We start from the raw sequence: 576,716 nt of genomic DNA, 5'->3' as shown, positions 1-576,716 counted from the left end.
AGCTCTCATACCTTGGTGGTGTCTAAATTTTCATCACTGTATCTCCCAAGGTCTCAAAGACTGCCAAAATCTCTGCTCAAATCTTTAATATCCAACCTGTTCCTTTGCAGTTAGTTTCCCTGCATTTTACCCTGCACAGTTTAGAAGTCAGCACATGCCTTGAGGGGAAATTGGACAGAAGTTTGGGCTCTCTCCTCTCAACTCCTGGATATTAGTCTCTCAAGTCCTAATCACCTTGGTAGCCTCAAACACCAATATCTGTCTTTTTAATGCAGCGGGACTGCCATAATCCCTGGCTGACACTAGGTTCTTGGCCTTTAATACCTAAGACATGAATCTACAAATACACATGTAAAAAGCTGAGGTGAATGTAGGGTTCATTTTATTACAGCTTTCTCATCTCTAAGATCTTGGTCCCTCCAGTACTTGCTTCCTTAGTTCCCCTGTAATGACTTCAGTTTATTATATTATTTTAAAACAGCTGTTTTCAACAGGGGAATTAAAATAATACAAACTATTTTATCATAGCTAGAGTGGAGTTGAACCACTTACTTTCTATTTACAATTTTCCTTAATCTCTACTTTCAGTATAGTCTTCTCATTCATGGTTCCTTAAAACTGCAGAGTTAAAATTGAGTCAGAAAAATTATGTACCTGGGTGGACTTAAAATAAGAAAAATGAGTCAGGAAAGCATTTACTCAAATATTAAATAAAATTTGTATGATTGTTATTTTCCTATGATTAGCATAAATAACAAAGGAAAAATAGATTTCTGAGTTATGCAGGTGTTTGTTTAACACTGCAGAGTCACCATTCTGTGTATCCCAGGTCTAATGTCAGTAATGAAAAACAAAATCAAAATATCGTTTGGTTTTACAAGTATAAAAGTTAGTGTCTTTTTATAACATATTTTATGTTACTTTTTGGATTTATAATATGTATTTCCTTTTTACAAAAAGGCAAGTTTAACAGTTTGGTGTGTATTTTCCTTCTTTCTTTTTTTTTAAGTGAAAGAAGTAGGTCTTTTTAGTATGTTGTGTAGGTCTTCTGGATGGGACATGCTCCATTTAGAGCTGTGTTTCCTGCTTGGAGGGACAATTAATATGCTTACTACTTGAGAAACAGCATGGCTCATTGGACTAAGCTTTGAGTCAGTACTTTGGAGTTATAATACTACTCTGCTACTGATTCGATTTGTGCCCCTGGGCCAGCCATTTAACTTTATATTTGTTCACCTGAAAAAAATGGGATAAAGTTATCACTTATTTGCAAGAGTAGCTAGTAATAACTGATTTTGAATATAAAGAAATGCATATAATATATTTTGACCAGTTAATATCACTACAAACATTCCTACAATTCAGTTTTCTCTAAAACCTTAGTACTGCTTTGATTAAAATTATTCTGATCTAAGTTAAAATGAAGCACAATAAAGTGCAGTTAAGTGTTTTGTTTAATTTGCATGCTTAAACAGGTGGGAAAATCCAGTGTAGTTAAGCCTGAGAAAACAAAAAATGTTTAAAAATAGAGAGAAAAATAATCTTTCTTTCCCCCACAGGTTTTTTTTAATTGTAAAAAGTATTATATATTATACACATGTATTATTCTTTATTGTCAAAGCACAAAAAATTCACATTTATACACAATAATAACAATAAAGTCAGATTTATTCTTTTTCTATTTATAATTCTTTAGAAATGGAATTTAAATAATAATAATTTTTAAATTTTATAATAATTTTATCTCAGCACAGATTCTTTTTTTAAATGCTTTCACAAAATCATAAAAAGGAGCAAATAGATCATTCCTTTGTCTGGTACTTTATCTTCTTTTGCACAATACATGATACTGAAAAAATATGAAGATTGAATTAACTTGAATATAGAGAAATTCAAAATATAGTACTTGGATTTAGAAAGGTGCCTTTTATTTATTTTATTTTTTTAAATATATATTTATTGATTTCAGAGAGAGGGAGGGAGAAGAAGAGAGAGATAAAAACATCATGATGAGAGAGAGCCATTGATTGGCTGCCTCCTGCATGATTGCTGGGGATTGAGCCTGTAACCCAGGCATGTACCCTGACCGGGAATCGAACCATGATCTCCTGGATCATAGGTTGATGCTCAACCACTGAGCATGCTGGCTGGGCAGGAAAGGTGCCTTTTTAAAGGAAGCCTTAAAAAGAATGCTTTTAAATATTTTATAAACAATATCCAATTTATTTCATAAATTTTAGTTTAATTTGAAATAGAGGACACTAAATGGACTCTTTACCATGTCTCCTATAACTGCTTCTAGTGCATTTGTAATTTGCAAATCTCTGAGACTCAAGGACTTTTTTTCTTAACTATGAAATGGTTAAAATAATATCAAGGCTATAAATCAAAGTTGTAGGAGCTTGATTGCCCATCAGTAGATGAGTGGATAAAAAAAGCCATGATACATTTACACAATGGGATACTACTCAGCCATAAAAAAGAAGGAAATCGTACCTTTTGTGACAGCACAGCATGGATGGACCTGGAGAGTATTCTGCTAAGTGAAATAATCAGTCAGAGAAAGGCAAGCACCATATAATTTTACTTATATGTGGAATCCAATGAGCAAAATAAACAAACAAACAAAATAGAAACAGATTCATAGATACAAAGAACAGATTGATAGTTGTCAGGAGGGAGGGCAGCTGGGTGGCTGAGTAAAAAAGGTGAGGGATTAAGCAAAGAAAGAACATTCATAGACACAAACAACAGTGTGGGGATTGCCAGAGGGAAAGGTGAGTAGGGTGAGGTAGACTAGGGTAAAGGGGGGATAAATGATGATGAAAGGAGATTTGAGTTGGGGTGGTGAACACACTTGAAATCTATATAATTTTATTAACCAATGTCATCCCAATACATTCAATTAAAAATTTAAAGAAATATATATATATTTTTTAATTAAGTAAGAATGTATATGAACCATTTATCTTGTTAGAGATAACTCTGAGGAATGCTGTCATCTAACAGCCTCTAAGTCATATCTCTGCATTATTGAAGTCTTGATGTTTTCATTCACCAGCCTAATCTTTTTCACCATTTAGGTGGCTTCAACATTCTTGCAAATAACTCATCCAGCTCCCTGGATGTTTTGACATCCAGTTTTTGGACCTCCTCATTGTTAGTGACCATTTTTCTACCACTCCAATGGTAACTCCCTAGCCACTGTCATCACCAGACACAATTCTCCTCCAAAACCTTGAATTGTTATGCATAGATCATAGTTCCTATTCTTCTAGCTCACGTGTGTAAATAAATATCTTGTGTAAATATCTTCCAGGAAGCAAGAGTCCTCCTAATGGTGTCAACCTTCTAATTCATTGCTCCTACCACTTCCTCCTACCCACGACAGCTTCCTCTAGGCTAGACTTTCTTTTTATCCTACCGAAATTCTGTTATTTACTGTCCCAAGGACATCCATACAGTTCCCATAATGTCCTTGTTCTTCTCTTCCTCGAAATCTCTTACTTAACAAATCCAGCCACGGAAGAGCTCAGTCATCTGCCTTCTCTGTGCCTGCCACCAGCCTTGTGTTGCAGGAAACAACCACACACATAACTGGGCTGACTGAAGCTGTGATAACATGATCTCCAACCTCTCAAATGGTTGCTCAGCCCTGACAATTCTAACACAACACCTTTCCCTCTAATCTCAGGACTATTTCACACCTTTTCATCATGTCTCTTTCACTTTATGCAGAAACCTTGCTTTATATTCCAGGTAAATTAGAGCCCTCAGCTGGGAATACCATCACCCCCCAGTGTCCCACACTACAAACTCACCTTCTTTTACTTGCCCTTTCTTCTTCTTGCCTGCCTCAAAAAAATAAACAACAACAACAACAAAACAAAAAAAAGGAAGGAAGAGATAATGATAGAAATAGAGACATAGAATAAAGATAGAGGTAGGTAGATAGGTAGATTAGATAGATAGATGATAGATGATAGATAGATGACAGATAGATGATAGATGATGATAGATAGATGACAGATAGATGATAGATGATAGATAGATAGATATAGATAGATAGATGATTGATAGATAGATAGATGATAGATAGATAGATATAGATAGATGATAGATGATAGACAGATAGATATAGATAGATAGATATAGATAGATGATAGATGATAGACAGATAGGTGATAGATGATGATAGATGATAGATGATGATAGATATAGATGATAGATAGATAGATAGATAGATAGATAGATATAGATGATAGATAGATGATAGATAGATAGATAGATAGATAGATAGATAGATAGATAGATAGATAGATAGATAGATGATAGATAGATTAAGAGAGGAGAGGAGGGGAAGGGAGGAGAGGGGAGGGGAGGGGAGGGGAGGGGAGGGGAGGGGAGGGGAGGGGAGGGGAGGGGAGGGGAGGGGAGGGGAGAAAAAGAAAAGAGAAAAAAAAGGAATGGCCATACTTCTCTCAAAGGCCAACCCATCTATCTCATGCTCTGAATGAAGTGTCTTCCTTCTCACCTTGACAAGTATTTTGTCCATTTAGTTTTCCTCACTTTCTTCCTCATTTTCAATCTTCCCTCCTTATTACATCATACCTCTCAGTTTACAAATGTAATTTATGATCTCTCATCTGAAAGTAGAAACCAAATAAAATCCTCTCGTGATTCTGCATCTGCTGCTAGCACTGCCTTATTTGAGTTTTCATAGCCAAGCATCTTAAGAGTTGTTATTTATGCTGCCTCTCAGTTCTTATTCCCCATTGACCCTTCAAACATTTCAGTCTGGCTTCTGCTGAAATTACTGTCAAGGACATCAGTCCATGACGGCCACATCTACTGGCCCTTTATTTTTTTGTTCTTCAATTTACTGATGAATCTGTAAGAGTCAGTACTGTTCCTATCTCCCTTTGTAAAACACCTATGTACGAACTCTCTTTCTCTTGGTTTTTATCTCATCTCTCTGGTTGCTACTTTTTCGCTCCCTTTCCTCACTTTTGGTGCTCCACATGCTAAATTTCTTCTCTATTTAGATGTTCTCATCAATCTCCATGGCCTTAAGTACCATTTATGTGCTGGCAATTCCCAAATTTATAACGGTAGCATTGCATGTTCCTCCAAACTTCAGTCACCTACATCCAATGGACTACATTTCTATTTGGACGTCTCACAGGCAAGTCAAATTTAACTTTTTCAAAATTGAAAATTTTCACTATTTATTCCTCCACTTTCTTCTCTGTAATACATCTGTTTCTTCCTTCCCCTAAACCTTTCCCATCCCGACAAAGGACACCATGTCTGCTCATTTGCTCAAAGAAAAAAATAGTAGGAGTCATCCAATTCACTGGAAAATCCTGTAAATTGTACTTAAAAAATGTATCTCGAATCTGTCCACTTCTTTCTACATTAGTTCACATTACCAATTTCTCTTGCCTGACTTATTGCAGCACCCTTCTATCTAGTTTCTCTGCTTTCTTTGGCAATATCTTGCAACCTGTTCTCCATATAAGAGCAAGAGTAAAAGAGTTATAAAACCATCCAATGGCTCGATGTTTGATGTTTCACTTTGAATAAAATCCAAGAGCCTTACTTTGGACTATGAGATCTTGCCTAGTCTGAGCCTATACTCATTTCTCTCCTTGTTCACACCACTCTCCTCATTGCTGTGAGAGCCTCCTTTCAATTTCTTGAACATATCATAGGCTTTGTATGTACTATTCCTTCTTAACTAGCTCCTTTCATGACTATCTTCCTTTCATCTTGTAAAGTTCCATTTAAATGCCACTTCCTTTGTAAGTCTTTCCTGAATCATTCTCTAGAAATAGATCCCCTCTTTCCATCTAATCCCACCACTCTTCTTCTTTTTTTCAGTATCCTGTCTGCTATTACAAGTAAGCCTTCCCACTGCAGCTTCTGTCTTCCTCATGATACTTAAGCTCAATGAGGGCAGAGGCTATATGTGTTTCACTTATCACTGTACAATAAATGCCTAGCACAAATCCTATGGCTAACAATTACTTGTTGAATAAATGAATGCCACAGATAAAGATAGATGATGTAATAAAAAATGACTGGTTCTTATGCAATTTTGCATTATAGGACTTTTTAGGACTATAGCATCAAAGCTTTATTCAAGATTTTAAGCATTTGTTAAAATGGATGGAAGGCAATATTTTTGAGAGTCTTCGGTATATTGTCTATTTTATGCTCCAGTGCCTCTCAAATGATCTGTGGTGAATTTCCAATCTATGAGACTTTCGTAAAATACAATAAAGTTGAATTACTAAAATAATGAAATAAAAACAAAAATATAAGCCTTATTATTATTATTATTAGTTTCAGCAGATGCAAACTCTTGTTAAGTTTCTACAAAACTCTTAAAAATGGTTGTTGTCAATGTCTACATTAATCTCATTGAAGACAGTCTGAGACCAACACTGATTTGAGAACCACACTCTGACTAGCGTTGGTGTACTCCATCATTCTTTCACTTGAGAGGTAGTGCATTGCAAAGCCTGTTGTAGAAAGAATAGTTGAAAACTATTAGAAATAAAAGTTATAATATTTAGAAATAAAAGTTATAAAACAATTAGAAATTAGTTAGAATTAGCTAGAAAACTAAGCCCCTGTGCTCATGAATGTATTTATTGGAGGGTGGGAGAAAACCTTCCTCAAATAAGCCTGTTCTTTTCATTTCCCACACATTTACTGGATTTCAAAGGAGGTGATATGGAAGAAAAAGTTAAATGTTATCTTTGGGAGGTTACAGAGAACCCAGTTTTTTGTTGAAATTTATATTACCAGCTGGACTAGTGTAGCCTTTTTTTAAATTGACTTTAGAGAGAGGGGGGAAAGGAAGAGAGATAGAAACATCAATTGGCTGCCTCCTGCACACGCCCTCCTGGGGATTGAGCCCTCAACCCAGGCACGTGCCCTGACCGGGAAAGGAACCAGCGACCTCTGGGTGCATGGGACGACACCCAGCCAACTGAATCACACTGGCTGGGCTAAAATTTTATTTTTTGTAGCCCTTTTATCAAATTGTTGGCTCCATTATTTCCACCATAGCTGGTTTCTCTTAACTCTTCTAGCTCACTTTTCTGTTCTAGACTATTCAGCTTTAATGTTTTGCCCCTCCTCTGCTCCCAAATTCTTCCTCTCAGCATTTCTTTTTTATCCCACTGGCACAGTGCAATACTATGGCTAGACCTAATTAGAAAGAGAGAAATAATAGTAGCAAAAGCTAGGATATATAGGGTAGAGTGAGTTTTCTTACCCCTTGCACATTTAGGCAGAGGATTAATGAAAGACATGCTGATTATTTTCCGCTTTCCTTTGACCTACAAGGTACCCGGTTTGTTCCCCACGTGGTATGCTCTTAGAGCATTGGTATATAAGAAATTCATTAGTTGTGCCACTTCTGGAATGCCCATTTTATCTTAGCCCGGGAGATTTTTACAGTATCTAGAAAGTGGCATTAATATTTTTAAATTCTTCATGGAGGGGGAATTCAACCTCTCATACATTCGGTCATCTTCCTAAAGATGAAGAAAGACTGAAGCATGTGCTGCTTATATGTGACTCTTGGTATCTCCGAAGGCACGTGAATACCTTAAGGTAAATTTCCTCACAATATGCCATACTACCCAATCTCAGAGACTAGTTCAATTCCAGCCCCACCTCAAAGTTGCAGTCCATACCTCTTTGAGCCATGTGAGTTTCTAGTATAAAAAGAAATCATCTTTTATTCTGGAAACAACCCGTGACCCTCATTTACCTGTGTCCTCAGCTAGCCAACACACCCTTGAATCTCTAGGTGGAACTGGCGTCTCAAGATTCTTCCAGCTGGTAATAATTTGCAGTTTAATTGAACTTCTTGCTGGGACTCTGGACTTGAAATTCTAGCATTGGAGTGGCTACAAGGCTAGGTTTGGGGACTGAGTGACGTTAGCTAACGTTGTTTAGCGCATAGTATCTAATGCTCTGGCAGACCAGAATTCCTTTCATGCTTCATTTCCCTTTCCTCACTGTTCTTCCGAAATCAGGTTCGTACAGCTTGCACTGTGTTAGGGATGCACTGGATTTGTAGCTAAGAAAAAGTGATTCTACAAAGTAGGAAGAGGCGCAGTAGGGTCAGCTACAGTTACCTCTGTCTTCTAAGTTATGGAATTTCCATGGGAATTAGTCACATACTCTCATGTCTTAATAGATTTTTGAATTTTTAAAAATGCAGAAGGCAGGGTGGACAGATTTAGGAACAAAATAGATAACTATTGTTAATGGATGCTAACAATATTTCCCGTGGGGTTATTTTAACTCTTTATTAGAGAAGAATATTATAGTGAAGACTTTGATTTGTTGCTCCTCTCTCATACTATGGAAAAGTAATTTTCATCTTCTCTTACATTCTTATACTGGGGAATTTGGGTGGCAAGATAAGGAGTATGTTTTCAAGTTTTAGTCATATTGCTGGTTATTCCAGTTGTTCCACTTCCTCTGGTTTCACAATTCAGAAATATTGAAGTGATGCAGAGATAAGACAACAGTGGGGCCTGATCCAGGGTATAACCGACATCAAATTCCTGAATGAACTGAAGGTCGTTCTAAATAAAATACACTCTTCCATTCCAGAAGTGTTAATGCAACTCAACTCAGTCAGTGAATGGAAGATGGCTTATATTTATTCCTTTAAACAGCTCATAAAGTCCACAGGACTACATGAGGCCTTTTAGATACCTTGAAGATCAACTTTAGACTTTTCTTAACTGTTGCACAATATCAAATTCTGAGTACTATGACTTGAGAACTAGAAGTCTTGGAGAGTTTAAAGTGCCACAATGATTGCTAATAACCCTGGCAAGCAAGCTGTAGAAATGGGCACATAATTACAGGATGGATTTAATAAAGAGTAATTTAGAAGAGAAAAGTAAAACACTATAAATACAAGGAAAAAGGTTTGACTTTGTGGGAAAAATGTGGGAATCAGTAAGCCACAAGTAAAACATCAATCAGCCATATAATAGTTACTTTATTATTTTGATTAATAAAAGAACAAATATTTGTGGAATACAAGTGAGAATACTGGATTTTTTTTTTTAAAAGGCAGTTATCCCCTAGCTATTTATGGAGTTACTTATTAAGCACCCATCACATATGCTAAACAGATAAGATCCGTACCTTCACAGAGCTTGCTGAAGTGTGGGAAATGACAGCGCCAGTATCTAATACTGTCTTTAGTTTGTATTCGTTAGTCACTTCGAGTCTAGCAAACACTGTGAGCTCCTTAAGGCAGGAATACTATTTTTACATTTTGGATCCAACACCATGTCTAGAACAGCACCTTGTAAGCAATCAACTTAGATTAAGGGATAAAAACAGGCCCTAAAATTTGAAAAAGTAAACAACTGTCTGACCATCAAATATGTCGATCAAAATCTGCAGGTATTTGCAAATCTATTACGTGCAGAACAGTCCTCCACACAATGATTCGTGTACTAAAAAGAATGGTGGGAACGGATTCAAATTGCACATCGTGAAAGTTGCCGGGGATATCCTAACCGGGTGGACAGCCATTCTCTTCAAGCTTTTTTCCCCCCTTCGTTTTAGCCGAAAGACAAAACGCTTAAGCAGAAGCCACGGGGGGGCGGGGGGGATGCATCGTTAGGGCTGGTGGCACAGACGCGCCAGCTCGCACGCAGAGCTCGCGCGGGCAGCTCGGCAGGCGCAGCGGACCAGCTCCCACCCGCGGCTGCCCGGCGCCCGGCGCCTCGGAGCGCACTCGGCGTCCCCCAAGAGGAAAGACAGGGCGCCGCAGACGCCCCCTCCCCGGAGGAGACACCGGCCACCCACCCCGCCTCGAAGTCCTCTCCTTCTTGGGCTCCCTGACCACTCGGGCGTGCGCTCCAGAGGCCGGTGTGGCGCGATTCAGAAACCAGGTGCCCCGGGTCGCCCCCCGCATCGACCCGCCCACCCACTGGAGCCCCAAAGCCCAGCAGGCCGCGCAGGCCGGACGCCGAGGCCTCGCGGTAACCAGCCTGTCTGCCCCGCCTCCTCGTCCTCCCCCCGGCCCCGCCCTCGCTCGCTACTTCTCCCCAGCTCCCGCCTCGCTGGTTCGACAATCTCCTCGCGCTCCCGGCCCCGGCACGCGCGCTGCGCCCCGCAGCCACCGCCGCCGCCGCCGCCGCCGCGGAGCGTTCCTCCACGGTGCCTGCCATCCAGCTCCGGACCGGAACCGGAAGTTTAGGGGGCGGGGCCGGCGGAGGCCAGGGGACCGAAAACGCGGCCGAGCTCGGAGCCCGGAGCCGGAGCCAGAGCCTGGACCAGAACTTGGCCGCCGCCTGAACCGCCGCCGTCGCCGCCCGTCGCTCCTTCCCCGCGCCGCTGCCGCCTCGGTCGCCACTGCCGCGAGCTCGGCCACCAGTGGTCCGCGGACTTTGGGTGTCCGGGTTGAAGGTCGGTCCGGACGTCGGACCCAGCTCGGTTCCCGGACTGTCCGGGCGGCAGCGAACGCCGCCGCCGCCGCCGCCTCCTCGTCGCCTCAGCCTGGCGTTTTGTTCCGAGAGACCCGAGAGGCGAGCGGAGCTGACAGTGATTTTGACAGTGATTTAAACCTGCTTTTGTTGTTGTTGGCTTTTCGTTGTGCGGTTTAGTGTGTTGTGGGTGTGTGTGGCGGTTTTTCCCCCGTGGTGTATTTTTTTTTTTTTTTTTTTATTGTTGTCCTTTTTTTTTTTTCCCCCCCCCGTTTTTCTTTTCTTTTCTTTTTCAACCCCGTGAACGTTTTTTTGGTCGGGGCTTCCGAATATGTTTTATGACGGTTGATTTTACACCAGGAGGTTTGTCTCCGAGGAAGACCCAGGGAACTGGATATCTAGCGAGAACTTCCTACGGCTTCCCCGGCGCCTCGGGAAAATGGGAGCTGCTGCAAAGTTGGCGTTCGCCGTCTTTCTTATCTCTTGTTCTTCAGGTAGGTGCTTGGAGCGCGGCGCGGCGGGGCTGCAGCCGCTGCTCCCGCCGCTGGCCGCCGCGGCCGTCGTGGGGTCGGCGAGCCCCGGGGCAGCCCGGGCAATGTTACCCCCCGCCCCGAGCCCCTCGGCTGCCATCCCCGAGGGCTGATTGTGATCTGGAAACCTCCATGAATTTCCCTCGTTTTGAGTTAGGTTGGTAGCTGATAAGAGTGACTGCCCTGTTGTTGTGGAAGTGAGAAAGTCTTGGTTTTGTGGCCGTAACGCTGGATGACAGCGCCGGTTGGGTTTCAATTAAGCCGCAAATACCACAAGTAACAATTTACGCAAAGGTTGGAGACCTGAAAGGCGTTATTTCTAACATGTCATTTAGTGTGGCATCCTCCAAAAGAAGGCTTTTTTTTTTTTTTTTTTAAGTCGCCTTTTAATTAGTGCTTCACCAGCGACTATCACAGCAGAGATCAAGTCAGTTGCTACTTAATTTTGACCGTGAGAAACAATAGATCATATCAGCAATTTCATCTGGTCTCCCCTCACGTTTTCTTCAACTTCGGTGTCCAGCAGTGTTAAAAATAGTTGTAGTTGTTGTTGGAGTATTAACTATAACCCAGTGCAGAAGAGGTATGCCGCTGTGTGTTGGTACTGCGCTGGCTTTCAACCACCATTTATGTGCTCTTTTCTGGCATAGATTTTGCTTACCTACGGAATACTTATTTTAAACGCGTTTTATTGAAGCATTGTTTTTGGGTTAGAATAGCCCATTTGAAATTATTCATACTGTTAAATACACTATATTCATAGAATAGGTTTTGGCTCAAGGTTGGAAGAATAATCTTGCCCTTTTGTATTTGAAAATGTGATTTTGTGAGAACGTTCTGTGGTTGCAACCAGTGGTTGGAAAACTAGCTAGCCTTTTGTATTTGAAATCCTGTAAATGCATACAGCGTCTGATTCAAAGGTGTGCAAATGTACGTAGCAGAGTTAGTTCCATAGATGAACAATTTTAAAGTCGCAGTGGATCTATTTATCATAAAATTAAATATTCAATTACTAAGGTTGTGAGATAGAATTATTGGGGGGGGGGTTCGGAATTGACAGGTTTCATGGCCATGTCTTTATCTCATTTGCTACAGGGAAATTAGAGGGTGGTAGTCTTTTCTTTGTGTACCTCTGTGGTGTGTGTGTGTGTGTGTGTGTGTGTGTGTCCGTGTCCATGTCCGTCAGTCCTCCCCACCCCCCTTTTTAATAGAATCTTTTGTAATGTATAGAATTTTGCTGAATGGTACATTTCCTTGTGGTTAATAAATGGATAAAGTCTAGTCTTATGTCTGTAGTGGTATTGATCAGTTCCGGGTGGGCTGAATGTGTTGTGAAATGGCGATCATTGCCAGAGATTAACCAAAAGAATCATGTCTGTTTAAATGGAAGAAGGTGCATGCTTAAGGCAGGCTGACAGTTCTTTTTGTGTGCGGTTTGGGGAGGAAGATAAACAATGGTATCTCTAAAATGAATGGATACCTTGATAACATTAAACCTCTTGCTTTTGTTACATGACTTAACCATGAGGTTTTTATTTTTCCAGTAGTACTCTTTCTCCTCTGCTCCTATATGTTCTGGTTGGTGAACTCCTCTTATTCAAATCCCTCTTTCTGATCTCCTGCCCTTGAGGAGGAGGGGCATCATGGCCACTGACCAAAGAATTGTGGACATTATTCCCTCCCAAGCTCACCTGAGGCACACTCACTGGTGAAGGAGGTTATTCTTGAGCAGTCTCAAGGTATTACTTCTGGAAAAGCAGGCTGCCACTACAGATCTTACAGCTTCCTCTGCTTGGTTTGGGAGAAAAAAGAATTGAGCATTAGTTTCTTGTAGGATTATTTCAGGATGGGCCTGAGTGTGTGCATTTCAATACCAGTTCCAGCTGCTTGGTTTGGGAGAAAAAAAGAATTGAGCATTAGTTTCTTGCAGGATTATTTTCACTGGGCCAGGAGGTTAATAGCTAAAATTTTGAAATTAAGTAATTTGTTGCTATACAGCATATAGATATTCGACTTACATTAAATTACTAAATATTGTTGCATAGTTTTTTAAATAAAGGTTCCTAGTTGAACTAAAATATAATCCTATTGAAGATAATTGAAATAATCTTAAAGACTTTAATCTGTATTTATACATGAAGATTTTTTAGAACTTAAAATGTCTGCTTTTTAAAAGGGCTTTTGATGTGAATCAAATGCACTCTAAGAAGGATTGTTGTGATTCTTTTCCTAATTGATTTTTTTATGTAATTTGTAATCTCGTATGAGGATGACTATTTTTATGAAAATCAAAAAATTTTTTCAAGTTTTCAGTTTTTTGTCTCTGGATATTTGAACATTTTAAATCAAATGGAGAATAGTAGTAAAGAACAATTTTATTTCAGGTGTTTAGGATGGATGTTTACTGTTCTCTTTAGTATTTTTTGCATTTTTATTTTTTAGTTTCCATTCCATGGCATGCACACTGGAGACTGATTATACAGACTGTTCCTGTAGGGTATGGCCAAGTGTATAATTTCTTTCTCTAGTTCCAGGGGAAACATTTTAGAGTTTTGCCCTCATCTAGAAATGTCTACAGTTCCCCTTGATTTTGATTTTTTTCATTCCTCTTATTCTTCCTCAAGTTTTATTTTAAACAGAAACCTACGTAGTTTTTTTGTTTTTGTTTTCAAAACATTGTGGTAAATTTGTGCCTTTCTCCACAATTTGTTAAAATGTGAGGATGAGTTTAGTACTTGCCCTAGTTCTTAGTTTTATCCTACCTAAAGTGATGAAACTATTGCGGTACTATTTGAGTTGCACCGAATAAGCTGAGAATTCCTTTGGATTCTGTGGGAGCTGGAACAGCCTGGTCCATATATTTGATGAAATAAGAAGTGGAAATAAAGTAATATGTGCATATTCTTCAGTTCAGTCAGGCAATACTGTGCGTATTTCTATAAGTAAGTGTATGTGTGATTGGAGGGGGAATTGGCAGTGCAGTAAATCTTCTGGGACTCTTCTGAACTTTGGCTAACAAGTGATAGATATTAAATGCTTTGTTTTCTAAAAGGCAGAATCTCTTAAATGTAGGCTGTGATCACATTCAAATATAATATATTGGAACATCAAGAGCAGAAGAGAAACAAAATATCCACCCTACCTTCCACCCTCCCATTCATTTTGAATTTTTATTTATTTATGAGAAGCCAGTGGTTCTCAAGCTTGAGTACCTTTTGCTCCCCACCCCTGCACCCCTCCCCCAGGGGACATTTGGAAACATTTTTGGTTATCCCAACTATAGGGGAGGAGGGGAGGGTATGCTACTGGCATCTAGTGGGTAGAGGGCAAGGATGCTGCTAATCATCCTATAATGCACTGCACAGCCTTCCATAACAAAGAATTATGTGGCTCAAAATGTCAGTAGTGTTGAGGTGGAGAAGCCCTACTTTAAACTTTTAATTTTTAAAAGCATTAGTATATTAGTAAAGGGGCTCTACTCCTCCTCCTACAGTTACCTAAATTTTATAAGTACATGGTATTGGAGATCTCCAGGTCACCTTGTATTAAGAGTTTTCATCTTTTCACTGTCTTTTCAAATTAGAATGATTAAATTAGAGAAACAGACTATAGGTATATACATTATTTCATTCTATTATATTTTACTAAAAATAGTTTGCTGTTATGAATAAACTCTCTAATCATTTGTTATGATGGAGTGCTCGTGAAGATTGCATATTCATGGATATGATGAATGGATTGGTTAAGGTATCGCGTTTAATTATATTTGCTTTTGATCCAGTAGTTTATTTGCCATAATAATTGTCTTTAAGGATATTTCCTTTTACTTACTGAAATCACCGCGTGGGCTGTATGGTGGCATTACGGTGTGTGTGTGTATGTGTGTGTTTAACTTGGTGCCTGAAAGTTTCATATGGAAGAAATATGTCCAATGTTACATGATTCCTAAATGGTTCAAGGTGTAAAATTGTTGTTGTTTTTTAAGGGCTTTGTTATTGTTTTTTTGCCTAGCTAACTTTAATTTCAAGAAACTTTTAAAGTGATTTCTTAATTACATAATTTTCTTGAGATTCATTAGCAGGATTCTGGTTACCATTAGGCTCATTTAGGCCATACTAAGTAATATTCTATGATCAATTGTAGACTCTTGTCCTTTTTAAGGTTAAAATTTGACCATAATTAATAAGTGCTTACTATGTTTTGAAGTCTGGTTTTAAGGAAGTTAACTCAGCCAGCCAGGATAAGAATTACAGTGAAACTTAAAATAAGTAGCATTACACTGGTGAGAGGAAAAATTCTGAAGTCACTCACACAAAAAGTATGCAGATAAGTCTCATATTGGCTTTGTAACACCTCCCATATGTATCTCTGATACTACTGATATTTCAGATACCTTTTGGGTCTATCAGAATCACTGTTTATTTTATTTATTTATTTATTTATTTATTTACTTATTTATTTATTTATTTATATCTTTATTGATTTCATAGAGAGGAAAGGAGAGGGAGGGAGGGAGAGAGATAGAAACATCAATGATGAGAGAGTCATTGATCGGCTGCCTCCTGCATGCCCCCGACTGGGAATGGAACCCACAGCCCAGGCATGTGCCCTGACCGGGAATCGAACCCTGATTGCCTGGATCCTGGGTTGACGCTCAACCACTGAACCACTCCCGGCCCTGCCAAAATCACTGTTTAAAGAGAAGTAAAGCATAACTAAACCAAATGAAAATTTAATAATCTATAAATTGCCCCTTTAGATTCTAAACTGTTGTGTTGCTTTTTTACTTTTGTAAGTACTCTTATATTTTGTCTTTGGTGTCTCATAAATCTGTGATTTAAATTTTTCTTTTTATGCTCTCTTATGTTGCCATTTGTCAGGGTGCCCCTCAGATAGTACGTTAGGTAAGGTTGGCAATGCTTGGTATTGGGATCACTAGAATTCCTCCACTTTTTGTTCTCTATTCTATACCTCATCATTTCTTCCATTCTCTTTATAGTTCTCTTTCCACTTTCCTCCCTTCTTTCCTCTCTACCCTCTCCATTCCTCTGTACTTCCCTATAGTGTCCCACTCATTGCTGAGCATCAAGGGTGGCTCAGGAGGTGTCACCCATGGTTTAAATGAAAATGGATTGAATTTAGAATGCTTGAGAATTGACCAGATAATCTTTTCCACTATTCTTTCATTTGTTGGTTTCTAGAATACCACAGGCACACTTGAGAGTAGTGTTATTGTCTTGGAATCAAATGGCTTTATCAAGCTTTAGAGTGCTCTTATTCCCTTTTTAATATTCTGGTTTTCTTTAACTCTTTGTTGCTTTCAGAAAGCCTACCTCTTATTAATATTCATTTGTTGTCTCTGTTTAAACCAAAATTTGACTAGACCAGAGAGTATATTTATTGCCACAGCTGGAACCACATTAGACTTCCTCTGTGGTAAATTTAATTCTGTTTGGTTGTAATAGTCATGTCTAGACAGAACATTGATTTTAAATTGACTATTGAACATGTAAGTTCCAGGAATAGTGTATAGAGGAAGGAGAAGGAGCAGTCAAGAGGGTAAGCCCGACTCGTGTGGTTCAGTTGGTTGAGCGTCTGTCATCCCAGGCATCAGGAGGTTTCATGGTTCGATTCAGGTCAGGGCACATATCCGGCTTTCGGGTTCAATCCCCAGTAGGGGGCATGCAGGAGGCAGCCATTCGATGTTTCTCTCTCATCGATGTTTCTATCTCCCTCTCTCCCTCCCTTTCTCTGAAATAATAAAAACATTTAAAAAAAAATAAGGTAAAACTACCATAGAGAACAATTGACTTCCCTTCATTCTCCAACTAGATTTCTCTTAGTCACTTTCATATACCTAATGCATCTAGTGGTCAGGTTTTGTTTAATAAAGGGGGAACTAAAGGGGATATGTTGTTGTCTCTGAGGTTGGATCTCTCTCTCTCTTTTTTTAAATCCTCACCCAAAGATATGTTTATTGACTTGAGAGAGAGAAACATCGATCTGTGGCCTCCTGTAGATGCCCGACCAGAGATTGAACCCGCAACCTGGGTCTGTGCCCTGATGGGGAATCGAACACACAACCTTTTGATGTATGGGACTAAACTCCAGCCGAGTCACGTGGTAGGGCGAGGTTGGATTTCTTATCTGTTAGAATGGTGGGCTCAAGGGAAAAAATTGGGAAGTTCTTATGGATACTGGACAGGAATGTGGTTGTGGTCATTAGACTTGGGTTCTGGTGCCAGCACTGCCAATGTCTAGCTCAGCATCATTTTTCTTACCTGAATTATTGTAGAACTTTTCTAGCTAAGACTAGCTAGTTCCTTGTTACTATTTTCCCTTCTGCTCCATCCACATAGCTGCTAGATAGACCTCATTAACAAATAAATCTGAATTGTCACTCTTGCTTAAAACCTTTCTCTGACTGTTCAGTCACCTTTAGCATAAAATCTGAAGTCTTAGAATGGCATTCAAAGTCCTTTATCATTTGGTTCCTGCCTGTTTTCTCTAACCTCTTGGGATAGTGGCTAAGAGTATCTGCTCTGGGGTTAGACTTCGGCAGTTTTCATGTTTTACATCCTGGCTTCTTAACCTAACCTTGGGCAAATCACCTCACCTTTTGTGCTTGTTTTGTCATCTACAAAATGGGGATATTAATAGTGCCTATCTCAGAGAGTGGTTTGAAGATTAAATGTCACCTAAGGGTGAGGTATTCTGCTGTGGCTCCTCCTCAGCATGAGTCCTATATCCCAGCTATACAAACTCGACTTGCTGTTTCCTGAATGTGTCATTCTTTATTGTATATCAGTATGGTACCTTTCTGTACATGTTATTTCTTCCTCTTTTACCTAGCTAACTCCTAGTTTTTAAGATTGAGAAGTATCACCTCTTTAGAAACATTTTCTCTGCCATTCAACCCAGATTGTTAGTTGCTTCTGTTTTCTTATACTTCATAAATTACCTTGATTCCAGTGATTATTGCAAATGTTTACTCACCTATATACACTTTAGACTGAATTCTTCGAAGACATCTCTTTTTTTCTACAGACCCAATCCTAGAACCTGGCACACGACAAATGTTTATTGTTTGAATGAAGTGAAATTTTTTCAATTCTGGGTCTGAGTTTTTAATGTATTAAAGTGGTAAACTTGGATTAGATGATTTCTGAACTTTGTTCTACTCTAAAAGCTTTATGATTTTTTAATTTTAAGGTTAGAGTTTAATAGTGACATTAAAAATGATTTTGTTGTTTTTAGGGGGTATCTTTTAATATAATTTGATGTAATATAATATAAATCTTTTAATATAATTTGAATCATGTAGATTTAGAAGGCATCTTGGAGATCTTCAAGTTCAGTGACTTTCAACTTTTTTTTTTTTTTACCATAACCCATAATAAATGCACATTGCATCATGACTCAGTTCCCATATACATAAATATGTGTTGTATCAGAAATAGAAATTTCATAAACTAACTCATACAGTGTGCAGGACACTTTTATTTATTTTTATATTCTGTTTTGTTTAAAGATTTTTGATTATGACGCATTAAGTCCATGATCAATGGGTACTAAACTCCTAAAAAATAATGACCTAGTTCAGCAATCTCTTACTCTCTATACTCAGTACTCTTGGGTAGAGAAGGAAGCTGAATAAGTAAATATTTGCAATGAAAAATAGTGTGCACTGAAAAATATGCTCATTATTTAGTCTACAATAGAGACCATGTAATTAGGCATGGAATTGAGGGAAAGCTGGTCCCGAGGGAGAACATGGACCTGTCCTGGCTGAGTTCTTCTCTTCTGGACTAGCTGGATGAATTAAGCACACACAAAAGTGCTAAAACAAAATTAGTTGTAATTTTGAAGAGTTCAGATTTTTTCATTTAGGAAAGGCTTGCTGGAAAATATAGATCCTAATAATAGGAAAAAAAATGCCTTGGCGGGAAGTTGAGAAGGTTATTCATTTTAATATGAAGGAAAAGGTACAAAATAGGATCAGAAACAGAGGGCATTTGTGAGTAAACTTAAAATATATCTTTTTATTGATTTCAGAGAGAGGAAGGGAGAGGGAGAGAGAGAGATAGAAACATCAATGATGAGAGAGTCATTGATCAGCTGCAGCCCGCAACCCGGGCATGTGCCCTGACCTGGAATTGAACCCTGATCGCCTGGATCCTAGGTCGATGCTCAACTGTTGAGCCACGCCGGGCCAGGTGTTTGTGAGTAAACTTAATCATGGATGAAAGGCAAGTTAAAATAAAAGAATTTTGGCTAAATCTGAAGAAGAGATTTATATGATGTAAAGCTGTTTAGAATTGCTTGAAGAAATAGAACAATTTCAGTTTGAGGGGGTTAAGTACACATGAAAAGTAATTAAAACCTAGAGGAGATAGGAATGGACGATATGATCGTGATTGATGCCCCCAAAGCGTATATGTGGCATATAGGACAGAGAAGCAGCCCAAAGATTGAGGTAGTATGGTAGCACTACTAAATAAAATTGGTAAAGAAATAAGCCAGAAGAGGAGTCTCTTTCATAACAAAAGAAATTCTACACACAGATACTGGTTTAGATAATAAGCATGAATAAAAATATGGACAAAGATTTGGAAAAATAAGAGCACATAAAACACATGAGAGCATGTAATATTTTTTATAGGGCAGAGACACTGTATGATGGATATGTAGCCATTGTGCTGTGAAGTGAAAGAATTTTGAGCACTAGTGGCTCAGTTTGTTGTTTGTGTTTTAGTATTCTTTGAAATCTACATGAGACATTTTCTTCACAGTAAATTACACTGTTCTATAGAAGATTTAAAAACTTTTCTGATGTGATATATGCTATTCATGCCTGAATCCAAAACCTTTTCAATACCATTCTTTTGGACTAGATAAAAGCTCTTTTTTCTTTGATTGACTATTTTTCTCAGTAGCTATAGTCACATTGGGAATCATTGTATTCTCTAATGTCGCTGAAGGAAATAAATGTAAAGCAATAAGATAATTATTAGGAGGACCCATAGGGAGTGGTTGCCTTTTAAAGGATTTAAAAAATGAATTGTCTTTGTGTATTGTAATAAAAATAAGCTTATCGGTATATAAAGCTTTGAGATAGGATTTTTTTCTGGTTATAATTACTATATAATTTATATTTTATAGAAATGAGACCTTAATTATTAGGAAAGATCTGTTGGTCTTCACATCTTTATGACTATACATGATAAATCAAGCTTGTTTTAAGGCATTATTTCAAGAGGAAGGGGCATGGACAAGTTACGAGATCTTGGCAAGTTCCTAAAACACTTGAGAATTTTAAAAAATTTGTAAACCAATATATGTTAAGTGAAATAATATGCCACATAATACGTAGCTAGTTCATAGATCTTACAGCTGTGAGTATACAAAACAGAGTTTATTCTTGTATTATTATTTATTATTGTATTATTTATTTGTATTTCAACTGTAAACCCACTTTTGCCCACCCCTGTATGTTAGTTTATAGCTTATCTTTAAGTCTTATTTTAAAAAATGTCGTGTGTAAAACATTTCAACTGTAAAGCTACTTTTTTCCACCCCTGTAAATGTTAGTTTTGAACCTACCTTTAAATTTATTTTTAAAAATGTAGTTTGTATGTGTAAAACATTGAAAAATATAGGTTCACTTCTTGGGGGATATTTTTAAATTTGCTGGTAAATTAATTATCAGTTAATGTGAGATATTCTGACTAAGTGATTCAGCCAGAGAAAATATCAATAAAGAGTGACAAATATCCTAAGTGTGTTTTTGCTGAGGTCAGCAAATTCTTGCTTTCTTTTCTACCAAAAAAAAAAAAAAAGTGACAAATAGGTGCCAGGGAATATCTAGAACATTCAGATGTCATGGTTCTTTTATAGGTTTCTTTAAGGTTTTGTTGTTCCTAGCATGCATTAAAAGGAAACATTGGAGTAAATCTTCATCACTATTTATTTGTTGGAGTTTAAAATTTTTTATGTAAAAGTAAAGTCTTGAAAGATTCTCAAGTCTATTTTGAGGCAAGAGCTACAAGCTTTGAAAACATGAGCCTTCAGTTTTGAGATCAGTATTTTGAATGTGGTGTAATATTTTGGACTAAAATTGTGGAGTCTCTCATTCAGATTTCTTCTTTCCTACTTACTCTTTTTTGACCTTGGCAACAACTGAGACCCCCACATTACTTATATCTGAATTAAAGAGGATGACATAATTTAGTAAATATTGAACAACAAGCTAGACACCGTACTAAGTGCTTGGGGTGCAGCAGTGATAAGAGACATGATTGTGTCCTTATGGAGCTTACAGTCATAAATCAAGTAAGCAAATGAGTAAAATCATTACAAATTGTCATATGTGCAGTGACAGAAACAAACAGGGTCCCTAGAGAGTGACTGTCTCACATCACGTCACAGTCTCTAATTACTTAGTTTATTTATCTACCTATTTATTATCTGCCCTTTCCACTACTGGAGTGTACGCTCTGAGAGAGGGTGAGCCACCTCTCACCTTCATTGCAATACCCCCCCAAGGGATGGCACAGTTTCTGGCAGAGTAGAAGCTCAATAAATATTTGACTGACTGCCTTAAGAAATGAATGCAGGGATGGGATTGGAGAGATAGTCGGAGACAAGATCATGCAGGGGTTTTGATCTGATGTGGGAAGGAGTTGGAATGAAATCTAAAGGGCAGGGGAAGCAAAGAGTTTTAAGGAGAAGCTAGATCTGGGTTATGTGTTAAGATCTCTTTGGCAGCAATCTGGAAAATATAGTGAAAGTATGTAGGAGTGAAGAGGTGAGACCAGTTAGGAGACTATTACATCAACCTAAGCTAGAGAGACTCTACAAGATCCCTTCTAGCTTTGAACATTCTCTGTATTTTAAAGCTTGGCTACACTTACCAGTCTTCCTCTTAGTCACTCTACTTTTTCCTATTTATTATTACTTAAAAAGAAATGGATGGGTTTATTGTGCACATGAGAAATGTGAATACACTGTCTTTTTTTTTTTTTAACCCTCAAAAAAGAGATAATAAACTAGAGGCTATTGAATTTTTGTGGCAAATTCCTAGCATCAAATTTTGAGCATCTGCTAATTTATATTCTTATTTACTAAGTATTTCTATTTCTATCTGTAACTTTGGCTTTACTTATTTTCAAATGCCTATTTTTTTCATGAGATCACCTCTTATTTTAAACATGTACAATACTGTATTGTTGGTATGGTTGAAGATTCAGAAATAGAAACTTGGCATGTTTTGAATTTTAATTAGGAATTTGATGTCTTTATAGGTTATTAAGGTCTTACAATAAAGGCTGAAAGGATAAATAGTTAATACTTTGGGCTATCGCTTTTACTCAGGGCTATGGCCTCTAACTCTAGTCAGCTTGAATATTTTTGTCTGTGAAGGATTCCAAGCCTCTGCTATTGGTAGGGGGGGGAGTTGGTACTTGGGGAAGGGAAATCAGCTTTATATTGGCAGAAGCTCAATAGCGTTATTTTTGACTAGGAAAAACTACATGATTACACAGATAAAACTGGAAGAAACGTTAAACTTTACTAAATTTAAAAATATAATGGTTCTATTTGTGGGTGGTTTTTTCCCCCCCATTTTGGAAGCAGGTAAAGCTAACTATCCTTGGTAGGCTACTTTCTATAAAGAAGTGTAGTTTCACTCTGTAAATATTATAAGCCATTTTATTTAATACCTTAAAGTAGTTCTAGAAAAAGAACTGGTTGCTAGGCTTTGCATTACCTGGTAATGAGTTTTTATGCTGCAGGATTAGTGAATAGAATTTGCTGATTATTTTTATTTAAGCTGACTTGAAATTACTTTAAGTATACTTTAAAATTATATGGGTAGAAATGAAAAGTCAAAGTTAAAAGAGAATGATAAATTATGAGTAAGGGCAGTTGTGAGATACTGACTTATACAAGGTGGGCATGGTTATAGTAAAACAATTTGATTAGTAGGCATTTCAGAAGTAGAATAAACCACCTTTCTAAATGACCAGGAAAAATGATAGGATAGCTAACTGACCATCCTTCTATTGTATATAAATGTTATATAACAAACCTTAGCTGGTGACCTTTTCTTATTCTCTTCCTTAGTTCTTTAGAGATACATAAACCTGGTTTGGGTATTGAATTAGAAAATTAATTGCTAATTATATTGTTTGTTAAAATGTAAATAGAGATTGCCTCTTAGCTGAGAGGGCTAGAAATAATAGAAGCAGTTAAATTAGGAGGCTTTAACTGTTGAGAAGACCTACAAACTGTCAGGTACTATTTTCTCTAGTAACCACCTCTATCAGAATGATTTTTATGAAGAATAAACTACTCAGGTTGATTCTTACTTCTGAAGGATGGAGTCAAATTAAAAAATTAGGGTCAGAGAAGAAGTGTGCTTTTTTTCCTTTTGAATTAGTGAAGCGTAGTTTTGATCTTATCTTTCACTACAGAAGCCTGAGAATAGCCCCTACTAAGAATTGAAATTCCTGTTAGTCTAGCAACATATATTTAGCAGCCCCAGTTAAACAATATTTTTATAATTAATAACTAGTCTTGTTTCTATGATGTGGAAAATAAGTCATTAGAAGAATAGATCAACCTAGTCTGTTACAGATTATATAGAATTTTCTACCGTTGGAACATGTGGTTGGCCAGTAGGGGGTAGTTAACAGAAATAAAAGCTAATCTTGTTGGTACAAATGTAGCTGTTGATTAGAAAGAATTATTTTCTTAAAAACAAACTAGCAAACAGCAGTAAGAATGTTCTTCATCTCAAATTCAGTGAAAGTAATTAATTATGCAGGTTTTGGGCTGGTATAAAGAGCAAACACCCTGTAGGGAGAAAACTTGGGTGTTGGGCATTTCTTTACTATGGTATGATGATAAACAATGTGAAGTTTGGGAAATTCCATAACGTTAGTTTCTTCGTCTGTAAAATGGAGCGTTTGTAATACTAATACCTACCTCACAAGATTACAGTGAGGATCAAAGGCTATGTACACAAACACAATCACACTTGCATATACATATATACATGAAACTTTAAAATATTATTGTAAATATTAGTAATATTGCAATGATTTATTAAAGGAGTAGAGAGCAATTTATTCCATAAACAGCTGAATATAAAATACTAGAGAATGTCTATTCCTTACAGTCACCTTAAAGGCACTGCTTGAGAAGGCCCTCTCCAACCTCTTCTTTTGCCCTATTGGTCCTCTGATGGTTTCTACTACAAACCAAGTGCTTTTTATTTCTCTGAGCTTTTTTTTTCACTTGCCTTCCATTAATACTTATGAAGAGAACCATATCTGACTTATTAACTGTAGTTTCCCCAGTGCCTGACACACTATAGGTGTTTAACACATACTCGTCATGGACAATATGTAAATGATTCAGTGTGACTGTGTTCCAATAAAACTTTATAGGTAATGGAATTTGATTTTCATGTGTGACAAAATATTATTATTATTTGATTTTTTATCAACCTTTAAAATGTAAAAACCATTGTGTAGGGGTTGTACAAAAACAGGCTGCAGACTGGATTTGACCTGCAGGAGGTAGTTTACCAGCCCCTGACATAGGACATTGTATAAGTAGCACCCCTTCCCGGACTTGGAAATATATATTATGCTCCAAAAACTTCGGAACCTAGGGAGCATTTTCTTATAAGGATCATTGTTATATGTGTTGGTTAAGTTCCTAGACCAATCTACAAGCCTGTTTTACCTCTGTTGTTCTGTATTACAGCAATACAACTAACTTTGCCTTCAGGAATAACACTGTGTCTTAGGAAAATGGATTTCTCCCCAGCATTATTAGAATTTCCTTATTCCCCGATCTCTCTTTTACCTGCTGCAGTTTGCATCCTGGAAGTATCCTGCTCCTTGGGGTTCCAGTAAGGTGGTATGGTGACCAAACTAAAACGAAATTCATGTATGTGATTAGGAAGAAGGGCAGGAGAGGAGAAGGATTGTAGGGGAGAGGAGAAAGAAAGAAAATATCAGAAAGAATTACACATAGCAAAAGTTAGTATCATTTTGTAAAATATCAGTTATGTGTGTGATTATATATGTACCAAGGCACAGTGAAAAATGCGTTTCTTACTGTTGTATGTAATCAAAGTTTGAAAGCCTGTTTTCTAAGGATTTGAGATACTTATTCTGAGAAATACTGATCCTGAGATCCTTTGTCAGAGCCAAATGAAAAATATAAAGGAAGTCTGTTGACTGCTTGCTACAGTGTGTTTCTGGTACTGAGCTACCTTAGTTACCAGTTTTACAGGTGAGAAAACAGGGTCATACAGCCAATAAGCTTCACAACTGAGATTCAGACAGACACTTAGCTTATTATAGAATATGAGCTTCATCCATTATAGGATGTTGTTTTCCCTGCAGGGAAAGAAGCCATATGACTTCCATTGTGTTTCAGAGGACCAAAGGACCCCCAGTCGGTGGCAACTCACCAGGTTGCTTGAGACAGAGGCAGTTGGCTTAAGTATTAGGACAGGGCCACTGGAAGAAAACGGTTAGGAACTACATAGGGAGAATGGCATGAAGTGCGAGAAAGGAGGGGACTCTCGTCATTTTGCCCTTATTTTTTCTTCCTCCTCTGCACTAATATCCCTGCTCATTCATACCTCACCACCAGTAGGGGCTTTTAACACATACTAGAAACAGCAAGGGCTTGAGGATGAGGCGTAGTGAGGAAGGAAGAGTAATATAATCTTGTCTTTAGCTGAAAGGAGAATGAGAAGGGAAGCTCAAGTAGCAGGGCCACCTGGTCACCCAGATGGGTTGGCTGTTCCCAGGTGGCAGTTTATCAGTGGGTGTAGGTCAAACAGCCTGCTATTAATTGTGTTACAAGCAGAAGTCTTGACTTTGGAGACTTATAGCTTTGATATATTAATTGTTCTTTTTTAGTTACTGAGGGAATGTCTCTCTTAAGCAACACTTAATCCAGATTCAGTTAACCATTTTAAGTACTTAAAAATTACAGTATAGATCCAAGACATCTCTGTTTCTCTTATGTATTGAGTTAACAAATATGGTGAAAACTCATTCTGATTCTGATCTCTAACTTGATCTGGAATTGTCTTGGGAAGTAAAAGATTGATAGGAAAGTTACTGTTATTAACTAGAAAAGTAACAAAACTGTAGCAGACAGATACCTGATTAATTGAATGGAAAAATGACAGACCCTTATAAAATGTGTTTGTCTTTCTCAGGCTGAGTTGGGATTCTTTGTTTTGCTGTGGGAATTAGTAATTCAAGTAGAATTAGTTTCAACTATTAATATCTGAAGATTTGGACTTAATATCGCTTACCCCTATGGTACTGCTTACCATATTTAGTTTTATAATTGCTTGTTAGTGTCCATCTACCAGACGACCCTGTGCTCTTTCAGACTCATTCATTGTAGTGCTATGTTAGCGTTCGATGTAGGTTAAGAGCATTGGAGCCAGAGTGTCTGGTCTTGTATCTTGGTACCATGATTTTCTACCTTTGTGACCTAGGGCAAGTTATTTAACTGCTCTGTGCCACAGTTTTCTCATCTGGAAAATGGATATAATAGTGGTACTTACTGTATATGGTTGTTATAAAGTATAGGTAAGTTAATATACATAAAGTCCTTTGAATGATGTCTGGCACGTAGTAAGCATTCTTTTGGTAAGCATTCTAAATAACTCAGTAAAAAATATTAGTTGAAAGATAAGCCACAGACTGGGAGAAATATTTGCAGTATTTGATAATATCTGATAGAAGACTGTTATCTAAATAATGAAAGAACAAAGAAGAAAAAAAATTACCCAGTTAAAAAATAAGCCAAAAGACACCTCACGAAAGAAGATATACAGATGGCAAATAAGTGTATGAAAAGATGCTGCATATCATGTGTCATCACGGAGATGCAAATTGAAACGAGATACTACTACATGCTTATTACACTAGCCAAAATCTGGAACACTGACACCACCAAATGCTGACAAGGAGGGTAAAACAGAAGGGAACTGTCATTTGTTAATGGTGGGAACGGAGAATGGTTTAGCTACTTTCAGGAACCTTTTGGTGTTTTCTTCTAAAACTAACATCCTCTTATCATAAGATCCAGTCGTCATGCTCCTTGGTATTTACCCAAAGGAACTGAAAACTTATTTCCACATAAAAACCTCTACACGGATGTTTATAACAGCTTTATTCATAAATCCAGGCAATGGAATATTATTCAGCACTAAAAAGAAATGAGCTATCAAGTTATGAAAAGACATGGAGGGAGCTTAAATTCATATTACTGAGTGAAAGAAGCCATTCTGAAAAGGCACTATCCAGTATAATTCCAACCGCATAACATCTGGAAAATGCGAAATTATGGTGACAGTAAAAAGATCATTGTTTGCCAGGAGTGCAGTTGGCGGGTGGTGGGGGGTGGAGGGGATGAATAGGTAGAGCACAAAGGATTTTTAGGGCATTATATATTTGTCCAAACACATAGAATATACACCACCAAGAGTGAACCCTAAGGTAAACTCTGGATTTGGGGTGATTATGATGTGTCAGTGTAGGTTTATTCTTGCTGACAACTATACTACTATGATGAATGATGTTGATTATGGGGGAGGCTATGCATTTGTGCTGTCAGGGAGTATATGGAAAATTTCTGTACCTTCCCCTCAGTTTTATTGTGAACCTAAAACTGCTCTAAAATTTGCTGATGCTGCTTGTTGTTTTAGCCTAGCCGAGTCTAGCTTTGAACTGTTTTTGAGTAGGAATGAGTACAATGTATTAAATCTAAAACTGAGGGCATTTCATTTAAGTCTTTAATTCATTTTGAGTTTATTCTAGTATGGTGTAGGGAGGTGGTCTAGTTTTATTTTTTTGCAAGTACCTGTCCAGTTTTTCTAATACCATTTATTGAATAGACTATGTCTTTATCCTATTATATATTCTTGCCTCCTTTGTCAAATAATAAATAGGCATGGGTTTATTTCTGGGTTCTCTGTTCTTTTCCATTGATCTATATGTCTGTTTTTTATGCCAGTAACAGCCTATTTTGACTACTATGGCCTTGTAGTATAGTTTGATATCAGGTAGTGTGATACCCCTAACTTTCTTCTTCTTTCTCAATATTGTTGAGGCTATTTGTGTTTGTTTATGTGATTCCATATAAATTTTTGGAATATTTGTTCTAGTTTCTGAAATATGCCATTGGTATCTTGATAGGAATTTAGTTGTATCTGTAGATTGCTTTGGGTAGTATGGATATTTTAATGATGTTCATTCTTCTTGCCCTTGAACACTGTATATGCTTCCATTTATTCATATCGTCTTCGATTTCTTTCTTCAGTGTCTTATAATTTTCCAAGTACAGGTCTTTTACTTCCTTGGTTAAATTTATTCCTAGATATTTTATTTTTTTGGTGCAGGTGTAAATGGGATTGTTTTCTTAAGTTTCCCTTTCTGATAAAAATCCTAGAAGAGAACATAGGCAGTAAAATCTCAGACATTTTTCTTAGCAATATTTTTCCTGATATTTCTCCTTGGGCAAGGGAAACAAAAGAAAAATAAACAAATGGGATTATATCAAATTAAAAAGTTTTTCACAGCAAAGGAAACCATCAGAAAAATGAGATAACCTACTAAATGGAAGAACATATTCGCCAATGATACATCTGATAAGGGGTTAATATCCAAAATTTATAAAAAACTCATACTACTCAACACCAAAAAACCCCACAAAAAGCAATCCAATTTAAAAAATGGGAAGAACACTTGAATGGACACTTCTCCAAGGAGGACTTACAGAAGGCCAAAAGACATATGAAAAGATGCTCAATGTCACTAGTTGTCAGAGAAATGAAAATTAAAACCACAATGAGATATCACCTCACACCTGTCAGAATGGCTATCATCAATAAATCCACAAATGACAAGTTTTGGCAGGGATGTGGAGAAAAGGGAACCCTTGTGCACTGTTGGTGGGTATGAAGATTGGTGCAGCCACTGTGGAGAAGAGTATGGCATTTCCTCAAAAAATTAAAAATGGATGTGCTTTATGACCTAGCAGTTCCACTTCTGGAATTTATTCAAAGAAACTCAAACATTAATTTGAAAGAATAGGTCCTCCTGTATGTTCATTGCAGTGTTATTTACAATAGCTAAGGTATGGAAACATCTAGGCGGTATGATGCTCAGGGAAATCAGCCAGTCAGAGAAAGAAAAATACCCAATGATTTCACTTATATGTGGAATCTAAAGAACAAAATATACAACATTGAAACAGACTCATAGATACAGACAGCAAACTACCTGAGGGGAGGGAGAGTTTTGGGGGACTGGGTGAAAGAGGTGAAGGGACTAGGAAGCTCAAATTGGCAGTTACAAAATAGTCACTGGAAAATAAAGCATAGGAAATATTGTTAATAATATTGCGATAACTATGTATAGTTCCAGTTGGGGTACTGGAAATATCAAGGGGAATACTATGTAAAGTATATGATTGTCTAACTACTAAGGTATACACCTGAAACTAATACAAAATAAAATTGAAAGAAAACAAAAACAGGACATTCCAGTATACAGGGTGGGACAAAAGTAGGTTTATAGTTGTGAGTACACAAAACAGTTTATTCTTGTATTATTATTAATTATTGTATTATTTTCCATATGAACAACTGTAAATCTACTCTGCCTCACCCTGTGTTTAGTGAAAAACTACTTTTGCAGATGGCTCTGCTGTTTTGTTTAGGATACAGTAGTGTTTATTTTGTTTATAATATTTATGTTTATATATTTATTGGACTTTGGTTTAATTCTGGGACATAAGTTGGTTTTCAGGGAAGAATACTAACATTTTCAATTATGTAATTATGTAGTATTGTTTTATATAGAGATTTTGGGGTGAATCTTTTCAGAAAACTGTAATATAGAATGGAGTAGTGCGTCATTAGTAGTATATTCCCAAATGAGGGCACCTCAAAAACCTTTCCAAAATGAGATAAAGACGAAAGGGAGTGGGTGTTAGGGGAATAACTGAAATTTCCAAAAGTGTATCTTGTTTTATTTTCTCAGTATTTTAATATCAACATATCTGGGAAAATAATTTCCATTTATTAATGCTTTATAGTTTTCTAAGTAATTTCATGTAGGTGCCTGTTTTACCTATTTGAATTGTTTCATGATTTTTTTTTTTGCTTTAATTCAAACTGAGATAATAGAATTTGCCTGAAGTTACTAAGTGGCTGAGCTAGAACTTAAACCCTGATTTTTAAGTTGGGTGTTCTTTTGTAAAAGTAAAGAATGTTTACCCATCCTCCTCTGCCATCTCCCTCTGTTAGTGGGAAAATGTTTGCAATTATTTATAAAGGTAGTTGCTTTGCAAATAATCCTTGTACCATGCTTTGTGAAAGCCATGCTTGGCAGGGGAAGGGAAGAGCCAGAAGTAGCAATACAGCAGTAGGAAGTACCAAAGTGAGCTCTTAATTCCACGGCAGAGGTGGTTGTGCTCTTGATTGGATAGCTCTATGGCAACCCAAGATCTACATAGTCTACATGTGTTAATTGTTGCTGAAAGAAATTTGTAGGTAAATCCTGCCTCTGATTGCTGTAGAAGTGCTTTTCTCAATCACTTTTGCTTTTTTTAAAAATTTATTTTTCAGTTACAGTTAACACACAATATTATATTAGTTCAAGTGTACAACATAGTGATGAGACATTTTTATAACTTACAAAATAATTACCCCATAAGTCTAGTACCCATCTGACACTATACATGGTTATTACAGTATTATTGACTGTATTCCTTATGCTGTACTTTACATCCCCAAATCACTTTTGCTTTTGATGAAGAATGGTTAAAATTGTTTTCCTAATGGGCCATTATTACATTATTAGATGAGTCCTGTTACACATGTGCCAGAATTTTACATTACTACATTGCTCTGGTCAAAATTGGAGGTGGCAGGTTATGTCACAGCCAAATCATTATGTAAAACAATAATGTTATTAATGATTATTTGTTAAAACTACCCTTGTTAACAGCCACCACTGTGTTGCATGCCCTGGGCTAAGTGCTTTCAGATGTTAGTGATAATGTCTTTGACTCATCCTACAAGATAAATATTGTCCCCCATTTCATAGCTGAGGAAACTGAGACTCAGTTACTTACCGAAGGTTATATAACTAAATAAGTAGCAGAACCAGGGTTTTAACCAAGGTCTACAGGACTTAACTTTATTGTTTCTGTTGAATCAAGTATCTTGACATGTATATTAAAATAGGTGTTACTAATTCCAGGGCAGTGTGACTTTCTTTGAACCTGTTCTGCCAAGGTCTCCACCCCCTCACCCCCCATCCCCAACCCTGCTATCAGCTGCTGTTGCAGGTATCCCTTAAAACTTATGATGTAGTAAAAAATGCTAAGTTAACAAATGGAGTTGTTGATGGTCTACCATGGTTCCTGTAGTTGATATACCAGACTTTCCCCACCTCTTATTTAAAAGTAATTGTTTGTTCATAGCTATTTAAAGACTCAGAAACAGTGGTTGTTCCTTTTGGTTATACAATGATCCAGAATCAGAACTAGGTCAAAATTCATTTGCTTTGATCACCACTTGAGTAATTAGTGAATCAAATGATCAAAGTAAGTGCATCTTTTAAAAATGATTATACCTTGATTCAGAGAGGTTGAATTAATTGAAATTTGCTCAAGTAGAAGGAAGTAAATCTAGGTTCCTTTGACTTATAGTTGGAAAATAATTTAATGTTAGTGGTCATTATTGCTTACTTTTTGCCTGTTACCTACGCTGGGTGCTTAAGGAAGAACATGCTGGATAAATATGAATGCTTCTAGCATTTGGATTTCTGGTTCCCTAGCCCCCATTCATATTACAACAGATTCATAAAAAGATGTAACGATGTAACAGACACTTTGTTTTTCCACATCCAAGGACTTCAGTTTTCTGTTACTATAACTTAAATTTTAGATTACCTTGCAGAAAACTGAAAGATGCTGAAGAGAATAGGAAGAAAAGGAAATCCCTTATTTCTATGTTTTTGAGACTAGGAAGAATGAATGAAATGTGGCAAATGAGTGGTAGAAAGTAATAAATCCATAGGGATTTGGTTTGAATTTAAGTGACTGAATTTATAGAAAACTAATATTGTCATATCGTTAGTCCATTTAGCTGTAATTGAAATCAGTCAACATTTAAGGGGTACCTCCTGTGGGCTTCTCTGTATGTATAGTACTGTGGAAGTCACAGAAGGAATATGAACTCTTCATTGTCTAAGAAACTTGTCACTTTGGAATGATAAACCTTACACTCTAAACATAATACACATTCTGAGAATGAAAATGTAATAAAAAACATTTGACACATTAATTACTAAAATTAGTGTCAGGCACTAAGAGACATCTCTCTCTTTTTTAAGGAGTTGGTTATCTTTTAGAACTTTACTAGGTGAGGAATGTTTTTCAGATTCTCCTTGATCTGGTCTTCTGGAGTCCTTCTTGGCTTTATTTCTTCCTGAGTTTGTTGCTGCTAAAATAAAAGCAACATGATGGTAGGGATTATGGCCCTCATGTTTATCACTACATTCCTAGTGTCCAGTGATCAATAAATAGTTTTTGAGTAAATGAATGTGAAAGTCTCTCTTTTTCCTCTCACTATCCAGTTTCTTGAAAGGTTTCTATCCTACACATTTGTACCTTTTGTTTCTTCTTCAACCATTGCTACCCCAAAGTAAATGAAATAATTTCCTTAAGCTTAATGATTTTCTAATTGCCTAATCTAAAGATTATTGTTATCTATATTTGGTTATTGCTTGACTTTCTGTAACTTTGATACTATTGTCTCTCTCTTCCTTCTTGAAATTCTTTTGTGCCTTTACTCTCAGATTTTCTGACTACTGCCCCTCACCACCTCAATATATTCAGTCTGCCCTTCCTTTTAGTTTTGTGTTTGTCAAGGGTTCAGTCATTTTGGAATTCTTAATCTACATGCTGTTCCCTGCTGAAGTAATCCCACCTCTCATCTTTAGTTTTTAACTGAATGTGGATATCCAGAGTTAAATATCTGGCTTTGATCTCCCTCTTGAGCTCCAGACTTATTACTTAGCCAGTAAACATTAAGTATATGTCAGAACTGGGAATATGGAGATGAATAAGACACACTATTTACCCTGGAGGACTCACCCCTTAGTTGGAGGAGAATGACTGGTAAACTAGCAGTTATGCAGCACATTATATCTGTATTAGAGTGCCTTGGGACTACAGAAAAAGGTGGCCTCATTCAGTTTGGAGGGAGTCAGGTAATGTTTCTTCTCTCAGTGATGCTTGAGGTGATTATGAAGGATGATTAGGAGTTGACCACGTGAATAAAGTGGGAGGAGTGTTTTATGTTGTCTCTGTCCAACCTGGGGTGTGTGCTCCCTCTTGAGACAGCCCATTATGGAATTCTCCAAGGTCTGAGGACATACAGCCTCAGGGCAGAGAGTAGTGAGAGTCTTCTAGTGGAGCCAGTGTCATAGTTGGCAAAATGGTATCAAGCATTAAATCCAGAGGGAGAGAGATGACTAAGAACAGGGGAGTTAATATAAAAATCCATTACTACTCTGTCAAAAGCAGTGAGTATTAGGCAATGATTTAGACTAAGGCTGTGAAAGTTGTGTGTGCTATATTTGCCTTTTTCTGTGATACCTGTTGTATATTGTAATAGTGGTTATGATAAATTAAAGCAGTGCTTCTCAGGCTTTAATATGCATCACTTGGAGATAATGTTAAAGAGCAGATTTTTATTTGGTATGTCTGGACTGGGGCCTGAGGTTCCATATTACTTACAAGCTCCCAGTGATGCCATTGCTGTTAGTCCCTGTACTTTGAGTAGAAAGGGATTACAGGAGCCAAGAATGGCCAGACAAATGCAGAGGAAACAATTTATATGGGAACATGAATATTTATTACATGTTGAGGAACTAGAATTAGTTCATGAGACCTAGGTCATAAGGCATATTACGGAGCATGGAGCAGTGATGGGAGATAAGCTTGCAGAGGTGCACAGGGGGTCAGATTGGCACAGGAGTGTTAACTTCATGTTGAAGACTGTGGAAGGGCCACTTTGAGCTGAAGTGTCCTTCAGATTAGAGCTTTAGCATAAAAAGATGGCATAAGTTTTCAACGAATTGAAAGGTCAAAGTAGTGGCTCATCCAAATAAGTAGTTGGTTATATAGATCTGAGCTGGAGAGAGATTTGAGTTTCAGCCAGTTGAGGAATAGGCATGAAATCAACTAGGCAGAAGGAAGAATAAAAAGAGAACCAGCCCTGGCCGGGTGGCTCAGTTGATTAGAGCGTCGTCCCGATGCACTAAGGTTTCAGGTTCGATCTCTGGTCAGGGTATGTACAAGAAACAACCAATGAATGCATAAGTAAGTGGAACAACAAAATCAATGCCTCTCTCTCTCCCTCACCCTCTCCCTTCTCTCTCTCTCAAATCAATAAATAAAAGTTAAAAAGAGAACTAAAGGTCAGGTTCTAGGAAACACTAACATTTTCATGGTAGGGAAGGAGGATGAGGGGAGCTTGTAGAGGAGACCAAGATACTGCCAGACAGTTAGAAGGGAACAAGGATAGTGTCCTTGTCTTAAATTTAGAGAGAGATGATTCAGCAGTGCCAGAGAGATCAAATAAAACAGAGCCTGAAAAGTCACAACTAGGTTTGTAAATTCGGAGATTATTTGTAATTTTAGCAAGAGACATTCAGTGGAATGGTGGAGACAAAAACTGTGTTGTAGAAGATGAGTGAAATTTAGATGAGGAAGTTGGTTCAGCTGTGGTCTTACTTTTTAAGAAATGTTGGCTGAGAAGGGATGTGGAGATATGGGAAGAAAGGTAAAGTTGAGATGTTTATGTGCTTGAGGAGTTGGTTCAGGAGAGAGCTTTTAGAAAGGGAAAGATGAAAATTTAAACTTTTGGGAGCCAGAAACTTGGGTGCCATCTTTAACGCTTACTTCTTAGTGTTGTACCAAGTCCAAGAAATTACTAAATCCTGTAAATTTTACCTTCCAAACATTTCTTGAATTTCTTCTTGCTTGCCCATAGCCATCACCAGTATACACCAGTATTACTTCTCTCCTTACCATTCCTTGCCTGGGATCTTAAATGGACCTTTCCCTCTCCCATTCACAAATAAAACAAAGCAAACAAAAAAGCACCTGGGAAAAAGAAAACCTGTCTACTACAGTCTTTGCTAGAGACCATAGAGATTATAGAAACTAAGAGATCTATTATAAATGTACAGATTTGACCATGACACTCAGCTGCTTAAAACCCCCACACTGACTTCTCATCACCTACATTGGATGAAGGTCAAGCTTCGTAACATGACGTACAGTACCCTCTGGGACTGTTCCTTTCTAACTTCACTTTCTGCCATTCACTGCCTCCCACTTTGATCCTATAACTCTAACAAACATCTCTCTCTCCTCCACTACATGCTTGTATTTTGCCTCCAAACTCCACTGATTTGGTACATCCTGCAATTCCTGGGGGACTGCTATTCCCTGGTAAGTTGTTAGGTGCTCCTTTCTATGTTGCCTCAGCACCTCACTTATCTACTTAATACACTGTTCTACTTCCTACATTATTAACATTTTCTCTAGTTTTCTCTCTTCACATTAGATCTGTAAGGGGTTTGTCTAATCATCTCTGAATTCTTTGTGCCTGGCTCAAAGAATTGAGTTGTTGGAGTTGTTGCTCAGCTCATGTTCATTGATTTGATATAAAAAGGAATATTTGTGGTGGTGGTAACATTTGACTGGACCTAGGAAGAATGGTAGGATTTCACCAAGTGACCTTTGATGGACAAGAAGATTCTGTGCAAAGTAGCCAGCATATGCAAGAGCATTGAGGCAGTAAATATGTTAATATTTATAGATACACTGACTATTCCTTCTAGACAGGATAGAAGCAGTAGAAAATGTAATGGGAGATAGAGATAGAAAAATAAGTTGAATAAAGATGAAATGGAGCCTTGGATGCTATGCTTTAAGATTTTATTTTTCTTTTTTTCCTGTAACAGCCCTTGTGGGATGTTAACACCAACTCTGAGTTTTTAGGAAAGGATCTGTATCTTCTTGAAGTATCAGATGTGGAAAGTAACACCAACTCTGAGTTTTTAGGAAAAGATCTGTATCTTCTTGAAGTATCAGATGTGGATAACCTATTTTGTGCAAGGTTTTAGTAATTTCTGTTTTTGCTTTTGTTTTTTAGTTTCTTTCCTAAGGATTATAAAATGTTGCCCTTTCTGGATATATCAGTACTTTCTGTCATTGTCTTTTAATATCTTTGATGACTTCTAGATGTTTTTCCTCATAAGTAATCCTTTAATAAGGGTAGTTTTTATTATTCCTTTAATATTAAAAAGTATGCTAATACTATAATTTTATACCTTTAAGATAACTTTCTAAAGTTTCTCCCTTCTGGTTTGGTAACTTGCTTCCTAGAATTGCTTTCTGAAATCTGTAAGTCTGGAGGTTTTGCTGTACACATGCTTTTCCAGATTATTTATAAAAATATTAAAATTGATTTTGCATCATTCATAAGAGAGATTGATGATTCATCCTTGCCTTTTGCATATTTCCTTAGCCACTTCCCAACTTATGACTGCAAAATCCTCTCAGTTGTGTGTTTAAATATGATACTGTGAAATTGTGGAAGGAAATCCAGGGATGTGTTGGGGAACTATTAGACAAGTTAGGTGAGAGAGGAATACAGTATAAGGCAACAGGTATTCAAAAGGGATATGCCCCTTTACTGTGTTCTTGTAGAGAAAACAAAAAGCTGTGGTCTATGCTTATACCTAATTGAGGAGAGAATTCTATAGAAATCTGCAGTAAATGTTACAGTATAGTTTGTATTTAAGTACTGTTGCATAAGAAACCAGCTAAACACCAGCTGAGTATGAAATCCAGGACCAAAAAAAATTTCACCAAGAGGCACAGTGGTCTGGAGAGCTTCATAAAGAAAATAGGACTTCAGTGAACCTTGAAAGATGAATTAAAATTTAGATAGGTGGGAAAGTGGTAGTGTGCCATGGGTTGAGAGGTGGGGGAGGAAAGGTGAGGGTTGGCACGAGAATGGTGTATTTGCGTTGAACAGGGTTATAAATGTGCCTAGGAGTGTAGGAGAGGGTGGATATGGAGGATGAGAGAGCTGTGTGAGGTGTGAAGATTGTGGGGATGTGTGAGAGGAGGGGATGTGAGGGTGTGTGGGAGTTGTGAAGGTGTGTGGAGGTGTGTAAGAGGAAGGTATATGCAGGGGTGTGAGAGTATTGTGGGATGTGGGAGAGGAGGGGGGGTGTGAGATTGTGTGTTGGGGATGTGTGAGAGGGTGTGTGTAGGGATGTGAAAGGAAGGTGTGTGGGGATGTGAGGGTGTGTGTGAGGGTGAGAAAAGGGTGTGTGTTGAGGGTGCGAGTGTGAGTGTATTCTCTTCAAAACAAACCAAAACAGTGGCGTGAAAAATGTCTGAAGTATAAGGAAACCTTCACTACGCGGGCATGCTTGTTAGTCACTGTTGTACTCTCATGTAGCGTAGCAGCAAATTAAGTATTGGCTTATTTCTTCCTTTCTCTAATATTCTACTTGTTTATCTCTGGTACTTCTTTAATCAAAATCTACTTTTAATTTCAAATAACTATCTATCTGAGCCTTTTTTTTTGAGTAAAGTACACCTTGCCAGAATGCTGAATTTAACAAGCTACTTCTCATTTTTCTTGTTTGAACATTTGCAACTTGAGAGCAGGTGTCACACTTTGTATCTGCCTATCTAGCACCCTGTGGGCTGCCTGGGACAGAGTTTCACCTTTTACACCTTCAGGCCTTCTAACCTGTAAAGTCACTATCCAGTGACTCTGAATATGATAGGTAATTATCATAAATCTTTTAGTTGCAAGAACTGTTTTTCCTCACTTGATTTTTTCTCATTTCTTTCTCCTCTTTAGTTAATCCGCTGTCTGTATTGTGAAGAACCACTTCTTGCTTCTTCCCTTTTAATGAAATTCCTTTTTCATTACTTTTTATTGCTGACTGCTTTCTGCATATGTATCATTCTTTTCCTTGAATACACTCCCCTTTAGACAATCAGTTATCTTTACTTTGAATATATAGCTAGAATCTTTTTCATAAACTACTATGAAACCTTTTTATTTAAGTCGTCATATTCCTCATGTTCATGGCTTGCACATAAGCATACAAATTATTTCAAAGAATTCCTAAAATTTTTATATGCTCACTATTCAGAATGGATTGCAGATTCCCCAGGGACAGAAAAAGACTATTCTATTTATTTTGGTGTATTTCCATACATTTTACATACTCTGAGCACTTAGATATGGTTATTGTGTGATGGCTGGTGCTCCTGTACCCAGAGTTCATATATGGAAAGGTGTTTCTCCTGTTGTGTTACAAGTTCTAGTTCATATACTTGTGGACTTTTATGATATTAAAAATTTGTTAAGAAGACAAGTTTTCTTTTCTTTTGGTCATTGTTAAGTAAATTCCAGTGAGTTAATACATTATTACTAATTAAATTGTTAAATAGCTTTCTCCTACACTTACCTTCTGCTCACCACATTCTTTGAAGTTAATACCTAAATTCTAAGGACCTGAAGGGATATCAAGAAATAATTTAATTTGGTCTGCTTTTTAAATTAGGGTTTTAAGTTAAAAAATGTGTATCTTATCCCTCATAGGAAAGTTTGCAGAACATCTAGCTTAGGTGCTTGTGCATTTATGTATATGTATTTAATTATAGAGAAAATTTTACAGCTGGTATATCAATATTTTGTGAAGGAAAAAAAAAAGTAAAAAGCCAGGCTATCTGCTGCAGGTAGTACTAGCAAGCAAAAGCATGGGACAGCTGCTCTTAAGCCTTGTAGTGTCCTTTAGTGTCAGTGCAGTTGAGCAGATATATATTGAAAAACTCATTTTCTAAATATTCTGAAGACTAAGTCCCCCTACTTAACCATCTGTTAAGATTTCATTTTGAAGACAAACTTGCCTCATGCTTTTTGGGATCATTTTAAATTGCTGCGCACAGTGCCTTCTTTCTCTTCTTCAAGGTGACATCTTTGATCTTTTCTGCTCATTCTCCTTTTCTGTTACTTTTTCCATTTACATTCCTTGTGACTTGATTTTGTTTGTTGGTCTTTGACATGAGTAGGAGGAAAACAATTTGTCAAGTGCCTATTGTATTAGGGACTCTCATTGGTGAAGATTGCTTGCTTTTCGATGCATGTTTTTTTTTACCCACTTAATGGCAGATCTGATCATGCATTTTCCATTTACTTCTCTGAATTAGCATTGAAAGCATGAGCCCATGGTTCAGTATGTACGTATGTATTCTCCCACAGTAAAGTTTTAACGATTGATAGTGAACTTCTTATATGTGTCCCACTTACCAGTTTTACATCTATCAAAAAGGAGTCTTATTTTTTCCACATTGAATGTATTCCGTAAAACCCAATTAAACGTAAAATATACCTTGATGTAAAAAGCTTCTTATGTCTTAATGGGTGATTGGATTTCATGGATATTCAGTATGTTTAGTAGTTGACCTCAAGCATTGTTAGCTTATAATTTGTTGTACTTTATATTTTCAGAGTATTTCTCAACAGAAACCTCTGTCTTTTGCTTCTTTTCCAGTCTGACATCAACAGACTGCCAGGATTTTTCATCTGATGTTTTGATTTATCATTGCCACTCTGCACATTCAGGAAAGTTGTCATTGATGCATCTCTTGGCTAAGACAATTAAAGAAGTATTGGTGTGACTTCTTCCTTTGACAGAAATGCTACTAGATGACCATGGTAGGAAGTTTGAGTCACTGACCATTGTCTCCAGGTCATCTAATTGAGCAGGATTTGTGGCAGATGCTGTTAAATACATCCTTTCTGAAAGTTATAATGATTTCCTTTCTTAGTAATGTATGCTCTAACTTCCAGAATTATATATACATGTGGTTTTACATATAGATACTTTAGCAATAGAAGTTTTACTTGTCTTTCTATGGTTTCTAGAATTTTCATTTTCCTTTGTTAGAGTTAGCCATTGCCTTACCTTCTTAGGGTCACCTTTTAAGTACACAGGAGAGAACAATAAGAAAAATTCCAGAGAATTTCCAAGTATAGGAAAGGACTGTTTTTAGAACAGGCAAGGTGGTTATGTGCCTTTGATTAGCTCATTTACTAGACACCTAACTTGTAATTTTCACTTTGTAGACATTCATGGTAACTTCATTTCAGATGGTGTTCCTTGAAATGCACACATATATTATTTCTGATGAAATACTGTTTTAGATTTTTTTTTTTTTTTATGGGATGATATAACTTTGAAGCGATGGTTGAAAAATACAGTGAATGTGTTCTAAGAAGGCCTTATATGACATATGTTATAATGAGAGCATTAGGCCAGTTTAGTGCAGGATGGGCCAGTGTCTAAAGTAGTGCTGCAAAAGAACTATAATGTAAGCCACAAAATGTGAGTTTAGATATTCTAGTAGCCACATTTAAAAAAGTAAAAAGAAGGCCCGGCCGGGCGTGGCTCAGCAGTTGAGCGTCGACCTAGGATCCAGGCGATCAGGGTTCTATTCCAGGTCAGGACACATGCCCAGGTTGCGGGCTCAGTCCCCAATGACTCTCTCATCATTGGTGTTTCTGTCTCTCTCTCCCTCTGCTGACCTCTCTCTGAAATCAATAAAGATATATAAAAAAAATTAAAAAGCAAAAAGAAAAGGTGAAATTTTAATACTATATTTTATTTAACTTAGTATATTATAAAGACTTCAACATGTAATCCATATGAAAACTATTGAGGTGTTTTTTTTTGTACTTAGTCTTTGAAATCTGGTATATATTTTACACTTACTGCACAACTCAATTTAGATTAGTCACATTTCTAGTGCTCAGTAACCACACATGGTGAGTGGCTACTATATTGGACAGCTTAGGTCTAGAGTGTTCAGTGGAATTATGGTGATGCCAGGAAATTGGAGAAGGCATCGAGGAGCACACATGAACCTCTAAGATAGACCTAGCACAGGGAATTCTGTATGAAACGGTGTGAAATTTCAGGAGCAGGTCATTTTGAGAAACTGGTGTGAAACAGAGCTTTGGTAGATGGTGGGGAAACCATCTGGAAGATGAGAACAGAGATTCAAAAGAAGATGAAAATAGGAAATGGCAGAAATTGACAATGGCCAATATTCTATAAGAGGAACAAGATAATTGATTATCATTTTAAGGAAAGCATCTTTTCCAATCAGGAGCTTTTTAGCCTAGGCTATGTCATTACAGTTTGGAGGAGAGCAGTAGTTACTTATAATGACACCCAGGAGAAACTGTTGAGATCAGCAGATAAAATTGATTGCAGAGAAATAATATGGGTAGCAGGGAGGCAGTAGAGGATGATTTACACTAATATAGTAGAGAGGAAGGGTTTGAGGTAAATGATTGATTTTTATGAAATAGGAACCGGATAGAGTTCTTAGTGACTTAAGAGCAAATGAAAGATGCAGAATATTACATCAAAATTTATTGTTTAGGCAGTGAATAAGACCTAGTGATAGGGACATTGGTCACAGTATATGAGTGAGGTTACGAGCTCATGCTTTTAACTTTGGTCCAGTCCTAGCCTGACCACTTAACTTTATATTCCTTGGCAAATTACAGCCACCCAAGCCTCAGTTTCTTTGCAAAATGGACAGAACTAGTATCTGCTTCATAGAATTGTATACATCAAATGAGATTATGCATGTAGCGACCTTAACCAGTATGACACATCTTTCTGTTATTCCTCTTAGTTTGGAATGTCCGGAGGAAGGAAAAAGTTACAATAGTGTTTTCTTGGAATACATGCTCACACCATATCTACTATTACCCTTGACAACAGTTTCAGAGTTCAGCTTGGTGAAACCTCTTGATAATTGATGAAAATTTTTTTACTCATAATTAAAATTAAGTGAAGAAAGATTTTCTAAATCATGTTTTGTGAATGGTATGGATAGTGAAAATGAGAATAGAAGTCTGGATTGAGTCCCAGCTACACCACATAATGACCTAGTAGTCAGTTCATCTCTCTGGGACTCAGTTGGGATTGAATTAATTAGTGATTCTCAAACTGTGGTTCGAGGACCGCCCTGCATTAGAATCACCTTGAGTACTGGATAAAAATTCTCGAGCCCCACTTTAGACCCACTGAAATAATCTCTGAGGGCAAGTTTTATTTCGCACTCAAGTGTAGCTGATTCACACTGCATCTAACCACCAGAAAGGTGATTCCAAGATCTGTTTTGGTTCAAGTATGAATCTACTCGTCTTATAAGTCGAGAGTAGGAGTTGGGTAAGAATAATGATATCTATTCCTATTTATCATGTAAGATTGTGAGGATCAAGTAAGATACTTTTAAGTTTGTAAAAATAAGTTTAAGTAAATAAAACAAATTTTAGAAGCCTATATAGATTGTAATAAACAGGGTGTTCCAAAAAAATGTATATCCACTTTAATAGCTGATAGCTCAGTTTTGAAAATGAAATGTATTTTAGTAAACACTGCCTTTATAATTATTCAAAGTGTGTGTATACATTTCTTGGGACATTTTGTATATAATACATATCACATAAACATGCATTACAATTTGTAATACATATGTATATAGGCAGTGACTCAGCTATAAATCTATAATGATTTATGTATTAGGTGAGTCTTGGTGGATCACAGATCTTATTAAGTGTTTGATACCAGATTTCCTATGTACCAAATGAGTTTATTTTTATCTCCCACATCTCATTTAATTTTTTGCTTTTATTAGTCACATAGAGGCTAAGCAGGATTATAAGACGTTCAGATGAGATGAATATATAATTTGAAATAAAGACTGTTCTAATTTTTAAATTTAGAGGTTTAACATTTAATATTAGGAATATCACTATTAGAAATAATTCCTAATAATATTAGGAATAAATTTTTTTATAATTTTTGTGACTCTTAATTGTTTAAAGTAGAAATCCTATTTAGGGACTATTTGTAGTCTGCCTTAATACTCTTTTTCCATCAATTTTCCTTTGTTCTCAACAGACAAAACAACCAACCCAGAACAAAAACCACCCCTTCTACTAGGGTACTTTCTCTGGGGATAAAATGTAATCCCCCATTTTCTCCATTTCCAGAGAGGACAGACTATTGTTGAATATCTCCTTTGTGTTAGTTACAGTGTTTCATGCTTAAAACATTCTTGTTTTCATACCTAATGCCTGCACATCACTTAGTACAGAGAAACACTTATTAAAAATGTACCATCCCAGACAAACAACACACTTTTACAGAATTTGATTTAGTGGTTCTGGATTGGGTCCCAGAAATCAGCATTTTGGTGATTTTGTTGGAGGTTGTGCAGGTTCCACAGTGGAAATATTGCTCTGAGTTTCTTTTTACCTCTATAAGCATAAATCGTAGATACTGACTGCATAGCATAAATTAAGAGTAGTATGCTTCCAGCTTGAAAATGGTCGTAAAAATGTTGCTCATCAGAACTTCACGTGTGTTTGTGTGTGTTTTCCTCTGGAACTCAAGATGATAGTAACACAGATGTCAAATGAAAGGGACAAACCTACCACCTGCAGGTTAAAGCTGTTTAGTATCTCAGAAGACATTTTTATGAAAAAGAAAATGATAGGACATGGCTAGCTCTTAGCAGGCAGTGTCTGTTACTTCTTTTAAGAAAAACTGTTGAGCTTTATTGTATGCCTGATACTAAGCTCCTGCAAGCATCTTCTTCAACACTAGCATTCACCTCTTCAAAGGATTAAATGCCTTCATTCCCATGAACAGTTCTCAGGTTTTGGTCTTTTTTTCCTGTTTCTCATTTAAACAGTCTGCTCATTCATTGTTATTTCTGTTTTTCTTGAAATATGTCTCACTTTTTGTCTCTCTCCCTGACTTCTCCCTTTTTACTGTATGGTATAATTATAAAATGAATGAAATAGCTTATAAAATTTTAAAAAATCCGAAGTATTAAGAAAAAAACTAAAATTTGGTTTGGTAAAACCAGTTTTCTTACATCAGTGCTGCTGCCTTTTCTCTTAGCCTGTCCTCAGGTGTTAGATATATGACATAAGTATTTATTTATATTTGAAAATGCTAATATTAGAGATGGATCTTGGATTGTGTGGCACCTAGCACATAATTTTCATCAGATTATCACTGTCATTTTCTTCATCAGATTTATGAGGCTTTTAATACCTATAGATATGTAAGTTCTCGTTGGGCTCAAGTTACTTTTTCAGTTACTTTTGCATTCTATATTATTTTGTATTACTTTCATGTGTATAGCGTAGTGGTTAGACAATCATATGCTTTACAAAGTGACACCCCCCCCCCCCAGTATTTCCAGTACCCACCTGGTCCCATATATAGTTATTACAATATTATTGGGGCTCAAACTTTTATTGCAGTTGTTCCCTGTTCTTAATTTGTTTTTAAAGAGCAAAATTGTGCTTCACTGAAAATTGAGTCAGGTGGGCATAAGTGCTAAATGGAGAGAGAGTATGTGAATTCCACTAGGAATTGGCCTTCAGACTTAGTGGAAGGCCAGGGATTAGAATTGTTGACCCCTGAGTCACCAGCCAGCCAGCTGCTTAACTGAGAACAGTTCAGATGGATGCCGTTGTTAGCCATGTCCTTTCAGCTGCTCTTTGTCTCCATCCTTTCCTTCTGTCCTGTTGTTCCTCTCCCTTCTCTGTCTTCTCAGTGTACAGCTACATCAGTGAGTATGACAAGGGGTAACAATAGTAGCATTATAATTAAAGTCTCTGTGTCTCTGAATTCCTTTGCTTTCTGCTTACACATGTTCTGATCCCAGACTTTCATTCCCAGGGTAGACCTGAACCTAAACATTGGCCAGCTGTGCCCCTGGTTAATTTCTGGCACTGGAAAGGGGGTGGCGTTTAACTTGGAGGAAAGTGCCCTATGAACTTCTTTGAATCTTACTTTGATATCTTTCAGTGGCTCATTAGTAAAAATTTTTTGTCTCATGTTTAAATGTTTCACAAATAAAGGACTAGGAACAACCCAATAATTAATTGTTAGGGTTCTGTGGATCTTTGTTCTTTAAGAGAATGATAGATATAAACATTTCTGAGTACGTGGATATTGAAGAAATGGTGGAATTGCATTTAAGGTGGGCTAACAGAATTCTTTTAAAAATATTTAACTTATTAGAATGTAAGCAAGGATGTATCAGTGTATTGACTCTCTTCCACTGTTAGATTTAAAAGTAAATAGGGAGATGGATGTGGATTTATAGAATGCTGGTGGATATTTATATTGTGCTGGTGGATACCCAAACCTACACATCCTAAAAACCTTGCTTAGAATTAAATACACACACACAAATAAGTACAAGTAAACTGGGGAAATCTGAATCAGATTCATGGGATGTATCAATGTCAATACCTTAGTAATTTTATAGTTTTATAAGATGTTAACATTTGGGGAAACTAGTTAAGAGTACATGGAATCTCTATATTATTACCCCCAACTGCATATAAATCTATCATCTTAAAATAAAATGTTTAATTAAAAAAAAGTAAATAGTTTAACCTTATTTAATATTCTTCAGTTCTGCTTTTCTGGGGGGGGGGGCGGTCTGTCATATTTCTGAACACAAAAAGTTTTTTTTACTAGTAGCTTAAATAAACAGTTTTTCTAGTTCTAGTAATCAGATATAGGTGGTGGCATATTAGAAAACAGTTTAATCTTTCACATACTAAAACATATTGGTTATTGATTATTGTTGAAGTAAGCATGGATTGTTTTTAGTGTAAACATGACATTTTAAGTGAAAGTTTTAATGAAGGTGATAAAAGTCTTGGTCTAAATGTAGTGTGCTTTACAGGTATCATATGAAAGCTTTCTGAAGGAGGCTAGTCTCTATTATTTTCTGTAACTTTGATCTTGATTAAAACTTAGTGTTACATTTATCGTACTGCTTTTTTTACTCTTCAAAAACTATTAACTACTGACTGATTATACAAAGAAATATGAATGCTTACCATAAATATTATTTCCAGTTGTATGTTTTGTTTCATTACATTGTGGAGGGAAAAATCTATTGAGATATTATTAAAATATCTCAATATCTAATTATGGTAATAATTATTACCATAATTATTTTATAGTAATATAGAACAAAATTGTTAGATTTTTGAGCAGTATTAATATATCAAGACTATTAAAGTATTGAAAAAATTTTCTTCAAGTTTAGATGAAAGCTAGATTTGGAGAAAATTTTTAAAATGATAAATATGAAAGATTTAGATTAAATATACTTTGTAATATTCAGTAAACGTGTGGGTTAATCTGATTTTATTATTTCTGCTACTCCTCTTTTATAGGATCCAGACAAGCCAATATCTAAAACAACTTTGATAACTGTTGAAACATGTTGGGTTGATGTATTTATCTTTAAAGAAGGCAAACATGACCTTTATAAATATAGCTTCCACATTTTTACTAATAAGCAAGAGACCAGTAACTATAAGCTAGATTCAGATATTCATTTGATTTAGAGTGTTCATCTGAAATTTTTGCTTAACTTTCTTTGGGTTTTGTAGGAAAGGTGCATATTTTTGTGTTACTGTGATTTAGGTATTTTCAGAGAAAAGTTGTTAGACTTAAGGGCTCTTACTTGTCTCTTATGAATTAAATAGCAAATGAGGCTTTCATTTTTGGAGGAAGGGGTAATGATTATAGAACTGTGATAGAAAATTAAATGATAATTTTAATTTTTTAAAAGTTTACAGATTAGTAGTTTCTTGGGAGTGAAGAAGATGGTAAAATATATATATATATATAATCTGTATAAAATCTTATTAAATGTATCCAAACAGTTCTCAGTGGTTTGGGAACTATTTCCAAACTAGAGTTATTTTACCTTTGTTCATTTCAGGACCTGGTAATTTCAGCTTTTTCAAGCATTTTCTCGATGTTTTTAACTCCATTCTGCTATCTCATCCATTAAAAGGGGTGAAAGATAAGGAGGGTAGTTGTAGAAAGACTGTATCAAGGCCTGAAAGAGCCTGATGTTCACTCCTCTGGTGTGATTTGAAGCTGAAGAGGAGACAAACTGTGGAAGGACTTATATGTGTTCAAGTTTTATTTTAAGGCGAAGGGCAGTGGGAAGCCATTGAATGGCTTTAAATTGGGGGAGTGACTTGATTTTGTTTGCTTTAGTAAAGGATCTCACTTTTGGATAAAGAAATGATAGGATGGGATAAAAAAGGAAGCTGAGAAATCAGTTGGGGGACTTACTCTTCTTCAGGGAGAGATATTAGTGACTTGCAATAATAACCTTCTTATTCCACTGACACCTCGTTCAAAAACTAGTTTAGATCTTCTCTAATTCTATTACGATTTAAATCTTTAAACTGATTTTGGTATTTTTTTATTTGTTTCAGTTATATAAAAAATTTTATTTGATAAGATAGGTAACATTTTATTGTTTTATGCACTAAAGGTGCTAGTATGAATTTCTTTATAACTAGTATGACTTTATGGAGGATTAATTTACTTTCTAAAGTATCCTTACTCCCTACAAATGAGTTGATGTGGTTGCTCTTAATATCAAACAGTGATGACTAATAAGCACTTTATATGCTGTCAGTATACTCAGTCAATTTTTGTATTTCTTTATTCACCTTTTTATCTTATAATTTCAGTATAAGACAAAAGTCTACTTTGTTAGAGGCATTAATACAATTTTTTCTTTATAATAAAATATATTGATAAAGATCAAAATTTCCTAGTCTTTGTGATTTTCTGATTATTTATATCATTCCTTCCTTCCCACTTACCTTACAGGAGAAATTAGAATAAACCTTAATTGAAGTTCAGAAGTATCTAATGATTTATGAGTTTCTCTCTTTCTACTTTCAGTGTTTTGTTTTGAAAATTAAACCTCTCATTTTTCTTTTCAGATTGAGGTTAAAGATTTCTCAGATTTTGACAGTATTTTCTTTTTCATTATTTCTACTTAGTACCTAAATGTCTACGTGCTTGACACAGTATGTGCCAACACTATATATTTGTTGAATGTAGACGATGTACTATTTGTGGGAAAGACATAATATCCTATAAGATTTCATGTAACATGTCACCAAAATAGACATTAAAGTGTCATGTCAGGGTGGAAGGGGTGTAAGAGCAGAATTTTCTCATTTGTGAAGGGGAAAACATTGGGCTTCTATTTTTCCTGCTCTTTGTTTAATTGGAAATCCCTTCCCATAATGTTATAAGAAGCCTGCTTATATTGATTAAAATGAGAAGAATCCAGGCCTTTCCTAACAACCATTACCTTTCCCCTCTTTTTAATAATTAAAAAGGCACAGGGTGGTTGAGGTCTGGAAATATGCCAGGCTTTCTTGGACCATCCTAGAAAAATAATCTAGGTGCTGATTAATTGAATCAGAAATTTTGAGTTTCGTGATTTACTCTTTTTGTTGGCTCCTGTATATATAAATATACTTACTGTATGTATTTAGAAAAGTGAAGTTCTTTGGTAGCTGATGATAAAAGTCAATTTCTTTTTTCTGGACTCTAAGTCAGATACGCTAACTTGAAGTATATTTCTGCTCAAACATATGTCAGGTCGTTCCTTAAGAGGATGAGGAGCGTTACCTTTAACGATGAAAGCTCTTTGATTCTGATACCTTCATATCGTATTTTCTCTGCCTGTATGTCAGTCTGTCTATATCTGTGACTTTTAAAGAAATTTTTCTTTCTTTTGGGTCTTTTGGAAGAAAATATTACAATGGGTGTCCTTTTTTATTTAGTAGTTTAGTAATTGAGTGCAGGTTAGTTAGCATCTTTCATTGAACAAGCTCTTTGTATAGAGTACCTTCTGTATTTAGTGAAGAGTTTAAGAAAGAAGGTCCTCTAAAAGTTTTGCTAATACAGAAATGTGCCTTTTTGTATTAAACTGGATCTACAATTAAGTGGATTAATAAATAGGCAAATTGTAAGGAATTTATTTAATGGGGGCTGCTTGCCTCTTTTATAAGAGAAAATTCTACCATTATAAATTTGGTGCTCCCTTTGGGACTCTAAAACTTTATGTTGAGGCTTTTTAAGAAAGAGGTTTGAAAAAATGAGCAGTTTATGTTTTGTTTTTTTTCCAAACCTTGGTCTGTATAAAAGTAGATAATACTTATTTTGGAACTATCTATATGGGGAAAATTAGTCAGTTATGACTTAACCGTGTTGAAATACATTTAAGGTGCTTATCTTAGTAATTTGTCAGGAATGAGCATTAGGAATCCTTAAATAACCAGTGGTAAAATGTTGACTTCTAAGTACTCTTCTCATTACATAGGCACATGCATACATTGTGTCTAGTGTTGCAACATACGTTTATCTTTTTAGTTTATACTGTATTAGTTGTGCTTTTAGTTTACATTACTTGAGCTAGGTGGAAAGAATCTTGCAATATTTTGTCAGACTGATAGTACTAAGTACAGAATGTAACAGGCAAGGCAAAAAAAATATTCCTGGGAAAAATGCCAGAAAATTTTTGTGTTTTCCTTCAGAAGTGATTGTTTGGTGGTAGAAAAGGTGCTTAATTTTAAAAACAAACTCTTTAGATTGACAGGGCCTAACATTTTGCATTGCCATGTAGAAATTTCATTTGAAAATTTATTTTCCTTCCTCAAATTTTTAACCTGTTTATCAGAAGTCTTTTGGGACACTGTGAATTTTACTTTTCTTGCTAATGGTTAAAAACAGCCCAGGACAGCCAAATAGAGAAGGTGACTTGTGTTCTCTGATGTGTGTTAATATAGAAAAGAAATGATTCCCCAAGTCCTACAAATGTGTTTATAATTGCAATAGAAACAAATTATTTATTAAAATGAATATTTTAGTGGGAAAGAAATTACATAACACAAACGTAGTAAACAAGAATTTTAGGTTTTTCTTTTCTAATACTAGGAATCTCCTAGAATTATACATATGAACGAGGCTATTGGTAATTTTTAAAATAAAGCTAGTTAAGTGATTGTATTCTATATCTATTATTATTAAGTGTCACTGGGAGTTTGCAGTTTGTATTCTTTTTCTTTAATAAAAATATAGTGGTATTCTAATAAATGTTGTTAATTTTCTTCAGTTGCTAGTTTTAAACTGCCAGATAATACTTTGATGAAAATTTTTGTGATGAGTGATTTTTTTTAAGGTTCTCACACTTGAAAGTTACTAAGGTTCCTCAAGGATAGTATTTCACATTATAGCAGTTGAAGAGATCTATTTTTACTCTTTACATCCAAATTTGATGATTTCCTAAAAAGAAGGCCTGCATATTCCCAAGTAAATAAAACATTAAAAAAACCTTAATGTACATAGTCTTTTCAGTGTAATTAAGACTTGTAGATTGTTTTTAGTAGGAGTGTGTGTGTGTGTATGTGTGTATGTGTGTGTGTTTGTTTTTCCTTAATATATTTTAGGAGGTCTGTTCAGATTTTGAGAATTTACCTTTTATCTCTTAACTCTTCTAAATGTATGTCCAATTTTGGCTTTCGTACAATTTATAAAATGTCCCATTAATTCTGATGGGGGTATTGGCCTCTAGCTGCAGTCACCATGATCTCCCTGACCCCAAAAGACGAACATCTAATTTCAGAAATCTGTTTAACACAGACTAAGTAATACGTATATTTACTTGTACCTGTTTTGATGAAATTCATGTTCTGAATGAGTGCCAGAGAACTATATAGAACTATTTTAATCTTGAGACCTGGATATTTATAGATAAGCCCACACATTTTGAGGCTATAGGCAAAACATTTTTCTATTTTCCCTTATATTTGAAGATATTTATCCTGGACAGTACATATTTTTCATGACAATAAGACTAAATATCAGGAACAGAATTAGGAACAAAGAGAAACAAAGGGTAATAAATATGTATGGAAGCAAGCTTTGTTTTGTCAGATGATATAAACATTTAGAAATAGTCTACCACCTAACCTAAATCACTTTTATAAACCAAATTTCTTAAAATATTTTTTTTAAGTTTTAAAAGTTATAATTGACATACAATATTAGTTTCAGGTGAACGACATAGTGAATAGACAGTTATGTAACTTGTGAAATGATCGAGTACCCATTTGACACCGCCCATAGTTATTAACAATACTGTTGACTGTATTCCCTATGCTGTACTTTATATACCTGTGACTATTTTTATAGTAACTGGCAATTTGTACTTCTTATCTGTGGAAAGCAAAAACTTGATCTCTGTATTATAATTTGCCACTCCTTTTGATACCTCTGGCCATCTGGTCAGCGTGGATATTATATACCCTTGGTTTTTATTGGGTAGTTAGTACGGCTTACTGAGTTTCTTTCCATTCCAACAGTCTACTCATTGTTTTCAAATTAATTAAAACAAATTTTTTTATTAAATATATCTTTATTGATTTTAGAGAGAGGAAGGGTGTGGGGAGAGAGAGTTGAAACATCAGTGATGAGACTCATCATTGATCGGCTGCCTCCTGCATACCCGCAACTGGGAATTGAGCCCGAAACCTGGGCTTGTGCCCTGACTGGGAATAGAACTGTGATCTCCTGGAACCTAGGTTGATGCTCAGCTGCTGAGCCACACCTGGCCAGGCTTCAAATTAATCTTAAAAATTTCTATTCTTTCTTTTAAGTTTTGATGTCTTGCAGACCTGTCTAGATTATACCCAATACTAAAGAATATAGACCACTTATATCTAGTGAGAACAGTCTTCTCACTCACAGTATTCACAACCCTGTTTGCTTGGTTATGGTCTCCCCTGCCTTTGTTTACCCTATTCTGTCTCTCCTTAATAGCCCTGCCTTAGTCCCATTTCCTCTATAAAGTTTTCCCTTTCTTCTTTGTCCCTGTGAATTGATTTAGTGCACATTTATTGAGTACCTGTACTGTTCTGTTCCAAGCACTGGTGATACGATGATACCAGGGTTTGTTCTAGAAGCTCTTAGTCTAATGGTGGTCCTAGGTTTTAATCTTCAAATTCTTACAGCATTTATTTATCGCCTTTACCTTGGTGTTTTAATCTATAGTACAAGTATATAATCAATTTTTTATGTGTATATTCTATATAAAGCAAAGTTTTCTTTAAAAGATTATTCCTCAGAAAAAGAGTCATTTTATATTTGAGTCCTTACAAAGTTTTTCATATTTGAGACTCCCTCAATAATTGTATTTTGAATAAAAATACAGTGTTTCAAGAAGACAGGCAACCTTGAAATGATGCTATTCAGTGCTAGTTTTGAGTGTTTATGGAGGTGTCTGGAGGGAGTAGGTAGAAGGGGATAAGAGTTTAACAGATAAGCAATTATTCATGGGGAGGGGTGACTGACTGTCATAGTTTGTTGTAAACTGTTTACAAAGGTTGTAAAAAAAAATTTAAAAGCTCAATTTAAAAATCAATATTGTAAGTAGTTACTTTTATATACCTATAGAACAATGGAAAAACCACTCTCTCAGTACTATGTTTTGGATATTTGTGGCTTGGAAAAACATTTCCAGTGACTGTAGTTTATATAACTTCAAAAGGTATTGCTTCTTAAAAAAACTTAAACAGAAGTAAAGATTATTCACATTTTGATACTTTTAGATGACTCAAAAAAAAGTAATGAGATTATACTTGTTGAAAGATGTATGTGAAGTTTGAACAAAATTGTTTTGTAAATTTTTGTGCTTTATGATTTTAAAACATTTATAAAACTAAGTTAATGAGTTAAAATAAGTATACACTGGAATGTTTCATATAAATATACAGAGGTTCGTATATTTCAAGTTGGTCAAAAATTTTAAAAAAATCTTCTCATTGGGGGAAAATTGGGGAAGCTTTCATGTTGAACTAATAAAATGCTGTCTACATTCACTTATTTTAGGGTTTCTTGGTGCCATGAAGAGATTTTACTATTCCAGAATTTCCCAGTTACTTAATTTACCTAAAGTCATTCTCTTGTATACTATTTTTGATAGTTTTATTTTTTATTTATAGTATAAAATGTTTGGGATTAAAAGCATCATTCAATTTGATCTTCCTTCCATAGCTGATTTTCTTTGGACGTGTGTTCTACCCCTAAGTGGCAGGAAGCAGTGACATGTGAAAAGGGAGCAATACTTTTTTTCAAGTTAAATTTATTATTTTTGAAACTTCGTCAACCTTTTCTAGAGGACTAAGTTACCCGTTGGAAGTAACAAGTTTAGGGAAGGCATTCAGTTGCATGCCTGTTTACACTATATCCTCAATGCTTTGTTGATAGTTTCGTATAGCATTACAATACTTTTTCAGAGCTGGGACTCAGATTTGTAAGTTGTCAAAACAATTCTTTTCTTTCTGTTTAATGTTGGCTGTATACATAGGAAAATTGTGAGAGGGTAAGGCTGGTCACAGGGCTGTGAAAAACATTGTCTTAATTAGAAAAGAAATTAATGCAGTTCATAATTGTACAATATACTTTAATTCCATCTGCCTTTTTCAGAAGAGTGGGTAGTAGTAGTAGTTGGTGGGTTTTTTATTCAGTTGTTACGTTGCATTTTTATATTTTATTCATTAACTACTGTCTGTGTTTGAAGGGCAAGTAAATAGTCTTACACCCAATGGCATTCTGACATGTAAAAGAACATATATAGACAAGTGATTAAAAACAGTGAATAAAAATAAAATAAAAAGTTTTATATTGGATTGCAAGTAGTGTGCATTTTGGGGGAAGGAGAAGCCCTGATTAAAGGACTTTAAAGGATGTCTAGGATTTTGTTATATCTACCAAAAAAACAAGAAAATTATCACATATGTGAGATTAACCTGGGAGGCTTCTTGTGAGAGCTAGACTTTTAGGAACTTCTAGAATGATGATGGACAGTAAAGGAGAGGGCATTCATGAAATATTTCTTGAACCACGTTCCATTGCTTCAGCATCATTTCTTGAAAAGGCTCGCTCTCCTCCCTTGAATTGCTTTTGATCATTTTTCAAAAATTAATTTGGCATATTTGTATGGATCTGTTTCTGGGTTCTCTATCTGTTTCATTGATCTTGTGTCCGTCCTTCTGCCAGTACCACACTGTCATGCTTATTGCAGCTATAGGGTAAGACTTAACATCAGGAAGAGTGATTTCTCCCACTTTATTCTTCCCCAAAAATGATAGAATAAACTTATTTATGTCAAAAAGGTAGTTGCTGAGATTTTGATATGAGTTGGATTAAACCTATACATTAATTTAGAGAGAATTGACATCTTTATTATGTTGAGTCTTCAATCCATGAACACAGTATGTCTCTCCAAGTATTTGTCTTTGATTTCTTCCATCAACATTTTAAAATCTTCATTATATAGATCCTATACATGTTCTGTTAAGTTATATTTAAGTATTTTATTTTCTTAGGAGCAACTGTAACTATATTGCATTTAAAATTTCAGTCCCATTTGTTCATTCTTTCAGTAGCTAGAAATGCAATTGAGTTTTGTGTGTTGCTCTTGTATCCTGTGGCCTCACTGAACTCACTAGTTTTAACATTATTGTGTTTTAAGATTCCTTGGGACTTAAATTCCTTCAGTCAGTCATGCCATCTGAAAATAGAAACATTTTATATCTTTTTCCAGTCAGTATCCCCTTAATTTTTTTCTTGCCTTATTGCAATAGCTAGAACTTTCAGTACTGTGTTACATAAGAACACATTATTGCTTATTTCTGATCTTAGAGGGAAGGTGTTCAGTCATGTTACTACTGTATGTAGGTTTTTTGTAGGTGCTTTTTGTGAGTTTGAGGCATTTCTCTTCTATTTCTGGTGTACTAATTGACTATATGGTTTTTCTCTTAATTTTGCATGTTGATTTAGCAAATTGCACTTACTGATTTTTGAATATTGTACCAATCTTGCATACGTGGTAGAAATTCCAATTGATTGTAGTGTATTTTAAAAAAATACATTGTTGGATTCTGTTACTGATACTGGATTCTTTGACTGGACTTACTGATTTACTGTAACTAGGCTGAGTGTGAATTATGAAACTAGGAAATTATTCATGTTAATTATGGAATTATTATAGAAATTGAATCAGATGTGGAAACAAGGTAGTGAAAGGTTTGATAACTTGTTCAAGGTCATAGTTTATGAACTAAGGTCCAAGTTTTTGTCACAGTCTACTAAGCCAGTGGTACTTAATTAACTAAGAAGGAACTAAGATTACCAGTGGGTCTTTGCTAAAAAAAACCAACAAACCACCACCAACAAGAAAGCACACACATCAAGACACACTCACACACACACACACACACACACACACACACACACACACACATTCACACACAATGTACTTTTCAGGTACTCATTCCCTGGGCCTACAAAATGGCATTCAGACATATAGGAGATTCTAATGAACAGCAGATTTTTTTCATGAACATTGTGCTTTCATTTCTTAGGTAAATACCTAGGCATGCGATTGCTAGGTAGATGTTTAACTATAAGAAACTGTCAGACTTTTCCCAAAGGACTGGACTGTTTTGCATTTCCATCACCAATGTGTGAATTACCCAGTTGCTCTACATATTTATCAACATTTGAGATTTGCTGTGTTTGTTTTAGTTATTGTAATTAATATTAGATTTTGTTTTAGTTTGCATTTTCCTAATTATTAATATGAATTGAGTATCTTTTCATGTGGTATTTTCCATTCATACCTCTTTGACAAAGCATCTATATGAATCTTTTACCATTTTTTAGAAATTGGGTAGTGTAAGTTTTTTTTAGTGTGAGATGCTTTTCTATATTCTGAATATCAGTTCTTTTTTAGATAATAGTTTGCATATATTTTCTGCCAGTCTATGACTTTTATCCTTAACTTTCAAATAGAAGTTTTAATTTTAATGGAATTCAGTTTGTCACTTTTTTTTTTATAGCTCATTTGTTTTGTGTTCTAAGGAATCTTTTATAATTTAGGGTCACAAAGATTTTCCATCTGTTTTTTTCCTAGAAATTTCAGCTTTAGGTTTTATTTAGGTCTATGATTTGTTTAGAATTAATTTTTGCATATGGCGTGAGATAATGAGTTGAGTTGAGATCTTTTTTTTTTTTTTTTTTTACATATAGATGTCGAATTGTTCTAGAATCAGTTGTTGAAAAGACTATGTTTTCTCTAGTGACATTTATCGGTACCTTTGCCGTATATCAATTGACCATACATGTGTGGGTCTATTTCTGGATTCTCTATTCTGTCCAATTGGTGCATTTGTCTGCCTTCTCGCTAAGACCACACTGTCATAATTGCTGAAGTTTTATAGAAAGTCTTGTTTTTCTCTCTCCCCTCAACCCCCCATCCCTGCCTTCCCTCTGAGATTCATCAGTTCCATTCTTCTATATCTCTGGATCTATTTTATTCATTAGCTTATCTTGTTCATTAGATTCCACATATGAGTAAGATCATGTGATACTTGTCTTACTCTGACTGGCTTATTTCACTTAGCATAATACTCTCCAGGCCACACCATGCTGTCTCAAAGGGTAAGGGATCCTTCTTTTTTACCGCTGCATGGTATCCCATGGTGTAAATGTCCAAGAAGATGCTTGATATGATTTCAGTCTTCTTGAACGTATAGAGACTTGTTTTGTGTCCTTACATGTGGGTGTCTTTGAGAATGTCCCATGTGCACTTGAGGAGAATGTATATACTGCAGCTTTGGGGTAACGTGTTCTGTAAATGTTAATTAAATCCATCTGATCTAGTGTGATATTTAGAGTCACCCTTGTTGAATTTTTGGTCTGGAAGATCTATCCAGTCAAGTCAGTGGGTCTTAAAGTCCCCTACTATGACTGTATCGCTGTCGATTTCTCCTTTAAAGCCCTCCAGAAGTTTTTTTCCCCCCAGCTTGTGTGTCTTTTGTTCTGAGGTTATATTCTTGTAGACAGCATATATTTGGGTCATGTTTTCTTATCCATTCAGCTACCTTATGTCTTTTGATTGGAGCATTTTTAATCAATTTATATTAAAGTTATTATTGATAGGTACTTATCTATTGCCATTTTGTTTCTTTATGCCTATGTTTCTTGTTCTATTTCAACTTCTTATTACATCAGTCCCTTTAACATTTCTTGCAATGCTGGTTTGGTGGTGATAAGCTCCTTTTAGCCTTTTTTGTTTGGGAAGCTCTTTATTTCACCATCTGATTAGAATGATAGCCTTGCTGGATAGAGTAGTCTTGGTTTCAGATCCTTTCTTTTCATTACCTTGAATACTTCATGCCATTCCCTTCTGGCCTGTAGTGTTTCTGATGAGAAGTCAGCTGACAGCCTTATGGGAGCTCCTTTGTAAGTAACAGGTTGCTTTTCTCTTTCTGCCTTTAAAATTCTCTCTTTGTCTTGAAATTTTGGCCTTTTAATTATGATGTGTCTGGACCTGGGCTTCTTTGGATTCTTCTTGCTTGGGAGTCTTTGTGCCTCCTGAACTTGTGTGACGTTTTTCCTCACCAGGTTAGGGAAGTTTTCTGCCACTGTTTCTTGAAACAGGTTCTCTAACTCTTGCTTGCTTTCTACATCTTCTGGCAGTCCTGTGATACAAATATTGTTATGTTTCATGTTGTCCCACAGCTCCCCTAAACTGTCCTCCTGTTTTTTAATTGTTTTTTCTTTTTGGTTCTCTGATTGAGTTTTTCTACCCTGTCTTCTAATTTGTTGATCTGATCCTCAGCTTCCCCTAATCAGCTGTTTATTCCTTCCAATGTACCTTTTATTTCTACTATGTCATTCTTAATTTCCTTCATAGTTTCCATATCTTTTCTCATGCTGTTGCTCCCTTATGATCAGTATTCTTGAACCTTATATCTGATAGATTGCTTATCTCCATTTCACTTAGCCCTTCTTCTGGAGAATTCATTTGTTCTTTCACTTGGGGCATGTTTTTTGTCTCCCCATTTTGGCTGCTTGTTTGTATTTGTTTCTATGTATTAGGTAGATCTGCTAGGACTCCCAGTCTTTTGGATCATCTCTGGTGCAGGCACTGTTTGTAACTGGCCTTGAGTACCCTGTTTGAAGCTTTCTGCACTTCACAGCCTGTGGCTCCCTCCACGGGGGCTGAGTGAGTTTGGACAGGACCTATAGTAAGTCTTAAAAACAGGACGTATGAATTCTCTTCTGTACCTCTTTTTTCAGAATTATTTTGGATATTTCTGTTCCCTTGCTTTTCCATACAAGACAAAAGATAATTTGTTTGAAGTTAGATAAGTGAAGAATCCAACCATTAATGAACTCTTTGTCCTCTGTAACTTTAAAATGTATTGGGCTATCTTGAACATTCAACAGATTTTTCCCCTTGTGTATGCTTTTGTAACATCACACATAATTCATTTGAAAAGTATTGGCTTTCTGAATTATGTAGACCTAAATATTGGCACATTTCATTATTCAATATTTAAATGTAACATTTGTTAATTATCACTGATACCATCAAAAAGTTCCTTAAGTGTTGGGAAGGTGTAATGCTAATGGTGGCAGATACAAATTTTTCAAAATTCTTTGTTTGAAAATTTAAATTTTATCATTGGTGATGCATACTGTCAGTTGCTTTTCTTGACGTATCTGGTTTACTTGGTTCATTTTTGAGACCCTGTCTGTCAAATAACCAAGTCTGAATAACCATGGTTGGTTTATTTCACAACTCAGTCATGCAAGAGATTTTTCTTGAGGCATCCATTTTCAGTAAGCAGCAGAAGTGCTTTAATTCCTATTTTGTCACACAGAATATTGAAGTCTACTCAAAGGTTAAGATTCAATAAAATGAACAATTTTACTGCTTTTCATCAAGGACAGTCTTTAGTAAAGTGAAACTGGTCTTTTCCAGAGAAATCTTGTGATATATGTACTCACTTTCCATTATGTTTATTATACTTAAAATGCAGTGATTGACCTGGAAAGCTTAACTTAATGTTGTAACACTAGGAAGACAGTAGATTATTGATATTTTCTGAGGATCTAAAGTTAGTATATTGGGAGACAATCTCTTATTTTAATAGCCAATGCAGTTAAACATTAAGTTGTTGTTTTATTATCTTATAGGTGCTATACTTGGTAGATCAGAAACTCAGGAGTGTATTTTCTATAATGCTAATTGGGAAAGAGATAAAACCAATCGAACTGGCGTTGAACCCTGTTATGGTGACAAAGATAAACGGAGACATTGTTTTGCTACCTGGAAGAATATTTCTGGTTCCATTGAAATAGTGAAGCAAGGTTGTTGGCTGGATGATATCAACTGCTATGACAGGTAAGGAAACATTTCATTTTTTATGATAGCGTTGAATAATTTTTACCACCACCACCCTTTTTAAAGGGGAAAGATTGATGCATGTATTTTTACTTTCCTTTTTTTTTTTAAAGATGGGATTATAAAGACCATTATAACATTCTTTAATGATAAGATATGTGTTTTAAAATAATAAAAGACATGTTTATGTTTTATCTTTGATATACTTTGGATAATTTACTAAGTAGTGAGAAATATAGATAAGAAATATTTTTCTTTATATTGTTAGGTTATAAATGTTTTATAAAATGCCAATTTCAAGGAAAAAGGATTTTTTTAATTGCTTTAACAGAGAATATATCTGTTGAAAATCTGTTCTCAAGGAGACTAAAGCTTAATCATAGTATTTAATTTCCTTTTAGTTTTCTTCTTTATGTATCTGGAAGAAATTGATCTTATTACATTTTTTCCTTTTTTCCCTTGCAAAGTAGGCCTTTGTTCTTTACCCCAAGAGACGTTTTAACTTGACGTTCAGAATTACATCAGAACTAACACAGTCCTCATAGAAAACTACATTTTATTTAAAAGATTGTGTTTAAATTGTTTTATTCTGTACTTGCGATGAAATTCAGTGGGCATGCAGTTGACTGCTCGTGATCTTTCTCTAAGGAGTCCCATAGATGTTGAGTTGATCACTTAAACTCCCTGGGCCACAGGATTTTCACTGTGAATGGATGCTGGTGACTGGCAGGGGTTGCCAAGTCCTAGATAACCAGACTTCTTGGGGCCAAAAAAAAGATATATGCTCATGGAACACTAGATACTTTCTGATCTGCTTTTACGTACTTCAATTGATTACCATGAATCTGTTGTTGATTGGCTACATGTGATTAATAGCAAAATGCATTGAATAAGACCATAAAAATTTATTTAACTCCACTTTTTACAAGAAATTAAAATAATTATTTAGGCGTATATTTAGTATTTAGGGTATACTTCCAAACCTGAATTTTCCAGGTATTATTCCTCTATAATTATATATTTAAGCTGCATTTCAGTTATTAGCCTTTCTATTAACAGAAGTGATCATTAAGTGACATTTGCTATTATGAAAGGTAAGTAGGGCCACTAAGAAAATGGTATAGAGGTTCCTTAAAAAATTAAAAATAGAACTACCTTATGTTCCAACAACTTCACTTCTGGATATTTATCCAAAAATGAAAACACCAACTGAAAAAGATACATGCATCTTCATATATATTGCAACATTATTTATAATAGCCAAGATGTGAAAGTAATCTAACTGCCCATTGATGGGTAAAGAAAATGTGATATATATATGTAATACTTAAAATTAAGATTACACACTATATATTAATATATAATATATAAAATACATAATATTCTATTGTATGTATAGAAATCAGCCATAAAAGAAGGAAATCTTGCTATTTGAAACCACTTGGATAGACCTTGATGGCATTATGCTAAGTGAAATAAGTCAGAGAAAAACAAATAACCATATGATGCCATTTATATGTGAATCAAAAAAACAATGAAACAAAACAACACCAAAACTCATAGATACAGAGTGGTCGTCAGAGGCTGAGGGTGAGGGGTGGTTGAAATAGCTGAAAGGGGGAAAAAAGGTGCAGACTTCCAGTTATAAAACAAATTAGTCCTGGACATGTAATGTACAGCTTGGTTACTATAGTTCCATAGTAACTATATTTAGTGTTGTATAGTACAGTATATAGTATCATATATGTGAAAGTTGTTAAAAGAGTAGATCTTAAAAGTTCTTATCACATGGAAAAAAATTATAACTCTGTGGTGTTGGATGTTAACTAGACTTATTGTGGTGATCATTTCACAGTTTATACAGATATCATATTACTATGTTGTAGACCTGAAAAATATACAATGTTATATGTTAATTATATCTCAATTTTTTAAAAAAGGTCGAAGGGGGGGGATAAGATTTGGGAATCATCTTTATCCAAAACTATCTATCATTAATTAGTTGAAGTCAAGGATTCTTGTTTTTCTGGTTCTTGTGTGTGTTTTTTGTTGTTTTGTTTTTGCAGTAAAATGATACTGTGCTTCTCACCTAAAATGAGTATTGCTGGAGGTTAAACTTTGATCAGTAATGGGGTGTGGGTTTTTCAGTGCAAATGCTTGCTCTTACAGTGATAATTACTACACCAGCTCTGTTTCTAGGGATTAAATGCTAATTTAAAAGTATGTGAATTTTCGTTTTTATGCTCCGAATTTGATTAAAATAACAGATATTAAGGATAGTAAGTAGGAGAAAGGAGAAGATTAAAGAAATGTGAAAGTGTGGAGGAAAAGAATAATAAAAAGAAGAGTGAAATTGGATGGCAAAAAATAATTAGGCTAGGTTAATTTACCGCCTATAATTTGAGGCATGATTCTAAATATTTATTAAATTTATATATACATTTCTTTTGATAAGTTGTTGAAAAAGGTTAGCTTTCATTTGTCTTTTACTTTCTACTAAATAGATGTTGGTATCAATTTCATTTTAAAGTTTGGTTTTTTTTAAAGCTGAATTCTCCTTGAAATATCCTGAGCTTTTCATTTTAAAGTTAAATTCAACCTTATTATTCTAACAACCATCCTTAAAGGTCACAGTTTATTTGTAACATATGTCTTTAAATCTACCTGATGTTTATTAGCAATATTTAAATGTTTGATTTTTTAAAGAAAAAATAAGTACAGCCCGGCCCGGTGTGGCTCAGCGGTTGAACATCGACCTAGGATCCTAGGTGATCAGGGTTCGATTCCTGGTCAGGGCACATGCCCAGGTTGTGGGCTCGATCAATGACTCTCTCATCTTTGATGTTTCTATCTCTCTCTCTCCCTCTCCTTTCCTCTCTCTGAAATCAATAAAGATATATTTTTTTTAAAAAGAAAAAAGTACAGTGGTCCCTCTTTAGCTGCAGTTTTGGTTTCTGTGGTTTAAGTTACCTGTGGGAATTAAGGGTGTCATTTTTTGGTCCAAAAATATTGCATGGGAAATTCCAGAAGTAAGCAATTCATAAGTTTGATATTGCATATTGTTCTGAGTGCTGTGATGAAATCTTTTGCTGTCCTACCCGGGACTGGAATTATCCCTTTGTCCAGCATATGCATGTTGTATATGCCACCTGCCCATTAGTCACTTATTAGTAGCTGTTTTTGTTTTTTGTTTTCAAATATGTCTTTATTGATTTCAGAGAGAGAGAGAGAGAGACAGAGAGAGAGAAACATCAATGATGAGAGAGTCATTGATCGACTGCCTCCTGCCCGCCCCCTACTGGGGAATTGAGCCTGCAACCCTGGCATGTGCCCTGACCGGGAATTGAACCTTGATCTCCTGGATCATAGGTTGGTGCTCAACCACTGAGCCATGCCAGCTGGGCATTAGTAGCTGTTTTGATTATCAGATAGAGAGAGAGAGAGGGAGGGAGACCACATTTATATAACTTTTATTACAGTATAGTGCTTAATATATAAATTAAACTTTGCCATAGGTATTAATATATAGGTAAAAACATAAAGTATGTATGGGGTTTGGTACAATCCTTGATTTCAGGTATCCACTGGCGTCTTGGGACTTACCCCAGTTTGGGATAAGTTACTAGGTTCTAACATATGTTTGTTGTTACATATTGTTCTTGTTGCTTATCTTAACCCTGTTCATTGTGTTCAGGGTATTTAAATCTACTGCTACAAAAAATGACTCTTAATTCCCAAGCCCAGTTTGGGTCTCTGATGTGTTCTTCTATGAGGTGTGAACTTGCATCATTTTGTATTTGTGTATTTTTGTGTTTACATATGTGTGTCTATGTGTTTATATGTACACAGTTACAGTTTTATATATAGTGTTCAGTTTTTGTATTCCTGAAATGGCAAAGCTATATTTCTTGTGAGAAAAAGCACTCCTACACCAATTTTCTTCATTGGCTTAGGTTCCTCTCTCAGTTTTTCAATAATTAAACAAAAAACAAAATAGATGGTTGTGTTAGATTGATCATTAAAAACCAAGTTAAAGCAACAGTCTCAAGGAGCCAATGTGATTGTTATAAAATTAGCTGTTTTATTCTGATGAGATTTAGTAACAGAATTCTAGGAACAGTTTTGGATTTTAAGAAATCTTGAAGTTAACTATAAATGACTTATTATTTTATCTCTGAGAATAACGAGAAAAACACCTATTGTAGATTCAGTATAATAATGTTGATTTTAATTATTCCCCTTTGTTTGTTTACAGGACTGATTGTATAGAGAAAAAAGACAGCCCTGAAGTATATTTTTGTTGCTGTGAGGGCAATATGTGTAATGAAAGGTTTTCTTATTTTCCGGAGATGGAAGTCACACAGCGTAAGTTCCCAGGGAAAATACATAGGTCTGTTTGGTAGATTGAAAACAGTATATTCATGTTGATTGAATAATTTACTCCTACCTCCCCTTTTATTTTTCTCTTAAAATTGGATCCTACAATGAATACTTACTGTAGAATTTTATAGATTAAATCTGAGTTGTTTTTTCCTCCCCTTTCCACAGCTACTTCAAATCCAGTTACACCTAAGCCACCCTATTACAACATCTTGCTCTATTCCTTGGTGCCACTTATGTTAATTGCGGGGATCATCATCTTTGCATTTTGGGTGTATAGGCATCATAAGATGGCCTACCCTCCTGTACTTGTTCCGACTCAAGTAAGTTTATTTGTCTCATACTTTGTGCTATTTTAAGTTGCATATTTTTAAAGACTATAACTGTGGTAAAACCCACCAGGTTGTTACAATTCATTTTCCTTTGTAGTTAATTTTTGAATGTTTATTGTCATGGACACTATAGCTAATTTTGCAAACTTATTAATTTGTTATGTCCTGAACTTAAGTGTTGAGGCAGACTAGATTGAAGGGTATTTCCATTCCTGTTCTCCTTGGGAGAATTTTACTGTTGTAATATTTCACAGTGTGAGATCCACCCTGCTTTGTTTCTTAAGAAGTACTGGTTGATGGAGAAGGGAAAACATAACCTTTCCCCCCCTTCCATTCTCTCCTCTATTCCTAAATTGTTGTGCCTTTTTCAAGGCTACTTGCCAAAATATCCTTTTAACCATGGGTAGGACCGAGTAGGGTAACCAAGAAAGTGTGGAAAAGAGGTTTCACAAAGGCTTCAGGAAGATATATCCATGTAAGTGTTTTGGGGAAAAGGAACAGAAGAGCAGTGTTTCTCATTATGTGTTGTTGGTAGATCCAAGTATATTTTCGTTTGCAGCATATGAAGTGTGTACTAAAGATGAAAAACTTCTTTTAATGCCCTTGATTCTCACTTCTCTGAGCTGGAATATATCTGAAAATATAGGTGTGGTGGGTAGCCAGATTAAATGCATGAAATTTTTCTCATCTCTGCCATTTAGACAGTTGGTTCTGGTCCAGTGCTTTACAAGGACTTTTAATATAAGTAGTTGATATTCTACTGGCTGAGCAAAGGTGATAACTTCTGGTTATACTTGCTTGAGACATTTTTAAACTCTAGTTTTTACTGTGTTTCTTTTAACTCTTAAGATCAGATTACCTCCTCCTCTGGATCTCTTTGTTTAACTTTGTTTCTCTAATACAGTAGGATTAATGGTTAAAACTTGATAGAAGAAAATGGTAAAGTCCTATAACTTAATGACCAAAACAACTTCTTCCCTTTAAGCTTTATTTACATAACATATTTCTTTCTCAGTACTTGCAGCAATCTGTTAGCATTAGGTGGTTGATCCCCATAATCTTTGTAGGATGTGTATATGGAAAAATAAATTCAAAGGTAAAAATACCTTATTTAATTAGGTTAAACACACTATTTTGTACAACTGAGATATTTTAACATTTAAACATTAGTAATTAAGTTGTGGGTTAATATAAAATAATCTCTAAAACATATTATAAAAAATTTTAGTGTCCAATAAATATATGTAGTTTACTCTATAAGGCCATAGGATGATGCACTTTACCTTCTGTTGGTGGTAACTATTTTAATAATAAATACCTACATTTAGGAGTTCAAATGTACCTTACATTTGTGGTGTAATGGAAACAAACTGGAAACTGCATTTAAAAACAATTTTGTTGTTTCTTAGTAGAACTCTAAGGACAATAATGTAATCTTACAAGTAATACTGATTTGTATACAATGTTGATATGAAAGTATCATTGGACTTTTTTTTTAAAGGACTGGATATTATATATAAGTCTACTTTATTTAGAAATGCTAATTCTAGAGTTTATACTTTTAAAAAGAAAAGATGCAGTTATTCATAAATTACTAAGAACCAGGGATCTTTAATAGTATCCATCTCTGTGGGTTTTAGATATTTGCTGCCATGGTTAATGTTACTGTGCTCAATTTATTTAATACTTGCATTGTTCTATGGTGAATTTGGATAAGTTGTATGAATTACTAAAAAATAAGGAGTGAGTTTGAAGGTTTTTTGATGGAATGACCTGGAATGGTCAACCTTTGTTATTAAGAATATAAGACATGCCTGACATTTTGCTTTCCTTCTGACATAAACTATGCTGTGGAAAAGGAGCATTCTCATCCGTGTGGAATTTTTTTTGTGTCTCGTCAACTTCACAGTGTCTCGTCAAGTATAATGCCACCCTTTCAGTCTCACTTTTGGTGAGAAGTTATGTCAACTAGTTCTGCAAGACTACTTAAGGGTCATCTTGTTATAAAATACTCAGTATTATCTATTTCAAAATAATTACTGAAAATTACGTCAGGCATTTATTGAACATTTATTAGTGTACCAGGGTACTGGTAAGTTATGTATATGTAGAAATATATAAATTAGATAAGAATATATAAAAGTATATAAAACATATAATTTTCCCCCATGATTTCCAAATTGTGACTGGGATATGAGGATCATCTTTAGAATTTGTTAAAGAATACAAATTGGTGGACCACACCCCTAAAAGTATAAAGTGGGGCCTAGGATATTATGTTTCTAATAAGTTTCCCTGGTGATTTTGGTGACTAGCCAGGCATGGAAAGCACTGATTAGATTTTACCTCACAGGGTTGTTTATATAGTATAATCCCCATTTATAGATAAAGAAATTGAGACATAGCAAAGCTCACAAGTATCAGAGCTGGAATCTAAACCAAAGACTCTGACAACTAAAGCTTTGCTCTTATGGCTTATGCTGTTCTGTTTCTTTTTTTCCACAGAGCAGTTGCTTCAGGGGTTTCAGATGATTCTAAACATCCCTGCCATCTCAAAATCATTCTATAGGCTAATTTATTTCCCTACATTTGGATGGTGACTAGTTTGACTATTAAAATGAGCAATAATGTGATCACATCATCTCCAATAGGCAAAAGGAAAAATAAGCCATAGATACATAGGTCATATTCATGTGTTTTCCATCAAAAAATTTTTTAGCACATTTTAGAATAGGGTTTATGAACTTTGACTGGGTTGTAGGTAGATTCCTATGTGTCTGAGTTGATAGTGCCAGTGCCTAGTTGGCATTCAAGACTTTTTTGAGGGGTAGGAGAAGTAGGTAGGGGAGATATACTACACATCTGAAATCTTAAGGTGACTTCTGTATTTCATCCCATATTCATGTCCCCATATTTCAAGTTTAATTCCAAGAGCAATTAGGAAAATATCTTACATTATTGTGGATTTCTGGAACATTCTTTCCCTAAATTCTTTAGACACTTTTAGACAATAATGTAAAATATTCATTTTCTTAGGGAAGCTTTTTCTTAGAGCTTTGGCTAAAGGCTGGTTTGTGGATTAACTGGTTTGTTGTAAGATGTTAGTGGTGATATCTTCTCATGATACTACTTTATTGATGAGTCTTTCCTATAGTAAGAACTGTACTTGAAGATTTACAGTGATTCTCAGCAGAGCAGGAATCTGCTGACAGAGTTATATATACTGTACTCATTCATTGGTCTGATCTCAGTCTTTTATTCCCCTTGGAGAAAAAATGATCCATCCTATGGGACATACTGGAGCAATAAGATGTCCACATGCATCTGTCTTTAAGCTGGGTCTGGTAGTTAAACGATAGGATTCTTTATTTCTATGATATAAAGTTGTTTAGAATTTCTTCTGTTTTTTTTTAATATTTTATTATGAAGAAGTGATACAGGAATATGCATGCTTTTTAAAATCTGGTCTTTAATTATGATTCTTAGTAACCAATAAAAAATACTTGTTCTAAAATAAATTTAGCATAGTGAAAAGCCTAAGAAAAAGTAATTTTACTTTTTCTTTTTTAATTGAAGCCATTCTTTTTTCTTTATAACCTGTAACTACTATGTTTATAACATTATTCCATGGTAGCACTATCTTCCCAGTCATCCTGAGTGAAAGCCTTGCAGACAAGTATTTCTCCTGCTCTTGGCCCTGTCATTTACAAATTCCTGTCCATTCACCTGTTCATCCTTTCTGATCCTACTGGGCATTATGGCATCGGTTCTGAGATTATTTCTATAATATCACACCTGGTCTTCTTGCTTCCAGTTTTCTCTCTTCATCTGTACTAATGCTGTAGAATAGGATTTTACTTGTCTCATTATGTTACTTCTTTGCTTAAAAATATTTGAGCGTTCTCAAGCGATCGACAGCAAAGCATATAAAGTTTGGAGCATGACGTGACCTTCCACTTTGTCTGCCTTTTGATTCTTTTCTCCTATTACGACCTGAGCCAGCTACCATCTACGTCTAGAATGGTGTTAGTTACGTACCATCCTTGAAAGAACTGAAAAAATACTGCTCAGGTCAGTTTCAGTTTTCTGTGATTCAGGTGAGTGACCCCAGTTGAGAAAGGCTCTAGTCGTTTGTGTACGTTTCGTTTTAGCACTGGATTGTAAGCTCCTTGAAGAGAAGGTGTGTTTGTACCACTACTGTATCTCACACAGTGTTTGTATGTAATACCTATTCTGTAAGTGATGAATTTCTGAGTTGACTTTGTTGCATTTAAAGTTACACTAAGATGATAATGCAGTATGCCCAGGGATTCGTTTAGTAAACATTTAGGTGCTTTAGGGCTTTGCTTTAAGATGAATCTTGAGACCATATTTCTTGGGGGTAAAATAAGTTGAAGTGTCCCAGGCTTTTATAAGAGAATGCCGTTATTCAATTCTTTATTTAATCACAATCTTAAAGCATCCTTTTAATTTGTATCACCTAGCTCACTTTTCTTTTGCCTGTGTTGAAACAGTCTTTTCAATCTATAGAGAGTAAACTGAACATGAACTGGTTTTTCTAGTGCCAGTGAGTCATGAGTATGAGGGAATTGGTGCATTGACACTGTTATTAAGAAGCCTTATTGTGGTTCAGGTTAATGTGGCTTCAGAAAAACTGTTTGCTTCACTTTCATAACCATATGTGAGCTTAAGTTTCCTTCTTATAAGATATATATTTGTGCTGATAAAAAATACCACTTGATAAGAGAATGCATTTTAGGGGCCAGAAATTACCTGCCTTTAGCAAGAAATGAAGTTAGCTTCGTGTTAAATTTTTTAGAGGCTATATAAATGCCACTAGAGTATTGCAACATTAGTACTTTTTAAATGACATTGGTCTCCTCAGTTCTTATGTCATGACATTTTTGTCTAGGTGTTGGTCTGGTAAGGACTAAAGGCTTTCACATGTTTGAGATACCTCGTTGGGCATACAGAACACTCCTGTTGACCTTAATAGTCAAATAATCATAGGTTGTCATTTCATGCTATGTCAAGTTACTATCCACTGAGAAACCAAGCCGTCTTTGAAACGCTTTGTAGGATTTTCCTGTTGAACATGAATCTATATGTATGTACACATTTAAAATTAATAAGCTGTTGAAAGGACAGCATATCATCATTCAAATAAGTCAGCTTAGGGAGGCATGTTCCTTCTTATTTGGGGAGGGTATAGAGGAAATTTAGTAAATTTTATTAAGTATTTAATATGCTAATATTAAGTTAAACTTGCAACATAAATATTACATCTATAGAAGCACATCTCAAAGTAGGTTGACTGCTTATTAAATGCTTGGAGTTTATGAACACATCTGCTTTTTCTATATCTTTTGCTTTCTCGTTTTAAAAGTTTCTTTTATTTAAAATAAATGCTTGCTTGTTGTAATAAGACAAATTATTCAGATAGAAGTATGTCCTCCCAAAAGGGGAGAGAATCATTTGCTCTTTCTCTTGTTTTAATTACGTTTCTGAAATGACCAACTCTAACAGGTTGGTGTGTATCCTTTGACACCTTTTTCTAATTTCATTTGAGTATATGCTTTTTTTCCTTTTTAAAACTATAATATGTTATTCCATAACGTATTCCAAGGACAGCTTTTCAGCTCAGTACTTCTAATTGATCTCATTCTGATTAAATGATGTTTTCAGGTGAAATTTAGTGGGATTTTAATGTGTGCTATTAAAATACCAAAGTTCGTTGTTTTATTAGCTTAGAGTTTGTGTTAGGTTTCTGATAAGAGCTGGAACCTACATTGCACAAGTGTTTTCACTTTATTATTTTAGCGTGCTTAAAATATGGTGATATAATGCTATTGTTATCTTATGCTAGAACATCTTTTTCTTCTTTTGCTATATGCTTAAATAGTACATGGCTATCACAAATGTTTCGTCTGTGTTCCACTTTTGTGTGTGATTGTTTTTATATTGGTAACCTAAATTACAACTTACTTTTATCTATGCTTCTAGACTAATTGTGGGAAAAGTGTCCTAAATTACCCATAGACATGAAGCTTGACAAAAAATTACTCTCATTAGGCATATGTAAGCTGTTTCACTTACAAATGCACAGATAGGCCCACTTGGAGATTGGCTGAAATCCTGTGTTCAAAAGCTTTATCAAAAGGGTAAAAAAGCTTTATCAAAAGCTTAAAGGAAGTTAAAGCTGCACATTAAAATTAATCAAAACACCTAATTTCTAAAACTGACTTTCATTGAAATTAAAAAATTTTGAGTCCAGTTTTCCTTTAGCCTGTGGAGAACCCAGTCTGCCAGTGTACAAGTGGGACTGATGCACATAGACCAGAGCACATATTCCTCCTTGTCTGGCAGGGAGATGGTAGATAGGAAGAAGTAGGTTTGCTTTTCTCTCTACTCTGTATTTTCTGGACTTCATCCTGGGCCTGTTCCTTCATTCCTAGCTACTGCTTCACTCGCTGTCAAACCTTTTTCTATTAATTTGAGATTATAAAAAATGTTAGTGAAATCTGCTTGTATCAGATAGACTGGGAGGTATTCAAGTTTGTTTTGTTTTTGTTTAACCACTCATTTAATGCTTGAGTGCCCGTCATGCACCTGGCGCCATGCTGGATGTGCTGTGGTGAGTAGCACCAGGACAGTCCTTGCTAGACCTTTTGGAGCCCACAGTTAATATGTAGGTGAGCAAAACGTTGGTTGGTTGGTTGGTTGGTTGGTTGGTTGGTTGGTTGGTTGGTTGGTAGGTTGGTTGGTTGGTTGACTTTATAGCTTGGAAATGAAGGGTATAGAGAGTAAGAAGGGGGTTACTTCAATATTTTGGGGCCAAAGTGGAGGAAAGGAAGAGAAATATCTGATTCTAGCACTGCAGTGATTAGCGGAAGAGCCACATCTGTGGTGCTTAATGTTAAGTGCTCAATAAGTATTAGGTGTTATTGCTAACAGAGTAACAACTTCAAAATGAATCATTGTTATTGAAACCATTGTAGATACATATGTCAGTGCTTTGAAATTAATTTAGTGTAATAAAAGATTTCATTTTTAGTCTTATCAAGTACTATACAGAGCACTTTATACATATTAACTCATTTAATCTTTCACAACACCCCATGATATAGGTCCTGTTTTAAGTCCATTTTATAGAATAAGAAAATAGAGGCACAGATAGGGAAAGTGACTTGGCTTAGAGCCAGTCTGCTGATTGGCAAAGCCTGGGCATTTCTATCCAAGGATTATTATTCTTTGAGGTAATTTTAATTTATTGGCTTATTTCTGTAAATAATTATGTGGGGTCTATAAAAAACTAAAATAGGATAAGGGTAAGGATCAGAGTATATAGATTACATTTAAAAATAGTTTTTATAGTGAGCATATTTAGATTTATAGATAAACATAACTACCACTTTCACAATATATTAATGGATGGCTGAAATAAATAAAAAAATATATATTTTTGTACCAATAAAATCCTGATGCTATTTAGCAGCAACCAAAACGAGAACAGACATCCCTACATCCCTGTCAGACTGTTAACCTCAGGGCTGGCCACTCCAAGGAACTAACAACTGCTTAGGAGACGTGTTGTGAATTCTAATTTCATCCACCTTGGTCTGTCTTTGCTTTGCTTTCAGGAGGAATTAGATGAGAGAAACTGTAGGAAGCAGGAGTTGATATATAACAGGAATTTTGAAGCTCTAGTTGGATTGGAATCATGGCTGTGCATTTGACAGTATCCTTGTTATTGAATCTGTTAATGTATGATGTCTTGCTTTCCCTAGCTCAGAAACATTTGTCCTGATACACGCACTATGTTATTTCTTTATGGATTCTATTTCTATCTGCTTGGCAATAGTCTTTTTATAATTAGTGATTGTAAAATTTCTTAGAATGTAAGAAATTAGATGACTAAGGAGACAAATTTAGAATTTGTCAGTTTTCAAATACTTTGGGTAGGGGTTTCTTAATTCTTCTTGATAATTCTAAGAAATTATTGAGTGGTATCAGAATAGTTTAAGTAGGGGGAAAATGTATATTATGTATATTTATTTATAGTATGTAAATGAACCAAAACCCATATTTCTAGAAAGATTTCTTTGTATTCTAGTTTTGTACATCTAACGGGCTACTAAGTATCTCCACCTTGATGTCTTCAAGCACTTAATATTCAAGGGTAGTGATCTTCTCTCTTAAACCTGGTTCTTAGTAAATGGAACCAGTAACCATTTAGTTGCACAAGTCAGAAACCTAGGATGGGTCTCAGTACTGTTTTTGTACCTTATCTTTCTCCCTCTAATACTTATCCCATTTCTCAAGGATCCTCTCCTCAGGAAGATCTTCTCTTACTTAACTTGCCAGTTTAACTCAGGTTTCTCCTTACAGGTGCTCAAGGTACTGAATTCTTTTTTCTTGCTCTTATTTCATAATTATGCATTCATTAGTGTAACCTCTGATTAGTCTTTCTTTCCTGTACTACAGTAAGCACCATGAGAGCTTGGGTAGTCAGTGCCTGGCACAAACTAGGCTCTCAGTAAAGATTTGTTGAGGCATTGGAGAAGTACTATTCAGTTCTTTTTGATGTTTGGTAGTTCATTTATTTTCCCCTTGAGGAAAGTCTTTTTTAAAATTTTTTATTCAGCAAATCTAATTACTTGATATTAGTGTGCTAATTTGATTTTCACTGTTATCTTCAGTTACAGTTAGTGACATTCAAGTTCCATTTTCCATGTCGTGAACCCAGACTGTCTTGTTTGGTTACTTTTCATCTATTTATGTATTTTGGTGAATTTATTTTTTTGGATTCTGTTTGACCCTTTTATAACATTGTTTGTACATTGAGGCCTGTTCTTGGTGTCTTTTGTTTAGTTTGGATCATTCTGTAGTTTATTCTGATGTGTATATTGAATAAAGATATACTTTTTGCTAAGGTGCATGAGTAGCACCTACTTGCAGTGATATTACAGTGGCATCTTTATCCCTGAAAGCACCTGTGTGAAGACAAAACCTGAGAGATGCTTAAACTTTGGGAAGCTATAGTCTAGTTATTCATGTGGCATGTATTTCTTTCAAGGGATGAATTTTACTCTGGAGTACTGATAAGATGTTTTGATAGTAGGAATAGCTAAGCCCTTTAGATGAATTATAAATAATCCTGAATTATCACAGGAAAAAAATTAAGAAGGAAGAAAAACTAGTTAAGCAACTGGTACAGATCAGTGAGTTGTCAAATCTTTTTTGTTGTTGCTCTTTTTCTCTGTACAAATATTGGAAACTGGAGAATAGAATCAGTGATTGAAGGGACTCAAAGCCTTCCTATACACTGGTGACAGTATTTCTCTTGATTTTAAATTTGAGCCCTTACCTATTTTGCAATGACTGGGACATTGAAAATCTTGTTCTCTGTGAGTGTCCTCAGACTGAAACATTTGTATGGATACTTGTTCCATGGGGCCACCACTGCTGCATTCTGACTGTTGTGGCTAGGGAGGTAGACAGCAGTAGGCCTGCTCTGTCACTCTTTCTATTTAGTTCTGACCCTCTTAGTCTTCCCCTTTAGTCTTCTTTTTTTTAACCCTAGTGTATTGTTACCCTAGTGTATTATCACACACATTCACATAGGCACCAGAAACACTTTTCTGTCTCGCTATTATGAGTCTACTGTCTTCATGAAAGGGGAGTGAAGCAGTTCAGGAAGTAGGAGATCCTAGAGATTCTGAAACTACTATCAGAAAGTGTGGGCTTAGAAACTAAGTGCTGCTCCAACAATTTTTGCTAAAGGCAATACTGCCCTCTGGTGTCTAGAAGTCAGTTCCAGCTCATATCTTCTCAATTAAATTACTTTTTTTACTCTTATAGTTAAGACGATATAACTTCTTAGAAAAATAAGTAATAGTTATTTAAGATTTGGTTTAGTTTATTTGCTGGCTTGAAATCCATTGGATCTGGTAACTTGGGGTCATACGAGAGTCGTCTATATAATATCCCATATCTGATAGGTAATGTCCAAGTTTGTTTGTTTTTTTAATATTACTTTCCTTTGTTTATAAGGAAAGTGTTCCCAATGCTCATTTTAGAAATATGATACATTGGATCATTGCCAACTTTTAAAAAGCTAAATCACTATCCTCCTTCCTTCACTTTTGTAACTGATGTGTCATTTTTCATTTCATTCTGGATATAAATCGTAATTTCTTTTGCCTGTGTTTTTTCTTCACAAGCACGCCTTTCATATAATGATAGAGGTAAGATGCATTGATGTTTGTTTTATGGTTGTGGAACTTTCTGTGGATGCATACTAAACATTTTGTTCTTAGATTATTTGTTGTTGTTTTATTGCACACCCTTTATAGTTTATACATTTATGTTATGAAGTTTTTTTTTCCTACTTTTAGTATTGAAAACATGATTGATTTGCCATAGTTATAGTTTTTGGTTTTAAAGGATTGTTAACAATATTTATACTTATCTGAGGTGGAATGTAGACACAACTATTTTAGTCGATTAGAACTTTACCACCTAATGGCAAGATTTTTAGCCTTAAAATCCTTGTATTTGTTAATTTTTATATTACATCATTAGCTTAAATGTCAACATGTGCTCACTTTTGACAGGGTCTGACTTTCTGGTCAAATCCATTATCTTTTAAAGTGAAATCTATATTTCCAGGTAGTTTCTTTCATCTTTGACAGATTTAGCAAATGGATAAGCTAGGGAAGTATAACTTGATCTTTTGCTGTGTGGAAGTTTAAGACTTTATTTAGATTAGAGTTCAGCCTTCATTTGAAGAATTCAGAATAAGTAAAATGATCACAGACTTCTTTGCAGCTCTTACTTTTAACAATTTATTCAGGTATTGGTTATGGTAATGTTATTGGGTAGTGGTGTTGGGGTCGGAGACACTTTTTCCTGCTGTAGTCATTTGCTGCTTCATAACATGATGCTCTCAGGATGCCATAATTTTCACATACAAATGGGTAAATAAGGGATGTAATCAGAGCCATGTTCTAATGTGTATCTTCTTAGCTGTGCAAAAATAGTATGGATACTGCAAAAGAACCAGAGACTTAGGGAAAATTTTCAGGAATTCTGTAGTCCTTATAATTGCCCAAAAGTGGCAAATCCCTGTTTTATGGATAACATTAGAATGTTGCTGTCATTATGAAGTTTAAGTCTGAATTTGTCTTCCCAGTGTTCATATACTTTAAAGGTATAAATCTTTATTTCTAGAATCAAGTATTGAGTTTTTTGTGGGTAAATTAGGATAATGATGTTAAACTGAAAATAATTTCTAATCTTAAAATATAAAACATAAAAATAATTATATAGAATATAGAATATAGATATTAGAGATGAAGTTAAAGCTTAATAAAGAACTGAAAAATATGAAATAGAACATTCTAGTACTTTTTCATTGAAAAAGCAAGAGATATTTTGATTGATGTTATAGATTTTAGACAGTTGTAACCTATTATACAGTTACTCATTTTTGAACCCAACCTTTTAAGTATTATAGGATATTATTTAAAAATACATATTTCTAAAAGTTTTGATGCTCTATGGAAATGAACCTTTGTAGACCTTTTTATCACCCTTTGAAAATTGGCCAGTGTTCTTAATTTAAGGTTTTTACTTATAAGTAATTTTGACAGTGGTATATTTCCAGGCTGTGATATATAGAGGTAGTACTGTTAGGAGAGTTATCTAAGATTTCTCACTGAAATAATGGTAGCTTAGAAACTTCCTGAGCAGAGCCTTGGAAACTTATGGGAACTTTGAAGTTTATCTCTGCATTTTGAAAACACTCAGTGATTTTTTTTCTAAGCATAGACATTGACAATTACTGTATGTTTCCTAAAATTAAGGTTAATGTTACGTTAAATCATGTTTTGAACTGCCAACATATTCTTAATTTGACATATGAATTAAGTCATCTAAATCCTGTTTTATGGACATGATATCCAGGTGAACGGTAATGTGCAATGTGTATGTTATCCAGGGAGACATTATCAATCAGCTTATATAGAAGCTATTAAAAATTGTAGTGTTAAATTTAGAGCCATGTTACTCTTTACCTGATTATTTTTCCTTCAGTCCTTGTCTATATACTTTAGTTTTTGGCATCCCTGCTTTGAAAACTCAACTTTCCTAATTTACCTCTAAAGGAGGGAAAATCATTGACATTAATTTTATAGTAATTTTAAGTTTTTCAAATTGAACTTTTTTGGTTAGTTAGCATGATTTTTCTTTTATGGAGTTATCCAATAATTCTTGGACTTTCAGCACTGAGTGGTTTCATTTGCCTCTAGAAGAGTAGTATTCAACTTTTTTCCTCCTGACTCCACAATCACATAAGTAACAAACTTCTATCAGTAGAATCTCCTATTACAAGTATAAATGATCAGTCAAGGAATGAGGTAGGGAGGTTTTAATAAAACCTTTCTAGATATCCTTGTGTCCCCTCCCACTGAGGACCATAACTTTAGGGGCCACACTTCTGTGAGATCTATATCTGACTTCCTAGATTTGTCACTCTTACACAAAAACACTCTTTAGCTCCATTCACCTTTCATATTTTGAATATGTGATAGAAAAACAACTTTTGTAGACATTTAAAAAAATAAATATCTGAGGTTGAAATGAGCCACAGGAAGTCTTGTAGTTTATCTTACTGTTTTTAAAAAAAATAGGAATTGTGAAACTATTTTGTAAAGATTGTCTACTGTAGTTGAAATTACATATTTTTTCTTTTTAATACCTTGCAATGTTTGTATTCTTGAGGGTCCTTCTAATGTAGATGTTAACTTTTAAAAAGTAGTACTGGTGGGCTGAATAATGCCTAAAGGGAGCACTAACAGTTTTGAGGCATTAGAAGCAGAGATTTTTTTTTTTTCTTCTAAGGGTGGAGAGGAAAGGCAGAGAGAGGTGCATCAATAAAGGGGTGACATACTATTTCTACATGTCTTATGTGCCACCAGTGTCATAATGTCTGTGACAGTAGCCACAGAAATTTTAGTTGTTCCCTGCAATGCTCAATATGCAGCCCTTCAACCATTTTTATTACTTTTTTCCTCTGGAAACTTTCCGAAAGGCTTCCTACATCATTTTTTCCTTGCAGATACTGAACTGATAACAATACTTTCAGTGAAGGGTTGCCAGTCTGCTTTATATAGGGAGGATCCCCTTCTCCTTCGCAAAGGCTATACTCCCATTTATATTTGCTCCACTTTTAAAAGTTAACTATAGCAGTAGACTTCTCTTTCGTTTATTGTGCCGTATCTTCCACTATGATGACCACTACTCTCTGGATTATTATTTGTGCTTTCTTTGCCAGTCAGACCCAGAACACTAATAATTTTTGTCTCAGATCAATTTTGGGAAATAATTATAAGCAAAGGGGGGGTGAATTGTTAATAGGTTGAAACATTAGAATGAACGGAACAGTTTGACTATAGCAGCGTTAACTGACATTTCTTTTATGTGCTTTGTATTTGATATACCTATCTGCAGTTTGTTTGAGAATGGCTGTGGGTATTTCTGAGATTAATGAAGAAAAGATTTAAACAGAAGTTGGGGAAAGTAGTGGATTTTGAGGACAGATTTTCTTTGAGACAGCCATAATTTGTTGTTTCTGGCACTTTGCGAATCCTCATTCTGTAAGGAATTATCAACTGGATGAAACCATTGAAATACTGTTAGTAGTAACCTAGAGGTCACAGAAAATCTTAGTTGGGAAAATGAGTGATTCTGGATCGAAGGGATTTTAGATCTTTTCTCCTGCAATAAATATACAGCAATACTGCCAAATGTTCCTATGAAAACTCTTAATCCAGTTGCCTGCTTTGTGGCCACTATAGATAATTAGTACTGCTTGAGAACTCAGTTTGGGCAAAATTGAAGATAATGTCATTTGTATATGTTTACCATTTCTGTCCATTGATTCCTCAGTATACTCACCTTTTCTCTCGCATTTAGAATGATAGGTATCAAGTGCTGCTTTTTAATATTATTATTATTGTTTATCTGTAGGACCCAGGACCACCCCCACCTTCTCCATTACTAGGTTTGAAGCCACTGCAGTTATTAGAAGTGAAAGCAAGGGGAAGATTTGGTTGTGTCTGGAAAGCCCAATTGCTTAATGAATATGTAGCTGTGAAAATATTTCCAATACAGGTATGTTTATTACAGTTTTCTAACCTGCATATATATTTTTTAAAAGATTGCAACTGGCTTGGTCTGTGTAACTCAGAAGCAGTCTGAAACACAAGCCGTAAATTTCAAGGTGGTTCTTGTGATGCTAGGGAAAGTGGTTGGCCTGTTATGTCTTCCTTCTCATCCGAGAAATGGAATTAATGGTACACTAGTCATTATGTTTTCTTGGAGTGGTGGACTTACAATATATGAACATATAGGAGATCTTTGTCAGTAAAAATTCTAAAGAAATGCAAAGTAAAGATGAGAGTTCCAATAAAAATTTAATTCGTGTCTGAGTGGTTAATTTTTAATATTCCATTGGCATAATCAGAAAAAAGCAAACAGAATAAAAGAACAATGTGCTTTGTTTCAAAATTGCCCTTTGGAAATATGTTACCAAACCGATTCATTTTTGTTCTATTTGAGTGTTAGTGTAATCATTTCAGATTTTGCTTGTTGGATTTTTAGAGGCAGTGAATCAAGACTGCAAATAATTGGTTTACTGCTGAATTTTTTTTTTAAAGGGCTTACCTCATAAAATCCTGGCCTAATGCAGCTGTCTTATGTTGCATTTTGTTCCGTTGGTGGTGTACATCTATGATGATTCCTCTCTCCCTTGCTGTACACCCTGTGGCTAATGCCATGCTTGGCACTGCAGTCCTGGCTGGGTCGGGTGATGCTGGCTTCATCACTGCTCCTAGACTGTGGATCTTCTTTATCCCAAAGTTATATAATCAGTTTCTTTGACTTAATAACCTAGATTTTAGCCTTCTTGACTCTTCTAAAGCCTGTTTCTTAGAGTCTGTGGAAAAGCTCATTATTACTTTTTTTTTTATTTTGATAGAAGTGCAGATACTGTATAGTTTAGTTCTCATAGGAGTCTTTTATTTTGTGCCAAGATTCACAAATATTTTGGTGATATTAATGTAAGATTAATAACAATAATAGCTAACATTTTATTCAGTGCTTCTATTGTGTCAGGGAGAGGTGCTTTGCATGCATGGAGTACTCACCAATATGTGTCCATATATTACTCATACATATAATACAGCACACAGTATACACATAATACAATAGCTCTGCGAGACAAGCACTGCAGTCCCCATTTTGTTAATGAGGAAACTGAATGATTATGTAACTTGTCAAAGGTTCTTAGGTAGTTTGGATCCAGAGGGTCCCTAACCATTATGCAGCCATGCCTTCCGCTTTTATTATCCTTCATTGTGGAAAGAAACTAAATCTTTTATAAGTTGATCTGTAGTGGTCATGGATCAATTGCAGGCACAAATGAGTATTTGGCATTCTAAATTACTGTATTGCATATTTATACTCCATTGTGCTCGTTGACTTTATGGGGTATTCTAAGCATTTTGTTAAGAATGTTTACTATGCTGTTATTCTTAAAAAAAATTGTTTTCTAATTAGATGAAGTCTTTCTCCTTGAATTTCATCTCTCAGGGATATTATTCTGAATAGTAACACAAGTAACTTCACACCATGATGAAATTACACTGTAGAGCTAACTCGTAAGCAGCATGTGTCCATTGTTAGGTACCAAGTGCAACATCTCTGAGCAACTCCTATGTTTACAAACTGGAAACACAGAAAAGTATGTTTTGAGGGAATTGGGCAGGGCAAACATTTGGTATGGAGCTGTTACCTATTGTCAGTTTTCTTTTATTAGAAAGCAAAACTAAAGAACCTTTTAATACTTAGCTTTTTTTTTTCTTCCTTAGAACTTGAGTAATTTTTTAGTTGTGGTTTATTGCACTCTTATTGTTATTCTTCATTTTTGACTGTAGGACAAACAGTCCTGGCAAAATGAATATGAAGTCTACAGTTTGCCTGGAATGAAGCATGAGAACATATTACAGTTCATTGGTGCAGAAAAACGAGGCACCAGTGTTGATGTGGATCTTTGGCTAATCACAGCATTTCATGAAAAGGTGAAACTGCTTTCTGTTTTAACTCAGTGAAGTTAGGGTTGGTTTACCTACCTAATGTTGGTTACAAATTCCTCAGACTTTTTTTCTGGGAACAGTATGTTATTCTACTAGGTTTATATTTATAAATAAATACCTATTTTAAAAAATAATTTATTTTAATAAAAGAGCAAAGATGGCAACTTTTTCACCTAACCCTCTATTTATGTAACACCCGTCTTGTGTCCTTGATTTCTTGTGCTGGTATTACCTCTCTTACAAATAATTATTTTAGTATAACCAATGCTTAGTAAATTTACCATCCATTTTGATTACATGAACCTTTTTTTCCCCTCCAACTTGAATTTTGTTTCTTAAAACTCTTTAATCAGTATAGCTTAGTGATAAAGCTAGAATCAGAAAGTTTACCTGATCTTTGATCTGTCACTCATTTGTAGGGTAATTATTACCAAAGCACACTTGCTATTTTTCCTCATTTTTTTCTACTTCCAGAGTTAGCATGAAAATATACATTAATGAAGTGGGAAATTGTGTTCTCCTTGGCAGTCAGGTTCATTATTGTCAGATATAAGTGACTCTTTTACTTCTTAATTCTTGGCCAAAAGGATGGCAGTAATCCCTAGAGGATTCTTTATGTTAGTTGCTGTTCATATGTCTTAATTTTGCGCTCTCCTAGTCCTCTGATATAATGTCTCTAGTCATTAAATATTTTCTGAAACTTTAGATTTTCAGCTAGTCTTTTTTTTTTTTTTTTTTTAATTGACTGTGCTGTAGCAAACCTTTAAAGATTAGTGGTGTTTCTTTCTAGTCAAATGTTTATTATTGTGAAACTTGAACCATTCCAGAAAGGTTGTTTTTTGGATATTATTCACCAAAAGGAAAAGTATGTTGCCTTTCATAACCTCTTAAAAATAAAAAGGAAAGTCTCCATATACATTCGGCTTTTGTCAAGAGCATAAGTTGTGTTTTTTTCCCCTTTCTTTAGGGTTCACTGTCAGACTTTCTTAAGGCTAATGTGGTCTCTTGGAATGAGTTGTGTCATATTGCAGAAACCATGGCTAGAGGATTGGCATATTTACATGAGGATATACCTGGCCTAAAAGATGGCCACAAACCCGCCATATCTCACAGGTAGAGCTAAATTTATATTATTTTCCCAAATAATTCAGTATTTGTGTATTACTTAAACTTTTAGTCCCCTGAGCAAAATTTATTTTTCCCCTAGTTACTTAGTCATGCTATAGGAGGCAGAATGATTTTCATTTGTTTTTCAAAATAATTTTGAGATTGGCCAGGATTTGGATAATGTATTTATTAACATCATTAGCTTAATTGTTAGTCATCATTAGTTTAATTATTGATTTGTTTTAATTAGTCTCATTTTTGAAATCCTGGTTAAGAATAAAAGTGTATTTTCTCTAAATCAAAGGGTACATTTGTTTAACCTCAAAACATGAGTGACTTTAAAGATGATTATAAATAGGTAAAAGGGGATAACTCTATAACTAAGGAGTGTCTTTTTTGCTTGTGTTTTGAATGACCATATGATCATTACTTGAGATGAGGTGGAAGGAGGCATCATTTGAACAGTTGGGTTTACTCAGTTGCCTTTTTAAGGGATTCAGTTTGTCATTGTATATTTAACTTCCTTGATCATGAGACCAATTTGTCATCTTGTAGTATTCAATTTAAACATGGTTACTTTAAAAGTAGGTAGGAACTGATTCTTTTAACAAATATTTAGTTGAGTGCCACCACAGCTGTTTTAGGTTGTTGGGAGGCATTACTTTAAACCCAACTCTAATATAGATTCTGAGTTTGCAAACTTCCACCTCAGAAATAGCTCCTCTTTCTTCTCCACCTTCCTAATAGTCAGTCTAACAGCCTCTTTTTGGATTTGTACTCACCTCACCCCTCTTACAGGGAACTGAATCGCCAAAAGTTATTAGTAGTAGCATCCCTAAAAATTTTTTGAGTCTAAAACGGTTTGGTTTGGAGCATTTGTGGTTGTCTCCCTGTGTCTCCCTTATCCCGCTCTTGGTCTTTGCACACATCAATTTAACCATTGCTCATGGCACAGCTGTATTTAGCTCAGGTATAGTAATCCTAGGATGAGCCAGTTGAGGCTAGTGTGTAGAGGACATCTGATTGTCTTAAAACAGTTACTCTTCTCAGATCACCAGGATCTGACTGGAGCAGTGTATGCTCATGGTGGAAAATTTCTATCTGTTATACATTCGTGGAGATGCTTTTCTGCAACCAGGTTGATGAATGTAAGAACCACTAAAATAAGGGACCATTCTAAAATGTAGGCCTGTACCAATAGGCAGAGGGCTTTAATTCAGCTGTTTTTTGAAAATTGTTAAATTTTTGTTTTTTAAAGTTCTGTTTCAGTGGGAGTTTCTAACAGTAAACTCTGGTGTATTTTTATTATCTTAGAAAACAGCAGTTTTATGATTGGTAGGTAGGTATGGCATAGGTAACATGTAGGTGGGACAGTATTTTCAGAATAGTACTTCTTTAGAAAACTGTGTTATAGGAAGAGTTCCTTCTTATTGTCCATGTTATAAGTAGGAGTTGGTCACTGTACTTTGTCTCCTGCTTCAGCTATATGGAGACTTTGCTTAAGCTTTTCCTCCCTCTCCCTTTTTCTGCATTTCATACTTTGCAGTAACTATTCTTTTATAGCGTACAGAGTCTCCCTCTTTTCCACTTTCAGTGAAAAATGTAAAAGATGTACTTTGTTTAAACTTAATTTGAATACTTTGTCTATCTTTCTATTTGCAAGGGACATCAAAAGTAAAAATGTGCTGTTGAAAAACAATCTGACAGCTTGTATTGCTGACTTTGGGTTGGCGTTAAAGTTTGAGGCTGGCAAGTCTGCAGGTGATACTCATGGACAGGTAAGCATGATCACTATGAACTGTAATAAAAAATCTTGTCTCATATTTTCTTAGTATAGCATATCTGGATTGCATTGTTCTAAAATTATTGTGGTGGTTATTAAGTCAGCATCTAATATAAAGGCTCTCTTAAGAGTAACATGTTAGCCCAGCCAGGCGTGGCTTAGCGGTTGAGTGTCGACTTAGGATCCAGGCGACTGGGGTTCGATTCCCGGTCAGGGCACATGCCCGGGTTGCGGGCTCGATCCCCAGTCGGGGGTGTGCAGGAGGCAGCTGATCAATGACTCTCATCATTGATGTTTCTATCTCTCTCTCTCCCTCTCCTTTCCTCTCTCTGAAATCAATGTATGTATATATATATATATTTTAAAAAAGAGTAACATGTTAAATTTGCTGAGGAAGACATTTTCATACAATGGTGAAGGACTGTTAGGACCTCAAGTGGTTTAGATGAAGCAGTTCATGAGTAGGTCTAGACAGATGTCACAGATTCTGTTTAAAAACTAATCAAAGAAGAATCCAACACATTTTAATAGACTCATTCTTAGGGAGTTCTTAGTATTAACTCAGTTTTAACTTGTTAATCCTTTCACTGTCTTAAGAGGAATGGAACAATAATCGGTCCCTCACTATTCATGCTACAGTGTATTAAGATCTGCCCATTTTTCTAGACAGTTATAATTTCTTACTTCTTGGTCTTAATGCTTCATTAACTCTTTAATAAGCTTTATAGCATTTCTCTGAATTCTCTCCAGAGTTCAGGACACTTGTAAAGCCTTCAGCAAGGACCTAACTCTATTCAAGGTCTGCACAGAGATCTCAGTAATGGGAACCTTTAAGTCCAAAGTGGAAAGGAACATTATCCACGCACTTTATTCTCAGAACCTGTGAAGCTAGAAAAGGTGGTGTCACTCCTACAGGATGACTTTTAATCAGGAAAACCAGTTTGACCTGAAAGGTGACAATTATTTTTACAAAGCCAAATGATTTAGGCTGTGGTATGACCATTTCTTCATCTTTCAAATCATGCAAATTATTTGGTCATCTAATTCTCAGCTTTCTTTTTTCCCCAGCATATCCTACTAACTTCCAAGAACAGACCTATCAAAGAATCATGACAACAGATTTTGGCAATATTGACAAATGATTTAAGAATTTAGTTTAGAGCCATGGTCAGCAGTCTTATTTCTAGAAAGGCTGACACAAAATGTATTGGGAACAAAGGCAGTTTTGTGGAGAATATTACTTACTGAGAGAGAGAGATTGTGCAGATAGCCTGGGGACAAACTTCTGAGCTTATTGTATGATTGATTATCATAACAATAAATTTGGTGAATGAATCCTTTGGTACTTTGTAACCCCTCCTCCTGCCCCTGTTTTTTTGAGGAAAAATGTGGGACTCATTCATATCTTTTAACATTCTCACAATTGGGTTACATGATGAGGTTAAAATAACTAATTGCTTATATTAGTTGTTCCTCGACTTTAGATTTCATGGACCAGAAAATATAAAAATGCATATTATTACATATTTTATATATTGCACAATTGTACAATTGAAATAGTTATTTAAAGTAGCAAAAAAATATTAAGCTTTCTTTTTCTTTAAAGTGTTCTCATTAGATAAATTAAGAACTTGAATTTTAGGGTCCTAGTAATCTGTCCCTATTATCTATATATTCACAGATAATTGTGCAATTCTAGTCCAGAAATCACAGATGGAGCTTTTTCGAAATGCTGGTATCTGGGCCGCTCCCTAGATCTGCTACTCAAGTGGATTGTGATCTACCCAGCTACCTCTCCCAGTTTTTTAAGCACCCATCCGTGAACGTTGTCAGACACCAGCCAGAGCTAGCTGTACTAGCTTAGTGACTATTGGATTGTTACATTACTAAGAAATACCAAATTGTTAGGGACAAAGACAGAATTCATCCATAAGTACATAGATTTTGTACAAATAGACTTTAAAACGTTTACTCATCCTTTTTTTGGCTACTTTTCTTTACAGTTTGTATTATTTATTAGTTGGTTTTTTTTTTAATACAGAAAAAGTGAAACCCTTAAAGTACTTAAAAAAAAAATACATTTCAAACAGTATGCGAAGGAGCAGCTTTAAGCTCTGCAGCTTTTTCTCTGCTTCATCTGTTTCCCCACAGTCACTGTTCATTTCTCATGATTACATCAAGAAGAGGGGAAATTCTAAGCCTGAACTAGCAGAATGCTGGTGCATTTACTAAGTGTACCCAGAAAGGCTCTTAGTGTGTACACTGCTTGGTTCCTTGATGTTTTCATCCTACAGTATTTGGGGGAATCTTTCTATATTAGCCCTTATAGATTCCCCTCATGTTTTAAGAGCTGCTTATGCTCTGCTTGTTTAATCAGTGCCTACTGGTGGGTGCTTCTGCTCTTCCCAGTGAGTGCCTTGGCTGTCGTATTACTTGAAGTGGAATAAAATTCTGCTTGACCTTGTGGTCTGATGGTCATACCTTAGTTATCTTATCTGGTATTAGACCACGAATGGTTTTGATTCTTTTTACAGAATTATGATATGTTAGTTCATAAAGTTAATGAATGAGTACTGTTTGCTTTCATCATCTTTTTCAGGTTGGTACCCGGAGGTATATGGCTCCAGAGGTGTTGGAGGGTGCTATAAACTTCCAAAGGGATGCATTTTTGAGGATAGATATGTATGCCATGGGATTAGTCCTGTGGGAACTGGCTTCTCGCTGTACTGCTGCAGATGGTAAGAGAAAAAACATTTTTTAAAAAGATATATATGCCTCCTACACATGTATGAAAAGGGATGATTACATTCAAAGGTAATATTTTAAAGTACACATTTTTATTATTTTTTAAATAGACTGCAAGAGGTGGTAGCTTAAAGAGAATTCAGAAGGCAGGGGATAGAGGGTGGGCAGGATGCATTGATCCTTCACCGTTTCCAGATGTTATGCTGGGCACTTCACATAGTTTTAGGGTATTTCATAAAACACCTTTGGATGTAGTAGTTATCTCAGTTTTACAGATGAGAAATTAAGGCTTAAATTTTAAGTAGAAATTAAGTAGTTTGCCTGTTTTAGCTTCAAGGTAGTAAATGGTAAAACCTAGATTTGAAACTCTGACCCCGATGTAGGGAGAGGACTGCTACTTTGGTTAGGTCATGTGGGTCCTGCCCCCAGGTTCTAAAGTCAGCTCTGTGGCCAGAGGAAATGCATATAGAGCTGAGGGACTTTGGCTCCCAGGACACTTAGGCTGAGTCTGACTAACTGAGCACGCATTTGGATATACCACAGGTTAAATTCTGTCTCCGTAAAGCTTTGAAAGTCTGAGCTGATGTAGACATTATTGTGAATGTTCACTAGCGCAGCACTGGGTTCTAAGGATTCATGCTCTTCGTTCTTGTTACTGAGGTCCTTGTTCATGTCCTGTAAATATTTGCATTGATTGATTGATAATAAACGTGCATACTATATTCTTGGTGTGACAGAGTTAGAAGTAGTGTTCTAGGTACTCTGCTTCAGTGCTCTTCATAAGCTCTCTCTGCTCCTTTCAGTTATGTTATAGCTTTTGCATGTGAGAATGTAAGGCAAACTTTCTGTTAAACTCCCAAACAAATGTAAATTGACTTGATCTTGTGTTTTATATTTTAATTTATAATTGCCTACAAACTTCCTACTAATAGTGAAAGACCATAGAACTTGTGTGGAATATTTTAAAAGGTATAACTAACTTGGCCTTTAGTTACAAGGATACTTGCTGAGTATGGTAATAGTCTCTAAGTGTGGGACAGACTGCCTCTGTTATGTGAAATGTGACTTGGAGTACAGTGCTTTTAAAGGAACTTATTAGAATGTGCTCAGGAATGGGCAGCCCATTCATTCTTCTAAGATAGGAGGTTTGGCATGGGAGTGGATCCACAACCTAAGAACGTTAGAAGCAGTTTGGATATAAATTAAGCTTGTAGGTCTGTAGGAGGAAGAGTAAGCTGTTCAGTGTATATTGGCTGTAAGTGGAAGAGGAAGGGCATTTATTATGGGCACTTATGGAAGCAGAAGTAGATGAAATGGCAGATATCATAGGAAAATACATTTCATAGGAACTTTATTAATATGAACTCTCCAAAGCAAACCATTAGATATGGTGTTACGGAGGATACAAGGGTGCTGCCGATAAGTAATGGACAGTTTCATTAAGGTGATCAATTTTTTCCAGGACTATTAACTCTAGAGTAAGGTAAGAGCCCAGTGCTTGGTACATAGGTATTCAGGAAATATTTCTGGATAAATGTAATACTTGAGAAATAAGTGTAAGGAAGTGTTATGGGAGTTTAGAGGGGTGAGAAATTGCTGTTACTGGGAAGGAGGTTCACCAGCGGGGTTTTTATGGAAAAGGAAGGATGCTGACATTTCTTAAATGCCTGGCTGTGCTGTGGGTACTGCATGCAGACTCGGGCATCTCTAACTCCCAGTCAGAAACTGAGGCAGAGGACAGTGTGGATACTGCTAAAGTGACTGTTTTAAAATTTCTTGATAGCTAATTTTTGATTCAGTTCAGTGATTCTCAAACTTGAATGTGCAAACCCCTGGGAGTCTTATTGATCGAGACTGACTAGCAGGTCTGGGTTGGGGCCTGATATCTACATCTGTTACATGCTCTCCCGGTCAGGCCAGTGCTGCTGACTTGTGGACCACACTGTAGAAGCAGGGGTGTAGCAGGTGCCTTAGAACGTCAGTACTGTCCCTGCAGGTACTCTTGTGGGTGCTCACATTTAGAGAGGGTGGAATTAGATGCCGCCTTCATGATTTATTGTTTATAACTTCCATTCTATCAGTATTTAGTGCATTTAAAGAGCTTATACAAGGTTTATGTCTACATACAGACACATCTGGACACTGAAGTTGCTGACTGGTGACAGGCTTCTGTCAAGGGGAGACAGTAATGATTGAAAGCACAGACTTTAGTCATTCAGATGGATTCAGATGCCAACTCTGCCACTTGGCAGCTGTATGCCCTTGTGCAAATTATGGAACTTTTCTGAGCTTCCTTCTTATTTGTAAAATAGATGTAATGCATCTTCAATCTGTGAAGGTAAAATGGGAGTAAATAATATATGTAAAGTTTCTTGTCAGGAGAAATGCTCATCATTTATTAGTTATTAACTTCTGACTGCATTTTCCTGTTTGAGTAGGCCTAAGAAACAAGGAATCACTTATGTTATTGAATAAATCTTGCTTGTCTGTGAAGGCACATTCTGACCTGTTGGCAACCCTGTTTGGAGTGTATGTTTGTCATTTAAAAAAACAGTGGATTTTTATCAGCTCTTGTGAGGGCAAAGAGGTGTGACTCTGAGGTACACAATTCCTCAAGTGGAGCATTTCATAGAATAAAGATGGTTGTAACAGATCGAACCCAGTCTTCAGAGGTGGCAGCACCACTGTTTACAGTCTGATCTGAATTGCAAGAGGAGTGGGTACCTTAAAGGGATACAGTATTTGCAATATCAGTGGTTCTGTGTCCTATATACAAGTGGAGATAGCCACTCCTCATACAGTAGATAAGAAAGCTCCTTATAGTACTTAGCAGAGCTATATGCCAAGTCAGACCTGATTTCCCCTAAGCTCAAGTGTGGGTCCTACTGTGGTATAAGTCCGGTTTAGAGTGCTTCTCTCCTGTCATTGTAGCAGGTAACAGCTGGGGAAAGGTGATAGGCAGTGTTTTAGAAAGTTTGTTCAGTGTGGAAGTCAGGAAGATTTGAATTACAGTGATTTTTTCGTTTTTCTTTTTTTTTTCTTTTTTTTTTACATTTTAGGACCTGTAGATGAGTACATGCTGCCATTTGAGGAGGAAATTGGCCAGCATCCATCTCTTGAAGACATGCAGGAAGTTGTTGTGCATAAAAAAAAGAGGCCTGTTTTAAGAGATTATTGGCAGAAACATGCTGTAAGTTAATGCAGTTAGCTTTTCACTTGAAATTCCAATAAAATCTCTTATGGGATGATTTCTGGGGAGGTGATCTTCACACAGGATATTTTGTTCTAGGAATAGGATTGTTTGTGTACTCACGAGGGAGGTGATGCAGTCATAGAGCCTTACAGGGCTCTCATCTCCTCTCTGGCCCTGTGCAGAAGAGCACGTCTCCTGTTTGGAAAGCTTCCCAGGAAAAGGGAGTTCCTGGCTCCGAGCCAGCCCATGGGTAGTTGGGTAACCTTGCTGATTACCACCTTCCTATATAATGCTGTTTTAAAAAGCAAAACACCCAGTTTTTTCCTCTCCGTGGGAATTTGTTTTAGCCTTTTGATTTGTGGTTGGAAGATTTTCAACTTCTTAAGGATGCTCTGAAACTAGAGACTAGGTAGGCAAAGGATGGGACAGTATTGTTGTGGTTATTTTTGTCTAGATATAACCAGGATCATGGATAAAACCAGGAAGAGACTCCTCAGGATAGCGTTCTAACCTTTCTATTTAATTGCAAGATAGAAATATTGTTAACTAAGAAAAAACAATAAACATTGGTAGACCTCCAGCCTTGGTTTTGAGTCCATTTTAAGGGTTAGCACTGAAATGACTTGGTTTATGAACAATGAATAGGGATTTTTGGAATTAAAAAAATTAATTACCTACTATGATAGTCTCCGGTGCTAAAAAAGAATTCTCTTAGTGCTTTTCTTAATGTTCCTGTATACAATAGATACTCAAATGTGAACATTGACAAATAATCAAACTGGGCTAATCTTGACACTTTCTTTGATCCACAAAAATAGCAATTTATTTATGGAAGTTTTATTCTATTTCCTGATAGAAAACAAAAATTGATGTGGTGTCTGATTATGTTTCTAGGGAATGGCAATGCTCTGTGAAACAATAGAAGAATGTTGGGATCATGATGCAGAAGCCAGGTTATCAGCTGGATGTGTAGGTGAAAGAATTACTCAGATGCAGAGACTAACAAATATCATTACCACAGAGGACATTGTAACAGTGGTCACAATGGTGACAAATGTTGACTTTCCTCCCAAAGAATCAAGTCTATGATGGTTGCACCATGTGTACACACTGAGAAACAGGACTGTGAACTGGAGCTGCTAAGCTAACGAAACTGCTTACAGTTTATTTTGTGTGAAATGAGTAGGATGTCTCCCGGACATGTCGAAAAGAAGACCCTCGTTTAAAACTGTGGCTCTGGGAGACTTACGACACTGCCTGTAGCAGAGACGTGAAGGACGAGACGAAGAGAAACTGCAAACTCTATAAACTTTTTGAGAAAGTGTACATGAAGAATGTGGCCCTCTCCAAATCAAGGCTCTTTGGACCTGGCTAATCAAGTGTTTGAAACTGACTTCAGATTTCTAATGTCTGTCAGAAGACACTAATTCCTTAAATGAACTACTGCTATTTTTTTTTAAATCAGAAACTTTTCATTTCAGATTTTAAAAAGGGTAACTTGTTTTTATTGCATTTGCTGTTGTGTTTCTATAAATGACTATTGTAATGCCAATATGACACAGCTTGTGAATGTTTAGTGTGCTGCTGTTCTGTGTACATAAACGGTCATCAAAGTGGGGCACAGTAAAGAGGCTTCCAAGCATTACTTAACCTCCCTCAACAAGGTATACCTCAGTTCCACGGTTGCTAAAGTATATAATTGAGAACACTAACAAAATTTGAATAATAAATTGATCCGTGTTTTGTAACAAGGTATTACAAATTCACTGTGTTATTTAAGAGAAAAGGTAAGCTATGCTTCGTGCCAACCGTACGTGGCCATTCGTAAAGCAGTGTTTTAGCTTTTCTTGTGCTAGCTTGTAATTTAAGGAAAAAAAGTGCTGTCCTTTTGAAATGAAAAATGGTGTCATTTCCCCCTTCTTCCCATGTTTTAAAACTTCATCTTATATCTAGTTCCCAAAATATTGCATACTTACGTATTTTTTTTAGGTGTGCTGTGTTTGGGGAATATTTGAAAATTTAAAGCATGATTTAAGATTTCTTAAGTGAGCTGTGACACTGGAAAGCTCTTCATTTTTATTTTTTTCCTATTTATATATGTAAAATTTTAGTGTATTTCTTTACACCAAACAGTGTGTGGGACATTCTTTATTACTGTTTTAGGATCACCTCAGGAAGTGTCATTACCCAGAATTCCTCACTCTCTGCTTTGAGACTTGTAACTTTATCACCATATTTCTGCTTGGTGCCATCTTGTTAGAGTAATATTTGATGTCTGTGATATGTAAAGAATTATCCTAGGATAGAGACTGTAAATTTTAAGCACAGATTTCAGATGTTACTGCTTTAAAACAAATCAGGGATAACAAGTTAAACTTATAACTTAAAATATGCAATGACATTTAGAGGTAACCAAGGTTGATAATAGGTAACATAGCCTAGTCTCCTGCAAATTGCTTTCACAACTAAGTCATAGTAATTTAAGATAGTTCATGCCTTATCCTTGATAAGAAAATGGAATTGATGGTAGGCGCCAAAATGCTTTTCAAATCAATGTACCATTAGGATATAATTGGATTCTTTCTCAAATTTATACAGGCCAAAGTAAAACATTAATTTCCTGAATTTCTAGATTACTGACCAACAGATAGCCAGTATTATGCGACGTACTTTTTGTCAGGTCATTTAAAATCCATACATTAATTTTTTTTTAAATATATTTTTATTGATTTCAGAGAGAGGGAAGGAGAGGGAGAGAGAGAGATAGAAACATCAATGATGAGAGAGTCATTGATCGAGGTCTTCAGCCGGCAACCTGGGCACGTGCCCTGACTGACCAGGAATTGAACCCTGATCGCCTGGATCCTAGATCGATGCTCAACCACTGAGCCACGCCTGGCTGGGCCATACATTAATTTTTTAAAGAAGTTTTTACATGTCACTATCAGGAGCTCACTATGAATGTGTTATTTTCAAGTGGCTATTTAACCACACGGTACACTACATTTTACATACAATATGCACTTAATCTCTGGGAATAGTAAGTTATATTATTTAAAAATAATACATAGGTCAACAGACTCCAAGCAGGGAGGGGAAGAAGAGGAACAGCTTTGTTGCCTGAGTGCCACACACCACACAGAATGCTCCCTTGGTCACATCATGTGCCCAAGTTGTCATGTTATTTTTAAGAACTCCCATTTCAATGTTGAATTCACCTCTTTATATCAAAAAGTACTTTGCCTCTCAATTTCTTGATTTGGTTTTGTTTCCACTTTGAAACTAATCAAGAAAGGAAAATCATCATGTTCACACATGAAAATTATTAATCTCCTGAAGACTAATTTTTTATACCTGTTCTAAACATTTAATCCTAATTTTCAAAGTTAAGAAAATCCAAAATGAGGAATATTAGGAGTATTTGGCTTATGTGAGCACTAGAGATAAATTTTCTAAGACCAGTTATTCACAAAATAAATTTTTCTCTTCATGTTAGAAAAATTTTTTAGAAATCTGGGTATTGTACTTAACTGATTTTAAAACTTGTATCCTTTTGAAAACTGTATTAATGGAAAAACACTTTTTATAAGCAGTTACGTAAGAATGTTCCAGTGACTACCTGTCCTGATACCCAGTCTCGTTAGAACTTTCTTTTGCAGGGCATTTTCATGTTTGGTTTACAGTCGGTGCAGAGTGGGCAAGTCAACAAAAAGTTTGAGCTAGGGATACGAAAAAAAGAAAGATCAAAGAATGAGAAACATGACTTTGTTTTGGGGTAAACGGACCCCAATCATTTTTTCCTCATGTGTATGGTGCTCCTTATGATTTGTCTTGTATTTTGCCTTTCTGATACCCATCGGACCGCTGCTCTGACCCTTTCCCTTGCCCAGATCTCCATCTAGGGAACGCTTTATGATCAACTGCCATAGGACTGATGATGGATTAACCAGTGTTTGGCTTTATTCGAAGTCTATGCCCTGCACAGCTCTTGTATGTACTTTAGATGCTAGGAAGTTCTCAGCATGTGATGTGTGATTCTTGTTTGAATGTCTATTACAGGTACCTTGTGAATTCTAGAACAGAGACTGTGCCTCACAATTGTTGGTCCCATGAACTATCTTTCATGGTGATGTTTTTGAAAAATACAATCAGGAAACAACCCCAACAAGTTTGGAATTTAAAATAGAATCATATATCAAGTTAAAAAAAAAATCTCTTCTCCCTCCTTTCCTCACCCCCACATAACAGCTGCATTTAAGTAAAATGCAAGGTGCTAGGGGAAAAGCCCTGGCCAGATGAGAGTTTGGTGGAATAAAATTACTGTTTTAAAAAAACTGCTTCACCACAGATATTTTCGAGTTTCTCTTTTTTACCTTTCTAAAAAATTACTTTTTAGGAACATTTGGTATAATGTGCATAAATTTACCGATTTATGGGCAAAATGATACAAATAGCATCTTGACTGAACATCATTTACCTCAGATATTCAACCAGCAGTACATTTTTTATGCAGTCTCAACCCATATCCTATTTGTTACCTCTCAAAATATTGGAAAGCAATTATTTTAGCTTTACTCTGTATTTCTTGTCAGTGTTTTGGGCACAGGTTGTTGTACTACTGTCAAATTGTACTTGCTGTTTTTTCTGCAAGTATTTAACAAAAAGCTAAAAAAGAAAAAAAAGCCCCATAAAACCCCACCTTGGATAAGTGATTGTTAAATATTGTACAAATAAAGTGTATGCTATCCCCATTACATCCCCAAGTTAAATAAAAAAGTGAATATAGTATGATTTGCATATGCAGTTTTTCTTTAGCTATGTTCTTCTTAAAGAGGGGAATAGTAGCTTTGTAACTTACAGTGAGGCTTCCACCTGGAGATTTGCAAGAATGGGGATAATGCAGCGGTTGAGCATCGATCTAGGACCCAGGAGATCGAGGTTCGATTCCCGGTCAGGGCACAAGCCTAGGTTTAGGGCTCAATCCCCAGTAGGGGGCGTGCAGGAGGCAGCCCATCAATGACTCTCATCACTGATGTTTCAAGTCTCCCCTCTCTCCCTTTGTCTGAAATCAATGTATTTAAAGAAAGAATGGGGATAACGGTGAAAGGGAGGCTCCTCAGCTGTGGCATTGCCCTCCGTCGCTGTCTAAGCAGACGGTGTTCCCGCTGAGCACTGAAGTTGTTTTAGGAAGGAAGCCAGAGGCCAGCAGCATTACCTGTCCCGACTTTTCACATGGAAATAGAAAGACGTGGCTTAGGAAATGTCATCAAAGATAGAAGCTATATTCCCAAGTTGTAACCTGTTTACCTTTTGAATGTTGCAAAGGTTTTCTTTATACTGTGGCTTTTGAAGGGAAGGAGTGGAAAGGCCCCATCTTGCCACATGGAGTGTCACAGTTCATGCTAATGGATTCTCAGTTTTTTAGGGTAAAGGTGAAAGAAGGGGCAGCGCGTAGGTTAGGTGGTTTGAGAGAACTGGCATTGTCTTGTAAACCCCACGAAAACTGTAGAAAGACTGGAATTGTTTTACACAATGTGTTCTGTAAAACAGATTTGTAAGTAAGCTGAGGCAGTACATACTTGATACAATAGCATGATGATACAGTAATTTTGGACAACAGGTTTTCATTCCTCAGCCATTCGCATGCATGTGCACATTAATTGGAAAGTTTCTTTTTAATTTAAAATTTTTATATAAGATCCTGCTTTTGGTAGGGCATCTGGGGTGAGCTCACGAGTAAAAACTGCACTGAAAATTCTCTGACGCTTCTTCCACACCTGCCTATCAATCTGATGACCTAAGGAGTTGATGCTTTTGTTTTTGTGTTAATTTTTATAAGAGTTTATTTGAACCAAACTGATGACGCGCTTCGGAAGGAACATCTCACACACTCCCACGGGGATCTTGTGCTGTCAAAGGCTCCATCCCCTCTGGGAAATGAAGAAAGTATCCTTAAGCCATGTTTGCTACATGGGGCTTCTCATATTTGGTTTTTTATTTTGTTGATGATGGTTTAAGCAGTTTAATGGATGAAGTTAGTCTAAAAATTTTTAAGTACACTGTAGTTTGTGTTAGGGAATATGGGAAGAGGAAAATCAACATCACTCCGCCCCTCAAAAGATGCCTTTGCAATGTAGATACACTTTATTTGTATGACTTTTGCTAACCTGTTTTTTCTAATTTGCTTTCTGTTTCAGTGAATAGGAAAACCAACCTTGCTACTTAGTTTTTTAATCTCTATACCTGGATGTTGATGGATCTTATGTATATAGCTCAGACATACCATTTAGGCAGATAAGGGAGGGCTCTCAGCCTCTTAGTGGCATCTTAACCTAATAAAAATTTGTAATTCTCAAGTCAGTTCTTTAAGTATTTTCTTTTACAGTCAGTACTTTAAAGTAGTTTAGAAATTTTTTTCAAGGGACAATTTAGCGCAAGTGTAAAATCTTCGCTTCTAGTAATAGTGATGCTAACCATGTTAACTATTTTGGCAAAATATCCCCTAAAAATCTGTAGAGTACTGCACAGAACCAGTACGAAAGCTTTGGATTCAGTGAGACTGCTGAAAAGTAAATGACAGTCATCTGAAGACTTGGAGGGGGCAGGGAAGGAACAGCTAAGTGCGAAACAATAGGTTGTAACTACTGAAGAGCTACTTTTATTATGTACAGATACTTCTTAAAAACCAGATAAATCATTTATTGGAGTATTCTTTAAAAGTACCTGGTAAGGAACCATTACTGAACTTCAGGTCTTAATAGCAGGGAATTTGGTGTCAATAAACCTGATTTGAACCAGGATCTGTCGACCTCTACCTGTGTGATTCTGGACACTGCCACTACTGTGCCAGTTTCCTCATCAGTAAATAACAGAATGGAAACATCTATGGCCTCTGACAGTTACAAGTATTACAAACTGCACAAGATTAGAGACACTGCTTTCTGTAAACCTTCCATGAAAACAATAGGCAATCAAATACTGCTGAATAAATGAAGTCACTAACATTTAACAAATGCTTATTAAAGTTCACTTTAAACATAAGGCTATATTTATGGATTCCTGAATTTATAAGGTGATTCTCTGACTGACAGTTCCACATTCCTCTTAGGGATTTACTTTTAGATATAAGTAGATTGAGTAACACTGCTAAACGTTTCCCATTATTTGTGAAAGTGGTTTTCTGGGACTTTCCTAAAGTACTTGTTAAAAAATTGACAAATTCTGATCATTTTGGACTAGAATATGCCCAAGAATCTGCAATAAAAAAAATCCTTCAAGGGATTCTTCTGTAGATGGTATAAAGTTCCACATTTTGAGAAGTCTGGAAGAAAATGTCCAAACTTTTGGCCTTTTTCTTCCATGTGAATAGTCTTCTAGCCAACTAGCCAGGCTCCTGAACTAGAAGATGTGGGTCTGGAATAGAATCCCCTCAAAAAACCCCAGCACCTCCCAATTAAACAGAAGATTACTCATTACATCTCAGCTCTTACTGTTGTTTCTTTAGTGCTTTGTTCAAGGTTTATAAAAACATCAGCTGCTGGACTGAAGTGAACACGTCAGATGTCACACACACACTAAGTATATGGTTCAATCCCTATAAAATAGTCACATTTATTTTTTTAAACTAGTTACAACACAGTCTAAATTACTAGAATTATAAATCATGTAACTGCTCATGATTTAAAGGCAGAGCACAGCCAAGGATACTACATGTGTAACATCCCCCATAAATACAAAAGTACATGTCTACAAATATAAGAAAATGTAACAACGTGTCTTGTTAAAGGACAACAGCTTGTAGTTCTTTAGAGAAGTCAGCCTGCAACTCTGAAACTGAAGCCGCGGGTTATGCTCATAACCAGCTTAGTGAGGATGTTGCCCACTGCCTAACATCTGTAGGGCAGTTGGGGTATTTCTGCAAAGCATTCATAATTTGAGTATTATCCAAAAGTAGTTTCATCAGCTGGTACTCTCTCTGTGCATTTACTGAAGTTCTTTCCATGGGCCTTATTAATTCTAATTGTTGTAAGTGTTCAAAAGCCTGAAACATGAAAGAAACAGTTTAGGTTCGATAGGGGAACAATGCAAAGAATAGTTAACGGTTTTGGCCAATTATGGGGCAGAATTCCAGAAAACAAAACTTAATAGGAATCAGTAAGGTTCAAAAGCAACTCTCCATCACCTTCGTAAAAACTTACATATCAGGTGAAGCAGTGTCAATATACAAGTATCTGTCCCTGCACTGTTGAATGTAAACAGGAAAAATTTCAATCCAGTCTGCAAAGGGTGATTTTTTTCCCTTAATCTCAGTTTTTGTTCCTGATCTCATTGTGTATATTTCCTCCTACGGCTGAAGTTAACAAAGGGTTTCCAGCTCTCTATAAAAAATCTAAGATCTATAAGACCAGTACTTTTTGACTTATTTGCACTTTTGTTTGTACTTTGTAAGACTTTGCTGTATAAATTTAATACAGATGCAAAACATGAGGCAGACAGGAAAGACCCCTAGGAGTACACCAAGCCTGCCAGCTGATCCTATCAATAGGTCACTCAGCAGAGTAGCACCAGAATGGAGAGGGGACAGACTCCTGCTGCCCTATAAAGGGTGATGGAACCGCCACAACCTGTGCAAAAGTTTTTCTTCCATCTTCCCTGCCTCAATAGGGTTCTTTTCTGTCTGTATTAAGTCTTTTCTAACCTTGATGATTGTTTTAGATATTAGGGTATGAAAAAAATGTTGTCATGACATAACAACCATTCAATCAATTTCTGAGCCTTCTGTTTCTACAGCTTCATTGTGAAAAATATCACTAGAATATATTCTTTATGTATCATAAAAATTCTGATGAAGAGAGAAATAACTCAGGTACCACTTCTGAAAATGAGAAAATACAAGAGGCAGCAATATTTCCAGGTAGCAAAAATACCTTTTTATTTAAAATATAGAAACTCATAAGAAGGTAAATACTCAGGTGCCCCTTTCCACTCATATACCTCCCACAAACCATGACTATTAGAAAGTCACGGACATTAGGAAGGGGGAGAAAACCCACCTGCAGTATGCTAGATACTTTTCTTGTTGTGAAGAAATGGCAATGCCCCAACAGTTTTTGGTTGCTACAAAAAATAAACTTCTGACTACTAGGGTCTACAAGGGATGCTAACATGCATGGGTCCACTGCTTAAAAGAAAAAAGTTTCTTCTTATAAAGTCCTCTAGAGCTGTGCTGTCCAAGGTAACCACTAGCTAGCAGAGCTATTGAGCATTTGAAAAGTGGGACTTGATTTTTAATATTATTTACATTTCATTAAGTTGAATTTAAAAACTGATACTAGAATCAATTAGAAAATTTCAAGTATGTTTACAACAATTTCAGAATGTAAGTCTACTTCTTTAGCTAAAAATTTTATGGAATCTAAAGAGCAAGTATTTCCAATGAATATTTAGGAAATTAAATAGGTAGAAAACACATTGAATTTCAAAGACTTAACACACAAAAAAATAAAGCATTAATTTTCTATACTGATTATAGATTAAAATGTTTTTGGTATATTAGGTTAAATAAAATTTATTATTAAAGTTAATTTCACCTTATTTTCTTTTTTGTTACCACTAGAAAGCGAAAATCACACTACGTGGCTCACATATTTCTAGTGGACAATAGTACACTTGAATAAAGTTCCTCAAGTTTTCAAACCCCTGCTTCACCCAACCCCTAATAAAAACCTTCTCTGTATCCCCTCACCAGCCAATGAGACTTTGTCTGTTGGATTCTTAATGGCTCACATCAGCATTTTTGTCTCTTCTTATTGCTAAAATTATAGAGGTAAACCTTGTAAAGGGATAGGGCTACATCAAGATTGTAATTAATGGTTCCTTTTCAGGATGCAAGTGCTAGGAACAGACAGTAGAGGGCAGTATACTCCCACAAACTAAAACACCTGGCTGCTTTCTTCAAAACTATTCAACATTTTTCAAAATTAATAAAAGTTCAACTATGATATATACAGTTAGCCCTCGAACAGTGCTGGGGTTAGGGGTGCCAACAACTCTCCACATCCGGTCAAAAATCCTCGTATAACTTCTGACTCCACAAAACCTTTACTAGGGCTTACTGCTGACTAGAAACCTTATCAATAACATAAACAGCTGATTGACATATATTTTGTATGTCATATGTATTATATACTATATTCTTACAATAAAGTAAGCTATACTAAAGAAAACTTTATTAATAATAAGGAAGAAAAAATACATTTACAGTACTTACTGAAAAAAATATCCATGTATAAGTGGGCCCTCACAGTTCAAACACCTGTGTTGTTCAAGGGTCAACTGGACAGTCAAATTGGATATAAAAGTATACCTGCCTACAGAAAAATAACTGAATCTTACCTTCATGACAACAGGTTTCTCAAAATTATAAACAGAATGGGCCTTCCTTTGAACAAACTTCTGAAACTCTGCACAGAAAGCAATGACAAAGTTAGTATCTTTAAATAAGCAATGGGGTAGAGTCAGAAAGAAACTACCAAAGTCTCATCTCACCATTATAGACCATTTGAAAATTAAAGGGCTCCTCTTCATAGATGTCATTTAAATGTTTCATTGCTATTATAAGACAGATTTCCAAGACTGACAAACCTATAGTAAAAGGGAAACAGAGTTGTAGTTTACTTACTGATACACAGATTGAAATAACTGTCCTCCAAATAGAATGATAAAATGAAAGATCATGGATTTGAGGTCGAGACCACCCAGGTGTAAATGTGTTTCAGTTGCTACTGTCTATATAATCTTAAGCAAGTTACTCAACTTCCCTGAGCTTAGTTTTCATATCAGCAAAATATGGACCTTTCTAAACTCAGATGTTAGAAGAGTTAGAGGCAATATTATCAAGCACTTACCATATGGCCCACAGTAAACAAACTGAAGTGTAACCATTATGTAACTTATTAAATCACACAGGGCTCTTTCAGAGAATCCTTAAATCCCTGGAAATTATATCTAAAATTTTTTTCCTGGAGAGGAAGTTCATTAGATTCTCAAAAGGGACAGTCAACCCCCAAATGGCTAAAAGCTGATGCTCTTCAACAGCACTTGCAGTAAGAACACCTGCAACAGAGCCTTAGCTGGTTTCCAACGTGGCAAGGAAAGCAGGCCAGTTTTCTTGGACTTTAAATGGGAATGACAACAACTTATAAAGGGCTGAGTTAAAGGCAGTGTGGATATAAAAGAATTCTGTATATAAAGCACTATGACCAAGGTTAATTACAATTCTGAAAAGCACCCCATTATACAAACTCAAACCTATAAAAACTATTAATCAAGTAGGTTTCTCACCATGTACAATATTGGCTTTCGAGTCCATGCTACACAGCTGGTTTGCCTCCATCAGATCTGCTGCAGTCATAAATGGGTGTGTTGTTGTTACTCGACTTAAAGCAAACATCTAGGGAAATGAGGATCAGAAAAACAATTACACCTTTACTTGGGTGATTTGGAGATATTATTGAACAAAACTTTTTAATTAGGAGAGTCTATTCTTATGCAAGAATAAATATTAATACTTGGGAAAACTATTCTCTCATATTTAGCTTTATATAAATTTAGTATTTCAATTCATATGCCATATAACGATAAATGTAAAGCATAAAAAAGTTTTGCCGCTCTCTGTACCCCTTCCCACTTGTATATATTGTTTACAACTCCTCAAAAGAAAAACATTTAAAAAAGAGTAGGGCAAGCAGAAGAGACCCAAAATAAGAATACTACTTAAAGCCTCAGGCTAAACCAAACCGAATAGGCAGATCTGACTTGTATAAACTTTCTTATCACCCACCAGCTGGCAGGAAAACAAGGCTTAATTGTAATGTTTAATTATGTAAAGTTTAAACTGTGCTATTTCCCTGGTTACTGGAGAGGTTAACATCTTTGCATAGATGTCATATGGGCTCTACATTGCTAGACGGTTCGCTCATATTCTCAGCTCCGTCCTTTACTGGTTACTGGAGCAGCTCTTTATTATGGAGAGAACCTCCGATCAGACGCCTGCAGGCACCCTCTTCCAATCAGGCTGCTTTTACCTCCATCCTGGCCACCAGTCTTCATTTATTCTGTGATATCTTTTGTCCAGACATTTAAAAATTCAGTGTAGCTCACTTTCTTCATCTTTTCTTTTATGGTTTGGGATTTGTGTATTTTCTCTAAGAAATCATTCCCATGCTCTTACATTTTTTTCTAAAAAATTTTTCAGTTTTCGTGTATACATTTAGGTTTATCAACAGGGAATTTACTTTTGGATATGCAATGAGGGGTTTTTTTTTCTATGTGTATTAACTCCTGAGATTTTTTTGCTGCTGAAAAATTATCCAAACTATAGCTAAAGTCAGTCAAGTCTGTCCCTCTTCTTTATAATTTCCACCAATTCCAAAACTTTTCTTAAACAAGAAAAACCAAAATAAACTCAAGCCATTACCTCAAATTAGAAATGTAATAGAAAAATCGCAAAGCAATTGTTCACACTGACAATTTTAAGGCAGAAATATTTTCTTAGAATGAGAAGTGTGTGCTTATGAATATATACATGTGAATATATGTGTGGTGTGTGTATCCTCTGTATAAAATAAGTTAAAGTCTATTTTCATATATAAATAACTAAAAATACTATTATAAAAATTCTTAATCCCAAAGTTCTTTTTATAAGACAGCTGTTAGTGAAAGTGGCAGTATCATTTTGGTGGACTGGAGGGGAACTTCTAAAGAGAAAGTATGTAGAAAAGAAAGACCTCTTAAATTTCCTCAGCAAAAACAGAAATGGGGAAGGAGAATCTGTAAATAAACAAACAGAACCATAGAGTAAAGCAGGATACAAGCTTAAAGCTAGATCTTGGCTTTGAGCTGGGTTCATTATCTACTAGCTATGTGACCTGGGACAAGATATTTAACAATAGGAAGCCTGAGTTTCTTCAAAAATAAGGACAAAAATACCCAAGGATAAAAAATAGACATGATGTTGGTAAAGTAACTATAGTACCTGGCTCAAGTGCTATTTAATAACTGATACCTATTATTATAAATGAAAGTGACCAAGAAGGAATTCATGAAACAAAAAGTAGTTTGCCCTTGAAAGATATTTGCCATAAGTAATTTTCTAGAATCATTAGGCTAATGTAAAATACTCTTAGTGAAAGAAGAGCTTTAATTTTCAGAATAAAGTACCCCTTCATTGATACTGTTTATGCTTAAGATATTTTCACTTTGTCTAAGACCATAACAAGGTGGGATTTATTCCAGGAATGAAAAGCTAGTTCAACATTCAAAAATCAAGCACTGCAATCCAACATATCTAGGCTAAAGAAGAAAAATCACAGATCATACCCACTGACACAGAGTAAGCATTTGACAAATCCAACATCTCTTCATAATAAACTATCAAGTTAGAAATAGAAGGGAATTATCATAACTTGATAACAAACTATGAAAAACCTATAGCTTATATCATACTTAATGGCAAAAGACTGAATGCTTTCCCCCTAAGATTGGAAACAAAGCAAGGATGTGCACCCTCACCACACTTACTTAACATAGTGTGAGAAATTCTAGACATTGCAATAAGGCAAGAAAAAGAAAATATATTCAGATTGGAAAGGGGAAAAAAAATACCTCTCTATCTGCATATGATATGACTATCTCAAGAAATCTACAAAAACTCCTAGAAATGAGTTCAGCAAGATTACAAAGTACATCAACATACAAAAATCAATCACATGTCCATATACTAACAATGAGCATGCCAAAACCAAAATTAAAAACAAAATATCACAAGGGCTCTAAAAAAATTAAATACTTAGGTGTATACTTGAGACATGTACAAACAGGATCAGTATGGTAAAAATTATAAAATAATGATGAAAAAAATCAAAATAATGATGAAAGAACTAAATGAAAGAAGAGATGTACAGTTGTCAGAGAATGGAAGGCTCCGTGAGTAAACATGATAATTCTCCCAAAATCTACCTACAGGTTTAATCAATTCCCATCAGACCATAATTATCTGGTGGAATAAAATAAATGATAAAAAGAAAACTAATACAAACCAATAGCATGTGTAATGACCGCAGGTTTTTGCTGACATTGAAATGCTTCTGTAATACTTCTCGCACACTTGTATCTTCTGAGAGACACTAGAGAGAGAAAACAAAAAAAGAATTAAGGAATAATGCAATTTAAAACCTAAATATAATCTTGTGCCTCACTAGTTGGTGCATGTTGTTAATTCTATTCATGATTCAATAGGTGCTGCTCTTATTTATGACACAAAAGTCAAAATCAAATTTCCAGTCTATTGATTTTCTTCTCACTCCTTTACATTATTTCAGTTGACACAAAGATAAAGCATAATCCTTGCTACCTGCAAATTTCTAGTCTGCAAAGAGAATCTATAAAGTGATTCTAGTGGGATACAGCAAAGAACACAATAGAGAATAAGAGTTACTATACTGGGGAAAACAAAGTATTCTACAGAATGCTTAAACCGTGTGAGTCAATAGGTTAAAAAGAAGAAAACGTTCCAATGATAAGAACAGCATGAGTGAAGCAGGAAGATTGTGGCACGCTGACAGCAGATAAGTAGTCATGTAATCCTCAGCTTCAGTTATTGGCAAAGGAATTTATATAGAAAGACAAAGGCAGGAAAACCTAACTGAAGGTGATTGTAACTGTTCATACAAGAGACAGTCTGAATTAACAAAGTGGTGTGAAGACAAGAGAGAATTAAGACGTTTATAAAAGGTATCTCTGATGGAGAGTCAACTGGTGAGATGTGGAGGAGAAAAGGTTTGCGAGGGGAAAGAAAAAAATCAGAGATGGTACCATAGCAAAAAGAATGTCCCAGGAGGAGTGACGAGTGAGATGCAGTCAAGAAGTGAAACGATTATCAATGTTTAAGAAGCAGAAAAAGAGAAGCAAAGTAAAAGACTCAGATACTGATGACTGGAAGAGAGTATAAGCAAGAGCAATGAAACCAAGGGAAGAAAACATCAAGAGACAAGTGGTGATCAACAATGTAAAGTACTTCGTATAATTAAATTAAGATATATTTTGAGAAGAAGCTAATGGCTTTGGAAATTCAGAGATCTTTTGAAAAAGCATTATCTAAAATAGCCAACTAACTGCACTAAATTAGGATTAATGAAAAGTAAGGTATACTTGGCACTGAAGAAAGATCAGATAAAAGGAGAGTAAATTCAAAGTTGGCAGAGCCAAGAAAGTCTTGAGGAAGACTGATGTTAAGTTTTAATAAATCATCTGCAAAGAATAAAGATTATTTTTCCTTAAAAAAGAAAAAAAAAAAAGCCAGAAAACTAAGTATTAAGTAGTTCTATATTTTTTAGAGCTAAAACTGCATGTTTCTACTTCTTCCATTGTAAGATCCAGATTCAGAAATAAGTTCTAGTCTAATGAAATAAAGTTCTGCGTTCTCAGTAAATATATTATCCTACTTATAGTCCCCATTTCCTTACTATTGTTTTAGGCCTGTTGCTATACACAACTTTTAATCATAAACAGGGTCAAATACCCTTTGAAGACACAAGATGAACTTAAAATAAAGCAAAGTAATTCAAATAAAAAACTTTTGGAAATTAACTGTAATCCTGGCTTCTGCAATTGTTGACTCTTATCATGTCACTTATAAAGTTGATGTATTACAATCAGAGCACTTAGGAAAACTAAAAAAATTCCTCTAGGACAAAAATATTGATGGGAAATTTTTTTCTGCAATAATTCAATTGTGTGTTTTTTAAAAAAGTATTTGCTTTAAAAAAAATAACTGTGTCACCCTGGCCAGGTGGCTCAGTTGGCTGGAGCATCATCCCATGCACCGAAAGGTTGTGGGTTTGATTCCCAGTGAGGGGCATATGGGAGGCAACCTATTTGTTTCTTTCTCACATCTTTTTTTTTCTTTCTCTCTCTCTCTCCCTTCCTCTCTCTATAAAATCAATAAAAGCATATCCTCAGGTGAGGATTAAAAAATAAATAAAAAAACCCACATGTGTCAAAGGGTTAGTCTTCTATACTCTGCCTTTCTGCTTATCTCTTTATTTTTAGAGGTCTGACTCCAACTCCCCTTCTTTCTGAAGGCTATCAACTCCTTGCTTCCATAATTAATCTGCTTAAAAAAGTTTACAAGATCTATATGTGAGCCATTAAAAAATAAAACCTTATATTTTTTTATTTCACCTTAATTCAAACACTGTAAACTGCTTGAGGATAAGGTTATCAATAGCATTTATTGGATGCCTATTGTACTTAATTATGATAATTATTGAAGATATTAGATCTTAGGTGTTGAAACATGACTGAATTTATTACACTTGGCTCAGGAAATAATGTAAAGGGAATAGGACAGAGAGACCGACTGATAATACCACTTATAGGAACATGGGAGAAATTCCCAGAAATAAAACAGACCCCACCCCCCCTCCTCCCAACTGTTCAGGGAAGCTGATACATTTCCTTTTCACCAATGAACACATGAACAGTTGCCACAGGAGCAGGTTCTCATTGTGCTGATCACACAGTGTGCTTGGCCAGTGACCCCTTCAGGTAAGATTCTAAGCAGAAAGTTACAGAATTACACCTGCACCTCAGGACCCATGCTGCTCCAGTGATAACTTAGCGGCAAGCAGTATATGTACTAAATCTCCTAGTCAGTTCCTGCTAAAACTTCTCACCTTTTGTTAACTAAACAGGAAAGGTTTAAGACAATAGGTAAGTCTTCCTTGAACTTAGCTATAGTACTTTGAGGAAATTTCCTTAGAGGAGAATTAGCTATGGTTCTTTTAAAATGTTCTTTTATCTCTTATACTTCCATGCTAAGACAGTGTTTACTCTGCTTACTTATTTGACTCTTTTGGGTTATATGTAATATTCAGAGGTCTAGGTTCAACACTATCCCATGCCAGAGGGGATTAATGAGGGGGAAAAGGGGACATCTGTAATACTTTCAACAATAAAGATAAATTTATTTAAAAAAGGTACTTCTTGGATGAGATTCCATAGGTGACCTATTATCTATACCATTGCTTTTGGTTTAACCTTGGAACTAGGAAAACTTGCTGGACAGTCAGCACTGAGAGAAGGGATAGCTCCCTCAATGCAGTCCCCACCCCACTCCCACTCACAGGACAGGACCTCTGGCCATGGTGCTGATATATTTTTCAAGTGAAGTTCATTTATTAGCATACCAAAAGGAGGTAGCAAAAGATTAGGACAGGGGGAAAAGGTATCAGAACTAAGAGACAAACTCCACTGGTACTAATTTTACCTTATAAAAGAACTACAAGATTGCCCAAAAGGTGACAGGATTGCTCACATTCATTCCTACCATCTGCCTCTAAATTCAGTGAAATAGGACCAGCGAAAAGGGGAAAAAAAACTAAGGGCTAGCCTCTCTACCACCACATGGTGACCCATTTTCTGAGTCACTCGGAGTTATGCTTCACTAGTAGCCCCATCATCTACTTCCTTTATATACCTACTCTGAAATGATCAGAATGTAACATCTGGGAAGGACAGAAAGATGGACAATGACACAGTACAACTTGGGCTATTCAGTTATCTTAGGAAAGAAAGTGAGCGAGGACAGAAGTAATAAAAGCCCTGAGATAGCACAAACATTTAAATACTATGGAAGACTGCATCTGAATCTCTAAAGCAGTCAGAAAACACACTGTTGTAACAAGACAGTTAAAGAGCTGTAGAAGGTGAAAGTCTGCGACTCACTAAAAAGGGGATTTAGAGACCAGAGATCCAGAGCTCCTATACACTCCAGGCCTTGGAAAGGAAGGGACAATGTGGGAGCACCAATTATAAAGTGTTCCTAAAAATGGAATCTTATAGTTAGATATAGTATCAAAGAAAATTTACCTGAGCTAACAAATATCTGAGTCCCAGGCAAGACTAATTTGGGGAAGAGGATGGAAGAGAGGAGCCACGCCTAGGAGCCATGATAATTATTATCATGGCACAGTATCTGAATTTTAAGGATAAAGTTAACCATTTTTACATACAATCCCATACAGTTATATTAGGACAAATAATATGGAATTATCAATCAGAACAAAGTGTAAAAGGTAAAACAAAATATAATATGTAAAGTTTAAATCCTTAAAAACAAGTTTAGTGTGTGTGTATACACACACACACACATAAAGTCTGAAATGTTATAAATGAAATAACTACTCTTATAAAGTTGGATATAACAAAAACTTCTGACTTCTACTATATTCTTATGCACTGATTACATTTTGTTCAATGAACTTTTAATTTAATAAGTGAAATGTGTCAGAAGTACTAATGCTTACATGAGCAGATTATATTTTATTATTAAAACAAGAATCAAGTTTCAGTTATGCAAAATGAGTAAGTTCCAGAGATGTAATGCAAAGCAGTGTGACTATGGTTAACAATACAGCATTATACACTTGAAATCTGCATAGAGGATAGATCTTAAGTGTTCTCACATTAAAAAAAAAAAAAAAAAAAAAAAGGAAGAAATTATATTAATGTGAGGTGATGGATATATTTAATAACTTGATTGTGGTATTTCACAATGTATATCAAAACATCAAGTTGTACACCATAAACCTACTATTTTCAATTTGTCAATTATACTTCAACAAAGATGGGAAAAACAAGAATCATTTAAGAGAAAAATAAATACAAAGTTCTCAGTTTTAGTTTGGTATTGTTATTTAAGAATAAAATCAGTATTGCTTTACTATAAAACAATCTATTTTTAGAGCCAGTGAACACAGACTGTGTAACTCTTAATTACCCATATATCTAATCATCCTCACATTAGTATTTAATATTGCATACCAGTTTTATCCAATTCTTTCAAAACCAAGGACTTTTTATATTATTTTCCACTTTCACAAGAACCATGTATTTTGAATGATTCTGTGTAGGTTTTATATAGCAACACTGTTCTTCAATTATGTTATTAAACTTCCTCTCTCTCCCTGCCAACTGAAATTTCTTGTCAGCATAAGAAAAACTGATGCTAATATGTTGAGCTTACATAACAATGGTCTGTAGAAGGCTGTTCAATTTAAGGGCAGGCAATTTAGAGAGTCCACAGGTTTAGTAAATCTTTAAAACCACACGTGAAGGTGCCTCTGTAGCCAAGAACCTCAGGGCTCCAGGGACTTCAACATGGAGTTCGCAATATATATAATACAACCACAAGTGCCGTACTCTGAATTGCCTTTTAACAGACACAATGAGATAAAAGCTAAAGTTCTTTATGAGAAATGGAGGGAAAAAAGCCACGTAGGTATGAATCACTAACCTAATTAATATAATGCTAAACTTACAAAATAAAAATAATTTTTATGTTGGAAACACTTCCAATAAAATAACCTAAAATACAAATCAGATATAAATAAAACAAAAATTTCAATCAATTTTCTCTATTGAGAGAAAAAATTCAGGAGCTATGACATTTGAACAGTTTTTTATTTTATTTTATTTTATTTTATTTTATTTTATTTTATTTTATTTTATTTTATTTTATTTTATTTTATTTTATTTTATTTTATTTTATTTTATTTATTTTTTAAAATATATCTTTATTGACTTCAGAGAGAGAAAAGGAGAGAGAGAGAGAGAGAGATAGAAACATCAATGATGAGAGAGTCATTGATCAAGCCTACAACCCGGGCATGTGCCCTAACAGGGAATCGAACCCCGATAGCCTGGATCCTAGGTTGACGCTCAACCACTGAGCCACGCCCGGCCATGCTGAACCATCTTTTAAAAGAAGAAAATATGCACACACAAAAAGTGTAGCATTTGTATTCAAGCAGTTTTACGCCATAGTACATTAGAAGCTTTGTGCTAATGCAGAAATTTTAAATATCTGTAAGTTTTAATTGCTTTCAAATGGTATAGCAAGTCACAAAAATTACTTTAAATATTGATGCTTTTGTTCCAAGTTACCTGAACATTCTCATTCCACTTCTCAGCAAAAAGCTTGTCTGGAAATTCTGCAGGTAGAGATAATTGTTCTTTAAATATTTTAAGATACTGTGGAAAACCAAATGAATTCATTAAGTGTATCTGCCGGTGAGAAAATCGTGACTTCACTCTTTTTTCTAAGAGTTCCAAAATATCCTTAAAAACAAACAGAAACTCCTGTAAGATGCACGTTAAAAAAAAATCAGCGTTAGAGATATATTTAAATTATTAGTCATAATTAGCAATGTCTATCCTATAACACACAATTAAGCATAACAAAAAATTTATGAAAGCCTCTAAAAATTCAAATTATTCCCTTGATCTCCTTACAGTTACAAGGCAGTAGAAGAGAGTGTGGCTTGGAAATAAACCAAGCCTCTAAGACTCTGTTCTATGCACTACTTTAATCCCCTTCGAGCATCTGTAGACCTGGTGATGTCATGCCTTTTATCTACCATGTTATTCTCAGCTAATCTTTAACATTCTAAGACTTACAATAATTGCTACAAAAAAAATCTAACTATTATTTAATAGTTATTTATCATAGCAACATTAAGAGTTTCAATAAGGAATTCCATACATCAGATTAAAAAATTAAGATAATAATATGCATTAAGACTTATTACATTAATGAAAATTAAACATCTCCATTGTTTTATGTAACAAAGACTCAAGTAGCAGCATGTATAATGGAGAAAAGTTCAGTTCACTGAAATATCCAGAATTTAAGCTGAGCCAAGCTGAAACTGAAGGAACAAACTGCAGAAGAGGAAACTGGCAGGAACACAGCCCGACAGTGGTAGGTTATTGTCTTGTGGCTTTTTTATAGTGATATTTTAGAAACTGATTATATTTATGCTACTTTCCTCAAGAAGTTAGAAATCAAGTTTACTGCCAACCTTCTATAATTAAGTTTTTTAAAGTTGTGATGAGCCCCAGAAATATGGATTTTTAAATCTACCCAGATGATTTTCATACAACAGCCAGGTTAAGAAATCAACTGTACAGAGGAAAGAATTCAAGTGATCAAAATGGGATCATGGTTAGTTTGGGAAGGAAGACAGGAAAGATTAACAGATTGGGGTTTAAGGAGAAAGGGTGAATGAAATGTTTTTATAGCTTAAAGAAAAATATAGTTATACATTACCCATATAGGTAAGTGGCTGAAAGATGAATGTAAAAGATATTTTAGTGGTGAATAATAATGACAGAAATTGACAATGTGGGGATACAGAGGTCAGTGAAAAAGGAGGATTATTTCCACAGGGAAGAGGCTGTTTGCTGGCAAAGTCACTACACTCCATCTGTCCCTTTGCTCTTTCCCTATAAATACAGATCCATATAGACTTGTTGGAGAATTATACATCCAGAATAAAAATGAGCCTCTAGTAATACTGCTAAGGAGCTACTGACCCTTTATTTTGTCCTTCACTGGGTCAGTAACATTTGCCACTGCCACTGCCACTCAAAGATTATTTTTAACAAGAGGAAAGGTGCCTCAACCCCTGTGCAGACTGCTGCTTCTGGCAAGGAGGGGTATCACTATGAGGAGAACCAGCCAGATGTTCTACGAGGGAGGCTAATTATGAAGCTCTGGAGCACTGGGGAGGGAACGAGAAAGCTGCTCCACCGAAGAAACGGCACTAGGAGGACTATTGAAAGATGACTGTAAAAAGTTTCACTTTCCTAAAAAAGGAAGAGCTAGAGAAAAACAGAACAAGTACATGAACTTTATTTCCAGCTGCATATACTTACAAAGTTAAAATAGTAACATTCTGAACTGATTCCAAGCATTTTCAAAATATGCAAAAAATCATAAATGTAAACATAGAAACTACTGGCAATTTTTATCAAATAGTGGTAAGATTACTTAACTTTCTCTTTACTTGCTAATGCAGAAATTGTATTTATTAGCGTAATTTGACTTTATTTTTTTATTTAGTGATTCCATTGGAGGGACAGAGGTACTTATGAGCATGTATGACAACTGTTTTCTTATTTTCCTCAATCTGAGTTCAAAAGTGGGATAAATGCATCAGGAATCAGGGAAACATATTTGAAAAATGCCTAATATGATGACTTACATAAGTGACTATGTTGATAATTAAGATTTCATTTTCTAAATATTATAATTAATTTTTTAATAGAAAGACAGACTTACCAATCTACATGTAAGACCAATAACTGCTATTGGAGTCTGTGCAGACTGAGAAATGTCAAAAAGATTATAGAGGAGTGTTTGGTTTCTATGATGAGCAAAAAGATCAAATTCATCTAATACGAAGATCACTGGACAACTACTAGCCCGGTTACCTAAGATAAAAAAGAGTTTTATATTAACAAGCAATTATATTAACCTTTGTTAAATTTCCAAACTATTTACTACATTTCAGTTTTAAAAACTTAATTCAACAGCCCAGCTGGTGTGGCTCAGTGGTTGAGCATCCACCTATGATCCAGGAGATTGTGGTTAGATTCCTGGTCAGAGTATGTGCCCGGGTGGTGGGCTTGATCCCCAACAGGGTGTGCAAGAGGCAGCTGATCAATGACTCTCTTATCATTGATATTTCTATCTTTCTCTCCCTCTCCCTTCTTCTCTGTGAAATCAGTGAAAATATATTTTAAAAAACAAAACACTTAACGAACAAATACTGATAACCTGCTTTGGGAGGGCACTTACCAATGCATGTACATTTATTCAACGAAAACAAATTATTCACAGGGCAAGATAGTTTTAAGTATCTCAGTCTAATTACTAGTAGTTTACTGATGAAAAATTAAGAATATCATTTAAATAACTAGAGACTATTGTTTTTAAAATTATGTACAGAGTCCTTCTATCATCAGAAAATTTACAAAGATCTTTTAATACCTATACAGACCAAATCACTTTGAGATTAAATATAAAGAGTCACTAAGTTTAAAACTATTACTACAGAAAAGACTAGTTTACTTAGTAGAAATGCAAAATATATCTTCCCATAGAAATAATTTTTACAAACAGTTGTTAGACTAGAAAGTTCAATTAAAACCACTATAATTCCTTCTAACCACAATTTTAACATTGCAACAGGTAAAGTTCAACATGACTCTGAATTCATTTTTTCGCATCACAACAGAATCTTCCTTAGCAGAAGAATCACTCTTACCTTAAGGTTTGGGGCTTTATATTTGCATAAACAAGTGAAAAGAAAATATGATAAAGGGACATTCACTCCACTTCAACATATAATGAAACATTTAACACTAACCTAAATGGCATAAAAACTACAAGGACTGCTCAAAAGTCTAGAAATAGGCTTGGCCTACATAATTAGTGCTGGTAAAATATAGCATTACGTATCAATGGGGGAAAAGTGGTTTATTCAAGGTAAGAACTCCACTTTATACCTTATCAAAATACATTTTAGCCAGATTATTAGTTACAAGTATATGTTTTAGATTAAAACATAATTGAATACCTTTAAAATCTGAACAGAAACAATTGTGACTATAGAGAAGAGAAACATGAAGTGCAAGAATTCCATAAATAAATACAAGCTAAACATCAAAATAAGGCAAAGAACCAACAGGGAATATATGAAACAGGAAATATCATTAGTCAATAAAAATAGAAAATGATCATCATTACCAAAATTAAGTAAATTAAACTAAATAAATAATTTTACTATTACATAGACAAAAATAAAAATTAATAATTGTTTTGGAAATTGTGAAGAAAAAGGTACTCTGAAATATGTTTAGGAAATGGATCTTCTAGCATAGTTTCATAATATTCCTTTTAAAATGTACCTTTTAATTGAGAATTCTACTCACTAAAATTTACCCCAGGAAATATCTGGACGGCTATCTAAGAATTTCTTCCTAATTTAATTATACAAAATTAGAAATAAAAGCCCATAACTGGTGGTTAATAAGATATAACTTATATTTTTAACTATAGTTAATTTCTATTTATAAAATGAAATATATGAGAACCATAAAAATGAAGAAGCAGCTCAGTCTTTACTGACATGGAAAGATGCTTACAACATACTGTTTGTAAATGAAAAGATGAAGACCACACAATACGGAAAATGAGTTTATTCTCATAAAAATGATCAACTTCAATGATATACTGCAGGTGAGTAAAGATATGAAACTAAAGTTAGTTGGGATAATCACTATTATAGTGTGGGGATACACTGACTATTATTTTATTCTTTATCATATTTCTTTATTAAATTTTTTGTAAAAGCATGTTATTACCTTTATAATCAGGGAAAAATAAAGCTAAACAAATATCTTTGATACTGTTAAATATGTTAATATTTACCTTTTTTCAAAGCTTCCAGAATAAATGAAAGATTTTCAGCAAAGCTTCCCTGAATAACAAAAAAACATACTGTGACTAGGAGTTTAGTGAAATAAGAAACAGAAGGGCTATCTGGCCCTTGGATGTTATATAGACACACTCTGTATCTGACTCTTAGACATTATATAGACTATCTATTTTTATAGTAAATTAGTCATTGGCCAGATCTCTATGCTTATAATTTAAAACTTGAATATAAAAGCAAAGATGGTATAGCACTGAAAATGACATGTGTCATGTTCAAAACAAACTGTTAATGTCATTTAAAGGTAGGTGTGTTTTTTAATCCTTACCCAAGGATATGTTCATTGATTTTAGTGAGAGAAGGCGAAGGGAAGAGAGAGGGAGAGAGAGAAAGAGAGAGGAAGAGAGAGGAAGGGAGAGAGGGAGAGAGGGAGAGAGGAAGGGGGGAGGGGGGGAGAGGGAGAGGCCGAGGGGGAGGCCGAGGGGGAGGCCGAGGGGGAGGCCGAGGGGGAGGCGGAGGCGGAGGCGGAGGCGGAGAGGGGAGAGGGGAGAGGGGAGCACTGAAAATGACATGTGTCATGTTCAAAACAAACTGTTAATGTCATTTAAAGGTAGGTGTGTTTTTTAATCCTTACCCAAGGATATGTTCATTGATTTTAGTGAGAGAAGGCGAAGGGAAGAGAGAGGGAGAGAGAGAAAGAGAGAGGAAGGGAGAGAGGGAGAGAGGAAGGGGGGAGGGGGGGAGAGGGAGAGGCCGAGGGGGAGGCGGAGGCGGAGAGGAGGGGAGAGGGGAGAGGGGAGAGGGGAGAGGGGAGAGGGGAGAGGGGAGAGGGGAGAGGGGAGAGGGGAGAGGGGAGAGGGAGGAGAGAAACATCAGTGGGTTGCCTCCTGTACACACCCTGACCAGGAATTGGACCTGCAACCTTTTTGGCGTATGGAATAATGCTCCAACCAACTGAGCCACCCTACTGGGGCTAAAGGTAGTTTTTGAGAGCTGCTATATTATAAATATGGTCAGAGAACTAGAAGTCCACTGCACTTTGTATCTTCAAACACATCAGGCTCTTGCAAGTCTCAAATTAATTTCTACCACTAAAAAAAGGACCATGAATTTAAATGAGATCCAAAAGGAAAAGGGAGAAGAAATTTGCTTCAAATATTAGATACTATACTAGTGCATCTTTATTCAAGAGCATATTACAGAATTTGTATGTATCATATCAAATTTGGCTGTGCTTACTTGGAGCACAGCCAAAACATTTTTGGATACAACTTAAATATTCTAGATGAAAATTAATAGAGTGGCAGATGCATTATCCAGATGTTACAGCTTGTGGATAAAAGCTCTGTTAAAATATTTTTTCATTAAAGTCATTAATTTATACTTCAGATTTTTTAATTTAAAGAAACAGCTGACTTTAAATTTGAGGATATATAAAGGAGAAAAGAACCCACTTATTTGTTTCCTAATGAAGAGAATATAAAATAGCTAAGTTTTGCCCTGGCCGGTTTTGCTCAGTGGTTAGAGCATAGGCCCGTGGACTGAAGGGTCCTGGGTTCGATTCAGGCCAAGGGCACATAATTCAGTTGCACGCTCAATCCTGGGGCTTGGTCGGGGTGCATGCAGGAGGCAGCCAATCAATGTGTCTCTCTCACATCAATGTTTCTCTCTCCCCTCCACTCTCTCTGAAAAGCGATGGATTATGTCCTCTGTGAGGATTAAAATAAATAAATAAATACAATAGCTAAGTTTTCAAGAGCTTCCATATATTTTGTGATGACTGCATACTGTCAAGTCAATACTATTTCCAAGGTAGGCAGGGCTAGAGGTATTTACCATAAAATAAACAAAGGCTCATAGACAATTTTTTGGGAAATAAGTGGTCAAATTTACTCAAAGGTTGCTTATCTTTTGGGTATTTTTTAAAAGACTACTGCGCCTGATATTAAATCTATACCTATATAAATACATATGTTCATATTATAAGTACATATTTATATAAATATATGTAAGTATGTATATATGTATAAGAATATACAAATATGCTATAAGCGTATCAAAACAGAGAGGCTCTGGATTGAGGTGATTCAGGTTCTTAATGTTCAGCCTTTGTTATTTTATGACTTTAGATAAGCTATTTATGCTCTCTGAGCTTCAGATGCCTATTTTATATAATGTAGAAGTCAAATTAATAATATTTCTATGTCATAATTATGGTAACAATAGTGATGACTAGGATGATAAACAACTGTGCCTTTTTATTATTTCATGTGAATCCAGTATGAATAGGTCCATTTACGAAAGTTAGAAACAACAATCTACATCAATTAGAAACCACAAGCCAAACTGAGCCTCTATAATAGTAACTCTCCTTCACCAAGCAGGCAACTATTTTCAACGTTAAATTCTAACAGAAGGTAGAACATTAATAGAAGGAACATTCTGAACTTGCACTTCAGAGACCTGCAGACAGTGAAAGAGTAACACATGATTGGCTCAACTTTTTAGAGATGATTACAAAAGAATGAGGTACTAAATGCTAGGAGGCTTTCACAACAATGGCTGTGTCACTGCAGTGGAGAGCACGAAGTTTAGAGATCAGAGCGACAGTACTGCATGATTACCAGGGGCCAGAAAATGAACTTGGAATGGACATAACCCACTTCAAATGCGTAAGTCGTATAAAGATAAGTTATTTCATCACGAAACTTAGGGCAGTTGAAAATTAACTTAATCATTCTTCCCTTGAGCCCTATAAATCAAGTGATAGGTAAAAAGATTTAAAAGTTTCAAAACATTTCTAATCGGTTTATTTTAAGTTACTGCTATTGACTGTCCTAGATTCCAAGCTATTACAATAGTGAGGTATGGGTAAGTTTCTGAAAACATTTTAACACATTGTATGCGGGAAACGTATTTATACGTTTTACGTTGACTGGTAGTAGAGCGCCCAATAAAAACTACCCGCAAACAATTTAATAGTATGAGATAACTGACATCTGTATAGTATATTACCACTGAGTATATTTTAAAACATAAATGTTTAATGCTTATTTTGTCTGCAGAATAAGTCAGTGAAGTAAGTTTAAGATGATGCCTATTTAACAGACGAGAAATCTGAATCACAGGGGTATTCATTAATCATTAGTCATGGGCACCAGGTTGAAAGGCAACACTAAAATCCACATTTTTTGTAGTTTCAAATTCAGCAAATTTTCCCAGTACTCCCATGCTACCCAAGTCTCAGGAGACTAGAAATAGACTGCTAGAGTATAGTATTTTTTAAAACACTAATCTATTGTCAAAGACAGAGAATCAGAATATTTATCTTACAAATAAACAAACTATCTATATAAACCTGGTTTTGATAAATAGATGCATCCTAGTACATTACACATTTTTATGACAAGAATCATACATATTTCAATTTAGAATCTCTAAATCCTTTATAGCTTTCCAAAAATATAAAGCTATAATATAGACCTTCCTTTATGCCCAGTTAATAAAAGAACAGAAATGATACGTACAAAAACTTTATCTCCAACTACATTTTCCAGATTTAACTGCCTTGTGATTTCCTTTAGAGCTATTTTATCATTGATCTGCAGCAGTCCTGAAATAAAGCGCATTTAAAAGTATTTAGTTAAAATGAAATATGTATTTGACACAGTACAGATTATTTCCCGGTCAAGGAAATTTGCTAATGCTTTTTAAATTCAACTGGAAAAAAAAGTAAAAAAATGTGAGTTTATATTTCATTTTACAACTGAGCAATGAAGACATCTGGTAGATTCAAAGAATAATCTTCTTTGGGGTTAGGGTTATTTCAAAAAAAAAAGGAAGAAAAGCAAAAACCAAAAGTTTTTATGTGTTCCCTTTATTTATTTACTGTTTCAGTTTATAAAAATATTGTCTATGGTATGCTAAATTAAGAGTTGCTAAATATAAATCTAGTTTTAAAAATATTATTAAGAATCCAAATTTAAAACATACAAGTGAATTTAGTTTCATAATATAAAAAGCTCACATGATTTATATCATTCCCAATGGCAAAGTAATGACAGACTTACCATTTAGGTGAACTTGTAATACATTTTCCCTCACGTCTTCTACTTCCATCAGTTCTTTCAAAGCATGGTTTATTAACTAAATAATATTAAAAAGTTTATAAAATATTTAATAATAGGTAAAAATGATAAGCCCATATTTTTAAACTGTGAATAATGGAAACAGAATATGAACAGGTTGCCATTTTAAATTAACAAATACAACTGCAAGTTCTTTGGTTCCCCGTTAGTTGCTAGATATACTGAGAAAAAGACCTTATTACAGAAACTTAGTGCTTGCAATGAAAAATTACTACTAATGCCCAGCTGGGCATGGATCAGCGGTTGAGCGTCGACCTAGGAGTCAGGAGATCAGGGTTTGATTCCCGGTCAGGGCACATGCCCGGGTTGCGAGCTGCAGCCGATCAATGACTCTCTCATCATTGACGTTTCTATCTCTCTCTCTCCCTTCCTCTCTCTGAAATTAATAAAGATTTTTTTTTTTAAAAAGAAAAAAGAAAAATTACTAATAATATACGCAGAAAGTGTTATATACCTTAAACTGTTCAATTATAAAGTTTCACATTTTTATAATTACAGGCTTATATGCCATATTCACATTCTTTATTATATTTTTTGAATTGTGACATCTTACCACTCATTAAAATATCATATACATCTCTTCATAGTAATACTGCACATTTTTTTAAAATTTGAAAATGAAATTAAGGGAAAAAAAGCTTTTTAAAAGGAAGATAATGAGGGACTATTCCTTCTAATATTAAAATAGAAGAGTACTATCATAAAATAAATGGTACAGGAAAAGCTGTGGGACATATACACCATGGAATACTACGCAGCTGTAAAGAAGAAGGATCTCGTACCCTTTGGGACCGCATGGATGGACCTGGAGAAAATTATGCTAGGTGAAATAAGCCAGTCAGAGAAAGACAAACATCACATGATCTTGTTTATATGTGGAATCTAAAGGACTTAATAAACTGATGAACAGAACAGATTCAATGACATGGAAGCATAGATCAGACTGACAAATGTCAGAAGGATGGAGGGGGGTGGGTGGGTGGAGGGGGAGAGAGTGACCAAAGAATTTATATGCGTATATGCATAACCCAAGGATACGGACAATGGTGGGGAGAGGGACTGGGGAGAGGGATGGGAGAGAAAAAAAAAAAGAATGGAGTGTCAAGCAAAAAATAAAAATAAAAAAATGGTACAGGAAAACAGAGCAAATATACCAAAAAAAAAATTAGTTAGGATGGTATTCAACAAAGTCACTGGGACAACTGGTAAACTATTTTGAAAAACAAAATACTATTTGTTTTTGCAGTAGTCTATCCTCTGTCACTATAACATGTTTGTGCAATAGGGAGAAGCAAATATCCTCATTTAAAATTATTAGGTTTCACAATAGGATATCAAACATAATAGCTATTCCTTGTTTATCTGCAGTTTTTAAAGCATATGGAATTCTACCTCAGAACATAGGTAGCCAGGTCATATACATATAAAAGTCTGGCTAAGATGTGAAATTCTTTCTAAAGAACTGTCAGAAGATGAGTTGGTGCTTCTCTACCTTTGGGTCAAGTCAGACCTTTATTATAAGAGTTTCTCCCCAGGTGATACAAACTTTGGCTCTCAAGATATGGCCTTTGCCATATTTTCTTAGTAATCTGCTATGTTCTTGCCCCCAACTCTTGATATTTTATTTATATAATATTTATATATCCCTTGCTCTGATATTATGATTTAAATTATTTTATGTTTGATGAATTGCTCAAAACCATTTCAAATTCTTTACAGAATGAAACAAGGTTTAAAATTGTTCCTTCATTTTACATATGCATAAAGAGAGTCATAAAAGGTTTACAGAGCACTCTTTCCACTGAATTTACGTTAAGAATCAAGTTGTTCTGATTTGCCTAGATCAATTCACAGCTTTTTTATTGGGGATAGAGGAGGTGGTCTGAAACAATAATTTAAATGTATTAGCAAGTAAGTTTTCAAATAATTTTTGTTCTAATCTGAATATTGCTAAAATTTACTGTATAATTAACTAGGTAACCAATTGTATAATTTCAGTCAATTTTTTTCATGGACACAATGTCATCCTTTCAAATATTTTTCAACTACATAATATACTAAAAAAATTTGGCTGGTTATTAATATTACAGCAACCAGCATAACCAATTCAGCTACCCCATTTCCACATTTTTTGTAGCCAAAAATTAATTTTACAAATGTACTAGCAGAGCTTGCTTAGATTTGCAGCATCTAGGGATTTTTATTCTTCCCTACTATTACTGTTCCCAAGTACTTTAATAAACACAACATCCGGCAATATGCAAATAGAATATCAATTAGAAGAAACATCCTGTTTCACCACCTAGCAAATTTCTTTGTCTACAATAATTTCTATATAGAAGAGAGTATTTTCCAGGGTCCAATCTGTCATTTGGAACTATACATATATATGTATTTTTAAAAATGTTTGAAATACAACAAACCACACTATCTCTAATCTTTATCAATCAACTGTAGAATTTTTCCCCCCACTACCCAAAGTCAAATCATCTTCCATCACCATATATTAGGTCCCCTTCACCCCTCAGCCCCTTAATCAACTGTAGATTTTGAATTTTTGTATTTCAGGCCAAAATAATGCCTTAAATATACTATAATCTTATTTTTAAATTTGAATTTACATAATTACATTAATGAGTTCTTGTCTAAGAATAGCCTATTTTATATCTTAGGATAGTCCCACATAAAGCAAATTATAAAAGTAACACAGTTAAACAATGCTCCTCAGCTATCAATATTAGAGTGCAGCAAAAATAAATTAAATTATACCACAAAAGCTTAATAACTGGACACTCTAATCCTAAGAAAGGACAAAAAGAAACGAAAGGGAAGAAATACTCAAAAATAAAATTATTCTTTAGTGAGGACCTAAATTGATAAAGTTTGTGTAATATCAGTTAATTTTATGATCAATACTTAAAGACATAGCCTGTGAATAACTAACGTAATGAGACAAGAAAAGTAAATAAAAGGTATATATGGAGATAGAGAAGGGATAAACAAAACTTTGTTTGCAGTTAACATGACTGTGTATGTAGAAAACCACAAAAAATAGGCAAGTTCCTGGAACTGATAATCAATTAAGGCAAGGTCGGAGGATATAAGGTAATACACAGAAGTGATTTGCTTCCCTATATATCAGCAATTAACACCTGGAATATGAAATTAAAAACTTAATACTATTAACATTAACACTAAGAAGTTTAAAGACTTAGGTATAAATCTTGTTAACAAAAGATCTATATGAAGAAAACCACAAACTCTGATGAAAAGCCTAAATAAATGGATAAATGGAGAAATATACCATGTTTACGAATGTGAACATTCAATATAGTTAAACCAATTCATCTCAACATGATCTACAGATTCAACACAAAATCCCACAGTTGAACACAAAAATTCCCAGTATTTTGTAGTTATTAATGAATTGATTCTATTCATAACTCATTGTCACAGACAACAGTGTGGTGAAGGCCTGGAGGGCAAGAGGGGTGGATGCAGGGTGGAGGGGATCAATGGGGGGAAAGGGGGGGGCTATGTAATACTTTCAACAATATAGGTAAATTTTAAAAATATTAAATAAATTGATTCTGAAGTTAACACAGAAATGCAAAGTACCCAGGACAGCCAAAAACAACACTGAAGAAGCAAAAAGTTGAAAGATTGACACTATGGAACTTCAAGACTTACTATAAAGCTATAGTAATCAAGACAGTATAGTGTGATGCCCGTGCAGGAAACAGGCAAACAGATAATGAAAACAGAACAGAGAGCCCAGAAAGAGACGCATACAAATACAGTCAACTGATCATTAATAAAAAAGCAAAAGTAATTCAATAAAGATAGTCTTTTCAATAAATGGTGCCGGAATTGGATATTCATAAGCAAAAAATAAATCTAGACACTGACTTTACATTTTCCACAAACATTAATTTGAAATGAACCCTAGATGTAAATGTAAATGCAAATGCAAAGAACTATAAAACTTCTAGAAAATAACATAGGAGAAAACCTACACAGCCTGAGTTTTGGTGATGAAGTTTTAGATGCAACACCAAAATCACAATCCATAAAAGAAATAGTTGATAAGTTGGACTTCTTTTAATTAAAAACTTTTCTTCCAAGAACATTGCTAATAAGATTAAAGACAAACAAAAGACTGGGAGAAAACATTTGCAACACGTATCTGATATATCCAAAATATACAAATAACTTTTAAAATATATCAGTAAGAAAAGAAACAACCCAATTTAAAATTATCATAAAGATATACAGATGAAAAATAAGCGTACAAAAAGATGCTCAATATCATACACCATTAGAGACCTGCAAGTAAGAAAAGCAATGAGATACCACTACATATCTACTAGAATGGCTAAAGTTTTAAAAACTGACAATATCAAATCCTGGTGAAGACACATAGCAAAAGAAACTCTCATTCAATGATGGTAGGAAGCAAAATGGTATAACCACTTTGGAAGACAGTTTAGCAACTTCTTACAAAGCTAAACATAGGATTATCATATGATGCCACAACTGGTGCTTCTAAGTATTTACTCAAATAAGTAGAAGACTTACTTCAGCATAAAATCTTGCACACAAGTGTTTAGAGTAGCTTTATTCAAATTGCCAAAAATCAGAACCAACCAAGATGTCCTTCAATAGGTGAATGGACAAACAGTGGTACATTCATAGAACAGAATGCTATTCAGCAATGAAAAGCTATGAGCCGTGAAGGCATGAAATAACCTGGAGGAAGCTTACACGCTTGTTGCTAAGTGGCAGAAGCCAGTATGGAAAGGTTCTACACTGTATGATTCCAACTACACGACATTCTGAAATAGGCAAAAGTACGGAGGCAGTAAAAAATCAGTGGATGGTAGGAGCTGGGGTAGGAGGGTAAACGGATAGCGCACAGGGGATCTTTGAGAACTATGAAGTTATCTTGTATGACACTGAGTGGATATATGACATTACGTATTTGTTAAAACCTGTAAAGTTTGCAACACAAAGAGGGAACCTTAATATAAACTATGGACTTTAGTTAATGATAACAAATCACTATGAATTGACTGTAACCAACGTACCACGCTAAGTCACTATGTTAATAACGGGAAATTATGTGGGGGGGTAGGTGGAGAGGTAGGGGAGGGTAATTTGGGAACTCTGCAGTATCTGCTTAATTTTCTGGTAAAAAATTATCTATTTTAGCCCATTTTCTAATGAAATGGAGTACAGTTTTAATTTGTATTTAGTTATACATTTTTATAAGTGTTTACTAGTTCTATTTCTTTTTTTCTGAATTTTCTCCATGCCTTTAGTGACAAACTTCCAAGGAGAAGTTCAGAATAAATTCAGTCAGCTGCTCAAGTTGTACTTTTAGGCTTGACATTTTGACTTACAAATCACTGAGATTCAACTTTCCTGTTATAATGCCATTTTGTTTCAAGATACAGTTTGCCATGGAATAGACCTAATGTGCTAATTTCCTATATCTCATTTTCTTCTGTACTGACACAAGAGTATCACCACAAAGCTTCTTGAATAATTAAAGTATTATCTAAAAATGTTCTTCAAACATTAGTATGATGACGTGTTTTCCAGATATAATAAAATAATGAAAACTGGGCAGGGTGGAGGGGGTCAGGAATTATCTTTTACAGAAGAAAAGATATAAATTCACATTAAGAGGATTTGCAGAGTATCAGTTTTTATGACCAACATTTAGATATAATCTGTGAAATTTTCACATTGCTGAGATAAACTCCGCAGCATCCAGATAGGGAAAAATCATACACAAACTCAAAACAAGTTAGCTGTGGTGGTTGGTCATCAGTGACAGTCACCAAGTATTCTAATTGACCTCCCGTCTAGGCACCTAAGAAGAATGCACTTCCTTGCACAGATCTATATTCCCAATTTATATATTTCAAACAATACTGGAAATGGGTGATAACAGTAAACTCCTAAAAGTTTTCATTTCCTCATCTTACATAATGTAGAGTCAATACATATTATTAAAAAAAATAAAAGCAGCCCTGGCTGGTTTGGCTCAGTGGTTGGAGCACTGGCCCACTGGCTGAAGGGTCGCAGGTTCAATTCCAGCCAAGGGAATGTACCTCAGTTGCAAGCTCGATTCCAGCCTATCAATATGTCTCTCCTACATCGCTGTTTCTCTCTCCCTCTCCCCACCGCCCCCCCACTCTCCCTGAAAAGCAATGGAAAAAATATTCTCAGGTGAAGATAAATAAATAATAATAAAAGCATAACTTTACTCCTGTTTTACATAATTTATTGAATACATAATTATAAGACATAATTTTACTTCTATAGAATAAAAATGTATGTTAGTGTGAAATCTAAATTTATTGCATGGAATGTAGCAGAAAACAGATTTTACACAGCCCAATTTAACTTTACTAAAATTAAATAGTACAGTAATTAACTTTCAATGTGACGGACATAATTTGTCTCATATGCTGAATAAAGAATGTGAAAAGAGAAAATGAGGGGAGAGAAGCAAGAGTATCTTTTTGAGGTAACTAAGCAAATATGATGACAAGGGAAAGTAGAAGACAAATCAAGAAGATGTGAAAGGACATATGAAAAATTTGTTTGAGTTAGGGTTAAACAATAAACAATAAAATAGTAAGAGAAAAAAAGAATGCATGGGGTGATAGTTACCTTTCTATAAACAGGGACAAAACCTACCTTACTTGGTTAGTGTAAAGAATCAATGACAGAACATAGATAAAAGGCACAAGGTACATGTCCAATAAATGCTAGTTTGCTTTTTCCACTAGCAATCACTAATTCAAGGACAAAAGACTATGATTAAAAAAACATCAATTAAAATTTGTCACTGTGGGGAAAAATAAGGTAAAAAAGATATGTTTAACACAAATATATCACCCCAACTTTATAAAGCTCTGCATGTCTTCAATGATTTAAGGGAAAAAGCAAAATGCTAATAATGAAACACATTTCAATGTTGTCTATAGGAATCATCACAAGCCTACCAAATCAAACACCATAAATAAACAGATTTACCATGGTCTTTCCTGATCCTCGGGGTCCAATAATGAGAACAGAATTACTTTCTCCATGGATAGCAGTTCTTTTTAGCAGCTCAATTAAGTGTCTGAAATGACATAAATAGGTTCAAATTTAATAAGATGAAATAATTTCTAGGTATTATTTTTTAAAAGCTAAATATAAATATGTATAGAAACAAACACTCCTTTATTCTTTCCCTCTAGCCACTTGGCTTATGCTCTAAATAGTTCTACACAGAACTAGAATGTTGGCTAATACTGATTCTCTGGAAACCTCAAGAGGAAATCAAGTAAGTTTGAAATACCTTGGTCTTTATTATAGTATGGGATAAGAGACAACTGTGGCAGCTTTTAGGACCTTTTACTACACAGCTGGCTGCCAAGTATTGAAAGCTAAATTTAATACAAGAAGCACAGAATTATCTCCATAATACCAGATAACAGAAAAAACACAAGGCTAAAAGTTAAAAGGCTTTCTCATTATAGAAATATTTATATCTCTCTTGCTTCATGATATTCAATGTTTCCATACTCAAAGCAAAATATTTTGCTCATTAGCATTAAGATAAAATTTGTGTATGGTAATTTCTGAAAACCCTAAAGTGCATCTGTAAGTCTACTTATAACAAACAAGGGAATAGCTAAACTTACTTATATTGTACTTGTACTCCAAATAGGTTACTATGTGAACTCTGATGACAAAATCTTTCACGTAAAATTCTTTGTACCTGATGAAAATAAAGTGAATAAGCATAAATAAAAACATTATACATTCAATCAAAAATGAATGAGAATATACATTTATAGCAGTCAGAATTAGGTATTAATGAGTCAATTCAACCCTCCCTAAATAAGTTTTCTTCAAGAACTCTGACACCATTTTCATGAGTTATAAAATCATCAGTTCTTTTCATCTTAAGTCCCAGAGAAAAGATGAGAAGTTAGTTGTGAAGGTTTTAACAAGAGAATTACTTATTTTAGCTGCATCAGCAATTGAAGGGTTATTTTAATGCATGTGAATGAATGAATACTTTACTTTGTATAACATGTCAGCCAAGGAACGAAGACAGGAGAAAATCTACTAATGTAATCTAATCTCGTAATGCTCATGGCACCACACGTCAATCTCTAGAAGCCAACACATCTAAACTGGTTTAGCTCAAGCTCTACCAATCTGCACCTTCCATAAAGGTCAGGATTCTAAAGAAATAAGAGAAGTTTAAAAGTCCATATAGTTATTGAGGACCTATTAGATACAGAGCACAAGATTACTACAAGAACATGATCCATGCCTTAAAAAACACTACAAATATACTGGAGAGAAGTAACACATTCAAGAAACAACTTGCATAAAAGTAGTAACTGCATATAAGGAAATGCTCAATTACATGGAAGAAACCACATTCATCTAGGCTATAAAATAAAAAAATCATTGGATTAAATGGAGAAAAAGATCTTGTAAAGAGCTAAATTTTGAGATCATCCTAGAATGAAGGACAAAGACTTAGTTGTAAAAAATTGTGTCAGAAAATTTAGCACATTCTTTAAAAAGGTGGACCATTAAAGACATTTCTTTTCAGCATCTACTGCTAATGCCTGGGACACAAACCCTAGGAGGCTATATCAGATTTGTCCCCATCAACATAAACAAGAAGCCTCCAAGATTATTTACTTTTCCCAAACTGAGAGTATGGGGCTGATCCTCATGTACCAAAGAGATAAATGAGTTCTCTTTATATGCACTAGAGCACAAGCAAAGCAAATTATTCACTGGGGATAAAATAACCCACACTTATCATTATAGAGGAAGTGGAAAGAATAAGAGGATTGGTGCCAGAAGAACATTTTTAAGTTGACCTTTTCTAAACCTTAATTTTTAAAAAAAATCTATAAAATAAGACACCAACACTTTTCTGACAAGCCTGTTTTTCAGATTAAATAAGGGCAGATGTCTCTAACACAATATAGGTATTGGATGGGTAATAGCTGATACCTGTAAAGCACTTAAATGAGCATATATGGAGACTCAACAAGTCATAATGTTCAGTCATCTACCTAGATAAGACCACTAGAAATCAAAAGACAAACCTCAGTCCTTTTCTTTCTGCACTGAAGTCTATTAGAGAGGGAATAATTATGTATACAATATAAGACAGGGATAAAGTGAAGTGAAGCTTCAGTAAATAGTCAGAGGCTCAAAAATCCCAAAGTGATCTGAGGTAGAGGTTAAGGGTGTATATATGTATAGAAATCAATGAAACTGGCCCTGGCTAGTGTGGCTCAGTTGGTTGGAGCACTGTCCCATACACTGAAAGGTGGTAGGCTCAATTTCCAGTAAGGACACATACCCAGGTTGCAGGTTTGATCCCTGGTCAGGGCATGTTTGGGAGGCACCTGATCAATGTTTCTTTCATACCAATGTTTCTCTCTCTCTCTCTTTCCTTTTCCTCTCTCTAAAATCAATAAAAAACATATCCTCAGGTGAGGATTAAAAAAAATAAGAAAAAAGAAATTAATGAAGCTGTACATAAATTTGTGCACTTTATGAAGATATGTAAACTGTACATGTTAAAAATTTTTTGGCACAGAGTTAAAAGATTTTCCTTCAAAAATAATAAAAGGTGTTATAAAGGGGTGCCAATACCATTTGGTTTAATTTAAAAATAATGTAGTTCTGATGACCGAGCCTGATAAATAGAAATGCCAGGGTAGATATACCATGCCCATTCTCTACTAGACTCCTTAACAGAGATATGTATTGATACATACTTAGCACTTGAAATACAGTATGCACCTATATTAAATGTTCATGATAAAAACACCATTCTAGGAATATAAGTGAACTTCTTTGATGTGATAAAGGGCATCTATGAAAACCTACAACTAATATAATGTTCCATGGTTAAAGGCTGAATGCATTTCCCCAATACCAAAAACAAAACATGAATGTGTGCTCTTGCCACCTTTATTCAATATTGCACTGAAGGTTCTAGCCAGAGCAATTAGATAAGAAAAAGGAAGGAAAGGCATCCAGACTGAAAAGGAAGGAGTAAAGCTATTTCTATTTGTAGATGACATGATCTTATATATAGAAAATCCTAGGGAATAAACTAATAAACTATTCATACTAATAAATGAGTTCAGCAAGGTTGCAGGTTATAAGATTAATATATAAAAATCAATTGCATTTAGATACATTAACAATGAACAAGTAAAAATAAAATAATTTCATTTATAACAGGTTCAAAAGAAATAAAAAACACAAGAATACATTTAACCAAAGAAGTACAAAACTCAGAAGATAATGTTAAACTAAATAGAAATCCGAACCACATTTAAGAAGGCATGTCAAGTGAGGATCCCAACCATCCAAAGACTTAAAAAGGATGAAACTAAGAAGCATAAGACATCCTGCCCCTCGGAATGGAAAAACTGATCCCTCCTAAGTGCCAAGGGGAGAATTCAAGTTAAGAAGATGACTAGTTCTCTGAGGACCTTTGCATGGTAACAGAGTGTGAGATTAATGAAAATATATACTAACCTGTGAAAGGTACTCAGTATGTATTAAATTGTTACCCTTTGATTTACGACTGTTCATTTCAACAAACTGAAATCCTAAAATAAAAATAAAAATTTTAAGCATAAATATAATAAAGACTACTGGCTTAAAGAAAAGTATTTAAGAATTTACCTTCATAGAATCAAATTGAACACACATTTAAAACATGAAAAATGTTCACATTTCTCAAACTTTAAATTCTCAGCTGAACCTATTGTGGTAATCATTTCACAATTTATGTAAATCAAACCATCATGCTATATGCCTTAAATTTACACAGTGGACGTATGTCAATTATCTCAATAAAATTGGGGGGGAAATTTCAGTGGCTCTTTGTCTAAGTGTAGGCTTATTTGACACTCCCATACCACACTTTATTTAAAAAAATTTTTCTGGTGATGGAAGGAGACTTGACTTGGGGTGGTAAACACACTATACAATAGTATACATGTGATATATTGTAGAATTGTATACCTGAAACCTATGTAATTTTATTAACCAATGTCACCCAATAAATTCAATGAAAAACACACACTTTAAATGTGGCTCTTACAGACCACTACTCCTACCTACATTTCCCTTCAATCTGCTACTCACCTTCCTTTCTTTATCTTTTAAAAACAAATAAAAATAAAAACTAAGTGTTTCCTTAATATAGAATGTTTCTCCCCACATCCACACTACAGAATCATCCCTTCCTAAAGCCTTTGCTGTCTTGATCAATCATAGTAATTAGAGTAGGTAAATAAAATGCCTCTTCTGTAAATATCCATAAGTGACACTCTCTCTCTTTATCCATAATCAAACTATATTAAACAAAATTGTCTATTTAATTGCCAGAGTCCCCAAATTGAAAATATTTAAAAATTCAAGCATTTTAACATAATGCCCCAAATAAAGTTGGCAATGATAACTGAAATGAAAAATATACATACTAATGAAAAATAACTTAAAATTCTCCTTGAGGGAAACATACTCATTGATAAACACCTTCAGCTGAAAGATCTATCTTTCTTAGCACTGATTTTCTATAGGAGTACTTTACTAGTCAAGTAATAATAGCTTAAGCAGTGTTTACTTATGTAACAAGAATTGTTGTTACAAGTGCTTTGCATTTTATTAACTGATTTAATCCTCAAAATAACCATATGGAATAACTACTATTACAATACCCCTTTAAGATTAGAAGACATAAAAAGTTAAGTAACTTGATCCAAATCAAACAGCAGTTAAGTCATATAGCCAGGATTTGAACCCAAAGCTATACTTAGTTATATGTAATAAAATAATAATTATCATATATAATTATATACTGGGCTATAGATGTTACTTACTTAGCCAATTGTTTTAAAAGGTACAAATTTCAATAATTTGAAGGAAGATAAGCCATTGTGACAACATATTTTCTATTCATATTTATTAATTTCACTACAGACTACTAGACGCCAAGCCTTGGAACGCTGTTAAGTGCTAACAAGACAGCAGCTGAGCAAGGACTTGACAGATAGAGAGCAAGCATATCTGTCTCCCCCTTAAGTATGAGCCATGTAGCCAAGGACTAAAAGCCCAGAGGGCTTCCGGCTCCAGGTTTCCAAATAGAAACTCAAGAAAGGAATACTTTACTGATGTCTTGTCCCTTAAGAATCTACTTTCTAGGAGAAAAATGGTTTCCTCAGTTGCCCTAAGACACCTTCCAGCAGTCTTTTTATGTCTACACAAGGCACTCTGCTTGAGAATCTTTACATTAATTATTTTTTTATTCTACTTACTTTATTTTTTCCTTAAATGAGTGTTGTGTGTGGGGAGAAACCCTTTTAGCAACATGAAATAATATCCTCACTCTGGTTTAAGATACTCTTGACTTTGAAAAGGGTCTACAAGTTGACATCTGAAATTACAGAAGACTGGGTTCAAATCCTGGAACAACTGTCCCCTAAACAATAAGAACTATTTAAAAAGTGGGAGAAAACTTTTGCAATATACCTTATTTTTTAAGAGCTATATTAGCTATTTCACAGAATTATTGGAATTAAAAAACATTTCCCCTCATTTTATGGATTAAGAATACATTGCTCAGAAAAGCTAAGTAAAATGCCTGTGGTTGCAGGATAGATGTTTAATCTGCCTCCTTGCAACAAATATGTCAGGTAAGACATTATTAAAAGTGTACATTTTTCTTCATTTGGGGATCATCCATGAAAGAAACATATGCACTCTTTTAGTGTCTAACCTACATAAATTTTGACTGTAAATTAAGTCTTAGTCAAAAGATTTTAATATATCTTGCCTCTGCAAGTAATAGTCAAATCTCCACTCTATAACAAAGAATAATTTAAAAGCCAATTCTAACTTTACAAATGAAAAGACAAGCTTCAGATTGAGAGAAAAATATTTCCAAGTCACATATTTAACAAAGCACTTACATACAAAAGATCTTCAAAACTAAATAAACAATTTAATTAGAAAAATGAACAAGACATAAATAAATATTTCACCAAAGAGGGTAAATGGATGGCAAATAAACATATGAAAAGATGTTCAACATCATTAGCCAGTAAGAAAATGCAAATTAAAACCAAATGAGATATTAATACATACCTATTAGAACAGCCAAAATTAAAATAAAATATGAGAGAGAGAGAGACGACTAAATGTTGGTGAGAATAAAGAGAAACTGGATTTCTCAAATAACTACTGGTGAGACAGTAAAATGGTACAGCTACCCTGCAAAGTTTCTTTCTGGCAGTTTCTTAAAAAGCTAAACATACACTCACCATGCAACACAGCAACTGTACTCTAAGGTATTTATCCTACAAAAGAAAACTTATCTTCAAACAAGTCTGTAATACTAATGTTTATAACAAGTTATCTTGTAATAGCCAAAAAAGCTGTAAGCAATACAGATATCCTTCAACAAGCCAGTGCGGTTAAAGAAACTATGAAACATCCATACGTACAGGGTAATATGAGCAAAAAAAATGCAGTAACTATTGATAAATGCAATAATTTGGATGGATCTCAAGGGAAAAAAAGGCCAATCTCAAAAACTTACATTTTCTGTGATTCCTTTTAAATCACATTCTTAATACAATAAAACATTCAGAAATGAAGAACAGAATCATGGTAGCTAGGAGACAGGGACAGGGTGGATGGGTGGGTATGACCCTAAAGGGGCTGTATAATAGATTTTCTTTGTAATGATGGGATAATTCTGTATCTTTATTGTGGTAGTAGTCATACACATCTATTCATAGGATCATATCTCAGAGACACCGACACAAAAATGAGTGTAAGTAAAAAATGCTAAAAGTTGAATAAGGTCTTTAGTTAACGGGTATACTGATGTAAACCTCCTGCTTTAAATATTGCACTACAGTTATATGTCACCCTTAAGGGAAGCTGGATGAAGGGTTTACTAGACTCCATTTACTTCTGTGAGTCTACAATGATTTCAAAATAAAAAGTTTAAGAAGAAGACCATTCTAATTTTATGGTTTTTTAAAATGGCTTAATGACCAAAACAATGATTAGTGAACCAAATCTTTATTATCTGCAAATAGATTATTGGAGCAAGTTTGGTTGAATTCTTCCTCAAATTATATCAGTGGATCCTGGGACTCCTTTTACTTCCTATTGTGCTTTCTATACTATGATTTTACTTACTATTCTAAAACAGTAGGACTAGATATAAAGTGTAAGAGGAGCTGAATGTCTATGTATGACTTAGTGATTTCTCATGTTGGTATCAAATACAAACCTAAGTGACTACAATTATATAGTTGTAAAAAATTTGGTAGAATTTACTATTACTTATTTATACTATTGCAAGAACAGTGAAATGGGTAATACCAAGGAATGATTCACCCTGATATTGCTGCTCTAGCTTCTATACTTGCTGTATTATCAGTTTCCAGTAGATTCTTCTCTCTAAATTGTTTTGCTAGGTTGATTAAACCTAATAATCTCAGCATTTCAAGTAACAATCAGTCTATCCTATTGCCTCAAAAATTTCAACTCAATCTACTTCTTTCACTAGCTGCCTCTATCCCATTTTTTAGATCACCATTATTTCTTGACCAGAAATTTACAGCTTCTTTATTGGTCTCCAAGTCTTACACCATTTGTGATACCACTTTCACGTAAAAACCTTTTCCTGACCCCTCAAATTCTAAATTCCAAATTCCCTAACATCATTTAAAAGGAATGATTAGTTTCCCAGATTAATGCACTAGCTCCTTCTCTTAATACCGTGCCTTAATCTCTCTACCCTTCTTCACTCCAACCTCAGATGTTAAACTGAGACTTTATTTCCTTGGGAATACTTTCTGTGACATCCCTGTACACTCGTATTCTGAAAAAAGTCTGAGTGTTAAGGGTCCCTAAAGTGATTTCATAATATATACGATCTTCCTCTTTCTTTCACACAACTTAATTAGTACAGGGTAATGCAACTAACTCTGTGTTTACCTATCTGTTTGCTCCACTAGACCAAGGCTCCTTGAAACAAGGGCTCAGAAATTATGCTATCATTGTATCCGAATCAATTAGTAAATGTTGGCAGACAGTTGGTTTTCAAAAGAATATTTGATAAATGAATAAATGCTAGGCAGTGGAGGGTGTCCAGAGGTAAACTAGCTGCCAAAAAAGAGGCAGGTTAGGTTAAATCAACTGCTTAGTAAATTTTAAATTTTCAAAGTTACATGCCATCACCCTCAAAAAAACACTACCAAGTATAAAAGAACGATAAGTTACAGAAATATAAAGAGTAATTTATTTTGTAATTCAAGTAAAATATATGCAGTATATTATCTTGGTAGTGTCTCAGCAACAGAATTTCAAAATGGTTAAAATACAGTTAATTTGTTTAAGAAATTTATTTGAGAAGTCACAAGATTAACAAAAGATAAAGTACACAAAATTTTTTTATGAATTTTAAATCAAGTTGCAAACCTTATATAGCTACATGTCTGGTGATTCAAGATTATTTCTTTCTTTTTATAATCCCAGATTGATAGCTCACTAGTAACATTTAAAAAGGATTAATGACGATTCTCAGAGGAAAGGAGGGGGGAGGAGGGGTGTTGAGGGGGAAAGATTAACCAAAGAATTTATATGCATATATGCGTAACCCAAGGACACAGACAACAGTGTGGTGAGGGACTGGGGAGGGGAGTGGGGCAGGGTGGAAGGGGTCAATGGTGAGAAAAAGGGCCATCTGTAATATTTTGAACAATAAAAAAATAAATAAATAAATAAATAAAATAAAAAGGATTAATGAATATACTCTCTTTTCTTGAATTAAGCTAGCATATTTTATATTTTATTTATACTACCTTTAATTAAAACTTAGAGTAAAGAAAATATTTCTAATGAAGATTAAAATTACTAGAGAAATCTATACTTTTACTAATTTATACACAAATACTTCAATAATTCTCCATTTCTTGGCTTATAATTTTGCAGTGATTTGGATTACTCTCCCTACTCGTTTCAAAGCTGCAATTACAGATGCCAGTTTTAGAGTGTCTGAAAAATCTGGCAACACAGATTTTAACCAAATGTATGAAAAAACAGGGTTTACAGGTTTTGTACATTTTAAAAATTGAACCAGAAAAAGAAAAGGCAAAGGAATTAAAGATGAAGACACCAGAATTTTTCTAGAAATCTTAATTTTTTCTCAGAAAGTCACAAGTGATGAAAAACAAATATTTGAGAATATTATTCAAATCAGAACTGTAAGCAAGGAGATAGCCAGAAAAAGTCCACTTGTATATCAAATTTAAAATAAATACAAATCAGACAAGCCAAGAAGCAGAACTATAAAAGTTAAGACTGATGGTAATATCAAGTGTCCTAAAGACTATCCTCAGCTGGGCCTAGGTTTGAGTTCTTGGTTCTATGGTATGACCTTTGAAAAATTAACTTTCCTAAACCCCCGTTTGTTCCTCTGTAAAATCTGAGACAAAAGTATTATGCAATTCACAGAGTTATTGTGGGGATTAAATGGTTTTCCTGATATACCATGCTGTCAAATGCCAAGCACAGTGATACAGACTACTGTTTATAAATTATCATATTACATTGTAGAGAAAAACCGAGAGGAGGGGGTTAGCAGGAGCAGGGAAGCACAAAATCAGACTCTTGTTCAAAACAATTTCTTTGGCGGTAAGTACTTCTTTGTGCAATACAGTATCAAGTGCAACTTGAACTAAGGTACGCCTCTTCCCCGCAAAGCTATGAGGGTGGATTTCAATGGTATACATTTGCTGAGTTTTCCTCAATATAAAAGAATACAGATTTTAAATTCTAGTAAAACAGTTTTTAAATACTAGCAATAAAAAGATATTATGGTTAGATCAAATCTGTACAGAATTACATGGGCCTCAAAGACCCCAAACCACTAATGCCAAGAAGCCATTCAACACTTGGAAGTGATTATAATTGCTGGACCTATCCCGAGAGTTTCTGATTTAACAGGTCTGGAGTAGAGCTTAAGAATTTACAATTCTGATAAGTTCCCAGGTGATGCTCCTGCTGCCAATCAAAGGACCATATTTTTTGAGCCACTGAGAAAACTGACTTAATTTTTGTGCATTCCACACCAAAGCTGATAAAACTGGTAAGAGGACACAGAAGATAAAAAATCCATGAGTATAGACCACATCTCTTCAAACCAAGCTAAGCTTCACCAAGTTAAAAAGTATCTAAGGATCACATTGGGAAAACATGAGAATATGGCATAAGAAAAACATAGGGACAAGGGACTTTTGTTGTGGTAAATGAGCAAAGAAGCTTTGAAGCCCTAGAAGGATTCCAATTAGACAGAAAAAGAGATCACAGATCATAAGCCACAAGAAACAAAATGTCAGAAAAGCTTCTCTTTCTCCATTACTGAAAAGTAACAAAAGTTTTTGTCCTATCATCCTAATTCAGGGAGCCTTCTGAGGATATTCCAAAAAAGTATATAGCTCTTGAATCTACTTGGGAAATTTTTTTTTTTTTGAGAGCTTGGTATTCATCAAACTCTTTAAACAAAAGAGGGCAAAGACAAAAATGAATACCTGAGTGAATGTTTTATATTTATATGCCATCCTTTAATTAAAAAAATAAAAATAAAAACAAACCTTTCTTTCCTGCAATGAATTTTTAAATTGGTTTGATATGTATGTTTTAACAACACAGAAAACAATGTTTTTATAATAGTTTTTGATTCATCAATATTTCCTGGGAAGAATTAAAGTGCTTAGAGTAAAAAATTAAACAAAAGTAAAAATTAGTGCGTTAAAAAAAACACAACTTAAAGGTTACCAACCTAGTACCAATATAAGACTTGTATCAAACAACATGAAAGGGTCCTAATATAAAAAGACCAAAAAGATGTGCTTGATTCAGAAGATGAGGTCAGACACTTGCTCTGATGAAGCCAACTAATTAATGAAGCTAACTGAAGATCAGTTTCACAGTCTCAATTACAAGACCAATGAGGAATTGGTTAAGCACTAATCACTGTTGGACAGGCTATGTCAGTTACTGTGATGTCAACTAGGCGGGCAATACTACAAATAGTATTTAGGAAGACATGAGCAAAATGTATAAATGTTCAAAAAAAAAAAAAATTTCCCAGGGCAACATACCTGAATCTTTTAAGGATAGAAACCCCTCTATTTTTTTTTTTTAAAGCACTACAAGTTGTTATTCTGATAAACTTGGAGTTGGAATAAAACTGGATTACACAGAGCATGCCTGTAGAGTGTTTGATAAATGCCAATGGGATTTTTTTTATAAAACCTGAAGTTTGTCCACTTCCTCTGGACATTGCTCTCTTGAACAGTGTCACGTATGAGACCATTAAAACTGTAGTGAAAACAAGAATGGAGATAATTACTGCTAAGATCCACATAAGGAAGATATTTTCTTTGCCAAAGGCTAGGTGCTTCAAACACTACTCAGAATGAGATGACTACACTGAAAATTCAGGCAAACGACCACAGGTATTCTGTTAAGAGCAGTAAAGAAGGAAAAAAATAAAACAAAAAACATACCATTTATTGTTTCTACGTGCTGGTCTTGGTTAATACATATTTAACCAACTAAATTACCTGCCTTTATTTATTTTTTGTGCTTGTGTGAGAGTTAAAGTAGACTGAATTAAATGACCTTTATATATTACTACCAGACCACATTTCAGAATACAAATATGGTAGTGACTAGTTTATTTAATTTTTTAAACTTTAAATCTGAAGACATTAAAAACTCTTAACCAGAGAACTAAAAATAAACAATGGAATTTTACCTGTGTATAAATAAATATGCACACATACAACTATCCAAGCTAGTATATTCATTCATACAACAGCCAAGTAAAGTACACCATTCACTGAATATTCACACACACATATACAAACAATAGGTTTGTTTTTCATTAATGGTCTTCCTTCTAGATTTTCTTAAATGTCCAGAGCCAAAGCACTAAACTTAAAGGCTTCCTAGCTATGCTACCCAAATATTTTATTTTCATCTAGAAGCTGTCAATAGAGAAAAAGCCAAAGCTATAGGCAACTTTAAATTTCTTTGAATTCTAATAATTCTTCCCATCTCTAATTACACTGGAACACTCTTAAGGCCCATGTAGTATATAGTCAAATTGTAGGGCAGTTAATTTATAGTCAATTCATCTATGATGGGATTCCACTATTTTTAATTCCCTATATCTCAGTGCACCTAGAAAGTTACCTTTAATGAGGTATATCCAATGAAAGCATTCTTCTTCATAAAACAAGAGTACAAACTCACAAATTATTACACTTTGCATTTTTAAATGGCAAAGGGAAATGTGCTATTGTTTTCTTTTGACATTCTGGACAAAGGGTAACATTAAAATGTAATTAGAAACATACACAAAGAATCAATTAAATATTTGCTTTACGCTACATTAGTTTACCAAATTATCATCATGATGACCAGAGAAAACCTCTTTCAAAACATGATTTCCGGATTCGTCATAGATCTGGGAATCTAAATGTTCCCTTATTGACTCTCCAATACCACCAGATCTAGGAACCTAGATCTACATCATTGGCTCAAATAAGTGGGTGGCAATGTAGCTCTGACTTTTCTACTGTCTTACACCATTCTACTCAGTTCTGACACATACATAAAGGTGGGTACATATATAAGGTGGAGAAGATTCTCATTACACCAATTCCAGGACACTTCTATATTATAAATCAGAAAGATATGAACATATAAAATTTATCCCTGCATTGACAAGGGACAAAATGAAAGGAATTATAAAAACATGTCATCTGCTCAGAAGAGACTACCTTCATTTCCCAGAACACTAAGATCCCTAGAATTTACACCTTCATAATCGAAAGAATGTTAAAGTGAAATACTGAAATAAATTCATTGACTACTACGTATCATAACTATATGTGGAATTTTAGTTTTAAAAACACATTAACCAAAGTAGGATGCCTGAGAGTAAATTCAAGACTCAATAGTAAGTCTATTTGCAGTTTCCACATATCAACTGAGGTGGCTTATTTATCATAATAACCCATCCCTATGCTTTCCAAAACTACATGTTGATAAATTCCTGAGAATTACGAAGCACGTCCTTTACTGCTCTTGAGATTTCATAAGGAGTTATATCTCTTCTTTTTCATGTTGCCTTCTTCAGCTCCAAACCCTCGCTAATAGCCTTTATCTTACCTCACAGTCTCAAAACAGTATATTTTAGATTAACTCTGTTTGGCCAACAGTAAAAATGATTATTTAGGGAAAATTCCTAACTTTTAAAAACATAAATAGAAAAGAGTGACACTAATAACTTATTCCTACAGAAAAGCTCAATATCCAGCCACATGTCAAGTGTTTTCCCAACCTACGAATGATAAAACAAAAATATACTCAGTATGCAGAGCCAGCTTAATGTCTTCATCTTAGGCTGGCTGTAATACTGTCATTCAGAGTAACAGAACACTAAACTATGGAAGGAAAACAAGTGTGTGCAGACTCCTGGGAGAGTCCCTCAAATCAGACTATTTTTTTGAAATCTGATCTACTGACCAAATTTAGCTCTCAGCTTACTGACTAGCAACAGCATACATCTATATTATGACAAAAATAAACCTAATTTTGAATATTGCTGTCATATAAATTCTTTATTAAGAATTAAGTTATATTAATTTTATTAGTATTAACTTTATTAAGTTATATGGTGATAGATTTCAAAATTAACATTTTAGTTTGGTGCAAGAAATTAATATGATGGCATACAAAATATATGACATTTTTTCCTTTCTTTTTTTGTTATCTTTATTGTTGAAATATCACAGATGTCCCCTTTTTTACCCCATTGATCCCCTCCACTCCGCATCCACCCCACTTGCAGGCCTTCACCATACCAATGTCTGTGTCCATGGGTTATGCTTATAAACATATAAATTCTTTGATTAATCTCTCCACACCCACTGCCCCCCCCCCCCACACCTTCCCTCTGAGATCCCTCAGTCTGTTCCATGCTTCTATGTCTCTGGATCCATTTTGTTCATCAGTTTGTTTATTGTATTCCACATATGAATGATACCATGTGGTACTTGTCTCTCTCTGACTGGCTTATTTCGCTTAATATTGTACTCTCCAGTTTCCTCCATGCTGTCCCAAAGAATGAGACCCCCTTTTTATAGCTGCATAATATTCCACGTTATAAATATACCACAGCTTTTTTACATACTCTACTTATGGGCACTTGGGCTGTTTCCAGATCTTAGCTATTGTAAATTGCCCTGTTATGAACATGGGAGTGCCTAAGTTCTTTCTGATTGGTGTTTTGGGTTTCTTAGTATATATTCCACTTGTTTATATCTTCCTCTATATAAGATATAGAGGAAGATATCTTGCAATGTACTATAGTTTTCCAAGTACAGGTCTTTTACCTTCTTGTTAAGTTTTTTCCTAAGTATCTAAATTTTCTGTTGCATTGTTAAATGGGATTGTTTTTTTAGTTTCTCTTTCTTACAGCACGTTATTGGTGTATAAATATGCCATCAATTTCTGGGTGCTAACTTTGTATCCTGCTACCTTGCCAAATTCATTTATTAAGTCTAGTAGTTTTCTGGTAGAGTCTTTAGGATTTTCTATGTATAATATCATGTCACCTGCAAATAAATGACAGTTTTACTTCCTCCTTTCCAATTTGGATGCCTTTTATGTTTTCTTGTCTGATCGCTATAGCTAGGACTTCCAGTAATATGTTGAATAAGAGTGGTGAAAGTGGAAACCCCTGTCTTGTTCCATTTCTTAGGGGAAATGGTTTTGGTTTTTGCCCACTGAGTATGATGTTGGCTGTAGATTTGTCATATATGGCCTTTATTATGTTGAGGTATGAAACCCCTATTGCCACTTTGCTGAGAGTTTTTATCAAAAATGGGTGTTAGATTTTATCAAATGCTTTTTCTGCATTTACTGATATGATCAAGTGATTTTTGTCTTTCAGTATGTTTTTGTGATGTATCACGTTTATTGATTCCAAATATGGAACCAGCCTTGCATCCCTGGAATAAATCCTACTTCGTCATGGTGTATGATCTTTTAAATATAGTATATTGCTGGATCCAGTTGGCTAATATTTTCTTGAGGATTTTAGCATCTATGTTCATCAGGGATATTGGCCTGTAATTCTGTTTCTTTGTACTGTCTTTATTTGGTTTTCGACTTAGGCTAATGCTGGCCTCGTAAAAAGAGATTGCAAGTGTTCTTTCCTCTTGGATGTTTTGGAACAATTTGAGGCGTACAGGTGTTAGTTCTTCTTTGAATGTTTGTTAAAAGCCCCATGAAGCCATCCAGGCCAGGGCTTTTGTGTGCTGGGAGATTTCTGACAACTGCTTCAGCTTCATCAGCAGTTATTGGCCTAGTTATGTTTTCTGACTCTTCTTGAGTTTTGGAAGGTTGTATTTTTCTAGGAATTTGTTCATTTCAACCAGGTTGTTCATTTGTTCATTTCAACCTTGTTGGTGTATAGTTGTTCACAGTATTTTCTTATAATCCTTTGTATTTCTGTTCAGTAAGTTGTTACTTCACCTTTTTTGTTTCTGATTTTGTTTATTTGGGTCCTCTCTCTGTTTCTTGACGAGTCTGGCTGAAGGTTCATCAACCTAGTTTATCTTTTCAAAGAACCAGCTCTTGGTTTCATTGATCTTTTGTTAAATGGGATTGTTTTTTTAGTTTCTCTTTCTTACAGCACATTATTGGTGTATAAAAATAGCATCAAAAAGAATAAACTACTAAGGAATTAACTTAGCCAAGGAGGTGAAAGACTTATACAATGAAAACTATGAAGCAATGCTAAAAGAAACTAAAGACGTAAAAGGAAACATATTCCATTTTCATAGACTGGAAGACTTAAAATACTGTTAAGAAGTCAATAATATTACCCAGCATGATCTACAGATTTAATGAAATCACTATCAAAATACCAATGATGTTTTTGCAGAAAGAGAAAAATCCATCCTAAGATTCATATGGAATCTCAAGAGACTCTGAACAGCAAAAACAACCTTAAAAAAAAAAAGCTGGAGGGCTAACACTTTCTGGTTTCCAAGCTTAATACAAAGTTACAGTAATCAAAACTATTTGGTACTGGCATAAAGACAGACATGTAAACTAATAGAATAGAAGAGAGAGCTCAGAAACACATACATAAACACACACAGAGCTACATACAGGGTGGGGCAAAAAACAGTTGTGAGTACACAAAGCACAGAGTTTATTTTTATATTATTTATTAATTATTGTATTATTTTCCATACAACAACTGTAAACCTACTTTGCCCCACCTTGTATATGGTCAAATTATTTTGACAAGGGTGCCAAGACCACTCAATAGAGCACAGTCTTTTCAACAAATGATGTTAGGCGATCTGCATATCCATATGCAAAAAAATGAGACTAGACCCTTATCTGACACCATATATTTAAAAAATATCAACTCAAAATACATGAAAGACGTAAATAAATAACCTGAAACTATATATTTCTTAGATGAAAACACAGGGCAAAAGCTTCACAACATTTGATTTTGATTATGCAATAATTTCCTGGATATGATACCAAAGGCACAGGCCAAAATGAAAAGGATAAATTAAACTTCACAAAACTTTAAAATTTATGCATTAAAAAACACTATTAATAAAGTAAAAAGGCAACCCAAAGAAGAGAAGAAAATATTTGCAAATCACTAATCTGATGAGGGATTGAAATCCATAGTATATATAGAACTTCTAAAACTTCAGAACACAAAAACAAACAACCCAATTCAAAAATGGGCAAAGCATTTAAAGACATTTCTCCAAAGAAGATATAAACACATGAAAGCATGTTCAATGTTACCAATTAATCATTAGAGAAACTCAAATCATGACTATAATGATACCACTCCATATTCAGGATGGCTACTATTAAAAAAAAAAAAAATGTTAGGGATAATAAGGAAATATAAAATGGGAATATAAAATGGTAAAGCAACTATGGAAAACAGTATGGCAGTTCCTCAAAAAATTACAAATGGAATTACCATACAATTTAGTAAATCCACTTCTGGGTGTATACTGCAACAAAATAAAATCAGGGTCTCAAAGAGATATCGGTACATTCATTTTCACAGCAGCAATATTCACAATCGATAAAACATGAAAGCAGCCCACGTATCCTGCAACATATGAATGGACAATCAAAATATAGTACATACATACAATGAAATATTCAACCTAAAAAAGGGAGGCAATTCTGACATATGCCACAACAGAGCTGAAGTCAAAGAACATCATGCTAAGTGAATTAAACCAGTCATTAAAAGGAAAATACTGTAAAATTCTACTCACGTGAAATACTCAGAATAGTAAAAAATCAGAGACAAAAAGTAGAATCGTGGGAGCCAGGGGCTGAGAGGCCGGGTAGCATGAAGAATCATTTTTTAATGGGTATAGAGTTTCAGTTTTATAAGATGTACAGTGTTCTAGAGATGGATGGTGATGATGATAGCACAATAGTATGGAACATATTTAATATCCCTGAACTGTACATTTAGCATTGTACATTTTACATTACGTGTATGGTAAATTTCATGTTATGTGTACGGTAAATTTTGTTGTGTATTTTGCCACAATAAAAAATATCTGGGGAAAAATGTCATAGTAATAACTAAAGAAAATGGCAGAAGTTAACACTATAAAAAAAAAAGGCTAGAAAAATTCTAAAAGATATCTACACAGCTCCCAATTTTAATCTCACTCTCAAAAGCCCAGAAATTCTCACAGAACATCAAATAAGGAGAGAAGTGAATTCAAACAATAATTCAGTTGTTTAATGTTAAACCTAAGGAAAGAATTCATCAGGCCTCCAGGCAGAGTAACACCTACAAGATAAAAAAACTAAATGTTGAAAGACAATGGAATAAGTTCTGAAAGTTTAAGGACTCATACTTAGTAAAGATTTCATTCACTTATAAAGATACTGGCCTCTTCAAACTAGAATAGATTCAGTAAATAGAGAATATGGTTCCCCATGAAATCCAGCCTATTAGATGTTACACACACACACACACACACACACACACACACACACAGTGTAGTGGTGAGCTCTGAATCCACTAAATAATTAAAACTAAACAACTATAAAATTTACAGAACAGGTGGTAAACATAAATCTTGACAGTAAAAATAATTATACAAAATAACTGTAGTGAATGTGTAAGAGTACTAATTTCTTCATTGTTAATAGCTGGAAGACAATACTGTTTAAAATTAAAATATGCAGTATAAAAAAGGAACTTCTTTGTTTAAACCTTAGAATATTTTATAAAATCATCTTAATATTCAAAGTTCAGCAATTCTCACATATATTAGTACACATACACCCACACACAATATATTAATACATATATCTTATTACTTTTCATATTACTACTTTAAGGCAAAAAAACCAAAAATGGAATTAGTGCGTTAAATTGTTTGAGAAAAAGAATCAAATACTTCAGCTAAATAATAAAGAATACTTTTAGATTAGGTAGAATAAAATTTTTTAAAGTCTTATTAAAATCTTTTGAAGTACCATGAAATGACCTGCCTTTTAAATGAAGTTTTGCATCTTTGGCTAGTTCTATTAATTTGTTTTTGGTTAATGCAAACTAAGTTTAGTGAAACACCTCAGGCAAGCCCTATAGGAGTATACTTCTATTACAAGTAAATGGGGTCAGTGGAGTGACAATGTAAGGAGAATGGAAAATTAGATGAAGCCTCAGTAATAATGTGAGCAGGAGCTTTAAAACTATACACCAAAGAAAGTATTTACCAGAGAAAACAGGTGAGAATATGTCCTATTTACTTAGTTTCAAAGTTGTTCAAGTAGGTCAAAAATACAATAGTTCTTCCTACCCTGCATATCAATAGGCTCCAAGATAGTTGGTACAAAATAACTCTCTCAGGTAAAGAAAGTATTTAAAAACTTTTCTTTATAAATTCAGTTGATTTGCTAAACTTAAAGGTATTGTCACAATGTTTTAAATGAAAGCAAAATAATTCAGGTGTTCAATAAATTGCAGATCTTTCCTGAATGAACAATGGTTGCCTGTCAAAAGCATACTGCTAAGCAAATAAAAAGGAAAACCAAAAATACCTTATGTAGAACTTTAAGATAAAAGTAGGAAAGAAACTGCTCTTTGAAAGAAGCTTGTACTATGAACAGAGCATTTTGTAAAGTTTTCATCTCTGATTTTTGTGGTTGAAAATAAGATATTACCTATAAAAATTCTCATATTTACACTTTTCACTTATAAAGATGACTTTCCAACCTATTAACAGACATTCCTTTCTAGTTTATTAATGGACATTTCTATAAAGAGTATGAGTGACTTTTATGTCCATTTGTTAAAAATATAAAAATACACCACTTTCCAAACAGTTTGCCAAGAACAATTTACAGGAGGAGATGAAATTTACTAACAGAATATCTATAAGACTCTTATAAATTGGTGAATGGGAATGAAAATAAAAAACATACAAATGAACATTATTTTTGCCTGGCCAGGTGTGGCTCGGTGGTTGAGCGTTGACCTGGGATCCAGGCGATCAGGGTCCGATTCCTGGTCAGGGCACATGCCCGGGCTGTGGGCTTGATCAATGACTTTCTCATCATTGATGTTTCTCTCTTTCTCTCCCCCTCTCCTTTCCTCTCTCTGAAATCAATAAAGATACATTAAAAAAAAAAATTAAAAAAACACACAAATGAACATTATTTTCTTCAATAGCTTGGGGGGAGTGTGTGTGTGGGGAAAAACATTAAATTCCAGCAGAAGGGAGTATTACTTTTGTGATAAGAACTCTTGGTCAATTAAAAAAAAAGATGTTAACACTACCCTCTGACAGTGACTAAAGAAATATTGAAAATAATACCACTATTAGCCTCCATTCAATTTACATAAAAACAAATTCTACTACTACTTACCTAATGTCTCACTTGTATGGTTGACATTTTTCAAAGAGTAAGAATGGACAAAAGGCTAGAATTTTACCTCTCTTCAGTTAGAAAAATTTCTTGATGAGATACACAAATAATGTAAAACAAAAGGTATTTTAGGAGAAATCTGTGGCTGGTTTCTATGTTTTGTTTTTTGAGATAACACTTAGGTAAGAAAATATTTAACTTGATTTTCAGCCAGCTAAAATTAAGGAGTATTTGTAGTAAGGTAAAGATTAGAGTTAAAAGAAAGGGTAAAGGTATAGGAAATAAGGAACTAAATAGCTGTAAATTCCAAGTTAACATACAAGCAAACATATTGTTAGTACTTACGAAAGGGATTAAGTTAAAAATGTTATTTACAAATTTATGTGGATTTAGGATGTCAAGTTGGGGCACAGTCTCTGGTGAGATGCTTCCTTGAGCTCTCCAGAACTGAAGAGTAATTCCAAATAAAATTATTGCTTTTTGTGATTTCTAGAGAAACTTGTCCTCAATGAAATAACTGGTAATTGCCAACAATTTTATAAAATCTTTTAATGTCTAATACTCAAAACTGACCAAATAATTAATACTAAAGATTTACTATTCTCCAGAAAAGCCATGCTCTCTCTCACTTCTGAGATTTCAATATTGCACAGTAGTGTGCCTGGAGTTCACTACATATACGCATACATCTTTTAGTAATATGTCACTTAATGACAGTGACATGTTCTGAGAAATGCATTAGGCCATTTTGTTGCTGCACGAACATCATAGAGCGTATACTTACAAAATCTAAATAGTATAACCTATTAAACATGGTATGTTATAGTTTACTGCTCCTAGACTACAGACCTGTACAGCACATTACTGTACTGAATACTGTAGGCAATTGTAACATAATGGTAAATATTTGTGTTTCTAAACATTTCTAACACAGGCAAATACTTATAAAAGAGAAAAATGTTATACCTATATAGGGCACTTACCACGAATGGAGCTTGTGGGATTGGAAGTTCCTCCGGCTGAATGAGTGAGTGAGTGAGTGGTAAGGGCATGTGAAGGACTAGGATATTACTGTATACTACTATAGACTTTGCTATACACTTAGGTTATGCTAAATGTATAAAAAATATATTTTTCTTTCTTCAATAAATTAACCTCTGCTTACTGTAACTCTTTATAAACTTTTATTTGTTTTACTTTTCGACTACTGTAATAACATTAAACTTAAAAGTACAAACATTCTGCAGCTGTACACAAATATTTTCTTTCTTTATATCTTTATTGTATAAGCTTCTTTCTACTTTTAAATAACTTTTTTTCTTTTCTTTTAAACTTTTTAAAGGGTTTTTTGTTGTTTTTTTCCGGTAAAAACTAAGACACACACACCTTCACTTAGGCCTACACAGGGTCAGGATCATCAATATCACTTCCACCTCCAATCTTGTCCCACTGGAAGGCCTTCAGGGGCAGTAACACACATGGAGCTGTCATGTCCTATGATAACAATGCTTTCTTTCGGAATACCTCCTGAAGGACTGTGTGAGACTCTTCTTGAGGTGGTGTCACTCTTTTCAGAAAATATGTCCACAGTGGTTTGCTTGGTGTTTTTTTTCATCATAGGTCTGTTTATAAGCAGATAATGCACCATGAACATTCCCCTCTTTAAAGTAAACATTTCAGTGTTGGGGTCCATGTTTTCAAACTTTTAAAAAACTTGAGGTCTGCAAAAGCTTATGCTAAACCCTTCACAGAATTTTCTCAAAGATTCTTCTTGTTCTCCTTCAGTTTCCTTTTATTTTGCCTTTCTTCAGCTCCCTGTTCCTGTCACAGTTCCAACAACTCATTAGTTAATTCCTCAGGAACCTCATCTAGGAGCTCCGGAATGGCACCCTCATTCACACCTAGGTTCAAGTTCTTTACCATCTCAACCATAGCTTTGGTGATTTCTGCAATCTCCTCATCCCTGGAAAATCCTCTTAAGTCACAGATGAACCTCCTGAGTATCTCCTTCCAGATACCATTCACTCCTTGGTGACATCACTCCAAGCCCAAGCAAGGTTCTTGATGCAGTCATAGATGTAATCCTTTCTGCACTGCATCAGTGTCTTCCTTAGCTGCAGCAACAGTCGGAGCAAAGGTCCTCCTCAGGTAGGACTTAAAAGCTACTATAACTTTTTGATCAATTAGTGAGATCAAAAAAGTGGTGTTTTGAGTAAGAAACACCACTATGATACTGAGATAAAGATCAATAATAAGGAGGATGTCTGGGAACACTATCAACAGTAAACAAAATCCTGAAAGGTATTTCACTGGCACAGCAATTCAGGAGGGCATCTTGCAAGAGAGGCAGTGTCATTCATGACTTATTGCTCCTGTAGTACACTGGCTTTGTATGCTTACTGATATGCTTAATAGCCCAGTTTTCACTGTGCCAGATCACAAAGGGTTTCAATCTGTAGCCAGCAACACTGACCCCAAGCAACACTGTTATCCTGTCCTTAAATGACTTGAACCTGGCATTGACTTGGTCTCTTTAGGAAAAAAAGTCCTTTTAGGCATCTGTTTCCAGAATAGGGAAGTTTCATCTATACTGAATATTTGCTCTGGCAGGTAATTTTCTTCCACAATTAGTTTATTCAGTTTCCAAAAATTCTTCAGCCGCTTTCACATCAGTACTCGCAGACTTTCTACTCACTTTCACACTACATAATGAGTAACAATTCTTGAGTCATTTAAACCACCCAGAAGTTGCCTCCTCAGTGCAGTAGGCAGCACGTCAGTCTCATAAACCACCCAGAGCTAGCAGGAAATTCAACATTCAGTTGGTCCAGCCTTTTCTTTCAACATTGCAAACAAACTTTGCTTTGGCTTTGACAGTCATGGAGCTAAAAGGGATACTTTTCAGTTTCTGGTCTTCAATCCAGGTCATTAGAAGTTTCTCTGTGTCTGACACAGGCCCTTCATGAATTTTTGTTAGTCTCACAGTCTTCTGACGCAGATAATTTAATAGCTTCCATCACTTTGTTCTTCTTCTTCAAGGTGGTAGCCATGGTGGAACAGGATACACCTGACTGGTGAGCAGTAACCATCACTGATTTTTCTACTTTATCATCTTTAACCTATTTTATCATCTTTAATTTTGTTTCCAGGTAAATCACTCTAAGTGGCCTCCTAGTGGCATTTGCAGTGGATTTTACATGCTTAGGGAACACAAGGAATTAAACTCACGCATCAAAGCTAATGTGTTTAGTTGGATGGATGAACAATATAAAGGTAACAAAGACTTGAATCAACATAAACACCTTTTTTTTTGGAGGAGAATATTACATGGGACCCAAGATTTAAGACCTAGGAACTACTCAGTGATTGAGAAGAGAGTACACATTGGCAAATTTTCTTTGAAAAGCCCTGAACTCAAAAAGTACTGTACTGTACTTTCTTGAAAGAACAATTACTCCAGGGGATATGTTCATTTGAGAATAATGAATAGAATCCTTACCACTATTTAAATATTTTTTTCTTTTGACATGCTTACACAGTTGAATTTATGTAAATGTAAATATGATATGCTACAACCCCAGTGAATTAATTAGCAAATGTTAATTAAACTATTTTTGGAAGGAAAAATTGAACATTTCCTTAGAGAGAAACCATTTGAGAATCTCTAGAAATTATCCATGTGAACCCAAAATCTTAGAATTCCCCTAAAAACTTTTAATGGTATATTGTTTCTAATGAGGCTCTTCAGCTTGTGCAGGAAATATGAGGAGGCCAAATTCCTACAATTTAAATACTAGGGCCAAAGAAATCATGTTCTCCCATTGTGTTTACTATGAATATACACCCCCGTCACCATCAGCATGCTTAGGTAACTGGCATGACAGGCATCTAAGTTTAAACATTTATACTGTAGTAAGATCTTAAAACAGTTGGGTATATTTTAGGGGAGAGAGTGCTAAATTTTTCTTCTTCTTCTTTTGCTTTAAAAAGATAGTGTCGAATTTTTTCTTATATAACACCATACAATACAGAGGAGAACTTTATCCTTTTCAGACTCCACACTAGGAGAATGCTCAAAACACTTAAGTTATTCCTGTATTTCAAAATAACTGTTCATCATGATGACTTTAAGGTAATAAAATATCCAAAGTGTCTTCATAAAAGTTACAGATTCACTTATTTTTATCACGATCACCAAACATAACTCCCTCATTTTCACATATGAAAATAAATGAGATAAAAATTTACTCACACATCTATTGCAGGTTAAAAACTAGGGTGCAATATACCCATCCTTTTCTCCCACAAGGCTGAAGAGCTGTCATGAGGCAACTAAATGATGACCAGTTATGGATAGGTTCAAGTACACTGTTTTCTATACCGATGTCATTCTTTATACACCCTTTCTCATGTAAACACTATTCTCTGTCCTGAGAAAATGCTACTCCTTAATCACTGAGGGAAGAAAAATTACAATAAAATCCACCTTCATTGAAACAAAACTCCTCTACAACAATGAACAAAAGCATCAGCATCGTTAAATGATAACAGAGAGAACTTAGTCTTCTAGGTGAAAAAAAATTAAAATACAGCTTGGTAAGTCAATTGCCAAATTCTTAAAAAAGAGAGAGCTAGCTCACCCTGGTCAGTGTAGCACAGTTTTAGAGTTACACCATAAATCAGTTTGATTTCTGGTCAACGGCTGGTACCTGTGTTGCAGGTTTGTTCCCACCCCTGGTCAGAGTGCGTGCAGGAAGCAATCAATTCATGTGTTCCTCTCTAAAAAAATAAAATAAAAAATAATAAAATAATAAAATAAAATAAAATGAAAAAATATCCACAGGTGAGGATTAAAAAGAGAGAAAGAGTGACGGTCCATAATATCCAGATTATTCCCCTGAAAAGAAAGGCAGCAGGTAAACAAACATGGGATCTCCAACACAGAATCTGTGGTGCAACTTACTTGTTGATAAAACATGGTCATTTCTAAGTAAACATACAAGCACCTGGGGGAATAGTCTTTTCTCCTTTTAGGGGCAGACCAGGCTGAACAAAAGCAAGTCAAACTTGACAGAGGGTGGGCTCAGAAGCAGAAGCTTCCTTTTAAGAAGGCTGAGCGCACTGGTTTACCTTCTTGCCTTTGGATTATCACTGATAACAGAAGAACCAACAATAAGGATAAATCTCTGCCATCAGTAAAGCTAAAAATCTGAGAACAGAATGCTGAAGAATTTCTTGAAGATATAAAGCACATGAACTAAAAGTCAACTAGAATAGAGGGTTACAACCCAAAATTTTGAGACTTCTTTAAAAAATAAGTTTTCTCAGCAGAATTCAGAATAACTGTAAGATCTAAAGTAGCAGGAAGGTTGCTCTGGCTGGTGTGCCTCAGTTGGTTGGAACGTGGTCCAGCTGAAGAGTCCTAGGTTTGATTCCTGGTCAAGGCACATATCTGGGTTAAGAGTTAGGTCCTCGATCGGGGAATGTACAGGGGCAAACAATAAATATTCTCACATCAATATTTCTCTTTCTCTCTCTCATCAATGAAAAAACACACACACATATCCTCTGGTGAGGATTAAAAATAAAAGATGAGAAAAAGGAATGGTAAACAAGTTTACCAATCTTTAATTTTAAATACCCAGCAGCTTCCTTTATCTCAACTGAAGGTCACAACTATAGTTCTCTACATAAAGTGAGCACGGTTTCAAAAGATACCTAGAGCCCAGCCAGGCGTGGTTCAGCGGCTGAGCATCAACCTAGGATCCAGGAGATCATGATTCGTTTCCCAGTCAGGGCACATACCTGGATTGAGGGCTCGATCCCCAGCAGGGGGTGTGCAGGAGGCAGCCGATCAATGACTCTCTCATCATTGATGTTTCTCTCTCTCTCCCTTCCTCTCTTTGAAAATCAATAAAGATATATTAAAAAAAAAAAAAAAGAAGATACCTAGAGTAGGAGGAGGTGGTGCTTCAGGCAACTTTCTGGCTATCATAAGAGAGGAGGTCTCATACTCAATTGCAAGATTTTTCTTACATCCTAAAAGAAAACTTGGTATTTCCACTTTATTTTAATTAGCCTTCAAAATGGCCCTAGATGGTTCTCATCTTCTAGTATCCGTGTGTTTGAGTAATCCCCTATCACAATATAGAGGAAACCAGTGTAACCAACACGATATTGTGAAAATAATGGAGTGTAACTTCTAAGAATAGACCTTAACTTCTTCTGAACCATCTGAAGGAAGGTTCTGAAGGAAGCCACCTGCCATGTAGTGAGGATAGTCAGGAAATCCTATAGAATGACAATGATGTTTCTTGCCGAGAGTCAGTAGTAACTTGCCAACCACATAAGTAAACCAATTTAGATGCAGATTCTCCAGATCACTGCAACCTTAGTTAACATCTTGACTATCACTTCATGAAAGACCAAGAGCCACAACCATCCAAGCTACTCCTGAATTCTTTACCCACAGAAACTGTGAGAATATAAATGTTTTTTGTTTTAAGCCACTACTGGTTGCCCCTTTTTGGATAATTTGGTACACAACAATGGATCAGTAATACATCCTTCTTTAGAATTTATAAAAAACACTAAAAATTGATAATCTAATTATTGATATTAAGTATCAATAGTGAATACTATAAATTTCCTCTGTTCCCACCCCCAATATCACAAAATCTAGATGTGACCAAGGTAAAATTTAGAGAAAAACTTATAGTACAGTCATACACCATTTAGGTCAACAACAGACAGCATCTGTAAGTGGTGTCATAAAATTATGAGAGATGAAAAATTCTTACTGACAAGTGCCATTACAGCTGTGGTAATGTCTTCGTGCAAAACATTACTCTCATGTTTGTGGTGACACTGGTGTAAACAAACCTACTGTGCTACCAGCAGTACCAAAGTATAGCATATATAATTATGTACAGTACATAATACTTGATGATGCCCTGGCTGGTGTGGTTCAGTTGGCTGGATGTCATCCTGTTTGACAAAAGGTTGCTGGTTCAATTTCTCGTCAGGGCACATGTCTGGGTTTCAGACTCCATCCCCAGCAGGGGGCATGCAGTAGGCAGCTAATACATGTTAAGTTCTCACACCGATGTTCCCTCTCCCTCTCCCTTCTTCTCTCTCTAAAATAAAAAAACTATTGTTTTTCAAATATGTCTTTATTGATTTCAGAGAGAGAGAAGGAGAGGGGCAGAGAAAGAAACATCAATGTTGAGAGTCACTGATTGGCTGCCTCCTGCAAGCTCCCTCACTGGAGATGGAGCCCACAACCCAAGCATGTGCCCTGACCAGGAATCAAACCGAGATCTCCTGGATCATAGTCAATGCTCAACTTCTGAACCACACCGGCCAGGCAATAAACTATTCTATAAAAAAAAAAAAATACTTGATGATAAATAAACTATGTTACTGGTTTGTGTATTTACTATGCTATACTTTTAATAGTTATTTTATCGTTAGAGTATAATCTTTCTACTTATAAAAGTTTGCTATAAAACGATATGCAATGTTACACCAGCAGTAGGCTCAAGCATTTGATGTTTACATTTTTTCTTTTCTTTCTTAAATATATTTTTATTGATTTGAGAGGAAGGGAGAGGGAGAGAGAAAGAGAGAAACATCAGTGATGAGAGTCATTGATTGGCAGCCTCCTGCACGCCCCCTGCTGGGGACCGAGCCCACAACCCAGGCATGTGCCCTGACTAGAAATCGAACTGGGATCTTCTGGATCCTAGGTCAATGCTCAACCGCTTAGCCATGCTAGCTGTGCTGTTTACATCTTTTGATTGCATCATTTCCTCTTGTGCTTTGAGTTAATGTTGTGTTTTATAAATTTAGTATAGTCTAACTGCACAGTGTTTATAAAGTCTACAGTAGTGTACAGTAATGTCTTAGGCCTTCATGTTCATGCATCACTCACTCAACTTCCAGTTCTACAAGCTCCTTTCATGGTAAGTACCTTAAACAGATATACCATTTTTCATCTTTTATATCATATTTTTTTCTGTACCCTTTCTATATTTAGATACACAAATACCACCATTGTGTTACAGTTGCCTACAGTATTCAGTAGAGTAACATGCTGTGTAGGTTTGTAGCCTAGGAACAACAGGCTATACCATATAGCCTCGGTGTGTATAGCATCTAGGTTTGTGGACTCTATGATGTTAGTACAATGATAAAATCACCCAATGATGCATTTCTCAGAATGTATTCCCACTGTTAAGCATGCATGACTGTATTTGTTGAAAGAATAGAAAATATACATTGTTTTCTTGGTTCCTAACACAGAGCTCCTGAAACCCTTATAATTTCCTGGGTGATCAGTATGCCTTCTGTTGTAATGAAATGACTCTCAGTGGGCTTGTGGATAGGTTTGGATGAGGAATAGTCACAAGAAAAAAAGTCACAATTAGAAACTTGGAATTTTCAGCCCCGTCCCCATTCTCTTAAGGGAAAATGGCTAAAAGTGAAATTAATTACTAATCATGCCTGTGTGTAGTCTCCACAAAAGTCCTACAGGGTTTGAAGAACTTTTGGGTTGGTAAACAGGTGAAGATATCCAGGAGTGGCATGCTCTGAGAGGGTATGGAAACTCCATGTACCTTCTCCATGCCCTGCCCTATGCATCTCTTCCACCTGGCTGTTCCTGCATTATATCCTTTTATAATAAATTGGTACTCTAGTAAGTGGAATGTTTCTCTGAATTTTATGAGCCAGTCTAGCAAATTATTCGAACACAAGGAGTGGGTAGGTTAAAACTCTTGGTCAGAATGACAAATGACAATCCTGACTTGCAACTGGTGTCTGAATGGGGTGGGAGCTGGAACAGTCTTGTAGAACTGAACCCATACCTTGTGGAATCTCATGCTATCTTCAGGTAAACAATTTCAGAATTAAGCTGGATTAAGGACACTTACCCATTGTCCAAGAATTGCCTGGTAGGGGAGTAAGATCCCCCACCAAACTGGAATTGGTTGCAGAACTATTTAGTATTAAACAAAATTAACAACTTATTAAAGAAAAATAAATATGTAATTTGCAACATGTAACTCATAAAGCTAGAAAAGGAATAAAGTAAACCAAAAGGGTGCATAACAAAAAATAAAGATCAAGGCACAAAACTGATGAATTATTAATAAAATAAATAATAAATAGTATGAAAAAGAGAGGCAAAAAACCTGAACAAATCAGTCATCATGAAAGAATTAGAAAGAGTGCCCAAAATTATGCACAAAAAGGCTATAGACCCAGGTAGCTTGGGAATTAAATTTTTAACCCAACATTCAAAACAACGTTCAAAAGGATTTGAACAGTTCCAATATCTAGATATAATATGCAGGCCATCTGACTTTATTTTATGCACCTGATATAACCTTCATTAATAAATCTAGAAAAAGAGTAAAAAAAACCCTTTACAGATGACTCTATATTAATGTAGTAAACTGAAAAGTGCCACGTTGAACGTTCCTCTGCCTTATTAACGATCACTGATAAGTAGCAAAATTATTAAGTTATATTCTAGTGTTAATACAAAATAAATTAGGAAAATACAAAATAAATCTCTTTAAAATGCAGATTTTATGTTTGTCCTGTTTTAGTTAAGACAATAGTCACAGTTGGTAAGGTTGTGGTTAATGGAACTAACACACAATAATGGTACAAGCACTAATTATTAGAAGCCTCAATTTTGTATAGCCATTAATTCAGCAATTCCACTTCCAGAAATTTACTCAGTAACCACAGATATGCACAAATTTCAAGCTGAGAGGTACCCATGAACATGGTCACAGCCCAGGGGCAGAGGGTTTCTTGCACACACAAAACAAAATTGAGACCTAATCATAGGAATATAGACTGCTTCCCCTATCCCCACACCATACCATCACATTGATAGAGCTCCTGTATTATAACAGGAAATTGTAACTGAAAAAACAACTCTCAGACTTTATCTTAAAAAATCTGTAGGGAAATTCCAAAACAGTGGGGGAAAAAGCAAGGACACAAGAGGAAACTTCAGCTTATGACACAGTTTAACTTTGAGCTGAGTGAACATTAAAATCTTATGCTAAAGACCTATGTACTTCAGTTTCTTATATCCAGAGTATATCATGTCTGGCTTTCAACAACAAAAAAATCACAAGGCATACTAAAAGGAAAAATAAACATATTTTGAAAAGATTTAAGAGATACAATGTGACTCAGGTATGGCAACAATTTTAAAATTAAGACTGGGAATTTAATGTGCTAAGCGATCTAATGAAAAAGGCAAACAATCTGAAATTATAGATGGGCAATGTAAATGGAGATGGAAACTGAGAATGAATTAAAAGGAAATATCAGAAATTGCAAACAATAAAATAGAAATAAAGAATGCATTTGATAAGCTTAACAATGTAGAAATGATCAAGGAAAAACTATTATAAGGGATAGCAGCAAGGAACTGGCAATATTCTGTTATATATCTGTACTACCTGTTAAATTATAGTTGTATTGCTTATAAAGGTACACTGCAAATCCTATAGCAACCACTAAACAAAGTTGTTTTTTTAAAAAAAAGAAATGTTGGGGGCGTTCAGGAGGAAGCCGATCAATGACTCTCTCATCATTGATATTTCTCTCCCTCTTTCCCTCTCCTTTCCTCTCTCTGAATAAAGATATAAAATAAAAAATTTTAAAAAATAAATAAAAATTAAAAAAAGAAATGTAATTTTGGACTGAGGGAGGAAAAAAACTGAATATAACTTGATTGATCAAAACAAGAGAAGGCAGAAAAAGAGTGGAAGACAAGGGGGGAAAAAAGAACAAAGGCAACACAGAGAAAACAGCAATAAATGTGGCAGATATTAATTCAACTATGTCAGTATGACTTTAAACTTTAATGGGCTAAATACACCAATTAATAAACAGAGACTGTCAGAGTAGGTAAAAAAATAAGACTCAAGTATCTGCTGTATGCAAGACACTCACTTTAAATACAATGACACAGATTAAGTATAAGGATGGGGGGAATTATACACTAATAAAAAAAAAGTTGAAGTAGCAATATATAATTTTATATAGAGCAAATTTCAGAGTAAGAAGAATTAGAAATAAAGAGCACATTACATAATGGTAAAGGAATGAATTTTCCAATAAGAAATAACAATTCTTTTTTTTTTTTTTAATATATCTTTATTGATTTCAGAGAGAAGAAAGCAGAGGGGGAGGGAGGGAGGGAGGGGGAGGGAGGGAGGGAGAGAGAGAGAGAGAGAGAGAGAGAGAGAGAGAGAGAGAGAGAGAGAGAGAGAGAGAGAAACATCAATGATGAAAGAGTCATTGATCGAGCCCACAACCCGGGCATGTGCCCTGACCGGGAATCAAACCCTGATAGCCTGGATCCTAGGTTGATGCTTAACCTCTGAGCCACACCCGGCCGGGCAGAAATGACAATTCTTATGTACAGGAAGTAAAAATGGATAGAACTGCAAGAAGAAATTGATGAATCCATTTTATACTTGGGAGACATCAATATCCCTCTAACAGTAATTGACAGAAAATCAGTAAGGACATATCTGTATTGGACAGGACTACAAGTAAAAGGATCTAACTGACATTTATACAATATTGCATCCAAGAAAAACAGAATGCATATTCTCCTCTAGCTCACACTGCACATTTACCAAGATAGACCACAGTCTGGGACACAAAGGACACCTTATATCTGAAAAGAAAAGAAATCATATAAAGTATGCCCTAACACCATGATGGAACTAAGGTAGAAATAAACAGAAAAAAATAGCTGGTAAATCCCACAATACAGAGCTTAAACAATACACTTCTAAAAAACACATGGATCAAAGAAGAAAAATCAAGAAAAAGAATTGTAAATAAAAAAAAAATGAACATAGAACTTATCAAATGTATGACATGCAGCAAAAGCAGTCCTTAGAGGAAAATTTATAGCACTGAGTGCATATATTAGAACAGAAATAGGACCTAAAATCAATAATCTAAGTTTCCACCTTAGGTAATTAGAAAAAGGAAAGCAAATTAAACCCAAAGTAAGAAGAAATAATAAAAAATTCTCTAATTTTTTCAGATCATTGAAACTGAAAACAAGAACTCAATCATAAAAATCAACCATGAAAAACTGGTTCAGCTTAATCTTAAAACTGATAAACCTAAAGAAAGAAAGAAATAAAATTGATAAACCTCTACCCAGGTTAAAACAAAACATTAACAAAGAGAAAGCACCAATGACCAATACAAAAAGTGATTAATACCAGAAACGAAAGCAGGAACAATACTACTGATCCGATGGACATTAAAATAATAAGGGAAAATTATGAACTCTATGCCAACAAATTCGATACCTACAACTGAAGTCTAATGGCTATTGGCTGCAACCCAGCTTTTAGCAGAAATATTTTTGGTACTGACTAATCGTAATGTAAGTTGACTGAGATATACAAACCTAGAAGTGATTATTTTAAGAGCAACATAAATTGACATTTCTGGGCCATCTATATTAAAAATGTGTATTTTTATAAATGGTAGAACAATGAAATCACATGGGAGAAAGTAAAAATATGCAAATATGTTCCAAAAGAAGAGCTACTATGCTTAGAACTTTAATCTTGCCAAGACTGTCCTCAACCTTTTGGTCAAAACTTCATACTAAACTCTATTCCCATATCCATCAAGGAAGCAGCAAAAGACTAAAACTTTGTTGTTTTTATTGGAGGCGAGGAAGGAGATTGGGAGAATGATGTGAGATTAAGGGGAAAAGAAATTAGGAAAAATCAGGGCATAATTTGGGAGTGAAAAGGAGGAATAAAACTAAAATAAAATTGGAGGACAACTGTTGATTCCAGATTTCATCTACCTCCTAGTTTAAAATCTCAACTCATATTATTTTCCCACTTAAGCATTTAGTAAAATGTACAAAGCTATTCAGTCCCATTAGCCAATTCTGTTGAAATAGAATAAACACATAACAGCATGGTCACTTAATAACCAGTGTTTTAATTTGGATAGAACTCATTGACAAAGACATTTCCAAAAGACCTACAGTACTAAAATAGTTGAGATAAAATGAAAGCCTCTATTCCACTCCATCAAAAGACAGGAGGTTCTATAGAGGGCAATATAGAGGAACTCTACACTAGGGAATACCATGCACAGTAGAAGGTGAGGGTATCACAGATGAAAAAAATTGAATATTGAGATTCCTAAGCTCTTTGCTTTCACTTGCCTCTCCAAGAATTGGCAATCAGGCTTACACCTTAGAGCAGGGTTTCTACTGATATTTTGAACTGGATAATTTTTTGTTGTGAGTGGCTGTCCAGTGCATTGTAGAATGTTCAACCTCACCTGAAGCTTCTTCCTACCGATTTTCAGTAACAACCCACTCTTTTTTTTTAATCCTCCCCTGAGGATATTTTTCCCATTGTTTTTCAGAGTGGGAGGGAGGGAGGGAGAGAAACATCAATGTGAGAGGAGACACATCGACTGGTTGCCTCCCACAGGAGCCCTGACCAGGACAGGGGATTGAGCCTGCAACCAAGGTATGGGCCCTTGGCTGGAATCAAAATCAGGACCCTTCAGTCCACAGGCTGACGCTCTAACCACTGGACAAACTGGCTAGAGCAGTAGTAACTCACTCAATAATCAAATGTTTCTAAACATTGCCAAATAGCCTCGGGGGGGGGGGGGGTGTTATATTGTCACATCCTAGAACCAGTGACTTAGAGGCAAGAGACTGAAAAATCCTTCTCATTGAACTCTTAATAGCCCAACAGAAAAGGTTTCCAAATACCTAAAGAAATGCACATCATGAGTTTTTTTCCTCCAAAATGTGCTCCAGCCAAATTTTTCCTCAGTGAGAACTATCAATAGCTAGCAAGCCCCAGCCAAGTTCACAAAGATCTGAAACAGCTTTCTACTGCCCTTTACATAAATTTGAACACACAGTGAAAATAGCTAAAGAAAACTTCTAAAGCGAAAGAAACAAAACTTACAAACAGAAAGAATACCTTAAAGAAATCACAGGAAGCAGAGAGAAATAAATTTCAAAAGCAAACTTCAATAAAATACATTAAGAAAAACAAAACACTAGGATGCTGCAAAAACACAAAAACAAAAACAGATCAAAAAAACTATTGTAAATAAAAGAATAGGAGAGCTGAAATGAAAATCTTAAATGTTTTTTAAAAATTCAAGTAAATTTCCCAGAAAGTGTAAAGCATAAGATTGAAAAAATGAAAAATTGGAGGAAGAAAACAGGTTCAGAAGGACAATGTCTAATTGTATTTCCAGAACAAAAATCACAGAAGCAAGGAAATTACGCAAAAAAGTATCAGAAACGTTCTCAGAGGTGCTGAAGAATACAAGTTAACAAATCACAAGATTCCATGGAATGCACAATAAAGCGCATGCCCGTAGATTCATAGTAAGTCATTTCACATCACTATGACATTTCAGAATACTGGATATAACAAAGAGAAAATTCTGTAAGCTTCAAACAAAAAGGCTACAGAAGCTTCCATGTGGAGAAAAGTGCAAAGTGCTGAAATGCAAAGTGCTGAAAATTAGAATAGCTTCAGATTTTATATCAGACACTAAGAATTCCTTCACAATTCTGAAGAAAAACATTCCCAACTTAGAGTTCTATACCCAAACTACAGTCACATAAAGTGCAGACATTTACAGGCAAATAATGCCTCTAATCATGTGCCTTTCAGACAGCTACTGGAGACCATGAACAAAGAGAAGTAGCATACAAGACAAAGAATTACATGGGATACACGCAACATGAACAGTATAGAGGTTGCACGAAGGGCCTTATTAAGCAACAGGCCTAACCTGGAGAGTAGAATGTTCTGGGAAAAATTTCCCAATCATGGTTAATTTGATAAAAATAATTGATACTTCTGAACCTATGGAAAGGTTATGCTGACAACCAGTAGATAGTTTGGAAATGAGTTAATGATAAATATTGAGAAACTACACACTGATGGTTACCTACAAAAACGAAAGTATCATTGGAATGATAGGGGAGTGATTTGGGTATTTGTGGAATAAAACGTAAAATTACATAATCCATAGTGGGAAGTCAACATATAATGCCTAAAATGAAAAAAATCAAGAGGTAGCAATATCAGATGTTATATAGAGATATGGAGATAAATAGAAGAATCTACCAAAAAAAAAAAAAAAAAAAGTTTCAAAAGTGTTTCCCCCTAGAGAGGGGAAATAGTCACCTTGTCCAACATTACACCCTTCCAGAGGCCTGAGCAAGGTAAGGGAATAAAGGCCCAAGCATTTTGGTCCATCGTGACGCCAACTCGGATAGGCAATAATCTGGAGAAACAAATTTGCAATAAATAAGCATGAGCTGCCCTGTCCAGTTGGCTCAGGTGGTTGGAGCGTCATCCCATAAATGGAAAGGTTGCAGCTTTGATTCCCAGGTCAGGGCACATACATAGGTTGCGGGTTCAATCTCTCATCTGGGGAGGTACGGGAGGCAACGAACGGGTTGATGTTTTTCTTTCACACTGACGTTTCTCTCTCTCTCTTCCTCTCGTTAAAATAATAAACATATCCTCAGGTAGGATTAAAAAATATATATATAAAAATAGGTATAAATTGTTTTAAATAATAAGCCATGTAGAAGTAGTTGATACTTCAAGCATGTATTCTTTTACACTTGAAATTGTTAACTTAAAAAAAACCCAAAAAAACTGTGTGAAAATATTTTCTAAATTTTAAATTAATTTGGCTTCTTACACTGTAGAAGCCAATTCAATTTTTAAAATTTTGAACTAATGCAAGACTTAGGTAAAAACACCCAATTTTGGCTAAAAGCAGAAAGATCTTGATATCAATTTCAAAATTTAAAAACAAAAGAAAGAGGGTTTTATTTATGGTAAAGATCAGATCAATCCTGCTGAAGTCAACAAAAAACCCTTCACAATAAAAATCAAAGATATAAGGCACTATGAAATACATGACAAAATCTAGAAGGTAAATCAGGGAAATAAACCACACACAATCACTTTTTCCTGAGGCCTTTTGCCAATCCAGAACAAAAGGCTGAGAAACAAAAAGACTGATCTACCGGTGGCTTTACTGAGCATGGAGGAAAAAACAAAGCACAGGACCCACCAAACCTCAGGACTCAAATAAACCATCACCCAATTTAAGTTGAGATCTTAAGGGCAGCATTATCAGTACAGGGAGAACTGGAAGTAAAACAAAACCCCTATGACTTGAAAGTTTTAATGTCATGTGTATAACAAAAGGAATCCCAAATTTTGAACATGAACTGATTTGGGACTGGTATCAGCCCTAAGCATCTTTCCTGGAGAAACATGCCTTCTTGACAAAGATACCATTATCCTAGTACTTATTTACTATTCCTATAATTTTTCAAATACAAAAACCAGCACACAGGCACACAAGAAAAAAAACCCATAAACCAGCAAAATCAAAATTCAGAAACTGTAATTAGCATGAAAATTCAGAAACTGTAATTATCAGTCACAGACAAAAAAAATCAACTAAGAATCCTATGCCAATAAAAGTCACAACTGTAATTTTTAACAAGTAGGAAGAAAAAGTAAGAATGAATATAGGTGATATATTTCTTTAAATCTGATCCATAGAATTAAGAATCCCAGTGTATTCAAAACAGGAAAAACAATTCCACACAAAAACTCATGAAGAAATAGCCGAAAATCTAAGACAAAATAAATATTATTAAAAGCAGATTTCTTTCAAAGCAGCAAGATTTAGATTGACAGCTAACTTCCAAAATCGGTAATGGAAGCCAAACAGCAGTGGAATATCATCTTCGTGGTGGTGACAAAAACAACCATAATCTTACAATTTAATAACCCCAGAAACATTCTTCAAAATTGGAAATGAAACAAAGAGACTGTAAGATGAACAAAAAATTAAGAGCACTGGCCATGAGCACATCTGCATCTAAATAATGTGCTCAAAAATAGGAAAAGGATCCCCAAAGAAAATTCAGATATTACAAGAAATAAAGAACACTGAAAGTGTATAAATATATAGGAATATGTAAGTCAACGTTGACGGTAGAGAACTGTGCTGTCCAAATGGGAACATACCACCTATATATGTTATTTAAACTTTTCTAGTATGCACATTTAAAAAATAAAACAAGGTGAAATTAATTTATTAGAATTTCAACATGGAGTCATAGTAAGAAGTTGAATTTACACTGCTTTTATACTTAGAAATCTGGTGTTTATTTGATGTTTACAGAACATGACAATTCAGATGGTATACTGTCATCAGTAATATTTGATCTTTATAAGGTTTACAACTGAGAAAGTAAATTTACATATCTAAGTTGTTCTAAACATACTCAAGGGTTTTTCAACAACTGAATCAAGTACCATTTTTCAAATTTAAGTTAACACAACATAAAACCAAAAACTTGGTTCCTCATCCACGTGCCACATTTTTAACTGTTCAACAGAAGCACGCAGCTGTGGATATCGTATTAGACAACACAAGTATACCACCTTTTTTACTGGAGTTAAAATTACTAATAAAATTAAAATATCAACAATAATAGCATATAAGCCAGTAAAAAACAAAATGGAGATAAAAGTTATCCAGGAAGTGAGAAATGTTCCAAACACACAAGAGATATATGTAACACTGCTCAAACATAATAAACTGCAAAAGACTTAAAATGATTATTCACATAACCAATAAATTTTTGAAAAAATGTTTAGCCTCATTAATAACCAGAGATCTGCAAATTAAAACAATAATATACAGCTACATTCATCAGTTTGGCAAAAAACAAAAAATACCAACTGCTGGTGAGACTGTAGAGAAGAGGGATCTATCATATACTGCTGGTGAGAGCATAAATTAATATATCACTTTGGAAAAGTTGGACATAATCCACACTCTACCAAACTGCACGCTATCTGCATAAAAATACATGTTTAAGAACATGCATAGTAGCACTTTTCATAATTGCTAAAAACTGGAGACAAGCCAAATGTCCAGTAATATTAGATACGTTAATTGTGGCTTATTCATTAAAAGACTGCCCACACTAGCCCTGTCCCGCATGGCCGAATGGTTAGAGCATCGGCCAGATCACCAAAGGGTCTCAGGTTCAATTCCCAGTCAAGGGCACGTACATGGGTTACAGGTTCCATCCCGGGGTGTGTGGAGGAGGCAACCAATCGATGTGTCTCTCTCACATCCATGGTTCTCTCTCTTTCCCTCCCTCTCCCCTTCCACTCTCCAAAAATAACCCACACAAAAAATCAGTGGAAAAAAATATCCTCGGGTGAGGATTAAAAACAAACTAACCGTACTATACATACTGTACTATAGACATTACTATACAGCAATGAAAATATACAAACTAAAGCTGAAGATAAATGTACTAACAGGGTTATATATATATATATATATATATATATATATATATATATATGAAAAACATGAGAGAAAATAACAATACATAATATGTAACTCATTTACATATTGGCAAAACTGACTTATATTATTTAGGAATGCTGGCATAGGTAGTTAAAAAATAGTTGAAATAAAAGTAGGAAATAATTACCATAAAATCCAAATAGTGTTAACCTCTAAGAGTGGTGAGGAGGGAGGAATGATCAGTAATAGATGGGAGTAGGAGCATGTCTCCAGGGCCAGCAATGTTCTTCTAGTTCTTGACTTTGGTAATGATTACAGAGTGTTCACTGCATTCATTATACTGCGTATCTATGATTTGTTCACTTTTTCGTGTATTTATTATTTTATTACACAAAAAGATTTTAAAATTGTTATCTAAGGCACTTTAATTGCTTTGCTATGTATTTTTCTGTTATAAAGTGATAAACATTTGGTTTTACTATATACAAAATTTTAAGGTACAAGACTCTAGTTTTTATTTCATTTGACAAGATTACTGCACACACAGAAAGTAATAAGCACTAGGACACGATGCATAAACAGGGTCCCCTGCTAAAACAAAACGAAGCAAATAAGTATTACCTTCAATTGATAGTTTACCCTAAAGAACCCATTACAGAATTAGGTAATATCAACACAAATAAGAGAAATTTTAGATTCTCAGTCTTAATAGAAACCATATATGGGTGATAATCTTTCAAAGTACCTTTACAAAAGACGATTACTGACTGAAATGATTTTAGTTAAAATGAAGAGAATATGAAAAAGAAACAGTGCTATTTTACTTTAAAAAGTTTTACTAATGGAAATTCATGAATTTCTTCTTAAATATTTCCAATTAATTCTCATGAGGGAAACACTTCCAGCAAAAATAGGTAGAATTTAATTGAGAAACCAAAGGCTCTAAATCCGGGGCTAGTAACAAAAAAACACACCTTATCATACCCATTTAAAAATCTCTCATCTACACCATAGAAAGGGAAAACTTTTGGTATGTCCCTTCTCCATCAACAGCTAACACTCAGTATCAAGGGCTACACAATCCCCCACCCCTTTCTGAGAACAGGCACAGGCGTAGTTGCAGTAACAACGCAAAACACGGAGGGAAAGTCCACCAAGACTCTCCAGCTTGCTCCATCCCCAAAGTCACTCCAGAATTCCAGGGAGGGCAGCGAAGTAACATAAGCATCGCGTCTAGTCCTAGTTGTCAGAATTCACACAAGGAGCTTGTCTCTCCCTGGACCGGTTCCCTGCTCTGAGCAGAAGCAGCAGTCACCACAGACATCTGCAGAGGCTCCAGATGCCGCTTCTCTCTTTACGCCAGGACCTCACCACCACCGTACGCAGCCGCCACCCCGCCACAGACTAGTCTCGTTACGACTCCCCGCGCTCGTCCGGGAACGGTCGGCAGGCTGACAGGGAGGCCATGAGGCAGGAGGAGCCCGCCTGGCTCCTGGCCTGCCTGGCCTAGACAAGCCTGCCCCCCTTCCCGCATTTCCAGTCTCCAAGAGCCTTCCGTCCTCCCCCTTTTGATTGCTTTTCGCCACTGGCGCCCCTGGTCTTCATCCTGAGGCCAGTCTAGCCCATGTTACCTCTCACAGACAAGCCTGCCCTTACCAGGGCAGAGCGGGGATCTAGCAACCGCGGGAACCGCTGCTCAACGGGCTCGCCTTGCAGCTTACTCCAACTAGCTTCACCTGGTTCTGCCAACGGTGCACCACTACTCCCGGCATGCCCCGCGCACGCAGCCCCTCTCCCACCCCGCCCCAACACGTGACCTTCTTTTGCCTCCGTCCACGCCCACTTCCGTTCCTCCACTTTCTCTTAGGAGGGAGGCGGGGGCTGAGGGTGTTAAAGAGTAGCGACTTCCTCCTACTCCTCGCCCCCGCCCCTCTACCCCCTGCTACAACGTCTTCCGGGTCGCGAGAGCCTCGAAGCCTTCTGGGAAACCGTCTCATTTCCTCCCCTCCCCCTCCTCCTGCCTTCAACCAACCAGCCTCCCGTCAGAGAGGGACATGCGCAGTGAGTGCCTCCCGTCTCTTCTACCCGAACCCCCCCTCCCCCCCAAAGCAGAGAGACCCCAGCAGCAGCAGCAGCTGATGATGAAGAGAGAGGCAGTGGCAGAGGGGGGGCACCTTTTATTTCTATTTTTAAAGGGACAGGACACTAATTTTACCCCACTTCAACCTTGAATTGAGGGGGGTGGGGGGAAGGCGGCTGAGTTCCTTCCCCCACCCTCCAGCCCTGAGACCTGAGAGGGGGATTGAGCCTGAGAGAGAAGGAGAAGGAGTTTCTTCTTCTTCAAAACCCCCATCCACGACTCCTACCCCTTCACCCCTCCAGTAGCCTCCCTCCCGAGCCCCCTCCACCCTCCTCCTCTTTGGCCGTGAGAGGAGGAGAGAAAGAGACCAAAAGCCTCTTAGCAACACAGACCCTTCTCTGCTGCTGTTGCTGCTGTTGCTGCTGCTGCTGCTGCTGCTGCTACTGCTGCTGCTGGCTTGGCCCTGGCTGGAGACATCTCACTACACCCAGGAGCAGCCACTTCCCCAGCTCTCCTCCTCCTGCGCCTCCTCCTCCTCCTCCACTCCCCCCCTTTATTACCCTTTGTGTCATCCTCCACAGCTCCAGGGAAGGCACTCAAAAGTGGGGGGCAGGAAAGGTAAGTGTGTCTGTGGGGGCTTTATTGCCTTCCTCTGGCTCTGACTTTAACTCCGGGGCAACAGTAGCACCAAACCGTGTACGCAGTGTAGCTCCGGGGTGAGGAGGGGGTGGTGCTGGGGGGGGAGTGTAGGAGGGGTTGGAGTGGGGAGGGGTGTGTGAGGTGGGTGCCCATCCTGTCAGAGGAGGAAGGGCACTTTTGTTTTTATTTGCTGTTGTCAAAAGTGGTTTCTCTCCTTTAGCTAACATCTGATTGTGTCTTGCTCCAGTGGGGGAGAATACAAAAACAACCCCCTCCTTCTTCCAGTGAGGCGCCAGGGAAAGAGACAGAAAGAGGCACACTTTGTAGATGTCACTTAAAAAAATTCATTTGGAGAGCTATTTTCCTATTTCCCCAGGAAAAGCTCCACTGCATTTGTTTCTGAGTGGGAAAATGTCGGGATCTGGATTGTATTGGAGCTTGCTTATCCATTCGTAGACCTGAGTGTATTCCCCTTTTTGGTTCTGTGTGTGGTTTGGATATTGACTTCAGTGTTGGAACAGACTTGTTTGGTTTTTGCTTTCTGGGTTAAATTTTCCAATTTTCGTTTTGTCTGATCTGCACAGAAAATTTCAAAATTGTAGTTGATAGAGGCCTTTGGTTAGGTTTTGACTTGTATTATTGCTTTTTTTGTTAAATGTTTGTTTCATATATCAGCATATAAAGTTCAAAGCTTAAAATGCTTAAAGTTTACCAGTGGTGGTATCTCTCCCAACATACATTCCTAATATTTTCCATAAGATGAGAATGTTAGCTATTTCGTAGTTAATCTGGGTATTTTTCTAATCTTTGTAACTTGTATGAACAAGTAATCCCCATTGAAAACTTTATGTTGTTCTGGCTTCATGGAAGGCCAAACCTCTCCATCAATAGTTTGCTGGATTGGTACCACTTTCAGTTTTAACTGAATTATTTATTTACTGTTGTAAATTGAGACGAGTTTTTCATCTCTTGGGGTACTGAACCAAATTGCTCACTATATGTGAAGGGAGGCAGATTTCTAAAATATGTTTTCATGACTCAAAGAAATCATGAAGTTGTAGTTAGTATATTCATTGCAGTTAGATATAGATTGAAAGATGAATCCGGATTTAGGTTTACAGAGTAACAATCTTGATAAAAATCACTATTCTCCCATTTTTACATGGTATGTTCTTAGTGAATGGCTTTCAAATTCAGTGCTGCATTTTATTTCACAAATGCTAGAACGTATATTTCTGATGTAGGCCTTTTATTAGGTCTTACATTGGAGAGTGGTATTTTGTTTCATACATATATTTCTTTATGCTTTCCTTGAAGATGGATGCAACACATTCATATACACTCACACTCATTCTCTCTCTCTCTCTCACACACACACACCCTTTTTTGTTACTGCATTGGTATCTCTGATCCCATAATTTATGTCAGCAAAAAATATTTTTCTGTAAAGCAGCAATTTTGTGATCAGACTGGCAATATGAAAACAGCAATTTGATCAACTAGAAAGGGTTGAAGAAAAATCTAGAAGGATGTTTGACATAAATATTATAAAGATATGATAATACTTTTAATTTTTTATTATCTTGATGTTAGAGCCAAAACATAATGCACTTATATTTTTGTGGCAGAAAAGCATTGCATATGTAGAAATTGGTTCTGTAAAATTTTAATTATCAACTGTGTGCAAAAGCAGACATTTACACACAGTAAAAAAAAAAAAAAAAAAAGCTGTGTAGCAGTAAACAATATGGTCTTATTTCTCTCATTTCTGTTATAAATTTGAACAGTTTCTTACCTTTCTCTGAGGTGTAAATTGTGCACTTAAGCAGAAATATGTGCCAAGTTCAAGTTTTTCTTCCAACATCAATACTGTTTCAGGTCCACCTAGGTTTTCTTGTTCTCCCTTTAATACCTCAGCAACCTTAACATAAGAGATAGAATGTAGAACTTAGTGATGAAATCATTTTTAAGTAAAGCGACTTGTGTGGATAATCAGGGTGGTAGTGCCCAGGTGAGTGAAAAATATACATCTTGAGCATAATTCCTTTACTTACTTTATTTCTGTTTTCCCTTGAAAATATTCCTTATTCTACATGACCCCAGGGTTCCCCTATGTGGTTTGAAGATTCCATACTTCTTCTAAGTTGAATAATTATTTACATTTAGAAAACCTTTCATTTTTATTTTGTATTATATTTTAGGTATCAGATATATTTTAGGATTGTAATGTTCAGCAAGGTGATATCTTGGAGGTCACTTTATCCAACTTTTCATTTTTTCACATTGCTGAAGTTTAAGAGCTTGAGGAACTTGCCCAGGGTTCCAAGGCCTATAAGTGGGCAGAGCATGGACCAGAGAACTCAGGTCTCTTGACATTCACTCTGCTACAGTACCTCATTTTCTGGTAGCTCAGTTGCTTAGAGTGTCCTCCCAGTACTCCAAGGTTGCTGATTGGATCCCCAGTAAGGTCACATACAAGAATCAACCAATGAATGCATAAATAAGTGGAACAACAAAATCACAAAGTCGATGTTTCTCTCCCTGTCTGTTTCTCTCCCTTCCTTTCTCTCTCTAAAATCAATAAATAAAAATTTGGGGAAAAAGAAAAGAAATGAAACTATAATCACAATTCTGAGTATAGTATTTAAGGGTTTTATATGGAGGCGTATTCTTCTAATTTTGCCCATTTACAATTGAGTGATTTGATTTTTTGAAAAAGGTGGATTATTACTGTTTTGAGAACTATATCAGCTTCCCCTAATGCTTATTTTTCTCCCTGCAATTCCAATTAATCAGTAAATATCATTCTTACTCTTGTGTTAAGGACCCATATATATAAGAGGAATGCATATTGCATTATAAATGTTTACTTGTGAGTCTTGCTCTATGAATTACCTAGAACTAAAGATTTTTGTCTTGTTACCATTTATATCCCTTACAGCACAGTGTCTGGTGCACAGTAGGCCCTACTGGTTGTTTGTCATAATTGATATTAGAGTTGAGCATATTTTATTTTCTTTGTTCCCATATGTGGGATTCCTTCCCTTTCCTCCTTTTTCCTTTCCTCCTTACCGTCTTTCTTCAGTACCATGATTTTTTTTTTTTAATCTTTACTGTGGCTCTCACTTTTTCTAATGGCCAAATTAAATCCTGTTAACAATGTAGAACTCATAATAATTAAAAACATATTCCCTCTAATTCTTGTACAGGATGCAATTTGACAAAAGTGATTTATTTAAAATAAGGGATAATCAAAATTTTTCAATTAAAAATATATTAGCAAATGTTCAGGATACACTTAAATTTCATTTCACTGAGTGACTGATACAGTAGGTTGTCGGAATAATTAGGTGGCTTTTACCAGCTCTATAAAGCAACTGTTACTTAGGTGACATGTTTCCCTGACTTTGTTTTTTTGGTCCTTACCCAGACAATTATCAACTTTCCAGTTTTCTATGGATATGAAGATTTACTCCTAGTCATCAGTGGGACCCAGTGAAGTCAGCCAGAAAACCTATGTCCAACTTATGTACCTTTGCAAACTTGTCTGGATTTTGAATGTATGTGCAAAACAGATTGTACTTAGCTATTATTCATTAAACATCGCTTGAGTATCTACTGTCTGTCAGGCACTGTGCTAGGCATCTGAGAAGTAAGGGTGGTCCCTACAGTTAATGTGAACAGATATCATAATTGTATTCCAGAAGTGTATTGGTCATAACTTTATTTTGATGTTCTACCTAAATAAAAATTTTATTAACTAAATGGATACTGTTAGGTGGAAAAAATGCATGTTTAAGAAGAATATTGCTGTATTTTATTAAAATAGAAAAATATAAAGTAAAATTTTCCACTTAATACTGTATTCTGGGGATTTCTATTCTGTATATAATCCACTAATTTTAGACCATGAAAATAGTTTATGTGGCTATCATTGCTAGTATTTTATTGTTACATACTTTTATTTGAAGATGACCAGCACCGTTCCTTGAAGTATCTCTTATTAAATTATTACCCCCCTAAAAAAGTCACACTTTCCCATCTTAAACTTTTTTTTCTCAAAAGTAACTTTTTTTTTATGTCTTATATAATAGGTTATCTTTATCTTTCATGGTTAGTTGAAAGACACTGTGCGTTATCATTTTGAGCACTTAGTTATTTTCTATCATAGTTTAAGCTGACAGTATGATTTAACTATCATGGAGTAATTATAGTATACACCATTTAGGAGTTTTGGAATTTTTAATGGATACTAGATATATTCCTCCAAGAACCTCATAAGACACTTCCCAGTTCTTGTTCTAAATTAGTTGCAATTTTTAATCTTTATTATGTGATATTGTTTCTGTAACTTTAATAAAATGAGTTGGAAGTTTCTTAGCTGATGGATGTTTCAAAAACAAAGAATACTGTCTTGGTTCTTGTCTTGGCTTTCATATGTAATTTACAAATATAGTAGAGAGAAAGAGATTTCCCGGATTTCCTTTGGCCTCTTAAGTATACCTTTTAGAATAATACTGATTCACAATTTAAAACGAGGAGGAGGCCCGGCCGGGCGTGGCTCGGCGGTTGAGCGTGGACCTAGGATCCAGGTGATCGGGGTTCGATTAGTCATCGTGGTTCGATTCCTGGTCGGGGCACATGCCCGGGTTGCGGGCTCGATCAGTGACTCTCTCATCATTGATGTTTCTCTCTCTCTCTCTCCCCTTTCCTCTCTCTGAAGTCAATAAAGATATATTTAAAAAAAAAAAAAAAAAAAAGGAGGAGGAGATCCCCTGCTGATACAGTATCTTGTTAAGGTAAAAAAACTTCTGAGAGTCAATTCTGATCTCTTTCACATTCATTCTTAATTTTCTATCTTAGTAATAATCATAGTTACCATTTATTATAAGTGCTTAGCACTGTGATAAACATACCAATCCCAGTCAGTCCTTACAGTGGTCCTGGTAAACTTTGTAACCTACTAACTGACAAAACAGCATTCAACATTTTATTATATAGCAGCAAGATACTCCATCACAGTATATTCATGACACTTCCTAATTCAAAACAAAGTCACAATAAATAGTTTTTATCAGTCACTAAGTACTCTAGAAAACATTAGTAAAATTATGGCCCCAGTAGCTTATTGTTGGAGTGATGAAAATTTTCTGAAAGTTTTCAAGGACAGAAAAACAAACAAAAAAACCCAATCCTTTATAAGGAACATAGATGCATACCAGTGTGTAACTTGAAATAAAATATGAATAAAGTCAATCTTCACTTTGTTTGGCAAAAGTTACTCTTAAGCCTTCTACATATTAGACTTCCTTTATCTTACATGGAGTTACATTTAGCATTTTCCTATGTGAAGTTTGGAGATTCCAACAATTTGTGATCCAATGAATATTTACTGTAAAAAATTTTTTATACCTCTGTTGATAGTGGAAAACCTCTAAATAAAGGGAAGTTTATTTATATTGCCAAGTGCTTTGGTATATATACACATTCCTTTTGGACCCTTTATCTTGCAATATTTTCATAATTGATAAACTTAATAGGATCAAGTTTAATGCAGTCTTTCTTTTAGTACTACTTAATATTTTTAGTATTAGAATGGACAACTTGTCAGATTCTTAAGATACCATTTTTATTATATAGTTCTTTAAAACAGCTACTGACTTAAAATACTTTTTGACCCTGCCAAACAGAGTTGATTTTTACATCCTTTGCTTTTAGGAGAAAATAATATATTTTTTTAATTCTGTTTTATTAACTTTCATATCCATACTACATAAATACACATTTATTTTATATGCTTACATTTACTCTGTTATTCGATAAGTGTGATTCCAATGCATTAGGACCCATAGAGTTTGGAAATATTTTTAAATGCTAAAGAACCTATGTCATCTATTATACTTCAGAAAAGAAAGTTAATAACAAATGGGATTTCTTGCCTTTAAGAACAATCTGAATAATTGATAAGATAGAATAAGTCTATGGTCCCAAATAATTTCCTTAGATAATTTAAAGGTAATTCAGTTAAAAGTAAAGATTCTAACTCGTCAGCATTTCTGTTTGAGGTATTTCTATATTATGTAAGATTTCAGAAATTAGAAAGACTCAGTATAACTCTTCAGAAAGACAAGGTGCAAACCAGGCTTAACATATATTAAGGTGTATCTTCTAATATAGCTGGACATAATGGAAAAGAAATCACTAATGATATCATACCTGTTGAAAAGCATATATTTCATTCAGAGTTAGATGTGACTAATTCTGATTTGAGTCCTTATTTTAGCTGACCTATATAACCTTTTCTTAGAGAACTTGTAATTAAATTCTGTGGCATTGAGTAATTTGTTAGGATGTATTGTTTTAAAGATCTAAAATGAGTTACATAAATTAGTTACCAACCTTGCAACACAAAAAAATCTTTGCACATCCATGGTTCACTGAGTACTTTGCCAACCAACCAAGATTCCATCAATGAGAGGAAAAATTTCTGTATGGTGCTAGTGTTACAACTTACATTCTTGTGCTGCCTTTTCTTTTTTTAATTTAACACCTGTATCTCAGAAGTTAGAAGTAGACCTAAATTATTTCTTAAGATTGACCAAATGCTAAATTATATTTAGATTTAATCTTGTATTCAAAGCTATTTTCTATATACAGCTTAAGTCCAGAAGTTGACTTAATTTGTTGACCATTAATTAACTTAATCCATACATTCTTAATGTTGTTTGTACCTAAAAATAATAATCTAGGCTGTATATACATACACTTGCTGATGTGGGGGAGGGAAGTAGTCTGCATTCAACAAAATAAAAGTAATTGATTTTTAAATAGCTTCGTTGGGATATACTGATCTCAAAAGCAGCTGCTATGCAAGAGAAAAAAGGATTTTTATTTAGTTGGAAAGTTAAATGTAAAGTTTATCATTAATGAATATTAAGTAATGTCAAAATATTTAGAAAGTCAAATACATGTCCCAGTAATCACAGAAATTTAGAGCTTATTTTTTACTATTATTCCAAAATCATTTTCCTTCCACATTTGTCACACAGGAGTTTGTGCTGAAGGATTTCTTGGCCATTTTAGAGACTGTAATCTAGTTAAAAGGTTTGTTTATGCTTCCCATCTCTGTTCTGCTGATGGTATTAGAATGCTGGCCAGAGCCAGACATCTAACTGTTTATAACATTCAAACTTCAATTAAAGCTACAGTGTTCAGTTCACTAGATATTGGAAAGTCCATACTAGCTACAAATAATCACCGGTAATGCTGACAATGATTTTGTGTAGCCATAGGTTTTCCATATCATGCCACTCTTTATGAATCCTCTTTTTTTCCATTTAGGAGGTAATTGACATTTAATTCTGTCTTGGAAATCTAAAAATGAAGCTTATCTTCTACTAGAAATAGTATAGCATTTCCTTTAAAAATTTCTTTGGATAATAAAACCTAAGAGCTTACATTATTGTATATCTTATTTAAATGGTCCCAGTTTAGTTTTTTTAAGATTAGTAAGTTCTGTAGTAGATGTTAGTTAACTGTCTAGTTTTTGTGCTTTCTGTTTCTAGTTTGAAGAATATAGCAGTATGTTGCCTATTAGAAAACAAAAGTAATAGTCACAGTACTCCACTGTTCTTATGTGTATGAGAGGAGACTATACCCACATAGTACAGATTTTTATTTAATCTTATGTTGCTTTTCTGTCTGCTGCTCCTGCTGTTTGTGGTTTCTATATTCTAATATGTTGGTAATCTGTTTTAAAAGTTTTTATTTAAAGCTGTTAAGAATTCTTTAAAAACATTTCTTCATTAGCTTCTCTTGATTTTCTTCATCAGCTTCCCTTGCACAATTTATCTCAGTGAGTCAAAAAATGAATAGTGTGTCTTTGTTTAAATTTTTTAATTAGTAGAGAAATTTGCTATATTTATTTTCCTTTTATAAAAATAAGTTTAGTTCGGTTTTTATTAACTTTAGGCCTTGATTTACTAAATGTATGCATTCTTTATGTATATATGTATATTTTTTATTAGAATACGGTTTTATAGGAGGATTAAACATTTTAGGAAAGATGAAAAACCATAGTTAATTGAATGAATACTTGTTGAAATGCTTTTCATTTTAATTAAGAAATATTACAATGGAAAATTTATATGACTCATTTTCTTGGGCACTGAAAGAAATTATCTAAGTCATATATATCTTTGGAATGTTATAAGATAGAAAATTAAGAGAGTGCCTATAGTATCTGAAGATAGGAATTGATAATTGTTATGCAAAATTTAGATTTGTAAGCTAAAAATATTGAAAGATCTTGAAGGCAAACTAAGTTGAAAACAATGCACAGTGCACAATGTGATCCCATTTATGTTAAAAAAATACACATACAGATAATATGCATGTAATGTATTTCTATATATAGTTGCATATGTAATATATTATGCTATATATACATATATTTATGAAATGGAAAATTGTATGAATTATATATTTTATATTTATGTAAATATAGTAAGAAAAGATCTGGACAATATGTACCAAATTATATCCTTGTTTTACAGAAGGTATGTATGTGGGATGCTAGAAGATTGAACAACTTTTTTTGTGTATACTTCAGCATTACTTGGATTTATTTTTAATAGTAAGCTTATATTCATGTAATAATTTTATAATAATGAAAAATATACTTATGTAATAAAGAAATGAGAAATAGAATGACCCGGGAAAATTGCAGTCCTTGCCCCTGTAACATGAATATATCCCTTGAATACCTTGAAGAGAATTGAGTATTGGCTGACAATCATTATAGCTTGGTACAGAATAAAGACTGTTAGACTGACCTAATCTTAACCAACAGGGTGAAAGTCTAGTCAGTTGAGGAAGGAAAAATGGATGTAATCTATCCTGACTTTTAAATATTTTGCTTTATTGCAAAACACATTTCACTATCCTGGGAAAGTGCAGACTAGAGAACCAGTGTTGTAGAATGTCAGTCATAGAGTGGTAGATGGTAAGTCAGTTTCAGTCTGAGATAAGATATAATATATGGGCTTAAGATGGACTTTTATTATTTTAATCAGTGATCTGAATTATCATATGCTATTCATAATACAGATGGCATAGTTAACTTACCATTTTTATAATGTTTTCTATATCCAGGAACTGGTTTGAATAGAGGACAAAAATAGAAGGTTTTAAGATTAAGTATCTTTTTTAAAAAAGTAACTGGAACATGTAGTTGAAAAACACATTGTAAAATAACATCAAACTGAGTGTGTAAATATACAGAGTCAAGAATCAGAATTTTGTAGAGTTAATCACGGCAGGCTTCCTGGGAGGACCTGAGTTAGAGTTTAGGTGGAGGAGAGACCCTCCGTTGGCTCAAGTAAAGACAGAGCTTCCAGTGGGATGAGGGGCTGAGCAAATTTATGTTTACTAGTTCGAAAGCTAGGCTTGAAATTCAGCATAATCTGGTAAATTAGAAAAGTGGTTAGAAATGATATACCTACCCTTTATGTTTTTAAAACTTTATTTTCCAGAATGCAGGTCAGAAAGAAATAGGAAAACAAAACAAAACACATGCATAAAAAATAAGGAATAACTCTTTGCAGTTACAACTGGAAAATCTGTTGGAGTCTAAAGCAAGTGTATTCTGAGTATGAGTTGGAAATGAAACAGTTAAAAGGGGGAAATTTTTATCCAAGGATACTGAAGTTCTTTTTTCTTTTATAATTAAAATTCATATTCAGGTTGGTCCCTGGGATCAGTAGTAAATAGTACGTAATTAAAACTATAGATCTTATATATAAATAAATTCTAAAAATTACAAAAAGATATAATAGTTTATGTTTTCTCCATTTAATTTACATTTTAATTGCATCTAATTCATTCACAGCTGGCCTTGTCATGTAAATTACCATCCCATCCACACCTACCATCATGAATTGAACTTTTTTCCCCTGAAAAATAGTAAATTTAAAGAGTTCCATCAAATGGCTCTGTACATACTTTGTTTTTACCTGAAAAGCCATAGTGATTAAAACACAAAAACTTCTTAGTAGTCATTGACCTAGTGTTTATCCCTCTTTCTCTCTCTCTTTTTAAAAACATGCTTTGCCAGTGTCTTTTCTAGTAAATATATGTTGATGCCTATTATGTGCTCACTGGAATAGTGAGTAAAAATAGATGTGGGTCTTGTTGATCTTCTGAACTTGCATCCTAGAGAAGGATATTAATGAAATAATTATATAAATAAATGCGCAGTTGGAACTGTTAACGATTGCTGTAGAGAAGTACGAGATATTTAATAAGAGAGCTTTTAGAAAGATAATTTGAACAATCACTGGGATCAAGGGCAGCTTTTTTTTTTTTTTTGGCAGTGTTTGGTTAGCTGGAATATCTTGATGAATTAGAGTTATCTTGATCAAAAGGGAGAAAATCATATTCTGGAAGAAAGAAACAGTACAGAAAGGTCCTGAGTGGGGAGAGAGCACAGAACTACAGATACATGGTAAAAGGTGATAGGGAGTAGGAGCTAAACTGCAGGGTGTTTGTAGGCCAAGGTTGTCTTTTTTTTATCTAATGTTCTTTATACTCAATACAAAAGCTTTCTACTACTTATAGAAGTTACAAGAATTCATTTTTATTTCAGTTTAAAATTCATAAAGCTTTTTCCCACAGAATCATTGTTATAGTGGTCAGGTCTCATAAAACCCCTTTAACACCAACAACAATGGAAAGTAGTGAATATAACGTTGCGCCCTGAACATACCCAAGTAGAGGTTAGAAAAGGGATGAAAATTGATGCTCTACGTATTCAGAATGTCCTGGGTGTGATTCACTAGTGAATAATTAAAAAGAAAAAGCCTGCAAGTGTACTAGACTGGTGTAGGTCATAGCTAATGATTGTAAGGGACCTAGCATGTTGGACAACTTGAGAAGACCCTCAACCCCACCTGGATATGAAACAGTGTGATACCTGGAACAAACCAAGACAGGGAGGAGGGCAGAAGACATCACATACACAGATTGAATGTTCTGAATCTAGGGCATATTTGTGTCAAGGTTATTAGAATACAAAAATTTTAAATATTCTTCTAAGAAAAGTAGAATTGCAAAATGATAACATACAATGCCAACTTTGGCTATTTTTAGAGTAATTTATACAGTCAGAAGTAATTAGAAATTATCAAGTTACATTACTATTTCAGACCTTGATGTTAGTCTTAAAAATATTGATGTATCTCATAGGACAAAGTTGAAGAAATTTAATTTTCAATTCTTGTTATCCATTTAACATAACATTGTCAATAAAATGTCTTTATTTCATGGTGATCTTTAAGTTTTAAACCTCTTTAAATACCAGATTCTGTTCATATTAAGTAATAAACAGCGTAATTAATAACTGTAGTTTTAAGAAATGTGCAAAATATTAAGAAAATTATTAAAAATGTATATTAAGTCACTTGAATTTTATTAAGACCAAAATACCACAAAGATATGTTAAATTGTAAGAAAAAGGTAAAATATATGCATTAACTAGACAGGGTGCATCACATTACTGTTGGTTGAATTTTGTCAATCCATCTATGTCACCTGATATTGAACTAAACTTCCTGGCATAGTTAGGTATGGCAGAAACAATGCTGTTAAAGCAGATTAATATCTAAACTTAAAAATTACAGAATTGAGTTTAGTGATTACTTTTTCACTTATTTGCTTTTTTATTTATTTATAAAACATTCTAAATGAGATGATACATTAGCATTGATTTATTTTTCATGCAGTGTCTTGCAGACCACTGATGATTCATAGATCATCAGTGTTTGGAAAGCTTATTAGTGTTGGTAAAGACAGTTTACTAAATTTATCTAATAACTCTAAGGGGTCGCTCTACCTTGTGAATAGAAATGAAGATTCACTTGGGAATTATTCAAGGATTGATGTGTTCCCTTTGTTCTATAGCTTCCTATTGTCTTTCTGTGAAAGTCTGTTCCAAAGATCCCTAGTTCTGTGATAGGTTAACACGTATGCCCCCCCCCCCCCCGAGTTTCCTTTATCAAATAAAGCTTAGAGAACATGACTGTAATTGAAAAATAGTGGAAAAGATTTTTTTACTGCAGTAGTAATTTTACTGCAGTAGGTTTCTTTACTGCAGTAGTAATCATTAACATCTATTGAGGGCTTACTTTGTGCCACTCACTGTGCTAAGTATTTTTAAAACCTCTTAACCAGAAAAAACGTTCTGAGGGATACATTTCAGGAAGGTTTTTTAATAATATTACTTTACTGCTTATAAGCATCTATGCAAAATCTTCTCTTAAGCATGTAAAAGTGAGACAAATACCTTTTTTTAAATTTATTTTTATTGTTACAACCCTACAGCTTTGGGAAAGAAAGGTTATGAATTGTATCCTTAAAATTAAATATTGAATTTAATAGTATGTTTCTATATTCTTCTAACCACAGTATTCACAGGTGATCAGTGATAACCATTATACTCTTTTTATTAATGGGAAACAGTCTATAGAGCTTTAGAGACATTCCTGGTTTTGAACACTGGCTCCATATACTGAAAACTATAGCATCCAATCTTTGGTGAGCTGTTAAGGTTCTGAGCTTTAGCTTATTTGTAAAAGTAATATAGTGATGTGCTTCTCACAGAGTTGTGACTATGAAAATGATGGGGTGCACATGAAGCTCTAGCATGTTATGGACATTCACGAAAACTTTTGTTTCCTTTCCTTTCTCTGCTTCTATTATTAGGAATAACCACCTTTCAGAATCTTTGTGAAATTATATATCCACTAAATCTTTAATTTTTGTCTTTTTTAAAACAAATTATCTGTTCTCCTGAAACTCTGCTGATGAGGACGAGATTTAATCCATCCTTTTGCTTTCCTGCGCAGTGCTGGTAAAATGGCCCTGTAACTGCTGTGGGACTCTTATATCAGGGAAGTTTGAATGAATGGTCACACTTATTTGTTAATGTAAATGTCCTACTTATAGCTTACAGCAGTGCTTTTGATAGTTTCTATTAAGTGAAATAATATGTAAATAGGTTTTCTTTCTTTTTCTTAGTTTCCCCGCATTAAATAGGCAATATTACAAAAAAGTTAAGAGCCTGGACTCCAGAGCCAGGCTGTCTGGATTTTTATATATATATATATGTATATGTATATGTGTATATATGTGTATATATATGTGTATATATATGTGTATATATACACATATATATATTTTTAAACAGTTATCTTTTTTTTAAGTTAAATTTATTGGGGTGACAGTGATTAATAAAATTATATTGGTGTCAAGTGTACAATTCTGTGATACAGACTTGATTTAAATCCATACTCTGTCACTTACTAGCTATACGACATTCTGTGCTTTAATTTTCTCGTTAGTAAAATGGGTGTAATGATTGTACTCACCTGAGATTATTTAATAAGATATATATATCGCCTTTAAAAAGCCTGGCACATACAGAATGCCATAAAAGTGTCAACTGTTATAGTGATCGTATGTATTGTCAGTATATCAGTTGCAGTATTGAAAAAATAGTGATAAATGTATTTTGGTAAGTACCTAATTTGGTAATTTTTATTTGGAAGAATAAAACAAATTTAGTTTAATTTGCAGTTCCTTGAAAAGCATGCCAGGCTTTTATGTAGCATTTTATATTTGACAAATTCTTTATTTTTTACTTCTTAATCTTACTGTAAAGAGGTAGTGAGGAAATCATTTCTATTGTATCCATAAAGAAACTGAGACATGCAGAAAGTTTAGGACCTTTTAAAGCATGACAGTAGAAAAGTCAGTGGAAAGACTAAAATTAGAATTTGAAATATTTCATGTGCCAGTATGTTGAGCCAAGCTATTGCTTCTTCGTATTAAGTATTCAAACAACAAGCTTATTAGTTGGCAAAATCAATGTTAAAGGTACATTATTCTGTTCTTCAAAACTTTCATTGGCTGTCTCCTTTGGATGTGTCCTCTTAGTTAAGGTTGATTCACTGAAAGATTGTATGAAAAAAATTGTTTTAAACAGGATTAGATTAATTAAAGTTAACTATTGGGCTAGCTATCCCTTAGGACATTTGAGAGTTGAGTATGTTTTTTCAGTTATCAACTGACTTCCCTCTACATTTGGTGAACTAGATAAAAAACTCCTTCCTTATTTCTCATGTTATCAGTACTCTAGGACTATATAATATGGATTCAGTGTGATTTCCTGAGCCACCCTAGAAGCTTAATCATCATTCTTAATATTTGATTTCGGTGAAAAGTGATTCCATGTTTCAGAGAATACATTATTGTACAGTGAACTTTTGAAAAGTGCTAGGATTATAAGAACAGTATATTTTTATAAAGACATACTAGAGAAAGATTTAAAATAGCTCTTTTTGTTTCATATACTGCTTAGTGTCTATAGTTCATCAATTCAAGAATGTGATGAGCCCGTCCAGCATGGCTCAGCAGATGTGCATTGACCTGTAATCCAGGAGATCGAGGTTGGATTCCAGGTCAGAGCACATGCTCGGGTTGCAGACTCGATCCTCAGCAGGGGGCATGCAGGATGCAGCTGATCAATGACTCATCATTGATGTTTCTATCTCTCTCCATCTCCCTTCCTCTCTGAAATCAAAAGACAACATCTATAGATATATAGATATGTATATAGAGAGAGAATGTGATGAACAATTTGATTGGGATCTGGAAAAAAAAATGATGACTAGAAGACTCACAGAGAACCATTTCTGTAAGAGAGAATTGGTTTCTTGAATAAGTAATAGGAGCAGAGTGCCTAATTTCAAATTTGTAATTATTATTCATAGTTGCTTAGGAAGTAAGATTTTTATGTAAAATACTTTTAATAATTTTTTTTGTTTTAAAAATAACAAAACTTAAAATTTAGTATTCCAGTCTAGTAGTTTGTATATGTTTATGGAGATTTTCCCAAAAATGCCATTTTTATTATAGAAAACTAAAAAGATAATTCTATGTGCATTTAAAATAGCAAAGTATTGATTTAAAGACACAATGCCGTTGGTATTTTCCACATGACATATTATTTAAGTTTTGTAAACAAGTTTTACTAAATATTTTTTCTCTCTTTTGTTTTGTTTTGTTATTTTCATACATTCTGCTGATTAGGGGCATAGACTTAGGGAACCTAATCACCTGGTAACCCAGTTTAAAATTCAAGTTATTTAGTAAATCCTAATGTGATTAAACCACTTTAAATTTTTGCTAAAAATATCAAGTTATGTTTAAATAGTCTTTTTTAAAGGTATAGCCTGTGAAACGATTATTCTCTTTAAATGATACTGTTGGGGACATTTTAGAGTACTATTAAGGCTAACATCAGATGCTAAGGGACATCAAATCCTGATTCAAGGGAGTACTAATATTTTCATAAGCAGAAATTTTTCTCAAGAGAAAAAAACATACATTGTATGTATGTATTAATATTATATATGCGTTTAGGTAAAAAAGAGTCTTAGGACTCGAGATGCATCTCAGGTTTTTCATAGTGGTATAGAGAAGCATAAATATTTATTCATTCACTTGTTCTACAAATATTAGCTACTTGTTATGAGCTAGATATTCAGCAGTAATTAAGATGGACAGGGACCGTGGAGTTTAAAGAGTGATAGACATTACAAAGAATAAACAGTTCTTTCAGGTACTTAGAGAATGGTGATATAAGTTGAGTTATAAGTCAGATATTTCTAGGTTATAATAGTAAAGGCATGTAATTTTCAACCTCTCAATTTTATTGATGAGGGAGTAGAGACCCAGAAAAGGTAAATTGTTTATCCAAGGTCACATAACAAGTGGTATATCTAGGACCCAGGTCCCCTGCCTCCTATTCTGCTTATATTTGCCATTTGATTAAAGCAGGAAGCTGAAAGAGAAGAAAGTGAGCAAGGTGCCTTGAAAGCTGGACCAGCCACTTTGGACTTGACTGTAGTTAATATAATATGAGATATTGTACTTTTGAAACTTATTTCTTCATGTTTGTTTTCTTTTATTTGAATTTCTGTAAATTTCTCCTGGTTCTTCTTTAATATTTGCTAAGTAGTCTTTCAGGCTTTTGCTAAGTCCATATTTGCACAAAAAATTTTAAAGGTAGCTCTGTGCCACTGGATGTCATGTACATCGGTTTCATGATTTCTGAAGCTCTTATCTACTATAACTTTTGAGTGTTTTTTTTTTTCTCAGTAAAGAAAGTTATTTAATTAACTTGAATTTACTAAGCTACAGTGTACTTGTTGCAGGAAAGAAAGAAAATCAGGATGGTAGAAGATTAAAGACAATTTTCCCTAGGATCATTTTGATCTAACATGGGTTTGAAATCCTGTTGCTATAGACTAATTCTGGATATATCTGATAAGAGAATACCATTATAAATTATAAAGGATATTCCAATCACATGAGGTTTTGACTAAACTAATATATATATGGATCTGTAAGAAAGTTACATGATTTCATGTTTGTTTCCATTATAATTTTTGTATTTGATATTTGGTGTTACTGTTTAAATTCCTTTAGTGTAACAAAGAGTTTGAATTTTTATTTTTTTAAGGCTATTAAGTAGAAAAACTAGATATACATCCTAGTAACTTAGTTTTACTTAGGGACAGCAAAGCACATAAGTAAATAAACTGTTTGAAAGTTGAATCTGCAAAGCTAGACATAGTAACAACAGGAAACATTCCACCTACAATGCATATGGCAAAGGAGAAAGATGGTACAACAGAATTCAGACAAAAATAATAGCTGGGAATAAAAAAAAACCTATTCTGCTTTACAACCTTACATCTGTCATTTCAGCAATAGTGATACTGTATCTTTCTTCCAGGTATAATATGATATGAACATATTTTAATTTATAAGAAACTTGTTTTTTTTTTTTTAAAGAATCTCACTTCATACTTATATATTATTTATAGTTAGGGTAATATGGTGGGGTTTTTTTATCTTTATTGTTGAAAGTATTACTACAGATGTCCCGTTTTTCCCCCCATTGATCCCCTCCACCCTCCATCCACCATCCCCAGGCCTTCCCCATACCAATGTCTGTGTCCATAGGTTATGCATATAAGCATATAAGTTCTTTGATTAATCTCTCCCCACCACCCCTACCTTCCAACTGAGATCCCTCATTCTGTTCCATGCTTCTATGTCTCTGGATCCATTTTGTTCATCAGTTTATTTTGTTTATTACAAATGAGTCAGGTCATATGGTACTTGTCTTTCTCTGACAGGCATATTTCACTTAGCATAATACTCTCCAGTTCCTTCCATGCTGTCCCAAAGAATGAGATCCTTTTTTACAGCTGCATAGTATTCCACGGTGTAAATGTACCACAGCTTTTTATCCACTCCTCTATTGCTATGCACTTGGGCTATTTCCAGATCTTAGTTTTTGTAAAGTGGGCTGCTATGAACATAGCGGGGCATAAGTTCTTTCTGATTGGTGTTTCCGGATTCTTAGGATATATCCCTAGAAGTGGGGTCACTGGGTCAAATGGCAATTCAGTTTTTAATTTTTTGAGGGCAGTCCATACTGCTTTCCATGGTAGCTGCACCAATCTTCATTCCCACCAGCAGTATGCTAGGGTTCCGTTTTCTCCACACCCTTGCCAGCACTTGTTCATTGAATATGTTTTAAACTATTGTTTTTTTCTGGTGTATATTTGTGGTTTTATGTCATAGGAACACACACTGTTTTCACTTTATTGTCATGACAAATTTTAAGAAATGTGTTACATGGAAAAGTGAACATACAAAGGCTGTAAAGTAAATGGTGGAAAGGTTTTTACCGAGGAATTCCTTTAAGTAGAAAACCCTTCTAATGTACTTACATGGTTTTAAAATCACCTCCTACCCTGGGTTAAAAGAGACACGAAAACTCAGTGTTGAAATGATGGAAGCCACTTCTGCATGAATAATAATCGGCAGTGAAGGTAAATAAAACTAATGAAAAAAATATTTCACACATGAAAACTCCATTTGCATCTAAGTTCTGAATATTTTCACTTTATTGAGCTACTAGTGTATATTCTTTAACTTTTTATCTGTGAAATTAGTTTATAGAGTCTATATGAAAATAATATGTGAAGTGAGTTTTATATGTAAAAATGATACTATTATGTCAGTATCAGTTAAACTTATGTTTTAAAATATTTGATATTTGGTTGGACACAGGCTATTGCTCCTCATTTGGTAAAAGGGAGTCCGGTGTCTATAATACTGGGCTTTTATCCTGTTTGAATAAGTTCATGTCCATTAAGTCTGAGCATATAGTACATGGACAAAGTTGAGTACCCAACCCTATGAGCCTCTAGTTCTATACTTCTGTCATCTAATTAAATAAAACTAACAGTTAATTTGATGTATATTTAATGGTATTCATTGTTGAAATTCTTAAGGCAAATATAATAATCGCTATAAATGACAGATACAGTGTTTCTTTTTTATTTGTTCAAAGTCCAGTATTAGCACAATTTAATCTTTATCTCATATATATCCATTAATTTCTTCATTGCTTATCCCATCCTGAACAATTCTATATGTTAAAGCGTTACTTTTTCTTTTTGCAAAAACACTTCTTTCTCCTAGGTCTAAGGTAGTGGTTCTAGTGGGTGCATATTTAAATCTGAATTGCAGGGTAGGGATCCCTGTATTGATATTTTTAGAAGTTCTTCAGATGATGCTAAAGTGCAGCCAGTATTGAGAATTAATGTTCTAGGGCTAAGATCCACTGTGTTAAAAATTGTGCTTAAGAGATCCTTAAACACCGGGTTCTCGGGGTGCTGGAGGGCTGATGGCACTACAGAATGTGGACTCTGGCTTGTTTTGGGAGTGGCGCTGCAGTGTGATGAGAAACTCCTGTGAGGATGGCTTTTGGATCCTTAGCTCTAGTTGCTGAGACTAGAACAAGATAGCTCACCTGGCTTAGGCCAGGGAAGAATTAGAAGAGGCGCCTTCTGACTAGTCAGGTGAAATTGAAGTGAGTTTAGAAGTTTCAGGAAAGGAATATTAAAAATAGCAGATTATATAGACATTCATGCCCTGAAGTGCTTGAAACAGACCTCCAGGAGAGTCGATACCCTGCCATAATGAACAGTCTTTCTTAGGGACAGTGGTGAAAACTGAGTATTTACAATCTGCCCTGTTTAACAGCTCTCCCCCTTGTCTCGGCATGCACCTGCACTCCCATGCATATCATACATTCTGCCACCCAGTTATTGTAAAGCATGTAAGGTTATATTAGTTTTGATGTAGAAATTGATTACTGGGGCAAAAGAAAATTCTGCCTTGTCTCCATGGCCTTTCTCTTTCCTCTACCTTTCCTCTCTCCAAAAGCATAAACAAAAAGCTTTTAATGCCTATTGGCTTGTACGTGAACTTTCTTAGGGGGATTTGACTTTCTCCTTAAATAGAATTGAAGAACATAACATGGAAACATACACATTGAAATCTCACAGTGGATGTAGTCTTGTTAACAAGTTAAAAGTGTCTTCATCCTTTCCTGTATTTTGCTGTGAGAGTGGCAGGGATAGAAAAGCTGTGGCTACCTAAGGGGATTGCTCGCTTCCTGGTTTGCTCGTTACCTTTTAGTGAACAGATACATAAAAGATATAGACAAAAGTACTGTTTGCCTACTAAATCCCTGGTGAGCAGTTCAGTTGCAGATAAGTAATTAGCATATAGTATTCTTATTTTTTTAAATTATTTTTTAAAATTTATCTTTATTGTTGAAAGTATTACAGATGTCACCTTTTTTCCCCATTGACCTCTTCTGCCCCTCACCCACCCCCTTCTGCAGGCCTTCATGACACTATTGTCTGTGTCCATGGGTTATGCATATGTGCGTATAAATTCTTTGGTTAGCCTCTCCCCACGCAGCCCCTCCTTCTCTCTGAGATTGATCAGTCTGTTCCACACTTCTATTTATAAAAAGATGTAGAATTTTAAAAAAATATATGATTTTATTGATTTTAGAGAGAGGGGAAGGGGGGGCAGAGAGAAACATCCATCAGCTGTTTCCTGCGTGCCCCCTTTTAGGGATCAAGCCCGTAACCCAGGCCTGTGCCCTGTCCAGGAATGGAACCCGCAACCTTTTGGTGCACAGGAAAGTGCTCAACCAACTGATCCACACCAAAGGGCTAAAAAGATGTAGAATTTCTCTTTTATAAGAATTTATGTAGAACCCCATCCGGGTGGGTTAGTTGGTTTGAGCATCATCCCATACACCAAAAAGGTTGAGGGTTCAATTCCCAGTCAGGGCACATACCTAGGTTGCAGGTTTATCCCTGATCATGATGTGTACGGAGGCAACCAACCTGTGTTTCTTTCTCACATCGATGCTTCTCTCTCTGTTATGGATATAAATAGTAAACACTATTATAATAAATGCTATTTGGTGGATGTTACTATGGTTCAGAAAACAGGCTTTCTTCCTTTTCTACATAATAGTGATTAGAATAACTAAAATTGGTGAACTAGTCTCTGCTACATTCAGAGTTCAGTGATTGTACATCTGTACCCTTTCTTGGCAATTTTTCTTACCATTTATTTTTAGTTCCCATATAGCATTTTAAAGTTACATCTCCCTTTATATGACTGATGAAAAGCATATGCTTCTATGAGGAAGAAAAGGGGTTTATAACTTATAGATAAAACATTTCTCTTAGCAATGAGTAAGCTATGGAGAGCTCCAAGTAAAAGGCTAAAGAGTTTTTTTGTGTGTTTTTTAAAGTAACGCCCTTGGATACCTAAAGATATTTAGACCAGCCTTTCAAAAGCAAGGGCAGTTTAAAATTTTACATTATCAAGGCCCATTACATTATTTGTTTAAAAAAAAAATGCTATATAGTTCCCCCCAAATCTACATTAAATAAAGAGTAAAATAAAATTTAATGTGACAGATTTGGGAACGTTAACACCCCCTTGCCCTCCAAAAAAAGCTATGAGTAAATAAGAAAAGCTGCTTATCTCAAAATCTCTGAAAGATAACAGTGATGTTGATAAAGTTTCTAAACTAGCATTTGATAGTTTTATAAAAATTGCAAGGTGACTGCTTCTGAAGCTAAAAGAAAGGAAAAGGAGACCGGACTAGTGGTGCTAAAAAGAGTCCTACAGGCCATGGGAATCCCGCGGCTGGTGAGGAATTTTTTTACTGATTCTCTTTTAGGCCTTGGCTTCCCTTAAGGACCTGATAAAATCGTTGAACTCTTGAGGGAGGGAGGGTGTCTTTGAAAAATTTTATGTGACCTTGTTTATGCATTATGGGATTCATGAACCTTCTGAAGGCTAATAATTAACCCCCTAGACCACCTGCATCAGAATCACCTGAGGTGCCTACTAAAACGCAGAATGCTGGACTATACCACAGACCTACTGTACTAGAATTTTCAGTGACCTGAGTTCTGGAATCAGCACTTTAACAAGCATTCCCACATGATGCTTCTGTTGACGCCTGAAGTTTGAGAATCACTGCTCTGGAACATTATGTATTATACCAGTTCTGCCCTTGGCCTAGGAACAAGTTTGTTTTTGTTTTGTTTTGTTTTGTTTTAAACTTATCTTTATTGTTGAAAGTATTACAAATGTCCCCTTTTCCCCCCATTATTGATCCCCTCCCTTCTCCCAGGCCTTCATCACACTATTGTCTGTGTCCATGGGTTATGCATATATGCAAATAAGTTCTTAGGTTAATCTCTCCCCACCCACCCCCACCTTCCCTCTGAGATTCTTCAGTCTTCCATGCTTCTGTGTCTCTGGATCTATGTTGAGGAAGGAGGTTTTTAATGATAGTTAACCATGTGTTACCCACCTACAATTTTTTTAAATCAGGCATCATTAATATTAATGAGCACCAGGATCATACAGAAATGCAGTTATTTTTGCTGTCTTGAGCATCATTTTACTTAAAATAAATAAGAGAAATAAACATTTTTAGATTCTGGGTCTGTGGGTACATAACATACAAATTAGGACAAATTTAACGTATTTCTGGTCTTAGTAAAATATATTTATTTGCTCTAAAAATATATCTACAGTTACTCAAGTGTTTAATAGATACCAGACTGAGATTTCCAATGATAGCTAGTTGAAAGTACTGCCAACTCAGAATAATTGAGATTGGATTCAGTGTGAATTTAGAAAAAGCATGTCTTTATGGAATTGTTTTAGAATATATGTAGCTTTAGTTCAAATGTGGTATGAACTGTCTCCAAGAGGAGTAATCTCTATATCTGAATGAATCAGCCTTATTTATAATTCACATAGTAAGTGGTGGTATGTAAAATAATGCTGCTAGAACAATTTAAAGACTACTTGAAAATAGTATATAAAATCTGACCAAACAGTTCCTTCCAAATATTGTTCTGATCTTCATTTATTTTTGTTGGTTTTCTTCATCGATAAATTCAGGATTAAACTTTCGACTGATAGGACATGCCTTTATCTCACATCAAATTATTGAATCTGAATTAATAGCTAGTGTGCCCAAGTAGCTGAACTATTTAGTATTAATACATAAACACTTTTGCACCATGCCACTGAAAAATCGGTTAATAGTTCAGTACTCTTAGGACTTTTTGCTTAAACACAGAAGAAAACATCCCTTAAGCAAGAATTATACCATATATTTTAGTTAACTTTCTCATAAGACATGTTGTTGGGAGTTAAGGGAGACCAGGTAAAATGATATAAATTGCTTAGGAAAAAAATCTTTATTGCACACCCTGGCTGGGTTTGCTCAGTGGGTCTTGGGTTCAATTCCAGGTCGGGGTCACATACCTGGGTTGCAGGTTCTCCCCACCCCAGCCAGGGAGTGTGCAGGAGGCAACCAGTTGATATGTCTTTCTCACATTGATGTTTCCTCTCTCTCTCTCCCTCTCCCTCTCTCTCCCTCTCTCTCTCCCTCTCTCTCTCCCTCTCTTCCTCCCTCTCCCCCTCTCCCTTTCTCCCTTCCACTCTCTCCCTGAAAAGCAATGGAAAAAATATCCTCAGGTGAGAATTAACAAAAACAAAAAAATCTTTATTACTAAGAGGAAAAAATAATTATAAGGTGATAAGTGGGTAAGTCAGAAATATTTGTATGTGGGGAAAAATACTTGTGCTGTTGTTATATTAGTCATTGGTAAAATAAAAGGACCTATTAATATTCCTCTGTGTATTTCTTCAAGAGCAGATGAAAATTCAGTAAATATTACTATGTAAAATCTGTTATTTCTAGGGTCCTTATTTCTGGAAAATACATGAAAATACCCTATAAAATATTTTTATGTATCCTGTGATCATCCAAATTTGCATAAAAATAACAGTTTAGGTAGTTATTCTACAAAGATTAAAATTTAGTTGGTGATTTTCTTGCTGTGTTTTATTTCTGGCTAAAAATTAATTTTTCCTACAAGAATATGCTACTTTTTATGGTATATTTTTCAATGTATTGAATTTAATTTCTTGGTTCTCTTTGACTTCTTCCTCATGTATCCCTCAAGGTCATACCCATGTATGGGCGTACACATGTATGTGCATGCATACACACAAATATACTGTTTTAAGTGGATGATTATGGTTATAATGGCAGCTTTTTGATTAGCATTCTAACTGGTTTGTAATAAATATATACTCTTTGTACATCATGTCATTTAATGCACATAGTCACCTTCAAAGTAAGTACAATTTTTATTCCCATTTTATAGATGGGAAAACATATTTAGGTGAACTAACTCAACCAAGGTCACCTGACAAGCAAAGTTTAAGCTAGGTTTAACATCAGCACTCAACTTCTTAACCATTATGCTTTATTAAGTTTGAAGATGATTTTAAAATACAATATCCAAAGTCTTTATGTTAAAAAATATATATTAAAAAAACACACAATGTAGATTTCTCTCTCCACTCATGAAGAACACATGAAGAAAAGATATTAATGCTTATTATATGCCAGGCATAATTATGGGCACTTGTATGCATACCATTTATTTCTTATTTGTAAGATAAGCCTGTTTTCCTTTTCTACAGATTTAAACTAAGGATCCACTTTTGTAACTTGCTCCAGGTCATTCATTATGTGGCAGAGTCAATATCTGACACTGTAGTGATCTGGTTGGTGAATAAAAAAAAACAGCTCGGATTGGGTGACTGTCTAAGTAGCCTGGAGACTATTCCAGGATAAAAAACAGGCAGACTAAGAGATAGAGGGGCAGTATCCTCTAGCTACTAACAAATGTAAAGAAGAAATGTTATTTCTTTCTTGCCTTCATGCTATTAAGTATATTAGGATTCTCTTGTACATAGCAATCAGAAATTTTGAAGACTTTTGTTCCGTAATTCTAGAATGGGTAATAAAATTGTGTCATGATGTATGTACACCATCAAAGTCCATACAAATCAGATCAGTTCACCAAAGGTCTGTTGTTATCTTTGTTTTAATGAAGGCTTTCTATATGCTAGTGATGTTGTGGAGGAAATAAAATACAAGATCTTCAAAGATTTCCTCATTGATTGAGAAGTCTACATAAACACATCAAATTAATTCAACATATAATTAGGTCCTAGACTGAGTGGTTAACAGTATGTCCCTTCAAAATCAGCATTTATGTAAATTAAACTTAATAGCATCACCCACAAACCTTTCTTCTGCTTATATTTCCTCTCTTGGGTGGTGTCATCTGTGTCACCCCAGTTCCCCAAGTTAGAAATATCACAGACTCTGCCACATCTTCCTTTACCACCGTAGGTAGCAAGTCACCTAGCCCTACAGAATTTGTCTCCTTCATAAACCCCTTACCCCTAAAAGTCACTTCAGTTCTATCTTTGTGTTATGCCTATTGCTGCTTCCTTAGCTCATTCTTTTGCTAGGCAATGACAGTAAGTACTGTAGTCTCAGTTAATTAATCTCCCTTTTGCTTTCTCTCCTCTAGTTTACATTCTATCTTTTGCTGAAGCTAGTTGTTCCCAAACATAAATATAGTTATGTCCCTGCCCTGATTAAAAACCTTTAGGGCTGCCCCTGTGTCTTAGCTTCTATGAAATCTTATTTGCATGTCTGGCACATATACCCTTCATCTTTACTATTCTACCTCAACTTAAATATCCAAACTTACCTTCCATTACTTTTCCCCTTGTATATTGTTGCAGCTCGCCAGACTACTTCTTCAAGATTCTCTTGAGCTTCTTGAGGTCTCCTTGCTTTTACATATGTGTTGTCTTCTGTACAGCGCCTCTTGCTTAGCTGCTCCCCTTCCCCACCCACCAAACCAAACATAGTTTTACTACAATTCCCAACTCAGATGTCTCTTCCTATCAAATCATCCTAACCCTCCTTAAGCAGAATTAATTTGCTGCTTCTTAGTTAATGGTGCATGTATTTATTTTTTATCATGTAAGGTAATTATTTCTTTAATTTCAGTGTCTCTCTCCCTCCAAGATTACGAAGTGCTTGCTTTGTTTTCATTTGTACTTTCAAATCTAGCCTAAACCATAATAGATGCATATCCTAGGTACACAGTAGTCATTAAGACCATGGGCTTTGCAAAAGTCAGACAAATATGGATTGAAGTAAGGGCTCTGTAGCCAAAAGGAATGGAGTACATTTTGTGTGGAGAAACAGGAAGTTTTAAAAAAGAAAGAACACGGGCATTGGCAAATCTGGATGTTTTTCACATCCTGCTTGGCCAGGGTTAGGGGCAGGTAATACTTCAAACCTACCAGAGGCCAAACTGGAGGTCACAGAAATTCAGTTAGCCAGTATTTTTACTAAACACCTCAGTATGTGTATGGCTCTGTGTTACACAAGGACTAGTAGTACAAGGATGAGGAATAGAATGACTCTCCAAAAACTCAGAGTGAATAGGGAACACAGACATGTAAATAAATAAATATAATATCTTCTAGAAATGTATGTTAATAAACTAATTATAAGAAACGGAAACCCCTTATAATGAGGATATCTCCTTTGACAGAGAAACCTCAAGTCCCTTAGCCATGTTTTAAAGTATGGATTGGAATTCTGTGGATGGATAAGATGGTAAGGATTTAACTAAGAGAAGGACCTGTACTATGGTCGGAGGTACAAAAGCAGCAAGACTAGAGAAACCATTGCTTGTGAGATCTCATACATATGGCTGTTTATTTTAGAAAGTCTCACAAAGCAGCCTCTACTAATATACCATAGATAACTCCCCACTTAAATGTTTAAATATGCTCTCTCGAAACAATCCTCATACCAATTTACATTTTCCCTTTGAAGTATAAAGTGGGTAGGAGCATGAATTTTGAGGTTCAGCAGTTGAGTTCAAGTCCTGAAATATGCAGTTTCTTTACACATCATTTTACCCATTGAGAAAGAGGGGCTATTGACTCTACATGCCTCCAGGGGTTTTGGGGAAGATTCCGAGCGAGAATGCATTCAAAGCTCTTGGCACAGTGTCAGGTCGATAAGAAGGTCTCAGTTGGACTCAGTAAATTTTAACTATGTTGTGACTTCTGATTGGCCTTCTTTTTTCTTATTTAACTCAATTATTTAAAAAGTGATTTATGAAGTGCTTATTATTTACCAGGTCTAAAATTACAAAGACAAGACATAACTTCTGCCCTTCAAGAATTTATAATTTATTAGGATATGCGCTGTATCCTACTATATATTGAGAATTAACAGTTATAACCTGACAGGTGTTCTAATGGGGGGTAAGGAAATAAGAACTGAGAAAAGGCACACCCAAACATGCTTGAGGCATTGTAGAAACTCTTCACTAAGGAGGACTGACTTGAAGAATGAAGTTTGCTGGTTTAGACTTGGCGGTTGGAGAAGAGTGAGGTTTTCCAGGGAAAAGGAAGAGCATGTTCAAAAGTAAGGATAAGGTACCATAACTTTTTCTGAGAAAGACAAGGGGTATATAAACCTTTGAAAGAGAAAAGGGTGGAAGTAGAAAAAATCAGGGGAGTGAATCTCTTCAGATGTAACACTCTGTGGTTGAAAAATCCCCCAGAGGTCTGAATATACAACTTTGCTCCTCGGAGGAAAGAGAAGTGAAATTGGCCAGGGTGAGTATGAGAGAAACCTCTGAAAAATTACCCTCAGTCCATGATGCTGGGGTGGTCCACTCATTAGGCATGAAGCCTTAGTCTGAGAAAACACTGCCAGTGCTCTGAACAGTGAGCCTTCGTCTCCATCAGAGCGTAAGGCAGGAGGAGCCCAGGAAGAGGATTTCATTAACTCTGTTAGGGGCCCAGAGGTGGTACCAGCCACAGAAGTAAAATGGACATGTTGTGGGGGGATGGAGAGAAAGAAGGATTTTCCTGTGGTTGATGAATGTTTCCGGTAACATGTGATAGATTGACTGACTGGAGGGTGGCTTGATGGGACAGTGGTGTATTCACTGGTTCTCAGCAGGCCTTTGCTTTGTACACCTAAATTGGACAGCACCTTAGCTCTCAAGACTGTAGAAAGCATGTGGCATGTGAGACTATATGGCAGCTCTCTTTAATTTTTTTAGGAATCTCTATACTGTTTTCCATAGTGGCTGCACGGATTTACAGTCCCAACAGTATATGAAGGTTTCCTTTTCTCCACATTCTTGCCAGCATTAGTTATTTATTGATTTATTGATTATACCCATTCTGACATGTCTGAGGTGATAGCTCAGTGTGAATAGCCATGCTTTTCATTTTTTATAAAATGATTTTGGCTATTCAGGATCCTTTATATTTCCATATGATTTTTGGAATCAGCTTCTCAATTACTGCAAAAAAAAAAAAAGCTATTGGAATTTTCAGAGATTGCATTTAATCTAACGATCAATTTGGGGATTATTGCTGTCTTAATGGTAACTTTCCAACCCATGAACATGGGATGTCTTTCCATTTATATAAGTCTTTGTTAATTTCTTTAAGCAGTGTTTTGTATTTTATAGTGTGCTAGTCCTCCTGAATGTCTTAAATTTATTTCTAAATATTTTATTTCTTTTGAAGCTCTTGTAAATGGAATTGTCTTTTTAATTTCCTCTTTGGTTTGTTTATTGCTAGTATTTAGAAATACAACTCCTTTTTGTACATTGATCTTGCTAAACTCACTAGCTCTAATAATTGTTTTTTTCTGGAGAATTTAAAGATTTCTTTTTTAAAACTGAATATATTGGGGTGACATTGGTTAATAAAATTATATGGGTTTCAGATGTATAATTCTGTAATGCATCATCTATATACTGTACTGTGCATTCACCACCCCAAGTCAAGTCTCCTTCCATCACCATTTACCCTCCTGTTACCCTCTTTTACCTCCTCTCACCTCCCTTTCCCTCTGGGAATCACCATACTATTGTCTGTGTCTATGAGTTTTGTGTGTTTATTTTTTGCTTAATCCTTTCACATTTTCACCCAACGCCCAACCTCCCTCCCCTCTAACAGCTGCCAGTCTGTTCTCTGTATTTATGAGTCTGTTTCTATTTTGTTTTGTTCATTAGATTCCAAATATAATTGAAATCATATGGTACTTGTCTTTCTCTGACTGGCTTAGTTCACTTAGCATAATATTTTCTAAGTCCACCTATGCTGTCTCAAAAGGTAAGGTTTCCTTCTTTTTTATGACCAGGTAGTATCCTATTGTGTGAACACCACAGCTTTTTTATCCACTCCGCTACTGATGGGCACTTGGGCTGCTTCCAGATCTTGACTATTGTAAATAACGCTGCCGTGAACATAGGGGTGCATGCATTCTTTCGAATCAGTGTTTTGGGTTTCTTAGGGATATATTCCCAGAAGTGTAATCTCTGGGACATAGGCCATTTCATTTTTAATTTTTTGAGGTAGCTCCATACTGCTTGCTTTGCACAGTCCTGCTTTCATGCCGGATTTTAGTAATTTCATTCTTTTCCCTTTTTTACTTGTTCAGTCTAGCTAAAGTTTTGTCAATTTTGATGATTTTTTTCAAAGCACCAACTTTTGGGTTCATTGGTTTTTCTCATTTATTTTTCTATTCTCTATTTCTTTATCTCTGCTCTATCTTCTTGCTTAGAGTTTAGATTGTTATTTTTCCGGTTTCTTAAGGTGAATGATTATGGTACTGATTTGAGATATTTCTCTCTTAGCGCTGCTTTCTCTGCATACCATAAGTTTTCGTTATGTTGTATTTTCATTTTCATTTGTCTTAAAGTATTTTAAGATTTTTCTTGTGATTTCTCTTTTGATCTAATTGGTTATTTAGAAGTGTGTTGTTAAATTTCCACATATTTGTGATTTTTCCAAGTTTTTTCTATAATTTCTAATTTCATTCCATTGTGGTCAGAAAATACACTTTGGTTTCAATCTTCGAAGCTCAGATATACATTTCTATTGTCACAGAAAATTCTCTTAGATAGGATGGCTCTAACACAGTGCTATTTAAAATGTGGTCCATGGACTGGTACTGATGTGCAAATGTATCAGTGTTCTATGACAAAATAAGTACAAAAGTTGAGAATGTTTAGAAACTTTCATAGCTGCAACACCCAAGCACATGAGCAGTTATCTAGTAATTCATTTTTAATTGTATTCTTATAAGTATTGATATGTGACAAATTGGAAATTTAAAAAATACAACTAGTTTTTCACAAGGGACAGTAAGAGAAGCACTACTCCAAGGTATACAGTTTCAGGATCACAGCCTATGCATATGTTCATCCTTGCAAGATAAATTCAGTCTGTTTTCCAAAATCATTGTATCAATTTATACTCCCCCCATCAGAGTATAAGAGTTTCCATTGCTGTACTGTTTCTCTGAGTCCGGTTCCTTCCCCCTCCTTTTTCTTTTTCTTTTTCTTTTTCTTTTTCTTTTTCTTTTTCTTTTTCTTTTTCTTTTTCTTTTTCTTTTTCTTTTTCTTTCTCTTTCTCTTTCTCTTTCTCTTTCTCTTTCTCTTTCTCTTTCTTTTTCAAGTTTTGCCATCTAGTAGGTGTGCATTGGCATCTTATAATTTTAATTTGCATTTTCCAAATTACTAAGGAGATTAAATATATTTTCATTGTCATTCCGTTTTGACATCTTAGAAATTCTTTATAAGTCTGAGCACTAAACCTCTGTTGATTATGTTTGTTGTAAATATCTCCTCCTAGTCTGTGATTTGTTTTAAGGTGCTTTGATGAACAGAAGTTTTTGTTTCTTCTATTTGTGTCATGTGTCCTGTGACTTCTTTATAAACTTGAAAATTTTGTCTTTTACATTTAGGTCTTTTATACCCAATTGCACCTGGATTTGATTTCTGTGCAGAATTTTATATAAGGATATAATTTTATTTTTTCCTCTTGTGGTTAAGGGTCCTAGTATGTTTTTTATTGTTTATTGAATGGATTCTCCTTTACCATTGATTTTCAATGTCCAATCAGTCTTAAATTATGTTTTACTATATATATGGGTCAGCTTTTGGAGTCACTGTTGTGTTACATTGGTCAGTTCCATTGATCTAACCCTTGCCTTAATTGCTACAGCTTTAAAATAAATCTTTTTGTTTTGTTTTTGTTTATTTGAATATTGTTGAAAATATTACAGATGTCACCTTTTTACCGCCATTAATCCCCTCCACCCCACCCCCAGGCCTTCCCCAGACCAGTGTCTGTGTCCATGGGTTATGTTTATAAACCTGTAAGTTCTTTGATTAATCTCTCCTCCCACGCTCCCCTCCCCACTTTCCCTCTGAGATCCCTCAGTCTGTTCCATGCTTCTATGTCTCTGGATCAGTTTTGTTCATCACTTTATTTTGTTTATTATCCGTTCAGCCACTCTATATGTTTATATTGGGGCATTTAATCCATTTACATTTAAGGTTATTATTGAAATATACTTACCTACTACCATTTTATTTCTTTATTCCTGTTTCTCATTCTATTTCTAGTTCTAATTATAGCAGTCCCTTTAACATTTCCTGTAATACTGGTTTTGTAGTGATAAACTCCTTTAGTTTTTTTTTTGTCTGGGAAGCTCTTTATTTCACCATCTATCTTGAAGGATAATCTTGCTGGATAAAGTAGTCTTGGTTTCAGATCCTTGTTTTGCATTACCTTGAATACTTCATGCCATTCCCTTCTGGCCTTTAGAGTTTCTGATGAGAAGTCGGATGACAACCTCATGTGGGCTCCTTTGTAGGTAACAGATTGCTTTTCTCTAGCTTCCTTTAATATTCTCTCTTTGTCTTGAATCCTTGGCATTTTAATTATGATGTGTCTGGGAGTGGGCCTCTTTGGGTTTTTCTTCCTTGGGACTCTCTGTGCCTCCTGAACTTGTGTGACTTTTTCCTTGCCAGGTTAGAGAAGTTTTCTCTCATTATTTCATCAAACAGGTTCTCTAACCCTTGCTTACTTTCAGCCTCCTCTGGCACTCCAATAATACAAATATTGTCACGTTTCATGTTGTCCCACAGCTTCTTTAGACTGTCCTCCTGTTTTTTAATTGTTTTTTCTTTTTGGATCTCTGATTGAGTGATTTTTTTCTACCCTATCTTCTAATTCACTGATCTAATCCTCAGTTTTCTCTAATCTGCTGTTTATTCCTTCCAGTGTATTCTTTATTTCTGCTGTGTCATTCTTAATTGCCTTCATAGTTTCCATATCTTTTTTCTTGCTGTTGAGCATCCTTACAGTCACTATTCTGAATTCTGTATCTGAGAGATTGCTTATTTCCATTTCATTTAGCTCTTTTTCTGGAGACTTCTCTTGTTCTTTCATTTGGGTCTTGTTTTTTGGTCTCCCCATTTTGGCTACCTTTTGGGGTTTGTTTCTAATTATTAGGTAGATCTGCTAGGACTCTCATTTTTGGAGGGTCTCTGGTACAGGCCAATGTCAGAGTTTGTGACTGGCCCTGAGTACCCTGTTTGGAGCTATCAACAACCCTAGCTTGAGGTCCCCTCTGCTGGGGCTAGGTGCGTTTGGACAGGACCAAGATGCACACCAAAGCCTGCTTTACCAAGGCCCGGGTCCAGAAGCAGATCAGGCAAAGACTCAAAGCACTCTGAGGTCTGTCTCTGACTGCAGGCTGATCAATCTGATTCTCTTAATGAGCCTCAGGCTGTAGAAACTCCTCTGGGCTGGGCAAGAGGCTTTCCAGCAGGATGAGGCAATTGCTTCCCCCCTCAGGCAAAAGCCAAAAATTTTCAGCCCAAGATAGATGTCCCCCACAGCCTGGGAGAATTACTGGGCACAGGAATCCAGATGGGCGTCCCCTGATCTCACTCTCCAGAGCCCACAACCACAGACTCTCCCCACACAACTCCAGCCCACCCCACTGCCCCTCAGCTGGAGCCCAAGGTGAGTGGCTGCACAGGAACCATTGTGCATGGGCTCGAAGAGGGTGCCTGCAGTTCTAGCTGCCTCTCCCTGGCAGACAGAAAGCGGCTGCTTTTCACAGCCAGATGTTAAGTGGGCACCTTCTCAGTTCTTGTGTTCTTGACTGGGAAGCCCAGCCTGGGGTTTAGGCCCCAGAGTCCTCAGTGGGAACCCCCCCAGCTAAGGTCTCCCTCCGGACCTTCAGCTACTGCCTGTGAGAACCCAGCCAGCCCTCTGGGTTCCTACCAGAGGGTTCCTACCAGAGTCTCTATGGGGTCTCCACGTTTCATCCTTGGTTATGAGGGTGCTCTCCAGCTTGGCCTCACTTGGTTTTCAGGATGGTTTTTCTATGTTTTAATTGTAAATCCAGATTGGTCCTGGGAGAGTGTAGCTTCACTCAGTCTGCGCCACCTTGGTTCTCCTAAAATAGTCCTGATAGCGGATCGCATACGTCTTGTCATGTAGTTCTCCATGGAAATCTCCTACTCAGTTTGTCCTAGTCTGTAAGAAACCTCATGGCGATTCTGATTAGAACTGACCTCCTTATTATACTGAGTCATTATGTCTAAGACCATGGGATACTTCTTATATTTTACGCTTCTTTAATTTCTCACAAAGTTTTTTTATTTTTTAATGTCTCACACAGTTTTGAAATGTTTCCTGTGGGGTTTTTTTCTGTATAGTTGTGGTACTTTAAAATACATTATCAATATTTTATTTTTGTACAGAAATGCAGTTGTCTTTTTTTTTTTGCAGTTGTCTTTTGTACATTTGTTATTTATACAGAAAGCTTACTAAACACTCTTTTTCATTCGAATATATATTTGTATATGCTCATAATTTTTAAAAAAAATAATCACTCACAACAAATAATAAAACTTTTGTTTCTTCTTTTTCAAACCTTTTTCCTATTATTTCTTTTCTTTGCCTTTATCTGGGAGCTAGACTCTTGAATACTGATAATAATGACATCCTTGTAATATTGCTGATCTTAAAAAGAATACTTTACACATGTCACCTTTAACTATGACTTTTTTTCTTGTGGATGCCTTTTATTAGATTTTTCACATTCTCTTGTGCTCCTACTACTGAAACTTACCATCACACAAAAATGTGGAGTTATATTAAACGCCTTTATTGAGATGATCATATGATTTTTCTCCTTTATCTGTTAATGCAGAGAGTTTGAACTGGTATGTAATGCAAATGTTAAATTACATTTAAGCTGTTTTCTAAATTAAACCAACTTGTCATTCCTGTTACAAAACGAACTTAGTCATGTTGCAATATTTTTTTTACATGTCACTGGATCAGATTTTAAAATGTTTGATTTGGGTATTTTGCATCTCTATTTATGAACATAAACTTTTGTTACTGTCTTTGTAAAAATAGTTAATGAGTTTACCTTTTTATTTTCTATTCTCTTGAAGTGTTTTTGTAAAATTAGAATTTTGTTTCTTTAATGCATAGTGAAATTCACTTGTAACCCATCAGAGCCATGCTTTCTTGTGAAAAGGTTTTTAACTTTTGATATAATTACTTTAGTGGTTAAAGAATATTTAGGGTCTTAGTTTATTCTTTATGTAATACATTGGATTTTTCTAGGAATTTATCTGTGTCTTCCATGTTTTCACATTTACTGGCATAAAGTTGTTTCTGATATTCTCCTCTCTATTTAGTATATGTTTTATTTGTTATATTCCATTTTTTGTAGCTAACATTTTTAAATTTATACTTGTCTTGTTTGTGATTAGTCTGTAATGGCATTATTTTTTTCATCTTTTTGAAGTACTACATTTTGGTGTTACTGATACTTCCTATTTATTTCTATAACTATCTTTATTCTACTTATTTATTTTGCTTTATCATTATATATTCTGCTGACTTTTTAAACTTTAATTTAGATGCTTTTTAATTTTCAGTTTTTTAAATCTTTTATAATGTAAGCATTTAAAGCCATTAAATATCCACTAAGTATTGCTTTAGGTGTATCTTGCAAGTTTTGATATGTATAGTCTTTGCTATTATTTTCTTATATTTTCTGATTTCTCTTGTTGTTTCTTCAGTGACTTAGGAGTTCTTTAAAAGTGTTTTGTTTGTTTCTTTGTTTTTGCCTTATAAATCTATACAAATACCTTTTTTTGTTACTGATTTCTACATTTAAAGACATTGTGGTCATGGGATATAAACTGTGAAGACCTTGTTACTTACTTAGTAGTATTATAATTCTTAGAATCCCATACTGTACTAGTGGAATCCATTTTTCCAACTTTAAATCCAGTATGCTAAAAAAAATATGTCCAGTGTGCTTTAGGGTTTGTAATTTAGTCACATGCATTTGCAGTACTGTCATTACTTATGTTTCTCCCCTTGATTCTAAGATCCAGATATTAGCAGCAGCATGAAGAGAGAATATCCACAAAATTATTTCTATACTTTAAAAAATATTAGATTCTTTAAATCTCTTATTGAGTTGTTGCTTTGTTTTCATCATTTATTTTATTGTTTTAACTTGTTTGTTTTGTTTTCTGTGCCATGAAATAAGCAGTAGTGTAAATCTGGTTCAGTGTTATTGATCATAAAGAACAACATTAAAATCTTCAATTTGATTCATAGTTTATTCCCACAGACATTATATCAACAGTGATGTTCTTTACCCTGTACTTTTCAGTACTTTAAAGTCCATAAAGTGTATTATTCTTAGAGTGCTATTTTAAGAGGGGTAGGAGTAACTCAACTCCCCACCCTTTACCTCAGAGTTTAGGCCAACATTTTTTGAGGGGAGTTTTCTTACAATGCGTATTATTGTATTTATGTGGCATTGAACTCTTACGTATCATTTAACAGTGTCATGAACAGTTTTTTCTTGTATACCCACAGATGCCCTACAAATTAGGTAGTGCCCATACTTTCCAGATAATGAAACCAAGACTAGAATGCTAAATTTAACTGTTCAACGTCCCTTAGCTACTAAGTGGGATGAGTCAGAGTTCAAATCCATTTCACCTCTACTTTTATATTTTTATGTTTTGTTCTGTAGATCTTTTGTAGTATGTGTGAGGCCTTTAAGAAGCAAGTTTAAACCATTAATGGCTTAATGTGTTTTAATATATGAATATGTATTTTGATTTTCCATATTGCTTTCATTTTGCTTGCATTGCAAATGCTTATAAAAAGGATTTGCAGAGGTACTTAATACTAAATATTCTCCAATGTCATTTATATTTAGTGTCATCACTTCATTAAAAAATGAGCAAAATATAATCCTAAAGTTTGTTTCTGTCTCCCTACACACTTTTCCATTTATCTCTAACTTCTATATAGGATAGACACAGTTCTTGAAGTATTTTCTGCAAGTAGATTTCATTATTTCTGTCTGACTTTAAAAGAATTGTTCGAAGTATGTGTGTTAGGCAAAAAGTATGCTTGAGTTACTAGTTTAAACTCTTCCTGCCAGAATGCATTTTGTGTGTTTGTGCGTATTGAACATGGAATTCCAGAAGAATATAGTGGCCTTCTGTGAGCTTGGCCAGGAATTCTGGCCATTTCAATATGTAAATTAAGTCATTGGAACACAATGACAGTGTTTCATGAAGTGCGTTGGATGGATGGATGGATGGATGGATGGATGGATGGATGGATGGATGGATGGATGGATGAGTAAATAAACAGAAACTTTGTATATATGTTTTTATAGTATATAGTTATGTTTGTGTGTACCTCTGTGATGTTGCTAATGTTATAGACAGAACAGCAGAATGAAGACTTCTGGATGAAGAACCCCTGGGACGAACTTCTTATAAATCCTTCATTGTGGTATTATTTGCTTGTATAAAAAACTATGTACCTATTTCTGTAGTTCGCATGTATTCATCTTAACATCATTTATAAACAGATATTTAACTTAAGAGTCTTCAGTAGTATTTTTAATATGAAAACATTTGCACATGCATGATAGCTGTTTTTGACAATTGAAGAAAAGTATAATTTACTATTTGCTCTCCATATATGCAGTAATCTGCAGCATTTACACATTTAGTAATGGAGTGCCCAAAAAGCAACTTTTCTATAATAGTGTCATTACTGTGCATTTTTTTCAGCTTTATTGAGGTATAATTGACAAAATTGTAAGATATTTAAAGTGTACAACAGAATGATTCTGTATACATTGTGAAAGGGTTTCCTCCATCTAGTTAATTAACACATCCATCACCTTACATATTTACCTTTTTTTTTTTTTTTTTTTGGTGCGAACACTTAAGTTCTACTTTCTTAGCAAATTTCAATTATACCATACAGTGATATCGTGTAGTCACTCTGTTCTACATTGATCTATCACTATACTCTTAAGTTTGGATGCAGTAAAGCAATTTTACCTTAATTCATAGGCTGGTAGAAATTTAATTAATATGCAAATATACTAGTATAATTAAAATGTTTTTAATAGTCTGGATTTAAATGCAATTAAAATTACTTTTCAATTAAGAAACAACAAAAGGAAATTCTTCCAATTCTTTAAAAGATTTCTGTAGCACAGGGCTAGAAAGAATCCTGGTTCTTGGTGACTGGTGAGATGCTTTCAGATTTTTGAAGGCTTCAGATACATAGTGCCATGTCTTAAGTATGTCCCACCAGAGTAACACACTTTATAAGTCTCTTATCATATGGGGGCTTTTTTATGTGTTTTTTGTGGTACCTGTACTTGATAATTTTCACTTGGTGTTTTCTTTCCACAATAGTGATGGTTAATTGTACAAGTCTGCTTTTACATTGTATACACTTGTAAACTGATTATTTTAAGGCCTGAGGCATGGACTACTCACAGTTTTTCAAAACTTATTGAAACTTTTTGAGGGAAAATATATTTATTTTATTGTTAGTATCTTTTTTTTTTTTTTAACTCTCACTGGAGAACATTTTCATTGATATTATTTATTTATTTTTAGATTTATCTTTATTGTTCAGAGTATTACAGATGTCCCCTTTTTCCCCTCATTGATCCCTTCTGTCCAGTATCTGCTCCCTCTCCCCCCACACAGGCCTTCTCCACATATTGTCTGTGTCCATGAGTTATGCATATAGCATATAACTTCTTTGATTAATCTCTACCCCCCCCACTCCCCTACCCCTGCCTTCCCTCTGAAATTTGTCAGACTGTTCCATGGTTTGATGTCTCTGTATATATTTTATTCGTCAGTTTATTTTGTTCATTAGATTCCACATATAAGTGAGATCATGTGGTACTTGTCTGTCTCTCACCGGCTTATTTCATTTACCGTAATACTCTCCAGTTCCATCCATGCTGTCCCAAAGGGTAAGAGATCCTTCTTTTTTATAGCTGTAATAGTATTCTACAGTGTAAATGTAGAATACTCCTCTAGTGATGGGCTCTTGGGTTTTTTGTAGATCTTAGCTATTGTAAAGTGTGCTGCTATGAACATAGGGTTGCATAGATTCTTTCTGATTGGTGTTTTGGGTTTCTTAGGATATATTCCTAGAAGTGGGATCACTGGGTCAAATGGCAGTTCCATTTTTAATATTTTGAGGAAACTCCATGCTGTTTTCTATAGTGACTGCACCAGTCTGCATTCCCCCTGTCAGTGTACTAGGATACCCTTTTCTCACATCCTCACCAGCACTTGTCATTTGATGATTTGTTGATCGTAGCCATTCTGACAGATGTGATGGAATATTTCATTGAATTACCATCATTAAAATGTCCATACTACCCAAAGCAATCTGTAAATTCAATGCAATCCCTATTAAAATATTTTAATAGGGATTGCATTGAATTTACAGATATGATATTTTAATAGGGATTGCATTGAATATCATATTTCATAGATCTAGAACAAACACTCCAAAAATTTATTTTGAATCAAAAAAGACCTGGAATAGCCACGGCAATCTTGAGAAAGAAGAACAAAATTGGAAAGGATCATAATACCAGATATCAAGTTATATTACAAAGCCAATGTAATCAAAACAGCCTGGTTCTGGCACAAGAACAGTCATAAAGATCAATGGAACAGAACAAAGAACCCAGGAATCGATCCAAGCCATTATGCTCAATTAATATTTGACAAAGAAGGCAAGAGCATACAATGGAGTAAAGACAGTATTTCAATAAATGGTTTTGGGAAAATTGAACAGGTACGTGCAAAAAATGAAGCTAGGCTACCAACTCACACCATACACAAGAATAAACACAAAATGGATAAAAGACTTAAATATGTCTTGAAACCATAAAAATCCTAGAGGAAAATGTAGGCAGCAAAATCTCAGACATCTCTCGTAGCAATATGTTTGCCAATACATCTCCTAGGGCAAGGAAAACAAAGTAGAAAATAAAGAAATGGGACTGCATCAAAATAAAAAGCTGCTGCACAGCGAAAGAAACCATCAACAAAACAAAAAGGGAGTCCACTGTATGAGAGAACATATTTGCCAATGATACATCTAATAAGGGGTTAGTTTCCAAAATATATAAGGAACTCATACAACTTAAGAAAAAGAAGGCAAACAATCCAATTTAAAAATGGGCAAAGGACTTATATAGACACTTCTCCAAAATGGACATACAGATGGCCAAGAGACATACGAAAAAATGCTCAAAGTCACTAATCATCAAAGAGGTGCATTTTCATTGATTTTATTTTATTTATTTATTTTTAATTTTATTTTTGTTTAAAATATTACAGATGTCCCTTTTTCTCCCCAATGACCCGTTCCAACCCGTCCCTTCCCCCTCCCCAGTCCCTCTCCCCACCATTGTCCATGTCCTTGGGTTGTGCATATGTGCATATAAATTCTTTGGTTACTCTCTCCCCCTCCACCCACCCACCCTCCTCCATCCCTCTGACATTCATCAGTCTGATCTATGCTTCCATGTCATTGAATCTATTCTGTTCATCAGTTTATTAAGTTCTTTAGATTCCACGTATAAGCGAGATCATGTGATATTTGTCTTTTGCTGCCTGGCTTATTTCACTTAGCATAATTTTTTCCAGGTCCATCCATACGGTCCCAAAGGGTATGAGATTCTTCTTTACAGCTGCGTAGTATTCCATGGTGTGAATGTCCCACAGCTTTTTTATCCACTCATCTACTGATGGGCACTTGGGCTGTTTCCAGATCTTAGCTATTATAAACTGTGCTGCTATGAACATCGGGGTACATATATTCTTTCTGATGAATGTTTCAGGATTCTTAGGATACATTCCTAGGAGTGGAATCACTGGGTCAAACGGCAGCTCCATTTCTAATTTTTTGAGGAACCTGCATACTGTTTTCCATAGTGGTTGCACCAGTCTCCCACATGGTCTAGCGGTTAGGATTCCTGGTTTTCATTGATTTTAGAGAGAGGGGGAGGGAGAGAGAAACATGGATTGATTCCTTCCCGAACCCACAACCTAGGTATGTGCCCTGACCAGGAATCAAATGCACAACTTTTTTGTGTGTTATGGGATAACGCTCAACCAACTCAGCCACGGGCTGGGCGGTATCCTTTTTAATGCCCAGAATTTTCTTAGAGTGTTAAACAGAAGACTTTACAGAGAAAATTTAAAAAACAACAATACTACCTCTGTTTCTTTTTCTTACAGTGACCTGAAAGTGCATGATTATTTATTCTAAAAGTATATTTTTGTTATTCCCCTGTAAGTGATATTACCTCAGTCTGCCCTTCATAGACTTCTATATGGTTCTGCTGTTTATCCTGTCATTTTACTATATGTTCATTAGCTAACCAAGGAGGCTTTTACAATTTTCTACCAATATTATAAAAAGGTAGACAGCACTGATTTCTGATGCTGATACTCCTTATCCCTTTTCTTCTCCATTGTAAAAAAGTTTCTTGATTTCTGGGTGACTCAGTTTTGGAAATAGTTTTGGGTTTGATTTTGTCAAAGTGTTTAAAAGTCAAATATAAATAATTTCTATTTGGAAAGTTAGTCCTTTACAAAATGTTCTTCCCTTTATCATAAGTAATCCTCTCTCCTATTAGAGATGCTGTCTGACCGATCTGTAATTATAAGATTATTGTTATTATAAGTAGCTTGTAAAAGTATTTAAATGATCAGTGGTACCATGGGTAATTTTTTTTCCTTTTTCTGTTTTCTCTTTTCTCCTTTTGAGTCTACTACATGCTTATACTGGTAAATCTGGGAAGTACATAAAATTAGAAAGAGCCACTCTTAAGACTTGGGCATGCTTCTTGGCAGCTTCTTTACCCTTTCCCCCTTCAGAATTGAGATCATATTGTGCGCCTGGCGTTTCTTACTCAAACAAAAGGGGAAAGCTACCCTATCATAAGTATATTCCCATAGTGTTCAAAACCTTTAAATGTATTTCTTCGTGTGTATATACCATAATTTGCTTAGCCATTTTCTTAATGTTATATCTTAGATTGTTGCTAATGTTTATTATTCCACAGCACTGAATACTTTGCTGTGTCAACATCTCAATTTCCAAAGACTGAAATTCTCGAAAATAAAATTTATGAATCAAAGTCTATAAAGACTCTTAAAGCTATTAATTCATATTACAATTTACTTCTTAAGAAAGATGAAACTCATTTTTATATCCCACAAAGCAGTGTATGAGAATGTCTTGCCGTACCATTGAAGCTTTGGATTTTCTCTTCTTTAAAATTCCTAATTTTTATTACTTTGTGTCTTCAGGATATTAAATATTTCTCAGGTATTTGTTGTAATTGGTACTTTTGTTTTAATATTTATTCATTATATCCACTTTTTTCTTTTTATCTGTTGAGTGGTTAATTTTTTATTTATGAATATGTAAGAGTATTATATGGTATGGATATTAACATTTTGTCATGTTGGCTGAAAATATTTTCCCAGATTGTTTGTATATTAGATTGAAATCAGAATCACCATAAAATTGTTCTACAAATTATCTTTCTGTTGGCAGTATTAACCTTGAGATGAAGTAATAAATAATATGTATATGTGCACATATATAATTTCATTTTAGCCTTTTTTGGGGGAAAGGAAAGTTGTAAGATACTAAATTTATTTCCTAGAATCTTAATTTGTAAAAAATAAAAAAAACCTACATGATTCCTGCTCTTAAAGCAGCCTATTTTCAAAATTTAGATACTTTCTTAATTAACATGCTTTCAAAGTGTATATCATTTTATATGTTTTACTGTATTTAGTAATTTAAACATTTAACGCTTACATATCTATATTCTATAAGCTCAGAGTAATAAATAAATTTTGCTAAGTTGTTTTGTTTTAACTTCATGTAAAAAATGTTTTGTTTTGCAGATGTGTGATTAATGTGATAGGCAAATGAATGTCTAGTTTCAACATTGGCTTAGGGTTTGTTCTTTTTTTTTATTTTTTAAAATAATTAATGGTTTTTGAACCATAAAAACACTCATCAGTTTTAATTACGTTGTTAAGATTGGGGATGTAAATTTTCTTTCCTCCACTGACATACTATGATAAGGATTTTTAAAATTTTATTACTATATATACAACCCCCTAAAAATTTATAAACTCTTTTCTAAAAAATTTCTTTAATGTATATCGTTATAAACCAGGTATGAACTCAGCTTCTTATATTTATTATGTTGCTAAACTACTAACCCCCATTAACAAAATAAAGTACAATAAAAAATTACAAATTGTCTTTGAAAACACAAGAATTTCTGAGAACACATCCGCATATTTGGGACCTGTGACCAAGTTTGGAAAGCAGCCCACTTAGTCTGCCTTTGTTTAAGTATACTAAGAAAATGTTTGCAAATACCCTGATCACTAACAGGCAGAAAACCACATATGTTTTTAAAGATATGTGACGTACATATTACTTTTTGAATTTTTTAGGAATTATGAATGGATTGAGTATCAATGTTGCTTTGATATCTTCAGAATTTAAGTTTTTCTGCAAGTGTTTTGAATGTTTTTTCTGAAACTTTAGGCCCTTTCTATATTTTTTTTACTCTGTTTTAGTGTAAGTCTTTCCTTTGAAAAACATCCAGATTTTAATTTACTTGAGGAATAGAAGTAAAATAAATGACAAAGATGGAAGTTGCTGACTCCTGTGCTAGTGTATATTTTAGATGACACTGCCTTGTGTGAACAAGGGCTCACTTATTAGGTATCATTTCCTGATACTTAAATTTGTGGTTCCTGCTTGTCTCCCCTCCTTCAGGCCTCTCAGTGCATGGGCAGTCACTGCTTTGGAGTCTGACAGATGCAGTTGTACAGCCAGTATTGGAGAAAATAAATTTAGGCATCACCACTTTCCAGAGGGAAGATTTGGAGTTAGATAGCTCCCAACTTCATCCCCAGTTTTTACACGTGTAAGCCCTACGTGTTCAGGGTAGGAATAGGGGAAGGGTAAAACATCTTTGCTCTTTTCTGGAGCATGCACCTAAGTACTAGCAGGCCTCTTTCCAGCCATATAAGCTCCTATGACGTGGCTTTCCTATCTTCAGATTGTCTGGTTTTTCCCAGCATTGTTAAAGCAGGAGAGGGAGACGCTGGAGAGAGAGTATCTTTAAGATCAAAGAGAGCTGGACCAGTAGGCTGTGTGAACCAGTGAGTACAGAATAGCAAACCTGTGAGTTTGGGAGATGCTTCTGTGTTTTCGTGGCCTGTGAGCATTCTCTGTACCGTGGTTGAAGCTAGGCTGTTTTCTTTAACAGTAGCAACTCAGAAACAGTGTCATGAGCATTTGAAATCATCATTCAACAAAAGATGTAGGAAAAAACAGTCTCACAAAAGGAAATTAATAGGGATATCACTGTAGAATGTAATAAAATCTGAATTTTTTTCAGAGTTGAATGTGTTAAGGTGAAAAGACTGCTGTTTAGTTAAACCAGAGATGACTTGGGGAGTGGGAAATAGGAATGTCACAAAATAAAAAGCTAAATTTGAATATTCTGTGTATTATAGACTTTTCAGTAGCAAACAGCCTTGTGTGAGTTTTCTTTAAAATATATATATATATCTGTATTGATTTCAGAGAGAAGGGAGAAGGAGAGAGAGATAGAAACATCAATGATGAGAGAGTCGTCATTGATCAGCTGCCTCCTGCACATCCCTGACCAGGGATCATGCCCACAACCCGGGCATGTGTCCTGACCGGGAATTGAACCGCCATCCCCTGGATCCTAGGTCGATGCTCAACAGCTGAGCCACGCGGGGCCGGGCTTGTGTGAGTTTCCTTAAAAACAGGAAGATGGTCTATTAATGCTCATTGCCTGAAATATATTGGAAGTAAAGCTAAAAAGATGAACTTAGTATTTATTTGATGTGTGTTTAATAAAACATACCTGTTTTTCATATGTTCTAGAATTAATAGATGCTATGGTTAAAGCTTTGGGGATGGGGAGGAGCCAAGAGACTTTTGCAGCATTATTTTTACTGGGTAGATTTATTGGCCTTTATTAATTTTAAATGTCATGTTAATAGGTAAATATTTTATTTTCATCTCATGATGAAACCTCTTCTCACACTGGCTACTCACTTTAGTATTCAGTATTTCTTTGAGCAATACTTAAACTGTTTTACATCTACCATATATACTACTTTTTTTCTCTCCTTCAGGCCTTTGTTCATGTTATGCCTTCAGTGAAGAATACACTTCACTTCTTTGTGCTTGTTTCATTCTTATTTATCATTTGAGATTTGGCTTAGACCTTCTGTCAGACTGCTTTTGTCCTTCAATGCACTTATGGCACCATCTAATTTTGTACTCTCTCATATTAGAATTTTTTGTGGAAGATGGCATTTCTGGGACCTAGTATAGATCACAGCATATGGAGGTGCTCAGTAAGTATTTGTAAAACTGAATATAGATTTAAGCATAGCTGTACCTATTCTGGTTAATGCTAATAAGCAATAGTCAATGTTCATAGAAGTTTTGACTCTATTCACAATTACTGTGCAAAAATAGACTATAAAAGGTACACTGTGAATATTCATTAATTCAGTACATTTATTAAGCACTCACTCTGAACCAGACACGATGCTGTACATTAAAATGTCTATGAGCTTTAAATCTATCTCATCAAAGAAGTATTTTGGACTTCAGTTAAGATCCACTCAATAATTTTTAGGTATTTTTGTTAAATTTTATCTCTTTTACACATTATTATTAGAATAGAGCAAGTTAAAAACTTCAGGAATTCAGTAAATATTTTACTTTCCAAGACATAAATATTTCTTAAGTTCTGATACCTCCAAGACTCATGAGATAAATCTGTATTCTTCAGATTTATACCAGATGACTTGTTACTTAAGTAAATATAGTTCAAAATTTCATTCTATCTACTTAACTACAAAATAAAAACATTAAATTTAGATTCTATTTTAAATTTAGATTCTGTTAACTGGAACTAAATAGAAATAGGATGGAGTGCAGGCTACAAAATAATATCATTCAATTCCCTTCCCCTCTTAGACTATCCCCTACTTCTAACATCAACGCCCTCTTCCCCCCCCCCCCCCCCCCATCCTCCAAAGCTGATGTTTAAAATCTCGTGGTAGCTGAATGGCTATTCTTACTCTCTTCTTAAACCAGTGCTATAAGAAGGCTTCTTGCCCTGTATGGGCAAAGATTTAACAAAACCTTTTCTCCTTCAACATGAGAGTTTGACCTTCTATTAACTCTCCAGTCTGTTTCCTTGGTAACCTGATAAGGGTAGTAAGTATATTAGCTGTGTCACTAGGCAACATTGCTTATGGTAAAAATGTCCCCTAATTGATAAACTTCATGTGTACTGATAGCACTATAAATACCTGGCAGGAAGCCATATCTCTGGGTTTCCCTGAATGTGGTGACTCTTTTAAATGGATATGTCCCTTGAGGGGTCCTGGAAGCTATGGCTATAGAGTTGTTACAAGAAATATTGACTCCAGGTAGGTAGGGCATGAGGCCGCCAAGTCAGCGTAACTCCTTCACCTGCTGGATGTGGGTCTCATACGGAAGCCATGATCTAGGAGGCCAGATAAAAAAACTCCCAGGTGGCTGTATGAACCACTACTTGGACTGGTACAAGGACCACTGCAGAAGAGTAACAGGTAACACTGCCCTACTGGCAAGCATAGGTACTTGTCCTATAACATACTAAGTAGACTCTGCCACGGTAGCCCATGGCTGTCCTGTAAATCTGCATATTCAGTTGAACCTAAGAAGATTCCTTAATGGTTATTGACGATCTGGCTACACTTTGTGGAATTGTACTGAGAGAATGTCTTGAAAGAATAGAGGCAAAGATCTTGGATTCTTTATTTCTCAGTGATGCTCTTTCTTTGTGATCATAGTATCCATATCTTCTTTCCACGCTAGGTTGTAGAATACTTCTAACAACCTAGTAACTTCTATTGGAAAAAGTCTGATAGGGTTGTACATTGAAATATTTGTTCATTCATCAAATGTTCCCACTGACAGTGCGCTGATAGGTTTTTTCTGTTTGTTTGTTTTTATTCTTTAGGGACCATCTAAAGAAGTGAGGAGATGGTGGGTGGTAATTAGCACTTTGTGGGTACCTTATTTAAGTACTTAATTTTAAGTGATGTGTTGTTACTTTTCAGTATATCATTGCTCTCTGTACCATGTTGATAGATTCTTCACCTAATTTTATTGATAGAGCTATTCAATTCTTTCATTTAAAATTTGATCTTTGTGGTCATTTATAAGGAAGCTTTTCAGTCCCTGGTTATAATTTTAAGTGATATGTTGTTACCGGTAGGTAAAGGAAAATATTATAGAGATTTTTGAGAATTAAATGACACTTTAGACTAAAACCCAATTTTTCAACTAATGAAGGATTTTCTCCATCAATTTTTTCTCCTAACATTTAATTTTTTTAATATTACAAAAACAGTGTATATTCTCTTTAGAAAAATTGTAGGGATAAACAAGAGAAAAGTTTCAAAATATATGATTTCATTGTTCAGATATACCCACTGTTCGCACATATGGTTTTAATTCCAAACCTTTTGTTACGTTGTGTATATAGACAAAGAGACGGTGGAAGAAGGGAAGAAGTGAGAAAGACGGAGAAAGAGATTTATTTCTATTTTAATTTTTAGTGGGATCAAAACGTGCATAGTGTTATGCAACTTTTTTCATTTGCTACCTCATGAATATATTTTATGTCAATACATATTAACATAACTTTAAAATACAGAATAGAGTTCTACTAAATTGAAGAACCATAATTTATTTGACCAATACACTATTGTCATTTATGTTTTTTCCTTAGTGACAGGAGTCTCTCTTAAGAGCTCACAGTAAATGATCATCCAGTCAGTGCTTTTTTTCTGGATTCAACATTTATTTAAATGTCACCTTATAGTATGTTACTTTGTTTAGCAGCTGTGTGACAATGCTGGATAACAAGGAGCTTGTGGGAAACTATAGCAGGCAGTTCCTATTTATGCGTAGTATTGCTAAACCATTTTTACCTTCTCTTTTCAATGTCTTCATTAATTAAATAATAAAAATACTGAATAAGATCAGAGGACAAAAGCATATGACATTTGTCTAAAGACCTCTCTATAGTAATTTAGCCCTCTACTTTAGGAGTAAGATTGTTAAGCCAGTGGTGCTTCTATTGTGATAATATGTGTAATACCCATTTCAGTAATTTGATATTGGTAGGATGTTTGCTACCAGTAGAACAGAGAAATAATCCCAACTGTTTTACCCAAAAACATCACAGTGTCTAGAGTGCCCCTGGAAAAACAAAGCAACAAAAAATCCTCAGGCAAAATGACCTTTCTGTTTTTGTCATGGTGCGACCAGTGTTCCCTGATGCAGAGATATTGGTAGGATTATAAGGTATGAAAGTTTGAGGGCCCTATCTCAAATTCACATTTCACTTCCTGTCCACAAGTATATTTTAGAAATTTTTTATTTGTTATGTTGTTAAAGTTCGTGCCATTCTTCTGATACTACCTGGAATGTTCTAGATTGTTGGAATTATAGAAAAGTCTGGTAACTTCACTAGTGTGAAAATTGGAAATACAGAAATAAGATGAAGTAAGATCTTAATACTATTTTGTTTAAAAATGTTATTTTAAAAATGTAATTGTAAAACTTAGCTGTATTGTTACCATAAATTGATAATAATTCCAGTAAAGTAATAATTTACCAAAATAAAAGACATATGTTAAAATATTGAGAACCATTTCATTTAAAGTTAAAATCACTAATATTACAATATTTTCTTCATCTTTCTGACATGCTTCAACGGTCTTACACATGTAAATACAGGGTGGGGCAAAAGTAGGTTTACAGTTGTGAGTATGTGAAACAGAGTTTATTTTTATATTGTTGTTTTTCATATGAACAACTGTAAACCTACTTTTGCCCCACCCTATATCCATATATATTTATATATAATGTATTTTATCTCTGTGTGTATGTATAGAGATGTGAGTTTAGTATATATGCAGGTAAATACGGGAATAGTTAGCAGAGAGCCACAATTCTTGAGGCAGACGTGGTGCTAAATGACTTTATATTCTCATTTAATCCTCCTAATAATCCAAAGAAATAAGTACTACTCTTAGCTCCTTTTTTTTGAGATGATGACACTGATAAATTCAGCATTACCCATTTCTCTTCTTGAGTCCTCTGAGGCAGCCTGTTAGTTGTCTTTAAAATGCATTCTGTTTTAAATGCTTTTAATGAACAAAGCCCATAGTTTTTTCCCTATAGACTTTTCATAGATGTTATATTGTGTAACTCTTTTTAGTTGAAGATGGAATAAAAGTTTAATGTACTCTGAGTTATGTAATCATTAAGTTTTTTTTTTTTAATTTTTAATTGACTTGAGAGAGAGAGAGGAAGGGAGATAGACAGACAGACAGACGTAGATTTGTTTTTCCACTTACTTGTGCATTCATTATTGCTCTTCTATGTGCCATGACCTGCAACCTTGGCATATGGGGATGACACTCTAGCCAACTGAGCTATCTGGCCAGGGCCAAGTTTTGTTTTTAAATAATGTTCATAGTGAGTTCTGATACTAAATTTGAAAGATTATATGAATAAAAATTATAAAGTTCATTGGACTGGACATTTTTACAAAATCCTATATGATCAGGTGATCTCATTTGCTGGATAATATCACAAGTAAAAGTACATATCTGCACTCCTTGTTTTAATCATTATATACGAATGTTCATTCACCTGGAGAATTCAGTGTGCTAACTCAAAGATAGCTTCAGCGCTGCTCAGACTATCCAATATAATAATAGCATTTATTGTAATAAATATAATGTCTTGAGACCAACTGAAATTCAGGTAACAAACAGCTTTAGGTAATGGGACTACATAAACTTAGTACCTGAAATCTGCATAGTGAAAATGAGTCATCCTTTTTAAAAAATAAGTTTACTAAATTATACTGTCGGACAACATGTCATCCCTCAGGATAATGTAGTTTTAGATGCAAAACATATTCGTGTTTTATCAGGAATCAAACACTTAAAAATTGGCTAAAATGCAGACTTTTGTCTTCATAGGTAAAACATCTATTTTAGAAATTATCAACATGGTTTGCTCTGTATCCAAAAATACTTCTGAAAATGTATATATTATATAGCATGAGGAAATATACTACATCCTTTTATTGTTTATTTAAGGTTGGCATTATATTTTTCTGGAGATATAACCTATATACCAACCAAGGGTTTGATTGAGTGGTTAAGTTAAATTCTTTTAGATTAGCATATCATTTTGGCTCAAAGTGATATATTATGTGAATTAGTTGTATGAAAACTGAATAAAATAGCACTCACTTGTCCCTGACAATAAATCATTACTGTATTGTGAATGTATCAGATTTATTTATTAATACAAAAGTTTTATCGTTCCAGATTCTCATGTCCCATGAAAGCTAGATCATTTGAATTTGATTGGGGGTAGTAATTCACTAATAGTAAATGTTTTATGTATGTTTTCTGTAAGCTTTGTAAACCACAATGATTTCAGTGAGAAATATAAATTTCTGTTTTATTTTGTTAATGTTCTAGAGTACACATGTGCCGCACTAAAGTTAACCTTTTTAACAAACTGGCATAGGAGATGAAGTGAAGTAATAGACAGATGGAGTGACTACTCCATCTAGATTTCTACAAACCCAAAACAGTATGCCCCTTCCATAGAACTGGCCAAGAATCCTCACAACTATTTTATTTAGTCTCTTAGTGCCTGATTTAATTTAAATAGCCTGCACTCCTTAGAAATGTGATATGCTCACTGTGATGATTTTCTATTACTGTGTGACAAGAAGATAGATCAAATCAAGGCACCTACTGTGGTGATGAAGTCAGTTTAGAAGAGAAAAGGTCACTTGTCTTAATTTTAAATTTATTGGATTTTTGGAGGGGTGGGGAATGGGGTATAGCTAAGTTAGACTGCCCATTAAACTTTTCTCTTTATGTGCAAATAAAACTCTTAGAGTAAAAGGGAGGGCACATTGCTAAAATTGGTGGTTTTGAAGTTAATGTTAAAATTCAACGTAGTAATTGTTTTTCATGAATCAAATTAAAACTGTAAGTGATTTTCTCATTCCTCTTCCTTCCATGGTCTTATATTTGAAAATATGGCCTCATGGAAACAACTCAAATTTCCATTAATAGATGATAATTGGAAACATATGGCAAATTCTTTAAATGGCATACTGTACAGCCATTAAGAATAACAGATGTAGGCAATATTACAATAGCCAAGACATGGAAACAGCTTAAGTGTCCATTGATGGATGAATAAAGAAAATATGGTGTATATACATTTGCATATATAACGAAATATTATTCAGCCATTAAAAAGAAGAAAATCTTGCCATTTGCAGCAAGGAGGGAACTTGGAGGACATTATACTAAGTGAAAGAAGACACAAATATTATATGTGACCTATAAAAAAATAGGTCATTGATACAGAGAACAGATTAGTGGTTGCCAGATGCAGGGAAGGATGGGGATGGGGTGTAAAATGGGTGAAAGTGTTCAAAAGTTACAAACTTAAAGGTATAAGACAAATAACTTCTGGGGATGAAACGTACAGCATGGTGACTATAGTTATCGATACTGCATTGTAGGCAGGCCAGGCGTGGCTCAGCGGTTGAGCATCGACCTAGGATCTAGGAGATGGGGGTTCTATTCCTGGTCAGGGCACATGCCCGGGTTGCGGGCTAGGCAGCCAATCAATGACTCTCTCACCATTGATATTTCTCTCTCTCCCCCTCCTTTCCTCTCTCTGAAATCAATGAAGATGTATTAAAAAAACACACAACTGTACTGTATATTTGAATATCGTTAAGAGAGTAAATCTTAGAAGTTCTCATAAGAAAAAAATAGCTGAGATGATGTTAACAATTGTGTTAGTCATTTTGTAACATTTGCACATATCAAATCATAATAATTACAAAAATGATATGTGGAGGAAAAATTTATTTTGTTAATAGTTATTGAACGTTTGCACGTAATGTTATAGGTACTGTTCCAAGCTATTAGGATGTAATATATTTCATTGTATCATCATAACAGCCCCATGAGATAGAACTGTTTTATCACCATTTTGAAGATGACTTGCCTTAGAAAAAGAAAAGTAACTTGCTGAAAGTCACATAGCTGTTAAAAAAATCTAGGGCCTGGCTGGGCTTGGCTCAGCCATTGAGCGTCAGCCTAGGATTCAGGAGACTGCCGTTCGATTCCCGGTCAGGGCACATCAGTCGGGGGCCTGCAGGAGGCAGCCGATCAGTGACTCTCTCATCATTGATGTTTCTATCTCTCTCCTCTCCTTTCCTCTCTCTGAAATCAATAAAGATATATTTAAAAAAGAAAAAAAAAAAAGAAAAGCTAGGTTATGGACCTAGGAAGTCTGATTCCAGAGTAAGTGCTACTACCTACTATATTATATAGAGCTATGTTGTTGATAATTGAAATGTGTAATATTTATGAACAACAAGTAAAATAGCATATAATATATAGTATGATTCTAATTGCATAAACTTCTTTCTTGACTCTGGTTAGTTTTGGCTTTCAAGATTCCAGATTTTTTTTTCCTTCTATGACTATTTTACAGTTTTTCTAATCAGAAAAAGTAACTAAAGCTTTTCTATTTTGGAGCAAAAAATAAACCACTGCTCAAAGTATTCTTTCCTGCACTTCCTTCAGTTTGTGTTTCTTCCCTTCCCCATCAGTCTTGGTGTTTTAACTTCTACAAAGCAGCAATAACATTGTTTAGTCTGTTGACCTTCATCAAGTCTCAGTGTTAGAAGGACTTTTTTATATTTGTAATTTGTGTGTATCTTTTTTTTCCTTTTGGATACTTCCTCTTTCCTCTGTAAACCTCTATAGCATTTAGCTTGGTATTTGTTGCACTTCCAATAAATATTGACGAAGGGAACAAAAACTCTAATGTGAGCTTTCTGATTAAACAATTTCATAGGTATACTATTTGCTTGTAAAAAGAGTAGTGGGTATAACTGGCAAATAATAAACCTCAACAGAATAGAATTTTTTACATGAGGATATGGCAGTAATGATGTTGAAATGATCATGAGTGATAGAGGAATGCTGACTTCTACTTCCCCCAGGCTCTGTTCCGGTGTTATACAAGGGTGTTGGCAGAATTAAGACTTCCTTCGGTACAGAGGGCCACAGAACAGCATCGTCTGGGTTTCTATTAAGGCAAATAGGTGTCTCTTGAGAAGAAGCATTTTGTGAAGGTGATGAGGCATAGGGGGTTGTCAATTGTTATTTAGTAATTATAGTAGCAGTAATAGAAGTGCAGTAGAAAAGTGTTGTTTGAAGGGATTATTGGAAAGATGGCTCAAGGAAGAAGCCCAGAGTAGAATGTGACAATGAATGAAGCCTTTAGATGGCTCTAGCACAGAGATTTATGTCAAGGAGTGGCCAAAGATGACACAGCTATAGGAGTACTGAGATAAACCAATTAGTCAGGTTTGTTTCTTTGTTTTGTTGTTTTAATTTTTTTTTTTTTTGTAATCACAAGCAAAGGTAAAAACTGATTTACTCTATTTGAAATGAGAATAGGAGTGTAGAACCCTTTCCACTTTTTTTTTTTTTTTTTGGTCTGACCTCTATCCCATTGCCCTTCTTTCCTAAAGCAGAAGACTAGCCTAAGAGAAATGGAAATAACTGTCCTGAAAGGGTTATTACATTATCTATTAGAACTTTTTTCTTATCTATAAATATTTCTATATTTATATTTAAAAGACAAGAAATTTTAAAAATAACCACACTACCATTGTCATACTTTAAAAAGTTAGAAGTAGTTCTTAATTATCATCATGCATCAATAAGTTTTCAAATTTTTTCCAATTGTATTATAAGTTTGGCTTTTTGTGGGGTTTTTTGTTTACTTTACAATTCTCTATTTTAATCAAGATCTAAATAAAATCCATATATTACAATTGGTTGATTTATCTCTTAAGTGTTTCTGAATCTCAAGGTTTTCACTCTCAGGATTAATAATTGATTAGACTTAAATTTATATGTATAATTTAACTATAGAGATTTTCAAAAAATAGCAATATATAAGATTTAAATATATTGGAATGTACTTATCTGGTTTTTTATTTAGTCCCCACATGAATGTATTAACAATCAAATTAACTAGTTCACAAGAAATCAGGAGCCACTAGTAAGTAATCAACTTATTCAATTGTAAATAACATCTACATAGTTGTTTTCTTAATATGCCCTACAAGTGTGGTCTTAGAAAGTAAATATTATCCTGATTTTTCTATCCTGGTTAGGAAAACAGGTCACAGAAATGAAATGATTAGTAATTTACCTTAGGTCACCCTTAGGAACTAGTTTGAAAACTCAGAGCACTTAATTTTTGTGGCAGAGTAATAAAGATGTTTTAATCTTTATTTATACTACAGCCAGGTGTGAGTTTTAAAATAGATTGCCTGAAGATGTAAGTTTTAAAATAGATTGCCTGAAGATGAGCATGATTGGTATCAGTCAGGATAGGCTATATTATGAGGTAGTGAGAAACAACCGCAAAACCTCAGTGGTTTAAAACAACAAATGTTTATTTCTTGTTCTGCTTGCATGTCCATCATGGTCAGAGTTACCTCTGCTCATAATAGTCACTTAGGGACCTTATGAAGCAGCCACCATTTCAATCATTGTTGATCACCCTGGAAACTAAGGGGGAAAAACACACAAAAAAACAGAGCCTGTAAGGTCTTACATCTGCAATTCTAGCCCAGAAGTCACACATCCAATCACAAGGAGGCTGGGAGTTAGTCTTTTATGTGCCTCAGAGAGAGGCACCAGCTATTGGTGAGCAGTACAGATAACTAACAATTTAACTAATGAGTCTGTTACTAGACTGCTAACAGATCTGTTCATTTATTCACTCATTTATTTATTAACCTAATATTTATTGAATGGCGGCTATGTACACGTTATTTTACTAGACAGTGAAAACATTAAAGTGCATAAAACACATTCCATTCCTTCTCTCTAGGTTCTCAGAGTCCAGTAGAGGCAAGAGGCAAGGAATTCTATATTAGGGCTCAGCAAAGTATTACCCATAGGCCAAATCTGGCCTGCAGCCTATTTTTATAGGGATCTTAAACTAAAAATGTTTTACATTTTTAAAGGGTTGGAAAGGCAAAGAAACAAAAATAGAATATAAAGAGACTATAAGTAGCCCATACAGCCTAAAATATTTGCTATCTGACTCTGTAGTAAAAAATTTTGCTGACCTCTCATGTATAACATCTGTCCTTAAATTTGAAGCTCCTCAAACAAATTGCTGTCTAGGCCATTGTCAGATAAATGGCACACAGCTACCTTGTAAACTCTGGATATCCCTTTATTTTATCTGATAATATATTTATATGGAAATATGTATGTCTTTTCCTGTGTTGTTGGAATGGTGATATTTTTAAAAAACTTATTGATTGATTGTACAGAGAGAGAGGAAGGGAGAGGAAGCATGAGAGAGAAAGAGAAACATCAATTTGTTGTTCCACTTCTTTATGCATTCCTTTGTTCTTCTATGTACCCTGACCATGGATCAAACACACAACCTTGGCATATCGGGATGACACTTCAACCAACTGAGCTACCTGGCCACGGCCAGAATGGTGATTTTATTGGCATCCTAAATGCTCTTGTTACTGGGTATTGGAGATATGGAGTCCCTGTTCAATTTGATGCATATTTAGGTAACCATAAGATATACCCTTAAAATTGTATATGCAGATATTAAATAATAATTTGTTTACAGAAAGGAAGTAAAGTAACCATGAGGATGTCTACTTCCTCAGAAAAATAAGATATAAATTTTACGGATTTTAGAATCAGTCGGTCAGTGGAAGTACACGTAAAAGTAGGTTCTTAAATTTTCTGTACTATAGACTGGGCTACTCTATTAAGGATTATAATTTTAGATGTTTCTTAAACTGAGTAAGAGGCTTTGTTTCAAAGTACATGGGGTTCAAAGAATATATATCAAGTCCCTGCTATGAATGAGGCACTTGAGATACAAGGACAAGTGAGAATCACTCCTGATGCTGAAGTTCAAAATAAAGGAAGAGGGTATTCTGATTTAGGTTAAGAGGAATAGGATTATATAAAACAAATCTGGTTTATTCTAAAGTAATTTTAGAGGAAAAGCCTCCAAAATATGTAAGTTTTATAGCATCAGAAGAGAAGAAATTGCCATGAGCTTATACTTAATACAGTCTTGCGTTGACCATCAGAGTTCAATTTAGTTTTATCTTCACTTTTATTTGCATGTTAGCTTATAGAACTCTGCCAGATTCCACACCAGTTTAAGGATCTACTTAAGGTATTCTGATGTGTGGAATGTAGATTGTCAGTGCCAAAAATACCTGTTTAACAACAGTCTGTAGATTTCCAGTCTTGGTCAAGGTCAGCTTCTATCCTGTTGGATTTTTATAGATTTGGGGAAAATTTTTTTTTAGATCTGGTGCTTCAGAGCTTGAACCTTTAAACATTACTGTCAACTATTTTATAAGCACTAGAGTTGTTTTCTTAACAGTATAAGAGCATACTTTTCAAGTGATTCCTAAGGTTCTTTCTAGTTTTATGACTAATTATGCCTGGATGACAGACATGGCTCAGGTCTGTGATTCCAGTGACTCTAATCAGATTTGGAGCTAGTATACTGAATGGTCTGTCTGTCCAGTGGGTGCTTGTTTACGTGTATATCAAGTTGACATTGTATTTCACCAGCCTTCTTTTTGTTTGAGGACTAACGGGTTGCTCTAACTACATTGACTGTGCCGGTGTTTACTGTCCATTATGTATGATTCATTCTCATGTCTATTGACTGCTGCTGTATGTAATTCTGAGACTATCATTTAAAATTGCCTTTATCTTATGTGGTTGTTTTATTGTTAATTTCCATGAAGTGAACTTCTCTACAGCTTAGCCACTGCAAATGTACCATCATATCATAAAGTTATATGACTGACTGCCCTTTTTAATGCACCTAAAATAGTCCAGTGCAACTATATATTATCCATTGACACTTCTTTTAACACATTCTTTGACCCTTTCAAATCACTAATTTCTGTATTACAAATTTAACCTTTTAGCTGGTAATTGTGAGCTTCTTTTGGTCAATTCTAATCGCACATATAATTTCACATAATTGGGTGTCATAGATATAATTTGGAATTATCCAGTAATCCTGTTGTTTTGTTGGAAAATGTAATATAAAAGGATAGGTGTGTTAATTATTTTATCATGAAAATATTTTATTCATAAAGATGAATTCTACACAGATTAGAAGCAATAACCCCCATACCTAACCTTCTAAGACATTTATAGAAAAATATTTAATATTGTTGACTCATGTCTCTCATCAATTTTTGACAGATAGCTTTTCTGTCTTCATTTTCAGTAATCCACTGAAATGTATGTCCAGTTCAACAACATTAAAGTTTTTAAACAAAATTAAATGATAAAGTGATTGAAATGATTTATTGCCAGTTAGCCCACTTCTAATTCATAAAATGCTCACCCGGAGTCTCAGCAGAATTGCTAATAGTTTGGCTCTGTCTTCCCATCTCAAAACCACTGCCTTAGTATTACCAGAATTTTGAGTACTGGGTTTGCCTTGCTGCATTCAGTCTGTCTTAGATCAGTGATTTCCAAATGTTTTAGAAGTTAACAGCAGTGTTGGCAGCAGTAACAGCCACTGAGGATACTGTTGTAGTTGGAGAAGCATAATCAGTTTTGATAATACAAACTACAGAAAGTGAAGCTTCAAAGAATCTTCTTGGTTATGGGTGAATACAAAAACACCATTTTCTATGTGCCTGAAATTCTCAAGTCTAAGAGGCGGTCCCTGCCCATTCACTGTATCCCTACCACAATTATAGTTGTGGTCACTCTCCTTCCTATTAAAACTTGCCTTGACCCATTTTCATTAGTGTCCAGATCCTTGAAGCTAGTTAATTTAATAAACTATGTTGTCATATTAATAAATACCACTTTATCGTTAGTGAATCTTTTGGATTTATTTTATTTTTAATATATATTTTTATTGATTTCAGATAGAAGAAGGGAGAGGGAGAGAGAGAGATAGAAACATTAATGATGAGAGAGTCATTGATTGGCTGCCTCCTGCACACTGCACACTGGGGATCGAGCCCACATGTGCCCCAACCAGGAGTCAAACCACGATCTCTTGGATCCTAGGTGGATGCTCAACGGCTGAGCCACGCCCAGCCAGCTCTTTTGGATTTATTAAAACAAAATCAAAACAAAAGAAAACGTAATCTTATTATGTAAAGGAAGTTTAGAATCAAGAAGAAAGTGGAATCTGAAGGGATGGAATTAGGAGTAGGTGATTAATCTTTCAATTATAACAAAAGGTGTTTCCATATACTAAATTTATGAGTAAGTTTTGGTTAAGTTGAGGCAGTTATATCTTATAATGTGAGAGATGTATTAAAATTATAATCCTTCAATGAAATCAGTATATATGGAAATTCAGTGTATTCTCTAGTTTTGGATGTATCTTCTATAGGTAGCAAGTTTCAAATAACTTCAAAAAATGATCCAGGAATGTTGGCTCATGAAAGAAGCAGAAGTTTAATTTGGATTGTTATTTTCTTTAAAAGGTGTGATCTTGCCTGGCCGGAGTGGCTCAGTTGGTTGAGGGTCATCCTATGCACTGGAAGGTGGCCCGTTCAATCCCCCATTAGGGCACATACCTGAGTTGCAGGGTTCAGTTCCCAGTCGGGGCACATACAGAAGACAACTGATCAATGTTTCTTTCTCACATTGATGTTTCTCTTTCTCTCTCTCTCTTCCTCTCTCTAAGCATGTACTCAGGTGAGGATTAAAAATTAAAAAGGGTAATTCTTTAGTTTTCTGAACTTTTAAGTTATATGTTTGGAACCTGATATTTTACTAATTACAAATAAATGTTTATTATTGAAAAAATGACCTAATTAATTTTCCCATTAATTTTATTCAATAGGAATTCTAAAGTAGAAAAATGTGGTAATGTAAATACATTTGCATATATAATAATGCTTTTTTTAAAAAAAGTCTAACATTAGATTTTTAACCTAGCATTTTTTTAGGCTTAAAACTTTTGGTATTGAGCCTCAATTTAAAGATACTTAAGCTTAAAATAAACTTTTTACTCCCATTCTTTAAAGTTTTTAAATGGTCTGTGAGAAAGATAAATACATATGTGACTCCTTTGCTAGTTTGTGGATCTGCTAGATTAAAAGTAAATAAAAATTATGAAATAATGAAAAATATTTAAAATAAAACAAAAATATTCAAAATTATTACAAATTCTGATTACAACTATGTAAATATGCAACTATGTAAACATTAAAGATATTAGAAGGACATGTATCAAAATACTTAATGGTTCTATTTAGGTGCTAAGATTAAGGCCTTTATTCTTCCAAATTCCAGTATTTCGGTAGTATAGTAGTACTTTTATGATGAGAAGAATAAAATAAATATGTTTTTACAAAATGTAGTAAAAATAAGGTTAAATATAGAAAAGCAGCTGCTGCTTCTAATTATAGCAAATTCAAAGGCATTTATATTAAATATAAGGATAATTCATGTACCAAAAGTACTGTATTTTCTTTAGAGTATATTTCAGTATACGAAGCAGCTCACAGTGTCAGAGTGCTAGGCAATTTTCAATATTAATATTAAATAAGTTTTAATGTAAAGGGATTAAGTAAATGCTAACTTGTTTATTGTCTCCTCCAAATCTCAATTCCCCCAAATGCCTTAAGTAAAAATTCTGCAATGGTGGGTTCTTGTCTATCTTTTTAAATTGTTGTGTCCTTAGCATTTAAAAGTTTCTGGTATACAGTAGTAGCTTAATAAGTATATGCTGATTGAGCAAATAACACATGGGAGAGATTTACAATTAACTCCTATTGAATTATGTACAGATAGTTCCAGTAAGGTACTATGTTCCCTGTACCCTCACCGTCTCACCTGGTTAAGCTGTAAAGCCAGAAGACTATGAAACTTGTCAGAACGGTTAAAGATGCCTTGATATATAGGGAATGTAGCAACTTGGAGCCAAGCAAGATCAACCTGATAAGGAGTTACATCCACATTACTCATAGTAAAACACTTGGCTCTTAGGAGTAATGTGAGTATGTATAGTAAATAGAGTGGAGAGGAGAAGGAATATCCCATAAGTCCTGCTCTGCTTGCCATAAATGAACCCTGTATTGCAGGGTGACAGCCCAAGGTGACACCCACTCAGAAAGCTTTCCAGATTGTTTTGTGCATGCTTTAATGACCTCACACACCCTACTCTGCGTCTATCCCAGAATCACAGCTTTAGTCCTTCTGTTTCTTCCACATAGTGCCTACTGTACTGTAACTCATGTTTTTGTGGGGAATTCCAGATATCTAGAACACAAACAAAACAAAACATCAGGGACTGCTCATTTTGAAAGTGATTGAATCAATTTAGTGAGCAAATCATTTAATCTTGCTCATGGCCAGGATATTCATGATTTCCTTTTATTCACTTGAGCGTGATTCTGTGTAAATCATTTTTAGACTCTTCTGAATTTGCTTTCATTTATTCTGTAGCCTCATTCTTTTTGGTTGCTGTTTCCCTCTGTGTTTCTTCTTTGTGGAAATATTTCACACTTCATATGCAAAACTAGAGGCATTTCTCATGGATCCTTTGGACTCTGAGAAAGCATAATTTCCTTTCTCTAGCCCCAGACATTTATAGTTTTAGGCTGGAACTGCTCTCTCCAGAACCCCTTGAATGTTTATATGATAGGATCTCTCACTCTGAGCCCTAAGTCCTGAATCTTGTCATTTATTCAATGACTTCTGTGTTATCTTCCCTTTTCTAGAGCATATATCTATCTCCCTGTCAAGATTCCTTCAAGTTTCTTTATTTCTTTGTGGTTCTGATAGGTTCTCTAAACTCCTCAGGTCTTTGTCATTTGCCCAGGCCCTCCAGTATCTTATTTTGGATTGCTTTTCATCTCAGATGGCCATATTCCTCATTTTTCATCTTTTGCCCTTTTATTTCTTCTCTGATTGACGTTAGCTCATTCATTTACTTATTCATTCAGTCGTTCAACAGATGTTTGGTATACTACCATGTACCAGACCTGTGCTAGGATAAGTGATAAAAGAAACAAATATGACCTACACCCTTGTGGAGTTTTCTGTCCAGTTGAAACATGAAACACTAACCTCACACATATACTTCCATTATTAATTGCATCTGGTCTGACTTCAGGGGAAGGAGATTTTTATTACAGAACTCTCTCATGCATTTGCACCCAAAATGGAGTAAAATAATCTTACCTGTTTGCTAATAGCTTTGGCACAATCTCAAGACCATTTAGCGTGTTTCCAACAAAATAAATAGGTTATCTTCTATAAAACTCTTGTTAGTAATTATAACCAATATTTATTAGGCCTTGTGCTTCTTGCCCATTATGGGCATGATTTCCTATGATCCTTACAACAAACTATGAGGAAAGAGGCACAAAGAAGTTAAGTCTCTTGCTCAAAGTCGTTGAGATACTAAGTGAGACAGTAGGGGTTAGAATACAAGCCTATTCTGTCCCAGAACCTGTGCTCTGTTGTCTCATGTTTGCTGGTTTCCATCCTTAGTGAAATTAAAAGTCAAATGTGTAAATTTGTGTTCTCTCTCTGATCTTATTAACCAATATTTCTGCTCTATAAAATGTTAGTGAATCTTAGTTTCAAAAATGAAGATATAACCATATTTACAAACCCACTTTTTGATTCATTAGTTTTGATTATGAAAGAGTAAGGCTTTTGAAGCACTGGGGAATATTTACTATCAAATGGAAAATATTTTTGTGAAAGGATTTATTGCATGTTAGTATTATTTGTGATTTTAAATCATAAATAATTGGCAGTCAGCAAGCTTTCTTTGTTAAAATGGAATTTTTTAAAATAAAATGAAAAGACACCATACATGGTATATTATATATTTTTATTTTATAATATTCACATAACATTTCACTACAAAAATAAGAAAGAGAACATCCCAGTCAAGACCTTATGTTCCAGCCTGCCCTTGTTGAAATAGTTTCCCCTTTTTCCCATTGTTTACATTTTTTATAAGACCTATTTTGGATTCTTCACAAATTTTCACTTCCAGGAGACATTTTTCCCCAAGATAAAGATAGCACGCAAAAAATTAAAAACCTAGCATAGAAATACTATATAAAGTCTCTTGTTTTGTCTGTTTGCAACTTAATCATTTACAATTTATTCTGGTAGAACACAGATTTATGTAGTACTTAAAAGCAATGCACTTGAAGTCAGATAACAAGATCTTTACCTTGCTTCACCATTAATATCGGGCAATTAACTTTTTCCATGCTTCTGTTGTCATATAGAATGCCACCCACTCCCTGCGACATGCCTAACTAGAAGCTGTTTCTTTACATTGGGATTACAAAATTCTACTCAATTGGTGTTTAAAATATTCCATAAACACAAGGTATTATATTAACAGCCACTGAAGAAATAAAAGTTTCGTCAGATCTAAAGTAATATCTACCCTTATTTTCTGCCTCATAAAATATAGCTTTTAAACTATTTAAATATTTTAGTACAATGTTTGTTGACTTTCAAGTCATTATTTCAGTATAAATGTTTCATCATTGTTACATTGATCGTTTAGTGGAAGCTTGGGCATAAGATCTTTGTCTTAGATAAAAACCTTTATCTGGGGTTTCTAAATATCTTTAAAAGATTCTCTCTTTTTTTTAGTACCAAGTAGTTAATCTTCAATATGAGAATATCATATACTTTTAAGAGTAATTCAAGCTTACCCTCTATTGACTCATCTTCTTTTAAAAAAGAAAATTATCTTAAAAAAAATACATCACCATGAATTCCTTGGAAGAAAGCCGTTATGTAAATGCAGGGTATCTTGTTACTATTAATAGAATATTTTTGCTATTTCTTTTAATGGCATTTTTATTCCATTCTTAAGCAATCTAATCCCCTCATCCCCATACCCAACTAAAAATATTTCCTCATGGCCATCATTTTCCTTATTTATTTGGTTGAAAATTGAAACTGTTAATGACAATGAGTTTTTAAAGAATTGTATTAAATACTTTTTATCATCTTTAAATGTGTCCTTTACTTTTTTTTCCCCTAACATGACATTTTTATCTTTTTTCAAAATATTTAGCCAGTGGCTTACATTTTCTTTGATTGGGAGGTTGATGGGAGCATCTATGAAGAAGAAAAATATAGAAGGAAGATGTACTGTTAACCAGTGCTTTCAGAAGATTAACAGTCTTCTCTTGCTACCAATGGCACAGGATGAGGCAGGCCAAGAGAAGCCAGGGACTAAAGTTGATTTAGACCTATAAGAGGTAACAGATAATGAGGGTCTCAGCAAACACAGGGCTTGGGGCAGAAAATTAGCTACTCTAGGGAGGAGAATTTAAATTCTTTAACTATGGAAGCTAGAGTCTAATTTGAAGTCTGAGAAGCCCCTGAAAGCAGACTTAAGTAGATTTCAACTACTGAGATAGAAGCTGGCATAAAAGGGGATCAGTCAGTACAAATTTGTTTGTTTATAAATTGGTAAGATTACCAATTTAAAATGCATTTTTCTGTGCATGATTTTGTTAGCAGTATAATCTTTAAATTTTCACATATCAGAAATTTCAAAAACGTACAGCTCTAATTGAGAATCAGTATAGCTAATTCAGTGAATTGAGGGCATAATTTTGTTTGCTTAAATATCTTAAGACTCAACTTCCAAAAGTATTCTTAAAATTAAAATTTTCTAATTTCTAAAGAAATTTCTTTGGGATTTCCTTGAATCTGCTTCAAAGAGTAATTAAAGTTTTGGTAAGGTGTAGACAAAACTTGATCAAAGTGTATTGACATTCAAAGGATTAGTTTAGCCTACTGTCTCTTACAAACCTCTAGGAAAATTCAATACAGCGCCCTTTATTTGAAACCTAGTGCTCTAAAGTGAAGGTTTATTACTCAGGGACTTTAAAATATTTTTAAAACCCCATTTATGTTGTATTTGTCTTGAAATACTAATTTCCACTGTCATTTTTATATGTACCCTTTAAGTAGCATTGACTACATTTAGTAGTATGAGTATATAGTATAAAGTAGTTCAGAAAAAAAAGTTTAGAATGGTATTTGCATTGGTATTTTGAGATATTAATGTTCTTCCGATTAGGCACAGTGCCAAAGCCTTATCTTTCTTGACCTAGAACAGAGTACTGTGAAAATTTTCTAAAAGTCTAAACATTTTTGAAGAAGAAGAAAAATAACTTATAGAATGCTTGCCACAAACCAGGTAAATACAGGTATTAGAACTAATAGGTATAGAATTTGCTATTCAAAGAATAAAATAAGTGACTTGACCAAAGGTCCTTGGGTTCTATGCCACAGAGACAGGATTCAAACCTAGGTGTGTCTGAATTCAAGACCAGTGCTTTTTCAACCACTCAGTACTGCCTCATAACTCCAGTGTGTAAAAGACCAGGTGAATCATCTTAAATCATTAGTGAAAGCTAGCAGGGTACAAATAATAACTGAATAAATGAAATTATGGCAAGTGGTTGCTCTTTGCTCACTAAATCTAGTTAAAAGGTTGACTTAACTCCCAGCATATACCTAATCACTTAAAAATGTTGGGTAACAATTAAGAACTCCAGATTCAGCAACTCTTTTTAACAGATAGGAAAATGTGTGTCATAGACATGTTCATTTTCAAGTTCCTAAAACAGTAAATATTAAGATAACATTTTTAAAGAAGTATTTGAAAGTGAACAAACTTTCCCTTATTCTGTTGTTTTAGAAATGGAAACTACTTCCTTAGGTTATTTCTACATTAGATCTTAATGAGAATACAAAATTAAATCTAATTGCTGGGAAATCATTTATACTTGACCACCCGTGATATTTTATATTATTGGTTGTATTATTTAATCCCTTTAATACATATACAATCTATATTTAAGTAAAAAGTACTCTAAATTTACTTAGTGTTAAAGTGCTGTAGTAATGTAGGGTGTATTTTTAAGGAGATATTTTTATTTGAAGTTTTCATTTCAGATTCTTTAATTTCTTTCTTACAAAAGGTGGGGACATTTAATTACAGATTTAACATTTATAAACTGTTTTGAGAGTATGTGGTATACTATAAATACAAATTACTTATTGTGAACAATACATGTCTGCATGCATAATTATACTTATTTTTAAATTAATTTCATTACAGTGAGTTTTGATAGTCTTCTTAATACCTTTTTGGAGTCTTCTCTGTAACTTCAGCAGACTTGAAAAAAAAAAAAAAATGTTCTGACTGAATAAGCAGTTTCCAGTGTTCAGTGCTAGCAATGTTAAATGTTAATTGGGATCTCTGAACTATCAAGCCATTTTAAATGGTCTTATGTGTGAGAGAAGGGGAATTAAGGTACCCTATTCTTCTTAAAAGAGAATATAGAAAAAGTAATTGACATACTGGTAAGAGTTAAGAGAGTAATATTATCAGTTTTTAATTACTCTAGGACAAATCATATAATCAGTTTAACATTTACACTTTTCTATTTTCTTTCTTTCTTTGATATGCTTTTGACTATTTAAGAAAATTACACTAGTTTTCCCTTATGGTTGAAACCGTGGGTAGTACCAAACCCTATATGTACTTTTTTTCCTATATATACATATCTATGATAAAGTTTTATTTATAAATTAGGCAGTTTCACAGAAGATTTGTTTTTACTATAGATCTTTGCAAACTCAACAATTTTTTTCTCTTTCTTATTAAGGTAAGCACTTTCACCTTTTTACTTAAAGGAAACACTTTACAGCTTCTCTTTAGCGTATCCAAATTGCCAGCATCACTACTCGTGTGCTTTGGAGCCATTATTAAGTAAAATAAGGGTTACTTGAGCACAAGCACAGTTGATACTGTGACAGAGGATCTGATAACCAGGATGGCTGCTGAGTGACTAATGGGTGGGTCGCACATACAGCCTGGACACGTGCTGGACAAAGGGCGGATTCAGGTCCTGGGCAAGACAGAGCACAACAGCATTAGATTCTATCACACTACTTAGGTTGGTGCACAATTTAAAACATTTGAATTGTTTATTACTTGAATTTATCATTCAGGATTTTTGGACCATGGTTCACTGGATAATTGAAACCTTAGAAAATGAGACCACAGATAAGGGGGGACTACTGTACAACAGAGCAGAGGAGGGAAAGGAAATCAAAGAAAAGGAAAAGGAAATGCTGCAGCCTATAAACCTTTAGCTTGGTAATTTGTTAGGAGTTCTGAAAAATCTGGGGGGATAAATTGCTGAAAAGACAAAGCTGTATAGTTATAAAGTATTATTCTCAGTTATGTTAGAGCAGTGGTTCTCAACTTAGGGTGATTTTGCCCCTCTGGGCACATTTGGCAATGTTTGAAGATTTTTTTTTTAATCCTCACCCAAGGATATGTTTTTATTAATTTTTAGAGAGAGAGAGGAAGGGAAGTGGGGTGGGGAGAGAGGGAAAGAGAGAGAAGCACTGATGCAAGAGAGAAACATCAATAGGTTGCCTCCTGCATGTGCCTAACCAGGGACTGAAACCACAACCTACGTTTGTGCCCTGACAGGTAATCAAGCCCACAACCTTTTGATATATGGGTGGACGCTCCAACTAACTGGTCACCTGGCCAGGACTGGAGATGTATTTGATTGTTCTCACCTGAGGGGATCTGGTTGCGTAGAGGTCAGCAAGGATACTGCTAAACATCCTGTGGTACATAGGACAGCCACCGACCACAAAGAAATATCCAGTCCAAAATGTCAACAGTGTTAGATTGAGAAACCCTCTCTTGAAAAGAGACACCTTTCTCTCATTTCAAAAATAATAGAAATACAGAGATTTTGCTTAAGGCCACACAGCTACTAAATGAAGTGGCCATAACTTGAACTTGGATCGCCTGACCCCAAGCCATGTGCTTCCCTTGGTTCTCATTGTTCTTAGGATCAAAACTTCTGTTATCTTTGGCGAATTGGGCAGGAAGGAGCAAGAGAATTATCAAAGTCTGTGCTATGCCTTTATTTTTTATGTGCCTCTTAATTGTAGTATAATTGGGTTTGTATTTTGTTTATTCATGTCTTATTTACACAATATCTAGAAGTACGATATGTTTTTGAATTGATAGCTTCAATTTTTTCATTGTTTGAAACTTAATACATATTATCAATGTTTATACAGTTCAAGGCATCTCGCAAGGCATACCTAGGGGTATAAGAATTTTAAGACAAAATTATAGCTTTTGGGGAAACTACAGTATAAAATAAAATGAGCCCAGCCGGTATGTCTCAGTGGCTGACCGTCGACCCATGAACCAAGAGGTCACTCTTGATTCCCAGTGAGGGCACATGCTCGGGTTTCGGGCTCGATCCTCAGTAGGGTGCGTGCAGGGGGCAGCTGATCAATGTTTCTCTCATCGATGTTTCTATCTCCATCCCTCTCCCTTTCTCTCTCTCTAAAAATCAATAAAATCATATTAAAAAGAAAGTGAAATATGGGAGAAATGATTCAAAATGTTAGTTGAATAAGGATAGATAGAAACTACCTAGTGTCTAAAATTGTTTGCAGGGAACCACCTAAGCTTCTAAGAGCAGGACGTGTTTGGGTACATGACAGTATTTATATATATATAGAAATATTACGTACTCATTGTAAATGATGTTTGCTATGAATTTATACTAACAAATGTACATCCTTATGTTAAGTGAAAAAATAAAACCATATAAAATTTAATCCTCTGTTTTTAACTAAAAAAAAGGCAAACAAAATACTGGTAGATGAAGTATATGGTGTATAGTATTACAGTATTTATAAATTCAAAGTGGTGTTACAAACAGTATTCTACTAAACAAAGTAGATTATATTGATTCATTCATTCATGAAGCAGATATTTTCTCAATGCCTTCTATGATTCAAGCACAATGCTAGAGTCTAGGGACAAGGCAATGAGCAAAAGAAGTACAAAACTTTTCTTAAAATGTCAATAGCCTTATCAGGGAAGACAAGCAGACAAACAAAATACTGTGTTAAGTAATAAAAGGGTCCTATGGGAGTATATAGCTGAAGTCCTGTTTGTTATTAGTAAGGGTAGACTAGGCTAAGCTTGGTAACAAATTAAACCAGAAATCTTAATTTATCAGACAAGGAATTTGTTTTTCACTTAAGTAATTCCCAGTTTGTATCATGCAACCCTCCCATCTTGCATAAACATGTGGCTTCTTCCATTTTTATGACACAGCTTATAAAATTCTTCATAACTGTGCTCCTACCTGCCTTCCCCCCACAATTCACTGTTCAAGTACTATCAGTTCTTAGAAGGGCCATCCTTCTCTGTCCCCTAGGCACTGGTATGAGATTACTTCTACTTGAAATAATCTTCCGATATCTTTCCTGGTCTAGCTAACTACTACTTATTTTCCAGGTCTCAATTTAAATGCCACGGCTTCTGAATTGTCCAAGCTGTGGTAAAAGACAAGTGGTGTAGCTGTTGCTACATAATCAAATGTAGCTACTCTGCATTTTCTAGCACGCCTTCCAGTTAGGTTGGGGAAATAAGGCTGATTTCCCACAAGATGTGAAAGAAAAAGATACAGTCAACTTACAGGACTGGTCCTTAAACATGTCCAATGGGATTCATCAGCTCTCCCTTCCCCTGTCATAAAAATGGAAGAAGCCACATGTTTATGCAAGATGGGAGGGTTGCATGATACAAACTGGGTTAGCCAGAGAATGAATACAAAGGAGGCTAATAATCAGTGAGACAGGAGGGAAATTATCTGGTGTCTCCAAGCCAAAGAAAGAAAAAATTCAAGGAATGAGCTGAGTAAAAAATTGCTGAGACTATGAAAAGTAAAGATCAAAAAATGTCATTGGTTTTGCTAATATGAATATGAATTATGACCTGAATTAATGGTCATGGAAGCCTAGTTGCTATAATTTGGTAGTAAGTAAAAGGTAGAGAAAAGGAGACAGTTGATGCCACCACTCTTTCCTGGAGTTTGATTGTGAAAGGTGTGTAATACTACGTATGAGGTACTGTAATGGAAAATCTGGATAAATTAGGAGATTTGGGATATCAGGAGGTTATCATGAGGCTCTACAGACTAGGATAACAGGAGTAAGTAAGAGAGTGTCAGGAGAGAAAGGTAAAACAGTGAGAACTGTGTCTGATGTGCCAGATTTTCTGAAACTAGAATGGAGACTGTTTAGCTCTGAAATTCATCAGACCTGATGCCTTTGGCATATTTTGGGTGCTCTGAATTAGGAAAGCGTCATTGTAAAGCTGCTAAGTTATGTGTATTTTTGTTCATTCCTGTCCAATCTATAATTTCTGAATATTCACTTTCTCCAATTTTCCAAGGTCTTTCAACTCATGTGCTTTATGGCAGGGTAGAGGTGGAAAAGAGCATTGATGCACTCATACACTCATTCTTCAAATGATATTTATTGGTCATCAGCATTATTTGATGCTAGGCATGCATTGGTGAATAAGAAAGTCCATGCCCTCAAGGAGCTTGCAGACTAGTGGGGTGGACAGATAATTAAACAACTAGAATGTAGTGTGATAAATTCACTATAATCTGATAGAGACAGCACCCAAACTCATTCATTAGCAGTTAGATGAGTCTTCTGGGAGAATGTGACGTTTTGTGTGAGACCTTTAAGAAGAGTAGGAATTTGCCAAGTGAAGGTCAGAGTGAGCGTTCAGTCACTGAGACAATGAATGTTAAGGCTGAGGGAATAGAGTAGAATGTTCTTAAGGCAAGAGAAAGTAAAGAGCCTTATGGAGACAGGGAAAATTAGGTTGGATGTTAACCTACCCTTGTCTTCCCCACCTCCACTGTCAGATATATGCTCAGATTTTCCCACAAGTACAAACCCCTACATATAGTCCTCAAATATCACGTCTCAAACTTGCATGTATAGAAGCAGCTTGTTCCAGTTATCTAATACTGCATAACAAATTACCCAAAATTAATGGAATGGAACAGCCGTTTATTATACCCACAGATTCTGGGTCAGGATTTCAGACAGGTTGCAGCAAGGATGGTTTGTCTGAGTTCCATGATGTTTGGGATCTCAACTTGAGAACTGGAAGGTTGTGAGGGCTCAAATCATCTGCAGCATTGTTGGTTCATCTGTCTAGCTTTTGATTCTGGCTATTGGTGGGAAGAGGAGCTTAAGTCTTCTCTGAAAAAACCTCTCTGTATGGTCTCTCCTCATGGGCTAATTTGAGCTTCCACAGAGCATGGTGACCAGGACCCAAGAGTAAGTGTCTCTAGAAGAAAATTAGATGTAAGCTGTATCTTTTTATGACATAGCCTTAGAAATCACGTGACACCGTCTTTACCATACTCTGTATTTGTTGGAGCAGTCATAGCCCTGCCCATGTTCAAGAGAGGGGAACATAGAACCTACCTGTCAGTTGGAGGAGTGTCACTGACATTATAAGAAGAGAATGTGAGAGGGGATTGATTGATTAGTATCTTTGAAAAGAATAACCTTACACACTCCTCATTTAAAAATGTTCATAAAATAAGTACAACGTATGTTCCACTGCACCAGTAGCAGTCATAATTGTCCTTAATAGCTTGCCTGTTATTCGTTCAGGATGTCTTTGATATTACATTTGAAGTATTTTATAAATGTTAGTTGCCCCATCCCCTACAATATTTGCAAAAGCAGAAAGAAGGCTAGAAGTGATACTAAGAAAAAGCATATGATTCCATTGGAATTCAACAAAGATTTTTAATTAAAACTGATAAAACTATAACTACTGCTTATATGTTGTCACTTTAGACATATAAATAAATGGAATTAAATGAACATTCTTTCAGGACTTTATGTGATTTTAAGTAAAGGAACTTCGGCACTACTTTATCATCTTTACTAGCTAGGTAGGATAGTTTAGGGGGTTTTTTTCTAACCTCATTTTTTTTTAACACTACACTCTGTACTAGCCTCAGTTATAATATAAACAGAATATTAAACTTTAAAAACATTGTGTTCTTACAGTAAAAATAGATGTTAAAGTTAAAACTACAACTCATTACATTTCTGTTTGTTTTTCTTTGATTGGCCCTGATTTTCTCATGCATAGAATTCATTTTCTATATGTTTTTGTGCAAGATGTATATGTGTGCACATACATGCATGTATATGCATACACAAGTATATTGAATGTACATACATACATAATACAAAGCCATAAACCCAAAACTAGGCCCTTTCATGTTTCACTTAGGTATCTTAACCATCCTCTCAGTCCTCTGATTTTAAATGACCCAGGAAGTTCTGAATTTAATTGGAAGGAAATTTTTTTTTTAATTATGTATCCTTATTTTTTTAAAATATGTTTTTGTTAATTTTTTAGAGAGAGAGGAAGGGAAAGGAAGAGAGAGAAACATCGATAAGATTGAACATCAATAGGCTGACTTCTGTGCACTCCTGGCTGGGGATCGAGCCCAAAAACCATGCATGTGCCCTGGTCGGGAATTGAACCAGCGACTTCTTGGTGCATGGGTCGGCGCTCAACCACTGAGCCACACCAACTTGGCAAGTTATATATCTATTCTTGATGTCAAGTTTGCTGTTCTAATCCATCTTGTCCTCCCTTCTCCTGCCTCAGAAATGTTGTAGGAACAAGATTGAACTGGGCACAAAGTTAGGCAGGATATCACTTTCACCTGCTTCAGCCAAATCTCAGAAAGTCACTGACCTAAAAGACTTTTTGCCAGATTCTGTGCATTTGTTATTTCATTTAATCCTTACAACAACTAAGAAGATTGCCTGTTATTCTTTCTGTTTTACAGAGAAGAAAGCAAAAGGCTGTAAGAAATGAAGTAGCTTTTCTGTTACTCAACTGTGATATAGTGGTGACAATAAATAAGATTCTAGGCCGGGTCTGCCCAACTTCACATACTGTGATTTTCTTAGTTTACTATCAGTATGTGTAGTTTTTCTGTAACACTTCAAAGTTGAATATTATTTTGATTCTAATTTAATATTTATGTGAGCGATCAAAATTAAATTGCTCATTTTCTTCAGCAAGATGTATATATAAATCTGGATTATTTCTATAGGGCATTTGCAGGAGCAGTAAGACTTATGAGAGAAGGACATTAACCTACTGAGAACTCACAGTCAGTTTGTTATTAAGTCAGAATTTTTTATGGTCTTTGTTAAGACCAAAAAAAGTATACAAAAGAAACTACAAAAAGTATAATTTATCATGGTGCACAAAACCAGAACATTCAAACTCACCAAGAAAAGATAGATGGAAAAATTTAATCAGAATAGAAGTTGCCTGTAAGAAAATATAGCATTCTGTGAGAAGTCAAATTGTTGCCTTAGGTTAAATTCCTCACATATCCATGTAAACACCTTAAAGAAAAGAAAATGTACATTATCTATTTGTATTATAGTTTTCTTTATTGTACCAAAGCCAAGTATAACCCCAGCTCTGTTACTACTTACTGCTTGATCTTTCTATTATTTTGCTTTCCATCAGTGACTTTTTCCTCTTTAGAATAACATAGTTCCTTAAATGTGGGGTTGCGTTTTTTACAGAGATAAAAATGTAATATAATTGAAAACATTGTAGCCCTAAAAATTCTTTAACATTAATGTAGTGGTTCATGGGTAAATATTACTGGAGTCATAGAAGAGTCAAGGTAGAAGTAGTGGTATAAGAAACACTCCCAAAAGCCAGTCACTGCTGGAAGGAGAGCCAGGACAATGGCCTTTAGTTCAGGGAACCTTGTCAGGAAGCCACACAACCTATTGATGTTTTGATACATGCTACATTCTAACGTGGCAAGTTAGTACATGGAATTACTTTGGAGAAAAAAGCCAGACAGTTCAGTGAAGTGCCCTTTCTTTATTCTGGACCAGGTATTTGCCCAACTTTCCCATCCCATCATAGATCCCGTTTTCTTTCTTGTAGTTTCTAGCTATGCCATTGCATAAAAAATGGAAACAAGATAGTCATGATTTTTAAATTTTCATTGTTTTTAGTCAAACATAGATCTCTGAAGTTTGATTTGAAAATAAATTTAAGGTATCTTGCCAAAGTTAGAGAATAATTTAAAATATATGAACTCATATTAAAACTCATCTTCAAGCCCTGGTGGTGTGGCTCAGTTGTTAGAGCATCAGCTCGAGCACCAAATAGTCATAGGTTTGATTCCAGTCAAAAGCATGTACCGGGGGTTGCAGTTTAATCCCCTGGCTCTGGTAGGGGTGCGTGCAGTAGGCAACCAATCAATGTGTCTCTCTCACATTGAAGTTTCTCTCTCTCTCCTTCCTCCTTCCCTTCCACTCTCTCTAAAACTCAATGGAAAAAATATCCTCAATGAGGATTAACCAAAAAAAACAAAACAAAAAACACCCCCAAACTCATCTTTAGCATTATTCAATAGTAAATTTAAAATCCTACTCCTTATGAAATGATGTTTATGGCAGGCACCATGCATGACCGATACAGTATAACATATATGTGCATGATGAAGTTGTAGCGAGTATGAAGAATTGAGTTTCCTTCTCCTGGAATGGCCATCCAACTCTTCCCCTTCTCCTAGCTAACTCTAATATCTTCTTTAATATACAGCTTGGAAGTCTTCCTTTCTGGTGACATTCTCTTATCCATTTATTTTGCATTAGATGCACCTCTTCTGTGAACATTTGTAGCACCCTGTGCATACTCAGGTACTTGTCTTTATCTCTTCCTTGGTGGACTATAAAATTGTAATCTTCATTGGTTTTTATCTTTGTATCTCAACAGCTGATCTTGGTAGGCACTAACATCTTTGCTGAATGAATGCATAAATGAAAAAATGAATATGAATATATTTACAGGTATTTTATGAAACACACATTCATAGGAAATTGTGCTTCAGGAGGAAAAAAGCATTAACTCTTTACCCATGAAAATTAAACCAGTGTCTTTGTTATGCTTCTTTGTCCCATCCTACAATATTTTTGTCCCTTTGGATCTTTAACCTCCTGCCCTAAACAAATATAGTTTTTATTTAAATTATATTTATAACTTTGTCAGTAAGGGTTTGACACATAATGTTGACTTTATTAAAGTATGAGTTTAAAACTTTTTTAGCATTCTTAATTTGCAGTTGTTTTTTTGTTTTGTTTTTTCTGTGTGGCCAGTTTTCTTCCAATAGAAGTGTCCTTGGTCATTTAGTGGAGGTTGCAGCAACATAAGATTTATTTGCCTTAGGGTGAAAACTTGACTTTTTGGTGGATTCTTTGGAATGTGTCTCTTTTTGACTGAAATCTAAAATTGGGTGAATAATATTTATAGTTTTTATTTTAGAGTTCAAAGATTGCCTTCATGTACTTTTTAAATATAATCCTCAAGTTAACCACTTGTGAGATAATATAATACTTATGATATAATATAATGAGGTATTATAGTATCTATTTTATAAATAAATAAGCTAAGTATCATAGAGGTTATATAATACCCTAGACTGTACACATGGATCTGGAATTTAATTTGTGATAAGATTTTTACTGTTAATTCAATTTCTTTAAGAGTATTGTTCAGGCTTTTCTATTTAATCTTGAATTTGTGTCAGTAAGCTATATTTTTCTAGAAATTTGCCCATTTCATCTGTTTCCAAATGGATTGACATAAAGCTGTTTTAATATCCTCTTATTTTAGTGCAACATCTATAGTTACATACTTTTTGATATTAACTATTTCTGCATACTACTATTCCTCCTTCTCTTTCACTCATTCCTTCCTCTCTCCCTTTTTTCCTTCCTTCCTTCCTTACTGCCCTTTTGCTAAATCTCCAAATGCTTGTATCTTTATTAGGCTTTTTAGAGATCAACTTTTAGCTTTGCTGTCACCTTTATTTTGTTTTCTATCTCTTTAATTTCTGTTTTTATTTCTTATCCTCTAGGCATTTAAGGCTATAAAATACTCAATTACTGATTTTGCTATATACCACAAGTTTTTGTATCATATTTTGATTGTCACTTAGTTATAAATATTTAGTTCTAATTCCCATTTTAGGTTATTCAGAAATATGCTTATTTTCAAAGCAATTCGGTTATTCTAGTTACATTTTTGTAATTAGTCTATATTAACCTTGTTACTGTTAGAGAATGTGGTATATATATGAATTATTTAAAAGTTGCTGAACCTGCATTTGTGGCCTAGTATATGATCAGGCTTTTGAAATGTTCTACTTTTTTTTTTTTTTTACTTTATTGATTTTTAAAGAGAAAGAGGAAGGGGGGGAGAGACAGACAGACACACAGATAGACATCAATTTGTTGTTCTACTTATTTATGTATTCATTGGTTGCCTCTTGTATGCACCCTGACCAGAGATTGAGCCCACAGCCTTGGCATATTGGGATGTTGCTCTAACCAACTGACCTACCCAGCCAGGGCTGAAATGTTCTGTTTTGGAAATTGCTTGAAAATGTGTATTCTACAACTGTTGGTGCCATTTTATATATGTGTTCAGATCTTCTGTATTCTTATGACATTGTCTTCTTGACCTTTCAATTACTAAGCTATATTAAAAATTTCCTATTTTATAGTGTTTAGTTCTACTTTTCAAGTTTTTTTTTAAAGATTTTTAAATTGATTTTTAGAGAGAGAGGAAGGAAGAGGGAGAGAGAGAGAGAAACATTGATGAGAGAGAACCATTGATCAGCGACCTCCTGCATACTCCCTACCAAGGATGGGGCCTGCAACCCAGGCATGTGCCCTGAGTGGGAACTGAACCAGCAATTTTCGGTGCAGGGGAGAACACGCAGCCAACTGAGCCACACCAGCAAGGGCCTACTTGTCAAGTTTTGCTTTATGCATCTCTAGGTTATGTTATTAGTTGCATATAAATTGGATATTGTTATGTCCTCCTACAGAATTAAGCTTATTATTTAAAAATTATCCTCTTTATTTCTAGTAATGCTTTTTACCTGAGTACATTTTGGCTAATTTTAATATAATTTTTATAATACTTGCCATTAATATTTTCCACTTTGTACTATTAGGTTACATAGGTATCTTTTGAAAAGAAAAAGAACAATATAGCTAAAACATTTTTTAATCCATCCTGACAATTTTTATCTTTAATTGGATCATACAGTACATTTATTGTAATTACTGATATATTTGGCTTGATATCTACCATTTTATTTTGTGTTTTTATTTAACCACCATTTTTTGTTTCTTTTTCTTCCCTTAATTGCCTTTTTGTACTCTTATTTATTTTTTGCTCATTGTTGTTGTTCTACTAGTTTAGAAATCATACTATTTTTAGTTGGTTACCATAGAAATGTTACCATGTTTACGTTTCAAATTATGCACATATCTATACTAACCACCCAAACAAAAAAGACCTTAGAACAGAACATTTTAACTCTGCTCACCTTTTCCTGATTTGTATATATGCATATATATATTATGTATTTATCATTTTTAATTCTGTAAGAAATAAATATCATTGCTTTATAATGGTAATATTGTTTACATTCACCCCCTTTCCCCCCCTATCATTTTTCTGGCATTTCACATCTTGCGTATGTTATTATTTTCCTTTTGCTTGAAAGTAGGTTCAGTGAGGATACAAGAGTAATAAATCCTCTTAATTTTTATCTCTAAATGACCTTATTTCACTCTCCTTGTTAGAATAATTTTGGTGAATATACAATTCTAGGTTGCTAGTGAGTTTCTTTTAGTCTATTGAAGATCTGATTTCACTGTCTTCAGGCTTCTACTATTTCTTTCAAAATTTAATTATTGATCTGCCAGTCGAATGTAATTTAACTTTTCTCTGTTTGCTTTTGAGATCTTTTCTTTTTCTTGTATTTTCTGCAGTTTTGCTCTTCTCATACAGCTTCTACTTCCTTTTCTCTTTGCCATAGTGCTAATTCAGATATGTTAGATCTTTTCACAATATTTTCCATGCCTCTTTACCTCTCAGGACTACATTGGCCATAATTTATTCTCTGTTTCAGTTTTCTAATTCTTATTTCAGCAATATTGAAGTTACTGTTTAACATATTGGTTGATTTTTTTTTTTTTTTTAATCCTCACCAAGGATATGTTATTATTGATTTTAGAGAGAGAGGAAGGGGGGGGCAGAGAGAGAGAGAGGAGCATCAATATGAGAGAGAAACATCAATTGGTTGCTTCCCGTACAGATCCCAACCAGGGATTGAACCCACAACTACACAAAAAACATAATATTTAAGTATTTGAAACACAAATATTTAAAGTCATTAGTAATTCAAGAAGTACTGATGGAAGCACCTGTACAATACCATTTTTATATCAAATTAGAAAAGGGAGGGAGGGAGGCAGGGAGGAAGGAGGGAAGGGGGAAAGAAACAGATTTTAAAACCCCCAAATTTCAAGCATTCAATAATCCAGATACCTTCGTATCTCTTACTGGCAAAAATGTTAATTGCTCTTACTCCTATGCCAAGCATTTTGACAATGTGTATCCAAGTTATTAAAATATTTATATTTGTGATATAAATTTCACTTCTAAACATTTATGAAAATAAAGATATGTGCAGAGATTTAGCTACAAGAGTGGTCATTACATCACTTTTTGGAAAATTAAAATAATGGTAACAAGTAATTGCCTCACAGTAAGAGAATGGGCTGAGTTGAGTATGAAATATCCATTTAATAAAATTCTAAGTAGCAGTTTTAAAAGATGTCTATGACATATTTATGCTACTGAATGAAGCTCATGATAATTTGTTGAAATAAATGATTGCAAGCTAAAATATACAGTCTAATTTTTTAAAAACAATGATGTGTATATAACCATAATCAGTCTCAAAAGGTTAAAAGTAAAGCTCTTGGGAATGAGGTTTTGGATGATATTTAACACACTTTCTGTTTTCTTATTTGTATTTCTAAAACCTTAGCATTATTAAAAATAGATAACATGCCGTTAAATAAATTCTTAAGAATCATAAGTCACGATGCCAATATTCTAATATAACTTTATGCAGTTTTGCATTTTAACTTTTCAGTTTTAATGCTTAGGCACATGTATTTTTATGTGGTTAAAATTATGCCTATTTGTTTTGTTAGATCAAAACATAAATATTTTGGTGTGCCGCAGAATTTTAGTAATTAGTTTATGTGTGCCATGAGATGAAAAAGTTTGAAAATTGCTGTTTTAAAGACTAAAACTCCAGTCATATATTTGAGTAGTTACCTGGCTCCAGAGTAGGGAAGCAGATCCATTTAATTTGGCATCTTCTTTAAAAAATTGTCAACAAATCCTTCCACTTAAAGCTCTGTCCAAATACACCCTGTGTCCAGAAGTACAGTTCGTAAGCTTTTCTGAGGAGGTTTTGCAATAGAATGCCGTTTTCTCTCTCTCCCTTCGTTGCTCCCTCTTTTCTTCCCACCTTTTTCATCCCTTGGGTTATCTTTATTCAACCCATTTTCCTTACATTTTTCATCCCCTAGGTTATCTTTATTCAATCCATTTTCCAGTTTCAAAAATTGCATTGGCTTCTTTTGTTGTCTTCTTTCTTGTTTTTGTCTTATAGTGTTATAATTTAAAAATATATACATATATCTTTATGTTATTTAAATAGTATTTCATAAGTAGATAAAACCATGTTTCAACAAATCCACTATTCTTAACTAAAAAACTCATTTTTTAATTCTATGGTCACTCATTTAAGAATATTACGTTTTTTCCATGAAGTCATAGTTTAAATTTCCTAATTAAGTTTAATGGTTGTCTTCATAAAGATTCATTGCATCTCTCATTAAATTACATTCCAAAACATGCAATTTTTCCTTGTTATTTGGAATGAAATCTCTTCCTTCATTGTATTTTCTAGCTAGTTATTTACTTGGTGATATTTCTTTAATATGCGTAACTTATATCTGCAAAGTTTATTGAACACATTAGCTTTTCTTTCTGCACTGATTCATTTAGATTTCATAACATACAACCATTTTGTCACAATAATATTTTGCCTCTTCATATATTATTTTTTTTCTGTTCTGCATTTGTGAAACATACTTGAAATTATCTAAATAATATTGGTAATAACTAATATCCTTATTTTACCCCAGAGTTTGGAGGGAATACTTTTAGTAGGGTTCTATTATTGTATATAATATTGATTTCTGTTTTGAAATAGATCATTGTTTTTAAGATGTATTTTAGGAAAGGCTCAAAAACTGAGGAGACGTATCCAAAGGATACAGATGCCAGCTTTAAGGAGAAATTTGAACAAATTTGGAAAAATTGGACTGTCAAAATAACTAATGATTGAGATGGATTCTAACGTAATGAATTAAAAACAGTAATCCACCAGTCCACACCCCTGAAAAAGAAGGGGTGAAGGAAAAGTGCTTCTTTACAAAAGAATACCAGCTAATAACTGTAGAAAAAATAGAAATAGAAAATCACTTTTATTTACGCTAGTAATAACTGATTCAGGCAACAGTCACCAAGTGATGCTAAAATTTTTACATAAAAGACTGTTTGGAAGCAGGATAGTCACATGCTCTCAAAGTATCCCTCACAGATTACTTATTAATTAGAAAGGAAAGGGTGCCTTTAAAATAGAGAAATCTGGCAGATACCATCTTAAACGAATGATTAAACTTCACAGCACCAATAAAGGGCATCATGTGCCTCCTAAGATGATGCATTTCAGAAAGAATAGATGCCAGTTTTGTTATGGTCCTGCCAATGATGTTTAACTCAAATCTAATCATGAGGAATATGTGAAAAACTAAACAAGACTGGAGAATTGTTCTAAATGAAAGGAGAATGAAGATTAATTGGATCTTCATTTTAAAAACAAACAGCAAAAAGGTTAAGGGTACTTTGGGGTCAAAAGTAAAAATGCTATTATGCATTGAAAATTATATTAAATATCAATGTTAAATGTCGGGATATGATACTTATCACAGTTGTGTAGAGAATATCATTATGTGCAACTATCAAATGGTTCACCAAAAAAGTGTGTGTTTATATGTGTGCGTGTATATATAAATGCATATGTGTATATATATGTACACACACAGATATGCAAGTACATACACAAGCAAATACCCATGAAATTGGGTAAAAGATAATTGTGTATTCTGTGAGGGGTACTATGGACCTATCATTAAGTTTAAAATTTTTCAAAAAAGTTGGAAAATTGAAATACATTATTGTAACTTTGATCTGTAACATCATAAAATTTAAATTTAGCTATTCTATACCTACAACTATATCTCCTTTGCAACAATTCTCTAACAGTTTCTTTTTGTTCATGATTTTTCTCAGCCTATATAAGAAATTTTGTGTGTATGTGTGTGTACACATATGCATTTGTGAAAACCTTTATTGTCTCTACTGAAATCCTATTCCCCAAGGAATCTCCTCAGCATGTTATTTTTTATTAGAGGTTCTGCTCTTTTGTAAATACCCTAAACTAAAATGTTCTTTTCTTCTTTAAAAAAACTATGCCATTACTAGCTTTTCTTGAAATGTTACCCTAAATTGGCCTAATCTTTGTACCAAATACTTTCTACTTGGTGCAAAATGAATGTCTTTATGAATTTTTCACACATTGCAAAATAAAATAAGCATGAGGAATTATTATGAGCCTTTTTGCAGTTCATGGTTTCTAATACTTAATAAAAAATAGAGTCTAATGTACAGTTTCACCTCTTAAAAATTTTACAATTTTTAAATGCTTATCATTGAGTCTAATTCCCATGATCCTCTGTTTATGGCTTGTCAGTCTCATTTGGTCTGGTGTAGTGCTGAACTTGGAAAAACAGCGTTTCAATCAGATTCAGAAATCCAAGGAGGCCTAGTTCTGCCACTAACTAGCTCTAAAACTCAGGCATCTGTCTGGTCCTTTAAGTGTTTGGGTCTGTTTGGTAATCTAAAAATTTCATTATACCAGATATGTAGGTAACAACCACTGCTTGTAACAGTCTACTCTAGCATAGAGTGAGTTGGCTATGCTGCCTTTATTGTGTGGTATCTGCAGCTGTTCACTATCTAACTAAAAAGCTTGCTCATTTTATCACACAAATTCTCTTTAACACTTAATGTGAGGTTGGAGCTGAGAAAATAGGCGGTATGACTTGCAGATTCTTCTTTCTTGTAATAATTCAAAGATCTCATGATTGATGCTTTCTTTTTACACATAAAGTTGAACTCCTAGGTAATGGCAGGTGCATTGCATTTCATCCACTGGGAATCTTACCTGTGGAAATTTACTTATTTATAGTACCTAATCTCAAACCTATACTATTGATATTTTTGGCATTTACTCTTAACAGCTTTAAATCTCTAGTTAAAATGTTGACATCCCCAGTTTTTGTTAAGAGGATAGAGGAGCTTAAAATGACATGCATAGAAGGACGTTTCAGAAGAATGTGAGCAGCCTCAATTCACCATACTCTGATGTGAACAGCTATTTTTCAGCGTGGAAGGGGCTGGTAGGAAGAGTAGGGCAGTATGGTGGAACTGGGTTAATAATGATGTGCCCATCTCTTTGCTTTTGTACCCCATTTTTCCTCTCTCTGTGAATAATCTGCAGATTACTATATAGCATATGATAAACATAACACAACATACAATATTGATCCCTTTCTGTTTTTTAAATTAATTTTGTTATTACAAAGTAAATTTTTTTAATGTAGAAAATACAGAAGGAGAAAAAAAATCATATGTAATTACACATACAGAGGTAATCATTTTATGTTTATCCTGCATCTTTCTCTTGAGGGACTTTTATTTTTTATTTATTTTACTTATTGATTGATTGGAGGGGCGATGGGGGGAGAAACATCAATTTGTTTTTCGTCTTATTGATCATCCATTGGTTGCTTCTCATATGTGCCTGACCAGAGATTGAACCGGCAACCTTGGCATATGGGGAGGACGCTCTAACCCACTGAACTACCTGGCCTGGGTGGGATTTTCATATTTTAAATGAGATCTATTGTATATGCCATTTTGTTACTTGAAATTTTTTTATTAACAGTATATTGTGGGCATCTTTCCAGGTTATTTAATTTTTTTCTGCACTATGATTTCATGTGGCTATATAATATTATGTAGTCGCTCCATGTCTTACTTAAATAGCTTCCTCCTGTTGATTTAAATTTTTTATTATACTAGTGCTCTGATGACATGGGTGAAATAAATATTTGGGCACAATTTCCTTTGAATAAAAATATAATAGCTAGATCAAAGAGAGTTGACATTTTAAATTTTTTAATGCATATTGGTCAACTACTTTTTAAAAGTACTCTATACAAAAAATAGCTTAATATAATTTTTAGAGAAAACCGGTAAGGAAGGTGGTTGGTTTAAATACTGTCTGAGAACTCCAGATAACCCCTTAGCAAGCTGTGAAATTGTTGGTTAATGGTCTAGAGGTAAGAATAAATTAGTTACCACCTGCTATCCTTAGGAATAATATTAAGAATTTCCGACATAAATTAAAACTAATACCTGTGTAACAGCTATGTAATACCTATGTATACCTATGGCAGGGAACATTTGGCCAGTGTATAAAAGCTTGGATCTTCCATAGGAACTGATTTGATTCATGTAGTTTTCTCTTTTTTCCCCCAAAATGGGGATTTTTAAAATTTAATCCGCACCCAAAGATATGTTTCCATTAATTTCTGGAGAGAGGGGGCGGGAGAGAAACATCTGTTGGTTCCCTCCCGTACACGCCCGGGCAGGAGATGGAACCTGCAGCCTAGGTTTGTGCCCTGACAGGAGTCAAACCCTCCAGCCTCTTGGTTTACAGCACAACACTCCAGCCAACTGTGCCACCCAGCCAGGGCCAAAACGGGGGTATGTTTACTGCCTGTTCTAAATTACAAAAATAATGTATGTTACTTTAAAAATCATCTAATAGTACACAAATATGAAACTATAGAAAGTAAAAATGACTATAATCATCTTACTTAGAGATATCTCTGTTTATACACATATAAATATATGAAATTATATGTATTTAATTTTTTAAATTTATACAAGTGAGATCATACTAATTCTGTTTTGTAAGTTTTATTTTTAATATACCAACATATTGCTAACATCTTCCCGTATTATTACATGTAGATTGTCCTTGCGCTTTTTAATTCCTGCGTGATATTACATGGAGTGGACATACTGTATTTTAGTAAATAAACTCCTTATTGATAATTATCTCTTTCTAATTTATTACAAATAGTGAATGCACTTATTATCTTGTACAGACATTTATGTGCTTTATTATTATTTCCATAAAATAAATTGTCCTGCATCAGGGGAATTGTTTGTTGTTGGCAGAGAGTAATGATAAGGCTCTGAGCCCTTATAAGAGCTTGAATCCCAGCCTCCACCACTGACATGCTGTGTGCCTTTGGCAATCTAATTGACCTTACTATAAAATTGATGTGAATCTAGAAGCCACTTTGTAGATTGTGAGAATTCTATATCTTTTCTTAATGAGGAAATTCATGTCAGTTACTATGTGTGTATTGCACCTGGCATATAGTAAGTACAAAAATATCTCTAGTGTTATAAATGTTCTTCTTTAGTGAATTTTCTATTTGTTTCTTTTGTTCATTTTTTCTTGGGTAGTTTATACTTATTGACTTACAGGAGAATTTTTTATTTTCAGAATATTTACTTGTCTCTTTTGTAAGTTATAACTTTTTAAAAATTATTTCTTTTATTTTGTTTTATATCTTTTCCTGCATTTATGTTTTACATTTTTGTTTAGTCAAGTATGTCAGTCTTTTCTTTTATGATCCTTGTGTCATGCTGAGAAAGGAAATCTCTCCCACAAAATTATGAAATTATCTTCCTGAATTCTCTTTTAAGATTTTACCATTTTTATGTCCTACATTTAATATTTACGTCTATTTTTTTTTTTTTAATGTGGCTAGTACTGCTCCTCCTCTGCTCCCCCAAGGGACATATTAGGAATGTTAGGATCCTTTTTAGGTTATCACCATGATTGAGAAAGCGCTGCTGGTATTCTATGGTCAGGAGCCAGGGATGCCTGCCAGACTCCTTTAGGACACAGAACTTCCCTCAACAAAGAATTCCTGAGCTCTACTTGACTTTGAAATGCCCTACTAGATCCCTTTATCTTACCATTGCTTTCTGCCAACAACAGTCTGAAACTAAACATCTCAGAAGTATAAATAAAAATGGCAAGGGATTTAATCCATTGCTTCTCAAATTAACTGTGTTTAAAAATAATAACACCTGAGTATTTGGAGAAATTCTAAACGTCATGTACCAGGGAGAGTTTGTAGATTAGTACAGCTTTTTTTGTTTTATTATCGACTGCTTCTTTTCCATGGTAGTATATTCTTGTTTTATTGACACAATACCTCTTAAATGTAACCGAAAACAACATTAGAAAATTTCAATCACCTCTCCTGTTTTTTGCATTATTTCTCTTCACTGGATGCCATTTGCACAGCTTGTTCACCTTGATCTTCTCTTTTGAGATGCTGATTCTCTTTTTATATCCAGTAATCCGTATTTGTGTAGGTCTCCATTAATAGTACTGTTGCCATTCTTGAGGGACTTAAGCACACAGGTAGGTCTGGCTGCAGGGGTTCCCTGGTAGGAGCAGACTGGGAAAAAGTGAATTTTTATTACTGCATATGATAAACTTGTGGAACAGAAGTTCAGTACTTTTCCATATTAATAACAACAGTCAAATAAGTCATTCCTTGTTATTTTATATAGTATAGGTAAGATAATATAGTTTGAGTTGATAGACTTCTTGTGGTGAAAGTTTTTTTAAGAACAGTACCTAAAAGAGTGGGAAAAGTACAGCGTACAAGTAAGTAATTTTGCATAAACACAATTCTCAGTGTGTTTTTTAAAAATAATTACCTACAAGAGAAGCTTTAAAAAGGCATTTCTATAATGTGAAAACATCTTTGCAGATTATGGTGAAAAGGTACATAAATATACAGTCATGCGCTGCTTAATGACCAGGATAGTTCGGAGAAATGCGTTGTTAGGCAGTTTTGTGGTTGTGCCAACATTATAGAATACACTTAAACAAACCTAGAAGGTATAGCCTATTCCTCCTAGGCGTCAAGCCTGTACAGCTTGCTTCTGTACAAAACAAGCACAAGAGAAAGTGATGCAATCAAGAGACTAAGTAAACATGATTTATATGAGGCAGCTGCTACTGTTACACGGCATACTGTTTTACAATATACTTTTTTATAAATATAAAGAGTCCATCTAAATTAATGATAAAAGTATAGTATAGTAAATGCATAAACCAGTAACATAGTTATTTATTATCATTATTAAATATTATGTGCTGTACATAATTGTGTGTGCTAGGTTTGCTTACACCAGCATCACCGCAAACCCATGAGTAATGAATGCATTGAGCCACAGTGTTTCAACAGCTAGGATGTCACTAGATGATAGGAATTTTTCAGCTGCATTATAATCTTACGGGACCACTGTCATATGCAATCCAACATTGACCAAAACATCGTTAAGCGGTGCATGACTGCAGCTTCTCCAGAGTTTCAATAACAAATGCATAAAAAGATTTCTTATGGCTGTTTATTCTTTACTTTTTTAGTTAAAAATAGATGGAGTTTCTGTAGACTTCTAGGAGATAAATAGTCCAAGTTTATAGCCTTTGTGAGTTATGTTTTATCTAACCATGGAACTTAATACTTAGAATGGAAAAATTACATCACCTTCAAGTAATTTCTTACATATTACTTCTTACAGCCTGACATTGCATAGAAGAAGCTGGATAGAAACCAGTTATATTCCCACCAACAGTGAATGAGGGTTTGTATGGATCTTTTCTCTTTTTCCCTTAGTGAGTCTAGCCAGGGGGTTGTCAGTTTTATTAATCTTTTCAAAGAACCAGCTCTTTGTTTTATGAATTTTTTGTATGGTCTTTTTGTTCTCTATTTCATTCAATTGTGCTCTAATTTTTATTAATTCCTTTCTTCTACTGACTTTGGGTCGCTTTTGTTCTTCTTTTTCTAGTTCTTTAAGATGCAATGTTAGGTTGTTTACTTGGGATTTCTCTTGTTTCTTGAGATAGGCCTGTACTGAGATAAACTTCCCTCTTATTACTGCTTTCGCTGCATTCCAGACATTTTGTTATGTCGTATTGTCATTCTCATTTGTCTGTATATATCTTTTGATCACATCTTTTATTTCTTCTTTGACCCAGTCATTTTTTAGTAGTATATTGTTTAATCTCCATGTATTTGTTGGTTTCTTTACTTCCTTTTTGCAGTTGATTTCTAATTTCAAGGCATTGTGGTCAGAGAATATGCTTGGTATAATTTCAGTCTTCTTGAATTTGTTGATGCTAGTTTTGTGACCCAACATATGGTCTCTCCTTGAGAATGTTCCATTTGCACTGGTACAACCACTGTGGAAAACAGTCCAGTGTTTCCTCAAAAAGTTAAGAATAGAGCTACCATACAGCCCAGCAACCCCTCTCCTAGGTATATACCCGAAAAACTCGAAAACGTGTATTTGTAAAGATACATGCACCCCTATGTTCATTGCAGCATTATTCATGTGACCAAGACATGGAAACAACCAAAGTGTCCTGCGATAGAGGACTGGGCAAAGAAGACGTGGTACATGTACGCAATGGAATACTACATAATGGAAATACTTATTTCGTAAGAAAGCATGAAATACTGCCATTTGTTACAGCATGGATGACCTTGAGAATATTATGCTAAATGAAATAAGTCAGGCAGAAAAAGCTAAGAGACTGTATGATTTCACTCATATGTTGGATATAAAAATGAAACTCATGGACACACACAGCAGTGTGGTGGTTGCCAGAGTGAAGGGGGCCTAACATACGGTGACGGGAGAGGATTTGCCTTTGGGTGGTGGGCACATAGTGCAATAGACAGATCTTGTAACATAGAAACCCACACCTGAAACCTATATGATCATATTAACCAATGTAACCCCAATAAATTTAATACAAAAACATAGAAAATATTGACATAAACAGTTTTGAAAAAAAAGAAAAGAAACCACTTGTACATCATTGCAAGCTCAGGATATATATCCATACACTTTTGAAAGCCAGCCAGACAAAATATAAAGTTACGTGCTTTTATAAAGAGCCTAACTAGCATACAGACCTGGATGGAAAAAGAATTCACCTCTGTACACAAAAGAACACCTATATGTAAACCACTACCATTGCCACTGCTGCCATCATCATGATCATGTTTATTTAGTCTTTACTCAAGCACGTAGGCAATAGCCTGTCTACTTTAAGTGGATTATCTCATTCAATTCCCATAAGAACCCAATAAGGTAGATGCCATTACCTGCATTTTGTGCATTTAGAAATGAAGGCACAGAGGTTCTAAGTAACTTGCTAAAGGTCTCATAGCTAGAAAGAAAAGCCTTACAGACTGAAGTAAAAATCATGCTTATAGCATGCTGCATCTTTAGTAAAAAAATAATTTTGTATCTGCTCCAGTACACAGGAAAAAATGTTGACTGAGTCTAGGGAAATCTTCACCATAAAGCATAATGCACTGTAAAGAATCTTCTGCTTATTACTAGAGTAGGCATGACCAGTGTTCCACTACAGCCCTGGGAGAATGGTCCCCTCTGAATACCCAGCACTTATCACACTGCCAAGCTCATTGTACTCAGTAAATAATCACAGAGAATGAGCAAACTTCTGTAATAATAGTCTCATGGACTGACTAAAAATATGGGTGATATAGTCTTTCTAGCAAATAAGTTAGTTTCAAAATGTGCCCACAAGTTACAAAAATGAACTTGCCATATTAAAGTATTGTTATAAATCTCTCATGTTTTTATGAAAAACTGTTAAAAGTTAATTATTTTAGCTTTACAGTGATTAATTAAATTATTGTATATAATAGTTTAGTACTAGACCTGTTCTTGCCTAGTCTTGGTCAAACTTGGGAGCACATGACAAAAAGGAATTTATCCTGTTTGTTTTCTTTCACAAAGGGGTCATTTCCTGGGTCACTTAATGTAGATTTCATTCATGAGTAATTTATATAAGGTGAAAAGATGATATTACATTATTTTAACAGCTTTATTGCGATATAACTTGTACCCATGTAAATCATCCATTTCAAGTATACAGTTCAGTGATTTTTAATATATTCAGAGAGTTGTGTAACGATCAGCACAGTCAATTTTAGGATGTCTTAATTACAAAACAAAACCATGTCCCCGTTAGTGGTCACTCCCTATTCTTTCCCTCACCTACCTCTCCCTCACAGCTCGAAGACTCAGTAATTTACCGTCTTTCTCTATAGATTTGCTTGTCCCGGGCATTTCATACAAATGGAATCATGCAGTATATGGTCTTTTGTGACTGGCTTCTTTCATTTAGCATAATGTTTTCAGCATTTGCCCATGTTGTAGTACATATCCTAACATCATTGCTATATATTGATGAATAATATTTTAATGTATGGATATATCACATTTTGTTTATCCATCAATTAATAGCTCTGGGGTGTCCCTTATCAGACATGTGCTTTACAAATATTTTTTTCCGACTCTGTGTGTTGTCTTTTCACTTTCTTGATGGCATTCTTTGCAACACAAGAGTTCCTAACTTTGGAGAAGTCTGACATTTATTTTCATTGCTTTTGCTTTGCTGTCATATCTAAAGAAGGCTTTGCCAAACCCAAGGTCACAAAGATTTATTCCTATGTTTTTCTTTAAGAGTTTTACAGTTTTAGATCTTACATTAAACTCTTATGATTCATTTAGAGTTATTGTTTGTGTATGGTAAAAGGAAGGGTTCCACTTTCATTCTTTTTCATGTGGATATCCAATTGAAACCAGCACCATTTACTGAAGACCTTTCTTTCCCCTATTGAATGGTCTTAGTATGCTTGTCAAAAACCAACTGACCGTAGATAGTGTACGGGTTTATTTCTAGACTCTTAGTTCTGTCTCATTCATCTACATGTCTGTCCTTAAGCCAGTGCTATGATGTTTTGATTACTTAAGTATAGGTTCTTTAACATTTTTTTCAATATTGTTTTGTTTTTTCCTGCACTTTCATGTGAAATCCTAATCAGCTCGTCAATTCTACAGAATTTCCAGCTGGAATTTTTATAGATATGGAGTTGAACCTGTCAATCAAGTTTAGGAACATTACTCACTTAATAATATGAATGAAATCTTCTGATTCAGAAATGTGGCATGTCTTTCCATTTATTTAGGTTTTTTTTTCATTTCTTACAACAATGTTTTGAGGTTTTCAAAGCTTAAGTCTTACACTGTTTAAAAAATCTATTCCTAAGTATTTTCTTTTCATGCTATTGGAATTGGAATTTTCTTTTCTTTTTTTTTTTTTTTTAATCAATCCTCACCCAAGGATATCTTTTTTTATTAATTGTTAGAGAGAGAGGAAGGGAGAAACATCTATGTGAGAGAAATAATGTAATTTACTCAAATCTTTATTTCAGTTTTTTGTCTTTTTTTTTCCCCCCCAGTGGTGCACATTACTCTTAGTAGAATATTCAAGCTAACTTGTCTAAGGCTACCTACATATCTAGCACCTACAAAATCAGGTGATGTAAGACTCAGAAGCTCTTGTTCAGTTTTTAGAAAGTCTTACTTAAAGTTAGTTTGGTTTGTATCTGTGCTTTGCCTTTTCCTACAGATGAATTCAGTTTCTCAGATCATGTTTTTTTAAGAAGCCATGTACCATGTCTGTAAAGCAGCTTGAGAGACATCTATCTATCTTCCCGGCTTCAATATTTAGTTAGCTAGGCTACTTCCTTAGAGAACATGAATAAATAGCAATGAAAAGCAACATATCTTGCCATGAGAGACTAATTCATTAAGGACGTCCTAAAATTTAAAGAACTAAGTTTTTAGGCTTTTTATTTCAGAGTAAAACAATTATTTTGTATTCTGAGAATTCCTTTGGGCATAAATTGAAAGGAAGGAGTCAGATACAATGTTTTCTTATTTCCTGTTGTTTTGAGCTGGACATAGAGATAAATTTCAAAATGAAAGTCTTTGTATTTCTTTGGAGTCTAGTATTAACTGACCTTCCCACTTTTGATAGGAAATAAATTTTAACACAAGCTGCCGTTTAAGTACAACTCCTAATAAAGAGGTAAATTAATATAAATACCCAGAGCACTGAAAATAGTTATCACAAAGCTCTTATATTAAAGCAGTTCCTTTTCTCTATAGACCATCACTAACTTTATTGCCTCTTAACATAGTTCTCTAGTTGTCCAGTACAAAAAAGCTTTGAAGTAGTACCTGGATATAGAGATTCGTAAAGAATTTGGATGGAAAAGAGACAACCTCCATTTAAAGAGGGACCTTAAAAAATGAGAGCTGCAAAATGATTTTATGATTATGAATCATAACAGATGGACTGGAATTATCAAATAAGGTAAAATTATTCTTTACCTTTCTACTAAGGAAGGCAGGAATGTAGATGGTATATTTTAGAATATTTTTCTTTTAAAATAGTGGGAGTTTTTGTTTAAAATTTTAAGAGGTAAATGTCATTTACTTAGAAAATTAGTTATGTCAAACACTTTGTTTCCTAAAAATTGCATAAGTGAGGTATTTTACTTTCTTAATTTTTCCTCAGGATTGCTTGATGAAAATAATATTTATCCTTACCTATTCGTTAGTTTGACAGTCTTTGTCATGTAATCAGTAAATGATGCTATCTTAGACTCAAAATGCGAGGTTAACGGTCAATAATTACGTTAAATGCAGTAAATGTGAAAGTAGCCTTTGTAAACTGTAAAGTTGTTGTGTGGAGTTCATTCTTGGCCACTTTCATCACGTTTAAGACTATGTTTTATTTTTCTATGTTCCTTAAAAAATATAGGTGAATGTGAGAGGCCATATATGAGCCAAATAACTGTCAAAGGCAGTGAACACTAAGGGTAGACAGATGTAGTAATAGCTAGGAATATTACAACTTTGTGGTCTCATCAAATGCTATTCTCTCCTTGGTTTTTACCTCTAATCCTATGATTTTTTTTTGAAGTTTTTCTCCTGTTTATCAAATATATGGCCACACAATAAGTATTTATTAAATATTTGTAGAAATTTATAGTATTGAAAATTTTTCAAATTTTTAAGTTAGAGTATCAACTGAATAGACTCACTGTGTTTTAAGAAAATGACCTTAATATCAATTGACTTGGGGAGTTTAGAAACAGAACCTAGAAAGATAGTATAATCCAAATGAGAATTATATGCAAGTTATGGGATTTTAAAAGGGGAAGAATGTTGCAAACAATGTAGGTATAAATTCAACATTGTTTGGTGACTGGTAGCTGCCTAGATTGGGGACTTTGTAAACTAAATAGGATTCTAAGGTTTTCGAGCATGGAAGTTTATGATTCATTAACCAAGATGTAGAACAATTGTCAAAATAGGATTGAGAAGAAAAAATGTATTGTGTTTTGATTATTTCCATTGTGTGTTGACTGTGTGATATCCACTTGGAAATGTCCACCAGACAACTGGTAATAGGCTATTTCCAATTTTACTTTTCAGATGTAAGAGGTGAGGCCTAAGAAAAATACAGAAATGAGTTCACTGCATTAAATAAAGCCTCCAAAAGAGGTCTCTGTCCAGGAAGAACACTGCTAAGAATTGAAATGTGGGGGAACATATATAAGATTGGGCAGTAGAAGCAAATCCAGTGAAGGGGATTGGGTAGAATACTTGGGAAAATAGGAACTGAAGAGTGAAACCGGCAAGACAAAAGACAAATCACTTTATTAATGGCAGTTAATATAAATGTCCACAGTGATATATTTTTAAGAAACTTCAATTTCAAAAATAATGTATTATGTTATTTTAAAAAATTACTGAAAGATTTAAAAGGTAGAAAGTGAAAACTAAGTTTCCCTCTCCATACTGCATTCTTTCCTGAGATATTAAATGTTAAATTTCTTCTGCATCTTTTGAATTCTTTTTCTTGCATATGTAAGCACTACTGTATTCCTTCTAGTTCAAATGCAAAGTTTTTCACCTTTTAATATTTCTGAAATTAGGCTGTGTCTTAACAATTGATGTGCATGTTAAAGTTAATAGATTTTCTCCAGAAAGACTGGTATTAAATGAATACTATATGAAAATCAAGGGATATGAAAATATATATAAATGAATAGAAATATAAGTTACATACACATTTATAATATACAAATCAAGATATGTAGTTATCTAAATAATATTAGAAATAAATATATGGTATGTATGCAAAGCAAATATGTACTAAAATATGTCATCCATCTTTTATATAAAAGTGGGATTAGGAATATACTTGTGTGTGTGTGTGTGTGGTTAAGATCTGTTTTTTAAATTTAAGATGTTTTTGAGGTACAGAAGTTTATATGTATATTTCATCAACCCTAAGAGGTACTTTTTCTTATTTTAACACCTCTGAATCCAGGTTATATTTTACCATTTCTACATATAGAGTCGGTGAAAATATAGTAATTAATTTTTCTCTTGGCTGCATATTATTCTATGGTATTTGTCTTTCATAATTTTTTTAACCAGCACCTTATTTATGGATTAAGGTTTTTTGTTGATGTTCATTATGATTTTGGGGTGTGTGTTTTTTTAGGCTTTTCAGTATTGCCCAAAATGGCTTAATTAGCATTCTTTTTCTACTTAAGTGTTGTATTTATTTCATGTTACATTAGTGTTTATAAGCTATATTGCTAATTTGGATACATTATGAAAATAAAATAGTGGCTAACGTCTTGCTTTTGCCTTTTTCTAATCTACCCTCCATATTGTAGTTGTAGTCATCTTTCTAAAAGGTAAAAGTGATCATGACAGACGTAGTATATAAATTCTAATAACATTCCCTCTGCTTGAAATACCTTCTCGAGTTTTTGCTTTCCCGTTCAGACTTCTGAACGCAGCTTTGGTGTCGTTGTAGAAGACTATCTTCAAGGTCAAAGGCATCTCCACCATATCCCAATAGCCCCCTTTGCTTATCTTCTTTCAACATTTATCCTTTTGTACTGAAGATGCCTTATTTATTTTCCTATTTCTTGTAGTAGGCCTTTTAAAAATCTGGGACTTTGTAGCTAGCACAGTGAGTAGCTGCCACTTAATACATCAGTCGATATCTAAAGAATAAATAATGCTGTGAAGTGTCTTAAAAATGTTTCCAAATATCTTTATAGTTTCACTATAAAAAGGTTTTTTCTATGCTGAAAAGGAAAATAAAAAGAAAATTTTACATAGCTAATAGACTAGCTTAGAAGGAAATGAAAAATATGTTGGTATAACAAGTACATACTTTTTTCTGTTTTTAGCCATGTTAAGGGGAAGCAGCAACTAAAATAAAAATGTGTTCAAGAGCTCTTGTTACCTGCCCAGCCATGGCACTGAGAATTCTAGATTAAGTAGTAGGTACCTTTATGAAGGAAAAATTACTAAAGGTTTGGAAAAAGAAATATAATTGTAGTTATTAGATGGCTAAATATAAACTTCCATATGTGATAACCAGAGTGTTTACTTTATCTCTCACTATATATAGTGAGTGCTTTCTGCCAGGGTTCTTCCTTCCTGTGCTCCACATACACCAAAAGGAAAAACCAAACAGAGCAATCCTTTATACTTACATTTCTCAGAGTGAGGTAGTGCATGAATTATAGCATTAAGAGGAGGTTTCTAACCTGGTCTGTTTTAATAATAGGAACAATAATAATGCCCTCTTTTCCCCCTGGCTGTTTATACATAAAAAGCACTGACAGTTTCTTATCCAACATGACTACAGGACGGATAGTCATCACGTGTACAACACATTCCTTACTCAAAAAACCATGTCAGAATGACTTAGTTGAAAGAGAATGAGAGAATATAATTTACAATATAAGGGTAATATTGAATACTCCTGAAATTTAAAATACATTTTTAAAAAACTGCCAACTTTGGTACTTAATTATTAGCAATAAATTACTGTGCCATTTTAGTTAAGAAATTGTGCTTTAAAAAAAATTCTACACATTACTTTACAGACATATAATACATACAATACATATATTATTGAATCTTACAATAGCTCTGTGTTTTGGTAGAAAATGTCCTGAAGGCCAATGACACATAGGTGTCCAAGGTCACATATTAATTAGGGCAGGAAAAGAAACTAAGTCCCAAGTTCCTTGCTTTATGGGCTTTTCCTTTTTCCTTCATCCACATTGCCATGGAAAGGACTGAAAATGACAATTATCATGAAAAAAGTAATGCATAAATTTTTATACCCACGCACGAATATTGCATGTAATGCTAATGAGTTACTCTTTAAATGTATGAAAACTGTTCTACCAGCAGCAAATATCTAAGACTTCACTTCCACCTCAGTCTTAGGGCAATATTAATTAAAATTAATGGATTTCATGTGTGTAATATTTGTAATTATCCTTATTTAGTATACTGGCACAATTCCTGTTTTTTTGTTTTTTAAGGAAAAAATCTGGCATCTAAATGTTCTATTGGCACAAGAAAGATTTAGCACAAAGTTTTGATCTAGCAAGAGTTAAAACTTTAGCTCTTATTATTTTAGGCTAGCAATTTCAGATTGCTTTTTGTTGTTTTCATAATGATCTCCAAAATGCCTTTACCATCCAAGCCCAATTTTAAAGATCTCACACTCCAGGAGAATTACAAGCAGCAAAGATCTGTTAGCAGTCCTGAACAAGAAAATGGAACACAGGCTGTGGCTGAAGAAACTTCTTAACCAAAACAGTGACTTAGACCATAGTCTTATGTCTAGGAAGGTAGGCTCAGTGGAAATACTACTGATACTTCATACAAAGAAGATGTATTATAAATACCACTGAGCATTAAGAAAAAGGAATGTTTTGCTGTTAATAAGTTTAAAAAATATGGTTATTGATGAAAATGTTGAAATTTGGGGAAAGAATTTGTTAGTTCTACATCTATTTAGCTTTTTTGTGGCTGTATACTATAAAAATTGATAATTCAAACATTATAAATATGTATTACTGAATAGTTGAATAGGCAAATGCAGATTTGGTGTTCATTTTAAATTTATTGTTAAATGATATGGGACTTTAATTTTTTTCTTTTTTCTTTTTTTTTTACTTTCTATACTAATTTACATCTATAAAATACTTAAACATAATTTAATAGCATTTTGAAATTGGGACTACCTCCCTAATTCATTTATCAAACATAAGTAATTTTGTGACATCACAGACATTTTGATGACTTTCATAGGCATTGAAATAACTCCATTATAGAACCATTGGTCTAGAAACAAAGTCTCTGGAATTTAGGCAAGTAGCAATTTAAAAGCCCGTATATTTTGTCCTAAAAGAGAGGACTATAACCATTAATTACTAGTTTGGGGGGAAGAAGTTAACATACTATTTTGAGAAATTATTATGAGTTTTAGTTAAATTGATTAAATAAACTTCGTCTCCTGGTTTCTCCTGACACTTCGCAATTCCTCCTACAGAGTCTATTAGAAGCACTGTACTTCTAGAGGCTGGCACAGTAGAGCAACAACCCTGTACACCTCAAATGCCTCTAGAGTATCATTCTTTTATAGAACGGTACAGTGAGTGATGAGCTAGGTCATTGAAACCATACAAAGTTATTTCCAACGTATTGCTTACTATGACAGGGATATTTCTGTTTGTTACCATATGAACATCTAGAAACAAGCATGTGGAAAATTTTCAACAAATTTGAAACTTTTGTTTGAGAATGTGTAACTTAAAATCAAGGGACCTATCTCATAGATCAGTTAAATTACCATAACAAAGAGGGGTTTCTATGACTCTTGTTCTGGAGAGAAAGGGATGTGTATTAAGACACCAGAGAAAGATAAAACAGTGGTGTTAAGTATGACTATCCAATAAAAAGTCCCAAGGCTGGACCTGCCAAATTGCAGACCTTGATTTGCCATCCAGCACTTTCTCATGTAGCATACTCCAGGGTAAGTAGCAGCAGGGATTTACTCACTTAATGATGAATGATTCTCCTGGGCAAGGTTGGGGAGACCAGCTAATGTGTAATATATTTTAGAAAGCTTACCGAAGGTAATTAGAGTCAAAATAGTTTGGGCACTTAATAAGTGAAGCTTCACTTATTGAAACTGCATTCATCCATAACATCTCATTTCCTGATAAGAAGAGATGAATGAGAAGTTCTTTGTCATAAAATGCAATATAGAGGTCATTCAAAAGGACTTTCTTTGATGCTGTTTTTTAAAGAGGATTTATGGGTCAAGTTATAGTATCAACTAATTGCAGTGACTTGTCCATGTTATAAAATAGAAGTTAATTAGAGCTTATTAAATGAAAAGGCTGTTGATTTTACCATCTTTACAAATATTAGATTCAGCTTTTTTAGTTCAGGGACACTCTACCAACACTGTGTGACACGTAATGAGTGCCCCATAAATTCTGAATGAATGAATGGCCTTTGTATGAAAGTAAGACAGAAAATCTGTATTAACTTAGTTGTAAGGATATATTATTTCTAATAAAACTTCCAGTTATAGCTGTTTATTATAAAGGACTACTTTGGATTCTCAGAAGTGAGTTTCTTAAAAATGGAGATTCTTTGGCTTTGTCCATCGATTTTCTAATTCAGTAGATCTGGAATAAGGCTGAGGAATCCATGTTTTACTGATAAGCACCTTGGGTGGTGATTATTTTGCAGGTAGTAAGTGAACCATACTGGGAAACCTAACCCTATAACTGAACTGCCACAACCATTTTCTTCTTACGATTTGTATACAACTTTACATTTCTTTTTAAAGTGTAATATTGATATTATTTTTACCCTTGTCTCCTATAGTAGTGCCCCCCCTTATCTGCAGGAGATACCCACAGCAGATGCCTGAAACCACAGATAGTACCGAATCCTATATATATTGGGAGTTTTTCCTTATGCATACATACCTATGGTAAAGTTTCATTTATAAAGTAGGCACAGTAAAAGATTTAAAATAATAACTAAAAATAAAATGGAACAATTATAATAATATACTATATTAAAAGTTACATGAATGTGCTCTCTCTCAGAATATCTTATTTTACTGTACTTACCCTTCTTGTGATGATGTGAAATGATACAGTACCTGTGTGATGAGATGAAGTGAGGTGGATACGCTGGTCAAAGGGCTAATTAACATTCCAGGCAAGATTTCATCATGCTACTTAGAATGCATAGTTCAAAATTTATGAATTGTTTGTTTCTGGGATCTTCTACTTAATATTTTTGGACTATAGTTGACCACTGGTAACTATAACTGCAGAAAGCAGAACTGCAGACAAGGAGGGACTACTGTATTTAAGAAAATGTGGATCTTGGCCCACTGACCTCAACATCAGCTATGTGACTTAATGAAGCATTCCCAGGAAGAATCTTAAGACCTAGAAAAAATGATGGGGATGGGTCTCAGTAACCCAGTGATCTGATGGGCCAATTGGCTTCTGACTTACCTCTAGATTATATTAGGATTATATTATGATATAATCATAATCAGACATTTCAAGGGAACTCTTATTTCCCTCTCTCTGCTCTTGTTTATATAGATGCCTTCATGTATATTCACACTATTTTTAATTCCTCTGCTTGTAAGCCTCCATGTAAACCTTTTACATTATCACAGTGTCATTCTTTCTACCTGAAAGGAGATATCATCTACTTTACACTCTAGAACTATAGGCCAAAGTGAAGACTTTGTAAATTCACCTTATATGGTAGCTGCTTTCTCACTGTAATTTCTGTATTATTGAGCTATGTGTCCAAATGACAAAAGAGTTAATATTTTAGAGAAGTTTTTATCAGTCATTTTCATAGTTATTATAACATAAAATCTAATTCTAACTAGCATTTAGTACAGTGCCTGGCACCTAAAGTAGCTTCAGAATACTTGTTGAATGAATAGACAGAAGAAAGGAAGTTAGGAGGGTTGAAAAATCCACTGATCTTTCTATTTCCCAATCTTCAGTTGTTTAAGGATTTTTTTTTTTTTTAATAGAGTGAGAGGCATACCAAGAAGAGGTGGCATGCTTATAGTAGGCAACTAAAAAGAGGAAAAAGGAAAGACTTAAGAATTCAGAAGGCATAGTCATCGGGTCCTTTTATAACAAGAGCAAGGAGCACTATGCTCATTGACACGTAAGGTCACCACTATAGTTAATAGCACATTCACGGAATCTGTTAACTAGACAAGATTTTAATTTTCATAAGAATAAATTAGCATTATCAAGAAAAGTTTAACTATTAAATTTTCATTCTATTAAGAATATAGTTTCCTACATGCCCTGGCCCGTGTGGCTTGGTTGGTTGGCGCATTGTCCCTTGCACAGAAAGGTCATGGGTTTGATTCACTGTCAGGGTACACATCTAGGTTGCTGGTTGGTCCCTGATTGGTGCATATACTAGAGGCAATCAATCTATGGGAGTTTTCTCTCCCTCTCGCTCCCTCTGTCTTTCCCCACACACACCTCCCCCCTTCTTTCCCCTCTCTTCCTCTCTCTAAAATAAAATTTAAAAAAATATCCTTGAGTGATATATGAAAATGTATTATGTGACAACAGGTCCTCCAATAACGTCATTTCCTTCAACGTTTCATTGTAACATTGATAAGATGCCATTAGGAACTTCACATAATTTGCCTATGGTAAAATTGGTTTTGTTGTAGATTATTTTCCACCACAGTTCTAAGAACCTGTTGACATGTTAAATAAGAATTTACTGTATTTTTTAAAGTCCCTTAAGTATTTTAAGTGGTGAATACAATGCTATATGTTTTAATTATCTGAAAAAAATTTTCTTTAAAAGTTTAATTCCTTGATTGTTCCAGATGAGTGAGATACTATTGTATCTTTTCAGCATGATGCGCTCTTCACCTAAGGGCGTCTGTGGGTGTGGGTGTAGCTGTTCCTTTTCAGGTACTGTTCACTAATGGGTACTTTGCATATCATCATCTTAGAGTTAAATATTTTTGATAAATGATCTTCACATTATTTTAGAGGAAAGAGCTTTGATGTCACACTTGACCTAAGATTCTATCCATATGACCTCTCCAACTTTGTTTCCTCAGTAATAAAATGGGAATAATTATGCTTGCAATATAGATCTATTACGGGGATTAAATGAGATTATCCACTGAGCACAATGCCTGGCACATTGAAAGTGCTCAATAAATAGTTGTCAAAAACTGTTAGAGGGCCCAGCTGGTGTTGCGCAGTGGCTGGGCATAGATCTATGATCCAAGAGATAGCAGTTTGATTCCCGGTCAGGGCACATGACCAGGTTGCAGGCTCGATCCCCAGTAGTGGGCGTGCAGGAGGCAGCCGATCAATGACTCTCTCATCATTGGTGTTTCTATCTCTCCCTCTCCCTTCCTCTCTCTGAAATCAATTTTAAAAATATATTAAAAAAAACTATTAGAGGATTACAAAAGAGAATAATGTATGCATTGTTGTAGTTTTTTAGGATCTGCTCCTTCGTGGTTTTAGAGACTGACACTACTTAATCTGCTGTTAGAGTCTACTGTTCAAAAACTGGAATGAAAATAAAATATACACAGACAATGCATAAATTATCCTCTTGCTTTTACCTCTTATTGTAAACAAAAGTTCTCTAGGCTTTCAGTAGGAATGGATCTCCAGTGAAGTACATCCATATGGCAGTTCTAAAATGTAAAAATGAACTGCTTTTTTGATATTGAATAAGCATAAAAATCAAATTATGTTGCTTAAAAATGAATACTCATACATCTTTTCCCATCTTGCATAACACAAAAATAGCTAACTGCTATTGCTCATAAAATCATATTTGGAGGGTGACTAAGCATAAGCCAGTTCCCAAACAAATCCTTGAGGAAGTTATGCAGGAGTGAAAGTAAGATTTCAGCTGTAATCAGTATCTTCATCTAGGTCAGTGAGGGTAGACTGGTAAATTTTTTAAGTCCTCAATTAGTCACACATCGTTTTTGAAGATATTTTGGATTTCGCTGGAATATTAAAATCCAGTATGATTTCTTTTTAACCAGAATCAGGATTTGTAGGCTGCAGCTACTATGTACTTCTCTGTCTTTTATAGACACAGATATTTACATAAGAATATTTGTTCTATTACAAAAAATGCATGAAACAGTGAAACCTTATCTGAAGGATGATTTAGTAATATAACATATCTCATGTAGTCATATACTATCTTTGCTACTTAAAAAATAATTGGGTGGTTCACGATTAACAACATAGTTTTCTATTGGAAAGTAGGAATATTGATAGTACTATACCAGAATGTTACTTTTAAAAAAAAGTTCATGTTTAGTGTCTCAGAATACATAATTTGGTGGGATTATGTAGTCATTTATAAAGGAAGCCAAAAAGTTTACCTCTGCTATTCCTGAGGTTTAATAGTAGTTTTAACTTCTGTTCCTTCATCTCTTAAAGGAGCATACATATTATATTTTTAGAACAGTCTTTGTATAAGTTTTTTTTGAGGTAATGAAATGTCATTTAGGGTAGAGTATATTTTCTGTTTTCATATTTTAAGAGATTTGGTGTTGCAGTTTACCTTATAAACCTGAGATTTACAAATTATAACATTCCAAGTAAGCTATTCTCAGTGGAATATTGAGGTATGAATTTGTCCTTGTTTTTCTCCAAGTTGTTATTTCCAGTTGAATAAGCTTTCCTAGTGTACATTTCTGCCTTACCGTGTTTTCTTCTTTGTTTTTCTTGTCATTTTGGTTGTCAAATATAGAAAAAGGTATGTTTAAATAAAACCATACTATTTTCAAAAACAGCGGGTTAAACATACTACTGTTAACTTATTTTGAAAAGAAAAATAATTGTCCCAAAATTCACATTAGAGAGGAAAGTTTATTTGCCAAGTATGGGTAGTAAGGATAGGTGTCCAAATTGCCATGAATGTCATAAAGAAAATATTTTCTGTAAAGATTCTGGAATATGAAATATATATTTTTTCTAAATGGCCATGTATCATCCAATCTTTAAACCAAATTTGATTTTACTTTACTCATTATACCCAGCTCTTATCTCAATGATTGATAGATAGATTGATTGATTGATTGGTTTATATTTTGAAATTCTTGACACTGAATCAATAATATTTAGTAATTTAAGTGTTTTTATAAAATGTCATATAGTTGGATTTTGCTTTGTAACCTGTTCTGAAACGCCTTCTACTTTAAGAGAAATCCTCTCATCACTATCTAGAGTGACAACTGATATACTTCATTATTTTTTAACCTATTACTTGATGTTCATTATTTATTTCATTTTGTTGTTTGCTTTTCTTCCTTTTTCTTTTTACTGATTGGTTCAAGTTATTATTAATTTCATATTTTAGTGCTTTATTATTTTCCTTAGTGCCTGTCAATCTGGAAATGATGTGCTGTTTAAATTCTGATATTCATTACCTAACATATTTCTCCACAATTTTATGAAAACCAGAAACCAAATAAACTGCCCACCAATTCACTGTATTCCGCTTTCCTAGATGAAAGCTTTAGAATGTTTTAACTCCCAACCTATTACCCTTCCTAAAGGAAGTCTTTAAGGTGCCTTAACTTTCCTTTACCCCCTCTTCCAACTCTTTGCTTTTGCTGACATAGTTCAATACTTTGGGTTCCAGATATATTAGATTTTTCTCTTGCCATATGTCTCTTCTGTTTTACAAATTCTTACCTAACAGTTATATTTCAAATTCCCAGTCAGACAATCATTATCCATTTAGTTTTAACATCCATATTGCAAGGCTTATTGAACTGTTTTCTATTCATCATCTATATTGGGATTTCTCTTCCGATATGTTGTTTGGCTCCAGTGCTTTCTTGAATATTTTCATCAGATGGAGCCTAGAGGAGTGGTATTGTCTCTCATGAATAGCCACAATTCTTCTAACCTGCAAGATCAGTGTTAACTTAATTAGGCATAGAATTGTTTGTTGGTGATCTCTTTCTCTATCTTCAGTTTTCCAGTATCTTTCAGCTTCAAATATGGTAGATAAGAAGATGTCAATCTGACTCTTTTCTTTATTAAGTAACGTGTTCTGTCTTTCTGGAAATTTGTAATATTTTCTCTTAATCATTATAATATGGGGATATTACCAAAATATGTCTAGTTGTATGCCTTACTTTGAATCATCTACCTACAGTTTAGTGAGCCTTTCATTCACAAGTACAATTCTTCTTCCAGTCAGGGAAATTTACCTGTATTTCTTTATTCCTAACCTCTTTTTTTTTTTTTTTTAATCTTTCTTTCTTGTGATTATTACCTTCCTTACCTGAAATTTCTCTTGGAGTAATTTTCCAAGTCTGTTTCCCCAAATATTTCTTTCTTTGTATATTTGCTCCATATTTTGAGATATTTCTTCTATTTGGTCTTATAAGCGAGTAATTCTGAGCTCAATTATTCTATCTTTAAATTTAAAAATTCCAGAATATGTTTTAAAACTGATCATTATTCTGTATTACTGTTATTAATATTTTTTTCTCTTCCTTCAGCAATTCCATTCCACTAGGTGCTTCCCCCTTTTCAGGGTTTTGTTTGTTTTTTCCTCTCTGATTTTTAGGGCCCCTTGGGTGCCTTATTATTTCCCTTTGTCTGATAATGCTTCTCTGCAGCTTTTGAGGGTAAGAGGCTCAGCACTCCCTCTTCTGTAAGCTTTAAATATACCAACTGATAAGCCTACTCACCATTTCTTGAGGCAACAGGATTATTTGGGTTAAAGTTCTCCTTAGGAATAGAGAGTAACTCTGACCATCTTTATACCTGCTTGGAAGGTCTTCCGCAAACATCAACCAAAACTCCTAAGACTACACACATGGCATGTGCTCACTTTCAACAAAGGCCAAGATCTCCTAGGACCCTGGGAGTTTTGTTGATACCCTCTGGCCTGTTAGCAACAACTCCTCTAGCTTCTGTGGCACTCAAAAGGTAAAGACACTTGTCCACAGTCACATTTAAATCTAGGCGATCTGTCAGACTTCAGGCTGAAAGTTCAATCAGAATATAGAAAAACTTGTATTTATCAAGTAATTTTATTTAATTTATTAGGATTAAATCTTAGTCTTAAAATGTCAGGGCCATATAACTTTTTAGAGTGTAGCATGTAGCTGCATGACATAGACCTATACCTATATAGAAGAACATTGCCTAAGGAAACATAATGGGAAAATTTGTATTTAAAGGGATCATTACGGAGCACAATATGAGTTTGTTGTTGGGAAGCTGTTACAGTAAACTAGTCAAGAAATCGTATGACTTTAAACTAGTCGAGGCAGTAGGAATGCAAAGGAGAATTTGAATGCTTGAGATATAAAAGTTGAACATATAAGACCTGCCACTTAATAAATATGGAGGACAAGGGAAAGAAAGGACTTAATTCAAATCTCCAAATTTTCTATCTGCTTAACTCTACAAGATAAACCCTTTTAGAAAGAACTGCTAAAACATCAGATTATGAAATTTCTAAAAGTATTTGTCTTGGAAGAATTATTAACTGATTTGGGTTTCAAGTTGAGACAACCATTTAAATACATTCCTTGCTTCTTGTGGGGTGCAAATCTCAGAGAACGAAATTTTTATTATTATGTTTTTTCTTTCTTTCTAAAAGCTAAATTCATACTTCGTAACTTCAATAATATATTACTTGAAAAATACTTTTATATGTTGTTTTAGAAAATTTTTTGCATTTTTGAATTATGATTTTTAGCAAATTTTAAAACTAGCCTTATACCCTATAGAGTATCTGTAAATTATAAAATTAGAAACTGACCTTGGGGGATGTGTTGGTACAGGTGAAATGGTTGATTTCCTGAGCATATTGTCCCTAAATGTTTTCTTTAAACTTTTTAAAGGCAATACAGAGATGTGATAGTTGTTCAGCCTCTGATGCAAGAACATTAAAAAGCTATGCCTTGGTATATGCAGAGAAAGGAGTCATAAATTGTGTCTTTTTTATGTCTGTTCTCCCCAGACAGCCTAAAATGCAGACTCAGTCATTCTTGTGCCCTTCCCCTCAGAATGGCTGCCTCAATAGTAGACTATCACAACACCTCTGCTCCCATTGTCTCTGAATATGTTCACTGGATGTGCTTGGACTTGTTCACCTCTAAGCTTTGGTTTCTGCTCTCCCCTGGCTTGGTGACCCCCAACATACCATGCAGTAGCATCCTATAAGGTCAAACTGCTACTCCATGGTAATAGAAAAATGAGTAATTGTGACAGAACCTACGCATCAGAATTGTAAAACTAAGTCCCTCACTCAAATTATCAATTGTAAATAATATTGTTGCTCTGAAACTAATTACATCGAAGTAATGAAACTTTCAGCCCCAGAGAAGCCCTTAGAGATTATCTGTTCTAATGCGTTCATTTTATGGTGGAGAAAGCTGAGGCCCAAAGAGGTTTAAATGATTTGCCCAGGCTCAATCTATTAGTAACAAGATTGAACCCAGATTTCTTTATTACCATTTCTGTGCTCTTTTTACCACAGCATACTGGACTTTTGATTTAAATATCATCCCAAAGGCATTTCATTTGTTCATGTTTAATAACAATGGATTTTAAGATTAATGTTTTTTCTTGTGATTTTAATTTGTGGAGTTTTCGGTCATTATTTCTTAAGATAGTCTTTCTGCTTTTTTCTTTCTCTCTTCTCATTCTGGGATTCCCATAATGCATGTGTTGGGATGCTGGGTGGTAACCCTTAGGTATCTGGGGCTCTGTTAATTTTTTTAAATACTTTTTGCCTCTCATACTGGATAATCTCAATTGACCTGTCTTCATGTCGTTGTTTTCAAGTTAACTGATTCTTTCTTTTGCCAATTAAATATGCTCTTCAGGCTGTTGAAGGTTTTCATTTCAGTTCTTGTACTTTTCAACACCAGAATTTCTATGATTCTTTAAAAAAAAAAAGTTTCTATGTCTTTATTGTTATTTTTATTTGGTGAGACATTATTTGCATTCGTTCCTTTAATTCTTAGACATGGTTTGTATTAGTTCTTTAATTTATTATAGGTAATTTTTTAAATCTCTTTCTAATAATTCCAACTTTTGGCTTTCCTCAGGGACAGTATCTACTGACTGCTATATTTTATGTTTATGAGCCATACTTTTCTTTTTGCATATCTCATACTTTTTTGTTGAAACAAGAAATTTTAAATAATTTAATTGTCAACTTTAGTAATAAGATGTCTTCCTTCCCAGGATTTTGTTGTTGTTGCTATTTGTTTTTAAAGTGATTTTTCTATAAAGTCTGTGTTCTTCATTGTTGGTGTAGCCACGAAAGTCTCCTTTTTACCTTGGTAGTCAGCTACTGATTGATGGAAGATTGGACTAATAAGTCTGTCAGCCTTTTTTGAGGAGCTCTCTGTATGTGTTGGGGCATGACCTCAGTGCTCCACCAGGCATTTTACAACTCTGCCTTAGCCTTAGCCTTCACCTTCTGCTTGCACAAGCCTCAGAGTCAGCTTAGCCATAGGTGAGAGTTTAGAGCCTTCTCAGGTCTTTCATGGTCATGCACAAAGCCCATGCAAGTACATGACCTCTAGAGTCCCAGGAACATGTTGGAGATTTTTGTAGCCCCATGTGGACATCTCATCCCCCAGTTTTCCCGTTTATTTTTTTGATCAGCCTCTTGTTTAACCCCAATTTTTAAAGCCAGCTCCAACAGCTTCACTGTTTAACAGTTGCTACTGATTGTTTTTAACAAGTGCCCTAGGTCTAGGACTATTTGCACAAGGCAGTTTTGCATCAGATGAAATGAAGTGCCATGAAAATGGAGCCATTTAGTGAGCTGCTAGGTAGGTCTATACTGACAGTTTTCTGGGTGTGGACATTTTGGGGCACTCAAGTCTAATCTCTTAAATGGCTGATAGGCTGCTAGTTTTTACCAGAGTTGTGAGGCTCTTGGTTGTCAATGCTACTTCAGAACCTGAGAGTGGAATGGGATTAATACCAATTGAAATGCCACAAGATTTTTTCTTATTAAGATTCAGCCTTCCTTCCTTCCTTCCTTCCTTCCTTCCTTCCTTCCTTCCTTCCTTCCTTCCTTCCTTCCTTCCTTCCTTCCTTCCTCCCTCCCTCCCTCCCTCCCTCCCTCCCTCCCTCCCTCTCTCTCTTTCTTTCAATATGTCTTTATTGATTTCAAAGAGAGAAAGGGAGCGGGAGAGAGATAGAAACATCAATGATGAGAGAGTCATTGATCAGCTGCCTCCTGCACGCCCCCCACTGGGAACTGAGCCTGAAACGCAGGCATGTGCCCTGACCAGGAATCAAACTGTAATCTCCTGGATCATAGGTCAATGCTCAACCACTGAGCCACGTCGGCTGGGCCAGCCTTTTTTTTTTTTTTTTTTGAATAAACAGTTTTGGGATTGTTGTGAGCCTTTAGTTAATTTTCAGAGTTTTGAAAAAAGTGATTTTGCCAGTTTTATCATTGCTTTTATGCAGAAGCTGTTTTTGGAGGTCTTTATTCACCATTCCAAATATTGAACTGCACATTTTGTTTCGTTTTGATCATTTCTTTTTTTTAACCCTCACCTGAGGATATGTTTTTATTGACTTGAGAGAGAAAGGAAGGGAGAAAGAGAAACATTGATGTGAGAGAGAAACATGGATCCATTGCCTCCCATTGGAGCCCCGACAGGGATCGTCCTGCAACCCAGGCATGTTCCCTGACAGGGAACCAAACCCACCCTCTTCTGGTGTATAGGACAGTTCTCCAACCAACTGAGCCACACCAGCCAGGGCTGAGCTAGGTTTTTATAAAAATAATTCAGATATATAATAATAAATGGAAAACCTCATAAATAATAAAAAATAATAATTCAGATAGTGCAAATAGAACAAAAGATTATTATAAATGTTTCTTTCCTAAAACCTTGTCCCTTGTTTTCAACCAAATATTAACTAGTGAAAAGTTACTGTGCATCCTTCATAAATATATGCCTAGAAAAGAGTGTATGTGTATAGAAATAGATCTATATTTCCTTTCATACATATAGAAATATACTGTATATTCTTTGCCATTTTTTTCACTTGGTAATTTACTTTAGATATTGATCCATATTGATACATGGAGCTATCTCAGTTTGTTGTCGTCGTAGTTGTTTGATATTCCATGGATGGAAAGTCCTATTGTACATTTTCGAGGAACAAATATTTCAGTTGGTCTACTATTTTGTTATTTCAAACAATGATGGAGTGAACATTATTGCATTTGCATCTTTTTGACCATGTGTGCTGGTATTACTATAGAATAAATTTCTACATATGAAATGTGAGAAATATTTCTTTTTAAATTTTGATGGATATTACTAAATTGCCCCTCTAAGGATGTTTCATCATTTTATACTTTTGTCTGTGGTAAGGAGTTCCCTATTTCTCCTCAGCCTTGTCACATTGTATTGTCAAACATTTGCCATTTTAAAGATTAAAAATATCTCTTTATTGTTTTAATTTTCTTCTATTATTATATCTTTATAAATTTATACCTGTAAATTTAAAAATTTCTTTCACTACCACACACACCACTCCTAGAGTACCTCTTTTCATATTCTTTACTTTTTTTTATGGAGTTTTTATTTATAATAGCACTTTGTAAGTTAAAGGGATTAGACTGTTGGTCTGTTTTATATATTACAAATATTTCTTTTTCTAGTAGATTATTTGACATAATTTACAATATTTTTTCTTTGTTAATTAAAAAAAGGTCAAATTTTTCAGTCTTCCAGTGGCTTTATGACTTGCTTATAATGTTCTTTGCTTTCAGATTATAAAAATTCATCCATAATTTCTTCCAGAAACTTATTGTTCCATTTATGTATTTATTTGGCTGGCTTCTGCTAGTTTGTTGTTTGTTTGTGAGTGCTGACCAGTTGTCTCTGTACCATTCCCAATTTAAAATGCCACTCTGTTAGGTACTAAATGCCTTTATGTAAGGGAATATTTCTGGACTCTTCATTCTTTTCCATTGATTTCTTTCCCAAATTGTCCCTTCTCTAGTGCCAAATTTTATCTTTTTTTATTTAAAAATTTTTTCAATTACAGTTGACATGCATTATTATTTTAGTTTAAGGTGTACCACATAGTGATTAGGCATTTATATAACTTACAAAGTTACCCCCTGATAGGTCTAGTACTCACCTAGCACCATACATAATTGTTAAAATATTATTATCTAGTACCAAACTTTTAGTGTATATTTTTTCATATAACCCTAATAAGCTTGTCTAGTTCTGTTTCCCTCTTAAGGAAAAAAATCCAGTTGTTACTTTGTTGAGATTACATTAAAACAATTATCTCAATTTTTGCATCAAAAATCAAAATCATGTGGAAAGCTTGTTCATACAGAGTATGCTGAGACTCAGTTGCAGAGTTTCTGATTCACTAAGTCAAGGTTGTGGCCTGGGAATTTGTATTTCTAATATAATTCCAAGGGTGATGTTGATTCTCCTGGTCTTAGGGCACTGTACTTTGAGAACCACTGCAGTAATGTTGGCTAACCAGCTAACTTTAAAATAGAGAGTTTATTCTGGATTATCCATGTGGGTCCTGTGTTATCATAAGGGCTCTTAAAAATGGAAACAGGGGCAGAACAGGAGCTGAGAGTGATTTCATGTGAGAAAGACTTTATCTGCTGTTACAGGGTTTGAAAACAGTGGAAGGGAACCACAAGTCAAGGAATGTGGGCAGCCTCTAAAGCTGGAAAAGACAAGGAAACAGATTATTCCTCAGAACCTCCAGAAAGGAATGCAGCTCTACCAACACTTTGATTTTAGCTTAGTGAGATCCATGCAAAATTACTAACCTACAGAAAACAAAGTGGTATATTGTGGTGTTTTAAGCCATAAGTTTGTGGTAATTTGTTTTGGCAGCAAATAAGAAATTAAGTTATTAAACTATTGGGACAGAGAGCACTCACAAATGGTGAAGATTTTCTATGTTAGTAAACATTTAGCAATAGGCAGGTAAAATTAAGCTTAATATGCCACATGCTTCCATTTTTTCCCTTCAGATTGTTAGAATTTGTCCAAAAATCTAAAAGACTTTTTTTCCAATTAAATTTTCTGGAAGTTTAATATCTCAGAGTTCATTTAGGGCAATACCTTTTCCATTTGCAATTACTTATCTAGAAATCAGCACTATCTGAAAAGTGACCAAGGACTGCATTAGAAAATCAGCCTGGAAAATAGCTGAGGCAGAGTTAAGAATGTGATTCAGAGACTTGGAACTGCTGCTAGGACTGGCTTTGTGACATTGGATAAGTATTTAACCTCTCTATGCCTTTTTTTTTAATAATAGAAGTTAAATCATAAGGTTGTGCTGAGGATTATCTGAGATGATATATGTATAGCACTTTCTGCCCCATAGGTAGAAAAATTATAAACTGAAGACAGAAATTAAAAAAAGAAATTATTGTAGTGCCTTTCATCATAAAAGCAAAAGCTCTAGACAACTCGGGAGTTCCCAAAGGCATAAATACAGCAATTGGTATTCATAATGGCATTCTTGAGTTATCAAGTATAAGATTTTTTTTAATTTCTTTGAAGATTTGAGTATTGATGTTTAAAGTGGCAAGCTTTTTGTACCCAGAAAAATAATTAATCTGGAATTTATTTCAAGAGTGTCAAATGAACAACATATTTTTAAAGGATATTTTTATTATGATTCAGACCTTAACTTCTTCGTTTGTTAGTCATCTGTGCAGCCATAAGCCACTCAGCCTCTCTGATCCCCTTTGTTTCATAACATTTAGACAGTAGAATAGCTACTTGGCAGTATGTTGAGAGGATTAGAGACATAGTGTATTTTAATCACCAAACACCTTGCATGGCACGTAAAGTAGGTGCTCAATAAGTGAAGCTTATTCTTGTGATTATTTTGTGCTCCTCTAAGCTACATAGACTAAAATCAGCAATTCTATTGGTCCTTCTTTTTATTTTAGTTTCTATTAAATGTGACATATTCAACATCTTGAAATTATATTGTTTCTCCTTTCCTAATGTTCTTCCTACTCCTTTGGTTATTCCTTTTCAGACTTTTTTACTTGCTCTTCTCCCTTTGCTACTCCTTAAATATTGGTGTTTCCCAGTTTCCATAGGTTTTTAATTTTCTTTTTCTCTACACATTGTCTCTGGGTATAATATGCTTCATGGTACCTTCTGAAACTTTTCTTTCTTTCTTTTTTCCCCCCAATCTCCATTTAGGTGTCCCAGAGACATCTTCTAATAGAATGTATCTAAAAATGAACTTGTAATCATTTTGTATGTATTTTTCCCCTCTCTATGCTCACATGGGCAACACTGTTTATTCCTTCATTCCATCCTAAATCATTTAAACATTCATTGAGTGCCTGCTACCCTAAGAATACAGTAGTGAAGTAAACAAATTAACAAATCCTTACCCCTTAGGGAACATATTTCCAGTGGAAGAGACAAAGCAAATTATATTGTGTGTCCGATATTGATAAGTTCTGTTGGCAGAAGTGAAGCAGAGAAGAGAGCTGAGGAGAGCCCAGGTGACGATAAGGGTTGCAGTTCTAAGTAAGGTGCTTGGGAAAGTAATCACTGAAAAGGCTCCATTGGAGCAAAGATCTGAGGAGGTGAGGGAGCAAGCACGTCACTATATGGAAGAATATTGTTTCAGGATGAGGAGAGAACCTACACACTGTGAGGCAGGCGTGTACCTGGCATTTTGGAGAAGCAATGAAGTGGCCATCGTGTCTGGTTTGTGTGAGGAGAGCAGTAGGAGAGAGGCCAGGCAGTTATAGGGAACATGTGATGTTATCACATCTGTCCACTTCTTTAAAATTAACAACTATCCCTTACTATTTGACTGTCATTCTTCTTTCCTTTCCTCCTCTTATGTATAGTAAGTTGCCAAGTTTTAGTGATGTTCAGCTCCTACATTACTCTTCGGTCTGTCCTTCAGTCTCACTGCTTTTACGTTAGCTCAAGCCTTTATCATTGGTCACTCAGCTGATCTGCTGCTAGTCTCACACTAAATATTCAGTACACATTCAAAAGATATTTTTGAACAACTTCTGTGCTCCAGGCCCTGCATAGGTATTGTGGATATAATGGTCATCAAGCTAGACATGATCCTTGCAAAGTTTACAGTAACTGGGGAGAAAATTATAGTCAGTTAATAACATGACAGTGTAATAAGCGCTTTGAGAAGGGAAGTACAAGCTGTCTTAGAAGCACATGGAGGGTGGATAGTTGAGGGTTAGCACAAGTTTTCTAGGAGAAATTATATTCCTGTTAAGATCTAAAAGATAAGGAGGAGTTAGACCCTCAAGAAGAAGAGAGTTTCCAAGTGAAGAGACCACTTGTGCAGGTGCCCAGAAAATAGAACTGAACACCGAAAAGAGGAGAGTGGCTCAGCATCAGCTGGGGAGTGGTACAGAGGAGCCAGATCATGCATATCTTCAGGTCCTATTAAAGTGTTCAGTTATTCCATTTGTGAACAAAATGACCATTTTAAAACTTCAGTGTAATAATGTATCCCCCAGAATTAAACCCACCAATGATTTCCTATTGGCTTTAGGTTAAATTTCAGCTCTATAACATAGCACATGAGGTTCTTTAATTTGACTTTTGCCTCTTCAGTGGCAGCGCTCATAGGCCCCTATACACTAGCAGTGCACAGCCTCTTATAATTACCCCCCAGAAAGGAGAAATTTCAAGTCTCTCAGCTTCTCTGTAAACCACAATCACCACACCTATTCAGAAAAACATAGTATGTGCTGATCAGGATAATACCTTGCCAATGGGACTGAGCCAGGGTGTAGTTTAACTTCTTTCCCTTTGCACACTTTTTCTGCTATATCAGTCATCTCAGAGACACTTGAATTTAAATATTGACAGACACATTTGACACTACCCTGTAGCCCAATTGTGGGGCGTGTCAGCTTTTTTCACAGTAATGAGGAATTTGTTATATCACAAGATCCAAAAGCGTTTATAGGATAAAAGCCAGGCTTGTAAACATTGTTATATTATACACTATTTTTGTTCTGTATTAAATGGATGCATTCTGCTTTTTCCCAGAAGGAAACTGTGGTTTGATATCTAATTAATACACATTTAATTGAAAAGATATGTTTGAAATGGATTTTGTAGGTGTTTTTTGGAAAATGCTAACACTTAGGAGAAGTTTGACTTTTTAAGATTTTTCCCCTCCATTTTCTATATATATAATATGTAATATACCTTCCAATATCCATAATATATAATATGATCAAATTGGGTATTATATTAATGTAATTTATTGAAGTGAGTTTGATCTGATTTGAATTAAAAACTCTTTGGAAATGAGTATGTTAGTAACTCGAAACATCTGTGTAAATGTTCTTGGTCATAGCACTAGTTATCCCATAGACTTCCTGTATTACTCCATTAAACTGGAAATAACCTAAGCCCCCAAACCCCAACTTATACTTTTTATTGGTAATTTACTGCTTTGGGATTGGGAATACATTTCCACCTTCAAAAACCATGTAGTAAATGTAATTAGATACCCAGTGCAGTGTTGCTAGACATCACATCATCCTAGTCACCTGTGAAAAGGGATACCTTGTCTGATTGTGGATCATTGTTGATAACTTCATCACTGGAAATGAGAGGATGCCATAGAAAAGAGAATTCCAGATGGAATTTACATCTTACAGCATTGCTGAGCCTCCCAGTGCAGTTTTGATTCTGTAATATTTTGAAAAAAGTACTATGTTACTAAAGCAGGTCTTACATATTAATATGTTACTGTACCATCATCACAATGATATGTAAAAACATTTGTTTCCTACAACTCTTTCTTAAATGTAAACCTTTCCCACTCATAATTTTCCTTTGTTCCAATTTACTCACTTATTTCTACTTAAATATACAGGGTAGTGCAAAAGTAGGTTTACAGTTGTTTGTATGAAAAATAATCCAGTAATTAATAAATAATACAAGAAATAATACATGAAATAAACTCTGTTTCATGTACTCACAACTATAAATCTCCATTTGTTTTACCTTGTATGATACTGGTATTTTGTAAGCTACTTCAATCACTTTGTAATGAAACAGAGATAGATAAGTAAATAAATCTAAAATGTGATCTTAATTTTGACACAACCGTAAGCCATTATCAGAAGTGTCACAAAGCAACATGAAAAGATAGAATAAGCACTAGACTTGGGTTCAAGTTAGTTCTGCAGTGTTCCAATCCAGGGCCAAAGCTTTGGCTTCTCCCAGTCTCTCAGTGTTCCCATCTGCTAACTGAAGACAATAGCTCCTATACCCTAAGATTTTAATGAGGATTAAATCACATTATTTTTGGGTAAGTATATGGCATAAACTAAAAACTTACTTAAGTATTAGTTGAATCCAGATTGGATTTTCACAGGTTGGGAAAAAAATATTTTGGTTTTTGTCCCTTTACAACCTGTAAGTCCTGTGACTAAAATGTTATAGATTGTAATATTTACTAGGAATATGAGTCTAGGCATTCTGGATTCTGAACATCGGATTTGTGAAGCCCAAAGGAGTAACATGTCTGTGCTCTGCCCATGGAGAGGGAGGGAGGCTCATTTCTTGAGCCTCGGTGTTACCTCTGTGCCAGTAGACAAGGCAAGAGGAAGACATACTCCCAGCCTCCAAAGCAGGAACCTAAAACACACTTTCTTATAGAAGCCATGCTATAAATAGGATTAATTTGTCATGGTTTCCCCACAAAAGCTACTTTATTCTTAATATAATTAAACAGTTGTACATCTGTGAAAATATAACTATACTCACTGTATTTCTTATTGCAAATGAGCTTTTCTCTCAGGTGGATCTAGACTTAGTTTATGGAGACTTGTCATCTCCATGTTAGCCTTCATTCTGAGCAAGATTTTTGAAGACTGGAACTTCCTTAAAACTGTTTCATGTCCACACGAAAAACTGTACCCAAAGGACTTGTTAATAAAGTAATATTATATTGGTGCTTAAAATTTTTCTACATATTGATGAACAGCTATAAAAATACTTTCTCATATTTTAATATGTAGTTTTGGAGAGGAGTGTCAATAAAAACAGTAGAGGGGGAAATAAAGAAAAAATTTGGGTTAGTGTGCTAGACTTATTTTTTAAAAGATATGTCATGTGCACTTCCTCCTTTTCCACAATTTGCTTAATTTCAGAAAGCATTACTTTTAGAAAATAGCTCTATCTTTGAGACTGGTGATTTGTTGTAAATTTAAAAACAATTACAGTAATTCAGATGTATTTCATTTTAATGGAATGGTTAAGAATAGTCAAGACATTCTTCTTAATAGATAGCCATATACAAGCATCTTTTCTCAGCTATTAGAAAAAAGATGAATTTTTAAAAAGGTACAGATTTGAAACATGTTCATATTGGGAGATGGTGCAATGTTCATGGTACTTGCTACAAGTATTGCTTATGTGGAGCTATTATGTTGTGGCACTCAAGTGAAAAGCTCTACAAGTTGCAAAAAGACTATGTCAATAATATTTTGAAATTATTTGTGAAAGGACATCTGAGAGGAAATGAGATCTGGATCCTAGTCCCTTTATCACTGACTGTAACTTTTGGCAAGTCGACCTTTTAGCTCTGTTTTCTCTTCTTGAAAATGAAGACAAGGTCTGAGCGATGGCTCATCCTTCCAACTGTGAATTTCTAATATTCTTGTTATTAAAATTTGAGATGAAAAGAAATTAGTCATACTGTACATAAAGTGAATGTTTTATTAAGAGTTATTAATAGTATAATTTTATATTGCAAACTGGTCTTTTAAAAATATAAAAAATTCATCTATGCCATAGGACAATCTTCAAGCTGCTAGAAGCACTGAGGGAAGACCTTAAGCAGTAACTGACAGGTTTCAGCTTCCTTGGCCCTTGCAGAGACAGTTCTGAGACATATATCTTGCACCACTTGCCAGTATCTCCCATGGGGTGAAGTTTCAGCTGGCTTCTTTGATAGCTAGCTTACTAATGTACCCTATATTATCTGCCTGCCCTTCCCTTATCACCTTTTCCACTGTTCTGCCAGTTACTCTGAACCTCCTAAATAAATTATGTACACCTCACTCAAGGTCTGCTTCCTTGGAAACCACACTGAGAGCTACCTAAAAAACCCCAAAGATGGTAATCCTTCCCATTTTATTATAATAACCCCTTTAGAGTAAATGGACAGATATAAAAGTAATATATTTGAATTTGTTTGGGACTGAAAATATTTAGTATTATAGATCCCTCTCCTTTTTTTGTGCCCCAAAACTTAGAATTACAGCTCATCAAATCCTAGTAAAAATTAACAAAGGTATGTAATTAAAAGGATCTTATATGGTCAACCTTTTATTGAAATTCTAACCATAACTTTAAAATACTAAAATCAATATAAATACTAAAGTCCTAACACTGGAAGTTAGGAAAAAATGCACTTTACCTTAAAAATTGAATATAATTCTAACAAAAAATGTACTGAGAACTATAGTTTAAACTAAAACAAACCTTAATATCCTTAGAATGATCAAATATAAATTTTTAAGGATACCTAAAAATACTAAAGAATTGAAAACAAATAGTAAAGTGATAAGATTCTAAGCCACTAGAAACTAGTATTCAGAGCACTCAATATACCAAATAAACAAATAAAATGCTTAACAGCCACCTTTATTCTAAAAGTAAAATGTCTAGGTCCATCCATGCTGTTGTAAAGGGTAAAATTTTCTTCCTTTTTACAACCAAGTAGTATTCTATTGTATAAATGTACCATAGCTGTTTTATCCACTCATCTACTGGTGGACACTTGGGCTGCTTCCAAATCTTGGCTATTGTAAGTAACGCTGCAGTGAACATAGGGGTGCATGTATTCTTTCAAATTAGTGGACCTGGCCCGGCCGGGCGTGGCTCAGCGGTTGAGCATTGACCTAGGATCCAGGTGATCTGGGTTCCATTCCTGGTCAGGGCACATGCCCAGGTTGTGGGCTCGATCAATGACTCTCTCATCATTGACGTTTCTATCTCTCTCTCTGCCTCTCCCTTCCTCTCTCTGAAATCTCAATAAATATATATTTAAAAAAAAAAAAAAATAGTGGACCTGGAGAACATTATGCTTAGTGAAATAAGCCTGTCAGAGAAAGACAGGTACCATATGATTTCACTCATAGGTGGAATTTAATGAACAAACTGAGCTAACAAGCAAAAGAGACAGACTCATAGATAAAGAGCAGGCAGACAGCTTTGGTGGGAGAGGGAGTTGGGGAGTGTGGAGGGTGTGGGCAAAAAAAAAAGAAAACTCATGGACACAGACAACAGTGTGGTGATTGGGGTGGGGTGAGGAGGTGGAAGAGGGTATGGAGAGATAAATGGTGATGGAAAAATATAGAATAAAAAAAAATAAAATAGCAAAAACATAATAAAAAGTAAATATAGTAAAATGCTCAAATGAAAATATTAAGAGCAATCTAAAAATACTGAGCATCAGACCGAAACCATTTTAGCACACCAAAAACAATTTAAAAAGCAATCCCTCGAAGCCAAAAATGGTCACAGAGCATTCAGAGGAGGCTCAAGAGTAAAAAGAAGACCTAGGTCTAGTCTGAAGAAGATACGGGTCAGTTAGTGGCTGAGCTTAACCCCCCTGGAACAAATACGCCCATTCTCTTGATCTGTGGGACAAGTGCCAGGTAAGAGCTTGGTCACTGTTGAGAATTCATTTTGGGAGCCCAGGCCAATACCAGTTGGCCTAAGGCCTGTTACAGACTGTCTTCAAAAAGGCATACTCTGAAAGAAGAGGGAGAAATCAACCCACATCAAGGACCCCGACTTCCTGCTGCATTTCCCACCCATTTAGTAACATTTCGTAAAAGCCGATGATAGCTATGTAAATAAGAAAACAAAAGGTAACTCTGGAGCCTTAGTTGTGATGAAGAGCCAATGATTGCAGGATTTAAAGCCTTTGACCTTCCACAGTCCACTTTATATCTCAAGTTTAATCTATCTCAGCCTGAATTTCCTTGAGCCACCAACATGCAATATAAATTCAGTATACTTTCTTCCTTTTGCTCAATTTGACCAATTTTGTTTATAGTACAAGTTGAGAAACTGCCATGTATTTGTTCTCAGTGTTTTTATGTTTACAAATCTTTTTATGTTTTATGATTCAAATAACTCCAAAGTATATAGATTGCCTTTATTTGCAGTCAACCATTTTTTAAAAATTATGAACTTGTAATAATTTGGTGGAAAAAACTCACACCACACATTCTTTGGCCAAAAAAATTAACTTGTTGTAAATACCATAAAGGACTTTGTTGGTTTGCATTTCTTCAAAATGTAAATTTGCTGTCATTTATAACATTCCTCTTGTTACATCTTCTCTATGCACATCCAAGAAGAATAAAATAATGCTGTTTTACCTAATCTACGTAATATATGTTCAAATTTACTAAAAACTTAATCTCTTAATTTCATAATATGGGAGCAACAGAAATCACTGATAGTATTTATTTCACTTTCACCTTTTCTGTGTGGTAGAAATATTATTTGAAATACAGATTTTAAGCATAGAATACGTTGTTTTTTGATTTGTATTGCACTATTTCATGGAATTAAATGAAATATGTTAAATCTATAATGCTTTTAGTTTGAACTGCTTGTAATTATCAATATTTAGTCTCCTTTGAACAATAAAAAGAATAATTTTACCTAGTTCAATCCAATAGAGAGGCATCTATTGCCAACATATTAACTGCTTTGAGATAATTTGTTTTTATTATTTTCTATATGAAAGAACTGAGTATTTCATTTTATGTTTTGCTTCATTTGCTCTCTGTTGTAACCATCCAATCAACAGGTATTTTTAAATATTTTATTTTTTATTTTTATTGATCATAAACCCACTATACTGAGTTTTACTTCCACATACTGATTTGCAGTTTACTGAGTTAAAATTTATATTGTATATAGTTACATAAGGTGCATTTTATTATATCTGTATCTGCAGTGGTATCTGCATCTGTATTCTCAGTGCTGATGAAACATCAGAAAAATCACAGCATTATAATTGCCAGCAATATAGAGACCATTTAACATTTTATTATTAAGGAGCATTTGAATCTGTATATGAGATGTGGTATTAAGACTTATATGACTCATATAGAGCAAAATATCCTATACTGCTATTTTTCTGCATAGTCATTTCAGTTCTTTGTGAACGGAGAAGGTGGAGCAAATTTCTGGAAATGCTTCACACTTTATATGTATAGCTCTGATTTATTACTTTTGAAAGATCTGAAATGATATTCCATTTATTTCTTGTGAACCTCAAAAACAAAACAGGACAGTCCTCTAAACCTGAAAAATCTCTAATAAACAAGAATTACTCAGAAGCTCTTTTTAACGAATAAGCTCATATTCAGATTTCACTTTTTCATCTGTTATCTTTCACCAAGGCAATAATGCCCCCATCTTTGTTTACTCCTGGTAGTAATTTGGGTAATACAGGTATCTTTTTCTGTTTATCAGGATTTTAGTCATATGTTGGTGTGTTATTTTCTCTAACAAAACTACATTGTTTGGCAGGTTGGCATAGAATTGAGCTGTTTTTGGTAGGATTTGAAATATTGTTCTCTTTCAGTAAAAGATAGCTATTTCTCGACATTATAAAATCAGACATTACTGCTGGCTCAGAATTCCTCGCATAATATGGTTTCTTTTGCTATTATGAGTGCCTGCACCAAAAATCAACAAAGTCTGAGCCTTGTGTTTGCCTCAGATGCTGGCGGCTTTGATAACTAGTCACCTTAACCTCCTTTTCAGACATCACTAAGGAGGATATTCCTCTTCTTCTGTGTGTTGATTTGCATTTTCTCTGCTTGTCACTTTATTCTTTCAATGCGTTGACATATGGGGATTTCTTCACTTGTTTGCATTGAGTTCTAACAACTCTCCCTGATATCTTTTTGTTTTTATTGGAAATTATGGTAGAATTTAATTTAGTTACATAGGAAATGTTAACTTTACTGTTTTTTGTCCATTTTTTTCCCCTTTTACAACTTTTTAATATTGTTCCAAGATGCAAGTTATTGTTGCTTTTTTGCCAGTTGTATCTCTTCTGTTCGCTTAGGATAATGCTTGAGGATTTATTTTCATTAAGGAGGACTCTTCATTTTGGAGGGTTTGTTTTATTTTTTGTTTTTTTGATCATTTGAAAAGTCACTTTGGATGAAATATCCATTGTATAAAAAGATAATGCTTTACATTATCAATGCCATAAACATTGGAAGGAGGGTGTTTACATACTACAAACATTTTAAGTTTTATAGCATAAATTTGATGTTTGCCTATAAGCAGTTTATATGCTGATTTTAATATGTAGCTGCATTTTGAAACTTTATTTTTAAAACATCTACAGGAGAGTTTTTAGTCTGTATATACATACTTTAAAATTGTATTTATTTTAAAACTTTCTGTAAGTTAATTTAAATATACTTCCTTCTAATTAGTTTTCTCTAAAATTAGCCTGAATTAACAAGTACTGATTAATGAGTCTACCATATCTTATTAATTTTTTAAGTTACATGATTTTCTTTTGTTTTTATATAGAGGACATCTTTTAAAAAGACTTCTTCTGAGTTCTGATTCAGTATTTTCTGCTTAAGCTCCTACAACTCCTAGTAATTTGTTCACAATGGAATCACTTTTAGGCCTATTATCTTTGTTACTACCATGTAAATAAAGCATTATTGTTTATACTTCAGACCTGTATTTCTATTTAGGCATTGAAGTAGCTTTATGATAGCTTCATGAAACCTATCTTTATAATAGTGTTTTGTCTTTGGAGTGATAGTGTCTTATATGTCAGATGTCCAAAAAGCACCATTAAAATACTTCAAAATACGTGAAACTTCTTTAAGGCCTCCTAATTTTTGTGCACAACAACAATAGTGTTCTCTCTCTCCCTCTCCCTCCCTCCCTCCCTCTCTCTCTCTCTCTCTCTCTCTCTCTCTCTTTCTCTTTCTTACCTGCCCCAACCTATTTTCTGGTTCATCAACAGCAGAAACGTTTTTTGTTGGGCTAAATTCCATTTCTTTTGCAATACTTAATTTGGTGGCATGATTTCATCATCAGTCCCCAAGGTTGTTTTATTCTTTATGTTGGCCCACCATCTATTTAAAGTGTTTTTTTGTTTTAACCTGGGAGTTAGTTAAATGTATTGTGTAATAAATTGCAGGTACAACTAATGCCTATTTCTGCCACATTGCTTTAGAATTTTAAAAAACTAATATCCTGTTAAATGGTTGTGAATTTCTGTTGTCTGCCTCCAAATTACAGTGGTACAGGTTTGGTGTTTGACTTGTGAATGCTTTTTTTTAAAGCATTCTTCTCTTCTTTGCTCATAAAATATCTTGTGATTCCCTAATCTAGAGTCATAGAATTATAGAGTTGGAAGGGACCTTCAAGGTTACCATGTTTCAGAGGGAATTTAAGCATACCTTCTGATGTTGAAGTGCCGCCTTTGAATCCCCTCTTTTGTCCATTAATTCCATCTATACTTTTAGCATAATCCTGATCAGTAAAATCAGCAGTAGTCGCTTTTCTTCTCTTGTTTTTCCTCCTCAGAACTTTCTAGCATTGACAAATAGTTCATTTCTAGCATTCTGGAAATTTAGGCAACTCCTGTTGGTGATGATAAAGAGAAAAAGAGGAATATGATGTAATAGAAAAGAAAATGGAGATGATGGCAATGGTAGTAATATTTTTTAAGGAAACCATAGAAAGGATGAAGGAGAGTACTGCTAGATATGTGAAAGAGACCGCTGAGTCGGACTCAGAAAGGCAAGAGGCAGAGCCTGAGGAGGTGTGAGGAAGAAGCAGCTACATCAGCCTAGTCATGAACTTCTACAGCAATTCGAAGGGAGGCAGAGAGGAAGGGTGCTCATATGTTTATCATTTCCAAAGGTAAAAAAGCGTTGTAAAATATAATAAAGCTATATAAAATAGTTGTACAGTGTATTCTATACACTGCCACAGAAGAAGTCCTTGAAAAGTACTAGTGCATGGAAGAATAAATAGAAATGATTTCCTTTAAAAAAATGGTTGTATTGAATGTAAACATTTTCACATAAACCTTCCTATTCATATGATTTCAGTCTTCCAGTCCTGTTTTTTCTCTACAACATATACATTTTCAGAAAGGTCAGCTCTGAAGGTGTTTGCTTATTAGTGTACCCCCCAAATCACTTACTGGTATTCCCCCAAATAACAGATGTAATTAAAGTGGTATATCAACCCTGGCCAGTTATGCTCAGTGGTTAGAGCGTTGGCCCACGGCCTGAAGGCTCTCAGGTTCGATTTCCAGTCAAGGACATGTACCTCGATTGCAGGCTTGATCCCCAGCCCTGATCGGGCTCGAGCAGGAGGCAACCAGCCGATGTGTCTCTCTCACATCGATGTCTCTTCCTCTCTCCCCCCCTCCCTCCCTCTCTCTCCCCCCTCCTCCCTCTCTTTCTCCCTCCCTTCCACTCTCTCTGAAAAGCAATGGGGGAAAAAATATCCTCAGGTGAGGATTAAAAAAAAAAAGTGGTTTATCAGAACCAAATGGATTATTTATTCTAGCTGAAGAAAGACCCAGTCCACATGAAATGCACATTTTTAGAGAATGCGGGTGGGGGAGAAAATGAGAAAGAAAGGATTTTGCTCCTTTTTGTTTCTCTAATGAAAATATATCATTTACTATTAATACCTTGAATAGCTTGGTTATTGTCAACTTTCATAGAGAGAACTTCAGGTGCTTTGGACTTTAAAAATAGTTTTTTACTGAACCAGATTATCTGGATAAGTCCCAAGAGGGCTAAAGACAAGGCTTAATTTGGTGGACAGGATGTAGAATTACCAGTGGTTTGTATTTGAAAGTGCCTTAGGCATACGCAATGAGGGACTGTTATACTGTTTACCAAAAAAATCCATTACGACCATAAAAAAAAGTTATCCAGGGTCCCCCAAAAGAGTAATCTGGAATAAACCTAATAATGGTCCTAACTGGTACTAATCAGTGGCTTGAATGTGTTCAGGTTAAGATTATTTTCTATGATAAAAACAGTTGAGAAAATAAATCTTCCATGGGTTTTATAATTGGAGCTCTTATTATACAGAAGAAATTTGGAACGTTTGAAAAAGCTAACAAAGACTAAAAATATTTTTAATTCTTTGTATATTTGTTTTCTGCTTAAATAAAATACTTTATGGGGTTTTGTTTTATTCTATAATTTCTTACTATGATCTGTTTCCATTCAGCCATATATAAAAATCTGTGAATTAGAATATTTTTTAAAAGTCACCTATCAGATCAGAATGAATGGGATCTTGAGGGCTATGAAATTTCAGACTGCTAATGCTATAAAAGCAATCACCTGTAAAAGTTTAGGTTTGGATATAAACCCCATAGTTCAGGGAAGTAGAAAGCATATTTTCTTCCTATAAAAACTGCCATATTTTAAAATTTGGAGTGCAGGAATATTTTAAGAAAGCAGTTTCTTTTTTAAAAATTGGAAAAAAATGAGGTAAGACCATAAATTTTATAGCCCACTATTGAACCATACTTAAAGGATCTTAATTAGAATAGGCTTATATTTAGAAACAAGACTGAGGTTTTTGGGGTAACCTTTAGTCTCACAGAGATTTTCTTATGTAAACTGTACACAAATAATAGAAAGTATGTAGAGCTAAATGAGGACTTAGAAATCATCTTTTTGTGAGGAAGAAAATTGAAAGCAGACCACCCTGGCATTCTCCTTTCAGTGGGAAACCTGATAAACCTTACAAAAGGGTGGAGGGTGTAAGGAAGACATTTATGTGAAGATATGTTAGGTTAGGCTTCCAGAGCTACTGGAGATTTTAGTTTATTGGATGAGGCCTTCAAGAATTACTATAGTCAATTGTAGACTGCATGAGTTTGAAACCCAAGTCTGCCAGTTATTAGCTGTAAAACCTTGGGCAAGTTAACCTCTGTGACCCTCAATTTCCTTATCTATAAAAGGTAGATGAAAATAACACTTCTTAGGATTGTTGTGACATGAAAGTAATTAATGCTGCTTAGAACTTAGCAATCAATAAATGTTCTTATTAGTGTATTTAAAAACAAGGAGGAAGTCTTAGCAACTTAATATGACAAATGTTGGAGATACTTAGCGTGTCTATTATCTAGAAGTTTGTATTTTTTAATTGTATACATAGATTGAATTATTTTGTGATGTGGAGTATTGTGTGATTTAGAGCTACTGGTTCTTATTAAAAGATGTAGTTTTCCTAAGGAAATACTAAACCATATTCCGTATGACTTCTGTGTTAAGTATATTAAGACAGCCCAATTTATTGAAAAAAATGTTCATTCTTATTAATTCTGTGGTTATTAATAGCGGTAATTAATATGCTGTTACTCTCAGCTCACCCAAACTACTTGGATTATGAGACATTAAAAGAGTTAGCTGCGGTCGTTCTAGAAAAGATGAGAAAGTTCATGCAGCAGCAGGAGATTACAATTTTTAAACCATTCATAGTAATAGAGTATAATAAAGAGAAAAGCTAAGTTCCTCGCCCAGTCATTGTAAAATACTATACTCAATTACTAGGAAGACCAACAAATAAAATCATAACATATTTATTAAATGCTTTAGTCTAGTACTTGCTGGAAAATTACAATCTACTTGAGGGAATAAAAACAGACATGCCAAATCCTAAATAACAAAAGATAGAAATAAAGGACCATAAGTGAGTACCTGATTAATTAGCTAAGTAATTTGCAATAATTAGTGTAGGAAATCAGAAGAGAAAGGGAGCTTTTAGTGTCAAATTGATGGAAACTTCCTTCAAGGAACTAGTGTTTCAGCCAAGTTTTGGTTGACCGAGAGGTAAGAGATAAAGAGCAAAAGGCAGCTGGGATCAGATAGTACTAGATCAAGAGTCTTGCCAAAGGATATTGGGACTTCATTTCAAAACTGCAAACCACAGAGGCAGATGTGCAGCCCATCCTATAGATTTTGGAAGTGGAATAGCTCCTTGTTTATGGAGACATTTGGGAAGTCCATGACTGTTTACCAGCTATTAAGCAGCACTAGGACGGGGGGAAAATTAACTATAGTCATAAACTGAAGATTGATGTTAACTTAATGGAAAAATCTGAAATCTTTAGCAGCATAAACTACATAGGTGAAAGAAAATAAGTATAGTCTTTAAAGGTTAAGTAGTTACTGAGATCACCATCCTTATTATATATAACAGAGACTCAGATATTTACCTCTGATTATTAGACTTTTCTTTTTCAGAAAGAATCTAAAGAGTATGTGTCTAGGAATATAGTATTTTTATTGTGAAGTATTTCTGGACGTGTTTATAAGAATTTTCAAAACTAAAATGCTAACAGCCGATTTAATATTATTTTTACTAAGTTATGGTAGTGCCTGTGTGCTCTTGAGGGAAATGATTTGACACGTTTTCTTTTAAAAAATGTTGGCTTTGTATCTAAACAGAGAAAATGATGCTGGGAACCCCATTAAGTTAGGGACAAAAATTTTTTAAATGAGATATTGAAGGCATGTTTCTAGTTATATATGAGGTTCTAGGTTAAATTTTCATTTTGGAATATAACCTAGATTTGGGTCATGAGGTGTTTTTTGTCACAAGTATTTTATTGATTACCTGCACAATTTACTTAGGATACCAAAGCTTACAAAACATATAATCCGTAAACATTTTAGCTTATCTACATTGATTTATTGCTGAAGTTTTATTTACTCTATATTTAAAGTATTTTTTACTTTACCTAGTGGGTCTCAGGATTATCTTTTAATATTAGAAATGTAATCTTAGAATAAAACAAAAGGTATTTTTATAAATGCTAATAAGATCAATTAGTAGTCACTGTTCATAAGTACTTAGAGTACTACTTTACAGGGACTGTAGACCTTTGCATTTATAATCATCAGACATGTCTTTAAAAATAGAGACTCCATGGCTTTAGCGTAGTTCTTCGGAATCAGAATATCTGGGCATGTTACTTGGAAATTTACATTTTAAAGTAGTACCTTTGGTCCTTAAGTGCTTTATAGTTTGGGATTCACTGCAACTACCATTTATGTCATGCTTGGATCCATATAATCTAAAATATTACATAGTTGTTGAGATAGGGGTGTGTGTGTGTGATGAAGCATTGAAGTCATTTTAAATATTTAGTAGTCAGATTAGCAAGTATCTCAGTAGTTTTCATAGACCTCTGTAGACATTATTGTTGTGGGTGTTGTTGTTTTTATGTGTGTTTTTTGTAGTTAGTGTCTCATTAGTTAATCTATAGAAACTAAGGCAAATAGTTGCAGTGTGATTATTTCTTTACCTGAAGAACAAATATACTTCCTTAATGCATTTTTTAAATACCTGGGCCCCTGTCCCACATCATACCAATTAAATAAAAATAAGGAATAGGCTGTCAGTCTTATATTTTAAAGAGTTCCAAGTGTTTTTAATGTGCAGCTGCAACTGAGAAACAGGGATCTACACAAATGACCAAAAAGACAAGTGATGTTGCTAATCCAAAAATTATTGATATTTGGCTTGGGAATCCATAGTGCTCCCAACCACATGTTAAAGGTGTGGCACTGTAGCATCTAAATCCTGTTTTGCCTAACTGCTTTTCTCTGACTCATTTAAAAAATCAAAGAAAATTAGAATCACTTTTTCTCAGCAACATTTTACTCCGGGTAATTTCAATTCTCTTTTATAGGCAATTTCTCTTTAAAGTTCTCTGCTAAGCTTCACTAGGTTGGTATAAAGTACTGATTGGGCAGTTTAATTGATAAGGGAAATAGAATTTTTGCCTTTTCATGGGAACAGATATATTTAATTAGTTGATTTTTATGATTTTGGCATTTATAAGCAACTCAGATGTAATCAAGAATTATTTTTAGCCCAGCTGGGCATGGCTCAGCAGTTGAGCATCGACCCCTATAGGATCCAGGAGACCAGGGTTCGATTCCCCATCAGAGCACATGCCCGGGTTGCGGGCTGCAGCCTGTCAATGACTTTCATCATTGATGTTTCCCTCTCTCTCTCTCCCTCTCCCTTCCTCTCTCTGAAATTGAGAAAGATATATATATATTTTTTTTAAAGAATTCTTTTTAATTATCTATTTTGAACAGGGAAAATATTTTCTGGAGTGTGGCTATGTGCATTAAAAAAGCATATAGGAACTAGGCAGGCAAATAAAATTAGCATTATACAAAGTGCTCAACTTAATGACATGGATTACAATATATGTTCCATAGAACTTTCTGGTTCTTCTAATGTGAAAATCTCATCATTATTACAGTTTATTTACATAAAACATACCCTTTGATACGTACCTCCCTTTGTACAAACTTAATAAAGAAAGTCATAAAGAATAATTTCAAGATCTGCTTTTACATTTAAAATAAATGAGACCATATTTATAACCTCAAATTTATGGTATTCTCTTATGTTTCTCTTTTAGATGCTTATTGAGAATATCAGTTTCTGCGTGTGGGCAGTAGATATTGAAGGTTATATGGTTTACAGACAACATCTTTAAAAGATAGACACTCAAGGTAAGTAATAACTGTACCTTCATAAATAATCTCATTTAAATGGTTAAGGTTGCTAGATTGTAATTTGACTTGCTAAACTTGCTTACTTTTTATTACTGGCCCTGTCTAAGCGAACTTACAACCACATTTATTCATATTCAGACACAAATTTTTATGCACTCACACCATCTTGACAGGAAGTATCAGATTTTATTTACCCCAGGCAGCTAATAAAATTGATATATTATAATGGAAGAGAGCAAATCAATTAAGAAGAATGGAGAAGTAGCTTCCATCAACTATGTGAGCACAACTCAGTCTGTAGAGTTTAACTTGAAAGAATAATTAAACAAAACTACTATTCACTTCACGTTCTGTGTCATGTATTCATTAATCTGTTCTTTAACGACGTTAAGAACTTGTTCTTTGACAGCTCCAAAAACCTTGTCATAGTTTCAGATACTTACAGGATTACCTGTGAATACCAAACCTCTTTTCACTATTTCTTGAGGCCCCAAAGATTTGTCTTGACCTACCATATCCTTTCACTTAGCATGTTCTGTTCATGCCTCCAGTGATTACATGCTTACATTACTGAGCAAATTTCTGAATACATTTTGGTAAAATTTTGAGTGAGATATGAGGGGTACAAAATATAATGTTGTATGTCAGGTGGGTACAGTGGAACCTTGGAGAGTATGTGACCTGTAAATGGGGCACCTTTGTTCAGCTCTAGAATTCTTTCTAAGTAGAAGTAAGAGACCAGTAAAATCATATGTTATGATTTTTTTCCCCAAAAGAATGCAGAATACAGATTTTGAAAAGTCCTAATTTTTCAGTATCAGCGTAAAATTTGCGGGGAAAGAATCCACTTTTGTCACTGTGTGAGCCAAATAAAACAGTTTATAGCCTTTGGTAGAGGAATTTTTTTTCCTTTGTTCTAAGTTTCTTTCTTCTTTTGGAATGCAAGTACTTAGAATCTATTTTTTCTCCTTAATTTGTAGTTAGCAGCTTAGTGGTTTTGCTAGTTTTCTGTGATGACTATTGTCAGAAATGACTTCTCTTGAAAATATAAATGATATAAATATTACTTATTTTTAATTCATTTGTACAGTTATATATGGTGAGTTGGTTACTTGGAACAGCTATTCAATTGTTTCCTGAATTATAATAATTAGACAGTTATTTTTATAGCTTCTTCTTCTCCAGTGTTTAAAATGGAGCCTTCTGATTAAGAAAAAGAAAGAGGAATCTTTTTTTTTTTTTTTTTTGCATAGGGAACAGAGTAAATCACACTCAGTCCTTGGCACACTGTCATCACGGTCTATGCAAAGCACTTATTTTATATATTTATATATTATCATTTCCACTCCCATGCTCCTGATTTCATCCTATAGGAAACCATTCTCATATGATGGTCTAAAATAATATCTACTGCACTGTTCTCTTTTGTTATGTATTTTCGTAGTATGAGTATTGTTTTATATACATGTATTTTTAAATATTTTAAGTGGAAATTTTTTAATAAAAAAGAAAAGGGAGAATAATATTTTGAACCCCCATGTGCCCATCTTTACCTTCAGCAGTGACCTCATGGTTGAGCTTGTCCTAACTATGTCTCTATCCTGCCCCCTTCCCCACTCGTGTACATGAAATTTTAATATGCTTAAATGGTATTGTGCTCTGTATCTCATTCTGTTTCTTACTATTTCATTTTACTTAACCTTAGTTTTTATTATTTATGTCTGTTGTTATCTTTACATTGCTTTTAATTGCTGCATAGTATTCTGTGATTTGTAGCTACTGTGTGTTAACTATCCATATTTACCAATGATTGCCACTCTGATTGCTTCCAAATTTCCTGTCACAACAAACAATACCTTGTTGAACATCCTCGCACTTGTCCTTTTATGGAACTTCGTTAGGATTTCTTTGGGATGTATACCCAGGATCTGAAGTGCTGGATAATAGGATATATGTTTATACTTAATTTGACCAAGTCCTGCCAGATGCTCTACCAAATAAATACTGTACCATACTTTGGTCCACGCTTTGACCAGCAGTAACCCCTCATTGCTGCCCACCTCTGCATTATCTGGCTTTCTAATATTTTCAGTCTAATGTGTATAACTCTATAGCTCAGTGTTTTAATTTGAATTTCTCTTACTACTAATGAATTTGAATATCTTCTTATATTCCTGTTGGCTTTTTGCCTCCCCACTTCTGAAACTGCTTCTTAACGCTATTTTTCATATTTGTTCCTATCTCTTGATTAATGTTTTTAAAGAGTTTGTTGTATATTTCAGATATTCATTTCCTATCAGTTTTAGATATTAAAAAATATCTGTTTTCATTCTTTCAATCTTTTTATTTTGTGCATGATGTTCTTTCAGTAGACATTAATATTTTAAATATTCAATTAAAATATTTTATTGATGTATGTTGCTAGTATACAGAAATGCCACTGATGTTTTGCAACTTGATCTTGGTCCTAGCAATGTTATTGAACTCTTATTCTTAATAGGCTGTTCTTTTTTCTAGGTAGATGATCATATATTGATTATAAATAATCACAGTTCTATTTCTATCCTTTCTATCTGGATACTTTTACTTCTTTTTCCAATGTCTTTGGTCAATTTCTTTGGAACTGTGTTTAACAGTTGTAGTGATGGGGCATCTTTATCTTACGTTCAGTCTTAATGAGGATGCATCTAGTTTCTCACATAAGTATAATGTTTGCTGAAGGTTTTTAATATATGTTTAACAAGTTAAGAAAGATTCTTCTATTTCTAGCTTGCTGTGTATTCTTATTATAAATACCTATTGAACCCCCCAAAATGCTTTTTATACATTGATTTCAGAGAGGAAAGGAGAGAGAGAGAGAGATAGAAACATCAATGATGAGAGAGTCACTGATTGGATGCCTCTTGCATGCCCCACATTGAGGATCGAGCCCGCAACTTGGGCATATGCCCTGACCGTGAATCGAACAGTGACCAACTGGTACCTGTGTCAACACTCAGCCACTGAGCCATGCCAGCCGGGCTAATTTTCTTAATTTCTCTCATCTGGTTTCTCTCAGTGGTTTCTGGTTTTGCACTAGCCTTATAAAATGAGATGGGCAGATTTTACTATTTTTCTATTTTCTGGAACAATTTTATAATGTATGAATTTATTGTTTCTTAAATGTGTGTTAAAAACTCATGTAAAACTATCTAGTTCTGAGGATTTTTGAGAGATTTCTTAGAAAGCTATTTAATGTTCTTTGGTCTATCCAAGTTTTTTCCCTCAGCTTCTTTCAGTTCCCTCCCCATGGGTACTGATGATACCTGATGGTCTCCCCATCTGCAAGTATAACCCAGACCCAGTTTCCTTTGAGTCAGGAAATATCTACATAATCTTGGTGTCCACATCCAACTTAACCATGTAATGGCGACTCTCCCTCTGCTTTTGAACTGACCAGGGATTCAGTGTCCTAACCCTGACCAGGGGGCTCTGATCTGCCCAATCTTGCTTCACTTAAACTTCCACTGCCAGATACCTAAATTAATCCTGTACTCCCAACAGTTTTCTACTTTTGTATAACCAGAAACATTGATTAGTAATGCCATGAAGTGATTTACTTAAGTCTCTTAAAACTGTTACCATACTTCTGGTTATATATGTCAAGATTATATAAAAGGTAAATATTTTGACAAAGGAATAAGTAAGGTATTATGTTCAGAGAAGATAAATGTTTGGGGGGAAAATAGGCAATCATCTGTTTTAATGTCCTTTACAGTATATAACAAATTGTAGTTAACTCTGGAAGATTTTCACTTTACCTCCAGATTTGAAACTTTATAGTAACCATGTATTATCAGAAAAATAATTAAAGGTATCTCCACCTAGCAAAAAGTGAAAGTTCATCGAACCACTAACAAAAAAGTTGTCAATGAACGTATTAGTTACTGTAATTTTTTTTAAATTTTATCTTTATTGTTGAAAGTATTACAGATGTCCTCCTTTTCCCCCATTCATCCCCTCCCCCCTGCACCCCTTCCCCCAGGTCTTCACCACACTTGTCTATGTCCATGGGTTATGCATATATGCATGTAAGTTCTTAGGTTAATCTCTCTCCACCCACCCTTGCCTTCCCTCTGAGATTTGTCAATCTGCTCCATGCTTCTGTCTCTGGATCTGTTTTGTTCATGGGTTATTTTGTTTATTAGATTCCACATATGAGTAAGATTATGTGATACTTGTCTTTCTCTGACTGGCTTATTTCATTTGGCATAATACTCTCCACGTCCCACCATGCTGTCTCAAAGGGTAAGGGATCCTTTATTTTTACAGCTGTATAGTACTCCATGGTGTAAATGTCTGCGAAGATGCTTGATATGATTTCAGTCCTCTTGAACTTGTAGACTTGTTTTGTGTCCTAACATACCACATGGTTTATCTTTGAGAATGTCCTATGTGCAATTGAGGAGAATGCATATTCTGCAGCTTTGGGGTGAAATGTTCTGTAAATGTCGATTAAATCCATCTGATTAGTGTGTCATTTAGAGTCACTGTTCCTTGTTGATTTTTTGTCTGGAAGACCTATCCAGTAAAGTCAGTGGGATGTTAAAGTCCCCTACTATGACACTATTGCTTTCAATCTCTCCTTCAAAGTCCTTCAGAAGTTTTCGTTATTGCTGTTGTTTTAGTCTGTGTGAGTCTTTTGTTCTGAGGTGGGTCTCTTGTAGACAGCATATATTTGGATCATGTTTTCTTATCCATTCAGCTACCCTATGTTCTTTGATTGGAGTATTTAATCCATTTAAATTTAAGGTTATCATTGATAGGTACTTACCTATTGCCGTTTTAATTCTTTATGCCTATGTTTCTCATTCTATTTCAACTTCGTATTACAGCAGTCCCTTTTAACATTTCTTGCAATGCTGATTTGGTGGTGGTAAACTCTTTTAGGTTTTTTTTTTTGTCTGGGAAGCTCTTTATTTCACCACGTATTTTTGAATGATAGCGTTGCTGGATAGAGTATTCTTGGTTTCAGATCCTTGTTTTGCATTACCTTGAATACTTCATGCCATTCCCTTCTGGCCTGTAAAGTTTCTGATGAGAAAGCAGTTGACAGCCTTATGGGAGCGTCTTTGTAGGTAACGGATCACTTTTTTCTTGCTGCCTTTAAGATTCTCATTTTGTCTTGAATTTTTGGCATTTTAATCATGATGTATCTGGACTTGGACCTTTTTGGGTTCTTCTTGCTTGAGACTCTCTGTGCCTCCTAAACTTGTGTGACTTTTTTCTTGACCAGGTTAGGGAAGTTTTCTGCTATTATTTCTTCAAACAGGTTCTCTAACCCTTGCTTACTTTCAGCCTCCTCTGGCATTCCTGTGATGCAAATATTGTTACCATTCATGTTGTCCCACAGCTCCCTTAAACTGTCGTGTTTTTTAATTGTTTTTTCTTTTTGGTTCTCTGATTGAGTGATTTTTTCTACCCTGTCTTACTGTAACTTTTAATACATTTAAATATGCTTTTATCATATTAATAAAGTTTATCTCACACACATTGACAGTGTATCTTTATTTTTTTAATCCTTTCTTACTTTTAAAAGAATGTGATATTTATATCTCCTCTAAAAATATTCTTGTATACTATGACATCCCTTTATCTCCCTCACCTTCCCCAGCCCCATCATGTTGCTGTTATCTACTTTAAATTCTAAACTATGGTAGTCAAATATTCTTTTTCTTTGCTGTTAGATATTTTTAACGACAACAAACTTTACCAAGGTATTTGATCAGCATTATTTTATACATCGTATAAATATTTTCTGGATTTGTTTCTCTTTATTTGAGTATTTCTTCAACAACAGTTTTCTGACCTTGGATGTTTGAAAATATATATTATCATATCCTCATAATTAAAAGACTGCACAGCTGTATATAAAACTAGGTTTTAAGTTTCAATACTTAGAAAATCCATGGTCCTTTTGTTTTGTTATCTCCATCATTTTTTAAAAAAACATTCTTTATGTTTTCTCTGCGTCCTTGTTATTCAGATGTTAGCACTGACAGTCCATTAGCCTTTCTTTTATATCTATATATTTTTTTTTTGTCCTATGATTAGTCCTGAAGATTTCCTCAATCTAGCCTTCAAATTCATTAATTTATTCCTTATTTTAATTTTACTAATTATCTAATCTCTATGTTTCAAGTATTAGATTTTTCATACCTATTTTTCTGCTCACTTCTTTGTTTTCCTGTTTTTATTAGGTGTTGCTTTGCTCCTTATCTCTTTCAATATGTTTATTAGGCTGATTTTAAACTCTTGGGTCATCAGATCTAACATTTCCACTTTTCTTAGAATCTGAATGTCAGTGTGTTATTTTTCTTTGGAAATAGTTATGCTCTTTAAAATGTCTTCATATTTTGACTGGTATATTGGCTACTCTGTTTGACATTACATATGGGGAGAGGCTAGCACCCAGTTCATGTCATTCTCAGACAGGAAGAATGCTAGGTAGAAAAGCCCAAGTTCACCTGAGAAATCACAGTTAATAATTAATCAAGTTAACATAATGATACCTCAAGCGTGTGCTTTACCATCTCCTTCTTCTCATCCTGCCAAGGAAAAGCAGCATCCACAGCTGGTGACTTGGTAGAAAAGCGATTGCACAAAGTTAGTTAGTTCCCACTTGTTTTTCTCAGCTCTTTCAAGTACTCTGTTTACTTCTGAGGGCATTTGTAGAGTTGTCTGAGTCCCTGCAGATGTCGCTACAGTCAGTTTTTATCTCAAGGCAATGACAGGAAAGAATTAAAAGCAGAACTCATAAGAGTTCAGTTTCTCTTTTGTTCTCCCACAGCCTAAAAGATTGCCCCAGCCTTAGAGCCCCAGGTTCCAAGGCCCAGCAACACTTACCGGTTCAAATAGTCCTCTTTGCCACCCGGCCTTCCCTAGGAGTTTTTTGAGTTTTCTTATTTCTTGGTTTTATCTCTCCATAGTTCCTATTGGAGTTGATCCTTGGAGGAGGAGGGACCCATCAGTTTGCCTAGTACAACATCTTGGTATTTCCTTTCTGGAAGAAACTCTAACCAAAGCTTTACATCTGTGTGTGTCCTTTGACCCAGAGATCACATTTCTGTCAATTTCTTCTAAGTGTGTTATGAAGAATTATTTTATCATGATATTTGAAAACAACTTAATTGTTCTACAACAGGAGTTCATTAAATAAATACATATTCATAGAATAAACTATTTAGAGATAATACACTATTCATTTTTTAAAATTGAATATCTATATACACATGCAACAAAATGTAATAGAGATTACATTTTACTATAACATAATGGGTGAATTTATTTTTGCTCTCCTTTTTTGTACTTTCCAAAATTTCTACAATAAGCATGTATTGCTTTTGTACTCTAAATTAGTGAACAAACAGAAAAATATTTTAATGAAGCATTAGCAGTAAACTGAAGTGTGGGGAGTTGAATGTACCAAGCATTTATTTGTATTTTTCTTCTCTGTTTGTTCACTTTAGTTTTGTCTGAAAGTTTGAAATCAAGGGAAAAAAGCAAAAAGTGTTGGTTTATATAATTTTATTGCCTTATCAAAATAAAGAAACTAATTCATCTGGAAGGTCAGACATTTTTCTCTTAAAGATGTAAGGAATAGTGGACATCACAGTGATGATACTATTTTTTTCAAGGCTTACTTGACATTTCTGGGATTGCATAGATAGTCACTACATGTAGATATTTAGCATTATTTGTATAACTCAATTAAAGTACTTTACAGACTAATTATTTTACTTCCCTGTCTCCAACTATAATATCCTTATGAAGGAGGTACTCTGCCAACTTGCTCATGTATCCATGTATCCCCATACATACGGCACATAGGAATGAAAAAGATGATTGGAGCAGGCAGTTAGATCATTGGTCTAGTTTCAGCTTAGTAGTGTAAGCACAGCAGAAAAAGTCACAGAGGATAAAGTAGAAGGAAACAAAATGAAAACAGTCACATTCTTTCATCTAGTTTGTCTACAAGGGGATAGCTTATAATATCATGAAGGAAATACTTTACACGGCTCTGAATATTACCAAAATCAAATTGCCCTCAAAAGAGTAAAGAAAAACCAATATAGTGATGAAGAAAAGGGGCTCAAATTAAAATAGAGATTTGTGCCCTGGCCAGGTGGCTCAGTTGGTTGGAGCGCCCTCCCATACACCAAAAGGCTGCAGGTTCGATTCCTGGTCACATGCCTAGGTTTCGGGGCATGTACAAGAGGCAACCAATTGATCTCTCTCTCTCTCTCTCTCTTTCCCTCTTACTCTCTAAAAATCAATAAAAACATATCCTCAGGTGAGGATTAAAAAAGAGAGAGAGAGACTTGTGATTATTAAATAGAAGATTATTTTGCTGTTGAGGTTTGGAAAAGTTAATCACCCTATTTTTCCTATGAATTCTTATCCAAATTTAGAATAGACACACACAGCCAGATAGGAACGTAACTAAATCCAGATACTTCATGAAACCATAATAGTGTTAGGAACATGTGACCTCCCAAACCATAAAAAGACAGTTAATAGGAATAGACCAAAAAATGACTGATTAATTTGGGAAAAACTTTAAAGCAAATTGTGTACATATTGAAGGACTTAAAGAAAAACATTAAGATATTGAAGCAAGTCATAAACTATATATTGTTTAGCTCTAGAAATTCACACATCTGAAATGAAATATTAACTAGATGTGTTTAGCAATGCATTAGACAGTACAGTAAAAAGGTTTGGACTTAAAGAAATTATCCAAACTGAAGCACAGAGTAAGACAACTAAAAAAAAAAAAAAAATTGAGCCAGGCCAGCATGGCTCAGCAGTTGAACATCAACCTATGATCCAGGAGATTGAGGTTCAATTCCCGGTCAGGGCATATGCCCAGGTTTCGGGCTTGATCCCCAGCAGAGGGTGTGCAGGAGGCATCCGATCAGTGACTCTCCCTCATCATTGATGTTTCTCTCCTTTCCTCGCTCTGAAACCAGTAAAATATATTTAAGAAAATTGAACTGCACATCACTGTTGTGGTATCGTATGTTGTAAAAAATGTGTAATTGTTGTTCCAGAAAGAGGAAATATTTGCAGAAATGATGGCCAAAATTTGTTCACATTTAATCAAAAATATAAACTCAGAAATCCAAGAAGCTCAAATAACTCTAAACAGGAAAGAAAACTACACCAAGACACATCATATCTGAAAAACAATGATTAAAGAGAAAACTCATAAAAAAACAGAAAAAAGACACATTACATACAGAACACAAAAGATAAAAATTTACCGACTTCTCATCAGAAACCATGAAAATCAGAAAACATTAGAATGAGGTTAAGTTCTGAAAGAAGAAAACTATAAACTTAAAATTTTATAGCCAGCAAAGATATCTAAAATAATGACATTTGCAGACAAAACAATAACAACAACAAAACAGCTATAAGAATACATTGCCAGTAGACCTGTGTTACAAGAAATGTTAAATAAAACTTAAGGCAGAATAAAGTGTTACTTTAGTAGAGCACAATTCACACAATGGAATGAAGAGCCCCAGAAAAAGCAAATATAGGGGTAAATATAAAGGACTTTTTTTCTCGTTTAAATATTTTAAAAGATAATTGGCTATTTAAATAAAAAACATAAAAGATAAGAACAATTATTGTGAGGTTTATAATCTATGTTGAGTAAAATATATGACAAGTACAAAGAGTGGGAAAAACAGAGTATATCATAAGTTCGTTACATTATTTAGGAAGTGGTATACTATTACTTGAAGGTAATCTTGTGGCCCTAGCTGGTTAGGCTCAGAGGTTGGAGCGTTGGCCTTCAGACGGAAGGGTCCTGGGTTCAGTCCAGCCAAGGGCACGTACCTTGGTGCAGGCTCGATCCTGGCCCAGGTCAGGACATGTGCAGGCGACAACCAATCGATGTGTCTCTCTCACATTGATGTTTCTCTCTCTCTCTCTGCCTGTCTCTCTCTCTCCCCCTCCCCTTCCACTCTCTCTGAAAAACAATGGGAAAAAATGTCCTCAGGTGAGGATTAAATAAATAAATAAGTAAATAAATAAATGTATCTTGTGATAGTTAAAGATACATATCTAAACCCCAGAATAAGCACTAAAGATATAAAATAAAGAGATATAGCTCATAAGTCAATAGAGGAGATAAAGTGAAATACTGAAACATTGAATATTTTCAAAAGAAGGCAGGAAGAGAGTATGAAAGAAGAGATGGGCCAAAAGAGAACAAATACCAAGATGGTAGATTTATATCCAACTGTATGATAATTATATTAAGCGTAAGTTGTCTAAACATTCTAGTGAATTTGGATTATTTTATTTGACTGATAAAAAAATAACCATAAAGAATTCTGTCCTGAATACATTGACAAACTTTTAATTAAAGGACCAGATAGTAAATATTTTATGCTTGAGGTGCCATAGATTTGCTGTTCCAACTACTTAGTTTTTCTTCTCTGATACTCAAAAACAGCCATAGACAGAATGTAAATAAGTAGGTATGTCTGTGTTTCAATAAAATTTTATTTACAAAATCCAAACCAGCTGGCCCTTAGGCTAAAGTTTGCAAACCTCTGGTATATGAAATAAATGAAGTACATTTTAAATATAAAGATGCAAGTAGGTTAAAAGTAAAATGTACCATATAAATACAAATCATCAGAAAGCTGAAGTAGCTAAATTAATAGTAGACAAAATAAATATCTTGGAAAGGAAGAAAAACATCTTTATCAAAACTAAACAGGAAATTTTATAACGATAATAAAGGACAGTTTATCAAGTTGACATATTGTCCTAAAGGTGTATACACCTAACAAAGATCTTAAAAATATATGAAGCAAAAAAGGAATGGAGTTGAAAGGAGAAATGGACAAATCCACCTGTTATAATTAGGTATTTCAACTTTCCTTTCTCAGCAATTGTTAGAAAATATAGAAAGTAAATAAATCTTGAACAACTGTAAAATACAGCCTGACCTAAATGACATTTATAGAACATATACTCAATAACAGCAGAATATACATTCTTTACCGGTGTGTATGGAGCACTCTCCATGACAGACCAGATCCCGAGTCATAAAGCAGGTCTCAGTAAATTTTAAAAGATTGAACTCATCCAGAGTATGTTCTCTGTAAAAAAAAAAACACCAAAAAACCCCCACAAGATTAAGTGTAAAACTAAAAACAAAATAGCATGAAAAATTCCCAAATATTTTGTAATTAAGCACTACATTTCTAAATGACCTATGAGTCAAGAAGAAATCATAAAGGGACATTGAAAAATATTTTGAACTGAATGATAAAATACAACATATCAAAATTTGTGAAATGTACCTTAAGTGGTGCTTAGAGAGAAATGTATCATTTTAAGAGAAGGAAAAGCAAATTAAATCAATTGGTAACTAGAAACAAGGAAATAATATGAAGGCAAAAATCAGTATTTAAAAAATACCAAAAAATAGAGAAAATCAGTGAAAGCAAAAGATAGTTGTTTGAAAATATCAATAAAAAGAAAAATCTCTTGCTAGACTGACCAAAGGGAGAGAGAGAGAGCATTAAAATAGACTGTGAGGAATCTTGATGATGACTTCTTGAGTCACATTATTAAAATATGGCCTGGGTGCTATCCCTTACCTCTCCTCTGGTAGACAGATAATTCCAGCCCCAGACCTTGGAGCTGCCCCAGCTGGCACCAAGTAGAGTAGAGATGAGCTGTATCTGCTGAAGTCTGCCTGAACTTGCAAACAGTGTAACTGGTGTTTGTTACGCGGCAATAAATAACTGGTACAAATAGGGTTCTGTTTTAAAATAAGTTTGGAAAATACTTATTGAACAGCACAGGAAGTTTCTCTGCCACAGGAAAGCCTTCAGTGTGCTAATATGTGTGATGCTCTCCAAGAAGACTGTAGAGTATATACTTTGCATAGAGCATCTCATTTGTCATCATTTGAGAATGCTTCTCCATAGTCATCATTTTAATAGCTATATACTCTATTAATAAACTCTCATGTTCCTCTTCATTCTTCTGTGCTTGAACATTTAGGTTATTTACAACATTTTGCTGTTACATGTTCGTAAAAAACTTGCTTTCTCTTTTGTTTTTTTAAAATATATCTTTATTGATTTCGGAGAGAGGAAGGGAGAGAGATAGAAACATCAATGATGAGAGAGTCATTGATCGGCTGCCTTCTGCACACCCACAACTGGGAATTGAGCCCACAACCCCGGCATGTGCCCAGACCAGGAATCGAACCGCAGTCTCCTAGATCCTAGTTCGATGCTCAACCACTGAGCCACACCCGGCCAGGCTTGGTTTCTCTTTTAGTTATTTCCATAGACCCTATTCTTTGGAGTAGAATTACTATGCTATTGCATTTAAAATTTCTAATGGCTACCTATATTAACTTCTAAAAAGTTAAAATACTTTACATTACCAAAATCAATATAGATTGTATCTTTTTCTTCAAACCCTTGATAGGTTTTTACATTTTTCTTTTATTTTTCATTGCTAAAATGTAAAGTTGAAATACAGAGTTGTTTGAGTTTGAATTTCTTTATACCAAGATTGATCAAGACTGTATCTTTTTATTTGACCCTTTTTGGGGTGCGGGAAGGCAATTATCCTCCATGTTTAGCACTACAATTCCTTGGGTCCTCATGGTCTCAGGACAGCTCCACCACTGAATACCTAGTTTTGTTTCTCAGTGTCTCTGTGCTTTGACTTTCTCATCCATAAAATAAGGATATGAATATTACCTATCTGAGGTTGTTGTAAGAAGTGTTTTATATTATGGTATTATTTGAAACACTCAAAGAATGCTAAGTTTAGATTTTTTCATATAGAAAAGTTGTAATGATTTCATATGTTTTGTATTTTCATCATATATATTTGATGTAACAACTCTGTTATATTTATTTCATGGTCATTTTCCTTTTTAGTCTTTTGATTTTGTTGTATAAAGTTTTTAAATGTTTAAAATTTTTTCTACTCTTTAATAGTAAAATTACTTTCCACCTACCTTTGGAATTAAAATGTTCTTCTAGGATTTTATTTTTTCTTTCAAGAAAGCTCCATGCAGTGAACTATATTAGATGCCAGAATCACAATAAGACTTGGTGCCTATCTCCAAGTAGCTTCTAATGTAGTCAGAGGACTGTATCAGTCACAGGTCTCCAGTAAGGAACATCTACATATGAGTGTGTGTGTGTAAAGACATTCATTTCAAGGAATTTGCTTGCACAGTTAGTCTTTCAAGTATGAAATGTGTAGGGAAGGTTGGCAGACTGAAAACTCTCAAGCAGGAGCTTCAGCCCTGAGGCAGAATTTCTTCAGGAAAATTTCAGCTTTGCTCTTAAGGCTTTTCAACTGATTGTATGAGGCTAACCCAGATTATGGAAGATAATTCCTTTTATTTAAAATCAGCAGATTGTAGATGTTAACAGCTGTAAAAAAAAAAAAAATTCCTTGAAATGCATTCATAGCAACACCTAAATTAATGTATAATTGAATAACTATAATAGGGCCTATCTAAGGAGATGCAGAAAACTAACCATTACAAAGGCAAATAATGGGACAGGCTTTTGATGGTGATTTTTAACATTAATGCATTTCATCATTTCAATACCTTTAATTATGACATTCAAGAGAAAAACAAATAAAATAAATGGACTAATATGTTAAAAGTGGAAAGGTTTGCTATTAGTATAGATTCTATGGATTTCTTTATTGATACATTTTCCTATAGCATATTTCTAATGAGTATTATACCAAAAATATCAAAAAAGATATCATATATAGTATGCAAAGTATGACTAAGTGATTTTGTTATCTGTGGAAGTGGAGTTCTTGGGGTGCCACGAGGAAAAGAATTTTCTGAGGCCCCTATGGGAGGATGGGTTACATGGAAAGCTTTATTGATGGTGTAAAATTAAGAGGGCTCCCCCCCAAGGTCCCATCTCTGGCCATCATCCCACCATGAAAAAAGTCCAATCTTAGACCGCCTAAACCTCTGTTCCACATTAAAGTACATTCCGGTCCAGCACCTAGCTAGCTTAGCTTGTGTTCCCAGCTGCAGTCCATTGTTGGGGGGGGGGGGGGGCGGGCGGGAATGGCATGTCAAGTGGCTGCTTAAGGCCACATAACTATGGAGAGAGAACAGGTGAGCCCAAGGGCAAGTGCTGGTCACAGAGCAAGAGCGAACCAAGAGAGCAAGAGAAAGGGAACGCTTTGTCTGGGGATTTTAACTTTCCAAGATTTCGCATCCTTCTAATGGGGTCCACCCCCTAGCCAATCCATTGTTCCCCAGGCTGGACTGACAGGCAACACCTTCCCTGTTACCCCAACTTCCCTGCCCATGCGCCCATCTCCCCATTTGTTTGATCCCTTCCCCCAGCGATCTACAGGGAGTGGACCAGTGGTTCCCTGGGGAGTGTAAAGTTGCAGCTTCCTGGTGAAGCTGCCCAAATGACCATGCTTATAATGTCTGGCCTCCCCTTGGCTCTCTTCCTATTATTAATATGAATAACTAGCTAATTACAGTGATAACATTTGACTGTTAAACAGCTATATCATGTCGTCTAAATGAATTTTAAGTCTTCCTACATCTTGTGAGGTTGTATATTTATTCATTTCATGATTCTAACAGTCCTTAGTATTTGGAACCTCTTCTAGAATTGCCTTCTAAGCCGGAAATGCATTCTTACGACTACATTCATAGTTTCCTTACCTTCTTCAAACATCTGCTAAATGTCACCTCCTCAGTAAGACCTATCTGACCATTCCGTTTTAAATTACAACCCTCTTCTACCTTAGCTTGCTTTCTTTATTTTCCATACCATTAAATTTCCTAATTTATTATGTAATGTACATATTTATTGTGTAACTGTACTAGAAGCTAAGCCATTAATGCAGGGATTTTGCAATAATACAGATACTTTCTCAAAGAGCTAGTAGATATAAATCTCAATTTCTATAAAAATGTAACATGTAAGGCAAGTGTAAATTAAACTTAAATTGTTTTCCAGCAGAAATATTATCTGGTTTCAGCATAGAAGAAATGACATGTTCTACATGTACAGATGAGCTCTGAAAACACTTAGCACATCATAAAAAAAAAATCCTTAAAAGCACAAACTTCTAAAGAAGCCTTTTGATGTAAAGAGTTTGCCTTCGTGTGCTTTCTTTTTACAAATAGAGGCAATTTTTTAAAGCTGCTTTAAATCATTTTTTAAAATATCAGAAATAGCATTTATTTATTTATTCATATATTTAAAAATACATTTAGCTCAGCCGTTGTGTCTCAGTGGATGGGTGTTGACCCATGAACCTGGAGTTGGGGCACATGCCCAGGTTGTGGGTGTGATCCCCTGCAGGGGGTGTGCAGGAGGCAACCAATCCACAATTCTCTCTCATCATTGATGTTTCTTTCTCTCTCCCCTCTCCCTCTCTGAAGTCAATAAAAAAGATTTTAAAAATCTAAAAAATATATACATTTATGCACCAACTGTTTGCTAAGGAGTATTGTAGGAGCTGTTGTAAACAGTGAAGGACACAAAGTCCCTGCCCTCATGGAACTTACGACTTGTTGTGGGAGACACACAATAAGCATGTAGATAATTAAATAATATAGTTTCAAAAGGTGACCTGGTCTAAGAAGAAAAATAGAATATGGTAAGTAGATAAGGGTAATGGAGAGCTGGGACTTACTATTTTAGATCAGGTGGTTAGTGGAGACTTATCTGAGGAAATGATATCTAAGCAGGAACCTCCTGAATAATGTAAGCAGGCTCTGCGTCTGGAGGAAGAGTGGCCCAGGCGACAAAGTGGAACAGCAAGCGAGAAGGCTGTTCAGTCAGCAGGAACTGTGTGCTTGAGGCGTAACAGGAAACAATGTGGAGAAAGTATGGGTATGGAGGAACTGGTGTGGAGCAAGCGAGAGAAAGAGGGGTTTGAAATAAGGCTGAAAAGATAGGGCCAGAGATATGGCTCTGAGAGTTCATATTAAGGAATTTAAATTCTAGGTTTTATTTTAACTGAGACAAGAAACATGTTTTGAACATAGGATTGACGTGATTTATGAAATTTAAAACATCTTCAGAAAACATATTCAAGGATAACTTGGTGTTTTATTTGAAAAACAACTCTTTAAAAGCCATAAAATAATAGATTGATAATTTTTACTCTAAATTTTTAAATAATTAGAAAAAAAAACCCACAAATTAAATTAAAAGGTACTTAAAAACCTAAGAATTAATATTTAGTAGCTACAAAGAGGATGCTAATTTTCTTGATAGGCGAAGAGTGCTAACAATTCGACATGGAAAAAACAACTCATTTTTTTAAATGACATGAAACTGCACTTTATGAAAAAAGAAATGCTAATGGCTAACAAATATGTGAGAACGTTTCATTTCCCAACCTCTCCCTTGCACTGTGGTGACGTATTTCTAGTGATCAGTTGCTGGCTGTTGCTGTTTTGCTAGTCTCTTCACCACCTTTTTGTAGAGTATATTTGTTATCTGTGCTGTGCTAGTTACTATTTTTTATTGCTCGTGACTGAAAATAATAGTTTTACCTGGCTAGCTATTTTTAAGAGAGAGAGAGAGAGAGAGAGAGTGTGTGTGTGTGTGTGTGTGTGTGTGTGTGTTGGTAGGGAGGGTGAAGGTAAGGAAGAGTACAGAATCTTGTTCCAGATTTGTCAGTCTTCACAAAGGAGTTATTTCCCTGCTGCCATAGACACAAAATATTTCCTATACAAATGGCTTGTCTGTGTGTCCTTTGTGTAGCCCCCACCTTTCTACTTTTCTAAATCTGAGTCTAGTAGATTCTGCTGACAGCTCAGCTCACCTCTCTTCCCATACCTGTGATTACAAAAAAGGCCCGTAGCAACTTAGGGTGTATTATATACCTTCAGGGCATATTTTTTGCCCTCATTTTCTGAGATTTGCTCTGTGGGCTCTTTTACCACTACATTTCTCTGAGACTTTTTCTCTTCGCTTACTCTCCTGTAGTTCCTGCCGGGTTTCAGCTGCTTTTACCTATTTTAGGGTTTGGGGGTTGTATACAAATCCTAATATTACTAAAAATATGCTGTATGTGTTTCTTCCTTTGGAGGGAAGGACAGATGGACAGACGGAAGGACACAGAGGCAGAAAGAGGAGAGAGAAAATGAATTAGGCAATCAGCTCTAGGAGCAAAATTCATGATCCAGAAAGCAAGAAGTCTGGGAAAGACATAAAACAATGGAGAAGATAAATTATGAGTGGGCCAGACTTAGGAAAGAAGTATTTATTTCAAAGATGAAATTGGAAAGAACTCAAGAGAAACTGGAAATTATGGAAAGAACCCTAAGGAATATGAAAGATAAAAATGAAAAGAATGAATGTAGTAAATCAAAGAAAGAATAAAACAGAGAGAAAATTATGTATGTGTGTGTAAGGTAGATAAATTGGGATAGAGACAGTAAAAGAACCTAAAATAATAGAAAATAATAAATATTTAAAGATAAAATTTAATAACTCTTTTATAGCATAGGAGACCATTTGAATCCACATTTTGAAAGGGCATTCCATGGGCCAAAGAAAATTAACTTAGAACTGTCAATACTGAGACATGTCCTCATGAAGTTACTGGTTTTTAAACATGAAGAAAGAATGATTAAGTCACACATAAGAGAGGGAAGTATTCGGGCTTGTCTGATTATCTACAACATTTAGAGACAGCTGACAATGGAGTAACATCTGCAGGATCTTTTAGAAAAGATAATGTTTGTATTTTAAATTCAGTCAGACTGTCTTCAGGTATAAAGACTACAGACAGTTTTAAACTCAGAGAATATTGTTTCAGGTGTACCTTTCTTGAAAAAATCCCTAGAAAATTACTGCCATACTGATGAAAATAACTAGAAACACCACAGAAGGTTGAGCAGTGGGCACTGAACGGATTTAATTGTAAAATAAGATTAAAACAAATGTGGGAATTAGAATTAAAGAACAAAATTTGAATACTCTATTTCCTAAAAATAGAAATGATACACTACCTTGACCTATTTTCTCTCCTTTTCCCCACATTTTTGTATTTGTAAGATTTTTGATATCCTCCACTTTAATACTTGCAAGTCAAAAACTGTCAAAGTTGCAAATAATAAAAGTAACAAGCAAAATTTAACAGGACTTAGAAAAACACTGAAAAATATTAACCGAAATATGATGAGGAAAGAAAGAACAGGACAGAGTAATAGAAAATATGCCAATATCATAATTGCTTATGGAAGTAAACTAATACATCTTGAATACAGAAGTAAAAAAAAAAACACAATTATGTAAATTACATAATTTGATTTGTGAATACAAAGTTGCACAGAGTTATAAATTTAACTACTGGAACAAAGATACATACAGAGAAACTATATGTGGAGAAAAATGAGGTAAAAACTATTGGTAAAATATTTTCTTTGAAAATAATCCAGTAAACAAGTTAAAATAATAACAGAATGAACACCAATTGTATTTACCAAATGTCTACTGTCAAAATTATCATTTAACATTGCACTGAAGGGAATTAACCAACAGAAAAATTAATATAAATGGTATTAACTCATGTGTTGTGTTTTTTAAGAAGTGAATTTCCAACTAAATCACAAAGCAGAATTCTATTATCTGTGATATATGCAAAAAACAGAAATAAAGTGTTTCAGAAATGTTGAAAACTAAAGTGTAAAAATTAAGTCAGATAAAGGCAAGCAAAACACTTACATCACACCAAAGGAATCAGTCCATATAGACATCAAATGAGATGAACAAAGTCACTTTATTTATATTGTTGACACTGTTACAGATATCTCCCATTTCCCCCCCTTTGCCCTCCTCCCAGGCCTTTGCCACATTACTGTCTGTGTCCATGGGCCATGCATATATGTTCTTTGGTTAATAACTTCCAGTCTCCCTGTCTGAGATCTGTCAGTCTGTTCCATGTATCCATGCCCCTGGTCCTGTTTTGTTTGCCAGTTTATTTCATTCATTAGATTGCACATATAAGTGAGATCTTGAAATATTTATCTTTTTCTGACTGGCTTATTTCCCTTAACAGAATAATGTACAGGTCCATCCATGCTCTTGCAAAGAGTAAGAGTTCCTTTTAATATTCCAAAAATTTATATGGAAGCAATAAAGCCCCCAAATAGCCTCAGCAATCTTGAGAAAGAAGAACAAACTTGGAGGGATTACAATACTGGATATCAAACTATAATACAAAGCCATTGTAGTCAAAACAATCAAGCACTGGTACAAGAACAGGCGTATAGATCAATGGAACAGAACAGAGAGCCCAGAAATCAACCCACGCCTTTATGGTCAAATAGTAGTTGACAAAGGAGGCAAGAGCATTCAATAGAGTAAAGACAGTCTCTTCAGTAAATGGTGTTGGGAAAATTGGATAGGGTCATGCAAAAAAATGAAGCTAGACCACCAACTTACACCATACACAAGAATAAACTCAAAATGGATAAAAGACTTAAATGTAAGTTGCAAAACCATAAAAATCCTATAAGAAACACAGTATAATTTCAGACATCTCACCTAACAGTGTTTTTGCTGATACATCTTCTAGGGCAAAGGAAACAAACGAAAAAATTAAGAAATGGGACTACACCAAACTAAAAAGCTTCTGCACAGCAAAAGAAACTCAACAAAATGAAAAGGGAGCCCACTGAATGGGAGAACACACTTGCCAGTGATACATCTGATAAGGGGTTAATTTCCAAAATATATAAAAAACTTATACAACTCACCACCAGAAAGACAAACAATCCAATTAAAAAATGGGCAAAGGCCTAGATAGACACTTCTCCAAAGAGGACACACAGATGGCCAGGAGTCATGAAAAAAAGTGTTCCACGTCACTAATCATCAGAAAAATGCAAATTAAAACCACAATGAGGTATCACTTCACACCTGTCAGAATGGCACCATCACCAAATCAACAAATGACAAGTGCTGGTGAGGGTGTGGAGAAAGGGGAGCCCTAGTATACTGCTGGTGGGAATGCAGACTGGTGCAGCCACTGTGGAAAACAGTATGGAGTTTTCTCAAAAAATTAAAAATGGAACTGCCATTTGACCCAGTGATCCTACTTCTGGGAATATATCCTAAGAAACCAGAAATACTGATCAGAAAGAATATATGCACCCTTTTGTTCATGGCGGCTGTATTTACAATAGCCAAGATCTGGAAACAGCCCAAGTGCCCATTGGTAGATCAGTGGATGAAAAAGTGGTGGTACATTTACACAGTGGAATACTATGCAACTGTAAAAAAGACCGTGTTGTGTGTTTTTTTAATGAAAGCTTGCAATTCACAATGAAGATGAAGCAATTTTGAATTTCTAAAAACCAAATAACATGGCACAACATTTATAAAGCTAAAATAATGCAGGTACAAGGGCAAATAGTTAAAAACACACTAGACTTGGAACATTTTTTCTCCTCTCGTTTCAAAGCAGGTAAATCAGGTTGCAGGTAAGGGAAGAATGAAGAAACACAAAAACATTTGCTCAAAAGCCAGGAATATTGCAAAGATGCCCATTGTCATGACTCATTTATCGTGATGAAGGGAAGCAGATAAGAGAAAAATACTAGAAGTTTTTTAAAATATCAAAAAGGTAAAGTTAGAACCCCTGCATGCGTAACATGATTATATACCCGGAATCACCACCCAGAATAAAAATCAACTGAGTAGCTACTAAGAATAATAAGAGAATTCACTAAGATATTGTGGCACAAGATTAAGGTATCCGTATAGGAAACTTTCATGTATACCAAAATAACTGTGAATTAAGCCCTAGTGCCATCTTATTTGTAATCTTATTGTTTGGGTATGTGCCATAAGCCTAGTCATATTTTTTGTGGGTTAATTTCCTATGGTTGCTGTATCAAATTACCACAAGCCTGCTGACTTAATGCAACAGATATTTATTATCTCACAGTTCCAGAAGCCAGAAGTATGAAATCAGTGTCACTGGGCCAAAGTCAAGGTGTTGGCAGGGCCATTCTCCCTCTAAAGGCTCTGAGGGTTTGTGGGGAATCCTTTCCTCACTTGTTTCAGCTTCCGATGGCTACCAGCATTCCTTGGCAATGGCCACATCACTTCAATCTTAGGCTCCATGGCCACATTGCCTCCTACCCTTCTGTGTGTATCTGCCTTTTTCTTATAAGGACCATTGTAATTGCATTTAGGGCTCACCTGGATACTCCAGGATTATTTCCCCATTAACAAAATCCTTAACTTAATCACATCTGGAAAAACCCATTTTTCCTTATAAGATAACATTTACAGGTTCCAGGGATTAGGACATGATATCTTTGGGTGGCAGTTTCATGTGATGTAATGTCATGTATTATATGTAATGAAATAACTTTCTGCACATCTAGAATGGTAGTAGCTCTGTACCATCCTTCGGAGAATCAGGAAGCTCCTACCCTTGGGATAATTAAGAAAATAGTCATATATCATTTTTGTAGCATTTAATTTTCTATATATGCAGAGAAATAACTTCCTGTGTCTCTAGAATGGTACTGGCTATGTACCATCCTTGGGAAAGTCAGAAAAGTACCAACCTTGGGATAATTAAGAAAATAGTCACATATAAAATTTTTAGAGTTTAATTCTCTCACAGAACACTCCTTGGAAAAGACTGTCTTGAGGTATGAAGTAACAGAAAGAACAGGATTATAAACTCCAGGAATAGACTTAATAAATGCAGGAATATTGAAAATGATAAGGATGGCATCTCCTATTCATGGGAAAAGGTGTGCTACTTAATGCTTGTTGTTGGGACAGCTGCTTAGCCATCTGCAAAGAAAAATTGAATGCATACCTCACATCGTGCACCAAGATATATTCTAAATAGACCAGAAATTTAAATTAAAATATGAACCCATAGAAGTACTCAGAAAACATGAAAATTTTTTTCTTCTGACTTTAGCATAGAAAACACCTTCAAAACAAAATCTAGTTATGAGCAAATAATTTTCAACAGAGGAGCCCAAAACACAGAATGGAGAAAAGAAAGCCTCTTTAATGGTGCTGAGAAAATTGGAAAGCCACATGCAAAGGAATGAACCTATATTACGGTTTGTCCCCGTGTACAAAAATTAAATCAAAACAGATCAAAGACTTAAATATAAGACCTGAAAGGATAAATTATGTAGAAGAAAACATAGGTACTAAACTGATGGATCTTGGTCTTAGAGAGGGTTTTATGAATTTGACCCCAAGGGCAAGGAAAGTAAAGGCAAAAATAAATGAATGGGACTATATCAGACTACAAAGTTCTGTACAGCAGAAGAAACTGCCCACAAAACAAAAAGGCAACCAGCTGAACGGGCAAAGATATTTTCAAACAACAGCTCTGACATGGGGTTAATATTCAGAATATATAAAGAACTCACAGAACTCAACACCAAATAAACAATCCAATTGAAAATGGAAGAAGGCCCTGGCCAGGTGGCTCAATAGGTTGGAGTGTTATCCCATACATCAAAAGTTTGCAGGTACAATCCCCAGTCAGGGTGTGGACGGGAGGACCCAATCAATGTTTCTCTCTCACATTGTTTCTCTCTGTCTTCCCTCTGTCTCTAAAAATCAATGAAAAACAACATATCCTCGGGTGAGAATTAAACAACAAAAAAATTGTTAATGAGTAGATGACCTGAACAGTTTTCCCAAGAAGACGTATAAATAAATGGCCAATACATACATGAAAAGATGCTCAACTTCACTAGCTATTCATGGTGACCAAGATACGGAAACAACCGAAGTGTGACTGAGTGAAGAAGATGTCGTACATATATACAGTGGAATGCTACTCGGCCATAAGAAAAGATGGAATTCTGCCCTTTGTGACAACATGGGCAGATCTGCAAAATATCATGCTGGTGAAATGAGTCAGAAAAAGTCAGGAACCTATGATCTCGCTCATATGTGGGGGATACAAAACCGAAAGCAACACGTGAACAAACAAGAAAAACTAACAAAAACTCACAGACACAGACAACGGTATGGCCGTTGCCAGATGTAAGGGGGTGGGGAAGCAGCAAAGGGTAAATGGGGTCAAAATATGGTGACGGAAGACTGTTTGACATTGGGGGTGGACATACATTGTAATATACAGATGACATATCATAGAATTTTACACTTGAAACATATATAATTTTATTAACCATTGTCACCCCAGGAGATTTAACTTTAAAAAAAACAAAATCTAGAAGCGATAAAAGAAAATGATTAGTAAACTTGAGCACATTTTTTTTAAAAAACACAAGAAAAATCAAAAGACAAACTATAAACATTGAAAAAAAAAAGTTTGCTGTTCTTCTTAGAGAAGATTGGCTAAATTTCCTAAAATATAACTAAAAATTACAAAGTGGTAAGTTAAAATACTAATAATACTGTTGGAAAAATGACAAAAGACATGAACAGACTGTTTATAGAAAAGGAAATACAAATGGCTCTTAAGAATATGACCATTCCAGCCTCACTTCTAATAAAGGAAAGCAGATTTAGGTCACAATGAAATACTGTTTGTCACTATCAAAATTTCCCAATATCTGAAAATTGGATATAATAGCCTTGGTGAGACTGAAGGCATTCTGCAATGTTTCTGGTGGAATTATACCTTGGCACTTATCATATGGAGGGTGACTGGCAATATCTGTCAAAGTTAGGAAAAAAATTTTCCATTCACTTAATTATTTCTTAGAATTTATTCACCAGTCTGTTCCTTTACAAAACAAGATGATGTGTGGCGTTATTCTTTGCAATATTTAAGTAGCAAATGTAGGAATCTGAATCTTCATCTGTTTGGGACAAATTAAACTATGGGATATCCAGAATGAAATACGATGCAGCTGTTAAAAACAAACAAGGAACCTTGTTATTTCTAATAAAGAGAAATCTTTTTAAAATTACTATTAAAATTACAATTTACAAATGCAGGACAGTACACATAGGATACTGTCTTTGTGCTTCAAGGATAGTGAGGAAAAACGTGTTCATTTATATATGCTTGCTTGTGCAAAAAATCACTATAAATGTATACAAGGAAATAATAAAAATGTCTTTATCTTTTAAGGAATTGGAACTGGATAGATGAAGAACAGTTGTGAGAGGGAAATTTGACTGTAAAATATTCTAAGCTTAAAAATTATTAAAATAAATATGTATATTAACTTTTTAACTACATGAATAAATTTTTGTTCATTTAGTTCTCAATGATATATTTATTGAGGACCTACTTTGTACCAGGCACTGTTTTAGGTGCTTGGGATTAGTGACAGAGAGCACAGCCCTTATGGAGCTTACATTCTAGTGGTAGGAGACAGACAAAAATTAACCATAACAATGTCAGAAGATAAAAGTTCTGTAAAGAAAAACACATAAAACAGAGTAAGTTGGATAGGCAGTGTCATTGGAATTAGGAGGAAGTGTTGCAATATTAAGTAGGATTAGCAGGGTAGGTCTCATCAAGAAAGTGCAAATTTAAGAAAAAACATGAAGGAATCCAGGGATTTAGTCATGTGAATATCGGAGGAAAGTGTTCTAAGTAGATCCACTAGCATAACATGTCCAATGTTAAACAAAAGAGTTAGAGGCCAGCGTGGTGTGAGCAGAGCAGGAGGGATAGTGGTAGGCGATGGGGTCAGAAAGATAATGTCCATTTGAGTTTGTTTGTTTGTTTGTTGTAGCAGAGGAGTGACAATATCTGATACATTTTTAGAAGCTTACTCTGATGTTACTACAAACAGGCTGATAGGGAGCAAAGGTAAAAGGCTGGGAGATGATGGTGCCTTAGACCCAAGGAATCGCAGTGCAAGTGGTGAGAAAGAGTTGGAGTTTGGATGTAATTTGAAATTAAATCAACTGGATCCCTGAGAGACTGGATGTGTAATGTGAGGGAGGGAGAACAAGGAAGAGGAAGTGTGAAAACATTATCTGGAAAAATGGGAGAATGAATGGACTAGGGAAATATACTATGATTGCCTGGGAGCATGAAGAGCCCACTTGAGTGCTTCATGAATTTAAAAATGAGACCCGTCAGTATGGTTATGGGTTTTTCTGCAGCTATATTCAGCTGCATGATGTAGGCCTCATTTGATCTAAAGAAATAGATCTCTGTAGTATTATGAAAAGATACCTCCAAACAGGACATTATACATGGAGAAATATCTCATTTGAATGGTTTTTTAGAAAGGAGATACATATATGCTCATTTCTTTTTCTATTTCTATTTATACTAAACTTAGATATATTTCTCCAAATTTTAGCTGAACGTAGTTTTCATATGATCATTCTAGACAATACATGTGCATCCAGTGATCCTAGGTAAATCATGCCTGTTATTTCCACTATATAGCAGTTGACAAATATAAGATAGATCTCAATTATAAAATTGAGGTGACAAGCAGGTAGTGAGCACTTTAAAGATAGCAGGCATTTCAGAATGCTTATTTAGTTATTTTTAAAATTTAGCCTTAGATTTTGCAGTTTTAAAAAATAAACATGGAACTTATTTTGAACTTAATACAGGATATGTAAAATTGTTTATATGAGTTATATGTGTTCTGAGCATAAAATGCATTCCAACTCTCAATAATGAAAACATTTCCATCAAGCTTGCTAGAGAAAAGATTGAATTATCTTTTACAAAATTGTTGTAATATGAAGAAGCAATCAAAGCCCCCAAATATAGAATAAAAGAATTAAACAAGTGTGTTAGTTAATAAAAATATTCAGTTATCTTTCAGGAAAAATAAATTTAAAAAATGCTTGACAGTTTTAGAATATAAGAACTTTATGAAATCATGAGACAAATGCTTGTGAAATATCAGAAGAGTTAGATGGATTATCAGCCAAATTGAACATTCTAGTGAACACAGCTGGTGAGAGAACATAAAAAAGAAAACAAAAGTGGCAAATGACAAAAGAGAAATATCAAAGGAGGAAACAAAAATATAAAAGATACAAATAATTAATAACCCATAACAAAAGCGAAGAGAGAATGAGGGAAACACCTGCAGGCAATGCAAGGCTTGATGTTGGAGACACTGAATGAGTACGCCGCACGCCATCTGATAGAGCATCTTCACTGGACCTCCTGTTTCTAAGAAATATACACAAATCCAGAAGCAACCCAGTGATGAGACTTTTTACTACTGGGTACTAAATTGCTACCTGTATTTAGTGAGAGTAAATATGTAGTGTTCTCTGAAGATTTTAGTCATTCAACACTATGACTGAGAACAAGATTGTGCTTCATGCATAGTGAAACATATGAATGAATAAAAAGACAAAATTTATCTTTATATGTATATGCTAATATATTGTTTCCATGGGTAAAGTTAGTACAGGTCTGTAATTGCAATTCTAAAAGGAAAAAGGCTCTCAAATCCAAAAGTTTTTTTTCCTTCAATGCATTTTGGCAGCAAAACCAAACTGATGTGGAAACATTAAGGGCCCACTTAATTTTATCATGAATTTCATCCACATCAGATAAGGAGTTGATATCCAAAATATATGAAAAACTCAGTGAACTCAGTAGCCAAAAACAATCTGATCAAAGAAATGGAAATCAAAACGACAAGGTATCAACTCCTACCTGGGAGACTGGTTATTAAGAAAAGAGATAAGTGATGGTGAGGATGTGAAGAAGAGAGAACACTTCTGCCCTGTCCGCGGGAAGGTAAATTGGCACAACCACTACGGAAAACAGAATGAAGGTTCCTCAAAATATTAAAAATAGGGCTACCATATGGTCCCACATCTGCATATATACCCCACTTCTGTGTATATATCACAAAGAAATGAAATCACTATTTCAAAGAGATACCTGCACCCCCATGCTCATCACATTAATATTCACTATAGCCATAATATGGAAAGCACCTAAGTCCATAGACAGATGAATGGACAAAGAAAATGTGATCTATATGTGAACATGATATATATCACATATATATCATATATAATGTGCGTACATTTATTTTTGCATATATATGGATATTATGCAGCCATAAAAAGGTAATCCCATCACTTGTGACAACATGGGTGGACCTTAAGGGCATTAAAGTTTAGTAAAATAAGTCAGACAGAAAGACATATACTGCATGATCTCACTTCTATGTGGGGTCTAAAAAAAAAAAATCCAAGCTCATGGTGGTTGCCAGAGGCTGGGAAGTGGGGGAAATGGGGAGATTTTGGTCAAAGGGTACAAACTTCCAATTATAAAATGAGTAAGTTCTTGGGATCTAATATTCAACCTGCCGCCTACAGTTAACAATACTATGTTTTAACAACACACACACACACACACACAAATTGTAATTAGGTGAGGTGACAAATGTGTTAACTAACCTTACTGCAATAATCGTTTTGCAATATAAACATGTATCAAATCATCACGTTATACACCTTAGATTTACCAATGTTATATGTCAGTTATATTTCAATAAAGCTAGGGAAAAAAGACTTATCCTCTGAGGAGAAAAAATAATAGCTATTTATGAATAGATGAAATTATTTATATTCTATGTTATAATCAAAGTGTGACTGTTCATTACAGAAAAGTTCGTGTATTTGATTATGAGCTGCCGCCTAGACACCACTGGCTGGTATTAAAGTGCAGTCAATGCGTCGGGTTACCTTTCTAAACCTGAAAAATTCCAGATTCCTAAATATATTTGTCTTCAAGAGTTTCTAAAAAGGGATGTATAAAATTTATGGAATGAGACATGCAAGAAATTATTGATGGTGTTTATCTGTGGAGAGAAGAGATAGGGCTTTTATTTCTAACTTTTCCACTCTCCTATGCTCCGTTAGTTTTACCATGATCATGAATTACTTTAATAAATACAAATGACTTTAAAAATAAACCAATTGTGGTACATGTCTAGACCTTGCCTACCTCCACCTATATCTCTAAATAAAGGGCACCCTTATTAACAATAATTTTAAATATTTGTCTTACTTCCCTCACCAAATTGGTCAGTATGCCCAATGGATTCTTTTATTAATACCTCTCATTTATTCTCCTTTTTCTGTTCTCTCCATCCGGAACTGAGTTCATTTTTGTTCTAGATTATAATGGAGCAGCTTCTTTACATCTATGAGCAGCTTCATTTACATCCATTGAAGAAGTTATTAAAGTTTATTTTAAAAATCTGAATACTTGTCTTTTTCCAGCCACTGGTCTATAAACTCCTTGAAAGCAAGTACTGTCATTTAGTTTTTTGGCTTTTTTTACAGTGGCTGGCAAATACTCATCTGTTTGCTGAAGAAATAATGAATGAATGAATATTATTGCTTTTTTTCCCCATTTAATGTAGCATTTCTCAACATTTTTTAAATAGTTAAAACTTAAAATTTTCAAAAGGATGTCATTGTTTTTGAGTTACAAAAATGTCGGGAAATTATTGTTAAAAATTGAATCAGAGCCCTGGCCGGTGTGGCTCCATCGGTTGGAGCCTCACCCTGTACACTGAAAGGACGGGGGTTCCGTTCCTTGTCAGGGCACATACCTAGGTTGTGGATTTGATCTCCTGGTCGGAGGACACCTGGGAGGCAACCAATCGATGTTTCTCTCTAACATCAGTCTCTCTCTCTCTCCCCCCTCCCTCCCTCTCTCTTTTTTCTTCCTTGGCTCCCTCCCTCTCCCTTTCCCTTTCCCTGTCTCCAAAATCAGTAAGCATGTCCTTCGGTGAGGATTTTTTAAAAAGTGAATCACAATACAAAATTTATGAAAGAAGATTGCAAATTAAGAGTAATTAGACCTCTATAGTGAACATTCAGAGAAATAACTGCAAAAACATTAAATAATTAGAAAACTGATCACAAGAAGACATGGCTATTTGAAACAGAAGCAGATGTCCATAAGGGGAGAACAGATAAAATTAAAAAACACACACCAGTATAAATGTAAGGAGGAGATAAATAAGGTTAAAAATAACTGAAGAAAATTAAAATTAGAAAAATAAATTAACATTCTCAACTCCTGTCAGTAAAAACAGAATTGACCACCCAGGAAATCAGTTTAGTGAAGAGGAGGGGGTGAGGAATTTGAAATTTTCTTACAATTCAGAGAAAGGTCAAAACAATTAAAATGTTGCGAAAGAAGATGAAACATGGGATTAAGCAACAAGCTGCAATATGAGGCTTAGACATATTCCTAAGGAATAAAGGGAAAAGTGTCAAAATAGAAGCAAGAGTAAAATAAAATCTTAAAAAATTTTTTCTGATTAAGGATAGACTTTGGCTTCCAAATCTCAAATTAACTTGTTCAGAGCAGCCATATCACAGAGAGTTAATAGAATGATGTAGGTATTTTTAATCTTCCTTGAAAGAATGGTTTAATTACAAAAGGAAAGAATTGAATCGTAGTTTATTTTAAATATAAATCAATATTTATTGTGCATAATAAAGGTATTTAAACTTCTTTTACTTTTAGTTAAGTGACCTGCTGTTTAATTAACTTAAAATTAGTGTGCGTGGTGGGGGATTGATTTGACAACAATAAATACAAAATTTTAATATTTGACTTTGAGGCCTAGTGAGTATTTAAATCCATATTGAAAAGTAAGTTACAGCATCAAAAGTAGGTTCAGAACTGCTTTTATGATCTCATGCTTTGGAGTTTTGTTTATTTTATGCTTTTGAAATTAGCTGGATTTAATTTCTAAATAAGAGATCATTTTGCTCAAGAAAATTTTGGATATGATAATCATATTCTTTTTAACACTGAGTTTTAAAGTATTTGAGACTTCTAGGGTTTCCTTTTGATTAAAGAAATGCAACTTATAGATTTGATGGCAGTTGTCTTAAGGCAAATTTATAGGCTTCATAGGGTTTTTATGCTTCTCATTAATTATATGTCGCCAAATGTTTCTTTGTGCTTGTTGTCTTTAACCAGCAATCTATGTAACAGTAAATTTCAAAATGTAGGACTGCTAGTTAAGAAATTTAAACCTCTATAATAATCACAAACACCATGAGGTAATTTAAACACAAAGAGGTAATTTAAGTGATAAGCTGCCTGAGTGGCTGAGATTTATAGGCAGACTTCTCAGGCCCCTAAGATAGTCACTCATATACTTTGGGTGCTCTCAGATCATTCCACTTTCAGGGGAAGAAATATTTATTTAACTATCCAGTTATTAATTTTTTTTAATTACTAGTTTAAATAGATGTCATTATTGCCTTCAACATTATGAGCTCTTCGGAAAACTTTGTGACCTTTCAGATCAATGATTTTCACCCTTTTCATCTCATAGCACACGTAAACTAATTACTAAAATTCTGTAGCACACCAAAAAGTACATTAAATTTTTTGCCAATCTGACCCAAAAAAAGTATAATTTTGATTCATTCGCACTGGACAGCTATTGTTGTGTTGGCTGTTGTCATTTTTTAATTTGACAGTCTGAAGGAAAAGAGGTCAGTGCCCCTGACTAAATAGTCAGATATTACATCTTTTATAAATTCTTGCAGTGCATTGGTTGAAAATTGCTGCTCTAGATCAAGGATCAACAAACTTTTTCCTTATAAGCCCAGATAGTAAATATTTTAGGCTTCGCTCCCTGGCAGGTCTCTGTGGAACTATTCAGCTCTGCTGTTGACGTGTGAAAGTAGTCATAGGCAGTACATGAGCAAGTGAGCATGCCTGTGTTTCAGCTTTATTTATGGACACTGAAACTTAATTTCATATAATTTTCAGGTGTCAAAATTTTTTATGCTTTTTAAACCATTTGAAAATGTAACTACCATTCTTGTTTGGGGGACCATACAAAAACAGGTGGCAGACTGGATTTGTTCTGCTGGCTGAAGTGTGCCAACCCCACTGGTAGGAAAAAATCTGCTTTAATAATACATTCTTAAACTTCTTCACAGCCAGCTCTATCAAGCCATCCCAGAGTTCTTCCTGATTTGAGCTTCTGCCTGCTGACTAAAGATGTTCCTAGTAATATTGCTTCTTTTTCCCACTTCATAAGTAGTTCACAGAAGTAAATTAAAAGAAATTTTAGCACCGCCTGCTCTGAAACTAATTGTCTTTTGTTAGATGATATAGTGTGTTATGATGGAAGTAAAACTGGGAAACTTGGAAACCAGACTATAGCTGGTTCTACCACTACTCAAAGTGGTCAAATTCTTCAAACCTCTAAGTCTCTGTTTTCTCTCCTAGTCATCTGGAAGAAGTATTAAGAGGTCATACTATAATAATAGATATGAACTCAGTGGTGAAGTAAGAAGTGTAACATGAACATGGCCTTTGTGGTGATGGTTGCACTTCATTATTTACATGATTTCTGGCAGGGCTCATTATTCTGATATATCCCTCTTGAAGATTAGGTCTAGGTTAAAGATTGCACATAAACTTTCTCTAGGATTTTTACCTCCATATGCTCACACATTTAATATACTCTTATCTCCACACTGTATATGGATGTTCCAGTTTCATTACTAGTAGTACCATGAAATTTTCAAATTAAATTCCATATATTCTCACTTATCACTACTCACTGAGGGCAGAGACTTTGTCTGTTTTGTCCTCACTCTGTCCTCAGTACCCAAAACAATGTCTGGGAACATGTTTGAGTCTCATAAGTAGTTCTGAGTGAATCAGTGGCACAAATAATCCTGTATGTTCACTTGTCTTGTGGTATCAAAAGGAAAATAGAAAGTTCATTCTACATAAAGTGTTTTAAAATACATAGAATTACAAAGGGAATCTATTATATTCACCTCTACTAAAATATAATTCTGTCCAGACTCTTAAGATCCATGGCCCCTGGTTTTTAAAATTTGGAAGAATTTTTAAGTAGTATCAGAGGACACACAGTCCGTAACTACAACTTGTAAAATGACTTGGATAGGACAAAAAAACAAAAGCAAACTTTACTGGGGCTCTTTAAGAAAGCCTTCCTATAATTTTGATAATTATAACAAAAAGAACACTGGTATGTTTTTTCCCGAAAGCCTGTTTTGGTTAACTTTCTTTTGGTGGCAACAAGAAAAACAGATTTGTGCAAGCTTATTCATAAAGGGCAGGCATTCATCTGGAAAGATCCTGGAGTATCTCATGGAATTGACAAGTGGGAAGGAAAGGAACAAGGGTAGCTCTGGGATTTCAGCTTTCTCCAGAGTAGACCCATTACTGGGGGTTCCCAGTCATATGTCCAAATTTCAAGATATTAACAGAAACTTGGTTGATCAAGATTGGGTCACACATGCCTGAATTGGTCAGTCAAGGTCAGAGGTAGATTCATGTAGTAGAGCTCTCAGCACTGGTTAGACTAGGGTGAGTTGGGAAGGTACTTCAAGAGTTGTTTAGTCTTATTAATCTCACTCCAGAAAACAGTACTTATTTACATTTATATTTATTAACGTCTCAAGATAAAACATTTCACTCAAAGCTGCAAAACATTTTGTCCATTGACAATTTTTTTTTTAAATCTTTTTTTAAAATATATCTTTATTGATTTCAGAGAGAGGAAAGGAGAAGGAGAGAGAGAGGTAGAAACATCAATGATGAGAGAGTCATTGATCGGCTGCCTCCTGCACGCCCCCGACTGGGGATCAAGCCCAGAACCGGGCATGTGCCCTGACCGAGAATCGAACCCCGATCACCTGGATCCTAGGTCGACGCTAAACCTCTGAGCCACGCCCAGCCGGGCTCCATTGACAATTAGATAGACTACATTTACATTCATGAGTTTTCATATGTACCAGATCACCCACTGCCATATTAATAAACAGCTTAGGATCATATAATACAGCCAGTGTAATGTAGTGGCAATATAGCATAGGGCCTAAGAGTGTAGACCCTTGAGCCAGTGTTGATGGCTTTAGATCACAGCCCTACCACCTAATTATGAAAGTTTAGACAAGTTAATCTCTGAACTTCATTTTGTCTGTAAAAAGGAGGTTTGTAAGTGAGCTTTTGCTGCAATACAAACTAAGATCTCACTGGCATACCACAGTAAGCATTTAGTTCTCGATCAGCAGCCTGTGGGTAAGCAGGAGTATGTCTAATCTAGGATGGGTCTACGTCTCTGTTCTGTGTCTTTCATCTTTTTTGGACATACAACTACATAAGGCACTTTTTTCTCAGAGTAAAAGGCAGGATAGCAAGGGCGAAACCCAACTGCTAAAGTGCATTTCAAGGCTTTGCTTGTGTGATACCTGATGTTACTCCATTTATTCAAAGCAAGCACACAATCATAGAGCAGAAAGGTGTAAATACACCTTCCATGGATGTGTGGTAGGGAAAGGGAGGAGTGATCCCATCTACCACAGTGGGTAGTATTAGTACCTATCTAATAGAGTTGCTGTTAGCTTAATATATGTAAAGAGCTTAGAATAGTGCCTGGCACACAGTAAATGCTCAATAAATATTGTTAGGCATACTCTTATGCAGAAACTTACACAAAAGTTAGGCATTAAAATACGTATTTGACAAATATGTCATTTCATTGAAGCTAAACAGACATGTTTATATTTGATTAAAAACTAAGTTTTTTTAATTGTATATTAGATGAACAAGAATATATGTCTTTCAGAATGGCCAGGCAGCTTCTAGGATAGAATGGTTACTGCCTCAATTATTTGACTGTTAGTAAAATCATAAACTACTAAAGATCATGAAGTCCTATCATCTCAATTTATAGATATTATAAATTGAGCCAAGAATGGTGAGATATCTAAATCAAAGAGAAAGAGCTAGATGGATGGAGAAATGATAAATAAGTAGTTAAATTTAAAATAGGAACACACCCAGCTGGAGTGACTCAGTGGAGCATCATCCCATGCACCGAAAGGTTGCTGGTTCGATTCCCAGCCAGGGCACATACCTGGGTTGCAGGTTCAATTCCCGGTCTGGGCACGTACAGAAGGCAACCAGTGTTTCTCTCTCAAATCAATGCTTCTCTCTCTCCCTCGCCCTTTCTTTCCCTCTCTCTAAGCATGCCCTTGGGTGAGAATTTAAAAGGAAAAAAGGAAATGCAAGGAAGCAAATTGAGATCTCTAGAATTCTAATTGAGAACTCTTCGCCCTATATCACACAGTCCAGGTGTTGTTTCCTACAGCTTTTCTAAATGCTATCTATCATTTTTTTCTTTCAATGAACCTTAAGAAATAATCTTAAGAATCTATTAAAATAATATTTTGAACTATTCCTTCAATTGAGAAGAATTATGCTATTATAGAGTAGGGTTTACTTACAATGTAAGAAAAACAAAACAGACAACATCCTTACAGAAGCCTTTGCTTATCCATTTTTCTAATATTCATTGAGTACTTATTATCTGTGGGGCACTGCGCATACAGCAGCAAAAAGAAAGAAATTTCTAGTCTTATGAGCATGCGTTATATGGGTGAGATGAGCAATAAAGGAATAAATGAATATGTAGTATATTCCACAATCCCTTATCTGTAATTCCAAATCAAAATACTCTGAAACTGAAAGTTTTTGCCACTCATAATGGTAAAACCTAATCTTAAACTCATTTAGCTATAAAATGGTGAGACTATTTATTCTTTTTAAGTATCAATTAAAATGCATATATGTTTTTCTGTAGAGATACTAACATTTCAGGATACTGTCCCAGATCTCTCAAATGGGGAGGTGATACATGTTACATAGAGTACATTTATCATATTACCTTTAATCACTCAAATACTACTGAATTCCAAAACACAGCTGGCCCCATAGGGATTGTGTTGGGTTGTATAACATCTAGAAAATATGAATACTATGAATGGACATGAAGCAGGTATGGGTCTAGAGATTGAGGGCCAGTAGGGGTGAGTGTTGGACGGTAGAGAAGTTGTTTAGCTAGAATAGTAAGAGAAGACCACCTTGGGAGGTGACATTTGAGCAGATTCCGAAATCTGCATGGAACTCTCAATGGAAAAAAGAGTGTTTCAGTCATTGGGAAGAGGTGTGTGCCTATCTAGAAAAAAGTGTCCTAGTCTGAGGGAAGACCAAAGTCAAAGACCTAATCCAAAAGTGTGCTTAGCATATCTAAAGAAGAACAAGGCTCCTGGAGCTGTGGGATACCAAGCCGGAGAGAGCAATCAGATAGGCTGTCAGTGTAACCAGGGGCCCAGTCATCTGAGGCAAGATAAGACCTTTGAATTTTATCTTAAATGTTATGGGATATCTTTGAAGGGTTTTGACCAAGGGTGTGTCTAAAATCCAGTTCTTTTTAAAAATTTCAATCTGTTGCTCTGCAGATAATAAAAATATCACTCTTTTGCTGTGTTGCTGTAGTTAAGGATTGGGAAAAATAAATGATTATGACTCTGGATGAAATTCAGAAATGTAATGGTAACTGGTCACTTTTAATAAAATGATGATCATACTTTAATAAAATAATCTCTTAGACATCCCTTGAACAAGTGCCATGCTTTGAATTAGTAATCTAAATAATAAACTATCATGTTGGTTGTTTTTTGTTCTAGATTTTTCTCTAAGCATTAGGGCTGAGAAATTAGCTTGGGCATGGTAATGCTTCTCCCAGTTTCCCTCCCAGGTAGACAACTAAAGGAAAGAACCCTGAACTTGGAGTAATAACTGGTTTCTCACGCTGGCTCTGCCACTAATTGGTTGTAACGTTGGTTAAGTTGTTTAACCTCTCTGGATTTCGGTTTCCTATCGTAAAATATGGGGATTGAATCATCTGACTGATATAGCTCTTTTGTGCCTGTAGTCATAAATGTAGCAAGTCCTGTATGTAAGACTAAAATTCTATGATTTTTAATGAGACCTCATAAAATCTCAAAATGTCCTTAAATATGAAACTAAAGAAATATAAAATAACTGGCTCTCTGTTCAAAATTGGTTAATTCATCCTTATTCCCTTTTTAACAGGACCAAGGACATAAACCACCAGAAGCCAACAGCACAGAATATTTTCCTTCATCAAGAATTGTGATACTTCTCTAATTCCATCAAATATAAAGGAATGACCGCCTTGACAGATGGCCACAGAGGATGTCAACAATTTTTTGGAGGCAAGCAATGAAATATTGATGCTTTGAGTTTTCTATTAAGTATGTAGAAATAAGTAGAATTATGTTTTAATGAAAATGTTAAAAGTGTTCTTTAATATAGTAATTTATATAAGTATAGCTAAGCTATTTCTCCCCTCCTGTTTTTTCCCCTGAGCATTGTTGCATGTCAAAAATTACATTGCGCTAAGCTGCTTTTGCCCTTACATGGTATAGGGATACATTACATTCCTAAATGCAAAATAAAAATTTTAATAACAGAAATTAAGTTCCCATGTTTGAAAACAGGGCTCTTCATATCTATCTTGGACACACATAGAACTACAAATACTAAATAGTTCAGGAAGTTAGAATTATTTTCTATTTATTTTAAAATTATCCATACCGTTTATGAATTTTTGTTTCAATTCATGCATTTTTCTTACTTATTTTTAAATATTCTAAAGTGTTTCAAACCTCTTGAGAAGTCATCCCTTTACATTCCTCATAGCTTTATATTTTGTGAGAAATCTACATCAAAAGATCCAATTGAATTTTTAGTTACTTGCACAAGCTACTTACTTTTCCTGGGGGAGGGGGAAGGGACAGTCAACCAAGGATTGTGGACCACAGTGTCATTTTCAAAATTGAAATTAATTACCTTACCCTTTAAAGGGAAAGTTTGCCTGGAGATAAATTGACTGTTTTAGAAAATGAATAAATAAATAAATATAAGGAATCTGCATTCTCCACCTTCATGGGGAAAAAAAAAAAAAAAAAAGACTTAAGTAGATGAATATAAAGTGAAATAAAGTAAACTCATAAAAATTTAAGTTGAATGCACTAAAATTGAATTTTTCAAAGCATTTTTTTACCAACAGAGAAACTAAAGATTTGCTCAGAACTTTTTATTTAATGCTATTTCTACTCAGAGGCCTAAGGTTATCCAGCAAAAGCGTCTGCTTTTTAAGTTGAACTTAGAGGAACGCTTTCTAAGTAAAGGAGACCATAAATGTTTAAAAAGCCCAGTGTAGAGCTTCTGAGTTTCTTTCAGTAACTAGAGTCAAAATTAATTCTTGCTTTTCTGTTGGGGAAAATTTCATCTAATTACATTCAAATTATTCTGCAACTTTTTGGACAGCAAATCCTGATCACCAAAGAAAAGAGAGAGCAGCTGTGTTGCCCTTGCCTCATAGTTATAAGAACAGCATTATTGTGCAGTCACTGGGCTTTATAGAACCATAAGTAGTTATCCACTGGCTGCCTTCTGGCAAAACACACCTAACCTTTCTGAACTGCTGATGATTTATGCTTTCTGTTTGTAAGGATGGATCTTTAAAAAAAAAGATTCTGCTTTCTTATCTAAAACTCCTTTTCTCAGAATTACACTTTAATCATGATTTAAATCTTTTCTTAGTTTAAACAATCCACTTAACTATTTAAAAAGTACTTTAAATTGACCATTGCTAAATTAGTAGTAGTAGTTCCCATAAACAGTGCTACTCCATAAGCAACCCATTGTCAAATTTCTCTCTCTAATATTCCCTTTTCTAACTCATCTACATATCACATCTTATTTTTATCTTGTTATTCTTTAATCACAGCAACATATCTTGTGTCAGATGGCTCTAATTTATATTTCTTCCACATTAAAAACTAGCCCTTTGTTCTCTTTTAATTGCATTCTATTTTTGCCCATGTCATTAATATGCCACAGATATTTATAGTTCTAATCAGAAGTGCTGTTTCATTTATTTCTCATATTTTAAGGTTTATTTATAAATTATCATTGTAAAAAATTTTTGTAATTAAAAAGGTAATTAGAACACAGCGCATATGACTTAATAGGTATGACAAATTCATAGAACAGTTAAGACTGACTGATTAACCCTGTGCCAGACCCACCAGCTGTGTGACCTTGGGCAAATTATTGATTCTCTTTTCACTTTAATTTGTACATCTTTTATAATTGGATGGTAATAATAATATACTTGTAAGGATTAAATGGGATAGATGATAACATTAGTAAAAAGCTTAGATATTTAGCACTCACCCAGCACATAATTCAATAAATAGGTGATGTAGTTATCCTACGTTTTGCAAAATGATTGAAGCAGGCTTCCTTATAGTAAGCTCAACTCTTACAAAATAAGTAATGGCTTTGTCCATTATAGTCATTAAATTGTTTTTACATTATTGTGTCTGTTGTACTGCTATTAAATTTTGTTCTCATTGAAGTTTCCCATCAAGCAGTTTAAAGTTTATGTGAAACTTGTGAAAATGCAATTTATGCAGAAATCATGGTTAAAAAACATAGTTTTTTAAAAAAATGGTTGTTAACCTTTGAGTTTCATGAAAACTATATACAGTCCAAATTTTTGCAAGAAATTCTACTTGAGTGTCCATGGACTTACTACCTGTTCTAAAATTTTAACTTTTTATCAACCACTATTATTGATAAATATTCCATGTGCAAAGCAGAGAGAGTTGAAGAATTTTCTTCTTGGGATTAAATATCTTTTATGTATACATTGATCAGATGTTTATTTAGTATGAGAAACTGATTTGATGTTTCCACTAGAAAAATAAAAGTAAACAGGCAATTTGGTTCTCTCGGTTAGTTTCCTAGGTCTGCTGTAATAAATTATCAAAAACTGGGCAGTATGAATTAACAATAATTTATTCTCCCAGAGTTCTTAAGTCTAGAAGTCCAAAATCAAGTTGTCCGAAGGGCCATGCTCTTTTGAAGGCTCTATGGCAGAATCTGTTCCATGCCTTTCTCTTAGCTTCTGGTGTTCCTGGCAGTCCTTGGCTTGTAGACTCATCACTTCAGTCTCTGCCTCCCTCATCACATAGTTTTCTCCCTAGTGTGTCTTTGTCTCTTCTCTTCTTGTAAGAACAGGGTCATATTGGATTAGGGTCCACCCTAACTCATCTTAACTGGATTACATCTGCAAAGACCCTATTTACAAATAAGGTCACATTCATAGGTGTCAAAGGTTAGGATTTGAAGTATGGGGGGCGGGCACAATTCAACCAACTATCTTTTCTATATCTATACAGATAAGTTTAGCTATATATTTTAACTGAGACTAAAGTTAGGAAAGAAAAAATAATTTTAAAAATAGAATTATCTTCTCCTAGAACAATGGTTGTTTTACTTGTGACAAGACATGATCTATGAGTAGATGTACATGTTTTGCTTATAATGATTTGGCAGTACCATTTCTTGAACACAGTTTCTTGATAATACTTTTTCCCTTTGACTGAATAGCTCTACTTTTAAAAATTATAGAATAATAGCTATCATTGTATTTGTTTGTTTACTTGATTTCACAGTTCAAATAATAGGATTGCAGTTTTATGGTCACAGACATGTGTCCATATTACATATATCAACAAGTGTGATGCCCTAAAGACATTAGAGATGGTAAACAGAGATAGAAACTAGAGAGTTTGAAATGCTGAAAAGTGGAAATAAATGTTTTTTCAATAAATTGAAGGACTTAAGGCTTTGGTTTATATTTTTATCTAGTTTTCCAAGTGGATGTTGAAACCTTAAGGAAAAAAACCATAAAGTACATGGTTAAATGAACAGTTGACTATGCATTTTGAGATTGGGATTTGGTTTTCTAAACTATGGGTCAGATTACTAGAGTAGTGGTTTTCCACCCTGACTATGCTTTAGCACAGCAGAGAAGCTTTTTAAAACAGATATTTTGGCCCTGTCTGTTTGGCCCTTGGCCCTGTCTCTTTGGCCCTTTAGTTAATCTCAATTGTTTCAATTACAGTCTCTGTGACTTTGAGCATTATTGATTCCTCAGAATCAGATTCTTGAGAAATGGAGATGATACAGTATTAGTGGACTTTTATATAATGTCTCACAGAAATTGGAAGTAAAACATAATATATACTTAGAGATGTGCTGGTCTAATTAGGAAAACTTTGAGTGAAAAACAAGGGATTTGAGGAGATAAATATGCAAATTAAGCAATAAGGACTTTATAGTATTAAGAACATCAATAACGACAAAGTAAATACCCTGTATTACTGGTAAAAATACTTGGGGGAATTGTTAGGAAATGATACTTTTGCTTCAAATGTCTATATTCCAAGGCCCAGGGTATATCTGAAACTAGAGTAGACTGATTTCTTAGATGGGGAATTTAACATCAATAGAAAATTCCCAGTGAGACTGAGTAACCATTTCCTAAGAGTGTGACAGTGATAGTTATGATGGTGACCAGAGATAGGACAGGGTTAGCTTACAGAATGCTTATGAATTGGAAAAGTTGGATCGTTTCCAACTCTAATATGCTGGGTTTATAAATAATTGACAGTCCTTTCTTAGCATTTATTTATTCATCTATATATTTTGAAAACTGTTATGTGCCATACTGGAAGATAAAATTTATGGGTATGAAGAAAAATAGAATACCCTAAATGACATAATTGTATTTCACTTATACACACGTTGGCTATTTCTGTTACTATTTAGGAGCTAACATAAATGAAATAGGAATTCAATATAGTTAAATGTTCAGAAAGAAATTGCATTAGAAAAGCTGTTATCTTGATCAGGATTTTTAGGAGAAACTTCTTGGAAACTATGTAATATGCAATATATTGTATCTCCGATTACTCTACTGTAGGGTAAGACTCAGGTCCTAACATTAATTTCTGTCATTGTTCCTTGCCTGCATGCTCTTTTACTGAGCATGCAACTGATGAAGTTACTTCTGATGCTGCTATTATTGCTTATTAATAGCCAGAATCTTGGAGAGAGAGGCCAGTTTCCTGGAAGAAAAACTGCTGAGGATAGAGAAGCAGTATCCATAAGAGAAAGGCTAAGTATAATGGGCCTTAGAGGATAGGACTTGATTGATTTCAGAGCCCCAGAGGGAGTGAAGGGAAAGGAATTTCTAGAGAAGACTGTCGTCTTGATTTTAAAGAAGCAAAATGAAAACAGCAATAATTACTTTCTCTTTTCTCCTATATATTCCTAAATCAATGTAAAGATTAAAAAAAAAAGCTTTAAGGTAAAATTGAGCTACCTTATTTAACTTTACTTCCTTTACTCTAGAATTTTACTGCTTTTTGTTTTACTGGGTTTTAGCAAGTCACTCCCGTTTTTGAAATGTTTTGACTCTATAATAGAATTCAACATGTTATACTGTCCATGAGTGAACAGGGACCAGAGAAATGAGTATATGTTGGATCAAACTGTCAGCATATTACTGGTCTGGTTCTTCAGAAGTAAAGTGTTTGTGTTAGGCTTTGCTTCTGAATTATGAAAGCAATACATATTCATGGTTTTTAAAATAAGAAACATAATGTAGAAAAGTATAAAAGTAAAATTTGAAACTATCCTCTTTCTGCTTCCCACAAGTAACTGCAAGTAACTGTTTTTAAATTTAGTTTAACTTAACTTTTCCCATCACCTTTTATCCCCTCTATGCCCTCTACCAACCCCACCCACCCCCCTCTACTTCCACAGTCACCACACTGTTGTCCAGGTCCATGAGTTCTCTCTCTTTTTTTTTGGCTCAATCCCTCCATCCCCCAACACCCCTCCCCCAGAGCTGTCTGCCTGCTCTCTATGTATAAGACTGTCTCTATTTTGCTTGTCAATTTTTTTAATTTCAGAAATCTTCTATCCAAATACAAGTGATACACACATATACATACTTACATATATGCATATACTTCCAATTTTTTTTTTACATAAATGCAACAGATCCATTGTTCTTTGCGATTGGCCTTTCTGCTGTTTGTCTCTTTATTATTGATTTGTAAGAGCTCTTTGTAGACTAATAAAATGTGCCTTTTTTCCTGTGTTTCAAATATTTTTTCTGTAGTTTAATTTGCCCTTCAAGTTGATTTATGGTAGTTTCTTTTTCCCATACTGAAATTTTTAAGTTTGGGTTAGTCAGATGATCAGTCTTTTCTGTTATGGTTTCTGGAATTTATGTCCAAGAGGATAAAATATATAACACCATTTTTCTTCCCCGCCATTATGGCTTAATTTTTGTTAAAAGACTTTATTTTATTACAGAAGTTTTAGGTTCACAGCAAAATTAAGACGGTACAAAAATTTCCCGTAGAATCCCTGGCCCCAAACGTGCATAGCCTCCCCCATGATCAGTATCCCCACCACAGGAGTGCATTTGTTACAGTTGATAAACCTACACTGACACATCACCATCTAGAGTCTACACTTTACATTTTGAGTTCACTGTTAGTGTCATATATTTTATGGGTTTGGACAAATGTAAAATGACATGTATCCACTATAATATTCTACACAGTAGTTTCATTATCTTAAAAATCCTCTATACTCTGCCTTTTCACACCCCACCCCCAGTTTTTAATAATTAAAATTTTTGATATTTAAATCACCTGGAATCTTGTTAGTATCCTAGTAACTTTCACTGAATTATCTTTCCTTAAAATGCCACCTTCTATTTTAAAAACTTATGTATAAGGTAGTGTATTCAGGATTCTCTATTATATAAATTTCTTTCTATTCCTTTTGTAGAACTAAACTCTTTAATTATGTTTTTATAATGTTTTTATGTTTTCATGTTTTTATTTTTTTTTATAGTATTTTTAATATCTACAAGGACTGGTCCCCTCTTACTCCTTTTTTTCAAATTATTCCTAGATAATGACATGCTTTTTATCAGATGAACTTTGTTATTGTCTTTTAAGTTCTCAATAAAAAAATCCTATTGGTATTTTAATTAGAATCTTATTAGAATAATAGATCAGGCAGAAAAAGGAGTCTTTATCATATTGATTATATCTGTCCTGAAAGCAAATTAACATATCTTGCAGATATCTAGATTTGTTTATTCTGAGTTAATTTATTTTGTGTGTGTGTGTTTTATATTAAATAGGCTTGTTTCTAGTTTTTATTTTCTAATTGGGCATGGCTTAGATATAGGAAAACCATTTATTTCCATATACTAATTATATAACTAGCTACCTTTCTAAATTTTTTTCTTAGTTTTTCCATTGATTTGCATACCTTCTACTTCTTTCAACTATCTAATTAACTAGTATATACAGAACAATATCAGTATAATTGTTTTTAACCTTTTTTTGTCTCACAAATACTTTTACCACCATAGATATGACAAATAACTCTCATAGCTCTGATTAAAGGAAAAATAGGTGTTTGCAAATTTAAAAATATTTTAAAAGTGAAACAAAGCTGAATGACTAGTCGAATGCCTAGAATGAATTCTATGAAACCAATTTTCTGATGACAGAATTTAACTGTCTTTTTTCTGTGGCTACTTTAAAATTTGCTTTTTATCCTTGATCTTCAGAAATTTAACATGATGTGCCTAGATTATGTTTCCTTGTATATTTCCTTCTAGATTTTTGCTTAGCTTGAATCTATAGGTTGATGTTTTCCACCAAACATTGAGAATTTCTCCCATTAACTTTTTCAAATATATTTTCTTGCCTCATTTCCTCTCTTCTTTCTGGGACTTAAAATATGTGTATGATAGATTGCTCAATATTGTTCCATGGGTATGTGAGTCACTGAGACTGGATTTTTTTTGTAATATTTACTATCTGTTCTTCAGAAATTTATATTCACCTGTCTTCAAGTTCTTTGGTTGGTTTCCCTGTCGTCTCCCATATGCTGTTAAGTTCATCCAGTGAATTTTTCCTTTTGATATTACATTTTTCACTTCTCTGATTTCAGTTCAATCCTTTTATAAAAATTTTTTATAGTAGTTATGTATACACATAACATCATTTTAACTATTTTAAGTATACCAATCGAATTCTGTTTTATTGTTTTCATTTTTCTGCTAAGAGCCTCTGTGTGCATTCGTTATGATAATATTTTACTTGTTTTTGATAATATTTATAGTAGCTGCCTTAAAGTACTTGTCTGAGTCATCTCAAAGTCTGTTCTATTGGCTGCTTTTTCTATGAACATTGGGTCACATTTTCCTGTTTACATCTTGAAATGTTTTATTATATACTGCATAGATGATATATTTCAGAGACACTGGATTCTGTTATCTTCCTCTAAAGAGCACTGACTTTTTTTTATAACAGTTAAATCACTGGCTGCTTGTCTTTAATGAGGGTTTGGTTTTATGTTTTGTAAGAATGAGTATCTTTTGGTTTTTCCCTTAATCCCTGGGCGACTCTCTTAGTACTGGGATATAATCTTTGCTACTAAAATGTATCCCTTCAGGGATTTATGTGGGAAGCCTGAGTTGTTCACCAAGCTGCTTTAATTTGATGTGATTCAAACTCCAAACTCTGTCTCATTCAGTGGGCAGCAGCAGAAATCCTGTTTCAGCCTTCAGTCTTTTACTTTCCACTGGGTTCTTTGGAGTCTTCCCCATGCATGCACAGTTCAGGAGTCAGCCCAAGTGGGAGTATATATGCAGTATTTTAATACCCTTTCTGCTCTACTTTCTGAAATCTACCTCTCCCAACCCTCAATTATCGATAAGCCATTCTTTCAACCCTGCACAATGGCCTCTGATACCTCAAGCCAGTAAGTTTGGCCTTCTGCTTTGTTTTAGCCATTCCCACTACTTTTTACCTCAAGGGATAAGCCATGTAAATGGAGATCTTGCCCAGCTATGTTCTCTTCTTTGAAGGGTTAAATCCTCTCTCCATTTCTATTACTTTTGTTCACTCTCCATTGTGTCTTTAAATAGTTGTTTTTATTTGTTTGTATTAGTATTTTCCAGTTTATAATCAGTGAGATAGCAAGTCTGATTGAAGATACTCCATCATTACCAGAATTAATTCCTGAGTTGTTGTTTTTTTAACTTTCATATTTACCATTCAAGTATATTATGTCACTTCATGACCAATTTAGTCACTTAGACCTAGGTTGGATTCCTGGCTCTGTCATTTATTATAATGTTACTTCAAATTTCTGAACTTTAGTGTCCTTTTATGTAAAATGCAAATGATCATATATACCTTAATAGGTTGGTTGCTTTTGAATATCAAATGTGAAATTATGTGTAAAATGTGGCACAGGGCCTAGAAATTTCTTGCCCCTCATAAATATTGCTACCTTTATTTACCATAATTATTCTATAATTTGGAAGGTCAACTATAACTATATGGAACAACTTACCCAAGATCTTACTGGTAGGTAACAGAAATACAGATTAATTAAATCAATTCTGCAATTATGTTTCCCAGAGATTCCAGTTCTAGTATTATCCCATATGAGGAAAAACTGATGGTGTGATGGTGATTCAAAGGAGGAACAGCTAAACAAGAATTACTAATAGGAAGGCTGCCCTGCCATGGTTCTGGGTGATATCTTTTTTTCTTCTTTAAGCACTTAAGAGCCAGACAACTGACTGGTGATGGAAGATACTACTGTAGCATTTTTTTTCCTATCAGAGAAGAATGAGTAGTCAAGTTTCCAATTTTAGAACCAGACAGATTATTCAGTGAAAATGCCAGTGAAATAAGTAGTATTGGTATATATGGTCAGGAAAGAGTATAATAAAACATATAGCACTACGTAATGAAATAGTCTCTCCTCAGGGTTTACTTATAACTCAGAAATGAATGATTTTTACCCTAGGCAAACATGTAATTTCGGAAACTTGTTATTGAATGAGCTTTTCTGTGAATAGTTAACATCAGTGTTTGTTCTGTCTGCTGGAATCATTGTATGGATGTGTGTGTTCTTTTGTGTTATATTGAATCAATGCTTAAGATTTTGTGTGTGGTTTTCAAAAACATTTTACCGTAGTGGAAACAATTTAATGCTAAAGATAAAAAGGGAAACTAGTTGAGGTTGCATCAGCTCTCTCTGTCTGGTAAGCATCATTACAGTTACTATTCACATTTATGCCTGTTCAAATAGAAAGCCATCAGTCATGTAAACTTAGGGCCAGATTTTGATCTCTGATGGTATAGCATGAATTGCCACGTATCTTTTATCCACCAAGAAAAAAAAAAATGCTCAGTAACATCTGAGATTAAAATCTGTCTTTTCAAATTGGTTTTATTTTTATCCAGACTAAGAAGCAAAATGCAGTTTCAGAAGAGGAAATAAAAAAATTCCTGTGAGGATGTAGTTTCTTTTATTACATATATATTTTGAAGAATCAAGTTTTCATATATTTCTGTAATCACAATAATGGCTCTGAGAGAAAATAGAAAAATTATTATTTATCCCTTTAAAATGGAAATTTTATATTCTTGTGTAATCATATGCACTAACCTGCATTTTAGGGGAAGGTCATATTATCAAAAGAGCATTATGTAAGTTTATAATATGTGAAAAAGCAAACAAAAGCTATTTATATAGAACATGAGATTTATCAGAATAGGTTTTATATTTGTTTCCATGAAAATATGAAAATTTTGTTAAAACATACCAATAAAATAAAATACTTAAAATAATAAAATTGTCTCGCATTTATTTTTTTAATTGTAAGGTAATTTTACAGAAGATTTGAAGATTTAAATCTTCATTTTCACTTTTTTCAGCCAAGGAAATTTCACTCAATTCATGCAGAGTATAATTTTTGAACAGTGTTTATTAAGAATTTTTTATGAGCAAAGCACTATGGTAGGTATTTTTAGGGAATACAAAAACATGAATCTGGTACCACCCTGCCTCTAAGATGTGTGTAGCTTGGTAGGGCACAAAAGCACATAGGTCACATATGGTTATGAATTGAGTAGGGGAATTTCCACAGTATGGTTCTCAATAGTTAGCTCTCAGAGAGAAATGTTGGTCTTTCCCATTTTTTATTGCATTTCAGAATTACAAGTGATTTTTAAGCAAGGTAGCTAGCATAGTGCCTGGAGCATAATAAGTGTTCAATAAACATTTTTTAAAAAAGATGAATATTCTCTAATGCTTGGAGTTAGAGAGAAGGCTAGATAGATATTGTGTGAGTCTCTGCATGTGTGTTAACTATCTGTAGTTAAACCAGTTATTTTAGAGTTAGACTGATTTTATCTGGATTTTGCCATCTTTGTGACCTTGGGCAGATTATTTTTTTTCAACTCTATTCATCTGTCAAATATAGTGACAATATCTGTGTCATAGGTTTGTTGTGAAGAGTGAGTGAGATAATGTATGTTGGGCCTGTATTATGGTGGTTATAATAGTTTAGGTTAGAAAAAAATGTTACAATTATTGTTCTCATTATCTTTACTAATTAATAAAGAATGGGTGAAAGTACCTTGTTATGAAACAGAAGTCGTTAAGCCATGACATTGACTGGGCATCTGATTAAGTACAGAATTTTTACTCCAAATAAGTAGTTCTTTATTTAATCTATATTATTTGATTTTTTAATTAAGGGAAAATGTCATGAGCTATAAATAAAATAAATTTATTATTTAATTTTTTTACCTAGTTATTTTGTCTTTGCAGAATGAAAGCTCAAATAATCACTCAGGAATTATTATTTACTCTTTCATTTATTGATTTAGCCATTCCACAAGTACTGACTGAGCATAACTGTTTTCCAGGCATTGTGGCAGGCACTAGCAATAGAGCTGCAAGCAAGGCTGACCAACCCCCTGCCTTCAAGAAGTTTACATTTAATGGGAGTCCTAGTTCATTGTTCAGACCTGGATTTGCAAGCCCACCCTCCAGAGGTGGTTCACAGATGGTGAACAGTGTCCCAGACACTGTTTGAGATTTAAGGAACAGGGATCACATGAATGGGGGGTTCTTTTCTTGACTCCATGAATCATAATAATGCCAGGCAGCATCAGGCTTGAAAAGTTACATTATTAGCCCACATTCCTGAAAGTTATATGTAATTGTTCTCTGTCGTTTTAAAGGAAAGTTGTATTTTCCAGTTCGCTTTACCAAATTAAGAGGGCTTAAGTACAAATGAATAGCAAAAGTTAAGTAAGAAAAGGACATGATCACAATTGAATCTAACTCTACTATTAGAGTTCTATTAGTTCTATTATCTGGGCAGCTTTAAGTAAAAATAATTCAATTCTCTCTGTCTTTTGAGTATTAGAAAACCTTGGGCCTTGGACTGGTACTATCTTGACGGCTACTTTCTGTTTGGAATTTTTCTTCTATCTTCCCGCCATTAATCACCATATTGCTAACTGTTGTGAAAGAACTCGGTTGATGAAAACATTCTACTAAATCCCAGAAAAGGCTGTAGATCCTTCCCTTCTCCACTTTTGTTTATTGTTTGAATGAGACAGAACTATTTTCAAAGAGACTAAGCATTTGCAGTTTGTTTTGAGTTTAAGTTCTTACCAATAGGAGGATGGGAACAAGTATGCTTGTCCTTTTAGCTCAGCTGTAAAGTGCAGATGATAACACTCACCTGGCTGTTGGGTGATTTAGATTTTTAAGAGCTTTGTTATAGTTAGCTATTGTTTTTAGTGGCAAGAGATAATGATTAATTATAGCAACTACTATTAATTAAGCATTTTTTAAGTTCCATATGCTTCACATAGATTATTGGTAGTCCTCACAGTAACTCTACATGATAGGAATCATTATTTCCTAATTATATATAAAAGAATATGATCCCAATAACATTAACTGGCTTTCCCACAGACATTTGAATGAGTCGGTTGCAGAGCCAGAATTCAAACCCGTGTTTGTCTGGCTCTGAATCCAGTGCTCATTGTCCCACATTGCCTCTCATCGGAGTCTAACACAGAGAAGTGGAGTGAGTGCATATGCAGCCTGCGATGCCCTCTCACAGATTTACTCTTTTCCCTTTTTTTTTTAATTCATGTATTATATGCACATCTTAAATCAAATAGTATTGAGTGTGCCCTCCCTAGGAATCTACTGAGAGATAGATTCTTTAATTTTTAACTGCTTTAGATTTTAATTATGTTTAACTATTCCCAGTTTTTAGTCACCTATTTGTAAATAATATGTTTTACTGCTATATTTAGGTTTACCAGTATTAGACATTATTTATAGATAGAAATTAGAGAGAATTAATCTATTATCACAGATGACTTAACTCACTTGTAGCTCTCTGTCTACCCATCCTGCCAATATAGTTTTTAAAAAATTAATGTTTACCTTACTGATATTATGTAAATATTGCTCACTGCAAAACCAAGTAGTATACTATAGTTACATTTTCTTTCTTGTACAGTACTTTTTATTGACTGGAGTTTTTCTCTCATTTTCTGTTGTGAGCTTTTTATAATTAGAAAGAAATTTTCTTTCCACCTATACTTTTTTATATTTCTGTCATTATTCTTTGAAACCATGGTTGGTATAAATGTTAACTTTTATCCAGTTTGTTTCTTTATTAAACTTTGCAGCAGGTTTTTTTTTTCTCTAACCTCACCCAAGGATATGTTTTATTGATTTTTTTTTAGAGAGAGAGAAACATAGATGTGAGAGAGAAATATCGTTTGGTTGCCTCCCATTCATGCCCCAACCAGGGATCTAACCCGCAACCTAGGTATGTGCCCTGACTGGCAATGTTCCAAGCAACCGAGCTACTCAGCCAGGGCTGCAGTAGGGTTTTTTTTTTTGCAGACTCTACAACCTTTCCCTGCCTATGCTTTTTAAAGAGCCTATGCTTTGGTTTCCAAAAGTTTTCCAAAAGCCACATTTAAAACATCTTTTAATAAAGTAAAATTTGAAACAAAGATCTCTAATATTTTTCTATTAATAAATAACTTCTATGGCATGAGTATTTTATTTTAATTAGTAAGTTCTTTAAATAAATAAACCAGGTTTTTAGTATATCTTAAAAATATGTGTAACCACTACCCTCTTGGTTAGTGGACATCTAAAATATTGAAGGTGGCAGATGTCATTAAGTTGTTCAGTTGAGCCTAGCCAGTGTGGCTCATTTGGTTGGAGCATTGTCCATGCACTGAAAGGTTGCTGGTTTGATTCCCGGTCAAGGCGCATGCCCAGGTTGCAGGCTCAATCCCCAGTAGGGGGCATGCAGGAGGCATCCAATTGATGCTTAGCTCTCACATTGATGTCTCCCTCTCTCCCTCTCCCTTCCTCTCTCTCTCTAAAAATCAATTTTTTTTTAATATTTTTAAAAATTGTTCAGTTGATCCCTCAAAAAAGCTTTGCTTTTGCATCATTGATGAACAGTCAAGAAGGCGGTAGCTCAAAGCCAGTTAGAATATTGAGTCCTTGAAGGAGTATAACAACTACCTTGAATGTACTTAGTGTCATTTGAAAAAAAAACATATAACATACTGAGACAATTTTGTAAACCCACTATACCCAATGACATAAAATTCTAATTCCATGGAGGTTAATAACTTCATGGAATTTTATAAAGAGAAATGATAATGTCAGACCTTGAAAATATGTCATGTTGAATTTATTTTAGTTGTTTAATAATCAATAACATAATTATAAGTGAACTGATATGTGTGGGTCTGCAAACATTGCATATTTAATAAAGCAAGGGAAAATATACTTTCCAAATGTCTTTCAGAAAATAGGATTCTAAATTAAAGAAAAGGGATATAAATTCAGATTTGCAAGTCACTGTTTTCTTTTGAAAGTATTCATGAATAAGATCTATTATTAATGACATGTTAAATTCTCCAATACATTATTTGTTTATTTTTGAAAACCATTTTAAAGAACAACGGGAATATAAGTAGGTATAATGCTATTTTTGTAAAAATGAAGTTATATATGAGCAAACTATTAGCAATGCCTTTTCCTTAGGGTTATATGGAGGTGGGGTAGAGGGCTGTGACTTTTTACTTGTTACTTCCATCTCACTTGAATTTTTTTCAAAATGAGCATCTGGTTTTTGAAGCCAGATAAACAAAAGGAGTAAAGACATTTTAAAAGAAATAAGGTAAAGGATAGGTAAAGTGGAGGGAAGAAAATAAAATATAACCTTTACGTCTTGCTAATAAGATAAAGGACATGCCCTAAGATCTCATGGTAATAATAAACTAAAAATAATGTGATACATATAAAAATAGTGTTTGCATGCAACTATGAACTAGAGGCTAAAACAAACAAAAAACATAGGCAAAAGTGCAATTCAGAGAGGTAAGCCTTTTTGAATATGGTAAACAACATTTAATAGGTGCCTAGTTATATGTGTTAGTCATTGTACTGTGTTGGTATTTTCAGAGATTTAGCTCAATTCTCAGAACAAATCTAAGAGAAATATTACTCTTATTTTACAGAAGAGAAAACTAGGACTTAGTAAAAGTACATATAAGTGCCTTGTCCAATTCCACATAGAAATCAGGATTTGATCCCGAATTTTTGAACTCAAATTTAATGTTCTTTCTACCATGCCACTCAGCCATTTCATACTTTATTACTTGCAGCATGCCTATTTTTATCTAGTTCTTTTTTAAGTGTTTATTTTGTTGTCTAGAAAATAAACTATTTGAAAAATTATGTGTTTTTAATGTCCTTTTTTTCTTGCTTTCCTTCATTTTTCAACAGGAGATTTTTTTTAGAGCAGTTTTATATACACAACAAAACTGAGGGGAAGATACAGAGATTTCCCGTCTGCCCCCTGCCCCTACAGATGCATAGCTTCTCCCATTATCAACATCACTTACCAGAATGGTACATTTCTTTCCAAGGATGAGCCTATATTGACACCTCATAATCATCCCAGATCTATAATTTACCTTAGGTTCACTCTGGTACACTCTATGGGTTTGAACAAATTATAATATATCCATCCCTATATAATGATGGATCATATACCATCATTATAATATAATACAGAGTATTTTCATTGCCCTAAAAATCCTCTGTGCTCTGCCTATTCATCCCTTTACCCAGCATAATTCAGTGCTGTGAGTTAAAAACAAATGCTGAATAAATATTCTTTAAAAATAAAAAAATGGTGGGAAAAGATGGGCATAATAAGGAAAGGTAGGAATGCCTGACTTCTTCAGAACAATGTAAGAAGCCTACCAGAACAGTTATTTCAAAACAGAAAAGGTTAGGTTTGCATTTACAATGAGAACTTTGTTTATATTTCCTTTTGACTCAAAAGCCTGTATTTCAGAAGCCCTTATTGTGTCATGTATTTGAATCATTTATTTCACTGATTTGTTGCACTGATGTTAAGTATCATGGAAAGTTAAGAAAGGCAAGAACTCCCATGCATTATGGACTTCCTGTGACTTACCATTCTTATTATCATCAAAATAAAAAAATGATTGGTCTTCATTTTCATATTTTTCATTTATATGACCATGTTGATGAAAATGACACAGAAGCATTTGAAAAAGTTCAATAGCTATTCATAATATACCTAGTAAGCTAGGGTAGAAACGCCCATATAAATTTATTTAAAGCTATAATTTGAATAATTTTTATTCAGTTTGAAAAATCTGTTGGTCATAGTTTTTGAAGAGTTGTGGTTATTTTAAGAGGGATTCTTTTATATTTTAAGAGGGAGTGCCAAGTTCTACATGTTTAGCTTAAAACTGTATATGAGTAAAAGCATTTGAAAGGTAATATTTTTTGAATGTATACTAGTTGCAAGTGTTGATTTTTCCCACTATTTTACTTCTATATTTCGAAAGTACAGGTCTTTTTGAGAAAGGAAATAAGTGATCATAACCTTCACAACTCCTGCCTTACTTTCATCAGTTGGAAGTCAGGGGCCAAAGTAATAAATGTGTTAGAGAAAAGAATACATTTTAGAAGTTATGTGAACGATCTAACTGCAAATGCGAGAGTTACTGCCATTGAAAAGAGTGCTACTGGCAGGGTCCATGAGTGGTGGTTTTTGTGTTTTTTGTGTTTTTTTGCAGAGCATGAAACAGTCCCATTTAACAAAGATTTTTTTCAATCCAAAATACCAGAGGCATCTCCATTAAGAAACACTGAAAGATGTATACTCTAGTTGTGAATATGTGTAAAATACCAGTTATCTTTATGAAAAGTTAAGGGATCTGAGATTTAAGGGATCTCCAAGACATAATCTTTAAACTGAGCAAACCACCATTTCACGAAGATGTTTATTGGAAAAATCAAGTTCTCCCTTTCATATGACATTATGGTATTTGAAGAATGTATCCTGAACTGTTGTTAAAGACATTTTTCTCCAGCGTTGTCCCTTCAGAAAAAAAGGCCTAGGAATGGAAATGGGACTTAATCTTTTATGAGGAAATTATAAGGTTGGGATACTAAAACTCAGCAGTGAAAATTGACTTAGATAGGATAGGTAAAAGGGCTCACCAAACGGCTGGTAAAGGCCAAGATTAAAAGCAGAGAGAGAGCTCTAGAAGACGATTGTCAGACCACCATTTCCACCACAGACTGAGAAAATGGATAAAGGGAACTGACATATATTGATCACCTACTGTTTGCTAGACATTAGCTATATTTATTCATTCATTTCTACAATAAAACTTAGCTATAATATACAGAAGGAAAACCACTGGGGGATATGTAGCTCCTGCGATCTAAGAACATAGTGTGGTGAGGAAGACAGAGAAGCAGTCTATTGTAACTACATATGATAAGTGGTATTATGTGGAGTATATACTGATGCAGTGGGCGCATATGCATTTCTTTCTTCTGCCTTGGGCGAGTAGAAAGTCTGGGAATGCTTTAACTGGAAATGGCACCTCACGGGAGTCTCTTTATATCATCTAATATTAAAAAACCTATGTTGTACATATTATTCCTATTATGGATGAGGGTACTGAAGTACAAAAAGACTGTATAATTCATGTATGGCTATATAATAATAATAACAAACATATGTGGCTCTTAAACTAGAGTTTTATATTAATTAATGTAATCCTCACAACTGCTCCTTAAATGCCTTTGTTGTTTCAATTTTACAATTAAGAAAACTAAGCCCTATGGGTTAAATAATTGTTCTAAGGTCACATTCGTAAAGGCAATGTTGGGGTTTGAATCAAGGCAAACAAACTAGTCTGTGCACTTAACTGTCACACCGTACACCCTCTCCTTCCTACTTGATTACTAAGTCAGGGTGTAAACTCAGCATTCACACTGCAGAACCCATGTTGTTAATGACAGAATGAGATCTGCATTTTTAGAAAGGTTGTGTGACTGTAGTCAAGACAATGAGCTGAAATGAGACAGACCTGGAGACATTGAAAACAATACGAGGAAAGCACGGATGCTAGTCATTTCATCTTGTTGCATTGGGTGATTCTTACAGAACAGTGTTAAACAAATGTACCCTGCACTGTTTATAATTTATTTTAAATAGAAGTAGTTATTGAACTTGCATCAAATAATTTTAGGCATTTAGGGTGATAATCATATGGGATTTTTTACCTATTAAAATAATATATTTTATTAAATTTCCCAACAAAGTTATCTCATGTTCCCCATCTGAACTCTACTTAGTCATGAATTTGATTTGCTTATTTTTAAAATCCTATCTCCATGGAGGTGGGATAGAAGTATGTCTTTTTATTTACTGCTTTGTCCTTAGTGCTGGTACAGTGCCTGACATAAAGTAGACAGTAGTAAATATTTACCTAATTTAAGAATAAGTGAGATTACTTCTCAGTTTTTATGTTTGCCTTGTCACATTTTATAGCAAAGTACTAGTTTTATGAAATGAATTTAAAGGCTTTTCTTCTTTCTTTAAGATCATTCAAAATATTGAAATAGCAATATTTTGTTTTACTGGACATTAAAAAGAGCTAGCTTTTGTTATGGTTGTCCCAAGTCTACCTTTTGGGGTCATATTTCATTTACTTCTGTTTTTATTTTTGTTCTCTCTTTAGGTTTATATTATTCTTTTCTGGCTCCTTGAATTAAATACTTGGTTCATGTATTTCAAACTATTTTTTAATAAATGGATTTTAGCTCTAAGTTTTCCTCTGAGGTCATTTATTTCTCTAATTTATTTTTTATTCTTTAATACAGGCATTATTATTAATACAGGCATTATTTAGAAAAATGCTTTTTTTTAGTTCTAAGATAGTTTTAGCTATTCTTTTATTATGGATTTATAGTTTTATTTCTTAGTCTAAATAATATGGAGTGCACAGTTTCTACTTGGGGAATTTATTGACATTTTCTTTATGGCCTAATATATAATCACTTCTTATGGGCATCTAAAAATAAATATGTATTTTCTGTTGATGAAGCTTGGTATCTGTGTCATGTTTTTTTCACTACTTGATTGTTGGTTTATGAGAACACTCTATTTAGCTTCCCACTGATTGTAGATATGACTATTTCTCTTTGTATTATTAAACAGTATTTATGTGTGTGTATAAACACATACATATGTATAATAATATATATGTATGTGTGTATATATATAGAACATATATTTCTAAATATGACTAAAGTGTCAAGATTATTATATGTTTTTATTGAAATCTGACTTTTATCAAAGTCAGTTCATAGGACTATCAATTCAAATATCCTTTTTGTCCCAATTAATACATTTTGCTTTGATTTCTGCAAGTGTGTTTTAATGTTGCCACTTTGTCTTTTTCCAGTTTGTATTTGCCTGATATATCTTTACCTGTTCCTTTAATTTTAACTTTTGCTTAGAAATGTTTAAAATGGGAGTCTTAAAGTATAGAATTGCTTTCTTACAGCATAGAAAGCAACAAAGAATTGGACTTGGGTGTGGTTTTTTCTTTTTCTTTTTGTTTTTTGAAAAGCCCACAGGTCTTATTTTTCAAGACAAAGAACTGAATGATCTCACTGTTGTTATGATTTGAGATCTGTTTTTTCTTATGCTCTCTGTTTTACACTTCTCTTTAGAAAACATTTATCTTTTTCTCTTTGTTTATCTCATCTCATACATGCTCTGGAAAGTGAGAGTGCTTAAATTTGCCTGTGTTCCTTATGGATATGGGAAGTTCACTTTCATTACACATGTGCTTATCAAAGCTGAACTTTTTATCATACTTTCTTTGCTCTTTCCTTTTCTTTTCCCCCCCCTATATTTTGATATACCTGCCAAGTTTTTCCTGATCTTTCTTTATTGTAGTTCCCATTTGGAAGTTTTACATTGTGTTTTTACTCTATAAATGCTTCATTCTTCTTTCAGTGTCATGAATAAAATTATATAATAGTTTCCCTATGTACAATGAGGATTTAACATGATTTTACTTTATCCCATTGTTTACATTGCTTAATTTTGTTAAATGGTTATTTTAACATGTGCATTGCCTTAGAACCATGTTAATTTAGGCATATAACCCAAAGTTTTAATGGTTTTATTGCTTATGCTTCCTCATAGTTAAAATATTTTGCATTTTACAAAAGACATTTTTTAAATATGTCTTTGGAAATGAATTTTAGAACTAGGCTAGTTTTAGAAATCTCGGTAGAAATCTTTACTTTTAAAAATTGAGTGTGTTCCATTGTCTTCAATTACATATGGTTGTGTGAAAGAAGTCAGATGTCAACCTGATTTTTTTCATTTTAGATGACATGTTTTTTTCTGTTGAGACCTATATCGAGTTTTGTTTTTCCTTTTATTTTAACTTCTTTAAATTCATAAGTAACATCAGGGTATTCTAGGTGTAAGTCTTTTTTGCCTAAGTTTGAGTAAATCCTTTCAGTCTGAACGTTCATATTTCCCTTTATCTCAGGAAAATTCCCTGTATTATTTCTTTGATAATTCGTTTCCCTTCCATTTACTGTCTTCTCACCTCAAATTCTTAATTATGTTGGACCTCCTGGATTTGTCCTCTATATTAATCAGAGTTCTTCAAAGAACCAGTGGGCTGTATGTATATATATATTTGGAGATACAGATATATAGATATAGATAATTTTTTAAGGAACTGGCTCATGCTATTGTAGCAGCTGGCAAGTCTGAAATTGAGAGGCAAACCAGCTGGCTGGAAATTCCTGCAGAAGTTGATATTGCAATCTTGCACTCCAAGGCAGTCTGGAGACAGAATCGTTTTCTCCTTGGGGACCTTCATCTTTCCTCTCAGGGCCGTCAAGTGATTGGATGAGGCCCACTCACATTACCAGAGTTTTCTGCTTTACTCAAAGTCTATTGATTTAAATGTTAATCACAACTAAAAATTACCTGCACAGGAATATTTAGACTGGTGTTTGACCAAACAGCAGTGTGCCATAGTCTAGCCACATTGACAATAAAATTATCACTTTCCCTAAACCACTTCCTCTTGTCCTTTTTTCCTTCTTCCTTTTAGTTTGAGTTCTAGGATAATTTCTTAAAATAACCTTCAAAAGCACTTGTTTGCTGCTTGCAGTATTTATTGCTTTTTATAAATTTGGTAATCATACTTTTCATTTAAAAGCAATACTTTCTGATCTCATATTTTTCGTACTTGCAAGATTCTCTCATATTTTTATTGAAAATATTTTAATTTAAAGTGTTTCTTGGTCATTTATATATTTACTTATTTTGACTTTTTTTAAAAAACTTTTTACTTTGAAAATTTTAAAGCTCCAGAAAATTTGCAAGAATAGTTAATACCATTATACTTTTCACCTAGATTGATATCTTTTTAGCATTTGCCATACCACTGAAACACTTGTTTTTTTTTCAATTAATATTTTTTGAATTAATATATTTTCCATTCTAAGAGTATTTGTTGTATTTTTTCATATACATCTGTTTCTTTTGATTTTGTTTCATGGTTTCTAGTTCTTTTTTATAAGTGTTATTTATTCTTTTATTTTGTGAATCTTAAACTTATTTTTAAGATGTTTTCTGACTGCTCTATGTATGTATTTGTTCCTGATACTTATTTTTTCTTTTTTAACTTTGCATACCTTTCTAATTGTTGAGGTTGTTGACTTCCTTTCTTGGCTTTTAAATTTCCTCATGTGCTTTGGAAATTAGTTTGCAGGCTCATCTTGAAGAGAAATGTTTTTCTCTATTACTGTCTTCTGGGCATGCTAATCACAGAGTCAGTGGGTGGCTTGTCCTGTGTTTTAGGAGGCAGGCTCTGTCTGCATCCTCTGATCTGGATTTATATAACCTTTAGCTCTAAGAGCTTTTTCAGTCTCTCTTCACATTGTGGGGAGTTACTCCTCAGTGCAGATTTCATGCACTGAGGCTAGCTCAAGTTTTTACCAGGCGGTTCATTTTAGTCCCCACTGGCATGCAATACCAACCTCTGGTGCCTCCGTAGCCTGGAACCAAACAAGTCTACACTATCAGCCTTGTTTATACTTTGTGTTCTGTTACATGGGGGGGGGTTATTTTTAGTACAGGTATATCTTTTAATTTTTTTTATCTCTATACTTTATCCATAATTACTAAATATCTGAAATAGAGAAGTTTCTAAAATGTATACTCCCCGTGCTATCTGACCTAGAAGTCCTAGCAATACAGTTTTCCCTTAAGAATTTGGAAATTAGGATATAGAGTCTTTGTCAAATCTGACATCTTTGAGATATTTATAATAAAGATTCATTCTGCTGCTTGGTTTAATACACAGATCTGGTATCAGAACAAGAATATGAACACCAATTCGTATTTCAGGGATGTGACTTCTAGACTCAAATTGAGTGGGTTCAGCTTGTGACATTGGTATTTACTTCCTGTGTGACTCAACTTTTCGAAGCCCTTTATTTTTTCATCTGTACTTATGAGTTTGTATCTACCTCATAGACATCTGTGGAGGATTAAATATGGAATTATGTAACACATTTGCATAATATGTGACTTGTAGTAAGCCCTCAGAGTTAGCTATTATTTATACAGTGGAGTTGTATGATATGCACATTTAATTGTATAAACTCACCTGTCGTGTCTTTTTCTTTTGTGAAATACATGTAGCATAAAATTATATTTTAGGTATATACCTAGTATATGTGATACATTAATTGTGCTTTGAAGTTTAAAGTTACCACGGTTGTTAAACTCCCTACACTCTATGTTTTACATTTGATTAGTGATATAAATTATCTTCAAAGGTAATTTTGACTACTACATTTTTTTTCCATATAGGCCAACTTTGAGACTTAACCTTCCCATCAGATATAATTACCATTAGTTATCTCTATACTAGTCATGTGTGTATTTATGAGAAGCATTGATAATTATATGTAACATTGAAATAGTAGAAAGTCATTTGACCTCAGAATCAGGAGATCTGGAGTTAGGTCTGACCTCTGCTAATCTCTGGAGATGGGATTTTATCCAGTTGCCTCACCTCTGAACCTCAGTTTCTTAATTTATAAAACAGAGATAATGATAACCCACATACCAGATGTTTATTAAAATTAAATGAAATAAGATATGAGAATGCAATCTATAAACTGTAAAATAACTCTACAAAAATAAGCTGTGATTGCTTGTCTTCATTACAGCAGCGTTACAGAGCACATATGGAAACAGGCAACCCTGTGCCTGGAAGGTTTGTTTCACTTGCAATCCACCCTGCACTTGTAATAAGGAAAACCTCTCCATGAGGACTCTGTGTAGACTGATTCTTAGGGATGGCAGATATAGTAGATATACATTACCTAGTATTTGTATTTGACAGTTTAACTGCTGAGACCAAAATTTTCAAGTCTTTTGCTCTTTCAAACACAGCGTACAATATTTAGTTCTTAGCAATTTGAAGCAGAAATAAGGAATCCTAATTTTAGTTCTGAAGTCAGTCGAGCTGGCATTTTCTTCCCTATTCAGATAAAATTATTACATACCTTTAGTGGACTATGCTGAACAAATCTAAGAGCCAAGCTGTTTATCCTTAGTTGATGTCTCTATTTTGAGTCATAAGAAATATGTTCCTCAGCTAAGTCTCCAATACAGTTTTCCCCCTTCCTTCTGCAGACTCAAATGTAGCAGAAACTACTGTAAGTGGAACATAAGTTCTGCTTTGCTCTTGCTAGAGCAGAACACATTTAAAGTAAAATTACTGCTTCTGGAAGCCAAGCAAAAGGTTAGGACATAAGCTTATAGCTCTGCTCAGCTGCCTTTTAACCCCTTTCTTTCTTATATATCTTCTTAACTTTCCACTTATGGCTCAAAACTCAAACAATATTTAAAAGGTATTCACTGAGCATCTTGCTTCCACCCATGTCCCCATGTGCTCCCACCACCACCCTCTAGTCAGCTATTACTAGTTTCTTATCTGGCCTTCTGGTGTTTGTTTGTATATACAAATTTTAAAATGTGGGTGGATATATATACAGATATATTCTCACCTTCCTTACCCAAATGGTAGCATACTATATGTATGTGTGTGTGTATATATAATGTTATATTATTATATATTATATATTGTATTATATATTACATATATATATATTGTTTACACTTTGCTTATTTTATTGAATAGTTTATCTTGGAGTTTTGCTTTGTTTTTGTTTTAATGGAGGCTGTTGGTGGAATTGTGCAGACAGGCCTGGGTTTTGGTCTGGCCTTCATCACTCCCATGTCATGTGTCTTTAGGCAGGTCATTTCCCCTCTCATGGAGATTCGGTGTACTCCTCTGCAATAGTCTCTAACTCAGTTGGATGATCATAGAGTTAGATGAGATAATGGATAGGAATTGCGATTATTAACCTGATAATGACCACTACCCTGATGCCCACATGCTAGGCTCACTTGCTTTTATTTTTTAATTATCATTCTCTGAAAGTGACTTTTTCTTTCTTTTAATGTACTGTTCTATACATTTTTACACATGCATAGATTTGTGTAACCACCACAACTCATACCGAATAGTAAATATATTTTTAATTTTAATAAATATTGACTGTTTCTTTTCCATAAAGATTGTGCACCCTCACTGAACTCCCCCACAACAATATATGTGATTTTTTTCTCACAGCCTTGGCAAAAGAGAGGGTTGGATGTTTGTTTGCTATGATTGTTTTTGTAGTATAATCCCGGTGCAGAGACATAAGCAGTAGACTAGGGCTGCCGCAGCTGTCTGGTCCTTCTTCTCTTGATTAAAGTTGCTTAAGCCTAAAATCTGAAGCTTAAAAAGAAAAACAAATACTAAACAGAGGCCTTGTATTTTAATCACATTTTGAAGCAGCTACTTTTTCCCATCTGCTCCTGAAACAAATAGCTCAGTTTACAACATTCTGTCATTTTGAATATCTAAGGGATGACTGAAGGAAAGCAGAAAAAGTAGTCTAGATTGCAGTTAGGTACCTTTGACATGTTAGCTGTTCTTCAGTAAACGTTCACACGTTCGGATACACATAGAACTTCTCTTCTGCCTCCTACCCACGTCAAAATGTTCGAAAATGAAAGCATTATTAAGACGATCTTACAATTTTGTATTTCCATTTGTAAGCTTACTAAAGGAAAGAATGGTGTTAATAGGACTGACATAAGGAAATTGGACTAACGTGGTTGAAACATTTTCTTTCTTCACTATAAATGTAAATCAGCCATACATAACCAAAATAGCTTTGCAACCACTGACCTACAAGCCAGATTCAGCCAGCAGGCTTGTGTCATATGTGTCACATAATCTTTCAAAATTGTGAAATTTTACATTAAAATCCAAATCTCTGCTTAGCTTGAATAATCAGAATATCTGGCCGCAATTTCCTATATTACCACATAGCAACTATTGATGGAGCATGTGTTCTAATTTACTACATTCTTATACCTGGCCTCTTCGCTCATTTTTTTTCCTACTTATACTCCAGAATGCAATATAATTTAATTAAAGTTTTAATGAGTTTTAATATCAGCGAACACTTGTTTTTATTACCAGTATTTTCAGGTTTCCACAAAGTATTTAGCAATAATATTTCAGTAAAAAATTCACGATTATTATGATTAAAGTATTTGTTCTTAAAAACATAGACTCTGACATTTGATTTAATGCTTGAACTACTTAACATAGAGATTTTTTTTCTCCTTTCAATAAATTAACATTTTCTTACTATCTTGGGAAACTATTATTGATTTTTATCACTTTCCAAATGACTCTTCTTTTCTTCATAGATAGATTATCTCATATTTATGTTATTTGACTTTTAATATAGTATATATTTAGTATATATTATATATTTAGTATATAGTATATATTTTTTTAGTATATCTTTTTTTAAAAAACTCCAGTTGCTGAGAAATGTTACAGCAAGTTAATCAGAGTTATGATCATATTTCTTCTGCATTTCAAATCCTGAGCTGACTTACCATATAACTTCTCATTGATTTTAATCTTCCAAACTTTGTAAGCCCCTGTTTATTTAGGTGAGTTTTAATCACTTGTTCATCCAGCACACTGTACTCTGTGCATTGAAATCTCTCATGTTATAAGTATGAAAGATGAACACTGCTTTCTTGTTAACACTGAGCCAGAACTATGGAATGCTTTGTGTATGAGCACATTTAATTGATGTTTACATCTTTGTTGAAACAGAATTCACTGAATCTGGTTCTACTCATTTTTAGAATAAAAAAATGTTTTATCATTTTTCCTATCTTGTTATTGTTGTTATCTAAGGGTAATTGGCACCAGGGCAAGGAATCTAAATGAAATAGGAACTAAAGATTTATAGTAAATAGTGGGACATGGGAGTGGAAAGGGAAGTTTTAATAGGACTTTATTATGAAAAGTGTTAAACCAAGAGCTATTTAAATACAGGCTATAATTTTAACTGTGTGAATAATGAAAATCAACAAAGAATGAATGACATTTTTATTTTCTTTTTTGTAATTTCTAACACAGTTGACAATACAATATGAATCTGTCCCTTAAGTTTAACTTTCTAGCGTGCTTTTAAAGAGTGGTCTTTTTGGCAAAAAAATATTCACAGGATTTTTTCAACTTTTCCAGTGGTCTCTCCAATTATTTGATATTTAAAATACTCTCCTTTGGTGCACCCATTGAATCATAATCCTTACAGATTTTCTCTATTTCACTTTCAATTTGTCTGACCGGCTTTTTGGTGATTTGAGTAGTATCCAAATATCACTTTCATTAACCTCATGAAATTTTGCATTTTTCCAATATTGACTTAGAGGCATTTTCAATTGAATTATTTATAGCCATAAGTAATACCCCAGAAGAACAGATACATTTACAGCATCCAATAATTAAGGAGAAACCAACCAACAAAACTTTTGTCATAATGGGAAAGGACAGGTTCTTTAGTGTTGAGCAGGGATGAATATTTGAGTAAGAACAATTAGTGAGTGATGCATGCATGAGTCAGTATTTCATGCCATGACACCTTTTGCTTGGGTGAGGAATATTTAGATAATGGGGACTTCCTGTTTTATCTTTAGTCTTCTGGATATGAAGCTGTGGCATTCTGGGTGGCATATTCTTAAGCTCTTTAAGTTTAATGTGATAGCTTTCCCATCTCATAAACTCATCAACTATGATATTTTATTAAAGTTTCATAAATTTGTATGTGTATAAACTTCAGGCCTTGAAAAAGGTGAGTTGATTTCTTTAAACCAATAAGATGGAAATTTATTCATAGCATTGACTAAACTGGACTGCCAGTGTTGATAGTGGTACTCATTTACCATGAATACTATTCTACTAGCCAAGAAAGATATTTTTCTATGTAATAGATATTATACAAAAGAATGTAGTACCAGTTGACTCATTATTACTTTACAATAGATACCCTAACTACAAACCCATACCTAGGAAAAGAAAGCCCTGATGACGGGAGTCCCAGCCCCACACCAGCCTCCCCAACCCAGAACACCAGTCCTGGGAAGAGCACAACAGCTGGCTGTGAAAATCAGTAGGGACTCAGTTTCAGTGAGATGGAGGGCTGCTGGAGAATCAGGTATCCTCTAAAAGGGCCTGAGCACAGACTCACTTTCTCACAAACATTTGCCCTTAGCTCCAGTTAAGGGGCAGCAGCTCAAAAAGTACTAGGGACATAATGGGGGAAACGGGGAAGACTGAATTGTCTGGGTCAGGGTGAGAGCTAGAGGGTCTGCTCTCTCCCATACTAACGTGCTTGCTAGTGCCATTGTTCCTTTGTTCAGCCCTCCCCACACACAACCAGCACACATAGACAGAAGTGTTAGCAACAGCTATTGTTTTGTTGTTGTTGAGCCCTTCTCACACCCAACCTGTAGGCACAAGCAAGTAACAACAAGTCTGAGTCTCCATTAACCAGGCTAATTTGGCTCTCGCCCCACCCTGGTGATTCCTTGAGACCCCACCCATCCTGAACCTATTTCAGAGGCTAATACACATAGCTGCTGATCTGAGCTTATGCTACAGATTTTCCCAAAATCTCTCGAAGGTCCACAAATTCCCAAACAAGCAACTACTGGCCTGACCGTGCTCTGTACCTCTTGCTAAACAGCCAGGAGCCTGGCACTAGTGGCAGCTGTCCTCACTTCACAGCATAACCACTCTTAGGTGCCTCCAAGCCTATTACAAGCTGCTACCAACCACAGATCACTTTGTAGCTCCTACCAGGTGGCCCCAGTTCAGACACAGGCAGTGACTAACCTTAGTCTGCACCAGAACCCCTCTCAAGAAGCTCCAGAACCAACATACATGGTGGCCGACTTCAGACCATACCAGAGCACTACCACCCAATTAGCACCTTAAACAACAATACAAAGTGTGGACTCAGCAGGCACCAGAGCCCAGCTAAAATGGACCCACTCCATGGGGTCAGCCCCTGCACAGCAGTTTGTTTGCTTTAGTTATGGCCATTCTCAGCCAGTCAGCCCAAGAGTCAGCCCAGTCACTAATGTGCCAACAGCAATCAAGGCTCAACTATAATCGGAAAGCAAACACAACCCACACAAGGGACAGACCTGGAGTACCCAGCTTAGGTTAACAGGGAGACTGCCACCAGGCCCCACAGACACCTACTATATAAGGACATTCTGCCAAGACTTGGACACTAGCAGATCTACCTAATATGAAGAAACAAACACAGGGAGGCAGCAAAAACAAGGAGGCAAAAAACATGTCTCAAATGAAAGAACAGGACAAAACTCCAAAAAAAGAACTAAATAGAATGGAGGCAAGCAATTTACCAGATACAAATTTCAAAAAACTGCTGATAGGGATGCTAAATGAACTTAGGGGAAGAATAGATGATCTCAGTGACAACTTCAACAAAGTGATAGGAAACAAAAAAGGAGATAGAAACCATAAAAAAGTAACAGTCAGAAATAAAAAATACAATATCTGAAATGAATAATACATTGGAAGGAATTAAAAGCAGATTAGATGAAGCAGAGAACTGAATCAGTGATTTGGAAGAAAAGGTAGCATAAAACATCCAATAGTAACAGCAAAGAAAAAAAGAATCCAAAAAAATGAGGACAGTTTAGGGGACCTCTGAGACATAAAGCATACCAACATTTGCATCAGAGGGGTATGAGAAGGAGAAGAGGGAGAGCAAGGATTGAAAAACTACTTGAAGAAATGACTGAAACTTTCTAACCTGATAAAGGAAACAGACATACAAGTCCAGAAAAAGCAGAGTCCCAAACAAGATGAACCAAAAGAGGCCCACACCAAGGCACATCATAATTTAAATGCCAAAGGTTAAAGACAAAGAAAGAATCTTAAAAGCAGCAGGAGAAAAGCAGTTAGTTACAAGGGAGCTTCCATAAGACTGTCAGCTAATTTCTCAATAGGAACTTTGCAGCCGAGAAAGCACAAAATATTCAAAGTGATGAAAAGGACCTATGACCAAGATTAATATACCCAGAAAGGCTATCATTGACAATTGAAGGAGAAATAAAGAGCAACTCAAGACAAGAAAAAGCTGAAGGAGTTTATCACTACCAAATCACTATTACAAGAAATAATGAAGGGATTTCTTTAAGAAAAAGAAGGGGGAAAGGGATAAAAAATTGATAATAAAATGGCAGTGACTACATACCTATCAATAATCACTTTAAATGCAAATGCATTAAATGCTCCAGTCAAAATACAAAGGATAGCTGAATAGATAAGAAAACAAGACCCCTACATATGCTATCTACAAGAGATCCACTTCAGATTGAAAGACACACACAGACTGAAAATAAGGGATAGAAAAAGATATTTCATGCAAATGGAAATGAAAAAAAGCTCGGTTGCAATACTTAATATTAGGCAAAATATGCTTTAAAACAAAGGCTATAACAAGAGACAGTGCATTTCATAATGATAAAAGGATCAATCCAACAAGAGGATAAAACCCTTGAAAATATCTATGCACCCAGCATATGATCACTTCAATATATAAATCAAATGTTGACAGACATGAAGGATGAGATCTACAGTAGTATGATAATTACAGGACAGTTTAACACCCCATTGACATAAATGGTTAGATCATGCAGACAGAAAATCACAAAGGAAACAGTGGCCTTAAATATATATTAGGTCAGATGTATTTAATTGATATTTTTAGAACATTTCAACCAAAAGCAGCTGGACACACATTCTTTTCAAGTGCACATGAAAAAATTCCAGGATAAACCACATGCTATGCCACAAAATAAATCTCAATAAATTTAAGAAGATTGAAGTCATACTAAACATCTTTGCCAACCACAATGGTATTAAAATAGAGGTCAACTACAAGAAAAAAAATTAAAAACAAATACACGAAGGCTAAATAACATGCTACTAAATAATGGGGGTTAACAAGATCAAAGAATAAATAAATAAAAATACCTTGAGACAAGTAAAAATGGAAACACAATAATCCAAAATCTATGGAACATAGCCAAAGCAGTTCTAAGAAGAAAATTCATAGTAATAAAAGCCTACGTCAAGAAGTAAAAAAAATGTTAAATAAACAATCTAATCTTATACCTAAGGAACTAGAAAATGAAGAAATAAAAAATCCCAAAGTGAGTATAAGGAAGGATATAATAAATAGCAGAGTGGAAATAAATTAGTCTAAAAAACATACAAAAGATCAATAAAACCGAGAGGTAGCTTTTTGAAAAGATAAAATTGATAAACCTTTAACCAAACTCTCAAGGGGAAAAAAGATAGGATCCAAATAAGTAAAATCATAAGTGAAAGAGAAGTGAAACTGACCACAGAAATACAAAGGACTATAGAAAATATTATGAACAATTTTATGCCAACAAATTGGACAATCTAAAAAAAATTTGATAAATTCCTAGAAATATTCAGTCTTCTAAGACTGAGTCAAAAAGAAACAGGAAATCTGAACAAACGGATAACTATTAAGGAAATAGATCAATAATCAAAAAACTCCCAACAAACAAAAGCCCTGGACCTGATTGCTTCACAGTTGGATTTTAGCAAACAAAGAATTAACACCTATCCTTCTTAAACTATTCCAAAAAATTCAAGATAAGGGAAGTCTCACAAGTTTATTTTAAAGCCAGCATCACCCTGATTTCAAAACCAGACAAAGACATTACAATAAAAGAAAATTATAACTTCATGTCCCTGATAAATATAGATGCAAAAATCCTTAATGTATTAGCAAATCGAATTCACTAATACATTAAAAATATCACACACCATGATCAAATGATATTTATTCCTGGAATGCAAGGTTGGTTCAATATCTGAAAATCAACTAATGTGATACACCACATAAACAAATGAAGGATAAAAATCATATGATCATATGAACAGATGCAGAAAAAAAATCAGTATCCATGCTGTATGATAAAAACTCAACAAAGTGGAACTGGAAATACCTCAACATAATAAAGGCATATATGACAAACCCACAGCTTACATCATATTCAACAGCGAAAAGCTAAAAGTGTTTTCCTTAAGCTGAAGAATAAGACAAGGATGTCCACTTTTACCACTTTTATTCAACATAGTATTGGAAGTCCTAGCCAGAGAAAAGAAAAAGAAATAAAAGGCATCTGAATTGGAAAGTAAGTAGTAAAATATCATCTTTTGCAGATGACATGATACTTTGTAGAAAATACCCTAAAGATTCGATGAAAAAATACTATTAGAATTGATCAATGAATTTAGTAAAGTAGCAGGATACAAAATTAATATTCAGAAATCAGTTTCATTTTTATACATCAATATTGAACTATCAGAAAGAGAAATTAAGTAAACAGTCCCATTTACAATTGCATCAAAAACACACACAAAATACCTAGAAATAAATTTAACCAAGGAGGTAAAATTTTTTGTACCCAAAAAATTGTGACATTAAAGAAATTGAAGCAGATATAAATAAATGGATGTATATACTATGTTCAATGTTCATGGTGTGTGAACTTTTCTTGGAGTGACACCCATGTTTTATGAGCAGGGCAGTAGCCTCTGATCTTAGCTTGCCCTCCTGGTATGGAGCTTCTGCTCTAAGACTGAGCTGGAGCAAGGATGACTGGGGCCCTAGTGTTAGCAACCTACCTCACCTTGAGTAAAACTTACAGTGAAAGCTGGGTGTGGCAAGGGAGCCCCTGACCTCTGAGCTGTACTTGCTGGAATTTAGTCTATAATACGTAGCTAGGGTCATGAGAAATGTTGATGACTTGCCCCTCTCTGGGAGCTACCATAGCCCTTGACCAGGAGCTGGATGCCCTTAACCACATCTACCTAGAGTGGAATCTCTGTCTTGCTGAGCTGGTGAGTAGGGGTGAGGGAGAGACTCTGTCAAGACTCAAGTGCCACTGACCACCACTATTCTTACCAAGACCTAGTAAATGGATTTGCCAAATGTTTCTTCATTTGCTTTGTGCCCTTAGGGCAATTTCCAGAAATTTTAAGTGATTGTGTTTGTATAATTTTTCCAGTTACATTTGTTTCACTGTTGAGCTCCTCGCCCCTCATCCATTCTGCAAGTGGACCTGGGCATTGACTTTTAGATGGTATCCTATCAAATTCTCAGTTCTTTATAGAAGATCTTTATCACTTTGTGATTTATAATTTATCAGTGTATTGGTTATAGTTCTAGAAGTCACCATCACTTTCCACAAACCACTTTGTATACTACATATCCATAAATTACAGCATCCCCAAATATTAATTATATATGTATAGATTTAGAGCCAACATGTATGAATAGGTGCAACCTAACGTAAGGTCACCTGTTTATATAGATGACACTTTGTAGCTCATGTGCAAGGAAAGGGAATAAGCAATTCTGAATCACAGCCAGTCTCATTTTTTGTGATGTTATTGCCTCTATCCATCCCTAATGTGACAAAAGAGGGATGGGGAAACTTTTCCCTTTTTCCGAGAGAAGATGATCACTTAGTTAACCCAGGCCAGGCCAGCCCTCCTTTCTCCAGTAGCCATTCTCTTCCTAGAGTTTCACAGGCTAAAGATGAGCTTTGCTCTGTCATTTGTTTAAAGAAGTTTCTCTAAAGTTCTTTAGAATTTTAAAAGTTATAAAGTTAAGTTTTAAGAGTTTAACTCTAAAGTTAAAGAATTTTAAGAGTTCTCTCTTCTCCTTACCCAATATCCATTTTACTACTAATCCTCCATTGTAATTTGCCCAAGAAAATTGGAGGAAAAGGTCTTCGGATCCATTGCTCGATTAAGCCTATATACAAAATATATAAAAGGCTCAGTTTCATTCCATTTTCTTGGGGATATTTTTTCTGCTTTATTTAACTGACATGCAGTCATTTTCTATTGTCCACTGAAAGTATTATGTAATATTTCACTCACATGCAGGGTTAATAATTTTCTATGTTGTATCATTTTCAAAAATATCTGGTGGCCTGTAGAATAAACTTCAAACTGTTCAAGAACTCATTTATAACCTTTCCTGTTTGGCCACGGTTTACCTGTCTTGCCTCATCTCTGATCTTCCTGTTCTCCACTTATACTGGGCCAACCACTTGCTACTTTCTCCAAGCATATCATTTATTTCACATGTCCATGCTTTTGTTATCACGGGTGCTTAACCAAGTGATTGCAACATGTCCTGATGATAATGTAAGGATCCAGGGCCCCAATCCACTCCTATTGAATCAGAATCTTCATGTGCGATGATTTTTCAAAAACTCTTCAATTGATTCTAAAGCTATTTAAAAACTATTGCTGTTCTCTTTTCTCTCCCTGCTATGTCCTTCCTACCCCTTCTCCTGATTTTACTTTGCCGTAAAAAAATATTGTTCAACAAAAGCAGAAAGAGAGGGAGGGGCATGGGGGGAGAGAGTAAGAGAGAGAGAGATATGCTAAAGCTAAAATATTACCTTATTTGAAAAGTTCTCCTCAATTCTGATTTCATTTTTAACCTAGTGGATATATGCTGGTGTTCTTAGCTAATAAGTATCAGAGCTGTCTTTCTGTGCTTAGGAGGGCCCCGGCCTTATGCGTTAGTTATAGTTCCTACATTAGAGGCTCAGAATGCCACTTACCTTCCTAGCCTTCCTCACACACTGAGAATGAGTTCATAAAACAAGACTCTGCCAGTCAGACATGCACACCACAGTCTTCAAAGCAAAAGCTAGTGGTGAAAAAAGAGCACAGCCTCCATTTCTGGAAAAGGTAGTAGTAGCAGCAGCAGCTACTTCAGTCCCAAATATAACAGAAAAGCTATTCTAGTGGCAGCATCCAACTTGCAACTTCCGAGCAGGCACCCTGCACCCTGCAGCCTCTTTGCCTAGCTGGGTAGCCTCCAAAGCTGATGCTATAGCTTCCTCTCTTTTAATGAATTTATTTTATGCTGAGTTGGTTTATGTTACTGGTAACTAAGATACAGGGATACCTAACAGAATAATTACCTCTCTGTACCCCTCATAGCACTTCATTCTCAGGCCAATATAGCAATAAATCATACTGTGCTACAGTTTTATCTCAAAAATTCACACAAATTTTACCTCCCACTCCATAATACATCTATCCATTTTCATATACAAATAACATTTACAATTAGATATCACTTAAATTATTTAATTCTTTAAATTATCAAATAAAATCAATGTCAGAAAGATGCTTCTTGTTTATCCTGGGCTTTCTAGTGTCCCATGAAGTATGAATATTCCTGTTTGAAGAGCACTGGTATACAGAATAGACTTAGGGTGCTTTTGCTTCATATTTAAGACTTGGCCCCATTCCAACCTTTCTATATTATAACTCGCTATTTCCCTGCATTGATCCTCTAATAAATCCATCTATTCTACCCATCCACAGTTATTGACTACATACACACCATGTACCAGGCACTGCCTCATAAAAGTGTCTTGCACTGAATACCACCTGTGTATCTTGGCTTTTATACCTTCTCTTTTTACTTCTATTAAAGCACTAATCCTTCAAGATCTAATTAAAATACCAGCTTTTCCTAATGGCCCCAGTTAGGACTCTGGATTTTTATACTTGATGCGTATTATATAATATGTTATATTTTTTGTATTTGTATGACTAGGTCTTTACACATAAATGTTTTAAGTAAAAGTTCAACATGCAGAGAAGCGAGGATGGTTGAGCTGGGTGTAAAAGATGAAGGGATTAAGAAGTACAAATTGGTAGTTACAAAATAGTTACAGGGATGTAAAGTAAAGCATAAGGAATATAGTCAATAATGTTGTAGTAACTGTGTATGATGCCATCTGGATACTCAATTTATCAAGGGGATTACTTTATAAATTATATAAATGTCTAACCACTGTGCTATACACCTGAAACTAATATAAAATAATATTGAATGTCAACTGTAATTGAACATTTTTTTTTAATTTTAAATAGACTTCAAATAAATGTTTTAAAGTTGCTTAGAAGTAACTTTATTGGTGGATAAAAGTGCAACTGATTTCTGGATATTTATTTTGTATCTTGGTACTTTACCAAATGCATTTATCAGTTCTAGTAGTTTTTATATACAGTATAGATTCTCTGTGTATAGAGAATCTCTAGGGTATTATACTGTATATAGAGAATCTCTAGGGTTCTCTATATACAGTATTGTGTCATCTGCAAATAATGACAGTTTTACTTCCTCCTTTCCAATGGATGCCTTTTTTTTTTTCTTCTTGTCTGATTGCTGTGGCTAGGACTACCATTACTATGTTGACTAAGAGTGGTGAAAGCGGACATCCTTGTCTTGTTCCCAATCTTAAGGGAAACACTTGTAGTTTTTTGCTGATTGAGCATGATGTTGGCTGTGGGTTTGTCATATATGGCCTTTATTATGTCAAGGTATGTTTTCTCTAGCCTTACTTTGCTGACAGTTTTTATCATAAAAGGGTGCTAGATTTTATCAAATGCTTTTCTGTGTCTATTGATATGATCATGTGGTTCTTATCTTTTATTTTGTTTATTTGGTGTATCATTTTATTGACTTATGAATATTGTACCAACCTTGCACCCCTGGAATAAATTCCATTTGATCATGGTGTATGATCTTTTTAGTGTGTTGCTGTATCTGGTTTACTAACATTTTGTTGAGCATTTTAGCATCTATGTTCATCAAGGATAATAGCCTATAATTTTCTTTCTTCATAGTGTCTTTATCTGATTTTGGTATTAGAATAATGCTAGCCTTATAAAATATGCTTGGGAGTCTACCCTACTGTTGAATTTTTTGGAATATTTTGAAATGGATAGATGTTAGTTCTTCTTTGAATGTTTAGTAATGTTCACCTGTGAAGCCATCCAGCCCAGGAGTTTTGTTTTGGGGGAGTTTTTTGATTACTGCTTCAATTTCACTAGTTGTAATCTGTCTAGTCAGATTTTCTGATTCTGAATGAAACTAGACCACCTTCTTACGCCATACATAAGAACTCAAAATGGATTAAAGATTTAAAATGTTAGATTCAAAACCATAAAGATCTTAGAAGAAAACACAGACAGTAATATCTCAAATATGTCTCATAACAATTTTTTTCTGATATATCTCTTTGTGCAAGGGAAACAAAATAAAAAATAAATAAGACTGCATCATTACTAAAAAGTTTTCCCCAGCAAAATGAAAAGGCCACCTACTGAACTGAAGAACATATTTACCAATACATCTGATAAGGGGTTAATATCCAGAATTTATAAAGAACTTATAAAACTCAACACCAAAAAACAATCCAATGGACAAAGGACATACAGATGGCCAATAGGCATGTAAAAAGATGCTCATTGTCACTAATCATCAAGATATGCAAATTAAAACCACAATGAGATATCACCTCACACCTTTCAGAATGTCTGTCATCAATAAATCAACAAACAAGAAATGCTGGCGAGGGTGTGGAGAAAAGGGGACCCTCGAGCACTGTTGGTGGGACTGCAGATTGGTGCTGCCACTGTGGAAAGCAGTATGGACTTTCCTCAAATAATTAAAAATGGAACTGCCTTATGACACAGTGATTCCACTTCTGGAAATTTATCCAAAGAAACCTGAAACACTAATTCAAAAGAACATATGTACCCCTATGTTCATTGCAGTGTTATTTACAGTAGTCAAGATTTGGAAGCAGCCCAGGTGTCCATCAGTAGATGAGTGGACATTTACACAATGGAATGCTACTTAGCTGTAAAAAAGAGGAAAATCTTACCTTTTATGACAGCATGGATGGACCTGGAGAGCATTATGCTAAGTGAAATAAGCCAGGCAGAGAAAGACAAGTACCATAGGATTTCACTCATATGTGGAATCTAGTGAACAAAATGAACTAACAAGCAATATAGTGACATACTCAGACATAGAGAACAGGCTGACAGCTGTCAGGGTTGGGGGGATGGGGGGAGGAATTGAGAGAAAAAAACTCATGGACATGGACAACAGTTCAGTGATTGCTGGGGGGAGGGAAGACGGGAGGGAGGTAAAGGAGGGGGAGGGAGGATAAATGCTGATGGACAGAGACTTGGCTTGGGGTGGTGAACACGATACAGTGTACAGATGATGTGTTCTAGAATTGTGCACCTGAAACCTGTATAATTTTGTTTACCAGTGTCACCCCAATAAATTCAGTAAAAAGGATAAATAGATTCTCTAGTTTTTTATACTTTATTTTCTTAGATCTTATTTTTATTTCATATACATGTAAAATTATATTTTTATGCAGTCTTTTTTCTTAATCTAATCTCTATACTTACTATACTCAAGGTGTATACATACATATATACAGGGGTGCGCAAAAGTACGTTAAATTATCAGCCATGATTACCTAAAAGATACATCATAAGTAAGGGTAATAAATAAAAACAGTAATAATAATAAGACAAATAATACAAATAAATAATACAAGAATAAACTATTTCACATGCTAAGAACTGTAAACCTATTTTTGCCAACCCCTATACTAGAGAGAGAGAGAAATTTTGTTCTTTGCCCTAAAAAATGGGAACACACACACCTGCACCTTGCATTTCTCACTCTACAATACTTCGTAGAGATAGCTCTGATTTATTTATTTTTTAATGACTGCAATATAGCGTGTGGTATGGACATGCCAAAACTTACTCAGCTATTCCCCTATTTATGGACATGCACTTTGTTTCCATTTTCTTGATGTTTTTAAGATATTATATCTAAGTCAAACTTTATGTTTACTTCACTAATTTCCACTGTAGTGTAGTCTAGATCATTCCATTATGAACAATGAAATATTTCATATAGGTGTGGATATATAAAACAAAAATAAACTTAAGTTGATAATTTCTTATTAATTATGATTTTATATCTTTTGTTCATTACCAAATTAGTGGATATTTAGGAGTTGTTCCCAATAGTAATATAATACTTAGACCCATTTGATGACTCAAATTTTAAGTTAAAGTATAGTGATTCTCCGCATATTAAACATAGGGAAATAATAATAATATTTTCCGAACGAGATGTTAATAGGAACTTCACGACTAAAGGGTTTCCTGGTCAAATTATTTGGGAAAATACACCGAGTTGAACTGTGACCTGCCAGCATGTATTACATTTCTGTAAGCGAACATTATTCCATGAACCACCACTTGGTAAAGAGTGTTCTTCATTTTTCTGAAACGGTAGAGACATTTGGATCGTGTTTAATCACGTAGCTAGGCTCCCAAGGGCAGTTCTCCCAGCTCCTGTGTTGGCCCCAGTTGTACAGGCCTACGAAAGCAACCCCACTCGGGTCGCTGCTGACTCGTCTAGGTGTTTTTCCCACTGTTCTCCCCGGCCCTCTAATACATCTATCATCAGCCACAAAAGCTTGGAATTTTAATGATACTGGATTGTGAATATTTTTAGAGCATACCCAGTACTTTTTTTACCTTTGTGTTTTTACAGATCTGTTCTGTTCCATCTATCTGTAATCCTCTCTTTCTTTTCTCATACCACTTTGCATTTCCTTCAATAATGGTACGTTTAGCTTCCTGCCTTTCAGTTCATACAGTTGTACATGTACACTGCCCTAGAATTGTGCTGTGACCTCCAGTTCTTGCCCTGGAGGAGCTCGTAGGCCAGCTGAGGAGGCAGATATATAAACAACTGTGTGCAATTTAATGCGATATGTATTTTTAAAAGTACAAAATGCTAGAGGTAATAGGATAGACATGAGAAAATATAGACTGTGGGGTTTGAATGTAAATTAACTTATACAACAAAGATTTCTGCTTTATTTCAAATATTTAAGTCTAGAAGTGTATTTTCTAGCATTACTGTAGATACATAGAATAAGTGTTTCTTAAATTGAATTAATAGATATATAGTCAATAAATGTTTGTTAAATTGAATTAATTTCTTGGAGCTGCTCTTTTTTTTTTAATGTAATCTCACAATCTGCAATTTAATATGTTACATCAGCATATCCAGACTGCTGTTTTATTCCTAATTTAAGATGTAATTGTAGGGAAGGTAACAAACACAAAGTTTTAAATATATATTATTTGACTCTTTCTCAGTAGTACTTTGTAAACTTTGGGCTTATTCTATGGATACTGCCTTTGCACAGAATATTTATAGAATTAGCCTTTTGTTCCTTGATACACTATTTTAAATACACACACTAGTTTTATCTGAATTCAAAAACCTACTAAATGTCATCTCAAACTAAGTTTAATGGGTCAAACATTATGAGACCTTTTGGGTTCGGAAACAACAAGGGATCTTGGGAGGTGCAAAAGCTCGTTGTAAAGGCAATTACAAATGAGAAATTCCAAAAATCTATTGAACAATTTTAGCATTTCTAGCCTTGGTTTATGGCCTCCCAGGATAACCATTTTGAAGGACAAAACTTATTTAAAGTACATTCATTAAAATACCAGACTCTTTATAGTCACAGTTTGTAACTGGTTTATTAAAAAGAGTTGGTTTTATTGAACTGGAATTTAAGCATTTTATGATGTTTCCTGACAAATAATCAGCCTAATACTATTTTGAATTGGTGTTAAACTTTTACTAGTGACCCCTATGATAACTTGTTTTTAAGTAGAGAATATAATTCTTAATTCACCATTTTCTTTCTTTAAAACATAGAGCTCAGTTTTTTTCATTTTTATTGGATATTTTTCATCATGAGAAAATGTATACATTCATGCTCATGAGTTTTTCATTACTGTATTCCTTGTTGTTACCAGGTAGTGATAATGGAGGGTGAGACTAAAAACCATCCTCCTTACCTGATTATCTGATCTTTTACCTAAAGGAGTCTAATCTAGAGCTAAGACCAAGGACATGTCAGATGGAGCAAATACTGTAAAGGAGCATTTATTTCAATTGCACTTACTCAGTTCTGAGAAATGAAACAGGAGTAGAGCTAAAGTTTGCTTTTGCTTTAGCTAGAAAGAAAAGAATTACCAGTCAAATTAATCCCATAGACATGAAGAGAAAGGTCTATTCAAGAAAACAAACGCTTCTCCTTGGCCAGGCGGCCCAGCGGGTTGGTGCGTCGGCCCAGAGGCCGGAAGGCTGTGGGTTGGATTCCCGGTCAGAGCTCATACCTAGGCTCAGGCTCCATCCCGATCCAGATGCATGCAGGAGGCAACCGAGACATGTTTCTCTCGCATTGATGTTTCTTTCTCTCTCTCACTCTCACTCTCTCTCTGTCTCTCTGTCTCTCCCTCTCTCTCTCTCCACGCCATCCTCCCTCTCTAAAAATCAGGGGAAAACAGTATCTTCCAGTGAGGATTTTAAAAAGAGAAATGCCTTTTTAAAGCCTCCAAGCTCATTTGGAATATCCATTTACTTCCAATTTTTATTTTGACTTCACAGTATTTTATTTTATAAGTTTATAAAATCAGCTTTTATAGGAACTAGGTACCATTTTTCAATTTCTCTTTAATTAGTGTTTTATTTATAAATAATAAAACAATTGACTACTCCAGATTTTACTAATTAAATCTGATAAAATTCACTTGTCAGTAATTAGTACAGAATGTATATTTTCAGAAGGATTCAAGCAGGTTTATGGAGCATAAATTTCGCAGGGTAAAATAGAGATTTGGGGGTGCTAACCTAATCTTTTAAGTTTGATGGGTAAGGAAGCCATCTGAGCTACTCTCACGTGCACAAACTGAAATGAACAACAGTTGTACATTCTTATATTTTTATACAAAATAGATAATCACAGATAATATCTATCATGTCCAAGCTTTCCATAGGGTACTTTGAATTTTTGTGAAAATAAGTTGTAACTGTTTAAAGGCATAGTTTGCTTTCTGAAGAACTTTGGCTTATGTTATTAAAAATTATGATAATAACAGTTAACATTTGCATATTGCTTTATGTTTACCAAATATTTTTATATTTATTATTTCAGTTGATCCATCCTAGAAACAGTAGAGATAATACTTTTAAGGTAAATAAGAGTTAAGACTTATTTGGTTGCAGTGAAAAATATTCTTCCTCCCTTTCCTCATTTTCCCCCTCTCCTCCTAACACACACACACACACACACACACAGGCGTGAGCTACAAAGGGATATTTTGATTCATAGGATGGACTGATCTTTAAATAGGCTCCCAACTCTTTCCTTTCGAATTGGCCCCATAGGCAGCTTCACACTTTGGTGACCCTGACGTTTTTTAGTATCACTATTACTGATTTGGTTAATGCCAGTCCTTCACACATCACTGTGTACAGAGGAATAGCTAGATACTTTGGCAGTTAGACCCACCTCTAGAGCTGGGAAATAGGTGAGTTTTCCAAAGGAAAATCAACATACAGTTACCAAAAGTAGCAGTAAAGCATGGTGGGTGGCAAACTGCAAATGTCTACTCTAGCAGATATTATCACCTCCACCTTACAGATGAGAAAATGGATATTCATAGAGGTTAAATGACCTACCCAAACATAGATCTCCTGGTTACAAATCCTGCTCCAGGGTGCCTTAAAGGAAATGAGAAGCAGCAATAGTTAAGAAAAGAGAGGTGGTTCTAAGTATGACATTTATTTCTAGTCTTTGTTTTGAAGTAAACCAGGCATGATTGATTTTAGGGTGATAACTGAGTCTGATCTCTGTGGGGTTGTTGAACAAGAAATTTGTGGGAAATAAAATGTCCCAAGGTCTGTGTAAGAAGGTGGGAGGAGGTACGATAGCTCGTATTTATTAGCCCCTCATTATATCAGACACTGTGCTAAGCATTGTTCCTGTAACATATCAATTAATACAATATTCCTATGAAATAAGGATTTTTACAGATAAGGAAACTTAAGCAAAAAGAGTTTAAATATATTGTCCAAGATTATATAACTGGAAAGAGGTAGAGCTAAGATTTAAACCCAGGAATTCCAGAACCCACTGCAGTGCCTGTTTTTTATTTTCATTGTTACCAGTTAACAGCAATATTTAGATACTTGCCATGTGCTGGCTGCCATAGCAGATATTTGATGCAACAACTGTTTCCTAGAAACTTACCCGATGAGGTTGTGTAATACAATTCATACAATCACATTTAAGAATTTATAAATGCCTACTAAGTCTCCATAGATCATTATTAATGTTAAATTTTATGCTGTTTTTGTTTTCTTTTATATTTATCAAAGTTACACATGCACATAGTTTAAATAAATCAAGTATTCCTACAAAACTTATTTAAAAAAACAAAGACAGTTCCCTGCTCTGTACTTTTTCCAAGTCCCAGAGCAATCACTTCCTTTCTTTTTTTTTTCTGTTTCCTTTGGCATTTATGAAAAAGAGTGTCTCTGAATAACATGATTATATTTCTACTTCTTGATTTTTTTTTTTTCAACTTCACATATAATCTATTAATGTGCCACTACAGAAAATGTCAATTTAGATCTCTTTTATGTCCCCTACACCATCACCAAAAATACACCATCTTCTCAGTAGGATGATTTTGATGTTTAATAACCATATAACGTATCTAATTTTCTGCTTTCCCTAACAATAATAATTGTCTAATTTTTTATTTGCTTGGTTTCCTATTTCCTTCCTATGTCCGTTGTAACCCATCCCACATGAAACATCTCTTTTTTAGTATCACCTTTGGGTTTCTTTGTGTCCCTGTTTTGAATTGGATCCTCTGTTTTGAATGTCTTTCCTCCATTTACTCTCTCATTTTGATGGAGCACTTCTACCAATAGCTTTGATCTTGCCTGTCTGAAATATCTTTATGCTTTACAGACATTTGATTGATATTGTGGCTGAGTACAGACATTATGGTTTGGAATTCATTTCATCTCAAAAGTCTTATGTTCTCTTTCCATTGTCTTTTAGCTTCCAGTATTGAAAAGTTTTTGTTCTATATATTTGTTCTTTCTGGAACCTTTTACTGTTTTCTGTTTGTCCCAGAGTTCTGAAACTTTATTCTGATGTGCCTTGTTTGGGTTCTATTTTCATTCATTTGACTAGACACTCAGCGAACCTTTTTAATCTAGAAGTTAATATTTTTAATTCAAGAAAACGTCCATGCATTGCTTCTTTGATGATTTCTTTCTCTCTATTTTCTCTTTTTTTCTTCTTTCTGTTATCTGGATGTTGAACCTCTAGATTGGTCTTCTAATTTTCTTATCCTTTCTCTCCTATGTTCCTTTTCTTAGTCTCTTTACTTGCTGGGATATCTTCTAGCCTTCCCACTGAGGTTTCCATTTCTAATATAATTTTGTTTCTCAGTAGCACTTTCTTTGTTCCTTTTAAAAAATATATTAACTTGTTCTTGTTTCATGGATGCAGTTCTTCTCTTATATCTTTGAGGATAATTTTTCTAGAAATTGTATTTCCCCCAAGAGTTGTATTTCCTGTTTGTTTGCCTTGGGCTTCATCTTTCATGTTATCGGTTTTCCTCAGATGTCTAGTGGTCATTAGCTATCAGTTCATATTAAGGTAATAAGAAAGGGGAATGGCTAGATAACACACAATTGGGGTTTAATAGCTGTGAATTCCCTAAATCTTACTATGCTGTTTGTTCAGGAACCACCCCCTCCCAATATCATTTTAGTGAATACCTTTCTTTTCAGTCCAGTTAGCTTCACCAAAGAGGAATTCTGTACTCTCCTGCCTACAAGTTATAAGGTGGGCTATGAGCATTCTGCAAACCAAGTAAAGAGGAGTGGGAGACCCGGCATGGCTCAGCGGTTGAGCATCAACCTAGGATCCAGGTGATCAGGGTTTGATTCCCGGTCAGGGCACAATTCCCGGTTTGATGCCCAGGTTGTGGGCTCGATCCCCAGTTGGGGGCATTCAGGAGGCAGCTGACCAATGACTCTCTCATCATTGATGTTTCTTTCTCTCTCTCCCTCTCTCTGAAATCAGTAAAGATATATTAAAAAAAAAAAAAAGAAAAGAGGAGTGGGAGTGTCAGTATTCAGCTTGTAAAATGTCACTCAATTCTGTTTTCAGGAGAGTCCCCTGCCCTCCAGAATTCCTCAAAATTTCCCAGTTCAGGACCCTTCTGTTTTACCCACTCCAAAGAACAAACTTTTACTTTTCTGCTAGGATGAGAGGAGAGGTTCCTGTCCAGTTGTGAAGGGAAGAAAGGGAGTGTAAAAGACAGATTCTTCAATAGAATTCCAAGCAGGCTTGCTCTTATTTTCACCTTTAACCAACTTTCATAAGTCTGGGTGCCACCATTTCCTTACATTTTTTGGAAACTAATACAAATAAAATTGCTTCCTGGCTTTACCTACTGCTGCTTTAGAATTCAACTTGCTTGTGTCTGCTCGCGCAGTTAGCTGCAGTTCTTCTGCCGTTTAGCTTCCAAATTTTGGTTACTGTCATTCATCTCTGTTTTGCTTTTCTTTCTTGGTTCATTTTTTTAAATAAAATATTTAATATTATACTGTATTTTAGTGTGGTTTTTGAAAGGGGATGAAGTTAAAGTCTGTTCAATCTGCCATTTTTAACCAGAAGTCAGTATTGTTGATTTTATTATCTACTATATAGTTTCTTCTTTATTTTATTTTGTTTTGAATTTATAGTTACTTTTTGAACATTTGTTAGATTTATGATAAACACCTGTCTTAAAAACCAATTTTTATCTGGGGAAAGTGGGAAATCACCATATTCAGTTTCTGTGCTCAGTCTCAGTAGGATTTGAGGAGATTGCTGTTTACATATTATATATTTTACATTTAAATGGTTCGATTATCATGCAGACCTGCTTCCTTCACTGCATGTGGGGCTGTATATTACTCTGTTGGCCTGAGAACAATATCTAGGAGCCATATATTATGTAGCTCAATCTCTTATAACCAGCACATATGACAAGATGATCAAACTTTCCAAATCAAAAACTGGACAATATAGTTTACACTTTAAGGAAAGTAAGTAGATCCACCAATATTGGACTAATATGCTATGTACATTTCATTATCTTACTTAATACATGTTTGAAATAATTTTTTTATTATCACACTATGTTTTATGAATAAAGATTGTAAAGCGACTCAAAGAAGTTACCTCCCCAGACTCACAGCTATTGGGTGACAACGGTAGAATTTCAGCCCAGAATTCATTTACTTCAGAGCTAATACCCTTTGAGTGAGTGTGCATAATAAAATCTGGAGTTATGAGACTGCATTAAAGGTCCCCAGAACTTGGTGAAAAGGCAAAGAAAGGTTACTATCAGACATAATAATCAGAAAATTACATCATTGATTGTTTCTACATTTTCACATAACCATTTCATTGTCTCCTTCTAACTGCCCTATGAGCTGGCAGTGTAAATGTAAATTTTATAGTTATTTATCTCGTGTGTAAAACATGTTTGCCTATAGCTGAAATTTAGTTATCTCACAAACCTTTTCCTGGTCTTTCCCCCCCTCCCCCCAACACACATCTTTTCACTACCACCACCATTTCTACAGATAAAGGAAAACTTAATCTTACCAATCGGTAGTTGCTTGGTCATTTCTGAATTAAAATTGAGTCAATTTAGGCTTCCCTAAGATTCTTCCCTCCCCCTTATTTTCTCCTTTCCTTCTACCCTTCTTCAAGGTCCAGGGAGACTCATATCATTCTGGCATCAGTGGGTTAGTATGGGCTTCCACACTCCTCTCTGCTTGCCGGTCTCTGCCCAGTTACGGGTTGGCCCTTTGCCTATTGATGCTTTGTGCCAGCACCTATGAGATGTAGTTCCTCTTGCTGGGCCTCTGGACTTCATACACTGGACATACTGCCATGGTTTTTGCCATGATCTCCAGTTGTAAGGACCATACACTCTTTGCCACATTTCTTTAAACCTCAGTCTCCTTTATGTCTGCTAGATCAGTCTTAGCCACTTTTGCAATCCTCTCATAGCAGAGGTTTCAGTAACTTTTCAGGTGCTCTGCCACAATACACACAATGCGCTAGCATCATAAAAGCCAAAGATGCCTTCAGACAGCCCTCCCGGGTACCTTCCTCGGGCATTGTCTTCAGTACTCTATACTCAGACACCTCGATGCTCTTGCCTGCCTGGTGGCCAGCATCTTGTTCCGTCTGCATGGGAAAACATCTATTATATTCTCTTGCTTTCTTGTCTATTTAATAGTTTTTATGCCATAAGCTTTATAATAAGAATATATGAGGAAGCTCTGTTTATACTGAAATGATCAATTGACAAAACATTATTTGAAGAGAGCAAGATATAGAACAAGGTGTATAACTTGCTCCATTTCTGTAAATACATGTGTAGATATGGCAATGCATTAAACATTTCCGGAAGGATACATGAGTCTGGTAACAGGGGTTGCCTTTGGGGAGGGAAAACAGATGTCTGGGGAACAAAACTGGAAAAGAAATTTTTCACTGCTTTTTTATATCTCTCACATTCTTTATTATGCAAATAATTTATTCCAAAAAAATAAAAGATCATTATAAAACATTTATAGTTTGGCTTCTTTAATCCTGCCAGGCTCCCGATCATCTGATTTCCAGCCGCAGACGAAAGCAGCTCTCTTGGCAGAGCTATCTTGTCTCCCTTCTCTGCTTCCCGATGTGCCGCGCTCTCTTGTGGAACGAAGCTGTGTGAAGTAGCAGCCTGCTCCAACCTTCTGAATGTTTTCCTTCCGACCGAAGGGAAGACACTTCAGTAGGAAGATGGCTTGAGTCCCAAATGTAACAGATGATAGTTTAGCTATTTTGCTAACTTGCCAGACTGAGATAGAAGGGTCCTCATTACCCTTCACTTACCCCCTTTGACCAAGCCAAGTCTATAGTTTAGGGTCTGTTACTTGCAGCAATTTTTGTTATCTGCAGGCTTACTACACTGAATAGGTGTTTAATAAATAAATGAATATAAAGACATGAATGAATAATATTATCTATAAGAATAAACCACCTAAGTTCATTTTAAATATACTAATCGATAGAGATTTTTAAAGTTTGTATTTTAAATTTTCTAATTGTCCGTTAATTATAGTTGTCTTTTTTTCCTGATCCAAAAGCCAGTTAAGGATCATATATTGTATTCAGTTTTCCTATCCACTTAATTTCCTTTTATCGAAGAAAATTCCCCACCTTTTTCTGTCATGACATTGACATTTTTTTTAAAAGTCTGGGTCAATTATTTGTAAGATGTTCCTTAATTTAGATTTTTCTAAATTTTTTCAATTATTAGATTTAGATTAAATATTCTTGGCAAGAATACTCCATTGGTGATTCTGTGCCTTCTCCAGAAAACATAAAGAATAAGAATAAATTGGTAACAGTCAACGAGCATACTACTATGACTTCATGGAGGGTCCAACTTGAGTTTTCAATTCTCATTGCTTTAATTTTATAAAGATAAGTCATTTCTAAGTGGTTTGGTATTTAAATAGACCAGATATCAGTAAATAGTATTTTATTCAATCCATTGGATATCATTTGGAACAATAAAATATTCCCCTGTTAAATTGATCAGTTTCTTGTGAGTTGGTAACAGTTTGGGGAGCTGATAAAATCAAGTTTCTGATTTACAAATCAAGGTCCAGGTGTTAATATGTCCACCTCACAGCACTGAGATGAGAATTACTTGAGATGTGAGCAGAAGCAAAATCTCTCTTACAGTAATATACTCTGTGAAGGGTTTCTATTAATATAACCAACCCTACCCAGGCATTTTTTTTAAAACCACATATATAGCATATACTATTGTGTATGGCAATGTTGTAAGTATTTTATGAATATTAATCTTTGTAGCAACCCTTATAGTTGGGTACTATTACTGCCCCCATTTACAGATGAGGAAACTGAGGTACAGAGAAGAAAAATAATTTTTCCAAGGTCACATAACAAGTAAGAGGTAATATTTCCAACTGTTTACCTATGAGACCCCACTTGAAAACAGGCAGCCTGTATATAGCTCCAATCTGTGCTTAAGGATGGTTTCATTCAGCCACTCCTTTCAATAAATGTGTGTGTCTATGTTATTTCTGTTTCAGAGAGAAGAAGTACTCCCATATAGGGACTCATAAAGGCATAGAGCACCTAGAGATTTACTGCCTCCATTACACTGCTGGGTCTTACAGCACCTGTTATGTTTTTAACAGTTTCTCTCCAGAAGGTAGGAAATGTGTGTTCTTCTCTCCATGAATTATTTATATAATTATAGTTTCCTTGTCTGTGAACTTAATTTTTATTAAATATGAAAAGCACCTTCTGACATCTATAGATTAAAATGCCAAAGAGTTAAGATACATAATCACATTGCCTCTAAAAAATATATTTTTATTCTAAAACTAATACATGTTCATTCTAAAAATAAAATTACATATATATATATGACAGTACAGAAAAGTATAATAATCCTACCACCTTGAGATAACTATTCTTTATTTTGTTGTATGTCATTCTGAATTTATTAATACATATGTATATAATGCATAACATATGTATCTACATAATTATTATGATTATGACTAGAAACAATAGGATATAAACACTCTTTGGCTACAGTGCTTCTTTCACTTAGCAAGTTGTGGCATTTTTCATGCTAGTAAATATCATCCACTTTACCATTGTCAGTGGTTGTATAATATTCCACTTTAAAGATATAGCATAAATTATGTAGCCATTTTCCAATTATTGAGTGTTTGGGATGTTTCCAATTTCTCCCTGTGGTTAGCATGACCTCAGTGAATATACTTGTACATACATCTTTGTATTTGTGTCTAATGATATTTTAGGACAATTTCCAAAAGTAGACATTGCAGAACCTTAGTTGCTAAGCATGCTCTCTGATGAAAGGGTTCCAAGACCTAAAATATAAGGAAACATGTCCATTATGCACCATCTTGAAGAATACCAATGTTTAGTAGTATACTGAGGTCTTAGAAGTCAAATGTATTTGATTATAGAATTCTTTCTTAAGATAACATCTGTCTGTGGGATGTTGATAGTTGGCAAAGTTGGACATGTGTGGGAGAAGGGGGCATATGGGAAATCTTTGTGCTTTCCACTCAATTTTGTTGAGTCCAAAACTTCTCTAAAAAATAAAGTCCATTTTTTAAAAAGCAAAGGAAAATGTTTTTAAAGGGGGAAAAATTTATACAAAGTGCCATGGTTTAAATTTACATTTAAAATTAAATTTAGACTTGCACGTGTGCACACACACACATAAAATAACATCTGACAACATCCCACTTAACACTTTGGAAAATACTAGCTTATGGTATATTCTTAAAAACGGAATTGGTAGATCAAAGAGTAAATATATGGAAAGTCTCTACCAATTTGCATTTTTGCCAACAGTGTATGAGAGTACCACTTTCTCTATAGTTTTGTCACTTGATAACTTTTTGTTTTTAAATAAATCTGAAATGAGAGAAGTATATGGCATTTTAATTTTCATCTACTTGATTACTAGTGAGATAAATGCGTTTTTATATTTTTATTTGTCTATTATATTCCTTTTATGACCACCTCATTTATGCCCCATTCCAAATTTTTCTTGGGCTGTTTAATGGGTTTTCTTGATTGCAAAGAATTAGGTATCATATTAAGAATATTAACACTGTAAATCACGTGTTACAATTATGTTTTCCCCTTTTCGTTCATTTTTTTATGTTTTGTTTTATTTTGTGTGCTTTATTTTTGCCATGTAAAGTTAGCATTTTATGAGGTTTAATCTGTCATCTTCTTCGTGGGTTCTGGTCTTGGTGTCTGTATGTACATTGGGTTTTTCTATAGAACTTTATTATGGATAGTTTCAAACATGGAAAATCTGGCAGTATGTATAATAAACCCCATGTGCTTCAGTCTGGCCTCTATAATTAAGAACGCCTGGCTAATATTATTTCTTTTAAACCTCTTGTATTATTTTGAAGCAAATTCAGACATTAAGTTATTTCATCTTTTAATATTTCAGTATGAGTGACTCTATAGGTAGCTTTACATAACCTGTATTTTACATCTGCCATAGTTTTTCTGCCTGAAATACTTGACTTCCACTACAACATACTTATAATGTTATACCAAACAGCAACATTAGCTAAGATTAGTGTTATGTAATTTAGGATTTTAAGGTAGCCTCTATAAGAATTTAATTATACTGACTACTTGTGACCAAAAAAGATGTGTTGTTCGTTTTTCATGCATTAAATATACACATCTGTTTGACCCATCTTTTTTTGGTCCTAAAGTTATATCTTAATAAAAAGCCTCAATTTCCATTTTTACTACAGTTATGACTTATCAGAAGCTATAACTCTTTTTACACCGTGATATAAATATTGTTTTTTCTGTCCTCAGAAGGCACTGTCCTAAATTGTGAATTATTAAACTGTATTAATGGGGACTTTTTCAAGACTTTTAAGTAAAACTTTACATGTGCCTCTCCAAAAACAGCAGTTTTGGGCTTTTTCAAATCCTTGGATTAGATAGAATACAAACTTTTACATGTTTTATGTGATTAGTATCTGATTAGTTTTAAGGTATCAGTTGAGAAGAAAGCGATCCTTTTTCCGGGTCTTCTGTGGGGTCTTATAGTGAATGTGTCAGTTCACCCTGGGAAATTAGGGAAATACCCCGTGATTACTAATGCCAGGAATAGCACAGAACACCACCAGACATGGCTCTTACTCAAAGAAGGGCACAGGAACAGAGTTACTCTCAACTAGAAATAGAATTTTCAATGTGTACAAAAGCAGAGAAGGAAAACAAGTGTGAACCTTAGTCGTAGCTAAGTAAAATCATGTATGTCTTGATTGTTAATAGAGACCCTTGTGTTAATATTTTCAGATCATATTTTATTAATGAGAAAGCAAAAGAACAGAGAGTTGAACTCCAGTTTGCCCAAAGTCACACAAATGTTTTTTTCCAGTTTTTTCAGAAAACATTTAACAAGCAAATAAAAGATTCTAAAAGTTGTCATTGTTAACAACAATAAGTAACAATTATTGAGTGCTTACTATGAACCAGAGAATCTCCTAAATACTCTCAATCGTTTGTCTCATTTAATCCTCACAATATACTTTGTGATAAGAACTACTATTGTCCCCCTTATGGAGGTGAGGAGTCTGACGCTAATCCAGGCCGCCTGAGACACAGAGCCCTCGCTCAGTAAGACCTTGCATTTCACTGTCAACTCAGGCAGACAGTTAAGGGAAGAACAGAGAAAGGATTGCAGTGATCAGTACTAGAAATAAAGCAGGAGTGGAAACTTTTGGCAGGATAGATGGCAAGAAATAACATTTTTGACATCCTAAGTTAAAAAAGTGAAAGATCTAATTAAAGAAATTTGTGGCGTGATTTGACTCCAGTTTATACTGATTTTCAGAGACTGTTGCATCCCTCAACTCATTTTTGCATTTATAAAAATTATTTTGGATTTTCAAATAAAAGATGGCTTATGAGAACTATATTACAAAATTCTGAATTTACCAAACTCTTCTCCATTATCACTGCTTTTCATATCCCCTTTAAAGTCTCTATCCATCCAATTGCATGTATTATGCAATGTAGTCCCTAAGCATTTTTGTTATTAAAGTATATTTTTAACAAATTAATGAAGAAAGCAATACTCCAGATAGATTGACTGTTGCTCTAGGTTTTAATGCTTGCTGCAGTGGATATCTACAGGTGCATGAAAAAGACAAAAAATGAAATCATGAAAGAAGGAATGATTTTCAAAAATGAATTCTGCAAGTTTAGTTCTTAATAGCATCACAGTTTTAGCTTGAGGCTTTTCTGAGGGATTGTGAATAATGATTAGGGGAGATTTAGGCCTGAGGCAAAGCCTCGGGACATTCATGCTCATAGCCAGCCATTTAGCCTTGAAAAAATGGTCTTAAGTTTGTGGAGTATTGTTTGAAATACCAGAAGATATCAGACCTGAAGCTGTTGCTTTATACCAAGGGTCATCTCAGGAGTCTGAAGATTAAATGGTAACATAAATGTTTACCAAAACAAAAACCCTTGGTAGGTTTTTCGGGTCCTGTTGCTTTATTTTATTTTTACTGCTTTGGGGTATGTATATTTATTTGCCTGCAGAAGGAATTATATATAAAAAATTGTAACCCCAAGAAAGTAATATCATTTGAAAATTGTGTTCAGCTGTGTAGAGCATCTATTCAGGGGAAATAGATAAGATTTTTGTTAAAAAATAATAATAAATGCCACCTCTCATTTTTATTAGATTTTTGTGGAAATTTATGTTTGAGAGAATTCTGATTTACCATTCTTTGCTGAAAATATTCTTCTAGCCTGATTTTATTATGTAAAATTATGAATTGGTTAGTGTGGATATTTTGAAAACCCTAAAATCTTAATTCATGGATAATTATGTATTTTCATTATCAAAACCGCAGTTTACTTCTGTCTTTATAGCTATATGCTCTCTTTCCTAAAAACTTGTGACTTAGGTGAAAATGCCCCCCCCTTTTAAAACCAATTTACATAATAAATAGGAAAAGGGAGGGAATTAACAAACCAAAACATTTATGTAACTAATGTATGGAATAACAGTGATGATAATAGTAATGAAAATAGTAGTAATCACCTAATAACATGAAGAAGTATACCTGGCCTTTAAATAGGATTACTATGTACCAGGTCCTATTGAAACTTATTCTAACTCATAGTTCCATTATTATCCCCACTTTTAAAATGAGGAAACTGAATCAATAAGAGATTAAATAGTAAGTGGGAAATCCAGAGTCAGAAAACGAACAAGGACTTGAGAGAGCACAGCAGAGGATTCTCAGCCCTTCAGCTCTCACTGGGGATACAGTGGCAAACACGTTTCCTAATTTCATTAAATACAAAATCACACAGTAATTTATTTCATTTTCATATTACAAGGTGATGGGAGAACATATATAGTGACTTCATATGGTCTGAACCAGGCTGAGATCTGAGGGATGAGTGGGGTCCACTAGGTCAAGTGGAATTGGTGAGATAGGCAGGGGCCACATTATGACTTTTGTGGGCTGTAGACACTTTTGCTTTCATGCTCCTTGCCTCCAGAAAATATGTTAAAAATTATATTTTGCAATTTTACTGGTATGAAGACAAATATGTTAATATTATACATTAAAACATTTTGTGGACCTACTGTGCCGAATCATAAGTCAGCCCCAGGGGTGAGGCTGGGGGCCGTATTGGGCCGGAAACATTCAGATGGAAGGAATAGCATAGACAGAAGCTTCTAGGGACCTGCTTGCTCAGGAAACTGAAAGGTGACCAGTGCGACTAGAGCAGAGAATTCAGGGGAAGGAGGTATGAAGTGAGACTGGTAAGACAGGTAGGGCCCTGGAGTCTATATTTAGGATTCTGATATTTATTCTAAGAGCAATCAAAAATCCTCAAAGGGTATGTGTGTGTTCATGGATATGTGTATGAGTGTGTATGTGCTTATATCAGATTAATAATACACTTGATTAAAATCAATAATTCTTTGGACTAGTTTTTCCCACTTAATCCTCACTTCTCTTTCCATTTTCTTTCTGATATTTATCTTCATTTTTCCAGGTAAAAATAATCTACCTCCATATCAGATTTTTTATTCATCACTTCTAGGAATCATATACTAACACACACACACATATAAATAGAGGAGGCCTTATAAACTTACTCACCCACCCTACCCACCCCACCTTTTCTCTATCATTCTTCATTTAATTTTTTCTCTAGCTTTGGTTTCTCTGTTGTAACTGTGGATAATAAACTAATACCTTTATTTTCCCATTAACCATAGATGCTGCTTTGGGACTATCCCATGTCAGATGAAGGTATTAGTGCACACATCTACTCCATGGGTCGGTCCTTGGTTCTTTCATTTTTATATTTCTAAGATGGATTCCATTCACATCTCTTTTATAGCTACAATTAAGTATTTATATTATTGTGTGAAAGGGGCCTTTGCATCTCCTGTTCCCTCAATCTGGAAATTCCACTCACCCAGATTACCACATCACTTGGTCCTTCCCGTCCTTAAATTCTTAACCCAAGTAGCAGCTGCTCAGTAGGGCCATCCCTGGTCATCTTATTGGAAATATTCCTTCTACCTGGCATTTTGCTATACTTGCATTATTATATTTTTCTCCACAGTACTTATTGTTAATGTAAATGATATTTTATTTCACTTAATTTTAGAAATTACTGTTACTGTCTACATTCTTGAATATAGCTTCAAGAACACAAGGATTATATCTGTTTTAACTAATTTGAATTTTTGTTTATTATCATCCCTCCTCACTGTTCTATTCCCAGTAGCTAAAACTGCCAGACACAGAATCATTTGAATTAATGATTAATTATAGTTCCAAATAGTCTTCTTTGGTTATATGTTCTTACTTAGGAAAGTTTTTAGTTTTTTTAAACTTTGGAATTGGCTTTGTTGTTTTACTTTTTTTCTCTAATTTTTAAATTTTTTTAAATAATTTTTTATTTTTTAATTACAGTTGACATACAATATTATATTAGTTTCAGGTGTACAACCCAATAATTAGACATTTATATAACTTGTGATCACCTCAATAAATCTATTACCTATCTGACACCATACATAGTTATTACAATATTATTAACTATATTACCTGTGCTGTACTTTACATCCCCATGACTATTCTATAACTACCAACTTGTACTTCTTAATCCCTTCACCTTTTTCACCCTTCCCCCAACCCTTCTGCCCATCTGGCAACCTTCTAAATGTTCCTTGCATCTATGAGTCTGTTTCTGTTCTGCTTAATCATGTATTTTATTTTTTAGATTCCACATATAAGTGAAATCATATGGCATTTGTCTTTTTCTGTCTGAATTATGTCACTCAGCACAATACCCTCTAGGTTCATCCATGTTGTTGGAGATAGCAGTATTTCTTTTTTTATAGCCGAGTCATATTCCATTGTATATATGCACCACTTCTTCTTTATTAATTCATCTGTTGATGGACACTTAGGTTGCTTCCATATCTTAGCTATTTTCAATAATGCTGCAGTGAACATACGGATGCATATGTGTTTTCAACTTAGTGTTTTGGGTTTCTTTGGATAAATACCCAGAAGTGGAATTGCTAGGTTCTTCTTTGTCTCTTGTAATAGCCTTTATTTTAAAGTATATTTTGTATGGTATAAATATTGCTACTCCAGCTGTTTTGTTTTTATTCCAATGTCATGAAACATCTTTTTCCACCCCTTTACTTTCAGTCTGTCTTTCTTTCGATTTGAAGTGAGTCTCTTGTAAACAGCATATGTAATTATGTTGTTTTCCTATCCATCCAGCCACCCTGTCTTTTGATTGGAGAATTTAAGCCATTTGCATTTAAAGTAATTGTTAATAGTTATGTATTTATTGCCATTTTATTATTCATATTTTTTATCTTTTAATTTCTTCTTCTTAAATAAGATCCTTTAACAATCTTGTAAAACTGGTTTGGTGGTGATGAACTCTAGCTTTTTCTTGTCTGGGAAGCTCTTTATCTGTCCTTCAATTCTAAATGATAGCTTTGATGGGTAATCTCGGTTGTAGGTCCTTGATTTTCACCACTTTGAACATTTGTTACCATTCCCTTCTGGCTTGCAAAGTTTCTGTTGAGAAATCAGCTAGTAGTGTTATAGGAGCTCCCTTATAAGTAACTAACAGCTTTTCTCTTGCTGCTTTTAAGATACTGTGTCTTTAACTCTTGCACTTTCACTATGCTGTGTCTTGGTGTGGGGCTCTTTGGGTTCATTTTCTCTGGGACTCTATGTGCTTCTTGGACTTGTGTGTCTATTTCCTCCACCATGTTAGGGAAGTTTTTGTCATTATTTTTTCAAATAGGTTTTCAATTTCTTTATCTCTCTCTTTTCCTACCAGCACCCCTGTGATGTGAATGTCGATAATCTTGATGTTGTCCCTGAGACTCCTTATACTCTTCTCATTTTTTTGGATTCTTTTTTCCCTTTGATGCTCTGACTGGGTGTTTTCTGCTACCTTATCTTCCAAATTGCTGGTTAGATCCTCTGCTTCCTCTAATTTGTTGATTCCTTCTAATGTAGTCTTCATTTCAGATACTGTATTCTTCTTTTCTGACTGGTTCTTTTTTATGTTTTCTACATCCATTTTTATGTTTCTATCTCTTTGTACACTCTCGATGTGGCTTCTTCTGTAAATCGTTGGTTATAAAACTTCTCTTCAGCTAGTCTTTAGTTGATTATTCAGGTTGATTGTTTTATATTTTAATTGTAATTCCAGTTTCATCGTGGGAGGAGATGAGTGTAACATCCACCTATTCGCCTTCCATTTTGAATCTTCTAGAGTTCTTTTGAAGATCACTTTTTCCCCTAAATTACTTATTTCTTCCAGTTCAGCTTCTTTTTCTCTCTGCTTATTTTTATTTCTCTTTTTTCATGTCAGATGCTTTCTGTAACTACCTGGCAATCCTTGGTTACAGGCTTATATTTAACAGTGAGGCAATAAAAACTGATTGGGAACTTTGCATACAAAGGCAGCTTTTCCTGATTTCAGGTGTTAAGGGTGATTAGGCCACGAGATAAACCATTGCAGTGGAGAGTCCCTTAAGTGCCAGACATCAAAGCTATTCTTTGCTCTAGGACTGATTTCCTCGAAGAGGAACTCTTTGATTATTGCTGTAGGAATACCTTCTTCAATAGTTGTGAATGCCCACTGTTCTTTATTCAATTAATATCCCCATTTTCAGCCCCACCTCTAACTCCTACTCTCATTGCTAGTCTTTTACCAGGCATCCATGAGCCTCTGAACCTCTTTGTGTTTCTTTAGTTAGATGGGTATCACCATGGCTTTTACCATTCCATGTCTGCTGTAGGCTGAGATCTCCTGTGCTCCACTGCAGTAGTCTTTTTCTGTTTTCACATTAATTTTTTGAAAACTCTTCTCTGTTGATGACCTATCCTCCATTTGTTGTGGTGTTTGTTTTTTTCATTTTTATACTATCTTTTTAGTAGTTCTTAAAAGAAGTAAAAGCATATATGGTCTACCTACCATCTTTAGCTAGAAGTCACTGAAAATTTGTAAGCAGAATATTGACCAGATCAAGTGCCATTTAACAAAGATCACCCTAGTTAGAGTTTGAGTTATAGCAACATAAATTAGCAGGCTGTGTTCTCCTGGATGTAATTATGCGATGCCCATATCACTGAGCACAAAATGTAGGTAATAAAACAATTTATTAATATAATGATATAAATAGTATATTCTTAGACATAAATGGACCAGTATTTAATAGAACACAATCATCTAGAAATTCATTAAATATTTTTCTCCTATTAAAAGCAAAATATATTTATTATATTATGTAAATATATTATATCATAGTATATTAATAAATTATATTTTATTTATATATTATATTACTCCCCAGGTCAAAATAGAAATGACTTTCTTCAGAATTTACCTAATCTTTACCTACTTTGCCATTGCTTTCCATCTATTCTTGATACCAACCCATCTCTTACCATTGAATATAAATGTTACTTTGCATAGAATAGCAATAAATTAACCTTAAACCAGACTTTGACTTCTAGAAGTTTATGATCTTTTATTTGTAGTTGGTTGACCGTAATGAATATAAAACTACTTTTTTGTGGGTGGCAATGATGATTAAAATGAGATAAAATATATAATGTTAGTTTTACTCCTTTGTCATATTATCGACCCATTTTTAAACAACCTCCAGAATATCTCCATAATTATAGTAATTCTCTAATCCAAATCCCCTAACCTGTATCTATGTGAAAATTTTAGTGCTTTAAAAGGGACTGCTGCCAACTAATGGAACGTTACATGTAAAAAGCGTTTTTCCTGCTTTCTTGCAGGCTTAGGCAGCTCCTTTGTGTACTTGATTAAAAGATATTTGTAAGCTGTAGTGCTGTTAAAGAAATATACATTGATTATAGCCAAGTCTTTATAATACGAATAATCTATCAAAGTTCTGTCTCTATAAATCCTAGTCATTTAAATGTGTTTTTCAGTGTTTCCCATCTGAATTGTTATGCTGACGTATGTGTGATTTCCCTTTTGTGTTATTGAATAGATTAAGAAAAATGCACTTAGACAAGTTGCTTTCATTTCTATCTCACCTAAAAAGAACTATACATATATAAAAATTATAAGTGGTAGCAGAGTTTTATTATAGATTGTTAGAGTCTCTTTTTTTTCACTAAGGAGGACATTTCTTTCCTGTTCTTCACATAATAACTTGAGGAAGGAACACAGAGAAATTTTAAATCCTAACCTAATATTTAGTAGATTTCAAGGAAAATAATAAAAATTACAGTAAAGTAATGATTCAAGGCTCCAAATATCTGCAACTATATGATTATAGCTAAAAGAAATTGCAAAACCACTGTACATTTTTTATAACTAAAATATATTGTCGACCCTGTATGTTCTTTTTATGTAAATTAAAAGATTGTAATTTCAGATATCATTATTATCATACCTATTTGCCCTTATTGTAAGTAGAAGCTATAGTTTCTGATTACTGCTAACGACTGCAAGATTTTTTCCTAAATTGCATATGCTTTTTGATTAACAATACATTTACTTTCAGTTTTTATCTGTCTCTGTGTGCATGCATGCACACACACAGTGTGCAAGCGCATTCACCACACAAACACATCTGAGGGAACAATAAAAGCAAAAGACATTTTATTAACTAAGTAACACTCCTCGAAGGAAGGTTTTATTCCATTTAGATAATAGATGAGAAGTTAATTTTTAGGGCACTATCTTCTATTTTATGTAGGAATTGTTATTTTAAATACCATGATATGCTAGGGTTTTTGTGGTTTTTTTCATAATTTGAATGCTGTTATGATTTCTTGGTGGCTCTACAGAAATCTCCCTGCTTGTTTTTTTTTCCTATTCACAGTATTCAAAGTGGTCCATGTGACCTAGATATTAAAAATCAAGGTAGAATGTGCTGCATTGCTCATATTTACTGTGAAACCTCAGAAACATTCTGGGTCCACATGCTAAAATCACAGTTTAATATCACTGGCATTTTAAAAGGTCTCTGATAGTCTGTACAATCATTTTTAAGTTGACATTAAAATATTTTTTTAATATTCAAAAAATATTCAAATATAAAACAATGATTTTATAGTCCAGTGAAAATGCACGCATAATCATTTTCAATTTTAGATCATGCTAGATAAGACATTGTGGATTTTCTCCTTATTATTTATCTCGTGTTTAGAATTATAGTAATCTACTAATTTTGAAATTTAACCACAATAAGTTGCAATTAGTCTGTTGCCATTTCCTAATTTTGGGTGAATTATTTTAGATTATTAAAAAAATAAAATAGCATCTAGAGTCTACATTATGAAATTATGTCCTTCAAGAGCAATTAATTTTATCATCTGTCAGATTGGTGTAGAGCATCTCTTCCAAAAAGTCAGCTTGCATGTTCGGGAAGCCATATTCTCCCAGTCTATAAAGCTATTTTTCACCCTTTAATGCTTCTGTGTAAAAAATAAAACCTCGAAGGGAAAGCACTGAATGAGTTAAAATATCTGCACAGGCAACTGACTTTAAAGTAGAGAATCATATATTATCTGAAAAAATCTGATTTGTTTTCTCTTTACTTATTGCAAAAATATATAAAAATAGAAGAAACAGTAGATTATACGTCACAATTCTCAGCTAAGAAAACTAAAGCACAGATGTGCTAAAGATCAACTCTGTATTTTTGTTTGTCCTCTCGGTGATAGAAAGATTAGCTTGCCAAACTAATTTATAGATTTCTTTATATAGCCAGGAAGAACTAGAAAGTACTAAGGCAGGTGAGCAGAATCAATATTGAGAAGTCTAAGGCTATCTGCTAGAAAGCCAGTGCCTAGAATCAAAGCTTCTGAGTAGCCCTGAGGAAAAGAAATCTGTAAACCCAACATTTCCCAAACTTGATTGACCTTGAACACTATTTTGTATCATATCAAATACCATACCTCCAGGACACTAGTGTGAGAAACTGTTTCTTTACTATTTCAATATAGAGAGTTGTTGCAAAGCCATTTTTTTAAAGGCAGGGTATATGCTGAATGAATGAATGAATTTGTCCAATATTTACTAATATAACTTTGCAGCTTTGCACAGCATCTAGTATTTGATATCAGAAGGGCTCACATTATTTATATAGTCAGACAAATAGAAAATCATCATCACTACTTATTCTTAAAGGTCATATAGTGAGCGTATTAAGTTATAGAAGCTAATCTCCACAACACAGAACCACTGATCCTATATTTTGGACAGTAATCACTAGACATTAGAGCAAAACATGTTTGACTATAACTATATTCTACTCTTACTATACTTACTAAAGAGGACACCAACTGAAAAGGTCCTGAGGTGGTCTTGTGTTAATACAGGAAGCAGTGCATTGCAACAAGACACACACAACTACCAGTAGCCAGATTTGCATTTTTTGTTATGGATTTGCCATCAGCTATCTATGAGACATTACAGAAGACATTTGTTTTCTAAAAAATTGGATTACCATTTCCCAGCTGGATATTAAAAATGAACTTCTAAATAGAAATTCTTAAGTCCTGTGCTCAAATTGGGAAATTCTGGATTAAACAAAGTTACTATAACCAATATTAATGTGCACTGTGAATTTTCAAAAGGTTGAAATAGTATTAAAGGTTTCTGTTACTCTATATCTAAACCACATATCTTAAGTGATCCTTAGAACATAGTTTGGGAAATACAGGACTGAATATGTTCCCAACTTTTTTTGTAATTCTGAGATGTTATATTCACTGATTTTAAATGATCTATTTACATTTTTTTCTTTAAAAAAAAAAGAGGACTGTACATTTTTATGAGCAAAGAACTCCAACTGTGTGCTTTGTGAGGGACCAGTGTTATTTGAAAAAATGTCTTAGGTTGCAGCGTTATAACAACTTCACATTTAAGTAGATATTTTTTAATTAAAAATAATTGCATGATTTTAGAGTATGAAGAGTAGAATGTTAAAGATTTTTAAAGTTGTTAATATGGTGTTAGTCTCTATGGTTTTTAGGTAAAATACTCTAAAGTCTTTCACATAGTATTTTTTAATTCAGAAAATTGCATATCTTACAACTCTAAGGAAATTATAGCCAAAAAAGAAATAGTTTTAGGAACAGTATTGTTTTTCATCACTTAATGTAGTAATTGTCAGTGTCATATGTCATGGCGTGTTCTTCTAGAACACGTTTGAGTTTGACATTATAGTAACTTTCTGCTATACAAGCAAAAATAATAGAAGAATGTTTTATTTCTTTGCAGGTAGAGTGAAATGTAGAATTGGGCTTTTTTTTTTTTTTTTTTTAAGGAAAATTTACTTGCAAAAAATATTTGGAGTAGGAGTCAGCTTGAAGAGACTCTCACTGGCCAAATCTGGGGCAATATGAGCATCAAAGTAAATAATGATAATAATGAATTATAACACACTTAAAATGAAAATCTACCAGTCTACCAATATAAAGGAATAAATAAATAAATGAGATAGAAGAGAAAGCTCTTAGTTAGAATGTCAACTAAACAAGGGATATGGAGTTAGAAAGTCATCATGGATGCTAAAATTAGTGAGTAAAATTTTATATAAAATAGTTTCAAAGTATTTCCCCACAAATTACCTATTAATTATAAAGAAAACCTGGTATTTTGACAGTGGAGAAACTGATGGATGTCACATTAACAAACAGATCAAAGTTACCACTGATAGTGGTTAAACTCGCATCTCATGTGCCTCCTGATAATACACTTGGAAAGGACACAGTGTCATCTCAGTAGCATTCCCACCAAGATGTGCAGCTGAGAGCCAGTCATGAGCGAACGCTGGACAAACTCAAAATGAGAGACGTTTACCAAATTAACTGCCCTGCATTCTTCAAAAATGTCAAGATCAAGAAAGACAAAAAAGAGTAAAGGTTCCATTTTGAAGGAAACTGAAGAGACATTGACAACTAAAATTAATATGTGATAATAGATTGGATCCTGGCCCAGAGGTTTAAATAAAAAGTATTAAATACTACAGAAGGCATTATTGGGACAATTATTTAAAAATCAAATATGGACTGTGGATTAGATATATAAATCTCTTGATTTTAAAATTGTAATTGTGGTTATATAAGAGACTGTCCATGTTCTAAGGAAACACTGAAGTTTTTAGAGGTAAATTGGCACACTGTTCCAATTTACTCTCACAGAACAAAGTAGATTGATAGCTACTTAGATGGCAAAGCAAATGGGGCAAATTGTAAACAGTTGAGGAGTCTGGATGAAATTTCTGGAGAGTTCCTCATCCTATTCTTGCAACATTTCTCTAAGTTTGAATTTATACTGAGATTAAAAATTGTAATACTCTTTAAAGTTTGAGTGTACCAAGAGTTAAAGCGCTAGAGTGGGTCACATTGTCCAGGTATATGAGGAAAAGGGCCAAGCCTTAGAAACATAGCCCTTAGTCTTTGTCCAAATTGGTACAATTATGAAGCAAATTAACATGGCGATTAATAATCTCCTTCTCTGAAGAAAAGGTAAACTATAATCTATTTGTGAGTGATATTGAATTCTTTATGTATATGTACCATACAAATTGCTGGTGTTAATGTTTTAGGTGAATCCCTTAGAGGATGGGCACTAGACAGCTATTTCAGGAGACACACAATTACTGCCTTCGTTCCCTCCCCAGCCTCCATCCCACAAATTACTCAGCCTTCCTCCCCCCTTCACCTGACTAGTGTAAGTGTAACAAAGGCTTTGTCCAGGAACCTTTTTGCCCTCTATATTTTATAATAAAACATGGCCACCACTCTATAAAAGTGATAGAGTATGTACTAAGTTGAGAAACATGTTTTTAAAAAGATTTTGTACTAAGAAATTGCCTAGTATTTTATGCATTCTTTGTATCGTAAATTATTGTAGTAGGTTTTATTTTTAAAATGGAATAAATATATCCTCCATTTTAAATATTTTGAGTGCATCATAATTTTTTAAAATTTGACACTATGAATATCTACATTATATATGCTATTTTTGTTATATGTCTATTTACATATAGTAAGTAAATTTTTTTTTACTTTCTTTACCTTTCTCAAAGTAGAAATTCTGCCTTCTTTGTATTTTTAAGCTATATAGTCTTTATATGCAAATTAGTATTTGTTTTCTGTTCTGAAGTCAAATCTTACCTTTTAGTTGTTTTACATTAAGAGTTGGTAAGTCAAAGTAAGGATTAAACAGTACTGTAGTTTAATTTTGTAAAGATATTTACTGTTTAATAGACAATGGAAAGACAAAGACTGTCATAGATTCAGATATCACCTAGTATAATTTTTTTATTTTAAAGGTCTAAACCAAAATCAGAGAGATGAAGGATTGTCTTTGTGTGGAAAAGTTTAATAGCTTTCAAAGGAAATAGAAATGTATAAGCATTTCAGCAAATGAATTGTTTTTAATCTTAGTTTTTATGCTTAATCCCCCAAAGAATTTTATAGCTTACATTAAAAATGTATTGAATAATACATGTCAATAATATTTATGCCCTTTTAATGATCATATACTTTCTCTGAGAAAATGGTCATGTAATTTTACATGTTACCACGTAAAATTGTACTGTAGAATTAAATCTTGAACCTCTTATTTACATAAGAAAGGATTCAGCACCAGTATTGACCTACTTTTTTCCTCATTCATATTTTTTAGTGAGAGAATAACTGTCTCACACCAGGATTTGGAGCCATAATTTTATTGTAACCTATTTTAAAAACTAATTCTTGCTGTGTTTCTGTAATCTGAATATAAGATAAGGTTGCAGCATATCAAAAGCCAGCCAATAGAGAAAAAATAAATATATTCTAGGAAGCTAGGCTATAAATACTAGGTTAATTCCAGAACTTCAGATTTTCAAAATTTTGCTAAAGCTTCTCTAAACTGCCTGATGTTTTAGTAAGAAACTCATAATTTAGAATGGGAAGGAAAGTCACAGAATCTTAAGTTGAGGCCTCTATTACTTTAGTTGGTTTTATCATCATCTTACACTTCCTGTGAAAGATATTTTTGGTTCTGTCACCTCCTAATTCTTATGGCTTCATAGAGATCAGGAATAGGAAAGTGATTTTTCCAGTAATTTTTCCCATAATACAAATATTATGACTCTTTTATATCTAGTAACCTTTCTATTAAAAATCAATAAAATAAATTCACTCAGTGTTAGTGATTGAAAGTCCTGTTGAAAAGGCTGCATTGGCTTCTATTCATTCATTCATTCATTCATTCAGCCTAAATCATTTACATATGTGCCAGTTACTGTGGTTGGTTTAAAATTGCAGACAGAGAAGATATATTCCCCAAGCAAACTGAACCATGGCAAAGCAATGCAATATAATAATGTGATAAAAATAAGCACAGTGTGTTATCGAGGTATGAAGTTCGAACTCCTAACCAATACTGGGTAGTTATGGAAGTCAGTGAATTTTGATTAGCAAAGATGAGACTAGAAAAATAGAAGGTGAATTTTGTGATGCAAATCAGCTTATTTGAAGAGATAAACATTAGTCTTATTAACATTAACAGTTTATTGAATGTCTATGATATGCTAAGTATTCCAAAAAATACAACCTTGTCATCTATATTAGATATCTAAAATAATAATAATGAGGAGGCTTTTCTTCCTAAGAAAATAATTGTCTTTGTTCTTGTCACCAATTCATGCCACACAACTCATGCCATTGACTTTCAGAGGTGCCTGGGGGGAACAACATGGGTTCATTATTGAAAATCCATCCTCTACTACTAGAAACCCAACTCAAACTCATAGCCTACTAATAACTGTTGGATCATTATTTTCATTGTTGTGTGTAAAGGACAGTAAATCATGATTACACAAGGAGCCCTCCCCACTAGGAAAAGCACTGCAATGCAATAGTTCTGAAAAGCAGGAGGGATGACTTTGGTGAAACAGCCTTGTACAGAGAGGGATATTTCCAAATACAAAAAAGAAGTGGGGATACAGAAATTAAAATGAAAGGTAAAAAGAAGGTGGGAAAGATTAGCAAAGAGAACATGAGTTTAAGTGAAGTGAACTAGGTGGAAGGAAATATAGTGGGCTCACGAAGTTTTAGGAATTTAATAGTTAAGCATCATACAGAAGATTTAATGGAAAGTCACTTGTACTTGAAATTGGGTTGGTGCACAGTCAGTTATTTTCTATAATTCTGTTGATAGTTTTCACCAACTCTTCTAACAAGGCAACTGAGGAAAAGTAATTGAGCCTTTGAGCAGTTGTACGAATTAGCTTTCTATAGTGTAATGAAGACCCACATCTTACCTTTTGTTTGCATACTGGAATGAACACATAGTTTAGTTGTATGTAGCTCTTATTTAATTTTTAAAAGAACCCTGTGTTGATATGGCTACAAAATTAAACTTTAACTTTGGTAAGAACAGACTTTAGTGAAAAATGAAAGATTAGTTATATAATACCTAATAGGAAAACAGGAAGTCCTAATTTTTGAATAGGCTTAGCTATTCAGAGTTTTCAAGGAGCAGGGAGAGAGAGTATCTTTGATAAGATTTTGTTCACTTATTTATCTCCACTCACGATTTTGGTAGATTTCAGTTAATTCGCTATGTAATAGTTCTGGTTCAGTGACAGCATTTCATTGCAGTGAGAAGTACGTATTGAATAACCAGATAATGATCTTACACAGTGATTATTCCTATTGATTTGTATCTGCTATAGGGAAAAATACAAACGTGTTCTTTTGTATTTATTGTTGAAAGGAAGGGTTTTACAAATACCATCTTTGTTTTTATTTATCATACATGCATCCATTATCTTTCCAATAATTGATAAACTATAAGACTTTCTGGACCAGAGTATAATAGAACCCTTAAGATATTAAAAAACACAAACTAATGGTGTTGACTTTACTTAAATATTGATGATGGCTTAAATTAAAAATTGGACAAGCTTTATTTACATGCAAGGCACCTTTTTTGAGACTCTAAAACCAGTTACATTTATGGGAAAATCCTCAATGAAAACACAAGCCAAATAAAATACTTTCAGTAGTCATTGATGACCAAATCTTTTTTTTGAAGTATTTACTAATTAGAATTATTCATAATGTAATAATTGACTTTGTGTCTTTCCTCCACACTCCTCTTTTTCACTGCTTTCCTTTTAAGTATTGAATCTAGGCTTACCTGATTTAATAGTAACTAATACCAATTTGCCACACCCAGAATTCTCACAAAACTTAGTATATACATTGCACACAGGCCTAATACCTGTTTCAGACTAAATAAGCATCATTCTGTGTGTGTGTGTGTGTGTGTGTGTGTGTGTGAACATGCAGATATCCAAGTATTATTTTATTACAGTGAGACAGAAGGTAGAACCATTCTGAATGTATATTCATTATTTATTTCTTAATCTTCCGTCGTTATATTATCTTTTCTTGTAAGAAATTCTAGGGTGTCCTGTTTTCTTATTTTTAATCTCCATAAGTAACATTTAGTTAAGTGCTTGTTGAACACTTTCTAAGTGTAACCTAAAATTTTTTAAATTTTTTTTTAAAATATATCTTTATTGATTTCAGAGAGAGGAAAGAGAAAGAGATAGAAACATCAATGATGAGAGAGTCATTGATCGGCTGCCTCCTGGCCGCCCCCAAGTGGGGATCGAGCCCTCAACCTGGGCATGTGCCCTGACCAGGAGTCGAACCCCGATCCCCTGGATCCTAGGTCGACGCTCAACCTCTGAGCCACACCCGGCCTGGCTAACCTAAAGTTTAAAGTGACATTGAAGAGAAGAAAATAAAGGCCTAGCTCCTACTGGCCTTCTATTGGTTTTGCCCTAGTAGGAGAGCTAAAGGCGACCAGTCTGTTCCCTTTCCCTGGGGTTGAGATGTGAAGGACAGAGCACATCCTCTCAGGACTATAGGATACTGAGGAAGATGCTCGCTCAGGCAGATGCACAAACTGGTACAGCAGATGCAAAATAATAATATAGATTTATACTGTCCTCTTGAATTGCCATGTCTAGTTTTCTTTCTGCTGCGCATACATACAACTATACCTATATTTTAAAGCATTTTTTTACTTGTAGATGTGCTTTCTTTTTACTGAACATTAGAAAACAGTACTACTTTAAATACTTGATCCCTGTTCTAATTTAGTGATTTTATTTTGAATTAAAGTTAACCTCTTAGCTAACATTATTTACTGCCTGCTGTGTACAAATGTTTTGTTGAATATTGACCCTGAATGTCACAGCCTTGGACTTTTGTTTATTTTAGCATTCTTTCATTAATAATACATGTTATTTAATGAAAATCCTCTAAGTATCAGATCCAGACACCATGGTTTATTAGCATGTCTCAGGCCTATTGCTGATTCTTTAGTAACAAAAGAATTTAAGGAAGAAATATTTTTAAATCATACATTATGTATCAGTTGAGATTCTTTATTACAAATAACATAATTCTCTCTGTCAGTTTAACAGTAAAAGAGATTATGTTAAAACACATTAATTAGGTAGCTAACAGACTCCTGCAGGACCAGAGAGTCAAATCTGAAGTTACCTAGTCAATAACATTGTGCAAGCATATTCCACGAGATCCTCTAGCAAAACACCACTTCCACTGGCAGCCAGCACTTACGTTGCCTCGGTCTGAACACCTCTGTCGTCTCCATAGAACCTGATGTCTCCACCAACAAATCAAGTTCTCCTAGAAGAGTCACCTCCTCAGGTTGCTTGCTTCTGATATCAGATCACACTCTGAATTTGACTGCTAGGACCTAAGGTACTTGCCTTGCTGTAAGATAGTCTGAAAATTCTAGTTTTCTGATTTTTGCCTTAAGAAGATTGGGATCATATTGTAGAAAATTAACAAATAAAAGGAAGTTGTTTAAAATTTTGTGGTAGGCACAGGTGATTGATGTCCACACGTAACAGTGAACTAGATTAACTTTTATCTTAAATTTTCACTGCAACATTTAAATTTTCTAGAATCATACACAGGGTATTGTCTTTTTCTGGATAATTTATCCTAATTTTTGCCTTCGGTAAGCATACAAACTATTTTCTTTGTGAATCACTTCTACCAAATGTGAGCTCCTCTAACCACCATTCATGCTTGAACTGTGAGAGAAGAGCACATCTGTAGTTGTAAGGCAGGTTTCTCACCCGCAGCCCTAATGACATTTGGGAATAGAAAATTCTTTGTTGAAGGAGCTATCTTGTGCATTGCAGGGTGTTTAGCAGCATCTTTGGGTTCTACCCACTAGATGCCAATAGTGTGCACACACACACACAGACACACCCAATGATCATCAAAATTGTCTTCAGACATTGACAGATGTTCCCTGGATTCCAAAATCATTGCCTGTTGAGAGCCACTAAGATGAAACTATGTCTTTGCTTAGTGGACAACTTATGCAAATAAGTAGATGGCCACCTTTGACTACTTTCTCTGTTTCTTATAATATGACCATTGATGTTATAATTGTATGTCTCTCACTGCTTCCCCTAAATTCTTTTTATCAAAATGTAAGATTATGTAAATCTAAAAAGGAGATTGAAAAGTTGTCTCTTCTGTGTAGACCTCCAGGAATTCCTTGCTTCCTCTAATACTTCCTTTTTGCTTCGTCTTCTGCCCATTCTGTACAATATAAATAAATATTCTATATCCTTTCCCTTCTTCAAGGATAGTCTTGACAGTGGGTACCTATAAGAAGAAAGGAAGGAAAAGGAAAGTTAGTTCAGACTTTGAATTTAAACTTTGTGCTTCAAAAATTTGGTGAATTGAGTTAGTACATATTGCTTAAGGTTATCATTTTGTCATTACATTAAATTTACTTGAAAAGATGTTCCCAAAGTGCAGAAATTAGTCATTATGTTGTAGTTGAGATTTGGGATTGAGCCTGGAAGCCCTCTTTTAAAAACTTTCCTTTAGTAATTCAGAGCATATGCAAGAAACTATAGATAAGCCAAATAAATTGCCTTTTTCTTTTAATGCATTCTGCAGTATTCATTTATATATAAATATATATGTATATATATTCACTCCTTTAAAAATGATGGTTTATGTGAGTAAGATGATTTTATATATTAACTATTCTAAGCAAAGATAAAGTAGTAAAAAAAATCAGTTTAATGACATTTGGTTTCCTGACAAATTTCAGAGTTGACCTGATTTATATTACTACTTTTTAAAATTAACCTCCAAAATTGCTAATCTGATTTAAGAGTTTAGAAGCATGCCTTTCCAAAATTGAAGAGTAACATCTAATTTCCTTATTTGGAGCATTTCTTTTACTGCTTAATAAGTTATAGCTTTGCAAGTATGAGGGCATGATTAAATTTCTTTCTGTATGGCTTTTAGGTAGAATAAATAATTCAGCTTTTTATCAAGGTAGTCAGTTTTTATACTATGTCATAAATAGCTCATCAGATGTGTGAGAAAGAACATTTTTTCCTTACCAGAAATACTTAAATTTTCTTCTGTTATTAAAATAGAGAAATATGTATCTTATTCTGTCTTGAAATAACTCACTAATTCTAATCAATGCATTTTTATTTATTAATTTTGACTAGCTTTATCTTAATGTATCCTCATAGTGTCCATTATTCTAATTAAAATTGACTTAAATTTGGTATAACTTATGTTTATTTTATTAATATACATAGGAAAAATATTTATTTACAAATTTGTGATTAGGTAATTACAAACACATAGTTATTAGCTATCCATTCACCTATTTGGAAAGTAACAACATTTTTGTGGCTTTCATCTTACTGTTTTTAATATTAGTGAGATTTAAATATTACCTATTATTGTACCAAGTGAAAAGAATTTTGATAGATTGAGGTTTATCATGTAAAACAATATTGATAAACATAAGAAATTGATACTTATACTTTATTATTTAGTGTTAAAATTAAAGGATTTGATTGGAAAGAAAGATGATGTAATACAATCTTGCTAAAGTCTGCATTACTATATTAAAATTTTTTTAGAAACTAGAATTTTATTATAAAAATACTACTTTGAAAATATCCTAATAGCACAGAGGTGGAATAAGTAGAAAACAGTATAAAGACATTCATTTCTAATAGGATAACAGATTACTCTTAAAGTCTGTCTTAATACAAAAGTACCAAGTCCTGCATAAAAAGTAATGTTGTTTCATTGCTCAAGTAGGAGTGAAATTTTAACAAGCATGGAAAGAAAAAAATCTTGATCTGAAACTGGAGCATGAGCAGTAAACATGCAAGACAAGTGAAGTTGACTTACTGGCAAATGAAAATAATAGCGCTTAACCTAGAAAGAAAGCTACAGGCCAACAGCAAAATGGAGAAGCTGGAAGAAATAATTCTCACTTAAGGCCTCCTAATGGCTTATTTTTCTCCTGTTTTGTTCACAGATTATGTCAACTTCATGATTAAAATCTGGCAGACACATAAGGAAATAAACTGCCATGAGTGAGAGTTAGTAGAAGTGACAAATTAAGATTTAGAACTCCTAAGGACTACACACATTGAATTAGCTGATATAAAATATATAAAAGCAAATCTGAAATGTTTTAAAAAGTAGTCTGGCAGAATTGAACTTATGAAAGTGGAAAATACAATTGTTGAAATGGAAAAAAAAAATCCTTAATGGATAGCTGTAGTAGTATCTGGACAGAAAAATGGAAAGTATTCTAATTGTTTAGTCAGAGACAGTTTAATACAAGGAATTGTTTACACAGGTTATTAGAAAGTACCAAAGAAGCAAATAGAGGATACCTGACCAAGCAAAATAAAAAGGGAAAGGGAGTCATATATAGAGCTCAGAAGCTGCTAACCCTCCTTGGTTGGAGCCTTTAAGCATAAATCCACTGACAGGCTGTTGTGGTCACTTTTGGATTCACTAGAGTAGTGTCAATTCAACCACAGCTGGAATGACCAAAAAGCTACTGCCTCTTCCCAAACTTCTGAGTTCTGGAATAACCTTATCCCCACTGTTTGAAAAACAACTCTTCCTTATACTCTTCCACCTGTGCCTCTTTTTGGAAGAATTTAATAGAAAACTTGTTATGAGAGGCAGGGTTTACAAACTCCTCACCTCATATAATACAAGGTAGAGTATAGAAGAGTGGGAATGAAGTATTTAAGAGCAAACAGGGAAGCAGTTGGAGCAGGGTAAGTTATATACCAGTTTGGACTCAGCTGAAGAGAAAATGGATGAATCGGAAGAGATTTTTAAAATTACAGAATACAGCAGAGAAAACAAATACCTGAAAAACATGAAAAATGTAGAGATTTTTAGGCTAAAATGTGAAATTCTGAGGCTAATCAAAGACTACCACAGAGAACATAGAGTAAATGAAGGATAGATAATAACTAAAGAGCTAATAACTGATAATTTTTCAAAATGGTGAAGAACAGGGTTCTAGAGATAGCAGACGCACAATAAATAACAATCAAGGGGAATAAAAAGAAATTCAGGCCTTGAGAGCATGTGGTAAAACTTCAGGGTATCAAAGTCAAGGAAAGATACTAAAAGCAGCCTTACGGGTGGAAAACACATCACCTGAGAAGAAGCAATAAAATGGGCAACAGACCTTTTAATAACAATGAAAACTAGAAATCAGTGGAATATTTTTTTAATGTTGAGAGAAAACACTTGTCAATCTAAAATTGGGTACCTAGCAGAACTTTCTTTCAAGCCAAGAGTGTAAAAAAGATAGATGACCAAAAACAGAGAGTTTATCAACAACAGATACAAACTAAAGGAAATTCTAAAAGAAAACGATTAAGAAAAATAAACTGGTAAAATGATAATATAAAAGAAAAATAATTCCCAAAGAAAATATGAAATGCTAGAGGCAATGATGAGTGTTAAAAAAGTGTCAAAGTAAAAACAAACAAACAAACAAAACTATTACTACTCATAATTAGAAATATTATTATTTAAAGTTTCAAGGGTTAAAAAACATGATAAAAATATATTAGACAACAGCAGCATGAAAGCCTGGGGAGAGATACAACAGGGATTATTTGTATGCATAGTAAAATTTCTAAGGTAACCCACTAAAAAAGTATAAAAGGAGAGTATGATGTCCAATCCCAAAGAAAGGAGAAAATAGAATAAGTTTCCAATAAATAAAAACTATACCAGTCAATATTTTAAGGCAAAAAGAGACATTTTTTTAGACATAGAAAGTGGAACAAATAGAAAGCAAAAGGATAAGACATGAAAAGATTGAAAATGAAAGGATAGTAAAAAGTTATGCTTGGCAGACATGAAACAGTAAAAAGCTGGGACATCAATTTTATTGTAATAAGCATGATAGCAATCAGAAGAATCACTGCATACAATGAACAATTCAATTCACTAGAAAGATATATAAATATTAAGCCTCTATACCCCTAATAACATAGCCTCAAAATAAACTAAAATGTTAAAATTTAATAAAATTTTAAAAAGAAATTGATCACTTCGATATCATAATAAATTTTAACATACATTTGTCTGTATAGAACTATACAACCAACAATTAGAGCACATGAATTCTCAAGTGATTAACTGTTTATAAAAGTAGACTACATTTTACCACAAAGTGTCAATAATTCAGATAATTGTCTTATAGACCATATCCTCTGACGTATGAATAAAAGTGAACAGCAAAAGTATAAACTTTTAAATGGTTATACATTTGGAAATTTTTTTAAAGACCTTTGACTAAATCATGAACCAAAAGGAAATACAGATTTCCCCACTATCTGAAAGTAGGGCATTCCTATGAAACCCTTCCTATGCTGAAAGAGTGTAAAGCAAAGAGGATCCTTGTCACTGCTGTGTAGGTGTACCTCAAAGATACTACGGGTTTGGTTCCTGACCACCACAATAAAGTGAGTCCTAATCTTTTTGCTGGTGGAGGGTCTTGTGTTCAATATGTAAAAAATGCAACATCTGTGGCATGCAGTAAAGCAGAGCGCAGTGAAAGGAGGCATGCCTGTACTGGGTAGTGAGGCCTATGATGGTTGTGTCTGTACTTAACTTGCACAGACTTTTTTTGTCATTATTTCCTAAACAATACAAGATAACAGCTATTTACACAGCATTTACATCGTACTAAGCATTATAAATAATTTAGAGATAATTTAAAGGATAAAGGAGGATTACGTAGGTAATATGCAAATACTACACCATGTTATATAAGGGCCTTGAGTGAGCATCCTGGGATTTTGGTGTCCACTGGGGTTCCTGGAACCAGCCTTCCCACCCCTGGACCCCTAATCCAGGAGACAACTGTATAAGCATTTGAAAGGAAAGATAAAACTGCCTTCATTTATAGATGACATGATTGTCTGCATGGAAAACTCAAAATAATTTACCAGTAAACTATTAGAAATAATATGAGTTTAGTAAGATGACTAACTGTAAAGTCAATATACAAAAATAAGTTGCATTTCTAACATAAACAAATGTTAGAAGAGATACTATTCACTACAGCCACAGAGACATAAAGTACGTAGAAATAAAAAGAACAAAAGTGTGCAAGATCTCTATGGGAAAACTATAAACTTTACTGAACAACATTAATGACCTAAATGGAAAGTTGCGCTAACGTAATAGATTCAGTATAATCAAGATGTCAGTTTTTCCCAAACTGATTCATAGAGTGATGTGATTCCAGTGAAAAACCCCAATAGGGTTTTTGGGGAATTCTACTTGGGCCTAAATTTTACATGGAAAAGCAAGGAGCCTAGAATAGCCAACAGAGTCCTAAAGAAGAATTGAATTTGCTGTGTCAGATAATAAGGTTTGTTACAAAGCTGTAGAATTTAAGAAAGTATGGTAGTGTTGGCAGAGGGGTAGACAGTTTGACCAACTGAACAAAATATATTGTTTTGAGATACTGCCTAAGCATGTGATATAACTTTTTTTCTAAAACAAAAGAATGATGAATACAAAATTTAGAATAATGATTCCCTCTTGGGCAGGGACTTTGAGTTTAGAGAAATTGTGTGGGTATTTATTTTATTATGCTTTATAACTCACATACATGTTATAAACTTATTATTTACCTCATATAATTATATCGCTATTTTAGGGCTGCCATAATAAACTACCACAGACTGGATGGCTTAAACAATAGATATTTCTTTTCTCACAGTTCTAGAGGCTAAAAGTTCAAGGTCAGGGTATTGGAAGGTGTGGTTTATCCTGATGCTTCTGTCCTTGACTTGCAGATAGATAGCTGCCTTCTTGCTGTGTCCTCGCCTGGCCTCTTCTGTGACCTCCCACCCCGTTGCCTCTTCCTCTTCTTATAAGGGCACCAGTCTGTTGGATTACACCCCACCTTTACGGACTCATTTAACCTTAATTATCTTCTTAAAGGCCCTATCTCTAAATACAGTCATATTGGGGGCTTAAGACTTCAACAAATGAATTTTAGGAAAATTCAGTTCCATCCAGAACAATTTTTAATTGAAAATTTTAAATAGAACGTACACCTCACACGTCTTGGTGTTCAGAAGTTCTTGATAGTAACCGCTTTTGAAATTGTTTCATATTTCTCTAGAAAAGCAATGAAAAGGTCCTGCAAAGGATTGGAATGGTTACATGCTTTAACAGGCATATTTGCAAATCACTATACATAAATCTGTAAAGACTGTAATTCAAGCCAGGAAATTGAAACTCCCAGAACTCTTTAATAAGCCTAATAATGGAAGAGACCAGAGAAGAAAACCTGAGATTTCTGAATATTTTACTTCATCTTACTCTTGAGTTATATTTCAAAGTATTTTTTTTTATCTTCCATAAAGAGCTTAGAGAAATGTTGATTATTTTTTAGATGTTTCAGAAAACAATGTTAAAGAACAGTACTTAATAGGAAAAAATCCATACCTAAAAATAGTTTCATCACAGGAGTGTATATTTTAGCATACAAAACAAAAAATAATTTACCAGTTTAATTTGCAGCCCAGCTATATTTTTGCACCTTCTTGCTTTGTTCAGACCGAATGACTCCATGAATTAATATTTCTCTACATTGAATATGAGAAAAATCCTAGCAGATATCCAGATGATTTAATGTAATTTATACTATTTAAATCTTTTTTTCCTGCATGAAAGTAATTTTTCACTCTAGAATGATTTTCTTTTGACGTCGTATATTTTACAAGTAATGTTCTTTGGGCGGTCACCTAAAACAAAGAATGGGTTTCTTATCAGCAGACAGCATTCCTGTCTGATATGTTCATCTACCTGATTTTAGAAAGGATTCAAGTAAGAATTAATGGAAGCTTCCAGATATATTTACAATAGACATATTTCTTCAATTATTCTGCATCTTGTGAAAGCTTAATAGCCTGAAAGCTAATAGGTATATTGATAAAGTTGTCAGATAAAAACAAATATATATTTAGAAATCATTGTTCTGAAGACAGATAAGTTAATATTCATTTTTCTTAGGTTTTGCATTTGTTCCTCAAGGGATATAGATATACAACATGTAGTCTATAAAATAATACTTCTGTTGACCTTTATATGTATCCATTTGTTTTTCTGTTCTCTCTGACTTGTATTGAATTATTGAAAAACAAATGAAACATTTAATAATTTTTCACTATAGCTCCCCTCAGTCTGATATGCTACATTATGTAAATTACTGTTGTACTTTGTTCTTACAAAGTAGAAATTACTTCATTGCTTTTTTCTGAATATGCGTGGTGCTACTTATTGTAGATGTCTATATTTCTAATAATATAAAGTTCATATTAAAATTGTTTTTCTGGAAGACATGATACCACATTTCATTACTGCCATGGCTGTTACTATAATGAGAGCAGTGTAGACACTGCACAGTAACACAGCACGAATCCAAATTCCAAATATTTGTTATGGGGGCTTGATTCGTTTTTAACAAAATCAACTGGGGAACTGCCAACGATTCTATTTCTTTTTCGTATTATAGACCAGTGCCTTTTCAATATGTTGTACCTAGACTTCCACTTCTATCAAAACTACCTGAGATGCTTCTTAAAAATACCAATGCCTAAATTCTACCCTCTGGCTTCTCAATCTTAATATCATTAGTCCGGCCTGGGCATCTGCATGTGAACACTGCTGATTATTTAATTCCCACCTGGGGATATTTTTCCATTGTTTTTCAGAGAGAGTAGAAGGGAGAGGGAGGGAGGAAGGGGGGGGGGGGAGAGGGAAAGGGAGAGGGAAAGGGAAAGGGAGAGAGAGAGAAACGTTGATGACACATTGATTGGTTGTGGACCCTTCGTTCTGCTGGTCGATGCTCTAACCATTGAGGCCAGACTGGCTAGGGCAACTCTGCTGATTCTAAGCAATTCAAGAACCCCAATGTACACTAGAGCCTGAGTGCTGAAAGAGCTTTGAGCTCTTCCTTTTTAGGTGTGGTTCATCCTCCAAATTACTGCTTACCTGTGTTACGGTTCTTTTATACCTGGGTTTAAATCAAACAGCAGCTTTAAACCAAGGAGAGCTGGCCTCAGCTCAGGCTCGGCTAAATGGCCTGTGTTTGTTTGCCAGGCCTGGAATATAGACGGCATTTGTGAAGTCTGTCCCATGCTTTGTTACTTGAATTTAGTAATTATTTTCTCTTGATTTATTTAAAGAAATATTTTAGTCCAATATTTACTTAGATGGTTAGAATGAAAGATTCAGTTTCATTCTTTTTTTCCAATGTAATTGCAAATTTGAGCAGTTTAAAACTAAGTTTAAAAGAATTCACAGCCCTTCAACCTCCTAAATATAACCTGTGATTCTCTACTGGGAGTTATGGCATATTTCTTTTAGGTCTGCATTACTGAGATTTGGTTAGTTCTAGAAACATTATAGGCCACAGGCCTTTCTATATATATGTGTGTGTGAGTGTGTGTGTGTGTGTGTTTTGTTATTTACCGACAAAGGGAACTAAAGATAAAGGCCTTCTAACAAAATATTCAGCTCTTACTCCTGTGAGAGTTTCTGAATAAAGGAGAAAGAAACTACCCACATAATTTAGAGAATTGAGAAGTATGGCAGTCCTGTGGGAAATTATTCCTATCTAATCTTTTAAATTTATATCCACCTAGTCTGTTTTCTGTAGGTTTTAGAATCTCTTCTTCAACCCCTATGATACTAATATAAAGAAATAAATCACCTCCAGAGTCAAAAGTCTGACACTAAGGAAAGTAAACAGTATATCACCCAGACTTCTCTGTTCCCCTAACTAGTTAAAATAACAAAACAGAAAAGCCTCAAGGTCTGTGATTGACATCTCCCTTTTCCAAAGACATCTCTAGCCTTTTGTCATCTTCACAGATTAGGCAGGGAATAGATCTTGAAGGCATATGAGAAACAGATTGTGTACCCCAAAATAAAAACAGTAAACTGCTGATTTCTTTGGTTCCTAAGCATTATAAACCAGTGCTTCTAAGCATTCTCTCTTTTGTCTTTTTTCAGTCCTGCCTGATGTCTGCTCATTAGTCTTTTCAAATATTCATGTGTTTTTTAGTTTGCTATTCTTCCTTCTTGTTTTTGTTACTGTGGTGGTTGTTGATATATCTGTGTATCACCTGCCCCAATACTTATTATTTCCTTCCTTCCTTGTTTCTTTGGGCTTACTCTGTGGCTTCTTTTCCAACTTCTTTAGTTGGACACTTAACTCACTTAATTTTAACTTTTTTTTGTTTAATAAATGTATTTGCGTTATGACCTTCTTTCCAACTCCTGCATCAACACCTGTCTTACTTCTTTCCTAAGATCACTGAGGACTGGATTTTCCTTTCCTGTTCAAGGCCAACTCTTTCCACTTTGACTTTTTCTTTCCTATCTCCTCCATGTCTTTGCTTTTAGTCTTTCTCGTAGGGTTGGAGTTTGGAGTGTGAGGAATAGAAACACATTCATGGTAAGAGAAAGTGGGAGTTAGTATAAGGATACCAGTGGACCAAGAAACTATCAGATACCAAGGCAGCATTTGTCCCCCCCTTTCCTGCCTTCTTCAGAGGGACATGGTCTTTCTTGGAGCCTCTGCCTCTCTGCACATCTCTGTCTTGTTTCTCTCAAAACTAGCTTCCTTGTGATCTACGTTATAGATGTTTTCTTCAGCTAGTCATGGTTTTTATCTTGTCTAACTTCACCTATAATATGGCTTATTACTGCTGCCCTAGTCTTTCTTTTTGTAGCACTACCCTTTAGACTGAATTTCCACTGCTAACCAGCCAATTATTTGCATATGTCATAGTTTATACTCCTAACAAAGATACTCCAATTGGCTCAACTCATCTTACCATAATGGGTAACAAGTCATTAACCAGTCTGTATGGCTACCATTAGTCAGTCACCTGTATTGAGGGTTGAGGAATTACACCATATAACTTGTACAATGGTGGCCAGTGCTGTGGGCGAGATGTTTTCCCTCAGGGACATGTATATTGGTAGCACAGGCTCTAGCCATCTCTACTAGTCCTCTCATTCTTATATATTCATTTTCACTTCATTAGTTCCTTCTGCTCATACTTTCACTGTGTTTTGTCACTCTTTAAAAAAAGGCCTCTTTGATCCTGTTCTCATCTAGCTCTCATCAATTCCATTCTCCTTTTCACCTCATTGATTGGGCTCAAAAGAATAATGTTTGCTGTGTTCACATCCCTCTCTCATTAACTCTCATCCCATTGAAATTTGGCTTCATCTTTTATTATATTCCTGAACTGCTCTCACCAAGGGCACTAGTGATCTAACTGTCATATCCAGTGTTAAGCTGCTAGTCCTTATTTTACTGCCCTTTATTCAACATTTGACATTCATGGCAACTTTCTTCTACAGATACTCAACTCCCTTGGGCTCTATGAATCTACAGTTCCATGGTGCTGCTTGTAACCTCCTGACTGTCCTTGCTTTTTTGTATGGGCTTTTTCTGTGGCCCCCACCTGAAATGTTGATATTCCCCAGGTTTTGTATGTAACCACTATTCTTTTTACTCTGTATTCTCTCCACTTTTGTGGTTTCAACGATTACATATGGACTATTGATTCCAAAACTCCCCATTTTCAGTCTAGACTTCCCCACAGAACTTCAGGTTTATATATCCATGGGTAATCTTTGGGCTTATTAAAGTCCACATATCCTAAACTGAATTCATCATCCCTGCTTCAGATTTGTTCCTCTCGTATTCCTATTTCATTTGTTGGTATAGCCATTTACCATTCAGGCAAAGTAGAAGTATGGAAAACATATGACAGACATGCCACCATTCCTCCATCCTATACTCATTACAGACGTAGGACTCATGAGCATGCATGCTGACACTGCCTCATCTCATCCCTGTCTCATAATAGGCATGTGCCTCTCATGGTTGTCTGTCTTAATGAGGTTGAATGGCATCACAGAACCTTGTCTACATGCTGTTTCAGGCAACCCTGTCAATCAGTTAGGACTGGCACCCTGCTTGTTCTACACTCTGTTTTTTGTGCAGTCACCTTTAGGACTACATCAAGAACTTTCTTGCCCTCTGTCTCTGGTTGGGTTTTCTAGGAGGCAGTCACAGATCAGAAAGTGGGGGGACAGTGATATTAAGATATTACAGGGGTTGCCACGGGTTAGCTGCATCCCTGTACCGAAGGACACAACTCTTGTCAACCCTCTCCTCAATTCCAGAAACTGCTCTCTCCTGGTTTTGGGATGATAGTGGATCCCCAGTATTGCCAGCCCTGAGGTCATATACTATCCCTTGTCAGTTCTTCCAAATCTTAAAGATTTCCACAAATTACCCAATTTGAGTATATTGTCTTGTTTTCTGCCAGGCCATGACTGGTATAGCATGTGAATAAAAATGATATGCCATCCATTTTCAAAACTCCTTCTGTCATCCTCAAGTCCCACATATCCATATATTACAAAGACTTGATTCTTTCATATCTCAAATACTATGCAATTATATTCCTTCTCTCTACTCTCACTCTTAAAATCCTAGTTCAGGACCTCAGTATCTCTCTATGAAATAAAAATGAGTGAAATGGAAAAGGACTGATACTGAGGCAAACTATTTAGCAAAGGTTACCAATCCCTAACAAACTGATTGTATGGCCTACTTGATTATATTTGGCTTTATTATTCTCTGGTTAACTCACAAATGTGTATCCTATCTCCCCTAGACTTCTGTCTTCTAATCCTCACATTTTAAAAGATCATTGCTATTTGGGGGAGTGTTTTATTTATAAATTTAGAAAGCTTTTATCTAATGAAATCTCAGATGTAGCCCTAATACATAAAATAAAGTGGAACTGGTCTAGTTGAAGTAAGGTTAGCACCAAAGACACAATCATTCTATCTGGGCAGGATGATTTTTTTCCAAGAAAGATTCTTGTTTGAAAGACATTTGGAAATTACATCTATCATGAAGATTTGTTTATTCTCATTTTTTTGTATGACTTAAAGAAATTTGGTAAATAATACACTGAATATCACTCTGATAAGTATGATCCTATTAGCCCTTCTACCAACTATATTGTACAACAAAACTTACTGAATTTGAGTTAGCCCCAAAATGTCTTCTTTATATCCTATACTATAAATTATATCTCCTCCAGTTTTCATTTAATCTTATTTTTAAGGTGATTTTTTAAAAATCCATTCAAAGATATTTGGATCGTAATTCTGTTCTGTAACCATCAACCATTATTCCAATTCATTGTATCTTCATCCTGGTTAATGGAAAATGTTTATTTGGATAGGATTGCAGAAAAAGCCTTTTGATTGGCCAATAGAGAAGTCTCTCTAATAGGAGACTGACCTTGGACATTGAGTCATAAATCTGTAAATAGTTAATCCTGAATATATACAAGTTTTGAAATATCATCTCGCTCTTATTTTACCATCTGGTCATGATTTCCAATGATTTTGCCAAATACTCCTTGAAATCAAATGCACTAAGTCTAGAACATTTTTCAGATATGCCAAGCAAGCAACACTTTCAGAAAATGATTGAGGTTAGTCTGACATGACTTGTTCTTGGTGAAGCCAAACTAGCTCATAGTTACCATTGGCTTTCTTTCTAAACATGTGTAAGGCTGTTTATTAATTCCTTCAGAAATCATGAAAGACTTACAAGCATGATTTAAATCCAGACTGATTTATAATTTCAGATCTCCACATTCTTTTCCTTTTAAAAACAAAGTAGTAACAGTTTCATTATCTAGCTTTCCAACATCTCTTCTAGTCTCTATAGTTCTTCAGAGATTACCATCATCATCCAATCAGTTATTCTCCAAATTCTCTCATTTCAAGTAATCATATAGGTCAACATGCAGGTAAGAGATATGTTACTCTTTTTTCACTTGCCTGAGCTTGTCATTTATTTCTTTATTATTATTTTGAAATAATTTTAGACTTACAGAAGAGTTGTAAAAAAGAGAACAAAGCATTTTCATGTACCCTTTTAACTAAACTCTCCTAATGTTAAGACCTTGCATAATCAAAATCCAATGATCAAAACTGAGAAATTAATATTGGTACAGTACTGTTAACTAAACTATATAGATTTTATTCTGACTTCACCAGTTTTTCCATTAATGTTCTTTTTTCTTTTTAAGATACAATCCAGGATTCCACATTACATTTCGTTTTCATGTCTCCTTGGTTCCCACCAATCTGTTAGAGTTACTTAGTCTCTCCCTATCTCTCATGACCTTGCCATTCTGAGTTTAGGCATTTTGTTGAATATCATTCAATGTGAATGTATCTGATGCTTTGACCTGATTAGATTGAAATTATGTATTTGGGGGACAAATATTTTAAAGTGATGTACCCCTCCTGGTGTATTAGAGCCGGTGGCACATGATGTTGATACATTTTATTACTGAAGATGTTAACCTCGATCACATGTTTAAGGGGGTATCTGTCAGGTTTCTCCTCTTAAACTTGTTTTCCCCGTTTGTAATTAATACTGGTAAGATGATACTCTGATACTATGCATACATCCTCTTCTTAAACCTTCACCTACTATTTTTAGCATTCCTTAATGGATCATGCCTGCCACAATTATTACTTAGTGATTTTCTATCTCCCTCATTCCTTCTGCATGTATGGATTGGAATTCTTCTGTGAGAAAGAATTACCCTTTTTAAATTTATTTATTTTTAATAGTTTTATTGCTGTGTAGTTGACATACGGTAAACAACACATAATTAAGGAGTACAGTTTGATGTTTTAGCATGTGAGAAACCGTGAAATCAAGATAATGAACATATCCATAACCACCAAAAGTTTTCTTATATGCACTTCTAATTCCTTTCTCCCTTTTCTCCCCACACCCTTCCCATGTCCCCTAAGCAACCTCTGATCTGTTTTCTATCACTATAGATTAGTTTGCATTTTCTAGAATTTTATGTAAGTGGAATAATACAGTATATACTCTTTTTATTTGGCTTCTTCCACTCAAGAGAATTATTTTGAGATTTATTCTTGCTGTTACATAAATCAATAATTCTTTTTTTCCCCTGGGTCATATTCCATTCTATGGATATACCACAATTTATCTGTTTGTTCACCTGTGATGGATATTTGGGTTGCTTTAAGTTTTGACTATCACAAATGCCCCTTTTAGCTTTCTTTTAATTAATGTTAAGAATATTTATCTTTGTCTGTAACTTTATTTTTGACCTATTATGTCATTATATTTAAAGTGTAATTTTTGTAGGCAGCATATAGTTGGGTTTTGCTTTTTTCTATGAAGTATGACAACCTCAGCCTTTTAATTGGGGTGTTTAGAATATTTATGTTTAATATGGTTAGGTTTAAGTCATTCATTTTGCTAATTGTACCATGTTTCTCATTTCATATTTGTCCCATCTGTATTTTGTTATTTTCTCTCTCTCTCTCTCTATATATATATATTCTTTTGGATGATTCTATTTTTATATCCTTTAATGGCTCGTTAGCTATAACTCTTTGTTTTGTTTTTTAGTGGTTGTTTGGGGTTTTTAGTATACATCTTTAACTTCTCACCAGTTACCTTCAAGTGATATTATTTCATTTCTCTTGTAGTATTGAACTTTACAATTAATGTACTGCATTTCTTGCCTTTGGCTTTTGTGGTATTGTTGTTATATATTTTACTTTTTCATGTGTTATAAACTCTCCACTGCATTTTCAAAATTTTAAATTGTCAGTTATCTTCAAATAAATGTAAATATAAGAAAAATATTTTATATATTTAGCCATATAATTACTGTTTCTGGTGCTCTTCATTCCTTTCTTTGACATTATTTGTACTACAGATCTGCTAGTGATGAATTCTTTCAGTTTTTGTGTATCAAAAAAGTTTTTATATCATTTTCATTTTTGAAAGATATTTTTGCTGTATATAAAATTCTAGGTTGACAGGTTTGGGGGCATTTTTTAGTACTTTAAAAATGAGAGCTCACAGTCTTCTCACATGAATTGTTTTCATTGAGAAATCTCATAATCATCCTTAATTTTGTTACTCTATACATAACATGTTTGGGTGTTTTGTTTTCTGGCTGCTTTTAAGGCTTTTTAAAAAATCTCTGGTTTGAGCAGTTTGTTTATGTGTCTTTGGGTAAATTTGCTCTTTGTGCTTGAGAGTTATTTTGCTTCTTGAATCTCCAGGTTTATAGTTATCAAATCTGGAAAAATTTCAGCCATTATTTCTTCAAAAAATTTTTGTCCTCACTCTCTTCTCTCCTTCAAGATTATACTTATAGTGTTCGCTTGAATTGTCCTGCAGATTACTGATATGCTGTTCATTTTTTTCAACCTCTTTCTCTGTTTCATTTTAAATAGTTTATATTGCTATGTCTTCAGGTTCATTGGTCTTTTCTTCTGCAGTGTCTAATCTGTTGTTAATCTCATCCAGTGTATTTTTTTATCTCATAAATTATCATTTTCACTCTACAAGTTCACTTTGAGTCTTTTTTTTCCTATCTTGCACATCACTCTAAATTTTTGAACATATAGACTATAGTTATAATGACTGTGTCATTGTTTTTATCTGCTAATTCTAAAATCTGTCTATCTGGATCTGTTTCAAGTAATTTTTTAATTGAAATTTTTATTGAGTTAATTGTAAATTCATATGCAATTGTAAGAAATTATACAGAGAAATGTATGTAACTTTTAGCCAATTTCCCCCAAAGGTAACATCTTGTAAAACTAGTAAAATACCATAACCAGAATATATTGATACAAAGCACTGATCTTGTTCAGATTTCTCTAATATTACTTGTATTCATTTGTGTGCCTGTGTGTTTAATTCTATGCAGTCCTCTCCCATGTGTAGGTTTATTTATCCACCACCACAGCCAAGGTACAGTTGCATCACCACAAAAATTTCTCATGTTGCTCTTTTATATCCATACCCACTTCTCTCTTGACTCTACCCTACCCCATCCCTAACCCCTTTGACAACTAATGTATTTCATTTCTAAAATTTTGTCATTTCAAAAATGTTAAATAAATGGAATCATACAGTATGTAACCTTTTGGGTCAGAATAATTCCCTGGTGGTTTATCCAAGATTGATTGATTTTTCTCCTCATTATGTGTTTTAGTTTCATGTTTATTTCCATGTCTGATAATTTTTACTTGATGCTAGACATTGTAAGTATTTTCTTATTGGATTCTGGGTATGCTGTATTCCTTTATGTTTTTCAACTTTACTCGGGAATGCAGTTAAGTGACTTGGAAATAACAATTTGATCCTTTCAGGTCTTACTTTTAAAACTTGTTAGTTGGTACCAGAACAGCGGTCCTGCAGCTCACACTGCCTTGGTCTCCCCTGACTCCGCAGCTGTGTCTCTTCAACTTAGTCTGTTGTGCTCCATCCAGCTGGGTTCATCCTTACTGCACACAGACTGGAAAGTCCCTCAAAGCAATAAGCTAGAGCAATTCTAGGGCTCTTCTCCTTTGTTTCCTGTTTCTGAGGATTCACTGTCTTTTATTGCCTGGTGTCTAGTATCTTCAAAACCATTGTTTCATATCTCTTGCCTGTTTTGGGGTTTTGTTGTTGTTTTGAGTAAAAAAGCAAATCTGATCCCTGTTATTCCATCTTGGCTGGAAGCCAAAGTCCTCTATGATTTATTCTTTTTTTTAATGGATATTTTATTAAAGAAGATATAAAAATTACTTATTCTTAATCAAATTTATGTTTTCATTTTGACATAAGGCTTATTCTCTTTAATCAAAAAAATATAAACAAAATTGAAATTTAATTTTCTTTTAATTTCATTTTATTACACTGTTTATCCAAGTAAAGGTCTTTTCCTTAATCTTCTTAATCTTTCCTTAATCTTTTTGCTTATGGAGGGTCTTGCCTCTTTAATGGCTGCTGACTGATCAAGGTGGTGGTTGCTAAAGATTGGGGTGGACATGGCAATTTCTTAAAATAATACAACAATGCACTTTGCCATATCAATTGATTCTTCCTTTCACTAGATCACTTAGAGGCCATTGTAGGATTATTAATTGGCCAATTTCAATATTGTTGTGTCTCAGGAAATAGGGAGTACTGGGTGGGGGGAGATGGTGGAGCAGCTGGTCGGTGGAGCAGTCAGAACACATTTAACAGTTATTGATTAAGTTCACTGGCTTATATGGTTATGGTTCACGGAGCCTGAAAACAATTACAATAGTAACATCAAAAGACCACTGGTCACAGATCACTATAACAAATATAATAATATTGAAAACATTTGAATTATAACAAGAATTACCAAAATGTGACTGTATTAGAAATAAAATAATAAAACTGTATTAGAAAAAAAATTATAAAATTTAGAATAAAATGGGTTTTGAAGAAAGGTTTTCTTTAATACTATAGTGTTAAATAGTTCAGTGAGGGGGAAAAAGACATACAGGTATTTTATTTTTTTACTTTATTTATTTATTTTTCCATTACCGTTTACCCCCTCTATGCCCTCTTCCACCTCCCCACCCCATTCCCCTCAGCCCCCACAATCACCACAGTTGTTCATGTCCACGAGTTCTCTCTTCTGTTTTTTCCCTCAATCCCTGCATCACCCCAACATCCACACACACACATGCACACACCCCAGCTGTCTGCCTGCTCTCTATCTATGAGTTTGTCTCTACTTTGCTTGGTAGTTCAGTTTATTCATTATATTCCATGTATGAATGAAATTATATGGTGCTTGTCTTTCTCTGACTGGCTTATTTCACTTAGCATGATGTTCTCTAGGTCCATTCATGCTGTCACAAAGGGTATAAAATACTGAAATAATGATTAAGCATGACCCAGTTACTCTTGTGTATCTTTTGCTAAACAAATGGAAAAGATGAACATTATCATCTCACAACATGTATTTTTGCTGAATATCATTTCATTTTTAATTGTTTATGACAAGCTGCCTTTTTGTATTTTGTAAGATTAATGAAGACTTGATAATATGAAATTTCCCAGTCTCTCTGATATTTTGTACAATTTTTATACAATTTTTATATGTATACAACTTGTATATATGAAGTAGATTCAGGCTACCAGGAAATTTTTTAGAAAAATAGAATGTATATAGTAGTGAGCTATTTGGTGATGCCTAATATAAAACAGAGGTTGAAAATACAAAATAGTATGGGTTTTATCTATTTATCATTCAGCATTAATCGCATAATACTGTTAAATCACAGCACTTGTATTATAATATCCTGGCTTTATTTTTTTCAAAATGATACTGTGAGTTGAAGGGTTCATGCTGAAAATATAAAATTATCACTGCAGTTGTCTAGTGAAATGTTCCTGCTTAAAACATTAGAATTATCATTGCAGTCACATGTTTGGATTTATTCATTGTTTATTACTAGTAAGAAATGACCTCATAATCTAAATTTAAAATTTATTTGAGGGTTTCAGGATTATTTTCTTATAAATTTGGTAAGTTCCTTTTATTTTTTTCTCATGTTTTTAATGTAAAAATTCGTAGTTACATTTTGCAGTTGCCTGCTGTGTTTAATAGATGACTTTTATGTCAACATCTGTTTTCTGGTTCTAATTTGGATGTCTTTCTGACAAAAAGAATAAATCAGTAGCTAGTAATATTGCCTAACCATGAGCAGAGTCAATATATGCTCTTAGAAGTTATGTAACCTGTTTCAGAGACTTTGACTCTGTAGGTCAGTGGAGACTGGCTTATTAAATGATTGGTTGATCTGAATCATCAGTATCCATCTTGAAAATTATAAAAATAAAAACATTAAAACATACCCCAATTGATAGTTAGAAACAAAAGGCTGCATAAAGAGTAAAGTCTTCAAATGTCGCCTATAGTTAGAACTAAAACAGTTTTATCTTTTCATTCAGCACCTTTGCTTCTGTATCAGGTTGCCATGGCAATTTTTTCATTAACATTAGATTGATTTGCACACAGATAAAATTGCTTTCACTCTCTCATCTCCTAATGTTCCTAAAGCCTCCTAAGCCAACTTTAGGTTTTAACCTCCAAGTTATTCCAGATTCCGAAGAACTCCTGCCATGCTGAGTATTCTGGAAACTCAAATGTAACACATTGATGTGATCAATGTTCATATCAAGATCAATTATATTTTCATTCTTGATACAAAAAAACATTTTTTAAGCATTTTAAGTCATCAAGGAAAAAGGAATTAGAAGCTGAAGAATTCTAAGGACATTCACATAATTAAAATAAAGACACAAATTCAAATACTTCTATAAAGGTTTATATGTAGTATTCTAGCCTTTTTTGTTATAAAATATTAAAATCTATGTTAATGAGCATAGAAACACAGTATTTAATTGAAGTAATTGGACACCTCTATGTTATGTGTTAAAAATCATGCCTAAGTCAGGCCTTTAGATAGTCAGCTTGTGTAGATTGCCAAAAATAAATATAATCTTCTTCTTTCTAATAACTTGATCATTTCATGCCACTTAAGTGAAGCTCCCAAGTGGTTTCCAAAAGTTACTGCATGGGTTTTGAGGGAACATTCCATGTATTACTTGTTTTTGAGCACCTAAATATATAATAGGTACTCAGTACACGTATGTTTGAATTAACATGTAATTTTAGTCTCTGAAGATTAAGATACAAAGATTACTTTTACTAAGTCCACTTAAAGAGGAAAAGGCTGGAAATTCATGGTATTTTATGTAAAAGGGAGCCCAATTTCACTGTCTATAGATTCCAAAAGTACTATAACCTTATGAATGATATTTAAATATCACTTACATGTTTTCACACTTAGGACACAGTCTTCAACTTATTCTTCTTCACTTGACAGTATGTACTAGAAATCTTTTCATATAACCATACAATTGCCTCTTTTAAGTGTACTATCCTCCGTAGTATGATGGTTTTACAAGTTATTTACTTATTCCCTAATTATTGGGCATTTACATTGTTTTGTAGTTTTCATTCTAATGATCAGGGCTTCTGTGAATATCATGTTGCATGATTCTTTGTGTACATACTTGATTATTTCTCCAGGCATGATGAAGGTGGGGAACTCATCTTCTGTATCTACTGTAGATTCTGCTACAGTACCTCCTAAAGGGAGGTAACAATTCATCCTTCTACCAGTAGTTTATGACACTGGTTATTTACCCATGCTCTTGACAAAACTCGATATTAGCAATCTTTTAAAAATGTTTATACACTTATGAATGAAAAGCAATACTTCTTTATTGTTTTATTTTCTCATTTTCTGATTACTCTCTTATGCTTACTATCCTTTTGCATTTCCTCTTCTCAGCTTATCCATATTTCACTGTCTATTTTTCTTTAGGGCTCTTTATCTTTTTCTTACTGATTTTTAGAAGTTCTTTATACATTCCAGATATTAATACTTTGTTATATATATTGCAAATGTTTTCCCTAGGCTATCAATTGTCTTTTAAGTTTTTTGGTGTCTCTTTTGCTGAACAGAAGTTATAAATTTTGATACAGTAAAATTTACCAGTCCTTTTCATTATGGCATTTGTTTTTTGTATCTCCTTTAGAAGGCCTTCATAAATATGCCACAAATAAATATATTCTTTTACATTTTCTTAATGCATTTTTTAAATTGCATTTGTTTAGTTTTGGGGTGTGATTTAACTCTTGAATCATCTGGAATGCATTTCTGTGAATTATATGAGTTATAGAAGTAGCTCTTTTTTTTTCAAAAGGGTATCCAGTTGTCCCAACACCATTTATTGAATTGACCTTCCTTTTCCTACCAATTTAAAATGCCACCTCTATCATTAATTAAATTTGCATATCTATGGCTTTTATTTGTGGCCACTCTCTTCTTGTTATATATATTACTTGCCTATTCTTGCACCAATAATACATTTTTTAACATAATTTATATTGGATGGGACAATTTTCTCTTATTTTGTTTGTTGGTATTATGCACAGCTGCCCTCTAACTACTTTTGTCATTAGTTCTAATAATTTTTCAGTTGGGTTTTGAGCTAAAAGATCACATTGACTTCAAGTACTGACAGTTTTATCTCTTTATTTCTATTCTTTATACCTTATATGAGAGTTATTTGTCTTGCTAAATATTCAAGACAATTCTGTTTCCGAGTAAACACTTGATTTCTGTCAAGTTCTGCAGAAGGTTTTACCCTTTTCTACCTGTCCCACCCCAGATTGAGTCCCTCTCCATTCAGCAAGATGGATTCACTTTTCTCAGTTTCTTTTGCCCTACCTTTAAAAAAATATTTACTTTAAGCTTGAGTTATCCAACCCATGTGTGAGGCTGAGGGAGTTAGACCACGTAGGGAAGAGATTCAAAAGTAGAATAGCCCATTATATTAACTTTTCCTGATCTGAATCAGAATTTTTCTTTCTCCTTTATTTGAGTATTCAATTACTGTAGCCTTATAATTTTCCTGGGTCTATGTTTTGTCTCCCCAATATCTTAACTCCTTCAGGTCAGACTATTTCTCTTGCCTTTTATATGCCCACAGTTCCTGCCCTTCTGCCCTTAAACCTGTACTGCATGTTTCTGAACTTCATATAGACCTTTATTCTAGCTTACATACTATTTTCCATAACTTCAACAACAGTTTCCATATCTCAGACTCGACTGCCCTTCTGTCTTTTGTGCACCCATCTCCAAAATCCTGATCCTGATATATTTTTTGTTTGTGTTTTTCTTACATTTTGAAAACTTTTTAGTTTGAAATTAATTCAAACCTAGAGAAGTTACAATAATACAAAGAATTCTCTTTACTCACATTCAGCAATTGTTAACATTTCTCCACATTTACTTTAACATTTTCTCTGCCCCCTCAGTGTGTGTATTTATGTATATTTTTAGAAGTTTAATAGTAAATTGCAAATATCAGGTGATCTATTTTGTTTTTAATTTTGCCATTCTTATGCTCAATAAGCTAAAGGTTCAACTCTATCCATACTGCTCTCTTGTCTGATAAGTCATGTTCTAGAGAATAAAGTTACATTTTAGATTATGCCATAAATTCATGATCACTGACATCACATTGGCTTTCAACACCGCCTCTGTATGACTGACTATTTTTAAATTTGCAAACACAGGATGTTTGCTGATGTAATTTCTTATGACATTATATATTTATAGGAATTTGATCAGGTGACACATTCTGTGATTTCAGTTGTTTGGAATCATTGAGATTTCTTTTATGGCCACTTATTATTATTTACCAAATATTTATATAGTCCTTTCCATAGGCCAGGGACTAAGTTCTTTACCCATCTTTATTTATTCAATTTTATCAACACTGTGTGGTAGATACTATTATTATCTTCATTGTGCAGATGAGGAAACTGAGGGACAGAGATGTAGCTTGACCTCAGTCACACAGCAAATAGTAGAGCTGCAATTTTAATCCCAGGAGCCTGGATCTGAAAACCATGCTGTTAATCCTCATACTAAGTTAATTTTTTCAATCTCATACATGCTTTTAAAAAATATATATCTACAATTCTTATAATGTACGTAGTTCTATGTGTATTTCCATTAGCTTGAGCATGTTAATTGTATAGTTCTGATCTTGTATATTGTTATTAATTTCTTGCCTGCTTATCATTTTCTAAGAAATGTATGTTGACTATAGATTGATCAGTTTCTCATTGGAATTCTGTCATTTTTTGTGTAAATTATTTTTAGGATATGATTAAGTATATCTGTTTTCAGAGTTTTTATTTCTCACTAAAGATTTTTTATTCAATAATTATATAATAATTTCTTTATCAATGTTTTTTAAAAATAATAAGATAGTAAAAAGATAGTAAAATGACAATAGACCTTAGATCCCAAACAATTTTATTATTTCAATGTGAAATTCAGACTCTCAGTCACAAACAAATAGGTATTAATTTTGCAACAGCAATAGAGAAGGCCTCTTATCTAACACAATCTGAACCTCTAGTTGGTTCATTAACTAAAAAGATTTATTAAAGAAGAGAATCACAAAAAATACTTATAGTTAAACATTTAGCTTTAACTTACAATATATAAAGTTATACTCTGTCAACAAACTCTTTAGATCAAAGCCTTTCTCTAATTATGAGTTTACTTATTGGAGAACAACGTTGTCTTTACACCAATCATGTAACATCAAATATTTCTTTGGGTTTTTTTAACTTTGGAGAGGAACAAGAACTCAAAGACACTTGCAAGGTGGTCTGAATGCAGAATTTTTCAAGACTTTTAGGGTTTCCCCCCCAAGAGTCTCCTCTTCCCCATTTTATTCAACCTCATTTTTTATGAGGCTGGTGTTAAAAGCTAAACTTTCAACTTAATTTTTATGGAAAGAGTCATTCTTCTGTTCTATTTATATTTTATCAGTTTATAAAATATATTATTAAATTCCTAAATTATACCAGCAACTGCTATTGGCTCAGATAGCTCTGATAAAAAGTGCAACTGATATTGGAAAGCATACAACTTAAGCCTTAAGAGCAGAGATAAGCATTCATCTGATTTCAAATGGAAATACTGTTTTCATTAATTCAGTGATTTGTTTAAGTGGAGGTCAGTTAAGAGAGTGTCCTCTGTAGTTCAAATCAGACTACGTTCTTCAAGTAAATAAAGGCAAAATCACTGAAAAGCTACTCTGTTTCTGGCAGGTGTCATTTTCAGAAAATTACTACATTGAAATGCAATTGCATTTATAAGTTAAGATACCTGTAGACCAGCAATGCTTATGTTAAAAATGTCATGAATCTATGATACCAAAGCTGTTTTTAGCTTATGTGCATAGAGATTCACCCTTTACTAGGAAGATTGACATGTTTTTTAAAACTCTATTCATGAAACTCCCTAACACAGGTTCTCCACTTCAATCTGATAGACTCTTCTCTAGCCCATAGGTGTCTTATCTCAGTAACTGGTTTAAGACTGAGTTGCAGAAAATTGAAGTCATCTTTATAAAGTCTTTCTTGCTTTTCTAGCTTATGTAGAAATGATAGAATCAAAAGGACCAGAAGAACATCCATCTTCAGAGTTTTCCAAATGTTGGACACAAATCTAAATTTTAAAAATATATTAAGTGTTTTAACACTGTAATAAAAATAACATGCACACTCAAATGTTTTATACCACATGGTAACATATAAACATATTATGAAACAAAAATAAACTTTGCTGCAAGCTTTTATTTTTATGGATGACTGACTAAAACTTTGCTATCAATTTTTATGTAGATATTTGAACTTTTTTGGAGTATGCATTTTTATTTTTACATTTTTAGCTGGGTTTTTAAAAAACTTGAGTCCATTTTTATATATCCAAGTGAAATAATGCCCAGAACACAGCTACAGCATACGTGTGCTCCATTGAATGAATACAAGCAAAACGTCTGAGTAGTTTCTTGCCATGTGTCCTTACCACTCCTTCACAGTTTTGCAGTGGCAAGTGAATGTGATAAAATTACATGAAAGAAAGTTTTCTTGCTTTATTTAAGTTTGGGTTACTTCTTGCCCATATTTTGTATTCATGACCAGAAACATGAGTAATAATTAGATATAATCATTCAATTTGAAAACACGATTTTCTGCATTCCTCCTTCAAGCTTCTGAACTATTTTAATTGCAGAAATCTTAATCTTGCCAAAACCAAATTAGCTATTTTTAAAAAGTTGCCATTTGCAATAGCTTTTCTAATATTGAGAATTGTTTCGATACTATAAAGCCAGAACAGAGCACAGAAATGAATTTGATGATGATTTAAAATTGCAGCTGTTACGCATGTCCCTTGATTTCAAACTTTTTATTAGTCAATAGCTTATTATTTTTTTTTATGTATTTTGATAAGAAACATTATAATTTGGTCTTATACAATGAATTATTACTAACAAATCTCTTTTTCTGTTTTTCGTAATGGAGGTTCCATTTAGAGTTTATTAGACAAGAGATCTACAACTAAAATAATTTGAAAACCACTGATCTGATCCAATCCATTAATTACACAAATTGAAAAATTAAAGCTCAGTTTAAGTGTCTTGCTCAAAGTTATACAGCTAAAAAATTACAGTTGCCAAACTTCCCAATGCTTAGTTCACTGTTCTATTATTTGTTACCTCATTTCTGAGTTCCTATAGTACATTTAGTTTATGCCATGCCACTTAGCCTTTAATGACATGGTTTGTATGCATCATTCATTTATTTACTCAACAAGTAATTTTCTGTGTGCCAGGCCTCTTGTAGGCACTGGATATGTTGTCTGAATCTAGAAATTCTGCTGAAAATAAAATAAGAAGAGTGGTTCTATTCAGCCTCCACTTAATTTTGGTTGACTACACACCTGCAATTAGCCTTATGTATCACTAGATGTTTTTAATATATTATTAATAAGAACTTTTCTATTTATGGTTGTATGTTAGGGGAATAAAAAAAGTTCTTCAGTATTTTGAAAGGTGAGAAAAATAAATAATTCAACTGAAACACTCTGTTTGCATGCCACGAACCTGGGAGCGAGTTTGGTCGCTGCTGTTACCTCATGTAAACAGCCCTGTGGAATGAGGGAAGACTGGGCAGGTAACTAAGCAGGAGGCTGGAGGGAGCTTCATGGAGGAGCTGACCCTGGAGCTTAGTGAAAGAGCGGAGGGACGGTGCTTTCAGAAAGCGGGAGGGATTCTTTCGAAGCCCAGGGAACAGCAATGCATAGGCGCAGCCTTGTGAGTGGCTCCGGCATTTCCAAGAAAGTTGAATGCCGCAAGATACTAGGGTATCTTAGGAGGAGCGGTGAGTAAACGTTGCTGCCCATCACAAGACAGTTGGAGAATGGAAATAATGAAATGTGCGGGCTTATTTTGCACCCGAGGTGCTCCTCGCGCTCCTACCTGCTTCTGGTCCTGCGTGCTGAGCTCTTGGAGGGCACTGATGTTTTGTGCTGAAGCGCTGAGCGTGGCCAGGGCTCATACCCGCTTGCTTACTGTTGTGCCCGTCAGTCACTCAACAGGTAGTTTTCGCTGCAGCATGTGTAAGGTTCTGTACTTTGTGCTATTAGAAATAAAAAAACTTGTGATACAAAGCTAGTCTTCAGGAGCTATTGAACCCAAAGCAAAAAATAGATTTTTTTAAATCTATGATAATTAATGAATCCACGTACTCACGGAGCTTACATTTTTGTGAGAGAAGACAGACAATAATAAACATTAAAATATGTAATGAATACTAAGGAGGAAAAAAATAAAGTAGAAAAGGGACATATAAATTATCAGAGAGGAAAAGAGAAGGTAAAGCTACTTAATTTCTCTTGCCTCAGTTTCCTCAACTCTAGAAAACAAAACAAAAAAAAAGCAGTATTTATACAGTTGCAACAGGGATTAAATGAACTAATGAATGTATAAAGTGCTCAGGGCAGTTTCCAGAAGATGGTAACATAAATGTCAGCTAATATTACTTATATATTTGGCTAAAATAACTTTAGCACAATAGTCATCTTATTTTCATCACTATCGACTTCTTTTATTAAAGGATATACTTCCAAACAGTTTTGAATTGCTCTGTGGGCTAAGACTCCCTCATCCGTACCTTGCTCCTTTTAGTTTCTGCTTCCAAAGAACTCACTTCTAATATTACTTTCTTATTGAAGTGAAATCATTTTTTTTTATTATATAATGTTTTTATTGATTTCAGAGAGAGGAAGGGAAAGGGAGAGAGAGATAGAAACATCAATGATAAGAAGAATCATCCATCAGCTGCCTCCTAAACACCCCTTATGGGGGATTGAGCCCGAAACCCAGGCATATGCCTTGACCAGGAATTGAACTGTGACCTCCAGGCTCATGGGTCAGTGTTCAACCACTAAGCCACACTGGCTGGACTGAATCATTGGTTTTTGATAATATTTCTTCTAGAAAGCAGTATTTGTTTATCCAGATGTCAGGTCATCATCCTGTTTCAGGCAGTAGGCCGGCATACTGATCTTTCTGTGGAAAATATTCATTAATGCTTCATGACATCACATTTCAAGGTTAAAAGTTCTGATAAAATGAGCCCTTTATGCGTGCTTACTAGCTAAAAATGAGTACTATATTGGAATTGTCATTACCAGACAGAAATGTAAAATCTTCAATATTAATCTTTTGGAATTTAGATCATTTGCATGGATTCGGTGAAGTTTCAGGTCTCTTATTCACCTTTCTTTGCCTTTCTAACCTCTGTGCATCCTTAGATGTATCCTGACCCCCTAAGCGTCCCCCTTTTCTCTGATCCCTGAAATCTAAACTAGCTCTTTTTTTGTGCTCATTTAGCACTCCATATTTAGCCCCTTTATAACCAGAATCGTTTAATGTTGTATTTATCCATTCACCTGACTGCCCAACTTCCCACCTTCCACCTCCAGGCAGTACGCTCCTTGAGATGGGAGCTTCTCTTTATGTTTGGGTCCCTACTGCGCATTCAGTGCCTCACATATAGTTGCTCAATAAATGCTTGAAACATTAAATATAATGCCTGGAGTACCTTTAGTATATCAGGATTATAGAAACATAGTTATTTAACCTTGGCCCCACCTCCCTTAGTTGCTCCTTTGTGTCTCCTGGCGGCTCTCTGAGGAACAGCGATGCTCGAGCACATGCTGCACCACATCCTACTCATGCCCCTGTCCTCCTGTGGCCGAAAATCAAAAAGGGAAAGAGAACGTGGGCCGGTTATCAGGAAAGACCTCAAAAGGAGAGGGTGTGGTCCGTACTCTTCCAATTGAAAACATTGATTTTGCCATTGCTCTCCAGGATGACTCAGACTATCATGATACAGGCTTCTTTTGCCTCATACAGACTATCTCTACCATCTCTATCTACAAGAAATTAATTCATAAGCCAGGTGATCTGTTTGTTTTTTTGTTTGTTTTCATTGAGTGAAATACGTATACGCGGTATCCAAGTCACTAACTTAATAATATCAAAACACCTATGAAATCCACCAAATAATCAAAAGGTTGTTCAGTAGCCTTGGAAACAACAAAATGACTTAGCCCGTCCCAAGGATTATTTAACCCAGGCTGAGGAATGCTTTGTCAGTGCCTCCCTGATGGCTAGGAGAAAATGAGTGAGGGGTGACAAGGTCTCAAGTACACTTTTGAAAGCCCTTATAAAAAAAAAAAATTCTTATTTCCTAAAAGAAAACAATTTTAAAAGTCATAAAATAAAACAATGTCATTTTCTAACTCTTAATAATGGTAATGTACAATTTGGCTCTGTAATTGTTTGATCCCACGATGAGTTCCTAAGTCAATGGTAACGTAGTGTTGATGATGATGGTGCTAAGAAAGAAGGAAAGATCGAGGACTGAAGTTGGACAACAATCTTCGGTCCCCTCTCCCTCCTCTAGTTCAAGAATCATCCCAGTCTCGGGGTAATGCAGTTTCCCTGAGAAAGTTAGCTGTGTGCTTGTGGTTTTAGCTGGCTTACCGGTGCTCCTACACATACTGATAATGCATGATGATCACTAATTCACCCTCTGCCCTTGTGAAGAAACTATGAAGTGCAGGTTAAGTGGTCACTGAAAAAAAAAAGTTGTACCCCTTTTCAAGGGCTAAAGTGACTCTTTGAAGCCTTATCTCCAGGTCCTTTCTGTTCCAGAGATTGGAAACCCAAGTGCCTACAGAGGCCAGTCTGGTGGGAATGAAGCAGGAAGCCACTGCAGTGAACTGGAGAGCCAAGTGCTTTCTGAAGGAGCAGCCACTGCTCTGGTCCAGATAATTGTTGCAAGGCAGGAATGCTGACCTAGTGATACCACATTGTCCAGTTTATCAGGTAAAGCAGGAAATGCAGATTTTCATGTGAAATTTTTAAAATTTAAATATTTTCAATTAATTTGTTCTTCTTCTTATTATTATTACTATTATTCTCGAACTGTGTACAAGCCAAACACTTCTGCAGATGGGATTTGGCCCAGAGCCCTCCTGTTTGTAACTTGGTCCTATATTTTGCTTAACCTGTTTGTTAAACTGAAGACTTTATTTTCTACAGGTTGTGCTTTTTTTCAGCGTGCTCTAACATATACTATGCCTGGTTTTGTGATATTGAAACTCTTTTCCTCTCCAACCTGAGTACTTTGCACATGCTCCATTTCCTCTGCTACTCCCAGCATTCCAGTGAGCAGTTAATGCTAAATGGAGTCTCCTTTTAGCATTAACTAAATGCTAAAAGAACATCTACAGGTGTACTACTTACTCATATTGTTACTGATGGGTAAGCTACATAAACACAGTCAAAGATCATTTATTTCATGGGGCTCAGAGATTTTAGACTTTGGGCTCACCTTTCTAGAATCCACACAGAAATGATCTTCCTCCTCTTGCTTCTTGAGAAACCTTCTCAGTTTATTAGTTTTTAGTTATCTTTCACATTTGATTGTGTTTGCTGGACACGCTGGTTGAACTTAAGTATTTATACACATTTAGAGACAATATCTTTGGGTAGGTTTCTTCAGTGGCAAAGGAGTCTTCCTATTTTCACTTTACGAGTAACCTGATTTTCAAAGTTCCTAGGTGAGGGAGCAGATATACTGTTACCTTTATACAGAACTGATTATTCCAAGTAGGAATCTGACATCCACTGCCAGGTGAATTAAGAAATGCTAAACATTTTTTATAGTAAGAGTAGAATTCATAATGAGCATAATTCATAATTGTTTCATTCTTAGTACAGTTTTGGAGGAAAAACTATAATAATGCACATCATTTTTCAGCAGTGGTTTAACCTGTGTATATTGACCTGCACCTTGAATAGCCAAAATACCAGTAATGCGTGAATAAGATGTGAAAAGTACCCCTTAAGCTTGCGTAGTGTACTGTTAAATAGATTATGTAAATGCAGGCAAGTATTTCTTCTAAATATTCCCTATGACAGCAAGTCATGCTGGTGGCTAAAATACAGAAATAAGGTATAAGCTATTTTCCCTCAGACTTAAAATTTTATCAATTAGTTTATAGATGTTCTGTTGTATTACTGTACTTTAAAACACTTCTCTAAATGTTTTTTTAAGGATATGTATTTGGGAGCTGGTGATTGTTCACTTTTTAGCTTTTAAGAAGGTAAAGTGAATAGTAAGCATTTTCTGCACATACATAGAGACCCTCACTTTCCACTTCCTTATATATTTTAAGGCACAAGGGGAAGCTTTAACTTGAAGTTAACTGTGTCAGTCATTTTTCTTTGCAGTCATGTAGCATGGCAAGGGCAAAGAGAAAGCTCAGTTATATGTAGTAATATATGTGAATTACTGGATATTATATGGGGGAACGCAGTTTAGATTCTGAAAGCCAAGTAATGATTAGGGCAACCCGGAAGGCCTCGCTGAGGAAGTGACATTTAAGCAGACAGATAGGTGCTGGTTTAGTGAAGAACCAGGGGTTCATGATGGGAGATGATAGTCTAAGCAGAAAAGCTGAGTGACCCTGAGGCATTTCAGAGCCAACCAAAGGGATAGCCTTAATTTTTCTTTCTAGTATTTAGGTTATCCAGGTTAATGGATATACTTTCCGACACTCTGTATTTTTTTCTCTACTTGGCTAAAACAGAAAGAGCAGTAATAGCGTAACACTAGGTGCAAAACTTGTACCTGTTTCTAATAAAAAGCTTCCATAGTGCTCTTAAGCACCAGGAAGATATTAATTAGCTTGTTTATAGATGTAACATTGAATTTTTTGGAAATAATATTTTTTCCAATTATAGAGCCAATACATTTTTATTGTGGAAAATTTTGAAACTACAGAAAAGCAATGAAAAAAATAAAAACCATGCATGTTCTTACTACCTAGAGACAACTGCTGGGAGGACAGCGCTGTTCTATTCCTGTATCTACATGTATAGCAGCATTTTTGTCAATGAAGATTCATAATTATACATGCAACTTTGTAGTATTTTTTTTCAGGTGACAATATCATGGACCTTTCCTAGTGCTATTACCATTTTCTATAACATGATTTTAATAGCTATGTATAAATAACAACAGTGTGGATATTTATGATGTGCAAGGCACTGATTTAAGACTTTTATTGTTTCCCAAGAACAATTCTATAAGGCTATAATCTCCATTTTATAAGGAAAGAAATTTTAAAACTTGCCCAGGGTCACAAGCTAATAAAGGGTAGAGCTACATAGCTTCTCAGTACTGTAATTCATTTAAATAAAACCCTATTTTAGACTTTCAGTCTGTTTCCAGTATAGTTTTTGGATATTTGATTCTGTGGGTTGGCAGTCTAAGCTGGGCTCAGCTGGGCCAACTTATCCCTGTTCCACATGGTGTTGGCTGGGCTCACATACATGTCTTGGGCCTCAGCTGGACTGGCTGGGCCAGTTTGATTTCTCTCTCCACCTGGTATGTGGTCCTCAAGGTGACTAGCTCACATTGTTCATGTGACAGTGGCATTGCAAGAACCAGGAGTGGAAGGCCTTTTGTGCAAGGCCTTTTGAGGTTTAGTCTCAACTTGCATTGTATCATGTCCATCCTATTCCACTGGTCAAAGCAAATCACAAGGCCAGCCCAGATTCAAGGTGTAAAGTAATAAATCCCACATCCTGGTGGAAGGAGCTACAAAATATTTGTCTCCAGTGCAGTCTACTACACTCAGCATTTAACTCTCTGAAGGCTTTTGTGTGATTAGAATGTGTAAGTTGCTGAACTTTGGTAGCAAGTAATGGCCTGGTATAAATAATCCTCCTGACCATAGATGAGCGTAGGCCAGCATCCTTGTGACCTTGACTCTCTGGCTTCCTGAACTCCCTAGCCTTCAGAGTTTGCGAAACAACGTAGCCTTCCTACATGAGCGCAATCCCTCAAGCACTTTTACACTCTTCTGCACTGAAAGGACAAGGGCATCTGGAACTAGAGAGGTCTGGTGATCAGGACAGGAAAGATGTGCTTAAGGTGTCCTGATACAACTGTATCAAACAACATAAATGTGCCGGGGGTAGTTTGGAGTGAGTAAGGAGGGTCTGGCAGAGATTGGGTCTCTTATAAAGGATATTATCTGAGAGGTGTGTTTTGGAAGAGGTGGCTGCACAGCGAAGATAAGAACCACATGGAAGTAACAACCAGAGTGAAAATGAGACTGATCTATTGGAAGGTTTTTTAAAAATGAAAGAAGATCTAACTGCAAGATAAGTGTTCTCATAAGTAAAAATGCATAGCTTGACTAAATAGGTGAAAGGTGAAACAGATGGGAAGGCTGGATGGAGGGGCCTGGCTGAATGCTATGCAGGAGCTGTTTGAATAATTGATATGTGGGTGAAAGGTAATTGAAAAGGGGAAATGTCATTTGGGATTATTGTAATGAGCATCATTTAACGAATAATGATGGAAAGATTATGAGTATATACATTTATTACCCAATCAAATGGTAATTATATTGTAGCCACTCAGACATTGCTGTCCAAAATGTTAATGCTGATGTTATTTCTTTAATGCAATCATATCTGTTGTGTGGACATGTTGTTTTGGCATTTAAGTATAGAGGTAGGTTTTATGTGCTGCTTGTTCTCAATTGGAGAACACGAAGTGTTCACTCTTGTAAATGTAGAGATGGAGTGGACTTCTTATTTGACTCTAAATATTTCATAAGCCAAGTTTATAATCATAGTATTAAAAAGTATAATGATTTAGATTTGTGACATATTAAATGTTGGTGTTTTACCTGATTTACATAGTCTCACCTTGATAAATCAAGTTCATTGGGTGTTCATTCTCTCCTACTGTGTATCCAAGTAACGCCACTGAGCACAAGATCAATGTGTGATGTTATTATAAACATTTTAATAGAATTTACTCATATCATGATTCAAAAATCAAGTCATTATTTTACCATTAAGTTTGTGTGACATTATTCAAAAGAATTTATTATGTTTGATGTTATTCAGAAAGATTTATGAAGAATATCTGCTGACTTATTTTAATGATGTCATATTCTCTGATATGTAGTCTTCACGGTGTTTTGGGTATAACTTAAAATTTACATCCACACTGCACAGCGAGTTTATTCTTAGGTTTACAAGAATGTCAGCACTGAGAAAAGGTCTATTGCACTAATTAACATCATGTTTAATTTTTATATTGTTGCATTTATTTATTTTAGTGCTTCCAGTATTAATTCAATTAAAGTGACATATAGTCCACTTAATTTTAAAACTCTGATGCATAAAGTTAGCATATTAATTTTCTTAGAAGTTCTATCATACTTTTTCTACACTCAAATTATGAGATCATTAGGGACAAATCTAGAGCGAAAAATTCTTTGCATATTTTGTCGGAATGCATACTTATTGGCTTCTGTTGGCTTTTTTTAAAAACCTCTCTTTCATTTTAGACACCTATTGTTAAAACTTTATTAGCCTACATGGTCTAAATCAGAGTATAAAATTATGTTGACTAATTAGAATAAGCATCGTCTTCAGGAAGTGTTTAAGCGCCTGCTATAGGCCAGGTATACACCGGGACCTGGGAATATAAGACATCCTGGAGATAAGATTCCTGCCCTTGAAGGAGTTTTACATCCCTGTGGGGAGAGATAGTCAATAAACAAACAAAGGATAAGAAAATATCGAGAGGAGTCAGTGAATTAACAAAGTGGGAGAGAGTACCTAGGGCTTATAGAATAGTTTCTGTAAAGAGGTGACATCTAGTTAGAATTCTTCGTGGTTAGAAAAAGCCAGTAAAGAAATCAAGTCACTAAAATTCAAGTCACCAAAAGCCAATTCTCATAGACTAATTTGCATATCAAAAGGAAGCAAAATAATGAAAACCTTGGTAGAATTGTGAGGTACAGTATATTCTCCTTAGAACACACACACACCACTTTTTGAATTTCATTATTATTACTACAAAAACTGTTTGTGAAATAAATTTAAATTATGTCATAAGTATATGATCTATGCTTTATCCAGAATATTAGTGAGATGGAGGTACCTTTCATATCACAATATCTTTTCTGTTTTAACCTGTGTCTATTGGGCTTAAACTAAGCCATATAAACAAGGTGGGTCATAATGGAATGTATAGGAGAGGTGAAGGGAAAATGTTGTAGATATGTAGCTTTTTATGTTAAATGATGGGTTTATATAGAAGGTAAGTTATCAGAACCTCAGAGGCACAAAGAATAGATTTTAATATTTAACAGAAGAGGGGATGTGTGGTTGTCAAAAGTTTGAGTGCTTTTCTAAAACTACCCTCCTGGATCTTTGAGAAATTCATGAAGGGCCCTAAAGTTATGCAATTCTATTTTAACAATAATTCTAAGTGAATTATCAAAATGGCCATAGATTTGTGTACAGGAATATTTACCTCAGCTTTATTTGTAATTGTGAGAATTTAGGAGAAAAATCTATGTAATTAAATAAGTTATATACAGTTATCCAAGAAAATTCTATCCAGCATTTAAAAGCCATACTTTGGAAAAATATTTAATGCCATAATAAAATACTCAGGACAAAGTGATAGTGGCTCAATGTTTAAAACAAAAAGACACATTTATACATAGAAAAAAATTGAAATCAGTGCAACTACTTCAGAGAGCAATTTGGCAATACCTGTGAAGTTGAAAATGTGCAGACCCCAACCAAATATTAATATGATTGATATACTAGTAGATAAATGTTGTATAATCATGTAATAAAATGCTATTCGCATGTTAAATATTAGTGAATTGGATCAATATATCTGCAACAGAGATAGATTGTTATATCTCAATAGAGAGAACTCTCAAAAGTGTTGAATTTTATAAAGCAAGTTGCCGAATGATATAAATGTATAGTAATATTTATGTAAAATTTCAAAACATATAACAATACTAAGTATTGCTTACATATACATATGTAAGGAATAAACATATGAAACACAGCCTGAATGCCTTTAGGGTGGGAAGGAGGGGAGTGGGACAACAAAGGGAAATGGGGGGGGCGGGGCGGGGAGCGATGGTATTTAACTTCACCTATAATGTTTTCTAAGTGTTTATTTGTTTGTTTGTTTAAAGCGTAACTGATAAAATGCTTACATTGTGAACTTGGAATGGTAGCTCAAGTTTATTATATTAATCTATTATATTAATCTTTTGAATGTGTGCTTTTAAGATTTTCTAAAAACAGTGACTAAAAGAAGGTACATATATGTTTGCAGTGGTTATTATTCAGCAGAAAGATTACAGTTCCATTTTTATTTTCATTTTCAAACTTCTCTGCATATTTTCAAATTCACAAAATGAATGTTGAGAAAATTAGTGCCACTTACAGATAAATAACCTATAGCTGTATAGTTACTGGTCCTGTGCTCTATAAAAGGTTCCTAAGGCCCTTACAATTGAGCTGCCTCTAGAAGGCTGAAGAATCAGCAAAAAAACAAAACAAAAAAGAATGGTCCTGGCACAAACAAAAGGTAGTAGAGGGCTGGCTTCCTGCGGGGTGTGGAGATGTCAAACTGACCGAGTCTTGGGAAGGGAGGCAAGGGCATTATTCTAAGCCACTGGGTTTCATACTTCAGCATGCATCAGAATCACTCACAGGGCTTGTTAAAAAACAGGTTGCCCCCCAGACTTTCTAATTCAGTAATTCTGGGGCCAGTCCTGTGAGTTTGCACTTCTGACAAGTTCCCAGATGTTATTGACGATAATGATGCTTGTCTCAGGACCATGCTTTGAGAACTTCTGGTCTACGTAAAACCCAGCCATCAGATATTTATATTTTTGATTGCTGAAATATGAGGGAGACATTTGGCAGGAATCACTCCAATGTTATTATCTGGCAGATCCACAAATTACTTAATGGAGCCAGCCAGCCAGCCTCAGGGAAGTTGGAGTCACATGCTAGAGCAGGCGGATCAAAAAAAAAAAAAAATCATCAAATGGTCAGAAAACTCAAAAGTAAGAAAACGAGAACTGTTCCAATCTGGTCCAGGATCAGAGACCACTGAAAGGATTTCTTTAGGAAAAGCAAAGTAATAAAATGAGCATGAAAAGGGACTGTAAAAAACAAACAAAAAACAGATTCAGTCATCAGGGTCTATTGCTATTTGACAAAACTAGGAGTCCAGGATGGCACAGAGTTACCTTTCGTTCCCGTTTTTTACTAGCACTGGGTATTCCACTGGGCCAGGAACTCCTTGAGAAAGAGGCACTGAGCGTTCCTTGCTCTCTCCACCCTTTCTCACCCCATCCCACTGTCCTTTCTGTTCCTCGCTGAGCAGCTTCTCAGTGCCGAGCATTACACTGGGCTTTGGGTAAAGTTGTGTCTTCCCATCTTTGTACTACAGCACATAGTATCTGGTACATAGTAGCTGCTCACTGACTGTTGAATGTAATATGAATGAAAACACATGAGCAGAAGGTGTCATGGTCAAAGGTTCAGGGAGTGGAAGACAGAAATAGGATGCTGTGCCTGCAGGTGAGAAGCATGGACAGTGGAGTGGCCCAACAATACCAACTGCCGGCTTGAGACACTGCAGGGAACGTTACTCCTCGGCACTTTCTTTATACCCTACAATTTCCGATAAATTTTTGCTACTTTTCCCATTGCCTTGCCAGTGTTGCTCACACCAAAATCCATGGTTCCCAACTTTCAGCTAAGTGAGTCTATGCTTCATTACACCACCTTTCATCTCTCAGACCTGAGGCTGCCAATAAGGCATACGCCTAAATCCTTGGTAAGGCCTTCTGCTTTCCCAGTGAAGAGATCCAAAAAAAGGTGTGGGCTTAACTTAAAAATGTAGACTTTTAGGAATATAGATTAAGTAGTTATGGGTCTATTTACACTGTTTAATTTGTTGATTGTTATGCATGCGTATTTAAACATTAAAATATTAACTTTTATTTAATTTTTTTGAAACAGTTTTAGTACTTTTATATGAATCCTAAGTCACTTAATACAGTTTTCCAGAGTATATCACCTCGTTTCCATTTAGTTATTTGAGATACAACACTTTTTGAATCTGTGGACAATGCTGTCACTGGAAATTTTTATTACAAACCACAAGTCCCTTTCTTATGACACTAGAACATTTTTCTCATTTATTTTTTAATGTAGTTTCATGAGTCCCACAATGTAATCATACACTATATGTTAAATTAATTTTTAAAAGTCTTGTTTACCACAACAAATAATGCCAGCAACTGTGACATACATTCTTTTCAAGGATTACATACTAAATCTTTTTAAAAATTTATTTGCCATCTTTTTTTATTTAACAGTTCCTTTAAGGTGACCTCTTACAAGCACTCTACACTAGCAGTGATTCCTGCTGGTTGAAGCTGATATGTCCTCCCAAACAATGCCTTGCCACTCAATAAAGGAATTAAGGGAGTACCCAGTAATAGAAGGAAGCTTGTAAATCTTAACTATAAAGCAACTTCCACTCTTGTATTCAAGCACAGTGAGGGGGAATCTCCTCTTGTATTTGGGAATGTGCTTTAAGTTTATTTCCTTTTAATTTTTTTTTTTTAATAAAAAGAAACCTTTTCTTATGGAATTAAGAAGCAACCAAATGTGATTGGATTAACACATAACTTTCCAGGCATCAGGCCATAAGAGGTTTTAAAAGATACATTTTTATTGTGAGTTAGAAGGGGTGTGTGTGTGTGTGTGTGTGTGTGTGTTTAATGCCATAATTATGGTAAGTCTCTGGTAATTAAAAAGTTGCATGTGGTGAAGTGCAAGCAGATTGGTTTAAGTGGATCGTTAGAAGAAAACAAGTTGAATTGTTTGTGATTTTGATGGCAGGGGCCATCAGAGTGGTTTGGTACACTTAGCAGGTTATTCTATTTATAAATGTGTGCAGGTTCTCGGTTTTTCAACATTAAATATACAGTTTACATATTTATATATCTTTCAGGCTACATTATTGGAATTTTGAAGACATGAAAACATCAGATGAACCAACCTGCAACATCTTGGATTCAGATTGGAAGATGAAGAGAAAGTTTAAAGAATGTGGCCTATAAAGGCGGGTAGTACCTGGAAATATTAACCGACTCACATTGTCAAAATGAGACCGGTTTCTAAACAGTAGGGATTATATTAGTCCAACATCAAGGTTCAAGACAAAATGTTGAACTAAAAACTTTACACTCCTCCCCGCCCCCACTGCAGACAGGTGCCAGCGTGGGTGAATATGATTTTCTGTAGGCAGAAGCACTCCTTTTTACCCATGTAGACCATTCTTAGGAATTGAATGTTGGTTACTTAATGTAGATTATAATGGGAAACTGATTTTTTCCACAATGGCAGATTTCAAGGACTTGGTTCCAAACTGAGCCGAAGCGTCCCAATGCATTTTGTACAGTCTGGGAACAACTATGCTGCATTGGCCGTTTTTGAAGGCCATCATGCCCTGTAATATAAGGATATCATCTTATTGCTGATATCTTTGGAGAGTCCCAAGCAGACACGGAAAATGAATGGAGGCAAGGAGTGTGACGGAGGGGACAAGGATGGTGGCCTTCCAGCTATACAAGTTCCTGTGGGTTGGCAGCGCCGTGTGGATCCAAATGGAGTGCTTTATGTCAGGTGAGCCCTTATGAGTCCCTGTGATACCTCCAAGGCGCAGTCCCAAAATTAAGGAGGTGGAGTCTGTTTCCCGAGGGAGCAAAATTTTGTGACTGACAGCCCCTCAAATAAATTTGAATAAATGATCTTTGTGCTAGAAATATTCAACTGTTTTTATTCTGTACTATTTTGCAATGTAAATTGCCTTGGGTTACAAGAGAGAATTTTTATGCATTACTTGTGTTTATATAATGTGTCACTCTGCTTATCTCTGTAACAAGAATAAAGAAAAGTATGAAGATTTCTAAAAGAAACATAGGCATCATTACCACATTCAAAAGAGAATGTAAATACTCAAAACGGACCCAAGGACTCTCAACAATATTATTCTGTCCTTCATAGTGCTTCAGTTGGGTTTTCTGATGGAAGGTTGAGTGTTTTGATTCATGGGCAGTTTTAATTATTAGACTTCTTAATGCCTAGTATTAGGTAAAAATAATTTTCCCATTTTTTTCTGCACAGTTTTTAATCCGTACCCTTGTATATAATAGTAAAAAAGAAAAAGTCACCATGGAGATGGCTCTGCATCTCTCACATAAAAATCATACAAATAAAATGCAAATGCCTGCTCTTTTAAATTTTGAAGGCAGGTCTCTCTTATAGAACAAGTTGAATGGACTAACTGAACTGTTGGCAAGAACTTTCAGTCTTATTATTAAATAATTGACGCTTGGTAGTTTATCAGTAGTATATGAAAAATTAGGATAGCATAAATCTCTCTTTGTGACTAATAAAAAACTATTAGAAATAGAACATTTTTTAAGATATCATATTACATCATTATATTAATGCTGTTACTTTCAGTGCAGTTATTTGTATCTGCTTCAGTGCAATTCTCCATTTGTGCAAAGGTGTATTTATATGAATGAGGTAGTTGCCTTTACATAAACATAAATTATTTCCTGCCATAACAACTCAAAATTCAGTTCTGGGAGTCTGTCTGGGTTTGTTTGATGTGAGGTGTTTCTTGAGGTAAACTTAATTACCAATTGACACTCTTGCACGTTAGTTTTTTTGTTTCTGGGATGTTAGGGACGTGCCCTGTGTTAATCGGAGGGACAGGGTAAGAAAGCAGGGAATGTGGACCTGGGCCTGTGGTTTAAGGTGGACACATGGGGTCACTCTCTCAAATGCTGTTAAACTGCCAGAAATACTTGTTATTAATATGATTTAGCAAGATATCAGTGTAGTTGTTCATATTTATATTGTTCTAGTCTGTAAGGAGCAAATACATACCCATCTCAGAGCAAATGACTCTAAGATCTTGATGATCTAATTTTTTAACTTTATCTTCATTCCTGTGAAAGATCAGGCAGCTTTTAGGGTTGCTGAAAACTAAGGTAACCAAGTTAAGTCTGTCAGGTATCTGTTCATGATTTTCCAAGTGTAAGTAGACTTCACTATCTGTTGGTGTGAGTTAGCATGAGTTCTCCAAATCCAAGTCTGTGCACTAAGAATTATTTTGAAAACTAGCTTTGCCGGATAAAGTACAACACCTTCAAATAAATTAAGGCAGTATGGGTTTGGTTTGTTTGTATATAACTAGTTAAATTACTGCTTGAACACATATAGGCTATCCCTCCTTCTATAGCTCCCTTCTCAATGTGCAGTTTGCTTGTAATTTTTAGGTTTGTCTCCAGCTGCTCCTGCCTCAGGGAGGCATTGAGGCTGCACATTAAATTTCCCACCTGCTTCCAATCTTCTAAGCTTTATCTATGCCGTAAGACTTGTAACTATTTTTTACGTTAATTATTACTCCCAAAAGTTAATTAAAGAGGTTACAACTGAAGAAAAGAACCCAACTGACTGACTGAAAGGAAGTGTTTTTAAAGTGCCTGGTGTAAAGTCTCTAATAGAATTCAGTAACCCTTGTCTTCAGGCTTAATTTTACAATTAAATTCCTCTAGAAATCAATCTGTACACTTCCTTTAACTGTAAAATGTTAGACAATTTCTTGTCACAAAATTCAAGAACTTTTCCTATGACAACTGTTTGGTGCTCTTGTTTTATTTAAATTAGCAGACCTCCAAAAAACATTTGGCCCTTACCACTAGCGTGGAAATCAAGTTTATAATATGGGAATTATTATTTTTTAACACATGATTTGAAAAAATCTGTTAGTCTCAAGAAATGAATGAGTGAATTGACAAGTTGAGGATTTTAATTGATATTTTTTACATGCATAAGTCACTTACATGATTGTCCATGAATAAAATATGAATTGCATTTTAAAGCTGGTGCATTTATAGATGCAAAACTACTACCTGTATTTTTGTAGAAGCAGAATAGTGTGTCCCTACCAGTGTAACCCTTTGTATCATTTCTGGTCAAACCCAAATTTGATCAGAAAGCTTACGTGAAATAAAAGATACTCTTGAATGAAAAGTACATAATAATTTTCAAGGTTGTAAAATCAATAATTTAATAATAAAAGTCCTAAAATGCAAATTTCCTATTTTAAACTAACCCTCACTATAAATAAAAATCAAAGAAAATTTTTAAAAATAAAAGTAAAAACAAAGAGTCATAACATTAAGGGCACTACCCACTTAACCAGCCAGGAGACCTGCAGGGTACCCCTTTCTGCCACCTAAAATCCTGTTTCCTCAAGAGTCCCCTCACCCTTTGTCAGACCTGCTTGGCTCTTCTGTCCTTGTCAGCACTGGTTGGCTCTTCAGTGTAATTTGAATTGGGCCACACAGATCTGCCTTCAAAGAAACACATGGATGAGGGAGGGGAAAAAAGAAACCTGTTTTTACATAAGGACAACTTGGTTCTGGACTCCAAGAGTAAAGGAAAGAACTTGCTAGCCCCGACTTTTATACGCTTAGTGACTCTGCTTTGACCTCCAATGTGTTCCTAAATCTCCATTTTTCCTCAAACAGCTTTAAAAGTAGATCTTCTGGTTTAAAATGATAATGATTACTTTCATGCCCTTTTCTTGTTGCTTTCTTGCCTGCTTCTGTCCTCTTTTCTTAATAACATTTTCCCCCACCCTAGTCCATTCTTGGTTTTTAAAATACTTAATTTTCTATGAAGATCTGTATTTTTCTGAGAAATAGTTTGGTTCAAAAGAAAGAGCGATAGTGCTAAAAGGCTATAATTTAGTGGCTAGCATAATATTGACAAAGAAAATGCTTTTCCTCGGTAGGAAAATATTATCCTGCGAAGGACAGTAAGACTATAAATTATGCCTTTTTTCATATACTATGTGCAGTCAGAATTATTTCCTGATGTTTTCTTAAACTATTTTTACAGTCCCAGTGGGTCTCTGTTATCTTGCTTGGAGCAGGTTAAAACATACCTGCTCACTGACGGAACATGCAAGTGTGGCTTGGAATGTCCTCTTATCCTTCCCAAGGTAACCGTTTCACAACAGATCTATCAGCAGTTTTTTTATTTTTTAGGTGTTTCATATATTTGCCTTTCTCATTTGGCATTTCATTTTTATGTTACTTCTCCAATCTTACATGCATTTTAAAGTCTGCCTAATTAGATACCTTTGCATGCATTTTGGAATGCTTAAATGATGATGGGAAACGGTTCAAACCCCAGAGTCATTTTCAAAGGTGACAAATCTATATTCGTATTAAATATTTTATGAAAGCCTCTTTTGCACATTTTATTAGAGCTGTACCTGTGTTCACCACTTAATAGTGCAATATTTTCCCCTTCTCTAAACTGCTCAATCTGCAATGTTATTTTTAGCACTGGTGTTGATAAATCTGCCACCAGTGTTTCTAAAATCAGGAAGCTGAACCTTCCTAGTCAAAATGTGAAACTTATTTTACTCCTGTGCAAGGTAAAAAGTAAAATTTGTTTAAAATGATACAATATTATTTACTATGGAGACAAGTCTTTGTTCTCTGTGTATCTATTATAGTGCTAATTTTAGAAATAAGATTAATAGACACCTTTTTTATTTTTATTTGTGTGATACCTCATTACAAAAAAGAAAAATGCATTTGAAACATATCATAAGTATATGCACAATAAATAAGATTTTTTAAAATAGAAAAATTGATTTTTTATTTTTTTTAACAGTATTATTTTTTGTGGGTTGTTTTTTTTCCCAAATATATCTTTATTGACTTCAGAGAGAGGAAGGGAGGGGAAGAGAGCGATAGAAACATCAATGATGAGAGTCATTGTCAGCTGCCTCCTGCACACCCCCTACTGGGGACCGAGCCCGGAGCCCGGGCATGTGCCCTGACTGGGAATCGAACCTCGATCTCCTGGATCCTAGGTCCATGCTCAACCACTGAGCCACTCCTGGCCAGGCAAGAAATAGATTTTTTTAAATAGGTGAAAAGGTAATATTAATATAATAATAAAATAATGCCAAAGAAAAAGTTAGCATGTAGAAACGTCAGCTTTTGGATTTTTAAACAGAACTTTGTCTATTTTTGTACTATTATAAGATCAGGAAATATCTATAATTGGGAACATATCATATATATTTGTATATATTTATCTTGGCTATCATAGAATTAGGATAATTTTTATTATTTACTGTGCCACTAAAAACCATGAGTTCAGCAGAAGTATTAAGTTATATAAAGTTGCTTTTCTTAAATTTAAAAACTTGAGAAAGTTTTCAGATTTATAGCCTAGTCTATGTAAAGAATTTTTTTTAAACAAAGGATCTTTTTATTTTATGCTTTTACGACATGCTCTAAACAAAGGCTGTTCTTTTTCCAGGTGTTTAATTTTGATCCTGGAGCTGCTGTGAAACAAAGAACTGCAGAAGATGTTAAAGCAGATGAAGATGTCACAAAGCTATGCATACATAAAAGAAAAATCATTGCGGTGGCCACACTTCATAAAAGCATGGAAGCCCCACATCCTTCTCTGGTGCTCACCAGTCCCGGAGGGGGAACAAGTATGTAATGTGGTGAAGGGCTTAGGAATTTTCCTCCCCGCGCCTCTCCTAGGGGAGTCCTGGGAAACCACTTCGCCATGCGTTTTCCAAGTCCACTTTGCAAACATGCACACTGCTTTTAAAGTTATGAATCTTTTACCATTTTATTACAAATAGCAAATTTATTCTGAAAAATTCCCGTTAAGTTGTCTCTCAGAATGTCCTATCCAAATCATCTAGTTAAACAATTAGACTAAACACTGATTAGCACAGACAGATGTCATGAGGGTACAGAGCTGAGCTAACAAAAGAGAAAGTGACACAGATTTTTAGGAAACAAATGTAGCCGTTTTCTTAGGGCTGTGTTGGAATGTGTAGTATCAAGTCCTCAAATGCAACTAGCAATATTTTTAAGAACTAGCAATGTTATTTTTTTTCTGTCATGTAATAGCTAATTTATTGAGCAACTACTAACAGATCTCACCTTGTCGCAAACTTTTTATACCTCCCCCAACACAACCTTAAGTTATCATAAGGTTGAGTTTTAAGTAAGTAAATGTTAAGAAGACTCGTATAGTAGTTTTCAGTCTAACGTACATAAACATATGTATAGTTTCTGCTTATTCTTTTGAAAGGTCTCCATGAAAGCCCTTGATGGGTACTAGCGTTTGTATTTGCCAACTCTTCTAATGCTTTAGTTCCTTAAGTGTAACAGAACAGCAACACACATGCTTTCATTTTTTAAAAATTTCAAAGATGCAGAAAAATTGCATGAACAGTTCATTGAGGACCATGTATCGAGATTCACCAATTAACAATTTTGTTGCAGAAATTGCAGATGTTATAAAAACTGACTCCTAAATAGCTCAACACATCCTCATAAGCCAAAATCTAATTATCACATTCAGGAAATTTAACACTGACATAATATTATCTAATATGTAGTCTATATTAAAATTTCTCCAGTTGTCCTAATAATTTCTTAGAGTTATTTTTAATACAGTTTTTTAATCTCAGATGTAATCAAAGATTGTGCACTGCAATTAGTTGTTACATTTCTTTAATCTACATCAATTCCCGAGTCTTTTTAGTTCTTTCATGGCATTGACATTGTTGAAGAGTCCAGGTCAGTGTTACAGGATGTTCTTCATCCTGTTCAAGTGGAACACTTTTTGCTAGGAGTACTGCACAGGTGCTGTTATGTCCCCCTCAGAAGGCACCTAATGTCAGTTTATCCCATATTGATGGCATTAAGTTTGACTGGTTGGTTATAGTTATATCTATCTCCATTGTCAAGGTGCCCTATCCCCTTACGATTAGTATGTAATCTGTGGAATCATACTTTGAGACTGAGGAACTTCTTTCTGTAAAGGCTAGGATATTAACCCCCTCCAGAATATTACAGTCTATTTACCACTTGAATAATAATTCAGAATAAAATGTGACTAAGTGCCAAAGCATTTGTTTTTGAAGGGTAAGTGATGTTGTTCTGCAGAGCTCTGAAAAATAGAGATGATGAATGTAACCTGTAGTGATAGGAGAAGGCTTTATAGCAGAACTCAGATTTGAACCACCCTGGAAAGTAGTAGGATTTAGAAATATGAGGGAAATGAGAAAATTCTTGTCCAGAATGAGTCAAAGCGATGATGTGGAAACTAATCTGACTTTGAGGGGAAGATTAAGCCTGTGTTAGTAAGTTGGGGTCAAGTTATGACTTACATACAAAGAAGAGCAGTAGACGCAGCACACAGATGATTTACACTTGGCACTCATGTGAAGAGTACAGGGAGAGACAAACTTGGCAGCTATTAGCAGAGAGGTCCTCTCCAATAACCCTCTGACCTTTATATCATAACAGGAATAATCAGAAAAAAATTGCTCCACTAAGTTATGTAAGAAAAAAACAATCTTTTAAAGGATTTTTTTCTTTTGATGAGCTACTTTTTTTAAAAATTAAAAGATATTGCAACAGGTTAAAGACATTTAATAGTCATAAATTAGCATTTACCAGTGTCTTGCCACCTTAAGGTAACTATATTTTTATTTTTGCACATACTCATATCTGTTGCTGTTCTCACATCATATTATAGCAAATAGTTTTACCTCTTTCTACAGAGTCTGCCTTGTTGCCTTTTTAATGACCCTATCAGAGTCTTGATTCGGTCCTTTGTCGTATCCTATACATATAAGTTTCGTTACTGTAAATAATGGTATGTGGTTGAGTGTCAGCCTATGAACCAGGAGGTCACAGTTCGATTCCTGATGAGGGCACATGCCCAGGTTTCAGGCTCGATCCCCAGTGGGGGGCGTGCAGGAGGCAGCCTGTCATTGACTCTCATCATCGATGTTTCTCTCTCTCTCTCCCTCTCCCTTCCTCTCTCTGAAACCAATAAAAAGTATATTTTAAAAAAAGAAAATAAAGATAAATATTTCACTGGAACAGGTATAAGAGGCATATCTCTATCCCTTCTTAAAATGGTATACTTTATTGAATTAATTGCCTTTTTTACTAGCTTCAGACATAGCACATATCGGTTTTCTAATTGTATGAAATTGATAGCATATCTTAAACATTTAATTATTTAAAGCTCAAAATAATTAAATGTTAAGATATGCTATGAATTTCAAGACTTGTATAGTAGTTTTCAGCTCTAACATACATAAACATATTTAGTTTCTGCTTACTCTTTTGTGAGGTCTCCATAACAGCCCTGATGGATACCTAGCATTAAAATTTGCCAACTCTTCTTGTACTTTAGTTCCTAAGTGTAACATAGCAGCAACATGACATTTGTTTGTTTATTTAGTATTCTTGTTATTTTAAAGTTGGTAACAATTTTTCCCCAGGTATGGAAGAAATCCTTTTTAAATCACAGCTATTTTCTAAATTCTGTTGAATATAAAAAATGCCAATGTCTACATTTTTAATCATTTAACTGTAACTGATTATATAAATACCCGAGAAAAGACACAAATCTGTAGTTTTGTTCCTGAGGAAGACATAGTCAACCCTGTAATAAGGCTAACACAGGCACCTCTGCTCCCATTATATGCCACGCTTAGCATATAATGGGAACTATTTCCATATATTATTTTTTATTACAAACTTTAATAATCTCTTTTTAACAAGAAAATAATTTCATTTCAAGATTCTCTATCAAGAATCCTCACCATGCTAGAAACAGAAGGCCCACCTTTCCAAATAAAAATATATGCTCACTGCATTCTCTTACTTCTTGAGTGCACGTGCCTGGACTTCTGTGTGCCCCAAGTTGAGAATCACTGTCTTAGAAATTATTATATGATTTGATCTGTATACTGCCTAGCAGGCAGGAGAAGTAAGTTCATCTTAAATGTGCAATTATCCATTTAAGTAAATATACTTCTGACTGCAAATGAATCCAGGAATACTTGGAGTGTGTTGTAAGGCTCAGAATGGGGGTGGTCAGTATATAGCATGAATGACACCACTCTCGTCCCCTGGGCCTGTGGTAGACTCAGTGGCATTTTCTCACGGAGCCCAGCAAAGCTCAGCATCCTTTTCATCCGAACTCTCCAAGCAGCCACCACCAGTTTACAGGACTTGGCATATGAAATTAATTTTACTTGCTATCCCTGTTTTAGAAGGTACAACTTTATAAAATAGTTAAACATCTTTAGGGACTAAAAAGCCTAAACCTAGAATTCTGACAAGATAAAGTTCTGCCCAAGGTGCCAGCTTGCTTCTGAAGGGACTCCAAAAGGCCAGTGAGGGAGACGTCTCAGTTGGAACCCAGTACTGAAGATTTAGCACTCTAACTAAATTTTGCATAGCAATTCTCTCCTAATAAAAGAATTGCAGTCTTTTACCTAAGTTGACTAATGCTGTTTTTACAGTAATGACTGGTTAACCTCAAAGAAACTGCAGTGTCAGATTTGATGGGAAGCTAGACTGATTGCAGTGTCACTGCATTTACTGCTGTTCTCACTCCCATTATAAAGGATTCTGAGTCCCATTCACTTAATTCATAAAAATTAAGACCCTTTTACTCTCGCAGTGAAAATGTTGGGATCAGGAAGCGTTTCTGCAGCTGCCCTGATGAGGTTTCGGTAAGGTAAGAGAAACATTTACAGGGTAACAGATTTTCTGGTGAAAATGGCAGTTCATGTAAATCACCCAAGAAAATATGCCACACAGATAATAATTGTCTGTTGTAACCGCGTTCCTGAAGCATTCAGATCCAACAGGGTAGAAACATCACCAACTCCATCTGGACCGTCGATCTGGTTTTGCAAATTCTAAATATTATTAGAACGGCTAATGCCAGTATGAACTGATTCAGATTTTCATCCCTTCTCAACAGATAAGAGGCAAACAAGCGTAATGAGCAGTTAATGGAGGACCTTTGACCAACTAAGGGGGAATAATGTGCACTTTTTAGATCAAAATGTAACATGGAATTTCCAGTTGTATAGAGGCGCCACTTCCACTTGCAGATTTCTGTTTCCAGATGCCCTCCCTTCCTCTGCATAACTACCCCCCCTAAATAAAAAGAGTTGAGACTACTTAACAGATTTTTCTTTCTCTTTTACATCAGGTGCAACTCCAGTAGTACCTTCACGGGCAGCAACTCCAAGATCCATAAGAAATAAGTCTCATGAAGGAATTACAAATTCTGTAATGCCTGAATGTAAGAATCCTTTCAAGTTAATGATTGGATCGTCAAACACGATGGGAAGGCTATATGTGCAAGAACTGCCTGGAAGCCAGCAACAAGAACTCCACCCTGCCTACCCCCGGCAGAGATTGGGCAGCAGTGAACACGGACAGAAATCTCCGTTCCGCGGCAGCCACGGAGGCCTGCCCAGCCCAGCGTCGTCAGGATCCCAGATTTATGGAGATGGCTCGATCTCTCCAAGGACTGACCCACTTGGAAGCCCTGATGTTTTCACGAGAAATCATCCTGGTTTTCACGGAGCTCCCAGTTCTAGTCCTATTCACCTGAACAGGACTCCTCTTTCCCCGCCTTCAGTAATGCTCCATGGTTCTCCTGTACAGTCATCCTGTGCCATGGCTGGAAGGACTAATATACCTCTTTCCCCAACCTTGACTACAAAGAGTCCAGTAATGAAAAAACCAATGTGTAATTTTTCAACTAATATGGAAATACCACGAGCAATGTTCCACCACAAACCACCCCAAGGCCCACCTCCCCCTCCTCCACCTTCTTGTGCTCTTCAGAAAAAGCCATTAACATCTGAGAAAGATCCACTTGGCATTCTTGACCCTATTCCTAGTAAACCGGTGAATCAGAACCCTGTTATCATTAATCCAACTAGTTTCCATTCAAATGTCCACTCTCAGGTACCTGTGATGAATGTAAGCATGCCTCCTGCTGTTGTTCCTTTGCCAAGTAATCTCCCTTTGCCAACCGTAAAACCTGGTCACATGAATCATGGGAGTCATGTACAAAGAGTTCAGCATTCAGCTTCAACCTCCCTGTCCCCTTCTCCAGTGACATCCCCAGTGCACATGATGGGGGCTGGAATTGGAAGGATTGAGGCATCGCCCCAAAGATCACGCTCATCTTCCACATCATCAGATCACGGAAATTTCATGATGCCACCTCTAGGACCCCAAGCCACTTGCAGTGGTATTAAGGTTCCACCCAGGTCACCAAGGTCAACAATAGGGTCCCCACGGCCATCAATGCCATCAAGCCCTTCCACCAAGTCCGATGGACATCATCAGTACAAGGATATCCCTAACCCATTAATTGCTGGAATGAGTAATGTACTAAACACCCCAAGCAGTGCAGCCTTTCCTGCTGCGTCTGCCGGAAGTGGTTCTGTAAAGAGTCAGCCTGGTTTGCTGGGAATGCCTTTAAATCAGATCTTGAACCAGCACAATGCTGCCTCCTTTCCAGCAAGTAGTTTACTCTCAGCAGCAGCCAAAGCACAGCTAGCAAATCAAAACAAACTTGCTAGTAACAACAGTAGCAGCAGTAGCAATTCTGGAGCTGTTGCTGGCAGTGGCAACACTGAAGGACATAGCACTTTAAACACCATGTTCCCTCCTACTGCCAACATGCTTCTCCCAACAGGTGAAGGGCAGAGTGGTCGAGCAGCACTGAGAGATAAGCTGATGTCTCAGCAAAAAGACTCATTGCGGAAAAGAAAACAGCCACCTACCACAGTTTTGAGTTTGCTCAGACAGTCTCAAATGGATAGTTCTTCAGTTCCTAAACCTGGACCCGACTTGCTGAGGAAGCAAGGTCAGGGTTCCTTTCCCATCAGTTCAATGTCTCAGTTACTACAGTCTATGAGTTGTCAAAGCTCTCACTTGAGTAGCAATAGTACCCCGGGTTGTGGGGGCTCAAATACTGCTTTGCCTTGCTCTGCTAACCAGCTGCATTTTACAGATCCCAGTATGAACTCCAGTGTTCTGCAGAATTCACTGACACAGAACATACCTTTACGAGGGGAAGCCGTGCACTGCCACAATGCAAACACTAACTTTGTTCACAGTAACAGTTCAGTCCCCAACCACCACCTCGCAGGTTTAATAAATCAGATTCAGGCTAGCGGGAACTGTGGGATGCTCAGTCAGTCGGGCGTGGCTTTAGGAAACTCATTACATCCCAACCCACCTCAGTCAAGAACTGCAACGTCCTCCACTCCAGTGATACCAAACAGCATTGTTAGCAGCTATAATCAAACAAGTTCTGAAGCAGGTATGGTTTTATTAGAAAAAAGTACCCAGAGGTACTAAACTTTTCTACGTTTTTTTAAAATTTGTACCAAAATATTTATGATGCTAAGCAATGATCCTCTCCCCATTGTGAATTCTCATCATTTCTTTAGTATTTATAATTTTATTTACAGAACGCTAGGGATTTGTCTATTAGAAAAAAACAACAACAGCCAAGGGGATTCCGTGTGTTTCCGTTATTTGTCGTCAATCTGTGTCATTTCGAATGTCGTTCGACTTTCAGTTGGTCGTGTAACCGTTGGACTGGAGAAGCCATAGAAGGCAGGGCATCCTGGTTCGTGAGCCATGTACTTGGCTTATGCCAATAGAAAAGCTGTCCCCCTAGCTTTTGTTTGTATTCAGGTAAATGAAGCTCACCTTGGAAAAAAAGCAAAAATATGAATGGATTTTCTGTTCTTGCTGCTGATCAGAAATAGGTGAATGGATAGGAAAAGGAAACCAGAAGTTGTGTGAAGTAGAAAGCTGTCTTCTAATGTGTTTTCTTATCCTAGCTTGCTATCCTTTATTATTATTTGTTTGAAAAAAATTTTTAAATGGACATTGACTACTCCCTTTTTAAAAAGGGTAATAATTTAAGTTTTCTAATAAAAAAAAAGGCTTGACAACTTGATTTCCAGAATTTTTGATCTTGAAATTGTTTTACAGTTTTCTTGTAGAACTAAACCATTATTTTTAACATTGACATTAAGGCCTTGAACCCAAATTTATTTGTACCTCTTCATCCACTATTAACGGAGACGAATTTATTTAAAAGCAGACACATTAGAAAGAACTGCATTTTGTGCAATAGAGCCCTCAGAAATTGTTATAGAAACCTGTAAAGAAGCACTAAAGAGGGAAATTCAGTGAGACATCAGCGAACTTTACCGTGAAAACATCAGAAAGAATGCCCAAAACACAGCGCTAATGATTTGGGAGATGTGTGGGAAATGCCAGGGAGGGAACAATAGGTGGTTGTAGACACAGTATTGTTCAGATATGAAAACAGTGGGCTTGAAAAACCAGAATGCTACTGAAAATGAGAAAACTGCTGAGGCTTTGAATCATAAGCCCTCGTGCAGGCACGTATGGACTGGCCTACCGCCTGCCGGGACAGCACTGTGACCTGCGTTTTCGTTGCGGGTAGTAAGAGCAAGTGTTGTTTCCCGGCATCACTACTTACACCTGCCGCCCTCCACAACTTGTGTTTTGTGGTCAGTATTTAACGGCGACCTATTCATTGACCTCTCGTGTTAAATAGAATATAAGGTAGAGAAGATCATTGAAATCATTAGTGCCTTCTCGATATTCTTAGTCTAAGGAATCTCATGAAAATATTGTTTGTGTTTAGCAGGATATTTATCCCAGACGGGCTTCCAGCTTTTCAATGACTCATAATCCTTTTTAGATAATTCCACACAAATGAAAATTTAATCTTACGCATTTAGCAGATTAAAGTTACACAAAATAAGAAACTATTTTTAAATGCACAATATTTATTAAGCATACCTTCAATCATTTAGATGGGACATTGTTAGTCTCATTGTATTATATCTTTAAATTTTGATACCCCTTACCTCAACTTACTTTGTTTCAGGTCTCAGTTCATATTGAAAAGTCTGTGTATTTTATTAATGCTGTATTTAAATTTATAATGTAAAGACCAAGATTTATTTATATTCTATTCTTGTTTCTCCTGATTGTCAAGTTTAGACTTATTTTATATAGTCTTAAACATGTATTTTCTTGTTCTTTGAATCTGTGTAAAACATTGGATCTGGGTTCCCAGTGCTGGGAGTATCAAAACACACAGGTTGAAAATTTATTAATATAAGAAAAGTGCTGGCATATAAATAGCTAAAAGGGACAAGAATAAATGTCTAGTAATGATATGGATGTGACCAGTCATATGTAAGCTATAGAAAGTATATGCTTGATAAAAACCTAGGCTGGTAAGAATTTTTTAAATATTAAACTTAATAAAAATTAAGTACTAATTAATATACATAGATCTGATATGCAGCTCGTTATGAAAATGAGTAGATTTACTAATTAATATAACTTTTGATGAGCTGAACATTGAAGAAGACTAATGCAATTTTTTTTTTTTTTGATACATAGTGAACTATGTCTCTGAGTTTTCTGTCACTGTAATTGCTTAGACTAAATATTTATTTACACTGATTTTGTTCATCCATCAAATAAGCACCCAGGATGGGTACTGAGAGCCAGACAGCAGATGATGGTCAGATTATCTCTGTGAGTTTTGCTAGGTATTCCCAGCGTGCCAGTTAGAAATCAGAAGAAAAAACACTCTTATTCTTAAAGTTTTGCTTATAGCTGTTATGAGCACCTGGTATGTGCCAGGTGATTTACCTGTATTATTTCAAACTTATGCAATTTTCCAAAGTATAAGGTATTGTTGTCCGCATTTTCCACATGAGTAAACTGACCATCAGAGAACCTAATTGTCCAAGATCATATATAACTGAATTAGGATTTAACTCGGGTTCATCTAATTCTGAGATCCATTTTTTTTCTCAGCTGCATAAGTTCTTCAACGGAAACATTTAGTGGTCAAAATACTCTTTTCACTTTCAACCTCTTAAAAAATATCCAACAGATAATGAATTGAAACACATGGATGCATGTTAGGAGCCACGTTTTTAAACTTTTGATGCACTTTTAGTCAAAGTCACCTGACTCTTGCCTTCTCTCCTTGGACTCTAATCCCATAGTGGACAATGATTAGCATGTGTCAATGCAGGCGCAAGGTCTAGAATGTCCGGAGAACCTCCCTTCACTTGTGAATCACATTCAGTGCCCTTTGTTTTAATGAATTGGTATCACCTCACTTGCTCAGATAAGAACCGGTTTCCTAGTGGATCGCATGTCATTAGATTTTTGAAGGAGGCAGCCGTGCACGTGCTAGTCTTGCCATTCCAAGCGTGAGAGCACAGTGAGGGTAAAAGACTCACAGGCAACATGGGCCAACTCTGCTGCGTGGGGACGGGGCCTGGACAGAACTCAAGCGTGCTCCTGCTCAATCCAGTGCCTTTTTTCCACTTTTGGAAGCAACAGCTCAATATTACATTAAACACCAATTAAGACAACAAACAAACAAACAAAAAACATCAGTTAATACGGGAAACCCCTTGCTCTGAAAACGCTTCACTCTATTGGTAATTTATTTTCTAAAACTTCTTTTAGAGTTTTTCTATCAGAAACAACCCAAATATAGATTTTTTTTGCCTACAAGTGAATTCTATGGGACACACTCAAGCGTGGAAATTGGAGGCAAATGGTAAAAAAAAAAAAAAAAATCAGATAAAAGATATGAAATGCTTAGAGAACATTTGGAAAACCTAGACTATCAAGGCTTCATTCATTCAGTTTGGAGTTTTGAACTTGCCTTTCCACTAAAGCTCTCTAAACACTTACATTGTGGAGTTTACAGGTTTCCATTAGCTTTTTTGGATATGAAATTACAAGCAAAGTTCAGTATTTCCGTGGGACAGATCTAGAAACCGACCAGTAGAATACTGGGTGGCATTCCTCAAGTTGTAAAGCAAAGCTCTGGTGGATCTGGCAACCAAACCCCAAAGTTCCTGGTCTCAGTGCAAACACTCAGACTGCTGAAGGCAGGTATGTCCTGAGCCATCGGGAGTGTACTTTGAAAGCAACTTTCAGTTTATGAAAAGAGGCAAGGTTTGGCACGTTCGATGGCGTTTCAGTTCAGAGAGAAATCCAAAACCAAGTGCCCTTGACTAACAAATCTCATCAGGCCGTGCCTCCTCGGGCCTCTGCCTGCTGACCCTAGAACCTGGGTCTTTAGAGGACTTAGCTCCCTCAGTGTTCACTTTGCAACCCATGCTTTCCATTGGCCCTGTGGGTTTTTTCCAATTTTCAAAGAAACAAGAAGATTTAGACTACTAACTAACTTAACAGAACCTTACCTTCCTCCAATATGATGAAGCCATTAAATACAACTGTTTCACTTTAAAATGCTTTTTATGTTCTCTTTTTTCCTAATAAAATCATTTAATCAACTCTTCTAAACACATGAAAATAAGTCCTCTGAAGGGGCAGAGTATGAGTTTGTGCCGGAAGAGAAAATAAACATTTATTTGCCTTAACTCTTAAAGATATACATTGACTAAGAAGAATATAAATAAACCTACAAATATTAAATATATGTTCATGGATATTTATATATATTTTTTAAAACTCTGGAAAAGAAAGTTTTATTTCAGCACAAAATGCATTTGGTTGAAACTCAGTACAACCGTTGATATGGTAGGTATAAGAAAATGACATAGAGACCACAAAAGAACACCCTGTGTAAAAGGCTGCAAAGTAATGAGCTTGTGTTTTTGTTGTTGTTTGTTCTATGTATTTATTTATTCTCGGAACATGCCAGGAAGAAAATAAAGGGAATTGTCATTTCTTACATGTTATAAGTTACCAAAAAATTACAGGATAAAAACCTCAAGGGTGGATTATACTACAGAAGTTAGACCTCTCAGGATATGGGAAGTGTGTGTAGGACTGATCTTCTAGTCTTACATAGACTAATGTAGAGTGAAGAAAGCCAGAGGCTTTTTAAGGTCACCACTGAATATACAGTAGTTTCTATTGAAAGTATTTACACCCAAATTTTTAAATGCCTAGATTTTATCTCAGGCACAAGGCTTCTAGGTTAAAAGTTGCCCTCTGCTCTTGTTTTTAACCAAATACCAAAACTATATGAAATTCTTGATTGTGCGATGATAATCTATGTCTATTCTTCCGGTCAAATTTTTGCAAAATGAGCCATTTCTTCTTCATTGTCAGATATTTTTACAACAGTGTCTTGCTGTTCAAAAAGGCCTCCTAATATCAGGGTAACACTAGCTGTTTTGTTTACATATTCCAGGTTTAATGTTTCCTTATGTACAAAAGAAGGAGCTAAAATATGTTAGACTTTAGAAATAGAGTCTGTGTAATCAAAGGTGGTAACGGAACTCAGAGTGGGGTGGTATGTTTGCTGATTCAGTGATCTGTTTTGTACCTTTCAAGAAATAAATTGTCCCAGTGTGCAAATTGGGAGAATTTTATTCCTTTGCAATACACTAAGCTCACTTATAAAGCCACTGGAAATCCGTCAGTTCACCAGGAGATGCCTAAGCTATTTGCTAAAATCAAGTGGTCTGAAAACAATGAAGCAGCCTCAAAAAGTACCCAAATTATAGGCAGTAATGTTAACTCTGCAAAATTTTGACTCATTAAAAATAATGATTAAAAATATTCCTCTGGTGTCCTCAAAATAGACTTCCTTTCCATGTGCAAGTGGTACTAAATAAATCAAAAGTCTTACCTTCCAGGAACTTATATCAATCAGACAACATTAACGCCAACCAAGCAAAGATTAGAGTAAAAATTATTTTCTAAGAATTATAATTCTTGCAAATGCAAAGTAGCAACTCACCTTTTTACAGATTAAAAACAGAATTAGATGACAGAAGGAGTTGCTGAGATACTCCTAGGGTAGAGCTAGTCCAGGGAAGTTCAGAATATCTTTCCAAGACCACGGGTACTGGTCTAAGAGTATTTATCACAGATACCCTAGAGCAGGCTCCGGTGCTGCACAACTCCTGCAACTCCACAGGGATACCTCTCACACTATAGTCTGATAAATATGCTTCCTGGAGCACAGCTCCATAGACTATCCCCCACAGAGCTGAGCACCTCAGAGGCCTGAACTGAAAGCAGTGTTTTTCCGACTTTTTTTTTCTTTTACTTTTCTCCACAGTAAAAAAATTAACCTGCCTTACAATGGACTGGAGATATATTTTTAATGTATAACAAATAAAAGTTCCCTGAAAAAGCAGTTATTGCATGTGATGCACTCTGATATTTTCCATCCCATTTTATCTTATCCTATCTTATTGTATGTATTTTCTTTTATGACAGTTGTGACTCACTGAAATTATTTTATCACCCACTAACAGAACACGACCCAGCACTCAGATATGTTAACAGAAGCAGTTTCCACAAAATAATACCCTAGCTATGCAGTGTACTCTTTTCTATTTCATTTATCAAAATATTCTGGTTGGGGCACACTAAATTGATTTTGCAGCCCCAAGTTGGTCTAAACACTGTTTTAAACTATTCATGGGGTAATTAACTCAGCAAATATTTATTGAGCACCATGTATGTGGTGCTAACCACTATTTTAGCACTGCAGATAAGATGGTATGCAATGAAAAGATACAGAGTTAACCGTATTCATAATCTAGAAATTCGGCTCACTAAAATGAGATAAACCTTCCAATTGGAACACTGATGCAGCATTTTAACTGTTCCTCTGGCATATTCATACAATAGAAATCCTACCAAGCAAGAGGGTCATTGATTCCTTCCCCCTCTTTTCCTAAGGGCTTTGGTTTTGGATCCCCCCCTCCCTTCTTTGTAGAGAACAAATAGCCACTCCGCCTCTCTAATTTATGATGGTTTGACTTAAGGTTTTTTTACTTTACAATGTTGCAAAAGCAATATGCATTCAGTAGGAACTGTACTTTAAATTTTGATCTTTCCCCAGGCTAACAATAAGCAGCATGGTGCTCCGCGACGCTGGGCCTCAAGTGGCAGGGAGCATGGCTCCCAGTCAGCCACGCGAGCACCGGGGTAAACAACTAATACGCTACAGTGCCCTGGGTTGCCAGCATTTTTTGGATACTGTATTCAATAAATTACACGAGATAGTCAACACTATTATAAAATAGGCTTTGTGTGAGATGATTTTGCCCAGCTATGGGCTAATGGCAGTGTTCTGAGTATGTTGAAGTAGGCTAGGCTAAGCTGTGATGTTCAGTAGTTTGTGTATTAAATGCATTTTTGATTTACGATATTTTCAACTTAAGATGGGGCTTTTGTGATGTAGCCCCATTGTAAGTTGAGGAACATCTGTAGCCCTCACGGTTTCCTGCCGACTTCTGCTAAAGGAATGCTAGGAATTTACATCAGAATCTAAACCACAAGGGGAGAGAGTGATATATTTTTGTAAATACTTATGACCATGCTGTTACTAAGACTTGGGAAAATAATGTCTTGTTGGAAGGTATAGACTTCTCATAAAAGTTATTTTTCAATCAATCTTTTAAATATAGAAGAGAAAATTTTACTATTTCCATTGGATTGAAAGTGAATTATATTTATTAGACTCCCTAGGGCATGATATTTTGTTCTGTCTCTAGACGCATCCATTTTTATTCGAGGTTGCCATTGACTGTAGCTGAAGTACACTTGCCAAAGCAAACGAAGGTTAAAGGGTGAAGGAGACCTTCTGCACTGTATGCCTCATTTCTTGAATGTTACAGACAAAAATCAGCATTTGGGCATATCAATTTAGAAGGGGTTTTCTAACAAAGTACTTATTCAAAATTGGAGATACAGATTAAACTGATGTAATGACATTTTAAAAACTCATTGGTGTATTTGGTGTGAGCTTAATGTCCTCTTTTGTACACATACAAAGACATACAATGATGTTGTTAATACTTAAGATCCAGCCTAAAAGAGTTCAGCATGATATGAACAATGATTTTTCTCAAAGAATATTGGTGACAAAGAAAATAAAAAATCTAAAGCGGTAGACAGTACCTTTGTTTTGAAAAGCATCTTTTAATGAGGCAAATAAAACTTCTCAAGAATGAAAAATAGTCATAGTAGGAAAATAGCCTTAAAATTTCCTTTAAAAAAAAATGTACTGATGCTATTTCTGTATACACAGAACACACACATATAAATTATATATGTGCGTGAAGAGTACTGTTTCAATCTGGAAATCTACTGCACTGGGCAAGCCCTCTCCTCGATCTGATTGGGGGCCTAGGCCCGTCACCTCACACCAGGAAGGTTTATTTGGGTGCTTTCAGTCTTCTCTCCACAAGCAACAGAGACAATGAGAAACAAATGATGCCAGGTCATACTACTACTGACTGATAGGAAATAATCACTTTTTCCAATTAAAGGACTTCTCCAACTTCTTCCATTCTCCCAGCTGCCTTTTGAGTATTTAACTGCTAAGTGGTTAATGAATAGTTTTCTTTTTCAAAAACTCTAAATGTTCCTTTCATTAGATTAAGCTTAAAACATCTTGGCTGCCAAACAAAGTGAAGGCAGACAGGCGGGAAGGCAGGAAGGGAAAAGAGAAAAGAAAAGAAAGAAAACCATTTTCCCCAAATGCTTAAACAGAACGCAAGGTTTTTATGCAGAACTACGAAGTAGGCTCACCAGGGAGGAACTATTTGAGATTAAGTGGTTCAGAAATAAGCAACCTCCAATTTCTCCCCAGCTATAAAAACTCAGGGTTCTCTAAGTGACCCCAAGCATTAACAAGTGACCTTAAGAACGGAGGACTTTGCGAGGGACTCTTCCCCTGTAAGGTGACTTTAACTCCCTGGGACACCTGGGAGCCTTCTAAAGGAGCTTGGCACCGTCCAGCCACCTCCTTTCCAGCATCTCATCTCTGGCCCTGGACCAGTTACTGGGGAGCCGGTTATTAGTTTCCCCACCAGTGGGGGGTATTCTCTCCCTTTCTCCACAGACGCACAGGCGCGCACACAGCCTCCAGTGCACGTGATCTGATTTCTAGAAAAGGAGTGCAAGTTTTTTGAACTTCTTAACAGGTTGACTCAACCAAGAAACATTTTCTGAATGCCACCCATGTGTGAGAGACTGGTAGGCCTTGAAAATACAGACAAATAAGAAGTGGTTCTTGCCTTTCGTGGTTTAGAAAGGACTTCAGATGTCACCACCTCTTGCCTAAGGCAGCATGTGTAACCGTGGGTGGGAGGGCCAGGGCGTCTGGGGAAGCAGCAGGGAATTTTCGGTCATACTTACTTGTTTCGAGGATACAGAAGAATCTTACCCTCCATGCATTTTTTTACTTTCTTGTCTTTCTTTAAATTACTTTGCTTTTACTTAGAAGCCCTTTCTCTCTCCTTTTCCACTCTCAAATCCCAGATCAAATATTACCACTTGCTTGGTTTTCTCTGACACCTTCAGTTTTACAATTGCCTTCCTGTTCTATACCTATTATAGCTCTCAGCTATTACAGTTACACTCGCTTTATGAAAAGAGCATTATTTCCTGGTTCATAATAAGCTCTCAATAAATGTATCTTTGAGAGAAGAAACTAAGAGACAGGGAGGTTGGTGTGTTCAAGACTTTGCCTAAACCGAGTTCCTGCAGGAAAAGGCAGGGTGTTGTGTGATTTTTATGTTTGGGTTTTGTTTTTGTATAATCATTCCTATCCAGCAGAAAATGCCTGTTTGTGGAACTGATTTTTGAGAAAATTTAGAAAAAATTTAGAGAAAATTAAAAATAGACCTTGATACACATACTACCCTTGAAAAGGTGCTTTTCACCATCTTCTTGTTTGTAACTCAAAAATACACCCAGAGTAACTGTATTTTCTTTATTGTCATTTCTCAAGAATTTTTAGATGGAGAACTTTGAGAATAATGTCCCCAAAGGGCTACTTTTTTGAATCTTAAATATAGATGCTTCTCTTATAAAACAAAGATTTTTAAAATGACCTCTAAGGAAATCCTTCTTCTACAAAGCCTTGCCACATACGTGCTAGGGTATTTTGAAAATGTGCTCTGAGTGGTGATCTGTACATTTAAATATGTCATTGTTATTTAGCAAATTGGGAAAAGGGCCCCAGACAGTGATTACCAGTAAATAAGAGTTTTTATTCACTTGTTTAAAAAGACGGTTTCCAGATGCAAATAAAGCACAGTACCTATTTACGGAAATAGCGGCAAGATTTAAAAGGCAATGACATGTTTAAGATGTTGATTGTTTTATCACAAATCTGAATTAATATTTAAAGAATTGCATACAATATGCCTACTTCAGCATTTGATATGCTCTTACCCCACTCTTTGTGAACATAGTCATTATTTTATGGTAATATTTTATAAATATTTATATATTTTCAAACAGAGGTTATTTTTAAATCTCATTCTTTATATGAAATACTGAGAGCTTTAAAAAAAAAGACATGACAGCTGGGGAAAATGACAGGCATGCTATAGAGACGCTGTGTAAGGTGTGTTGGATATGCTGGTGTGTTCTATTGCCACATTATTGCCACATCACCACTAACTGCATCTACAATGCCAGTAGTAATGACGACCATAGCTGCTTTTATTTGTGTAGACTTTTACATATTACAAGCCTTTCACTTGCCTATTTTTGATTCTCATAACAATCATGCCAATGTTGGAATTCTTCCTAAGGAAAAATTCAAAGGCAGGAAAGGACCGTATGCAATAAGCTGTTCATCCCTGTATTATATATAATAATGAAAAAAAATAAAAATATAAATGCCAGACTTTATCAGAATGTTTTACTGATGTGGTCAATCCATATGCTATATGGTTGAAAATACTAATACAAAGTCTGTATATCAAAAATGAAAGATTCTGTTACTCTGTTAGGAGGAAACAGGAAGAATATAAAATCACATTTGCTACTGCTATTATAACTGTGGAAACATTTCTGTGTATTTGTACAAGGCCTCAGTGGTAATTTGGTCAAATATCTAAAATGTTTGAATTACTTTAGATTTTCAGTAGCACTGGTATTGTTCATTATACCATATACATGTTTATATTTTAATAGAAAATTAAATGCATATGCTTGTAATAATAAAAATTTGCCAAATGCATGTGTTGCGTAAAACAATGCATCTCTTTAGGGGAAAACCTTATATGAAAAAAATGATTATAGGCTGCTTTTCAATGGAATGTGATTCTCACCCTCCTCGCCCCACCTGTGGGCATCGGGATCACCAGGGGCAATTTGAAAGGATACTGCTGCTCAGGCTGTGTGGACTTCCAGAGATGAGTTTCCAACTGGCCTGGGATAGGACCCAGGCATTGCTTTTTTTCTCTCTTTTAAAGTTATCCAGGAAATTCTATTGTGCAGCTTGGATTGAGAACAATTAAAACAATGATAATAAACAACTAAGGTTTTATATTTTTAAATATTAAATTCTCTGAATTTTCATCTCTCGCATAATACTTTCAAGATTAAAAATACATTTGGGTGAAGACTGGTCTGATTTAAGCAATCATGAATACAAAGTTCCTTTATGCTATCAGAGTAGCAAAGATTTAAAAATAATAAAATACAGCCTTGGTGAGAAAGAGCACTGTCATATGCTGTTTATAGAAATGTATATTGATCAGTTTTGCTGGAGGGTGGTTTAACAGTATATCTTCAAAGCTTTAAATATATGTAAACTCTTTTTTCCCTGGAATTCCACTTTTAAGATTTTATCCTTAGAAAGTAATTGAGCATCTTGACAAAGATGAGTTACTGTTTTCAAAGAGTTGCTTACAATGTAAAAGATTGTGAATAATCAAAATATCACAGCTGTGGGTTGGTTAAGTTATGGTACATCAATACACAATACTTGGAAAATAAGTCTGTGGTCAAACGAGTTAGGAGGGAAAGATATTTACAATATATATTGATGAAGGAAAAAAGTTACCAAACAGCATGATTCTATTTTTGTTAAAAAATATAACATGAATGTGTATATATATGTATGTGTATATATACATATGTGTGTATACATATGTGTGTGTGTGTACGTACACAGAAAACTATACATTAAAATATTAAAATAGTTATAGATACTTTTAATTTTCTGTTTTATACTCATGCATATTCCACTTGTTTGTTTTTTCACTAAAAGCAAGTACTAATATTACAAATAAAGACCAACAACTTCTTTAAAATGAAAAACATTTTTGAAAAACGAAGACTTGCTGCTTTAACCCAAGTGAATGGATGAACTCCAGGACTTCTGCCATCTCCACTCTGTCCAGCTGTGACAAGCAAGCTATTTGACAGGAACAGCTATTTCTTAATATGCCGTTTAATAATATAAACTTCTCCAATATATTTATTTTCAAAGTAGGTTAAGATGTATAAAGTCAAACTTGTATCCTTAACAGGTGGCCTATCATCTCTGATCACACTCTGATTAAAATCAGTAAAGGTGACACGTAATGAATTAATTGAAATGTATCTCAGTGTATTTTCGTGGGGTCGTCTTCCGTAACATCCGTGATTGATAAGTGGCGTTTCTGTTTTGTTTCGTTTTTTCCTTTTAGGCGGTTCAGGACCCTCATCTTCCATCGCCATAGCTGGCACCAGCCACCCTGCCATCACGAAGACAACATCCGTTCTGCAAGACGGCGTCATCGTCACCACCGCAGCTGGAAACCCACTGCAGAGCCAGCTGCCCATCGGGAGCGACTTCCCTTTTGTTGGCCAGGAGCACGCACTTCATTTTCCACCCAACAGCACTTCAAACAACCATCTTCCACACCCCTTGAACCCCAGCCTCCTCAGTCCTCTGCCTATCTCTTTGCCAGTGAATCAACAGCATCTCCTAAGCCAGAATCTATTAAATATCCTCCAGCCTTCAGCAGGAGAAGGCAAGTCTGAGATCAACCTCCACCCTTTAGGTTTTCTCAACCCGAATGTAAACGCCGCTTTAGCGTTCCTCTCCGGTGACGTGGATGGGCAGGTATTGCAGCCTGTTCACTTGCAGCTCTTAGCAGCCCTGCTTCAGAACCAAGCTCCCGCGGCTGCCATGCTTCCCCTGCCATCTTTCAATCTGACCATCTCAGATCTCTTTCAGCAGCAAAATACCCCTCTCCCCTCTTTAACCCAGATGACAGCCCCGCCCGACCACTTGCCGAGCAATCAGTCAGACAGCAGCCGAGCCGAGACCCTTTTAACCAGCCCCCTGGGGAACCCTTTACCGAGCTTTGCAGGCGGTGACGCTGCTTTTAGCCCCCTGTTCCTCCCAGCTGTCCCTGGGGCCTCAGGATTAATGGCCTTGAACCCCCAGCTGTTGGGAGGTGTCCTGAACTCGGCATCGGCCAACGCCGCTCCCCATCCAGAGGTTTCCATAGCAGCTTCCTCCCAGGCAACCACTACCACAGCCACTCCATCAGCAGCAGTGGCAGCACTGACTGTCTCAACACTTGGTGGGACAGCAGTGGTGTCAATGGCAGAAACACTGCTGAATGTGTCTGATAGTGCTGGGAGTGCACCTGGTCCAGCCAAACGCAACAGTAACTCGGGGGTGCCACAGCTGCTTAACCCTGCACTGGGGACGGGTCTGCTCGGTAAGTTCAATTTTCTCACACGTTTTTACAAAAGAAACGTTTTTCTAAGTCTCTCTTCTCCTTTTTAAAGACTCCATTTCGTCACACTATTTTTAAAAATGTTTTTGTTCTGTCACAGCGTGCTTAAGGAACTAAATATAATGACACCCCCACACAACCAGAGGTATACAAGCATGACAATGACTTTTTTCTTCCCCCTGTTCTAGCAATACTGAATATCATTTTAATCTGCTTTCTCTTCTGATTCTGATGCCACCTAAACCTAACCCGTCCATCGTTCTCTTAAGCCAAGTAGAGTCTTACTTTTCACGTAATAAAGCACAGGTACATCTGAAAAAGAACTTTTACTTGCGTTTTAGTTGGTGTGGCATCACAGGGTTAGTACGAGCAGCTGCACTGTGGGTGGAAACAGCTTGAGGAAGTGTTTTTCCAGGTGATCCCTCAATAAACAGAACTAAATACTTATTCAGCAAAATAAGAAACAAGGCACAAAAACACTCGTAGTTAAAGTTTGCCCGAGTTCAAGGAAGCAGCCCCAATAGCTACTGCTAGCTTTCCTCAGGCAGTATTATTCTTTAAAATGTTGTGGCTTAAAAACAAAATCCTTCATGCAGATCATACTGTCACAAAAATGTCAGATAATAATGTCAAGCATACGAACTGACTGGTGCAGGTAACTTTAATATAAATTACAGAGATGGTTTCCATAAAGTCTGGAAACATTGGCAAATATACTTGATATTGCTGAGGGTATGTTCAGTGTATGTAAAAATATACATATGTTTCCAGAGTTATGGACACCGTTATAATATTGTTTAATTAGTTCTATTTGGCATTGAAATCAGTGTAGTTAAGTAATCTAAAAAGCACAATAGATTTATATATTTCAAGTTACAGGGCTATTTCTATGCCGTCATCCTCAAAATAACTTCAGCGTATCAAAACAAGTCTATTTTGAATTTTGAATATAAGTGTAGTTATTAACTAATCTTATCTGATAATCTAATATTTATTTTTAATGATTATGACAGTGATTTCTTTTTGTATTGTTAGCTTTTATTACAATTTTAATTTTAGGCGACCAAGATTTAACTTAAAAACAAAACACGTATGTCCAAACCAAATCTAGTTTTATATGGTGGTAATTATTGATAATTGCGACTTGAGAACTTATAAACCAGACCCAATCAGATCCACTCATTTTAATCATCGATCAAATACTTAACGATTGCTAAAACAGTTTAGGACCAATTTCTACTTTTAATTTTTAGGTGCTTTAATAAAAATAGTTTCAAGGAATTTTTAACACTGAAGCTCAATATAAGGACTGGCTAATGGACAGAGAAAGACTAGTCTCTCCATGATATGAAATTTTTAAAAAACTAATTATGAAAGATAAAATTAAATAATAAAATACTCTTTCCTTACCACTTAGTAAGACTTTGAGAAGAAAAAGAAAAATATATATATCATGTAAGTCTAGTTTTTAGTTTTTGTTTCAGGAATCGTCAGCTACAATTAGGCATAGGATTGCCAAAGAATTACATTGACTTACATTTTATGTTTTTCAAACTATAGGTGACATGTCCTCAATAAACAATACTTTGAATAACCATCAACTGACTCATCTACAGTCGCTGTTAAACAACAATCAGATGTTTCCTCCAAATCCGCAGCAGCCGCAGCTTCTTCAGGGGTACCAGAATCTCCAGGCCTTCCAAGGACAGTCCACAATTCCTTGCCCAGCTAACAATAACCCCATGGCTTGTCTGTTTCAAAACTTTCAGGTACTCTCCTTCTTTGGGTTACGTTAGTAGAAAACAATGTCTGAGTTGTTTTTTAAACACTTAATTTGGGGGAAGAGACAAAAGAAGGAAGCTATATGCCCTTCCACTTCTACTTACTGTCATTTCTCTATAATGAATATTATTGGACACTCTAGTCTTTTGTGTGAAGGTTACTTCATTTTGTCTGAAGCACCTCAGTGGGCCTTTTAGACCTATTAGTAAAAACTGATCTTGATTCCCTCTTAAACCCTTTTGAGGGTTTAATCCCATTGCTCTCATGATTAAAATCCACATCCTTAACATGTCTACCTTGCCTGCCTCACTCCCCAGCCCCAGCTCTCATTACTCTCTCCCAGGCTTCCGCCACAAGGTTTTCTTTTTAGCTAGACAAACTGAATAAATTCCTGATAGATTTAGAAGCTATATGGAATCTAAATCTAACACTAAATAAATATAAGAAGAAAATATAGATTTTTTAATAACCTGGGGTTAGAGAAGGCTCTTTCAGCAAGACACAAAACCAAGTAGAAAAAGAAGTAATAGAATTGGATACATAAAACTTTAAAATCTGTATGATAAGGGTGTTCTAAACAAAGTTAAAGACAAGTGACAACCTGGAAGAAAATATTGATTGCATGACAGCAAGTAACTGATATCCGTAATATAAGAAGAGCTCCTACATATTAGGGGGAGAAAGATAATTGGTTAGAAAAATAAGCAATAGATATGAATGGTCAATTCACAGAAAATAAAAGATAAATTATTAATAACCATATAAAAAATCAGAGTTACATAAATTACAGCACTAATATCCATTGATTTGATGATGCTTGCTGACAGTGGTGTGGGGTAACGGATTCTTTCAGATATATTGTTGGTCCGATTATATGCTCATGCAGTCCTTTTGGGGAGTAATTTGATACTTTATCAGAGTTTTAAATATGCATGCCCTTTGACCCAGAAATTTAACTTCTGTGTATCTGTTTTAGAGAAATCTTCAAATATGAACAAAAAGGCACAGTTCAGAACTTTCATTACAACTATTTAGGTGTCCATCAGTGGGGACATAGTTAAATACGTTATGGTAGATCCATCTGTCTAGTAAGTTTAAAATATTAGCTAGACGTATATCATCTGATATGAAAAGATCCACAAGATTGCAAGACTCAGTACTGTAATTTTGCAGAAGAAAACTAAAATACAATACCATTTATATGAAGAGAGAAAGGAGGAAGGAAGGAAGGTAAGGGGGGGAGGGAAACTAGATATCCACCTACACACTCGGATGTATTAACAATGGGTGTCTGCAAGGCTGCTCTCTAGCACTGATTACTTCAGAGAAAGGAAATGGGATTGCAGTGGGATGGGAAAAATACAGGTTTAGGTAGGGCGTAATGATGAAGAAAACTTTTGTAGTAAAATAATTTAGACTCCCGGCTGGTGTGGCTCAGTTGGCTGAGCGTCGTCCCATGCTCCGAGAGGCGGCTGCTTCAAATCCTAGTCAGGACACATGCCGGGGTTGTGGCCCAGTCCCCAACAGGCGTGCAGGAGGCAGCTGATTGGTGTTTTATCTCTCTCTCTCTTCCTCTCTCAAAAATCAATAAAAACAGTTTTAAAAAATGAATAGTAATTTAGAAAGGAAGGGGAAGTGCTCAGGCACGCCACTGAGAAAACAAGTAGGTAAAGCCTGAGAAGCCACTGGCCTTAGCAGTGCGAACGTCACCGGTGACTTGGCAGAACGCAGCCCTGGTGGAGCAGTGGGAGCGTGAGCCAGGCTGCAGTGGATGAAAGGATGAAAATGGTGGGAATTAAAGAATGTGGACGCAACACTTTCAAAAACTGAACTATAAGCGACATAAGAAAAACAGGGTAGTGCCCCTAGGCAGGCGTAGGTTGAATGCAAACTTTGGAATATGGAAGCCAAGCACAGTGTGTGCTAAAGGCAGGAGACCCGAGAGTGGAAGAGATGGTTACCGGAGGGAAAGGGGGTGCGGGAGGTGGGAGAGGGCAAGGAGGGATAAATGACTTGGGTAGTGAGCACACGATGCAGTACACAGATGGTGTATTATAAAATCGTACACATGAAACTATATAATTTTATTAACCAGTGTCACCCCAATAAATTTAATTTTTTTTTAAAGTGAAAGAGGTGGAACATAAAGAAGAGCAGGGAAAATAGGGAAGGCCAGATCCCTGAGGAGGGGCGCAGGATCCAGAGTGTAAATGGAGAACTTGCTTTTCGAGTGGGACCCTCTTACACTGGGAAGCAGGATGGGATCTGGGACACATAGTTGCAGAGAAGTATGTGCTGCTAGAAGGCAGGGAGGAGCAGAGTATAAGAGCGATGAGAATTCTTAACCTGTGGACTCCATTTTCTGTGCTAAGTAAGGCCTGTACTAAGAACAGTGCAGGAGACGGTGTAGCTGTGGAAGTGGGTGAAGATTTGAACAGTGGTGAAGGAGAGAGATGCAAACTTGAGGATCACAGGGTTGATGGGAACAGTAAGTCCCAGCTGCGACTGGAAGCCAGACCCTCAGCATATTCACTGTTGATAGAGATGAGGCTGGCAGATGAATTGATTCAGGACTGGGGTTTCTCTGGTAGGTGCAGGCAAGGGGAGAATGGCAAGAGTCATTGATGTGCTGATGGATCCCAGGTTCTGGTTTAGTGGGCAAGGATGGAAGACAGAAAGGGAGTGATCACTGGGGGAACATCCCAAGTATCTGGTGCAGCAATTCTTAGGTGGGGTTGGTGAAATTAGAATAACCTTGGGGGCTTTTACAAACTGCACTCATCTTTCCTATCCTGAGCATTGATATTCTTCCCTGGTGGGCATTCCCTTCCTTCACCTCTTCCAACTGAGAATCACTTTTATAGGGAGCCATTGTCACTGGTCACAGCACAGGTGTCCCTCAGCCGATGGCCTGGTAAGGTTGAAAAGTAGGTGTTACTACCCCATCTGAAATCTTTAAAATTTTAGTGTTATATCAGAAACATCCTATTGTTAAGAAAGGATTACATGTTTGTTTTGTTTTATCTTATATTTTATTTCACTTAGTTCAGTAGAAACCATTTTCAAAATCCAGTTCCCTTTGTCATTTGAGCTGTGTTGGTGACTGACTTGTTTCTCTTTTGAATCCCAAACTGCAAAGCCTGTCATGATACTAAGTACTTGGAGTCATCACCTGAAAACATATTGTGTCCAACAGTCTCAACTTTAATTTTTCTAGAGAATATTATTCCTGCATCCTCACCTTAAAGAAACACACAGGAAGCAGTTAATAATAATAACTGCTGAATAAATAAATCTGTTGAATGATTTTAACCACAAAAAACCCAACAATACCCAAGTATATATAATCAAGACATAAGCTTTTCTATGCAGAGTGGCACTTCATTTCATTTTTGAGTCTTAGTCTTTCTTTATATTTTCTTCCCTGTTATATTTGTTTGTCTTCTGGTAGATCTTAAAATTATGTCTTTCTCTTTGAGATCATTAAATTTTTTCCTCTCTCTAACTGCTTCCTGTGTGTTTCTTTAAGGTGAGGATGCAGGAAGATGCAGCTCTCCTAAACAAAAGAATAAGCACTCAACCAGGCCTCGCAGCACTTCCTGAGAATCCGAACACTACACTTCCACCACCTTTCCAAGATGCATCTTGTGAGTTGCAACCGAGGATTGACCCATCTCTCGGCCAGCAGGTGAAGGATGGCCTCGTTGTGGGTGGCCAAGGTGATGCTTCTGTAGATGCCATTTACAAGGCAGTTGTTGATGCAGCCAGCAAAGGAATGCAGGTCGTCATCACCACAGCAGTCAACAGTACAACTCAGATCAGCCCCATTCCAGCGCTGAGTGCCATGAGTGCCTTCACTGCTTCCATTGGTGACCCATTAAGTCTCCCCAGTGCTGTCAGTGCGGTCATTCATGGACGAAACATGGGCAGTGTCGATCACGATGGTAGGCTGAGGGGTGCAAGAGGGGCTCGGCCACCCAGGAATCTGGACCATGGGAAGAACTCCAACGAAGGTGAAGGGTTTGAATATTTCAGGTCGGCAAGTTGCCACACGTCTAAAAACCAGTGGGATGGGGAGCAGAGCCCTGGAGGGGAGCGACACAGGTGGAAGTGTGAGGAATTTTTAGATCATCCAGGCCATATTCACAGTAGTCCTTGTCACGAAAGGCCCAACAATGTCTCTACACTGCCATTTCTGCCAGGGGAACAGCACCCACTACTGTTACCACCAAGAAACTGTCAAGGGGATAAAATTCTGGAGGAAAATTTCAGGTATAATAACTACAAAAGAACTATGATGAGTTTTAAGGAGAGACTAGAGAACACTGTGGAAAGATGTGCGCACATTAATGGGAACAGACCTCGGCAGAGTCGTGGCTTTGGAGAGCTGCTGAGCACCACAAAGCAAGACCTGGTCCTAGAGGAGCAGTCTCCAAGCTCCTCAAATAGTTTGGAAAGTTCTCTGGTCAAAGACTACATCCATTACAATGGAGACTTTAATGCCAAAAGCATTAACGGGTGTGTGCCTAGCCCTTCAGATGCGAAAAGCATTAGTAGTGAAGACGACCTACGGAATCCAGACTCCCCCTCTTCGAACGAGTTGATACACTATAGGCCAAGGACGTTCAACATGGGCGACTTGGTCTGGGGCCAAATCAAAGGACTGACTTCATGGCCTGGAAAATTAGTAAGAGAAGACGACGTTCACAATTTATGTCAACAAAGCCCCGAGGAAGGGAAGGTATACCAATCTTTATCCATTGTCAAATACTAACCTTTGTTCAGATGTCAGTTATTATTTTTTGTTGTCATCACTTTGGATTCTTTGGATTTGAAATTAGGATTCTTCACGACTCATTGAGGTCTCACAGACTTCTGGAGCATACAGTGAAGAGGGGAAGGTTATAGTCACCAAAATGTCATATCGTCAAGGGGTGAGTTGTGAAGCACCTGTAGATGCCACTAAGGCTCAGAGTGGTTCCCAGGAACCAGATTTCCAGAATTTTGTTAACTCTGCCCGCCTTGCCTGCATTTTCCTAATTCTTCATTGCATACACAGAGGATGAAGGCAAGTGGCAATGAGTGGGACAAAATCTGGTAGCCACTGGAGTCCAGGAGTGTGGCAGAGGCAGGAGTCCTCCCGGGCAACAGGAAGTCCCAGGGGACAGCGTCCCCCCATGTGCTTATGTGTGACCCTTAGAGCTGGGGAGAAGGTAAAATAGGGGTGGAGTTGCGGCCTTTTCTGGAAACAGCAGGTAACGTCTGAAATCAGAATGGTGTCTCCTTTCAGGAAAAGTCCTGGGCCTTCATAACATATGGAAATGTTTAACCCCATAGTCTGGTTCTACTTAACACAATCTGATCATATAAATTAAATGAAAACTTCTCCGTGAAACTACCATTCAATTTAGAAGAAATTAGTAGGGGTCTTCTGGGCTTTTCTCCCCCCTCACAATTGGTAGAAGTGACTCACTAGGCAAGACATACGCAGAATGTTTGAGGTAGATAGAAAAATTTATATATGACCAGGAGGAGACAATGCGTAGTCCCCACATACAGTGAAGAAACATATAATTTTTCATCTCCTTAGGAAATAAAAATTACTCTTCCAGGTATACAGTATCATTCTCTTAAAGAGTATATTGTACGAAGCTTCGTCAACTCTGCGCAAACCTCCACTTGCACTTAGGTTTAATGGCAGGAAACCAAGAGCATTTCTGCCAGCACAATAAAAGGATTGTCTTTCTGCAAATAACCGGGAGGTCCTTAAACCCGTTGCTTATAATGCCTAATATATACTTGTCAGGATACACTCTGGGCATAATGTTTCTACGTTTGATAAGAAAATGAATCCCATACTCCTATTCACAAAACATTTTATTCTCTAATCTCTCTGAGACCAGACAAACATTCTTTAGGTTGATAAACCTAAATATTTTTGACAGTTTATTCCAAAATAATTAGAAACAGCAAAATTGGGCTTTTATGGTATAAATGGAACTGCCGCAAATGCAAGATGTAGACATTGAACTGTTTTACAATGTCTGTGCAAATGAAACCAAGTCTTGTTTTATGTGCCCTTTTACAAAAGCTTAACTAAAGAAAAGATTATGGCCTCCCTTTCCTGGAAACCTTCTTCCTGTCCTAAATGCCTTGTCTAAATATCTTTTATGTCCCCAGGAGAGTAAAGGCATGTACTTTTAACACACTTCACATTAACCAATGGTCCTGATCTTCTGATTAGTCTGTGTCAGCAACCTCCTAAGATTGAGTTCCTCACTGATATTTGGGGAGATATACTACCAAAAAAAAAAAAAAAGTCCTTATCTAACAGTCCAAGAACTATTTATTTTCCTTCATTCAAGTAAGCAACTTGTTTTCATTCACTATAAAATAATGTTTCGAAAATCCAGATTCTTCTTTCTTATCATAAGCCATAGGTGAATTCTTAATTGGGAGCATAAAATTGTTTCTGTAAATTCAAATAGTCCCCCTCCCAGTGGCTGACATCGTAACTTTGCATCAAAACCTTGATATCAAGATACGCTACAAATATTTTTAGTAATTCAGAAAAAATAATTTAAAGCACACGTTAGAGGTGAAAAACTGAAAACATCTATGTAATGAAATATTAATAACACATGAAATATTTATCTATCATTAAAAAGCAAGGTATAACAGCCTCTTAAATGCTCTAGGGCACTTAGCATTTTTAAAAACCTCGAGTTTTTTCAGGGCCTACCTCACTTTTTCACATAAAAAAAACGAAGTACAACTTCACAAAGAATCTTTTTCTCCTATAGTTCACAAAACAAAGCATGACGTCCAACTAGCCAAACAGTGTTCCTAGTTTCTAACACCAGAGAAGGTAAAATTTCAAACCTAATGGCCTTTGCCTGCTGTCTTGGTGATCCTGGTTCACCAAGAAAAGATTGAACCGTGTTTAATATCCGTGTAAGACAAAGCATTGATCTATTGGAAAAGATTGCCGGCAAAACATTTTTTAAATTCGTACTCTAACTCAAGTGAACAAAGTAGGATGTGAATCTTATTTACATGGAGCCCCTTAGCGTTCAGCAACGTGGGTAAAGTCTTGTACATTAATAACCAGACTTCTGCTTTTAAAAAGGGAAGTGGTGAATTAGGGCTCCTTCTGTACACTGTGGCAATGCCTGACATTTTAATAAAGTCGAAAGAGAAAGACAGAGGCTGACTCCATAAACAATTTGTTTAATATAGTAAGATCTTATTACTTCCACCTCACTAACATGGAAGGGACTGTTTCCCTAGTGTTTATCTCCCTAGTATCTCAGAGGAAAGGTTTGCCAGACAACTTTCTGACACATTATTCTTTTAAACCTTCTTAGCCTCTCAGTTTTTCACACTATTTCTGTGTCTACCAAAGTAAATTAATCCAAGACCCTGTCAGATCCCAGCAGATAAAATCTATGTTAACTCAAGTTTTAGAATAGATTGATTATCTTATCTCCCCACCACCACCCACATCCCACAAACCTATCATTTATTTTCTGTTACAGTCTTTGTTCTCAGTAGGCTACTTCAAATGCCTTTTGGAAGCAGGCAGAGTAGAAACAATAAATAATTGATTGACAGGACTGCAGGTTACTAATTCAGAGCAAACCAGGCACCTCCCGGGTTTGCTGGTTCCCTGGACGGAGAGGCTGGGCTGATTGGAGCCCTGATTCCTGCCAGGGGCTGAGTTCCCCATCGCCATGCTGTCCGTAAGGTGATGCTTTAACCACCTGTTTGTCACGATAGTAAATGACTTGCTCAGTTTATGATTTTAGAAAGGCACTTTCAGTCTTTGGTGGGGTATGACATGTAGTAGAATTAACGAATAAGCCATTAGAAATGTTCTGCAGTTTCTGAGATGACTTCCTAAAAGGTCTGATTTCTAAACATCAAGTACTGTCCGAACACAGTCTACAGAGAACTGGAGAGAAAGCTCGGGGTGGCAGGGAGAAGCATGGGCTTTGGGCATTCTGCTGTGAGCTTAATCCCAGCTCTGCCAGGGACCGAAACGGTCCTGGGTAAGTATGTTAACCTCCCAGAGCTGCAGTCTTCGAACCTCCCAAGTGGGAATATTAATTTCTACTCAGAATGATATTTTAAGAATTAAACAAGATACCATAAATAGATTTTCCAGCACAAAAGAGAGGCTCAGCAAAAATGAGCCTCCTCATACGTGTTCTCTGTGTGAGAAAACCTGATTAATTTGGCTTCCATCACTGTGGAATTGTGGTAATTGGACCTTAGTTAATATTCATCTATGCATTATCCATGAATTCAGGGTTTACTGCCCATGAATACAGCGTTTACTATCCATGAATACAGGTTGAGGGAAAAAAAGATTATAAGGAATATATTTAACGAATGAAATAGTTTATGACTTTTTATAAACCTCAGCACATCATACGTATGGGCATATCTGATTATAAATTAATATCAGCCGTTCATTTCAAGCAGGAGTTGGACTTGGAAGTGTTTCAAGCTCTTAGTTTGTTTAGTAAACTTGAAAGTCCCCTTCTCCTCAGAGTTTCTAAAAAAATCAGCTCGGACTTTCTTCCTCTACCTTCCTTCATACCCTCCCCCCATCAACAACATTAATTAGTAGAGATTTTAACAGCCTGTGAAAAGTTGGACTGAATCGCTCCTATAATACTGTACCGGTATTGAAGCTATGGGACAGGACAGCACTGGAGATACTGTGTGCCAGGAGGTGAGATCGCCTTACTAATATTTTTTTCCTTTGGTTATCAGTTTGTAATGAAGTACGTTCTGGAAGATACTTATACTTTTTCTAAATAAATGCAGGTTTCTCTCCAAACCCTGAACCCTTTATAATTTGAGGTTCAGTGGCCAAGAGTAAGGCCTCGCTGCAGTGCTCAAGTACCTGGTTAAGGCCGGAGAGAGGCGCTGCCAGGTCTTGGCACTGGATTGGAGAATTCTTGGAAAGAAAACGGGCTCCCACTGGCACCACACCTCTACGCTATACTGTGCAAACATTTTAAGCCTATGCAACTGTAGGGGAAGACGGTTATCTTTATGTACTTCTATCATTATTTTAACCTAGGGGAAATGCACTTGTTTTCGAAAACAAATTTTGTAATTCTCATCTCTGATCGTACGTTAACCTGAAAGGGACGATTCTCTTTTTTCTTTTTTAATAATCAAAAAATAAAATTCTTCCCTTTTTTCTGGTAGATCATTTTTACTCTTTTTGAACACTGTCCCATTGGTCTCCACATTTCACTGCTCTAACCCTTGATATGTGTTCTGACTGGAGCCTAATTTAGGAAAGGATTTATTTCTAGATTGGCACCAAAATGTTTCTTCCCAATGAAACATTTGTCGTTGTTTGGCAGGTAGAGACCTCTGATTACCCAGGGCAGTTCCACATTTCGGTGCAGCACCACCTGAGTAAATGAAGATTGGTTTTAAAAGCAGTGGGTGAATTCTCCTTCCCTAGACTCACACTTTGACCTCCACACAGCTATATTTGGCTGGTAGAGATAAAAAGAGTTCTCTAGATAGTCATTCAAAACAGACAAACACATCATTATTAAAAGTCATAACAAAATTCATCTGGGACAGCACACTTTCTGTGTGTGCGTTCAGCATCACATGCTCACACGTTTGACAGTGTGGAACAAAACCAGAGACAGCCTGCCGTTACATAGGACTTAAGGAATTGAGCCTGGGGACTGAATTTGAGAGGTTTGCCCTCTTGTGATGTTTAAACATTTTATTTTCAAGAACATTCTTCCTGTACTTGATTATCAGTGTGAGCTGTTTTATATCGCTTGGTGCTATAATTTTCTATTGAAATTGTCCTTTGTGTATTCCTTTTACTTTATATATTTTCTTAACCTGTTGGAAATGAATCCTTTTCTCTGTGCAGAATCCATGTCCATAATATTGGGGCTACATTTTGGCTGGTGGGGCAGCAGGGCCAAATAATTCTCTGTAGCAACAGAATCTTTTTGAAACTGAAGAAAATAGTTTTTGAAAAGTGGTAAGATAAGATCCAGGCTAAGGAAGTGAGTGCCTGATCAAAATGTGACAGATAATAAAAATGAAGAACTAGATAAGACCAGAAATGTGAATATTAGGAAAAAGACTAAACTGAGCCAAAAACTTAGGTAAGACTGTAAGCTTTACTGTAGTGACTTGTAGAATATTGTAGGAGCCTATCTCCAGTCACAGGAAACAGACTCAGCCCAAAATTCTTTAGCTTGTCAATGGAATTTTCACATAGATGGTAGCAAATGCAATCTCAGGTCTGAGCCAAATGTATGCTTCTGTTATGTGAGCTTTTAAACAGCGTTTCTTTAGATGTATGAGTTTATCCAAGACATTTCATCTTTATGGGTTGTGGATCAAACTGAAATTTGTTGACTTGTTTAGAACAGATTTGCTCTAGTCCTGTAGTAAAGTTCTCTAGTGCTCAAAGATACTGCTATCCAAAGTGAAGGGGAAAGGAAGCACACACACCAAAAAATCCCTCAGGTAATGACACTGACTACAATAGCAATACTGTAGATTTGGTTAGTTCATTGGGAAAAAATGGGATTCACTTCAGTGACATTTCCATGAGTTCCACTGTTGCACTATTGTTGGAAAAATAGGTTCATCCTTTCTGTCACATGTGAGTTATTTATCACATTATTTACCAAATTATTTATTTATCACATTCCCATTTTTTCAAAAATATTGACATATTTCAGGACTTTTTCAGCTTGAAGATTTAAAAATATATATTTACTATTTAATACATGTTTCATGATAATGAACCTAAGAACTACCTCACATTTGTATAATTCTTCAAAGCTGTATTTCCCAGATTTCAGCTAATGTGGTATGTTACCTATACTATTATTTAGTTAAAATTTTCCTTTAAATTCATGTACCCACTTATTCATTCAACAAATATTTTTTGAAAAGAAACACTATTCAAGCCACTTTTTAAATAGCATCTTTACTTCTAAGTTATAATGTATGTGAAATCATAGGTAAAATGGTTTTTGTATTTCTCTAATATAAATTTATATGAGTACATAACTATTAAAAATGTTTAAGGTCTGTCCATGTTCCACCTAAAATAATTTCACAGAAAACCACTTCGGTGTTTGCAAAGCACCTTCCTGGTCACTGTCTTTTTAGATTCTCTCGTTGACCCATAAAGATGTGCAGTTATCCCCATTTTACAGATGAGAGAACTGAAGCTCAGAGAAGCGACATTCTTAGGGACGTACGCAAATCGTAGGCACTAAAGCCCTGGCTCCTGACTCTAAGCTTGGTACCCGGCATGATGCCATCCCCCCAACAGTAGCCGCTGACATTGTAGAGGTGGGATGGGGAAGTGAAGAATGAAGGGGGAACTTGAGATCGGCTGTCTGTCCTGTGAAATCTGTGGTGAGGCTGGTGCTCTATCCTTTGGCCTCTGTGTGACAGCTTTGTCTCAGCACGAAGTAGCTGCACAGTGGTCACCAGGAGGTTTAATCCTGTTGCCAGGATCAGAGCCTACAGGGAATTTTAACACCTTCCCTAGTTAACTGGCTCTGTCCAAAAGTGATTGGGGACCTTTGACCCAGGTTCTTCTCATATATACTTTACATCAAGATGTCAGCAGCGTCGGTTCTTTCTGAGGCCTCGCCCCAGCTTGGCTCTCAGGCGGCAGTCTTCTCTCTGTCTTACATGGTCTTCCCTCTGTTCCTACTAAACTCACTTTCAGAGGGCAGTTTGCTATCTAGAAGGTTTGCATCTCCTCTTGTCACAGACGTTAAGTTACTCCTGAGACTACCTGCTACCGGTCTGACCCCAAATCAAACTTAATAAATTACCAAATGTTTAATATGTGCCTTGTGAATGAAAGAAGCAAGCAGAGATTTAGACTGTTCAGAAAACTCTTAAACCTCCACTGTATAATAACATCTGGCTTTATTGATATATTTCTGACCTGACTGAACAGGCTAGAGGACTATTTGTGTCAAAGAATCGTTATATCTAAAGAATGTGAATAAGTGAAAGAAGGGATTTAGGAGTCAAAAAAGATATTCAACATATGTGTGTATTTATACACTAGGTAATATTAATTCTGGGTATCTTTTTCTAGTTCTTAAATATGTACAAATGTCACGGTGGCCTTTACCATAGCATCATCGTTACTAGGATGAGACTCTGTGGGCAGATTATGAATAATGATGCATGTAAAGCCCTCCCCCAGTTTCTCACCAAGATAGGAATTAAATCATTTCTGGAATTCCTGGCTTGTGAATGTACAGGAATATAAGATTGTAATTACAGATTAAAGTATTGGGTCTTAAGTTTCCTGTTCCAGTGTAAGTTTCATTAAAAAAAAAAAAAAAGTGTGTGTTCAACCTTTTTAATATCATATATATGTATATACACACACACATATATTTAACTCCCCACTATTTTCTTCATTTACAAGTTAGCCAAGTAATTTATGAAGGGGAGTGTTTATTAATCATTAAATATGCTTTCTGTTTGACTACAAATTGAATTAATTTTGTTCTCTGATACCATTTGGGGTATGTGTATTTTATATAAAGTGATTGCATATTTCAGTGTCTATTGGAGTTGGTATAGTACAGGAGGTTGAGTGCTTTAGAGTCAGACATGAGTTTCAATGCTGGCCCTGTTACTTAAACTCCTGAGTCCCACCTGTAAAATAACAAAAGTAATACTGGTCTTCAGTATTACCATATTAAATAATAAAACAATGCCTTTTACATAAAAATGCACAAGAAATGTTTTTACTGCACTTCATTCCTTATTTAATTAAAATTAGAAATTGAAGATTTAAAAAAAAAGTTTGATCTAACTTAGTGTTTTGTTTTTCTAATTAAGATGAATAGGGAAAGTTTTCAGTGTGGTGTCCTGCTTTGTTTCACTGTGACTCTGCTCTCTGTTGCCTGCATCCATCCATTCCTTCTGAGATCCCTCGGCACACGTTTGTGTCTAATAGAAGTTTCTGTTACAGGAGAGTGTCCTTCCTGCTCTCAAGAAGGCCATTTAAATATAAGTGGAATTAGCTATAAATTACAGAAGTGTAATGTGTGGCATAGCTTTCATATTCTCTTTGTGTGAGTGAATACAAGAGGGAACCTCATGTCTAACATAAAATGTGAAAATGTATCCAGACCCTTTTTTTTTTTAAACAACACATGGATGTATTCATCTAACTTAAGCTTTTCCAATCATCCCAATAAGACATTTTCTTCATGGCTCCTGTGAAGTGTTATTGGAACAAAGTAGTCTCCTGTTCTGGCTCACGATAGAGTGGTTATCCCCAATGAGCTTGTGTGTGTAAGATATTTGGATCCTTTAGGACAAAATACAGAAATCACTAAAAGGAAAATGTTTCCAATATTTGGCTGTTTTTTTCATTGAATACTAGAAAGGTTTGTTTTCAGACTTGACAGTGGAAACACGTTAATCATTACTGTGTACTAAATTTGAAGGGGTCAAGGGAAAAATCATTTATAAATAATATTCATGAGTCAGGAGGATTTAAAGACAAGAGTTAATAATGATATCCTTGCTTATTAGTGTTTATTACCCATGAGGCATTTTTGTCAACCTGAGTTTTTATATAAGAGTAGCATAAGTGTGGGGAAAACGCTGGACTAAGGGTTGGCCCCAGGGATTTGCCTTGAAGTTTTGTTTATACAAGTAACACTGTTTTTACTTAGATTTTCTTTTTTTTACAAAGATCAATAAAAATAGCAATGTTTTTCTAAAGGTCTTTTTATTCACAGATTACATACAAGTTTTCCTATTTATTAATTGTTTTTCTTAGGGGGGGTGGAGATCATTGGGGGTGAGTGGCACTTCCCGGCCCCCACGGATCCCCAGCTACCCTTTGGTGGCCACACTGTGATGACTAGCAGGCTTCACACAGGCTGGTGGAGATAAAGTAGGACAGGGGAGAGGACCTTCCCATAAAGTGTAGCAACGCCCCCTTCCCACATCAGTAAGGACTGTGGGTGGCCGCCCTAACATGTTAGGTACTAACGCCTGCTCTGCTGGCCTAAATGTTCAACGTGACTTTTCGCATTTGAATTCGCACAGCAATCCTAGCAGGAAGGTAGGTATTAGTGTCTTTATTTTAAACTGGGGGGGGGGGGGGGGGGACTGAGGCTCAGAAAATTTCAGTGTTTTCCTCATGCTAGGAGGTAAGATTTGAACTTCGCTCTGGAATCCACAGCCCATCCCCCTTCCCTAAGCCCTGCTCTTGCCCTCCCGAGGGAATACAGATTTGTGGTTTCTGCACAGCAGGCAGCGAAGAAAGCAGCCCAGGATATCTGAGTTCCATGATTTTGCCAATCGAAGGTTATTTAAATTCCAAGTTTTGATCTTAAAACACAATTTTCAAAATGTTGACAATTTACAAGGCAAGCAGTCTCTCGTTTCCGTCGCTGTTTGCAGCCGGAGCTGCGGAGTGGGCCTCAGTCGAGGGCACAGGACGGGGCGGTGCGAATGCTAAGCCTCCCGGCGCAGGGCCTGCTCCCGCAGGAGAGGGGCTGTTAACCATGCGGCCCGGGTAACGTGGTCTGGTCTTCTTACCTTCACTCAGGTGGAGCCCGAGAAGTTGAGGACACTAACAGAAGGTTTAGAAGCCTACAGCCGAGCCCGGAAAAGAAACAGAAAGTAAGCACTATTTTTTTTCCTTCCCATTATGTTTTTTAAGGATATAATTGACTGGTTTTCCTTCAAAGGGACAATGAAATCTCACTGATTTTTGTCCATCCCGTAGTCTGCCTAAGAGCAGTTTAATAGTTACTGCCAATGAGGACCATTGTAGACAAGCGAAATTAGCTGTTAGAGAAAATATTTTCTTAATTTATACTGTGTGGGGTTTCCATCTGCATCTCTCTTCATCTCCATCTCTCTGATTCGGTGTGCAACAAAATATGATTAATATTCTCAACATGTAGCAATTAAATTGTCTCTGAGAGTATAGCAAAAGTCTGCCATTTACAATTTGGCAAATTAACTGTTATTAGTCAAAGTGATGGTAAATAATTATTTATTCTCAGGACAGGTGCAGTAAGTTCTCTTTGGAATTATAACAAGAAGTTGAACTTTGGGACATTATTATTCAAGTTTTTCCAGATCTTTATATTCTGAGTAAATGTAAAATGGACAAGTAAATAATGTTTGAAACACAGTTTCCACTGTAGTTGTAATGTAGTTTTATATATCATAACTATTATTTTATTTTGAGGTAAAGAACTTCAAATGTTGCTTCTGTATCTGTACATGGAAAAATTGTTGTAAAATACATATAATTGACAGACCTGTTCTGATACTATGGTTTTCATATTATCAGACATCCAAGAATTGTGAAATCAGAACCATTAGGAGTGTGCCTCGTAAAAGGTTTATATAATGATACCGATGTCTATTAAGGGGCCCTCTCGTTCTCTTAGTGGTGTCTTCAGTAGTTCTTGCCAGAGATAAAATTTTAGAACTCAACCAATCTTGGGAAGACTCTCTCCATCTCACCGGAATGTCTCACAAGACGATGTCCATTGCAAGGGCCGACTCCTGTTTGGGCCCCTTTGGGAGGCAGCCAGTTGGCCTTGGCCGGACGAGGCCCAGTGAACTGGCAGATCCACTGCAAAGCTGATGAGCGGCAAACACAGCGAGGCAGTGCCCTCTGCTCGGAAGTGGCACTTCCTGTGGTGGCTCAGGAGTAGGGGGCTCCTGAAATTAACATAAGGTCTGGATGAAAGGGGCAAGTTGCAAGTTACCTGCCTCACAAATTTGTGATGGGCCGTTTGCTATAGAACACCAACAGCACTCGTTTGTCTGATGAAAAAAAATTCCCTGATATCTTCCCTCCAGTGAGACATGCCGGTTAGCTGGGTAACGTGTAAAATACCCGAAACAGAGTTGACAACACAGAAATGATTAGCTCCTCCAAATATTTAGATATACTGCCTTGCAATAAGCTGTATTTTCCCCCACAAACTTGCTATTAAGCAGTTTCTGAAAGGTATTGAGTAACACACAGTGATTTAAAAACTTTTTCTTCCAACCTAGTTTACACTGTGTAGTGATTTATATGGGTCTTAAGTGGCATTATGTAAAGGAACTCTGATGAAACCATTAACTTAGAGTGCAGACTGGAGAGGTAAAGAAGAAATTATGGCCCAGCCAGCATAGCTCAGCGGTTGAGCATCCACCTATGTAGGATCCAGGAGATGGGGTTCTATTCCCAGTCGGGGCACATGCCCGGACTTGATCCCCAGCAGGGGGCATACAGAAGGCAGCTGATCAATGACTCTCTCATCATTGATGTTTCTATCTCCCTCTCCCTTCCTCTCTCTGAAATCAATAAGAATATATTTTTTTAAAACAAGAAATTATGGAGCACACGTTAGTAAAAACAGCTTCATTTAGACCATTGTCTAAGTGAACTAATTGCCTTGTGAATGCCCAGAAGAATAGCTGATGCTTTGCACGTGTGGTTTGTGCAATAGAATTACCAACCCCATTTATAGATGAGGACACCCTGACCCAAATTGCTCAAATAATTAGTGGAAGGTCACATACGTGATAAATGATGTGTTGAACCCAATCAGTTATTTATTCCCCAATTTAAGGAGACTAATTTACCAAAAAAAAAAATCTGTGCCAGGAACAGTGCTGTAGGACCTGGAGCTCGCTGGTGAAGAAGACAGTTGCAGAAACAAATAATTAAAATGCTAAATTTGCGGTGGCAGCAATGTGTACAGTCTATTTGGGGATTGTAAAGAATGGCATTAAATTCAGGTAAGGGAGGACTCCCCAGAGGAGATGATACCTGAGCCAAGCCTTACACACTCTCTGGGTTATTAGCCAGACAGAAGAAACAAGAACGGAAATGGGGCGGCTCGATAGTGCTCAGGAGAGGTCAGCGGCTGGAACCGGGGGCTGTAAGGTGTGGAACAGGAAACTCTGAGAGACACAAGCACAGGTGGAAGCAGGACCAGGCCGCGAGGGCCCCCTGAGGGCCAGCGGGACCCTCTATCCTATGGGAGGGCCTGAAGGGGACAGGTGGGTGGGCTTTCACTTTAGATGTGGCTGTGTGGAGAGATTTTAGGGGAACCATTTTGGAGGCAGGGAGATTGAGGAGGCCCCGGTAGAAGGCAAGGGAGTGAGGACTCGGCCCCGGAGGAGAGCCGTGAGGGTGGCGCAGAAACAGTCGGGAGGTGGAGCTGAGAGCAGCAGGGCGACTGGCTGGCGCGTGAGGGAGGGTGGCCCTCAGGGACGGCCACCGGGGGTCGGCGGCGGAGTGGAGAGCACAGGGAGAACTGCTGGGCGCCCTGGGGCGGTGGGGCGCGGGGCCTGAAGCTGGGGAGAAGGGTTTGACGTTGTCACAGTGGCTGCAGGCGCACGGAGAGGCTCCTGCCGGTTTGCACGGCGGGCCCAGGGCTGCACGCTCGGGCACTTGAGCACCTACCGCAGGCCATGAAGGTGGGCAGGGTCACCGGTGAGAACGGAGGGGGCAGCCGTGGCAGGGGAGTGGGGCGCACATTGCAGGGTGGTGCGATGCTCGTCAGAGGTCCCCGAAGACAAGAGCTAAGAAGTCCCCGTCGACTGAGCGCTTTGGAGGCCAGTGGTCACCTTAGTGAAACCGGTTTCCCCTGGAGTCGTGGGTATAGAAACACAGTGGCCAAAGGTTTCCACCATTAACGTGAGAAGCTCCTGAAATATAGCAGTGGGAGAGTTTTTAAGATTACAAAGATTTTGTAGACTGAAGGGAAAAGAACAGAGGAGGAGACTAAAAGGGGGAGGATGGTATTTGGAACAAGATTGTTAAGAGGTGGTTTTTTGACCGGAGTTGAAATCCTGTTTCTTTCACTTCATTCTTCTGTGCCCTTGGGTATATTGTTTAACCTCTCCGAACCTAAATTCTTCATTTCTGAAGTGAGCATTTTAATACCTTCCTTTTAGGATTTTTGTAACATAGATAACATAATTAGAGCCTTAACACAGTACTTGGCACATGGTAAATATTTAGTAAATAGTTATTTTTATTATAAAGATACAGGTGAAAGAAACAAACTTACCTGATATTTTTTGCCAGTTGAAACATTCTACCACCATATTAAATGTCTAAAACTTTGTGTAGCCATTTTAATCCTCAATACCCTACAAATTGTACAATAAAAATATCTTTAAACTTATATGCTTATTACAGCCTAATCACAAAAGAAATATTAACATATTTATTGACGACACTACTAAGGTCATTTTGTACTTAAAAGAGGAAACAGCTTTGTTCAAGAAAAATTCTATAGCTTTTAGAACGTTACGATTTTCATTTATGTGAGGATTAAATTCTCTCTCTTATGTGTACATATAAATTATTTGGTAACCTGATTTTTATGAAGCTGGAAAATGATAAAGTAATAAAGCACTTTTACTTAAAAACCAAGAAATGATACTTAGTGTGTAAAATTTTCTTAAATCTGCACACTTTCTCTATGGATTAGGTTTCAGAGTCTACGGTTCCTGAACGTTTAAGTCTTACCCCGATTTCTTCTGTCCTACATGAAGTTGCCCAGATTTAAACTGACAGCGTAGAGCAACATGCCCTTTCATTTCCCCCTTATTTCTAGTACCATTCAGAGATGTGTACCTGGCTCTTTTTTTTTTAATTAGTGAAAATAAGGATAATGTGTGACAATATAGGCAATGAAGATGGGAAGTCGCAATTATCTCCATTAATAACTAGAAGTGTGATTATATGAACATCTATCGCTTAATCAAGTAGATTTTAGAGTGTCCATTAGCAAAAATGTTTATTATTAAATGTCAGCAGGGTATGGAAAATAGTAGAAGGGACACCACAGGGAGGCCCTTTGGACTGGAGGACTGCATTTTGACTAATTGTTCATTTCAGGAATTCATGGAGGTTTTTCTTCCTCTTTTAAGCTCGTTTTCCTCTGACCTGACAAGTGAGTGTAAAAACTGGTCTGCAGATTCGACATTTGGGAGAGTCACTCTCTACCTCTTGATTCTCACGATGTAGTCAAGTAATTTCATGCCCCACATCTCTGTATCTGTTCTCTCTTCCAAAAGTAGTCATTTATTCCTCTATTAACTACTTAAGTTTGTTAAAGAAAAATAACATACTAATTTTGCTTAATTTAATATAAGGCATTTACAAACATTTTAAGTGTCTTGTTGAAGTATGAGATGACAGACTTCTAAAATTCTATCTTTTTATTTAACAGGTAATGTTGAATTATTTATCTACTTTAATGGTAATGTTATTGTAATTTTTAATCGTTAGGTAAAATTTTTTATGACTCTCTGTTTATTGCCTTTGAAAATTATTTGTATTTAAACATCCATCTTCCTCATCACAAAATTAAAATTTATTTCACCAGTTCTCCCTAAAACGTCATGAGGTATTGCATGCAAACAGTTGTCATAATACCTACTTTTTAGGATTATTGTATGGATTAAATAAGATAATGTATATAAAGACTTACCACAATTCTTGGCACATAGACAATTTTCAATAAATAGGAGCTATTTTTGTTATGAAGGTAAAGGTGAGAAAAACAAGATTCCCTGATGGTTTTTCATGGAAAGGTTTTACCTTCTTTTTAGACATTTAGAACTTTATGTAGTCCATTTTAAACCCATAAGATCTTATCATCAAACTGCATAACAAATAAATATATTTTAAAACTTACGTTCATACGTTTCAATACAAAAAAAATAGTAAGGATAAATGTGTTTAACACATGACACAAGGTGTAATACTGTTGGGCAAGTAGGCAATGTGTGATGCTTGTCAGGACCTCCTCCAAACAGCCCACAAAAGCCTCAGCCAAGCTTAGATGGCCTTGTAGAGTCCGGGACTGAATTTACTCAGCAAACTCCTCACTGGGAAAACAGGGCAGACTGAATCCCCAAGATACCCAAGGCTTCTTAAACCCAGAATGTGTAGGTAAATAAAAGACAGTAATAAATGGATTATATCAGTTTGGACAGTACTCAGAAACAGTAATAAGGGGAAAAAAGATAAGTTGCAGAATGGTGTGTATATCAGGACACCTTTGGTGTGTATATATTTTTTTAAAACCAATAAAACAATACGAGGTACTGTTCTTGGAAATATCATATGAAATATGAAAACATTCCCGAAGGATATACAACACAGCTGCCCTTGGAGAGGAGGGCGGGAGAGAATGGGACTGGGAATTGATGACAAATGGGAACTTCAGCTTTAATTTTTTAAATAAAAAAGGCTTAAATATATTAACAGTATATCATTGGAAATGGGTTTGTTAGGAGTTGTTCATTTGTTTTATGCACTTTTCTGCACTGTTCACATTTCTAAAAATAAATGGAAAAATGTAAAAGCTAGAGGCTAGTTTACAGGTCAGCAAAAGGTGGGTGGAAAGGGTTTGGTGCTACATTACTCTTATAATGTGGTTAAAATCAATACATTATTTTTTTCCTTTCAGTTTAAATGACTTAAGTGCATACTATATGTTTTTCAAAATACAGGCTTGGTATCACGCTACCATGGACACGTATTTTTATTTAGTAAATATAGGCATCCGTGATGTGCCTGGCCGTATACTACTCAGGGAGGGAATCGCAGAGTTCTCCAAGGTATACACGGACCCCAGATGTATGAATGGCCCTGTCCTGGTACATGAGGATAAAACCCGGCGAGGACTGTGGTAAACCAAAAGGCCTCATCTAAAGGCATTCCTCTGAGTTCAAATACATTTTTAAACATGTGTGAGCCAAATTAAATGGGACTGTGAACCAAATTCTTCCGCAATTGTAAATTTCCCATCTCCCTGTAGTGTAGATGCTGAGACAGTTTAACTCTTGGAAAGCCCTGCTAATAGCCTGTTAGGAAAAGTTTTACCTCTGCATCTTTTCTAGTGGTTGTCCTGACAAGATAAATGAAATGAATCACCTTACTCAGAATAACTGGGTAATTATCTATATGCATAAAGAGGGGAAAATAGGCCAACAGAATGGACAAAGGGTACACGGCTGCAGAGGTGGGTAGTATGGATTTGCCCGGTTTTAGTAATTAGTGCAACAGCTTCCTAGATGTAAGTTTCAATAAGGACGGATGTACCATGTGTGTTATTCAGGCCAAACGCGTGTAACGGAATGCTGAGTGGGGAGGGAAGGCCAGGCAAGCGACAGACACTCTGAGACGGTTCAGACAGTTATGCCATCTTGGTTTGGGGGGAAATGGGGTGGGCCCAGGCGTGGAAGGACTGGGGCGTGGCGAGTTCAGCCGCTTCCCATCTGGATCTCAGCCTTCATTCGCTCGACTGCCGAAGCCAGGAGCTCCAGAGAGGGCAGAGGGAGCTCCCTAGTGGCCAGAGCCTGCAATTCAGCCCCTCCGCCCTTCCCCTCGCCGCACAGCCTGGCTGCCTGCGAAGAAGCAAACCGGGCCGAGAAGCAGCGCAGGGCAGGCGGGAATCCGGAGGACGAGCTGCTTCTGTGGGAAAAGACACTCGTGGCCCAGATTTCTTGCAAAATTATCAGACTGTGGAAGAAGCACATAGAAGGGGAAAGAATTCCTTTTCCCCAATCATGCGTTCAATTTTTTTTTTTATAGTTCTGCTATTTTATTGTCAGTATTCAGTGGTGAGAAATCCAATGTTTTGTTATCTGAATTTTCCAAATGTGAATATACGTTGATTTTTCTCTGGTGGAATTGGTACTTCTGTTTTCTGGTTAAGTCATTAAATTGCATTTTGTTCCTTTAATTTATTAATCTGATGTGTTGTTTTCATTAATTCTAGAAGTGGAAAGCTAAATAACCATTTAGAAGCTGCTATTCATGAGGCCATGAGTGAACTGGACAAAATGTCTGGGACTGTAAGTTAATTTATTTTTCCATTATACTGTGTTTCTTTGAAAATAAATTGTATTACACTTTTTTGCTAACGTCTCTAAAATATTGTCAGGCAACTCACGTAGCAATACTAAATTACTATGCTAAAAAAAGCAGGTATCAGAAACGATTCAAAGTAATTTAAGAAAAAATAACCTAGCAGTATTAACTACGTCTTTTTCTGAGATAAGTAATTTTTGTGTCTTTTCCCCCCACATAACATTCTTTTAAAATGTGAGCAGCAAAATATTGAATTAAAATCACAACTTTCTGCATTGGACTCTGAAAAGCTGTGGCCATTAGTGTTGCCTAAATATTCAGTCATGCAGATTTCACTCTGTCCTTAGAACAGAACAGTGAAATTGAACAACAGGGTCAAGATCAAAAAATAAAATACTTGGCACAAAATTCTGTTGTTAAATTAACACTATAACCTCTGGTTCTAGAGAAGGGGTGTCTACTTTTTTGTTACTTTATTGAACATCGCATATAATAGTGTTGAATGTGAACAACTTAATCTTTATCCTCTAATTCACTGATGTAAACACTCAAAGTATAATTTTGGTAATTTCTTTAAAAATATGAATTATCTAAAGTTATTCAGCTATGAAAGGTGATTTCTTTCACTTTTACTTGACACATTGTGTTAACAAGGTTGTCTGAAACCCATCCAGTGGCTGCTTCGTGACAGGCGTACGTTATAGATGCACAGAATGTTGGGGTTGGTGTGGGCTGTAGAGAACCCATCGTTTCGCAGATGGGGGAACTTAGGCCCTGAAATGTTAAATTTCCTGATAGAATGACAGAAAAGTGTGGAACAGGGATTATATACTCAAATGCCTTCTAGGACCAGGCAAATAATATCCATAAGTTAAATGGGTCAGGTATGAGACAAACAGCAATTTGAGTAGATTGAGAAATGCCAACCAAGATGCACTGGTCAGGGTAGGCTGCCTACCAACTGTCAGTCTTAGAGGCTCAACACAGTAAAAGCTCACTCCGGTCTGGTTCTGGTTGGGGAAGGCCTTGCTCTACAGAGTTGTTCAGGGGCTCAGGTTCTTCCTATATCTAGTGTCCACCATTCCTTAGGGCCTCAGAGTGTTCCATTTTATCTTGCATCCAGTCCAGCAGCCGAGAGAAGAGAGTGTTCACAGACGACCAGGATAGGTTTCATGGGCCAGGCCTGGAAGTTCATCACTTCTGCTGACTTTTCTGGCCTGATCCAGTCATATGGCCTCCTTAACTCAAGTGGACTAAGAAATGCATTATACACTGTTTTCTGCTCAGGAGCATATCGAGCATCTTGCTAGTGTCCGCATCAGGACATTGGCCTTTGTGTCCAGCAGGCAATTGGGGGTAAAGGGGACTGTGGCAACCCAGAGCATGTGCTCCCTCCAGGAGGAGCTCCTTTCTTCCTGCTCCAGCAGATCTAAACCATAGGGGAAATTGTGCCAGTGTTACAAGATCTTATTTTCTAGATGTCTAGAAGTAAAATTTCTCCTTTTTTTTTAGTTGGCAACTATTTTTAAACTATTAAAACATCATATGCCTGAACAAAATACATTTCAGACCACACTTGTTCCACAGGTTACTAGTTTACATTCTTGAATACAGGCTTCTTTCCTTGATAATCAAAAGATTTCAGTTATAGTTCCTTATCAGAGACTAGTGATTTTTTAAAATGTATATGAAGGGGTTAGGAGGAAGAAGAAATTTGAAAAATGCATCAAAGTTATTTTTAAATTTTAAATATTATTTTTGAAAACTTTTCTGTATTTGACCCTGAATAGCACTGAACTTTGCTGTTATCTAAATGTTATTTTTAAAACATATAATAGAGCCAACTTGTAGTGAATCTCAAGAGCTGATTGTATACATCTCTTCCTAACTCTGAGTTCTGTGATATCACATTGCTAGCTTGAAATTTACCATGGTGGAAGTATTTACACCACAGAAATTGGCATGCACTACAATTTGCTCGTGTCCCTCCACAGGGGACATTTGGTATACCACTGCCTTGGGTCCATCCTGCCTTTCCTGCATCTTGACGTTGCCCTCTCTCATCAGTAGCTGCAATACAGCATGAGGCACCTGATCACCCCTCTAAGAACCTGCCCCCTGACCCTCAAAACCATACTATCTGCTTTCTGATGCCTGACATTCATGCTCTACAAATGCTTCACCCCTGCTCAATCTGATACGCAGTCCTGAATTCTGCTAGTTTCTGCATTAGTTTATAAAGATCAAGTTGTATTAATTGCTCTTCCCAAACTACACAAGCTTAGATCTGCCAACAGATGGTAGTGGTGTTCCATTTTCCATCCTGGCTCTTCTCATAAATAAACTTCCTTGGGCCAAGGTTCTTAAAATCATTGACCCTTCTTAGTAGTTGTAAAATAAGTAGGGTGATGGAGTGAAGAAGAATACATGATTGTTCTGTATTCATCCACTTTCCAGATCCTAGTGACATTGGTGATCTAGGGCTCTCTAATGGGAAAGGCCTTATTTTCATCTTAAATTTTACTGCAGCAGGAGCAACTATGCATCGCATTTCCCATGCTTGAGTTTTTTCCAGTTCCTCCTTTATGTTCCACTGCTTTGGGGTTCCACAGAGTGTTGCTCTGCTTCTAAGTTTCAGGATTCCTCATATTCTGTAACGACTGTGGGCACACTGCAATCTGAAGTCTTAGTAAAATTTTAAATGCCCCACCATAGCAATGATTAAAAATGAAAGCCTAAGTCTGTCCCCTACTCTTTCTTTGTCAGAAATCAGATGGTATTTATGATTTCAACCTCTGTTGTTGTTTTCCCACCTCTTTATTTCCAGGTTCACCAAATCCCACAGGGCGACAGACAAATGAGACCCCCCAAACCCAAGAGGAGGAAGATCTCCAGATAACAGGGACTACTCTACCATGCGCAGTGTTTATTAAAGGAACGTGCACAGATACATCTGTATATAGGTATTGATATAGCCACTGTTATATCAATATTTATACCACGGCAGAGAGCTACCACCACAGGGTGCTAAAAGAAACAGTGATACAATATTTTTTTGATCAGGAAGGATAATGAATGCTGGAAAAACCAATCAAAATCCCCGAATGATGAGCGTGATAAATGGTCAAGAGATGACTGAGAAACTCTTTTTTCTATAATACTAAAATTGTGATTATAAGAAATAGTCCAAATGTTTCTGAAGAATTTTCAATGTTGTATATAGAAAATACAGAATTTCATGGTGATATCAGAAATGTAAATATTGTACAATATTGTCATGTACAAGCGTACCTAATGCACACTTTATCTTTTATTGTACAAAGAAATAGTGTACAAAATTCTTTGGTTTCTATGGAGTACACCTACCAGAGACTACCAGTGTAAAGTGATAAATAAAAATACAACCTAAATGCTTTTCTATTATAATGTAAAAGATGCTGTTTTTGTACTTAACAGCAGAGAAAAGGCATGATGATGTATTACCTGAATTATGACATACACTGCACACCACCGAGTGTCCATTTATATTGTCTGTTTGGAATGTACCTGGCCTGCAAGCACTGGACTTGACCTCGGATGTCTAGGAAATTGAAACCTTGCAGATTTCTAAAGGGATGGGGGCTCACAGGTCTAAATTAAGAATTCAGAAACTGCAACCATTTGTTGCATATTTTTGTTACCTAAGTTTTAAAGTAGAATAGGTTTTATAAAAAAAAAAATCTTAGATGGAATATTTTACTCAGTCATTTCTGTAGGTAACGTTTGATAGCCACCTATTGAACTAGATAGCTTATGCTGCACCACTGTTGAGGCTCAGAGTTAAGTTTTTTTGCAAACGATACCTGATAAGATAAAACTTTCTTCTGTTCCCATACATGGAGGCTAACGCCCCACTTTGAAATCATTATAAAAGGGAAGGTTGATTGTAATTCAGTTTTTCTTTGGTGGCAAAAGGAAGTATGAATCATCAAAGCAAGTTTCATATATCCATTCATCAGTATTACTTAAACCAGAAGCTAAGGTGGCTTACAAAATTATTAGCAATGGTAATTTTTTATCAGTATTATGTAACATATCAGATTTATTTTATTTAAAGAATTATTTATACCATTAACAGATTCTTATATATATATATATATATTAATGTGGCTGAAATGTGCAGGTTAAATCTATTAACCAAATTATTTATATTATATTAAGTAAGAAACAAATTTGAAACAAATGTAGAAAGAAAATACATTACAAGTATACAAACCTAAAACTGTGAGCCATTGTAAAGTACAAGGTTATTAACAAGAAATGTAGCACAACATAATTTTCCGTCTTTTTTTCACAGTTTTTGTGGTGGTGGTATAACCCTATCTCCCAGGCAATTAATTGAGCAAATGTTCAGGCCTCCAGCCTGACTTCTGTTGATGGATTATCGAAAGAGGTCCATCATCCCTTTATTCTTATTACTACCAGCCCCCACCCCTAATCCTCACACCCCGAGGGAGCGCTGCCTTGTCCCCCTAGTCTGGGGCTCACTCAATAGCTTAACGATCAGGCTGCTGGGAGGCCCTCCAGTAGCTGACTCTAGCCCCCAAATGCCCACCACCTCCCTTACTACTCCTCTCTCATCCACTCCCCAAACTCTTCAGTCCCATGATGTAGCAGAGTTCCAGTAACTCAGGAAAAAGGAGACCAAGGTCATTCCTCCAATTGGTTTCTTGAGGCCACAGCACAGAGCACTCCACCTGGGCTCACGTTTAATATCAGCAGCTCTTAATTCTTCCCCCAGGTCTCCTGTGTCTCTGTGTCCTTCCCACTCCCACCCTCGCCCCGACCCCCAAGCCTGATGGAATGCAACTGGCCACACTGGGCTTCGCAGCCTGGAGGCAGGGACCCTTCCTTCCGGGGGTAGGTTCATTTTGTCTTTCCCCCAGTCCTTCATGGAGGCTCCCGAAGTAACCTTTTACTGTGTAGTTTAGTTGGCACATTTTTGTTATAAGTTGATGTGTTTGGTATGTTTCAATCATTAATGTTCGTTTTTTCTGCACCAACCTGCTTTTCTACTGTTTTGTTTACACAGTTGTTTTTATTCACAGATAGGTGCACATGTCTGTCTGTGTGTTGGGTGTGTGTCTGTGTGTGTGTGTTACATAGAAGTTTTTTTAGCCTTTGCTTTTTGCCTTCAGGCTGAGTTTGTGTCGACCAAGCCTTCTTTTTGATATTTTAAAGTAATCGGGCTTATGCTTGCCCCACCCGTGTATGCTTTACATCAGTAGACCATGTAAAGTATGTTCGCACCCATGATTCCGCTGGCTGCTCACAGCTCTGATGTGGGTACTAGGTGTCATTGTCTCAGTCCACAGGGGTTTTTTTTTTCCCCTCTCTCTCTTATAGTTCTGTGGTTTCCTGTAAGCAGTTAATGTAAATATTGTTGGCACACAGGTCATGCAGTGCTATAACATTTTTTTTAAATGTTGCACCTACTTTACAATTAAAAAATTGGTCACCATACTTGAATTTTGCCCATAGAGCCATTTCTTTCTCTTTGTATTAAAGCCAATTCATTTTTTTAAAAGGAAGGCTAGCCCTTCTACAATAGTACATTTTTTTATTCCCTAAAATAAACTTTTTCCCTAACATAACTAAGCATGGAAACAAAATGAAAATTTTTTGCTCCTTTAAAGGACATAATAGCCCCCCTTGTAAAAGGAAATCTAATTTTATTCTGTTCCCCTAACAGTCTTAGGAAGCACAAGGAGAGTAAACTACACCTTTAAATAGTTTTCAAAGATTCTTTCAAATGAGTGAAAATTAGCAGAGCAGCTCTTGTTTGATTAGTCTTGTTTGTGGCATTAAAAGCAATCAGGGTTTTTATTTATTTGAAGGAACATTCTTGGTGTATGCTTTTCAGTTCCACTGTGAATATAAATGCTTTAAGGAGAATACTCATCCCTGGTGACATCATGGGCCACTTTTAGTCTTTTATTTAGACCCTGACTTTGAATTATTTGCTGTGTCTGTTTTGTAAGTAAACTCTACCCTCTTTTTTGAACATGCAGCAGAATTGTGGGAGGAGGGCAGTTATTTTGCTTTCTGTACGTTTTATGAAGATTCTCAACTGACTTATCCCATGAGGCGACTCCTGTTTCATTGCAGACCATGATGACACTTTGCAGCTAGCTTTGGTAGTCTTCCTTGCAGTCTGAAATGTTCCCCTATAAGTCATAGGCAGTTCTGCATTGAGACTTTAACATCTAAGATGCGTAAGATGCTGGTGACATCGCACTTTCTGAAAAGAAAGCCAAGGATTCTAGATCTTACCAAAAAGCTGATGTCTTGTTTACTTTTCCTGTTTAAACCCAAGTGGTGTAGTGCAAGACTCAAGACTTGTCACCGTTATGCATTACTTGATTCATTGGGGGGGCTATGAACAAATTAATATCTACCAGTCAGAACTGTAATATTGAATTAGTTTATCTTTTTCTTTCATTCACTCTATCACTTTTGCATTAGCCAAAGAGATAAGAACATTAGTAATTCATATGTGTAAAAAACCCCGAAGTGATTATTAAATCAGTGAGCCAAAAAGCAATAAACAATTCCAGCTTGGGATATCCTGCTAACAGTGGGGCGTCTGATAGAGAAAAAATATACAAAAAGCATTTTCTTAAATATGAAAGATTAATTTGTGTCTACTGTAAATATGTATTATCAGCCTTACCTGCTTTTATACACACTGTGTGTGTACCTCAGTGACCTTTTATAAACCGGAAAAATGGTTGATTTACTAATTTGTTGTGTAAATACAAAGTTGTCTATAAATTGGAAAATTTGACGCCGCGGGTGGCTTCACAATATACAAGTGTGTTTTGTAACATCATGCCTTTATGGATTAAGTATAAATACACTGATTGTCTGTGTAGAAGAGTAGCGATTTACATTCACCTGCATTCAAATGAATATCTTTGTCCAAATGGTTGTACTTTTAGGAAAAGAACGTGACATCAGCATTTTCGATGTGAAGAACAAATATGGTTTTGAATTCAACAGAACTCCTCACACTCAAGAGTATCTTCAGTTCCACGCTAAATGCCTTGTTATAAGAGATTTCCATAGGCAATTCATTGATCCAGGTCTGGGCTCTACCTAGGAAACCTCCCCAAACTGAATTATTCTACTTTAGAGACAGGCTGTGTATCTTAATTTCTAAATCATAGTCAGTGGAAGAACCACAGCCACCTTATTGCTTTTAACTTTTTCTTTTCTCCTTTATTTCCATACGTCTTGGAAAACACCACACAGATAAACAGGGCCTAGTTCCTGTGTGCCAAGAGTGTCATCTCGACTCAGGGCTTGTCACCCTTGGCACTGTTAACACTTTGGGTGAGATCATTCTTTGTTGTGGGGGCTGTCCTGTGCATTGTAAGATGCTTGGCAGCCTCCCTGGACCCTACCCACCAGATGCCAGTAGCATCCCTTCCAAATTGTGACAATCAGAAATGACTGCACACATTGCCAAATGTCTCCTGGAGTGGGGGCGGGGGGCGGGGGCTGGGGGACAAATTGAGATTTGAAAACCACTGCCTTGACGGAATCGGTTAGGGAACATATGTCTGTGTAAAATATGGGCATGTTTTGCATGCTGTAATCAACAGGAAACTGATTCCTAGATCAACATCCAAAACAAAATCTATGCCAGAGGAGTGCTTCTCAATCCGTGGCTAAGGAAGTGAATACATTAGCTTTGGTTTCATCTTGAACACATTTGACGCTTTGATCACAAGACCCAGGACTATCACATTTTGAGAACTCCCAGGTAAGGCCTGGGAGAATAACCGGAATGCGGTGGTTCTGAGTTTTTGAGAAGACTGACAGCCAACTTTGGGTAATGCAAGGAGCTTCCAGCAGTGGAAGACTTCCCAGGGCTAGTGTAGCTGCCTCCCTTGGTCGGGATGGGGAGGTTGGCTACAGGGACCATGTTAGGTACGTATTTCAACAGCTCTCTACAGCAGCCTTATTCAGAGATCGATAGTTTTTGTGTGATCCTCTTAGACGTTCCGATAGAGGCAGTTCAGTAGATCTTGGAGAGAGCACAGATAAATGTATTCATTCCATAAATATTTATGGGCTCCTACTCTGGGCCACAACACGTGTGTGTGACACATGCATGAGACAGACGTGTGCTCTGTTCTCACAACAGCTGCCTGCAGAGATGGCCAATTAAACCTGTAAGTACAATGAAAGGTGTGAGGGCCAGGCCCAGGAAGCCCATCTCGAGCCCCTGGCTGAATCTCAGGAGCCAGGACTTTGGTGAGGATCCAGGAGGATGACTAGGATTAGTCAGGCCCAGGAGAAGCCTGCGGCCAGAGGAGGGAAAAGAGCGAGAGAGGCAGCGGGGACAGGCGTGTCGGGCTCGAGGCCGAGGAGCATGAGAGCAGAACAGAGTGCGAGAGGGAGTTAGAGGGGAATAGAGCGAAGAGCAAAGCAGGGGGCCCAGGCGAGTCTTGTCAGGACTGCGCTTGAGCATCGCAGCGATGGGGAACTATTGTAGGGTTTTTGGGGGAAGGGGGGATGATACGAGGTTTGAGTTTTGAACACGTTATTCTGACTGCAGTGTGAGGAAGAGGCATGGGAGGGGGACCACACTGAGGGGCACACACCTCATGTCAAGGGCAACATTCTTGAAAAGCACATACTTCCTCAGAAACAAAAATAAAATTGGGGGCCACTCTTAATTCTTCTTACGTTTGTTGAGCAAGTTCCATCCCAGTCTTGAGGGATGTATATAAAGATATATGTATGCTCACTTCAGTAGTCATAAAGAAATGCTGATCAGCACACTTGCGTTTTTTTGCCAACAACCATTTCCTGTTTCTTTCACACAAATCAGTGTGCTATTGGCTGAGCAGTTGTGTTTCTACTTTGATGGTCAGGAGTTGGGAAAGTTTAAAATCCCAAAGCCTCTTGTTAAAGTGTCAGAAAGCAAGGCCCGCTGACCAGAGTGCACAGGTAAGTGAGGGTCAGGTTAGACCATTGGAGGGATCACTTCATCCTGAGCACATCCACGGGACACAGGAAGCTGCAGAGCACACAAGATCCCAGAGATACCAGGTGAGCCCGGTAGATTATGAGAGTACAGGAAAGTGGGACCACAGGGAGTCAGAGCCCAGAACAAGGCCATCTGGCTTCGTAGACCTGTGCCCCACAGCAGGGGAGACCACAGTGGCTTTTCATCATCCGTTCCAGCCCATGATTATGTACATGCCCTTCAAAGTAACCCCAACCACAATTAGTCACCTCCTACATTCAAAGAGCATTGAACTGAGGGGGTTTTTTTTAAGCTAATTATTGGTTAAAAAAAAACAACAAAAAAAAACAGAAGCAATGCAATAGCAGACACCCAATTCTACGATCCAGAGACCAGCAAATAGGCCTTCTCTCCAGCACCAGTCCTTAAACAGGAAATGGACCCTCAACGGGGATACTGCCCATCATAATGTTTACAAATTGGGCCCTGGAGGGGGTGTCTACAGATTCAAATCTCAGCTGTGCCACTAACTAGTTGTTTGATTTGGGGCAAGTTACTCAGCCTATCTATATGTTTAGCTTCATCTACAAAAGTAGGTAAAAATAGCACTTTCCTGGTGTGGTTGATTTAAGATTGGATGAGATAATGCAGATAAAACTCTTAGTGCCTAGTATGAAAGACTGGTTAGAAAAGGGAACTTCCTGCCAGTGAAAGGTATCAAACATAAGGAGAGCTTGCATCTAGAGGTGCTGTGTCTTCCCAGGAAGCCTTTGAAGGTGGAGGGGGGTGGTTTATCTGTCCAGGGCAGTTCTGACAAAGCAAACTGCACCGTGGAGGCCTTTTCAGGTTCTCTCCTCCCAGCCCACAGTTGGTACATCAACTGCCCAGGGTGGTTCTTAGATGAACTCACTGCCCATATGCCACATGCAGAAAGACACCAGCAAAAGGACTCCCCAATAAACTGGGGTGCAAAATGATTTCTCCAGGAAGCTAACTGCGTGGCTGTGGCCACCTGAGCAGAAACAGAACTTCCAACCTTCATCCTAGAGTGAAACTGGAAAGGGCACTTCAAATACATAGCTCAAGATGTGAGCCCTGGCTGGTTTGCTCAGTGGTTAGAGCATCGGCCTGTGGACCACAGGGTCCCCGGTTCAGTTCTGGACAAGGGCACGTACCTTGGTTGCAGGCTTAATCCCCGGCCCCAGTCAGGGCACGTGCAGGAGGCAACCAATTGACGTGTCTCTCTCACATCAGTGATTTGTGGGGGGTTTTTCTCTCTCTCTCCCTGTCCCACTCTCTCTGAAAAACAATAGAAAAAATATCCTTGGGTGAAGATTAAAAAAAAAAGTGAAAATTTTAAATAAAATTAGGCAAATCAGGGAATGCAGAGTTTAGTACAGGAAAAAGTGTATTTGACTTGAGAAACTGAAGTTTGGGTCCTAGTTCTTGATGCAGACTGACCCATGGTCACTAAAGAGCTCCTGGAGCAACCTCTGGGGCTGTGAATCCAGCCACTCAGTAGCTGTGTGACCTAAGGCAAATTACCACCTCTGAGCCTTTGTCTCATCACCTGAAAAATGGGGACAATAGAGCCTACCTCATAAAATTGCTTGAGAATTAAATTAATCTATGTGAGTGACAGGCATAGACAGGCATAGAGTAAGTGCTTTGCAAGTCTGTTCATAATAAAGGCTTAGCCACCCTCAGTTTCTTCATCCATAGATTGGAATGGTGTAACCCTCATGTATTTTTTTTTTTTTAATATTTATTGATTTCAGAGAGAGGAAGGTGAGGGAGAGAGAGACAGAAATGTCAATGATGAGAGAGTCATTGATCGGCTGCCTCTTGCACGCCCCCCGCTGGGGATCAAACCCTCAACCAGGGCATGTGCCCTAACCAGGAATCGAACCTCAATCTCCTGGATCCTAGGTCGATGCTCAACCGCTGAGCTATGCTGGCCAGGCACCCTCACGTATCTTAAAGAGCCAGTCTTCCATGGAGTGGTCACTTAGGAGTGCCCTATTGTTGACATTTAACCAATTATTTCTCTTTCCTGATTTAAACATGGGTGCTCTTGTGAGGAGCAAGGTTTTGAACCAAGAGAGAGTCAGCAAGTTCCCCAGAGGTTTGCGAGTGTGGAGGGTGGGAGGAGAGTGTTCATTCTCTCCTGGGATTAGCTGTACACAGAAGACAAGCATGACCATGAGAGGAGATGATACCCCGAGGCCTGCTTTTAGAAGGGGAGAGGAAAGGACAAACCTACAGTGGTAGTATTAAGGGTTATGATTTATTTCTTAATTGGAAGTTTATGTCTAAATACTACACTTAGAATATTCAGACTGTGAAAACCTGGACACATCTTGCTAAAGGGGGGCGACCAGAATTTGTTAAATACGGATGGAGGGAGATGGTTTAGCTAAACACTTAGCTCCCAGGGGTAGGGCCTCTTCAATGTTGCCTGTCTGCTCAGCAGCCTGGGCCGCGCTGCGCACTGCTTGTGGGGCCAGGAGGACTGGTCGCTCAAAGCTTTGGGCCCTGGACTGTGACTGTGTCCCCCAGGACATAGCTTTCCCTGCCAAGTTAATCTTTAATAACTTTCGTTGTCAGGGTCGATAGCCTTAGGAAATCATCTGTGACCTTTTACAGGCTCTGTCCCACTTTTCCAATCAAACAGGGATTATCTCGAGTTGGTAGGTTCTTTCAAATTTCAAAACAAGCATGGAGGTTCAGGAGCTTATGATTTCAGGCCGATTCTGACTGGTCTGATTTATTTGGCAAAGAATGGGAAGCGAAAATCCACAGAAGCTGGGAAAGCAGGCATGCGAGGATCGGAATGCTGAAACGCGCTGACTCTCGGCGGACACGCCATCTGCCCAAGCCAGAGTCAGCAAAGGCGAGACACAGTTTCTGCCCCTTTCTCTCGGCTTTCCAGATCTTCCCGCGTGTGCAAGGCAATCCTGGAGCAGGTGAGGCATCCTGAGAGGAAGGAGAGTGTGTGCCATGTGCCTTGGCAGGCAACTGGGTCAGCCAAAGAGATCGGGCCATAGCGACTGCCGTCACGTGGAGCCCATAGCTTTTTGTGCCGAGATCAAAATAAAGACGAGGTATAGTACCTGCCTCAAGGAGTATCTTTCCTTGTTCTAAAGCGATGGTTTTCAAACTTTACTAAAAGAAATTACTGTAAGTAAAATAAAAAAGTTGAGGACATACTACATATAGATATATGCATGTGTATATGTTTGTACTAGTATGTGTACTACCGACTTAATATATTTTGTGTTATAAAATACACAAAATAGAAATTAGGAAAGACTGAAATGAACAGAAATGGAAGTTTTTCCATTTCTCTCTCTCACCCCAATGGATTCTCTTGCATTGTGTCTGCAGCATGAGCATTCGACTTTAGAAGTCACTCCAAGTGATGAAATCAGCCATAATATGTGTCTCCCATGAGCAAAGGCTGTGATGGAACAAACCATCAAAGGGAGCTCCTTGAGGAGAGACCCAGTTTCTCTTATTCAACTTTCTATGCTCAATTTTAATTAAATTGTAAGGGAGACAAGCAAGGAAGGAAAACATTCCTGAAAATCTGATATTTTTACATTAAGATATGTGAATAACATTGATCTTTCTATAAGCTCAAACTGCCTACCAAATATATATTTTTGAATGTGAGACAGAGTCACTCACTACCAGGTTCTGTCACCTGTCCAGGACAGTTGCTCACCCAGTGTGCCAGGGACTGACCATAGGCGCAGCATTGCCCGTGCCACAGTTGGTGGGAGTAAGCGGGCGCACCAGAGCCACGGTGGGCCTCCAGCTCACAGACCTGGGTCAGGCTCCCTAACTGTGCGCATGCTCGTGTATTCCATGCATTCCCAGCCTCAGGAGAGTTCTGGAACTTTCTTGACAGGTGACTAAAGTGTGTGGTTCTAGGCAGCTCATTCATAAAGTCACGGTGTTGTGGGAAAAGAGCAGAACTGGGTACTAGTCTTGGCTCTGCTATTGCTGTGTGACCTTGGACAAGTGCCCTAACTTTTCTAAACCTTGAGTTTTCCCATCTATCCCTAAGGGCACTAATGTTACTCTACCTGCCCCAAGGGGTTATCATGAAATTACATAGAAAGGTATTTTGTCTGTACCATGAATATACATAGAAAGGTATTTTGCAAAGCATCGTACCAATGAAGTCAAGGTATTCCGACCCATGTGCCGGGTTCGGCCAGTCCTGTTGACCAGAACTCTTAAATGCATCTTCTCATGTGGTCTAGGCTTCCTCACAGCATCGCATCTGGGTTGCAAACGTGAACGTCCCAAGACACAAGAGAAAGAGCCAGGTGGATGCTCCAGCCTGACCTCTGAAGTCACATGTCACTGCTTTTGCCCAGTTCATTTGGTTAGAAGCACAGCCCAAAGCCAGCACACAAGAGGGGAATTCGGCTCTCTCTCTTGATAAAGTGACAAAAATGTGCAGACACATTTGAAACCACTACACAGTTTAACGAAATATGTGATTGGAACATGTCCTTTTTGCTGGCATAAGTACTGCTAAGATAAAAGTAATCAATAATATTTTTGGAGCATTTATCACGTGCCAGGAACAATGCTAAGCCCTGGGCATGTGGTGACAGTTAAATGACACACCACTCCCCATTCTACGGGTCCGATACTGGTATCTGGAATTCAAAACTCAAAGGTGACCTGTCCTCATTACCCACATAGAAGCGGCAGCCCCAGCAGAGGAGCCCAGGCAGGCTGAGGGTCCAAGCGTTTACCCACAAAGCCAAATTGTCCGTTTCCTCAAGCTCTTACTTACATGTGAAAGATGAGGTTCAGGCTCACTAAATACAGTTCTCAGAGTAAGTGGATGTATAACTGTATACAATCTCACATACAAAAAGCATATTCGCACAGTTCATAATGACATGGAGAAAATCTCTTCTTCTTGGTAGCTGTTATGTGAAGGTTTCTGGAGGGAAGAGGCTGTATTGGAGGGAAAGGTGCTGCCATAACCTCTTTGTAGGGTGCAAGGGAGGCCCCTAGCCATGTGGCAGGGCAGGAGGGAGCTTCCCGGGAGAAGGAGGCACTGAGTGCTGTGGGAGCAAGGTGAGGAAAGAGCAGGGGAGCAGGAGGAGATTTTAGGAGAGATTCACCTTAAAAAGATTCCTGTCTTGTAAAGAGGTTTACTGGAAAGATATTGTGTGCTGTGCAATGCAACTCCCCCTGAGCCTCTGAAAAGTCTTCAGTGAGACTGGGGGAAATCGCAATGGTTGGTGTAATTGGATTTCTAGCTGTAGCTGGTTCAGAGTCTGAGTTTTGTATCCAGGATGGCTCTGAATCAGCCAGAGCTGCTTAAAGGGAGCACTCACCTCTGGGTTCTTAAATCATGCCCTGTAACACTTAGCCCATGTCCCTGACAGAGTGAGCGAATTCATCAGCTAATGTCAGTCCCACTAGGCACCTCTTCCTCCTTCCCAGGAATCAGGCTCGGTCTGTTCCCCAAAGAATGAATCTCCTCCAATGAGAACATGCTTCCTGAGCACCTACAGCACTTATACCGAGATACAAACAAACCTCAGTAATGCTAACCCTGGGTCATGGGGCTGCTCACCTTGTTTTGCCCATTCTGGATACCAGGGCTCTACTAGGAAGGTAGGTCCCACTCAGCCCAGACACATAACGATTCCTCAAGACACCAACTCTGTGACATCAACTCCAAGTGCTCGTTGAAACCAACCCAACACTCTGCTGTGGTGAGAACCAGATACATTTTATTCTTTGTGCTTGATCACAAAGGACCACAAGGGTTGTCTCTGGTTCCCTTTCATTAGGGAAGGAGCGGTAACTCAGCCATCTAACTGAAGGCACAACTCCAGTCTGATCCAGGTCACCTCTGGATTTCCCATGCTATTCTTGTCCAGCATCATCTGCTGCCTCCAGGCTCAGACTCTTGGTGATAAGTCTCAGCCTTTGCTCTTGTCCTTGCATAAAACTTAACCATTAAACACTAAGCATCAACCATTTCCTACAAAATACTTTGATTTCTTCCATCAAGCTCTGAAAAATCTGGCCCTGGTTTTGTGGGTTTGCAGCTTCCTATTTCTACCACCTGCACATTCTGATGGCTATTGTGCTTTCAAGTGGAGACAGATCACTCACTATTCACAGCACCGAAAGAAACAGGGGCTTTATGCCCCATTTCATGGGGAGAGTTAGTTATGTTCTGGTTAGAGTCATAACTAAAATTGATCCCTGGTTGTGTAGAAACATGGATGCCATCATGCTTCCTATGCCTGTCCCTGTCAAGGGTCCCTAAACAGTACTATTTAATTGCTTTGTGGAATACTGTATCGTTTCCCCAATTGTTCACAACCTCATTGACATATGACTTGTGGTATCTTCCTGGTTCCCCACCCTGAGGACATCAAGCTTGGCCATGGACTAGTTTTGGCCAATGGATTGTGAATAGAAGTGACAGAGCCTGTTCCAAAAGGAGCTTCAAGAGTCATTGTGGGCTTCTGTCAGGTCTCTTGCTTTTTTCTTCATTCACAAGTTCTTATTTTAGATGAGAGTTATTCCCAGTCTGAATCCCACAATGAAAGAGACCTGTAGACTGGAGCTGGATGGAGCTCAGCAGAGCTGGAGCTGACCTGTAGGAGTCAAAAAACATGAGCAGGAAACAAACCTTGGCTGTTTTAAGCCAGTAGAACTTTGAGGTTGTTACTACAGCATACCCCAGCCAAAGCTGACTAAAATAACAGTGTGAATTATACACCTCTTGTGTGGAAGCCATGTGGAATGGGATTGTATAAGACACAGTCTCTGACCTCTAGAAGCATACAATCTAAGACAGAAGTTTAGGCACCCAAGTATCTATTAAAGTAGCAGAAGTAGTTAAGCTGATGGGCGAAGCATGTGGCCCATAAGGATGGTCAGCAGCATGGAAAAGAAGAGGAGGTTTTATAGAGGAGGGATGATCAGGAGGCTCAATGATGCAGAGAGTTCATGAGAAAAAGAACTGAGCAGATATCTGTGGATTTTTGTTTCTAGGAGACAAATAGGGTCTTCAGGGAAATGCTTTCAGGTGAGTGGGTAGATGGGGAAGTCAGGTGTAAGGGGTTAAGGGGTGGAGAGAAAGCAGAGCCATCAAAAAAGATACTCTTTGGACGTGTTGGGAAGGGAAAGAACCATAGTGATACGGGAGGTCAAAAGATTGCGGCTGTTTCACAGAATGATGCAGCAGGCATATTTGGGGGTTTCTGCCCTCCCTGCCCTCCCTTCTCAGAGAGTCTACCCTCACCCACTGTGCCTGCTGAGTGGCAAGGGAATCAGTTATCTCCACAATCCCAACCTCAGATGATTGACTGAGGTGGGAACCTGATCTGGGGAGGGCCAACCCAAGTTGCCAAGGACATAGCTCTTGATCAGGCTCAAAGAGATAACTGGAGACAATCACACTCCTCACACGCATCCCAACTCAAGAGGCACCAATGAAAAATTCACTTTTCCCAGCATTCAGCTGGATTTTCAAGATTTCAAATCTCTAAGAGCAAAATAGAAGAAAACTTCTCTCTTCGGTATGTGTGCTTCCAGCCCACGTCTGAGCTGTTGAAAGAGCTACTAAGAATTTACAAGGCCCAGGTCTGATTCAGGTGACATAATATGAGATGTGTGAGAGGATAGGCCTCTACCCAAAGCATCCTCAAGTCAGGGGTCAAGGGACCATTATCAACTAAACCCCAAATTATATGTTGAAGCCCCAATCCCCATGTGACTGAATTCACAGAACCTTTAATGAGGTCATAAGGGTGGGGCCCTAACCCAGGAGTATTGGTGTCCTTATAAGAAGAGGAAAGGTATAATCTCTGTAATCATTAAGCCTATGATACAACATAAAAAAACCAAACTCAGTGACTGGCGTGTCTAAGAAGAGGAGAGGACAGAGAGACACCGAGACACAGAGAAGAAGGTGTCTCCTTGAGAAGATGGAGACAGACTGGAGTTCTGCTGCCACAAACCAGGGACACCCGGAGGCTAACGCGGCAGAGGGTTCTTTCTGAAGCCCTCAGAGGCAGGATGGCCCTGCTCACACCTTGATTTCAAACACCTAGCACCCAGAACTGTGAGGAAAAGGCATTTCTATTGTTTTAAGACAGAAAACACAGGCGCCTCCTTGTTTCCGGTGCTTGTTTGCTTGCTTGTTGGCCCATGTCACTGACCTGAATTCGGCTTTCAAAGAAAATGTGTTTCCCTGTAACTCTTTTGATTCCAGTCTGGAACGTGGATAAGAAATATGATCCAGTTTAAGAAAATGTCCAACACCCAAATCAAAACTGAAAACTACAAAGGTGAGAGTTTATCTCTGGGCCTCCTTATCTGAAAAACGAGGCAGTTGCACTAGATTTGTGGGTTTTAAAAAAAAAAAAAATTTTTTTTTTTTTGAACCACAGCAGCCTTTCTTCAAAAGAGATCTTACCAGGAAGCAGAAACAAAGGAGGCACAGATGAGCTGAGCTGCTCAGACAGCAGGGAACCAGTGGGTTCCAGATCCTGCCCACCAAGGCAGGGCTCTGCAAAGCGGGGCTGAAACCATTTTATTGTCATCTCTTAAGTAATCTTCTTCCAGCCCCCGCTCTCGGGCCTATGAGCAGCCAGTGCTCTCACCCCCAGTGGTCCTAGCGTGGAGGAGGCCAACGGAACTGAAGGGACAAGAGAGCTAGGGCCCAAGGAGTGATGTCCGCACCTTCTGCTAAGGGCCTCCCCCACCCCGACGCCCCTCGGGGAGGGAGGGCCGCTTGGGGGGAGGCAGGCGAGGCAGCCCAGCAGGACGTCCTCGCAGAAAAACAGAAGGAGAGGGCCCAAAACGGCAGAGAAGGTGGAAGCCATAGGTGAGAACTCCACTCCCCTCCCAGACAAGCTGCTCTGGGCCCCGAGTGTTGCTCTCCTTCCTCCTGACTCTTCTGAGACAGAAAAAAACACTTGCTCCCTTTGTCTGAGACCAGTCTGCCGTCGGAGCCCGAGCCCTGCTGCCCCCTCAGGGACGCCCGTAGTTGCCTCTCCGGCACCTTCAGTCTCTCCTCTACCCACTTCTCCAGTCAGCAGGCTAATGTGTGCAGGGCGCCCTCCTCACCAAAGATTGAAACACCCACAGAGCAGAAGGCCCCCTGCCTATGACCCCACCACGTCCACGTTCAGAGAGAGTGCCTGCAAGGGTCGTCTCTTTCCTTACCTCTGCACGTGTCTAATCTCTCCTTCTTGTAAGGACATCCGTCATATTGGATTAGGCTACCCCACTGACCGTATTTTAACTTAATTACCTCTTTATTTTATTTTTTTTTAAGTTTCTTTATCTTTATTGTTGAAAATATTACAGATGTCCCCTTTTTACCCCCATTGATTCCCTCTACCCTGCATCCACCCCACCCCCAGGCCTTCCCCAGGCCAGAGTCTGTGTCCGTGGGTTATACTTATAAACATGTAAGTTCTTTGATTAATCTCTCCCCGCCCACTCCCCCTCCCCACCTTCCTCTGAGACCCCCTCAGTCTGCACCATAATTACCTCTTTAAAGACCCTATTTCCAACACAGTCATATTTGATGGTTCTAGGGGTTAGGACACACAAATGAATTCTGGGAGAGGGCAAAATTCAACCCACAAAAGCAGCATTTTCTTAACTTTATTAAAATGAAGCAGCTGGAGAAAAGAGAACCAACCATCTCACTGTGAGGAGTGTAAAGGCTTCTCCAGGGCCTGAGGTGGAGGTCGAGAAGAAAGGCACAAACTGGTCACTTTGGGTCAGGACTCCAGGAGTGACCAGCTCTTCCCAAAGGCCTCCTCTACAGCAGGGTGGCGACGCGGACCAGATATTCATGTCCTCCAGAATTCATGTGATGAGATCTTAACCCCCAACACGATGGCATTAGGGGGTAGAGCCTCTGGGAAGTAATTAGGTCATGAGAGTGGAGCCCCCACAATGGGATTAGGGTCCTTAGAAGAAGAGTTTGCTCTCTCTCTGTTCTCCAGCCTGTGAGGACACGAGAAGGTCATCTGCAAATCAGGAGGAGGGCCCTCACCCAAACGGAAACCGCCAGCCGCTGATCTCGGACCTCCCAGCTTCCAGAACGGTGAGTAATAAATATTTGTTATTTAAAGCACCCAGTCTGTGGTAATTTATAGCAGCCCAAGACAGGTGGTGAGGACTCTAGGAGTGTGATGACCCAACGAGACACGTGAAAAGGAAGAGCCTCCTTGATCGCAAAGTTGATCTTTGGCCCGATTACCCAGTGGGGTGGAGCTCTCTGCACACAGCAGCTGTGTGGGGCCCTGCAGGGTCTGACCTCGAGGCAGAGCTTCCAGGGAACAGACCATAATGCTTCCTCTTTTTCCCCAAGAACAAATTCTTGCTGCCACACTGGCCCCGGAGTAACGCCCCTTTTTTGGATGTGGTGCTACTAGAGCTCTCTGCAGTCCAGTTTGGGGACCTCTGTCACTAAGGTGGCTCAAATCTCTGAGAGTCTACGGAGAGGAAACTTGTGCTGATGTGGCAGTGGGACTTTTCCTGGGTGCTGACACTAGGAGGCATTTGTAATGCTGGTAGCAGCACTGTGCAGCTCTAATCTGATTCTTGCAAACCCAGTCATTTCACAGGAAGGCTAGGAAGGGGGATCTGCTTTGATCTATTATCAAAGAAGATTTTGCATTTACATGGGAGTGGCTAATGCTACACATATTGCTGTTGGGGGAAATTTGGATATTTAAAATGGTAGTGGAACACCCAGCATTAAACAAGCACACGTGAAACTGCCTGTTTCATTCTTCAAATAAAGACCAAATGAAAGGCGGTCACAGCATCCAAGTGCTTACGCAGGTTTCCTGCCACACCTCCTGTACAGAGTCCTCTGGGTCCCTGTGCTCCAACCTGGCCAGAGTGGCCAGAAAGCCAGGAAATGCCTTCCCGCTCAGGGCCCCTGGCATAAAGTCTGCAAATGAGCACTGGGCCTGGAGCCTTTGTTTCAGAAAGCAGTTTCTTCCACATTCTGCTGCAGCCCCAGGGAATAGGGTTCTAGTCAGAAGCCTGGGTCTATATCGAAATACCACCCTCACCAGCTATAAGGAAGGGATCAGCGTGGGCACACCCTTAACCTCTGAGTCTGGGCGTCCTCATCTGTAAAAGGGGAATATAATAGTATTTGACACCACCCTACTCCCTCAATAGGGCTTTCGCAAGAAACAAATGGAGTAGCATAGGCGAAGGAATTTGTAAACAATAAAGCAATCGTCTACACCCTACAGAAGACGTTTTTGGTTTTGCCACCCAGCACCTTTTACGTCTCCTTCTAGTCACAGTATAACAGTTATACTACAATCTAATTTCCTCTGATAACCAACCTCATCCCACTGTTAGTTCCTGGGCTACAGGTGGACTTGACCCTTCCCACAGTCCCAGAAGCTAGAGATGTGTCTCAAGACCCCACCAAGGAAAGCCTTGCACCCTCCCAGTCTCCTCCCTCAGAATCCTTTCCCATTGCTCTCCAGTGTGCTATCCTGTATTGCAGGGACTGCACAGTCAAAACTACCTTTTTCCAGACTCTTCGACAGGCAATAATCTTAATGCAAATCATTATACAAAAGTTTCCACTCAAACTAGATTTGGGAGCCAGAAGTGCAGAGGAGACGATTTCCCTGTGACTCTCACTTTTTGTAGGCACATGTGCTCATGGAGACACTTTCTCCTGCAGCAGTGGTCCAACATCTGCTCAGTCAGGTCTTGGGTTTGGGAAGCAGTGCGGTGGCAATGGCAGTGGTGAGAACTGGCCTCCTGATCCTCAAATTACAAATGTGGCATGTGGTATTGAACTCAACTGCTCTCAAGGGGCCTACTGACTCCCTTACCTTCCTGAGAGTTTCAGGAGTCATAGCTCCCCAGCAGGTCAGTTCTGCTGTATTCTGGGAGTTATTCCTGAAGATTCTACCCAGAACTCATTCCTTTAAACCATCTAACGATTTTGCAAGCACCTGATACTGCAGTTGAATCCCTCTCTGCTTAAATATCTAGAGTGGCTTCTGTATTCTACCAGTGGATCCTGCCTGGCACAGATGAGATGGGTACTTGGGAGACCCATTTGGACCAAGGAAAGAGTCAGATCACAGAATTTTATTCACACAACTGAGAAATAAACTAACTTTCTGATGGACTTGGATATTGTGAGGCCAGCGCAGCCATCAGCCATCTTGCCGTCACAACAGAGCTTCTCTGAGAAAATCGCCAACATGAGGGGCCCAAGCCAAGAGATAAGAGAAGCCTGGTCTTGACACTATTTGAGGAGCTTAATCAAGCAACGTCTTGTGCCAAATCCATCCCTGGACATTCCAGTTACATGAGCCAACAAATCTCTCCTTCTGTCTAAGACAATTGGAGATGGGCTCGTCCATCATCTGACCAAACATAACTTATCAGATGTAAGGACAACCTCGAGAGAGAAACCTCAGACAGCCATGGTCAGGTGGCTGTCAATCACATAGTCTCAGCCAAAGGTCCACAGCAGAATCACCTGGGGGCATTTTATAAGATACGCTAGAGCAAGTCTGTGAGGGGCACAGAAGCAATTGGAATATTCTGTCGGGTGAGGTGGTTCTTACTACACCGCTGGAGGGCGTGGCTACTATGGATCCAAGTAGGAGGTGGCTATTTCTTGAAAACACTTGAGTGTGTGAGTCCCAGTTTCAGTCCCCAGCATTATTTTTTTTACTTAATTTTTATTTTCTTCTTTTAGGGTTAAAAAAACCTTTGCATTAAATCACTCAGTATTGTAGCCTCCCGATGAGAATAGTATTGAGTGAAATATTTCAACCAAGCTTGCATAAGCCTAGGCAGCTGGGCCATTTTTTAAAATTGTAATAAATAAGTGAATACATAATCAATCCCTTGAGCACCAGCTCTCAGTTCCCTGAGCTCCCAGAGCTGCACTTTTTCATCTCTATTCTAGGCCCCCGAAAAGAAAAGCAACGTAGGGAAAATTGTTGGCAGGCTGTTCTCTGAGACGTCAACCAACAGAAAGAGCTGAACAGCCACTGATGCTCCTTCCAGAAGGCATTTCTACTGTGGGTTTGGGTGGGTGGAGATTTAGAATAGCCCTTCCCTTTGTGGAATAAATGTTAACTATTTAATACCAAAAAGCTGCTGACGAAGAGGAGGGAAAGGTTTTGATGTGTGCAATGTGTGTAGGACACAACAGTGATGGAAACAGCCCAGTGGAGCGGAGGGAACAGGCACAGAACTAAATATTGACCAAGCGTTTCTGCAGGGCCTGGCCAGGGTTTGGGTCGCCAGAGATGACAGACGTGCTCCACTGGTTCAAGAAATTTACAGTCTACAGGGAAACAGGCTTGGTGAACAGGGATCATCCTTGGATGGAGGATTTTATCTTTGGACTCAAACAAAAATCAGTTTAAGGCAAATTTGAGTTAGATGGGTGCTCAGATCAGCTGACTCTAGAGTATGACTCAGAGGATGCTCTGAAGTCAGTTCCCAAAGCTGATTTCTGCAAATACCCTGAGCTTCTCGGAAAGGGTGTGTAACCTCCTAGGCAGCACTCTGAAGGGGTAAATCCATTTCATATACAAGTTCCAGCCTGTCTGTTTTCTGTTTTTGATTTTAGGAATATATATAGGCAAAAAAAATCACATGATTAATGCTTGACTGATGGCATTTTTCTCTAAGCTGAATTTCTGCAAGGCTTCCCTGTGTATGAATATTTGTTAAGCCCATAAGCATTAACATTAAATTATACTGGCCCATTGCCTTTGCCATGGCACCCCCTGGAAGGCTCCCCATGGTGTTGCTGAAGACTTCTCTGTGTCAAAGAACTACCTCCTCTCTCGGGACCCCTGCCCAGCAGCTCACTGCCAACTGCTGCCCGTGAAGTTGCTAGTGACCATTGTGGCCAAGATCTCTGCCTTCCTCCTTGAGCTCCTATCTGCCCTGCAGACATGGGGAAATGGGCCTTCATCCCAATACTGTGTTGTATTTTATACTCTGGACCTGAGTCTCCAAAGTCCCCACTGCAAGGAGCTCATTTGCCTGCCTGCAGCTTCTTTGGAATCCCACCCCCTCATCCACAGAGCAGGAGGTGCAGACACCGTAACATCCAGCTCCATCCCTTCTCCCCACCAGGTTGTGAATTGAAGTGCACATCACCTCCTCTCTTTTTGCAAACAGATCCCCGAGGAGCTGGCTGCAAGCTCATGGCTCCACTGGACAGTGAATCCTCATCAGGTCCAGCTTCTTCTAAAATAAACATCAGGCTGGGCCTTAAGAAGGGTCCCTATGATCACTTCTCTTGGTTTATGGCAGAGCTGACTTCAGGCCAGCACTTACATTTAATTAACAGAATGGGATCTAGGCAGGAGGCAGGCCACTGCTCTCCATTAAAGGGTAGGGACAGTGTGTGCAGACTGTACAACTGAGACACAGCTCACAGGCCCAGAGGCAGGGTGTTCCACACTCGGCAAGCCCCGTGGAAAGGAGGACCACAGATACGGTCCACAAGGGTTTCTTTTAGGAAGTGAACACTGAGGCGGATGCTCCCATTCTGTTTTATAAAAGCAGTATGGTTTTAATCCTTTTACAAAAAAGGAAGTCTCTGGCTCATAAGGTCATGGGGAGAATTAAACACATTTCAGATGCGAGGGGCCAAGCCCTCCCTTGTCTTCCTCACTGCCCAGCCCCCCTCTCCCAACAACGTCTTAGAACTGTACATTTAATTTGAATAATTGAAGAAAATAATATATTTATATCAAAACAAGCATGAATATGTTATGCAGTAAGATACAAAAACTCACATGAATTTTTAAACTAGAACAAGGGACTTATAAGAAATTCCATCCCTGTTGCTCGGGGCCTGCATTCGCCCTCGTTAGGGAAACTTCAGCGCAAGTCTGAGAAGTTCTCTGTGGCCTCAGGAGGTCCAGGAAGCCTCCTCTCCAAGAACTGATAGGATGGGCTGAGTATCGGAGAAACTACTAAGAAGGCAGCCAGGTAAGGTAGAAGGGACGGGGGGGGGGGGGGGGGGTCCTAAGCTCAGCCCCTGTGTAATATTATATAAGCCACCTCTATGCCCAGGAATCCACATGTGTTTGTCTTCAGGTCCACAGCAAGACCCATGTCACCACGGACAGTGAGCCTTGGAGAGGTAAGGAGCTCTCAGCCACGAGGCCTGCACGCAAGCACCGGCCGGCTGGATCTCACCACCCCTGCACTTTGACAAACTGTCTCCTTGTTTGCTTCCCTCTAGCCTTCCCCTTTTCCCATATGGCAGGCTCCCAGGGTCCCTGTGGCCAGGCCCACCTGTTGGAGGCCACAATGCCTTGGCCACCTGGCTAGTTCCAGGGAGCTGCCACCGGGCTCTGGGCTGGCTGCCCCACCCCCGCTCTCCCTCCCACCCCACTATAACCCACTCAGTAACCCACTTCCTAACAGGACAGTCCCAATCGTTCTATATTTGATACAAAGAGAAAGTGACTCCACGATTTTCCAGAGGGAGACGTGGCGATGAGCTGCTAGTGGTTGTGATGACTGAAGAAAAGGGTGTCCTCATGCCCAGAGTGGAGATGAGGCTCACATTCCCCCAACAGCCTCGTGTGGAGGGGAAGGTGCACACACACCCGCTCCTGCCCCGGGTCACACCTCCGTCCGGGAAGTGGAGCTCTTGCAGGTGCCCTTGTCTCAGGGAGGGGGACCGGCAGGTGCCCCCCACGGCGCTTCAAGCAGTCCCCACTCCTGGGCATCATAACTGCGGCTCTTCCCACCACCCCTCTCCGTGCGGCCCAGGAGCGACCGCTGACCTGGAGACTTAAAAGCCCCTGCTTACCGCCGAGGTAGAGAGACGGGGACAGGGACACTGTCTGCCCTGGTGTGCGCTGCGGTGAGCAGGAAGCGGCCCCAGCTCCTTCCTCTCGGCCTTGCTTTCTGTTTCAAGCCCATAGTCCGTATCTTTGAGTCATACAAAGCATTTCAGAACCAACAGTAAGAAACAAGTCTGTTTGCTGGGGGCATGCTGTGAATTCTAATAAGCCATTTCTCCCTGCGAGGCCACAGCATCGCTTCAGGTGCCCAGTTGCACCCGGATTTGTCCGCACCTGTTTCCTTCCACGCTCTGTCCCCTGGAGCGGGCCTCAGCGGTGGCTACACCTGGCAGGCAGCCAGTACTTGCTTGCTAATCACTAATATGTGCCAGGCATGGTGCCAGGAGCTGGGGATGGTGTGGAGCAATGTCTCCACCCTCTGTAAGCTTAAAATCTAGTGGGGAAGAAAGACAGTAGGCAAAAGTTTCTAATTATGTTAAATATTATGAAGGACAAGATACTGCGGGCTCACGTAAACTTGGCAGGCGTGGGAATAGAATAAGAAACCTCTCTCCAAGGAAGTGGCATTTATGACAAGTCCTGAAGGAGTTGGCTGTGTGAAAATGAGGGGATGGGATGGAGAGCAGACAGCTCCAAACTGGAGGAGCAGCTTAGGTGGAAAGCCCTGAGGTGAGAGGGCAGGGTGTGCCTCAGGGACTCTGATGTCCTGGGTTCTAGAGTGAAGAAAACAGGGAAGGAGTGTGTGTGGGGTGGGACTAGGCAGGGGCTGAGAGAACATGGTTGTCAGTGGGCAACCATCAACAGGTTCTAGGAAAGGAAAAGACACCCTGAGATTAGCATTTTTAAGGGGTCACTTTGGCTGTTGTGGGAGAATAGAGTTGGAAGGAGGCAGGAATCAATTCAGGGAGACCCCTGGGCTGTTGCAAGCATCTGGGGAGAGATGGTGATGATTTGCATGGGGGCAGCGGCAGAGAAGGTGGAAAGGGGAGGGCGATTGAACAAGAGACTGGGAAGCAATAGGGTGGAAGTTCGGGGCTTTACTGCCTGCAGTGGGTGTGGGAGGAAGGGAAGCCCAGGATGAGCCCTGCTCTGAGGTCTCCCCACAGTTAGATATTAATCAGCTTTCACTGAAAACCCAAGGAGATGCTCTCTGCTTAATGAATGACCCCAGGCTCAATTCCACGATGCCATCCACTGGATTTCAGTCCACTTAAGGAGAAGGGAATGGACCTGCAATTCCATCTCTAACGTGTGGGGAAAATCAGAGCCCTGGGCAGGCTGCAGGCCATCCCCTGCCGCCCACTCCTGCTAACAGCCTTTCCCAGTTTCCCTTAATAATTAAAATGGAGTTGTGGAATTTCTGTGGTGAACATTCTGCCAAGGACATCCTAAAGGCCGTCCACAGCAGCCAGGGCTGGGTACAACTCTCCTGTTGGTGACACTTGATCTGGAGCAGGTTGGTGTCATCGAAGCAGGGTGGTCTGACATTAGGAAGAATTGTCTGTCTGGACTGAGAATGGTGCCAGGGTATGCCAGTGCCCCCACCTCCTGGAGGACCCCTTCTACCACTGCCTTTTTAGTTCCTGCACTATTACTCCCTCCGTCTCAGACAATGGTGGTAACTGCGGGACAGGATGATCCCTCCCTTTAGCTTAGTTGTCATTCCACCCTAGTCGGGGTGAGTGTTCACTGACACTGTATCTGTCAGGACACTCCTGGTTATAAATACTCGTGGTTGCAAAAATCAAATTGGCTCAACCAGTAAGAACATGCATTAATTATATAATGTAACAGAGTGCAGAGAGAGGGTGGACTTCAGGGTTGTTTGCTCCAGCAGCTCAGCACTTGTATCATGCAGTCGGGTTTTTCTGTCTCTCTGCTCCGTTGTCCAGCTTGCTGGCTTCATTCTGAGGCTGGTTTGCCTCTAGGGTGCAGCACAGCTGTTAGTGGCATGTGAGGCCACCTCCTTTCTTCCAACAGGAGAGAAGTGCTGCTTCCAGAGGCCTCCAGCAGGGCAGGGAGGAACCTTCTCAGAAGCCCTGGCATACCTCTCCTTGCATGCTATGTCTTTCCAGAACCAATCATTGGCGAGAAGGTTAGACTTGCTCAGATCGGCTGAGACCAATGAGAGGATGAGTCACTGGGTCTCTGTGTGGAAGAATGGGCACCTGGAGGGAACTGGGGGTCCTTTTAGGAAAGAGCCAGGGAGCAAGAGATGTGAAGTAAACAACTAGCAGGGTCCACCACAAGTTCTGACTGTGGTGGATACCACAGGGGCTGCAAGAAAAGAGAGTTGTGAACTTTTTTAAAACAAACAAACAAACAAACAAAAACACACACACAACATTTTATTGTAGAAAATTTCAAACATGAAAAACAGACAGAACAGTGTAACAAACCCACATGCACACATTGCCAAGCCTTACCAATGATCAACTCAGGGCACTTTTCACCTATTTTTCTACCTGCTTCCCTGTTCTAATTCATTATAAAGCAAATCCCAGACATTGTATCATTTCATCCAAAATTATTTCAGCATGGATCTTTAAAAAGGACACTCTAAAAACCAAACCATATCATTATCTCACCTTTAAAAATAATTAATTAACAGTAATTCCTTAACAGCATCAAATTATCTAATCAGTGTTCAAATTTCCAATTGTCTTATGTGTGACCAACATTCTTTTCGCAGTTTACTCAGAGGGAAGTCCTTAGAGGTCGGCCAACCTTCTTATCTTACAAGACAAGGAGCCTGAGAGATAGAGAAATTAGATAACTTACCCTAGAACCCTCGGATGTCATTTGTCAATAAGTCTATCCTGCCTCTATTTGAGGCAGGTGACTGCATAGTGAAAGACCCAACAATTCATTCATTCATTTAGCAAATATTGGTCAAACATCAGCTATGTGTAAGGCACTTAATGGGGCCAGCACAATCGACAGCCGTTGACTCTGTACTCTGAGGAACTGAGCTTTGACTCGTAGGGCTTCTGCTTGTGATATGAGGCAAGTCTTCCCACCCATCTGTCGTGGCACCTGAAATCCCCAGCAGAGGAACCCTTGGATGAGGGAGTTGTCTTGAGAGTCCTTAAGAATATTCACAGTATTGCTCTAGTGGACAGCTGTTCCTTTGGGCTGCCCACATGGAACTCTTCCTTTTTAGGAGGAATCCCAAAATAGGAAAAAAGGCTCCACTTTCCACTACAGAAATAAAATTTGTGGATGGTCTTTTCCTCGCCTCCAGAAAGCTGGCGAGAGACACAGGACCTGGTGCTCCAGCCAAATGTTGCAGCCCAGGACTGCCCATCATGAAGAAATGGCCCAGGCCCAGGCCATGCCTCTCTGTGGAGATGACCCACAGGTGGCGACAGAGAAGACATTCTCAAGAGTCACCTCTGTCCAAACTGCCTATTGTTTCAGTCAGTGACTTTTCTGCTTATGTGCCTAAGGTCACTTCCTGCTCTGGGCAACTGAAACCTCTGACTGAGAGGGTCAGCTGAGAATAAGACTCTATTGGCACATTCAGCTTTTTACACTTTTTCTGATTGACTTATCTAATTAAACATTTGTCGTCTATTAGGAAACAGAAGGAGCACAGGATGGGGACGTTTTGATGGGTAATGCCAACGAACATGGGAGGCTCAGACAGACTGCAAGGACCCCAAGTCCAGTATGTTGGCCCAGGATACCAGTCACTAGAGGTGTCGGAACTGTCACTTCCTTTCCAAATCTGCTGAGGGATGACCCTGAAGAGCCTGTTAGTGTTTCCAATGGTGAGAACAGAAGGAGGCGATACATGGTTCCCTAGAACCCCAGATGCAGAAATCGCTCCTCCCACACCAACTTATTACCTCTCGGCTTGAACTATGGCTGAATGCCCTAGTTGGACAGGATGGCAGTGGGGACTCCAGCTGGCTGCGAGGAATGGTGTTCCTCTCCCTGTCTGAGAGAGGTGGGAGGGCCTCAGAGTGCTGCACCCAGTCCCCAGTGTGAGATGGGGGGAGAGAGGGGCAGTGTCTAGCCATGCCCTGGGCTCAGCTCCCATAGAAAGTAGCTCTGTCCCTCCAGGCAGTTCTATCCAACCCATTGCTGAGGTGTCTGTGAGCCTGGTCAAGGGACTTGACTCAAAATGCCATGGCCCTGGACTCCTCCCATGGGCTCTTTCACCCTTTAAAACAAGATGAAGCAACACCATCAGCTTGCTAGAAAGAACACCCACTGGCCTTCTAGCCTCATGCAGGAAGTTGCTTAATGAACTCCAAAATAATTACTTGCAGAAACAAGACTTCCTACACTTGCAGAAACAAGATTTCCTGTCCTTGAAATGTGCTGTCTTCCCTCCTTTCCCGTGCCTCTCACCGCCCATGTGTCTTCCTGGGCTCAGGTGCCTCTTCTTCCCTTGACTTTCTCTCCCCTTATTCTTGCCCCACTTCCTCTCCCCTTCACCCTTCTCTGTAAGACTTATTTTCTTCCTAACCCATACCTTTGTGTTCTTTATTGTCTACTTTCTGAAAATATTTCCACTTTCAAGGGAGTCCTGTGGTCATCCTGGCGCTCCCTCCTGCTGAATGATCAGCTCCGAGTGCACCCATATCTTTGGCCCTCACCCCATTTCTCCCCAATTCGATGCTGTTGTGTTGTGGTTGAATTGTCTCCCCAAAAAGATATGTTGAATCCCCAATACCTCAAAGTATGATGTTATTTGAAAATAGAGTCATTGAAGATGCAGTTAGTTAAGATGAGGTTGGACTAAAGTAGGATGGGTCCCTATCTATAAGGATGCAATCCAATATGCCTGGTGTCCTTATAAGATGGTGACCACATGAAGACATATAGATGCAGGAGAACCCCACGTGATGACAAAGGCAGAGGTTGGAGTAGTTCAGCTATAACCTGAGTCACATCAAAGATTGTCAGCAACCACCAGAGGTTGAGAAGAGGCAAAGAAGGATTCTGCTACAGGTTGCCGAGGGAGCATGACCCTGCTAACACCTTGGCTTTGGACTTCCAGCCTCCAGAACTGTGAGACAATAAATTTCTGTTGTTCACAGCCATCCAGTCTATGACACTTTGTTATGGCAGCCCTAGGAAACTAGTAAAAATACCATCAAGCAGATCCAGGAACTTTGTTCTAAGAGCTGCTCTTACCACCAACCCTAAGTTTTACCAGGTTCCCAGTTTCTACCTGAAAAGCTTGTCCTTGATGGTAATAAGGATGTTGTTTCCATAAGAGAAAGAGCTCTCTAGAGGTTTGAATTCTGTGGCCCACGAAATTTGACCCTCACTGTCCAAATATATTTCCACATCCTGCTCCAGAGGCTTTTCCATCACACTCAATCACCTCTTAGCACCTGAGGGATAGACCTCGGCCTCCAAACATGCAACCTGGGGACTCTGAGATAATGCTATGCTATTATTGGTTATGTTCATTGTTTATTGCCTGCCTTCCCCCTGCTGGATTGTAAGCTCCATGAGGGCAGGGGTCTGTTTTACTCACTGGCACATAGTAGACACTCAATAAACCTTTCTTGAATAAGCAACTGAAGGAGGACCTTTGCACATGAAGGGGCTGAAACTCCTGTGCAGGGGACAGGTATGGGGGTGGAAGGATGGGAGGGGACAGTGGCAGGGCTAGGAACCATGAACACAATGGTCAAGTGACAGGGATGAAAAGAAGCTTGGTTATTTTTCATTTGTCTGAGGACTTCAAGTGAGAGATACAGCAAAGGCAGAGATACCTTGGTTCTTTTCCATCTTGTGGCCTCAAGTTCTCTGCTGCTTGAGAGTCTCCCAACCCTTGACTCTCAGTGTGATACCACATGGCGGACAGAGCCCACCCAGGTGGTCGCCATCTAGCACTCCAGCATTGGGACCCTAATGTCCACCTTGGCCTGCACAACCCAAGGATCTGATGGTTCCAGAGTGGAACAGGGGGGCTGAGCAAGAGCCCTGGAGAAGCCATGGAGCCCCCAGGTTGCATGTTTGGAGGCCAAAGTTTCTCCCTGAGGCTTTGGGCCTGCCTGAGTAACGCATGTGCAACACAGCTTCACCACTGATGGAGCCTTAGTCTTGCAGGGCACAGTACCAGACCTGGTTGGGAGGTGGGTGAGGGAAACACCAACATAAACAATCCAGAGTCTGTGCTCTGAAGAAAGTGAAGGCCTGTCTGGTTGGGAAGCTACGACTTATCCACAGAAACACAGTAAGGAAGCTACGACTTATCCACAGAAACACAGTAACAACTCCAAGGCAGAAATAGGGGCCACAGAATTGGGCAGCTTGGGAGGTCTATAGAAAGGGCTTGGACTTCAGAGAAAGATGTCAGCATTGGTGAAGTGAGAGAATGGTAGGTGGATGTCAAGGGACCTAGAACTAGGTCTTGAAAGAAGCAGAGGAGTGGAAAGACATCTCACAGGGGTGTACTGTGTGCAGACTTGTGAGTCAGGGTTTGGGGATACATTTAAAAGAAAGTCATCCCCTGATTGTGCATGAACGGAGAGTGCACGAGACAGCTAATCATTTCAAGGCGGACCAGAAATATGATTCCCTGGAGGAGCTGGCGTCACCAGTCAGGAACAACCCTGACCTGATGTCCAGAGAGATGCAGAGGGCTGAGTCCCAAGTTTAAGAGGGAACCACCAGCTTTTTTCTTCTTGGATAAATAACACCATGATAGCTGGGTAATGGGCACTTCAAATAAAATACAGTGACAGAGATAATATAGCATCCATCTACTTCTCATTAAAAATACCAGAAGGCGGTCATGGGCAGCACTGGACCAGAAATATGATTCCCTGGAGGAGCTGGCGTCACCGGCTGCTGACAGAGCAGCCTCTCACGTTTTGGCCGGTTTGTCCTTGTGTCTTCTCAGGCATCTGCAGGGTGAGATGGGCTCTGTAGGTAGGTGACCAAGGGGCCCGCTGAGAGAGCTTGCCTCAGTGCACCTTCTCACCTGGCCTTTTGGGCAAAGAACACTGTAAGTTTAATGCAGGGGGTGCGATGGAGAAGAAAATCAACAGCGTGGGAATTACCTTGTGGCCGTGCTAATACGGAATCAATTTCCAGGAAGAGACGACGCTGTGTCACCAAGGTTAACATGATGAAATAAATGGAGACAAGTCTTAAAGCTATTCAACCAGCCATGTTCCCAGTAAGTGATGGCTTTTCTTTATAATGACATTATAGGCAAATGGGTAACATGCTGAAGTTATTGGCTGATATTTTCGATGTTCACCCCAAGGCAGACAAGAGAAAACACATTGCTGGCTTGAGCTTCTCTCTCTGAAGAACATCAAGATGGCCTTCCTTTTGGCAAATGATGTACCTTTATTTTCCCAGACTTAACTCATCCACCTTCATTTTCAATTCAACTTGCTGGGTCCCTCTGGGTCCCTTTTGCTTTCCCCTGGGACAGGCTCCACTCAGACCCTCACTTGTTCACTGGGTGTCTAATTGCCACAACCTTTGCCGCTTCTCCTTCCTGGCAGTCTCGGGGCTCTCCTACGTGAGGAAGTGGCCAGATGTCATCATCTTTTTTGCCATCCACATCTTTTATGACTCTGCAAGTAAATAGAGGTGGTTTGGGGAGTCGGGTGAGGCTGAGGGGCTTATGTGCCAACCCCAGTCTGCAGATGTGCATAGACTGCTCAGCACAGTGCCCGGCATGAGCGGCAGTTCAGAAAATCCTGCTGCTTCCCCAAGCCCCAGCTGCACGGCTCCATTGATTGGAACATCATACACCAAAAGGTTCTGGGTTTGATCCCTGGTCAGGGCGTGCACAGGAGGCAACTGATTGATCCCTCTCTCTCTCTCAAATCAATAAAAATATATCCTTGGGTAAGGATTTTAAAAACAAACAAACAACCTGCTACTTTCCTGAGAAGATCAAAAATAGTGAAATACAGTAAAGATCTATCACACACAGAGGCACACAAAAAATTTCAACTACAAATTGTTAGGCCAAGAGAGAGGAGCAAGGGAAGATTTTAAAATAGCCATTTAAATCCTCTCTGTGCTTCTTCCTTTGAATCCACTAGTGATCATTTGCCCAGGTGGGAGGGAGACACGAGAGATAGTCCTTGTTTGGGGTCTTAGTTCCTGCCTCTCACAGTTTGAGACCCCACATACCAAGTATAATTTCTGGATTTAAAAATATATACTTTTCGTACAATATAGTTTTTAAGTGCAAGCCAACTACACATCTCATGTTTGACCAAAGAAGCACTAGTTTATCCTGAGTTGGCCAGAAGAAAAAGTAGGTTCCATATTGGACATTTTGAGAGATGATGTATTGGTCTTGGATGTGGCACACAAACACCATCCAACAAGATATAGTCAGAGGCCGATTTCAGAGACTTTGAAGACTAACTGTGGCCACGTGCAATTGTCATCTCATGAGCAGCCCCAGGTCAGACATAACAGCACCTTAAAGAGGACTCTCTAACCAGCTCTTAGTTACTTAGATTACTGTCTGCTCTGATGTACTGGGTCAGCCCCTCTCAGTCCTGCTCCCCCATTCTAGTGAACTGTGATTTTCCGAGCCCATCTCTATTGTATATTCCATCTGAAGTAATTAGATGGAGGGAGGTTGGGGTGATGGAAAGGAGGAAAGTGTTGGAGCAGAATCAACTAGGAAAAAGAAACTCCCCTTGTCTTGCTGATTCTTCCCAAGTCCTGGAAAAAAGCAATCCTGTGTTTGGCCCTATCCACTTGGGACAGATTTAAAATTACAGACAAGAGAAGTGAGCTTCTGTGGAAGAAACCCAGGCAGGAGTTCCACCTTAGTGATGAACAGGACTTGGAGGGCAGGCCAGAGGCCAGCGGCAGTGATGCTGACAGGGTCACCCTGCCTCAGCTCCAGATGCCCCAAGAAACTGTCTTCATGTTTACTCCTTGATGGGTTTCCAGGGAAACTTTCACAGCAGCAGCAGATAACTAACTGGGTGCCCAGCCCAGTGCCCATCTTCCTATGAAGGCTGCCTGCAAACTGGGGCTCAATACACCCGAGGGTCTACAGACTTTTCAAGGAGGTGAATGTCCAGGAATGATCTAAAGAGAATCTGCTTCCAGAGTCTTAACTTCTAACTATAGATTTCTAAAAGCATCCTATAAAAATTCCTAAGTGCCACTCACCGATTGTAATCTCACATGGAGCTTTTCTCTGGGGTGTAAAAACCTCCTCGAGCCAAAAAAAAAAAAGGGATTGATATATTGGGTTCCAGGGAGCTTCTTTAAAGATTCATCAAGACATCTTTGCCCCGTAGGACTTCCTGTCTCTCCCCGGCTTGTGTGTATTTCGGTGAAGAATGAAGGCGGCCCACGTGGAGATGCTCTAAATTTAGAAGAGCTGAAGCAGGATAGGTTAGTGGCACTAAAATTTTCACAGGATTTCTTTCAGTTCAGGCTGCATTATTCAGTAATTCAACCTATTTTATCAAACCATCTCATGAAATATTTATTCTAATTATAGTTATTTCTCATTTTATGAAATGTTTAATCTTTTATAACTCCTACAAAAACAAACTTTTAAACTAAGGATGAAGCATTTAGATGTTAACTTTAGTTTTGTCAAGGGGGTAAGTATTGCTTTAAAGTTGTGTAAAAATGTTTGGAGACCACCGACCCAAGGAATCTCATGCCCTACACGGTCATCCCATTTCTGTGAGCTCCTCCCATGTTCCTGAGCTGTGCTAGGTAATAGGCTGCTACTAGCTGCATGTAGTTACTTAGGACTTGAAATGTGGCTAGTATGATTAAAGAATTAAATTTAAATTTGGTTTAATTTTATTTCTAATAGGGACATGTGGCTAGTGGCTACTCTATTGCACAGTGCAGATATAGACTATTTCCATCATCATAGTAAGTTCTACTAAACAGTGTTGGTCCAGAGAATCCTGGGAACTGGCATGGCCTCTAGGAGCAGGTGTAGCTTCCAGGAACAGCTATGACATGGTCAAAAATATTTAATTTTTTGAAAAGGGAGTTCAAGCACATGATACAAAATTCAAAAGATACAAAATGGCATACAGGGCAAAGTTAGTCTCTTTTCTACTTTTGTCCCCAGTCATCCAGTTTCACCCCTTAATGGTTTCTTGTGATTCCCTCCAAAGACATTCTACTCAGATGCAAGTATAAGTGAATGCATCTCTATGGCAGTTTTAAAACATAGCCACAAATATTCTTTGGCATTCCTCCCATTGAGAGGGGAAGTTTATGTCCCTTCCCCTTGAATCTGGGTGAGCTTCTGACTACTTCAACCATTATAATATGGAAACACAATGTGACCTCCCAATCAAGGTCCTAAAAGGCCATGCAACTTCCACCTTTGCTAGGACACACACTCTTGGAACCCTGAGCTGCAATATGAGAAGTCCAGCTATCTATGATCACCATGCTGGAGAGGCCATGTGCAAGCATACAGGTCAATGCTCCCAACTAAGCCATACTTTAGCCACAAAAGCCAAGGTTCAAGACTCAGGAGTGAACAACCATCTTGATGGGATACCTATAAGTCATGAGAGGGGCTTTGCAATTTGATTGGAAAGTTTGGTAAAAACTTAGTATTAAATACTTTAAAAACTAAGCAATGAAAACATTAAGTAATTAGTAACCCCAAGAAAAACAAAGTTGACCTATAGAAGAATAACATCCTATATGGTTCAGCTATGAGTACTTAAGACACTCACAGTAATGCAAACACTGAACATTGATTTAGCCAAAAATAGTGAGATAACTACATTGGGAGGGTGGAAGGAGGGGAAATGTACATGAGGAGGGTGCAGGAAAGCAATTAAAAGTGTCTAAAATTGAAGGAACTAAAAATAGTTGTATTATTTAGAAATACAGATATAAATTACAGAAGAAACAGATGGGAGATACTAATGCGTGTGTGTGTGCCAGTGGGAATGATCCAAGAGAGGCAGATGCTGATGGGGGATGACTGAATGAACAGTACTAGTGGACTGATGGCTTTTGATTGGGACAGACACATCTGACCAGAGGGGAAGAGAAGAGGACAGCACATGTAGATGTATAGATTTAAGGTGGGAAAATGAGGGAGTTCACATTTCATAGCCTCTCTTTTCTCAATGAAATATGAGGATTGTTCATCACCTGAGAGTAAGAAGCAAGAAGGGCTGTGGGAGTTTTCAAGATTGAAAATATATGAAAAGTGGCCTCCAGAAATACGAATGCTGGTTTACCAGAAAAACACAGCAATATTGCCTAGCAGTGTGGAGTATTCCTTTGAGGTCTGTGATCATGAACTTAGAGTGAAAACAGTCTACCTACATGGCTTTTCCATAGTAACATTAAGTTGCTTGAATGAAGGCATGGAGAAATGGATGGTTGGACTCCGTTAGTGTTTTGTAGCTTCTATTCTAGAAGACAAGGGGATTCTGAGGATGAGAGTTTTCAAAGGGAATGTATGCTGTGATGGACCACGAACCCTAAGCTGAACAGGAGAGTGAACACTAGCAGTGAGTGATAGATAGCAAAGAGTAATGGAGCCAATAGAAAGGAGATCTCTCCAGAGTTGAAGAATCCTTGCAGTAGGAACTTGAGCAAGTGCATCGAGGGGAAGCTGTGGAAGACAGTGGCATTGGGCTTGCAGAAGTCTGACAGTTTGCGGTGGCGACAAGGTTCAAACGATGATCTTGATGTGAAATGGAGGAAGAAAAGGTCACTAGAGAGGAGAAGGTCAAGGAAACTGAGAAGTCAGGGTGCAGGATGGGGCAGTGTGGTTAACTCCACTGAGATTGACAGAGAGGAAGATGGAGGTCTGGGGTGTAGCCCTCAGTGAATGAGGGCATGTGATCTAGTGAGGAGCCAGGCAGCCGGACGCTACGAGGCAGGAGGTTTGTAAGAGGGAAGAGGAATTACGATCTGGGAGCAAAGTGGAGAACAAGCAGGCACCAATGCTACCTCCTGGCCTTGAAGTTCATGAGCTTTAAAAGATCCAACAGGCTGTGCCAGAAAGAACTGCAGGGATGCAGTGTTCTTGGGACCAGCCAGACTCTAAGGCAAGGAGGAGCAGGGAAGGCTCTTACAGGCTGAGGGTGCAGAAGAATTTTAGATCAGAGAAGGGGGAAGGGGGCTTCCAGAAGACACAATGGGAATGTCTGGGAGGAAATGGAGGTCAAATGGGAACTGCGTCAAATCAAGTGATGAGCAAAGCAGGAAACAGATGCACGTCCAGGTGATAATGGATGACTGAAAAGGTCTGCTCTTCTGATGATAACAGAAGGAAATGAAAATCAAATCATGCAACTCCCCTGCTTAAAACACTCCAGTGGCATTTCTTCACACATAGAATAAAGCTGGCCCCTTACAAGGCCCCACAGGCTCTGCCTCAGTGCTCCTCAAAATGTGGTCCCTGGACCAGTAGCACCAGCATCACCTGAAACTTGTCAGAAATACATATTCTTGGGCCCCACCTCAGAGCTACAGAATCAGAAACTCTGGGGGTGGGACCCGGGAATCTGTGTTTAACAAGCCCTACTCCATGTGATTCTGATTCACACTAAGTCTGAGCACCATTCGTGCATGTAATCTGGTCCTTCCCTACTTCTCTGACCTCTGAGTTTCCTAATTTACTAAGCTTTAGCCACGCTGGCCTTCTTTCTTTCTGTTCCCAAGCTCATGCTCTTCTCAGGACCTTTGCTCTAGATGTGTCATCTGCCTGGAATGTTCCCGCCAGATGGTCTTATGGCCCTGATCTCTCACTGTGCAGGTCTCTGTTCAGACGGACCCTCCGGGACCACTGCATCTCACCCCCAACTCTGGCTGTTTTCTAATCCGTGATGCTCATATTTCTTCAAGCAGTTACCACTTCCTGAAATCTTTTGTTTTAAACTTCTTTATGTCTGTCTCCCCCACTAGGATATAAACTGCAAGAGAATTGGGAAACTTTTTGCTTTTTTACCACTATGTGCTCAGTACCTAGAACAGAGCCTGTTGTACGGTGGGGTATTCGGCAATTACTTGTTGAATAATTGAATGAATCAATGAGAAAGAATGGGATGAATCCTGCTATTTCTTAGACTTTGATGTACAAGTGAATCTGTTCTAATGCATATTCTGCTTCTGTGGGTGTGGGGTGGGACCCCAGATTCCGAATTTCTAACAAGTTCTCAGTGGCTGGTTCAGAGAGCTCACTTTGAGGAACAATGTCTTAGAGTGAGCCGTTAGGTCTGTCTCTTGTGGTCTCAAAGTCTTGGTCATTTGGGCTTTTAGGAAACCTCCTGAACATCCAATGACATCTGTGATGATTCTATTTGAAATATTTCTGGCCTGGAACAGTAGTTTATCTGAACCGGCTCTGCTGGGGAAGGAGAGATATTTGAGGTCTTTTCAAAGATTACAGAATAGTGAAAAGAAGCTTGCTAAGGAGGCTACTGCTTTTAAAGGAGCCACATTTTGCTGAGAACAACTCAGTAGAAGCCAACTTCCAGTTCTTCCAGATTAATAAAGAAATGAATCTAGATCATTGCAGTCTGTGGCAAATCTGCTAACTATAAAATAAGGAATTGTTTAAATCTGTTCCCAGCCAAATCGTTTGCTAGAAAAGCTGACAAGAAATAGCTGAGTGTTCAGTATACATTTGGCCCCTTCCCTGATCACATGCTATGGGGCCGCAATTAGCTGGGGAAATGGCAGGAGAAGGAAGTACAGGACTGTATTATGTGAAAACTCAGATAACAAACACTGCAATTGAAAACCATGAGCATCAGATAAGCATTTCTCAGAATATGTGGCTCAGACATGATCATTTACATCAGGGGTGGGGAACATCGAGCGTGAGGGCCGGCTGTATGCAAAATCATTTTGTCTAGCCCTCCCAAGGCAACTGCAGGCCGGACTCGAAATTCAATAAATCTAGGAGCTTTTTTTATAGCTAATTTTTAAGTTGATAATTTTGTATGTTCCTCGAATGATGTTATAAATATCTAAATGGCCCTTGGCAGACAAAAGGTTCCCCACCCCTGATTTACATGCATGAAAGAGTTCTTTGACCAAAACAAAGTTTAGACAATGCTGGATTATGCAAACACAAATTAGGATCTTTTACTGCAGGACTTCTCAGAGGCATCCGTGCACTAACTTACTTGTGACTTTCCAAGGGCTTTCCATACACAGCATTTTCTAAGACTTCCTTGTAGAACCAGTGTTCTAGGGAGTGAACAGTAGGCAAGTTCATTGGGCGAGGCTGGCTTCTATTTAAGCATTTCTCATCAGAGGAAGGCTAAGGAGACGTGAGAAATAGGACCGAGAAGAGAGGCAAAAGTGGGTGCTTTTTCTCCAGGCCCCTCATTCAGCCTTTTGACCACAACAGATTTCCAATTTGAATTCTCACCAATTTCCAATTGTCCTTCCCACACAATTCCCTTAATCCCTCTCTTCATCTCCTGTGTCTCATTCTCAGAGCTCTTGTTAAAACACTAAAAGAATCACCTACTGTCCTGAATTAATTTGATGCCCCTACCAAGGGCACTACAGTTTTAAAGAGGATTTGTGGAGTGGTCCTACTAGACCCAAAGGAATAGATTTCTACTGAACCATCAGGCTGGTGGGAGTGGTTTTGACTGAGGAACCCATCTATGCTTCCTGAAGAATGTCTGCTTCCCGGTCCTGGAATTAAGGCACAGGGGTCTTAGCTGGTAAAGAAATGGCTCTGTCTCCATTTGTTTTATTCTGTGAGGTTTGGTGGGTAGGTGTGGCAGCCTTTCATTGCTCCCCCAAGCTTCCAATCAGTTATTTTCAAACTGGGACCCTGGGAAACACCTGTGAAAGTTCCAAGTGATATTTTACAAGCAGGACATAGTTTCTAGCATCTGGGGGTAAAGCTCAATTTTGTTCCCATACTTTGTTTATGAAATCTTTCTGAAACAAATTCCTTTCTATTTTTCTGCCTCTAAATTGCACTCATTTGACCTTAACAGGACATTTCTCACCAAGAATATTGTCAACAGCAGTACAGAAAGTGACCAGTACAAATATCGCTGGATGAACAGTTTTGCATTTATTTGTCCATGATTTGGATAAAATATAACCTGAAGAAAAAACATTTTTAAAAAAACAAGCTATGAGCTCCTCAAGGAAACTGACCATTCCCACTTGACACCCAGTTCTGAGTGTCCAGCATATAGCAGGTCTAATCGTTGTCTGCTGAATTGAATATGCAGTTGTTTCTATTTTACCTTATTGCTATGATTTCAGGCCCTCTACCAGTTGAACTATAAATCTCTACACACTTTGCTTTTGTATAGTTGCTAATCAAATATGCACACAAAATTGCTTTAATCAAGATTTTTCAAGTTTTGAAAATTTTTTTTAAAGGTACTGGGATATTTGAAACCATTTCACCATCTCTGGTGAAGTGCTAGGCTCTTTAGGCTGAAACTTGTCTCCAAGATCATTTCGTGAATGTAAGGACAGGTCTCATGCCTGAAGCCAACCCAGGAGGCCTGAGAGGCCAAGAGGTGGGGCTGACTTCCCTGCTCCCCCTGCCATGCCGAGGCCATAGTGCACCCTTGGGTGGGGAGGGACCAACAGTACTTTCTCTGTCCCCAAAGGTGTCCATAGCCACCCAGTAAAGAATTCAGGTTTCAGAGTGTTCTCTTCCCAGAAAGTCTGAACAGATTCAGGACCCACACAGCTGGGAATCATTAACTGGGAATCAAAGAGCAGCATGGAGGGGAGGCAGGTCTCAGCACAGCCTCCAGGAGCTGATGAACACCCCCTCAAACAGAGCTAAAGGGGCCCAGCTGGCTGCAGACAGATGCCCTCAGCAGTGTGAGGCAGGGTGGAGGGCCAATTCCAGCCTCTCCATCTTTGGGACAGAGTGGTTGAGGGGGCTCTGAGGGATGGAGTAGCTTGCCCTGACTCTTCTCCTTACCCCTTGGTCACTTGTTCTAATAGAGTCCAGTGTGTGGCCTTCCTTGACTTAGAGACCTCACTGGGTCTCCCAAGAAGTCAGGAGAAAGCTGACCCCATGCCAAACCCCCAGCGAAAGCAGGGCTGGTCAGAAAATCCCAGTCAGAACCAGAGCTTCAGGCCGCCAGCCAACAGCACATTCTGTTTCCCAGGGTTTCTATGTGGCCTGGAAAGAACACAGCTGACACAGAAGGCTTCGAGTCAGGCCTGTTCATGAAATCTAGGTGATTCTTGACTCAACTGAAGCTTCCTCTCCTTTCAACTGGAGGGCTATCAAAGTTCCAACTCTTCTCATGAGCAGCCCCACTAGAGGTCTCCTTCGGTGGGCCTCCCCTCTGCAGCTGCCTCCCCTTCCACTCTCCCCAACACCTCCCTCTACTCCCCAAGGCCGCCTGTCCCAGTGTCTTCCCAGCAAACCCTCTCAGCAGCCCACCATTCCCCACAGAGATTGGAGCCCGGCCTGAGTGGAGATGCTAACAGCCTCTCTTCTCCTTGCTGCCAGGGCTCCCTGAAGCCCCTTCGCTCTGAAGGGCTCCCAGCAGCAGCCAGCAGCTCCTGCTCAGCGCCCCTCGCCCCTCGCCCCTCGGGAGGGAGAACCTGGGAGAGACAAGAATGTGCAGTTACAGACCAGACTTCCTGCCTCGGTGCCCTCTGACCTCCAGTAATTACAGCTTCGGAAGTGGTTGGCTCCCCATCTAGAAATTGGAGATAATGAGCCCCAAGTTCTTGGGGCTATTGAAGGTTTAATTGATTCATGGTGGCGAAGTGGTTGGCAATCCTGGCAGGAATTCCCGGAGGCTGCTCTGTCAACAACGTAAGGAGGTCTGAAGTAGCCCTGGAGGGGGGTCGCCTACTGGCCTCTCTCAGCCTCAAGTTCCCCTGCCCCCCCAATTCTTTAAACTGCTCCTAAGTGTTGTGCTACCAGAACCATCTGTATGGCCAGGGTGGTCTATTCCTGGCCCTCTGGTCTTGCCCCTTCCCCCATCTGGAATGCCTTCCCCACATTTCTGAACAATTAATTCTAATCATGTCTGTTGGGGCGGAGCCTGAGCTTCTGCATTTGTACCAAGTTCCCCAGCGCTGCTGGAGCTGCTGGTCTGAAGAACATTCTCTGAGGGCCGGGCTGTGGGTCTTAAGCCCTGGACCAGTGCCTGTCAAACTTCTTTCTAGAAGCACGCAGACCCTTCCCCCCCCCCCACAAAATGAGATCAGTATTTCATTAATTCGAATTTGTAAGTTCCAACTTAACAACACTTACTTTGAAGTCAGTCCATTACGCTGCTTGATAAAGACAAAAACAAGAACTTGAAGCTGTTCCTGACAGTTTGTAGTCTGTGTCAGCCTCAGCTTCCAAATTCATGTCTGTGTTTTATTGCGAAAACCCTGATACATCCAGACAAATAGTTAGAAATGGTTAATTTTATTAAACATAATGACTTATCTGGAAATATCAGGGTATTCTTCATAGTGGGTGATCTTGTTAAGAACTGTTTTCCTTTGCAATCACTCTGCCGGGGAGACTGAGTTCATGGTCTCCACAAAAGCATTTAATTTGCAAGCCCAGGTTCATCCTTTTGTGAGCACAATGTGTTAAACTTGAGCATGTAATCATTTCAGCACATCTGTGGTTTTATTACTATTTTAAAATAAAGTGTAATTTAAGAAATTAAATTTAAATTAGTAGTTGTATTACCCTGGAGCAGCTTTCTCAGCCTCAGCACTATTGCTATTCCTGGCTGGATAATTATTTGTTGGGAGGGCTGTCCCAAATTTCCCCCAGGGGGCAAAATCCACCCACCCATTGAGAACCATGCCCTAGAGGCACTAGGGTCTGGGAAATGGGTTTGAAAACTAATGGTTGACAGCCTCCAGGTATCCTTTGCATGCATTCCTAATATTGTTACTAGGCTCCTCAAGCAACTCTTTAGTAGACTGTAAATCCCTTAAAAGCAGGACCATGAATGAAACGTCAGGAAACACCTATGAATGTGTGCGACTTGCTCAGTGGCGATGCCCAGCAAGTGTTTGTTCATTGTTTGATAGAGACAAGCACCTGCCCTGGCTGTCCCATGTAGATATTTCGAGAGAAATCTGAGATAAGGAATTGAACGCATTTTGAAAGCATGAACATATAAGTGTAAGGTGTTGATAAAACTGCCAGAGTGCATTTATTTATTCAGATTTCTTATCAGCCTATCTTCCCTCACCCAGAAATATGAACAATGAAAAATTCTCCTTTCCTAAATTTTTATTTATTCTCAGAGAGAGGTATTAGTTCTAGCATTTATTAACTATGAGGCTTTTAGCACATTACCTAAGCCCTTTGAATCTCAATTATACACTAGAAATTACAATATTCATTTCACAAGACTGTTTTGAGGATCAAATTAGGTAATTTGGTAAAGTACTTAACCACCCAAAGAAGTCCCAAGGGAAGCACTTAATAAATGGTAGTTGTTTGTTCTGCCTTTGCAATGTCTCTAAATATTCCCTCTCTGAAGAGGAGAGGTGGCAATGATAACATAAAACAGCAGATAAGCTAAGTGTCTTTTCAATTTAACTTTAGAAAGTGTCTTTTACTAACCTTACTCCTTCTGCACATGTATACACACAACTCCCTACCTACTCAGCTCCTCTTCCCCATCTTGCATCCAAAAACGAAGTTATCTTTCCCATCTGTATATATTCTGTGTCTTGAGTCCCTATCATCTCCTCAGCCACCCAAACCAGAAGCCAGAGAGCCATCCCTTCTCTTACAGATAAGCTCTCCAGCTCCCCTGACTTCCCGAAGGTGACTTGTCCCGTAGCCTGCACTCCCTCTGCTATTGTCAGGCCTTCGTTGGTCTTACTTGAACTACTGCAGGACGATTCTAACATTTGTCCCACCGTCCAACTGCCGTCCCTTTGAAACCATTCTCTACTGTGTTTCTAAGCTGGCATTGCCCAGCTCAACACCATTCAGTAATTTCTCACAGTTTTGAAAGATCAAGTTCAAGTTCAAGCAAGACACACAATGTCCTGGCCTCGCCCCAGCTCTCAGCCTCATCTCCCTCTCCTTGCAGGTAATAACCCCACCACTGATGCATTCCGCACAAGCCATGCTTTCCTCATGTTCCTCCTACTTGGTATGTCCATTCCCTCTCCACTTGTCCATCTGAAAAACCCCTCTTCATCTCTCAGTGGTACCCACATCAAGGGTTTTTTTTTAACATATACTTACCAGGTAGTCAGTGGCATGGGAAACAAGTCAAATGACATAGCGCTCCTGCCCCTGCCCCCAATGTACCTGAATATTAAAAGTACTAGATAATTACTCTCACTTCATATTTACATCAAGAAATTTAATCAAAGGAAAAGTCTGTGTGTCGTGTAACAGCACATATAATAGCAAATGCTAAGTGTGTGAGCTGACTACCTTGGGCACCCAGTCTCGTCTCCCTCACCGCTGCTCTGCGCTGTTTCCTGGCTGATGTGAAACTGTGGGGCCTGTATCATCCACAGTGGTAGCCTTGCAGCCTCTCGATTTTCTCAGAAATCCTGCAACTGTTCTTATTTTGGTTCCCGTGAGACCCTGCAAGGCATCTTTTTTGGAGTGCGTAACTTACTCCTCCAGGGAGAAGCCTCTCTCCTGGCCTGTGGAGGCAAGTGGGAGACTCCGCCGTCCACCCTGGGGATGGGCCTCCTGCCTCTCCCTTCTCTTCGCTCCCCCAGCCTCACCTGTTCCCTTCTCTTCTTCCCTCCCCCTCTCCTGGGTTTTCCTCTATTTTTGTATCTGCCTAGCAAGATGAAAAGATTCCCGTCACAGGAAAGGTAAAAGCAGATGTTCTAAAATTTTCTACTAGTTAGTTGAGCACTTAATATGTGCCAGGGCCTGTGCTAAGAGCTTTACGTGTGTTAATTTGTCCAATCCTCACCGCAAGCCTGCGACACAGGAATGTGGTTTCCCCCACTTTATAGATGATGTAACCGTGACACAGAGAGGTTAAGTCACTTACCCAACGTCCACACCTAGGAAAAAGGAAAGGCAGAATTTGACCTCGATGTCTGACTCCAGGGCTCACGCTGCTACATTTGTTTCATTAAGTCCCACCACAGTTTTGTGGGCTGGTTTAATACCCCACTTAGCTGTCCCCTCTGCAGGGCTTCCTGGCCACCTCTCCTTCAGAGGAACACGCTTTCATCCCAGCCTGTGCCACACCTCAATGGCCGGACTTTGGAACTGCGCCTTCTCAGATGCAGTTCTAAAGTCTGGCTGAGAGCCTAGCACACAGAAGTCTGTCAAGGTGGAGAGATTTTTCTAGAAACAGTCAAATCATCACAAGAGCATTTCACCACAGCAGTCATCTTGTTTCCTCTCTTTTATGATCTTGCTGACTGAAGCCACAGGATTAAAAGAGATTGCTGGACCTGCAGGGGGTGGAAAAGCGACAAATGTTCAAGAAAATGATCTGTGCCCATGATGGACCGAGGTCTTCTGTGGCCTTCTGTTGAACCAGAAGGCTTCCTGAGCTTGAGGGTGGGCATGTTGCTGGACAGAGGCCATGCTATGGATTAAAAGAGTTTCTAAATGAAAACAAAATGAGAACTTTCTGGACTATAGTAGGAAATGTCCCCTGTAGGGCCAATGTGGCCAAGACCTCGAGCATGAACTGGTGAAAGCAGCGTGGGTGTGTGTAAACGCATCACTTGGGCCATGCGGCCCAGCGCACCTGAGAGTGTGCGGCCGGGTTTCTCAGCCTCACCACATCCTGGCTCTGTTAGTGCTGATCCGTGCAGAGTGGGGCCAGACTGACAAAAGGAGCCTCTTAAGCCCTCTGAAACACCCCACCCCAGCCCTCAGGACAGGAGTCAGAGAGTGATGCCACGGGGAGAAACAGGGAAGATCAGGTCTGGGGACCCCACAGAGGGAGAGCAAGGGCTGGGGCAGGGCCGGGATCTGCTCTGCTTGTTCCTGTCAGTGCGTATCCCAGCCTGGAGAGGTAAAGTCACCTACTGCGGGAAAAGCACACTTGATAGGTCAGCCTTTGTAGGAGAGAGGAGGAGAGTCAGTTTATTAGGAAAGTGGCTGAAAGGCCAACAGGACACTGCATAGATGTGTCTTGTTGTAAACTAGCCCTCCAGTGAGCTAAAGATTCTCAGGCGGCCCTGAGTCCATCAGATACATTAGTCCTTCCCCGTGTGACAGGCAGCCAGGGACAGGCTGAAGTAAACATTCCCAGTTATGTTCTTCCCATACCAGTGGGTGCTCACAACGCCTACATTCTGCCTGAGAGGAGAGAATCATAACACAAACCAACTGGCATCTCCTGTCCTTGTTTCCTCGGCCTGGAGAGTGAGCATCAGAGGAGGCACCGAGGGGGAAGGGCTGGGGTGTGTGGCATCTGCGTCCTTGCACCTCCCGTCAGATGGGCCTGTTCCCCCCAGTTCCCTTTGTGTGATTACCTGACGGCAGGGAAGACGCGGCACCAACCCTTCGTTTACCATTTTTTCATCCTTCTGCTCGTCACCTGTCCCGACTCCGATGCTGACCTGAAGCATGGAGCTGTCTACGTTTGAGACTGTGGGGATCTGGCTAAATGTACACAGCCTAAGTCTCACTTTGAGCTGGGCCCCAAAACCACAGGGGGATATCTTCTCATTCCCGAGTGCTGTGTTTCTGGCCTGCTCTAAATGTCTTTCTGGTGACTAATAGACCATAAGGACACATTTAAAAAGTTGAAGAGAATTGAAATGTGAAGAAATGGTTTTGAGGTGGGTAAAGTTTCCTTTTGGATAAGGCTACCTTGAACTGTGGGCTGCTAAAAATATATTTTAAAAGAAATATGTTAAACCATGTCCTGCCTAGGAAATATGCCATAGTTTCTCTTTGAGGGGACAGTTCAGAGCAGGGTGGCCTCAGGAACAATGCTGCAAGGGGGTGAGGGGAACAAGATGGACAGAGGGAGAAGTTGAACTGAGATGCGGTCATAACAGAGGCCTCCACTCCGAAGCTGGGATGGCCCTCCAGAGATGTCTCAAACTGAGGCAAGGGAGCAGACATTTGGACCCTCATGTCAAGCAGATCCTGGGTGGCTAGCAAGGGGCATAACCTTGGAGATAGCTCTCTCCAGCCAAGGGCAATTCTTCAGGAGAGACTCAACTGAGAGCCAAGCCACCAGCAAACAACACTTTGCAGCAGCTGGAGGAATGAATGCCTCAGTCCTGAAGAGGAACTGATTCTAGGCAGTCCTCACAGTGCCCACTACAGTCCACTCCTTGTGGACTCAGATTTACATTTTGGTATAATAAATTCATCTCATTGGAAGCACCTCCTTCAGGATGCCTAAGTTTTCTGGAGAGGCCTAAGGTTAGTGGCACAAAGGACAGCCCCCATTGCTACAGCTGATCTTATTGCAACATTGTCTACTATCCATTCTAGATTTTCCTCAGCCTCTGCTAGGCTGGCTGTCTATCCTGCTAGGGGGCAATCAGCACCTTCACCCATGAGTCTGGTTGCCATGCCCTCCTCCAGCACTTGTTGATTTACCATCACAGGTGGGCAGAGGAGTATAAGGAGAAACCCATGGATTACTTGAGTGCCAGACATAACCTACCCTGTCCCATTGTGTAAAAGCATCCACCTACTCCTGCTGATCAGAGCCAATTAGTCAAGTTACAGAAGTCAAGAAAGTAACTCCTCTGCTTGTTTATTGGTCTCTTTGCTCAAGGAGCCCAAAGTGAACAAGCAGCTATCATAGCTTAAAGTTGAATGGGACTTTTTCTGGGACTTCTGATGGAAGAGTTTCTCCTGCTGGGACCCAGGACCTCTAGACCTGCAGACAGAAATTTACAGGAGCTCTAAGCATACATTTCCCAAGTGGATCACTAGGGTTGATGGCAAATACAGCCCTTCTCTCCCATCTGTGCCTTGCCCTGGACCCGTGAATTCTACCTACTGGGAACACAGCGCTTCATAATAGTTGTTATGTTAGTACATACTGCATCCTAGAAAATGGTATCCTTCTGAAGCTGGCACCTTGGCATTGAATCATTTCATGATGGCAACTTCATGGTGGAGCAGTGTATAACAGGATCAGTGGATCCCATGGGCACATGCCCACAGCATGCTTCCCTGGTTATAAAGTGAGTCCCTTGGCCCTTGGTGGTATTATGCAGGATCCTGTTGGTAGATGAAGCATTCTCGAAGCCCTTGGATAGTGATGCTGGAAAGGCAAATCAAAACCTGTCATATGTGTTTATTCCAGTCAAGAGGAATCACTGGCCTTTGTAGGGTGGGAGGAGTCCAGTGTATCCCGCTTACCACAGGTTGGTTGATTGGTCTCCATGATGGCTGGTGCTTTATTGTTAACTCAGCGTTGTTCCTGTTGCTGGGAGGTTGGTCACTCAACCGTGGCGGTAGCTAGACCAGTCCCGGTGAGCAGGAGTAGAGATTACCTACTGTACTTTTCATTGTTGTCAATAAATCAGCGTTTGGGTTTTTTTATATTAGTTTTCCTGTTTTCAGTTTCTTAATTTCTCCTTATATTTTTATTAATTCCTTCTTGCTTTACATTATTTTATTTATTTGTTGTGGTGGTTCTTTTTCTGACCTCCCCTGCCCACCTGTTTTTTTTAAATCAGCATATCTCTTGAATGGCTTGTCACAGAAGGCTCATGGTCAGGTACCAGCCCAACACTGCAGCTTCTGCTGTCCCAAAGGCTCAGAATGACTTTCCTTCCTCCTTTCCTCTCCTGGGGTGGGTAATCATTCATGGATGGATGTCTTCATCTTGCTCTAATTCAGGGAGATCAAACAGTTTGTAAGGAAAGCATCGAGGTCTCTTGCTATACTTGTTGTGTATGTGGAATCCAAGAAGTTGTTTTTCCTATATATTCTTTATCCTGCTCTTGGCTTAGAAGGAGAGTAGTAGAGAACATAATCTGGACCTTAAGGTCCAAGGAGTAGCTTCCTGTGGGCACCAGCAAATGGACAGGGGCAAGTCCAGGTGATCCTAAATGCATTTCAGGTCTCTGCAGTTCAGTGAGGGAGGACTTTCCTTTAACCTGCTTGAGCCTCAATCTCCTATTCTGTAAAATGTCCATGCTGGGTCAATGTGTGGATTAACTGAAATACCTAACACAGCACTTGGCCCTTGGTGCTTGCTCAATAAATGCTCATTGGTATGGACCCTCTATACTGCTCTCAAGCCTTTCTAAGGGCAGGTAGTCGTCTGAGTCACCTCATCACTCACCTGAATATTGAATATGCTCAATAAATGCTTGTGGAGGCTACCTGAATAATTCCTGTTGGGAAGTCTGGTACCCCTGAAACGTCCCGAGGCCTGAATTTTATAATGCAGGCCTGTGTTTGAGTATAGTTAGCAGGTGTCTTAAACGCAACCCCATACAGCAGTACTTACTGACACCGCTGCTAATTGGGATTCCCACTACAGTCTCGTTTGGCCCTGCCAACCCAGGTAGGTTTGTTTATGAGGCCAGAAGTGTCCAAATGCAGTTTTATTGTAATGGCCAAAACTTTGAGGCAACCCAGATGTCCTTCAGTAGGTAAATGCATAAATAAGTTCTGGTACATCCAGACAATAAAATATTATTCAATGCTAAATAGAAATGAGCCATTAAGCCATAAAAAGACATGGATAAAACTTAAATGCATCTCACTAAGTGAAAGAAGCCAACCTGAAAAGGCTACATATTTGTATGATTCCAGCTATATGACATTCTGGAAAAGGCGAACCTATGGAGACAGTAAAAAGATCAGTGGTTACCAGGGTTTGGTGGGGAGGAAAGAATGAATAATGAATAGATAGAGCACAGAGGGCTTTTAAGGCAGTGAAACTACTCTGTATGACACTACAATCGTGGACACATGTCACTGTACACCTGTCCCATCCATAAGCCGTACGACACCAAGAGTGAGCCTTAACGTAAACTACGGACTTAGATGATAATGATGTGCCAATGTAGGTTCATCAGTTACAACAAATGTACCACTGTGGTGGGGATGTTGACAGCGGGGGTGCTGACAGTGGGGGAAGTTGTGTGTTGGGGGGGGCAGGGCCTATATGGGAACTTTCTCCCTGCCTCCTTCCTGCTGCCCTCTGGGGGTTTGGGTTCAGGGTTTATTCCTAGCATCCAAGACTTTGATAAGAAACTTACAGAGGTAGATTCTTACCTAAAAATCTTGACAGAACACTTACAGCTTTTGATGACAAGCTTCAAAACTCCAAAGATGATGAACAGAGAGAAAAAGCTGAAACTCTCAAAGAGACAACAAATAGCATGGTAGAATCAATTAAACACAGCACTGTGTTGCTGACAATGCCGTGTTTAATTGCTGAAAGTACTATTTGTCCTGTAGGTGCAATATATCTCCGTAGTCACTTAGAACCTGTGATCAACACAATGCCTCCCCAGACTGTCTTCCTTCCAGAACCTGCCCACTTGTGTAAGTCAGAGCAGCATCTGACTCCAACACCAAATAGCACCGGCAGTGGGCACTCGCCACTGGGTAACACTCTCACTTCTCCAAGCCATGTCAGCTTGTCTCCAAATACAGTCCTTGTTCTCTTGTTCTAGCAGTGAAGGCGAATTCTATGACGCTGATGAATTTCATCAAAGTGGCTTGTCCCCAAAGCCTTTAATAGATTCCCCTGGATCTGTCTCGGTCTTGACCCACAGCAGCTCAGGAAATAGTCTAAAGCATCCAGATACCACAGAATCACTTAATTCTTCTGTGTCCAATGGAACACATGATGCTGACCTTTTCAATTCCTGTGATGATAGAGATGATGAAGGGGAGTTTGGGTCTGTGGAAAAGCACAAGAGATTTAACATGCATCTCTTGTCCCACGTTAGGCTTGGAATGGATCTTACTAAGGTAGTTCTTCCAACATTTATTCTTGAAAGATCTCTTTTAGAAATGTATGCAGACTTTTTTGCACATCTGGACCTGTTTGTGAGCATTAGTGACCAGAAGGATGCCAGAGACCTAATGGTCCAGTTGTGAAATGGTACCTCTCAGTCTTTCGTGCAAGAAGAAGAGGATTGGTGGCCAAAAAAACCATACAACTGAAAGATTTGGGGCAAGATCTTTCAGTGTCACTGGACATTACCAAATGATACTGAAGAGAACACAGAGCTAGTTTCCTGGGTTTCCAAAAACAGTGTAACATTCATGACTGAGCAGGTTTCCTATCATCCACCCACTTCAGCCTTTTATGCTGAGTGTTTTATGAGCAGATACAATTCAATGCTCATATCTGCACCAAATCAAAATTCCTTGGAATGTCCATTGGGATGCACAACTAGGGCAGGCCTGGGTCTTGTGACTAGACCATGACGAACATTACATTATCACAATGGTTATGGAAGGTCTATCCTCACAGTGCCCTGGGTGTAACTAGGTGGAGAATGCAGTATTAATTGTTCCAAACCTGGCTATCATGCAAATATCGTCTTCTGCAAGAAATCTTTCTATGGGGGCAAGAAGCACAGAATTACTTCTGAGATTTTTTTCTCCAAATGAAAAGAAGTCCTCTTGTTCAATTAAAAGGAGATGGAATGGTGTAATGTTTGCAAAATATGCAACAGGGGGAAATGCAGTTTTTATAGATACCGAGAAAAAGTGGGAAAGTTGGAAGATCAGAATGAGTGTGAATCCATGCCTTTGGAAGGATGTCACTTTCAACTTAAAAATCAGAGATATTGATGCAGTAACTGAAGCCAAACATAAACTTGAGGAAAGACAAAAAACAGGAGCCCAAGAAAGAAAGGAGAAGGAAATTCAGTGGGAGACGAGCTTATTTCATGAAGATGGAGAAGGTTGGGTTTACGATGAACCTTTACTGAAAGGCCTTGGTGCTGCCAAGCGTTAGGTTGGGAAGTGCAAAGTCTCACCTGATAACCAGAGCAGTCGGCGTAATAAAGCAATAGTCTTCCTTCAGAAGGACCTACCTACCCCCTGCGCATTGCAGCGATTCTTGTCTCAGGGATACTGGACTTTCCGATGCAGATGAACAAATAAAGCGAGAAAAGCTTCCCTTTTTTCCTCTTTTGTTGCAGTTACAATTTTGACTCCAGTCCTGAGAAAAACTTTAGGTTTTGAAAACAACATATCTGTTCCTTTTCCAAACCCCACGCTTTTTATAATTCCCAGTCTCAAATTCTGCACTCTAGTGCTGCTGTGGAGATACATTTCATCTGTTTCCTAGTTCATCTAATCTTGGGACATACACACATACATATATGATCTACCTGATGCCAGATTTTCATAAATACTTCATCTATTGTAAATATTGCTTCCTCTGAGTTGTTCTAGAAAATTAGCACAATGTATTAAAATCAAGTATTAAGAAATTTCATGGTCTCACCTACAATAAATTTTATTTTGGAATTGTATCTAACTCTGGATTACAGTTTAATTATACCCAGTGCTTCTTAAGGCTTCATCAAGTAATTTTTCAACCTTTTAAAAAATAAAGTATATTTTTTTAAAAGTCAGCCAGATGAGTGATGAAATTATGTGGTGGGGATCCTGTGTGGTCCCTATGATAGAGCATCCAGGGACTTAGCAGGGAAAATGAAAGCCTTTATGATGGGCCTATCTTCTCAATCTTTTCTTGCAAAGGATCAATTCAGGAAAAATAAAAATGGTTACAGCCACACCTTTTTTAATCATTCAAAATGAAAACAGCTCTTTTTGACTTTGATAAATAAGAAGCATATTCTTAAAACCAAGATTACCTATGTTATAGAAAAGAAAATGTCAATAATTGGCACTAACTTTACTTTGTAAATTTTTTTTTTTATCAGATCTTGTTTAGAAAGTTGCAGCAGGGAGGTGAATATCTAATTTTTTATCCTGAAATCAGAGTCTTGGCTCTGAAAGCCCAGCAGACCATAGTTAGCTCACCAGGCCTGTCCTTGTGCAAGCCGCTAGTGCACTTGCATGCACCTGGGGCAGCCGAATCACATGTTCAGCAGAGAACTGTTGAGAGGTTGTGAGGAGCTACTGGGAAGCAGTGTGGTTAAAGTGGTATTTTGTGATGATTAATATGTCAGCTGTGACGAGAGTAGATTCAACCAGGGGAGAAATGGAAGCACAGAAACCTATTGCCTGATGTTATTGCAACAGATATGAGGTGATAAAAACCCAAACTTTGGTGACAGCTGTAAGGCTATTAAAGAAATATGAGATGTAAAGCTAAGTAAAAAGTCAAGACGATTGAGGACAGTAGCAGCAGTTGGGCACTGTTGGCCTCTCTCTGGAGGTGTGGCATATGTCCTAAAATGAAGGCTCATTGAAAAGGAGCCACTGGGAGGCAATGTGGTTGAAGTGGTCTTTTATGATGATTAATATGTCATCTGTGACAAGAGTGGGTTGACAACTGGTAAAATCTGGAGAGCCTCAAATGACTGCAAGTTCCCCCACCCCACTCTGCTCCTGCAGATAAGGTCCTCTAGGCAAACGACACTCTTCAGCAAAGGGACCGGGCACAGTTTCTGTTCATCCCTGAGAAGTGGGTTCCAGTCCACAAAACATTTCAAACAAGCCAATCCCATCATTCCATGAAAACCGGGGGTCACCACACCCTCTTGGTACTACAAAACCTGCCTCCTACAGCCTCTGGGTGTTCCTCTGTTCCCAAGTGCAACCCCCGTGTGGCCCTCTGCGTCATGCCGAGTCTTCCCTTCCTGGGCTGTGTGTGACTGTGTGTGTGTGGCCAATGTTGGGGTTCCTTTGTCGGGCCATTCCCATAGCCCTGGGGCAGGAATCCCTCCCTCACCAATGGGGGGAATAAGCTGTGGTCAACACTAGGGGAAGCACAGCTAGGGTGAGGCGGAGTCTAATTCCACAAATGGAAATAGGATTTCAAAGCTAAATAAACCTGCAAATAAGGAAACAGACCTAGAGGCCAGCGTTTCTGACTCTCCGTGCCTTCTCCACATCTCACCAGGAGGATTTGAAAGGTAAGGGTAGGGGAGATCTGTAAAGGTACATATCATTGAATAATTATATAGAAGATCAGAAAATTTCTGGAGTGGATTTCCTTTTGTTTCTGGAAGGCAGTTGGAATAGGGGTGTTTGCCTTGATGCCAACTTGGATTGACCTGATCTGAGGTTGCGTTTCAGTCTTGCTGACACAGTTTTCTGGCTCTTCCTTACTCCCAGGTACAACCTGTCAGGGAGCACAACTGGAGCCTGAGGTATTTGCCCAGGCCCCTTCTCGGTGAGCCCGCAGCTCCAGTTTTTATTTCCTCAACCCTGTGAGACTCTGCTCAGCTTCTCTGTCTCTGAGCCATCACTTTTTTTCCTTAGAGTTCTGGGAGCATTTGTTTGTGTGTGTGTGTTTTTACCGAGACTTACTGATATAACTGATTAGCTCTCGCTTTCCGATTGTATCTTCAGCCTCTCAGCCCCATGCCGCCTATGAACCAGCAAATGCCTGTAGGGGGAACATAGCCCCAACCTTGGTCTCATCTCAGAGCATCTCCTTTCTCTCCAGGACCCTGTCCCTAACGTCTGCCGGCCTTGGTAACGCTCTGATGACTTCAAACAGATGGGTCCTTTTAAAAATCCAGCTATTCTAGTTGTGCTCAGTGGAGAGTTGGTCTAGCACCAGCTATAGCCCAAGTGGAAATGCAGTTAATAAAGCCTTTGTTGGACATCTACTATCTGCTTAGCATTGTGGAGTTTCGGTGCTTAAAAGAGAAATAAAAGATTGTTCCCTGCCCTTCATTCATGTGCAGAGATAAAACAATACACTTCAAAAAGAGCCTGTAATTAGGAGGGAAGGGAGGCACTGGAGTGAGCTGTAGAAATCAAAGAAAGTCTCCTTTGTTCCTCAACTTCTATGCCAGAACAAAAATGAAGTCTCCTCGCCCATCCATGAACATGTGTGTGCAGGTGGATGTGTCGCGTCTGGACTGGGGAGCATGCAGGCTGCCTTGACCTCGTGTTGGCCAACCCGATGCGTCAGAGCGAGAGGCGCCCTGCAGGGAGGTTCTGCGCGGAGAGACCCTGCAGCCTTCAGCGGCTACATTCCTGGTCTCGCTTCGATTGTCTCTCATTTCCCTGCCCATTCCTTTCCCACTTTGAATCAAAACAATATTGAGATGCTGCTACCGAAATGGGCAGGAGAATTGTTTCCCAATGACCCGTCGAGGTAAAAACATTGTCATTCTGCATCATCTCACTTAATATTCACCCTTGAAACAGAAATTATTTTCCCCCTTTGGCAAAATATAAAAAGCAAACCTTGAGGTTCAGAGAAGTGAAGCCCCAGAGCTGGTAAGAGGTATTCTACTCCAAGAGGGTTGCCCTTTTTACCACACCCAGGGTATGCCATTTGCTAAAATCTGCTCAAAATGGGCTTTTTCTCTTTCATCTTAGTCTCTCTGAGTCCCCAGCGGTCACCGTTCCAGAAGGTTTAATACCCAGATGTATTGGAAGGTGATTTTCAATAAGAGTTCCCAGGCTCCGTATTAACTCAATTTACAAGTTTCCCTGAGGCAAAAGTACCTTTTATTTTGGTTGATGTCAGAGCATCAGAACACAAAGATCATAAGTGCTTTGGCTGTGAGCAGCATGCTGGCTTTTCCCTCAGGAAGACCGAAACCAGAACACACCCACCTAAACCCGCGCTTGCTCTGCGGCTGTGCTCCAGGCCCACGAGGTGGCCGAGGTGTGTGCTCCCCCCCGAACAAGGGCCCACAGGAAACACCGTGGGCGGGCTGGGAAAACGAACCAGAACTTCCAGCAGAAGTTTCTGGATGACTCCGTGGACTCTGCCATTTATTTCCCGCCTCCCTTAAACTCATTTTCTCCCCAGGTGTAGCATTTTCAGCTCATCCCCCTGACACCTCTACTCACAGATGAACGTACTGCTGATCTCTGGGTCAGTGGCTGTCTTTGTGGCGACGGCCGGGAGGGACACAGGGTGCGCAGCAGGGAGGCTCAGCACCTCTGCCGTTTGAGAAGGAGATTTTCTTTGGCTTTGTGCAAAGCAGCAGGTAGTGGCTTAAACCAGAGTGACTTCTGGAGAGGATCAGAAGAAAATGTCAGATGTGGTTACAGCTTGGGAGAAGGAGAGGGGAGCGGGGAGGGGCGAGGAGGGACAGAAACAAGGGTGTGCAGGGCCTGAGCGAGGTTTCCATCTCCCTTAGGAAGGATGAATCAGTTCTTTTAAACCAAGTCACTGTTTTCACTCTCTCCAGTGATGACTATTTCCTTTGAACAAAGCTACCGAGTGAGACCAATGTGGTGTGGTCAAAAGGCAGAATGAAACTGGGAAGAACCGCGCATCGTCTCGTCGAGTCTCCTGTTGAGGAAGCAGACACGGCCCGGTCCAGCCGTCCACAGAACAGGAAAGCAATCCCCTGTTGAGGGCTGAATTGTGCCCCCTTCCCAAATCTGAAATCCGAATTCGAAGCACCTCAGAATGTAATCTTATTTGGTGCTAAGGTTTTTTACAGAGGTAACCAAGTTAAAATGAGGTCGTTAGCGTGGGCCCTAATCCTGTAAGACTGGCGTCCTGAAAAGGGGACATTTGGAGATAAGTGCACACACAGGGAGAATGCCACGTGATGGGGGGGTGATGCTTCTACAGAGATTGTGGGCCAGGCACCAGAAACTAGGAGAGAGGCCTGAAGCAGATATTCACAGCCCCTAGAAGGAAACCAAACCTTGATCTCAGACTTCTAGCCTCCAAAACACTGAGATAATAAACTTATGTTGTTCAAGCCACCCAGTTTGTGGTGCTGGTTACAGCAGCTCTAGCAAATTGTTACATCCCCTCTGGGGCCCAACTCTAATTCTCAGACATATTTCCCTAGGTGATGGTGATCATTTCCTTCTAGTAAAGAATCTGAGAAATTGAAGGAATGTAAGAGGAAAACACGATCAAACTCTGAGCAATGTACTCAATCTTTTATAAACAAAACCCCAGAAAATATTTGAGTTGGGAACATGAAGACGATACTGCTGACACCTCATCTCATTTTCTTTATCATAACTATTAGGGGGAGGGTGTGATTTGATAAATGAGTAGTTGAAAGTTTTGCAGATTCTGGAACAGAAAGAGAATGGCTATTGCGAAATTGCAAGAGGAAAAACTAAAGAAATAGGGTAGAAGATGATAAAGAGGTAATGTGCAGGCGAAACAGGATGAACTATAACAAAATTCGCCTTCAAAGAAAGAATGAGATGTTCGGATCTATGTATTTTTATATATTGTATAATATAGATATGTGTTTATAGCATCCTACCTCCTCACTCTAGAAATCAGGAATAAAAATGTTTTTTTTAACCCTCACCCAAGGATATGTTCTTCATTGATTTTAGAGAGAGGAAGGGAGAGAGAGAGAAACATCAATCTGAGAGGGAAAGATCAACTGGTTGCCTCCCATATGCACCCCAACCGGGTATGTGCCCCGACCAGGAATCGAACCCTCCACCATTCAGTGTACAGAATGATGCTCCGACCAACTGAGCCACACTGGCCAGGGCTAGAAGTCAGAAAATTTTTTAATGTGGTCAAGAACAGAAGGTGAAGGTTTGGATAAGAGCATTAGTGAGAAATGGACAAGGCGAGGGGACAAGGAAAAGAGGTTGTTTAATTTATTCTTAGACTTCTTCTCTTCCAATTATGCCATCATGTAGATGGGAGCCACCCTGTTCCCGCCAATGTCCCCGTTTCCAGATGGTGGTGTGGAACAGAACTGCGTGCAGTCAGGGCCCCCAGAATTCTGAGGAACCTCCTGCTGCTCTTGCGTGTATCCTCAGTGATCGTTCTTTGTGTGTCTAAGAAGCAGCGGGTGCTGCCCTTTGAGCTAGTATCTCCCAGGGTGAGGCACTTGGGAACTATGTTTGCAATGGCTGGTGCTGCACCATGTGACCTTCTCCTCGAATGTCCTCCACAGACCCTCACTCACCGGATGCACAGACTAATGTCAGGTAGCGGAGAGTTCTTTATCAGACTGGCATTTGGGGAGGAGACTAACATCCACCAAAGAGGCTGACAATGTCAGAACCTGTCTTTTAGAGTCTTATAGGCTTCATGAAACAATTTGACTTCCAATATATCCAATCTCTGTAGCAAAATATTATAATGTAGTGGGATGCTCTTATGATAAGAACAAAACATGATACATCTTATATAACATGTACCAAAATAGCAAGATATGATACATAGATTCTGGCATGACAAATGGTTAAAGGAACTCTTTCATAGAAGGCGACATTTAAACACAACTATAGACACGTGTACACATGCTTAACATCCCTTGATCTTATGAATCCCATTCAGTGCCTGAGAGCTCAGCCCCACCATAGTCAGTTATATCAGAGAGGGAAGAATCTGTGAAAGGGCAAATGTGTGACTCCAAGTAAAAAATGAAAGGAGAAATTCTCACAGCAGAGTTCAGTCACTGGCTACCAAGTCCATGGACCTCTCTCTTCTACCACAGTGCTGCTGTGGCATCTGACCTTCCTACCTGATCTCCTGCCAGATCACAACTTGACCCTGACAATGAGGAGCCTCAGATAAAGCAAGGGAGGGTCCATGGACCTCCACAGCTGCTCCAGAGATGGGCTCAGGGCCCTCTAGTCCATCTGTGGCAAAGAACTCATGAGAGTTATTTGCTGCGGAGGAGATGAATCATCAGTTTCACAGAGCCAGGATCAGTAGGCCTCACAGAGTTTCTGTCTCGTCCTTGTTTCAAGGACGCAGTATAGAACTGTGTCACCTGTCATCATTCCTTCATTAAGGGAAGCCAGTTTTTCATTTGATAAAAATATATTAACCCCTTGAGATGGGGCAGGCAATATGTGTATCACTTCAAGAGACTTCGAAGTCATCATCATTAATGTCTTCAACATATATTTATTGATTTATTGATTGTACACTGTGATAGGTACTGGGAAGAGAAAACCTGGTCCCTGTTCTCAAGAATCATAAAGAAAGGTGTTTTATCCATGGTTTACCCTGAAATATCACGAAATTTGCCCAGCCGGGCCTGGCTCAGTGTTTGAGCATCGACCTAGGATCCAGGAGATCAGGGTTCAATTCCCTGTCAGGGCACACGCCTGGGTTGCGGGCTCCATCCCCAGTCAGGGGCATGCAGGAGGCAGCCGATCAATGACAACTCTCTCATCACTGATGTTTCTATCTCTCTCTCTCTCCCTTCCTCTCTCTGAAATCAATAAAGATATATTTTTTAAAAAAAAAGAAAGAAATTTACCACCCTGACTTACATATGGATAATGATATTAATACAATACTATGATACACATTTCAAAGCAGTGGTTCTCAACATTGGCCCACAGCAAGATCACCAAGTTAGGGAGTTTTTTAAAAACCTTGATGTCTCTGCCCCACATCAACCAATTGAATCAGAATTTCTGGGAATGGAGTCCAAGCATTAGGATATATATAGGAAGAGAAACAATAGAAGCTGTCTTAACTTATTATTGAAAAACCCCACCTACCCAGACCAGCTCAGGTCCCCATGGTTATATGATCTCATGGCACACTTTGTTTTTCTCCTATAGCTCTTAACACAATTTGTAATAATATACTTATCTCAGGGTTCTCTGATTAATGCTTTTCTTCCCTTCTAGACTTTTAAACTCAATAAGGGCAGAGACCTTATGCTTGATACAATTTTTGGTCCGTGGTAGGTAGATATTCAATATATGTGACATTCATTTTTTCATTCAACACATATTTATTATGGGTCAGGTGGGCACTGTGCTAGGTTCTGGAGATACGACACTGAACAAGGCAAAGTTCCCTCTTGAAGCTTCCATTCTAGGAGCAGTCAGAAGATAACCAAACACACACAGACACACACATGTCTCATGAAAAGTAGTGGACATGATCCAGTTGGTCTGCAAACAGGTATTACATTTTTCTATACTGATACCCCCAATAAGCATTTTCAATTCTTTACTTTTTTACTGAATTTATTCGGGTGACGTTGGTTAATAAAATTATATAAGTTTCAGGTGTAACATTCTATAATACATCATCTGTATATTGTATTGTGTGTTCACCACCCCAAGTCAAGTCTCCTTCCATCACCATTTATTCCACCATACCTTATTCAACCTCCTCCAACCCTCTTTCCCTCTGGTGATCACCATCTTGATGTCTGTGTCTATGGGTTTTGGGGTTTTTTGCTTAATCCCTCACCTTTTCACCCAACCCCAAAACCCCCTCTGACAACTGTTTGCCTGTTCTCTACCTATGAGTCTGTTTCTGTTTTGTTTGTCAATTTTGTTCATTAGATTCCACATATGAGTGAAATCCTATGGTACTTGTCTTTCTCTGACTGGTTTATTTCATTTAGCATAATGCTCTCCAGGTCCATCCATTCTGTCTCAAAGGGTAAAATTTCCTTCTTCTTTACAACTGAGTAGTATTCCATTGTGTAAATGTACCACAGTTTTTTACCCACATCTCCAGAATATATTTTTAAAGACTCCAGGTGATTCCACTGTACAGCCAGGACTGAGAACCATTACGTTAGAATTTCTGTCTTAGGCACTTAGAGTCTGAAACAATAGACTTAGAGTCTGGCACATGGCAGGTCACCTACAATATCTCTTTTTCTAATATTTTTTCCACCTTTATTTCTTACCAAGCTCCCATCAGAGTGCCTGGCACAGAATAAGGGAACAGTAACTGGCCACCTCCTTTCCCCTCTTCTTCTTGCTAGAAAGGACCTGAAAAAGCTAAAGCATATTAGTGTTGTGCTTGTCAAAATGTCCATACTGAAGGACCTTTAAACTCAAATAAGTGACTTTACTTTTATTCCTATGGATATATCAAAGTCCCTTGTTACATATAACCATGAGATAATATTCTAACAATAATATCTCATCACCCGGACAGCCACCGCTGAAAGGCTAGTTGGGAAAATGTTTGAATATGCTGATGAAATATGACACAGAAATAAAATTCTTTTCTAGAGATGTGGCAGTACTGGAGGCTGGTATCATTTAAGTTCAGAGTGGAAACGTGGGAATAAAGAATTTGAATATGCTAAAAATAGAACAATTTCTTTTACATCTAAATATTGGAGTGTGGCTCAGTTAAAAAGTCAGAAATCTCCATGCTTATGTGTAGCCACTGGCTGTTTTCTGACTGGCTCCCTTCATTTGGCCTTCCTAATAATACTTTTCTGCTTAGTCACTGGGAATTTTAAAAATGCTTTTGATTTTATTCTGTTGTTAGAAAACCTGCCATCAACTGGCCTTTGTCAAGAATCCAAGGGCTGAGAGGGAAAGGAGAGGGTGTGGGCTATTGCTCATGAAGGAAAAAGACTGTATTCGTTCATTCAGTAAATAGTTGTTGAGAAGGAAGGAAGGAAGGAAGGAAGGAAGGAAGGAAGGAAGGAAGGAAGGAAGGAAGGAAGGAAGGAAGGGAGGGAGGGAGGGAGGGAGGGAGGGAGGGAGGGAGGGAGGGAGGGAGGGAGGGAGGGAGGGAGGGAGGGAGGGAGGGAGGGAGGGAGGGAGGGAGGGAGGGAGGGAGAGAGAGGTTCTGAGATCAATAAAGAAGTCCTCTGGGCTAATGCTTTCCAGGGAAAATGTTTTCTCCTAGACGTGCCTGTGCCATCTCCGTGTACAAAACGATGCTTTCTTTTTCATGTGAATAAATGTACCCATAAACATTTTCCCCTGTGTGGACCTTTCTCGCTTCAGGCGTTCCCATGGAGGCCGCAGGTTTACACCATCTCCGGGCAGGGAGTGCGGGGCCGCGAGGTGGTGGAGGTGGTCGGAAGAAGGCAGAGAGCCAGTGCTATTTTAATCCTGGCCTCAGTCAGCTGAAGAGCCACAAGTCATGGCTTGAGGTTTTGAGTTCAGTTCAAACTGATGTTTCTTTTTCCCCTAACTAAGGTAAGTGTTCCCGTCCTACGTCTTCTGTGTAATGTGGTGTCCCTCAAAGGTGGTGGAGGGGAAACACAGGAACCTAATGAGTGTGGTTACTCCATCCCGGACCTCTGGGCTCCTTGCGGCTCAGCCTGGGATGCGTGCTGGCAGGACCACTTCTAAATAAGCAGTGGCTAAGCAGCCTCGGGTGGCTTAAAGCAGTGCTTCTCAAGCTTAACATGCATATGGACCACCTGGGGTCAGGGAGAAATGCAGATTCTAACTCAGCAGGACTGCGCTTAGGATCTGGAGCCTGCGTTTCTGACAAGCTCCCTCCAGGCTGATGTCCACTAAACATGCTTTGAGTAGCAGAGGCTTAGAGGACCTCTGACTGGCAGTAATAAAGGGCAGGGTTTGTGTAATTTCTAAAATCTTTTCTCCTCCAACAGGCTTTCCCAGACTACGCAAAACAAATCTATTTTCCAAACAAAATCTCCCCCCCAAAATATTTGAAACAGAAATATCTGAAATCCCTCATGTTTTTCCAAGTATCAAGAGATCTGATGCTTTTTACCAGCATAGATAATTAACCTTCAAGCTCCAGTGACTCCAACACAATTATCTTCCCTTAAAAGCCATATAAATGGCTGATGGGATCTATTTTTGTGTTTAAAACTATGTATGATTGCATGGTTTTTTCCTATTTGTTCATGTCAGTATTGACCTTAGATTGTAAATTTCGGGGGCAGACTGTGCCCTCTTAGAACAATAGAAACACTGAACACAAGAGCCAGGAAGACACCTAGGGATCAGCCAGTTCAGTGTCGTCCAAGCATAAGACAGCTACCCCAGGGGACAAGTGAGATGACTTTAGGGGGAACATGAACAACCATTTTATAATTTTTTATAGTAGTATATGTATTTTAATACATTTTTGGGAAAACTATAACTAGTGTATCTTGCCCATGATTTCATGGATATTATTATGAGGAGAAAACTATATTTACTTAAATTTTAAAAGAGAGTTGCTGAGAAGTTTATGAGAAGACAAATATGATATGCACACCATTGCTGCAACACATGCTTATAGAAAGAATTGTGAGAGTCGTATGCAGATAGCTGACGTTTTTCTGAAATAGTATTTACCCACCACTAGAACACACACTTGAGGAAACTAAAGCTCAGGAGTGCCACCCTGTTTCAAAGAATTTAAGATGCCATGGATCACAGGAAGGGCCCTAATTTCAAAGGGCTAGAATGTGGGGAAATTTATAGACTAAGTGAAATATAAAAGTAGGTTGCTCAAACATCTCTAAGAGCATTTCTGCTTCTATAGTCATTAAAGAGTTTACCCAAAGGAATAACATTCTCATGGTGGAATTTCAGGCACTACCTGTGGCAGGTAGGCAGGGGAAATTGTTTTAGGCAGGAGGAGCCCTTTGTGATGTGAAATCACCCTTGTAGAAGATGACCTATTCCCCCTGTCAATGTCCTTCAGCTACAGACCAACAAAAACACACCTGCCAATGAACAAGTCCGGCCTGTTGCTTGATTCAGCGAGAGAGAACTATGGGACATCTCAGCAGGAGACCTTAGAAACTTAACAGAGGATTTGGGCTTGTGTTATATGATTTTGAGGAGAGTTAAGGAAGCAAAGCCTTGCTCCGAACTGGATGCTATCAGAAAACAAAGGTAATTCTAGGATTTGACATCGTATCTCGAAGGGGAGAGAAATGAAGGTAACTAAAGGTGGGATTGGTAAGGAAGCAGCACTCGCTGTTATCAGCCAGGATAGGAGGATGCTTGGTCATTTTTGTGGTTTGGGCAACAGTCATGTTTAGCCCATGTTTAGACATAATCGCGGAGCGGTTTGGTCTTTCTTTTGATCCATCAAGGTCACAGACTGGCTCTGTCCGATGTTAGTACTCTGTGAAACTGTTTGTGTTCCACAGGAGACCTAGACGTACCTGCGAGTGCCAGGTCAACCCCTGGGTGTCCGTCTGCTTTTATTCTCGCACCTTCCTACGTAGCTCTTTCCTGAACCACTTTGCTCCGTTTACAGACAAAATGCCAGGTACCTACAAATGGTCAGCAAGTTAAGAGTTTTGGATTATGTTAACGAATTTTAAACCCAATCTTGGATTCAGGGATGGCCTTTGTTTAACACTTTAAAAAATTGCCCTATTTTATCTCTCGCAGAGAATGTGATGGTCAGCCATCCATGACAATCAGTAATACTCTACTTCAGCAAAGGCAGTCCTCCGCGTGTTCATCAGTTAATCCCGCCCCAGTCACAGCGCGTGTACACACACGTTTTCTTCTCTACGACTAAGAGTAATTGCCCTGCCGAGAATTCCCTGGGATTTCTGTGCTTGGTCAATAGCATTTACCGATGGCGGCAGAAAGAGAAAATCAGCTTAGGAAACAGAATTTTCTCAAGGCCTGTGATGCTGATGGCCACGGCCTCCTCAAGGCTGGAGGCACTATTAACTAGAAGTTAAAGGAAATGAAGAGAGATCAGGGGTTGCCAGGGGCTGGCGGTAGGGGATTTCTTTTTGGTGTAATGAAAATATTCTGGAATTAGATGGTGGTGATGGGTGAATATATTAAAAACTACTGAATTGTACATTTTAAAGGGTGAATTTTATGGTATGTGAACTATATCTCAATTTGTAAAAAATGTTAAAGGAAGTAAAAAGCAAGAGAGTTCAGATAATACTTCAGAGAGACTTCTCTTACTGTTGGAGCTGTGTTTTCTTTTTGTCCCCTGAGTTGTGGCGTTTTCAAGGTGGTCAGAAATGTGGCAGTCGATATGACCGATTCACTTAGTAACAGAGTCGCTGTCAGTAATCAGATCCTCCTTCCCTGGATGAAGGTAACTAGTAGAACTGGTGACAGGTTAACTCAATCTCCACAACACTAACAGAGGGTAAAGTTTCCCACTGAAATAGTGTCAACGGAACCAGGGTAGGAGGTTCTTTTGTGTTCTGCCCTTGCAATAGGAAACTTCACTTATAAGAAATCAGAGAGTTGTGTTTTCAGAGAAAATTTATACTCATCTTTTTAAATATTTTGTCACCAATTCCAGCAAAAGTGTAAATCAAAAGCACCTTACCAGTACTTCCTAAAATGATTTCTCTCAAGGTTGAAGGCCAACCAAGAGTGAGAATGAGAAAGATTTAAGAAAGCCTGTCGCCCCGCACAGGCTAACAGAGTGTGCACCTATGCTCATGGCAGCACCCACTCATTTGCTTGCACGCCAGGCGTCCGCCAGGCCCTGGGGGTGGCAAGGATGGAGGGGGCACGTAGCCTCACCAAAGGACTTCCAGTGCAGTGGCACGAACCGAGCATGCCTTTCATGTCATCTGCACACATGGGATGGGCTGCTTTGGGTTTTCTTTTTGTTGTTGTTTTTTAAAGATAGTGTTTACTTACGCTGATTCTACAATAGTGGAAATTAAGACCCTGGAACTTGGAAACAAAAAAGACAAAATATAGCCCCGGCCGGGTGGCTCAGTTGGTTGGAATATCATCCTGTACAACAAAAAGCTGTGGGTTTGATCCCCCGTCGGGGCACATACGGGAAGCAACCAATTGATGTTTCTCTCTCACATCGACGTTTCCTCTCTCTCTCCCTCTTCCCACCCCCCCCACTCCAGAAATCAGTGGAAACATATCCTCAGTGAGGATTAAAAAAAAAAAAGGAACAAAGTATACCTTCATTCCTATTCAAGAAAAAACTCCTCTCAGAAGGGAGCCTCATCTTTCCTTGGGACCTCTTTAAGTCCAGGGATAGCTGGAGTGGTATTTGTGTCGGTAGAAAGAGAAAGGGCACCTGCCAGGATGCCGGATCCCGGGCCCTGCTCTTCGTCTTCTCTGCATTATATTGGGGAGTATTTTCATGCAGACAAGAGCCCCAAATAATTAAGTAATTGCAGGCTTCCAAACATATTTTACTATGAGCACCCTTTTTTGAAAGGAACAAAATCATATATTTCTGCATGGTAGTGGTTTAAGTAGCTATTGATTGAGAAAACACATGATGGTAAATAGACAAATTAATGCAGAAACACTTTGAAATGATTCTGTATTTCAGTGATTACAGCAGCATCTACATACATTTTAAACGTAAAATACCATCAACTCAATTCACACACAGTCCTTACTTTCAACCATCAGATTTCCAAACATTTAAGAATTCTATGACACTGCGTTAGTGAGAGCGTGGCAAAACTTACACCCTGTGGGTGAGATAGAAAACCGAGGCAGACTTTTTGGAAGGTAATTGGGAAATATTTACCAAAAATTTTAGGCCTGGGCTGTATGGCTCAGTGGTTGAGTGTTGGACCATGCACCAAGAGGTCGCCAGTTCAGTTCCAGGCTGGGGCACCTGCCTGGGTAGTGGGCACGATCCCCCTTCAGGGGGTGCACGAGAGGCAGCCGATCAATGCTGGCGTTTCTTTCTCCTTGATGTTTCTATCTCTCTCTCCCTCTCCTTTTCTCTCTTTCTAAAAAATCAATAAAAACATATTTTTAAAAAAATTTTAAGTGAATTCTCTTTGATTCAGCAAATTCCACATCTGTGAAATTACCCAAGTTTACAAAGTGAACAATGATGTCATCTCAATGTTCTTATCCAAAATCTGGAAACAACAAAAATATCCTAAGGAGGGACCAGCTAACCAGTTTTTAAATGATCGTGATTATTTACATAAACTAAAAAGTAAATGATAAATCTGACTTCATTGTGAAAAAAGTGAAAAGATAAAAATGCTGTCACTTTATTACTTGACTCCCAAAGATTATAGACACAAATGAAAACAAAGGTGATGAATTTGAGGTCTACCTTTAAATGATATAAAAAGAATCTTTTTTCCTATCTATCATCTATCTATCTATCATCTATCTATCATTTATCTATCTATCTGTCTTTCTCTAAAGGCCTGTAACAGGAACAAAAAACATTTTTTAGCCTGACACCTCACTTTCTCAAATTCAAAAGATATATGGATCCCTTAAAGGAAAATAGTTCTTTGGATATTCAGTATTGGCTTAAAGTTTTAATCCTAATTTTTACTTAAATAGGTACAACTATTAGAAATCAATGTTCTCTTTGTGCTTTTAGTACTAATTAGGGGGTCCTAGAAAGTTAGAGCATTAATAGAAATATAAATCCAAAGATAATTTATAAATTAAATGCCAAAGAAACTCTATGTAATAAAAACTCAAATTGTTGAGTTTTGTCCTAAAATAAGATCTCTGTTGAAGTTATAATGATGAAAAGATGTCATCTCAGGTACAAGTGTATATTAAATTTTTTTGCATTTGACTTTTGATAATATTCTTTATATTGCTTTATGCTCTAAAAATATGAAAAACTTCAAGTCTAAGTTTGATATCCAGATAATCAGACTACATTTAAACAAAACTCTGGACCAATTTTAATGATATGACACTTGATCACTCTAAATTGGTTTTATTTTCTTAAGCGTAAGATTGCTATTGTAACTTTTTTAAGCATTTAATTTCTGGTAGAACAGGAAAATATTATATGAATCTGCTCTATACTTAGCAGATGTTGAAAAATATAGCTTCAGCACAGAATTCGTAATTAAAGTTTAGAAAGAAAATAGTAAAAATGGGAAATGAGTCATTCATATCATTTAGAAAACAACCATAATTCAATGAGGAAACATTTTCATTGTTTCTGTATTGCCTGCAATTGAAATGTTCAAACTACTGTCAGCACGATGTCCAGTGGCTTTCAGATGAGCCAAATGCACCATCTTCCTATTAAATCTGCCCTGGTCTGTCTTCATCCCTCCTCATTAATTAAAGAGGTACATTACTCATTTTAATTATGTTAATTTTCAGGACATCAACTTAAATTCGTAATTTATTAAATAAATTTAAAAGCTTAAGCCTTTGTATCTGAAAATGCCACTCAAGTGCAAATTACCCCAGCCAAAGGGACGTTTTGTCCTCACAAGGAAAGAATTCAACATAAGGGTGATGGCTGTCATTCTGAGCTGGGACCCGCCAACCTTCTGGCAGTTAGACGTGCTTTCCAACTCAGAAACAATGAAAGCCCAGGAAAGAGTGGACAGAATGTTCACGGCATGAGTGCTCGGACTCTGAGTACTTTTTACGTCTTCCTTGCCCTTTCCTGTGTTCCTGGAATGTTTTTAAATGAACGTGATTATTTACATAAACTAACAAGTAAATGATAAAGCTGACTTTATTGTGAAAAAAATGAGAAGATAAAAATGCTGTCACTTTATTACTTGGCTCCCAAAGATTATAAACACAAATGAAAACAAAAGTGATGAATTTGAGGTCTGCCATTAAGTTGAGTGTGGTCAGAACCTGGAGGACAGTTTTCCCTGTTCAGTTGTTGAGATACTATCCAGAGGAATAGATACAGACACAAACGATTTTGTGTAAAGAACTCACAGGCCTCAGACAATGTATCCAGGATCCCTAAGGGTCCTTAGACCTGGTTGAAGAAATACTTTATATCCTTCTGTGCTGTTTAAAGTTCTTATAATGAGCAAGATAAAAATAAAGTGGTGCCACCTTATAGTCACCTACTTCTCACCACCCCACCTACTCTCCCTGTTTCCTTTTTAGGGTTTTCCCTCTTCCTGTGTGTCTATTAGCAATGCTTCTGTGTTGCAGGTAGGTGCTCTGATGCAGTGATAGGACTGGTGTAATAACAGCCAGCTATGGAGCACGACCGTGACCGAAAAGGACAACAGATCCAAGGTTTGGTGCCGAGTAGGAAGCCCAGTACCACAGAGCCAGGCTGGGATTGGGGTGAGGGAGAGTTCATAGTTGTAAAGCCTAAAAGTACACACAGAGACTCCACATTAGGGAAGCAACATCTCTTAATGCTGCTGACTGGCTGCCAATGTCTGGGTTTGCAGTAGAGGGAGCCCCGGGCCCCCTGGGGGAGGGCTCTGCGGCACTGTGGGTGCCCACCTGGGGACGGACAGGTTAAGGCCTCTACAGCATGGGTAGTGTGCGCTAGTCTGGATTTTGGAGCCCAGCCAAGTTTGTGGGTTAGCCAGCCCAATCAGGATTAGTCAGCATCTAGAAGGTGGCTTTACCACCCACTTCTCAAGGAGGCTCAGAAAGTTGGAGGAAACCTTTAAAAACGGCTAATCTAACTGTCTCAAGTGGGGGGAAATGAGTCTCATAGAGATTACTGCTTGCCCACTGGATCACTTAGAATTAGAATCCAATTCTCTTGACTCATCTGGGAGCTCTTTAAAGTTATAACACACTGCAAATTTATCTTCAATGAGAAAACCATCTTTCGCCTTTCTGAAAAACACTACCAACAGCGTGCAGAGTCCATATGCAGCAAGACAGGTTGGAGGTATTCACTAAGCCAGAGTTTTGTCAAAAGGAGTTGCCTTTTATGAACTTCACCCTCCCCCCCACCCCCGTGCCCTCTCTCTGAGGCTAGATTCCCCAGAAGGCGACTCTGAAACTAAGATTCGTGTGTCCCCAAGTGTTAAAAAAGTGCTCTGGGAAACCTGAAGGGGCGAGCTGGACAGAGGAAGGAGAGAAATCAAGCAAGGGTGTGATTTGGGCCAAGTACAGAGGAAGAAAACATCTGCCTGATTCCACAGGGCACCCGTGGAATGGAAGTTACCCTACAAAGTTCTGTCCTCATGACTTGAAGCAAGAGAATCCGTTTTTCATGTCCTTGCATCTTGGCCAAGGGCCTGCCTACGGTAGTTGAAACCCTTAGGCACTTCTAGCTCCTGCCCAGGTGGGCAAAGCTGCCGGCAGGCTTCTGCAGAAAGCTGCTGGCGCGGGCCACCTGAAGGCACAGACAGGGACCCCAGGGGATGCTGGGTGCAGCAGCAGTGTCCATGACACCCCCCAACATCATACTCCAATCCTACCAAATTGTTTCCCTATTTCTTCTACAAATCAAATTAAACAGATACACAGACTTGAAAAAAATGCATCATGAAAATCATTCCTCTAGATAAAGATCCAGTAGCTTTTCCCATAAAGATAGTAAATATTTTAGGTTTTATGGGCCATAAAGTTATCTGTCACAACTACTCCATTCTTACAAAAGCTGCCACAGACAATACATGGGTGAATGGGTGTGGCCGCATTCCAAATACTTTGTGGACACTGAAATTTGAATTTCACATGATTTTTACATGTTGCAAAATATTCTTCTTTTGATTTCCACCCCCAAATATTTAAAATATGAAAAGGCATTCATAACTTGTGGTCTATAGAGACAGCAGGCAGCGAGTTGGACTTGGCCTGTGGACCATCGTTTGCCAACCTCTGCTCTAGATCAATGGCTTTGAATCTCTCTGACCGTGACTGTAAGAAAGACATTTATAATAAGCTACAACATACATAAACACACATACACATATATAATTCAAACTTAAGTTTCATAAAACTGTTCTCACATTTTCTATGAACTATAAATTCTGATTTTTTTTTTTTCATTCTCTCCTACTTGGTTTTGTTCTTTAAATGCTGACATGATCTATTGAGTTGTTATTTCAACCCATCAAGGATTCATACCACCTCCAGTTTGAAAAACTCTGCCCGAGATCCATCGGGGTCTGTCTCTGAGCAGCAGCCACGGTGCAGTCACAGTGGCTGTTCTGCAGTCACCGGCACTGACGTTGTTTGGCATTTGCCAGTAAATAGCATGAAGACCAAAGAAGGGCGCGATCACAGGCCCGTCAAGGCGGCAAGCCAGGCGCACCCGCTCACCCTGCTCCGGGTGTTTCAGGAAGCTCCGGCCGCTCTGTCTCCTTGATGTAGAATGCATGAATTTCATTTCAGCTGAGCAGAATTCCCAGCAAAGAGAGACTCTGAAGCAACTGCGAAGCACAGCCCAAAACCTTGAGTTTGGCAGTTTCGAAGGAGACTTGGGACTATTTGCATGACAGCCTTGCTTGTCACCAGCAGAGGTATCTGAAAAGTGTAACAATTTCAAATAGCAACCTCCTGGTATCACTCAGCTAAATACTGGAGATGCTTAGCCTACAAACAAAAATGGGAGCTCATTGTGACTGGAGGGGAAAAGATAGGCTGCCTGATACTTTTATCTGATCCAGCCTCGCTTTGCTCACTTTACCTTGTGACTGGCTTTTGGAAAACAGGGACTAGGTGAGACTTGCCTTTGTCGTTTCCCATTGTCCCTTTCCCTCTTGTCACTCTCCTCTGGCCTGTCTGTCTTGTCTTCTTTTCTAGATTTTAAAGATGGGAGGAGATAGGTGGGAGAGAGAAATGTGAAACCCTACGAAACAGCTTCATGGTCCTCCTTTTCCACATTCTCCTCTTCAACCCCTGTTTTTCTCCTAATGCATGTGGATCGTTGGGATCCTTCGGACTCTTTCTCTCCCCAAGTTCAGTTCAGTTCAGTTTAGAAAATAGTTCTTGTGAATATTGATTGAGCCAGATCCTGGGGACACCACTGTTAATGCAATAGAAACCTGATCTTAAGAACATAGAATAGCATTAGGCCCCTCAGTTCAGTGAGGGGAGGTGTGCAGAAGTTCTTTGTTAGCTGTGAAGTTATTGATAATCACGGTGATGTTAGCAATTAATCATTCCTTGCAGGCATAGCCGTCCTCTATACAGCAGGATTGCGGTCCACTAGCAGAAGCCTCTTACCTCCAAAACCCCAGCTCTTTTCTCTTTTGGTGGAAAAAAATGAAAACACATTGCAACTGTGTGAGAGAGAAGGGAAAAAACACATTAACTGATGATAAACACAAATAAAGCACTATGACTCCAAAAGAAGGAATTCCAAGATATCCTAGATGGAGAATTTTAAGAAATTTTATTTTCTTCTCCAAAATGGTCTTTTTAAAATACCTTAAAATATGTCAAATGTACACATTATGTTTTGAGCTTTCAAGAAATTCACTAATTTTTATAGACAATGATTAATTTTTCTGATTATAAAAGATTCAAACATGTTTGTTTTTAAAACTTTAAATAATGATGATAGATAGAAAGTAAAATTCCCCCAAATCTCATCTTCCCCCATGACCAACAACCATTATTAACACTTCAGCATTTGCTTCTCTAGTCTTTATCTTACAACTTGGCATGCATGCATGTATACATACATTTTGGTCAGAAATGGCATGTATTTTATATATAATGTGTATATTTATATAAGGTATATACTTGTATATAATGTAAACCTTTTTAAAGATTATAGCTATTATTTATATATATTTGTGATAAAATTTTTAAACATATTATATTGTGAATATCTGTCCACGTAAACCTAACTATTGTTTTAGCAGTAACTTAACATCCCTTTGTATAGCTGTACATTAAATGGTTTCCAGTGTTTTACTCTTAATAGCAATGTTATAGCTTATATTTGTACAAATGTAAGCCCAGGATAAATTCTTAGAAATGAGGTTATTTATTCAAAGAGCATGAATACAATATGCCAGATTACTTTTTTCCCAACAGGATATGGCTTTCTCTAAGACCATGAAACACAGTGTATGTTATAGATTTTTTTTTTAATTTGCCAATCTAATGATGGGAAAATGACTCCTGATTGTTGCTTTAATTTGAAAATTCAAGACTGCTAGTGAGTTTGATCATCTCTTCCCAAGTTTATTACCCACTTGCTTTTTTTTTTTTTTTTCATTTCCTAAATTGAGATGTAATTCACATACAATAAAATTAACCATTTTAAAGTATACAATTCAGTGGATTTTAGTCTATTTACAAGACTGTACAACCACCACCTTTATTTAGTTTGAAGACATTCACCCCAAAAGGAAACCGCATAACTATTAGCAGTCACTCTTACCCCCCCTCCCTTCTCCAACTCCCACTCCCGAAATACCACCTTCCCCAAACCCACCCCAAAGTCCCTAGCAACCCTAATCTACTTTCTGTCCCTATGGCATTGTCCATTCTGGATATTTCCTATAAATAAAATCAAGCAATATGTGGCCTTATGTGCCTGACGCCTTTCACTTAGCATTATATTTTCAAGGTTCATCCATGTTGTAGCATGTATCAATACTTCATTTCTTTTTATGGCTGAATAATATTCCATTGTATGGATAGACTACCATTTGTTTACCCATTCATCAAATGATACACATTTTAGTTGTTTCCACTTTTTGCCTGTTATGAATAATGTTGCTATAAACATTTGTGTACAACTTTTGGTATAGACATATATTTTCAATTCTCTTGAGTGTATATCTCAGAAAAGAATTGCTGGGTCATTGGTAACTCTGTTTAAATTCCTGAGGAACTGCCAAACTGTTTTCCACAATGGCTGTGCCATTTGCATTACCATCAACAATGTATGAGGGTTTCAGTCCTACTCATCTTTATCAATACTGGTTATTTTCCTGTTTTTAAAAGATTATAACAATCCCAGTATATGTGAAGTGGTATCCCATCATGGTTTCAATTTGAATTTCTCTAATGACTGCTGAGGTTGAGCAACTTTTCATGTGCACATTGACCATTTGTGTATCACCTTTGAAGAAATATCTATTCAAATGCATATTTGCCAAGATACATCTGATAAGGGGTTAATATCCAAAATTTATAAAGAACTTATACAACTCAACACCAAAAAATGAACAATTCAATTAAAAGTAGGCCAAGGACCTGAACAGGCACTTCTCCAAAGAGGACACACAGAGAGACGGCCAGGAGACATATGAATAGATATTCAAGGTCACTAATCATCAGAGAAATGCAAATTAAAACCACAATGTGGCATCACCTCACACCTGTCAGAATAGCTGCCATCAATAAATCAACAAACGGCAAGTGCTGGTGAGGGTGTGGAGAAAGGGGAACCTTGTGCACTATTGGTGGGAGTGCAGACTGGTGCAGCCAGTGTGAAAAACAGTAGGAAGTTTCCTCAAAAAATTAAAAAGTGAAACTTCCTTATGACACAGTGATTCCACTTCTGGGAGTATATTAGAAGAAATCCAAAACACCAATTTGACAGAATAGATGCACCCCTATGTTTATTGCAGCGTTCTTTACAATAGTCAAGATTTGGAAGCAGCCCAAGCAGTAGATGAGTGGATTTAAAAAGCTGTGGGACATTTCCACAATGGATTACTACTCGGCTGTAAAAAAGAAGGAAACCTTACCTTTTCAGACAGAATGGATGGACCTGGAGAGCATTACACTAAATGAAATAAGCCAGTCAGAGAAAGATAAATACCATATGATTTCACTTACGTGTGGAATCTAATGAAGAAAATAAATGACCAAACAAAATAGAAACAGACTCATAGATACGGAAAACTGACAGCTGTCAGAGGGGAGAGGGGCTGGGAGGCCGAATTAAAAGGTGAAGGGATTAAGCAAAAAAAAACTCTCATAGACACAGAAAACAAAAAACAAAACAAAAATCCTTTGCCCATTTTTAAATTGTTTTAACTTTTAATTGTTGAGTTGTAAGTGTTCTTTCTATGTTATGGATACTAGTCCCTTATCAAACATATGATTTGCAAATATTTTCTCCCATTCTGCGACTCGTCTCTTCACTTTGCGTCCTTTGATGAACAAAAGTCTTTAATTTTGAAAAAGCTTCATTTCTCTTTTCTTTGGTTGCTGTGCTTTTGTCATCTTCGTATCTAAGAAAACTGCCTAATCCAAGGTCACAAAGATTTACCCTTGTGTTTTCTTCTAAGAGCTTTATAGTGTTAGCTCTTGCACTGAGACCTTTGACCTATTTTGAGTTAACGCTTGTATATATTGGAGGTAGGGGGTCCAATTTCATCCTTTAGCATGTCAATATCCTGTTGTTCCAGCACCATTTGCCTTTGTTTTACCCCCATACATTTTTTTAATTTATATCTTTTTCCTATTTTTTCTTATTGGGTTGTTTTGGGCTGTTCTATGGATTTGTAAGAGTCATCTGTCTAGTAAGAAAATTCTTCCTTTGCCATATGAATCCTAAATTGTGTTTCTCAATTATGATTAATCTGTTACCTCTGCTTATGGTAGGTGGGTTTGTTGGTTGTTTCCACGTCTTTGTTTGAGTTTTAGCCATGCAGGTGTTTGAAATTTCTGATCAACAAATTGAATAGTGCCTATCTTTCCAGCTCCTGGGTTCTGTGTCAAGTTTTCCTTTAAGGCATCTCTTCTGAAGCGGTCACAGAGCAGTGCAGGGAGAAATCGGCACCATGAGATATCTGCAGGTGACAACGAAAGCACGAGCTCGAGCCAGTCCTTCAGAAGGAAGTGTGCGGAGAGGCGGGGAGCAGGGCCACGTGCTGGGCCTTCGGGAGGCCGAGGGAGAAGATGGGAAAGCCGAGAATCCAGGAGAAATGGACGAGCGAGGGGGAAGGGAAAGGACATGGTGCTGGCCACTGCCAGGCGGGGCCAGAGCTCGTGCAGGGGGCTCCGGGAGAGCGGTTCAGGGCTGTGGGAGGCCGGGCTGAGGGCACGTGCAGGGGTGCGCTGGGGAGAGGAGACGGCTCGGTTAGGAAGCGCAGCCGGGAAAGGCAGAGAGAGTCAGGGGGCGCTAAGGGGCCTCACAGAGGTTTAGCTTCCTACCAAAAAGAGAAAAATGGAGAAATGTTGCTATGATTTTAAGTTAAGAACTAAGAGATTTTTTGCTGATAGGAGTTAAGAATTTAGGAAGCTTAGTTAATTCCCATGCTGCTAGGATTTTAGATCCTAGGACATTTTGAAAGCTCCTTGAGTAGAAACCAGAATGGAAAAAAGCCAAACATTTAAATGAATTAATACAGGGAAAGGGGATCTAACAGTACTGGTGTTAGGTTTGGTCTCTGGGAAGTGGACACTGAGATGGAATTAGGAGTGTAAAGATTATTCAATGTGATGCCCATGAAAGATAACAGGCCAAGGAGGTGAGGCTGGGCAGGGAAAGCCTTCAGACCGTGATGCAGATGTGACAGTGCTCTCCCAGCCCATCGGGGGACCCGGGGTGAGACTGCCCATCAGAGGGGCCTGGCCCTAAATGGTGTGTCAGATGGTGGTAAGTGCTAGTAGATTCACTGTAAGAATTAAGCTTTTATGTGAGTGAAATGAGAAAGAACTGCAGGGTTTGATCAGGGGAGTGACATGATCTACCTGACATCTTTCAAGGATCATGGGTGCTTTTTAAGAATAGACTGACGTCGTGCAGGTACAGAGACAGAGAGGTGAAGGGCCTGGGTGGTGGCCGTGAGGATGGCGAAAGATGGTCAGATTCTGGATATTTTATAAGTACATAAATCCAATAAGACTTTCTGATGGACTAATGTGGAATGTGAGGAAAAAAAGAGGCATTAAGGATATAGCTAAGCGTATTAGTTCTCTATTGCTCTGTAACAAATTACCCCGAATTTACAGAACTGTGAGGTAATTAGCGGGTGTTGTTTCAAGCTGCTAAATTTGTGGCAATTTCTTATGTCAGTCAAAGAAAATGAATAAACCTTCGACAAGAAGCTTATTCTGTCCTCGAATAGCACCCGTTGTGGGGAAATGTCACCTTATGTATTGCACTAAGATCCTTCACTCTGTTCCTTCCAACAACAGACCTAATTTTATTTCTTGAAGTCATGTGGCAGCCCCTCCTATATTCAAAGACAGGAGCCTTCCCTTCTTTGGACCAGAGATTCCCTGTGCATTCTCCATCCTGGTTACTTTTCTCTAAATGTATTATGTTTTGTTTAGGTCCCTGGCCTTACATTCTAGATAAATGGGAACTTACTGTAACAACGGCATGTTTGAAAAGCCTTTGTTGATTTGGAGTATCTTACTCTTCTGTTACAAAGGAGAAATTTTCCATCTTTATCACCAAAGATAAACATTATTGTCTGGACCATCAACCATGTGATTGTCCATAACAGAGGAGCATCATTTAGAATGATCTGGAATCAAGAATTGGGTAGAAAATTGCCAGGAAGGTCTCAAAAGTATGAATCTGCCAGAACATTATAGATTATGATACTTAATGAGGATTAAAATGTGATGCTTAAGTGGTTAACAGAAATGCCCCCAAGTGAAAAGTAAGCTCAGTGAAAAACAGCAGCATCTGGGAATTAGGATGTTGTACCTCATCTGTCCAGCTGGGATAAAATTTATTCTGGGTGTAACAAAATGCCTTTCTTGGTTCTTGGAACAAGGGGCAGGACCTAGAGCTTTGCCAAGACACCAGGGAAGGCAGGTGGGCTGAATATTGCCATGAGCCTCAACCAGGAGCTCCTGAAATCTCCCTGCGGCGTGGTTCAAGGCAAATCAGAACAAAAATGGATAAAATGAGAGAAAAAGAAAAACTTTAAGGTAGGAAAGATGGAGGAAACCTTGCAAGGGGAACAACATCTGAATGATCATTAAAATGATTAACTAGTACATTAAAAGGTGACTTTAAAGATATACCAATATGAGGGATGTGTGGCTATTGGGACTACTTTGGAAAGTGACCAAGAAAAACTAGATTTGATAACTAGAGAGAGTGGGTGATTATCCTGTATTGCAATTGAATAGTTTCCAGTTTCATGCATGTAATGAGCATTTTTCCTCAACTTAATTTTTATCTCTTTGGAAGAATGGCTATGTCTTATGATTTCTTTGAGTAAGATAAATAGCAAGTACTTGGAAAACACTCAATTAATAGAACTGAATGAAATTACCTGTTGACTGGCTGAATAACGAATGAAGACATGGTTGCTCTAATTGGAATACAGGTCCCCTGGGATAAAGCTAGATTAAGTCAGAAGACGCCATATGTTCCTGACTCCTCCATCCTTCCTCCTTAAATGACCCACTGCTCTGGGGTGTTTTCCCAAGTGTGGTCCAAGGACTTCTACATTAGAATTGTCTGGGGAAGCTTGTTAACAATGAAAAATCCTACATCCTACCGCCCTAGACCCACTGAATCAGAATCTTGGAGGTAGAGGTACTAATTATAATTTACATACAATTAAATGCATATATTTTAAGTATACCATTCAATGGAATTTGAGGAATGTATACACCCCATGGAACCACCATCCCAAACAAGACTTCTATCACTCCAGAAAGTTTCCTTAGTGCCCTTTCCAATCACCCTGTCCCCTTAGAAGCAGCGGCTATTCTCATTTCTATCAGTCTCTTTCATTCAGCAGGTTTTTGAAATTTATCCATGTTACTACATGTATCAATAGTTTCTTTTTATTAAGCCATATTCCATTGTAGGAATGTGTTTATACAATTTGTTATACATTCACCCGGTTGATAGACATTTGAGTCATGCATTTCTTTTCTATGCAGTGTAACAAATTACCACAAACGTAGCTGTTTAATACAACACACATTTATTGTCTCACAATTTCCATAGGTCAGTAATCTGGACATGGTGTAGCTGGATCTTGCATTCAGTCTCACAGAGCTGCAACAATGTGTCAGTCATGCTGCATTCCTGTTTGGAGCTCAGGGTCTTCTTCCAAGCTCACGTGGTTGTTGGAAGAATTCAGATCCTTGTAGTTGTAGGACTAAAGATCTTGGCTTCTTACTGGCTGTAGTTAGAGCTTCTTCCACTTGGCCCTCTCCATAGACAGTTCATAATTTGATTGTTTGCTCCTGCAACGCCAACAGGAGAGTCTCCATTTTCAGTCTGCAGAAACAGAATCTTCTATAAAATATAATCATGGGAGTGACATATTGAATAGAAGCAAGTCACAGATTTCACCCAGACTCAAGGAGAGGGGATTATACAGGCTGTCGATTATTGGAGCCGCCTTAGAGTGTGTGCACCAGAAGTCGTTTCTAGTTTTTAGTAATTATGAATATTAGTACACAGTCTTTATGGAAACATATGCTTCTTTTCTCTTGGGTAAATACCTAGGAGTAGAGTTGCTTTATCATAGGGCATGTCTATGTTTAACCTTATGAGAAAATGTCAAAGATGTTTTCAAAAAGGCTGTACAGTTTTACCTTTCCATCTACAATGTTCCCCCACCTCCCCCTCCCCATTCCCCCCCTTTTTTTTTTACCAATATTTGCTGTTGTCTGTCTTTGTTATTTTTGCTACTTTCTGCTGGATGTGAAGTCTACACTTTTAAAAAGCTCTGTGGGTGATTCTTACACATATTCAACTGCTGCTTCAGGCCATGAGTCACAGAGAACCTTCCAACGCTACTCAGCTGCAGGTCCCTTAGAAGCCAATCCCCAAACCTAACCAATCCACTGAATCCCAGGACACATTTGTTAAGACAGAGCCTGGGCCTGACTTCAGACCTTCTGAACCAGCATCTCCAGGAATGTAGTTTGGGAATCTGCAATTCCCAAATAACTTCTAGGTGATCCTTGGACCTGCTGGGGTTGGGAACCCGAAAGCGTGTTTGGTGTGCTGCTCACACTGAGAAAACCTCTGTGAAGTGAGTCTAGGACTCCGAGAGGGCCCCACAGACACTCCCTGCTTCATTAATATAATGTTAGCACAATAATGTCCTTATTTGCTTACTGTGTATCTTACATTAATGACACAGCTTCATGGGAGAAAAGAAGTTGGGGAATTGTAGCTCAGATGTTTGGCTTTGCTAACAAGACATTTCTCATTCAGGGAATTTTTTATCTCCAACTATAACTCACTAATCTCAAGTAACAATCTCCTTGTATTTTCAGGGAGACGTTAAGTTTCTTTAAGAAGCACTTCTTTGAAAAATACTTTTGAACACCTGCTATATAGCAGGCACCACAATGTGCTGGTGAGTCCTGGACATGAGCTAGGGAGGAGGGCAGACCACGACACAGGCGACTGTTATCTCAGTGCCAAGTACTAGGGAGGGAAAGCGCAGGCCCCTCCGGGCGAGAGTGACAGGGCCTCCTCCAGGCTCCTCATCCTCTAACCATCGTCTTTAAAACCATGTTTATATGACTAGATGCAACTGAATTCTTCTCTAACCAGCAGTCTTATTCCTTCAGGCTAGACCACCTCAGGGCGGCCATCTGTCAGGGACAGAGGGGACTGCTAGACGCCTCCATGCCACTGAGTTGAGAGAGACAGAAGGAGGGCGGGAAAGGACAGGGCATGTGGCCAGCTGCACACTCCAGCACTGGTGGTGAACGGTGACAGAACGTGGACCAGGAGTTACGAGAGCCCTGGCTGTGCTGCTGGCTGGTGTCTTAAGGATTCACTTACCTCCGCTTCTTCCACAGGAAAAACAGAATAGAGCTGGTGTCACAGCAACCTGTACAGAGAGTGCTGAAAAGTCTGGGAACATAGGATAAGCCTATTTTTAAACAGTGTGCCACTGCGTTTTCAAATAACATGCTCTGTATTATTTCTCTTCAACCTCCAGACGCCGTTTCAGGAAATTTTTTCTAAATTTCAGTTCACTGCAGAACATTCAGAAAAAGTCTGGAAACACAGAGAAGTACTTACTGTACTTTTTCAAGTGAAAAATAGGACTCATGGCTTTACATTTAGAAGTTCATCTGAAAAGGTGTCTGAAGATTGATTAAAAAAAAAACCAACACACACATCTTGAGCACAGTACTGGAAATTATAACTGCTGTGCTGTTTAGAAATAACTTTGTGCCCTGTTGCCCAACTTTTCAAATACCCTGTATATTGTCCCATTTAACTCTCGCAGTGATTGAGGACCTGAGGACAGGGAGCTTCCACAGCTTGGCCCAGGTCTCCAGCAGCTCTGGGGCAGAGCCAGGATTTAAACTTACCTGCCCAGTGCTCGCTCTGGCAGCACATATACTAAAACTGGAACAATACAGAGATTAGTGTGGCCCCTGCGCAAGGCTAACATGCAAATTCGTGAAGTGTTCCATATTTTTAAAGAAAGTTTACCTGCCCAAGGCCCAAGACCACCTGCCTTCTCCTTCAGAGCATCACTTCCGAGCTCCAAGCCCCACACAGGGCTGGAGAGACCACAGTGCTCTCCTGACACCTTGATGGCAGCCTTACCCAATGGAGTCGGTGCCATCTCTTACTGTTGTGGCTTCAGGAAACAATTTGAGACACCAGGAAGGTGATGGGCTTTCTCCTCCGACAACTGAAATTTGCATTCAGTGTCAAGGCCTGTTCGAGACCCCCAAAGGCCATCCCCGGACTCCCTTGAGGGTCAGGGACCCAGGTAAAGAACCACTTCTTTTGTCTGTAAAGTTCTTAACGACGAAAAGAGAAGCCCCCACTTTTCTACCTCCATCTAATGGCAGGGCTGGGACAGGTTTGCTCTGGAAATGTTTGCCGTCCCGTGAAAGTGCTTTAGAAACAGCTGGACGGACTGTAAGGGGGCAGTGAACCAGAGAAGGAGAAAACCTTTCCAAGGACAATGATGTTGTGAATATTACAAGGCTCAAGAAGTGATAATTCCCTTTGCTTTCAGCAGATAACTATAAGGGCACACTCACGAGGCTGCAGTGTTGGCTGCTCACTTGCTGTCTGCACTGCTGTGCCCATGGCCGTGTGCCCAGGACCGTGTGCCCAGGACCGTGTGCCGCCTCATGTACTCCAACCTTAACTGGTGCTTGGGGCAGGGGTGCAGACTGGGACATGAGCATTACTTGTCTCTTCCATAGGGGGCACCCAGGAGGCTCAAAAGCTTTATTTCCTACCTCCTATACAAGTAGCCACCAACCCTTCTTTGAGCTGCTCTTGTATTTTTTATTGCTGAGAGTCAGAAGGATTTGTTTTCTCTAATTTCCCAGAAAGAAAGGGGACAATATTAAGCCTTTTGACTATAGAATGTTCACTCCCTCCAAGTTCAGAAAATGTGTTGAGACCGCGTCAGTACCCCTCCGATTTTCCTCCTGAGTGCTCCACGTCCCCATCTCCCTCCCACCCTTGCCCCAGCACCCCTGCCATGCCACACATACCCCGTCCTGATGGCTTGGTTGTCCTCTGGTGAGCTTTCCTTACAGACAAAAGCAAGCAATGCCCTCAGCTCACACAAATGTCTTCCATCCTTGTGTGAGATGCTCATTCACTAATGAATGCTTCCCTCGGGCTTCATGGACAGTAAGGTAAATGCAAGACTGGGGACTAAAAAGTGAATTTCTGATCTCTTGGGCACAAGCATCTTAATGAAGTGAGAATGAGCCCATTAGTCCAACCCTTGGAAAGTCAATTCCAAGATACACTGTTTACATCTTTAATAAATATGTTCTTCCTGGCCTTGTACCAGTTGACAGCTGCCCACATGAAGAGATTTCATGACATACAAGGAGTATATTCATTCATGCATAAAATAAGCATTTTTTATAAACTTGCTGTATGCTAGGTACCATGCAAAGTGTGGCAAATGCCATGAGCTCAGGATGTGCATGAGCATCTCTACTAGAGGGAAACATAAGGGTTTGGATGCAGGTAGAAGAACACTGCTCCCAGGCAAGGTGGCTACAGCTGGGTCATGGGCTGAAACTCTGTAGGAATTAGCCTGGAAGTGTGTGGAGAGATATTGAGGAACTTGGGGGAAGGTGGTTCCAGGCAGAAAGAACAGAATGTGTGAAGACCCAGAGGCAGTGGTATGCTGGAGCCTATTAGTACCTATTGGAAGAGCTGATTGTGTGCCTCTCTTTCCAACCCTACATTCATTGATGTCACCCTGATAGTCTGAAATCAGTCACAGGAGGAGCATTTACACCACAGAAATTGGCAAACACTACCTATCAGGGCTTTTGTCCCTAAAGAGCCAGTGGATAAACATTTACCGACACACCACAGCCCAGAGGTGATGAAGAGCGTGGTCCTCTAAGGGAAGCTGCCAGAAGGTCAGCATGTCCGCTGTTGCTTATGAGATTGGTTAGTTGTGACAAGTGTGGCTGGATGAGTCATCAGGAATCAGGTCAGGAAATGCCTCAATGCTATGCAAAGGAGTTTGAGAGTGCTGCTATCCTGCCAAGATATTTGTAGTAGACATCTGTTGCATCCATTTCTCTTTCTTTAGGTAAAAACAGTCAACGATCTAATTGGGTACAACTGACTAGTTGATAGGACGTAGGTCACGACAGTGATTGATGACAAAGGGGGCAAGCTCTGATGTTCCAAGTGCTGGCCCCCTGTAACCTCACATTTGTTCTGGTATTGATTGGGTGGGAAATTTCAAATGGACGGTCTCACATGTTCAACTACAGCGATGTTTATCAAAATGTGGTCCTGACACCACTCACATCAGAATCATTCAGAGTAGCTGTGGACAGTGATGAATTCTGGGTTCTATCCCAGAAATGCTCAGTCAGGATCCCTGCAAAGATTCTGCATTTTAAACAAGAACCAGGTGGCTGTCATGTACACTAAAGCTGGAGATCTAAGGACTTGGTAGTTTTTCCCATTATGCACTTATCATTGACTCTATTTATTAATTCATTTATTTAACAAATATGTATTGCTGGTCATGGTCTCAGGTGCTGGAGAATAAAGTGATAAACAAGGCCAATCAAGTCCCTGACCTCAGGAGCTTATAATCAGGTAGCTGGAGGAGAGGCAATAAATTATTTTTTAACATAATTTCAGATAATAATAACTGTGGAGGAAATAAAGAAAGTGAAGGGGAGTTGGGGGGCAAGCAGCTCAGTGGTTCCTTTAGATCAGATGGTCAAGGAAGGCTCTATGAGGAGGCAACATTTAATTGAGACGCATGTTTATGATATTTTTCCCCCTGAGAATTCTCGTTCTGAGATAAAATACAAACATGTGCACACATATGAATTGTAGTCCTGCTAAACAAATCTAATTTAAAACTCCTTAATATAAGTTTAAACTAAGAGGATGTTTTAACTGCATACGCACACATGATATAGAATACACATTGGATAGCCGAGGCAGTCTCAGCACCCGCCTTGGCGCATAGGAACCGCCCCAGCCGCTGGCTGCCCCAAGCGAGAGGCTCCAGGACGCTTTGTTCTGAACTGCCCGACCCAGTTCCAAGGGCGGGTCAACCCTGAGGATGGCCTGCAGGACAGGAAAAGATAAACTGGACCCTCGGAGTGTCTCCCAGGGCCTGGAATGAGGAAGCCCTGAAGGAGGTGGGAGGAGCGGGAGGGCTGAGAGGGTGCCCTGAGGGAGACTGGGGGCTGCCGCTGGGCCCACCCGGGCCAGGGAAGTTACAGGGAAACAGAAACTACGGGTCAGAGGAGGAAGCAAAAGCTCTGATAAAGCAGAAATAGTGAGCCGAGGCAGCAGGCCAGCAGGGGAGCTGAATAGGCACAAATGGCCCCCGTGCGAAGCCGGACAAACGCCTCCTCCCCCTTTCCCCTAACTCTCCTCGGGCTCCCCACCTCCCTGTGGCAGGGGATTTGCAGGCCCTGGGTCTCCAATTTTTAAAACGGCCAGCAGTAGCAGCAGAAGCAGAAGCATTGCCAGCAGCTCACTTTTCTGTGTGTGGTAACTTGAGTGTGTCCCTGTCACTGAAATGATATATAGTCTTATTCTGAATGATGTAATTGTTGCTTGATTTTAGCTTAAACACATACACACACACACAGCTTCTGGATGTGAGGGAAGTGAGTGGCCACATACTGACTAATTTAGACATCACTTCCCACTCCCCAAATACAGGCTGGGACACTAGAGTGCCTCTGTCACATTCTCGTTTGCTTTTCTACAGGAGGACAGGCCCTGACAGCTTGGAGATATTTGGAGTTCATTGATCCCAAATAAGAACACATTGCAGCAGCTCCCCTGCTTCCTGAAGTTGATTTTATTCTGATGAACTCTTATCAGTAAGCAGTTGTTCCCTAAAAATAGTTTCTGAAAAGGCTCGAGCATTAGCTATCTCCCGAAAGGAGAAACAGAATGTATAAATGGAAAATTCATCTGATGTCAGACCCCATCATCAGTGCCTTTGACAAATATGAAAAAGAAATGTTTTGGAGCAGCTGAGAGGTTTAGCTCTGAAAATTATCCAGTAAGGAGCTCCTTGGATAATGTTGAATATTTTTTTCTACAAACCCCCCTTTGAAATAAACCAGACAGAGGTTCCTTTCACTTCCATGGGGGTTTTCAGCAAAAGGAGAAAGGCAGACTTCATAAGCTCTAAACAGCCTTGGAGGCCATTCACAGACTTCCTAGCATTCTCTGCCATTTCCCAGCGCTGGAGACCCTGAATGTGGCTTCTCACTATCAGCATTGTCCCTCTTGGGCACTAGCCTGGCAGCTGAGCCCTCTGAGGCTTACAGGCTTTGGAGTATGGGAAGAAGCCGTCAGATAGGATCACAGGCTGTGCAGAGACAGAGAGGAGCTGGATCTGCGGTGGTGGGGAGATGAAGTACATAAGGCTATTTTCACACCCTCCTGAATCACACTTCCTGTCCCAATGCTCCTATAGCAAGTCTCTAAAAAAACCCTGCTGGGGGGCGGGGGGGGGGCACAGGGAAACCATCTAGACAGGAAGAGAGCTCCCTGACCCTGCCTCCAGGAACAAGACCTACACTGCCTCTTCTTCCAAATGCCCCCCTCCCCCGCTCCCTTGCTGCTGGTTTCCACTGACTTGGCTGCAAGTCTCTGGGGGGTGGGGTCATAAGCGGATTCTGACACCCGGGTGGTACCCTGTGGGCTAGTTCACTATTTCCTCTGCTAGAAAAGCCTCATCTTCTTCGGGTTCTTATTTTTTTGTATGTATGATAACACGTTCTTTTCAAATTTTGTTTGAAAGGGTAACAGGTACAGCTTCTCGGCAGCTGCACCACCATCTCCACCACTCCCTTACAACCTCTTGCATTTATTTGCCAGCAGTGGACAAATTTCCAAGAAATCCTTTCTGGTAAGCATTCACACAATACCTCAGGATGAAATAACCCTAAGACGATCCTAATGATATGGTGCCCAGAGGACTACCTCACGAGCACAATATGCAGGACCTCGATATGCAGGGGTCCCTTTCAGGACTTTAAAGTGATGTCCATCCATACTTGATTCGTTATAATAGCTGAACAAACCCACACAGCTCTGGGGGACATCCCAGATCCATTAATATCTCCTTTCCCCATTCCATTCCTGTCTTCTCTTCACCATAATATGATCCCCTCTGGCTCTAAGCCCTGTGATATTTGAGATTAGAGCCAGAATGGACTTAGAAGTAGATATCAATTACAAAATATAATCTAGGGAACTCTGAAAAGATAACTTCCTTTGAAATATATTGCCCTTCCTGTATTAGATAGGAATGCTTCTGGCTGCAAGTAATAGAAAAATATAATTATGGTTGAAACCATTTTTATCAGCCAAAGCCTGGTTCAGGATTCAGTCAGTGGCTCAGGGGGGCTGACACGGCAGGTGACAGTGTCCACTCTTCCCCTTAGACATCCTCAGGGGGCTGCCTCTGTCTCACCTGCCTGTTGCCTTACGGTCACATGGCATCACATCCCCACACCACAGTGGATGGAGAGAAAAGGACCTGAGGTCTTTCTTCTAATGAAGGTCAGCTTTTTTTAAATCTGAGAAGGGAAGCTGGAGCTCAGTTATATGCCCACCGCTAGACCGATCACCGGTGAAGGAAAATCGCATTGCTAGGAATAGCTAGAGCAATCATGATCCATTTCTGGGGCTGTCAATTAGGATTGGGGCCTGCCTTCCCTGAAATTGAGGAATGTAGTTCTGTGATGAGGGAAGAGAGGCAAGGGCAGGAGTGTGGGTGTTGGGAGGCAGCCAACAGTGTCTGCCATAACCACTGAGCTCGCTGATGCCTCGAACCTCACGATTGTTTCACTGGTGCTGTAACTCAGCAGCGGCTCTGCCCCTGTGAAAGAAAATTCATATTAGAAAATGGGCAAAGGACCAGAAAAGACACTTCTCCAAAGAGGACATACAGATGGCCAAGAGACATAAGAACAGATGCTCCACCTCACTAATCATCAGAGAGATGCAAATTAGAACCCCAGTGAGGTACCACCTCACACCTGTCAGAATGGCTCCATCAACAAATCAACAAACAACAAGTGCTGGCGAGGGTGTGGGGAAAGGGGAGCCCTAGCACACTGCTGGTGGGAATGCAGACTGGGGCAGCCACTATGGAAAACAGTATGGAGGCTCCTCAAAAGATTAAAAATGGAGCTGTCTTTTAACCCAGTGATCCCACTTCTGGGAATATACCCTAAGAATCCTGAAACACCAATTGAAAAGAATATATGCACCCCGGTGTTCATAGCAGCATTGTTTATAATAACCAAGACCTGGAAACAGCCCAAGTGCCCATTGGTAGATGAGTGGATAAAAAAGCTGTGGGACATTTACACCATGGAATACTACATGTCTATAAAAAAGAAGGAACTCTTACCTCTGTGGCAGCATGGAGGGACCTGGAGAGTATTATGCTCAGTGAAATAAGCCAGGCAGAGAAAGACAATACCACATGATCTCACTAATATGTGGAATCTACTGGACAAAATAAACTGTTGAACAAAATAGAACCAGAGACATAGATACTTGGTACAGACTGGCAGATGTCAGAGGGGAGGTGGATGGGGCAGATGGGATGAAAGAAGATGAAGAGAACAGTCAAAAAACTTATATGCACAGCCCATGGACCCAGACGACAATGGGGGGGCCAGAGGGAGGGGAGGCAGGGTCTGGGTGGAGTGGGGCAAAGAGGGGACATCTGTAATAATGTCAACAATAAAAATATAATTTAAAAAAAGAAAACTTGTTGCATTTTCAAGATACTTATACCCAACAAATATTTAGTTCATACTATTTTTTAGAACAACATCAAATAGGAAATTGAAAACCAAGATAAAAGAATATTTATTAGGAGCAGCAGTGGGTACTTATAAATCTTTCTCCACTGGCTGGGGAGGAACCCTGATTTATGGTTTGCTGATTTCCATGATATGAATACTCTTACCATGGTTAGTTTCAAGCTACCAAGGGTTTAGCAACTGGCTAGCAAAGTTTCCGAAAATATAATAACCAGCTTCTGCAAGCTCATACAAATCAACTCCAGCACACCACTGAGTAAGTTATACTAATGTGTCGTGCAATTATGCTGTACACATTTATCTGTGTGATTGCTCCTTTGATCTAGTACTTATAATACCTTGTGAAATAGATATCATCATCACCATTTCACAGATTGGAAGCCTGGGCTTGAAGAAGCTGAGTCTTTTCCCAACTCTTCTGACTCTAGGTACTAACAAGAGGCCCGTGAGAGCTTCAAGCTAAGAAAGCTCCGGATGCTGGCAATTTTACGTGGGCACCAGCAAATTCTTATTGCTGGAATTATGTGCACTGTCGACTCTTATTGCCCTTGGAGTAATCAAGACTAGGGCAGACTGAAAGTCACTGGATGCCTTTATTCTTGTTTTGAAGAAAAGAAAAAAGGAAAGAAAAAAATAGAACGATTTCATCAGAAACATCCAAAACAGAATACCTTCTGTTCTCATTGTGAATGTTCTGTGTTGGAGAGAAAGGTTAGGCCCTTCTTGTTTTTTTGTGACATCAAAAGAAGTTTTTCCAAAAGCACTCTATATTGGCATTCGTTACTACCTTTAACTTTACACCGAAGAACAGCTCTGCGGCTCGAATGTATGGGCCGCTTTTACAACTTGTGCTTTTCCTCGTTAGAGAAACATTCCCCAGCATTTCTGTGAGCCGTGACGCTCACTTTTCCCTTTGCCTGCATCACTTGGTTGTCGTGAGGTGCAACTGTGGTGATGGGAAACGGGAAAATGGTCCCTGATGGTGAAGTGCTTTTGAAAATGTATGGCACCGTTGCTTTTGTTACCATGAGCAGCCTTGGCTCAGGCTGAATTTTCTCCAATCAGTGAGGCTCTGGTCATGACAAGAAAAACTTTCTGGCTCCCTTTTCCCTTCCCCTGGAGGATTCATATTTCATAATCTTTTCCTTCCTGCCTATTGACACAGCTGGTTGGGAAAATGCTCAATTCCAATTCATCAATCAAGGTCTCTAGCAGGGTCCATGTGACCCACTATACAGGCAGGGACATGAAGTAGCTGCTGACCCATTTCTGGGATTTCACTGCCATGTCCACCCAGTGCTCTGTCTCCACAGTCTCAAGGTTAGGCCTTCTGGTCAGCAATCACTTTCAGCGTCTCTGTCTCACTGGTCTGGGGCTAGTGTGAGGTTTTGGTGCAAGCCTGGTCACCGGGGGTGGAATAGGTTCTGTCCAGAAGAACTCTGTCTGCACTTTTCAGAGTCAGAGAACATGCCCAAAGGACAGAAAGTTTTGTTTTCCCTGACAACAAACTGCACTGATGTGACAAAGATAGCCTGTTCTCCTCCCCTCTCTTCCACTTCATCCAGATTCTACCCAGATTGCCCTCTCCAAGGCCCCTTACCCTAGAGCCAGTCACACAAACACAGCATCCCAGATTGTCAACGTTACACACAGGGACTTAAAAGATGGGCTACCCTACCCGCTGCTCCTTGACTGTGAACACAGCCCATTGCTCCACTCGGAAAACAGCTCTAAGGCTGCGACATTCTTTAAATAAACAATTATGCTCTTCATTTAAAAAGTAAAGCCTGTACCCCCAAATAAATTTCTTGCTCACAAAGTTATCCCCTCCCAGATGTCATAGGTGTTTATTAATTAGCCACTACACATAAATATACGCACTTTGAGAGAGATAAGAGATGCAATGAAATGGGCTAGACGTGACAACTCGAGTCAGACTGGTAGGAAGCAACCAAATTTGGGCTAAAAGGTAAACTGTGGTCATGAAATAAGACACTGCCTCCCTGAATTCCTGTTGCCTTTCCCCTCAATGCAAACTCATAGTTCTCTTTAGGTTACTTCACTGTGACAAACTTATTCATGGCAAATTTGACCTCATAGGACTTTATCTATCTCTGAAAACAAAATCTAAGTTCAAAGGATGAATATTTTCTTTCTCAGCAGTAAGCAAAGAGCAAAAAGCATTTGCAGCAAGCTCAACAATTTAGGTAATGGATGGAACTTTGGAAGATCCTGAGGTGAGAAGAATGCCAGAAGGAAGTCTACTCATTTACTCCTTTATTCAAAAGATATTGACTAGTGCGGGTTGGTGGCTGAGCTGACTGTTGGGGATACAGTGCTGAGCCAAGCAGACCCAGTTCCAGCCCTTGCAGAGCAAGATAACACATTCAACAAGTAAACACACAAAGGAATATTTATTGGGATAAATGAAATGAAGAGGAACATGCATGAGATAATATAAGCAGGGGTGATGATCTGTAGACTGGTGAGCAGGGAGCCTCTCTGAGGAGGAACCACGTAAGCTGAGAGTTGAGAAGGAGATCAGCATGTACAGAATGAGGGCAGATGTTCCTGACTGGAAGGCACAGCTAGTGTAGACCTCGGGCCATCCCCTTTCAGGAGGGTTAGAAACGCTCTGGGCACATGGAGCACAGTGGTTGAGAGCACAGGCTCAGGAGTCTGACTGGCTGGGCTCCGATGCCAGCTGTGCCACCAGCTTGCTACCTGACCTTAGAGAAGGTACTCAACCTTTCTGTGTTTTGGTATCTTTATCTATAAACTAGAAAAGGTAGTATTCTCTTACACACAGGTATTTCCTGAGGATTACGTGAGATAATTCATGTAAAGTGCTAGGCTTATAAGGAAAAAACACACCACAATAAATATTAGAGATGTAATATTGGTGTGTAAGAATTGAGGTAGTTGGTCTGGGGCAGGCTGGAGTGTCCTGAGGACATTGCCATGAACTTGCTTTATTATCAGACCCCAACTTGTCCTGGTTATGATATAGAAATAGCATATAGTTTAAGCCAAGACAATGTCAAGAATCCCAAAAGAGACTGGAAGAAATGTGTTGTTGAGAAAAGCAGCTATCAAAGCTCATAATTCACATGCATGCTAAGGCTAGAGTTTGCAGAAGGGGCTCATCAGAGGCACAGACAGGTGGAGGCTGAAGTTATGAGCAAGAAGCATGCCAAGCAGTGAGCAGGACAGATGGGAGCGTGGGCGACAAGCCCAGATCACGGCTCATGAGACGGGACAGGCAGAAGCCAAGGCTGGGTCTCGGACAGCAAGCACTAAGATCATTCCTAGTAGGCTTCATTATCCTGAAAGGGGGTCAGTCTAGTTAAGTGTGGCTGCCAACCTATTTCTTAAATGTTTGTGCCCATTAGTATGCTGGGCTCTCCATCCATGAGCCCTTCGTACTGGCCCGATGAACGTGCTCCCTCTTCCTGAGAGTAGGGGAGAGTTTGCCTGGACATCATGTTGAGGCTGGCGTCTCCGGGTTCCCATGTTCTTCATGTTTTCCTTCTGGCTCGAGGGCCCCTGTCCAGATGGCCATCTGTTCTTTGCTTCTGTGGCCTGCAGACAGCTGAGATGACTTGGGGTCTCTATCTGAACAGCTTCACTTTCAAATAAAAAATTGGGAAGCAATTTAAATCTTTATTTAGGTCATTCAGAAAATTCTAAGGGGAGAGATGTAATATCATGTGACACACAGGCAAACGCCTAACGTTCCTGTTTAGCCACCTATTGTATCGCCAATGCCCCTCTCATCCCAATAGCCCCCTCTCTCCCTCCCTCCCTCCCCCCCCCTCCCTCCCTCCCTCCCTCTCTCTCTCCCTCTCTCTTCCCCCACCCCCGCCCTTCCACCTTTACTCCCTCCCTCCCTCCTTCTCTCCAAACTTCCTCAAAGAGCCAAGCAGGCTCTTCTCCTTTTTGCTGCTTCTACTTCCTTGTAGGGAAAGGCATGAAGGCTCTATTGTGGATCCTTATCACGCCCCGGAGGGGAGAGGCAGAGGGAGATAAAGTTTCACCCGGCCTCTTCCACGCAGCCCTGCTCCAGCGCGTGACAGGGGCCTGGAAGCTGGCGCTAGCCTGGTTTTCATTCTGAGCCACTGCGATGATTATGAAAATCATCCAGTCCCTGAGACAGTCATGCAGGGTTTCTCTATGTTATGGCTACTTTCAAAGTATGTACACACTTGAAAGTACATCCCATCTCCAGTTAAAACTTTGCAGCATAATCAATGCTATCTGGCAAATCGTTGATGTTCAGCCCGAAATAATGCTGGGTCCACGCTCTGGAAGTGGTATGTGATGACACACGGTGCTGGACATTTCCTGCGGCCTCCGTGTCCTGCTTGCCCCCTTCTCCTCCCTGTCCAGGGCTCCAAGAGGCTCCCCTTCGTGGACTAAGTCAGCAGGTGACCTTGCCAGCTTGACTGCTACCAAGGATGAGCAACAGCAGATTTGAGAGGGGGGAAGAGAGCAAAGTTGGGTTTGGATCCGTTTTCTGCACTCCCTCCCTGCCTGTCACTGCAGGCTGGCGACACCCTTTTCTGAGGCCACAGCTCATGGCAGGTGGCCCTCTCTACACGGTTCTCTCCCGCGCTCTGTCTCTCCTTTTCGTCTCTCTTCCTGTAACCCCTCCTTTACCCCCTTAGGTCTAGAGGTGACAAGAGTGCCTCCTTGTTGGACCCCAGGTAAAACACTGTCCTTGCGGTTTCCCCAGCACATCCTGTACAAAATACCTTTATCAAGCCCACCTTTTCCCTGTCAAGACCCTGACTCTACCTCTCTCCCAATACACAAACAACAAACAAAGCAAAGCAAAAGGTTTAGAGCAAGAAAAGATGAGAACCATCTAAGACCCCTTATTTGGAAAAGGTGTTGACAACAGATAGACACATGCAAATAGTTTAGCTCCCATTTTGCTTAGATCTTCATGAAACACAATGATCTATTATTGATTTATTGAAAGAAAAAGGTGATTACTTTGTTTCGGATTTAGCCATGGGTACAGAATATATCAGAAGCTGGGAGCTGATGATCCCACACATGCTCCCCTCGCTTCTCTCTGTCCCGGTTCCCTTAAGGGCCAGAGCTGCTGCTGCTGCTTTCCATGCAGGTGGAGGCCGGCCCCCTGCATCTTCCTGGCGTTGTGAAGTCCTCCCTGCAGTCCGCTACGTGAGCCTCAGCTTCACGGGCGTTAGCCTCCACGGCCCAGTTCTTGCAGATGACTCCATCCCTTCGTCCCCCATAGTGCCCCATCAGGGACTCTCTTGCCACACTAATTTTATAGCTGCTTTCCACTGTCTCTCATTTATACAGAAGGAACGCTATTTACAAGCTCCCATCTCCCTTGAACTGCTTTGCTTCTTAGATACTTCTGGCAATGGTTCACGTGTATGTTTTCTGTGATTTTTGATTTTTGATTTTGTTAGTGAGGGCAGAGATAACATCTTTGATCTCTCCACATCCTATTCTCTCTTTCACACATCGTTTGCTTATGGGGTACGTAATATGAGCCAGGTGCTGTGCTAAGGCACACAACATGAGAAAAACAGACCCAGTTGGAACTTTTGTGGGCCTTACAGACTAGGAGAAAAATAGTAAGCAAATAAGCATGCTAATAAATATATCATTGCAAACTTGATACATACTATAAAGGAATGGTGTGCAATGTTATAAGAACATGTAATGGGACATTTAATCCACTCTGAGGGGTCAACGAAGGCTTCCAAGAGGTGATGACACATTAGCTAAAATATAAAGAATGAGCAGAAATCAG

At 36.6% G+C, this 576,716-nt stretch overlaps 3 protein-coding genes, 1 non-coding gene and 1 pseudogene across 7 annotated transcripts; 4 read left to right on the top strand and 1 right to left on the bottom strand.

The window, feature by feature from the left end:
• Positions 1-10,318: 10,318 nt before the first annotated feature.
• Positions 10,319-93,872, top strand: ACVR2A (activin A receptor type 2A). The gene is made up of 11 exons (XM_087819865.1): positions 10,319-10,975; positions 59,182-59,389; positions 63,645-63,754; positions 63,938-64,092; positions 78,133-78,276; positions 80,100-80,243; positions 81,226-81,371; positions 83,029-83,143; positions 85,748-85,886; positions 88,953-89,083; positions 89,981-93,872. The coding sequence occupies exons 1-11, from the start codon at positions 10,921-10,923 to the stop codon at positions 90,173-90,175; spliced, it is 1,542 nt and encodes a 513-aa protein (XP_087675991.1). The 5' UTR covers positions 10,319-10,920; the 3' UTR covers positions 90,176-93,872.
• Positions 93,873-96,667: 2,795 nt separating this feature from the next.
• On the bottom strand, positions 96,668-164,869 carry ORC4 (origin recognition complex subunit 4). Of its 2 annotated transcripts, none has more exons than XM_016205521.2 (14): positions 164,787-164,869; positions 128,175-128,248; positions 125,285-125,361; positions 124,629-124,719; positions 117,501-117,576; positions 116,958-117,043; positions 113,427-113,475; positions 111,273-111,424; positions 109,094-109,267; positions 103,186-103,272; positions 100,430-100,538; positions 99,635-99,730; positions 99,482-99,549; positions 96,668-97,127 (listed from the first exon to the last, which is right to left on the bottom strand). In XM_016205521.2, exons 2-14 carry the CDS (start codon positions 128,229-128,231, stop codon positions 96,939-96,941), a joined length of 1,311 nt encoding a protein of 436 aa, XP_016061007.1. In that variant the 5' UTR covers positions 128,232-128,248; positions 164,787-164,869; the 3' UTR covers positions 96,668-96,938. The 2 variants fall into 2 exon arrangements, with proteins under 2 accessions (XP_016061007.1, XP_087675993.1); XM_087819867.1 differs by lacking the exon at positions 164,787-164,869 and adding an exon at positions 163,318-163,326.
• A 370-nt stretch (positions 164,870-165,239) lies between these two features.
• Positions 165,240-486,567, top strand: MBD5 (methyl-CpG binding domain protein 5). Of its 3 annotated transcripts, XM_087819864.1 has the most exons (15): positions 165,240-165,828; positions 291,342-291,435; positions 327,388-327,530; positions 376,045-376,166; positions 425,114-425,287; positions 434,349-435,022; positions 438,320-438,422; positions 439,763-439,943; positions 444,500-446,635; positions 458,832-459,857; positions 461,436-461,644; positions 465,187-466,402; positions 476,246-476,354; positions 483,494-483,569; positions 486,413-486,567. In XM_087819864.1, the coding sequence occupies exons 6-15, from the start codon at positions 434,910-434,912 to the stop codon at positions 486,482-486,484; spliced, it is 5,241 nt and encodes a 1,746-aa protein (XP_087675990.1). In that variant the 5' UTR covers positions 165,240-165,828; positions 291,342-291,435; positions 327,388-327,530; positions 376,045-376,166; positions 425,114-425,287; positions 434,349-434,909; the 3' UTR covers positions 486,485-486,567. The 3 variants fall into 3 exon arrangements, with proteins under 3 accessions (XP_087675990.1, XP_087675988.1, XP_087675989.1); XM_087819862.1 differs by lacking the exons at positions 476,246-476,354; positions 483,494-483,569; positions 486,413-486,567 and having other exon boundaries at positions 434,349-434,459; positions 434,744-435,022; positions 465,187-466,686; XM_087819863.1 differs by lacking the exons at positions 425,114-425,287; positions 476,246-476,354; positions 483,494-483,569; positions 486,413-486,567 and having other exon boundaries at positions 465,187-466,686.
• Positions 486,568-533,488: 46,921 nt separating this feature from the next.
• On the top strand, positions 533,489-535,274 carry LOC107531747 (oxysterol-binding protein-related protein 9 pseudogene; annotated as a pseudogene).
• Positions 535,275-563,960: 28,686 nt separating this feature from the next.
• On the top strand, positions 563,961-564,064 carry LOC148092627 (U6 spliceosomal RNA). Its single transcript, XR_015714962.1, has one exon. It is a non-coding gene; the product is annotated as a U6 spliceosomal RNA (small nuclear RNA).
• The last annotated feature ends 12,652 nt before the right edge of the window (positions 564,065-576,716 follow it).

The sequence above is a fragment of the Miniopterus natalensis genome, chromosome 8 (assembly GCF_054644295.1).
Source record: "Miniopterus natalensis isolate mMinNat1 chromosome 8, mMinNat1.hap1, whole genome shotgun sequence".
NCBI lineage: Eukaryota > Metazoa > Chordata > Mammalia > Chiroptera > Miniopteridae > Miniopterus > Miniopterus natalensis.
Note: the sequence above shows the minus strand (reverse complement) of the source record. Positions and strands in the feature narration are given on the sequence as shown.

Bases quoted from the DNA above. Each gene is read 5' to 3' on its own strand.
- ACVR2A (XM_087819865.1), top strand. From the start codon at position 10,921: ATGGGAGCTGCTGCAAAGTTGGCGTTCGCCGTCTTTCTTATCTCTTGT. The intron at 10,976-59,181 runs GTAGGTGCTTGG...ATTATCTTATAG, and splicing joins TCTTATCTCTTGTTCTTCAG to GTGCTATACTTGGTAGATCA. The intron at 83,144-85,747 runs GTAAGCATGATC...CATCTTTTTCAG, and splicing joins CAGGTGATACTCATGGACAG to GTTGGTACCCGGAGGTATAT.
- ORC4 (XM_016205521.2), bottom strand. From the start codon at position 128,231: ATGAACAGTCGTAAATCAAAGGGTAACAATTTAATACATACTGAGTAC. The intron at 117,044-117,500 runs GTAAGTCTGTCA...GCTTTATTTCAG, and splicing joins ATTACAAGTTCACCTAAATG to GACTGCTGCAGATCAATGAT. The intron at 99,731-100,429 runs GTGAGAAACCTA...CTTTTACTATAG, and splicing joins GAAAGCCAATATTGTACATG to GTTTGTCAGTCTTGGAAATC.
- MBD5 (XM_087819864.1), top strand. From the start codon at position 434,910: ATGAATGGAGGCAAGGAGTGTGACGGAGGGGACAAGGATGGTGGCCTT. The intron at 446,636-458,831 runs GTATGGTTTTAT...TTTTCCTTTTAG, and splicing joins TCAAACAAGTTCTGAAGCAG to GCGGTTCAGGACCCTCATCT. The intron at 466,403-476,245 runs ACCAATCTTTAT...ACCATGCGGCCC, and splicing joins CCCCGAGGAAGGGAAGGTAT to GGGTAACGTGGTCTGGTCTT.